At 38.0% G+C, this 576,716-nt stretch overlaps 4 protein-coding genes and 1 long non-coding RNA gene across 12 annotated transcripts; 3 read left to right on the top strand and 2 right to left on the bottom strand.

Annotated features, from left to right (window-relative positions):
- Positions 1–104,098: 104,098 nt before the first annotated feature.
- Positions 104,099–112,734, bottom strand: LOC113042168 (zinc finger BED domain-containing protein 1-like). Of its 2 annotated transcripts, XM_026200781.1 has the most exons (3): positions 111,934–112,711; positions 110,920–111,628; positions 104,099–104,732 (listed from the first exon to the last, which is right to left on the bottom strand). In XM_026200781.1, the coding sequence occupies exons 1-3, from the start codon at positions 112,654–112,656 to the stop codon at positions 104,650–104,652; spliced, it is 1,515 nt and encodes a 504-aa protein (XP_026056566.1). In that variant the 5' UTR covers positions 112,657–112,711; the 3' UTR covers positions 104,099–104,649. The 2 variants fall into 2 exon arrangements, with proteins under 2 accessions (XP_026056566.1, XP_026056567.1); XM_026200782.1 differs by lacking the exon at positions 104,099–104,732 and having other exon boundaries at positions 110,802–111,628; positions 111,934–112,734.
- Positions 112,735–196,473: 83,739 nt separating this feature from the next.
- Positions 196,474–541,498, top strand: dpp6a (dipeptidyl-peptidase 6a). 4 transcript variants are annotated; one of them, XM_026200773.1, is made up of 27 exons: positions 196,474–196,775; positions 197,092–197,157; positions 437,539–437,653; positions 449,235–449,333; positions 477,879–477,973; positions 480,877–480,951; positions 483,173–483,225; positions 483,853–483,934; positions 493,499–493,619; positions 508,068–508,222; positions 508,305–508,402; positions 512,010–512,133; positions 518,322–518,360; positions 518,904–519,011; positions 519,932–520,023; positions 523,554–523,601; positions 523,693–523,811; positions 525,666–525,713; positions 529,915–530,013; positions 530,106–530,175; positions 532,697–532,891; positions 533,098–533,152; positions 533,696–533,795; positions 536,332–536,390; positions 536,472–536,544; positions 536,627–536,700; positions 539,598–541,498. In XM_026200773.1, the coding sequence occupies exons 2-27, from the start codon at positions 197,101–197,103 to the stop codon at positions 539,745–539,747; spliced, it is 2,403 nt and encodes an 800-aa protein (XP_026056558.1). In that variant the 5' UTR covers positions 196,474–196,775; positions 197,092–197,100; the 3' UTR covers positions 539,748–541,498. The 4 variants fall into 4 exon arrangements, with proteins under 4 accessions (XP_026056558.1, XP_026056557.1, XP_026056559.1 ...); XM_026200772.1 differs by having other exon boundaries at positions 196,474–196,792; XM_026200774.1 differs by lacking the exons at positions 196,474–196,775; positions 197,092–197,157 and adding an exon at positions 236,036–236,366.
- On the top strand, positions 354,770–356,708 carry LOC113042167 (uncharacterized). Its single transcript, XR_003275546.1, has 2 exons — positions 354,770–355,194; positions 356,010–356,708. It is a non-coding gene; the product is annotated as an uncharacterized LOC113042167 (long non-coding RNA).
- A 377-nt stretch (positions 541,499–541,875) lies between the features above and the next one.
- thnsl1 (threonine synthase like 1) lies at positions 541,876–546,045 on the bottom strand. Its single transcript, XM_026200775.1, has 2 exons — positions 545,803–546,045; positions 541,876–544,918 (listed from the first exon to the last, which is right to left on the bottom strand). Exon 2 carries the CDS (start codon positions 544,916–544,918, stop codon positions 542,729–542,731), a length of 2,190 nt encoding a protein of 729 aa, XP_026056560.1. The 5' UTR covers positions 545,803–546,045; the 3' UTR covers positions 541,876–542,728.
- On the top strand, positions 545,195–548,629 carry enkur (enkurin, TRPC channel interacting protein). Of its 4 annotated transcripts, none has more exons than XM_026200778.1 (6): positions 545,195–545,275; positions 546,403–546,487; positions 546,797–546,942; positions 547,119–547,351; positions 547,444–547,590; positions 548,276–548,629. In XM_026200778.1, the coding sequence occupies exons 1-6, from the start codon at positions 545,236–545,238 to the stop codon at positions 548,447–548,449; spliced, it is 825 nt and encodes a 274-aa protein (XP_026056563.1). In that variant the 5' UTR covers positions 545,195–545,235; the 3' UTR covers positions 548,450–548,629. The 4 variants fall into 4 exon arrangements, with proteins under 4 accessions (XP_026056563.1, XP_026056564.1, XP_026056562.1 ...); XM_026200779.1 differs by having other exon boundaries at positions 545,199–545,275; positions 546,797–546,960; positions 547,444–547,564; XM_026200777.1 differs by having other exon boundaries at positions 545,201–545,275; positions 546,797–546,960.
- Positions 548,630–576,716: the final 28,087 nt, after the last annotated feature.

The following is a 576,716-nucleotide window of genomic DNA, read 5'->3' as shown; positions in this document are numbered from 1 at the left end:
ACATAGTCTCTCTAGTGTGATATTTAGGTGAAAGAGTCTCTATGTGCTGAGAATTAACTGACCTCTGTGACGGGAGGCAGCTAGCAGACGGTCGGTTTAGCCAGTCTGTCTGCTTCCTGACCTGGGCCCCAGTTAGTCAAGTATAAACACTAAGACTTTTTGTCATATTTCTAGAGAGAAGAGTGGCCCCACCCCAGGAGGGATGAAGACCATCTCTTTTAAACAGGTCAGGTCTGCCCCAAAAGCTCATCCACTTGTCTATGAAACCTATGTTATTCTGTGGGCACCACTTAGACATCCAGCCATTGAGTGATGACAATCTGCTATGCATCTCGTCACCATGGTAAGCAGGGAGGGGACCAGAGAATACTACAGTGTCTGACATCGTGCTTGCAAGACAGAAAAATAAAAATAAATTAGGGGGATGGTATGGTAAAAATTGTTTTTAATTAATTTATTTTTTGTTGCTAATGTTACATTATGAATACAAACTTTTCCTACAATTTTAAAGGGGTTTTGTTTAATGAAAAAAATTGCTTTATTAAATGAACTATTATTTAATTAACTATTTATAAACTTATTTATAAGGGTCTGAAATAGAGGAATTTTTATAATATTGATAATTAAATAATATTTTGTGTTCATCTGAATGGACTGTTGAATCACTGGCTCACTTGATTCGTACAAAAACCAATTAATTCAAGGAGCAACACATCTGTGAGATGGGATTGCCCTGCGTCTGCCAGAGCCTCTGAGTTCTGGACTCCGATTCAGGTCCTTCTAACCAGCGGCTCCACCATGGCTACTAGCTCCCTCCTCTCTGCCATGGTCCGTCAGTCCACTAGCTCCACCGGGCTACCTTGTCCCCTAGGCTCCACCTTGGTCTGTTGTTGACAATCCGCTGTCTCGGGCCTCCAATCCTAAGGCTGCGCCTCATCCCTCCATCCATCTGACTTTGTCAGTCTTCTCCTACATTCTGGCTCCACCTTGGTCCTCTGTTGCTCCGGATCCACCATGGCCTTTCTGGTCCTCACCTCAACCTTGGTCACTGGAGCCATCTGTTCTGCCTTGGCCCTCAAGATTCTCAGTGTCATCCTGGCTCTTCGCCTCCACCTTGGGCTCCACCACCACTTGCTCCGCCACCGTCGTTTGGCCCCCTGGAGCCGTCAGCCCTTCCTCCACCATGGATCCTCCCTCCATCGGCTCCACTGTGGATTGTTTTTCCGGGTGTCCATCCGCCGCCCAAACCCCCTCTAGTATTTTTCTGCCTACCTTTTTTTCATCCATTTGCCATCCCCTGTCACCATCCAATCCTTTGTCCTCCTCCAAAGTTGTTCCTACGTCGCGAGGTTGCGCCCTCCAGGAGGGGGATGATCGGTCACACCACTGGACTGTTTTTGTGTTTTCATCCCTCATGGGCTTCGTGACCTAGTTTTACCTCATGTCTGATTGTGTCATTTATTTCATTTGTGTCTTTTTAATTGTCCTTGTCATTCCATGTATTTAAGCCCCAGTCTGTGCAGTCTGTTTTGGTTCTGTCTACTACACCCCTACATGCGTCCCCTTCCTGTTCTGTCCTGGATTTAAGGTCCCAGGGTGTGGATTATTTCCTTTTTTATGTTTTTTTTTTATGTTTCCTAAATAAATAAAAAATAAATGGCATTTTTATATCCTGATTGTATCACAATTTAAATAACAGATTTGTTTCATGTTACTAAGAGAAACAATGTGAAGTTGATCGTTTAGTCACTGGCTTGATAAGATAAGAGAAAGAAAGTCTGTGTGAACTTGAATAATTGGCTACACATCAGAAATCACTGATCACAGATCAAGCATTAATGAACACCGTTACTCACTGTTTGTGGCGTTGTTGTCGAATCTATATCATAAATTTGTCTTTGTAAAGCCTGTGCTGACATTGCGACTGAATTAAATGTAAAAAATAAACTGAATAAATTTTCTCCAAATTCTCTGGGTGGGCAAAGCAGAGAAAGGGGAGGTAACCTTTCCCCATATGACAACATACAGGGAAGATTCCAGATTGGCCTGCCTGAGCTCTCATTTTTTTAAAGGCAGAGCAGGACACCCAGGGCATGGTTTACACTTATCAAAATGTCTAGCCACTGGGGGACCAGACAGGCAAGTGGAACTCTTATTAATGTCAAAAAATTTCATGTCATGGGACCTTTAAAGACCTTTATTTGTATTAATCTTCTTTGTGTGTTTATCTCACCGTAACATGACAGTCACCATGTTATTATGGGGGGCTTAGTTTAGTGCAAATGTTAAGTAAGTGTGATAGGGAAAATGGGGGGTCAAATATTTCTGAAGACTTTTGCTCAAAAAAATCACACAGTATATGACCAGCTTTATGTGTTGTGGCTGTTCATTTAAACAACATCAGCATTTTGGGGGCCTGATGCAAAACACAAACTTTTAAAAATGGGTTTGAAAGTGTACATTTAAAAAAAGAAAAAAAAAAAAAAAAACTGTAATAAGAATTTGTGAAATTGGTGATGTCATGACATCCCCAACTACTGGCCTGGCATGCATAATACAGAATTTCAAGCCAGGCTCACACAACAGGAATTTTAAAATCCCAATCAATTATAAATCTGGTTGCAGCACACACATAAGGAGAATCTTTGCAGATTTTCTTCCCACAAATCTTAAACATGGACACACTACAAGATTAGAAAATTGTGGCACATCACACACTACAAGATATTATTAAGGCTAGCCACACCAGACTATTTTCAGATTTTAACATATTTTAAAACCATGGTTTTTAGCCTTATAATTCTCTGAATGTGCAGAGTAGACAATTCTACCAGGCCACAAGACCACACACTTGCTGATTATAGAAACGATTTCACAGTAACACGTGATCTCACTGAGAATTGTGAGATAACACACGACTACAAATATAAACACATATGGAAGACAATCAACAATGTCAGCTGGCTCTCTTGGAGTGTGTTCTGTTTCACAGTGAAAAACAAAGTCCACCGACTGTGCAGATCAAAAGCATGATGGGAAACGACTTGTCAATGACACAGCTTCATGCTTTGTGGTTCAGACAACTGTAATGCTGTGTTCTCTTCTCAAGAGTTTTACTTTTAAAAAAAAATCTGATTTCATGTGGTTATGTATTTAAATTATGCATGAATATTCACGAACACTATGACAGTGCAATATCTGTGTGAGATATGTGATTGTTTTCATTTTTCTATAAAAATATAGATTTTTATCAAAGTAAAAATGGATGATACAGTAAAATAGGAAGCACTTTGAATGTGCTGTTCATCATATTTATTTTCATATACAGTAAAGCGGTTCCGGTTTGATTGGATACTCTGGCACGATTTGGCTGCCGCTCCTTTCACCATTTGTATGTTTTCTGTTTGTTTTGTGTTTTTATGTTAAATGGTGCAAGTCTAATCCATATTTATTGAATTATTGCTTTTATCTGCCTGCGTTCTCTGGAAGACTTTGGAGCCTAATCGAAGGAGTTTACTATGTGGCCTTACTGTCAATACTCGTCACTTTGTTACTGTTGCAGTCGTGGACACACGGAGCATGGCTTTAAGGTACACCGCACAACAGTTGCTCAACTTAAAACAGAACGATTTACAAAAAGACGTTATGGACTCTGTTGTAATGCTATCCTGTTGAGATGAAGATGGTATCTACATCGGAGTGTAGTTCGCAGTTATTACCCTTCCTCTTCTAACATCTGCGTGCCTACCCTTACGAAAGCAAAATATATTTACCAATATATTTCTTAAAATATATTGTGATATATTGTAATAAATTATTTTCCCTTTTTATTTTCTAATATTTTATATATTTGAATACATTTAATAATATATTGATGATAAATATATTATATAATATATTGCAAAATATACAAATGATTGCCGCTTTCAATATATTGCAATATATATATAAGAACATATGCCTAATATATTACATGATATTTTCCAATATACTGCAATATATTTTTGTTTCATAAGGGTATGAGTAGGCGACAGACAAAAAGAGCGTCCTATACTGGTGCGCTACTGTCTATCGACCACCAAAGACAAATTAAGCTTTTATGTCTGAGTTTGCTGATTTGTTGTTCATATTGTGTTTTAAATTCAAGAATATACTTGTCTTGTGAGACTTTAACATACACATTGACCAAAATGACTGTGTGATGACAAAGGACTTTAATCTCAAACAGTTTATTAACGGCCCGGCACATAACAAGGGTCACACATTAGACCCTGTGATTGCAAATGATGCAGTTGTTTCACAGCTGTCTTGTGTTGACATTGGTCTCTCAGATCATCTGGCAATTTTCTTTGACCTGGATCTGTCTCCATTGTACTTCCTTTTCAAATACTGTTAATTTCCGTAAATGGAAATCAAATGATTTATCAGATTTTGCAGATTCTGTTGTTTCCTCTCTTAGTGGTCTTCTGTCAGCTTCTCTTGAAGACAAGATCTTGCAGTTGACACACAATTTTATGCAGATGACACTCATATCTATATTCATTCTAGGCCTGGTCAACATTTGGATGTTCTTTTCTTAATCCAGTGTATTACTGATATAAAAATATGGTTGTCTGAAAACTTATTGTGTCTTAATTATGAGACTGAGGTCTTACTTATTGGCTCCTCCCATTGGCTCATTAATTTTAAACATTGATGGCTCTGTTTTGGAGTCACAAACTAAGTCTTTCATTTGACTATCATGTGCAGTACACCATTTAGAACTCCTTTTTTCTTCTCAGAAATATTGCTAGACTTTGTTCTATGCTATCCCTCCCTGTGACAGAGTTTTTTTTTTTTTTTTCTGGCATTGATTACTGCAATGCACTTCTTGTTGGGGTTCCTAAAACCACACTTAACAAATTGCAATGTGTCCAATGGTGCCAGGAAAAATGAACATATTACACCAATTCTAATGTCTTTGCACTGGCTCCTGGTCAGGTACCGAGTTGATTTTAAAACTCTTATGCTCAGATAAAAAACACTACATGGTCTGGCTTCCTCAATATCGGTCTGCACTTTTAACTTTATATACACCCAAGCATCATTTACGGTCCTCACAAGCTAGTTTATTGGTAGTTCCACAGACATGGTTGTGCCCTGCAGGTGACAGGGCTTTCTCCTCTTACGCTCCTAGGCTTTGGAATATACTCCCTCTACAAATTAGAGATGCACACAACTTAAGTATTTTAAAATCTTATTTAAATCTTATTTTTAGGTTAGCTTTTTCATGACTGTTTTGATTTTTATATTTTAGCTTGTTTTGAATAGGTTATTGTGTGTGTTATATTTTTATTTGTTTGTTTTATTATGCAAAGCACCTTGAGAAACTGTTTTAAAGGCGCTATATAAAAATAAAGTTATTATTATTAAAGTAACAGAACTGAAATTATATAATGCTCAATCAGCAGTGCAGCATACGAGTGAGAATAACGCAGTATCTGCCTCTGATCTCGCAGGTATCAGTTCCACTTCGCGATGTCAGAACTGTCCTTTTTGACTGCACTTATTTCACTCCTCCCCTCACTGCAGCCCTCTACTCTCGCATACATTTCAGGCGAGACAATGCGAGGTGAGGCGTATCTCAAACAAGCCTAGTGCCACATGTGATCCCACACAGCAGATCGTCATTGGCATTTCAGCAACTAATGTTTGCATATGTTAGCATGCTAGCTGCTTTCTACACTCACCCGATATGTTTAAAATTGAGGAGATTTCACCACATTGTTTCTCTTTGTCCTTCCAGTTGTGTTTTCGATACATTATCATGTCGTGTTATTGCAAAACTTCCATAAGCAGTTCCTCAATCACCAATATCCAATGGACCTATACAGCATTGCGCATTACTGTGACAGTTTTCGGAAATCCTTGTAAATGTGGACTGTTTTATACAATACTGTGATCTGTATGCAAAACTATTCAAAAACATAAAGGACATTTTTTTTAAATTTTCAGTACATCATTGTCAAGTAAACACACCCTAAGGCTAGAGAGAGGTCTACACTGTGTGAGTTCGAAAACCCAGGAATCAGTTAACCTAATAATCATGCAGTACGTGGCACAATAGAGCGGCTCAGCTGCTATTGCATGAGCTTTGGTGCTAAACATGGGCATTAGGCTTTTTTAGATTTGCTGCAATTGCTTTGGACAGAAAAGGAAAGAAAATTAAAGGACTGCTGTGCAAATGATTTGGTGAATAGTAGAAAACAGCATTGGCCATTTCAATTGAACAAAATCTACTATAGAGCATTTTTGAGTGTATGTGTCAGTGCATGTGCATGTCATGTGATTTAGGAACAGGGGACATATACACTGTTCAAATTAGGGTTGAATCCCCAAGTTATGTTTCAACAGAGCTGATATTTCTTGATATTTCTATACTCGTCTTCGGCATTAATAGTACAGACTTCTTTTGGAAGAAAAAAAATTACACACTGTGCACAGTTTACATGTTATTCCAAACATAGACCAAACTGGTTGATGTGTTCATGTGACCCAGTGCTGGTATCTTGATAAAAATAAATGTTAAAAAAAGGTTTGGCATTAAATATTGCAACTCATACAGTATACTTCTTTGATATTCAACCGTCATAACCCAGTGTCTTATCTGATTAAAGCATGAATTAGACCAATATGGTTTCACAACTCTTTCTCTCTTTATATATTCAGAAATTCTGCCAGTTTATTTTATCTCGCAGCGTTGTCCCCTGTGGTGCATGCAAGTGTTAAATTGAGTTGAAAATGTGCTCACAGCACTTTTGTGCTTGTGATCGAAAATTAGGTCATGATCGTGACTAATTGAGGGGAAGTAATTATCTCACAGACCCTTCATGATCACTCATCCTATTTGTTGTTTTTGCTGTCAAGCTTCATTTAATGTTGTGTTAATTGGCTTAACATATGGCCTTATCCTTCACAACTTTGAAGTGTTAAGACAAATACATTCAGTCACTTTTATCAGTTGAGCTTTTACCCAACATTTAGATTTAAATTGCTACTAATGCTATGTTAAAGTCTGATATATTGAGAAAATCTGAAATATGATGCCATTTTTAATTGGGACCACTAAATTTTATAAATGACATCATTAGGGTTAAGTGTCTATATTGCTTGAGAAAGTTTTTATAGGATGTTTTGAGAAGCGGGTAAGGCAATGCTTCAGGTCTGTGTTACCTCCCGTCTTTTGTTGTTCCATCACTATTGAGAACAAAAACTTTAACTTTAGCCTTAACTGCGCTGACCAGAAATGATAGGCTGGTCCCATAATCATAACAACACACAACAATATAACTGTCCAGTAATCTTTGTAATTATTTAGCTTGCTATTGAAATTTGGCATAGGAGTAGTGTGAATATCGTTGTGCTTGTAATGATTATTTTTAAGATCTGCAGGTAAATATGCATCTGTAAATATTTTGTTGTTGACATGAAAGGGCATCCATGCAAACTGTACTGTGCAGTATTTTAGTGTAAAATAAAACATTTTGAATGCAGCATTTTAGAAGAAACAACTTTTAAATGTTGCTATATGGCTGATGATTACATCCCGAGAAATTTATTTAACAGGGTCATATGATACTACATGCACTTTTACAAATTGTTTAAACTGAAATGTGTGTTGGCAGTGTGTGTGTACACAACCACCCTAAAATGATAAAAATCCACCCATTGTTTTTATTTATTTATTTATTAATCTGCTCAAATCTTGACCCCTTTTTCAAATCGAGCTGATCTCAGATATCTGTCTGTGTGATGTCACAAAAACAGACCCCTCCCCCAATGATAGTTTGATTGACAGAAGCATTTCAGCAAAGACTGGACTGGTGTCTTACCCCCAGATCTACCTAAATGCATCTATGTTCGCACAAATCATTTGTGATCTAGCTTCACCTACAGAAGAAGTGAGAATACGTTCCTCTTCAGGAACTTGAGCTGCGTCGAAACGTTTTGGGGAACGCGTTTAGCTTGAGCGACTCTGAATATGATATCTAATCTGTTTTATAGAAGAGTGTGACGTCACGGGTGAGGTGACGAGGAAGCTATAAAGGCACGAGCCGCACAGCTGGCTTCAGCTTCTGCGTTTTCAGCAAGCGCTCTGTGTGTGCATGTCATTCTATCTTGTCAGTCTTATTTATTGTTGTTTGTCACTATTAGCTCCTCAAAAAGTAAGCAATAGTCAAAGAGCAAAGCTAAGACGAGACATCTGAAAGGCAAATCCAGATCGCGTTTCAGATTGTGTGTTCATCACGAGTGATAATACATGGTCTGTGCGCGGTCTGCCTGGGATTGAGGCACGCTGTTTCGGCTCTTGAGGGAGCCGACTGCCTGCACTGGTACAAGCCAGTGTGGATGCTTCGATCCCGGAGGACTTTCTTGAGGGGGAGTCTTCGCCAGCGTTCCTCGCGGTGTCGGTCCTGCTGGTGTTTCACAGTTCCAAAGAAGGATGGGGGGTTGCGTCCGATTATAGACTTGAGGGTCTTAAATCATTCAGTTATGAGATTGAAGTTCAAATGCTCACGATCAAGCATGTTGTAGATCAGATCAGGTCAGAGGACTGGTCTGTCACAATATATCTCAAAGATGCATACTTCCACCTTTCCATCCTTCCACAACACAGGAAGTTTCTGAGGTTCGCTTTCGGGGGCGAAGCCTACCAATATCGAGTACTTCCCTTCGGCCTTGCACTTTCACCCCTCATGTACACAAAATGTGTAGACGCGGCTCTGGTCCCCCTGCACATGCAGGGCATCCGCATTATCAACCACATCGACGACTGGTTGATTTTAGCTCAGTCAAGAGCAGGTTGCAGCTCGGCATCGAGGTGTCGTTCTCGCACATATGGGGGAGCTGGGTTTGAGACTGAACTCCAAGAAGACTGTGCTTTCTCCGGTTCAGAGAACCACCTATCTAGGCGTAGTATGGGATTCGACCGTGATGCAGGCACAATTGTCCCCTGCTCGTATCGAGTCGATCCGCATCTCAGTCGAGAGAGTCAAAGAAGGCCAGTCACTCACTGTCAAACAATATCAGAGATTGTTGGGTCTGATGGCAGCTGCGTCCAACGTGATACCTCTTGGCCTGCTGTACATGAGACCCCTACAGTGGTGGCTCAAGACCAAGGGATTTTCCCCGAGGGGCAATCTACTTCGCACTATCAAGGTCAAGCAGCGCTGCCTCCGTGCCTTAAACATGTGGAAGAAACCTTGGTTCTTGAAACAGGGCCCGGTGCTGGGAGCTCCTTGTCGCCGTGTAACACTAGCGACGGACGCATCTCTCACCAGCTGGGGTGCAGTCATGAGTGGCCACCCTGCCCGTGGTCTGTGGAGCGATCGCCATCTAACATGGCATATCAATTGTCTAGAAATGCTAGCAGTTTATCGTGCACTGAAGCACTTCCTCCCAGACCTAAGGGGTCACCATGTGTTGGTGCACACCGACAACACATCGGTGGTCTCTTATATCAACCACCAGGGAGGTCTGCGTTCGTGCCCTTTGTACAAGCTGGCGCACCAGATCCTGGTGTGGTCCCAGAGCAAACTCCTCAGAGCAGTATATATTCCTGGGAAACAAAATATGGGAGCAGACATACTGTCGAGGCAGGGGCTGAAGCCCGGGGAATGGAGACTTCACCCAGAAGTAGTGAAGCAGATATGGAGAGTATTTGGCAGGGCTCATGTAGACCTATTTGCATCTCAAGAGACGTCACAATGCCCCCTTTGGTTCTCTCTAGTTCATCCAGCTCCTCTGGGACTGGACGCCATGGTACAGACTTGGACGAGGCTTCGTCTGTACGCATTTCCCCCTATCGCTCTGCTCCCAGGAGTTCTGGCGAGAGTACGCCGGGACGGGGTCCGTCTGTTGTTAGTAGCCCCGTTCTGGCCGGGCCGAGTATGGTTCTCAGATCTAGTCTCGCTCCTCGACGGCTCTCCATGGGAGATACCGATCAGGACGGACCTACTCTCGCAGGTGCAGGGTACGATAATTCACCCTCGCCCGGAGTTGTGGAAGCTGTGGGTGTGGCCCCTGAGGGGGCACAACTGTTAGCAGCCGGTCTCTCAACCGAGGTTGTTGAGACCCTTCTCCAATCTAGAGCTCCCTCAACGAGGAAACTGTACGCCCTGAGGTGGAAACTCTTCACCTCATGGTGCAGAGACCGCCAGTTAGACCCAGCAAACTGCCCGGTTGGTACAGTTCTGGAGTTTCTACAGGCTAGGCTCTCTGCAGGGTTGACCCACTCCATGTTGAAGGTCTACGTGGCGGCTATTGCGGCCTACCACGCCCTTCTCGATGGCCAGTCTCTGGGAAGACACCCCCTAGTGACACGTTTCCTCCATGGTGCGCTGAGGCTGAGACCTCCAGTATGGTCCTGTGTTCCCCCCTGGGACTTGGGTGTGGTGTTAGAGGCTCTTTACAAATCTCCATTCAACCGATTCAAGATATCTCAGATAGACATCTGACTCTTAAAACCGCCTTTCTGTTGGCCATTACCTCTCTGAGGAGAGTAGGAGATTTACAGCCCCTCTCAGTGGCCCCTACCTATCCTGATTTTGCACCTGGCATGACCAACGTGTTCATATACCCTCGAGCGGGATATGTTCCTAAGGTGCCCTCTATCACACCACAACCTGTAGTGCTGCAGGCCTTCTGTCCTCCTCCCTTTCGGGAGCCCGATCAAGAGAAGCTAAACTGTGTGTGTCCAGCTCGAGTGCTGGATGCATACGCCCACAGAGCTGCCCTGTGGAGAAAAATGGACCAATTGCTTGCATGCTGCGGTCCGTCTCTAGGTTATGTATGTAACTCTAGTTCCTCGAGGGAATGAGACGCTGCGTCTCGAGGCCATACCCCCGGCACCCCTGCCGGCACTTGCTGGTACTTGAAGCTGAAGCCAGCTGTGCGGCTCGTGCCTTTATAGCTTCCTGGTCGCTTACGTCACCTCGCCCGTGATGTCACACTCTTCTATGAGACAGATTAGATATCATATTCAGAGTCGCTAACGCTAAACGCGTTCCCCAAAGCATTTCGACGCAGCGTCTCGTTCCCTCGAGGAACTAGGGTTACATACTTAACCTAGAGACTTTTTTTTTTTTTTATGAATCTTTGCAAATCACCTTTCCTAATAATGTGCTTATTAGTAAGTTTCACAATGAATTCGGCTAAAGTGAACAGTCCTTCAAAGAGCAGCTTGGAAGAGAGGGTCAGCATAGCTCATTAACATTTAAAGGAAAATGTTACAAAACTGCATACTCTGAAAAGAGCTGTTTTTGAGAGGGTAAAAAGGTGTCTTTTACACTACCATTTTTTTATGTTAATTATTGTTGGAAATACAGATTGAACTGCAATTCACAGAATTCTCAAAAATTTACTGAAATTTCAATTTCAAACAATACATCAAATAAATGGTAGTTTATGCTTTAAGGTAGTTGTGAGAAATGTGTTATCTGTTTATTGTATTATAAGTGTCAAATTACATTATATTCAGCCACAATTTGTATTGACCAATTTTATGGTACTCCGTTGGAAGTGAATTCATACATGGATTTGGACAGACTAGAGGATGTCTAAACGAGGACAGATTTTCATTTCTGGTTGAACTAGCCCTTTAGAGTCAGAGTGAGTATCAAAGATAGTCGTCTTGCGAGTGTAAATGAGGACATGGGCACAGTGGTGACTCAGCCTGGGGATTCGGTCCCCTGGTGAGTCTCACAGTAAACAGCAGCGATATGTCTCATCAGTAAGTCCCCACAGACAGAGGTTTGCTGGGACACATCACCTTCATGCCATTTTCAACATCTCTTAGCGTAAATATCAATCATCCTTTCTCTCTTTCTTTTAGCCATTCACAGCAGGTCATGTTTACCTGAGCATAACAGTCATCTCCAGCTTTTGTGAATGACTTTGAAGAGTCCTGCGTGAGCTGCTCTCGCTGTGCCATTGAATGTTGAAGATTTATCCATAATTCATGGATCCAAACTGTGCTCTCAAAACCAGGTCTATCTGTGCTCATTTTTTATTATTATTTTCTTTTTTTACACTCTGTAGACTGGAAGTGACCATTGATGTGTCACAACACATCAACACCTTAAGTTTGTCCACCTTGTCAGCACAAGCTACAAGCCAGTGCAAACTGTTCACTTATAGGAACATTCACACTAATCAGCCAAAAGGCTAGATTTCAGAAGTAGTAAATTAATAATTAGATTAGATTAGACTGATATTGATTAGATATTGTCATTGCACATGTAAGGTACAAGGCAACGGAATGCAGTTAGCATCTAACCAGAAGTGCAACAAGCAGTAAGTACAGAATATATAGTGTCTACAATATGTTACAAATGTACAATAAATATACAGATAAGGCAGTACTATGCACACAATTTACAGATTTTTTTAATACTATCTGCATGATACTATCAGCAATACTATCAGCATGATATAAAGAACATACTATGTTCTTACTATGTAATATGAACATACTATACAGATGGATTGTGTCATAGGTGTCTGCACACTATAAGCAGAAACTATGAACATATGAACATAATGTACACTAGTGCAATGGACAGTAAAAAGGTGCATAGAAAATATTCCAGTGTACAAATGGATTCTGGTATTGAATGGATGTTCTAGATGAACAATAAGTAATAACCAGAATAACCAGAATTCAGTAAGGAGACAGCTGTAGGGAAAAAGCTGTTCCAGAGTTTGCTCCTGCAGTGAACTGAGCAACTAAGCAGTTCCCATACCAGACTGTGATACAACTGGTCAGGATGTTCTCGATCGCACACCGGTAAAAGTTAACCAGGATGGCTGAAGAAAGCTGGTTCTTCTTCATTGTCCTAAGGGAGATGAGGCACTGGTGAAACGCAGAAAGCAACAGGTCTGGGGGGGAAAAGTTCCTGGGGAAAAAAGTTCCTGGTACAAATGTTCCTTGTAATTTCGTTGGAAACGGAAAATCAGAAGTGACCACTTAAACAAAACATCTAAAGACAAACCAGCAAATCAACACCAAACTGTGAGCTTCAGCAAACAGACTCTCCAAAGATAACAGTACCCAAATGGTTTAAGCTGCACCTGAGCCACGAGGACTAAAGATGTGTAAATATTCACATAGTTAACTCTCAGTATGAAGATCAGAGATTTGCAGAACGCCTTCACTGGAAACTATATCGAATTTAATCAGTAAATAGATGCCATCACGTTAACCTTGAATGCCCATTACAATGTGAATCACCTTAGTTTTTCATATGATGTTATGTCAGGATGAAGAATCAGCAGATCTTAAACAGATTCTTAAATTTGTAAATCCCACAGAGTACAAATACAAATTCAAACATCTGATAAAAACTTCTTAAATTCACAAGACATCAATAACCCACAAGTAATCAACATAACTCAGTTGATCAATTAATGTCTTGAGAAAGCTGTGTTTGGAAGAAACTAATACATCAATAATTTTTTTTAATTAAACTGGCTAGAACGATGCTCTGGCCAAAAGACCACTCCATAATCCTATACAAACTCCCCCCATGAGCAATCCTCTGTTGTCGTCTCACATCAAAATCCACAGACATGTTTTTTTAAGAACTGTTTGGGACTGTTTTTTTTTTTCTTTTTCTGGCAAACAGTGCTTAATCTGCATATTTGTCTCCTGATTGAAACCGGAAGACTTTTTCACTGAATAAAGCAATATTATGGATAGAGGACTATGATGTTTGAAGTGTCTTAAAAATGAAGAATCAACTATTTATGTTTAACTTTATTTGACCCTCTAACTATAGCACTCTATTCTAATAATGTTCTTTAAAAAAAAAAAAAAAAAAAAAAATAATAATAAAATAAAAATTCCCCATAATCATGTGCCTGGAATCATTATCACTGATTGCATTCACCTATGTCTTGTTACCTCATCTCTCTCACCCTATTTAAAGCCTGGTTCCTCTCTTTTACATTGCTTAGTATTGTATGTTTAGGCCATGTCTAGTCCTAGTTCCTGTGTTTTCAGAGTTTCCAAGTTTTTTGTTGCCTTGCCTTGTTTTTGACCCTAGACTCTTCCTTGTTTTCTGATCATTTGCTGCCTGCCCTGACTGTTTGCTTATTCATTGGATTACCCTTTTTTCCCTGGTTTATATTTGTTTGTAGCTGTTTGACCCTGCCTGTCTGACTATGCTTTATTGCACTTGGATCCTCAAATTCATTTTCACGCCCCTCGTTAGACACTTCTTTTTCTTTTAATTAAGTTGGCTTGAGAAAGCCAACTTACTGATATTCTATTTAAACTTATTATTATTATTCTTCTGAGACAAAATTATCAACTCTAACTCCTCCTAGAGCTTTAACTCTACAGACTCCAAACTCGGACCAGCTCTTCAGACTGATCTCGCCGGGTGTGCTATATCTTTTCTAACTGATCGGACTTATACTTTTCATAAAACTGAAGATTAAAAATCATAAAAATCCCATAGACTTGCATTGAAAAGCCTCTGCTCATCTGAACATTCCGTGAACTCCAACTGTCAAAAATTCAAATCTAAACACACTGAAGCCCATTAGACTCAATCAGACTAACCTATGTACTATTACTAACCCATTCAAACTCATTCAAACTCATCTATCTATCTATATTCAAACTCTATCTATCTATCTATCTATCTATCTATCTATCTATCTATCTATCTATCTATCTATCTATCTATCTATCTATCTATCTATCAAACTCATCTATCTATATTAAAACTAATCTATCTATCTATCTATAATCAAACTCATCTATCTATAATCAAACTCATCTATCTATCTATCTATCTATATTCAAACTCATCTATCTATCTATATTAAAACTAATCTATCTATCTATCTATCTATCTATCTATCTATCTATCTATCTATCTATCTATCTATCAAACTAATCTATCTATATTAAAACTAATCTATCTATCTATCTATCATCAAACTCATCTATCTATCTATCTATCTATCTATCTATCTATCTATCTATCTATCTATCTATCTATCTATCTATCTATCAAACTCATCTATCTATCTATCTATCTATCTATCTATCTATCTATCTATATTCAAACTCATCTATCTATCTATCTATATTCAAACTCATCTATCTATCTATCTATCTATATTCAAACTCATCTATCTATCTATCTATCTATCTATCTATCTATCTATCTATCTATTCAAACTTATCTATCTATCTATCTATCCTAACAACATGCTAGTCATGCTAAAAATCATGCTAGCAACATGCTAATCATGCTAAAATCATGCTAGCAACATGCTAATCATGCTAAAATCATGCTAGTCGCATGCTAATCATGCTAAAATCATGCTAAAATCATGCTAAAATCATGTTAATCATGCTAAAATCATGCTAACAACATGCTAGTCGCCTGCTAATCATGCTAAAATCATGCTAGCAACATGCTAATCATGCTAAAATCATGCTAGCAACATGCTAGTCGCATGCTAATCATGCTAAAATCATGCTAGCAACATGCTAATCATGCTAAAATCATGCTAGCAACATGCTAATCATGCTAAAATCATGCTAGCAATATGCTAGTCGCATGCTAATCATGCTAAAATCATGCTAGCAACGTGCTAGTCATGCTAAAAATCATGCTAGCAACATGCTAGTCGCATGCTAATCATGCTAAAATCATGCTAGCAACATGCTAATCATGCTAAAATCATGCTAGCAACATGCTAATCATGCTAAAATCATGCTAGCAACATGCTAGTCGCATGCTAATCATGCTAAAATCATGCTAGCAACATGCTAATCATGCTAAAATCATGCTAGCAACATGCTAGTCGCATGCTAATTATGCTAAAATCATGCTAGCAACATGCTAGTCATGCTAAAAATCATGCTAGCAACATGCTAGTCGCATGCTAATCATGCTAAAATCATGCTAGCAACATGCTAATCATGCTAAAATCATGCTAGCAACATGCTAGTCGCATGCTAATCATGCTAAAATCATGCTAGCAACATGCTAATCATGCTAAAATCATGCTAGCAACATGCTAGTCGCATGCTAATCATGCTAAAATCATGCTAGCAACATGCTAATCATGCTAAAATCATGCTAGCAACATGCTAGTCGCATGCTAATCATGCTAGAGACATGCTAGCAACATGCTAATCATGCTAAAATCATGCTAGCAACATGCTAGTCGCATGCTAATCATGCTAGAATCATGCTAGCAACATGCTAATCATGCTAAAATCATGCTAGCAACATGCTAGTCGCATGCTAATCATGCTAAAATCATGCTAGCAACATGCTAGTCGCATGCTAATCATGCTAAAATCATGCTAGCAACATGCTAATCATGCTAAAATCATGCTAGCAACATGCTAGTCGCATGCTAATCATGCTAAAATCATGCTAGCAACATGCTAATCATGCTAAAATCATGCTAGCAACATGTTAGTCGCATGCTAATCATGCTAAAATCATGCTAGCAACATGCTAGTCGCATGCTAATCATGCTAAAATCATGCTAGCAACATGCTAATCATGCTAAAATCATGCTAGCAACATGCTAGTCACATGCTAATCATGCTAAAATCATGCTAGCAACATGCTAATCATGCTAAAATCATGCTAGCAACATGCTAATCATGCTAAAATCATGCTAGCAACATGCTAGTCGCATGCTAATCATACTAAAATCATGCTAGCAACATGTTAGTCGCATGCTAATCATGCTAAAATCATGCTAGCAACATGCTAGTCGCTAGTCGCATGCTAATCATGCTAAAATCATGCTAGCAACATGCTAGTCGCTAGTCGCATGCTAATCATGCTAAAATCATGCTAGCAACATGGTAATGTTAGATGTTTATCTCTCTATCCATCTATATTAAAACTAATATATCTATCTATCTATCTATCTATCTATCTATCTATCTATCTATCTATCTATCTATCTTCAAACACTATCTTCAAACTCTATCTATCTACCTATCTATCTTCAAACTTTATCTATCTATCTATCTATCTATATTCAAACTCTATCTATCTATCTATCTATCTATCTATCTTCAAACTCTATCTATCTATCTATCTCAGACTGAAAACCGTCAAACTTAAAACTTTTTAAACTTTTCAAACTTTTCAAACTTTTCAAACTTTTCAAACTTTTCAGACTTTCTGGTCAGGCTTTCTCAAGCCAACTTAAAGTTTGTCTTGACGAACTTTTTTATCTAGTTTATTATGAAATTGTAACAATTAGTCCACTGAATGTGAGTTAAAGAATCCAAGTGCAGCTTTATTAAAACAAAAGCAGAATCCAAAATCAAACAAATACAAAACAAAGTCATGACTTGGCATTAATAGACTTGACTCACTATTTAGGCTATTTATATCAAACAATACAGGTCACATGATAAGAACCAACCAATGAGAGACATGACACATGACTAAGACAACCAATTAGGGTTAGGCCAATAGACAATGCCATCGTCCATTGTCAATGGCTGACAAACATCACGATGTTGAGCCAGCATTGTGAATCCCCCAAACCAACTATCCCCCCATCGCAATCCGCCGCATACCAATAGCTTGTTTGAAATGAAAATGAAGTGTACTACAGAACCCCTAAAGGGAATACATATGTGATGGGAGGAAAATGTATATTTCAATATTTTCTCTCGCAGTTACTTGTATATTATTGGGGAATTATACTGTATATAAATTGCAGGCATCAGGGAGCCGCTATTATGCCTGGCATTTAAACTATTTTCTATAGTTTCACTTTCACTTTTAAGATTTGCGAGCGTACATACACCATACGATACAGTGGAGCAGAAGTCTGCCAGGTCAGATACAGAGGAGCATGAAGCAATGGTAGAGCAGGCAGGGCAGGGAGCCATGGCGAAGCAGAGGACCACCAGGTCAACAGAGCATACAGGAGCAAGGATCCTCACAGTGGAACAGATGACCATCACAGCAACCCTTATGAAAAATATGTTTATTTAAGTGTACTATTAGTATACTTCTTTTAAACTAAAAATAGTAAAGAATACTTTTAGTTTACTTTTTATGTACTCCTCAGAAATATACTTAAAATTTGACTTTTACTTACAAAACTTCTAAATATATTTGAGCTATATTTGTGCTCCTAGAATCTGTGTATATATTATTATACAGTAGAGGGCGCTAGTACACATCTCCTGCACATAATTTCCAAAAAAAAAAAAAAAAAACATAAGTGAAGAAGAAAATAGAAAACAGATCTAACATGAATCTAACATGATCATCTGACAGGAAAACAGCATCAAAACTGTAAAGCTATGGAATATTCAAGTTTAATTCAATTCAATTCAAGTTTATTTGTATAGCGCTTTTTACAAAACAAATCGTTACAAAGCAACTTTACAGAAAATTATGTTTCTACAATATTTAGTAGTAGCTAGTAGTTTGTGCACATTTGACAGGATTTTAGAAAAAAAATAAAAAATAATAATAATAATAATACAAGACGTAGTCAGCTAGACGATGAACTATCAATATTATTAATTAAGTTATTATATGATTCAGTCACACATTTAGCAATAATTGTTAGTTCTGTTTGTTGATTCAGGGTTAGCATCATCTGAGGTCCTCTGAGGGTCAGCATCATCTCTTCTCAGGTGTTCTGGATCCAGACTGGAGCTTGTGTAAATCCTAGTTACCACGGGATGTAAATCCCGTGGCGAAACATAGAAACAAAATACAGACATCATTAGCATAGCTGCTGATCCAACAAAGTAAAATTAGTTTAACCCAAGCTAATGAATAAAAAAGCACCTTTGATCAGATGCAACTACACTCACAATTTAAAAGATACATTATTCGAATGCTTGGCGAAAGAGATGTGTTTTTAATCTAGATTTAAACAGAGAGAGTGTGTCTGAACCCCAAACATGATCAGGAAGGCTATTCCAGAGTTTGGGAGCCAAATGTGAGAAAGCTCTACCTCCTTTAGAGGACTTCGCTATCCTAGGAACGACCAAAAGTCCAGTGTTTTGTGACCTTAGGGTGCGTGATGGGTTGTAACGTGGTAGAAGGCTAGTTAGGTACGCTGGAGCTAAACCATTTAGGGCCTTATAGGTAAGTAATGATCATTTGTAACTGATACGGAACTTAATAGGTAGCCAGTGCAGAGCCTGTAAAATTTGGGTAATATGATCATATTTTCTTGATAAATCTGAAAGGGGGGGTGAAATGCTATTTCATGCATAAAATTTCAAAAATTAAGTTGTACGTTTGAAGGAGTATTTCTGTTCCAAAAATACTCCTTCCGGTTTGTCACAAGTTTCGGAAAGTTTTTTCGAGTATGGCTCTGTGTGACGTTAGATGGAGCGGAATCTCCTTATATGGGTCCTGAGGGCACGTTTGCCGGAAGAGCGCGCGCTCCTGTATAGCAGAGCAGAGAGAGGCTGTGCACAGGCAATCACTGATCAGAGCGAGAGTGTCGCGAAATGTCACAAAAGGAGTGTGTTTTTGGTTGCCAGGGCAAGACAACCCTGCACAGATTACCAAAGAAAAAACAGCATTAAGGGACCAGTGAATGGAGTTTATTTTTACAGAGCATCAATGGAGTTGTGCAAGTGTTTGTGTTTGTTCCCTGCATTTCGAAGATGCTTGTTTTACAAACAAAGCCCAGTTTGATGACGGATTTGCGTATCGTTTATTTCTTAAGGATGATGCAATCCCAACGAAAAAGGGTCACGATTGTGTGTTGGAACCACAGGCGTTGAGTAAAACTGCTTAAAATATCTCTGCCTCCTTGTTAGTGCGTCCGCCTCCGATCGGAGACCCGGGTTCGAGCCCCGCTCGGAGCGAGTCCTTGCTGCTGCTGCTCTCGTTCAGTTTCAGCCTTCACAGCTGTCACAGCTTCCAAACGCTCTCAACACAACTGGCGCTCGTGATTCTTTAGCTCCGCCCACACGTCACGCCTCCAGGCGCTCGTGTTTTTCCGGGAAAAATCAGTACAGACTATCTTTCTCTTATGAATATAATAAAACTAAATACTTTTTGGAGTTATGAAGGATGCAGTACTACTCTATAGGTACTCAAGATTAACAGGATATTGAGTGAAAACGAGCATTTCACCCCCCCTTTAATAAAATGTCGACTGATGAAGAGAGAATTAATTACAGTCAAGCTTTGGGGTGTTGATCGACTCCATCTACATTTTCATTATCATTCTGAATCCAATTCATAGTCTTTTTCAGCTATTTATTAAAAATTTTATTTATTTTATGAAACTTACCCACATTAAAGAATGCATGAAACTAGAATAAAATGTTTTTGTTTACAAGCAGATACCCTGTTCTTTCTTTGGATGTTTTGTATGTTCAGATATTCACTGCTGGTCTGAAAAGGCAAACTCAGAGCTTTCGATTCCAATAATAGACAAAACTAAACCTCTCTGTAAGTTACTATAGTAAATTACTCTGTGAACCTAGCCTGTTTGGTAGAAGGTTTTCTTCAGTAAACCCAGAGTTTCTTTTGGTGTGCTCGCCCTTTTTAAAGAGTAAGCGATGTTTAAGTACCTCATTCATTCATTCATTCACGCTGCAAAAAGCTTTTATTCAAGATTTTTAACCTTATTTCAAGTTCAACTATATAAAAATTCGAATTTATTTTAATTTAATTTGATGTAATTCTTTCTATTTTGCCATATCCACATGCATATTTATTTGAACGGTCCCGCATTTTGGCACTCTCTTTATAACATCTTTTTGCGACCTATAAGTAACCTAATAATTAGGATTTCCAGTGTGGTTGGATGCATTGATTTCACACATATTCTCACCATTGCACATTCAGGAAATTAAGCTGATTACTGTATGGAATGGAAGGATGCCAGATGGAAGGGTAGTGCAAGATATATGCCGTAACCACCACCACAGCTGTTAAATAACCACAAATTATACACAATTTATTTGGTCATCTTTATGTTCGACAAATGTTGTTTGTCGGATTTTAATACTGGTATTGTGGGAAATCTCCTCCTCATCTGTCAGTTATGCTGGTGCAGGTTCTCCTCTCATTTTACAAGTTTCTGCCTTCTTGCTGTTGGATTCTGAATAGAAGTCAAATGTATTTTCATTACCCTTAATTAAGAAATATATTTCATTTATAATAATAAATAAGAAATTGCATGTTGGATTAGAGAAAGAAAAAGCATACCATGTTGGAAAAGTGCTGCACACTGAACTAGATATACACTGAATGTTATTTATTGAATGTCAAATATTTGTAAAGTCATGCAACGTTAGCCTACATCCATTTTATACTTTACCTGATTGAATTATGTTTTTATGTTTAAATTATTTTCTTTTCTTTTCTTTTCTTTTCTTTTCTTTTCTTTTCTTTTCTTTTCTTTTCTTTTGCCCGTGGGATAACATGGAAATTAATATTAGTACAATAAATTACATTTCTGCCAGTTTTCACCTCTGATAACACTGATTTAGAATTAAAGTTACATATTCTGTTGTACGCGGAAGTCTTTTTCCAGGAGCTGTTGCCATGGTGAAATGTAATTTCGGAAATACATCGATCATGGCTTTTCACAGCCATGGTGCAAGAGCTAAACTCAGAGTAAACATACTTAGAGTGGACTGAACTAAATCTGATCAGCTGATCTTTTTATTTATTATATAATAATAATAAAAAAATAAAAAAAATAAATAAAAAAAAACTTGCTTACATGTACTATGTTAAGATAAGTGAGAGTTGTTATAGCACTTGGATTGATCTTTAGATGATTTTCATTGCTTCCATTGTCCTCATGTGTCTGCTAAATGACTAAATGTAAATATAATATAGATATCAGCCTTGAAAATACATTTATGATATTATCATCCAAGCCAAATGTCAGATAAAGGAGAAACTGAATGACTCCTTAACTGAAAAAAGACAGCAGATCTGTTTTTAAATAACTACATGGAATGTAAAATTTATCATGAAAACATACATTCTATCTTTGCACATCTCTTTTCGAAAGAAAGCTAATGCACAATTTCTCTCCAGCTTTCTATAGTGTCTCTAGTGAACAGATTCTGTTTACTTCTGTTGTTTCAGTCTCTCATAAGGATTGATCCAGAGAGTTTTTCTGCTCAAAAGAACCCATGTGTGCTGTTAAGATCTCACTGCACTGCAGGGGGATTCTATTGAGTGCTGAAACTTCAAACCAGCACTTAAGAAACCTTCTCACACATGGAATAGTAACATTTTTTATATACACAGACAGGCATGTGACTCCACGTTTTGCACTAATGTGAACCAGAATGAAACCATGGCTTCAGTGCATGAACGTATGTTCCCGCTAAATACTTATGTGTGCATGCATGATTCTGTTGGGCATTTACAGCAATAGATAATTAACAGTGCTAAAACAATATTTATTATATGAAGCTTCTTCATTTTTTAATATTACACAATATAATGTGTAAGTACTTAAAGGGTTCATTTGATGCGATTAACATTTTTCCTTTCTCATTGGAGTGTTACAAGCTCTTAGTGCATAAAGAAGATCTGTAAAGTTTCAAAGACTAAAGTCTCAAATCCAAAAAGATCTTCTTTAAACAATTTAAGACTTGTCCTCGCCCTCCTAAAACAGCTCGTTTTAACACAACCTCAAATGTCTACATCACTGTGTAGGAAGATTTGCATAATGCTGCCCTAAGAAAGAAGGCATACCTTTTATTCTTGCTGTTGCTGCTGGTGCCATGTTGTGGAGAAGCTGTGTGTTTCAATGTGAAAGCAAAAAGACTTTTTTGGCCTTCCAAAAGAAGATGATATCCGCTTTCTCATGCCTAGAGCTGATCCGTGCTGATCGCTGAGGAAATAGATCAACTGTGTGCTGTGGATCGCTGGATCGGCTTTCACCATGGACTAAGCGGAGTCCAGCTCGGGGTATATGTGGTTGCCACAAGCCCAAGCCGCTCCCTCGTCAAATCTGCCGTGATTCCTCAGTCTTTGCAAGGACAGTCTGGTGCTTCTGCCTGAAATACCTTTACATATTGTACAGGAGAAATATCTAGCTAAATATCTACCTTTGAATGATGCACATTTCACAATTTTAACCACAAATCACTGGTCATAAAATTATACAAAAAATAATAATGTACATACAAATTGTGAGTAAAAAAGGAACGGAATAATTGAAAAATCTCATAAACTTATATTTTATTCACAATAGAATATAGATAACATATCAAATGTTGAATGTGAGACATTTTGAAAATGCCATGCCAAATATTGGCTCATTTTGAATTTCATGAGAGCTACACATTCCAAAAAAGCTGGGACAGGTAGCAGTAAGAGGCCGGAAAAGTTAAATGGACATATAAGGTACAGCTGGAGACCAGTTTGCAACTTATTAGGTCAATTGGCAACATGATTGGGTATAAAAAGAGCCTCTCAGAGTGGCAGTGTCTCTCAAAAGTCAAGATGGGCAGAGGATCACCAATTCCCCCAATGCTGTGGCGAAAAATATTGGAGCAATATCAGAAAGTAGTTTCTCAGAGAAAAATTGCAAAGAGTTTGAAGTGATCATCATCTACAGTGCATAATATCATCCAAAGATTCAGAGAATCTGGAACAATCTCTGTGTGTCAGGGTCAATGCCGGAAAACCATACTGGATGCTTGTGATCTTCGGGCCGTTACACGGCACTGCATCACATACAGGAATGCTACTGTAATGGAAATCCCAACATGGGCTCAGGAATACTTCCATAAAACATTGTCGGTGAACACAATCCACCGTGCCATTCACCGTTGCCAGCTAAAACTCTATAGGTTAGAAAAAAGCCATATCTAAACATGATCCAGAAGTGCAGGTGTTTTCTCTGGGCCAAGGCTCATTTAAAATCTACTGTGGCAATGTGGAAAACTGTTCTGTGGTCAGACGAATCAAAATTTGAGGCTCTTTTTGGAAAACTGGGATACCATGTCATCTGGGCTAAAGAGGACAAGGACAACCCAAGTTGTTATCAGCGTTCTGTTCAGAAGTCTGCATCTCTGATGGTATGAGGTTGCATGAGTGCGTGTGGCATGGGCAGCTTACACATCTGGAAAGGCATCATCGATGCTGAAAGGTATTTCCAAGTTCTAGAACAACATATGCTCCCATCCAGATGTTGTCTCTTTCAGGGAAAACCTTGCATTTTTCAACATGGCAATGCCAGACAACATACTGCAATTACAATATCATGGCTGTGTAGAAGAAGGATCTGGGTACTGAAATGGCCAGCCTGCAGTCTAGATCTTTCACCCATAAAAAAACCTTTGGCGCATCATAAAGAGGAAGATGCGACAAAGAAGACCTAAGACAGTAGAAGCCTGTATTAGACAAGAATGGGACAACATTCCTAAACTTGAGCAGCTTGTCTCCTCAGTCCTAAGACTTTTGCAGACTGTTATAAAAAGAGGGGATGCCACACAGTGGTAAACATGGCCTTGCCCCAACTTTTTTGAGATGTGTTGATGCCATGACATTTAAAATCAACTTATTTTTCCCTTAATGATACATTTTCTTAGTTTAAACTTTTGATATGTCATGTTGTATTCTTAATAAAATATTGAAATTTGAAACTTCCACATCATTGAATTCTTTTTTTTATTCACAATTTATACAGTGTCCCAACTTTTTTTGGAACTGGGTTTGTAGTTGGCATTTAATGTAAGACCAGTATACTTTATATGATTCAAATTTGGATTCTGATCAGTACAAAACAAAACAGCTGAAAAGGCTCCGCACATCATGACACGTCTTTCTTCCATTTTTCACTGCTGTAGAGATACATCCATTATTGCATTTCTCACAAGATCTTCACAGACATTGCTCTGGATCATCACCATGCAACTCATGTTTTATCATGATTCATCACTGCATACAACTCTACGGAACCACTCTGAATCAAACTTCCTATATTCTGGCAAAAATTTAATTCTGTCTGATGTTTTTCTAAGATAGCAGTGGCTGTTTTAGGAGTGCAACTCAATACTTGATGATTTTCTTCGCAGTTATTTGTGTTTAGCCTTTTTATTTAGTCACAATCAAGTCCAGATGAAGCAACAAAAGTAATGCTTTTTTTTTTTTTTTTACTTTAGATAGTTGTATAATTGTATATGCAAATTGTTTGGTGAATGTACACAAAATATTTGATATTTTAATTTTAACTTTCATGAAGTTTAATTGCACAAAAGTTAATTGTCATTCATTTCAGTTAAATATATGCTCATTAACATGCTTATGAATATGTCCTTGCCACAGGACATGCTCTGAGCTGGGACATGCCTTCAAACTGCTTGGATATTTTGTCCTATGTGTTTTCATTAGCTTGTGTTTGGCAGGAGTTTAACAGATTCAGAGCTCACTTTTTTAATGGTGATTCTGTCCTCTGCACCTTTTCTGGCCCCTATTCTCTACTGATTCCAACCAAAATCCATATTAAAAGGCACTGAATTTGGGGTAATTAAAATTATATTGGCATGATTACTTGAAATGATTGAACTGCAATTTAGCCATTCACTGCAGAGTTTCATGTAAAGTCAATTCAAGTCAAGTCTGCTTTATTGTCAATTCTTCCACATTTACAGTACATACAGATAATCGAAAATGCGTTTCCCCAGTGCATATAGATAACACTAACAGTATAGCCTAAAAATCTACATCAAATATAAAATATAAGAAAGAACTATACAATAAGGGAATGTAAAAAAATACATAATACAATTAAAAATAAAGTTCAATAAAGCAGCCCAAGGCACATTGCAGATTTGAACAAACAGTGCAGATATATTAGTGGGGGGGGGGGGGATGTTGTGGAAGGACCTGGGGAAGTGGGATCTGGGGTGGGGGGGGTGGTTGGGGTTCAAAGTTCAGTGGTGCCTAGGGTAGAATAGGGACAGGGGGGCAAGTTCGGGAGTGAGTTCAGCTTCCTGACAGCCTGATGGATGAAGCTGAAGCTGTCCTTCAGTCTGCTGGTCCTGGCCTGGAGACTCCGCAGTCTCCTCCCTGATGGCAGCAGACTGAAGAAGCTGTGTGATGGGTGGGTGGGATCACATGTGATGCAGAGGCCTTTGTGAGTGAGATGGGTTACTTAAGTGTCCTGGAGGGAGGGGCTCTGGCTCTCCTCAGTTTGCAGATGTAGTAAATACGCTGCTGTGATTTCTTGGCCAGTGCTGGTGTTTTCAGTCCAGGAGAGGTCGTCTGTGATGTGCACACCCAGGAACTTGGTGCTGCTCACTCTCTCCACAGTCGCAACATTGATGGTCAGAGGAACGTGCTGAGTGTGTGCTCTCCTGAAGTCAACAACGATCTCCTTCATCTTCTCCACGTTCAGAGAGAGATTGTTGTCACTGCACCATCTGGCCAGGTGGCTCACCTCGCTTCTGTAGTTTTTCTCATCTTTGTTGCTAATGAGACCCACCACAGTCATGTCATCCGCAAACTTAATGAAGAGGTTGGAGTTGTGTAATGGTGTGCAGTCATTGGTCAACAGAGTGAAGAGGAGGGGGCTCAGCACACATCCTTGAGGGGCCCCATTGTTCAGTGTGATGGTGCTGGATGTGTTGTTGCCGACCCGTACTGCCTGAGGTCTTCCAGTCAGAAAGTCCAACAGCCAGTTGCACAGCAAAGTGTTGACCCGCAGCTGGATCAGTCGGTAAATTAGCTGTTGAGGGACGATTGTGTTGAATGCTGAACTGAAGTCTATGAACAGCATTCTGACGTATGAGTCCTTTTTGTCCAGATGTGCGAGTGCTGAGTGGATGGCAGTGGCGAGCAGTTGGACCGATATGCAAACTGGAAGGGGTCCAGAGAGAGAGAGAGGGGGGGTGGGGGGTGGGCAGACTTGATGTGGTGCATGACTGGCCATTCAAAGCACTTCATGAGGATGGGAGTAAGTGCAACCGGACGGTAGTCATTGAAGCAGGATGGAGATGGCTTCTTCGGAACTGGAATGATGGTGGTAGTTTTGAAGCATGTGGGAACAACAGCCTGACTAAGTGAGATGTTGAAAATGTCTGTGAAGACATTAGTGAATTTTGTTGCACAGTCACTCAGTACATGCCCAGGAATGTTGTCAGGAACCAGAGCTTTGCATGCATTGATCCTGCTGAAGGATCTCCTCATGCTGTCTGGGGTCAGCGTCATCATCTAATCGCCGGGAGGAGGTGGAGTCTTCTGTGCAGTGGTGCTGTTTTGTTGCTCAAAGTGAGCAAAGAAGGTGTTCCGCTTGTTCAGCTGAGAGATGTTCCTGTCACAGGTCCGTGGTGGGGGCTTGTAGTCCATAATGGTCATGTATCCCCTGTCACAGGCTCCTAGTGTCTCTGCTGTCATTGAATTGATGGGCTATCTTCCCGGAGTGCTGTCTCTTAGCCTCTCTGATGCCGCAGGACAGGTTGGCCATGGCTGTTCTCAGGCCCACCTCATCTCCCGCTCTGAAGGCAGCGTTCCGTGTCTTCAGGAGTCTGTAGACCTCCCCTTTCATCCACAGCTTCTGATTGGCCTGGACAGTGATGGTTTTTGTGACTGTTACATCATCAATACACTTGTTGATGTAAGCACTGACAGTCTCTGAGTACCCCTTTGGGTCAGTGGAGTTATTGTATTTGGCAGCCTGCTTAAAAATGTCCCAGTCAGTTGTGTCGAAGCAGTCTTGAGGAACCTCTGATGATCCTTCTGGCCACACTTGAATCTGTTTTTGAAATGGTTTGGCGACTTTAATGAGCGGTCTGTATGCAGGCATTAGCATGACAGTGATGTGGTCTGAGGCTCCAAGATGGGGGAGGGGGAAGGCTTTGTAAGCTCCTATCTGTGTGGTGTAAAACAAAGTCAAAAATGTTATTACCTCATGTTGGAAAGTTAATGTGTTGGTGTGTTTTTGGAAACACACTCTATAAGTCAGCATGGTTGAAATCCCCAGCTATGATGAGAAAAGCATCAGGGTGTGCTGTCTGCTGCTCACTGATGTTCTGGTAAAGTTCATTTAGTGCGTCGTTCCTGTTGAAGAAACCCGCGACTGTATGCGTGCTTACAGACAGGTAGATTCGATGACGACGTACAAAAACACTGCGACTCACAAGACAAAAAACACGAAAACACCGTTCTGTCGGGACAGAGAGAAGCTGCTGCGTGTGGACACGTGCCGCCATGAAAGTGATACTTATTTCATAAGCATCAAGTGGCACCTGCAACTGTTTTTGTTAAAATGTCTTGCTCTTCTGTTCAGTTGAAGTACTTACAAAATTATCTACAAGGTATACGGACTGAAATGCGTGTATAAAATTAAAGCTAATTTTATACACACATTTTAATTAAATAATTGCATAAAAAAGCAGCTGCATGATATAATTTCATTGATATATTTGAAAAAAAATTCTGGTATTCTTCTAAAAAAAGAGAGTAGGATTCTGCTACATTTTCCTCAAGATGATGCAACAACAGGTACGTTCACTGCCCTGCGGCCTGTCCTTCTGCTGTCTAATTGCAGTGTCTTGTGTATATGCTTAATAAAATGAAATTTTGGGGTGGCCAGTTAGAGGTCACCTTTGACACTCATCTGGCTCCACTTGTTTGTTTAAATTAATCATGCAGTGATATCACTAATAAGTAGTAGTATCAGTAGTAATCATAACGTACTCTCAAACCCATTTGAATAAAGCTATGTCTAAGAGCATATAGCTGATTTTATTGGGAATCGAACCCCATACGTTGCACTTGATAATTAATATCATATTAATCAGTTAACCTTTTGACTGAAACCATAGAGAAATGCACATTTTGCCCTCATACAAGTCCTTGTTTCATGCATACATGTTGTTTCAGCAGATCATAGGTTAACTTTGGTCATTTATGAATCTGAAATGTTTTCTTAGGCCTTGTTTTTTTTTTTTTTTTTTTTTTTTTTTTTTTTTATTTGAATCTTATGTCATTGAAATGAGATTTTTACAGATGTGTCTCAGTCTGGATGCTTTGTTTGCTCAAATGGGATATAAATTGTGTTTTGCATCACTTTTAACATGACAAACAGCAATAATGTCAAAACTAACAGTTGGAAATAGGCTTTTTGAAGTTCAATGTAGTGCTGGAGTAAATGGAGCACTTCTAAGAAAATTAACCAAAATCTGGCATCATAGGATAATATACTCTAGGAATATTGACTAATTTAGTGTTGGAGTAACTGGCATGTCTTAAAGTGAGTAAATTGTGGATCACTGCTGACCTGAGCAGTGAACTAGTTACTCCAGTTCACTATAAATAACGATTATTTCATGAACCAGACATCACTATCATTATCATTAGGATACATCACTAGATGCTGAACTTATACCCTCTATATCCTAGTTGACAAACCTCACCAAAAGTGGGTTCTGGTGTTTCAGGAGGGAAGAAGCCCTCCACCAGGGTTGCAAAACTGGAGAGCCACAGCTCTGCAGAGTTTAGCTTCAACCCTAAATAAACGTGCCTGTTTTAGTTTAGTTTCATGCTCCAGTTACTTCAAAAGATAAAATGCCATCCCATCTTATGTTTTTGTTGTTTTTTGTTGTTCACTCCAAAGTATCACTATGAAAGTGAAATGGGTTGTGAATGGTTTCATGTTGACTGTGAATACAAATGATAAAAACTTATTTTGCAGGCTCGGTACATATCCATTTCAAATGTGATGAAACAGAAACAGTTTTACCCTGTAAGTGTATTAAACATTATGCCAGCAGTCCTATAGTCATTCTAGTCTTGTGTGAGCTAAAAAAAGCTTACAGCAAACCCAATTTCCCCTTAGACAATCATTGTTAGTGTTCAGCTTCCATAAATATTCATCCAATTGGATTTAAAACCTCTACTACAGCTAAGAGCTAAGCTACAGTGCTACCGTAACCCAACACTCGGCCTGAAACTTCTGTAGACTGCAGGAATATGATTCATATAATCTAGTTAGTGGGCTTTTAAGAGCGGCCTGCCCTCTTTAACATCTTTACTGTACATCACCATAACATTTTTAGAAGGAAGCAAGGTTAATCTTTCTTTTCAGCTATTTTAAAACCGGCATGGATTCTGTACATGATATTTTGAAGGGAGTTTCAGATCAGCCATAGGCAACACTTTTGTTCCAGAATATCAACTCTGTACTTGTGAATTTGAGTCGTAACTTTTGTCCTGTGGCTTGATTTGGAATTCTACACCACATTCCTTCTCCTGCATGTGCATCTCTCCTGTGTGTCTGACTTCACAGAACTATCCTCAAGCTTTGAAATGTCAGCATTGGCTTCCTGTATATAGAATCTATAATTTGTATTCTTCCTTGTTTGAGTGTGTGTGTAATAATACACAACAGCCATTATATATATATAGTGCTGTCAAACAATTAATTACATCCAAAATAAATATTATTTTTTGTTTACATAATATATGTGTCTACTGTGTATATATTTATAAGTATATATTTACTAAGTATATATTTCATTACCCTGAATACTGTTGCATTATGAATATGATAACCCCTGTTCACTCATAAATCGAGCATTAATTCAAAAGTGACACTTATAGCATTAAAGACATTCTGAAATATTTTTACATGCATGCCAGACCTCTACAGCTCATATCCCACTTATCTGTGTTTGCGTAATTATGTTGTGTTTTCCCTCCATATGTTCTGTGTCCCATGTTGATTGTGTCATTCCTAGCACCTGTGTTTTCCCAATCATCCTGTGTTTATAAGCCCAGGTCCATTAAGTTCAGGTTTTTCGGAGATTGTACGTTTACCTTTGTGTTTCCTGTACTCCTCTCTGCCCCGTGTATTCCTGTGGTTTATTGAATTAAAAGAAGATTGTTCCATTCATTACTGGTTTACTCATTCCTCGACTTTAGACTTTAGTGTGACAGAATCACTGTCGCAGAGTGGAGACCGCAGTCGTCCAAATATGGTCCTGGGTAGGAATTCACAGCCTTCGTGGTGTGGACTCTAGCTAGAAACAGATCGCCACTTACCATCTGCCCTGTAGATGAACTCGCCGGAACCACTCCCGACCCAGAGCCCAGCCCACCATCCCCCCGATGCACAGAGCGCATGTCCGAGCCCACCGCTGACAGATAGCCAGAGCCCACCCAGACCGAGCCCACCCTCCACCTAGGCCTGTTGACCTGTAAGCTCCACCATGGCTCCTAGCTTGCTCCTCTCCATCGATGGCCTAGCAGTCCACAAGCTCTGCCTGGCTCCCTCACCTCTCCGGCCCCGCCTTGGTCTGGCTTCGACCACCCAGCACCTTAGGACTCCACTCCTCTGGCTTCGCCTCATCCCTCCGTCCCTCTGGCTCCATCAGGCACCTTCATCCCCTCGGCTCCACCTCAGTCCTCTTCTGCTCCGGCTCCACCACGGCCTCCCGGATCCACATCTCCTCGTTGGTTGCCAGCACCATCGGCTCCACCTGGGACCTCTGGATCCTACCCAGCACCTTGGCTCTTCGACTCTCCATATCCACCTCAGGTTCCTCCACCACCTGCTCTGCTGCTGTTGGTCAGCCCCCTGTATACACTTTTCCTCCATGGCTACTCCTAATGTCGGCTCAACCGTGGGCCTCTGTTATGGCTGTGGCTTGGTCCTGCTGGGCTCCTCCTGCTCCAAGCTTCTTCCTGGCTCCTCCCTCCGTGGTCCCTGTCTGCCGGCCCCCTCTTGGGGGATTCATCCTCCACCGGAAACCTCCTCTTTGGTCCCCCCGCCCTCATTGTTCTATGGTGCGAGGTTACTGAGATTGTATGTCTACCGTTGAGTTTACTTTGCTCCTGTCTGCCACGTGTATTCCTGCGGATTATTGAACTAAAAGAAGATTGTTCCGTGCATTCATGGTTTCTTTGTTCCTCACTCCTTGACTGTAGGCAGAGTGTGACAATACCATTATGAGCATTATAGAGATGTCAACTAAACAGTGTCATTATTATGACAATATACAAACATAATTTGAAATTTGTCACTGCAAAAGAAACATGAAGTACATTAGCCATCCATCTTGTCTCTACTGCAGCACACCAAGAATCTTTCTTGAATACAACTAAATTACTTAATTCAATGATTATGTAAGTTTGAAACTCATTTAAAAAACAAAGATTTATACTGAGTAATGTTGAGTTCAGAACTCTATTAAAATGATTAGTTAAAACACACACACACACACACACACACACACACACACACATATATGTGTGTTAATTAATGTTATGTTACTTGTTATGTTGACTTTTACTGACCCTCATTGAGCTACAATACCAAAAAAATTTTTGGTACAAAATTAAAAAGTTTGGTAAAAAGTTACAAAATTAAAAATAAATAAATAAACAGCATTCCACTAAATAAAGAAATTCTAATGAAATGAGAGTCACTTATGACAGAATTTAAACTTTTGGATAGGCTTCACCTTTAAGTATTCTATGCAGCCTCTGAGCAATAAAACTGTCCTTTGTGATTGCTTTGCAAATTAAACTGAATAAGACTCTGACTGAATACATGACAAGGAACAAAGGTATATTTTCTCCTTACATATCTACAACACCATAACAACACCATTTGCACTGTTTTTCTATTGACATGATGGCTGCATACATGGAGAGATGATGCAGCAGAACATTTAATGATATATTCCTATCCTCTTGTACTGACTTAACTTGGCAATGCGCACTGTACAGAAAAGTGGTTTTCTGTACAGCATGAAATTCCACAGGGGTTATTTATAATTCAACAGCATTCTACTGGTATGTAATTTAAAATTTGTCTATACATATTTTAGTAACCCCTTAGGGTGGTCACTTAAATCGACAGACGTGGTTGGGGTTGGCTCATTGCTCCAAATTACAGCGCCTAAAAAAATAGCTGATTCTTCAATAATCCTGTAATTGAAGTGCAAATGCCCACAGTCAGTCTGTATAAGCGAGCCATTGTTATATTGAACTGATGCCGCAGTAAAAACGCAGTTGTGTTCACTTTTCAATGATTATATTGCTTTATTACAAGTACATTGCAAATAGATGGATACAGGTAGAAAACAAAGCGTGTTAAAGGATTAGTTAAACCATGCTGTTTTTCATGGTGTTTTTCATGGTGATTCTATGTATTCTTAAGTCATATTCTGATTACTTAAATTTTTTCAAAGGTAATTCAATAGTTTGTCTGAAAAAAAAAAGTCACAGGCCAATTCTTTCTACGGTTACTTTAAGGCAACAGGAGTGTATGATTTTCGCATTTATCAGTTTAGAGAAAGCACTAAGACTCTGGAGAACAGCGGGGCGTCAGTCTTTCCGCTCACGTAATGAATCCTCACATTCTCTCAACCATGAAGTCACTGACCTGCTAGCTTAAATTGGGTCCCAGGTGTAGGGTGAACCCTCTCTCTGCTGCGCCACAGGGAGTTTCTGGTTTGATTGGAGAGGTCAGTATGGCTTGCCTGGAGCCTGCTGGGGTCACAGCACCTCAGTCTGGTTCAGCTTTCATTTAAGGCATTCAAAAGAAAATCCCTCTGCATTTTTGGACTAATTTTAAATGGAAATCCACTCCAAATGGACTAATCATTCTAATGACTATGTGTCTTTGATGAAGAAAGGATCAATGTCCCAGGCTGACTGTAAGGAAAGCAGAACATTTAGAAAATTCAGTCAACATTTGCGTCAAATATTTATTATTACCATGCCACAGTAATGGCATGGCTACATACACAGTAATTCAAACACTGAAACATTGATTCATATTAGTGATAGTAAGTTGAGATCATTTAACTGACTCTGACCTTTGAGTCTTGATTAACAAGATGAAAAAATCTTTTTTCTTTTTTCATTTCATTCATGTAATCAAAATATAATTAAAATGTTGCGTTATTTCCCTAACATGACTACTACTTATGCAAACGTCAATCACACTACAAACAATACAAAACTATAATGCTATAAGAAACAGAAAAGATTAATTCATTCGTTTACCTGGGTCTTCGGTCTATGATTAGCTCAACTCACTTCTTATCTGACCGAAGTCTTCAGGTATGAGTCGTTCATTCATCATGTGACAGCCCCATAAACTTTAACCTATCCTTCATTTTTAGTCCCGTGACGTGACAGCATTGGATAGAGAAATTAATTTATAAGCATCATTACAAATGGGTGCATAGTTATTATTATTATCATCATTATAGTTATTTACTCTTACAATAAGGTGATGCGTTTCTGGTCTCAAATTGTAGCTTTTTACTTCTTACAGTTCATAAATGTGTGAATTTCTGTCATGATGGTTAATTTCCATACACTGGTAATGTTGTAACAAAGATAATAAAGAGTTGGTTATTATTGTTAAGTCTCTTTCTGACTCAGACTTCACCGGTTAAGTTTATGGGCCCTGTCACGTGATGAACGAACGACTTGAAAAACCTGAAGACTCGAAACAAGTGAACTACTAGACTAATTCCAGTACAGAACATATAGAATTTTGCGCATGCGTGACAAAACAAATCACTTTGAGACTCCGTTCTTCCCAAGTCACATTAAAGATTTGTTCAAAATGAACAAATCGTTCAAGAATGACCCATCAATAATTCACATATAATCCATTGTTAAAATAGTCCCCTTAGCTTTGGTCTCAAAGCAAAACAAGTTCCCAAAACCCCTTCCCATTGCATCAGGCCAGCTCGACCGGTTGAATACAGCTTGGTGGCCAACTAAAGCCAGCGAAACTTTAGGCTGTTTTTTTTTTTTTTTTTTTGATCAAGGAGATGAAATAATCTGCACTTTTCTTTTTCATCAACAGTGATGTCGATATTCATAGAGATTTAGTGCATTTTTAAGTATATACAGGGCTGCTGTAAGTCTGTGATAGTACACTTCACAGTTGCAAATAAAGATGAAAAAGGACTACTGTTACTAGTGATCACACCCCATCCACTGCAATATATATATTAAGAATACTTTTATTTATCAAAATACAAAAAAATAAAATAAAATAACACTGCATAGTTGTGGTCTGTGAAAAACAACTTTTTTTTTTGGCTTTTATGTGGTTTTCTAGTGACAAATTATGCCATATTGTAGAACATTATATCAGCAGAGCAAGGTATAACTGCAGAGCTGACACAACATCCATGTATTAACATGTAGTTCCTAAAGAAAGTTGCACTGCACTTACTGAATTCGAAGATGACGAAAGGAAATCACTCTCTCCTTTGATGGAATACCACCTTCTCAAACAAACAACTACAAAGTGCATGAAAGAGCAGAGAAATCAATTGACAGTCTGCATTAGAGCAGCTGAAGAGGTTTTCTCATGTGTGTGGTCCATGTGCGAAATGAAAGAGAATTCTTCATATTTGGATGTTTCATCTGTGCTGAAGTGAGTGCTGCACACCTTATTCATTAATTCACATAATTTTCCATGGATATATATTGCTATATCATAAATCAGCATTGTTAGTCATTAGCTTTGCTTCACAGCTCAACATGCATATAATTTTTGTTTACCTGAAATAATAATTTGTTCAGTGATTTCTTGTGTTGTGTGCAGAATTGCTTCAGTCTCTTATTATTGCTCTGGGCTTTATGAAAGTGTAAATTTCATTTGTCTGGCAAATTCATGTATGCTTTAAAGAACCAAATCATAATATGAAAATGATCAAAACATATCTATCACTGACAAGAAGTAAACAAAACCTTTAATTTTGTGTTGCACCGGTGGTGTAATTAAATAATATTTACAGTGTTTTTCCTGTTTGACATTGAGTAAAGCTGCACCTGATGCTCAAACAATATAAAGTAGATAAACGACTACAGCAGATTTTACATAGAAATGGCTTTCCACATCTAGAATAAAATTAGAACTGAAGATAACCAGCAGTTAAAGCAGCATTACAGCATTCTGGATTTTATTACTATATCCAGAAGATCACGTTTTCTATATGTGCTCTTTATTGATAAGAATTCATTTAAATTCTGCATTATCTGGAATATGTTCTGTGCAATAACAACTAGTTCTAGTCTTTCACACAATATAATAGGTTTTTTAAAAACGAATGCATTTTAATTATTCTGATAAATGTTGTTTTAGGTCTCTTGTAGACCATTGTAAAATATGTGCTCTATGAAAGCACTAGCTTAGCAAAAAAAAATAGAACTTGACATCTGTAATATGTATCATGGGATGCATTAGGCTTGCCAGTTTTCCAATGTCAAACGCTAGAGAAATCCCTGGGTAGGCATATAGTGTATGTCACTGTTATTTCCTACACTAGCACATGAAGCCATAAGTCTGCAGCCCACTGCTGCTGGAACATAATTGCCATTTAGACTTAATTCATTCCCTTTACATTATCAAGTAAATCACTGAACAAATAGTGCTGTTAGATCACAATGTTACTTCTGGGTTCACAGCACTACACCAATCAGTCAAAGCAATAGAGTGTATCCTGCTTAAACGCCATTAAATCTCTTGTACAACTGCTCAAAGACTATCAAACAACTGGAGTAAATTCAGCAGGGAGCAAAAATAAATACACTTTGAGATGTTTTGTGGTAGAGATTTATCAAATGATATACTGCTTCATATACAGCAACAACAAAAAGGAAGGTCTGATTTTCTGACATTTCTGAAAGTGTTTACATTTCTGTTCTGTTACATTTCAATAGCACAATGAAAGGGTCCATGCTTAATTTTTTTATATATATTTTTTGATGATACTTGATGTGTTTCATTCAATCAAACCTGTGCCTACAGGTACTTGACTAAACGATCTGAGTACAACTCAAGCCTGCTGAGTTTAAGTTTTAAGTTCTAAGTATTTGGAAGCAATTCTATATTCAACAAAACGAAAATAAAGCAACAGATATTTCAGATTTTTCAATGCTTCAAAAAATATGTGATGCTAATTAGATTAATTAATTTGCCTCAGCCTTGTGGAGTGTTTAACAGCAACTAATTTTAAAGTGGTTTCATAGCAGCATAACAAAATCTATTTGTGCCTGTAGATTTTCATTGCGATGTACTGTATATGTTTAAAGGAAGTTTTTTTTCTCATGCACTGAGCCAAAAATTGTCTCAGGGTAATCGGGTCTTACTTGGGAGCCTGAATCCTCTCTGATAAAGAGAAAATGACAATGAAATTTGGCTAGTGGATTTTGCATGCTGAGCCACTCCCTTTGCACACAGGTATAAATAGGCGACAGGTGCATCCACTCATTAGGTTTTATATAGGGGAGCGAGAACCTGTCCCTGGCAACCAGCAATGGTTCGAGGTTGTGGCATGGGGACATAAGGCTTCCATTGCCTCTATCAATGAGGAATGAGGAATCTTCGTACGTAACCAAGATATTCACTATCTGTCGGTCACTATGATTTATGTTGTGACTCATCATTATGGGGTCAATGGAAAGCTCCACAACCTGAACACTGTTACAACCATTTGTTATTACAAATGTTGACAAGCAGCCACGTGTGAGGGAGAATGGTGCAGCAAGCGTGACATCGGCCAGCTCTTCCTGCCACTTACCTGTTACCAAACACATGAGAAGAAACTGGCTCAATGCAGAGACTGTAATCTCCTGCAAAGGTGTTCAGTGTCACCCAGCCCACAGCTGTACAGATGTCTGCCAAGAGAGGTGTTCGCCTCGGTATTGGTTTGCCAAAGAGAATGGCACCCACAATATCATGGGCCAACTTCTGCTTGGAGGCTGCCTACCATTTCTATATTGACCTCTGTAGTAGACACAGAGTTGCTCAGAGCTTCTTAAGGACTGGGCATGCTCTTTGGTGAGATATGCCGCCATACTCACGAGTCTAACTCCATATTGAGAGATTCTCTGTCCAGGGGAGATCTTGCCCTTTCCCCTAAGTCCCAACTGGCTGAGCTGCCTGAGCATGAGTTCCCTGTGAACACACAGATGTTCTCGCGAGCTCGAGATAGTAGTGGATCCTGATGCTCACTTCCCGTAACGGGGCAAGGGCACCTTCCATGATTTCCGCAAAGACATGAGGGGGACAGGGAAAGCCCAAAGGGAGGACCCTGACAGCAATGCCCGACTCTCCAACGCAAACCATAGGAATGGGCTGTGTTGAGGAAGAATTAAGACATGTAACTCAAGGAACATTTCATGATGGGTAAAAGCAAAGAGATTTCTCAAGACCTTCGAACCTTATTGTTGCAAAACATACTGATTGGCATTGATTACAGAAGGATTTCTATACTTCTGAATGCTCCAGTGAGCACTGTTGGGGCCATAATCCGGATATGGAAAGAACATAATTTCACCACAAACCGGCCACGACCAGGTGCTCTTTGCAAGATTTCTGGTAGAGGAGTGAAAATAATTATCAGTAGGGTTGTCCAATAGCGAAAGATCCCTTGTGGAGAGCTTCAAAAATTAGCATGTACAATTGTTTCAAGGAAAATAATAAGTACAATAAATTAAGCACTCAACCACTGTGCCTGTCTGCAGGCTCACCACGCAAGGCTCTATTGCTAGATAAAAAGTATGATGAAGCTCATTTAAAGTTTGCTGCACAACATTTAGACAAGCCTGTGAAATAATGGGAGAATATAGACTGGTCAGATGAGCCACAAATTGTACTCTTTGGATGCCATAATACACACCATATTTGGAGGTCAAATGGCACTGCACATCACCCCAAAATATCATGGTGTAGCACTGGCAAAATGTATATAATTAAAGGAAGGATGAATGGAAAAAATTTACAGAGACATTCTTGATAAATATTTGCTGCCATCTATCAGGATAATGAAGATGAAATGAGGGTGCACATTCCAGTAGGAGAGATCCCAAACACACAGCCGAAGAAACAATCATTTGCTTTCAGAGAAAGAAAGAAAAGCTGCTAGAATGGCCCAGCCAATCACATAGAATCCAATAGAAAATCTAAGGAAAGAGGTAAAGATTAGATTTCATAGAAGAGGCCCATGGAAACTTCAAAATTTGAAGACACAGATTTGGAAGATTTGGAAGAATGGGCCAAAGTCACACCTGAGCAATGCATGCACTAGTTTCTCCATAAAGGAGGCGTCTTGAAGCTAACATTACCAACAAAGGCTTTTGTACGAAATATTAAATACATTTCAGTAAGCATGTTAAATTTTCAATTCACTTCTTCCTTGGTCAATCAATTTTATTACACATAACTTAATTTCTGAACTTATTTCTGTTGTTTTATTTGTATGTTTTGACTGCTTTGTTACCGAACTGGTGGTGAGAATTTGTGGTGAAAATTTCATGCCAACAGCACCTTTAGAAATATATAAAAATGGTGGTGTTCAATACTTATTTTACCCACTGTTTGATAAAAAAAATATAGAAAATCCCTTTGTAAAAAACTATAATATAATAATAATAAATTAAACAAGAACTTTGAACCTTTCTGTATCCAGTGATTTATGGAAATTAGTGCATATTTAATTAGATATACAGTATAACAACTTTTCTGAAAAATGCAATACAAAACAATTGTCTTAATGTTCTGTGATAATTGTCTTAAAGGGGTCACTGAGAAATCGAAATTCCCTAAATTCCCTTTGTCTTTTGTATGCTATTTTATTAATAAATAAATAAAATTAAAATTATTTTCTAAGTTTCAGAATCTTAAAAATTATATTGAAGCCAAACTGCCAAAACGACAGGTTTTGGAATCTGCCACTTTATGACATAATAGTGTGGATAAACACCACCTCTGTAGAAGAAGGCCAAAGCCTGCTTCTACAGTACATTGCTGTCTGTTTAGCCCGACCCACCGATTGACACATGTGGTAGGTAAAAAAAAAAAAAAAAAAACACGGCGAATGCAGGCCTATGCCAGACTGTGTTGTGTAAGAACTTCAAAATGGCATAAATTAATACAATTTGTGTTTGTGAAAGGTTTGTGAATTAAGCTCATAGATAATGTGATGACACCTGTGGTTACTCTGCATTTGAAAAACTGACTGTTGCTGGGCAGCATCTTCCAATGAGAGTCTAGACAGTGATTTACCAACTAATACAGGTGAATGCCTACCAGAAACCAACAGCACAGTGATTCAGTGACCTCCAGTGAATTTATCCCTCTATGAATGCCTCATAACACTGTCCACCTCAGATATAGCCTGAAGAATTCTCTTTACACAGGCTGTCCTGCATGAATAGATTGTGATCATGTCTTTTGGTAACACTGTCTAGAGAATAAAAAAAAAACAACAACTCTGGGATGACGACCCACCAGGCTCCCTTCAAATTTATAATTTGATAATCTTGTCCACAAATTAAGTGCAGTAAATAGCCCTGGTCTAAAGTAAAGTTTGCTTGAGGGTACAAATAATCATGGGCAGTTTTACTTTTCCAAACTTCATTGCAAAAGTGCCATCTGGAAACATCTGCATTGTGAACCCTGCCTGCTGCCATCACCCATATTCCCATGTGGTGTATTTGTGCTCTGCACATAGAAGATTCAAAGATACATCATTTCCAAAAAGGTATTGTATTTAACATTCATGTGCATAACTCTGGGAAATTGCACTCCTGTGACCCCTAATATTAATTCCAGTGGCGGAAACAGCATAAATGGAACATGATTCGATCTGAATTATTTATCAGGCACTCTTGGAATCAACAGAATAAAAGATGGCTGAAACTGATGGCTGAAACTGGGTGGGGGGGGGGGGGGGTGATTTGAAGCATGTTATCATCCAATGCCACAGCAAGTAGGCTTTCTAACTAATGTGAAACAATACTAACAAAGTCTAATAGTAGTAGTGCATTAATCTTTGTCCCAAGTGTCCCATAAAATCACAACTGCTATCCTGCAACAGAACAATAACCAGGTGGCCACACTTTACAGAAACAGTTTGGTAACACAAAACTTCACAAATTGGTTCTCACATGTCATGTCATGATGTTTGGTCATGTTCATATTGTGTCGAGATGTATGTCCACATGGAATAATGCATGAAAGTTTCCATGGATACAATTTTGCCATATGTTATGGTCAAACTATTTTGTCACTTAGTCAGTCATATAAATAAATAAATACTTTTACATGTCTTGTTATCCTGGGTTGTGTTTATCCTCTGAATCAAGCAAGAAAGGGTGCATATACTGGAACTCAGTTTCAGTTCTGCAGGGCACAGAGTGCATGTTTCTCTAATTAACTTCTGCATACTCAGCCATAGAGAACTACTTTTATTTTTTTATTTTTTTTCTGAAGAACATGGGTGATTCTTGCCTGTGTAAATTCCACTGCCACTAGAATAAGTTTCTAGTGTTACTGTTTGTTGCCACATTCTTAGGAAATCCCCCTTAGTGTTAGGGGTTTGTTCAAATCCCTGCGCAATACAGTGATGCTTTCTTTAACAAACAGTACTAATGATTCTATTTTACAGAGCAATACTTAATTTGTTTTCCTTTTCACCACATATGAACTACAATCTCTAGGTTTGGCTCTTGATTCCTTATAATTATCACCACATTCTCTCAGAACTCTCAAATCCAATTTTGCCTTCCCCATCCCACACAACAAAGCATTCAGTGGAGCTCTGCTTGGCATTTTAAGCACTGACCACCATCTGTTAACCCTTGGGAAGTGTTTGCAGTTTGCTGGAATCAGTTTGGCTGACATCTTCCCTATGGACTAGTCTATCTCATTTGTTTATTAGTTTGGTCATTTGTCTTTTTTAGGTTGGCACGTCTCCACATATTATGATTTAGATCAGTTGCCACATGGTTCATTTGAGGGGAGAGATGGGCTGTGAGCATTGTTCTTGGTGTGACAGCCCTGTCTATTGTCTACACTAATTTCATGAGATAGGAACATTCTTGTACTGAGCAGTGATGTTTGTCTAGCAAGCTTAAAAAAGGTTTAATTACAAATCCTCTCACAGGAGATGATCCATAGATCTTTTTAATTCCAAATTAATGTTTCATTTGTCGCTATCTATCCTGTGTTTTCTCAAAGGACGGACGCTTAAATTAAAATGTAAATTAATTATTCGGGATTTGTTTTGTAATGCAAATTAAATGAGATTCTATTATATGCAAAACTGTCACATTTGTTTTACTGTGTAAGCCTGTCATATTATCCAGGAATGTTAAATTTCAGGCCGGTTGCATTCCTTTGGGCTCTCAGTGACTCAAGCTGATTTGAGAGGCCCACACTCTATGAGCATGACAGTATCACAACTTTTAATGTGGAATTTAATAAATTGTTTAGTCTTCATGGACGTTAAGTGAACGTAAAAAAAACAAAAAAAAAAAAAACAAATATATATATATATATATATATATATATATATATATATATATATATATATATATATATAGTCTAGTTATTCTATAAAATAAAGTCTCTGATATAAATGTTCATTGTAATAAGTTCTTCAAAAAAGCAATTACAGCTGTTGCTACAGATATAATTGATCAGTACATGGATATTTCCTCTGTTAGAAAATAAAGCTTCAGCTGACAGCTGAGTTTTGAAGCATAATAGATGGTTCCAAGCTCATTATTGGCTGTTCAACCATCCACTGTTCCAAAAACAGCTTAACCAGTTTAAGCTAGTGTGACCAGCCAGTTTGTTGCTCTTTCAAGATGGTATACCATCAGCTAATGAAGGGTTTGGACTGAAAACAAACCATCTACCATGTTTCAAAACACATCTAAAAGCCTAAAATAGATTTTCAAGCAAGGTTGCTTTATTACTTTAAACACTTTGGGGGCACTTTGTTCACTTTTGCAGCATGTTTGCAATCAGTCCTAGTTAATTTCTAACCCTAGATTATCATTGTTTATAAAATAAGAACAAGCTTGGCCATTTGTAACTTGAATGTGCAAGGCTTCTGGTGACATTCGCTTCCAGTAATTGTACCTGTACAAAACCATCTGTTATACTGTTTTATATTCCAAACTAGTATTTGTTGTCATTTTATTTATACTGTTATACTGATTCATATTGCAAACTACAGTAGTATATGTTATCTGTCACGAATCTGGTCTATAAACTTCCGTTCACTCACCACCAGAGGTCACCGACTCTCCATATGGACTCCCACAACACTGACTGCTACACATCACCCTGGACTACATTTCCCATGCTCCATTGGACTAATCACAAGCTCACATGAAAACAATCACACACAGCTGTAAGCAATCACACATTCACTATACAGTATAACACTCACTCAGATCCCTTTCAAATTGCTGAGTATTGTTTAGCTATAGCTACCTTTCCATGCCATTCCATGTTCTTAATTAGGCTTGTGTATTGTTCTGTTGTGTATTGTTCTTTATCAGTCCCCAAGTGTTAGCTGCTTTACAAAGCCATTCTGTGTTTCTCTGTTCTAGTTCAGTCTTAGTCTAGTCTTTATGTGTTGCCTTGTTGTTTGTTCCCTGACATTCTGCCTGTTTATTTTGGATTACCCCTTTTGTGAAGCCCTCTGGATACTGTTCGCCGTTATTTGACTCTGCCTGTGTTTTTGACCTTGTTTATTAATAAATCTTGCACATGGTTCTGCAAGCCTCTCGTCTCGTCAGCTCTGTTATAGAATTCTCGGCTACACAAGGATCCAGCAGCTTTTCAGAGAAACATTGGCCAGGAATGGACACACCACATATATTATTAGCTCTTAAACAAGGTGTTCAATGGAGAACTATATTCAAGAGTATCTAGCCATTGCCTATTACTCTGATTTACCGGACTGTTTGTTGATAGAGTTTTTTGCGATGGCATTAATCAACCGCTGAGCTCTAAGCTTAGACGCGAGGGTCCGCATTCATCACTTTGTCAGTTTATGGACTATGCTTTGTGTGTTGGCACTTCATTCACTGTGGATGTTGTGGAGGAGGAATGCGACACAGCTGATCTTTGTGAGCCCAGTCAAGTCACAACTGATCTTTGTGAGCCCAGTCAAGTCACAGCTGATCTTTGTGAGTCAAGTCAAGACACAGTTGATCTTTGTCAAGTCAAGTCACCTTTATTTATATTGCGCTTTAAACAAAATACATACATTGCGTCAAAGCAACTGAACAACATTCATTAGGAAAACAGTGCGTCAATAATGCAAAATGATAGTTAAAGGCAGTTCATCATTGAGGGTGTACTCACACTGCCAGTTTGAACCGTGCCCGAGTGCGTTTGACCACCAAAGCGCGGTTCGTTTGATTAGTGTGAGTGCTCCGAATCGTGTCCGGGCGCGGCTCAATTGGCCGGCCCTGGCCCGCTTGGAAGAGGTGGGCCAGGGCACGGTTCAGTTGGACTCGGGCGCGGTTCGCATGCAGTGTGAGCGCTAACCGTGCCGGGGCACGGAAAAGGACGCTTTGCATCACGGTTTTGCGACGCTCCAAAACCAACATGGCAGGGAAAGGGTCGCTTTGGTCTACGGCAGAGGTGCAAAACGCATAAAAAAACTAAAAACTGCAAAGTCCTTGCTGCACTTCAGCTGGTATCTTGCAAACATCCTCATACGAGCAGCACGATTACGTGAAAATGTTCGCGCCACTAAGGCGACACATCTGTTTAACAACAGGCTGTGGACCAAACAACACAAAATTATCCACAAAGAAAACAGAGCGATGCACTCCATTGTGTTCATAAAGCGCCGCTCTTCCTGTTTATCCCGAAACCGTCGCACCATAATGACGTAAGCGTGCTCCGGCACGAATGCTGAAACCCTTTATGTGAGTGCAGGCCAGAGGGGGAGTGGGGAGGGGGGACAATCGTACTCGGGCCCGGTTCATGGCAACCGTGCCTAGTGTGAGTACACCCTGAATTTAGTGAAGTTATCTCTGTTCAGTTAAATAGTGTCTGTTCATTTTTTTGCAATCAAGTCAACGATATCGCTGTAGATGAAGTGACCCCAACTAAGCAAGCCAGAGGCTACAGCGGCAAGGAACCGAAACTCCATCGGTGACAGAATGGAGAAAAAAACCTTGGGAGAAACTCAGTTGGGGGGCTAATTCTCCTCTGCAGCAAAGTCAGATTGTGCAGAAGGATCATCTGTTTCCTGTGGTCTTGTCCTGGTGCTCCTCTGAGACAAGGTCTTTACAGGGGATCTGTATCTGGGGCTCTAGTTGTCCTGGTCTCCACTGTCTTTCGGGGATGTAGAGGTCCTTTCTAGGTGCTGATCCACCATCATGTCTGGATATGTATTGGATCCGGGTGACTGCAGTGACCCTCTGATCTGGATACAGACTGGATCTGGTGGCTACGGTGACCTCGGAATAAGAGAGAAACAGACAAATATTAGCATAGATGCCATTCTTCTAATGATGTAACAAGTACATCGAGTGTGATGGGAAGTGTTTCCGGTTCTGGTTTACCTAATTCATGCAGCCTAAAAATCCTTTAATGGATTTGGATACTAAAAGCATATTAGTATATTATGTGTAAGCCAGGTTAAAGAGATGGGTCTTTAATCTAGATTTAAACTGCAAGAGTGTGTAACAATGTTAGGTAGGTTATTCCAGAGTTTATGCACCAAATAGGAAAAGGATCTGCCGCCCGCAGTTGATTTTGATATTCTAGGTATTATAAAAAATTGCCTGTGTTTTGAGAACGTAGCGGACGTAGAGGATTATAATGTAAAAGGAGCTCATTCAAATACTGAGGTGCTAAACCATTCAGGGCTTTATAAGTAATAAGCAATATTTTAAAATCTATACGATGTTTGAAAGGGAGCCAGTGCAGTGTTGACAGGACCGGGCTAATATGGTCATACTTCCTGGTTCTAGTAAGAACTCTTGCTGCTGCATTTTGGACTAGCTGAAGTTTGTTTACTAACCAGGCAGAACAACCACCCAATAAAGCATTACAATAATCTAACCTTGGGGTCATAAATGCATGGATTAGCATTTCTGCATTTGACATTGAGAGCATAGGCCGTTATATTTTTGAGATGGAAAAATGCAGTTTTACAAATGCTAGAAATGTGGCTTTCTAAGGAAAGATTGCGATCAAATAGCACACCTAGGTTCCTAACTGATGACAAAGAATTGACAGAGCAGCCATCAAGTCTTAGACAGTGTTCTAGGTTATTACAAGCAGAGTTTTTAGGTCCTATAATTAACATCTCTGTTTTTTCAGAATTTAGCAGTAAGAAATTAATCGTCATACAGTTTTTTATATCGACTATGCATTCCATTAGTTTTTCAAATTGGTGTGTTTCCCCAGGCTGCGAAGAAATATAGAGCTGAGTATCATCAGCATAACAGTGAAAGCTAACACCATGTTTCTTGATGATATCTCCCCAGGGTAACATATAAAGTCTGAAGAGTACCGGCCCTAGTACTGAGCCTTGAGGTACTCCATACTGCACTTGCGATTGATTTGATACATCTTCATTCACTGCTACCAACTGATGGCGATCATATAAGTACGATTCAAACCATGCTAATGCACTTCCATTAATGCCAACAAAGTGTTCAAGTCTATGCAAAAGAATGTCGTGGTTAATTGTGTAACAGGAATGAGTCGAACCAGACAAATTAAAGAGTCTATCAAAGCTGTGCCTTGAAACACAAGCTGAATTCCTCAGGAAGTCATAAATCAGTTCTAGTGCCACAAGAACCAAGCAAGATGACCAACCAACTTGTTCACACAACAGCTTTCAACATTAACACCACTAGAACAATTATTTACAATTTCAATTCGAAGAACAGAAATTTGGTTTCAAATTTGTTTTTTCGTAATTGAAATGCAACGCTGGACATCACATGGAAACCCATGAGTTAAACACTTCCATTGACTTCCCCCACCTAGCAGAACCAGACTGAAATTCCTAAGGGGGGAGGGACTTTAAACCTCTGTCTTCACAGAACATCTCTTTGTCATGAGAATGGCAAAGAAACTGCTTTTTGTACATGTATATGGACCAGAATGAACTCAAAAAGACTTATAAATGAATCAGTCCGTCGCTTCACCCCATATTCATTTATGTGTTATTCATTTGACTATCATGTTATAATCACTTATTGTGTATGTTTTTTTTTTTTTAATAACTATGGGATAGCTAAAGGATACATAGTCATGTCTGGTATGTGTGTGATTGAATCTACTTGCTTGAAATAGCCCTGACAATCATTTATTTGTCACATGTATCATATTCGTGTTAAAGGAATCATGTCCAAAATTATACCCTGCAAGAGCAGGAAAATTCGGACCACATGCTTGGTAAGATAAACATATAATTTATGATACCCCCGAGCCAAGACAATATCTGATTGGTCAAGACAACATTTGAAGTGTGGCCGTTTGAGAGTTTCGTGTTCTGAGTTAAGTTTTGTAACGTCGACCTCGTCTGCGCGTTTCAACTCCAACCAGCCACACAACTCCAGCTTCAGCCAACACCCAACAACCACAGGCTTCCCAAGACGTCACTTCAGCCGCTACTGAACTTCCAGCCAATCAGCGACACCGGGATACCCCTTTCAATGGGAGTCCCTTTCACAGGAAACCAAGGCAATGTATCCCCAGATATTTGTTGTGCTGGTGTATCTAATATAATTTTAACCCCATTGAGGAACTCAATGCGAGGGCTAATTACGTGATTGATGGTTGTTCATGTATATGCAATTTAACGTATTGCTGTAAACTTTGGATTCCATATTTCCATTCTCTTAAACTCATCTTTTCCTAACTTTCGATCTTCCTGCAACTTGTGTGAATGTGTGAGTGCGTGTGTTTATGTGTTAGATTAGCTTATATGTCTTAGATTTATCTAATAAAGCCTTATTCATATTGAAAAAAGAAGTATCTTGTGTTTTGTGCTTATAAGTTAATGTCTTAAACTGCCGATCTTGTTACTATGCTAATTGATAGTGTTTCACTATAGTTTGGATATTAGTATCCAGTGCAGATTGGTCTACAATTAACTAGTTCTTTGGGGTCAAGTTGTGTTTTTTTTTGATGAGAGGCTTAATAAGTTTGAAGGTTTTGGGTACATATCCTAATGACAATGAGGAATTAATAATAGTCAGAAGAGGATCTATGACTTCTGGAAGCACTTCTTTTAGGAGCTTAGATGGTATAGGGTCTAACATACATGTTGTTGGTTTAGATTATTTAACAAGTTTATACAATTCTTCCTTTCCTATAGTAGAGAATGAATGGAACTGTTCCTCAGGGGGTCTATAGTGCACTGTCTGATGCAGTGTTAATTTTGACACGAAATTTTAATTTAGTTTTAGTCTTAGTCTTTTGACTATAATTCTTTTTAGTTTTAGTCAAGTTTTAGTCATCTGATTTGTTTTAATTTTAGTCTAATTTTAGTCGACTAAAATTGCTTGGTATTTTAGTCGACTAAAATTGCTTGGTATTTTAGTCGACTAAAATAAGACTAAAATCAATAACAGATTTACTAGACAATTTTTTACAGCTGGTATAGGAAACAAACTTAACCAAAATATATAAAACACAAATTCAACTTTATTTCAACACAACTGTGTCTTTATTTCGATTCAAAAGCTTTTATGCAGCAACAAACACTGTCATGATAATGTAAACAATAACTAGCTGCCAATTGACCATCAATAAAAGAAAAATAAAGTTAGGTCCAGGACCTTAAAGCTTACAGCTGAGCTGAACAATAAGTGCATACATTTAAAGTAAATATTTAATAAGTTGGCAGCTAGGTGGATAAAAAAAGTAACAAGATTTTATAAGGTATTCATTTGTCTAGCAATATTGTATGTTTTAAATACTACAATATTGCTAGATTTGTATGTATAATGATAGGATGTGAACATTCATGTTTCACATGACTAATATAGAAATATTTGTGATATTGTCAACAAGTAGAACATTATAAAATATACTAAACATTAGTATTAATCAAATGTATTTATCATGATATTACGTATTAGTATTGTGCTCGCATCTAATTTGAAGAAAGGGCTATTTTACAGTACTTTTCAGTTCGTAATATTTAATGCTACAACATCTACGCACTGCACTATTCCAATTTTGCTTAGCTCAATAAACAAAAGAACATCGTTGTAAAATTACATTTGAGAAAATGTCCGGGTGGCTCGTCTGTATGTCTTTTCAAATTGGTTGTGTTCTTGCCACGAATGAGCGTTCTGCGTGCTTTACACTTTGTTTTGTTTTGTTCGTAGTCAAACGTGAAGTGAGCTGTGGACATTTTGTCGCTCTTTTAGACAGTAGGGACTTTAAGCAACAGCTGCGAATGGAACGGCTACAGCGACCGGAAGTTTGCCGTCACACCGCTGTAGCCAAGAACGTAAAAGTCACTAAGCAACGGTAAAACAGAACAGCGCAACGCAGCATTAATTCATGTATTGAGATCCAAAAAAATATATAATTTAAAAAAGCAAGAGAATGATTGCTTTTGGCGTTAAATGACAATCTTTTGTCAGAAGAGGAGTTTTTAATATTGTATGATGTAAATAAGTCTAAAAACAAAACATTTATTTACCTAACCTCTCACGTTGTAGCGACTCTGGCAAATCAGCTGTTCTCCCGTAGTAGACCGTTAAATTAGAACGTCACAAAGTAGCAGTTAAATTCGCGCAGGCGCAATACAACGCCAGACTGGCGTTGCCGTTCCACCAGAGGCTGTTGCTTAAAGTCCCTATCACCTCTTCGAATGCCGACTTCCCGGGAGCTCATAAAAACTGAAAACCTTCGCTTCACGTCTCAATAAGTCAGGCTCTGATTGGTTCTCTTCTCTCATGCAGTCTGTTCTGTTTTGCCGGTTCTTTTGCTCATTCCTCGCATCTCTCCTGTCTGCTGATTTGATTTTCGTCACAGTCTATTTTCGTCTCGTCCTTTATTCGTTGACGATAATGTCAGTCAATTTAGTCATAGTTTTAGTCTCCATCAGTGCCTTCTATTTTAGTTTTCGTTTCGTTTTCGTCGGCAAAAATATATTCGTGACGAAAATAATGACGAAAATATTTAGTCAACGAAATTAACACTGGTCTGATGTGATACTGTAGCTGACGGCTGAATGGTTGCAATTTTATCTTTAATAGTATCTATTTTAGAAGTAAAGTAGTTCATAAAGTCATTACTGCTGTGGTGTTGGGAAATGTCAACACTTGTTGAGGCTTTATTTTTCGTTAATTTAGCCACTTTGTGTGTGCAGTCAATCACAGCTGATCTCCGTGAGTCCAGTCAAGTTACTGCTGTTCTTCCTGAGTCAAGTCAAGTTACTGCTGTTCTTCCTGAGTCAAGTCAAGTCACTGCTGATGTTCCTGAGTCAAGTCAAGTTACCGCTGATCTTCACGAGTCAAGTCATTGTTGATTTTTATGAGTCAAGTCAAGTCACAGCTGATTATCAGGGGTCAGGTCACATCTAAGCTGATCTGCTAGAGCCTCGTCACATCTCAGCTGTTCATCCAGAGTCTTGTCATGTCTCAGCTGTTCAACCAGAGTCTCGACACATCTCCACTGGTATCCCCAAACCCACTCACTCTAGCCCTCCTGTTTCTGAACTGATTTCCTTGTCTGAAGTGCTTCCCTTGATAGGGATTGCTTTATGGTGTTTTTGGGCTGTATACACCACCTCAGAACTTCCCAAACATCCTGTTCCCTGATGTTACTGCTGTAGAACCTTCAGTGGTGGCGGCATCTGCTGCAGAACCTCCGGAGGTGTCAGTGGTATCCATTTATGAACTCCCTGCCTACAGAGCCAAGGAGGCTGATTATGAGTTTTCAGTCTGTCCTGTCATGTTCAAAGTGACCGTTGCTGAACTCCGTACCCGATGGCCTCCATATGAACTCTCCCTTTTTCCTGTTGGTATTGCTTTATAACTTCCAGAGGTGTCAGCATCCACTGCAAAACCCCCCAGAGATGTCAGTAGTATCCACTTGTGAACTCTCTTTCTGTTTGGTTCCGGCCAAGGAGGCCTTTTGTGCAATCTCTGCCCATCCTGTCACGGCTATGAAGGCCATTTGTGAACTCTCTGCCTTTCCTGTTACGGCTATAGAGGCAGCCCAAAAACCTGTCTTTGAACCTTTAAACCTGACTGTCATGAGTCCAGAAACTACAAATACCCCCCATGTTATTCCCATTAACCCTGTAGCTGTCATTGAGACCATTCAGGAACTGTATACTTGTTTTGTTTCCCCAAGTGTGTCTAATTCTGAACCATCTCTCTTGCCAGTCTTAACCAATGAGTTAAATAATTAATCTGTTCCTGACTTCTCTGTCTGTCCAGTTTCAATCACTGATATGTCTACCAGTGCAGTATCAGTTAACACACCCAATTTTGAACTGTCAGTCCATCCCATATTCCCCTAGGAATCTGTTTGTGAACTGTCTAACTATCTAGATTCAGTCTGTGTGCTGGTTTATGAACTGTCTGCATGTTCATTAGTCACCAGGGAGACTACTGATGAACTTTCTGTGTTTCCTGCCTCCGTCCCTAAGACCATGAATGCACTGCCTTTGTTGTCTGTCTCTGCTTTCACTAGGCCCCAGTCTCTGCCATGGGTCCCGTCTGCTCCGCCCTGGCAGGCTTCTGTCCCGTCTGCTCTACCCTGGTGGGCTTCTGCTCTGTCTGCTCCACCCTGGTGAGCTCCTGCTCTGCAGTGGAAGTCTGCTTCTCTGCCCTGGTTGGCTTGTCCCATCTGCTTTGCCCTGGTGGGTTTCTGCTCCATCTGCTTCGCCGTGGAGGTCTTCTGCTTCACCCTGTTGGTCAGCAGAATGATGACATTTTTTTTTTAAATGGGTGCAGTGACTTTGGGTTTACAAAGAACACAATGGACTAACAGCAGATGATATTGCACCCCAAATCATCACAGACTGTGGAAACTTAATACTGGACTTCAAGCAGCTTGGGCTATGAGCTTCTCCACCCTTCCTCCAGACTCTAGGATTTTGGTTTCAAAATGAAATACAAAACTTTCTCTCATCTGAAAAGATGACTTTGGACCACTGAGCTACAGTCCAGTTCTTCTTCTCCTTAGCCCAGGTAAGATGCCTCTGATGTTGTCTGTGGTTCAAGAGTGGCTTAACAAGAGGAATACAACAACTGTAGCAGAATTCCTTCACATGTATGTGTGTGGTGGCTCTTGATGCCTTGACCCCAGCCTCAGTCCATTACTTCACACAAATTCTTGAATTGATTTTGTTTGACAATCCTCATTAGGCTGTGCGCTTCTCTTGGTTGGTTGTGCATCTTTTTCTTCCATACTTTTTCCTTCCACCCAACTTTCTGTTAACATGCTTGGATACAGCACTATGAACAGCCAGCTTCTTTGGCAATGAATGTTTGTGGCTTACCCTTCTTGTGAAAGGTGTCAATGATTGTCTTATGGACAACAGTCAGATCAGCAGTCTTCCCCCTGATTGTGTAGCCTAGTTAACCAAACTAAGAGACTATTTTGAAGGCTCAGGAAACCTTTGCAGGTGTTTTGAGTTGATTAGCTGATTGGCATGTCACCATATTCTAATTTGTTAAGATTTAGGGTTTTGGGTTTTTTGTTAAATGTGAGCCAAAATCATCACAATTAAAAGAACCAAAGACTTAAACTACTTCAGTCTGTGTGCACTGAATTTATTTAATACACGAGTTTCACAATTTGAGTTGAATTACTGAAATAAATGAACTTTTCCATGACATTCTAATTTACTGAGATGCTCCTGTAGATTAAGATTTTACATCAGAACCTGTGCAAAAATCCAGTGCAAAAAGTCAGTTTTTTTGTTTTGTTTTGTGGAAACAGGCCCATTTATTGCAGTGTAAACACAATTGTCTGGTTCGACAAGTCACAGACAAAGTAATGTGCAAACCTTACAGTTTTCTCTTAGTTATATGCTTCTAATATAGTGGTATTTTTCATTTGACATCAACACCATTGTTCTAACTAAAACATTTATCAAAATATGTAATCTGTAGTTTAGTTTAAAGATGATTTATTGTGCACCTATAGCACTCCTAGCTGTCATTAAAACATAGCATACCCCAGGAAAATGATGTAGCCTATTGTTAATAAAATTATGTAATTTATGTTTTTTTTTGTAAATATTATGTAATTTCAGTGTTTATCTCCATTAAAGAGAGTAGAATATTTAATGTAAATGTGTATATCGACATGAAAACAGAGTTAAAAATCATTATTTACATCATTACTTTTCTTACTCCAGGAAAAACTGTTCATACGGATTATCCATATGGTGCATAAATATTTACGCCAAGTTAATATTTTTGTATAAATCATGAAATGTGCATGGAAAATTGCCTATGCATGTTTCTATGCCCATTTTGTGCATACCCAACGTTTATAAATGGTAATTTATAGTAAGCATTCTGTGTTTGCATATTCACTTAAAATATGTTTCTGGCTTCATATTTTGCTTGTGTCTGCTGGTTTTCTTCTTCTTCTTCTTCTTCTTCTTCTTTTGTTTTGTTACTTTGGATGATTTAGTGCTTATTCTCTTAATATAATTCTCACAGGTTGGGTTCATTAAATCACTTTGCTTGAGCCATTTGCAACTCCTAAAATATTACACAGAATAATGAAACTTTAAATTAAGATTAATCAGGATTTCTGTGAGCTTTTGCATGAGGTCAGATAAGTTGATGAACTCGGTGGGTTTCACCTTGTGCTGTAGCACAATTAACATGCCAGTGACCATCAAATATATAAAAAGAAAAATCTCTTGAGAGACAAGTTATTGGCTGTACACCAGGTAGCAAATTACAACTTAATTTCTTTATGCTGATTGATCATTGTTAGACGAGACACATCACTGTGAAATCATCAGCATACTTGATGATATGATTACTGTTGGGTTTGGAAGCAAAGCTGTGGATCTGCAGGATGTTCAACAGTGAATTATAGTAAAGCAAGCACAGCCTTGTGGTGCACCAGTATTCAGAATAGTAGCTAGTGGGAGCAGCTACCATCGATCCTAATTGCTCTATAATAAATTATAATAACAGCCTGGGAGCTGGGAGCCATTGGCAATACCAGAAATCTCCAAGTGGTAAGAACTTGATGTAATGGGTTGGACCTATTGATTATTTAGTCATTTCATTTTATTTCCAGACCATTGGTATTTTCTGGTAGCTTTGACTGGGTGGACCAGGGCCACCCTGGCTCTGGAAGATTTTATTGAGGAATTCACGGCAAAGTCGAAGAAAAAGTCCCCATTGTGTCAGATTTGAGGTAACAGATGAGGCGAGGACTCTGGTGCAAAGCAATGAGTTTTTTTTAAATTAAAGTTCAAACAAGAAACAAAAAAAAAACTATAAGGCACAAAAAAGGAAAGTCAGGAGAGGACTACAAAACCAATATAAGGGTGTTAACAATGACAAACTGGCGAAGGACTGAAATCACATGGAGGGCTTTTATTTTTAAGAAAAATAAACTCATAATGAGGTAACAGGGGCAGGGATAGACAGTATACAAACACATGGCATATATAATAAACATAAAAGCCTTGTGTTCACACAAATCATAACACAAGAACATGTGGCCAAAAAGAACACTCATGAGATGTGAACTCACACAACAAGACGGCATGTCAGCACACAGCCAACACTCACAAGCTGTCTGCTACAAAACACAGAACACCACAAACAAAACCATTAATCAAGAGCGGAGGATGGGGGAATGAACAATCGATACATGCACTCAAGACAAAGACAAAACATGCCCAAACCCTGACATCAAACCAAAAGTGAACTGACAGTCTTGCCAGGATCCGAACATCACACTCCAAACATATTACATAATGCACAGACTAAAGAGTGTATGATCTGAGTGAACTCGAAACCACATGCTCACACAAAAACAATATTAAAGAAGTGTCAAGGCTCTGTCATCTCTGTCACCAGACTGACTTAAATGACAGAACAGCAGAACAATGCCATAACATTCCTCAGAGCTGCAGTGTTGACATGAGAGTAAAAGTTCGGGAGCGAGTTCACAGCCTTATGAATGAAGTTGTCAATCAATCAATCAATCACCTTTATTTATATAGTGCTTTAAACAAAATACATTGTGTCAAAGTGGAAAACAGTGTGTCAATAATGCAAAATGATAGTTAAAGGCAGTTCATCATTGAATTCAGTTATGTCATCTCTGTTCAGTTTAAATAGTGTCTTTGTATTTATTTGCAATCAAGTCAATGATATCCCTGTTGATGATGTGACCCCAACTAAGCAAGCCAGAGGCGACAGCGGCAAGGAACCGAAACTCCATCGGTGACAGAATGGAGAAAAAAACCTTGGGAGAAACCAGGCTCAGTTGGGGGGCCAGTTCTCCTCTGACCAGACGAAACCAGTAGTTCAATTCCAGGCTGCAGCAAAGTCAGATTGTGCAGAAGAATCATCTGTTTCCTGTGGTCTTGTCCTGGTGGTCCTCTGAGACAAGGTCTTTACAGGGGATCTGTATCTGGGGCTCTAGTTGTCCTGGTCTCCGCTGTCTTTCAGGGCAGTAGAGGTCCTTTCTAGGTGCTGATCCACCATCATGTCTGGATATGTACTGAATCCGGGTGACTGCAGTGACCCTCTGGTCTGGATACAGACTGGATCTGGCGGCCACAGTGACCTAGGAACAAGAGAGAAACAGACAAATATTAGCGTAGATGCCATTCTTCTAATGATGTAGAAGGTACATGTTATGTGAAGTGTTTCCGGTTCCGGTTTACCTTATTAATGCAGCCTAAAAATCCTTTAACGGATTTGGATATTAAAAGCATATTAGTATGTTATGTGTATGCCAGGTTAAAGAGATGGGTCTTTAATCTAGATTTAAACTGCAAGAGTGTGTGGGATCACCTGCAATGCGGGTGAGACAGGTTCCATAAATGTCCTGGAGGGAGGGGAGAGAGACACAATGATCTTCTCAGCTGCTCTCACGATGTGTTGTAGAGTCTTCCGGCAGGACGCGTTGCAGGCGCCATACCACACAGTGATGCAGCTCCTCAGAATGCTCTCGATGGTGCCTCTGTAGAAGGTGTACATGGGGGGGGGGTCTCTGGCTCTTCAGTTTGCTGAGGAAGTAGAGACGCTATGATTTCTTGGCCAGTGCTGCAGTGTTTTCAGTCAAGGAGAGCTCCTCTGTGATTTGCACACCCTCTCCACACCTCACTCTCTCCACAGTCACACCATTGATGGTCAGAGGAAAGTGCTGAGTGTGTGCTCTCCTGAAGTCAACAATGATCTCTTTCAGCTTCTCTATGTTCAGAGAGAGATTGTTGTAACTGCACCACCCGGCCAGGCGGCTGACCTCGCTCCTGTAGTTTGTCTCATCTTTGTTGCTAATGAGACCCACCACAGTCATCTGCAAACTTAATAAAGAGGTTGGAGTTGTGTGACGGTGTGCAGTCATGGGTCAGCAGAGTGAAGAGGAGGGGTCTCAGCACACATCCTTGGGGGGGCCCAGTGTTCAGTGTGATGTTGCTGGATGTGTTACTGTTGACCCGTACTGCCTGAGGCCTTCCAGTCAGAAAGTCCAATAGCCAGTTGCACAGCAAAGTGTTGAGCCCCAGCTGGATCAGTCTGTAAATTAGCTGTTGAGGGATGATTGTGTTGAATGCTGAACTGAATGTCAGGATTCAGTTGCGGGTTACACTGAGCTTTATTGAACACGGATAAAACAAGGCAGATGAGTATTGTTCCACAGTTTAGCTCATTCGACAGCCGAATACCAGAGACATGAGCGCTGGAATCTTCTAGGCGTACTGCATTCGTGAGAACAAAAAACAGAGCAAAACAGCAAAAGACACTGGAGCCTGAAGACAAGACAAAACAAGGTGAGTACACAGACCAGCTCAAGCTATTGGTAAGAGTTACAACAGTCTGGCCATGGACAGAGAAACACAGGGAATTATAAAGGGAAGAATTTAGAAGAGCATTGAGAACAGGTGGAAAACAATTAAGGTTAACGGAGGGGAAAACTCAAATCAAACGAGTGGACACAGAGAGCTGTCAAAGCATCCAAACACCAACAACCCCAAAAGGCAGGTGATTAGCCCCAAACCCTTACACTGAATTCTTTGAACAGCATTCTGACTTATGAGTCCATAATATTTATATATATATATATATATATATATATATATATATATATATTTAAATATATATATATATATATATATATATATATATATATATATATATATATATCGTCCTCTTGAAATTATAAGGTTATATCTGCATTCCGAGTAGTTTTGAGATATTGAGCTTCAAAGTTTTTGCATTCCGTTCGACTGTACAATATGGGAAAAACTCAATTTTGACAAAAATGTCCCCTTGTTTATCTGTAAAATAAATCAAATATATTTCAAGAATTTATTCCTTGTATGAATATATGTGCTGCAGATTTTATATATAAATATAATGTAATAATATTATTATTTTCACATCTAGGTGGATTTTTTTTTTTTTTTTTTGTACTGCTGTCTGTTTAAAATAAATGAAAAAAATGTCCTGTTGTAACGAAATCATATCGAACCATGACCCTCGAACGTTCCACCACTATTGCATACTGACAAGCATAAAATAAATGGTTTATGGTTTTTGTGTTTTTGTAAATGGTTTTTGTTTATATTAAAATATGTTTTCATGTTCTGGATTGCAGTATATTTCCATGACAAGATGTTATTTTATGTTACCAGTTTATGATTGAGCAGCTACCAGACCAAGGGTCAGTGAACTATTAATCTCTTATGTCTATTATAAAAAAAAAAAAAAAAAATTAAAAAATATCAAAGTTTGATCTGACCAAACAATTTCTAGATGACAATAAATCAGATGTGATATTATTTTTGAGACCTTTAGAATTAGTTGTAACTTTTTTCTTGTCTTTAGAATTATGATTTTATTTTACACAGTAATGCGAGATCTCCTTATCATCTTGCAGATTTCAGCTCCAATAATTACAGACAAGTGTGTTAGAGCAGGGTTTAATTTTTTCTTTTTTATTGATACCTATATTAAAGAGATGGCAGTATTAAGCATTTTTGTTACAGTGGTGCTATGACCTGGGCAGTAAGGTTTGGGAGGGTGAATGTAATGGAGGCCAGCTTTTAGAACAGATACAGTAAACTCACTCCCCTGGCTTAAACATTTACACTAAACTTACAAACTTACATTTTTATGGATGTCTTGATTTAACTTACAGAGGTACTAAGTTTACTCCAGTGGCATTTAATTTCCTCTATAAACTAATGAAAATTCATATACAGTGTCTGAATATACAAATCTGTAGATTTAATTTCAAATTTCAAACTACCCAGTTATAAAAGATGTTTCAAACTACCCAGTTGCAATAGGCCATATGTGTAACATAGCAGACTCAGGCAGAGCAGAGGGATCCATGTGCAGAGATGTATTAGTAGCAAAAGGACAATGAACAGAGATGTAGGCCGTATAAAAACAATCCAGGGAACACCAATTGGGTAACCAAATCCAAACACATAAATTCAAGAAAACAATAAAACAAAGCAGATAACCCATAAGGAAGCCAAGGCAGAACATTGCCTTGAGAGAATTGGAAACCAGGCATCCAATACTTTGCTAAGCATAAATGGAATCAGGGTCCTTGTATATGAAGGAGTAAATGTGTGACACAAAAAGAGGATATATGATTATACAAGATTTCCGTGAGATGTGTGTGTTGTGTTCTTTAATGTTCCACATGGAAACAAAGATGCTGTGATGCCAAACCCCCTCATGAAAGAAGAAAGGTGCCATGTTAAAAGCTGTGACAATGAGCGCTTATCATGATCAACTAAATGCTGGATATTCAAAAGTATGTGAAATATGTTAAGCATTACACACTAGTCTGTTATTGTGGGAATGCCCCGAAACATGACATGGCACAAAACAAAACATGATTGGTTGTTTTACCTGTCAGTCATGTAGCCTTTTCGGAGTTCCTTGGCCATTCAAAGAGGACAAGGTTCCCAGACCTTCTGCCATCAATCTGTTACAGAAAGTTACAGAATGACTACATTTTAGTCAAGCCATTTTTTATTTCATGATTCACATAAATTAATAATTAAAAATTTAAAAAATATTCACCTGGCTATTTGAGTCCCTGTCCCTTTCTGTATTTTATTTTGTAATTAAATATTTGGCTATGTTCTTTTAAAAGTTTTGACATTTTCTGTTCAATTTGTTGTTGTTGTTGTTATATTATGTGGTGTAATTAGTGTAAATGATTGTCATCCTAATTGAGATCCTCAATGTTTTATGCTAGATAGTTATTTCTTCATAACAGTAAAATACAGAGAAATGTTTATCTGGAATAAAACAGAGAGGATATCAATTAATGACATAAATCTGTTGAATAAAGTTATGAAACCTTTAAAGAAAAAGTAGGTAACTATTTATGTTTACAGTTCTTGCTCCAGGCTTTGCTGTGGGCAAAATATGACCTAAACCCTTAAAAATGATTTTGGAAAGAAAAAAGTATAGATAATTTTGTTACAGCCGTTTGAGACCAAGAAGCAGTATGCTATGAGCAAGCCAGCTACAAAAAAATGCAAATATTTATTTCCCATATAAAAATAGATGCCTCTTACCAAATGCAATGTGGTCAAAATAAGACAACACTATAGCAACATTCTGCATACGTTTTCTAATATATCCATATTTTTCTGAACCGGTCTATGCCGTTTTAAATGATGGTTAGAACTTTCAGTTTGAGTAACTTCCACTCAGAATAACTGGGGAAAAAAAATATTTAAAATAATAAGGTTGTGCTATAAATAATCCTCAAGTCTCAGTCTCACTGAATGAGCTGTACATTTTCTGCCATGCTCTATTTCTATCCATCAGGAAAATTATGTAATGCTTAATAGTTCAGAGTGAGATTAGTATCACAAGATTATTGGTTAAAAACACTTGTTTCAGTCCGCTGTTCTGTTGCATATGGTTATTTTCTTTTTATTTGTATGCAGCTGTACTTACAGTATTGTTCAAAATAATAGCAGTACAATGTGACTAACCAGAATAATCAAGGTTTTTCGTATATTTTTTTATTGCTACGTGGCAAACAAGTTACCAGTAGGTTCAGTAGATTCTCAGAAAACAAATGAGACCCAGCATTCATGATATGCACGCTCTTAAGGCTGTGCAATTGGGCAATTAGTTGAATTAGTTGAAAGGGGTGTGTTCAAAAAAATAGCAGTGTGGCATTCAATCACTGAGGTCATCAATTTTGTGAAGAAACAGGTGTGAATCAGGTGGCCCCTATTTAAGGATGAAGCCAACACTTGTTGAACATGCATTTGAAAGCTGAGGAAAATGGGTCGTTCAAGACATTGTTCAGAAGAACAGCGTACTTTGATTAAAAAGTTGATTAGAGAGGGGAAAACCTATAAAGATGTGCAAAAAATGATAGGCTGTTCAGCTAAAATGATCTCCAATGCCTTAAAATGGAGAGCAAAACCAGAGAGACGTGGAAGAAAACGGAAGACAACCATCAAAATGGATAGAAGAATAACCAGAATGGCAAAGGCTCAGCCAATGATCACCTCCAGGATGATCAAAGACAGTCTGGAGTTACCTGTAAGTACTGTGACAGTTAGAAGACGTCTGTGTGAAGCTAATCTATTTTCAATAATCCCCCGCAAAGTCCCTCTGTTAAAAAAAAGGCATATGCAGAAGAGGTTACAATTTGCCAAAGAACACATCAACTGGCCTAAAGAGAAATGGAGGAACATTTTGTGGACTGATGAGAGTAAAATTGTTCTTTTTGGGTCCAAGGGCCACAGGCAGTTTGTGAGACGACCCCCAAACTCTGAATTCAAGCCACAGTACACAGTGAAGACAGTGAAGCATGGAGGTGCAAGCATCATGATATGGGCATGTTTCTCCTACTATGGTGTTGGGCCTATTTATCGCATACCAGGGATCATGGATCAGTTTGCATATGTTAAAATACTTGAAGAGGTCATGTTGCCCTATGCTGAAGAGGACATGCCCTTGAAATGGTTGTTTCAACAAGACAATGACCCAAAACACACTAGTAAACGGGCAAAGTCTTGGTTCCAAACCAACAAAATTAATGTTATGGAGTGGCCAGCCCAATCTCCAGACCTTAATCCAATTGAGAACTTGTGGGGTGATATCAAAAATGCTGTTTCTGAAGCAAAACCAAGAAATGTGAATGAATTGTGGAATGTTGTTAAAGAATCATGGAGTGGAATAACAGCTGAGAGGTGCCACAAGTTGGTTGACTCCATGCCACCCAGATGTAAAGCGGTTATAAAAAACTGTGGTCATACAACTAAATATTAGTTTAGTGATTCACAGGATTGCTAAATCCCAGAAAAAAAAAATGTTTGTACAAAATAGTTTTGAGTTTGTACAGTCAAAGGTATACACTGCTATTTTTTTGAACACACCCCTTTCAACTAATTGCCCAATTGCACAGCCTTAAGAGCGTGCATATCATGAATGCTGGGTCTTGTTTGTTTTCTGACAATCTACTGAACCTACTGGTAACTTGTTTGCCACGTAGCAATAAAAAATATACTAAAAACCTTGATTATTCTGGTTAGTCACATTGTACTGCTATTATTTTGAACAATACTGTATATTAAAAAAGACAGCAGACACAGTGCAGCTGTGGTCTGCTCTTTAGCTTTTCTCCACAAATCCTCATTTACATCTCTTTTTTTTAATATTATTTTTATTTATCACAAGCTTTAAAGTATTTTTGCAAACAATTATTATTGAATTAATAAGTGAAACCTTTAAAAAAAAAGATTTACTCTTATTATTTGTGCAATGCGTTATGGGGAGTTGGAAAAAAGATGGATACTATAACATATTCAGTACTTTTCCAAAAAACAATAATCAGCTTTTCAACTTTCAGAAATAATGCTTTCCATGTTGATGATAAAGATTTTTTATTTTTTATTTATTTTTTTTATTTTATTTTGTCCAAACTCGACAGTAGGCTACTTTGATGCAAATCTGTAACTTTTTAACTTTTGTGAATAAATGTTACTTAAATGTGCAAAGTATACAAGCCATACGGCATAGCACAACACATACATAAAAATATATTAAAAGCATTTTGAGTGTGGACAAATCCAGCAAAGTGAATTCTCACAAAAATGCTGACTGTCCCAGTTAAAATAACCTTTTAGGCAAACAAAGTAGTCCTGATATGCTCTTTAATATGCCCATTAATATGTGATTTCCAACACAATAAAGTGTAATGGACAATGTAGCCATGAGGTGCAAGTGAATCTTCTTAGATGCTATTAGGTGCAGGAGTGCTCAGAACTGGAGTTGTTGGGTGGGGGTGGGGGGAATTTTCAAATGACTTGTGCTTGCTTTACAGTTTTTTATGATTGCTTCCACACTAAAATTAAAAATAACACACAGCTAGTGAAACCTTACACTCAAAGAGCAAAAACCCATCTCAGATCTGCACAACTATAAGCACATTCTTAGTCTTACACTTTTTGCAATACACTACACACATTGTTTTGCAAAACACTAAACACACTTCTCTACATTAGACACGGAAATCTAACCTAATGTCACTTCGCTATTTCAAGACAATGCTTTACAAAATACTACACATATGAACCTATTGATCAGACATGGCCATCAGGTGTGCAGACACGTAGGTGCTTAACTGTAATCTCAACAATCAAGCTGTAGGCACTATAAAAAGTTAATACATGAATTTGCAAAGTAGATTTTTCAAAGTAGAAAAATCAAAAAGTGTATCATTGAAGGATTTTAAGGTTGTAAATGGGCTTTACCATCAAGAAAAGACAAGCATTTCACACATAGGCCGTCCTTACTTCTCACCATCAAAAGGCAGCAGGTGCATAAATACACTTGCTTTGTTTTTATTTACTTCGTGTAGTTCTGAGAGCTGAGGTGCACATTTTGATTTTTTCAGATACATCAAGGTAAGTGCACAAAGGTCTCTTTCCCTCTCACACATACACTCACTCACACTCACACTCACACACACAAACACTTCTGGACCCTTGTGATGGTATAACGTGTTGTCCCTGAAGTCAAGCCTCTGGCAGGCTGAAGGAAGTGAGTTGTCTCCACGTTTGTGGAAAACCACACTCTACCGTTTCTCACAATCCACCCTGATACAGGATCCTCTGAATCCTCCTCGCCTTCAGTGGAAGTTTGAGAGGATAATGAGGGTGCCACAACCAAATCAGGATCTGACTCTCCTGAGCCTGTGGTGTCAGAGGGAGAAGACAATACATCCTAATGGTTAGAGGGTTCGACTCCCAATCGAAGGGTTGTGAGTTCTAGTCTCGGGCCGGACGGAATTGTGGGTGGGGGTAGTGCATGAACAGCTCTCTCTCCCCCTTCAATACCACGACTTAGGTGCCCTTGAGCAAGGCATCGAACCCACAACTGCTCCCCGGGCGCCGCAGCATAAATGGCTGCCCACTGCTCCGGGTGTGTGCTCACAGTGTGTGTGTGTGTGTGTTCACTGCTCTGTGTGTGTGCATTTCGGATGGGTTAAATGCACAGCACAAATTCTGAGTATGGGTCACCATACTTGGCTGAATGTCACTTCACTTCACTTCACTTCAATCATTTCTAAAACTTCAGTACAAGTGAAGCATTTTCTCATGTTGCTTGCTGCTCTTCTCACCATTAAATGACAGTAGGATGGCATGCAAGTGTTTAAATCCACTTGTTTTTCTTTGGTCTGTACTATCAAAAGGCAGCATGTGCATAAACACACTTCTTTTTTATTGTTTGCTCCATGTAGTTCTGTACGGAGCCCCTCTGGTACCACTTTGTCAAAAAAAAAAAAAAAAAAAAAATATAACTAACTCGTGGCCTCAAGATAATAACTCGTGGCCTCAAGATAAGTTAACTCGTGGCTTCAAGATACTAACTCGTGGCCTCAAGATAAGTTAACTCGTGGCCTCAAGATACTAACTCATGGCCTCAAGATAAGTTAACTCGTGGCCTCAAGATAAGTTAACTCGTGGCCTCAAGATAGTGAAGTGTCTGACACATGGACCCTTTGTTATTAAACTGGACCCTGTACTGTAGTGTAATGTAATACTTCACATTCTGTGCATTATTATCTGTTTTAATATTCAGTGTAATATAATTTGCTGCAGTTCTGTTTCTATTTATTTACTATTACTGTTAATCACAATCAATTCAATTCTGTTAATACAGTAATGTAAATCTTGTAGGCTGCATTCCAATAGTCCTTTATAATTCTTCATATTTTATAGCATATTTTTATATTTTTTACATGTATATAGGCTAGTAGTTTATTTACCAACTTCTATTATTATTCATATTCCTTTAAATGTCAGACACTTCACTATCTTGAGGCCATGAGTTAACTTATCTTGAGGCCACAAGTTAACTTATCTTGAGGCCACAAGTTAACTTATCTTGAGGCCACAAGTTAACTTATCTTGAGGCCACAAGTTAACTTATCTTGAGGCCACGAGTTAACTTATCTTGAGGCTACGAGTTAACTTATCTTGAGGCCACAAGTTAGCTTATCTTGAGGCCACAAGTTAGCTTATCTTGAGGCCACGAGTTAACTTATCTTGAGGCCACGAGTTAACTTATCTTGAGGCCACGAGTTAACTTATCTTGAGGCCACGAGTTAACTTATCTTGAGGCCACGAGTTAACTTATCTTGAGGCCACGAGTTAGTTATATATTTTTTTTTTGACAAAGTGGAACAAGAAGGGCTCCGTAGTTCTGAGAACTGAGGTGCTTATTTAGATTTTTTTCAGATTCATCAAGGTAAGTGTGCAAAGGTCTCTCTCACACCCTCTCTTTCTCTCTCTCTCTCTCTCTCACACACACACACACTATAATATGCTGTTATACTACATATAACTCCATATACAAGCCAGAAACTAAGTTTTTTTTTTTTTTTTTTTTTTTTTTTGCACATGCCTATCTAAAGGGTTAATGGTCCCACCTAGTGATCAATCATAAAAAATATAAATTTTACCTCTTCCCAACAGGGAAAACCACCAACAATCAAGAATGCATTATATGGTGTCCAGGAATGTGATCAGATGGGCAGTGTTGTAGGGGCCAAGGGTAGAATGGTGATGGATGATACAGTGGTGGCTAATTGCTGCACACATTGTGATGTTCCCTCTGCGCTGGCCAGGGACTTCAACAATGGCATGTGGCCGATGATATTCCTTCTCCTCTTTCATCTTTTTATGAGGCTGAATCCAACCTCATCATTGAAGATGAACTGTATGACATGGAGTGGTCAGTATTGTGAAGCACAATCATTATGATTACAATACTAAAATATGTATACAATGTGTTGAGAGTTTGCATCAGTTGTGGGATTGTATATGACTCACTTGCACATAGTTACATAGCAATTCTTTGACTCTTTCTGAATTGCGTTCAAATTGCACCCTGTAGACCTGCTTCATCCTCAGATTATTTCTACACAGGACATGGTCCAGTATTGATAAGCTTACCCTATCAATATTTAGAAATATCTAATTGTTTTCTATTATTTTTATTTGCATTTGCTGTAATGTTATACCGTTATTTTCTAAGACCATGTTCATGACTGCATTTTCCTGTTCAGGAGACAGAGCATGTTCCTGACACCCTTGTGCAGGTAATTCAGTTCTGCCAAACAAATAGTAAAATACTGTAAATACTGTGAATGAATACAAAGTAGGAATAGATTTCCCAAACACTTGAAACATACTTTATTTTTACAGTCCTACAGAACAGTCCACAGGCATTCCTGTAGTACTGTATTCATTGAGCACTGTATTGATTGTATTGTATCCTTCAGTTTTCTAGTGTGAGTAGATTTCTTGCCTATTCTAATTTTGGAAAGTCCAGATGGTGGATGCTACAGTGTAGTTGCTCAAATTTGGCTGTACCCTTCGCCCAGCCTCCCTCATTGTTAGACCATGGTTGACCACATGGTAAACCAAAGTGGCTCGGATCTCATTAGAGATTATGGTCCTTGGCCTTCCTCATTTTTGTGTTCATCCTCGTCCTCTTCATCCTCCTCCTCTTACTCTGTTTCCATTGTTGGTATCCATTGCTCCAAAACAGAAGAGCTGTTGCCCTTTTATGCTAAAGCTCTGTTTGCTTATTGTAAAAATGTGTGACAGGTGTTTGCCCATGTGATGAGTCAGTGTGCACATTTGAATGGCAGTGTGTTCCTTGTGAAAACAAGATTTTTCTGCTCAAAAATGTGGCAAATGCAGAGAATTATGTGTAGTGTTTTGAAAAAAAAAAAAAGTGTGTTTTAAAACTGCAATGTGAGTGTAAAGCAGGAATTGAGCTTGTAGTTTAGCAGAATTCAGAGGGTTGGTGCATGAGTTACATGTTGTGGTCATTGTGTCTCAGGTACCACTATTTGTGTGTAAACAATTGAGAAAAACTGTAACAGCAATTATTATATGATGCAATCACACTTGTAGCAATATTTTAAGTTTTGTATGTTATTTCAAGGTTAGCATCATGTGAGGTCCTTGGAGGGGTTGGCCACATCTCTTCTCAGTAGTGATGTCCGATTCGTGAACGAATCGTTCAATTTAACTGCTTCTTCTTAGTGAACTGGTTGAACCAGTTCACCAAATCTAACTGAATCGTTTGAAACGGTTCATGTCTCCAATAAGCATTAATCCACAAATTACTTAAGCTGTTAACTTTTTTAACGCGACTGACAGTCCCTCTGAGTCAGAATAAAATAATATCCCGGAGTAATTAATTTACTCAAACAGTACACTGACTGAACTGCTGTGAAGACCGAACTGAAGATGAATGCCGAGCCAGTTGATGAACGAACACGCCCACTGCTGGAACAGTTCTGACTCCAACTGACTCACAGAGCATCTGAACCGAACTAATTCTTTTGGTGATTGATTCTGAACTGATTCTGTGTTAATGTTATGAGCACGGGTAAACGGAGGGATTGAATGAAGAGCAATCTGGTGAAACGTAAGTTCATTTAATAACAAATACATCGCAATGGTTTATGTATAGTAAGTGGATCATGGTTTCTGCACTGATGACACCTAATTTATTTACTTTATATCTTCAAGACTTAAATCCTTGAATGCACATTATTGCTGTTACTTTATTTGGGTGCGTTGTTGCAAAACTCAAATGTCAACATTTTAACTATTTACCATCATAAAGTTATGATTACTGACACACACACACACAAACACACACACACACACATATATATATATATATATATATATATATATATATATATATATATATATGAATGTTTGATAGACGTGACGCCATTATGCCATCGCAAATGACGTCATTACGTCGCGTGTAAAATAACTGATGAACTGTTTTTTTTCAACCGGTTAATTGAATCGAACCGTCCGAAATAACCGGTTTCGCAGAAAAAAATCTAACTTCCCATTACTACTTCTCAGGTGTTCTGGATCCAGATTGGAGCTTGTGTAAATCCTGTGGCAAAACAGAGAAACAAATAGAGACATAACTAACGTAGCTGCTGTTCCAACCAAGTAAAATTAATTAGTTTAAGCCAAGCTAAAGAATAATAATGCACATTTGATGAGATACAACTGCAGTCACAAATTGTGAGAGACATTATTTGAATGCTTGACGAAAGAGATGTGATTTTAATCTACGTAGATTAAACAAAGAATCTGAACCCCAAACATCATAAGGAAGGCTAATCCAGAGTTGGGGAGCCAAATGCGAAAAGCTCTACCTCCTTTAGTGGACTTATAGTGTAACCCAGTAGAAGAATATTCTACAGGTAATGAGTTTACTTTTTTATACATTGATATATAAATGAATGAGTGTAAGCTTTTAAGAATGTGAGCATATATCAAGTTAGATTTTTACACGTGAAAAACGTGGTTTTACCCTACAAGTTACTGTAGGTCTTTATTTTATTGGTTCAAGAGAGTTAAGTCCCGCCCACGCTATGTCTTGTGTTTTTTTTTAAGTGGTTGTTCAGTGGGGTGATTGAATAGGAGGAAAGGTGATATGCGGTAATAGAGTGGTGAATGATCTACGAGTTTACAAGTTTAAAATCTTGAACTGTAATATTGATCGCATGTGAAACACACAATTCATGTTTATTTGTTTTTATTGCGAGTTCACTGTGAGTGTTTATACAACATTCCAGTATCGTTAATTGTCAGCCACACACACAGACTGTTCTTAAATATCCCGCACACGTTATTCATCTGAACCGGACTATTAAATTAGTGGAACATTTCAACAGAACCAATTGACCAGTGAGGCAGTGTTGTTTCCTGCATTACATGGGGGAAATTGAGGACCAGATAGCGCCCCAAATACCCGCGATATTTGGGATTCCTCTGGCTGCATGGAAGGAGCGTTTCCTCGGCGGGCCAGAAAGATCAAAACCGAGGAGCTGCAGGAGGCCTAATACAGGAGTCCAGGATAGCAGTTTGCTTCACACATGAAATTGAGGTACCAGTGTTGATTTTGTTCAGAGGTGTCAACAGGTGTTACTGTACTTAAGTAGAAATTTGGGGTATCTATACTTTACTTGAGTGATTATTTTTCAGCCGACTTTTTACTTCTACTCCTTACATTTTCAGGCAAGTATCTGTACTTTCTACTCCTTACATTTTAAAAATAGCTTCGTTACTGCTATTTCATTTCGGCTTGTTTACATACCGGCTTGTCATCATAAAAAAAAAAAAAAAAAAAAAAAAAAAAACCTATCCAGATAAATCGCGCCATCCGGATGGAGTGAATTTGATTGTGGTTGGATGAGAAGCCATTCCGACACCCTATTGGTCTGTACGCGATCCATCGCACCTGCATGTGACACAAATCACATCACAGTCCAGCCAGGACATAGACAGTTTTGGGTTCGTTTATCAAAAAATATATTTCTTAAAAGTAGGGTTGGGTATGGAACCGGTATCCGATCGCCTCAGAGTCAGTCCGCTTAAATTTCACATGAAACCAGCGTCAGACCGGTCTCCTCCCGTCTTTCAGCGCGCTCTTCCATCCGCAGAGGCGCAGACCGCGAACGGAGCAGCGCATGCGCACTTAAACAAACAGAGGACACAAGGTATGTGTTTATCGATAGATTGTTAGAATATCCATATCTGTGCAGTTCTTTGTCATAAATACAGTTTACAAAAGGTCACGAGGTAGCAGTCGGTTTCTCATCTGTAAAGTTTTCGCTCATCACACCACAGCCGTTTCCTCCAGCGAAAGTCTAGCCCTTAACACATATGAACGACCACATACTTTAATTACACTTACTTAAATGTACTTAATTTAATCATACGGACCATACGGCAAAAGTCTTAGACACTTTAGTATTTTCACTTAAAAGAATGGTGTTCGGACAGTTATTTATATATTTTGCTGTAGTGTGTCAGTATAAAATATCAGTTTACATTTCCAAACATTAATTTTGCCGTTGTCAGACTGCTTGTGCATTCAAAATCGCACTAGATTATTATTAAAATTAATGGCAAACTGATATTTCCAACTGACACACTACAGCAAAAGATATAAATAACTGGCTTAAAAACCTTTTTGGGGAGAAAATACTCATTTTTCCATAAGACTTTTGCACAGTACTGTATTTTAAAAACGACATTGTTGCTACTTTATAAAGAATGACCATACAGTAATTCACAGAACTGATTTAAGACAGTGACAGACAGCACTCATCTAAACTAAACATCAGAGTGATTGACAGAGATACAGTAGAAACATTATGTGTGGTTTTGTGTTAAATAATGACCCAGATTGTGAAATACATTTATTAGGCTTAGATTAAGGGAAGCACAACTTGCACAACATGCTATGGATTTATTTAAAATATTTGTAATGTTCTTTAAAGTTATCCATAGTTTTTTTGTGGTTCTTTTTTTTAAAGTATCGGTTCAGGCACCGTTTAGGAGCCGGTACCGTTTTAAAAGTATTGAAAAGGCACTGGACCCTACTTAAAAGTTATTATTTCTCACTGGCTCATTTACCAAATGAGTGCGTTTTCTTCGTCCTCCACAAATTAAGCTACTGTAGGTAGTTCGGTAGTGAGATGTTTTAATAAATTAGCATTTTCGATTGACGATGCGATTGACAATGTTGTGATAAATAGGCTATACCAACTTTGTAACTCGTTACCCCCCAACACTGGACATAGCAGACGTATGTACCAAATACAAGAAGCTATCAATCAAGAAAGTATCAGGATTATGATTTCTTTTTCAGTTTTAGTTTTTGATTAATCACTTGGATTAATCATTCATTTTGACAGCACTATAATGTTTACTGTAAATAGACAACCATACAAGTGTAATTGTTACTAAGCCTGCACCAATGTTCTTGTCCATTGCCCTCGCAGATTCCTGCAGCTAATCTTGGATGTACATAAACATTCCATTAAAAGTTATTGATGACAAGCCTCTAAAGTTTACTTTTTGCACCATAACAATACTTATTGGCAACTAGTCATCATATCTCTAGTCCTTCAATGTATTTGCATTGTACTAAAGTGCATTCATTTTAAATGGGCATATATGCGGCTGAGGAAGATCTGAAGGTCGAACATTGCTTGATTAAATTCCTCTGGAGCAGTAGTTTTCAGTGTTCAGACTTCACTTCTTTATTTGTCTATATCATTTAGTTGTCTTGCACCTGTGTCCTAATTGGATGTTTGGGATGTGCACACCATTTTTGTATTTTCATATATGCTGCTGAAACAGGAAGCCTAGTGCATCCCAAATTTTTCAACATGAACATTTTAATATAACATTATAGTCATTATGGCCTATGGCCTTTAGAAAAATGTTTTTTGAGGCGGTGGGGTAGTACACAATAGGCCTCTGTGGTGCGGCCTAAGCTTTTGTTCTTAATGGCATTTTTTTCCCCTTACATTACTTTTACTTTTATACTTTAAGTAGTTTTTTAAACCAATACTTTTACACTTTTACTTGAGTAAAAAGCTTGAGTTGATACTTCAACTTCTACAAAAGTCTTTTTAAACCCTAGTATCTATACTTCTACTTGAGTAATGAATGCCAGTACTTTTGACACCACTGATTTTGTTTGTGCTCAGTAGATTGAAGGGGCCATTTTTCAGTTTCCCAGCCACCACGAACACATGCTACGATCCAGGCCTGCAACTGTGTGTGTGTTTGTGTATGTGGGCCCACAAAGCTTAATCTTCTTTACATTGTGTTTATTCAGCATGCTTATTAGCTGTGAATTTTAAAAGTGATTTCTGACATCCAGAGTGAATAGGTTTGTACATTTCATTCCAAGTGGATTTACTTGCTCCTTTAATTCTGAGTGTTTTGTTACAGAGACCATTTCTGTACTCTTGTCACCTGAGATATTGTCAGGGATATGCAGGACTCAGTTGCAGGTAACAGAGTTTATTTAGCCCTCACTGGGCAAACAGGAAAAACAGGAGAATGACTACTCCACAGTGCAGAGCATAAGAATCCTCTCAGCGGGAACCAGTCCAAGCGTCTTCTGTGATGCAACGTCAAATCACATCAACCAGAGCGTCATTGGGGACGCAACGTCAAAGGCTCACCAAAATCCCTGAATGAAAGGACAGAGCACAGAGAGGAGCTGGGGAGAGGTCTCGGAAGATCCCAACAGAAAGGTGATGCAGGGACCGGAGGCAGAACCAGTCTAGACTGACAGGAACAGTTCCAGTGGGGAAAAAACACAATTCCAAAAAAACACTTGGAGCCTAAACCATGACTAGGCAGACTGGACAGGACGATCACACTCGAAGCACAAAACAATCACAACAGTCTGACAACAGACAGAGCACGAGAGGAACTAAAATAGAGGAGAGCTAATGAGGGAGGAGTGGCTACAGGTGTGACTGAACATAGGGAATTAAATGTAATGAGTGGGAGGGGGGAAGAAACACTGACAGCAGAACACATGAGCTGTCAAAACAAAACCCAAGTGTTCTGAGACTAGACACACAGACAACAAGACAAAAATACAGCAACACAGACCTAAGTCATGACAGATATAGCCTTTTTGGGGGTTTATTTGATTAGATCTTAAGTCTATGTGATTGTGTGAATACATCACATCACTCAAATTCAATCTTTGACTTTCTATTTCTGTTTTTCTGTCCTTATATTTCGTTACTTATCTAAGAGTTTTGCTTAACTATTTATTATAGTATACATATAATACATTATATATATTACATTTGAGTATAGTACATCATTATAAATAACTTTCTAAAGGAGAAGTAATTAATTTTTGACACCAGAGGGGCCTAACTTCAACATCTGTAGGCACATAGTTAATGAATCTGGTGCCCTGTCCTATTTGATCAACATAAAGGCAGGTAGGGGGGGCTACACAAAGTGAGGGCTCGTCCAGGATCTCCCTCTGGCTAGACACAACTGAGTTCCTGAAAGAAGAAAAGAAGAAACAGAAAAGTTAAACTCAAGCATACCCTGTTGTTACATTGTAAGAGACTGAGAACTGCATACAGAATAGTCATGGCTCTAAAAAAAGACCCTTTCCTCCAAGCAGAGTTGGCCAACTGGTGTAAAGATGCTGGCATTGATGAGGCTTATGCTGTAATGCTTTTAAATGTACCAGTTCACAAAGACGTGGCTGAAATTGAAGAGGCAATGGAAGCAGTAAAAGTGTTAGGAAGAGTTTGTGTAAGAGACACGAGAGAAGGACCTACCTCACATTCTCTGCTGGTGTTGTGTGAGTACAAAAAAGCCATTGACCCCTTGCGCATACCATCTGAATTGTTCTGTGGAGAAAAGAGCGAACCATGGTCAGTTATAGTAATTCAGAAACAGGAATCTGCATCTGACACAGCTACTGCAGGATTTACTGACAAGCTTGTAAAATACTTGATGGAAGAAGGAAAGTCTCTCAGTGATATAGAAGCGTTGATTTCTCCTCCAAGTGCTCCTTGCAGTTCTACTGAGTCGATTATATGTGTCATGGGTGAGGTCTTTGCAAAAACAGTAAAGCTCCCAAGTGACAGCAAGGCTTATCGTCACCTGCACACCCGCAGTTCCAACCCCTGTGGGAGAGGAGAATATGGAATCTTGGATGGACCAAGCCAGGCTGATGATACTGAGTGTGACTGCTCTGAAAGAGAAAAACAACGCAGAATTGTGGAACGTCTCAAGGGACCTGCATTGGACATCATAAGAGCTATTTGATTTTCAGATCCTGAAGCAAGTGGTTTGCAGTACTTGGAAGCGTTAGAGAGCATTTTTGGCTCATCTGAGTCTGGTGAGGATTTACATTTCAAGTTTCGTCTTATACGCCAGGGCACAGGGGAGGCTCTGTCTGAATTCCTGAGAAGGATGGAGAAGACCCTCAGCAAAGTAGTGGAAAGAGAGGGACTGTCCCTCAGACTGGTGGACAAAGTACGAGTAGAACAACTGATTAGAGGGGATGTTAATTCTGACATGATGTTGCTGTAATTGAGGCTGAGAGAGAGGAAAAATAACCCACCTTCTTTTTTGAGTCTGTTAAAGAAAATACATGAAGCAGAAGAGAGAGAAGCTGCTCACCATAGAATGTCTGCAAAAGCCAAAGTTATACAATTCCATGAAGATGAAAGAGCCAGCACCTCTGTCATCCAGGATCTTAATGCCGAGATTGAAGAATTGAGAAGCCAAATAAGTGGAGGTGAGCCCAAAACCTTATCTATTTCATCATTAGTGATTAAACAAAAGAAAAAACAACCAAGAGGACTGAAAAAAAATTATGATTCAGAAGTCCAAGATTTAAAGAAACAGGTCCAACACTTACATCAGCAGCTGGCAGTTCTGAGTGTCAGTTCTACTCAATACTCACCTCATGTTCCAGAACAGCGGCCAACACCATCCCAGTCCCAGTCTATATCCCTGTCCTTCAGATAAAAGTCAGCCAGAACAAGAGATGACTACTTCTGCTACAGGTGTGGAGAAGACGGTCATATTGCAACAAAGTGTCTAGCTCCACCAAATTCTGATCAAGTGATTCCTTGCGGCAGGCAAAGATTGGGAAGAACGAGATGGGTGGAGGTAGAACTGCCTCAAACCAGGCTTGCTTCTCCAAAAAGAGCCAGACAGACATCTACAACTAAAGCATAAAAAAATGTTGACATTTCCCAACATCACAGCAGTAATGACTTTATGAGCCACTTTCCTTCTAAAATCAATACTATTAGAGATAAAAATGTAACCATTCAGCCGTCAGCTACAGTATCACATCATACAGTGCACTATAGTTCACCTGAGGAACAGTTCCACTCATTCTCTACTATAGGAGAAGAAGAATTATATATATTTGTTAAATCATCTAAATTAACAACATGCATGTTACACCCTATTCCATCTAAGCTCCTAAAAGAGATGCTTCCAGAAGTCATAGATCCTCTTCTGACCATTATTAATTATTCATTGTCACTAGGATATGTCCCCAAAACCTTCAAACTGGCTGTTATTAAGCCTCTCATCATAAGATCACAACTTGACCCCAAAGAACTAGTTAATTATAGACCGATCTCGAATCTCCCTTTTCTGTCCAAGATACTAGAAAAGGTAGTATCCTCACAATTATATTCATTCTTAGAGAAAAATGGTATCTGTGAGGATTTCCAGTCAGTATTTAGACCATATCATAGTACTGAAACTGCTCTCCTTAGAGTTACAAATGACCTGCTCTTATCATCTGATTGTGGCTGTATCTCTCTATTAGTGCTATTGGATCTTAGTGCTGTGTTCGACGCTATTGACCACAACATTCTTTTGCATAGACTAGAAAACTTTATTGGCATTAATAGAAGTGCATTAGAATGGTTTAAATTCTATTTATATGACCGCCATCAATTCGTAGCAGTGAATGAATGGTGAAGAATGGAACAGTGAATGAATGGGGTAGTCGTGTCCTAAAGGTTAGAGAGTCGGACTCGCAATCGAAGGGTTGTGAGTTCGAGCCTCGGGCCGGTAGGAATTGTGGGTAATGGGAGTGCATGTACAGTGCTCTCTCCACCCTCAATACCATGACTTAGGTGCTCTTGAGCAAGGCATTGAACCCCCAACTAAGACTTGATGGCTGCTCTGTCAATTTTTCGTCATCAGTTAGGAACCTAGGTGTGCTATTTGATAGCAATCTTTCCTTAGAAAGCCAGAGACCAGGACAACTAGAGCCCCAGATATAGATCCCCGTAAAGACCTTGGGCCATAATTTAACGATTTAAACGCAAAGTGTAAAGCGCACGACACAGGTGCACTCTGGGTGTCTCCAAATCCACTTTTGCCATTTTAATCGATTGAAAACGGTCAGTGCGCCAGGGCGTATTTTTGGAATGGGTTGTCCTTATTCTCTTAATATGTAATGGGTGTAACGTTCAGTAAACCAATCAGAGTATCATCTCCAATTCCCTTTAAGAGCGAGATGCACTCATGCCATGGTGGAGCGCTATTTACATGGCAGAATTTGTTTGGCGAAAAAGCTGAAAGCCTTTCAAGCGAAGAATCCGATCTGCTCGCTTGCGAAGTTAAAGTGTGTGAGCAGATCATCTATGGAACAAGCAGGAATCCACCAAAGCTCCACGCGATGTGTTAGTTTATATGTATGTGTTTGTATTGGCACGATTGCCAATACATGAAGTTTTGGTTCCTTGCCTCTGGCTTGTTTTGTTGGGGCCACTTCATTTACAGCGATATCGTTGACTTGAGTGCAAATGATTGCACAGATACTATTGAGATGATGACATCACTGAATTTAATGATGAACTGCCTTTAACTGTCATTTTGCATTATTGACACACAGTTTTCTTAATGTTGTTCAGTTGCTTTGATGCAATCTTTTTGTTTAAAGCGATATATAAAGGTGACTTGACAACTTTTTCAAAAATTTTAGACAAATGGAAGATTTGAAATGGACCTATAATTTGCCAGTTCACTAGGATCTAGTTGTGGTTTCTTAATATGAGGCTTAATAAACGGCAGCTTGAATTATTTTGGAACGTGACTTAAAGATAACGATGAGTTAATAATATTGAGAAGCGGTTCTTCGGCTACAGGTAACAACTCTTTCAGTAATTTAGTGGGTGCAGGATCTAATAGACATGTTGTTGGTTTAGATGCAGTGAAGTTTATTTAGTTCTTCCTGCCCTATAGTTGTAAAGCACTGCAGTTTATCTTTGTGTGTGATGGATGAAACTGAAGTATTAGACATTGTAGAATCTACATTTGTTATTGTTTTTCTGATGTTATCCATTTTATCAAGAAATTCATTCAAAAAGTCATTATTATTAAACATTGATGGAATGTTTGAATCATTTGAATGGCATCTGGTTATTTGTTAATCTAAAGTGAAAGTGAGTGAAAAGTGAGTGAAGTGACATTCAGCCAAGTATGGTGACGCATACTCAGAATTTGTGCTCTGCATTTAACCCATCCGAAATGCACACACACAGAGCAGTGAACACACACACACACACACTGTGAGCACACACCCAGAGCAGTGGGCAGCCATTTATGCTGCGGCGCCCAGGGAGCAGTTGGGGGTTCGATGCCTTGCTCAAGGGCACCTAAGTCGTGGTATTGAAGGTGAAGCTGTTCATGCACTACCCCCACCCACAATTCCGTCCGGCCCGAGACTAGAACTCACAACCCTTCGATTGGGAGTCCAACTCTCTAACCATTAGGCCTACCATTAGGGATATGCTTAGGGCCTGTCTGTAGCTGGACATATTGTTTTTTCATGCAATTCTAAAAACTTCCAAGTTAGTTTTTCTCCACTTGCACCCAAAACTACAATTTTATTTCTTGAGTGGGTATTACTGTTATACCACGGCACATTACATTTATACCAAACCTTTTTTTAATTTGATGGGGGCAACAGCTTCTAATGTATTAGAGAATATTATTTTAAATATTTCTGGTTTAATCATGGTAAGATTTTCTCTAGATCCTATATTAAATGTATATTTTGACCTCACTATTTGGGGAACGACAGTCTTAATAGATTGGACAGCACCAGTATTTCTATCATTTAAGTGGGTAGAACAAAAGCAATCATACTAGGTATCTGAGAATTGGCTTACTATTCATATGGAGCGAAGCGTCCTGGAGATGTTGCCCAAAAGGAGTTCCGCTCAGACTCTGTTGGGGTGTGGGCCATCAGTGCAAAAAAGCCTAGGACGCTCCCAGAAAAGATTTCAAATATTAACAAATAGCAGTTTCTCTTCTTTACACCATGACAATACCTATTCATTTAAGGCAAAAATTCTAGTTAACCATTCGTGTCCTCGTCGATATGTGGTCAGTGGTCCTGACACGATGATCATCGCTGAGGGTGTCGTGCTGTGCACCATCTCGATCAGGCTCCTGAAGTCCCTCTTCAGCGTCTCTGTTTGCCGCAGCGTGGTGTCGTTAACCCCGGCGTGAAGCACGACTGCTCTGGGGCTCTCGTCGGCCTTCAGGATTGTGGGTATCTGTGCAGAAACATTGAGAACATGACCACCAGGAAAACAGTGAGTGTGCACTTTACCTTCGGCTAGCATAGCACAGACATTTCAGACAGTAGAGTCTCCAACATTCACAGCGCCACGTTCAGTCTCGCCGAGGGGAGCGAAGCAGTTCTGGGTGGAGAACTGAAAGACCGAAGGGGAAGAAGTCATCGCCAGAGGCCTGGCTCACATCCTCTGCTGTGAATGCACCCAGGGTCTGTGGTGCCCTGGCGCCGGAGTGAATGACATCTGAGAAGATTGCGTCCTGGGTGCACAGGGCCTTTGCAGAGAAACACACAGAGTAGAAGTTGTGGGACTGTTAGCAGGGCACTGTATACATATCCCAGACTTGTGAGCATCAGCCCGGGAGGTTTCCAGCATGGCTGTCTGCCATCTCAGCTGGGCCTGCCTCACCTCCAGGTCACAAATCTGCTTCTCCATGGCCTCCAGCTCAAGCTGCACTGAATTCAGCTTGAACGTGTCCTCACCTGCACTCATAGGTAGACATACATCCGCCATTAAAGCAAGTGAGTAAACAGTGAGTAAACCAATGTTCATGTGTATGAATAGAGTATAAGCAATGCAAGCTGGAATAGCAGAAGCAGAAGCTCATAGCCCAAGTTGCTTGAAGTCCAGTGTTAAATTTCCACAGTCTGTGACTGATTTGGGGTGCAGTGACATCTGTTTTTTTTTTTTTTAAGTCACTGCACCCATTTACCAATAAAATTTGGAGCACTTCATGCTTCCTTCTGCTGACCAGCTTTTTGAAGATGCTGATTTAATTTTTTTTTTTTTCCAGCAGGATTTGGCACCTACTGCCAAAAGCACCAAAAGTTGCATGGTGTTGGTGTGCTTGACTGGCCAGCAAACCGACCAGACCTGAACCCCATAGAGATTCGTTAAAATTTGACAAAATTGGGTTTTGCTTAATAATTGTAAAGTTTTAAATGAAGAGCTTTGATTTGCAGAAGATCTGAGATGTTTTGATACTCTTACTTGTGGATGTGTTAATTGTGTATAGTGTTTTGACAAAATGAGCTTTGTCTAAGCAATAAAACTAATAGCCATGAACTTAGAAAACAAAATATAGGATATCTGTCTAGGCAAAAGAGGGTTCTGATTCTAAATTCTTATTTTGTCCATAAACTTTAATGATTATTATATAATAACTGGCTAGATCATAATGCAAAATTACACCATTATGAAAGGGAAGAAGAAGAACAGTGCACCAGTTACTGGAAATCCTAATTTGGTCTGAAACACAATATCAATTCACCATCAGCTCTGCTGTATTTGCTTTGTTTCACTGAGCTTTCATTTATTTATTCACCTGTCACAAACACATCTCATATTCCATTAATTCAAAGCTTGATGGATCTGTGCCCACTGAGTGGAGACTCATGGAAGTTTATGCTAATGAATGTCTGGTAATTATCTCAGCCCCCTAATGCATCTGTGTGCAAAGGCATCTGGGAACAATGTCCCTTCCAGGAAGCTATTGAGAGCGTCTGAGGAAACAATTAAAGATGAATAATGATGTTTGTCTTGACATAAAAATGTCTAAGTGTTGATTTCTCAGCAGGCAATCCAATATTGCATTAGATTCTGACATATCCATTGTCTAAATTTCGAATCTGTCTGTAAGCCACAAGAAAGCAACCAACCACTACCCCACACACGCATATCACCCCCCATATTTGTTTTGCTGTGAATTGTGGGGGCTTTCCATAAACTTCTGTTACTTATATACTGACCAAAGGATATATTTGAGAAAACCTGTTTGCATTGATTTATTGAAATTATGAATACAGCATAATTTATAATTAACAAATAAAAGTTTTTTTTTATTGCCTACCAATACTTAAAGTATTATTTTCTAAACTCTTAACACAGCAACACACCTACATCACACAGTTGGCTGAAAAGTAAAATTTCTTGCCAAAACCACATTTTGTTAACAGACTCTACATTTCAAAATGCTGAATATGCTTTTCCACATATACTAACTCTACCAAAACACAGCAAACCTGTTTCAAAATTGTTTGATTCATTGAAAACCTTAGCACTAGCTTCTATCCAACAGAAGCGCAATCATAGCACAGTAACAGTCAAATTACTAAAAGTTGATGGCTTTACATAAACCGCATAACTTGCCATGTTTCAATTCCACCTGCATATAATAGACAATATAATAAAAAATGTATTCCGACATAAATGGCCTTCGGTTACTATGCAAGCTTATTTCCGTCAAAGAGTAATAAAGTAAAAACGGTAATTGTGAAATTTTTACAGTATCTCACAATTGGATTTGTGAGTTTACATCAAATTCACAACTACAAGAAAAAAGTACATCAGGAAAAACATTTGCAGCTTTTTTATTGGTCTTCACAAAGATCACAAGCATTTTTGTACCATTTTAAAAACACAACAAACAAAACTCTGTGAACTGTAAAATAGTCAATTGCACATCTTATGTCCTCAATTAACCCCAAATTGATATCTGATGAGTTAGTAATCCACTCAACACAGAAAAGGCCAATTTCCTAATTGTTCACACAGCTGTCTTAATTACAACAACTACATAAGGGGAAGAGAAAAACAACAAAGAACACGAATGAGGAGAAAAGACAATAAAAAAAGAGGAAGAATGAGCAGTGGAAAAGTGAGAGGTGGGGGACAGGGTAGAGGGAGAAGAAGAGGAAGACAAGATGGAGAAAAAAAATAATAGCTGAGGATGTAGGAGCAAGAGAAAGAAGAGCTGATGTTGTAGGAAAAGGAGAAGATAGAGGAGTAGAGGGAGAATAGATGGATGGATTGGAGGGCAATGGTATAGTGTAAAGCGAGTAGAAAATATAAGAAGAGATGGACAGAGAGGAAGATGAGCGCAAGGTGTAAGAGGAGGGAACTATTCTACTTCAGAGTAAGTATTTATATAATTTTACTTCTACAATGAGTCTATGTAGTCTTGTTTGACATGGGTCTAGTTTTCTACAGTAAATGTAACTGATGCAGTATGTGGTCTGGTATTGTCGTGTTCGAAAATGCAAGGTCTTCCCTGAAAGAGATGACGTCTGGATGGGAGCATATGTTGTTCTAAAACTTGCAAATACCTTTCAGCATTGATGGTGCCTTTCCAGATGTGTAAGCTGCCCATGCAAGCTGCCCATTCCACACACACTCATACAACCCCATACCATCAGAGATGCAGGCTGAGCGTTGATGACAACTTGGATTGACCTTGTCTTCTTTAGTCCAGATGACATGGTGTCCCAGTTTTCCAAAAATAACTTACAATTTTGATTTGTCTGACCACAGAACAGTTTTCCACTTTGCCACAGTCCATTTTAAATGATCCTTGGCCCAGAGAAAATGCCTGCACTTCTGGATCATGTTTACATGTTGCTTCTTTTTTGACCTGTAGAGTTTTAACTGCAACAGAGAATGGCACGGTGGATTGTGTTCACTGACAATGTTTTCTGGAAGTATTCCTGAGCCCATGTTGTGATTTCCATTAAAGTAGCATTCCTATATGTGATGCAGTGCTGTCTAAAGGCCCAAAGATCATCCAGTATGGTTTTCCGGCCTTGACCCTTAGGCACAGAGATTGTTCCAGATTATCTGAATCCTTGGATGATATTATGCACTGTAGATGATGATAACTTCAAACTCTTTGCAATTTTTCTCTGGGAAATTCCCTTCTGATATTGCTCCGCTATTTTTTGCTGCAGCATTGGGGGAATTGGTGATCCTCTGCCCATCTTAACTTCTGAGAGACACTGCCACTCTGAGAGGCTCTTTTTATACCCAATCATGTTGTCAATTGACCTAATAAGTTGCAAATTGGTCCTCCAGTTGTAATTTATATATGCATTTCACTTTTCTGGACTCTTATTGCTACCTTTCCCAACTTTTTTGGAATGTGAAATGACCCAATATTTTGCATAACATTTCAAAATGTCTTCCTTTCAACATTTTATGTTATCTATAGTGAATAAAATATATGTTTATGAGATTTGTAAATTATTCCATTATTTTTTTTTACTCACAATTTGTACAGTGTCCCAACTTTTTTGGAATCGGGTTTGTAAGTCTTCAAGCGATGCAAGAGGCCTGTGGAGATATTGGGGTACAAGCATGTCAAGGATGGATACAGTATTCTAGGTATTTTTTCCCACGATGCTTGACTCATGAAAATATGAACGATAAAAATGCACAATCCAACACATGATTACTCTTTTCCCCTACCTCTTCTTCTCACTTTTTCTGATCCAACTGCTCTACCTCTTACAACTAGTCCTCTACCTCTCTGATTCTTTGTGTTGTTCGGCATCCACAAAACCAATTAAAATATGTATTTTTTACTTTATGTTGATGTAGTGGAAAGAGATTCAACATCTGACTATTCCTCCAACTGAGACTGGAATACACCATTTCTAAATATTTCAGTGATCTGTTACTTAAAAATGCTTATCAGTTGTTACAATATTTTATATAGAGATATTTTTTTCAATACTTTTGAGCTGCTGTTGTTGCAGAAGTAGAAGCTTTATACTATATTTAAAGTTTGTAAAATAAGGTCTTCATTTCTAAAATGTAAGCATTTTAGAACGATGGCAATTGACTGCATATTTTGTGAAAACAACATGAATTTTGTTAATGGTATGGTCACATCAGATGGATGTTGTACTAATTGTGTTTAGAGTTTTGAAAATGTGACTACAGATTGGATAAAGGGATGTGAGCTATAAGTTACGGATCATTCGGGAGACAGAGGAGTAACCGATGAAGTTGTTTATTTAGACACAAGCAGAGGAGCAGGAAGTGAGGAGTGGATGGGCGTTGGGATCCGTGCAGGGTGTGTAGTGACTTCTGGAAAGGTAGGTGAACCACACACACGCACTTAGGGGAATCGGTATCTTCGGAGGCAATCCTTGGAGAGAGAGTAGAAGAGGAGTTAGTCCTAATAGTAAGCATACAGGAATGATCTTGTCGCGAACATGACCGGACGATGACTGGGTGCGTGTGTGTGGCTGATTAGTGGATGATGAGGAGCAGGTGGTGATGACTAGTATTCCGGTGAGGGTGTGCGCTGTGATTGTGTGGAGGTGGAACCTGGCGTGTTTGTAACAGTACCCCCCTCCCCAGGGCCCACTCCTGAGTGCCGAGGACCCTGACGACGTGGTGGGCGTCCTCTTCCCCTCGGAGCTGGTCGGTTGGGGTGAATGGAATGGAAGGCATCCAGGCGGGATCCAAGATGTCGTTGCGTGGGACCTAGGAACGTTCCTCTGGACTGTATCCTTCCCAGTCCACTAGGTATTCCAGCTGCCCACCACGCCGCCAGGAGTCCAGGATGTCCTTGACTGTATAAGCTGCGCCGTCATCTAGGAGGAGAGGAGGGGGGGGGGGGCTTCCGTCTCGCCAGGTTCTGTGGAGGGAGAAACAGAGGGATGGTGAGGTTTCAGGAGTGACACATGAAATGTAGGGTGAATCCGGTACTCAGGGGGGAGCTGGAGTTTGTAGGTGACCAGATTTATCTGCTGGGTGATGGTGAACGGGCCAATGAATCTGGGAATAAGCTTGCGGCAGGGTAGATGCAGGCAGATGTCCCGGGTAGACAGCCAGACCTTCTGACCGGGTTAATACTGGGGAGCCTCGGACCGGCGAAGGTCGGCTGTCGTCCTGCGTCTGTGAAGAGCCCATTGTAGCCGGTGATGAGCCGCATCCCAGACCCTCTCACTCTCCCGGAACCAGTAGTCGACTGCGGGAACATCCGAGGGCTCTCCTGACCAGGGGAATAGAGGTGGCTTTTAGCCGAGTACGCACTGGAAGGGGGTGAGTCCGCTGGTTGGTTGGCGGAGGGAGTTCTGTGCGTACTCGGCCCACCCCAGGAATTGGTTCCAGGAGTTTTGGTGGCCGTGACAGAAGGTACGGAGGAAGCGTCCGATCTCCTGGACCTTCCTCTCCATCTGCCCGCTAGATTGTGGGTGATAGCCGGAGGACAGGCTGATGGCCACACCTAGGACGGAGTGAAACGCTCTCCATACCCGGGAGATGAACTGGGGACCCCGATCCGTCACGATGTCTTCTGGAATGCCGAAGTACCTGAAGACATGGTTAAACATCAGCTCTGCCGTTTCCATGGCAGTTGGTAGGCCCTTCAGAGGAAGAAGACAACAAGCTTTAGAAAATCTATCCACAATTTTTCCACAGTTTGCCAGATGGTAGATGGCGAGGACTCCTGGACATGGCGCAGCTGGTACATCCACTCACATACCTTCTGACATCCGAGGCCATGTTGGGCCACCAGAAACATTCCCGTAGCAATGAGAGGGTTTCATTGATCCCCGGATGACCAGTGCCAAGTGATGTATGGGTGGAGTGGATAAGTGGAGTGCGCCGTGTCCTGGGGATATACTGGTGTCCTGGTGGGCAACCCGGCGGGGTGTTGTTAGGAGGTTCGGCTGGAGGAAGAGTCCAAACTGACCAGGTGATAGGAGCGATTATGACCTTGTCCTGGATGATGGGTTCTGGGTTTTCTGACCTTTCTTCGGGTGCATAACATCTGGATAGAGCATCGGCCTTTACGTTCTTTGCCCCTGGGCGGTAGGAGATGGAAAACTGGAAGCGGGTGAAGAATAACGCCCAGCGGTATTCCAGGTATTCCAGGTTCTTGTGGTGAGAACTTGAAACGGATGTTTGGCTCCCTCCAGCCAATGTCTCCACTCCTCCAGGGCAAGTTTGATGGCAAGTAACCCCATTCCCAATGTCATAGTTTGCGTCCGCCGGGTTGAGTTTCCTGGAGAAGAAGGCACATGGATGGAGGTGGCTGGGATTCCCCTGCTGCTGTGAAAGGACCGCTCCCACTCCGGTGGTTGAGGCGTCCACTTCCACTACGAATGGTAGATCGGGGTCTGGATGTACAAGGAGTGGGGCGGTCGTGAAGGCTAGATTGAGGGCCTGGAAGGCCTCAGTGATGGCAGGAGTCCAAGACAGAGATTTGGGCTTCTGGCGGAGGAGGTTGTTTAGAGGGCTGGTGATTGTGCTAAAATTCTTAATGAATCGTCTATTAAAGTTGGCGAAGCCAAGGAATTGTTGCAGTTCCTTAATAGTGGTTGGAATGGGCCAGTCCCTGACTGTGCTCACCTTCCCCTTGTCCATCCGGATTCCACTGCGGTCGATGGTATATTGCACTGAGGGTTGATGGAATGAACACTTCTCTGCTTTCAGATAGAGCTGGTAGTCCCTCAGGCATTGCAGGACCTCCGTGACGTGGCGCTGATGTTCTGCCAGGCTCCGGGAGTATATCAGGATGTCATCAATGTAAACTAGGACGAACTGGTGGAGGAAATCCCGGAGCACCTCATGCATGATATCCTGGAATACGGAGGGGGCGTTTACAAGCCCATACGGCATGACGCAGTACTCATAATGGCCAGTAGGGTGATGAAGGCGGTCTTCCACTCGTCCCCCTCATGTATCCGGATGAGGTTATACGCACTGTGGAGTTCCAACTTGGAGAATACAGTGGCACCACGGAGATGTTCCAGGGCCGCTGGGACGAGGGGAAGTGGATACAAGAATTTCTGAGTTATCTTATTTAAGGCTCGAAAATCAATGCATGGCCGTAAACCTCCATCTTTCTTGGCCACGAAGAAAAAGCTGGAGGCAGCAGGGGAGGTAGATGGGTGGATGTATCCTTGTGCCAGCGCCTCCTTGATGTAGTCCTCCATGGCCTTCTCCTCGGGAATGGATAGGGGATATATCCGTCCCCTTGGCACTGGTTCACCCGGCAGCAGATCTATTGCACAGTCCCACGGCCGGTGTGGAGGCAGCTTGGAGGCCCACTTAGGGCAGAAGACATCGTTGAAGGGGGCGTAGCACTGGGGAATGGAGATGGATTGGTTCTCGACAGGGCTTTCAATGAATGTAGAGTAAACAGGTAGCGGTTCAAGGGGATGTTCCAAGGGAACAGGGCAGCCGGAGATACATGACTGAAAGCAAGTTTCACCCCTCTTCAGGATTTCACCCACTCCAGTCTTCCAGGAGATCACAGGGTTATGCTGCTCCAACCATGGGTGCCCTAGGATTACGTCAGCGGTGGAGTCCTCCAGAACCAGCAGATGGATTTTCTCATGATGTAGTAGTCCTGTCTGGAGAGATATGGGACCCGACCAGTGACGTACATATTTTTTGCTTAATGGCCTGCCGGTGATTGTGTGGATCTGGTAATCTCTGTTGTGACACTTACTGCCACTGATGTATCTCTTCCAGTTTCCGCCCTCCTCGATTCTGGGTCAGCCGGCAATCATGGGTTCGTTGGCTGGTTCTGGGGAGCTGACGTTCTCTGGTCGGCAAAGTGGTGTGGAGGACTGCGCCTGGCCCTGGTGCTCTTCTAAGCAAGACTGCATACGAGTGGCGAAGCAGATGGACAGCTGGATGAATCGCTCGAGGCAGATGATATCCTTGTATGCAGCGAGATGCAAACGCACTCTGGGTTCCAGTCCTTGGCGGTAGGTTGTTAGCAAGGTTTGTTCGTTCCATCCACTGGAGGCTGCCAGGGTTCTGAACTGTAAGGCATATTCATTGACATACATTTTCCCTTGTTTTAAATTGTACAGTTTCTCACCTATCGAGGAGTCCCAGTCTGTTGGATACGAGAGCGGTTGCATCTCCAGGACCAGTGAACACTGAAGCAGGAAACCGCTGCATTCCTCCGCCGAACCAGAGTAGGGCGCCGGCCTGGCCATGGGACTGGCGTGCACGGCAGGTGAAGGAGGGATGATGGGATCGGCGGAAGTGCTCGCTGGTGGTGGGGATGCTGGTGCCGACATGAGTGTACGACGGAGTGCATCAACTAGGTCTTGGAAGGGATCCGTGAGGCTCATGCTTGTCTCTCGGTGCGGGTCCGGTCATCTGTTACGGATCACTCGGGAGACAGAGGAGTAACAGATGAAGTTGTTTATTTAGACACAAGCAGAGGAGCAGTAAGTGAGGAGTGGATGGGCGTTGGGATCCGTGCAGGGTAGGTAGTGACTTCTGGAAAGGTAGGTGAACCACACACACACACTTAGGGGAATCGGTATCTTCGGAGGCAATCCTTGGAGAGAGAGTAGAAGAGGAGTTAGTCCTAATAGTAAGCATACAGGAATGATCATGTCGCGAACGTGACCGGATGATGACTGGGTGCGTGTGTGTGGCTTATATGGTGCAGTGCTGATGAGTGGATGATGAGGAGCAGGTGGTGATGACTAGTATTCCGGTGAGGGTGTGCGCTGTGATTGTGTGGAGGTGGAACCTGGCGTGTTTGTAACACACTATATATATATATATATATATATATATATATATATATATATATATATATATATATATTGGAAATGGGGAAAAAAGTGAATACAGTACAGTAGGTGCCCTGTTAAAATGGCAATGGTGAAAATTTATAGTTTATTTCTTTCAGTTACCAACAAGGATTTTAACAACCATACTGCACCACCTTTACTAACAAAAGAGGCAAAAAAACTTGCTTTGTGAGGATATCTGTGTGAAACGTATTTACTTTATTTTAAATAAAAAAAATAAAAAAAAATACAGCCACATGGAACTATATTTGATCTGGACTGCCACTGCAAGGTCCTTACAGGTTTGTAGAGCAGTGCCTCAACAATTAGCAGTAAAATCTGAATGCATTAATGTCACTATTCCTGCTGAAAACACCAGCTTAGGTTCAGATTCAAACCACAGGTTTGTTTTGTTTTTGTTACTGTGACACTGTTATTGAATTACTGCAGCTGTTTATCTCGAAAGATTTTGCTATATTCTTGAGGTCTCTTAATGAACTCTCAGTGTGCTATTTCATTAACTGCCTCAATTTAGAAAGTTATCAGTAATTTCAGTTGATGGCAGAAACTACAGATTTGCTAAAAGAACAACAGATGGCCAATGAGCAGATCATTTCCATACAATTGACTGATATTCAAATGCAACACAACCTCTACCCTTCCTTTACTAGGCTGAATCAGAAATGTAAAAAAGTATTGTGGCAAATTCTCCTTCTGTAAAAAGAGTCACTTAAGGTTCCATAAGTAAGTGGAGGATGAATGAATGTGGAAATCGTAGCTCATCCAAACTCCCATTAGACGTCTCAGGGGAGCCATTAAAGACTCATGGAGGAATTGTTGAGGGACAGAGAGTGACAGAATAGCTCACCTTGAAGACGGCAAGCCAACTAATAGGGAAGGCGAATCAATTATTCCACAGAAAATCAGTGTGCGGGAAACACTAAAAGTAGAAGGTAATATGAAGTGAAAGAAAGCAGGTATAGGATACTGCTAAAAGGAAAAACAGCATTTTATTATAATGAAATATCTCACAAAATTCACCAGACACAAAAAAACAAGCGCTACAAATGAATAAAAGAATGCAATATTATGGTTAGAGGTTTCTTTCAGACAGAAACAACGGTTTTAAGTTAAAAACATCTTAATGATGGATTTGATTATTTTAAACACTTAAATTTTAAGTGAAGCTTTTCACTTCAAAAGTATGGTAGCCATGAGAGCTCAACACACTGCAAATGAAAAAAAAAAAAAAAAAAAAAAACATTTTTCAGGTGATTCAAGCCAAATGTATATTTTGTCCAATAAAAGGTGTATCATAAACAGGTATTCATATCAATTAAAATATTATTTGTTTAAACATATAGACTACAACCTCATGAAATATCTTGTAAATATTCCTCATAATCACATTGTACCAGATTTCAATAGCTGGTGCCATGTGATGCCTCAATGCTTGGAGTTAGGGTATAACCCCAGTTTAGAAAAAGCTTTCAAACTCAGGTTTGAATTTTCTAATACTTTGCATACTTTATGTATAATCCCTCCAATCCTATTGGAATAACTTTAAATCACATTGTAAAAAAGACACGATTACCTGTGGTTACAGCACACAATCCAATGAGAATGTGTCTGTTTCTTCTATTGCCCTTTTCTGGGAATAGTCATGGGAACAAAACCTCATTGAGACATTTCTAACCTGTAAAGAAGAGCAAGTGTACTCTTCTCTGAGACCTTGATTAAATAAAAGCAGAAAGTTTGAAGATGTGCCTCTGGAAGATATTCCTTCAACTGTTAACACCCTAATAGCATGCGTAACCATTGGGAATTTTGGATTAAGTCTTTTATCCACCCACTGATAGGAGAGTGAGGCGGGTGAGAGTGTCAAGGGATCTGCAAGAGTTTCAGAGCTGAAAATCTAGAATAAATTCTGGGTTCGGTTCGGGGACCATGTAAAACATGGGGTGGGGGTTTGGGGGAGAGGGGGGATGCAAGAAAGTGCAGGAAGAAAGACAGTCAAGAAAGTACAGGAGTTTCTCTAAATGCACACTACAGTCCAGTACATTTTTTTTAACTTGACAGACAAGGTTTCTATGAATTGTTAATGTATGGAAAAGTGCTGCTATGAGATAAATTAAAAAGAAGATTTGGTAACACTTTAAAGTCTTTATGTATAATGCATTTGAAATGGTTATTAGAGGGTATAAAGGATTATAATTATTCATAGTGTGGATTGTATTACTTATTTGCTTATATGCATAATAATGTCTTATTTCTTGTTGTACATACTGCAATTATAACCGAATTTAAAATGTATAATGTAACAATGAATTGCAGTTTAATAATGTATTAAATGTGGTTGTAATTTTTCATGAGATAAGGTGCATTCCAAGGCATAATTAATGTACTAAAACTACTTTTATAATACATTATAAAGCCTTTATATAAAGTGTTAGATTTTAATTTTTATATTATTTATTTATAATTTTTTTTCAGTGAGGAAAAAATGGGGTATACAGGTTTGGAACAATACAAGGGTTGTTGATAGTTGCTTACTATTCATTTCAGCACAATCATTCCTAAGACATATGACACCACAATTTTACACATCAGAACGTAAACACTAAGATGATCACTAGAATGTTTGCAACAAAAAATACCATTTAATTTGATATTCTTTTATTTTATTGAAACAACATTCTCACTCAAAGCCCATAACCACATTTTCAAACATTAACTAAATATTCAGGAAGACGAAAATATGTATTAAAGTTGTTCATTCATCTTAATATAAAAGCAATTGCATTTCAAATGCATTTACTTAGTCAGCAGCTGGAATGTAAATATGATATCTTTCCATTACAAAAAATGATGACTGTTTTGACATAATAATGATGATGATGATGATGATGATGATGATGATGATGATAATAATAATGTTTAAGTCTCTTTGTGACTTCTAATCAACATTATCTGGGTGGGGGTAAATAAAATTTTATTTATTTTGTATTTTTCAGTTTGATAGTGTTGACCCATACTGAGTTACAAGCAATAAATAAATACATACAAAATAAATGCATAAATAAATAAATAAAAAGTAAAAAAAAATAAAATAAAGGAGAACGCATTAAAGATGTAAGCATGGATTCACCATTTGAGAAGATTCTTCTCTCACTGTTTTGCAAAGGTGCATTCCAAGGCATAATTAATGTACTAAAACCTATATAATACATTGTAAGGGCTTTATATAAAGTCTTATAAAGTTGTATATGTATATACAATATATTTTTATGTATATATATCAAAATTTGAAATGTTAAAAGGGTTTTAGATTGTACCCAGCAGTGCCTAAGTGGTTCAAACCCGAATCCAACTGTTTGAACCATGTGTGTGCCATATGGTATCAAAATAGGGTTTTGTTACATTATTGTAAAATAGTTTTGCAAAAGATCTCAGATGTTCTGATGCTTGTGTGTGTGGATTTGTTAATCGTGCATAGTGTTTTGACAAAATAAACCGTGTTTTTAAAATTGTGTCTAAGCAATCATTAAAAAACTGTAACTCATTTTATTATTTTTACCTTTTTTTATTTTACGTACATAAGAAAAGGTGTACTAGTCAGACAAATGCATATTCTGTTGAATGCTACAGGGATTCAAGATAATTTTTTCAAATTATTTTGACATTTTTTAAATTGCTATTGTGACATTTAAGTGTAGTTGTCTACGTCTATCCATGACATCTTTTGAGTAAAAAAAACAAAAAAACATGGACATCAAAACACCCGCATAAAACCTATTACGCTCTGTATTCGGAATGAAATGTCAGCAACAAAAGGCGAACCACAATCGAACAAATAACCTTTTATGTGATGCCAGCTCAATATCGTGTTTGCATTCAACCTTTAATATGTATCCAATTTTTCTCCTTTATTGCAGTTTTTCTTCTCCCCAGACATTTGTCAAAAGAGATTTTATACCTTATATTGGAATTTTAGTTGGGTTTTTGCTTGATAAAAACATATATATTAAAATCATCATAAAATAAAAATGTACTTATTCAATATCCCTAATTCATTGTTGTACATTATTTAAAATAAAAATCTTATTAGAATAATAACATAATAGCTTTACACTTATGTTTTAGCATTTTGAACTTTACAGCAAGATTTTGGGTAAATCTAAAATTACAAGCCACAAATTTGTTTGATGTATTATTATGCATTAATAATGTAACATATTATGCTGACTTAGAAATCTTATTATTATGGACTGGCATGCTGTGTCTGCTGCTGATATTTTCATATGGTACAGTTGACAAAAAAAAAAAAAAAAGTATGACCATTCACATCAAATCCCAAGAATTCTGCAGAACTGAAAAACTAGTGTAAAGGTGAAAGATGCATAAATTTCTCATTTGACTATATTCTTCAAGTTTTATTTACAGTTACAGGAAATATCTAATGGTGGTTATTACTGCCAAATGTCTCATAAACTTTTTTCCATACTTTGAATGTTCTATGCCATATTCAATAAAGAAATGAACATTTGTCATATTTGTCTGATATTCTTGTGTTTGCCTTTTGTTGTGAGTTAGTTGAAGATCAGACCAAAATGCCCAATTTATGCATAAATGCGGGTAAACATACTTTTTTCCTGCAACTGTATCTCACATGATTTGATATATCTCAGGCATCAAACACTTCAAGGTAGAGGCTGGTTTAAATTCAACATCAAAGATCCACTGATCTGATGGAAGTGTGCTAACACCAGGGCCGGGTGGAGTTTGTTGAGGTGTTTGATGTGGTCTCTAATAAAGTGAGCTTAGACATGTTTAAACCCTGGATGAGCTCAAACTTAGCTTTGAATTGAAGTGATTAATCAGGTCAAGGGCTTAGAGACTCCAAACTTTCCTTCATTTTCATTTTATTTATTTTTGTAAACCCTGATAAAACTTCATGCAGACATGCAGAGCTACCACTTATGTTTGCTTCCTGATTAAATCAACTCACTGAAAAATGTCAATACAAGCCTCAATATAGTGTGGGGCAATTAATAAAGCACACTCCTTAGGGAAACCAGACTCGTGCTGCTAGCACTGACTGAGATGGTATCTAGGCAACAGATCATCTTAAAGTTTCTAACAATTGGATCTGAGCTAGTTAACATACATTGTTGTGGTATATAAAATCTGTGATTATACCCAAATAAATCTAGCAACCATTATATGGTTGGAATATATGTTTGAGAATTTGAATTCGCAATAGGCATTTTCCTATCTGTTGGTCACTAGGAGTTATGTTGAACGACATATGGGGTCTCACTTGGGAGGCCAATCATCTCTGAGTTTAAGAGAAAACGCCAATGAAAATTGGCTAGTGGATTTAACATACCTGAGCCACTCCCCGTGCCAACGGGTATAAATAGGGTGACAGGTGCATCCACTCATTAGATTTTTGCTTCAGAGCCGAGTGGTTGTATGAAAGCTGTTATACTCCACAAAGCCATTCATCTGCTGTGTCATTCAGTTTGCTGCCGGGGATCAGATGTCGATTGCAGCAACGGGATGGGCTGTTGACCTCTGTGGATGAAGATTCGGCGGGGCTGCCCCCCTCGGGTGTTGTCGCCACTGCCGAATTGGACCCAGAGTTGACAGCCGTGATTGCCCAGGCAACTGTGAGCTTCAGGATGGAGGTGAAAGCACCGCCCAGCCCTGAGTGCTCATGGCTGTTCGATTGGTTCTCGGTGTAGAGCGCGGCTCACAACCGCATTTTGCTCTGGTTCCTTTATTCCTGAATGTGCATGGGGAAGTGATGTAAACTCACCAATCCAAGGCTTTAACAAATGCACTAGGGTAGAACCAACCCGAGGTTGATGCAGGAGCTGCGCTCACCCTTCCAGGTGATGGAGTCATGACGCAGTCCCTCGGGAAGGCGATGTCCACTCTGGTGGTCCAGTAGTGCCGTTTCTGGTTCAGCCTGGTCTGTATGAGAGATGTTGACAAAGTGTACTTTCTCGACGCTCCCATCTCCCAGGCTGTCCTGTGTGGCGACACTGTCAGGGGCTGTGCCCAGCAGTTCCTGACAGAACAACAGCAGACTGAGGCCATACAGCACATCTTGCCACGACGTGATCCTCCGATTGCCACCATTCCTTCGCGTGCAGTGCGTCAGCCTGCTCGTCGCCGTGGGTGCCCCCCTGCGTCCTCCACACCAGCTCCACACCGTGCTGAGAGTTCTTAGAGGCCAGCGCGTTGAGCCCCGTGCAGGAGAGCGGCGCCCCCCGTGTCACTTCCGGTTGCGAAGTCCTCTAGGAAGACGACTAAGCGTCCCTGACACGGGCAACTCGGAGATGTGGAAGACTGCTCTTCAGGAGCTGGTGGAGACAGAGCCACTCCTTCCCTCGGAGGAGGCCGGGTGAAGAATCCTCCGTTTTTGTTTCTTTCTGTTCCGCTTTTTCTTAAAAGAGCAATTTCCCTTTCCTCCAAGTTGGACAGTTGAATTTCCCTTTCCTCCGGGAACAGGAGGAGTGTGGCTGTGATGACTCGGAACGCGATGCCTTCTGGGCCATCCAACACAGCTCCCCATCGCTGCACCACTGCGGGTATGTCGACTGTCACTTTGGTGCCACTTGTGCGGAATTTGGGAGTGTGGCTTGCGCTTCACAACCCATCACGCTGGCTGATTCGGATTCAGTTCACCCGGCGACCTCCCAAGTTCAATGACATGCTCGAGACTTCGATGATAGTCCAGGATGCCTCTGTCTTGTGCGAGGAGATTGCTGTCCTGCTGGCAAAGGATGCAATCGAGCTGGTCCCTCCAGCCGAGATGAGCACAGGGTTTTACAGCCCTTACTTCATCGTACCCAAGAAAAGCGGTGGCCTTAGGCCTATCCTGGATCTGCGAGTCCTGGATCGGGCCCTGCACAAGCTCCCGTTCAAGATGCTGACACAGAAACGCATTATCAAATGCGTTCAGCCCCAGGACTGGTTTGCAGTGATCGGCCTGAAAGACACGTACTTTCATTTCTCGATCTTCCCTCACCACAGACCATTTCTGCGGTTTGCATTCGAGGGTCAGGCATGGCAGTACAAGGTCCTCCCCTTCGGGCTCTCCCTGTCCTCTCGTGTATTTACGAAGGTCGCGAATGGCACCCTTGCCCCACTCTGGGAAGTGGGCATCAGGATCCTCAACTATCTTGACGACTGGCTCATTATGGCCCGGTCCCGAGAGCAGTTGTGCGATCACATGGACTTGGTGCTCCGGCACAGTTGGGGCTTCGGGGTCAACCGAGAGAAGAGCAAGCTCTCCCCTGTGCAGAGAATCTCTTATCTCAGTATGGAGTTAGACTCGGTGAGTATGACGGCATGGCTCACCAGCGAGCATGTCTTCAGAGTCAGAACAGTGGTACCACTGAAACACTTTCAGAGGCTCCTGGGGCATATGGCATCCGCAGCCGCAGTCACGCCACTCAGGTTGCTCCATATGAGGCCACTTCAGCACTGGTTGCACTCTTGAGTCCCGAGATGGGCATGGAACCGTGGTACACATCGTATCACCATCACACCGATGTGTTGCCGCCGATTACGTCTGGAGTCAGACGTGGCTCAAGTCGCTGTGCACTACCCACATCCCGGGGGAGCTCAATCATGCAGCCGACGGACTCTCACTACAGCTCACCTTTCCCGGGGAATGGTGACTCCATCCCCAGATGGTCCAGCTGATCTGGAGTCGATTCGGGGAAGCCCAGGTAGACCTAAATTCAATTCAATTCAAGTTTATTTGTATAGCACTTTTTACAAAACAAATCGTTACAAAGCAACTTTACAGAAAATTGTTTCTACAATATTTAGTAGTAGCTAGTAGTTTGTGCACATTTGACAGGATTTTAGAAAAAATAAAAATAATATTAATAAAAGACGTAGTCAGCTAGACGATGAACTATCAATATTAAGTTATTATATGATTCAGTCACACATTTAGCAATAATTGTTAGTTCTGTCTGTTGATTCAGGGTTAGCATCATCTGAGGTCCTCTGAGGGTCAGCATCCTCTCTTCTCAGGTGTTCTGGATCCAGACTGGAGCTTGTGTAAATCCTAGTTACCACGGGATATAAATCCCATGGCGAAACATAGAAACAAAATACAGACATCATTAGCATAGCTAAGCTAATGAATAAAAATGCACCTTTGATCAGATGCAACTACACTCACAATTAAAAAGATACATTATTCGAATGCTTGGCGAAAGAGATGTGTTTTTAATCTAGATTTAAACAGAGAGAGTGTGTCTGAACCCCGAACATTATCAGGAAGGCTATTCCAGAGTTTGGGAGCCAAATGTGAGAAAGCTCTACCTCCTTTAGTGGACTTTGCTATCCTAGGAACGACCAAAAGTCCAGCGTTTTGTGACCTTAGGATGCGTGATGGGTTGTAACGTGGTAGAAGGCTAGTTAGGTACGCTGGAGCTAAACCATTTAGGGCCTTATAGGTAAGTAATGATAATTTGTAACTGATACGGAACTTAATAGGTAGCCAGTGCAGAGACTGTAAAATTGGGGTAATATGATCATATTTTCTTGACCTCGTAAGGACTCTAGCTGCTGCATTTTGGACTACCTGTAGCTTGTTTATTGACGAAGCAGGACAACCACCTAGAAGTGCATTACAATAGTCCAGTCTAGAGGTCATGAATGCATGAACTAGCTTTTCTGCATCAGAAACAGATAACATGTTTCGTAGCTTGGCAATGTTTCTAAGATGGAAGAATGCAGTTTTTGTAACATGGAAATATGATTTTCAAAAGACAAATTGCTGTCTAATATAACACCCAGATTTCTGACTGTAGAGGAAGTAACAGTACATCCGTCTAGTTGCAGATTGTAATCTACAAGATTCAGTGTAGTGTTTTTTGGTCCAATAATTAGTATCTCTGTCTTATCCGAATTTAATTGGAGAAAATTGTGTGTCATCCAATCTTTTACATTTTTAACACACTCTGTTAGCTAAGATAATTGGGAAGTTTCATCTGGTCTCGTTGAGATATATAGCTGAGTATCATCAGCATAACAGTGGAAGCTAATTCCGTATTTTCTAATAATATTACCAAGGGGCAACATATATATTGAAAATAGAAGGGGACCTAGGACGGATCCTTGAACCTGTTCGCTTCCCACGAGTCCTCCCACTGCCAGCTGTACTATTCCCTGTCCCAGGCCCCCCTGGGCACGGATGCAATGGCACACAGCTGGCCTCGGGCATTACGCAAGTATGGCTGTCTTGAGAGACAGGAACTTAAGCTCGACTGAATCCAGCAGCTCAAAGGGACCCCTCTGAAGTACTGTCCGGACAATAGTGAGGTCCCAGGAGGGAATCAGGGATGTCCTAGGAGGATGTAACCTTCTGGCACCCCTCAGGTACCTAACGATCATGTCATGTCTCCCCAGGGACCTGCCGTCCACTGCATCGTGATGGGCTGAAATGGCAGCCACATACACTTTTCATGGGATGCTCTGAAGTGGAGTCTGTTAAAGGTTGTGTGGTCGGGACGGACGCCCCCCAGGGCGAAGCAGAAGACCCCCACAATTGTGTGGTCGGGCAAACAGGAGGACAAGTCTGGTTGGGCAAGTCTGAAACATAGAACATGAACATGTTAAGGGTAGCCTCCGTGGCCACAACAGGATCAGTCGGGTGTTCAGAGAGTTCGACTGAGATGTGATGAGACTCTGGAAGTTCCGCAGAGGCGAGAAGAGACTCTGGTAGTTCAGCAGAGACGTGGAATGGCTCTGGCAGTTCATCAGAGATGTGGAGAGGCTCTGGCAGTTCCACAGAGAAGTGACGAGACTCTGGTAACCCCATGGTGTTTATACTGGATTCCATAAGATCAATGCTGACTTGACTCTGCTCATGAAGATTATTGGTGACTTGCATTTGTTCATAAAGATCATTGGTGACTTGTATTTGTTCATGAAGATCAATGGTGACTTGCCTTTGTTCATGAAGATCAATGGTGACTTGCCTTTGTTCATGAAGATCACTGGTGACTTGAATTCTCCCATGAAGAACCCCAGTGACTTGACTCTGTCCTTGAAGATCCCCAGTGACTTGACTCTGTCCTTGAAGATCACCAGTGACTTAACTCTGTCCTTGAAGATCACCAGTGACTTGACTCTGTCCTTGAGGATCACCAGTGATTTGGCTCTGTCCTTGAAGATCACCAGTGACTTGGCTTAACTCTGGAAAGTCCACGGTAACTAGCCCTGACTCTGGTATGTCAATGGTGACTAGTCCTGACTCTGGAAGGTCAACGGTGAATAGCCCTGATTCTGGAAGGTCAACGGTGACTAACCCTGACTCTGGAGGGTCCCCGAGCACCAGACTCAATTCTGGAAGGTCAACAGGAACTAACCCAGACTCTGAAAGGTCAACAGTGACTGACCCTGACTCTGGAAAGTCGATGGTGACTATCCCTGATTCTGGAAGGTCGACAGTGACTAACCCTGACTCTGGAGGGTCCACGAGCATCTGACTCGACTTAGGAGGGTCGACCGGAACCTGACTCAACTCTGGAAATTCAACGGGCACCTGACTCGACTCTGGAAGGTCAACAGGAACTAGCCCTGACTCTGGAAGGTCAACGGTGACTAACCCTGACTCTGGAAGGTCGACGGTGATTAACCCTGACTCTGGAAGGTCAACGGTGACTAACCCTGACTCTGGAGGGTCCATGAGCACCTGACTCGACTCTGGAGGGTCAACAAGCACCTGACTCGACTCTGGAGGGTCAACCGGAACCTGACTCAACTCTGGAAAGTCAACGGACACCTGACTCGATTCTTAAAGGTCAACAGGAATCTGACTTGAATCTGGAGGATCAACTGGAACATGACTCGACTCTGGAGGGTCAACAGGAATCTGATTCAACTCTGGATGGTCCACTGGAACCTGACTCAACTCTGGAGGGTCAACCGGAACCTGGCTCAACTCTGAAGGGTCAACGAGAACCTGACTCAACTCTGGAGGGTCAACGGGAATATGACTCGACTCTGGAAGTTCAACCGGAACCTGACTCAACTCTGGAGGGTCAACGGGAACTTGACTCAACTCTGGAGGGTCAATGAGAATATAACTCAACTCTGCAAGGTCAACTGGAACCTGACTCAAACCAGGAAAGCCCAATGTAGCTGCCATCATCTGCAGTGGCTCCGGGCTGGCGGCCATCTTGTGCAGTGGCGCTGGGTTGGTGGCCATCTTGTACTGTGGTGCTGGCTCAGCAGACGTGAAACAAACAGTCTCTGGATCAGCAGACGTGACGTGAACACTCCTGGGAATCTCTAGGATCTTTGACATCCTGGAGAAATAATCCAAAAACGTCTCAGCGGCCATCTTGGGCGTTGGCGCTGAGCTGGCGGCCATCTTGCACCGTGGGGCTGGGCTGGTGACCATTTTGTGCTGTGGCGCTGTGCTGGCGTCCATCTTGCCTCGTGGCGTTGGGCTGACGGCCATCTTGTGCAGTGTCGCTGGGCCGGCGACCATTCTGCGCAGTGGCTCTGAGCTGGCGGCCATCTTGTGCTGTGGCGCTGGGCTGGTGTCCATCTTGCCTCATGGGACTGAGCTGGCAGCCATCTTGTGCTGTGGTGTTGGGCTGGCTTCCATCTTGCCTCGTGGTGCTGGGTTGGCGGCCATCCTGTGCAATGGTGCTGGGTCAGCCCCTCTCCGTCCACAATGGTGAGACGGTGGTTCCCATCCGTACTCAGTGTCAACGGGGGGCCATATTGGAGAGTGATGCCAGACCTCCTCTCGACCACTCACTCCTGAGCGACCTCCCATGGTCCCACAAAACACAACCAGGAGAGTACCCTCGAAACCATGAGCTGGCGGCCATCTTGTGCTGTGGTGTTGGGCTGGCTTCCATCTTGCCTCGTGGTGCTGGGTTGGCGGCCATCCTGTGCAATGATGCTGGGTCAGCCCCTCTCCGTCCACAATGGTGAGACGGCGGTTCCCATCCGTACTCAGTGTCGACGGGGGGCCATATTGGAGAGTGTTGCCGGACCTCCTCTCGACCAGTCATTCCTGAGCGACCTCCCATGGTCCCACAAAACACAACCAGGTGAGTACCCTCGAAACCATTCCTCACCCGCTCGGTGACTGAGGAGGAAATATGAATAGACATGCCGTGGATCTCTATTGACGATTGTGTACCAGAGAGTCACAGGAGAGAGTAGATCTAATTGCAAGTATTTATTAAATCAAGGGTAATCCAAATCGTGGTCGAACAAGCCAAGGTAAAAGCCAAACAGACAGTCCAAAATAAACAAACAAATAAACAAAGGAGGGAACAGGAAAGGGAACTCGGAAGACGAGAGGTTAGGGTGAATCTCGGAAGATGAGAAGATGAAGGAGAATCTCGGATGACGAGAAGGCTGATAACACGAAGGGTAAGGACTCCAAACAACAGGGAAAGACTGGTATTTAAAGGTGCACTGGTGCAATTAACAGGAGTGCAATTACTGTGAAGACAGGACCAGACTAGAGGAATTCTAGTGCCTACGGTGAAGTGCCTAAGGGGAAGTGAGCCCACTAGTGGACACCCAGGAAAACAGAGACTAGAGGGCGTGACAATTTCAAATTTAGTTTGAATTTGAAATAACAATTTTTCTTCTTATTTATTTATTTTTTCTTATTTGTTATGTTTATTAGGGTTGTATGTACATATAATTTTGTTAAATTAATATTTATTGCATATTTCAGTTTAATGATACTGTGCACCTTCTATGTATCTTATTGTTTAAAAGCTGCTTGTATTAGGCTTTTTTTCATCATGTTATTTCCTTATCACCACCTGCTTTTAGCGGTTACCAGAGTATTACAAAGGTACAAAACAGATTTCACTGTACACTGTTAAAGAGTTGGATTCCCATGCTAAACATGGACAAAGTTTCAAAAATTAAGTTGTACGTTTGAAGGAGTATTTTTTGTTCCCAAAATACTCCTTCCGGTTTGTCAAAAGTTTCAGAAAGTTTTTTTTTCGAGTATGGCTCTGTGTGACGTTAGATGGAGCGGAATTTCCTTATATGGGTCCTGAGGGCACGTCTGCCGGAAGAGCGTTTTTGTTTGTTCCCTACATTTCGAAGATGCTTGTTTTACAAACAAGGCCCAGTTTGACGACGGATTTGCGTATCATTTATTTCTTAAGGATGATGCAATCCCAACGAAAAAGGGTCACGATCGTGTGTTGGAACCGCAGGCGGTGAGTAAAATGGCTTAAAATATCTCTGCCTCCTTGTTAGTGCGTCCCCTCCCATGCCGGAGACCCCGGTTCGAGCCCCGCTTGGAGCGAGTCGTTGCTGCTGCTGCTCTCGTTCAGTTTCAGCCTCGGGATCTGATTCTGGATCATAAATAAATGGCTGAATCTGACTGTAAGCCATGGTTTGTTTTGGATGATGGTTTTTCCCTCACGATAATGTCACAGCTTCCACATGCTCTCAACGCAAAAGCCTACTGGCGCTCGTGATTCTTTAGCTCCGCCCACAGGTCACATCTCCAGCCAGTCGTGTTTTTCCGGGATAAATCGGTACAGACTATCCTTCTCTTATGAATATAATAAAACTAAAGACTTTTTGGAGTTATGAAGGATTCAGTACTACTCTATAGGTACTCAAGATTAACAAGATATTGAGTGAAAACGAGCATTTCACCCCCCCTTTAAATTATGGTATTAAACTGTAAATTTAAGGTTAAACCATTAAACCTAAAATGGTGTTACCATATTTTTTTACAGTATAATTCTGGCAATCACAGCTGCCGTGTTTTTTTTTTTGTTTGTTTTTTTTACTGTATATTTTACAGATTTTTTTCTTTTTTTGTACACTGTATGAATGTTCATAAGAAATAAAACATATGTAATAAGAGATCTTATAAAAGGGCTGTGGTATACATATCATTGTAGTGTGCATGTGTTTGAGCTATTTTAGAATCTGAGAAGATTCAAGCATTTACAGGCTTCATTTTTCCTATTGATCAGATTATTTCTGGTATGCCCCACTCCTTTTACTCCAATCAAAATGTAATTTAGATCGATCTCGGCCGGATAAGGTACATGAAGGCTTTTCTGATTTAGTTATTTATACAATTACTAACAGTTTTTTTTTTTTTTCTTTTTTTTTTTTTTGGGTGCAATGTACTTAGCTACTGCAAGGTTTTGACACTAAGTGGATTTTCAGTAATACAAGTCATGGCCAAAAGTTTTGGCAGTGACATAGATTTTGTGTTTTGCAAAGTTTGCTGCTTTAGTATTTGCAGATTATATTTCCACAAATTGTTATGTTATACTGAACAACAATGATAAACATATCATAAGCTTTAAAGGCTTTCATTGGAAATAAATATAATGAGTCAATATTTTCAGTGTTGACCCTTGTTCTTCATAACATCTGCAATTCACTCTGGCCTGCTGGATATTAGCTTCTGGGCCAAATCCTGACTGATGGTGATGCATTCTTTCCTTATTCATTCTCGGATTTGATCATAATTTGTGGGCTTCTGCTTGCCCACTCGCCTTTTGAGAACTGACAACAGGTTCTCTATGAGACTGAGATCTGGGGAGTTGCCTGGCCACAAATCCAAAATTGTAATTTAATGATATTCAAGCCACTTCTTTGTCACTCTTGCTTTGTGACATGGTGCTCCATCATGCAGGAAAATGTACAGATCATCACAATGATTGGAAGCACTTCTTCCCTCCTTTTATGGAAATCAGTCTACTCTTACAATATCTTTTTATGATTATCATGAATACTGTCCATGAACTTCCATCCACTTGCCACCAGAGGGTCCGATTATATTGGATCTCACACCCTGGACTACATTTCCCATGCTCCATTGTACTTATCACAAGTGCACCTGAAACCAATCACACACAGCTGCTACCAATAACACACAATATATAAATCAGTCTCACATCACCATTCACTGACAATCATTGTTTAGTGTTTATCCCTGATTCAATGATAGCTAAAAGAGCCAGTCCGTGTTTAATCTTGCCTTACCTATTTTCCTGTGTTTAGATTTAGATAGTGATTTTACTTGACTACTAATTATTCACACTTTCACATGTGCTGTTGGTATGATTAGTGGTAGCTGGTCATTTTGTGTCAGGATCAAAAAACAGTGATTTTTATTTTATAATTTAATTTTATTTATTTTTTTGTGAAAAGTTCATTTTATTTATTTTTGGCCAATAAAGCTTTTAACGATTATTTTGAAAGCATCTGATCACTACACAATAATCAAGAAACAATGGGAATGAACACCACAACAGCTTTAAGCAGCAAACTTTGCAATACACAAAATTTATGTCACTGCCAAAACTTTTGGCCATGATTTTACTCATCCAGTTTCACTGTCAAGAAGCAATTCATTTTAATTTAATGGAGGAATGCACATCCTTTACATTTCTTTTTATTTTATTTTAAAGTACAGACACTAGATGATCATTGGCAAAACTCAAAGGATAATTTTTTTGATCAGTGGTTGCCCTTTCATAGCTCATGAACATAATAACTTTTTATTATTAAAGGAAAGACATGAACGATAATTCGAAGTCACACAGAAGTACAGAATATTTTTTATTTGTATTTGTCATTGACATGTCTCACATCTCAAATATATATATAAAATTCTGAAAAGAAGGCTATTTTTCCATTTCATCACCACTTAATCTAGGTACTATAGAGGTGAAATAACCTATGAGAAATCTCATTTGTGATGTTTGTTTCAAGAGATATTTATATTGATTGGTCTATATGTTGCTGAAGTGTCTGTAAGTAAAGTTTAATCAGCAGAAGGATCAGTGTGTTCTCTCAGCAGAATATTTAATACGTTTGCTCTTAAGCAGTTTGATTGAAGCTCAGTCCAGCCCTGTACTGACTGATGCCTCTCACTCCATATCACTGAAACTACAATAACTCTTCTGAAAACATTTGTTTCAGAGTTGAAAAATGTATTAATTATGAAATTATTTAGATTCAGATTCACAGCAGCTATAAAATGTACACTTTTTTAGAGACATATTCCAGATACTTTAAACAAATATAATATGTATTCTTGTGCAAGTTCTGCCATGTTAGAAATAATTAGAGAAATGATAATCTATGTTATAATATCCACTTTTCCTTTAAATGATGGTTAAAATAATCTTAAATTCCCTTGTCCTCATTTGAGCTCTCTGTCAGTCTGAGCAACAGTTAAGTTATCTTTTATTTTATTTGATAGCTCTTTATTTCCATCCTGTTAGGTATCTTGTCATTTTGCTTGCCATTGGGCAAATAGGTTATAATTAATACAATTGATGCATCTTAACTACAGCATATAGTATAAATGACTGTCATGTTGCTTCAGTGGAAGAAAGGAAAATAAAAAGTGCATATATTGTATACAGTATTGTTCAAAGGGGAATGGCTCCAAAGTGATTAGTCATATTTGGTTGACTGACTCAAAAACAACGGTGTCCAAAATTGAACAGCCATGAGCCAATTTTCAGATTTCAATGTGTGCACTTCTGGGGGACCTGAGCCAAATGAGAAACTGGAATCAAGTTGAATTGAATTGTTAACAAATAGCCTTCTCCAGGTATTACAGACCTTTGTTCTTTTCCACTTCTTGCCCCAAGAGAAGCCCTGCTGTGAGTTATACTGGAGCAAGACAAAACCCAGACACTCAGACAATCAAAAGATCTACTTCTTGCTCCAGGCAAAATCACAAATCTCTGCTCCTCACAGTTGAAATGCTCTGGTCTCGGACACCATGAACACAGAAAAGAGACATGATGCCAGCACCAAACACGCTACTGAAGTTATACTAAATATCAGTGCTCTTGGAAGTTTGTCCAATTAAGTTTGCAATATACAGTTTGTGCAATTCATTTATAGGATTTGAACTAATGCTCAAAAAAGGTAACAATCAGTCTGTCCATTTAGGAAGCATAGATTTTGAAACCATTTCACCTACCTGAGAGGCAAAAGTGACAGTGAAGGCCACAGACAATTGCTCTCCCTCTTTATTATTGCCGACTGATTTGTCTCTATTTTTGTATTTTGTTGGAGTCATTCTCACTGCTTTAATAGCATGAGGCAGTACCTGCAACCAAATCAGGTTGCACAGGTAGTCCATGTTCATGGGATTACAGAGATCTCCCAAGTAGCAGTAAACGTCTCGGGCTACGCATGTAATCCTAGTTCCCCAAGAGGGAACAAGATGCTGTGCCCCTGGGGGACAAATGGGGTAATGCCACCAGTATGAACAGTAGGGCTGGGAATCACTGGGTACTTTACGATACGATACGATACGCAACACATTGCTCACGATATGATAATATCACGATATGGCGATAATCAATATATTATCAGTAATAACTCACAATATATCATGTTTTAAGAAATAAGAAGTTTTTTTTTTTTTAATTAGTAAAATGAGTCTCCATTTATTTATTTGTGGATAAAACAAAAACAAGTTGTGACTTAGTTGCAACAAAACAGTCACAGACACTATTTTAGTGTAACATTGCTGCAATCAGTAGTAATACTATGTCTTCGACAAACGGTGACACCATTTGGGTGCAAAACAGCTGTAAGGCTGAGGACAGATTCAGTGTAAACAATACTATATGATTGTCCTTCATAAACATGAACAGTGACACTATTAAGTGCAAGAAACATAAACCTTTGGGCTACTGCTTTCAAATAAAAAATAAAATATATCAGGGATAAAGTACATCTAAAATGTACCTAACTTAAAGTGCATTCAAAAATAAACATTTTTCAGAACAAAATAGAAAACAGCTTCATGTGATGCGTTTTATATGTTCATATTTTTCTTGAGAAAGAGGAGTTGGTCAGCATGTTCAGGAGTGAGTGAACTTCTTTGGGCACTGATAATATCTCCTGCAGTTGAAAAGACCCTCTCAGCTGCTACACTGGTCCCAGGAATACACAAATGCATATGGGGAGCGACCTCCCATGGTCCCACAAAACACAACCAGGAGAGTACCCTCGAAACCATGAGCTGGCGGCCATCTTGTGCTGTGGTGTTGGGCTGGCTTCCATCTTGCCTCGTGGTGCTGGGTTGGCGGCCATCCTGTGCAATGATGCTGGGTCAGCCCCTCTCCGTCCACAATGGTGAGACGGCGGTTCCCATCCGTACTCAGTGTCGACGGGGGGCCATATTGGAGAGTGTTGCCGGACCTCCTCTCGACCAGTCATTCCTGAGCGACCTCCCATGGTCCCACAAAACACAACCAGGTGAGTACCCTCGAAACCATTCCTCACCCGCTCGGTGACTGAGGAGGAAATATGAATAGACATGCCGTGGATCTCTATTGACGATTGTGTACCAGAGAGTCACAGGAGAGAGTAGATCTAATTGCAAGTATTTATTAAATCAAGGGTAATCCAAATCGTGGTCGAACAAGCCAAGGTAAAAGCCAAACAGACAGTCCAAAATAAACAAACAAATAAACAAAGGAGGGAACAGGAAAGGGAACTCGGAAGACGAGAGGTTAGGGTGAATCTCGGAAGATGAGAAGATGAAGGAGAATCTCGGATGACGAGAAGGCTGATAACACGAAGGGTAAGGACTCCAAACAACAGGGAAAGACTGGTATTTAAAGGTGCACTGGTGCAATTAACAGGAGTGCAATTACTGTGAAGACAGGACCAGACTAGAGGAATTCTAGTGCCTACGGTGAAGTGCCTAAGGGGAAGTGAGCCCACTAGTGGACACCCAGGAAAACAGAGACTAGAGGGCGTGACAATTTCAAATTTAGTTTGAATTTGAAATAACAATTTTTCTTCTTATTTATTTATTTTTTCTTATTTGTTATGTTTATTAGGGTTGTATGTACATATAATTTTGTTAAATTAATATTTATTGCATATTTCAGTTTAATGATACTGTGCACCTTCTATGTATCTTATTGTTTAAAAGCTGCTTGTATTAGGCTTTTTTTCATCATGTTATTTCCTTATCACCACCTGCTTTTAGCGGTTACCAGAGTATTACAAAGGTACAAAACAGATTTCACTGTACACTGTTAAAGAGTTGGATTCCCATGCTAAACATGGACAAAGTTTCAAAAATTAAGTTGTACGTTTGAAGGAGTATTTTTTGTTCCCAAAATACTCCTTCCGGTTTGTCAAAAGTTTCAGAAAGTTTTTTTTTCGAGTATGGCTCTGTGTGACGTTAGATGGAGCGGAATTTCCTTATATGGGTCCTGAGGGCACGTCTGCCGGAAGAGCGTTTTTGTTTGTTCCCTACATTTCGAAGATGCTTGTTTTACAAACAAGGCCCAGTTTGACGACGGATTTGCGTATCATTTATTTCTTAAGGATGATGCAATCCCAACGAAAAAGGGTCACGATCGTGTGTTGGAACCGCAGGCGGTGAGTAAAATGGCTTAAAATATCTCTGCCTCCTTGTTAGTGCGTCCCCTCCCATGCCGGAGACCCCGGTTCGAGCCCCGCTTGGAGCGAGTCGTTGCTGCTGCTGCTCTCGTTCAGTTTCAGCCTCGGGATCTGATTCTGGATCATAAATAAATGGCTGAATCTGACTGTAAGCCATGGTTTGTTTTGGATGATGGTTTTTCCCTCACGATAATGTCACAGCTTCCACATGCTCTCAACGCAAAAGCCTACTGGCGCTCGTGATTCTTTAGCTCCGCCCACAGGTCACATCTCCAGCCAGTCGTGTTTTTCCGGGATAAATCGGTACAGACTATCCTTCTCTTATGAATATAATAAAACTAAAGACTTTTTGGAGTTATGAAGGATTCAGTACTACTCTATAGGTACTCAAGATTAACAAGATATTGAGTGAAAACGAGCATTTCACCCCCCCTTTAAATTATGGTATTAAACTGTAAATTTAAGGTTAAACCATTAAACCTAAAATGGTGTTACCATATTTTTTTACAGTATAATTCTGGCAATCACAGCTGCCGTGTTTTTTTTTTTGTTTGTTTTTTTTACTGTATATTTTACAGATTTTTTTCTTTTTTTGTACACTGTATGAATGTTCATAAGAAATAAAACATATGTAATAAGAGATCTTATAAAAGGGCTGTGGTATACATATCATTGTAGTGTGCATGTGTTTGAGCTATTTTAGAATCTGAGAAGATTCAAGCATTTACAGGCTTCATTTTTCCTATTGATCAGATTATTTCTGGTATGCCCCACTCCTTTTACTCCAATCAAAATGTAATTTAGATCGATCTCGGCCGGATAAGGTACATGAAGGCTTTTCTGATTTAGTTATTTATACAATTACTAACAGTTTTTTTTTTTTTTCTTTTTTTTTTTTTTGGGTGCAATGTACTTAGCTACTGCAAGGTTTTGACACTAAGTGGATTTTCAGTAATACAAGTCATGGCCAAAAGTTTTGGCAGTGACATAGATTTTGTGTTTTGCAAAGTTTGCTGCTTTAGTATTTGCAGATTATATTTCCACAAATTGTTATGTTATACTGAACAACAATGATAAACATATCATAAGCTTTAAAGGCTTTCATTGGAAATAAATATAATGAGTCAATATTTTCAGTGTTGACCCTTGTTCTTCATAACATCTGCAATTCACTCTGGCCTGCTGGATATTAGCTTCTGGGCCAAATCCTGACTGATGGTGATGCATTCTTTCCTTATTCATTCTCGGATTTGATCATAATTTGTGGGCTTCTGCTTGCCCACTCGCCTTTTGAGAACTGACAACAGGTTCTCTATGAGACTGAGATCTGGGGAGTTGCCTGGCCACAAATCCAAAATTGTAATTTAATGATATTCAAGCCACTTCTTTGTCACTCTTGCTTTGTGACATGGTGCTCCATCATGCAGGAAAATGTACAGATCATCACAATGATTGGAAGCACTTCTTCCCTCCTTTTATGGAAATCAGTCTACTCTTACAATATCTTTTTATGATTATCATGAATACTGTCCATGAACTTCCATCCACTTGCCACCAGAGGGTCCGATTATATTGGATCTCACACCCTGGACTACATTTCCCATGCTCCATTGTACTTATCACAAGTGCACCTGAAACCAATCACACACAGCTGCTACCAATAACACACAATATATAAATCAGTCTCACATCACCATTCACTGACAATCATTGTTTAGTGTTTATCCCTGATTCAATGATAGCTAAAAGAGCCAGTCCGTGTTTAATCTTGCCTTACCTATTTTCCTGTGTTTAGATTTAGATAGTGATTTTACTTGACTACTAATTATTCACACTTTCACATGTGCTGTTGGTATGATTAGTGGTAGCTGGTCATTTTGTGTCAGGATCAAAAAACAGTGATTTTTATTTTATAATTTAATTTTATTTATTTTTTTGTGAAAAGTTCATTTTATTTATTTTTGGCCAATAAAGCTTTTAACGATTATTTTGAAAGCATCTGATCACTACACAATAATCAAGAAACAATGGGAATGAACACCACAACAGCTTTAAGCAGCAAACTTTGCAATACACAAAATTTATGTCACTGCCAAAACTTTTGGCCATGATTTTACTCATCCAGTTTCACTGTCAAGAAGCAATTCATTTTAATTTAATGGAGGAATGCACATCCTTTACATTTCTTTTTATTTTATTTTAAAGTACAGACACTAGATGATCATTGGCAAAACTCAAAGGATAATTTTTTTGATCAGTGGTTGCCCTTTCATAGCTCATGAACATAATAACTTTTTATTATTAAAGGAAAGACATGAACGATAATTCGAAGTCACACAGAAGTACAGAATATTTTTTATTTGTATTTGTCATTGACATGTCTCACATCTCAAATATATATATAAAATTCTGAAAAGAAGGCTATTTTTCCATTTCATCACCACTTAATCTAGGTACTATAGAGGTGAAATAACCTATGAGAAATCTCATTTGTGATGTTTGTTTCAAGAGATATTTATATTGATTGGTCTATATGTTGCTGAAGTGTCTGTAAGTAAAGTTTAATCAGCAGAAGGATCAGTGTGTTCTCTCAGCAGAATATTTAATACGTTTGCTCTTAAGCAGTTTGATTGAAGCTCAGTCCAGCCCTGTACTGACTGATGCCTCTCACTCCATATCACTGAAACTACAATAACTCTTCTGAAAACATTTGTTTCAGAGTTGAAAAATGTATTAATTATGAAATTATTTAGATTCAGATTCACAGCAGCTATAAAATGTACACTTTTTTAGAGACATATTCCAGATACTTTAAACAAATATAATATGTATTCTTGTGCAAGTTCTGCCATGTTAGAAATAATTAGAGAAATGATAATCTATGTTATAATATCCACTTTTCCTTTAAATGATGGTTAAAATAATCTTAAATTCCCTTGTCCTCATTTGAGCTCTCTGTCAGTCTGAGCAACAGTTAAGTTATCTTTTATTTTATTTGATAGCTCTTTATTTCCATCCTGTTAGGTATCTTGTCATTTTGCTTGCCATTGGGCAAATAGGTTATAATTAATACAATTGATGCATCTTAACTACAGCATATAGTATAAATGACTGTCATGTTGCTTCAGTGGAAGAAAGGAAAATAAAAAGTGCATATATTGTATACAGTATTGTTCAAAGGGGAATGGCTCCAAAGTGATTAGTCATATTTGGTTGACTGACTCAAAAACAACGGTGTCCAAAATTGAACAGCCATGAGCCAATTTTCAGATTTCAATGTGTGCACTTCTGGGGGACCTGAGCCAAATGAGAAACTGGAATCAAGTTGAATTGAATTGTTAACAAATAGCCTTCTCCAGGTATTACAGACCTTTGTTCTTTTCCACTTCTTGCCCCAAGAGAAGCCCTGCTGTGAGTTATACTGGAGCAAGACAAAACCCAGACACTCAGACAATCAAAAGATCTACTTCTTGCTCCAGGCAAAATCACAAATCTCTGCTCCTCACAGTTGAAATGCTCTGGTCTCGGACACCATGAACACAGAAAAGAGACATGATGCCAGCACCAAACACGCTACTGAAGTTATACTAAATATCAGTGCTCTTGGAAGTTTGTCCAATTAAGTTTGCAATATACAGTTTGTGCAATTCATTTATAGGATTTGAACTAATGCTCAAAAAAGGTAACAATCAGTCTGTCCATTTAGGAAGCATAGATTTTGAAACCATTTCACCTACCTGAGAGGCAAAAGTGACAGTGAAGGCCACAGACAATTGCTCTCCCTCTTTATTATTGCCGACTGATTTGTCTCTATTTTTGTATTTTGTTGGAGTCATTCTCACTGCTTTAATAGCATGAGGCAGTACCTGCAACCAAATCAGGTTGCACAGGTAGTCCATGTTCATGGGATTACAGAGATCTCCCAAGTAGCAGTAAACGTCTCGGGCTACGCATGTAATCCTAGTTCCCCAAGAGGGAACAAGATGCTGTGCCCCTGGGGGACAAATGGGGTAATGCCACCAGTATGAACAGTAGGGCTGGGAATCACTGGGTACTTTACGATACGATACGATACGCAACACATTGCTCACGATATGATAATATCACGATATGGCGATAATCAATATATTATCAGTAATAACTCACAATATATCATGTTTTAAGAAATAAGAAGTTTTTTTTTTTTTAATTAGTAAAATGAGTCTCCATTTATTTATTTGTGGATAAAACAAAAACAAGTTGTGACTTAGTTGCAACAAAACAGTCACAGACACTATTTTAGTGTAACATTGCTGCAATCAGTAGTAATACTATGTCTTCGACAAACGGTGACACCATTTGGGTGCAAAACAGCTGTAAGGCTGAGGACAGATTCAGTGTAAACAATACTATATGATTGTCCTTCATAAACATGAACAGTGACACTATTAAGTGCAAGAAACATAAACCTTTGGGCTACTGCTTTCAAATAAAAAATAAAATATATCAGGGATAAAGTACATCTAAAATGTACCTAACTTAAAGTGCATTCAAAAATAAACATTTTTCAGAACAAAATAGAAAACAGCTTCATGTGATGCGTTTTATATGTTCATATTTTTCTTGAGAAAGAGGAGTTGGTCAGCATGTTCAGGAGTGAGTGAACTTCTTTGGGCACTGATAATATCTCCTGCAGTTGAAAAGACCCTCTCAGCTGCTACACTGGTCCCAGGAATACACAAATGCATATGGGCCAGCTTGGAAAGGAGAGGGAACACATGTTGCTGAGATTTCCACCACAACAGTGGATCTTCAGTGAGAGGCAGAGAAGGAGCATCTTGATATTGTTTTATCTCCTTCTCTGCAATTGAGGTTGCTGATGTAGAGACATAAGAGGTCTTCTTGAAGGTCTGACCAAGAAGATCAACAAGTGCAGACTTTCTTTTTTTTGCTGTGCAGGTCTCCTCTTCCTCTAAATCCCCCTGAACATCACCACAAGGCACTGGATCATCCTCTTTTAAAGCTGCAGCTTTTGACTGTAGTTTTGCATAAGTGTCTTGCACTTCTTCAGGTGACAGAAATAAAAGGGATTTAAATCTAGGGTCCAGGGCTGAGGACATGCGTAGGAGACCTTTTTCCACCTCTGATTGATATCTCTTTGAAAGGTCTTGATTGATGGCTCCCTTAATCTCTCGAACCAGAGGGGAATCTTCTTCAGTGCTGGTTGTGTCTCGCAGCAGTTGGGCATGAAGAGGAGCAACCACTGAAATGGTGGGATTCTTTTCCTCACACATGATATTTGTTGCCACAAGCATTGGTCTAAATGCTTCCACCATCTCTTCAGCACTTGAGATGTCATTCTCTGTCAGAGCACAGTCAGTCACATTCTTTCTCACCTTAAGAAAAAAAAAAGAAAAATACAATTTATTAATAAAATGTATATAATTAGTGTTCTTTATTTTAAAGAAAATAAAGCATGAACTGTATGATGTAATCTAATGTTTTTATTTGGAGTTTATATATACAGTATATACCTATTTAATATGTATAAAGTATTTATTCATTGTTTATTCATTGTATCAAGCAAGTTTATATCATATGAATTAGTATTTATTTACAAACTTATTAATGTGTACACGATAAATTATTCACATTTATTACACATATAGATTACAACTTCTACATTGCAAACGTTTCTTACCTCTGGTGATAAGAGGGCAGCACAGACAGCTGGCTGTTGCTCAAGAAACCTGGAGATCATCTCATAGGCACTATTCCAACGAACAGGCATGTCCGTTATGAGCTTGTGAAGGGGGAGGCCAAGGAGTTCCTGGTTTCTTTTCAGTGCTTCTGCTCCAGTTGTGCTTCGATGAAAGAATGTTGAGATCCTCCTAACTTTGACAAGTACCTTGGTAACAGCAGCTATTTTCAGCGCACGTTGGGATGCAAGATTTAAAACATGAGCAAAACATCTAACATGTTGGTATCCTGTCAAGTCCATTGCTACACGCATGTTTGATGCGTTGTCGGTGACAACCAACAACTTCTTCTTAGCGTCAAGATTCCACTCCCCCACTGCGGCTTTCAGTACATCGGCAATGTGTGTCCCAGTGTGCGTTTCGTGCATTGCTCGGGTTTGCAGGACATATGACTTAATTTCCCAGTCTTCGTTTATAAAATGTACAGTGACCGTTATGTAGGACTCTGTGGCTCTCGATGTCCATCCGTCACACGTGAGCCCTACTCTTTCTGCCGACTGGAGTGCCGACTCAACTTTAGCCGTGGTCTGGTCATAAAGTGCCGGAATCATTTTTTCAGCAAAATATTTCCGAGAGGGAATATCAAAGCGTGGCTCTAAGATATTCATTAAAAAGCAGAACCCTTCGTTCTCCACCTCGCTGTACGGACGGAGCCCTTTACACATGTAAACAGCGATCCCATTTGTGATTGACTTTGCCCTAGCAGAACAAGGTGGTAGCTTTGCCTTTGCCAAGGTGTGTCGGCTTTGAGCCAGCACCAACCACGGCTTTCTCTCAGACCTCCGGGTGATGCCGCGAGAGGTGGCTGTGCATGTTGGTTGTGTTTCCCGTGTAGCGGACTTTTGCAAAGCAGTTCTTGCATATTGTGTAGTCCTTTTCTAGCTTTGCCCCGTCAGCACTGTTATAAAATCCAAAGTAAGTCCACACTTTGGATTTAAATGTTGCTGGAGCGTCCTTTAACTTCTTGCTCTCACTTCTACTTTTCTCGCTTGACTCCGCCATTTCAAGTGTGTGTACGTCTTCTTTTACGCTCACAACACAACAGCCAAACTCGCATCGAGCGCCCCCTATCTACTTCTGGAGAAGGGTCAAGGCATAATGAATACTAATAGAGCGTTTTATAACGACTTTTAAGATCGATACTTGGCAAGAGCGCATCGAGAATCGATCGCGGGAGAAAATATCGCGATATATTGCCATATCGATATTTTGGCGCACCCCTAATGAACAGTCTCTGAAACACATGTGAAACAACGCCAATCATATTGGTCCACATGGCCCATGACGTCATAGACGGGGTGCCCGGAAGTATAAAAGGGCACCTGCTGAATACATCACCAACTTAGTTGTCTGAAAGAGACATAAACAGGCAGGCCAAAGGCATGGCGAGGGGTGCAGCATCTCGTTCCCTCTACGCCACAACCTCTAGGGGGGACACTGGGGAACAAATCCAACCATGACACACTGAGTCGCGAGCCTGTCCACCTGGTGGGAGAGCACCAAGAATGCAACATACGCCAAAACTTCCCTTAGAAAGGGGCCAGGCCACTGACACCACAGGCTGCTTAAATAATCAGGCAGAAATGGGGAGACCCTGATTAGATCAAGGGGAGCACCCCACCCAAGTTAACCCTCTGGGGTCAAAGAGTGTTTTGGGGGCCTGAAGAAGTTTTGACATGCCCTGAATTTTGGAATTTTTCAGTTGCTTATAAACATATAAATGGCTAAAGTTTGAAAACACTGTAGTCACTACAAACTGGGGTACAATAATATGTAAATATCATTTATATACATGATTGTGTTTTTGAGAAAAAAAAAAAAAAACGTTTATGCGTGGTTAGTGAAAAAATAAAATTTTGAAGTCAGGTGTGTGACTGAGAGGGAAGAGTTACAAGAAAATAACTTGTGATTCACTTGCAAGTGCAGTTAAACAGTTTATTAGGAACAATCAAAGCTGACTTTCAAAACTTAACTTTTAGCATCATTACTCACACAGTCCTTCAGAAATCATTCTAATATTTTGATTTGCTACTCAAAATTTTATTATTATTATTATTATTATTATTATTATTATTAATGTTGAGGTGAGAATGATAATTTTAGCAATTGTATGAATAGGAAGTTCAGAAGAACAGCATTGTTTGTAACATGATTACTGTATTTATCATCACTTGTGTGTTAAATAAAAGTTGTAATTTCTATATAAACTGACTCCAACCTTTTGAATGTATAGTGTTACACTTGGAGTAAGACTGGAGTAATAATGCAGAAAATTTTGCTTTGATCATAAGAATAAATACAATTTTAAAATATAAATAAAATGGAAAGGAGTTCTTTTAAATAGTAAAAATATTTCACAATATTTCTGCTTTAGCAAATGCAACTTTATATATTTTGGATAAAATAAATGCAGGCTTGGTGAGCAGAAGATAATTCTTAACAAAAACATGAAAAATCTTACTGTTCAAAAGCTTTCGACTGGTATTGTGTATATAAATGAACAATACTTACCAGGCATTTCCAAAGTGATACTGTTTATGTGCTCTGAAGTACTTGCTTTGCAACAGGTTCTTTTGCACTGTTTTCATCATATCTGCAATAAAAAGTAAGCATGCTGTTTACACAAATATACTACATTATTAACATTATTGTAATGCTAACTGATAATTTATTTCCTATAAGTAGTAATATATAGGAAAAAATAAAAAATAACACAATTACAAAATAGAACATTTATTATCAGTGATATTTACAGCTTACTTGATACATTTACACCTCAGATGATCAAAAACACCAATGACCTGGGGTCTGTACCATGAAGCTAGATTAGCTGGCTAGCCAGGTAAGTTTCAGGTTAGTTTGCACCAATCCTGGCTTTAAGGTACCACGTAAGTGGCTTAGTTTTTAACGGAATTCATTGCCATAGTAACTTACACTCCACGGCTAACCTGCTCCGGGGCAGCTTATGTTCTGGGTTAGAGATCTCAAACTGAAGTTGGACCAGTCAGATGTGAGAGAAGTGACACATGTCTGACACAAAGTCACTCCAGTTTATCTTGCTCCATATTAAAGGTCACTAATGCTAAAAAAAAAAAAGAAAAAAAAAAAGAAGAAGAAGAAGTCTAGCTTTAATGATAATTACAGAGTCATTTTATGATTTATATAATTATTGTGATTCATATTAGTATTATTATTATTTATATTTTATAGTTTTAACAGTTATTTTAATTTGTTTATTTAAAATAATATTAATGTATACATATCATGTATAATATAAATAAGCTGCAGTATCAAAATATTGCACTGTTTAAAAAATAAAACAATCTGACCTTACATGTTAGAGTCTCTTTCACTATATATTTTCAAATATATAAACTAAGTTAACAAGTTTCACTTTTCACTGCACTGATAGAGCAAGATAATTTATTTTATTAGTCTTCCTTCATTTTTATATGATGTTTAAATTTGTCATATTCTTCAATCCCTTTACCTTTAGCAAAACCTTTAACCTTTAGTTTTAAATCTCGCTGGGTCTCTTGGGAGAAGTAAATCAAACTTGCTTTGTGTTGCAAGGCTTGTGATTGGCTGTTCGCCAGTGATGTCACACATTCATGTGCATGTGCTCCACAAACTCAGGATCAAAGCCTGAGTTGTCAAAGAAAGTTGATACCAACAAAGGCAGATTGGAGAGGTTTGGTTTTTGTCAACTCAAAACTAATCCTGTATCTCTGAATTTGTTCAGGTACCATCATGGTACAGGCCCGTGATATAACACATTCAAAATATTTACACCAGACCAGATATTAATGAACAGAACTTTAGTTACATTCATAAACACACACATGCTTTGTATGTAGGCCTATACAATCCAAAACTAGTTATAAACATATATGGCTATATTTGTGAACAGAAAATTGCCTATCACAGCAAAGTTTTGTCTAATCATTCTTACTTACATGAGACTAACAACATTATAACTCATATTACTTTTATATCGTATTGCTGTCTATGTTATAGAACATAAAACAAAAACAAAACAAAAACAATTACAAAAACAAAACATCCTGGCATTGTGAAACATTTAGATGATGTGAATCATCTAAGACCACAAAGAGTGGGCTGTCTACTTACAACCCACAGAGGGAAGACAACACTGTCTAAGTAAGGGCTCAAGAGACCGTTATTTGAACACATGCATGGGAGCAATCACTGAGCTAGTACATAGCTAGGTTATAGGAAAATGGGACCACTCCAGGAGAGGGCTCACTGCAACTGCAGTAGAAAACAACTAGCCTCAGAAAGCTGTATTGATGTTAGCCCATCCTGCCATAACAATGGCTGGAATATAACCACTCTCAGATGGCTTTACTAAGGAGGTCCCCAATCCATTTGAGTCCCACGGTAGGCTAGTGAAGCACCCTGTAATTTACCAAGAGCTCACAAGAGGGAGATCTGGTCCATCAGTTAATTATTCGCTAAAGAGTGAACACATAAACATCATTATTCCTAGATCAAAGCCATATTTAAGCTGTAGCCATAACACTAGAGGGCTATTGTTAAATCTGTAGTTTTTGTCTGAATCATTGCAGGGTTGAGCCGTGACAGTATCTGTATGGGAGATCTCCTGGGAAAGCTAAGGATGCTGTTAGATAAGGTTAAGGGAAGGTGATGTGTTCTGTGTAGGTCCTATTACTCCAGTATAGTGATGAGAACACTAAACTGAATATGCACACCATATGTGGTTAGTAAAAACACATGATGAAACTTAAATTCATTATGAGATATACTACAGTATCAGATTCCAATTTTTTTTAAGCAAGAAAAAAAAGGATGATCATGAGTCCTCAGGAGAGAAGCATGACATTAAGATAAGCAAAAGCGAGGAACTTCGTCATGCTTTCACCAGGAATGATGAAATTAATGGCAATTCTTTCTGAATCAGTTCCAGAGGAGGTGGGAGGTAGATTAAACATTGCTGTGCTCTGGAAATGTATGACGGCTGCTTTACAAGTGCAAATACATAGACGCCATATTACCGCCATATTTTTTTGGCCCCCAGGCCCAGAAAATTAGATGCTGCTGTGTTAAAAAACAAAAACATAAACAAAAAAATACCTTTAGTATTTCTGTATCACAGACAGCACCTGACTGGAGAAAAAATGGAGAAAAGAAAATGGACAAACATGCCTTGTCAAGGGCCAACATATTGGTTACATGGCAACCCTTTATTTTACTGTCGTAACAGAGCCGATGAGACAAGAGACAAACTTTTATTTAAAGTCATGGTTCAAACAGGCAAGAGTCAGACACCAGCAAACGGATATGTTGAGGGCAACACCGTGCCATTCGCCGTTGCCGGCTAAAACACTATAAGTAAAACCACAGACCACATACTGCATCAATTACAACATCATGGCTGCGCAGAAGAAGGATCCGGGTACTGAAATGGCTAGCCTGCAGTCCAGATCTTTCACCCATAGAAAACATTTGCCGCATATACAGAGAGAGATGCGACAAAGAAGACCTAAGACAGTAGAAGCCTGAATTAGACAAGAATGTGTGACACATCAAGAATGACATTCCTATTCCTAAACTTGAGCAATTTATCTCCTGTTATAAAAAGAAGAGGGGATGCCACACAATGGTAAACATGGCCTTGTCCCAATTTTTTTGACATGTGTTGATGCCATGAAATTTAAAATCAACTTATTTTTCCCTTAAAATGATACATTTTCTCAGTTTAAACATTTGATATGTCACTATGTTATATTCTGAATAAAATATTGAAATTTGAAACTTCCAAATCATTGCATTCTGTTTTAATTCACAATTTGTACAGTGTCCCAACTTTTTTGGAATCGGGTTTGTACATTAAGCTTTATGACATATAGTGCAAGTTATGAGGTAGGAGGGCAGAAATCAGTTTAATGCAAATGACTGTACATTCAACATAGGTTGGAAAGAAATAATAAACAGAAGGTTCATTATACAGTGAGTATGAACAGAAGGTGCATTATACAGTGAGGTACGTAAATAGCATAAGTTTATGTATGGCCAATGGCCACAACACTGCAAATGGCAAATGGCAAAAAACTAAATCAGAGAAATTTGCAAAATACAGAGGGACTAATAAGAACATTGTGAGTGAGGAGTGCAGACGTGTTATTGTTCAGTTCACTTTTCTTTCTTTTTTTCTAAGCCTTAGGTGGTCAATCTAGAATGTGGTGTCCAGCTCCTGAGATTGGAGTTCAGTAGGCTGACCGTTGAGGAAAAGAAACTGTTCCTGAGCCTGCTGGTGCGACAGCGAAGACTCCTTTAACATCTCCCCGATGGGAGAGGAGAGAAAAGTCTATGACTGGGGTGATAGGAGTCTTTCATGATGCTTCTCAGTCTCCTTAGGCAGCCTTTGTGGTAGACATCTTTGATGGAGGGTAGACCGACACCAGTGATGTATTGGGCAGCTTTCACCACCTGCTTGATGGCTTTCTGGTCTGAAACAGTGCAGTTTCCATACCACACTGTGATGCAGTTTATGAAAATTATTTCAATAGTGCAGCGGTAAAAGTTCAGCAGGAAGTTTACTAAGGAAGTAAAGGCTCTGTTGTGCCGTTTTGATCGGTATGGAGGGCACAGAAAAGATCCTCAGAGAGATGGACACCAAGGAACTTGAAGCTCACCATGTGCTCCTAGACTCTAGATCTCATTATTGCCACTGATTAGGCCATTGTGGTGTCATCTGCAAACTTGATTATGGAGTTAGAGCCCTGCACAGGTATGCAATGGTGTGTGAAAAGGGAGTAGATGATTGTTTTCTTTATCTGCTCCATGTGCCCAGTCCACTTGCTGTTCCACAACTTCTGCTCCATCATCAGCTTTAATAAAATAATCTGATAGTTGGCGATTTTACTGACTATGTTTTATATGCTGTTTGTATTTTACGTTTTTTCTTTTTTTGAGCCCCTCTCTCACATTTTTATTTTTATTTGTATTTATTTTTTTAGAATAGCTGACATTTTTACTTATCGAAGATTGTTACTTATCGAAGATTGTTCTTTGCGTGACCATTTACAGATTATGCCTGATTGAAGTGAAAAGATGTGAATGCGACATCAGGTGCAGCGATCATCTGATAGATATGCATACAGTTCATTCAAAAGTCAAATACAGAATAAATGCATTTGACTGGTAAACCAAATTCAAACCTGACATTTCAGTCTCCAATGGTAATACATGGAATGTAATGCTAATAAGTGTGGGCATGGTGGGGCTTTAGCGATCGGTGCTCCAGTCAATCTACACCACAGCCAATCACAGGCCCCCTCCTTGATCGGGCCTTGGGCTTCAGCCCCTCCTAGCCCTACTGTTAATCCAGCCCTGAAGAGCTCACTTTAAAACATTATTTTGGATAAGTTAGTGACAAAGGAACCTGCCACTACAACGAATATTGATTAAATTAGTAAAGTTATATAGAAATTTTAGTTTAGAGCACAGAATTACACTTATTTAAGGGTATTTTGAATTAGGCATTTCAGAAATCAAGCATTTTTTAAATTCAGCTAAATGAAATACTGATAGCTTATGACAACTTTCCCATGAGACAGCACGGCAGTCTCTTCGACATGCAAATATATATAAAAAGGTGAGAATTAATCAAAATATCAGAAGCCCCCACCACCACCACATACACAATGGGCATATCACTGATGCTTTCAAAAAATAAATAAATTAATAAAATAGTTGTGATTCCTGTGACACTCTAGATACTTATTCCTCTCTGCACCTCTATCAGAGAAAGCAAATAACTCTCACATCACGATAGACACTCTGCAGATGCTATTCATGATTCTCCAACTCAATTCTCATACATATTACAGTATGGTGGAAACATTCTCTCAGGTCAGATATCAAACTGACCTATACAGCAAAAGGAAAATAAACCAAAGATTGGACCGCAGAGACACTTCCTTCTTGTTTATTGTGACAACTAATGTGTCCAGCTTCAGTTTATTAGCAGAATGATTGTCTTATGCTGTGGTTTGCACAAACTTTTTAGTTTTTGTTTGTATAGTTGCTGTACAGAAAGATTTCACAACATTACTGTACTCAAGAGAACATGAACTGCATTTGTTCATCACAATCCGACGTCCAAATGCAGCTAAATTTTTGCATCCATGCGGATTCATCCAGACAACGGCACATGCAAGTTATCAAACACTCAAACTGAAAGGTCCACTAGTTTGCATTAACTAAAAGTGTCCATCTGCCCTCACAGTCAAGTGAGATTTTTTTTTTTTTTTTTTTTTTTTTTTTGAAAAAGCTCATTTGAGAAATAAAGTATATCCATATCTTTAGTATCCCAGAAATGCGAGAGAATCTCTGTTTCCACTTGGATGTGTATTTTGGTGGTCCAATAACAAATGATCAGACAAGATACATTAAAATTTTTTATCTACTATTCACAAGTTCACACTTACATACAATTGAGGGGGTAAAGTTTAATGCGTATTTGGCGTGCTGTCCGGAGGGAGGGCTCCGAGCTTGGAGTTTGGCCCGAACCCAGAGTACTCCCCCCATGTAAGTGGTTTAGGACTAGAAGTGAGGAGAAGGGATTGTGGGGGGGATGCTGCGAGACTGTCAAATGAATTACGGTGAGACTGCTGTATATATACCTCTTACCATTGATTGCTGAGTGCTCTCCAACTGTGTTAATTATCTGCAAATGCTCCTCCCGAACTTTTTAATAAAACCTCATTTCAGGAGTTCACACTTAAATACAATTGAGGGGGTAAAGTTTGATGCGTATTTAGCGTGCTGTCCAGAGGGAGGGCTCCGAGCTCGGAGTTTGGCCGGAACCCAGAGTACTCCCCCCAAAAAGCTAAAGAGCAGAGGACAGCCGCCAAACTAAAGACCCCTCCAAATGAGTGCCGCGTTTGGCGGGCTGGCATCTCGAGAAAGGGTCTGAATGTTTGGCCAGTGGGCCCGTGATGGCGGCTCACTGTACCTGGACTGACAGGCCCTGCTGGCCTGCAACGGGAAGCAATTGTAATTTGGAGTGACCGATCAGGCGAGTCTGTGCCTTTCTCCGCTGTGAGACAAATGCTCACTGGACAGAAAGAGAAAAAGTAAGTGCTCTAACGGGAAAGTTCTCACTGCGTCTGCTGTGAGGCCAAGAGCTCGCTGGACAGAAAGAGAATACAGGAAAGAGGAAAATGAGATCTTGACCAGGAGATTTTCTCACACTGCATCTGGTGTGAGACCCAATGCTCGCTGGACGAAAGAGAAAATGTAAGTGCTCTACCGGGAAAGTTCTCGCTGCGTCTGCTGTGAGACCAAATGCTCGCTGGACAGAAAGAGAAAACAGGAAAGAAAGAAAATGTGAGCTTGACCAGGAGATTTTCTCAAACTGCGTCCGCTGTGAGACCCAATGCTCGCTGGATAAAAAAAGAGAAAACTGGAAAGAGGAAAGATGTTTGTGAGTTGTTTATCTCAGGGGAAGTAGCGCGGTACATCAATTTATGGAAAAACTGGATGCCGCTCAAGTAACCTTTGATGGACCCGACTTGAAGGCCCTTAATGCTATTAAGGTAGGTAATAAAAGAGGTGACTGAAAGAAGAGAAAAATCAGGGAAAGGCGTGTTATAAGAGAAATGGAATGTTTAAAAACATCTCCAAGCAGTCAGTTTTAACAGGTGGGTTACGGGAATATTAGTTCTGAATAGCGAGGTACTGGAGTTGGGAACTGATCCGCCTCTGGAGCCAGCGTCCTGAATTTCTGAAACAGAAAAAAAGACAGGGAGTCAGCGATTTGGTTTTCTGACCCAGGGATGTGTTTAGCAATTATGATGAATTGGTCGCGAGGTGTAATCCATGTGAGATGCCTAAACAGTGACATCAGAGCAGGTGAATGGGAACGGCCTTTGTTAATGCAATGCACTGTTGCGTCGTTGTCGCAATGCACTAAAATGCTACTAGCGGCCCATTCTTTCCCCAACAGAAAAGCTGCTACTACGAGAGCGTAGAGGTAGAATATAGTTGAGGATTGAGATATGTCCTGGAGCTGCGGTGGCCACGGAGCCGCCAACCAACGACTTTGAAAAAATTCTCTGAAACCGATTGAGGGGGTGGCGTCTGTGTACAGTTGGATATCGGTCGGGGCAACCGATTCCACTGGTTTAGAAATGTTAACCATAGCCATAGAGTTCATCGTGACATGCTTGAGTTATGGAAATGAGTTCCTCTAGTGAGTGAACGGAGGACGCGAGTGAGAGGATATGCAATATGAAGGGGCGGCCTTGTGGAATGATGCGCATTGTTAAGTTTAAATGTCTGAGCAGGGATAGGAGTTTGTGTTTTCAACAATTAGAATTTTCTTGTAGCCACTCCAATGGGGCTAATACGAAACAGATCAAATGGAGGATTGTCAAACGGGCCGATCATGAAGCCTGACTCAGATTCTTTTTTGATCAGTTTGTTTATGACTTCAGGTTCTATGAGGGCAGATTGAAGATTATTACATGTGATGTTTTTAGAAAGTGGGCACTCTAAGCCAGGTTTAACCTTTTAGCCAGCACCAGAACACCCTCGTCCTCAAAGCCTCTCAACTCCCACGTGTCATTGATTATGAATAGATTAAATGAAACGGGACATATTTAATCTTGACAAACTATTTATCCTTATAAAGATCTAAGCCTCAAGCATCGACGACAGATTGCTGTTTTTCAATGGAAAGCTTATAAAGACTGTATTTGCTACATTTGTGTAAGCAGTACACATAAAAAAATAAGCAATGAAAACACTTTACATACCGGATCCGTCGTAACAAGTCATAAACACATCCACAGCTGTAAATCCCAGTTTAGTTAGGAAGGTAAGGGTCCACTGAACGACATCTCATAATTCCTTTGTTTACATTTCATTTCTTCAGCGACAGAATTGTTTGTGTCCGTTATGGAATAACTCACGGTCGTAAACTGCGTCTTGGTAGTAAAAACACGGCATGGTTTTGTAGCGTACAGTGTCACAAACAGAATGAGGCGATCCACCGGAAAAAAGAATGAATGAAAAAATAGTTTATTTGAATTTGGCGCTCTCGTTTTTTAGGCCTGACAGCAGATAATGAGTAAATTCAGTGTCCGGGTGATGAGCTAGTTCGAAGTGCATGCGCGAAATATTTACAGGAGTCGCCAAATAATTTTTAGATTTTTTATTCACAGATTTGTAAACTGGACATACATGGGCATGAGCGCCGCCACAGAAACTACAGATATGCATAAACTGGTAGCACGCTCTGTTACATTTACCATTGTTAAAATTATTACAGGCCTGTCGGCCTTAGTCGAAAGGAGAGTCCTGGTTTGTGTGGGTGGTTGCTGCCTGAGGTATGTAGCTGGTGGATTTAGCTGTGTTTGTTCCCACGTAGGGAAGAGAGGAAGGGTTAACCTGCGGGCACGATGCAGTTGAATGCGTCACTGACCTGCAAACTGCGCAAGTCAATCAATCAATCAATCACCTTTATTTATATAGCGCTTTAAAAAAATACATTGCATCAAATCACTGAACAACATTCATTTGGAAAACAGTGTCTCAATAATGCAAAATGATATTTAAAGTCAGTTCATCATTGAATTCAGTTGTCATTTTTGTTCAGTTTAAATAGTGTCTGTGCATTTATTTGCAATCAAGTCAATGATATCGCTGTAGATGAAGTGACCCCAACTAAGCAAGCAAGAGGCGACAGCGGCAAGGAACCAAAACTCCATCGGTGACAGAATGGAGAAAAAAACCTTGGGAGAAACCAGGCTCAGTTTGGGGGCCAGTTCTCCTCTGACCAGACGAAACCAGTAGTTCAATTCCAGGCTGCAGCAGAGTCAGATTGTGCAGAAGAATCATCTGTTTCCTGTGGTCTGGTCCTGGTGGTCCTCTGAGACGAGGTCTTTACAGAGGATCTGTATCTGGGGCTCTAGTTGTCCTGGTTCCTACTGTCTTTCAGGGCAGTAGAGGTCCTTTCTAGGTGCTGATCCACCATCATGTCTGGATACGTACTGGATCCAGGTGACTGCAGTGACCCTCTGATCTAGATACAGACTGGATCTGGTGGCCATGGTGACCTCGGAACAAGAGAGAAACAGACAAATATTAGCGTAGATGCCATTCTCCTAATGATGTAGCAAGTACATAGGGTGTTATGTGAAGTGTTTCCGGTTCCGGTTTACCTAATTAATGCAGCCTAAAAATCCTTTAACGGATTTGGATATTAAAAGCATATTAGTATGTTATGTGTAAGACAGGTTAAAGAGATGGGTCTTTAATCTAGATTTAAACTGCAAGAGTGTGTCTGCCTCCCGAACAATGTTAGGTAGGTTATTCCAGAGTTTAGGCGCCAAATAGGAAAAGGATCTGCGGCCTGCAGTTGATTTTGATATTCTAGGTATTATCAAATTGCCTGAGTTTTGAGAACGTAGCGGACATAGAGGAGTATAATGTAAAAGGAGCTCATTCAAATACTGAAGTGCTAAACCATTCAGGGCTTTATAAGTAATAAGCAATATTTTAAAATCTATACGATGTTTGATAGGGAGCCAGTGCAGCGATGACAGGACCGGGCTAATATGGTCATACTTCCTGGTTCTAGTAAGAACTCTTGCTGCTGCATTTTGGACTAGCTGTAGTTTGTTTACTTAGCGTGCAGAACAACCACCCAATAAAGCATTACAATAATCTAACCTTGAAGTCATAAATGCATGGATTAACATTTCTGCATTTGACATTGAAAGCATAGGCCGTAATTTAGATATATTTTTTAGATGGAAAAATGCAGTTTTACAAATGCTAGAAACGTGGCTTTCTAAGGAAAGATTGCGATCAAATAGCACACCTAGGTTCCTAACTGATGACGAAGAATTGACAGAGCAACCATCAAGTCTTAGACCGTGTTCTAGGTTATTACAAGCAGAGTTTTTAGGTCCTATAATTAACACCTCTGTTTTTTCAGAATTTAGCAGTAAGAAATTGCTCGTCATCCAATTTTTTATATCGACTATGCATTCCATTAGTTTTTCAAATCGGTGTGTTTCACCGGGCCGTGAAGAAATATAGAGCTGAGTATCATCAGCATAACAGTGAAAGCTAACACCATGTTTCCTGATGATATCTCCCAAGGGTAACATATAAATCGAGAAGAGTAGCGGCCCTAGTTCTGAGCCCTGAGGTACTCCATACTGCACTTGTGATCGATATGATACATTTTCATTCACTGCTACGAACTGATGGCGGTCATATAAGTGCGATTTAAACCATGCTAATGCACTTCCACTGATGCCAACAAAGTGTTCAAGTCTATGCAAAAGAATGCTATGGTCAATTGTGTCAAACGCAGCACTAAGATCCAATAAAACTAATAGAGAGATACACCCACGATCAGATGATAAGAGCAGATCATTTGTAACTCTAAGGAGAGCAGTCTCAGTACTATGATACGGTCTAAATCCTGACTGGAAATCCTCACATATACCATTTTTCTCTAAGAAGGAATATAATTGTGAGGATACCACCTTTTCTAGTATCTTGGACAGAAAAGGGAGATTTGAGATTTGTCTATAATTAACTAGTTCTTTGGGGTCAAGTTGTGTTTTTTTTTTTTATGAGAGGCTTAATAACAGCCATTTTGAAGGTTTTGGGGACATATCCTAATGACAATGAGGAATTAATAATATTCAGAAGAGGACCTATGACTTCTGGAAGCACCTCTTTTAGGAACTTAGATGGTATAGGGTCTAACATACATGTTGTTGGTTTAGATGATTTAACAAGTTTATACAATTCTTCCTCTCCTATAGTAGAGAATGAGTGGAACTGTTCCTCAGGGGGTCTACAGTGCACTGTCTGATGTGATACTGTAGCTGACGGCTGAATGGTTGCAATTTTATCTCTAATAGTATCGATTTTAGAAGTAAAGTAGTTCATAAAGTCATTACTGCTGTGGTGTTGGGAAATGTCAACACTTGTTGAGGCTTTATTTTTCGTTAATTTAGCCACTGTATTGAATAAATACCTGGGGTTATGTTTGTTTTCTTCTAAAAGAGAAGAAAAGTAATCAGATCTAGCAGTTTTTAATGCTTTTCTGTAGGATATGTTACTTTCCTGCCAAGCAATACGAAATACCTCTAGTTTTGTTTTCCTCCAGCTGCACATTTTTCGGGCTGCTCTCTTTAGGGTGTGAGTATGCTCATTATACCATGGTGTCAAACTGTTTTCCTTAACCTTCCTTAAACGTAAAGGAGCAACTGTATTTAAAGTGCTAGAAAAGAGAGAGTCCATAGTTTCTGTTACATCATCAAGTTGTTCTGAGGTTTTGGATATGCTAAGGAATTTGGATACATCAGGAAGATAACTTAAAAAGCAGTCTTTTGTGGTAGAAGTGATGGTAATGTTTTTGCAACCTAAAAACACTCTGCTGTGGAGATCTGAGTCAAGTGCGCCCCAGTATGTGCGCTGATTCCACTGTGCAACTCGCACTGTAATTTTTGCGCAAAAAAAGTTTTTGGTACGTGTAGAAGTGCCCACCCCCATAGGACAGCGCGAGCTCGGCTATAATTGCTTGATAATCGTTCAGTTTGCGCTGCCTGTGGGGAAAAGCTGAACAGATGATTTCAGTGAAACGGGAAAAACAATTGCAAATTCAGAAAATGGAAGAACACGAGATAAGTGAGTGTTCGTGTTTTTCAGAAATCACCGCAATCTATTTGGCGGTCTGGTTCCGCTGTGGGGAGTAGAAGGAGAAGAGAAGAAAGGTCTACACCCGCACCTGATAGGATCTGTGCGGATACTTTGGGATACTGGTGGTGGTTCCATGGCGACTGTGTTGGTGATTTAGTTTGAATGGGAGAGCTGGGAAGGGTATAATCCAGGGCTGCGAATGTCGGCGGCGCCCTCACGCTTAGATGACCCGCTGCGGCTTGAAAAGGAAAGTTACTTCCAGGCCACTGGAAGTGGGCGGGGTTATAACCTGGTGGATAGAATTGTTGATATTCTTGGGCCTGTGCTGCTACCAGCGATGGCCGCGCGCTAGTGTCTCCAACGGGGGCTGTAGGCCACCGAAAAGAAAAAGGGTTATGAACAGCAGGAGTATAAAACTGAGGGGCTGTGGGGAGGCCGGCACTTCGGCAGCAGAAACCGTGATGGAGGGCTGGGCCTAGTCGAGAGGTGGGTGTGGACCTGCCATGGCGGAATCTGGGGCGCGGCCCAGGCTCGCTGAATGCCTGTGGCTGCGGCTCGATGGGTGAAGTGAGCAGGATCCTGTGTGGGAACACGACGGTGTTGGCTGGGTAGGCGAATTTTGGGTTTTGCAGGCTTTGCTCTGCCTGTGGCTCATTTTGGGAGTTGACTGTAGGGATACGTACAGATCATACAGCTCCGTTTTGTTCATTTTTCGCGAAGCCTGTATGTCTGAGTTGCCCAGCGCTTCCCTCAATCCAGCTACGGTCCATTTCCCGATAGGTGAGATCGTCAGGACGGCCGAGCTGTAGGAGGAGGCCGGGGAAGAAGGTGGAAGCCTTGCCGGTGATGACTGGCCTTGGCGTCTTGGTGAGCGTAGGGCTGTTCGGGGCGGTGTGCGGCTGCGTGAAGAAGCCTGGGGCTCAGGTGTGATGTCTGGCGTTGGAGGGGTGGTCGTGCGAAGTTGCAACCTTTGTGATGTTTACGTCCCCATCGGATGAAGAGCTTAATTTAGACATGGTAGCAGAGCTGAGACCAAAAAAGCTACTAACTGCTGTGAGACTGTCAAATGAATTGAGGTGAGACTGCTGTATATATACCTCTTGCCATTGATTGCTGAGTGCTCTCCACCTGTGTTAATTATCTGCACATGCTCCTCCCGAACTTGTTAATAAAACCTTTATTGTGCATTTCAAATGCATTTTCTGTTAGTGCTTGTGTTTGTATTTCCTTTTTTTTTTCTTTTTCTCAGCTCTAGCAGTTTCTAGACTGTTTTAAATGGTTCCTTTTTGACTCAAGCCAAAAGACCCCACCCTCTAGTCTCTTTCTCTAAAAAAGATAAAGGTTCCTTAATCACAGGCGGTATAAACAATCCAATATACAACACAGCAGGAACAAACAAAAGGAAACTGCTTAGGAAAAGTCAGACTAAACAAGACTTCGCAATAACTGAGTCCAAACACAGTATATATAGGGGAGTGGTAATGTGGAACACCTGGCGGTGATTAGCCCTAGGCATGGAATTATGGGAAATGGAGCTCTGACCCCAAATGCAATAGTCCTGAGTGCCCTCTACTGTGGTTCGTGGGCACTCCAGATGTTGATCGTGACAAATACACAGACTGATCTTGACTTTCTGTGTTTATTATGCAGTATGTGTTTGTTTATTGGTGATGGTTTGGCCATAATAGTTTAACTTCTTCAGTGGGTGAAAAATATGAACAAATGGAACAAAATCTTTAATTTGTTCTTAAACAAGATTTTCAAAAGAATTTGGTTTTAATGTATGAGTGAAGTATGGAGTTTGTTTTTTTCTGAACTGGTTTAATACATTTTTATCTTTTATTTGTTGCTATTTCTGTGTTGCTACTGTTGTCATATTGCATATTACGAAAACCCAGATTTCAAACAATATTTGAATTAAATAAGATATTCACCAGGTTTACTAATATATTATCTGATACATAAATGTATGCATGTATGAGCTACTTAAACATGTGCCCTCAAGGTAAGTTGGTGCAATGGACCAGTTTCTAGGTAAGTGGAAAAGAGAATTAACGACAGTAAATAAAATAATAATAAATAAATAAATAAAACCATGTAAGGAGAATAATTTGAAAATCTACACTAACTGGCCACTTTATTAGGTACACCTTGATAGTACCAAGTTGCACCCCCTTTTGCCTTCAGAACTGCCTTAATTCTTTGTGGCATATATTCAGCAAGGTTTTAGAAACATTCCCTTTAGATATTTTGGTCCAAATTGACATGATCACATCACACATTCACTGTAGATTTGTTGGCTCCACAATGATGAGAATCTCCTATTCCACTACATCCCAAAGCTGCTCTATTGGATTGAGATCTGGTGACTGTGGAAGCCATTTGAATAAAGTGAACTCATCGTCATGTTCAAGAAACCAGTCTGAGATGATTTGAGCTTTGTGACATGGTGCATTACTCTGCTGGGAGTAGCCATCAGAAGATGGGTACACTGTAGTCATAAAGGGACGGACATGGTCAGCAACAATACAGGCTGTGACATTTGCAGTAAACAATGTTCAATGATACTAAGGGGCCCAAAGTGTGCCTCAAAAATATCCCCCACACCATTACACCACCAGCAGCAGCCTTAACTGTTGAGACAATGCAAGATGGATCCATGCTTTCATGATCTTTATGTCAAATTCTGACCCTACCATCTGAAAGTCGCAGCAGAAATCAAGACTCATCAGACCAGGCAACAGATTTTAATAATCACATTGATAATACAAATGATGCATTAGGACTTGTGTTTACTGACCTAATAAACTCTTTTAAAGTCAAGCAAAATGTCACCAGGCCCACTCATAGTTTTAATCATACACTAGATTTCATTTTATCTCATGGAATCAATCTTACTGATATAGAAATCGTACCTCAAAGTGATGATGTTACTGACCATTTCCTTGTATCGTGCATGCTGCTTATCACTGATATTAACTATATGACTCAGCGTTACCGTCTGGACCGAACTATTGTTCTAGCCACCAAAGGCAGATTCACAAATAAACTAGGATCTGTCCTAGGTCCTCTTCTATTTTCAATATACATGTTGCCACCTGGTAATATTATTAGAAAATATGGTATTAGTTTCCACTGTTATGCTGATGATACTCAACTATATATCTCAATGAGACCAGATTAAACTTCTAAATTATCTAAACTAACAGATTGTGTTAAAAATGTAAAGGATTGGATGACCAACAATTTTCTCCTATTAAATTAGGATAAGACAGAGATATTACTTATTGGACCAAAAAAAAAAAAAAAACGAGTACACAGAATCTAGTAGACTACAGTTTGCAACTAGACAGATGTACTGTTACTTCCTCTACAGTCAGAAATCTGGGTGTTATATTTGACAGCAACTTGTCTTTTGAAAACCATATTTTCCATGTTACAAAAACAGCATTTTTTCATATTAGAAACATTATTACCCCAATTTTACAGTCTCTTCACTGGCTACCTATTAAGTTCCGTATCAGTTACAAATTATCATTACTTACCTATAAGTCCCTAAATGGTTTAGCTCCTGCATACCTAACTAGCCTTATACCATGCTACAATCAATCACACTCACTAAGTTCACAAAACTTTGGACTTTTGGTAGTTCCTAGGATAGCAAAGTCTACTAACGGAGGTAAAGCTTTTTCCCAAACTCTGGAATAGCCTTCCTGATAATGTTCGGGGTTCAGACACACTCTCTCTGTTTAAATCTAGATTTAAAACACATCTCTTTTGCCATGCATTCGAATAATGCATCTCATAATTTGTGACTGCAGTTCAATCTGATCAAATGCACATTATTATTCTTTAGCCTGGGTTAAACTAATTAATTTAACTTTTTTACATCCCGTGTAACTAGGATTTACACAAGCTCCAGTCTGGATCCAGAACACCCGAGAAGAGATGATGCCCTCCCTTCAGAGGACCTCAGATGATGCTAACCCTGAAGCAACATGGAGAACTAACAAATATTGCTACTTACTATGGTTGACTATGTCTTGTATTCATTTTTCAGAAAATCCCTGTCATAGTTGCTTTGCAATGATTTGTATCATAAAAAGCACTATACAAATGAACTTGAATCCTCTTCAGGCATTACCTGAGCATGCTAACACAAAAGGGGCTGATATCAGAGCTGCATTAATAATGCATTTTAACAGAGGGAATGAGTGATTCTTTGAATTGTTTTATAATACACCAATGCTACATTTGTTACACTACCATTTGTGTTTGAACACATATAATGCATAAATTGTATTATATTCTCCTACATTTATTAAAGAAACTGAACCAGACATTTGTTTGAATAAAAAATAGTTTATTAAGAAAAAGACACAATACAACTCTTTATAAAAATTTTAAAAATGTAAAGTGCAGTAAATGAAAATACAATTTTCACAAATAATTATAATAATAAAAAAAAACTGATGTAATTTATTTGCAATCATTTTTGTGAATGTGCCTCCATTACCAGAATCACACGCCCCATAAGTCCAAGCAGAGAATGGGTGTCCGCTCTCATTTCCTGGAACAAGGCATCCTTCATTTCCTTGCTGTGCTGCAAGAACCTCTTATCTTCGACGTACAGTACTGTCTCTCTTTCAACAGCAACAACATCAATGTTAGAGAAGGGAGATATACAAAATTTGCAGAGTAGGGCCTCCAGGACAGGCTTGAAAACACATGCTGTAATTGCATTTAATGTAATGATTGTTACATATCAAAGCAATTTTAATTTATGTTCATCAAGTAACATGAAGAAAAATATAAGCATTATTTCAGTACCTGTTGGTAATACACATATCTCAGTGTTTGTCCTGTTCCAGATCTGATACACGACAGTGTGGGAGAGCTACAGTGCTAACTCAACGTTGTCATCACCTTCATCGATGGCAAACAATTCTACAAACAAAAACACGACAGTACTTTAAAAAAAGAATTGTCCTATAATTTTTCTATAATGTTCTGTGATACTTTAAACATTTAAATGACAGATAATACAATCCTAGTTAGGCAAACGTTAGCTAGCAATATTGCAACCCTGATATGACAAATTAATTCCTCACTAAACAGCTACGAAGTACACAGCTGGATGGCAACAAACAAAACTAAACAATATAAAAATGGAACTTACCAGTATCAGTAACTTTACTGCAGCGAATTTGTCACGTACAGTGATACAATAAGCACAGGAGAAATCCAAATGCAGTAAAACAGGTTTATTTGAGGGGCAATCCAAAAGAATAAACAGTCCAGGCCGGGTCAAAACCAGAAGATCCAAAACATAAACACAACCAAAAACACACGGGAAAAGCAGACTCAGGAAAGTAACATCCATACGACAAGGACTCCATGACAAGGACTCAAACAGACCGGGTATAAATACACAGAAGGATAATGGGGAAACAGGAGACAGGTGGGGAACAATCAATTAACTAAAACAAGGAGGAAGGTGACCAAATAAGGGAACAGGAAGTGATGAGATGACAGACACCGTGGGAACGGAGGACACCTAGTGGACACCCAGGGAACACAACCCAGACACTGTGACAGAACCCCCCCTCTACGGAGTGGCTTCCAGACGCTTCACGATAGACAAAACAGAGACCAGGAGGGAGGCGGACAGGTGGAGGCTCAGGGGGAGGGACGGAGGGCCAGAATAACCGAGGGGAACAGGGACAGGAGTGAAGACACAAAACAAGAAACAGACCGGGTATAAATACACAGAAGGATAATGGGGAAACAGGAGACAGGTGGGGAACAATCAATTAACTAAAACAAGGAGGAAGGTGACCAAATAAGGGAACAGGTTTCAACGTTGCCAGCCATTGTCACTTTGACCAAGGCCCTTTTTTGGTCCCTGTACTCCTTTTAAGTTTGTTGCTAATCTGCTCGATGTTCCTTTTGTACCCCGCTGCAGCCATCTCGAGCTGAATTTGCTGCGACACTGGTTTCGTCTATGAAGCATCCTCTAATTTATTCTGGACTTCTGGAGAGGACCAGATTACAAGATCACTGCAGTTTTGCTTAGTCAAGTAAATATTTTTAGCTGCTATTTCAAATATGGTGGCAGAAAGATTCTGTTCATCTTGTTGGTCATGGTAACTTCGCCCCCAGCCCCTGACACAAGCGGCATTTCCTTCCAGTCCAGCAATGTTTTGATGCTAATACTGAACAACTTTTCCTGGTTTGAAGCTGCTTTGGGTGTTGAAAGACAAAGAACTGGTTTGAAACTAGGCTCTGGCTCTGAACCAGCACCCAAACTGCCTTTGTGCAAAAGGGGTATATGTCATGTACAGTAGGTGCAATGTTACTTATCAGTCAACAGAATGTATTAAAGGGACCATAATAAAATCAATTAGTTAATGTTATTACTTGGGCTTATGCATAACATAACAGCTTGCTTCCTCATGGTGACCAAAAAGAATGTCCCCACAAGGTCAAAATCTACTGGTATTATTGTCCATGCGGGAACATTTGATCCCCATAACATGGAGACACACACAAATATTAAAGCTATCCCATTATTTTATATTACCTTTTTCTTTCAACATGGTGCGGGGCTGTCTTACCAACCCTTTTTTGCAACTTCTATCCTTCATAAACATAATTGTTTTTACATAAGCAAATTGAAGGAGACACAGTTTAACTCATCTTTGAACTCTGTAGCACAAACAAATGGAACGACTTACATAATTTAATAATTAGGGTCAGGGGTTTGTTGAAAAAAATAGTAATGATGCTTGACAAAAATAAAAATGTGAGGCACAATATTCATTTGCATATTCTGAGACTGCATTTGTGCTCTACTTTTCACGGATAGAGACATTTTTCCTATAAGATTTGTGACCTCAATAAATCAACAAAACTGCATCCTTCACTGCATGTGGGAGAGAGAATCAAAAACAGTCATGTTGATGGAGGCATTTATCTGTATTATTTGTACTTTTCTGCCTGATTCACAGGGAACCGTCTAGCCCAAAAAATCACCTTTGTCTTTTGTCAGTACCCATATCTGAGACCTCCCTGTGTGTACCTGTACACCCACAGAGAAGCAGGGATGCACTATGTGCCCTTCAAATACTAACTATCAAATGTGTTTGTTTATCCTCTGTGTGTAATTTATTGTGGTGTTCACATACTCTGCAGGATGCCCAAATCCAAGCCCCGGGGAAAAGCATTAAGGACATGAATAAATTCAATTTGATATCACCCAGAATTCTTTTTAACAGGCATACATTAGCATCTGTATTTGGGAAGAAAGGCTCAGGTGACGAGTAAAGAAAATGGTTTTATTAGAGAAGAGATACGAATACATTAAAATTTCACAATATTGGGCTCTGCTTTTGATAAACTGCTTAGGAAACGGTTTCAGGAAACATCAGAGAGAAAAAAAAAGAGGTCAGGAGTAACAACTTGATTTTATGAAGTATATTGATCTGTGTTACTGTCTACTACCATAAATTAAGCGTTGACATTAGTTCTGGCTGGTCACGTGTGAGTCAAGCTTGCATCAGATGATTCTCAGCTGATTCTCAGTTGATCACATCTACCTAAGGGAATCTAACCTATCGTGGCAAGCAAATAAGCAATCCTGTTTTAGATTTAAATCCAATAAACTTACTTCCCACATGGAAAGCCCTATACATACAAGATATGTCTTCTATATAGCTAATGGCAGGATCTGGTCATTTTGTAGTTCATATCCCATTTTTGACTGCTATACATGATGCCTAGCTCATATTTTCTATTATCAAGGCAAAAACTAAGAATTAACGGAAAGAAATTATGCAAGAACTTATGTATGTGCGAACATGTGAAATTGGTATTACATGTTATTGGCATGTTATGGAATTTAACTATGGCAATATATTAACATGATATACAGAGCCGGACAGTAACGGAGAACATTTACTTGAGTAGAGTACTTAAGTACAATTTTGAGGGATCTGTACTTTACTAGAGTATCATTTTTGGGGAGTATTCATGACTTTACTCAACTACATTTGAGAGGCATATATTGTACTCTTTACTCCGCTACATTTCTATCCATAACCGTAAGTACCCGTTACTTCTTCAGCCCCGTCCACACGGAGACAGACCCCCAATCTTTTTTTTTTTTCCTCGTCTCAAGAAATATCCATGTCCACACGAAACCGATGTAGTATACATGCCAGACCAGCATGTGCATGTACAATATGCATTTTGTCTTAAATTTGCTGCTGCTATTAGGATGTATGCTTCACCTTTCATGATCACACAATTTGCTTTACGCAGCTCAAAGCAACATGCTCGCTGTGTGTCCTCGTTGCTCAGCTCGGGGTGTTGCTTCCCCCAAAATATGGCACATATATACAAATACTTTTAACATGCTTGTTGTTTTAAACTGCTGATGCTAAAGGTATATGCTTCCCCCTTTACAATCTCATTTTGCTTAAAGCAGCTTCAGCAACATGCTTGTTGTTTATCATTGTTCAGCTTGGAGTAACGCTCCCCCCTTAATTCAATTAATAGCATGTTAGTGTGTTGGGTTATCATTGCTGCTCTCCCTGCTCATTCTTGACAGGCTGCATGGAGGGGCAGGGAGTTTTTGACCAGAACAGAGCCATACCTTCAAACAAAACTTTATGCTAAATGTCTATAATTTTGAGGATAATGATCCTGACAGAAATTAAGCGTTAGCGTTAGTTCTGGTTGATCACGTGTTTCAAGCTTGCATCAGATGATTCGCAGCTGATCACATCTACCTATGGGAATAGGACACCTATCTTGGCATTCCTATATAAGCTCTAGTCAGCTATTTGAGTTTTTCCACTTGCTGTGAAATCAATTAAATCAATCTGAAAATGAAATATCCATTCATTTTACTGATATTTTCTTTAACTCTAACTCTTAATAATAATGCAATGCTGTGAAAAAATCAAAATACAGGTTAAAGTTAAGAATCAATATGAAAAAATCCATTATATTAATACAGTACTGTACATTTTGCCCTGTTTATTGGATTTGTTTTATAGTGTACAGTATTTACTGTACTACTGTAAAATCTGGCATAAATCCTGCCCATTTTTATTGGTGATAATTATTCAAACATACAACCATCCATCTATCCAAGTGTTAATTTCTTGGATTGAAAGTATGCAGTTAAATTACACATAATGATACGTTCACATGATAATTTGCAGTTTTATGCTGGCTAAAATAAAAATAATTATGTTGGTAAATTAAACATTAACATTATACAAGTCTTTTATTTATTTATTTATTTATTTATTTTAGTCTTTTTAGTCATATTACAAACTTGCTGTATAATTTGTCTTATTGATGCTGCTTTCAATTTTGACAAAAAAAAAACATCCTGGAAGACAGTATACATATTATCTTTTAGGGGGAAACAATGCATGGGTTTTGAAACAGAACTATTGTTTAGAAGATGAGAATGATAATGTCTATAAACATAACAATTTGGTAAATTCACAATAACGACAGAGTATCAGAATTATACAAATGTCATGGAAATCTCTTGTAAGCATTTCTCAAAGAACTTTTAGCTGTCCCAAATGAAAATGGGGCTCTCACTTCATTCAAAGCTCCCCTTGTCTCTTTTGTTATGTCTTTTGCAACAAGCTTTGCCACCCACCTGCATGATTATTTTTAGCAGTGGCCATGTCAAAAATGTAAATGATCCCTCAGCAAACATGTCCCTTGTGCTCCCACACATAAGCCTACCCAGCATTGTTTACAGCACATAATCCTTTATGCAAAAATGCTTTTCATCATTCCGATTAGAGCTACAGAAGAGGTGTATAGAACAACACTTTTTTATCTAACATTTTAAGTAGTAAGGATTAAGTCTCTGAGCAATAATTTCAAGCGTGATTGTTTTTATATCAATATTTTATATATTGAGCACCTATATTGTCATACCTGATGTTTTATGTGAAATCTAAGTTGCTGCAGCTGAATGCATCAATAATGTTATGATATATGGAGTGCAGTAATGTGGGAATGTCATTATGCACAGATGAGTATTGATAGCCTGGGTTGTATTTACTGTATTACAAATTGCCAGCAACCGCAAACCACTGCTGGCAGGAAAAAGGAGCTGTGGGCAACTGCAGAGGTTTGACAGCTTAGGATTTGCACACTTCACACAATTAAAATAAATGAGTCACAGCTAAATGAGGCATAGCATGAGAATCTATTTGAAAGACAGTAAAAACAATCAGAATCTGGATTTATTTCCACAGTGTACTGTAGCTTATGTGTTGGTGTGACTACATGTGGCTTTAAACCAGATCCAAGTACTTGCAGATAATCTGTTTTGGAAACTATCAATGAAATTATTCTAAGGCAAGACATCATATTTGCATTATTCTGACTACTGCAGCAATGTATGTAGATTTCTGTAAAATATATGCTTTTGTTCACACATGTACACATATTACAATATCCATATGCATGCATAATTTAGTCAGAGAGTTCAATTTTTTTTAAACTTTTAGACAGATCTGAAAAGGAAGCTCTTTCTTGGCTAGGAAGAGTTGTAGTGTTTCAAGTCCAGGTAAGCATGAAGAGTCAGATTCCACAGCCTGGATGCCACATGGTTGCACACGTTACATTTTTCTTCTACACCTTTTATAGGTACTAACTTAGTAACCCATAGTGCCCTCTTCTGGTGAATCAATAATTCAAGAACACAACGACATCCAGGTTGGAACTAAACACAGAGCTACATCTTGTTGCCAAAGCAGTGATATAAATATCCATATTCCTGGATGTAAGGTCTCTGATGTAGTGCACATTAAGAAGGCACTGAACCCTGAGGCACCTCCCCCACCCCCTCATATTTTGAAGCCATTTTGACACTGCTCTCCTCCAAGATACCCTGAAAAATCTACTTGTGACACAAACCAGCAGTGTAAAAATCCCATGTTGCCTGGTGGAAAAGGCTGATAGAATTATCTGCTGAATTGCTTTGTGTCAGCAATCACACATACAGAACACTCAGGTAAGTGGCAAATTTACAAGAGGCTTTATTCAAAAAAGAGGCCGAGGATAAGAACGGCAGGAGAAGGTAAGTATCAGCAGTTTAGTAATACAGGCAATGGAACTTATCTGAGTAAGTCACAAGAGTCCTTTCTTTGTCTTTCAGATGGTGAGCGGAGCACAGGGAGTAAATATGACAACTACAGTCATATCGAAGGAGCCAGGAGCACAGGGAGTACAGATGAACACCACAGTCATATTAAAGGAACCAGGAGCACAGGGTGTACAGACGACCACCACAGTCATATCGAAGGAGCCAGGAGCAAAGGAAGTACAGATAACCTCATTGGCCTTGATGAGGGAGGAACCTCTCACCACTTGTGTTAGCTATCCATGGTAACAGAGGGCTGGAGCCATCTCTTGACTCTGGTCAGGGGCTAGATCCCTCTTTTGACTCTGGTTAGGGTCTTGAGCTGATTCGGGTCTGTGCTCTGAGAGGGGTATATGGTCTGGATAGGACTCTCATACAAGCTTTTGAAATTATGCGAGAGCCCTCGGAGGCATAAAACCATGCCTCATATCAACTCGCAATGGGGGACTCTTTCTCCTGCTGCAGCAAAGCCACAGCTCTCTACGGAGTCCCTCCATCAGTCGCGTCTCTTTGCCTTTTCAGCATCGGACTAGGGCTCCTATTCCAGTGCAGCAGACCCACGGCTCCCTTCGGTCATAGGTTGAACCCCACTTCTGAGTTATTTTGCATGCTCAATGGTGGTAAGGGATCTCCCTCCTGGTGGAGTAGAGCCGCTGGCTCCCTTCGGTTGCATTAGGAGCCCTTCATCCGACACGCCAAACCGCGCCTCGAATCTCCTTGCCTATTCAGCATCTGACGGGGCTCTCCCTTCCGGTGCAGCAGACCCAAAGCTCCCTTCGATCGCAGTGTGAACCCCCCATCTGAGTTATGTTGCATGCTCAATGGTGGCCAGGGATCTCCCTCCCAATGGGGTAGAGCCGCTGGCTCCCTTCGGTCGCAGTGAGAGCCCTCCATCAGATGCATCAAACTGTGCCTCGTACTCAGCCGCAAGAGGAACTCTCCTTTCTGGTGCAGCAGAGCCGCAGCTCACTTCGGATGCAGCAAGAGTCCTTCTTTTTATATCCGGCATTGTTCTCCTCTCATAGTGGTACGGAGGGCCCGCCAGTAAGACATTGCGAACCGTAGCTCTCATCAAACACTGCACAGGCTCTCCCAGTCGTTCTGCGCCTTCTCTCTTCTAAGCACGCATATTTTGGGGGGCAACTAAATTTAGCTCTCTGGCTGCTGTCCTATGCCTTTACCCCAGTACAGCACACCAAAATATGCTTAGTATTTGCTTTGAGATTAGATGTAAGGGTAAACTTGTGAAATTAGGTTTTATCAACAAGTTTCGGGAGGAGCACTATCAGATAATCATCCAATTTGGCACAGGTGCATCTCGTTTAGCAAACCATCTTAACTAGCACAACAAGTATATATATGCAGCCTTCTGACCTCCTGTCCTACGACAGTTTTTCGGCATCCCTCATACACCCAAACTCCTTACTTCTAATCTATTTAATCCCAAATTTGGAATAGGGGGAGTTCTCTGGGTTCGGGCTATGTTCCAGGCTGGGACCCCTCCCCCAGGACAGCATGCCAAAATATGCGTACTATTTGCTTTCAGATTACATGTAAGGGTGAACTCGTGAAACACAGATAACACTCAAGTAAGTTGCAAATCACAACAGGCTTTATTCAACAGAGGGGCAGTAACAGAAGGGCAGAGGATAAGGATGACAGGAGAAGGTAAGCATCAACAGTTCAGTAATGCAGGCAATGGAACTTATAAAGATGGGATGTCTGACACTGAGGATCGGATGCCTGTTTTACTCTATTGAAGCAAACTGGTTAAAAAGACTAAGGATTGTATCAAATCTCAGTGATCACATGACTAATGAAGTTTGATGCTTCATACATCACAATGAAATGCCTGAAGTAATTATAAGGTGACACAAAATGAAGAAGAATGAAAACACTGCTGCCATTGCTGAGTATTGCTTTTGTGTTGAAACTGGGATCAACAAGTTGTGCGAATCATTTGAAAGTGGCTGCTATAATTGTAGCTGACCACTAGATATCACTGATAGGGTCCGTCTTTGAGACTTTGAATCTTTTTTTTGGTACAATCAGGAAAAAGCATCAAAAGCTTCACAAGGCTTCTTCTGCCCATCTCTAGGAACTTAGATGAGTGATCAGATGTTGAGGGAGCACAGGGATCACAGGAGAACACAGGTATGTAAATTGAGTCAGGTATGAGAGAGGAGTAGTAACCTTGAGACCAGACAGTGGCTACATTTAAATGCAACCAAATAATCTGTTTGTAGTTGGATTTAAGGGCTCATTAGGACTGAAAAGCCTTTATGTAAACACCTTAATCAATCTTAACACCTTAATTCCATCGGATTGAAAGGAATGGTTTGTTCCTTTATTTATACAGTTGAGAGTGCATGTAAACACTCGATCAGATTGAACCCCGAAACTGAAAGGACTGCGCATGAGCAATGATGCAGAAACATCCAAATGAATTCAGTCTGATTTGACCAAAAATTGTGCATGTAAACATAGCCACTGTATACTGTATACTAAATATACTGTATAAGAAATTGTACTATATATATATTAGGGGTGTAACGGTTCACAAAATTCACGGTTCGGTTCGATACGATACACTGATGTCACGGTTCGGTTCGGTTCGGTTCGATACGTTTTAGATACAGCAAAATGTAAAAACATCTCAACTTTTCAGAATGCCGCAAGCGCACCGCGGGTCATGTGACAAGAACCAACCAATCAGCTTCATCCTTTCCCGTAACAACGTTGAGAGCTCAGCCAAGATGAAGGAACAGCTGATCATAGTTGTATATGGATTGCAATTTTGAAATAAATTCAGTAGCAGAGCTACTGCAAGCGATTTTTAGAGCTGCAAATCCATTTATCCTTCGCTGAAATTTCCGCGTCTCATGGAGAGAGCACGTCATTGTTGCTTAGCAAAGACAGACGCCTCAGGAGAAAGACGCGCTTAGCGTTTTCCATGCGTTTTTAGGCACAATATGTGAACGGCCCCTAAGGCGCTCGCTCACTCAGCACGCGCTGAAGGCTCGTTGCAAAATGTCTAATGCATTTAACAGACCAGAAATATAAGATCCTAAAATAACCAACAGGTCTGGTGTTTGGGTTGGATTCCCTGTAAGCTATAGTGTCTAAATGCTGCAGGGATAGTTTGCTGCGTGCATGTTTCTCCTTTTTTTCGTCTTTTCCCAGATAGTACTGACGCATATATCCCAGATATTCCCGCTGGTTTTTTTTTGTTTTTTTTTTGTAATCCCGCTGGTGTACCCTGTCATGTTGCAGATGCGACATACCGTTGTTTTTTTATCCACCACTCTCTTGCCATCACCATTATAGCTTAAAGGGAATCCAAAGTGCACCCAAACACCAGACCTGTTGGTTATTGGAGGATCTTCTCATTTCTAGTCTGTTAAACGCATTGGCTATTTTGCAACGAGCCTTCAGCGTGTACTGAGTGAGCGAGCGCCTGCTGAGTAGCCTAACATAAACATATAAGATGGTGTTTTTTTCTTCTTCGGGAGTGTCAGGGGCGTTGCCTGTTACGTTGTTTGGGTTATTGGGCTACCTTGTTGAACGCATATCATTATATTTCTTTCTCTCTCTCTTTTTTTTTTTTCAAATATAATTAATTACTCCAACGAACCGTTCGGTATACATAATGCGTACCGCGTACCGAACCGAAAGCGTCGTACCGAACGGTTCAATACGAATACGCGTATCGTTACACCCCTAATATATATATATATATATATATATATATATATATATATATATATATATATATATATATAATGTGTATGTGTGTGTGTGTGTGTGACCTTGAACATAATATATAAATTAAGATTTTACTAATCAAAAATGATATTTTGAAATGTATGGTAGAAAATTGACCAAATATCTTTGTCGCACAGTCGCACACAATTTGTATATCTTATCTAGAAAACCCAAACATCATTGCCCTTTAAATTATTTAGACAGGTTATATCCAGTGAAGGGATCAAGATGGGACTGATGTAGTCCATTTTATTAAACACTAGACAATAAAACACTACAATCTGCGCAGACAAATAGGTAACAGGGAGCAATTCTACAATAAATAAAAATCATAGTGAAAAAGTCTCATAATAAATGAGTTACATGATATAAAGTCTAACAATACAAGACTACAGTTAATAAAGTCAAATTAATACTGTTCACATACACACATTCCAACACTGCAAGAAACACTTCAAACCAAATCGGCCATAAGTACATTAACACAGCATTTCACATTACAAACGTTACAAAATAGACACTGTCCCAAAAGGAAATATTGCAAAATGTCCATAGACCGAATGTTGAATTATAACAACTACATCCTAGGCCCACCTAGGTCCAGGTTTTCAAAGAACAGTGGTAGCAGATCCCCAACACACACACACACACACACACACACACAAAGTAAAACAAAATGATTAAACCCAGGAAAAACAGTGGCTAGTGAAGGCAATCCTCCTATAGAAGCACAAGCATAAATATTTTATGAGGCAATATTTGATCACATTTTGACAATTTAAAGCAATAAGTCTCTAAGAAAGGATTAGAACAAAAAGGAAACTTACATTTAGTTTTTGGATACCCGCTGGAGGGATATTTAAAAGCCTTTATATAGAATGGTGTACGTTTCAATAACTGACTACGATTTGTATTGTTTTTTTTTTATAAAAATTGTGTTTTATCTTTGTTCATTGTGTGGTGATGTGTATTTCTTTGTAAAATGTGTCCTTTGCTGCGTATTTTGACCAGGATCCCATGGTAGAAGAGATAGTGGGAACTCAGTGGTACCTTACTTAAACAAGTACAGTATTGTTCAAAATAATAGCAGTACAATGTGACTAACCAGAATAATCAAGGTTTTTAGTATATTTTTTATTGCTACGTGGCAAACAAGTTACCAGTAGGTTCAGTAGATTGTCAGAAAACAAACAAGACCCAGCATTCATGATATGCACGCTCTTAAGGCTGTGCAATTGGGCAATTAGTTGAAAGGGGTGTGTTCAAAAAAATAGCAGTGTCTACCTTTGACTGTACAAACTCAAAACTATTTTGTACAAACATTTTTTTTTCTGGGATTTAGCAATCCTGTGAATCACTAAACTAATATTTAGTTGTATGACCACAGTTTTTTAAAACTGCTTGACATCTGTGTGGCATGGAGTCAACCAACTTGTGGCACCTCTCAGCTGTTATTCCACTCCATGATTCTTAAACAACATTCCACAATTCATTCACATTTCTTGGTTTTGCTTCAGAAACAGCATTTTTGATATCACCCCACAAGTTCTCAATTGGATTAAGGTCTGGAGATTGGGCTGGCCACTCCATAACATTAATTTTGTTGGTTTGGAACCAAGACTTTGCCCGTTTACTAGTGTGTTTTGGGTCATTGTCTTGTTGAAACAACCATTTCAAGGGCATGTCCTCTTCAGCATAGGGCAACATGACCTCTTCAAGTATTTTAACATATGCAAACTGATCCGTGATCCCTGGTATGCGATAAATAGGCCCAACACCATAGTAGGAGAAACATGCCCATATCATGATGCTTGCACCTCCATGCTTCACTGTGTACTGTGGCTTGAATTCAGAGTTTGGGGGTCGTCTCACAAACTGCCTGTGGCCCTTGGACCCAAAAAGAACAATTTTACTCTCATCAGTCCACAAAATGTTCCTCCATTTCTCTTTAGGCCAGTTGATGTGTTCTTTGGCAAATTGTAACCTCTTCTGCACATGCCTTTTTTTAACAGAGGGACTTTGCGGGGGATTCTTGAAAATAGATTAGCTTCACACAGACGTCTTCTAACTGTCACAGTACTTACAGGTAACTCCAGACTGTCTTTGATCATCCTGGAGGTGATCATTGGCTGAGCCTTTGCCATTCTGGTTATTCTTCTATCCATTTTAATGGTTGTGTTCCGTTTTCTTCCACGTCTCTCTGGTTTTGCTCTCCATTTTAAGGCATTGGAGATCATTTTAGCTGAACAGCCTATCATTTTTTGCACCTCTTTATAGGTTTTCCCCTCTCTAATCAACTTTTTAATCAAAGTACGCTGTTCTTCTGAACAATGTCTTGAACAACCCATTTTCCTCAGCTTTCAAATGCATGTTCAACAAGTGTTGGCTTCATCCTTAAATAGGGGCCACCTGATTCACACCTGTTTCTTCACAAAATTGATGACCTCAGTGATTGAATGCCACACTGCTATTTTTTTGAACACACCCCTTTCAACTAATTCAACTAATTGCCCAATTGCACAGCCTTAAGAGCGTGCATATCATGAATGCTGGGTCTCATTTGTTTTCTGAGAATCTACTGAACCTACTGGTAACTTGTTTGCCACGTAGCAATAAAAAAATATACTAAAAACCTTGATTATTCTGGTTAGTCACATTGTACTGCTATTATTTTGAACAATACTGTATATAGCTGAAGAAAAAAGTAAAGTTTGTTACTGGAAAAGAATCATTATTTTGCTCCTCTCATAGCTACTTATGTAAGTGCTTGAAGTGTTATAGTTATAAACGTGAATTTAGGACACACTGAAACTTGTGCATTGATTAAGTTCACTGGAATTGTTTTAATTAATGCAAAAGGAAATTCATCGTGAATTCAGTGATGTTATCATCCAGAACAGTTCAGTTTAAATAGTATCCGTGCAATCAAGTCGACGATATCGCTGGAAATTAAGCAGTCACCAAACTCTCTGATTCTCTGCCATCTGACCTCTGCCTTGTAAACCCGTTCATGATTTTCACTTCACTGACGGAGGAGCTGGGCAGGACATTACAGGCTCTTTGCAGTTCACCACCTCTAAATATTCCGGCCACCACTGCCCCATCCCCACTCGCTCAACACCTCAGCTTCATGGCTACCAGCCCTACCGCTGAAACTGCTTTTCTGAAAGGGTCTTACAGCAGAGTTGCAGTCAGAACTGGATTGTCGCAACAAGGGAATTACACTCGAACAGTTCATCGAGCTCACGATTTGTATTGACAACCTGATAAGCTCTAGATGTCACCAGCGTCATTTTACTGCACTGCTCTCTCCTGTCTCAGTTCCGACCTCATCAGAGCCCTAAGCCATGCAAGTTGGCCTGACCTATCTCCAATCTGAGGAGAGAGAATGCAGTAGGATGGAAAATATGTATTTGTACTGCAGGTTACCAGGTCATATGATAATCACCTGCCCAGCATGACCACCTACCAGGGATTCATCGACGGTGAGTTCTAATCCGTCTTCATTATCCATCCTAGAAGTACCTATCTCTATAACATATAATGACATAAACCTAGATGCTGTGGCATTGATTGATTCAGGGGCATCGGGCAGTTTCATTGATATAACTTTTGCTTATACCCATTTCCTTCTTCTTGTTTCATGTGAATCCGGTGTGGCAATGGCAGCTCTAGATTGTCACCCTCTGGGTACAGGGTGCGTTAAGTCACTCTAAGGACTGGCCAACTTCATACTGAAATGATTCACCTTTTCGCCATCAATTCACCTTGGGAACCCATAATCCTCGGCCTACCCTGGCTGGAGAGACATAATCCCTTTATTTACTGTTCCTCTAGACAGATTGTCAAATGGTCTGCAACATGTCTGTCACGTCCCCGGGTTGATCTGTCTGTTTTCCGCTATAGTGTGTGTGGTTGTTTACACTTACCATGTGCTTCTGTGTCACCGTGGTGCATGTCTCCGCCCTCTTGTTTCATTTTTATCTTGTTATTGGTCACCATCACCTGTTCTGCATCATGTTAATCACTCCTTCTCTATTTAGTCTCCTCATGTGTGCTGTCTTTTGTCAGATCGTCGTGTTGTTCTCGTTCATGTCTCAGCTTTGTCCACATCTCTCGTCTAGCCTGCACAGAGATTGTGCCCGTTTTGTTTTTCATCCTTTAGTTTTGTTTTTTTCCCTCTTCCTCCTGCTTTCAGGCAGCGCTACTCTCAAGCCTTCCATGCTCGCGATCACCGATCGCTGCCACTCCTCTTCTTCGCCGCGCTGCAGCGTGCCACCAGTTTATCTGGGGCATTGCATCAGTGGATTTCCAAGTGGAATTCGTCCAGGAGGCTCTTTTGGATCTGCTCCAGACTTCCCTGTTCCTGGATAGTTTTTGTTTATTTTCATTTTAAATTTTTCTGTCCTTTGAAATTAAAGCCCATCTAATAAACTGACCTTCTGAGCACCTGCAACTGAGTCCCAGTCTCGCGTTGAAAATGTCACAAGGACTGCCTGTTACCTCATTCTTGCCCTGTCATTTCTCGAATACCAAGACCTGGCTGAGGCTTTCCCCAAGACAAAAGCCACGCAACTTCCTTTTCATCACACTAGTGACTGTGCCATCGAGCTCATCCCTGGGGCAGTTCCTACCAGAGTTAGAGTTTACCCCCTAACTCAGCTCGAATCTTAGGTCATGAGGACCTACATTGAGGACAAACGAGGAAAGGGGGGGTGAGTGATTAAATATCGTCCGATAATTAATGCACATCTCGTCAGTAAAGCCGGTTATCTAATCAGAGATAAATTCCATCAGGTGTGTGATTTCACAAAGAGCAGCTGTTACTACACAAAGCTGTTGTTAACTGACAAGCTGCGCAAATCAACGCTGCTAATGAACGTGGATTTGTGATGCTTGTCAGTTAATAGAGCTTGTCTGCTTTATGTGAAATCACGCACCTGATGGAATTTACCGCTGATTAGATAACTGGGTTTACTGACGAGATGCACATTAATTATCGCATGATATTTATCGTGCACCCCTACAAAGGGCTTCATCAGACCATCCACTTCTCCTGCTTCAGCAAGCTTCTTCTTTGTGAAAAAGAAGGATAAAGGATTACGGCCCTGTATTGACTACCATCACTTGAATGAGATCACGGAAAAGTCTCACTACCCCCTTCCTTTAGTTCCAGCCACTCTGGAACAGCTTTGATCCGCCAAGTACTTTACCAAGCATGATCTACGCAATGCACACAACCGCTTTCGGAAGGAGGACGATTGAAGACTGCCTTTTCTACCACCACCTGGCACTATGAATACCTCATTATGCCGTTTGGGCTTGCGAACAGTCCGTCTGTGTCTCAAGCATTCGTCAATGATGTGTTCCAGGACATATTAAATTAGTGGTTGATTGTCTATATCGATGACATTCTGATATATTCTGACACACTTGAGTCTCATGTGCAACATGTACAAACAGTTCTACAGTGCCTGATTAAGCACCAACTGTATGCAAAATGGACAAGTGTGAGTTTCTTCGAACCCTGAGTTCATTCATGGGGTACATCTTCAGTGCAGCAGGGGTGGTGATGGCTGAGAAGAAGGTTGAGTCTGTTCTCAGTTGGCCACTGCCTAGGATCTCTCAATAATATTTGATGTTGTCTCATCTTCCAACTCACTCAATGAGCCTATCATCCCAGCTACACGTATCCTTGCTTCAGTTCAATGGGACATAATGATGGAGATTATGGAGGCTCAGTCTAATGATCCTATTTCACGTGACTGCCCACGGAATCTATTGTATGTTCCTGTGAGCCTTTGAAAACAAGTCATACAGATGATTCATGAGTTACCTAGCTCTGGTCATCCCAGTATCACTGCTACAGCACATCTAGCAGCAGTTCGGTTCTGGTAGCTATCAATGCGAAAAGAAATTGAAAAACTTTTGTCCAGCACTGTGTTACCTGTAACATCACTAAATCCTCAGATCAATGTCCAACTGTTTTACTTCAGCCATTACCCATACCTCAATGCCCCTGGTCTCACATTGCCATAGACTTTGTAATCGATTTTCCCCTCTCCAGAAATCACACTACCATACTGACAGTTATTGACCACTTTTCCAAGGCATGCCACCTCATTCCCCTTGCAAAACTCCCCACTGCCTTTGAGACAGCTGAGGCATTAGTGGAGCAGGTATTCAGATTCTACGGTCTGCCAGAGGATATAGTCTCGGGCCGCAGAATGCAGTTCACCTCCAGTGTCTGGTTTGCTTTCTGTCAACAACTTGATATAAATGTCAGCCTAACCTCTGACTGTCACTCCCAGTCCAATGGCAAGGTGGAGAGGCCCAACCAGGAACTAACTAGTTTCCTATGTATGCTCCTACTGTCATAGCAACCAGAAAGACTGAAAGCACTGAATATGTACAGAACTCCTTGAACAAACCATCCACTGGTCTAAATCCCTTTCAGTGCATTCCCCTGGTACGGGGAGCCCTCAGAATTGCCCGCTGTGAACGACTGGCTACGTCGTAGAGAGGAGACCTGGAACGCCGCTCATGTTCACCTCCAATGTGCTGTGTGCCTAGTCAGAGAGCAGGCCAAGGCAAGACCGGGTCACCCATATGCTCATGAGGCAGGTTGATACAGTACCTCGCAGACTAGGAAGGTTATGGTCCTGAGGAAAGGTCTTGGGTTAATGCCCAGGATATCTTGGACTGCACATTCATGGAGGACTTTCACCATGCTCATCCAAACAGGCCTGTACCTCAAACACGTGGAAGGCCTCGGCATAGAACCACCCCTCGCTTCAGGAGCCGCTCGCAGAGAGGGTGCTCTGTCACGAATCCAACCTCTATGGCACTCCCCGAACACCACTGGAGGGAACCCTCTCCTGTTATTAGTCTGAACTACATTTCCCTCAATTCACCCCTCATCTGAGACTGATTGCGATGTTTAATAGGGAGGCAGTGCAGTGTTGACAGAACCAGGCTAATTTGGTCATACTTCCTGTTTCTTGTAAGGACTCTAGCTGCTGAAATTTGGACTAGCTGGAGTTTGTTTAAGCATGCAGAACAACCACCCATTAAAGCATTACAATAATCTAACCTTGAACGCTTGAATGTTTCTGCATTTGATATTGAGAGCATAGGTCGTAATTTAGATATATTAAATAATGTATGAATTAATACATTTGAATGAATAATCTGTGAAAATGGCACAAGCAATAGAACGTGATGAATAGCTGTCCCAAATATTGTCAAATGTTTCTAAACTTAAGCAAAATAAAATAAATAATGAGCTAAAAGATTTAGAAAAAAAATGTATCCATCTATCTACAGATAGGTCCATATTTGAAACAGGTAAATTTTTTAAATTATTTTAGCTGTTGACTAAAGAATATTCAAGTTAAAGTTATATAATGAATATGGAGGGACTCGAGGAAAGATTAAGGAATTACAGCTCTTTAATATGTGCATAAGAACAAATGTGTCAAAAGCCATTCCGCGGAGAGATGTGGACTATTCTTTATTCATCATTTAAGCAAGTAAAAGGTCTGGAGTTGATTCCAAGAGTGCCATTTGCTAAGCTGTTGATGTGAAGCCACATCATGTGGTCAAAGGAGCTCTCTATGCAAGTAAAACAGACAATTGTTAGACTTCAAAAACAAAACAAATCGATCAGATAGATAGCAGGAACATTTGGAGTTGCCAAATCAAATCAACAGTTTGGTACATTCTGAGAGAAACAAAATAACACTCTGGTTAGCTCAGCAATATTACAATGTCTGGACGTCCATGGAGGACAACAGTGGTGGATGAGCAGAGAATCCTCTCCATGGTAAAGAAAAATGCTTCGCAACATTCAGTCAAGTGAAGAACACTCTCCAGGAGGTAGATGTGTCACTGTCAAAGTCTACAGTCAATAAAGACTTCACAAGAGCAAATACAGAGGGTTCAACACAAGGTGCAAACAAGGCCAGTATTTGTGAAGTGTATCTATCTTCGTATAATATATATAGATATATGAAGAGACAGTAGATCGTCTTTAACTCGCTTTATTCAGCATGAAGCAACCGCTTACACGAGAATCTCTCTTGTGTTATCTTTCTGTATGTCCATCACCCATACGTAAGCCCTGACGTATATCCAATCACAGAGCATAACTGGTTCACGTGACATCTCCCCCTTTAAGTCTAAGGATTCATACAGTATTAAACAAAACAACTGTTTCTCAGAAACATACCCTGAAATTACTTTTCGGTCTAAAACACAATATTTTCCATATTCTCTTTTTTCCAAAAATGTATTAAATAAACATAAGAACTCTTATTCTATTTATCAATATTATTTTTAAACTTGCTGTTTAAGTAGACATTAACAAAATACATCTGAACAAGCAAATATAAACAAACATTCTTCTCAGACCTTCCCTTTTGTCCTTCAACATAAGTGGTCTGTACTCATTTGTGAACATCACTAGTTAACTCATTTCTTCTGACTAGTAAGTTAACTTGACGGCAGGTTTCACAACACGTCCAGAGCGTGTTCTCAAAACTCTGGGTGACGATGTTATACTACCAGTCTCTGAATTATTTTGAGTTGGACAGGTAGCTGATGTTATGCTGCCCGGCGGGTTGGAGACTTTTGGTGATTGTGTTGGAGAGTCGTTCCTTTCTTGGTTGACAATCTGCAGGTGCCTCCGGTTTCGTCTGATGGTGTCTCCTTGTGGCGTTTTCACCACAAACGAACGGGGAGTGGAACACGAAGCCTGAATCACCCCGGTGCCTCTCCATGTCTTTTCTGAGTCTGTTTTCAGTCGCACTCTGTCTCCGACTCCTAAGGCGGGAAGCTGCTTAGCTGAGTATCTCCTGTTGTAGGTGTATTCGTAGGCCTGCTTAGCTTTGGCATCTGTCTGCCTGACTGTAGACAGATTTGGCCATGACGGTCTCAACTGATGGTGGAGCTTGGGGACTGTGGTTCGCAGTCTCCTTCCCATGAGGAGTCTGGCTGGGCTTTCTTTTGTCGGCTCCGTAGCGGTGTCCCTGTAGATCAGGAGAGCTAGCTGGGGGTCTTGTTGCCTAAGGATGCTTTTAGCGGTCCTGACAGCTCGCTCCGCCATCCCATTAGCTTGGGGATAATATGGGCTTGATGTAGTATGCTGGATGTCATACTTAGATGTGAAGTCCTGGAACTGCCGTGAGGTGAACTGTGGGCCGTTATCCGTAATCAGCTCTTCAGGTATCCCGAACCGTATAAATATGCTCATCAGCTTACTTATAACTGCTTCACTCGTGGTCTGGGTGAGACTTAATACTTCAAGCCATCTTGAATAATAGTCAATAACAACCAGGAAGTGCTTTCCTTTAAACTCACAAAGATCTGCAGCTAGTTTTTGCCACGGGAGTTTCGGCAAAGGCGTTGTAATGAGTGGTTCCCGGCTTTGGCTTGGTTTGTGCTCATTGCAGTGTGGGCATGAGGACACTTTCTCCTTTACTGCATGGCTTATCTTTGGTCACCAGATGGCATCATTGTATCTCTCCCTGGATTTGTTTAGGCCTTGATGCTCATGGTGGATTCTCTCCAGCATCTCAGTTCTCATTATTTGTGGGATTACTATTTGGTTTCCCCTCTTTACCAGTCCATTATGCTCACTGAGACTACTTCTCTCCATAAAATAGTCTAGAGCAGGCCTCACGACATCCTTTCTGTATCGTGGCCAGCCAGACTTAATGTATTGTCCGACTTTCTGCAGGGTTTCATCCTTCTCTGTCTCTGCTTTTATGCGCTCCAGCACTGTTTTAGGCCTTTCCAGCTCTGCGATGGAGTCCACATATGCCTGGATGTCCTCACTCAGTTTTGTGTCGTCCACTTTTGACTCTGGGTGCCTTGACAACACATCAGGTACTATCAGGTTTTTTCCTGGGATGTACTCAGCGACTGGATTGAACTTCATTAGGCGGATCAGAAGTCGCTGACACCTTAGTGGAGTTTTGTCTAGGTCTCTGTGGTTGATGAGTGTCACCAGTGGTTTATGGTCCGTTAGTAGTTTGTAGCTTCTCCAGACCACACAGATATAGATAGAACTTTTCTGAGGCCCATACACTAGCAAGACACTCCTTTTCTATTTGTGCGTACTTCTTTTCCGCTTCATTTAGTGTACGAGAGCAGTAGGCTACCGGTTTAAGTGTGCCTCCATGATTTTGCATCAGCACCCCTCCTAATCCATAACTGGATGCGTCAGCACCTACTACGGTGGGCAGTTTTGGATCAAAGTACTGAAGAACGGGTGCAGAGGATATCAGCGACTTTACTTTCTGGAAGGCTGCTTCTTGCTGCGAGTCCCACACCCATGCTACTGCATTCTTTAACAGCTCGTTAAGGGGATGAAGGATTTGTGACAAATTGGGTATGTATCTGCCGACATAATTCACCATACCAAGTACTCTTTTTAACTCACTCACATTTGTAGGTGTCTCCAGAGCGGTGATGGCGGACACTCTTTCTGGGCTTGGAGTTACGCCCTCTTGACTGATGACCTGGCCCAAGAAGTGAATGGAAGCCTGCCTGAACTTACACTTTTGGCGGTTAAGTTTTAAACCAGATGCACGGATTGTCTCCATCACCTTTTTCAGGCGGCTGTTGTGCTCTTCCAGAGTAGCTCCGAACACAAGAATATCATCCATATAAACGACTGTGCCCTCGTGATCATGCAGTAGTTCTTGCATCCTCCTTTGGAATATTTCTGGTGCTGATGTTATCCCGAATGGGAGCCGTTTAAAACAGTATCGACCATTTGGTGTTATAAAGGTTGTTAATTTTGAGCTTTCTTCATCCAGAGCCATTTGCCAAAATCCACTGGCAGCATCCAGAGTTGTGTACACCTTACTTCCAGCCAGTTTGTGTAAGATGCTGTCTGTGGTCGGCAAGATGAATTTTTCTCTTTTCACGTTCTCGTTTAGTTTAGTGAGACCTACACAAATTCTTACTTTACCGTTTGGCTTTATCACAGGCACCATAGGCGCTACCCATTCTGTAGGCTCTGTCACGCGCTCTATTATGCCATTTTCCTCCATTCGCTTAAGTTCCTCCTCTACTTTAGGTAGCAGCGGAATGGGTATGCGGCGAGGGGCTACAACGCTGTATGGCTTAGCATTTTCTTTTAGGACTATTTTTATGGGGTCTCCCTTAAGCAGCCCTAATTCCCCAAACACACTGACTTCTTCAATGTGTTGTATTAGACCCAGACGAACACCGACAGATCTACTCAGTAAATTATCACAAGTAGACTTTGCCACTATTACTCTAAAGTAACAGTCTGTTGTTTTTCTTCCTTTTGTCTCTTGCGTCTTAGCTAGGAATTGCCCCAAATGGACCACTTTTCCTCCTGGACTTTCCAGTTTAGAGGTGACTGGACTAAGTTTCGGCTTGACACGGAGGCTGCTATATGTAGCCTCATTTATTATTGTCGTGTCAGCACCAGAATCAATCTTGAAGCTGACTGGAGTATGGCATATCACTAGTGTTGTGCGCCATGGTGGCTCTGTATCTGTGATGACTTCATCCACTGTAGCCTCATTCTTGGTCATAGTCTCATTTATTGATCCTAAGAATAAGCTGTCTACTTCTTCAGTCACTTCTTGTATCATTCTGGTTTTGCATTTGTTTGCGAAGTGACCAATTTTGTGGCATTTGTTACATTCTCTGTCTTTAGCTGGACATTTGTCTCTTGCATGTCTGCGCCCACATCTACCACAGTTTTTCTTTTCATTTTCTTTTCGTCCTCCTGCTGCCTCATATTGTGGTTTTTTTCCACTTATTTTTATAAACTTTTGATTTCACTTCATCAACGTGCCCTGATGCACCAGCCTCGCTGTTCTGTTGCTTCACTAACTCAGAATGCCTGGCCATGTCAACTGCTTTCTTCAGAGTTAGGTCACTTGTCATTTGTAGCTTCAATGAAAGATCTTTGTCTTTAATCCCTATAACAAGTCTATCTCTTATTTCCTCCTCCTTTTCATGAAAGTCACAGTGGGCTGCGAGTTCATACAAGTGCCTTATATACTGTTCAACGGACTCACCCGCCTCTTGTGTCCGCGAATGAAAACGTGCTCTCTCAAAAATCACATTTCTTTTTGGCACGAAGTGCGCGTCAAACAGCTTTAGCACTTGGTCAAAATCCTCCTCCTCTCCCTCGTCGTCATCTGGCGAGACGAATGAATTGTACACTTGCTCTGCCTCCGGGCCCATAGAATAAATCAGTGCGCTGACCTGAACATCGGCTGGCTCTTTGTTAAGCTTCGTTGCTATTCGATACCGGGAGAAGCGTTGTTTCCAATCGGGCCAATCCTCCGGTTTAGCGAAGTTAAGCTGCTCCGGCGCCGAAAACTTTGCCATCCTGTCCGGTTTTCTCCTGTCAAACTACTTCCTTCAGTCAGCGTGTTGTGTCGGTTCACTTCTGACACCATGTGAAGTGTATCTATCTTCGTATAATATATATAGATATATGAAGAGACAGTAGATCGTCTTTAACTCGCTTTATTCAGCATGAAGCAACTGCTTACACGAGAATCTCTCTTGTGTTATCTTTCTGTATGTCCATCACCCATACGTAAGCCCTGACGTATATCCAATCACAGAGCATAACTGGTTCACATGACAGTATTAAAAATAAAAATAAATAAATAAATAATAATGATAATAATAAAAATGTCTGCCCAGATTCAGCCAAATGCAGCAAAATTGACTAGGCGCAACTTCATAGTACTTTAAACAGTAGATGCTACCTTGTTGGATCACATGGATCACAAACAGCAAAACCAACCCAGGAGTTTTAGAAGGTATAAAAGCTGAATATTCTGCAATGGCAAAGTCTGGCTCGATTCAGTGTTCATCTTCATTTCTCTCTTCACAGCAGTTCAATCAGTGTACTGTTTGAGTAAATTAATTACTCCTGGATATTGGTTTGTTTTAACTCAGAGGGAGTGTCAGCCACATTAAAAAAAGTTAACAGCTTAAGTCATTTGTGGATTAATGCGTATTGGAGAAGCAAACCCTTTCAAATTATTCAGTTCGATTTGGTGAACTGGTTTAAAAAGATCTGGTTACATCGAATGATTCGTGCGCGATCCGGATATGACAAACTGCTTTGTTTTGAACTGTCTCACAACAGCCACGGAAGAGAAGACAATGCTAAATAAAGTCATAGTTTTTGCTATTTTTGGACCAAAATGTATTTTTGATGCTTCAAAAAATTCTAACTGACCCTCTCATGTCACATGGACTACTCTGAAGATGTTTTTATTACCTTTCTGGACATGGACAGTATACCGTACACACAGCTTCAATGGAGGGACTGAGAGCTCTCGGACTAAATCTAAAATATCTTAAACTGTGTTGCAAAAATAAACGGAGGTCTTACATGTTTGGAACAACAAGAGGGTAATTTATTAATGACATAATTTTGCAAATTGGGCAAACTAAATTAAAAATAAATTAAATTTATGCATTTAGCAGACACTTTTATCCAAAGCGACTTACAGTGCATTCAGGCTATCAATTTTTACATATCATTTAAGGTTAGGATTAGGGTTAGGGATAGTGATTAACTTTACACATAACATATCAGATGTTCTGCACATCTGTACAGAGTATGCAGTGCTAATATATAACAGTTTGGCTTAAAAAATATTAAATTAATATTGTTTTCTTTACTAAAATTGTACTGCTATTTTAAAACAGCACATACAGCATGAAATTATGTGTAGCTTAAACAGAGGAGCACTTATTTCTTCTGTCATCAGCATGTGTTTCTGCTTAAGCAGTGAGGAGGACTTTGGTCATCCATCATCCACTGGTTGTTGTATAATTTAACCCCTCCTCCTTTGCATTCCCACGGCCATCAATCAGCGTTACAGTAGTGATGACACTCTGATGTGATTTCTCATCAATATCTCATCCAAAAACCGCTGAACCTTTAAAATGGCTTGATAAGAGGAAGGGGTGGAAGAGGATGAAAGGAGAGAGAGAGATAGAAGAAATACTGGCCTAGGGGATCTTCATTGTCTGCTGTAGATCCTCTTGATGTATTCACTCCAGTTCTGTTTCACTTGCAGGGAATTATTTGTTGACTTGCATTTTTAGAGGAACAAAAAGTCAAAGTTCCATCACAGAAATGAGATGCATGAAATACGATACGCTCTTTTTGATTAAACGTGTGACAGAGGGTGAAATTAGTTTCTAGGTGAACATAGATTTACTTTCTCACTCTTTCTGTCAGTTTTTAGCAGTATTTCTCCATCATCTTCATCATATCCACGTTCTTATGTACCATACCCACATATACAAATTAAAACTTTATGTTAATGAATATGATAAACCTGATTTTGCTGAAAAATAGTAAAAGATAATACTCTCTCTCTCTCTCTCTCTCTCCCTCTCTCTCACACTCTTAGTAACTTTTATTGTCTTGAGGTATCAGGATGACTTTGTTCATCTCTGCAAAATGGTATCAGTTAATTTATTTTTGCATGTAGCAAGTGTTTAGATCTTTAGAGGGTGTTATCTTCAAGTTCAAATTTTACAATTTTCAAACTTGTCGGATCGCCTTTGTTTTCACACTGCGTGACTATCTGGGGTAGCATTCAGTTGCTGCTGTGTGGAAAGTAACGAATTCCATTTACTCGCGTTACTGTAATTGAGTAGCTTTTTTGTGTACTTCTACTTTTTAGAGTAATTTTTAAAATCTGTAATTTTACTTTTACTTAAGTATATTTTGTTTGAAGTATTGTACTTCGCTACATTTTAAAACACATTAATTACTGAGTAAAAAAAAAAAAAAAAAAAAAAAAATAATAATAATAATAATAATAATTCGCTCCCTGGAAACTACGTCAGTAAATAATGGGCAGGAGAACAAACTGGCGCTAAAATCACAAGAAAGATGCAGACGGACAAAACAGGCGTTAGTGGTGCAGACACCGCTGAAAACGAAACCCAGTCATATTCTGAAGTTGAACTCGAAGGAAATGAAGTGAACCCCTGGCCATATTTATGCTCTATGCAGTGTAAGCTGTGCTTAAGAGAGACCAAACTAGCAGCTTATAAAATCTCGACATCAACCCTTCGCAGAGGTGTCAAGTAACGAAGTACAAATACTTCGTTACTGTACTTAAGTAGAAATTTGGGGTATCTATACTTTACTTGAGTAATTATTTTTCAGCCGACTTTTTACTTCTACTCCTTACATTTTCAGGCAAGTATCTGTACTTTCTACTCCTTACATTTTAAAAATAGCTTCGTTACTGCTATTTCATTTTGGCTTGTTTTCATTCCGGGTGTCATCATTCAAAAAAAAAAAAAAAAAAAAAACTATAGTATCCAGATAAATCGCGCCATCCGGAAGCAGTGAATTTGATTGTGGTTGGATGAGAAGTATAAACATATACCATTCTGACACCCTATTGGTTTGTACGTGATCCATCGCACCTGCACATGACACAAATCACATCACACTCCAGCAAGGACATAGCCAGTTTTGGGCTCGTTTATCAAAAAATATATATTTCTTAAAAGTAGGGTTGGGTTTGGAACCGGTATCCGATCGCCTCAGAGTCAGCCCCTTAAATTTCACATGAAACCAGCGTCAGACCAGTCTCCTCCCGTCTTTCAGCGCGCTCTTCAATCCACAGAAGCGCAGACCGCGAATGGAGCAGCGCATGCCCACTTAAATAAACAAAGGACACAAGGTATGTGCTTAATAAACAATCACTCGGTTTCTCATCTGTAAAGTTTTCGCTCATCACACCACAGCCGTTTCCTCCAGCGAAAATCTAGCCCTTAACACATATGAACGAACACATACTTTAATTACACTTATTTAAATATACTTAATTTAATCATACGTACTTTATACATACACTACTGTGCAAAAGTCTTAGACACGTTAGTATTTTCACTTAAAAGAATGGTGTTCGGCCAGTAATTTATATATATTGCTGTAGTGTGTCAGTATAAAATATCAGTTTACATTTCCAAACATTCATTTTGCTGTTGTCAAGCTGCTTGTGCATTCAAAATCGCACTAGATTATTATTAAAATTAATGGCAAACTGATATTTCCTACTGACACACTGCAGCAAAAGATATAAATAACTGGCTTAAAACCCTTTTTTGGGGTGAAAATACTAATTTTTCCATAAGACTTTTGCACAGTACTGTATTTTAAAAACGACATTTTTGCTACTTTATAAAGAATGAGCATACAGTAATTCACAGAACTGATAAAAGACAGTGACAGACAGCACTCATCTTAACTAAATATCAGAGTGATTGACAGAGATACAGTAGAAATATTATGTGTGGTTTTGTATTAAATAATGACCCAGATTGTGAAATACGTTTATTAGCCTTAGATTAAGGGAAGCACAACTTGGGAAATGAGAGCATCCAAGCTGAAAGCTATGGATTTATTTTAAATATTTGTAATGTTCTTTAAAGTTATCCATAGTTTTTTTTGTGGTTCTTTTTTTTAAAGGGGGGGTGAAATGCTATTTCATGCGTACTGAGTTTTTTTACACTGTTAAAGAGTTGGATTCCCATGCTAAACATGGACAAAGTTTCAAAAATTAAGTTGTACGTTTGAAGGAGTATTTTTGTTCCCAAAATACTCCTTACGGTTTGTCACAAGTTTCGGAAAGTTTTTTTTCGAGTATGTGTGACGGCTCGTAAGAGAGGAGGAAGCAATTGCAGGTAATTAGAATGGTTGTTTATTGATGGTAGAAAATACAGCGAAACAGAAGGATGAAGGCACTGTCCAGGATGTGGGCAATGGTGACGGAAGGTCTACAGTGGCGTGAGAAGTGCTGGATGGTGAAGTCGGTGGTGACGGTGTGGTCGGTCAATGGATGAAACCAGGAAGTGACCGGAACACTCACACGAAGACGACAACACGAACACAATCCAGAACACTAACACGGGAGACGGTAATCCAACAGGGAGACTGCAACATGAGTGAGGATCTGACAACAGACAGAGAGAGAGGTGAGTATATGTAGCTGAGGGGTGATGAGGATCAGCTGGAGCGAGACAATCAACACCCAGGTGACCACAATCAACTAAACGAGCACATGGAGACAACGTAAGTACAAAAACAACCACAAAACATGACACGGAGGAAACACTGGATTTCCTACCGTGACAGTACCCTCTCCCCTAGGACGTCACCTGACGTTCCCAGCCTGCTTTACCTGTAGATTGTAATCATCTATAAGGTGGTGATCCAATATGTCCCGAGCAGGAACCCAGCTTCTCTCCTCCGGACCGTAACCCTCCCAATCCACCAAGTGCTGAAATCCGCGTCCCCTCCGTCTAGAGTCCAGAATACGATTAACCGAATAGGTGGTTTCCCCATTAACGAGACGAGGCGGGGGGGGAAACGGGGCAGGCGGATTAAGACGGGAAGAAATCACCGATTTAATTTTGGACACATGGAACACGGGATGAATCCTCCTGTACGCCGGAGGAAGGCTAAGACGCACGGTTACCGGATTAATAATTTTGGTAATAGAAAACGGGCCAATAAATTTGGGAGCAAGTTTGTTAGAAACGGAACGCATAGGAATGTTCTGGGTAGAAAGCCACACTCTTTGACCGACGACGTAACGGGGAGGCTTCGACCGGTGGCGATCGGCCTTAGCCTTGATGCGCGACCTAGCCTGGAGCAGAGCTCTGCGAGCTCTGGTCCAGGTGCGGTGACACCTCTGGACTAGTGCGTGTGCGGAGGGGACCGAAACCTCGGATTCCGTACTGACAAAATTAGGTGGTTGGTACCCTAAACTACACTTAAATGGAGACATGCCCGTAGATGACACTGGCAAAGAATTGTGTGCGTACTCCACAATTGAGAGTTGCTGACACCAGGACGAAGGATTATTGGAAGCCAAACATCGCAAAACCCTTTCGACATCCTGATTGGCTCGCTCGGTTTGACCATTGCTCTGGGGATGGAACCCGGACGAAAGACTAACAGTCGCTCCTAACAATTTACAGAATTCTCGCCAAAATCTGGACACAAATTGGGGACCCCTGTCAGAAACCACGTCTGTCGGAAGGCCATGTATACGGAAGACGTGGTCAATGACAGCTACCGCTGTTTCCTTGGCTGATGGCAATTTGGGCAAGGGAATGAAATGAGTCGTCTTCGAGAACCGGTCCACTACGGTTAAAATCACCGTATTGCCCTTAGAGGGCGGGAGGGCGGTAATGAAATCTAGCGAGATGTGGGACCAGGGTCTCGAAGGGACAGACAGCGGTAAGAGTAACCCCTCTGGAGGTCGATTGGAAGTCTTCCCAATAGCGCAAACCGAACAAGCCAAGACGAAGTCGAGGACGTCACGAGCCATACCAGGCCACCAAAATCGTTGCATGACTAGAAACCTAGTTCTACTAACCCCTGGGTGACAAGCAACACTGGAACAATGACCCCACTGGAGAACGTCTGACCGTAACCCCTCCGGCACAAACAATCGGTTCGGTGGGCAACGAGCCGGGGGCGTTACCCCTTCTAAGGCAGTCAAAACCTTCGATTCGACCTCCCATCTGAGCGCGGAGATAATGATGGTCCCCGGTAAAATGGGCTCGGGAGTAGCAGTACGATCGGAACGCTCAAAAAGACGGGATAAAGCATCGGGTTTGATGTTTTTGGAACCCGGCCGGTAAGAAAGTGTAAAATCGAAACGACCGAAAAATAATGCCCACCGAGCCTGCCTGGAGTTAAGTCTTTTGGCGGTTCTAATGTATTCGAGATTCTTATGGTCCGTCCATACAATGAAGGGTACACCCGACCCTTCAAGCCAGTGACACCATTCTTCCAGTGCAAGTTTGACTGCCAACAACTCTCGATTACCAATGTCATAATTAACCTCCGCAGGGGATAAACGGTGAGAATAATACGCGCAAGGATGAACCTTTTCGTCTGAGGATGCGCGCTGGGACAACACTGCTCCTACCCCCACCTCTGATGCGTCGACCTCCACTATGAATTGACGTGAGCGATCAGGGGTGACGAGAATGGGGGCCGAAACAAAGCAGCTCTTCAGTTTGGTAAACGCAGCCTCGGCTGCGTCTGACCACCTGAACGTCAATCTAGGGGAGGTCAAAGCGGTCAGAGGCGCGGCTAGTTGGCTGAAATTGCGAATGAAACGCCGGTAAAAATTGGCGAACCCCAGAAATCTCTGCAGGGCCTTGCGAGACTCTGGGGATGGCCAATCTGCCACAGCCTTAACCTTATCAGGGTCCATGCGAACACCCTCAGTCGAAATGATGTGTCCTAGAAAAGAAACAGACTGTGCATGAAAAACGCATTTCTCCGCCTTGACAAACAACCCATTCTCTAGCAACCGCAGAAGCACTCGTCGTACGTGTTGCACGTGTTCCTGGAGAGACGAAGAAAAAATCAATATGTCATCCAGGTAAACATATATAAATAGATCGACCATGTCTCGTAACACGTCATTAACGAGTGCTTGAAAGACTGCCGGCGAGTTGGTTAGCCCGAAGGGCATGACGCAATACTCAAAATGGCCTCTAGGGGTGTTAAAAGCAGTCTTCCACTCATCCCCCTCCCTGATGCGGACCAAATGATAAGCATTACGTAAGTCCAATTTAGTGAAAACAGACGCTCCCTGCACCCTCTCAAAAGCTGAAGACATAAGCGGTAAAGGATAGGTATTCTTTACCGTTATGTTGTTCAACCCTCGGTAGTCAATGCAAGGTCGCAAGGATCCGTCCTTCTTTCCCACAAAAAAGAACCCCGCCCCCGCTGGAGAAGAGGAAGGGCGGATGAACCCCGTTGCTAGAGAACTGGATATATATTTCTCCATGGCCGCCGTCTCTGGAATAGACAAGGAATATAACTTGCCCTTAGGCGGAGAAGTACCTGGCAATAACTCTATCGCACAGTCATAGGGACGATGAGGAGGAAGAGAATCAGCCCGAGACTTACTGAACACCTCCCTCAGGTCGTGGTACTCCGCGGGCACGTTAGCCAAATCCACTGCCTCCCCCTGAAACACAGACTCAGAAACATTAACACCAGCAGACAAAAGACAAGACAAATGACATTCCTCGCTCCAGCTAACCACAGATCCGAGAAGCCAATCGATCCTTGGGTTGTGTTTCTGGAGCCAGGTGTGACCGAGAACAATGGGGGATAGAGGTAAGTCCGTGATGAAGAATGACATCTCTTCCGTATGGTTGCCAGCTGTGATGAGCGAAACCGGTAGAGTGGTCTGTGTGATGATCGGCAGTTTGTGTCCGTTGAGTGCAAAAGGTGCAATGGGGTGTTTGAGGGAGGTGAGAGGAATGTTGAGCTTCCTGGCGAATTTGCAGTCCATGAAGCTGCCCTCGGCCCCAGAATCCACCAAAGCGTGAAGATTAAGTGCGTGGGTAGACCACCGTAGACTCACCGGAAGGAGTGTCGATGTAGATGAGGTCTTCTTGGCAGAGATCCCACCCGATAGTAGCCTCGGTTTTACTATCGGGCTTGGTCTTTTACCGGACAGCGCTGGATGTGATGTTCTTGGCTGCCACAGTATAAACACAGTCCCAGGGATCTCCGCCTGATCCTCTCCTCCCGGGAGAGCCGAGCTCGCCCCACCTGCATGGGTTCAGAATCTCCAGGTGGGCTGACCGCAACTTCTGAGCGCTGACGCTGAGCCTCCGGTCTGGTCGCGAGAACAACTCTCCCCCTCCGTCTGTCGGCTTGGTCGAGTCGGTTGTCTATCCTGATGGTGAAGTCAATAAGACCATTGAGAGAAGTGGGGAGTTCAGCGGCGCGGATCTCCTGTTGGATGCGGTCAGCCAACCCATGCAGGAAGTGATCCCACTGCGCCTCTTCGTTCCACTTACACTCCGCCGCCAGGGTGCGGAACTCGATGGCATAGTCGGATACGGACCTCTCTTCCTGGCGTAAATCCGTGAGAAGTCTAGCCGCCTCCCTCCCGGCGACGGAGCGGTCGAAGACTCGTCTCATCTCCACCGAAAGGGTTTGGAACGATGCACAGCAGCTGTCCTGGTTCTCCCACACCGCCGTTCCCCAGAGGGCAGCCCTCCCCGTCAGTAGGGACAAGACGAAAGCCACCTTCATCTCCTCGGTGGTGAACGTGCGGGGCTGTAAGGCGAAGTGTAGAGAACAATGTGACAGAAATGATCGACAAAAGTTTGGCTCACCCGCATATTTCTCAGGAATGGGGAGGCGTGGTTCGGGCTGGGAAATCCCTCCGGAGACGATCGGCGGTGTGGGTGGCGTGGGAGGCGCAGCGGGTGGCGGTTGTTGTTGCTGTTGAGCCTGTAGAGCGAGCTCGGACACCTTCGTCACCATTGCTTGGAAGGCTCGACCCATCTCATCTATCGCCTTGTCTTGGCGCTCCATACGATCAACGACTCTCTGCAGAATGTCCTCTAGATGAGATGGGGAGCGATTGCCTGCTGCTTCCATGATGGTCAGATCCTACTGTGACGGCTCGTAAGAGAGGAGGAAGCAATTGCAGGTAATTAGAATGGTTGTTTATTGATGGTAGAAAATACAGCGAAACAGAAGGATGAAGGCACTGTCCAGGATGTGGGCAATGGTGACGGAAGGTCTACAGTGGCGTGAGAAGTGCTGGATGGTGAAGTCGGTGGTGACGGTGTGGTCGGTCAATGGATGAAACCAGGAAGTGACCGGAACACTCACACGAAGACGACAACACGAACACAATCCAGAACACTAACACGGGAGACGGTAATCCAACAGGGAGACTGCAACATGAGTGAGGATCTGACAACAGACAGAGAGAGAGGTGAGTATATGTAGCTGAGGGGTGATGAGGATCAGCTGGAGCGAGACAATCAACACCCAGGTGACCACAATCAACTAAACGAGCACATGGAGACAACGTAAGTACAAAAACAACCACAAAACATGACACGGAGGAAACACTGGATTTCCTACCGTGACAGTATGGCTCTGTGTGACGTTAGATGGAGCTGAATTTCCTTATATGGGTCCTAAGGGCACCTCTGCCGGAAGAGCGCGCGCTCCCGTATAGCAGAGCGCACTAAGAGGCTGAGAACAGACACTGATCACTGATCAGAGCGAGAGCGTCGCGAAAAGCCTCGGGATCTGATTCTGGATCATAAATAAACGGCTGAATCTGACTGTAAGCCATAGATTGTTTTGGATGATGTTTTTTTCCTCAAGGTAATGTCACAGCTTCCACATGCTCTCAACGCAAAAGCCTACTGGCGCTCGTGATTCTTTAGCTCCGCCCACACGTCACGCCTCCAGCCGCTCGTGTTTTTCCGGGAAAAATCGGTACAGACTATCTTTCTCTTATGAATATAATAAATCTAAAGACTTTTTGGAGTTATGAAGGATGCAGTACTACTCTATAGGTACTCAAGATTAACAGGATATTGAGTGAAAACGAGCATTTCACCCCCCCTTTAAAGTATCGGTTCAGGCACTGTTTAGGAGTACCGTTTTAAAAGTATCGAAAAGGCACTGGACCCTACTTAAAAGTTATTATTTCTCACTGGCTCATTTACCAAATGAGTGCTTTTTCTTCGTCCTCCACAAATTAAGCTACTGTAGGTAGTTCGGTAGCGAGACGTTTGAATAAATTAGCATTTTCGATTGACGATGCGATTGACAATGTTGTGATAGGCTTTACCAACTTTGTAACTCGTTCCCCCCCCCCCGAACACTGGACATAGCAGACGTATGTACCGAATACAAGAAGCTATCAATCAAGAAGGTATCAGGATTATGACTTATTTTTCAGTTTTAGTTTTTGATTAATCACTTGGAATAATCATTCATTTTGACAGCACTATAATGTTTATTGTAAATAGACAGCCATACAAGTGTAATTGTTACTAAGCCTGCACCAATGTTCTTGTCCATTGCCCTCGCAGATTCCTGCAGCTAAGTTGAATGTACATTTACATTCCATTAAGGGTTATTGATGACATACCTCTAAAGTTTGACTTTTTGCACCATAACAATACTTATTGGCAACTAGTCATCATGTCTCTAGTCCTTTAATGTATTTGCATTGTGCTAAAGTGCGTTCATTTTAAATGGGCATATATGCGGCTGATGAAGACCTGAAGGTCGAAACGTTGCTTGATTAAATTCCTCTGGAGCAGTAGTTTTCAGTGTTCAGACTTCACTTCTTTATTTGTCTATATCATTTAGTTGTCTTGCACCTGCGTCCTAATTGGATGTTTGGGATGTGCACACCATTTTTGTATTTTCATATATGCGGCTGAAACAGGAAGCCTAGTGCATCCCAAATTTTTCAACGTGAACATTTTAATATAACATTATAGTCATTATGGCCTATGGCCTTTAGAAAAATGTTTTTTTGAGGAGGTGGGGTAGTGTACAATAGGCCCCTGTGGTGCGGCCTAAGCTTTTGTTCTTAATGGCATTTTTTCCCCCTTACATTACTTTTACTTTTATACTTTAAGTAGTTTTTTAAACCAGTACTTTTACACTTTTACTTGAGTAAAAAGCTTGAGTTGATACTTCAACTTCTACAAAAGTCTTTTTAAACCCTAGTATCTATACTTCTACTTGAGTAATGAATGTCAGTACTTTTGACACCACTGACCCTTCGCAAGCATGTAGAGGTAAGCTAAGTAATTGCAACGTTGCATTGGTGGTTAAAATGAAGCTTTGACATTTTAGCAAGAGGTTTTGCACAAATTAGCCAAAAAGACTGGTGCGGAGTGTGCGATATATCTGGGATATATCGTCTGCTATAATATCATTGTTGTTTTAACAATGTGCGCGCGCATTTACAGTGCGTTCCTTCACTGTGTGATTCAGTCTGTTAAAATGCATTTAAACTGAAAACAAAATTGAAGATATAGGGGCAGAAAATTTACATATATAATTTTCATATAGTAAATCAAAATTACACAAAGAATGCCGTCTTTTCCTCCAAAAATCATCATGATTTTATATATATATATATATATATATACATACATACATATTTTACAACAGGTCAGTAAACAAGTTAATTAAGAGAGTTGCGCTTTAGACACCATATTGCCTGTTTTTGCTCTATTTTTACAACAAAAAATAATTCCAAACATAGCCACCAAAGCACAGTTTTGCATCTCTGAGCAACATGACTGTTTAGTTCCTGAATGAATCAACCGTTTAAATGATTCGGTTCAATCGCAATGACTCACTTATTAACAGTGACTTGCTGACACATACTGGCCATTTTAAGTTCACAATTAAAGTATCTTTTGATTTTTTTTTTTTTTTTTAAATAATTTATTTCTTATCATTTCAAATGAGTATTCAACATTTTATGTCTTGTATATCAAAACATTATTCATGCATTTGTAACTGCAGGTTAAATGCATTCTTGTCCTGCACTAAACAGTGTGTAAATACATCTAAATGCCACTTCCGATGAAGCTTCTGCATTTCGTCTGCATTGAAAAGATGAGTTTGTTGATACTGATTTGCCTGGTAACAGCCCAAATGTCTTATTATTCTAAATAACTGATTTCTTTAATTAAAAACAACTAGTTTGAGATTAATAGGCCTGTGCCAGGGGTGTCAAACTCAGTTCCTGGAGGGCCATATAGCCCTGCAGAGTTTAGTTCTAACCCTGCTCCAGCACACATATCATGTAGTTTTCAAATAAGCCTAAATGATTAAATTAGCTGGATCAGGTTTGTTTAATTAGGATCATATCTAAACTGTGCAGGACTGTGGCCCTCCAGGAACTGAGTCTGACATCCTTGGTCCCATTTTTGCCTCCCCATCACTGTTAAAGTGTAACTAAGTAATTTTTACTCTGAGTAAATTTTAAACAAGCTACTTTTTACTTTTACTTGAGTAGATTTTTAAACTGGTACTTTTACTTGTACTTAAGTAAAATTTCATTCATGTAATGGTACTTTTACTTGAGTAGAATATTTTTGTACTCTTTCCACCTCTGTGTTCATATTGCATGATGGATCAGCAACAGGGGGTTTCACATTGCATGACTTCACAATAGGAAGAATCGCAGACAGCTCTGTCTGGTCTGCAAACTTTTACAACAAAACACGCGAGAAGTGGTCTGGAGTTCTAGGTCAACACTGGATTTATAAAAATATATGTATATATAGCCCACAAATTGTCTGTGAGCTAATTTCCAGCTACAAGGAGAACAAATAAAAAATCTGATTATGCAGGAGGGTGTTCTGCAAAGAGAGCTGGAGGTAAATAATTTGGCAGTAACTGTTATGCCGATGTTGTGACTGGTCAAGCAAATGTTTGTGCTTGTGTCTGTATGATATAATTGTTCATTTATCTATTAAAATACTGATATTCTGGTCTATAACTCCTCCCCAAACTTCCCTTTGCCCTTTATCTTGGTCTGTCATTGCCTTTTTGTTTATCGCCGATAGCTCAGATTGCGTCTTTGATAATTCACACTGCATGTTTGTCACTCACGTGACAAGCACTGATTGAAATGAGCATACTCGCACCTTAAAGAGAGCAGCCCGAAAAATGGAGCGCAGCTGGAGGAAAACAAAACTAGAGGTATTTCGTATTGCTTGGCGGGAAAGTAACATATCCTACAGAAAAGCATTAAAAACTGCTAGATCTGATTACTTTTCTTCTCTTTTAGTAGAAAACAAACATAACCCCAGGTATTTATTCAATACAGTGGCTAAATTAACGAAAAATAAAGCCTTAATAAGTGTTGACATTTCCCAACACCACAGCAGTAATGACTTTATGAACTACTTTACTTCTAAAATCGATACTATTAGAGATAAAATTGCAACCATTCAGCCGTCAGCTACAGTATCACATCAGACAGTGCACTATAGACCCCCTGAGGAACAGTTCCACTGATTCTCTACTATAGGAGAGGAAGAATTTTATAAACTTGTTAAATCATCTAAACCAACAATGTTAGACCCTCTACCATCTAAGCTCCTAAAAGAGGTGCTTCCAGAAGTCATAGGTCCTCTTTTGACTATTACTAATTCCTCATTGTCATTAGGATATGTCCCCAAAACTTTCAAACTGGCTGTTATTAAGCCTCTCATAAAAAAAACACAACTTGACCCCAAAGAACTAGTTAAATATAGACCAATCTCGAATCTCCCTTTTCTGTCCAAGATACTAGAAAAGGTGGTATCCTCACAATTATATTCCTTCTTAGAGAAAAATGGTATATGTGAAGATTTACAGTCAGGATTTAGACCATATCATAGTACTGAGACTGCTCTCCTTAGAGTTACAAATGATCTGCTCTTATCATCTGATCGTGGGTGTATCTCTCTATTAGTTTTATTGGATTTTAGTGCTGTGTTTGACACAATTGACCACAGCATTATTTTGCATAGACTTGAACACTTTGTTGGCATCAGTGGAAGTGCATTAGCATGTTTTACATCGTACTTATATGACCGCCATCAGTTCGTAGCAGTGACTGAAGATGTATCATATCGATCACAAGTGCAGTATGGAGTACCTCAAGGCTCAGTACTAGGGCCGCTACTCTTCACGCTTTATATGTTACCCTTGGGAGATATCATCAGTAAACATGGTGTTAGCTTTCACTGTTATGCTGATGATACTCAGCTCTATATTTCTTCGCGGCCCGGTGAAACACACCAATCTGAAAAACTAATGGAATGCATAGTCGATATAAAAAATTGGATGGCGAGTAATTTCTTACTGCTAAATTTAGAAAAAACAGAGGGGTTAATTATAGGACCTAAAAACTCTGCTTATAATAACCTAGAACACTGTCTAAAACTTGATGGTTGCTCTGTCAATTCTTCGTCATCAGTTAGGAACCTAGGTGTGCTATTTGATCGCAATCTTTCCTTAGAAAGCAATGTTTCTAGCATTTGTAAAACTGCATTTTTCCATCTCAAAAATATATCTAAATTATGGCCTATGCTCTCAATGTCAAATGCAGAAATGTTAATCCATGCATTTATGACTTCAAGGTTAGATTATTGTAATGCTTTATTGGGTGGTTGCTCTGCACGCTTAGTAAACAAACAACAGCTAGTCCAACATGCAGCAGCAAGAGTTCTTACTAGAACCAGGAAGTATGACCATATTAGCCCGGTCCTGTCATCGCTGCACTGGCTCCCTATCAAACATCGTATAGATTTTAAAATATTGCTTATTACTTATAAAGCCCTGAATGGTTTAGCACCTCAGTATTTGAATGAGCTCCTTTTACATTATACTCCTCTACGTCCGCTACGTTCTCAAAACTCAGGCAATTTGATAATACCTAGAATATCAAAATCAACTGCGGGCGGCAGGTCCTTTTCCTATTTGGCGCCTAAACTCTGGAATAACCTACCTAACATTGTTCAGGAGGCAGACACACTCTTACAGTTTAAATCTAGATTAAAGACCCATCTCTTTAACCTGGCATACACATAACATACTAATATGCTTTTAATATCCAAATCCGTTAAAGGATTTTTAGGCTGCATTGATAAGGTAAACCGGAACCGGAAACATTAGAAGAATGGCATCTACACTAATTTTTGTCTGTTTCTCTCTTGTTCCGAGGTCACCGTGGCCACCAGATCCAGTCTGTATCCAGGCCAGAGGGTCACTGCAGTCATCTGGATCCAGTACGTATCCAGATATGATGGTGGATCAGAACCTAGAAAGGACCTCTACTGCCCTGAAAGGCAGCGGAGACCAGGACAACTAGAGCCCCAGATACAGATCCCCTGTAAATACCTTGTCTCAGAGGACCACCAGGACAAGACCACAGGAAACAGATGATTCTTCTGCACAATCTGACTTTGCTGCAGCCTGGAATTGAACTACTGGTTTAGTCTAGTCAGAGGAGAACTGGCCCCTCAACTGAGCCTGGTTTTTTTTCTCCATTCTGTCACCGATGGAGTTTCGGTTCCTTGCCGCTGTCGCCTCTAGCTTGCTTAGTTGGGGTCACTTCATTTACAGCGATATCATTGACTTGATTGCAAATAAATGCACAGACACTATTTAAACTGAACAGAGATGACATAACTGAATTCAATGATGAACTGCCTTTAACTGTCATTTTTCATTATTGACACACTGTTTTCCAAATGAATGTTGTTCAGTGCTTTGACGCAATGTATTTTGTTTAAAGCACTATATAAATAAAGGTGATTGATTGATTGATTTGCCTCCGATTTCGGGCATTTGTCTTGATTTCGCAAAACCTGTTGATGAGTGAAAAATTGGGCTAAAATCATGCAGTGTGAACACAGCATAAGGCCAGAAAACACATCACTTGGAGTGATGAATTTGCAGTTCTTTAAGTGAGACGTTCACTGGCCACTTTACTGATCGTAAACACAAATATCTATTCAGCCAATCCCATGGCAGTAACTTAATGATCCTCAAGACATGGTCAAGATGATCTGCATTTCAATCTGAGCATCATAGGAAAGAAAAGTAATTTAATTTACCTTGGACATTATCAACTTAGTTAACCCAAGTTGATTATTCAAGATGGCTGCTTCCTATTTGAAAAGAAAACTACTGTGTAAATACAATAATATTTATAAAGCTTCTGTTATATTCCCATGCCATTGAGTCATACACGCATTACTGCCCAACCTCTATCTGATGAGTGTTGCTGTTACACATTGTAGTGCAATGTTCTGTTTTTTCTAACACTGCTAATGCTAACATGAGTTAACTCCATAAAATTTTTTTTTGGACTTTTCTACTTGAATTCGGTTCATTTGGGTGTGACATCATTCCCAGCTCCAAAATCCAACTTTCGAGGTATGCAGCATTAGAAAGGCTGGTTTGAGTATTTCAGAAACTGCTAATCTACAGTACATGGATTTTCACACACAAACAACTCAAGTTTCACAGAGAAAGGTTTGTAAAAGAGAAAATATCCAGTAAACCACAGTTATGTGGGTGAATATGCATTGTAGATGCCAGAGGTCAAAGGACAATGCCCATGCTGGTTAGAGCTGACAGAAAGGCAACATGAACTCAAATAACCATTTGTTACAACCAACGTATTCAGAAGAGCATCTCTGAAAACGCCACACCTTGAACCTTGAAAAAAAAGAACTAACAAAAGGAAACTGATAAAATAATTACCATGGGTTCACCAAAACTGGAAAAAAGAAGACTGAAAAAAGGTTGCCTGGTCTGATGAGTCTCAGTTTCTGTGGTTACATTAAATGTAATATAAAAATGTAAAGTCAAAAAGGGGGTCCAACCCGGTATTAGAAAGATCCAATTAATTGGCGGTTCTAATGGAGTTTATTTAGCGAAGGATTCACTAGATTCAAACCAATATCTATTTGAGAATCAGACTACGTGGGTGAGCTTTTTGTGTGCACTTAATGACAACAAGCTTACAGCTTACAATAGGAAATTTTTTATTTTGCCATGCCACTATGGCTTCAATCAGTGCTTGAAACACAAGGTGTATACGCAAGAACTTAATACTTGTGTGGTGAAATAAATAATGAAATATTATATAAATTAATTGAGCTATAAAAAAATGTAAATAAAAAATAAATCAATAAAAGCCGTGCAATTATTTTTTTCAAGTTCTATTAATTTGTCTATGTAGAAATTATGTGGTGTTAGTTTAAGTACTATGTTTATGCAAATTATATATATCATCACAAGGGACATTTCAAATGGTGGTCTCTGATAAGATAATAATGTTGGTGTGACAGTTGGGCTTGTGGTTCTGGAAAACTCTTTTAGAATATCTCAGCTATTTTTAATGTAATTTATGCAAGTGGGCTGAGATGCAAAGCCTCATCACAGAGAAGGAAGTTTTCAAATAAGCTTTTCTGTCACAGAGTGCCACTTGCAGTGCTTATGAAGTGTGCAGCACTCTCTCTGATTTATTTTTAGGACATTCAGTGACTATGAAAGAAGGACTTAGTTTGGGTACTTTTCAAAAGATATATAATAAAAAATGAACCTACAAACTTCTCAAAATGACATCTCAATATTACAATGCAAGTAAAATTATGGGAAGGAATAGCCGGAGGGTTAATATAATGCTTTCTTAAAGTTCTGGTGAATCATCAGAATACTTATTTTGTATGTAATGCTGCTGAAATACAAAGTAACAGTTTGAAGGTTATTTAGACATCATGTTGAATACTTGTGTTGGACTTGCAAGACTATTCTGTGTAGTTATTATACTGCTATTATTTCGTTATTACCTTTAATGAAAACTGATCAATTTAAACTTTGACATTACTATACCAAAGCTAAAATAAAATGAAATTACACAGGGGGGATTTATCACCTAAAAATGGTAACATTTACCTTTTTTTTTTTTAACAAATAGCATTTTTTCGCTTTCACCAATTTACAGACTGGAGTTGAGTGCACCCATTCACTACAGAAGAAGCACTGATGAGCAAGTGATGCAATGCTAGATTTCTCTTAATCTGTTCTGCTGAAGAAAGAAACTTACATTTAAATTAACATTACGTTTATTCATTTGGCAGCTGCTTTTACCCAAAGCAACTTGCAATTAAGGAATACAACAATCGATTTACCATAAGATGGAAATAAACATTAGAAGTGCCCGTTATACAAGGTTTCAGTCATCATTCAAAATAGTAAAAGCTAAAACAGGAAGGGATTAGGATAATATGAGAAGAGATGAAGTGAAAGCATAGATTCTTTTTTGTTTAATTATTTATTTTTTTATGACAGGGCAGGTCAGACGCTCACAAAAAAAAAAAAAAGATGCATTTTAATTTTTTTTTTTTTTTTTTTTTTTGGAGATTATTGGGGATTTGGCTGTCCGAATAGAGCTGGGTAGGTCATTCTAGCAACAGTGCACAGTGAAAGAGAACATCCTGTAGAGTGATTTTGTGATTTTGGGACCACAAGCCATAGCTAGTTTAACAACTGCAGGCTTCTTGAGGGGATTTAGATGCATAGGAGCGAGCAAAGGTAGTGGAGCCCATGGCCGTTCAAGCACCAATGACTTGAACTTGATGTGAGCTGCAATTGGTAGCCAGTTCAGAGAAGTGGTGTGACATGGGCTCTCTTGGGCTCATTGAAAAAAAAAAATCATCTACATCTGGGATGGCCATATCATTAGTATATTTTCAGCAATTTTTTTTTACATTTTGGGTGAACTATTCCTTTAATGTAACAATTGCCGACTTTCACCTTTTACAGTGTAGAGAACTCTGATTTTTCTTTTTTATGATAGTCATAAGAGACTATGGGGTGTGATGACTTAAGTTTGGATGTTTGATAAGCTATTCTTAATAATCCTAGTGACCTTTTTTTAATTTTTTTTATTAAAGTTCATAAACCAAAACAGAAAGTGTATTTTCAGCAAGAGTCTTCGTTTTAAGTTATTGGATGTGGAGGATGTTATATTAACAGATCCCAGGTCTCCTGCATTAAAGTTAATTTCCTTGCGCTCCTGAAGCACAGACATGTCATTTACACTGATGCAACTTTAATATCCTCCCTGAAAGTTAATGCTGAATCAGTATGAAAACACCTCAGCCTTACAAGAGAGAACATTGTGGATCTGAATGAATCTTTCGTCTGCGAGTCACATCACTGAGTAATGGAGTGTGAAAAAAAAAATTGATTGTGACGCAGGTTGGAAGTAATGAAATATTAACTGTTGAATATTGGTAAGTGATTGGGATCACTATATCCATTTGGCCCCTGGGAAGGAAATGTTGGGGAGTCCAACGGTCATGTGAATTTCACCCTGACAGTGTACTAATCTAAAATGATATCAACTACCGCAGATACCCTCCACCATGGCACCGATTTCTATGCATTTCAAATAACTTTCCATTGTCAGACATCAGTAGCCGTTTAAGAGTTTGTGTGCAAGCAGGAAAGCTGTTGCCTTATCCATCCAATCCATTAACGTTGTAAATGAAATCTATCTTTTTTATAAATTGCTTGTTTCCCTTGGTTTACTTCCACTCTGTCTCTGGACTGTAAAGCCTTCCAGAGAAACAGAAAAAAAAGAAGAAAAAAAAAGATTAATTTAAATCCCATACAAAATAAACTACACCTAATTAATTCTAAGCTATTTTTATTAACTGTATGCTGCAGTTTCATTACTTTTCTTGTCAGACTTAAACGATGTGAAGTGTTCATGTCAGATCTGTAATTCTGCTTGTATAACATCTTAAAGTGGTAGTTAACCTATAAAGTGGATCGGAAATAGAAACAGGTTCAGGTTCAGGAGAAAAAGTTCCAAAACAGCATGTGATTTCTGAAATTATGTGGCTTTGTCTGAAACATACTGTATAGTGAAATTTAGTGAACGTTGTGATTCTAGGTCTTACAGATGTGGTACATTTTCAAAACTCTTAGTACTAATCTCGCAACAAATCATGAAAAGTGCACTTTTCTCAAAGATGTGTTTAAGTACAATACACTATCAAAAATAAATAAATACAAAACTTTTCACTACACAAAATAAGTGTTTTATCAATATAAATGCTTCACTCACAGTACTGCCTTTCATAAAGCTCTTACTATCAAACTTTTCATTTGCATGAATTCTTATTCTACCATTACACTTGCTCTGCCCACCACTAGATGAATGCAATTACAATCATTTATTTATTGCAAAAATGTCAAAAATAGCCAAATACCAAAAGTAATCAAAAAGATGATGTGTTGCAGCCACAGTCCTCTCTGGTAGAATTTGAGTTGTTAATTATTGAAAATATTATCCACATTATTTTCCCGATCCACTCCGTGAATTCATAAAGGTGTGCGCGCATCATTCAAAACACACCTCACCAGAAACACAGCACGTCGCAATGAGCATTTGGTTGCCCTGCTGTAAAACCTGTCGTTTCAAGCAGCAACGTTTGAATTATGTCCATGTTCTGTTTATGGTCGCTAGACTCGCTGCTCTGGATGGAGATGAAGATCGCCGAATAAGGCTTGGATTTGGGTCTGTTCCTCGCAGTCGTATGGATTCTGAAGATTTGGATTACAGCGCATGGATAAAATGATTATATTTCATATTTGTGTTGTATTTTAGGTGTATTTTATATTTCATAGCATGTTAAAAAAATTTATTTTGTGGCCCATGGCAAACAAAGTAAACATTACATGACAAAGGTTAAACAACTGCAGAAATGTGATTTATTTGAAGGCTTAAAGTGAAGTCAGTTTAACATTAGGTAGGCATATTCTTGGAAATGAGCTGGCAGCAGAAATCACAACAAAATTAAATGTTAAGTAATAAGTAAACGAGTAAACAATTTAATAATGCAATTGGAAACAAGGTAATTGATATGACAACTAAAAACAACTAATAATGAATCAAATGCTGCGATTTCAATATTCATAAGGATTCATTTTTAGGCATCATCAAAACATCAGTTTTGTATGTTTAAATGCTTAAAATACATATTTATACGTTTAGATGCTAAGTAAATGTACGTTTTTTACGTAACATTTTACGTAAAATACATAGAAATTATCTGTCACGCTGTCTAGTCTCTGTTTCCCTGGGTGTCCACTAGAGGGCTCATTTCCCTTTAGGCACTTCACCGTAGGCACTAGAATTCCTCTAGTCTGGTCCTGTTTTCACAGTAATTGCACTCCTGTTAATTGCACCAGGTTCAGGAAATCTATTGTCATTAGCCTCCCTATATATTCCAGTCTTTTCCTGTTGTTTGTATGGAGTCCTTACCTTTCGTGTCATCAGCCTGCTCGTCATCCGAGATTCCCCTTTGTCTTCTCGTCCTCCGAGTTCCTTTCCTGTTCCCTCCTTTGTTTATTTGTTCGTTTATTTTTGGACTGTCTTTTTGGCTGTGACCTCTGCTTGTTCGACCACGAATTGGATTACCCTGAATTGATAATAAATACCTGCAATCAGATCTCTTACTCTCTCCTGTGTCTCTCTGGTGCACGAATCGTCACATTATCATGAGATCATAAGAATGAATCTTTACTATAGCTAATTTTTTCAGATGAAGGGTGAGTTATTGTAATGTTCAGTCTTTACCATGGTTATGCTTCTACTGTATATGCAGTATCACAATGCATAATGTAATTTTAAATACCGTATTTAATGCCATCTGTCTCCCTTCTGATACATCAACCTCTGATCAGTTCCTCTCTCTTGTTTCCTGCTGTATGTTCAAAAATAGCAAAACACATGATTTTTTTTTTAAAAAAGGACGTCCTCGAAGGTTTTAGGAGATTTTGTCAAGTTTTGTTTACTTCTGGGTACCAATTTGTCCCCAAAATATGGTTACAGTTAGTAGGCACACACAACAGTTTTGAAAATCAACACCTTACTTATGACACTAGTTCCAAAGAAAAAAAAAAAAAAAGAAAAAAAAAAACATATCCAAACTTGAGCAGACTGTTTACAATGACTATATATTGTTTCAGACTAAACGATTTTTAAGCTTTATTTTTATTGCACTTCATCTATTCATCTTCATCTATTTGCATATGTACATTTCAATAATAATAATTATTATCTTTAGTAGCACTTTTCAAAGTAGACTTTACAGTTTTGTATTCTGTATTTTGTAGATTTTTTAAGATGGGGATTTGTTCATATATAATATTTACATAATATAATTTCACATATAAACTTCATTTATTTATTTATTTATTATTTTGACAGTATGTTCTAATAAAAAACCTATAGATGTAGCTCTTAAATGTCCTGAGCAATCTATTTACTACACAAGCTATAATGGGATTTGAGAAACATAGTACACAATAGTTACATTTGTTACGGTAATGGCACTGGGATTCCCTTTCTGAAACATGGTCTCATAGTTTCTATTTACTAAAATTATTATTTTTGTTAAATACCCCGTTCAATGGCTAATTTATAGGTATTTTCTTAATATTGGTGTTTTGATCATGCAAAATCAGTGCCTTAATCAACTGGGGTAGTATGGTGATATCTATTTATTCATTTTTTTGTCCTTATTTATTAATCCTTATTTTCATCCTATTGACCAAAGTTGTTTTAACTTTTCCTCAGTTCATTGGAAAATTACTTCTTTCTTCAGGTCTTCAAAGTAAAGCCAAATCTTCTCGCATCAGGTTGTCCAATGTAAAAACTAACAGTGGTGGATGCTGAGAAAACCCAATCCATTCTGGGAATTTCTGTATCAGCATGAACTCTGCTTTTCCCTGTTCCTCAGCAAAGTTGGAGGCAGCTGCAGTCGTACTCTGCAGAGAATTCTGATTAACACTCTGTTTGTGTTTGTGTGCCACCAGCAGCCAGTGGGGAGGGATCAGAGTCTTTTACGAAAGGAGCAAATGCAAATGGAGGTCTATTCTTGAGGATGCACTGCCCACCAGAGAGTTGTGTTTTGGTTAAGGGGATGATTTGATGTTTTTACCCACGTGCATTAATGCATTTAATGAGATTATAATTCACAATGGAACAGTTACATAATCATGAATAACTGTATTTTAGTTTAGTGTTGCTTGCTTTAAACATTCTGTATTACATTCTGTATTCTGTCTTCTATTAAAAGATAACAAGATTAAAAGATTTTTACTTAAATACAATGATACGCCGGTGTTACGGTTTAACTTTCACAACCTAATGACAGTTTCATATTTTAAACATTTTTGTTGCAAAAAACGCCCTTAAGTGCATTAATGTACATGTGTTTGTACAACCTGATTCTGCAGTAAATCAATAGCATTTGTGTCTTTTTTTTATAGAGGTCAAGATGTATTTACCCTGGAATATACCTTTAAAAGAAAATACTTTCAGTTGTAATCTAGCACAGCAGTGAAATCAATGGAATATTTATGCATTGCATAACATGGAAGAAATTGCATTAAATTACATGACATCACAGGCTGTGTGTTAAAGTCAACGAGAAGCAACCTCGTTCACAACCCTGTGTAGTTTTGTGATCTTAAGAAACGGGTTTTGTTTTGACGATCGATAGATAGATAGATAGATAGATAGATAGATAGATAGATAGATAGATAGATAGATAGATAGATAGATAGATAGATAGATAGATAGATATGCAATTTCAATGGATAAAATACAATGGGTAATCTGAAAAAGCAGCTGGATCCACATGAATTTAAGGATTAAAATGCTCCTGCAGATCACTTCTGTGCTTGAGGAGAGAGCTGTTCTGATGCAGCAGTAGGACTGAACAGCCACTGCACTGAGTAAAGTGTAGGGCAGGCTTTCTACAATACATCAAAGCCTTTAAAAGAGACTGATTGATTAAAAGAGAGTGGGTGACACTCCTCTCCAGAGCTTTCTGAAAATGGCTTTCAGCTGAGATATGATTCACAGCATCGCAGATAAATATTTGCCTTTATAAAGGTATTGGAGGAAATGCAAATTTCACTGGCATGTCCTCTTATAACAGGTTTTATGACAAAACTCTCTGGAATATTTGATTTCCTCTATTACTATTTTGCATATTATGCATCACTCGAAAGTGAAAACAGCGATTACAACAACAACAATACATTTGTGATTTCTATTATTTTATTTTATAAGAAAAAATATCAAGATACTTCCTGTTAGATTTTTGAGTCAAAGGCAGAGTATAAGTGGATGGTTTTGCAGATTTGGTGTGTGGTTCTGGTGTTTGAGTGTCAGTTACAGAAATTGTGTGACAAGTAAATATGTGTGTAAACAAAACAAACAAACAAACAAAAAATAAAATAGCAACTCTAAATGATGATGGATGATGGAATCAATGGATGGATGAGCACTAACATCACTTCATTAGATACAAAGTATCAAAGGAAGGGGCAAAGTCATTTCCTCTTAAGACAGGTGCTCTATCCACAGGTGCAGTTCATCACATAAACTGTTAATACAAAAGTTCAATGAAAGTTATAACAACATATAATTTTAAAGTTTTAGAAACCTATTTTTATATATTTGTCTAACATATCTTTTTGGCCAATATTTCTCTCTGGTCTTTTTTTTTTTTTACTTCAAAAATGATTCATTTTGCATCGAACACAGGTGTGAACTACAAAAGGAATTGTGGGTTCTTGTGTAAGGCTGTACTTTCACTGGCTGTGACTGAGCTGTGGTGCAGCTACTAACAGGATCACAATGAGTTCGACTCATTTGTACATGTTGTCGTTCAATGTTTGAAGGCTTCAACAACTGCACACTGAATCTTTTTTTCTACTGTACATAAAAGAAGAGAAAAAACTATCTCCCCACTTTCCTCTCCCAACCCGTATTTGTAATTTATGCCTGATTCACATTTGGATAATATTTCACCCAGCTGTGAGGACATGACAGGAGAGATATGAGATCCTTTGGTTTATATTATCAGAAAAAATTTCCATAACATTGCAAGATTCCCCCTGCCCCACAGCAATAGTTATTAATTCATAAGTTAAGAAGAATTTGAAGAATTTGAAGTTTGCACATATAAAATATAGAGAAAGCAAGTGAACACGTGCATGGCAGTTTCTCACGAGGAAAGCATGTTTCTAAATGTAATATCTCACAGCATGTTCTAAAGAAATTGAGAGAAATATTGATTTATTAAACTGCAGCCATATGATTTATAGATGGTATTAATTTGCACAGATATTTGCACCTGTAATATCCTGGACTATTAATTTTATCACCAAAAGCATGAAAATAGCAAGGTTGCTTTGCCATGTTTTAATTATTGGGTGTTTTCAGTTATGTTAAAACATAAGTCATGTAACTGATGCTTCGTGAGAACTGATCATTTTTAAAATAATATTTACCCAAAATAAGCTCTCTCCTTTATGGTTTTCTGCAATGAGATTAAAAAGGAGGCAAACTGAGACATTTCCTGCTTTTCAGATGTTTCTTTAGAGGGCACTTAATATCCAGCGATATTGTCGACTTGATTGCACAGATACTATTTAAACTGAACTGAGCTGGATGATGACATCAACTGAATTCAATGATAAACTGCCTTTAACTGAAAATTGAGTGTTTACTATTTTCATTTTGCATTATTGACACACTATTTTCCTATGCAATACTGTAAAGTCCTTTGACACAATCTGTATTGATAAAAGCACTATATAAAGGTGACTTGACTTGACTCTACAGTAAAATACCCAAATCATGTACTGTATCTCTTGTTTTTTAGAGTTTCAGATGAGATCTTAACAATGATACCAGTCTGCAATAAAAAAAAAAGATGAGAGATCTCGAAATAGGGAGGCCACTCAGAGGAAAATTATTACATTAAGAGGCTTAATGTAGTCTACAGTCATGTTTTATGTTACTTTAATATTAATAGAACCAATAGAGCTATTAAATGCATTTGAATAACATGGCTTTTTAGACATCATGCTGCACATTGTTATTAATTCATTTATGTGGTATGTTTTGGTAAAAAATGATTGGTCGCTTAAACTTACAACGATTTGTAACCCTGTTGCATTGACTTGATGTAACGTATCATGAAAAAAAGTAATAATTAAAAAGCAGGAATAATAAGTAATAATACTTAAGTACCATGATGGCACCAGCATGCATTGCAACATGAGTAAATAATGCCAGTATTTTTATTTATTTATTTATTTATTTATTAATAAGAAAAAAAAAAAACAATACTAATAACCATAAAGAAATGAATAGAGTTCTATGAATATCTATGAATAGAGTTAAGCCAATATTAATTCTGAACAACATCATCTGTAAATGTATGAAAAACCACACACCTGCATAAGTAAGTACGGTATATAAACAATGTGTTGTTTAAAGTGGTTGGTTCTCAGCCTTTTTGACCTTATATTTGCTAATGTTTTTTCTGCTTTATTTATGACAGTGCTGCTTGTCTTATTGGAGAGACGCCACTGCTCCAGCACGGAGGAAGATGGAGTTGGAGGAAGCGCGGTGTCAGGAGGAAACGACAAGTTGGGCCAAGGCAGTTGCACTCGGTAAACAGGGATGGTGGACACGGTGGGAGAGTGGCGAAAGGAGGAGGCTGAGCTGGAGGGATGTATGGGCCATGGAAGCAAGGGATTTGAGCTTTACCATCAGAGCCATATATGATGTCCTCCCAACACCAACTAATCTCCATCAGCGGTTTGGTGAAGATCCTGGGTGCATCCTGTGCTCCAGGCCAGCCTCCCTCCGGCACATACTCACCGGGTGTAAAACCAGCCTTACCCAAGGATGATATACTTGGCGCCACAACCAAGTTCTGAAGAGCCTTGCTGCCACACTGGAGTTAAAACGATCCAGCATCAATGCCCTGTCTTTGCTAATGCCTAACATCTCAACAAAACCATGAGTTACTGCCTTCGTCCGTGAAGGGGCTAAAGCTGCCAGGAGCAACTCCACACCATCAGAGAGAAACTAGCTGTGCCTAGCACGCGACTGGAAGATGCTGGCAGACACTGGTAAACAGCTGGTATTCCCCTCAGAGATTGCCATTACCTTCTTGAGGCCTGACTTGGTGCTTTGGTCCCCCTCCATAAAGAAGGTATACATAATCGAACTCAGTGTACCCTGGGAGGATTCCATGGAGGAGGCATATGAGCGGAAGCACCTGCGGTATGCCGACCTAGCCGCCGAAGCAAAACATTGTGGCTGGAACGCGGAAGTCTGGCCAGTGGAGGTTGGGTGCAGAGGGTTTGTGGGAACATCCACTACAAAACTGCTGAGGGATCTGGGAATTAAGGGCCAGAACCAGCGCACAGCCATTAAAGCTGCATCAGAGGCAGCAGAAAGAAGCAGCCAGTGGCTCTGGCTGAAGAGGAACGACCCCAGCTGGGCCCCCAAGTAGTGTGCCAGGAGATAAGTCTGCTTTGGCTTGACTCAGGGAACAGGATGTCTCTGCCATGCAGAGTCCCCTGAGATGTCCGCCGCTTGGCAACAAGGTGACTCTCATGGCTAAGTAGACTTGGGACAAAAGCTGAGGTCTGATCAACATATAGCTGGCCGCCTCTGGGGAGGGTGTATAGTGTCAAAGGCCAAAACACCCCATGACCCAGAGGAACACCACTGATGATGTGTCCTGTAAGTCCAATTCTTCTCACGAATCTACCATCTACCATTTACCGACCACCAGTTACTCACATGTGCTCGCACAGGGAGTCTCCATCTCATCCTGTGTTTTCTAGAATCTATAAACAGAAACTGAGTGTTAAAACAAGAAATTAATAAATCACCATACCTCAGTTCATGATTCCAGAACCAGAATTTCTGTATGTATATGTTTTATCAAATTTTAATTAAGATGTAATTTATACTTGTTTTATTTTCAATGTGTATATATATATATATATATATATATATATATATATATATATATATATATATATATATATATATATATATATATATTTAAGATTATTTGGTGCAATGAAAGCTTATATTCATGCAATTTTCTTTTTGTCATATACACTATTTAACATTAATTAACCTGAGTGTAGGCAACCCATTTTTCACTTTTCCTTTTTTTTACAGTGCTGGCAAATCTGAGTGGAGAATGAGACATCATTGAGATCTTTTGAAACTACAAGAGTTCTTTATAAGTTTCAGTTAACTCTCCATTTATTCACAACGCTTTCCAAGGATACACATTTTTGGTAAACAAGATCTATGGTTGTTGATTGCCAGTGTTTTCATTGATTGATTGTTGAATCTTCTTGTGTTTACCCATCAAACTGTCAGTTCAGAGTAACACTGAACCCATAAAAACATCTCTATATCTTATCTCACTCTTGCTTTGTGTGTATTTGCAGCATGGACACACAAACACCTACATGTAACATTGACACGTGCTGTGGGACTAGAGGTTTTCCAGGCCTCAGCCGTACAAATGGTTGAAGATTAATTGGCATTTTAAAGGTTGTTGTGGTTTAAGACATGCCCACACAACAGCTTGCTCAAGGAATTCTCCGACATCTGTTCCTGAATCTATGAGTAATCTCCTTATTAAAAGATGCAGGTTGAGGAGATCACCGCCCATCTGTTCAAATGCGAGCATCTCTAGTGTGCACAAAGAGCCTGACTGCTTTACTTATACGTATGTTCCACAGCTCACTGTATGTTGTCTCTCTCATATGTGTGTGTGAAACACATGATGGTTGACACATAATTGACATGGCTGTTCAAAACACATTGGTCTGGATTTTGATCAAGCAGGCTCATTGTATCGTGATGCTGGGATGCCCTGAGGCAGAGACTGTCACCGCCATCTATCAAAGCCTTGTACAAACATAACATAATGTATTTTTAACTTAACTTTATATTATATTATATTATACAATTGAAATGCAATGAAGATAAATGCAATGCAGATCAAATTCTTAAAAAAAAAAAAACAATTAGATTGCAAAGATTGCTATATAATTGCTATGCAGTTGCTAAAGGAATCATTTATTTGCCAGCTCTCAACTCTGAATTTCCAATCTCTGTATGGATCAGTTCCCCCTTTGAAAAGTCTATGGTATTTTTTCTGTTACTCTGATCATTTAGAAAAGTGGTGAAGTGACATGTGGCCAAGTATGGTGACCCATACTCAGAATTTGTGCTCTGCATTTAACCCAACCAAGTGAACGCACACCCAGAGCAGTGGGCAGTCATATTACTGCAGCAGCCGGGGAGCAGTTAAGGGTTTGATGCCTTGCTCAAGGGTCGCACCTCAGTCGTGGTACTGAGGGCTGGAGAGAGTGTTGGTCATTCATTCCCCCCCACCAACAATTCCTGCCGGACCTGAGACTCAAACCTGCATCCTTTGAGGAACAAGTCTGACTCTCTAACAATTAGGCCAGTACTGCCCCTCTAACAGCACAGCTCTCCTCAGGAAACTGCACAATTTGTGTATCATTCATGTATGTCATACAAATGTGGATGTGTTGTACAGCAAAGTTTATTACTGAGGGGAATATTTATGAAATATGTAGGGCAACCAGATACGTAAACACTTGGAAATCATTAAAGTTTAATTATGTGGTGTACTTGTTCATATGGAAGTGTGAGATATTGAAACAGTAATGTTTGTTGTCAAAGGCAAGTGCAGTATACCAAGACTGAAGAACAACTGCTTTTTTTTTATATATATATATATATATATATATATATATATGAGAATGATTGATTGAAATGCTATCAGGCTTCACAGTCAATCCTTTCAATCTGAGCATAGTTGAGCCAAAGCTGTCTGTGACAGGATTTATCTAAGACATATACTCATTTTAAACAAAAGTGTAGTTACCTTCCCTGTGACTGGTATGGTGACTGAAATATTTACTACATTAAATAAAGACACTGATATTTACTTTGAAGTCACTTAGAATTTGTATTTTATCATTTATTTATTTATCTATTTAATTTTTTAATGATTGTGAATCAGGTAGCCACGAGGGGGCCTGGGTGGGCCTTGGTCCCCTCATTTACATGTCTGGCCCCCTCAGATTTCCGATTGCTTTACATAAAATAAGAAAATGTTGATTTGTCAGTCTGATTGATAGATTTAACAATTAAAATGCTGCGCGGTAAAATGCGTTTTCAATGTTTTCAAACTTGATTTGATTAGCCTATGTCACGTGTTGTGCATAACTTACGCTGTCATCTTCGCTTAAGAATTCATTAATATTCGGTAACAATGGCAGCTACCGCACAAAATACAATATTACACTTTTTCAAAAAAGCACGGAAAGATGAGCGAGAAGAAGACGATGTGACATCTACATCATCTGAGTCTGCTTCTGCGACAGACAGTGAAGTGCCACCTGAGGCTTCTCAGGACACAAAAACGCTTCTTCACAGGAGTGTAGCGGTGAGACTTCCACAACACAGATCGGAATAATGCCCAATGATTTGTCTGAAATTGATGAACCGTCTTCACAACTACTGATGACCACATTACCTTACACTGAGTTTGCCGGAAAGAATCATTGCTTTTACCCAAAATGGTACAATGAGTTCACATGGCTTGAATATAGGTCAACAAATAATGCTGTGTTTTGCCGCTGAGCTATGTTGTATGCTATTATGCTGCTGAAACAGTGAAGTATAAATGCTGTGATTTTATGCTGTATATATTCTGCTGTTTTTCGAATGTACATTTGTGGATTTTCTGGACTGAGTATGATGACATCATTGACATCATGACATCATTTAATAATCACCCTCGTAGAGTCTACAAGGTAGACTCATGTAAAAGGTAATAATCACCGAGCTATGTTGTGGGCTGTTATGCCTGTTCTGAAACGGTGAAGTAAATATGCTGTTTTAAATATGTACAGGTGTTAAGCTGTTATATATATATATATATATATATATATATATATATATGTGTGTGTGTGTGTGTGTGTGTGTGTGTGTGTGTGTGTGTGTGTGTGTGTGTGTGTGTGTGTGTGTGTGTGTGTGTGTGTGTGTGTGTGTGTGCGTGTGTGTGTGTGTGTGTGTGTGTGCAGTAAAGGTGTCAGGGTTCTGTCACTTGGTCTGGTTTATTCTCAGTTTGGTGACACTCTATCATCTTGTCTCAGGATGTATACTCTTGTCAGTGTGATATGTGTATGTGTAGAATGATATTTTTGGTTCTCTGCACTTCTGTATATTCCATAGTTCTGTATAGTTTTATTTGTTCTTATTTTATTATTAATAAAAAGCCCACTGCATCATGCATTCGAGTCTTTCCCTTTTCCCTAACTTAATAGACAAAAGGAGTAGTCCCCCCCCCCCAAAAGAAAAATAAAATAAAATAAAATAAATAAATACATAAATAAATATATCCGCAGGTGATCCAACTTACAGATTAATTAGTTTTTTCATTAGAAATTGAGAAATTTAGCATTACATCACTTCACCAAAGGATTCTCTGCAGTGAATGGGTGCCGTCAGAGAGCTCAAACAGCTTATAAAACCATCACAATGATTCACAAGACTCCAGTCCATCAACTGAAGTTAAAAATGGAAAGGTAGAAAATGTTATGAATATATATATATATATATATATATATATATATATATATATATATAGATAGATAGATAGATAGATAGATAGATAGATAGATTTTTGTTTTCTTAATATCTTAAAATAATAAAGTAAGTAGAGTCCAAATAATAAAGTCCAAGTAAAACTGTGCTCACAAATATATTACCATAAAATTGCTTTTCAAATGAAATGATAAATTCATGACTGGGTGGTGAAAAACATTGTTTGGTGATGTCATTTTAGGGGTTGAGCAAGTTGCTATTTTGCAAAAAACAAACAAAACTATTTTTTCTTTTTTTTTTTACTTTGGAGTACAGTAACTTTCACCAAATTGCTCATGATAATTAAATACCAATCTGGTTTTAATTTCATGTTGACTTTAAGCTAACCTTGAGCACCTCCTCAAATGTGTAAAACAGATGGTCAAAAACAGAAATAAATATTAATGGGTCATTCATGCAAAATAACGTGAAGTTACAACATGTAAGAAAGATTGATGGAAGAGAGAGACTCCGTAGCTAGAAGAGTATTCATTGGCATAACATCAAATGCTTTTGTTTACTAAATATTTTGGAAACAATCAGGAACACAGAGCTGCAGAAAGGACCAGTAGACCTCATAAATTAGATTATACACAATGACTATTATAATGCATAATATATTATCTATATCAATATACACACTATATTATCCTGTCACCACTATGATTCAACACAGAGTCACATTACCATCCTCAATATAAGCAGCGCACAGACAAAAATCTCAGAGGACTTAACTAAAGGTTGGCAAATCAACACACTCTCAGGGTTACTGATTCAGCACTTTTGTGAAAACTCTCACAATTTATATTCACCACTTAATTCTACACACGAATGCCAAAAAGTCCATTGAGTGGGATTTGTTTTGCTTTCTTCTGTAAATCTTCTATAAGTCAGAAATGGAGTCTGCTCCATTTCATTCTGCTGGTAATATTTAGCACTGAGTGTTTTTGGGAGTAAATGTGTAAGTTGAGTAATAGAAACACAAATGGTGTTCAATCGAAATTAATTGTTCGATTAAAAGAACAAGCAAAGCATTGAAATTTCTCTTATGTGAGATAATAAGCCTATGAGACTTATGTGCACGCTCTCAGAAAGTGGCTCTTAATTGTTGTATTTAAATAATAATGAGGGTGAAAGAAAGAAATACATTTTGTTCAGCACACCGTTCTTTGTAAAATACAGTTTAAAGTTAAACACTACGTGTGTTGTTAAGTGCCTTGGATAGATTGATTTTGCTTTTTCATTCATTATTCTCAAGTCACTGAGGGAAAAAAATCTTAATGTAAATATCAATGAAAAATCTAATCTAATTTAATGGAAAACCTAGAATATTGGAATTTAGTGGAAACCCTAAAATAATGGAAAACACATCCAACAAACAATATGAGACATAAACAATTATTCAAGTGTTTTTTTCTGAATGTCATATTTTAAAACTAAAATGTAAGACAAAACAATTTCAGTACACGTCCTTGAAACTGCCTACAAATCATTTTCATCCATCACATTTTATTGACAACAATCCTATATAAAAATCAAGATTCTTAATACCTCAATCTCGTGTGGTGAATAGAAAATGTCAGATTGGGCTCACCCAGGTATTCTTAGCAAACGAAGAGTGATAGCAGTTTTGTAGTTTTGCCATTTTTCATGGCTTAGCACATCATACCTGTCACGATATCACCATCAGTTATCTAAGATGGACAGGCTCACCATGTTTGGCCCTTAAATGTAGCAGAAGAGAGTGAGAGCCAAACACTTCCTGCTCTGTGATTAGGAAATAGATTTAGCCTGCAGTTTGATTAATCTGTTCCTCTGCACCTGCTGATAGTACACTAAACTCCACACACACACAAACATCATAAGCACTGGGATCGATATGGCTTTAGAAGTCACACTGAACTGGAGATGATGGAATTGTGCTCTAAGCCCCGAGAATCGCAATGCCAAAGTACAAAGGATACATGTTTCGAAGCTAGTCTTATGGTATTCCTTTTGAACTTCTGAAGTTGCTTAGCTAGATGGGTCAGATATTGTCAAATAATTTTCTCATTGTTTCCAAAGCCTGTAATATTCCAACCTGGTCTCATAAAAATACATACCTCTGTGCACTTTCTGTGCAACACTGTTTTTATGTAACTTACCGCACATTTGCCGCAGTTTCGAAGAGAGATGTCCACTAAGTGGCGCTAAAACACTGGTTCAATTCATGAACCCTGGCACATTTTATTACGTTGTAATAGCTACGTATTGCTGTGTTTTTATTATGTTGCTTCTGGAATATATTGTGGCGGTTCAGAATTCAAATATATGTGGTCTGTCGCTAAAAGTTAAAACGGAAATATGCCCTACACCAAACCCAACCCTAAACCTACTCGATAGTGTTAAATGCAAAACTGATATAAAAACACATTTGCTGATGCAACTGTGTAATTTCAACTTCCTCACAGTTTATGCAGATTTGAACTGCTTTGTTGAGAGTTTTACTGCCTCTGGAGTTCATTTATTTTTGGAAACTGCAGTGATATGTACATATTGGAACATATTTCGCGTTTTGTTCGGTATTCTGTATTTTTCTATATATTTTTTTTTTCTTTTTTTTAGCTGTCACTGGCCAATCACAACATTGGAACCACCAACAAAAACTCAATGTGTTATATTACTGTATAATGCTGTATAATGGTGTACTACGCTCTTATAGAAAATAAGCAACTTTATGTTGTTCAGATCACAGAACTTGGGTATGAACTTTAAAAATGAACTGCAGAGGTTAAAGTCAACACAAAATGGCATTTGCAACCCATTTTACTTCCAAAATGTAAAAAGTAAATTTTTATCCTTATGAATTATTATTTATTTCGCATATGAAATCTCAGAATAAGTAGTTCTTAAATCTTTTGCTGAGGGAATAATGGCAATGGTGTACTGAAAATTGACATGGTGTAAATCTATTACCATAAAAAATAAAAAATAGAGCAATATAAGGCTAGACAATAAAAACTCAGAAATGAATTTGATTGTGAAAAATGTGCTAAATATGAGAATGTGGCAAATGGTTTAATGTTTTGTGGATGGTGGTTTAAGGGTGCTTTCACACTAGCACTTTTGGTGCGCACCCGGGGTCGATTGACGTCAGAATTCGGTTCGTTTGGATGATGTGGACGCTGTCATCCGTACTTGGATGCGCACCCACAAACCGTACCCGAGTCCGCTTAAAAACAGTGGTCTGGGGTACACTTCATGTGAACTCTGGTACGGTTCGCTGCTTATGTGGCCTCAATCGTACCAAATCGCCGAAGTGAACCGCTTTTAATGACAAATTATTTGATGAAAATGTGTGTTTGTGTCTGTGTTTCACTCACTTTCCTGATGACATGACTGAAGTGCTGCAAGCAGAGGGCTGTACATCTCATTTATATTCGCCTTCAACGTTCTTTAGAGCATTTTCAGTAAATTCGTAAGACAGACGCAAGTGCCGTTATGTACCGAAGCTTTATCAACAAAACGAACAGTTCAAAAACGTAATGGTGCAGAGAGTAATGTTATGCATTTGCCGCCTTCTCCTGCACTGTTGTCACCAAGCAACGGGGTAAACAGCTGCTGGCTTGATGACGCAAGCGAACCGCGGTTAGGACTCAAATATTAGGGACTTTAAGCAACAGCTGCGAATGGAACGGCTACAGCGACCGGAAGTTTGCTATCACACTGCCGTAGCCAAGAACGTAAAAATCACTTAGCAAAGGTAAACAGGACAGCGCAACGCGGCATTAATTCATTTATTGAGAAACAAAAAAAATGTAATTTAAAAAAAACAAGAGAAGGATTGCTTTTGGCATTAAATGACAATCTTTTGTCAGAAGAGGAGTTTTTAATATTGTATGATGTAAATAAGTCTAAAAACCTAGATTTACAATGTAAGCAATACTTGCCTTTTAACCTTGATTACATGGAGGAAGACGAATGCTTAAATGAATTTCATGTCAGAAAATGTGACCTACCAATTAGCCTTTCGCCGAGCCCCCCCCCCCCCCCCCCCCTAGTTACTGTTGCTACCTCCGACAAACAAATGGTCAAACACGACCAGCGCGACATATTGCCATGACGGGAAGAGGTATACCAGTGCGTGTCAGTGACCTTTTTTGGAGCAATACCTCCGCCATATCCTCCAGATCGAGGCAAAAGAGGTTACAGTATGCAGTGAAGGGATACATTCAAAATATAAAATTACGCAATGAAGGAGACACGACTACTATCGAGGCTAATGCTTACTGGTCTCAAGCGAAATCTGAGAAACCCCATGACCTGTACCTCACATGCAACCAGCACTGCCTTGTGGACCAGTCATGCTCTTGCACTGCCGGGAGAGTTCTCTTTCATATGTTATGGTCTATTATTGTCTATTGCGAGTAGCGATTTTGTACAAATACAAGGGTATGTTAGCTAGTTAAACTTACATGTGTGTCATTCAGATATCCATTTTATTTTATTGCGTTGTGTTTTCGGCTTTGGGAATGGAAAGAACACAACTCCTCCAGACAATCTCTCGGGGTATCTAGTGTCCGATTTACAAACGCCGTGGGCGCACCGCTTCACCATCTTGCTGGGAGTCAATGTTTGTCGGAGCTGCTCACATAGTAACGGTTGCTATGATGTGTGATTGGACGATGGCCGTTCTGGGGGAGGGGCCGGCGAAAGGCTAATTCTGGTAGATGTTCTTGGGATTGCCAATGAGGATTGTCCCTCGGCCCCACCCCACTCGTCACAGTCACCGACAAGTCCCAGTCCTGTGCATGGCCACAAACTCCGTGCTGGACTATATATATTCTGCACATCATCACAGGATAACGCAGTGGAATGTAAACATACTGAACCCTGTAGCATTGAGAAACTATGCTGACTGCATCCTCCAAATGGGAGCCCCTCTGGATAATTGCTTTGGGTTTATTGATGGCACTGTACGTCCCATTGCCAGACCAGGTGTAACACAGAGAGGATACTATATAATGGACACAAATGCTTCCACAGTCTAAAATACCAGGCTGTAGCCATCCCTAATGGTTTGATTGCCCATCTATACGGCCCTGTAGGTATGTCTTAATAATTTACCATCTATGGAAACATTGTCATTCCCTTTAAAATTTATAAAATAAAATCAAAACATTTTTTAATAAAAAAATATATTTGAACAGAGGGAAAGAAGCATGACTCTGGAATGCTGGCAGAATCTGGGCTGTTGGCATTGCTGCAACGTCATGCCATCTCTGTAGATGGCCATCCAATATGTGTGTATGGGGACCCAGCATACCCACTGCGTGTGCATCTGCAAGCCCCATTTCGACATGTTCATCTCACCCCTCAAATGATGGAATACAACAAACGAATGAGTGAAGTCAGAGTGTCTGCGAAGGGGTTGTTTGGGGACATAGCAAACTACTTCAAGTTCATGGACTTCAAAAAGAATTTAAAAATTGGTTTGAGTAGTGTTGGAAAATTGTATGTTGTATCTGTTTTGTTAAGAAATGCACTAACTTGTCTGTACGGTAATCAGACATCGCAGTTTTTTAACTTGGATCCTCCACACATTTTTCATGAGGTAACGCATACATGCAAAACTACACTGTGCTATGTAGGCCTATGTATATATAAATACATTTAAAAATAAAGATAAATAAATATAACATAGTATACAAACACACAATATAAAACCAGAATTGTATTTAAAAAGAATGAGACATTTTATAACACATTTTTTATTTTATTAAAAAAATATAGTATACATAGTTAGTTTACACAAATACACAATATAAACTCTGGAATAACCTACCTAACATTGTTCGGGAGGCAGACACACTCTTGCAGTTTAAATCTAGATTAAAGACCCATCTCTTTAACCTGGCATACACATAACATACTAATATGCTTTTAATATCCAAATCCGTTAAAGGATTTTTAGGCTGCATTAATTAGGTAAACCGGAACCGGAAACACTTCACATAACACCGTACTTTCTACATCATTAGAAGAATGGCATCTACGCTAATATTTGTCTGTTTCTCTCTTGTTCCGAGGTCACCGTGGCCACGAGATCCAGTCTGTGTCCAGATCAGAGGGTCACTGCAGTCACCCGGATCCAGTACGTATCCAGACCAGATGGTGGATCAGCACCTAGAAAGGACCTCTACTGCCCTGAAAGACAGCGGAGACCAGGACAACTAGAGCCCCAGATACAGATCCCCTGTAAAGACCTTGTCTCAGAGGAGCACCAGGACAAGACCACAGGAAACAAATGATTCTTCTGCATAATCTGACTTTGCTGCAGCCTGGAATTGAACGACTGGTTTCGTCTGGTCAGAGGAGAACTGACCCCCCAACTGAGCCTGGTTTCTCCCAAGGTTTTTTTCTCCATTCTGTCACCGATGGAGTTTCGGTTCCTTGCCGCTGTCGCCTCTGGTTTGCTTAGTTGGGGGTCACTTCATCTACAGCGATATCATTGACTTGATTGCAAATAAAAACAGACACTATTTCAACTGAACAGAGATGACATAACTGAATTCAATGATGAACTGCCTTTAACTATCATTTTGCATTATTGAGACACTGTTTTCCAAATGAATGTTGTTCAGTGCTTTGACGCAATGTATTTTGTTTAAAGCACTATATAAATAAAGGTGATTGATTGATTGATTGAATATACATAAAGTAAAGTAATAAAGTATATGCTACTAACAACATGTTATTAAAAATATGCTATTTTATGTTAATAGATTTTATATTTTATTATTAATAGAAGGATTTATACATTGAAATGTTTTATGAATGAAATCACAAATAAATGTTTTCAAATTGCAAAAGAATAATCATTTCTTTGACATATTTTCAATGAGGCTAAGTAATGCTTGCCCTTGCTGTTGCTGAAGTAGCATAGTCTGCATTGCCTGCATTTGCTGTTGTTGCATTAGTTGCATCATGTCACTCATCTGCTTTTGTGTTTGTTGTGCTGCTTTTGCTTGCTCTTCAACCTGTATTTTTTTTTCCAATTCCAATTCCTTTTCTCTTAGAACCCTCTCAGTTTGGCTTCTCTCCCTCATAAACTAAATGGTGTCATTCCCACTCCTTCTCCTACGTTTGTTGTTTGCCCAGTCCTCTCCCTCTTCACTAAGCCTCCTGTTGGTCTGGCTAACCCTCTCCATGGCCTTCTTCCTTGCCTCTTCTGCTTTGGCCCTGTCCGTCTCTAACTTCCTCATACTCTCATCACTCCCTTTGTTTTCCTCAGCTGCTCTTTCTTTCTCTGTTATTTCTTCAATTAGTTCATCAAGTTCTGTTATTTCTGCAGATGTTCCACTGCTCTTCTCGTCTTTAATGTTTCTGGACTTTTATTTCGTCTGAATCAAGTTGAATCTCTCCCTCACTGACCTCTGCATAACTCTGAATTTGGGTTCTTGAGAGCAATTCAGTGTGTATGCTATACTTGACCTTGCCCTTGTCAGCACTGCCCTTTTTGTACCTGTATGGTTCTGTGAGCAGGATTTCTCTACAGAGAAGCACATAATGTTGCTCTTTCCACTCCATAGGGACTCTAATCAACAAGAAACATGAGGTAAATAATATAGCTAATTTTTGAAAAGTAAGTATAATTAACAGTCTTGAAAGATAACTAATAAAAATCTATTTCTAATCTGTTAATCTACTTTATTTTAATAGCATAGTAATACATTTAACATGGATTTTGAGAAGGATAAATGCAATACTTACATTGTTCGCTTCACATCATCTCTAATCTCAATGCTGCCTGAGGTGTTGTTGCTAACAACAGACATATCTTTATATAAACAGAAAAAAAATCTTTAGAATTAGCTTAAGTTTAAAACATTTTAACACATATGATATAAAACACTAGTGGTACAATCATAAACTGATGCAAATTACAGTGTCATATGGCATAAAACATAACATTTGTTTACCTAATCTCTCACGTTGTAGCAACTCCGGCAAATCAGCTGTTTTCCCGTAGTAGACCATTAAAGTAGAACGTCACAAGTGAACCAATTGTGAAAGCACCCTAAATGTTGTTTGGAAAATATTTAGATTTGGAATACAGTTGGGATACTTATGAAATGATTTTAGGAGCTGGTGTAGTTACAGCATGTACCAGCAGGGGCTAAAAGGTTTGTTCTTAAAAGGGTCATCAGATGCCCTTTTTATACAAGTTGATATGATGGGTGGATTTTTGTCATTATAGTGTGGTTGTGTACACACACTGCCAACACACATTTAATTTCAAACAGCTTGTAAAAGTGCATGAAGCCTCATATGACCCCTTTAACCCCTTGCATATTGCTATTGAGAATGAGGAGTTGTCGTCATAGCACAGAGCCCCTCCCCTCAATATCACAATGAAACACCGGCAGCGAAACATTACTGTTTACGTGTGTTGTTAACTCGGTAGTAGAGGAGGTTCTCGCAATTCTGCACTGTTTTACCATGCCTGGAAGTTACTGCTGCGATAAAAACTGCTCCATTACCTCACACAATACATATGGAACACATAGGAACAATGGAATACAGTTTTTTTAGGTTACACCAAGTGCAAAACAGCGGACTATCGACCCATACAACCTGGACCATTTACCTCCATGCACATATATTGACATTGTGAATAAAGTAAGTTTATTCACATGCGTTTTAGCGTGTTGCAATTTCATTGCATTTAGCAGGCACTTCTTGACCAAAATGACAAGGTAACTTAAACAATTGCGACTGTTTCGTAAACACTAGATTGTAACGAGAAGTTCAATGTACACAAACGTTTCCAACATGTTTTGATGTAGGCTAAAGCTGTGTATGTTTAGTTATAATTTGATTTTAGCCCAATGACACATATTGTACCAGGTTTTTGTGTTGGGGCCTGCGAAGTGGACAAACCAGTTCTGGGTTAGCTAGGGTAGTTAAATGTGTGATTGCAAGATGTAAATGTCCTGGTTAGATTAAAGCCATTAACAGTGTGAATGCAAGGTTACTTACACCGTAAACAAGACAATTCACAATGTCCATGGAGGTAAATGCTCCAGGTCTCTGTGCCGCTGCAGGGAGCTCGTATGGGTAGATATTTTTTATGCCTGAGAGCTTCTCCAAATACCGCTGTTTTGCGCTTGGTGTGAGCTTGTTCCTGTAAGGTCCCCTTTCGTTCACCTTATCTTTTTGCATTGCTTTACTTTCTCTGTTCCGCCGACATAATGCGCAAATATTAAAGAGCTCTGAAATGTTTAGTCGCGCCTCTGTGAAGTTCTGAAGGCGTTGCCCCTGGCAACCGATAGCGTGTCCTACCATCATGGCCGACTGGCTCAGACCCCTCCCAAATCAACCCAAATCGGCACGTGACTCCTCACTCTCAATATACAAGAGGTTATATACAGCTAATGCCAGCTGAATGGTCAAGGGGTGGAACAAGTACACAGTAAAAAAATCACAAGATGACAAAATTCAAAAACTTAAGGCAACAAGCTTCAGGGTATTTTTGAGTTAGCTAAACTTATAGTATATATGTGTATACAGTATGTATTAAAATTCATCAGACACATTCTGAGTTCAAAATTAATGTTATTTATTTATTTGTAGATCCACATTTAAACAGCTTGCATTTCAAGTTAATATGATCATTAATATTACAAATAGTGACGTTGAACTTCTTGACGTTTTTCTAATAGACCATGCTCCAATGGTGGCATAATACAACTTTTAAAAAATATAATAAAAATCAAAAAAACAAATCAAAACTAAAACATTATCATTTCTGAATAACTAATACCACCAAACTTGAAGGTTTTTGATGTTTGATTGACTGCTTTAAGTTGCACAAACTAAATATCCAAATGTATATTACGTAATATATAATGTAATGTCAACCTTTTTTTTGAAAGCCTGATGAATGATTACAAAGATAAATTTAAGGTCATCTTATATATCATTCCAGTCAATTTGACATCTACCATCTAATCACATTATGAGCTCCAAGACGTAAGAAGTCATTAGCCTCAGACTCTGTTCCTGTCTTGTGTTGTCTTTTCCTCCTCCACGTTCTTCACGTTTATTATTATGCCCTTACTTGGTCCTTCCCGTTCCTGTCCTTATTATTATCATTGTTCCAGGTGTTCCCCTTTTAGTTCTATTGATCTCAGGTGTGTCCCATTAGTTCATTTCTTACTTTAGCCCTGTGTTGGTTCCTGTATTGAACATCGATCCCTGTGGCCTACGTGTGATTCTCCTAATGTAAATAAAGTCTGTGATAATTCTGGAATCTCCTTCGTCTCCTCGCTCCTTCACAGTAGGCACACTGTGACAACTAGATTGACTAAATAACATAACAAAATAAGTAATTGTCACTCACAATTATTACTTAACTATTAACTAAACATTTCAATCAAAGAAACCCATCAGGTACTGTTTTTTCTTTTTCTTTTTTCTTCTAACCCCCCCCCCCCCCACCCCCCATGACATCATGTTTTGTTTTCAAATATCTCACCCACTGGGAAAACAGATCCTTCTAAACAAATTTAAAGGTGAATGCATTTTCTTGTAAAGCAGTATATATCTATAGGGAGATTCTGAACTGTTTATAACAGATATTGCGTAATGTTATACCAGAACCTTTACTGAATTATTGTAAAATCATATCAATTGCATTGCTTTGGGATTTTATACTCTTTGCATGTGCATATTACTCGCAAGTATGTATGCGGGGTTTATGCAGTAGTAATTGGTCGTTTCCTCTCTGAAGAGCTCGAGGAGAGCGAGTAACTCGAGGAGAGCGAGTAATACATGCCATGTGCAGCAATACCTTCTGCTCCATCTCTCCTCATCTGCATTTATGACCACAGTGCTCTGATTTTACTTTGACATCTAATAACAACTTATCGTGGAATTTTCTTTTTTCTGTCGGACAATAAACAATTAGGCTAATAATAAAAAAAGGACATCACGACCCACTCAACTATTTCAGTCACCTTTGCGCTTTGTGGAAACAAACTTGGGGCACTTTGTCAAGACTGTGTTTATCAGTGGGAATATTAAGGACGAGTGTTAGAATTGAACTCCTCAAGACTTCCAAGTACATTCAAAGAAGACTGAACAGGTAAAGCTGATACACAGGTAAAGTTCATATTATTTTAATGCGCTATAGTCTGCACTGTACACGACGCGTAGAACGCTTCTGCTTCGCTACACACTGCTTTAAAGTGGACAGTTTCGTACGGGTCACAACGCATGCTTCTCGAGAAACGTTTTAAAACTATTTGAACTTGATGTTTTAAAAAAAAAAATGTGTAAAAATTCGCGCTAACAGCAACGTTCTAGTTTTGACGCGTCGCGTGACTCGCGTCACGGTGTAGACGCAGTGTTGGTGTGAGCTGGGATGTTTGTTGATGATTTATTTTCCTCTACTCTTCCAGTGATCGAGAATGAATCAGACCGCAGGAGTCACAAACACTTACAGAAGATGCTCAAAAGGAGGCAAAGTAAGTCGGGTTTAACTGTACGGAAATCGAATGAAAAATATTAACAAAACAAACTGAACTGAAAGATACACCGAAGAGCTGTTAGAGTCGAGGTGACTGACTGTTGTGTCGCAAGTGCCATTTCACAGTGGAAAATGGTTGAAGCTGTATGTTGGTAAACTGACAAGATGTCTTGTTGGATTCGAACTTACAAGGCTGACAGTATTTTGTCTTTAATACTGCGCCAGACAGACAGCAATGAAATAGGTGTAGTGAGAAATCATAAGTCATAAAGAGAGAGAACCAGTCGGGGGAGCAGCCCGGGACCTATTAACCAATCAGATATGCTGTCTTGTCATTTTATTCATATAGATTTTCTGACTGACATTCTGACCTGTCTGTGGAGGGTGATGATTTGGAGACAGTGGGTTGACTAATTCTTTGACAAAAAAAAAAAAAAAAAAAAGAAGATGCAAAATAGGGTCAATAATAATAAAAACCTAATTATTAAATGCATTTAAAAAGTGTTAAACTACTCTCAATTTTTCACTCAATATATGGGATTCAGTTCCTCTATTTGTAAAACATCTTTTAGCTATGTGGGTTAGCAGGTCAAAATTTACAAAACTCAAATGGTATAATAGAAGCTATTGACAGTAAACTTGGTCTCGTAATGTTTTTTTACTTGATCAGATAGCTATCAGATCATGAAAAGACCAGGTTTAAATGCTCTCCAGAACTCATTCGAGTCAATCCGATGACACAAACCACTTCAGGAAGTGGGTTGAGATGTAATGCAGGCGCAGATGGACAAGTGTAAATGCATCTGGTTGTTGAAGCCACATATGTAAATTAAGCTTTTCCTTAAGTGGCAAAAAGGAAATGTGTGGGTTATATCACAGCACTAATGAAACATTACTCTACATGTATGGTCCGCTGGAGATGAACATCTGTCTTCAGCAATCATGCACAGCACAACACAATTGTAACTCTTCAATCTGTGGAATCTTCACATGTTCAACACAGTCATTTTCATTAAATGTGGTGAATAGTTTTCACCAATGCTTTGACATGTGCTGATGCAGCTCTCTCAGCTACTGCAGCCTTTGATTTTGAAATCAGCTGATGAAAATATATAGTTGTTTTCAGTCACATGATCTCAGAATTTGCATATAGCACAGGAATTGATGATTAGATATATATATATATATATATATATATATATATATATATATATATATATATATATATAAATTTTTTTCTAAGACATTTATGTGGCCAGGTGTAATTGGAACAATTTTAATAAAACAGATCTCCTATTTGAGAAAACACACGAAGTGTAAATGGGGCCCACACATTAATTTAATTATTTGGTATTTCTGATGATTTTAAACAAATTAAGTTCCAAACCTAGGTTCGGGAAGAGCCTAATCATTCAGTCCTCTGAATCATCATTATTATCATATCCTCCTCTATTTTTGTTATTCTCCCTTTAGGTAAAACCGCATTGGGGGCTTTGAACTCAGAGCTCAAGCCGAACCATGGGTTTGAGCCTCCATTGAGGACAGCAAGCCAAGTTAATTTCCCATTAGCAATCAGGACTGTATGGGCAGGCGAACTTATAAAACATTACAGTACAGCATGCAATTTAATTCAGTATACCATTCGACAAATGTATGGAAAGTCGAGTAGTGCAGTGCAGAATGCAGAGTAATTGCGGTAAGTCCTGTAAACAGCTGTATAAAGCAGTACAGTACATAACTCAATGTTGTAACTCTGCCCACAGAGTTTTTTCCCCTGAAGTTGAATAGCAAATAGATAAATATGGTGTTGTATTAATGGTATGTACAGTATGCACTCTGTTTGCCCTCAGGCTCTTTAAATTCTCTGTTGGAGTTCCCAATAGTGCCACAGTGCTTTGGGAATTCAGTCTGTTTCCTTAGTATTCCCAGAAATATTTGATTATAAATTTGGTTTGATGAGGCAACTGGATGCTGAGTGATTGAAGCAACCTTTTATTGGATCCCACTTTTGTTAGACATGGCTATAAATGTGGAACAAGTCTCATCTTTCATTCTTTCTTATCGATTGATGCACCACCTAGACGATCGCAGTTCTAGTTAAAACCAAATTTCTGTTATGGGCACTACATTGCAGAATAAGGTATGTGTTTATTGATCTTGATCTTTCCTGTGCTGACTACCCTTCCTGTTCTAGTGCCATTAATGCTTTTCACAAACTGCTAAAAAGCTCCCTCGATCAACACATTTAGTACTAGAGATGCTTCTCAGAACAGATGTAGTATCAATAAGCTGATGTCATTTTATTTAGTAAATGCTGCAGAATCACCAGGGTTGCTTACTAATTTGGATCCATGCTACTCTTGCTTGGCATACTCTCTGAAAGGTCACTGATTGAAGGAGAGTTAGTGAAGTGTGCGCTGTCTGATACTGAGAGAAAATCTGTCATGTTTCATTTGGATCAAATTGATAAGTGTGTGTTTGAGACAGCTTCTCAGCTAGTGTTATGATAATGATAGTTGGGAGCAACAGTTTGCAGGTAATCGTGATGCCTTGGCTCTGAAGTCAAATGTTAAAAATTAAAATAAAGTCATTTTAAATACTTTCTGCCATGACAGATATAGGGGTTTTAGCAAAAAAAAAATAAAAAAAATCCTGTTTATATTCTGTGCATATAGTTCACCTACCTTGGGATCATCCGATCTTCAGATTTCTTCACAGAGTACTATAAAAAGTTTACAGTAAAAACCTGTTAATTGATTAACAGCAAGTTTGATCACTCATTATGGTGAAAAAAATGTAATAAGTTTAGAAAGAAGTTTAAAATACTGAAAAAAATATGTAATCTGGTAACTTACAGTATAAAACAAATATACCTTAAACTGACATTCCCATGTGGCAACTTGGTTATATGAGTGGAATAAATATTTTGAAGCAATGTTTATTTTATAGTGTTATACAAATTTTTACTGTATTATTCATTATATTAGTGTCATGTGTTACCGTGATGGTGTTTTGTATTTGTGTGTGAACCTTTCTGCATAGTGGCAAAATGCATGTGCTCATAATTACACAATTATCCAATTATCATGGGACTATGGTTAAAGTGTATTTTAAATGTACTGACAAGCATTTCTGTGAGCTTAAATACACTTTAATGTAATTTATTTATTATTATAAAATATTATTAAAGCAATTATTGTACAAAATTAAAAATAATACTTTATAATAAAATAAAAGAATGCAATTTAAAGTCAAACTTAATTTGAGATTATTACAAAGTGCACTTTTTCTAGAAAACTCATGAAAGGCTATTTTCTTTAAGTACAACTTATTTAGCAAAATCTGCTTTTATGATTTGACGTACACTACAAGTTCACATTCAGTTCAATTAAACATTTCCCCCCACAGGCGTATCCATTTTATTTTCGAAAATATTCAATATCCTTGAAGAAATACAGCTGTATAAAGTTCACTGTTTAATTTATTTTGAACATAAATAGTTTTGAAAAATAAGCTAATGATGCATTGCATTTAGCTAATGACTGGGTTTGAATGAGAAACAGATACCATGTGTTTTGCTAGATATTCTTGCTGAATGCATTTGTGTGAAAATAATTAAAAAGATCCACTGCTGACAGACACTGCTGTTCAACCGACTGTATGATGAGTTTTGAAGATGTGTCGTAGGTATTAAGATCATTGATGAGTGAAAGACTCAATGTAGTTGTTTTATAGGCTTTACAGTTGCTCACATCTCAAAGTCTTTGTAAGCCTCAAATCAAATTCTAGACTACTTCTACCTGAATCCTGAGGTCTACAGTACTGTTTGTGTCTGTCACTGCTGTGGTCATTACGTTCAGTTGTTGATGGCAGCCTTGACCACTGTTCCTCACAGTGCAATGAAGTATATGTAAGGACAACACCTTCAGTTTTGTCCCTAAGGCAGGACACACATCATGGTATTATTATCTTTATGACAAGCTGGGACAGTGGCAGAAACGGAGAGGTGTGAAGGGAAACCGGTATTATCTCTGAAGCCTTTGATGATTCAGTGTATCTTGTAGACAGAAGTGTAGAGTGTCACTTTGTGTGGGCTTTGTGTCCACTCAACTGAGGCTCTAGAAGAGTTTGATGAATTATTCTGTAGGAAACATGTCATGACACTATACTGGAGCAGAGAGCAACTTTACAAAGGAGAAGTAGGATTAATGTTGAGAGTATTTGACACATGCACCAGTAAGGCCCTTGATTGTCTGCAGAAAACAGTAGGATATATTTATCTGGGTATAGGAGCCTATATGAAGTATATTAAATTTTTTTTACGTTTTATATTTCTGGTACAGTTTTAATATAAAGTAATAGTTTGGTTGTATATTGTAATGTATTTAGGCTGATTCAACAGAATTAAATAGTATTTTCGTGAAAAAAATCCTGTTAATTTCGATTTTATAGGCCTACATTTTTCTTCAGTGTGAATAATATTTAACAATCCACTAAAACATTTTTAAAGTGAGATGAATGGTTCTGAAAGTGCACTCAGCATCCTCCAAAACATATTAATGTGGATGTGCCAACATTATGCTGTATTATTTTGGTTGCTTGTATTTATCACAGCAGTTCAGAATCAAATGTCTGTTGAGCGGCACTAAAAGGTTAATGCTCTATTGCAAACCTAACCAATAATGTTAACAAAAGCAACCTTGAGATAAAATGCATTCATAGAAGCGCTCATGTTGTTTTAGCTTGCTTTTATAAGTCTTAGAGCTCTTTTATTATGACTTACGTTTCACTGAACTCGAAGATTGGACTCGTGCAATGCTGTATCAGGTGAGATGCAGAGCAAGTTTACTATGTCAGAAAAACATGCATATGGAGCTGGTTATGTGATGCAGATGTCAAAATATACTGGATGTATTTAGGCCAAATGGTTTTACGGCCATACCATGATATTGTTCAAGAGCTGTGTGAAAACAAGTCATTAATCAATAATCTGCCTCTGTAATTGTAATTTTTGGAAATGGTAGTGAAATTTTTCATTTTGTCACTCATTATGGGACACTGATTGATGTCATGGATATGGAGGTATTTGGGTGCTGTTTGAGACAGGACCACTGGCTCACACATTAGGTTTGCCTGTATAGCAAATAGCAAAAATAAGGAATTATTGGTGATTTTCTACAGTATGTGTGAAAGAAACATGGTTTTATAGGGTGTTTGCATTAAGGTCTAGATCAATTTATTGAGTTCATTTTTCATGCTCTGTGTTATTTCCCCCAGTCAATACTTTCAGTACTGCAGAGATTCATAAAAACCTGGAAATATCAAGGAATATAGGGATTTTTCAAGCATGAAAAAGTCATTGAAATTGGATGGGGGGGGGGGGGGGTTTAGTTTACATTTATGTTCTAAAATATTTCATCTGCAAAAAAAATGCTATTTGTAAATACAATAATAATAATAATAATAATAATAAAATCTTTAAAAAATGGTTGAAAGGTGTGGTACTTTTTGCTTTTGGTGAATCGTGCAAAGTATAAATCCTCTTGCATATTTTTCTTCAGAAGGAAGAATTATCCATGGGCATGTCAGGATATCACAGAATTCCTCAGTGTAGTTGGAATTTGTTTTATTTTTTATTTATTTATTTTTTTCTTGAAGAAATGTGTGTTTGCTTGTTTTAACAGCACCTTTTAAATGCACTTTCTGTGCTTTGGTGAACAATCACTTTTAACATTTGGTTCATTTTCCCTGCTGACAAGCTGTAGCAGCAGTTAACCACTAGAGGTCCCTATAGTAATACATTCATATAAGGGTATTTTTGGTACTGTACATTTTGGACATGTTGTTTTCAACATATGCTGATCAGATATGGCAGTTTAATAAGAAAATGGTTGTGAGTGTATGCCATCTATTGAGCATGATGTACGTAAAAACACAGATAAAGAGCTGTAGATGCTTTTTTGATTATGTGCTGGCAGATTTACCACGGTTCGCTGAAGTAAACATTGCACATGCACATATTGAGATATATTGCTAAACCTAAGCTTGAATTTTAGTAGGGCTGAAGAAGAACATGTTTGTGCCATCTGCAGAAAGTAAAAGCATCTCAGCATAACAGGAGTGAATAGAGGAATGAGTTTATTTTCTATGGCGCTGTGCTCACTAGTTATGTCTAGACAGTTTTCTCTGAAAATAAGACCAAGAACAAACATCACCCGCTGTGATGAGAATGAAGTGGCCCCAAGTGCTCTCCAAACTTTTCCAAAACTTTTAAAACAAGCACTAAAGAACACCTGCTCGAAGGAAATCCGAGTCTCCCATGACTTTCCCAGCATCTGCTAAATGATTGCGGTTGTAAACCTGAGTGGTTTCTGCTTTATTCTCCCTGGAAAGACAAACAGTCAGATTCATTCTTAGTTTTACCTGGAGGCAAGTTTACAAGAGTTGTATATTCACCATGAGGCTATGTCATAGTTTCTGGTTGCATTCAGTCATTGGAAACTTCAGAATGTTTCGCTGCTTACAGGATAAACATGTAGACGTGGCCAACAAAAGTTTGTTGTTTATCTCGCCTTATCTCATGTGGCTTGTTAAGATGTGATCTAATACTTCTCTAATGCAGATATTTACGATTTTATGCAAGCAAACAAACAAAAATCCCATAGAAATAAATTGATACAGTGACTTGGTGGTTATACATATATGTGACCCTGGACCACAAAACCAGTCTTAAGTCGCTGGGGTATAGTTGTAGCAATAGCCAAAAATACATTGTATTGGTCAAAATTATAGATTTTTCTTTTATGCCAAAAATCGTTAGGATATTAAGTAAAGATCATGTTCCATGAAGAAATTTAGCAAATTTCCTACTGTAAATATATAAAAATGTAATTTTTTTTATTAGAAATATGCATTGCTTAGAAATTATTTTGATAACTTTTAAAGGCGTTTTTCTCACCCTCAGGTTTCTAGATATTCAAATAGTTGTATCTCGATATACAATATATTGTCCTATCCTAACAAATATATATATCAATGGAAAGCTTATTCATTCAGCTTTCAGATGACGTATACATCTCAATTTTGAAAAATTGACACTTAAGACTGGATTTGTGGTCCAGGGTCACATATACATGTACGACTACCAGCTGCATTTTAGTGCCTTGGCATTGTGACAAAGATTTTTGCATGGACAGATTTGATGCCTATTGCATTTGCTTTTGTAAACGTGTAATACTTTCTTTAATTCTATGACAGCCATGTAGGTTTTTGTATGACGCTGTCCATGGTGCTGCAGAGTCCTGGTGCTGAAGTGCTGGTCAGCTCCTGATCTAAATAACGCACCTATTTTCTTCTGGATTCCACAAGAAACCCCCTATTGAAGACATGCCTCACTGAACAGATTGTGTTCTCTTTATTCACCAAGGTTTTACATGCTCTTTGTGAGAAATGTTGATCTGCATTTGTTCAGTTTTCAAGAAATATGTTATTATGATATTGGAGATGGAAGGCTTTTACCTGGTTTTTACTCCAACAAAAAATACCTAGACTTTTTCATTTTCTAAAGAAAATGTAAGTGGTGCACTGCTACGCAGTTGCTAATGTATTCTGAGTGGTTGTTGGTGTTTTGATATGCAGTTGCTAGGGTGTTTTGAGTGGTTGCTAGGTGGAAAACCAAACTTTAAATTTCTATGATATTCTGGTCTCTAGATATGACTAAGGTTTCTTCAGTATAAGAATATGGGTTTTCTGCACATATTATATTGTTGAGAATAAATTTTTTTTGTATCTTATATACATAGTTTCTTTGAAAAGAACATGTGCACAATAAGTTATATGATTTGAGGAATCATTCATGCCTGTAGCAGAAATGTTGCAGGATATTTGTTCATATCAACAACCAAATGAGCAATAGTTAGTGATGCTTAGCAAAGAGAGAACATTGTATCCTGTCCTCTATACATAATTAAAATTAAATAATGAAAAGTTTAATGTTGTTTCTCTCTCTTGGGGATATGAAAAAAAAAAAATACTACTCACTGATACATATGCATTATTTTTATTCAAATGCATAATAATTGGAAATGTATTAAGTAGGAAAATCTGTTTTATCCGAATCTTATTTATGTTTAATCTTTTTTGATTTCACACAACTAATCTACTAACCTCAGTTGAAAGTAGGGGCTTGACCCAGGCTCAGAGGTGATGGTAGTCACGCTGTGTTTTGCACTGAAGTGTATCCCATAATTACAGTGCCAAGATTAGCCAGCAGTGCAGCAGTGAGCTCATTGAAACGTGCCAGCTATCGAGCGTTAATTCATTACTCACTCTGCTCCAATCTATACTTATCACTGGAGGTTCCATAGCACAACTTATTGAAATAAGCATTGATTTGAGAGAGCAGTACGTAGTGGGGTGGGGTACTTAATTTATTGTTTGCAATGTGCCTAATTATTGCTTTTGAAGTGTTTTCATAATCATTAACTAAGTCTTTTATTCAGTGGCTAGAGAGGGGAAACCACATCATCAACCTAATGCAATGAGCAGTAAAGCTGCCTTAATAAAATATAAACAGAATATGTGTTAGTAAAAGCTAAATGTCTAAAAATCCAGCTTTCTTCTAATCCTTTCCACAAAAACCCTCTAAAACATATTGTGTTAATTTGTGAGTACTTACCCATTGTCACGATTATGTTTAGTTAAGTTCCTGTCTTGTCTGTTCCTCCTTAGTCCTCTAATTTACCATGTGTGTACTTATAGTCCTGTTTCTGTTTTATCCTTTGTCGGTTATTAGTTGTGATATGTGCTGCATCTAGTCTCGGTAACGTCTTATTTTGAATTAGTTGTCTTCGTCTGCTGTTCTCTTTCCCCGACAGCGTGTTACAGAATAACCAACCACATCAAATCAAATGGAAGGCATGGACTCCCCAGTATTACGCCACCTCCTCAGACCTGAAAGCCAAAGAAGGCTGGAGTATCTGGGCTTGATGCTCCAGCACGGCGGCCTCTCCCTCACAGTCAGTGAGCCCGAGAGACCAACAGGGCTCGTTCATGAACCAGAGCCAGGGATCACGGAAACCAAGGAGACGAAGCATGCTGATCAGTCCACCTTAAAGCCAGAGGTGGACATGAACCTTATTGATCTGTTGCCTGCAGATCCTATTCCCTCCCTAGTACCCACCCTCAAACCTCTGTCTTCTTCGCTGGTTCCGTCTCGATTCCGCTAGCTTCTTGCGGCTCATCAACCTCGCCTCATGCTTCCCCTCCACCAGTTCGGGTTCATGCTGAGTCTACCTCAGCCTGTCAGCCCGCTGGTTCTGGGCCGGCTCTGCATTCCTTTGGCTCCACCGAGGCCAGTCTGCCCAAGGACTCCTCCGAGCTCCCTCATACATCCGGACAAACCTTGTTCGGCCTTCACTCAGTTTCCGCCACGGATTTCCAAGTCTCCGGTTTCGCCTCGATCCTCCACCCCTTCGGCTTCACCAGGCTCCTCCATTCCTCTGATTTCCCTGTCGTCCTTGCTTGCTCCATCGTTGCCCTGGTCAGCCGAGTTCCCGTATCTGCCTCAGGCATGTGAGCCAGCCACTCCTCCTTGGGCTTCCAGGTCTTTGATGTTGCCCTGGTCCATCGATCTCTCAGCTCCTCTGGTTCCTCCATGTACCCTGGTTCCGCCTCCTTGGATCATCCTCTGGGTGTCGCCCAGTCCTTCAGCCAAAGCTCCTCCCTGGTTCCTCCCACTGTCGGCTCCACCATGGTGTTGGCCTCCTCAAAATTCACCAGCACCACGCCCTCCACCTAAGCCTCCACCCTCATTTCTCCTTTTCTGTCATCTACTGTTGTGGCGTGATGCCACGCCTTCTGAGGGAGGAGCTAATGTCATGATTATGTTTAGTTAAGTTCCTGTCTTGTCTGTTATGAGCTCTCTTTAGTTTCTGATTAGTTAATCTTTGTCCAGCTGTTCCTCCTTAGTTCTCTCATTTACCATGTGTGTACTTATAGTCCTGTTTCTGTTTTATCCTTTGTTGGTTATTAGTTGTGATATGTGCTGCATCTAGTCTCGGTAAAGTCTATTTTGAATTAGTTGTCGTCTGCTGGCCTCTTTTCCTGACAGCGTGTCACACCCATATGACTAGTTTTAGCCATTGACATCCCGTTCCGGGGTGCAGCTCCTGGAAGAACTGTTAGCCAACTATTGATTGCTTCCCAAAAATCTTGCAAGGCTGAAATTACAGCTCTTGACCTGTGGTTAGAATGTGGTTATGATGTGGACTTAGATACTCTCAAATACATACTCTAGGGCCCAATAAGTAAGCTAAAATGCAGAAAATTATATGTTGTTCTTTTTTATTTATTAATTTATTTAAAGTATTCAGTGAAGTGACTGATGCCCATGGCCATGAGTGTTATGTTGATGTTTTTAGCTCTAATATTCAGTCAGCCTATGTTTCTGACAGACGTTATAATGTGCTTGAGTATTATAAAACATGCTGGACATGCTCATAGTTCATTAAACTTATTTTATGGAATGACATTTATGTTGTGGCTTAAATTACAACAAAAATGTTACAAAAATAAACTTATGTATTTACTTACAGTGGTAATGTATTTACTTACAGAGTTGTTTTATTGTCTCTTATAGCAAAAAAAAAAAACACTTTTATTTAAACCCATAAAAAAAGATCCTGTTCTAAATAATAGTGAATCATTATGATTCATTATTAGTCCTTTTAAAGTGGCAATAATATAAAATACTAAATCAGTTCTTTTTAAAATTTTATTTTGACAATTTAGTTGAACATTGGAATAATTTGAGATGTGTACTTTAAAAAAATAAAAATTATATTTACTCCACGATTCTAAAAATTCCTCATTTACTAATAAACATAATCTTTACAGCAGTATCTTGGAGAAATGATGCTGTGGAGAAGCCTACTGACCTGATGGTAATTGCATTCTGCGTAGCATTTAAAAAAATTAAATAGCTTTGTTTTGTTTGTGCAAATTCACTAATGCTCTGACATTAACTGTGATCCCAATTCAGTTAATTAGTATAAAAGTTTTACTCCGCCACTTGCGTGTGATGTCAGTAATGATAATCCTATATTGTAGAACCAACGAGGTTTAAATGAAGGAGGTATGACAATGTTGCTATGGTTTTTGGGAAATAGTTTTGGTTAGTTTATCCAGTGATGTGTTGTATAATGGTATTTAATCAGCGAGTTAAATCATTGGATGGGAGATTGCACCGCTGGACAACTTGAATTATTTCAATTAATCCATTTGCAGTCAAAAGAATGAGTGGGGAAGTGATAGCAACCCATGTCTTCTCTCCTCCAAGGCCAGCAAAGTAATCATGGCCTATAAGAATGAGTTCACCAGAGGCTGGAAAGCACTGAGGCACAGCCACGGATAACTAAGGGAATTAGACCTTGAGTAGAGACACAGCAAGAGACAGAGAAGACCATTTATAATTCACAAGCTCAGGCACTTAATTAGTGAAGCAACTTTCTGCATGCAAATAACACTGTGTCCTAACCAGATACGACCTGATAGAGCGACAAGCGATAAAAGCTGGGAGTCAGAGGTTTTTTTTTTGTTTCCTTTATCAACCACAACCATAACAACTAATGAGGGATTGGACATTCAGACTCTTTCTGCTGAGACAAGCCATTGCGATGCTTCTAAAATATTTAGTATAATGCAATGGAAAATTTCTAATATGAACAGTCAGAATACATGGCAAGTTCTGAATGTCTGCCATTCAATAATAAGAAATGTTTCTTGAGCACCAAGTAAGCTTATTAGAATTATTTATTTTATAAGTTTATTTGACTGTAAATTCAGCATTGCCATCACAGCAAAAAGTTTCAATTGTAATAATATTTCAAAATGTTATTGTTTTCACTGTATTTTGATCAAATAAATGCAGCCAGTTTATAGTTACTGCTTAATATAAAAAATAAAAAAAAAACATTTATTTTTCATGCATATGCAATATTTATTTAGTTTTATTATATTAATTCTTTTTAGAAAATCTTAATCTGTAATACTCTCATATAGTAAATTAACATGTTTGATTATTATTTATCTATCTATCTATCTATCTATCTATCTATCTATCTATCTATCTATCTATCTATATATATATATATATATATATATATATATATATATATATATATATATATATATATATTAATCAAACATGTTAATTTACTATATGAGAGTATTACAGATTAAGATTTTCTAAAAAGAATTAATATATATATATATATATATATATATATATATATATATATATATATATATATATATATATATATATATATATATATATATATATATATATATATATATATATATTTTTTACCTTTGTTTTACCAGGAAATAATCCCATTGAGATTCAGAATCTCTTTTTCAAGGGTGTCCTGGCCAAGACAGTAGAATAATAGTTCCATATTTAAAAAAGAAAAATAAAGAAAAATACATGTACAAACAATTAACAAAAAAAGAAAGAAAAAAAAAGCACTCAGTAACAGTACATGTGCATTTAGTACTCAAATAGTCCTTTATCCTCATTTTAAATTGTGTCATTGTCTGTAAATAATAAAATTTAATAAAATTTTAGCTGATTCTGAAATTTATTCCGGGAAAAAGGTGCAAAAACTTTAAAGGCACTTTCACAGAAGAACGTTCGCGTTCGTGGGATATCATACATGATTTGCCCATATGATCTAAGATTTCATGGTAGTGATTTTAAGAGTCAAAGGAGAACATAATTAAGGTGGCAGTTTACAAAGTATGGCCTTAAAAATAAAAATATACCAGTGCTCCAGCCTGTGATTGTGCAGAGATGGCCAACCAACACTCTCATACAAGCTGCAATGATGAGTACGACAATTGGAATTAGTTACAAATCTTAGTGCTGCATGAAATACTGAATCCAACATTTTCAGGTTTTTACAGTTCATATACATGCAAACTCTTTGCTTGAACTATTTTTCCAGGTATCATATCATATTCATCAGAATCATAATTGCAGAATTAATAGTCTCAATCAGCGTCCTGATGACTTGGAATATAAATGAGACTACTTAATAATCCAATTTAAAAATTAGCAAAGGGAAGACCAAGTTCCTAGTAGTTCCCATGGTTTTGAAATTAAATGTTTAGCAAGCACAAAGAATGTATTTGAAGGGATAGTTCACCAAGCTAAAAAAAAAAAAAAAAAAAAAAAAGTTTCAGTTGTTTTTTCCCATATATTGAAAGCCATAGACCGTTGGCTAAACTTCTGATGCATATGAAACATAAAAGTGGAAACACTTTTGGAGTTTTGAAGTGGCCATTGCATTGGTAGAATTATATTGGATTTCTGGGAGACATGTGTGTCATGTTCTTTAACATTCCTCCTGGAAACAAAGATAACGTGGCACTAAACCTCCTCATGAAAGAAGAAAACAATCTTGTTTACAACTGTGATGACAAGTGCTTATCAGGATCAACTAAACGCAGGATTCTCAAAAGTACGTGAAATAAAAAATTGGCAGCATAGAATCTTTGAAATATTTCAGAGAGTTTTACACACTGTAATGAAACAAACCGTGATTGGTTGTTTGACATGTCTGTTAGACAGCCACATGGTAATGAAAGCTGCCATAGATTCCAGATCTAAGCTGTTTTAATCCTTTAAGTGTCATGGTTACTGTTGGCTGTGATGGTCAGTTAGAAGGGTTTTGGGTCAGGTCAGGTAGGGTTGTGATTGTGAGGAAATCTTCCCACCGGTTAATCGACGTGCGACCACACCGGTATCACAGTGGGGGTGGGGTATTCCTGCTTTTCCTCACTTACCTCGCTTTTCAAATAGCGGCAATTCGTCGTAAAGCAATTGTTCAGTTTCAGTTAGTTTGGTTGAATTTTCCTCTTTTCCTTTTTTTACTTCACTTTTATATAGCCTAAAAGCACCATGCGGATTTTACTTTCAGTTTTAATTTTAAACAGGTATACATATACAGGTAGGCTATATATATAACCAAATATATAAGTAGAACCTTTATTAGCAAAAAGAGTAAAAGCTTGGAGGCACGGCATGCACCTTGATGAAAAATAAAATAAATAACAAAGTTTAAATAAAGTGAAAATCAGCAAACAATGTGGAATCAATGAATTAAAGGGGGGGTGAAATGCTATTTCATGCATACTGAGTTTTTTACACTGTTAAAGAGTTGGATTCCCATGCTAAACATGGACAAAGTTTCAAAAATTAAGTTGTACGTTTGAATGAGTATTTTTGTTCCCAAAATACTCCTTCCGGTTTGTCACAAGTTTCGGAAAGTTTTTTTCGAGTATGGCTCTGTGTGACGTTAGATGGAGCGGAATTTCCTTATATGGGTCCTGAGGCACTTCTGCCGGAAGAGCGCACGCTCCCGTATAGCAGAGCACTGAGAGCACAACAGACGGTCACTGATCAGAGAGAGAGCATCGCAAAATGTCACAAAAGGAGTGTGTTTTTGGTTGCCAGGGCAAGACAACCCTGCACAGATTACCAAAAAAAAAAAAAAACAGCATTAAGGGACCAGTGGATGGAGTTTATTTTTACAGAGCATCAACGGAGTTGTGCAAGTGTTTTTGTTTGTTCCCTGCATTTCGAAGATGCTTGTTTTACAAAAAAGGCCCAGTTTGACGACGGATTTGCGTATTGTTTATTTCTTAAGGATGATGCAATCCCAAGGAAAAAGGGTCACGATCGTGTGTTGGAACCGCAGGCGGTGAGTAAAACTGCTTCAAATATCTCTGCCTCCTTGTTAGTGCGTCCCCTCCCATGCCAGAGACCCGGGTTCGAGCCCCGCTCGGAGCGAGTCGTTGCTGCTGCTGCTTTCGTTCAGTTTCAGCCTCTGGATCTGATTCTGGATCATAAATAAACGGCTGAATCTGACTGTAAGCCATGGTTTGTTTTGGATGATGGGTTTTCCCTCACGGTAATGTCAGAGCCTTTAATATGTTTTTCAACGGCCCTGGGTAATGTCACAGCTTCCACATGCTCTCAACGCAAAAGCCTATTCGCGCTCGTGATTCTTTAGCTCCGCCCACACGTCACGCCTCCAGCCAGTCGTATTTTTCCGGGAAAAATCGGTACAGACTATCTTGCTCTTATGAATATAATAAAACTAAAGAGTTTTTGGATCTATGAAGGATGCAGTACTACTCTATAGGTACTCAAGATTAACAGGATATTGAGTGAAAACGAGCATTTCACCCCCCCCCTTTAAGAAGCAAAGTAAAAAAAAAACTTCCAAAATCACCTTAGATAAACAGAAAATGTCAACAGGTTTTTCAAAATCAAGAATATTGCCAGACAAGCGCTTTTGCATTTTGTCCGGATACTAAATCATTTGTCATCGTCTTGGCTGTCTCACCTCACTCTTGCCAGTCAGCTCAACTGTGTGAAGCGACTGTCATTCGGCACGCTGCATTGAGCTGCTGCATTCAGTTTTTAATTGTAGTGTCTGTTCTTTTACGTAACTTTAGCTCCTCCAGTAGTATCAGCTCCTCGTTTCGCGAATCGGACACGTCTGACAGAAACGGTTCTTGACTCGTGAACGAGTCACTCTATTGTTCGTATTGTTCATCTTCAGTTCTCTCTTCACAGCGGTTCAGTCAGTGTACTGTTTGAGTAAATGAATTACTCAAACAGTACATATTGGTTTATTTTAACTCAGAGGGAGTGTCAGCCACATAAAAAAAAATTAACAGCTTAAGTCATTTGTGGATTAATGTGTATTGGAGACACGAACCATTTAAAATGATTCAGTTCGATTTGGTGAACTGGTTCAAAATGATCTGGTTACATCGAATGATTCGTACGCGAACCGGATATCACTAAACTGCAGTGTTTTGAACTCTCTTACAACAGACCTGAAGAGAAGACAATGCTGAATAAAGTTGTAGTTTTTGCTATTTTTGGACCAAAATGTTTTTTCGATGCTTCAAAAATTGAAAATTTGACCCTCTGATGTCACATGGACTACACTGTTAAAAAATTACTGTAAATTTTACAGTAAAATACTGGCAGCAGGGTTGCCTGCCAGTATTCTCAATTACAGTAAAATTCTGTAAATTAAGACTACTGTAAAATTTACAGTAACTGGCAGTGTGTACCTTGGAGTTCAGCAATGAACTCCAAGGTACACACTGCTTCCTCCTGGTACTCAAGATTAAACAAGTAATAAGCAGCAAACAGAGTGGCAAGGCCGGACAGGAAACTGGGCTGAGTGCCCTCACACACCACCTCGCCTTCAATACTCAGCATTCAGTGCCCACTTGTCAAAGTGTCTCCTAAAACAATCAATATCACAATAGTAATTAATACCTATACCATTTTTTTTTTTTTTTTTTTGTATTTTCAGATTTTTACATTTACATTATATCCTATATTTAGTAGGGGTGGGATAAAAATGTGATTCTTAAACGTATCGCAATGCATAAGCAGACGATTCTGAATTGATTCACAAATATCAAAAATAAATTTTCTAAACGTTAATTAATGTAATGTTGACGGAAAGTAAAAGGCAGATCTCTGAAACGCGGAAGTGCATCCCCGGCAGTCTGTGACATGCACATAACTGTGTGTATCCACTGGCGCAGAGCAAGCGTTTTGAGACCTATACTTGAGCGTTTTCAGTCCATTTAATGGAAGTTGAGCTTCCATAGTTGCACATGGTCAGTGGTGGATCGATTATGCAACAAAATGCCTCCTAATGTGAAACAGACTGCAAGCACTTTGTTTTTTCTTCCTGAACCTTCGGGTTGTTCGTTCATTTGAAATGACTCGAAAAAAGATTCGTTCATTTTGCTACAATAAGTCAACTCGTTTGTTTATTGGACAGTGTCGCGCATGATCAGTTCATTTGTTCAAGTGTCACCACACTGATAAGGTGCCTTTGTGCACCCTGTGCAAAAATACACACAAGATTTGCCTGCCGACATAAATATAGACACATATCTATAAATAGCATATTTAATAATTTCAAGGAAAAATTATTTGGTCGCCCTAAGGTAATAAATTAGGCTAACTATACAAAGCAGACTTTATATCAAACAGATATGTTAAAGTTTTCACATTAACGTTACCTGAAGTTAGCAAAGGCTAAAAAAAAATCTACATCTCACTGGTTACGTTAACCTCTTGGAAGAGCACCACTGAGAACAAAGTTGTTTTACATCATAAAATAATCATGGCAAAGTGTGCTGATAAACACGAAGTTACCGTGAATATAAACTATTAGCACTGAAACATGTCTTTCATAACGAAGGAACCCAGAGATTTTCTGCCCATAGCCGGGGGATGTGTGAAATCCTACCGCGATCGCGCTACTGAAACCCCGCGCAATTCTGCCTCGCGTCCCGCGGACGGATGATGCTTGAATCTGGGGTTACCTAGATACATTCATATACTATAAACTACCAAACAAGAAATATAAAAAACTGAAGTCACTTACCACAGTTGTGAATCACTCCTCTTGCCTTTAACGTTAATCTCCTTGACCGTTTATGCGGCTTTGAAGATTTGAAATTTACAGCAAAATTCTGTAAATTTGAGTCAGACCCATACGTGACCCCAGAATGCATTGCAGTTTACAGCAATATGCTGTATTATTAAAAAACAGTCAGCGGCTGTAAAATAATGCTGTAATTTTTACAGCAATTCATTACAGTGTACTTTGATGATGTTTTTCTTACCTTTCTGGACATGGACAGTAGACCGTACACACAGCTTCAATGGAGGGACTGAGAGCTCTCGGACTAAATCTAAAATATCTTAAACTGTGTTCCAAAGATAAATGGAGGTCTTACGGGTTTGGAACAACATGAGGGTAAGTTATTAATGACATAATTTTGCTATTTGGGTGACCTAACCCTTTAAGTCTGGTATCAGCGTCAGCACAGTCTATCGCGGCAAGCTTAAGGTCAGGCCCAGGTTGGGTTCATTGTCTCTAGCTTTGACTAAGAAAGAAGAAGGCAGCTTTTAATTACTAGATATGGCTGTGTCACACACCAGCTCACCACCATCACCACAGTCTGACAAACACAACTGATTGAGGCCTCAAACCCTTAGGATCGGCTGCATAAACTCTGCCTAATGAATTCCTGCCCGACATTACTCCTGCCTCATATTAATAGTGATTAGTGACACTTTTGTAAGCTAATGCGGATCGCTGCTGGGGAGAGAAGGTGATGGAGGTGATACTTATTCGAGGGAGAGAGCAGAGAAGAGAAGATGAGAAGCATCGCTGCTTTGGTGGACTGCCGCTGGGACGATATTGTCGTAAAACCACTAGACGGACGATGTGATTTATTGCATGTGTGCACTGCTGCTTGCAGATTTTGCTGCAACAGCACTTCTGTGAGCTATTTGATCAGCTGCTGTGGCTCAGCTCTGGACCTACTGTAATAAAGCATAAAACAGGTGCTCCGGCCAAATGAGCAAAAATAGAGAACACTTCCAAGAACTTCTACTGATCTGTTTGTTTGTCTGTTTATCTGTCCATCTGTTTAAAGTAACCAGACATCCCTGCTTTTTAGGAACAATTCTGGTTTTTGCTGTCCTTCTGGGGCTGTCTGTGGATTTGTCCTTGTTTTACAGCAAATTCAAAACAGCATTCAAATACACTGGGGAAACAAAATATACTGGTTGTGTATTTAAACCACGAAGAACATAACCTGGATGAGATCAGAATGCTATTATCATCAATTATCAAAAGAGACATTAACACGGATGTATACTAACTAAATGTGTTAAATTAAAGTAATACTGTTTGCATCAGGGGAGTGTGATGGTGTTCTGAATTGAGAAGAAAAAATCCTTATTTACCAGAAAACAAAACAAAAAAAATATATATTTTATATATTTACAAGTGATCATGACATTAGATATCAAATTTGCCTTGATCTTTTGGCATATAAGAGTTCTTTGTACCATTAAAAAGTCCTGTTAGTTTTATAGCTTAAAATATTCTCCTCATTATAAACAAAGCATTTATTTAATCAAGCTCCAAAAACGGCTCGTTTGACATCACCCAGGCACAAACATTTGTATAAGCATTGCATCGAGAGCAAGGCATTGACGAATAGTCAATCTTGTTACCACAGAACCCACCCACTGGCCATGCAGTCGCCTAACAGCTGACATTTGAAATAAAATAGAAATTACAATGACTTCTGCTATCTTGTCCACACTGGATACAGTATACAAGATGAGCACTCGCTTTTTGACACAGTCCACACACTTCGTCTATCATCAATAGGACAAGCTGATTGAAAGAACGTTCACTTTGACACTTTGTTTGGTTTAAACAACTTGCTCTTTGTACAGATATCAGAAGGATCCTAGTGTAAGTGGATGGTTTATTTTTAATGGCATCTTAATGACAAGCCTTAAAGACCGATCCCTTAAAACAGGTAGATTTAGAAAGAGGGTTAGAATGAGGGTTGAAAAGAAGCCTTTACATTTATTCATAACAATTTAAACTATATATTTTATTTGTGAACTCATGTTCAGCTTTTCTTTTTAATAGTTAACTTTGAACTATTTTTGAATTTGTCAGGTCATCAGTCATCAGAGCTCGGTAACTATTGCTCACAGACGAAGAGATTTACTTCAGCAAGCTGATTGCTCACTAAAAACTCCCATTTTGTGTTTTCTCTCATGTTTTCAGGCCATTTTTAAGTCTTATTTTGATGTAACAAAGTGGATATATCTAAGTGTGTGAGTTGTTTACTTACTTTTTTATTTATTCTTCCCATTAATGGCATTATATTGTTCATTTAGACTGATTCATGAATGCAGAATTTGCACAAACACAAAAGATGGGATTTATCGCATGAACCACAACATAACAAGTCATATCTGATCATATCACGATGGAGGCATTGCCTCCTCTCACGTAACTTTAATTTTTTAAAAATACAATTAGGGAATGTTTAAAATATTTTTAAATGCATTGTTTGTCCAAAGTTCAAAATTACAAGAGTGAGATTGCCAATATTTGGGCCACTAAAATAGGAAATGTCCCCATCAGAAATCTGGTCACAATCAGTCTGTCTGTCCATCAGTTAATCTGTCATTTTTTGCAGTTTTAATTTGATTTCAGAGTGTTTTCTGTGAGAAGGTGATTGACAGCAGGAGTGTTATGAGTCACACAGATCTCTCTAGCCTCTGAGTAAACAGCCGTCTTCACTAAACACTGAGGTCATGACAGTCTATCTGCCAGTGATTTCACACACTCTCAAGTCGACTCCAGCTCGAGGAAAGGAACTCACTGCTGTGGTTCAAGTCACATCCAGAGGGGATGACACACTTTTCAGCTTACAGGCTAAAATCATTATTTATTTTCTGCAAAACACATGCAAACCCAAAGCAATCATCATATGTTTATATGAGACACTACATACTTGGACAAAAAAAAAAAAAAAAAACATAGGAAAAGCCATATTATCCAATTAGCCTAAGAACCATTTTTAAATCTTTAATTATCCTCTCTTATTATAAAAAAAAGATCAAAGATATATTTCAGGTTATCTGATCCTTCTTTGTGAAACGCTAGAGCTGACCTAATTAACGTAATTTGAAAATGACTGATAAACAACAGGTAATAAGTACAGCCATTCACCACACACTCGACTGTTTCAGAAAGTGTTCAAAATGAAAGTGTCAACCATTTAAATGCAGTCACACAGTACACAAGGCAGCCTAAACAAGCACAGTGAATGAATTATCCTGCAGTTACGTTCCCTCTGAGCTACAGTATGCACAGTAGGAATATCAGATGCATTTGACAAATTCTGCTTAAATATTTGGACAGCATTCACACTGTCCCCTGGTCTCACCTCAAATATCATTCCCCAAGTGTTTCCTCAACTCAGAGTGTTTGGAATAGGAATCCTTTCATTGAAATGCACGGTGCTGCCTATAGCATAGCCATCTTCATTTAACTGCAGCTGAGTGTTTTATTGACTATTTGAAAATGGCTGGCAAATAACCCTCTGTGCAGGCCGAGACAACCCACATGGCCATGGCCGTTAAAATAGATGATTTGTTGAGTATGAACCACACTTAAACCGTACTCATGTCATACTAGAGTGCAAATGAGCAGTCGTTTGGAAGTGACAAGGAATGCCATGCACTGGGACATAAAAATGGTTTTATAGGTGTAAAATCATCCCATTCAGACGTTTTTAAATCACTGAGTGGCATGACTACATTATGAATTTTTGTGTGGTTACAGAAGCACAAATGGATCGTTCCTAGGTTGCTGTTTTCTTAATAGAAATTTTGAATTAGTGGTCAGCAAATATGAAATGTCAGTGGTTGATTCTTAAACTGTTTTTGAGATTCTAAATATACAGTATGGTTGCACCAATAATTATTTATCATTACTTACATAAGTGCTACATATATATTAACCCTGTTACATCAAGTTTGAAAATAAATCAATCAATTAATATCAATAGATTTTGGTGTGCCTTAACAAATCACTGTATAAATGAAAAATAAATGTGTTCTCTGCTCTGCTTTTCATGTGAATTTGGTGGTGCAGCCCAGACTGGATAGTTTGCCGTTGGTCTAAAACTTTCTTTATTTTTAGATTAATTTACGTACAGTGAAAAGATGAATTTTAAATATCTTGGGAATGGCTTTCAATCCCTTTTCAGACTCATAAGCTTCAACAATTTTCCTTGTGAGGGCCTCAGGCAAATCTTTTGATCTTGGCATAATGGTGCCATTTACAGTACTTTAATGCTTATGACTAAACCAGACTAGAGTATTGAGGTTTATGGTAGATATGGCCTTGCTGATGTTTTTGTAATTTCCATTTGATTTGACTGTGTTCTACAGGTTTTTTTTTTTTTTTTTTAAATAACCATTTGTGTATATACTGATAACCCTGTTACATTTCAAATACTTTGGTCAGTGTGCAAAGTGTCTAATAATGTCTATAAAAGTCCTTTTTTTAGCAATCATATATCAATGCACTACACCACCTAATTTGTAGTCAGTTCTCTTGTGCCAAAAAGTTGTATTTTGAACAAGTTTGTCTGAAGTTAATAGTAAAATCCTAAAAATTCTAAAAGCCTATAAAAAAATAAAAAAATAAAAAAACCTTTGAGGCATGTGGTCAAAAATAAAATGTCACTAAAATATAATGCAATTTTAGAAAGAACAAACCACTAATTATTGCTGCATTTTAAGACTATACTTCTATTAAATAATGCAAATAAGTTTGGTATCCTGAGTAAATTATGTTAATATTAAGTCAGAACACACTATTGACAACATTTCAACAGAGATGCTAATATAATATATAATAAATGTCATTATTTTCTATGTAGATAGCATATTCATTAATCAGAATACTCAGAATATTTTGCATGACCAAGCATGTTTTCACTTTAATAGATGTAAATGCCTAATTTTAGTAATGTCGTCTTCGGTCATTCCTTCCTTCATTCCTTTTATTTATTTTTCTTATTTTATTGTTTATTTCACTTTAGTTCTTCTGCTTCGGTGTTTGATATTGCTCAATGTACACTTTACTATTGTTATTTGTTTTAAAGCCATTATATTTAATGATGACTGATTATGATTAATGACTATGAACCTTTGTTGTTCTATATCAAGTGGAAAGCTCTTATAAAACATAAAACAATTAAATAAAAATAAAAAATTACACAAGCAGAGCAAACATGCCAGCATCACATAAGCTGATTATTACACGTTTTACTTTATTTTATATATAATAAAATAAATAAGTAGAAAAGAGACTGGTGATTTTAAATGTCTTACCAGAGCAGGTGTAAGACCTTGCAGCGTTAGACATCAATGCCTTGATTTAGTTGATGTACAACTAGTGAACAATTTCATAAAACTCAAAGAGAGCTTTGTCATCTGGAGAATAATGAGACAGGTGTTCGCTCCAGAGCAATTGACACTCTATCAAAAGTGAAGAGGCATTTTATCTATGTCACCACAGATCTTGAGGGAGTTTGCAGCATAAAGGTGGCCTGCTGTATATGTAATTGTATTCATTGATCAGTCAATGTCAGTGAAATCGTCTAACTTATTTAGCTGTGAATGTCTTTCATATGTGTTTCTATTGTGAGTTATATAATTATATAAAGTGGTCCAAAACAATACTTGGCCACTTTTAAGAAATTTGTTTTACTAAAATAGTTTTAAAATAATAAAACCATATATGAAGTATTTAATATAAATGTATTGTGGCATGCATGGCTCATATGAATTAAAAAAAAAAATAAAAAAAAAAATTGTTGTGTGCCTGGGTAATGGTGATGGTAACTTTTTTTAAAACCTAATACTTCTGGGAATCACACACAAGCGAAGCAGCTGCCTTTGAGATGAAAGAGAATGCTAATGGCTTTCCATGTATTATAAACCCTCTGAATTTGAAAGGAATTGAACTCCACCAAAAATCACCTTTACTCCAGTTGCCTTAGAGTCATTGCAAAAACAGCTTGGAACCAAGAAATTTATTCTGAGCTTTAGCAGTATTTGTTTGCAGATGTTTTCACTTGAGATGTGGACTTTTTCTCAACTTCCCAATGTTTGGAGAGATTTGGTTTAGACAGCTTTTTTAAATAGTCTGCTTCACCCCTGACATATATAGCTGGATGCTTAATTATTTACGAGACCTTTGAAATAAGTGTGGTGCTTGGATAAGCATGCGTAAAGGTGAGGGTAATTTGCATTCGGGAAGCACTGTCCATGAGATTACATGAATTGATTGATGCTCTTTTCAGTCGCCCCAGAAACAACCTTCAGGATCAGTTATGAGCTGTACATCTTCCCAGTAGCAGCCCATAAAGCATATTCTCTTTTGCACTACATCTTTTAAATGGGGATGTGAGGTGTTATCCTAGACCAGCTGTCTGGATCGGTAATGAGAGACTGTCATGTTAATAGGAAATATGAAGGCAGCCAATATCACGTCGGCTTGAACTTTCTTAATTATACTGGCTCTTATTGTATTTTCATCGTTCAGATCAGGCTGGTGTCATGGCTAGGTGCCCTATCCAGACCATAGATACAGGTAAAAGAAAAAATTCTGTAGAATGTTCTTTTTTTGGCAGCCTATCAGTAATCACTCTTCTAGGGTTACGTGAAGTGATATCCCAGCATTTTTTAAAACAGACCAGTTGCAAATGTGATATTTATTTAGAGCAGCTTAAAAAGATTACTATCATGGTATATATTAGGCACAATATTGTACTGATGTTGCAAAAATTTGTGTAAATTAAATTATATCATATAAAGCCAAAGAACACCTCTTATGTGTCTCCTAAAAAAACACAATAGGTGTCTGACTTAAAGCAGCACTGCACAGACATCAAATTATACAAAAAAAGTCTGTATTTATAGCAATTTCACGGTCCTAAGTTCAAATGTAAATGAATTGCTACACATAGATGTGTGCACACACTGTCAGAGCTGTGTGAGATCACTTCCATGCTGTTTTTATGGGGATGGGTAGGGGTGTTAAATAAATAAATAAATAAATATATTATATTCCATTGGCTTGGGTGCACCATATCATTTATCGGGTGGCATAACACTTCTTAAAAAGGTTACATTTAACAGTGACCGAAATAAAAGCACCGATGTGAGGGGAACATTTTGTGATTTACTGACAAGGTGCACATCAAAGAACACAGACGCAACATCTTCCATAATGACCAGCGCAATCTACCTAGATTAGTGCAAATTGCTTTCCGAGGGCACCTGGATCTGACTGAAAGGGCACTTTTTCTTTGATGATTAAGTTGGCAGGGACAGGGGTTTGAGCCCACCCACAATCCCCAGTTGTGCTGCTTAATAGTTTTGATTCTTTCAGGATTATTTGAAAAAAGTTGTATATTAAATGTTCTCAGACCCAGAAACGTACTATGGACATCGGTAAAACAGTCCATGTGACATCAGTGGTGGAATTTAATTTTGCTACAAGACTATTTATTGTGTGCAAAGAAAACAAAAATAATGACTTTATTCAAAAATTCTTCTCCCTGAGTTACTGTCTTCCGCCATTTTGGAGAGTGCCACAATGCATGTGCATGGTTTCCACTGAATGTAATCAACTTTTGGAGAGGAATGCGATGGCCAAGAAACTGCCATTGGGATGAATGTGAATAGATTGCATTCTCCAGGCATTATCCTTGGTTAAAAGTGAACCAGGTTCAGTTGAATCTAGTTTAACATTGAAACACATATGCTGTTGTGTGAGCTCTGCATTTGGTGCAGCACCTGACGATCTCCCCTGCCATCCGTTCTGACTCCGCTCTGGGGTGGGCAACTTTTCTGGAACATTTCATTAAGTTCTTCTCTCCTGTCAGCCTGGCCCAGAGGTAGAAAAACATCTGCTCTGAAATTTCACCTCATCATTCATCTCCCCAGCAAAGCAGGTTAAAATGATGGATTTAATATGCATTTATGGCATATGTCTGCTGTTCTTAGGAAACTCTTCCATTAATATTCAGTTATGCAGAACATTTTGTTTTTAAAGGAACAGGCTGTGTCTTAAAATACTGGTAATTGCTTAAGACTTATTTGTTCTTTCTCTCATTAAATCATAAATAGTGCATGGACTTTGAATAGCTTTATAGAACAGTTATAAGTTTGAAACAGAGTGTTTAACTCTTCAAGTTAAGTCCTAAATACTTTTCCATTTAGATAATGTCATATTTTTCATTGCAAATATGACTGGCAGGTTTAGTCACAAAATGTTCCAGTAACAGTGACAAAACTGTCATCAAAAAATCACTCATGAACCACATTTAAGCACTATAATGTCATTTTCGATCTATGATATGCACACAATTCGTCTTTATCTGTCTTCATTAACTAATGTAATTATGTTTACGTCTGACAGGGCATGACATGGAAGGTCAGCGCTACTGACTCTTCTAAATAACCCTAGCTATACTTACAAAGTAACTCCTGAAGAACACCACAAGAAGTTACACATGACCTGGTTAATCAGCAGTGCAGAGAGAGCCATCAATTCTAAGCACTCATATGACTGGAATCCTAATGTTGACTGCTCAAATGTTGAAGTGTTTTATCTTTAAGTGCATCACACGTGCATATAAGTGCAAGTGCTATGAATCGAGTAATTTATGTTTTGATTAAGTATTTTGTTAATGAAAGCACTTGCAGTTAAAAAAAAAGAAATAAACTGATGCAATGTGTCCTAATTTTAGTCCATAAAGATGATGCAAGACTCAAAATTAATTGGTTGCATCTAAACAGATATTTTGTTTTCTACAAAAAACAAACAAACTGTAGACTCAAATATACTGAACAAAAGTATAAATGCATCAATTTTGTTTTTGCCCCCATTTTTAATGAGCTGAACTCAAAGATCTAAGACTTTTTCTTGTGATATCTTGCGACAAACTTGTGACATCTGTGGTATTGTGCTAAAACTGCACATTTTAGAGTGGCCTTTTATTGTGGCCAGACTAAGGCACACCTGTGCAATAATCATGCTGTCTAATCAGCATTTTGATATGCCACACCCGTGAGGTGCATGGATTATCTAGGCAAAGGAGAAGTGCTCACTAACACAGATTTAGACAGATTTGTGACAATATTTGAGAGAAATAGGCCTTTTGTGTAAATAGAGTTCAGCTCATGAAAAATGGGGGCAAAAACAAAAGTGTTGTTTATAATTTTGTTTAGTGTAGTTCAACTCATATTTCATTTTTTTTATTGAGATTACATCTGTCAAATTGCAAATTGTCAAATTTCCATTGATGTAAGGTTTGTTAGGATAGAACAATATTTGACCGAGAAACAACTATTTTAATATCTGGAATCTGAGGGTGCAAACTAAATCTAAATATTGAGAAAATCGCTTTTAAAGTTGTCCAAATTAAATCTGAATTTCGAATAAAAAGGAAAATAATTGATAAAACCAAAGCCTATATAGGTTATACAGTACTATCGGGACTACTGTTTGTTACATCACACAACGCATCCCTCCTGTATTGGCAGAGGAGAGGAAGCAAATGATGTGCAATGATGATTTAATGAACCAAGTTCACACAGAACGTCAGAGAATCAACAGAAAGCCACACGATGAATGTAGGGCAGATCTCTCACTGCCAGGGATCAGGTCAGGAACCAGACAGCAGGAGAGCATGAGGCAGGGACTGAGACGGGCGTTCCTGAGGTGAGTGAAGAGGTGAAGAACCCACGGTGATACAGGAGTGAAGCGATCTGTCTTGAGCAAAACAGGAAACCATCAAGGACGAAAAGACCAGGCACGAACATGGGAGACTATAAACAATGATAGACAGGACAATAAATAGAAAGCTGGAAATGATTCGCAGCTGATGGAATAATTAGCGGTCTCACCCACATGAAACTATCAGTGATAATGAGACATACACATAACCCCGAGGTCAGGGGATTAATGTGGGAGTAAAATACAGGTTTGATCTTTGATACATGAAAGGCGGCATAAATTCTCTGGTACGCCAAGCTAATCGTAGCTCCCAATAATTTACAAAACTCTTGCCAGAATTTAGACACCAATAGGGAACCCCTGTCAGAGACCATGTCCATCAGGAGGCCATGTAACCAAAAGACGTGATCAATTACCGTAACTGCTGTCTCCTTGGCTGAAGGAAGCCACCTTCGAGAACCGCTCCACTACGCTCAAAACAACAGTCATACCATTAGAGGGCGGGAGGGTAGTAACAAAATCTAGTGCGATGTGGGATCAGGCTCTCGAAGGGACAGATAGTGGTTGGAGTAACCCATCCGGAGGTCGGTTAGACATCTTACCACTGGCACAAAGTGAGCAAGCCAAAACAGAAACATGAATATCGCTATTATCGCTATAACCAGAATCATTGCTTTACCAAGCAGCTATTGCGGTTTACTCCTGGATGACAAGCCACGTTGGAGCAATGATCCCCTCAAATAACATCGGACTGTAACCCCTCCGGAACAAACAAACAATTCGGTGGGCAACCAGGCAGAGGCATTACCCTTTCTAAGGCTGTCTTGACCTTCAATTTGACCTCCCATATGAGTGCGGAGAAAATTACTTTCTCGGGTAAAATGCACTCGGGAGTGACCAGGCATTCGGATGGATCAAAAATGCGAGATAAGGAATCAGGTTTGATGTTTTTGGAACTAGGTGGTACGAGAGAATAAGGTCAAAACATCCAAAAAAAGTGCCCTCCGAGCCTGCCTGGAGTTGAGTCTTTTATCAGATCTAATATATTAAAGATTCTTATAGTCGGTCCAAATGATAATAGGTACTCCCGATCCTTCTAACCAATGATGCCATTCTGTCAATGCTAACTTTGCAGCCAAAAATTCTCTGTTACCAATGCCATAGTTAGTGCGGCTAGTTGGCTGAAATTACGAATAAAATGCAGATAGAAGTTGGTGAATGCCAGAAACTGCTGTAGGGCTTTACGGGAATCTGGACTTGGACAATCTATCACAGCCTTAACCTTTTCAGGATCCATGTGCACTCCCTCAGAAGAGACGATGTAACCTAGAAAAGAAACAGACTGTGCATGAAAAACGCATTTCTCCGCCTTGACAAAAAGCCCATTATGTGTTCCTGGAGATATATAAAAATATATGAACTGATCTACTGTGTATCTCAACACGTCATTCATGAGTGCCTAAAAAAAAAACGCTGGGGAGTTGGAAAGACTGAATGGCATAACCAAATATTCAAAATGCCCTCTGGGGGTGTTTAAAGTGGTTTTCCATTCATCACCTTCCTGATGTGAACCAAATTATATGCATTGTGTAAATCCAATTTTGTGAAAATGGATGCTCCTTGCAATTTCTTCGAAGGCTGAAGACATCAATGTCAAAGGATACATATTTTTCACTGTGATGTTGTTCAGCTTTTGGTAATCAATACAAGGTCACAGAGAACCATCCTTCTTACCAACAAAAAAGAACCCCGCCCTCGTAGGAGAAGAGGAACGTCAAATGAACCCCGTTGCTAGAGAATCAGAAATATATTTCTCCATGGCCTCCTTTACAGGAAAAGATAGAGAGTAAAGTTTGCCTTTAGACCGAGACTTACATGGCACAATCATAGGGATGGTGCAGAGGAAGTGAAGCAGTGCGAGACTTACTGAACACTTCCTTCAGGTCTGGGTACTCTGCGGGCACATTTGACAGAACCGCTGCCTTCTCCTGAAACACAGAACCAGATACAGACGAACAAGCAGGCACCAGACAAGACTCGTGACAATGCTTCCTCCATATAGTTATAGAGTCCGAGCCCCAATCCACCCGAGGATTATGCTTAACAAACCAAGGGTGGCCTAAAACAATGGGTGCAACGGGGGAGTCCAGGAGGAGAAATGGAATTGTCTCGGTGTGATTGCCGGAGGTGATGAGGGTTATGGGACCAGTAGTACGTGTGATGTTGTGGAGATCCCACCCGATAGTAGCCTCAACCTTACTTTCAGGCTTGCTCTTTTACTGGGCAAGAGAGTAAGAAATGTCCAGAGCCACCACAGTAAAGGCAGAGTCCATGGGAGCTCCGCCTCTCTCTCTCTCCCCCTGGGACAACAAAGCTCTCCCCACCTGCATGGGGTCGTGATCGACGACGGGACTGACCGTGTTCTCTGTACTGCTGCTTCGAACTCCAGTGATTCCAGTAGTGCATGTGGATCGAGCGTGTTGCTCCAGTCGATCAATAGGGGCATCAACCCGTAGGGCCAAGTCAATTAATCCGTTGAGTCTAGGAGGTAAATCCAGCATATACATCTCTTTGAACATGGTCGGCCAGCCCATGCAGGAACATATCCCACTGCGCCTCCTTGTTCCATTTGCACTCTGCTGCCAGCGTGCCAAATTCAATCGAGTAGTCTGCAACGGAACAGTCACCCTGCCTAAGATCCGCAAGTCTTCTGGCAGCCTCCTTGCTGGCTACTGCTCAGTCGAAGGCCCTCTTCATTCCTGTGACGAGTGCATGGAATGAGGCGCAGCATGGGTCCCGGTTCTCCCACACCACTGTTCCCCACAATGGATGCTCCTTGCAACGTTTCGAAGGCTGAAGACATCAATGTCAAAGGATACATATTTTTCACCGTGATGTCGTTCAGCTTTTGGTAGTCAATACAAGGTCACAGAGAACCATCCTTCTTACCAACAAAAAAGAACCCCGCCCTCGCAGGAGAAGAGGAAGGTCAAATGAACCCCATTGCTAGAGAATCAGAAATATATTTCTCCATGGCCTCCCTTACATGAATAGATAGAGAGTAAAGTTTGCCTTTAGACCGAGACTTACGTGGCACAGTCATAGGGATGATGTAGAGGAAGTGAAGCAGTGCGAGACTTACTGAACACTTCCTTCAGGTCCGGGTACGCTGCGGGCACATTTGACAGAACCGCTGCCTTCTCCTGAAACACAGAACCAGAGACCGACGAACAAGCAGGCACCAGATAGGACTTGTGACAATGCTCGCTCCATATAGTTATAGAGTCCGAGACCCAATCCACCCAAGGATTATGCTTAACAAACCAAGGGTGGCCTAAAACAATGGGTGCAACAGGGGAGTCCAGGAGGAGAAATTTAATTGTCTCGGTGTGATTGCTGGAGGTGATGAGGGTTATGGGACCAGTAGTACGTGTGATGTTGTGGAGATCCCACCCAATAGTAGCCTCAACCTTACTTTCAGGCTTGCTCTTTTACTGGGCAAGAGAGTAAGAAATGTCCAGAGCCACCACAGTAAAGGAAGAGTCCATGGGAGCTCCGCCTCTCTCTCTCTCCCCCTGGGACAACCAAGCTCTCCCCACCTGCATGGGGTCGTGATCGATGACGAGACTGACCGTGTTCTCTGTACTGCTGCTTCGAACTCCAGTGGAACATATCCCACTGCGCCTCCTTGTTCCATTTGCACTCTGCTGCCAGCGTGCCAAATTCAATCGAGTAGTCTGCAACGGAACTATCACCCTGTCTAAGATCCGCGAGTCTTCTGGCAGCCTCCTTGCTGGCTACCGCTCAGTCAAAGGCCCTCTTCATTCCTGTGGCGAGGCGCAGCATGGGTCCCGGTTCTCCCACACCACTGTTCCCCACAAGGCTGCCCGTCCCATAAGTAGTTTAAGAACGAAAGCCACTTTAGTCTTAAACGTTCGGGGCTGCAACCAGCATATCTCTCGGGAACGGGTAGGCGGAGCTCCGGTCGAAGGCTCGTCTCTGGTACAGCACGGGGAACATGCAGTGCGGGCTGCACAGCGGGAATGCTAAGTTGATGAATCCGCTGGGTGAGCTTGGACACCTGCGTAACAAGTACTTGAACTGCGCGTCAGGTGTTGGTTATGCTCTCCTGCTGCTGATCCATCCGGGAGACGCTGTGATGGATGAAATCCGCCAGCGAGATTGAGCTTGCTGCTTCCATGAATGGTCAGATCGTTCTGTAATGGCAAAGGAGGAGAGGAAGCAAATGCAAGTTCAATGAAGATTTAATGAACCAAGTTCACACAGAATGTCAGAGAATCAACAGAAAGCCACATCATGAATATAGGGCAGATCTCTCGTGGCCAGGGATCAGGTCAGGAACCAGACAGCAGGACAGCGTGACGCAGGGACTGAGATGGGCAATCCTGAGGTGAGTGAGGAGGTGAAGAACCCATGCTGATACAGGAGTAAAGCAATCCATCTTGAGCGAAACGGGAAACTACCAAGGACAAAAAGACTAGGCACGAACACGGGAGACTTCAAACAATGATCTGACAAACACAAGACGAAAGACAGGGCAATAAATGGAGAGCTGGAAATGATTCACAGCTGCTGCTGATGGAACAATTAGCAGTCACGCCCACATGAAACAATCAGTGATAACGAGACACACACAAAACCCCACCCACATAAGATCAAAAGGAGACAATGGTTCTAACAACCGTGACACCTCCCCCACTCCCACTCATGCCCATTTAAAAATAATGTGTGTATGACGCCCCTGTCCTTAGCAACACATATTATTCATCAAAAATTATTATTAACAGGAGGAAATGTACAAAAATTTTGGCATACTAAGGATTTAAGATCATTTCGACCCAATTTTGATATAATACATTAAATACACTATAACCCACTGGCCTCAGTGACATGGCTGATTCAAGTTTATGAAGGTAAATTTAAGACTTTTAAAATAAATTTTTAAGACTGATTAAAAGAAAAAATACGGGGAAAAAATCATAGGGGACACAATATTTCTAATTATATGTCATATGCTATATGTTATATGTAAATGTAAAATAAAAAAAAATAAAAATAAGAAAGAGAATGCAATGAATTAGGAGCACTTCAAAGTTTACAAATTAAACTTCCACCCAATCTCCATTACACACACAAATAGCTTAACTAGTATATGGAAATAATGTTTATTCTATCTTTTGATCACACTGCACAAAAGTAATGTTCTTCATAAATATTTTGCCTTGTTTTTCAGTGCAAATGTCTAAAAATTCTAAAATCATATGACATAAGAAGTTTTGAGAAATTAGAAATGTTTTAAAATGAATTGAGTTAATGATAAAAATAAAAAAAGTCTCAAGTTAAATATGTAACCCTAGTTCCCCAAGGGAACGAGATGCTGCATTGAATGCTTTGGGAACACCTTCAGCATGACTATGCTCTGAATCGTGTGTGTAATCAGACCAAAGGATGGGCGTGACTAAGGATGGGGTAACGTGTGATCAGGAAACTATAAAAAGCATGTGAGGTGGAGACAGCAACAGCTTCTGGAGATTGAGGAAAACACTCGCAGGGATGTTGGAAGTATGGCAGGAGATGCAGCGTCTTGTTCCCTCTGGGAACTAGGGTTACATGCGTAACCTTGATATGTTCCCCTTCAGGAACTTGAGCTATGTCGAATGCTTGGGGAATGAAATGCCCATGCATTTGATGCAGCTTGAGTTCCTGAAGGGGAACAAATATTTTTCACTTGGCTCAAAATCAACAAAATCTGAAGGGAAAACTAGTCTACCCTATTGACAGACATTTGTTTTAAGCACTTGTTTTAAGCAAACTCATTTAATTTTGTTCAGTTTCTCTGAAAAGACTTCATATCTTCACTTTGCATCTCAGGTAACTGTATATTGATTTAAAGATGTTTATATAGTATACAAAAATATTTAAAACTATAAGACAGAATTTAAAACGTTCTGTTAAAATTGTAAACTTTTCAAGGCTTTCAATTGTGGAAGCACAAATGACAACTTTTTAAGACCAATAGAAACCCTCAATGACCCCAAAGAACAAAAATTTCAGGTGGATTCAAGTGTAGATTAGCGTACTTTGTTGTTTAAGAAATCTTCATATTACTAGCAACATTTGCTTGTCTCCAAGAGCTTAGAGAAACATGTCAAAATTACATCCTTAAACCATTGTATTTCTCCATATTTTTTTCCCCATCATGTAGCAAACTCTATTTTGTGTATGCAGACGTAATGTCCTTGAGGGAGTCATTCCACAATGTTGCCATATATTTATTGTGTCCCTCAATTCTTAAATTAGCATAATAGCCTTGTTAACAAAAGTTTATTTATTCAGGGTAGTACGTCATCCAAGCTGTTTCCTCCTTATATTTTGTTTTATGGCTCCTTATGTTCAGTCTGCAAGTCATTGGTGCACACTAAATAGAAATGGCCAATGGCTCATTTCCATACAGTATATGTCTGTGCATCCTACAAGGATTGTTAACTATTTTTGTTCCATTATATATTTATACAACAGTGTTTAAATTGCTCTAGACCCGTGGTTCTCAATCCAGGTCTTTAAGGCCTTCCGACACTGCACATTAGATGTCTCCTTAATGTAACATACCTGACTCAACTAATCAGCTCATCAGTCCATACCTTGAAATTTGTCAAAAAAGGGAGTTTACAAAAATATGCAGTGTTGGTGGAACTCTGGGACCGCGACTGAGGACCATAACTAGAGATAGATGTTAACACTTCAAAATTAATCAGAGTCTAGACATGTTTAATGAGCACCACTCAGTCTCCACTTGTGGTGTCTTCATTAGTAAGATTCAGTAAGATTGCTTAAGGCAATGTGTATGAATTTGGAAGTCAAAATATTTTCTGTCATACCAGTTTAATATGGAGAGACAAATAAATAAGTAAGCCACTGTGACTCAAATCTGAAGTTCAGTGTAACTTTTCGAACATAGTAAACCATGCCTTTTCACACTCCATTTCAACCCAAGACAGTAATGCAGACTTTGTTAGAATTAGCCTACCTGCTTGTCTGACCAATGGAAGATGGATTTAGGGGCATTTTGAAGTTCTGTATGGTTATTCTAGTAACCCATGGATTACACATTTCAGCTTTCCTAATGTTTTTTTTTTCTTCAGTAAGTGGCCCAGTTTCTGACCCAGCAAGGCTGACTGTGCAGGCTGGTGAATGGATGGATGAATCTCTGTCTTATTAGCAGCAATAAATTTTGCTGGAGAAATTGACTGTACCCAACTTAAAGCCTGTTTGTGGTGGGAACATGAACATTTCTTTGCTCAGGAAGTAGGCTACGGGCTGTAAAAAATGCAGTGTTAGATGGCCAGAAGGGAAACCGACCTGAAACATACAGTTGCACAAGCCTGGTTTTATGCATTTTGTCTCAATAATGCAAATGCACACTGAATTCTCAGCATTGCTGCAAAAGTCATTGGGCATTGGCATAAACAATAACCTTACTAGGACTGCAACAAATAATCAATAAAATGTATTATTATCGATTATGAAAATCATCGACAACGATTCACCTTACTGATTAGTCAGGTCTGATCAAAGCTGCCCAAAACATAAGAATTCTGTATTTTAAGCTTTAAGCCAATGCATTAGCATAATGGCTTGCCCTGTCATGGGCTTTGACAGATGATGCGTGTGTATCCTCAGTGCAAAAACATTTAGTTTATGGTCATATCCTTATGTATACTGTAAATGTCACAAATTCACACAAGCATTTTCTATTTTTGAAAAACAGCCTGCGTTAAGTTGTGCGTTAAGAAATCTTTACTGAAAGAGTAGCAGCCATGTGCACGCGGGTCAGACAACAGAGACCATTAGTAATACACAAAACATTAATTGTGCTGAAATATCTGTTGCTGAAAGTTAAATTAAAGTTTAAAGGTGAACATGCATTGCAAGAGTTTTATGAGTGTAGGAGCTGTAAGGCGTGTAATTGTCTGACTATATTTATCAGACGCTTCATAGCTGCCTTTTACAGGATAAAGAAATTACATTAAGACATGACTGTGGTCAAAGTGAACGTGTCTTCCTGCAGAACATTACTCTTACCTATTGGTTACAACTGAGTTTGTGATTTTATTCATTGTCATCATCCTTACTATTACTATTTACATTTTTAATGCAGAGATTGAAACTATATTCACTATATACAATTTATTAAAACAAATTTATGTAAGGCTATTAACAAATTATGGTTTGAGCCACTGCAGCTCTAAACTAAAAGTACTGGTGAGTACTGTTTTTTTATTTTTAGCTTTCTGTATTGGTTAGTCCTCCAATATGTGTAAGCTCTTTAGTAACAGTAGTAAGCTATTTCCGAGGCTATAATATAATTGTTACTGTTATCTATGAAAGAAAGGCAGAGGGCTTTATATAGTGTTTTTTTTTCTTCAGATACCCAATTACAGTCAACAAGTACATAAACAATTCCAGCAAGAATACAAGCTTAAATGTTTCATCCACTGGAGAAAAGTAAATAAATAATCTTTCCTGGTATATTTGATTCCCAATACAAATATTTAAACATCTTTAAATCAAGATACTTTTAGATGGAAAATGAATATTGTTCCCCTTCAGGAACTCGAGCTGCATATAAAAGCTATGGGAAAGCCTTCAGTGTGACCAAGCTCTGAAATCACATGTGTAATAAGGCCAATGGTTGGGTGAAACGTCAAGGATGGGGTGACATAGCAACCAGAAAACTTAAAAGCATGTGCGGTGGATACAGCAGAAGCTTTTTGTCATCAAGCAAGCGCACTTTGGATCGCTCGCTCTCTCTGCCCTCGTTAAATAAAGGGTGGGGATGCACGCAATTTATGGGTAGTCTGTTTTGGAGCAGAGCAGGCACAGTCAGCTCTCTAGGGGGCTGTGATCTTTCGTAAATGTCCCTAAAAAAAGAAAGGAAAGGGGAATTACATTGGATCTGTGAAATTAAAGTTAAATATCTGAAACTAAATATAGGACCCCGATAAAAATGCTGCTTTTAGAAGAAAATTTCACATGGCACTTAGCGGCTTTTGCATCTGAACTCTTCATATATATAAATATAATTGTTTAAGCAATGTGTTTACCTCTCTTCAGGGCACAGTGGTCTCCAGAAAGTGCAACTCTCAAGTGTCCAGCCAGAAACATTGCATTTCTCGGGGTCTCGCTACCTCGAAGGAGATCTCTAGAGCAGCTAGTTCAGTTGTCCCCTGCCTGTCCTACACTTTAGGGAACTGAGCTGGCCGCTCTAAGTACACCAGAGGCTAGTCTTGAGAGACTGGTTCACTTAGTACTGTAGGTCACCTGGCTTTGTGTGAGCCCCTGCCAAACATGTCTCATTGGCTCCTGTCCTGAGCATGCTCTGGTTCTTTCAGTCTAAGTCTTCCTATGAGATGACGGGCCTGAAGTCATTTTCAATAGGAGACTTCAGCCAAAAGAAAGTCCTGGTGCCCATGGCTCAGGACTCCTCAGGGCAGGCCCCTCTGGGGAGTACCCGTCTCTCCTCAGTGCCCTGGGGAGATCGATTTGCCAACCCTGCCATTCACGGTGCTTCAGGGCGCATCGGTCTCCGGCGAGAGCTCCTCTCAGTTACTGCCCAGAAACGTAGCAGTACTGAGAGGCTTACTACTTCTTCGGAGATCTCCAGAGTAGCTAGTTCGGCTTTTCCCTACTGATCCACCACTTCAGGGCACCGAGCTAGCCATTCTGATTATACCAGAGGTCATTCTCGAGGGACTGATTCCCTTAGTAGACTATTTAGCAACGTGGAAACTTCTGCCAAATATATCTCAGTGTTTCCTGCACACTGTAGAGTGATGCTGTAGCCCCTCTCTACAGTGTGCAGGAACCACTGAGACATATTTGGCAGAAGTTTCCACGTATATTTATATATTTCCCACTCTGGGACCCGAGCGAGCTCCGGTAATAGAACAAGTAAACACTTTCTTGAGGAAAGAGGCGATCGAAGTGGACCCTCCTCTCGACAAAGAGTCCAGGTTCTACAGGTGGTACTTCATAGTTCTGAAGAAGGATAGAGGGTTGTGTCCCATTTTAGATCTGCATCTATTTAACCAAACCTGTCCTCCAACCAATACGCTCGTATAGGTCGTTTGTCCAAATCTCTGAAATACGACCCATCAGAGCGTATCCTACAATTGCCCCCCTATCGGCAAAAGGTCGTTTTCATATTAATGTTTTGTATTATTTTATTTGCACTCTGGTTTGTGTTTCGTGTAGCTCAGTTGGTAGATTTTTGCATTATACCTTGATATGTAATCATGCTATCATGGGTCCGATCCCAGGGAATGGACGTGCACAGAAATGTATATGCTCAATAAATCATAATTTAGCATGATTTCTGTGAGGGTTAGGTTTAGGGGTGGGGTTAGGTGTGGTCATTCGAACGAATAAGCAACCTAGTAAAATATGTAGGAAATACAGTGTGATCGGTGTAAAAAAGCCCACACATTGCATTTAAATTAACGTGCGTTTTGATTGATTTAATGACGTGATGCGTCATTTCATGACGTCAGACGCAAAGCGATTCTGTCATTATTTTTATGCCCGCTAGAGGGCGCTTAACTTTAAAATGTAAATATAAGGTCGTAATAAGGTGCTTGCACAAAGAACCTATATGGTCGTTTTTTGTTGGAGAACAGACTCATTTAACCACTCAGTCATGAAAAGTATATATGCATTTGTGTTCCGGGTGGGCTGGGAAAAGTCCCAGTGCCCCAGATGGCCAGTCCGCCCCTGCCTGGTTGCTACGTCACCCTGCCCTTGACGTCTCACCCATCGATTGGACTGATTAAACATGTGATTCAGAGCGTGGTCATACTGACTGTGCTCCCATAGCGTTTCGACACAGCTCAATTTGCTGAAGGGGAACCTTCCGTTGCAACAGAGATTTGATTTGATATTGAAAGATTTGGCAACACCACAGTGGTCATTTTGGGTAACAGGACCCAAGACTTTCATTCTATGCCTGTAGTTCCAGAGAGTTCAGAAATAGAGAGATGCTTGTAAACACTTTGATTTCATAATTTCAAGGTTGACAGGGAAAACCTGGTTTGGACCTGAATAAACATGAATGACATTTGAGCTACATACATGATGCTTATTATATTATTTTGCTGTAGAAAAGAAAAGTGATGGCAGAAGTTTCATTTTAGGATTAATTGCAGGCTGGGCTATTGTCCGAATTTTTTATTATGTGTGTTACACCTTTTAAAATGTGAAAGATGTAAAAGAGAAGAAAAAAACTTCCATACAGTTTCTGAAAAGACTTCTGTGAACCAGCACAGCCACAAACATGCTGGTCAACCAGTACAGTATGGTAACTTGCTATAACATACATGTCTTTTCAGCAAGGATACTGTAAATAAACAAGCCCCCCAGTTTCTGCACAAATCGTTTTCTTCTGTGGGCATTCATTTAAAAAAGATTTAGTATTTTGGTAGGTTTTTCTTGTAAGAAATCGGTTCATATTTCATTCTATGCTATAAGACATTTCAACGACCTCAGCAGTAAAGTTAAGCGACAGAGCCCTGGCACGAGGCGTGTTTCTCTCACAGCAGCGGGATTGTCATGTGCAGCTTCACTCACACTCCCGTCGAGTTCACGGTGCGCGATAGAACCGTCACCCGCTCTGAAACCACCAAATAACCATCCTGAGACACACTGGAGTCTGACTGAGAGCTATCGTCTGCTGCTGGCGTCTAAAACAGCCGAGGGTGAATGACTGTAGAGGTAGTTTAGTCTCGGAGCGCTCAACAGGGTGCTGAGAAAGAAGAACCGGACCGGGCGGAACCAGCCGAGACACCGACACTGACACACACATCCATCACACCGAAGAAACCAAATGAAGGAGAAGAATTTAATCGAAACGGCCAAAATGCAGGGAAACATGATGGTAAGCGGAACATATTTATTATCAGACGAGCGCGACACTGAAAGTGACTTTCTGTAAAATAACAGATTTGTTTGTTTGACGTTTTTTCTCATTCGCAAAAGCAACAACGGCGTTTAATTTTCACTCTACAATAAAAAAAAGTACTGTGTTCCTACCAGCATACCAGTTTGTATGCCATGTTTATGATACCGTGTGATATAGGCTATATGAATACCGTGGTATTAATGTGGTTCTCTAAAGGTGCTTCAGATACCATCGTAGTCTATTATTTTCACTGATGTCCCAAAATAACATTGTACTCTAGGCTTCTAACATTGTATTGAGGGAAAAAAAATACCATAGTAGCCTACAGAAAATAAACTTTATGGACGTGGTACATTAAATATGGTATTATATAGGCCCTATATATGACAATAATGTGTATCCTGAGAGTAAATCACATTGGGGTTGCTGACTTGATGCTATACCTATTGAGCTACAGGTACTTATTCTTACAATATATCAGTTTTGTATGTTTCAGTGTTTGAAAACATACAAACACCTCCATGTATAGTAGATTGGAAATTATGGAAAATTCTAATTGTTGTGGGATATCCATTTAAAAATGTTTAAAGCCGAGTGAAACACATGGGATCTTTTTTTTTGTTAGGGCTTTAGCCTGCATTAAACGCAGAGATGACCTTTAGTGTCTGGGGTTCAGATGAGAGAGAATTCATTAAAATTTGATCACACTTAAAGTACAGTGGAATATTGGGATATTACAGCTCCAGGCTCACTGTGTCAGTGACCTGCAGAGACTGAGGTCCAGACACAAACCTCACGGTTCCGTCAGGCTTCATTCAGCTGAAACTCTGACTGATCTGATGTCAAAGAGTGAAAATAACTTTACACTGCATTCATGACAGGGAATATAAGTATTTGCCATATTTACAATTAAATATATATACAGAAACTACTCTGAAAGTGCCTGAAATTGAGATTTTTTACATTGCATTTAAGATGTGAAGACTATTTGTTTTAGCCCATGATGTTCTTTACGTTTTTGGTGCCATTTGTGTCACATTTGTCTGTTTAGAGGTAGCAATTGCTGTTTGTATTATTGTAAAACACAGAACTCTAAAGAGGGTCCTCCACTGAGACTCCGCTTTTACCACTAGATGCACAATTCTACCTTTCATGTATTAACAAGATCCTTGTCCAGCAAGGCATGAGAAATGTCAGTTTGAGCCATGTACCTATCTGACAACCTGTCTGCTTTTGTTATCCTCATGCGTTTGAGATGGTTGAATTTCTCAAGCTTACACTGTGTTCTCAGACAGAGAGACCCTCAGCTTGATTTAAAGAGACATCTGATCAGTGCTGATGGTTAAAGATAAGACATTTTGTGACTAAACAATATGCCTCAACTGTTTCTCAGTGATTGATGAACAGATGATTGCTTGATCACAAATTGGATCATTGAGTGTGTTTATAAGCATGTTCTTAAATTGATGATTTATAATCTGACCATGGCAAATCACTTTCCTTTATCATGCCATTAGATCCTAAACAGCTTAAGTATAAACTGATTGGCACAGCTAGAATTTTCCTTGTTGCCTCAGTTTTGCCCAGCTTGTAAATACTTTAACCTGTGTTCTGTCCGCTTATTGAAATGTGTATATGTAATATAATGTATCAGGAAAGAATCATTATGGCATGTTTAAACTCACCCAGCTACAGCAAGTGTTTCACTGTAGGGGATAAGGAGATATATTGCAATATATTGCAATCTTTCTTAACCCAAGAAATTATTAAAAAAATATGTTCTCATCTCATGCAGCCATGTAGTCATATAAACGTCAAATATAAGAGAAAAATGAGTCAGTTTTTCAATGACATTTTGGAATAATCTGGGGTTTACTGCTTTATTTGTCGTCACAACTCACACTCAAATTAAGTACTCTATGTAGAATACATGGATGCTTATTTTTTGATGTCACCATTGGGAAATAACCAGATTTTTTAATCAAGTCTTGCAAATGCGTTTACAGGTTATTGATTTGTATGTAAATTGGTAAAACAGTTTTTTTTTTGTGGTTGTTATCAGCGTATGAATGTTTATGTAAATGTGCTCAATGAATTGAAGATTGAAATAGAAAGTTATCTACAACAGGCCACTAAGAAACTGTGTGAAACTGGGCAAGGAATGGAAATATATGTAAAGTTGCTCTATTTGAATATCATCTGTTTTTTAGATTCTATTTCCACAAGAAGGACTGCCTAGTGGAGTATGAAGTCAATGGCATGAGTTATTTATTTATTCATTTTATTAATTTTTGTCTGCTGTCTTTGATTTCACAGCTCAAGATAATAGCATTTTTGTCATGATGAAAGTTTTCTGCATATTAGCAAAAACCTTTTTTAAATTGCTCACCGCATGTGTCATTGAGATTAATATGAATACTAAATGATACATATTAGAGACCTTCTTGGTGGAATGAACAAAAAAAAAAAAAAAGATTCGAGTGTCCAGTATATATTTCCTTTAGAGGCAAGTGTGCTCTAAGGTTTTTGTGGCCGTATATCCAGTGGTCGTTTGTCTTTGGAGTCTAGTGGAGAGTGTTTGAGTTATTTTTTCCATGTAGGACAAACTTGGTACTAGTGTAGCTCTTTGCTTTGATTACTGTAATTTGAGCATTGCAGTGGCCCCTAATGGGTACTTCGGTTACTTAGTGGCAAAGAGAAGCAAATGGAGGCATATTGATGTAATTATATAGAATACCTTTTTATGAAAAAATCCTATGATCACATATAGCGATTCTTTACAGCTAAAATCTGAGAATCAAAATGAGCATGTTAGAATGAAGTCTGAAGTATCACGTGGAATCATGGCTGCTGGAAATTCAGCTTTGCCATCACATGAATAATTTACCTTTTAAAAATGCATGCAAATAGAGAAGACAATTCTAAGACAGACAAGTTTAAATTGTGATAATATTAGAGACTCCTTTCCAAAAATATTATTCTAAACCTTTGAACAGTAAACCTTAGTGTAGTACTCTCAAGATATGTATCCTGCAGCTCCTTCATGGCACCTGCTCCGGGTTGATTGAAAGCTAACCAGCGTGACCGTATATGTGACGTGTCTGTGTCAGTTAACGTCACACATAAATCTAATGAGCAGAACATACAGGATTGTCTGTCTACAATCCGAGAGTAAAAGTGGCGTGTTCATGCTGGTAAATGTGGGCTTGTGAGCGGCTGGGCTCCGTGCATCGGTTTATTTGATTGGGGTTGGCCCGCTGGACGAGTTCGGCACATAAGCGGGGAAAGAGGTCCGTGATTTATAGTGACCTTTAAGTGGGCCGCCGTTTCTCAAAGCTGGATCTGGCATCTGCAGCGTTTCATTAGGCCTGCTGGAATCCATCATCTGTAATGTTTTTCTCAATGCAATGCTGCATGCAATTTAAAGAGGTACATGCGCACGTAAATATCACGTTGTTTTTCACGACCATCAGACTTTCATGCATGAACGCACTGCCGTTTTCTGTCAGAGAGATTTTCATCCTTTCTAATATTTTTAGCCAGTCATAAAAGCCATACTTTTAGTGCTTACTACATTTTCCAAAATGGATTTTTCATTTTTCATTGCCTGCTTCCCAAAGTTTAGCATAACTGGTTACTTAGTTACTGATCAGACACTGAAGGGAAAAAAATGAAATAAAAGTCACATCGAAAGTTGTTGGAGTTGTTTAATTTGTTGTCAATCAAGTGTGACTTTAAAGTAATAAAACTAGTTGAAATAGAATCCAAAGAATCAGCCTTTTGGTTTCGCCAAGCCAACTTTGTGATCCTGGCACAGTATGACCTGCAAAATTTTTAGTTTTCTACTCCATGCTCAGTAGTGATAATAACCCTGCTGTGAGCATTCCTGGAGCAAGCGAAAACACTAACAGTTTGACTTTCAAAAATTATGTTTCTTGCTCCAGGGAAATTCACAACAGCTCCACTGCCCACTCCACTTTCACTCCGCACCATTCACACACTATGGTCTGTAACACTACAAACACAGAAATGCATGTTTTTTCTTATAATGTAATTGTGTAGCACCCCACTGTTGTTGTTATTGTAAATATCAGCACTCCTGGAATACCAGCCCTCAGCCAGTCAGATTTCAAAACCAAAACTCAAATAGTGTATGATTTAGGTTTGTGTTGAGAACTTGAACGTTGTAAGTAAGTGTAAGTAGTAATTAATTAAATTAGATTTTTGGGATGTAAATTGTTACTTTTATTCACTGTCATTAACATCTCTGTCTGATTGTAAAGATTAAAACTATAAAAAAAAAAATACTCAGAAAAGAAAACTCAGAAACAACTTCAATTCAAGCTGACATCATATAGACAATGTTTGTGGACAAATAAGCCCACAAAAAAACAAACAAACAAACAAAACCTTAGCTTTGTCCTTTTGAATTAAGTTTTTGATTATTTGCAAATGTGCTTCCATAGTGTCGTGAACAGCATTTAACTTATTTCACATACTGTAAATAATTATTGTACTAGTGTTGATGCACACCAGGGAATGTATGTTGTAAAGGAAAATATCAATATAATATACGATCAAATCCAACAGCTTCATAACAAATTCAGTTCAAATAAGAATGACGATTTCAAACACTAAAAGTTGCATTGATAGATATTGTGTTGCCTACTATTGAAGTTAAAAAGAAATCGTCCTTTTAACATGAATTGCTCAGATGTTTCTCTTTTATAGCTAAGAAGACCTAATTGAGTTTCCATCGGTTCTTTGTTTGACTATAAACTTTATCTCAGATGTTTCTATCAATGAATAAATAAATAAAAATAGTTGAGTTTTATGGAGCTGTATTCAATTAATTTATAGCAAACCATAGCATAAGAAATTGATGAGAAATGCTTGAGTACATACTGAGATGTTTTTACTGAGAACTTTTACAGGACCTGAAAAGCATTGATGTTTAGGAAGTGCAGCTGAGAACTTGTTTGTGAGTTTTAATTTCCTGCATATGTGTTTCTGTTGTTTCAATGACTCTGAAACTTGAGCTAATTTTTAAAGATGTATCATCACTTGTGAAGCAAATATAATTTTCATCAACTCACATTGTTCCTAAAATCAAGTGTTTTCCTGGCTTTTTATGTTAAAAGCTTATTCAGGTAGATGTGTTGTTACTGTGTGGTGTGATTGCTCTCCTGGTTGAGCTATTTGGATTGGATGAATGTTGTGCCATGTGCAGAATCCTGCTCATATAAATGCAGTTCTTTCCCTATGCTGCCCATTTCTATCTGTTCCACCGGTGCGTCGGTCCAAAGCCATCCATCACCACTCACAACTGTGGGCCAGTCTGCAAGCAAAATAATGAGTTTACAATAGATGAATATTTCATCATGCCTTTTGCCTCATCCAGTGCCTTCATGTTCACACTCAGATTAGATGAGCTGATACTGTTAATACATTCTAATTGATTCAAATGGCTTAAGGCTTTGCTAAAATTAATTCCTTGTGGCATTTAGTATTTAATGGCAATCCATACTACTTTTTCTTAACAGTTTGTGTAATGGATGCCACTGAAAAGGGTAATGCAATTTTAGGTTGTAGTCCTCTGTTTCACAACAGCTGGGATAAGGGAAGAAAATACATAACAGTTCATCAAAGTTATTTAAAAGTTAATCAGAAACTCTAAATATGATTATCCAGAATGCATTATTAGTATTATATTATAATACCTTTAATGCATTATTAGTATTAGTATATAAATATAAAACAGCAGGGCTAGGAACTGACGTACATCTCTTTCATTTGATATTATAATGATATTTAGCTGCCAGTTTCATATGTATTGTGATTTTTATAAAAGTCTGTTAATTTCATTTTAATTACTTTATGTATTTAATCATAACAAAAGTTTTTGGTAACAATGTTGGGGTCTGTCCATTTACCTTCAGGCTACAATGAAGAAGATATGAATATGCTTGATACCTCATCAAATATTACATTAAAAACGTTAGTTCTCACATTGATTGATATCCTGATCTAGCCTGTGTCCATGCATGTGGTAATGTGGATTTTTGTATATTCCTTTAATAATTAAAGTAGTCTTACATGCATGAAATAATGTATTTTTGAATCATGTACCATAAGCATAGCTTAATCCAAAAGGGGTAGTAAAGACCTTTTTTTTGTGAACAAAGAAAACACCATGATCATGTGTAATAAATCATAAATCATGATGATGTAATCACCTTACTTAACGTCTTAATTAAGGTGTTATTCATCCACAAAGTCATGAATGAAAGACTATGAACTCGTGTTAGTTCCTGATAATACATAAGATATTAATGTACAGTATGAAGTATACTTTACCATAATTCACAGATTTATTTATGCATGAATTCATGGTAATTCGTGCACCCTTACCGTAAAGTGTTACCAAGTTTTTTTTATTTTTATCTGCAGTCCATAACTTTTTTGTGTTTTCAAAATTAAAATTTACTACATTTATATAATAAGCGAGAACATCATGAATCCATTTTCCGAACTGTGTTTTTGGCTTATCCCGAATCACTACTGTATACCTAAAATAAGTTTTTATATTCTTACTATTTCAGACTAGTACTGATGGATCCACTGCGGGGTCACCGAGTACCTGCATGATTCTTCATAGACATAAACAAAGCTCCAGCTCCAGTGTTCTTCCACAAGACCCACACAGTACTGTTTATAAACTTCTAGAGCACCAAAAGTTATTAGATTAAAAATTAATCTTTTTTGTAGCAGAAACAACAAACAGAATTGTGAGAGATAGTCTCAAAATTGCAAGATATAAACTCCATTCTGAAAAGAAAAAAAAGTAACAGTATTCAGAAATCACAAGAAAAATACCTAGAGAAAGTGTCTCAAAACACATTGCCACGAAAGATGCAAGATGCGAGACCCAAGTTAAACAGTCAAAGATGTCAGTCTAACACGTAAACATAGAAAAGCATTGAATAAAAAGTGTAATAGACTGCAAAATAAACATTGTTAACAGCCCCTAAAAACATTTAACTAGAGTGTAAAAGACTACAAAAAATATTCTGTTAACAGCCCCTTACATTTTTTCTTCCCTATAAAGATATTTCCGACTTTTTTCTGATCACTGACTCATGTTAAAAATCACTATAAAAATGTGTCTGCACACATTAGGTTATATATAATGCATATTGAGGCAAATTGCAAGTGATTTTTCCTCTGGCTCTCAATATTAGTCTGAATCTTTATCTAAAAGAAAAAAGTTGCCTAATGTGCTGTTGTTTTAGATTATAGTGCAAAGAAGAAAATTATAGACATTTCCTCAGTGTTCTGTCCAGCTGATTATGACTCATTCAAAAATAACCATTACATAAGTATGCTATTTTATGTAATTTTCATTTTTTTTCTATTATTTACTTTATTAGATGTGCTTACAAGGCCAAAAAATGAAAAGTTTTTTTTTTTTTTTTTTTTTTTACCACAATAAAACATTTTGGTAACACTTTATAATAACTGCATGCTATTAATCATTAGTTAAGCATTAGGAAACAGTTAATTCATCATTTATAAAGCATTGATAGACATTTATAAGCAGTTTATAAATACAGATATAAATGCTTTTTATTTAAAAGCATATCTATAATGTATTTAATAATTGTTTTTTCATACTTTATTAATGATCAATTTATCATTTTTAAATTAAGTATAGCATTATTTACACACCAGTTATTAAAGGTCCCCTTCTTCGTGATTCCATGTTTTAAACTTTAGTTAGTGTGTAATGTTGTTGTTAGAGTATAAATAATATCTGTAAAATGTTAAAGCTCAAAGTTCAATGCCCAGCGAGATATTTGATTTAACAGAATTCGCCTACAAAAAACGACCCGTTTGGACTACATCCCTCTAGTTCCTGCAGGAATGACGTCACTAAAACAGTTTTTTTGACTAACCTCCGCCCACATGAATTCACAAACAGGGGGCGTGGCCTTGTTGCGCTCCGACGGAGAAGAAGGAAGAGCTGTTTGTTTTTGTCACCATGTCGATGAAACGCTGTCATTTTCATCTCTGAGTCCAATCACCTTTGTTTGGGCTTCCCAGGAACGCTGTACTTTGAGATTAATGGTTACAATTTATGTTTAACTCGGTTCCCGAAAATTATAATGCACATGTAAAACTATGTGCAGCTCATTTTGCTGAGGACAGCTTGCTGAGGACAACTTTCTCAATCCCAATCAGTTTAATGCCGGATTTGCACAAAGATTATTCTTGAAAGATGGAGCAGTTCCCTCTTTGTCTGGAGAAGGCGTTGTTTATGGACCACAACTGGTAAGTGTATTTTATTATTTAAGTTGGTGCGTTTAACAGTTTCTGTAACTTATTACACAAAGGGCAACGCTGTTTAGCTTTGTTAACTAGATGTTAGGGCTGTGCAAAAAAACAAATGCGGTTTTCATGCGCATCTAGTCAGTAAAAACGCTCCTGTGACTATAAATACATCTCCAGCACGGGCGTTCTAGCCCAATCGCGTTACCAGGAGGGCAGCCTGCTCTCAGCTGCTGTCGAATCACAGCACAGAAACCGCTGGCCCAATCAGAACTTGTTACGTATTTCTGAAGGAGAGGCTTCATAGAACAAGGAAGTCATCAGCCCGTTTTTGTGACAGTGAAAACAGCAGTATACAGATAGGTGAATTGTGTGAAAAATACTGTGTTTTTTTACACGCGAAACATGAACACATGTTATATTGCACACTGTAAACACAATCAAAGCTTCAAAAAAGTGCGTAAAACGGGACCTTTAAGGAGTTGTCAGTGGTTCATAAGATCACTTAGAAATTGTAAGTAGATGATTAATAAACTATTTAAATGTGCATTCATACATCTTTTTATTCTGACATATAGTAATAGTTACTTATAGTGTTAATAAATTGTTTATTAACATGTATTTCTACTGTAATTCATGGATAATTCATGGAGTTGTTAGTTAACTATTTTTGTGAGCTCATCTAAAGTGAGGACTATTTATGCCTTGTAAAGCTTTTACAAATGAATTTAAAGGCTATGTTCTGTATCACTGTGTTGTGTTTGTTTCTGTTTTTTTTGTTTAGAAGACAACTGAGCCTTTAAATATCCTTTATGTTAAGTGGCCTTAAGCTGTTAACTTTTTTAATGTGGCTGACACTCCCTCTGAGTTCGAACAAACAAATATCCCGGAGTAATTAACACATCAAAGTGGTATTATTATAAAATACTAATCTAAAATGTACTTTAAAGTAAAACTTTTAATTTGACATTTTTGTAGCTTTTAAAATGCATTAAAGTGCTTTAAGAAACATATGCATTAAAGTGAACTCTCCTTTTATATACACTTTACATTACGAGTGCACATTCTATATAATTAAGTACACAATGATTTGTCTAGTCTCTACAATGTCCAAAACCTGATAAGTACATTTTTATTCATCGTTTTTGGGTGTTGTGTTTAATATAGAGAGGGTAGAGGGGCTGGCGTCCAGCTGTATGATGAAGAAATTGCCTTTGTGAGCAGCATTAACGATGATTTCCCTGTACTGTGCTCATTAGGAATCTGCTGTCATAAGCTGCCCTCTAATACTCACTCATACCATTAAATGTAACTGTGCTTCATAGTGCCCACTGAATGATAAATCTGGAGATGCTTGTTGTGTGTAATCTCCAAGCCCACTGCAGGAGCCACCAGATCAGGCTGTATCTTAGTCAGGAGGGACGAATGGTGAGTGACAGCAGAGGAAAGTGCTAAATGCGCTGATGTAAAGTGGGTGATATGATATACAGGAGAGAAAACTCTCACACACTAAAACTGAAACATTGTTGTTGGTGGCTAATGGCATTTTAAAATGTAATGCGTTATAATATTGCCTTTCTCCTAGAAATGAGCTAATAATGGAACTTGAAGGAATAGTTCATACAAAAATGAAAATTAGCTAAAAATGTACTGTACCCTCAGGCCATCCAAAATGTAGATGAGTTTGTTTAAAAAAAAAAAGAGATAAATTTAGCATTACATAGCTTTATCACTTATAGATCCTCTGAGTGAATGGGTACCATCAGAATGAGAGTTTAAACAGCTGATAAAAAACATCACAATAATTCACAATAATTAAAACAAACCACACTAGCAGTCTATAAATTAACATCATGTGAAGCAGCAAAAGCTGTGTTTTGTAATTAACAAATCGTCTCAGGTTACATATGTAACCATGGTTCCCTGAGAAGGGAAAAAGACTGCCACTTTGGGGAACGCCTTCAGCGAGAACGGTGACTGAAACATACATCTAAGCATGATAATGACATTGGCATATGGGAGCCTTTGACGTCATTACCACTCGCGACCACAGTATAAAAGGGTGCAGGGAGAACATCTTCTGAAGCTTATGTCCAAAGCATGGCGAGGAGACTACATAACCTGAGACGTTCCCTTCTAAGGGAACTTCGTACTGCATCCTCTAGAGGTGGCTTTGGGGAACAGTATACACATGCTGCCATGCTGAGGGGAGTGCATGACAATTCTAAGGCGAGCACGAAGTACCAACTCAAACAAGTCAAGCTGCCCCTAGGACGCTATGATGGCTGTCTGTGACATCAGACCATACTCCCAAAGGCCTGAGCTATACACCAAATAACTTACCTGTAAGAGCCTGGCTTGAGGAAGCCTGAGCCCAGGGCAAAGCTCTGGAATCTAAATAAAAAGATTCCTTTAAGGGGATGAGGCCAAGTATCAGGGCTGTCATAAACCCATATATCTGCCTGTCACACAGGGGGCTACTTTCTGCTCTTAAAACGAGCTGCCTGAGGATCACTGGATACTCCAGGGACTTAACAAACACCCAGCCTAAAAAGGGTACACACGGAGAGAGGGGCCCAGGGTAAAGACTGGGGCCAGAGCCAGAAAGGGAACAATGCCAGCATTTTATCACCCTTACCATAAAGGATTTTAGAAAGGTGTTCAAAAGCTTAGCGTGCACACCTACCATGAATGTGTATTTAAAGAGAAGCACACAGAGGACTAGCATGTACACTTACCATGAAAATGGATTTAAGTAATACCATTACTAAAAAGGTAATAAAAGCCACGGTGGGCCTGGAACCTGATATGACTGAGACCGCTCAGGAGTAGCAGGGTACTCAGCTTTGCACCTGTGGACCTGAGAGTTGTGTTGTGTCTCAAGAAGAACCCTATAGCTAAGGGGAGCTTTACTAACTGACTAAAAGCAGTCACAAGACCCTAGATCTCTAGAGCTCTAGATAATCATGCCCACTTCTGTTTCTCAGGGAGAGCTATGATCTGTGAACAATGTGCTCACAGGCACCCTTCAAGGAAAGGGAAGCACCACAAAGCTCAACCATGGGAGGAACCTAATAGGGTGGCAGAAATTGCCTCAGCAGGAGGAGAACTCAGATGCTCAGTTAGGAACAGCATGCTCAAAGTTGACCCTTAAGAATGTAGGAAGCACTGCAAGAAGAGTATTCTAACAGGGATGCAGAAAAGTGTGTTCAACCTGGCAGCAGCTCAATGGGGCACCAAGGTGCGAAGGACTCAACTCACAGAATGGGATGAGAACACAGACACTCCAATGAGAGCAGAATGCTCATAGATGACCCTACAGAACAATGGGAGCACTGCCGTTAACTTTATAGTTAATACATAAATGAAGCAACCAAGCAGGGAGGCTAAAGGTAGCTAAACTACCTGACATGGATGCTCAGTGGAGCTCAAAAGAGTGGAAGGCCTGACACCCAGAAGTGGGAGAGGCCCTAAATAGGTGTAGCATGCTTCAAAACCACAAGCTTAACATGAAGGCAGAGTCTGACTGCCTGAAGTGGCTATTACACAGAGCTCTAAGAGAGTCGAGCCCAACTCCCAGGAGTTGCAAACTCAGAGAAGACACTCGACACCAGGGGGAGCGCTGCCAATCTCAACCATAAGAGCAGCCCGACAAGATGGAAGAATGATCCTACCATCCTGATGTGAATGCTCAATAGAGCCCTAAAGCTCGGAGTACTCAATCGTAGGGGAACTCCAGAAAGAGGAGAACTCAACTCAAGAACAAGAGGGTAACTCAAGTCAAGTCAATTCAAGTCACATTTATTTATTTAGCTCTTTAAACAAAATACATTGCGTCAAAGCAACTGAACAACATTCATTAGGAAAACAGTGTGTCAATAATGAAAAATGACAGTTAAGTCAGTTCATCATTGAATTCAGTGATGTCATCTCTGTTCAGTTTAAATAGTGTCTGTGCATTTATTTGCAATCAAATAAATAAATTTATTTGCAACGATATCGCTGTACATGAATTGACCCCAACTAAGCAAGCCAGAGGCGACAGCGGCAAGGAACCGAAACTCCATCGGTGACAGGTATGGAGAAAAAAACCTTTGGAGAAACCAGGCTCAGTTGGGGGGCCAGTTCTCCCCCGACCAGACGAAACCAGTAGTTCAATTCCAGGCTGCAGCAAAGTCAGAAGAATCATCTGTTTCCTGTAGTCTTGTACTGGTGGTCATCTGAGACAAGGTCTTTACAGGGGATCTGTATCTGGGGCTCTAGTTGTCCTGGTCTCCACTGTCAGACACTCAACAGGGAGCGGTATGTTCGCAAATGACCTTCTGACTTTAGGGGAGCATGCAGGTTCAACCAAAAACGGCAGCCCAACAGGGAGACCTAGAACCCTAACAACCTGGAGGCACTACCTAAAGAACTAAAGGCGGCCGAAGGCCTGACTCTCAAACAGGAGAGAAACTTAGCTCAGTCCAGAAAGGGGTGGTCAAAACTCCGGGAGCCAGACTTTCCATTCTCAGGAGAGAGAAGAGCCAAATGTACTTCTTATGTCTTAATAACCCTCCCACAGAGAGGGGAGCACCAAGCTCTGAAAGTAGACAGAGAATCATATGCTCCAACAGAGGGTACTGCAGGCTCCCACCATAGAGATGGCCAACCAAGGAGGCGACAAAGAGGCCTAGCTACTTGTTATGAACATCTATGGAGTTACGGGAGTGCCACTCTCGGCCCTCAGGCTGAGGCAGGCCCTCATACTTCATACTCAGCCTGAAGCTTGATTCAGGTCTACTGAAGCCTCTCAGGGCAAGACCTGAGCAGCCCAGGGAGCATGTCAGGAGACAATGCTCAGTGACAAACTCAACCTGGAAATTTTTTTTATAAAAGCCCACAGGTCTTGGTTACAGCACTATATACTGGGGACATGATGAGTAAGGAGGCCTCTAGGAAGCCTACAACTCGGAGTAAAAGTCCAGCTAGCATGGGACCAACAGGCTGCCAGGGTCCTGCCAGTCAGCATCAGTTATGCATCCTCAAGGAAGCTTGCTGGAAAGGGGGAAGAAATGCAAGAAAGGTATCCCTTTGTTGTTTAGGCTTAGACCTTGACCTTTGAGGAATGAAGGACTTAAAAGCAGCTGAGCACACCTTTGCCTCCTTGTACTTCTTGACAACTCTTGACAGAAATGCTGAAAAGCTCAGAAGAAGATACTGGTGCATTAGGGAGAAAGCCCCACTCTTTTATCCCGATGTCAGCCAGGTTCACCCACAGATGTCTCTCCATAACCAACATAGCATAGTGTACAATGAAGCTACAGCCTGACCTGCTGCCGCGTATGCCTTGCCATTTAGATGAGATGTTACTTGAAGGGGTCTGAAGAGAAGAGGAGGGAGTCTTAAGAGAATATGTTTCTACCACAGAGAGATAACAAGCCAGCATCTCTTCAATCGGAGGAATCTTCTCATATACTGTATGCTTTTACATATCCCTTCGATGTTAGCATTACTAGTCAGCTGGAATGTGTGAATGCACGAAGAGAACAGATTTTTCTAAGTCTTCTCAATTTCCACATCAAGATTTGGAAGAAATGGAAGGCTCACCTGAGCTGAGGGCTATTATGATCAGAAAGATAGCGTTCATCGAGATGACCACAAGGCACCACCATCCTGGTCCGCTTCTAAAGCAAGTCAAACCTTGCTGTGGCACGTTCCATAACCTCAAAAAGCTCATTATATGCATGGCAGAATGTTTGAGAGGACTTAGTCTCAACTTCCTCTTCCTAATCGATCATTTCCTGCTCTTCCTGGCTAGAAGGCAGTAGAGCACTAGTCACTGGATCAGATGACTTTAGAGTAATGGCGTCATCCTCCAGAAACTCACTCTCATCCATGAACGACATGTGAGTTCATCTGCTAGGTCCACCTGTGAGCATCCATGCCCCAGCAGCAGAGATAGATTTTCCTCATAGAAAAAATGTTCACAATGAACGCAAACCACCCCCTTTGAGGATGTAAAAAATTCAAAGTTTGAGTGTCATCATGGATGAACACATTTCTGCAGATCTTAAAAGTCTGGTAGATGACAAAGGGATAAGATCTTTGAGATAAGATGGAGCTTTGAAAACAAACAATGTCTTCAACTAAACTATAAAATGGACCGGTAGCCTGTTTTAAGGAAGCTAATATTGAGGTGACATGGTCATTTCTTTGCCCCAGTCAGCAGCCTTGCAGCTGCATTTTGGAACAACTGTAGGCTAGAAAGTGATGACTGAGGAAGACCTGAGTACAGTGAATTCTACAGAAATCTAAACTAGAGGTAATAAAAGCATGAATAGCCTTCTCAAATCTTGAATAGACAAAAATGATTTAAGTTTCAAAATGACCGGCAATTGATGAAAACTGTTACTAACTACAGAATTGATTTGTTTAGATAACCCTAATTCTGAGTCTATGGTAACACCCAGATTTCTAACTTGTGAGGAAATTGGGAGGAAATGATTACCCAGCTCCTTAATGATATTAATCCGCCCCAGATCTCAAGAAAATCTCATACCATTCTTTACTATCGTAATCACGGGTTTATTATTCGGATGTTTTGCGTGTACAGAGGTGTATCACTGTTGTTTTGGCCAGATAACTACCAGGAAGTGTTCACAAACCATGTGACATGATGCGGCAGTGTCTGGTTATGAAACTCTAAAGATTGACAAGGCGAAGGACCAATCAGAGTTTGTCTGACACACAGCATGAGCACTGAGGGGCAAACACACAGAGACAGTGCTGGGAGAGGCTGTTTATCATCAGATCGCGTAAATCAGTGGGAAATGAATAGAAATGACGATTCTGTCTGAAGAAATATGAAGTAAACATCAGTAAATATATCCATATATCTCATATGCATCTTTGGTCTATAAGTCCTTATTGACGCTGTTCAGTGAGTCTATGTGAACACAAATAAACTACTGCTGACGTGAATGATTATGAATGAGTGGTGAATTTCTATTCAAAATGTGGCATAATAAGGATTTATTATTTTGCATAAATTACTAAATAACAGTCACTGCCCAATGTTTTATCAAAACATTGGTCAAATATCGAAGCTAGAGTCTTTAAACTTTCAATTGATGCACAGTTTGTCCAGATCAAGTTAGACAGTGATGTTTAATGTGCTGTGAAAGTGAAACAATAATAAACTGGGGCCGTCGGCGATGCTTGCAAGCAAAGGGGTTAAATGGTTACTCCACCCCAAAATGAAAATTTTGTCATTAATCATTTACCCTCATGTCGTTTGTGATTAATGGCAAAATTTAAATTTTGTGGTGGAGTAACCCTTTAATGATATTGATGATAATTAACGCCTTAATTTGTCCCCCTTTTTCGGGGACCAATTAATTTATTTATTTTCTCATTAAGTTGGAGAAAGTTATTTGATAACCATTTTAAAATTTCTGAAATAGATTCCAACAAGGGTTGAATGGAATCATCAGCTTTTAGATGGAGGTAAAACTTTATATAATCAGCATTTAAATGTAAAGAAACATTGGGGTTCCTAATGATATCCTCCCTAGAGGGCGCATATACAGTATAAGTTAAAAAGAAGTGGCCCCAGAATAGAGCCGTGAGGTACTCAACTAATGATTGGAGCAGATAATGAGGAAAAAGTGCCTAGCTCTACATAAAAAGAATTGTCTTTGAAATATGAGCTCAACCGTCATGAGGCTGTACCCCTGATTACTGATTAAATGTTCTAAATGCCATAAAAGAACATAATGATTTACAGTATCAAAGGCATCTGTACGATCAAGTTCAAGATCAAGTAGAATCAGTGCTGCAGTTTTACCGGCGTCAACAAAAACACTCTCATCCAAACCTTGCTTAAAGCAATTCATAACCACACCAGTGTCCAAAGATGAGTTAATCAACACTTGGATACTAGGGTCAATTACTGGAAAGGCTGATTTTATGATCTGTGGGGGAACAACATCGAGCGAGGATGTAGTTGTCTTTATTTTGTTAACAATATCAGAGAGTTCCATTAAAAGAGACATGTTGAAATGACAAAAGAAAAATGGACTGGCCAGTGAGTTCAAAGACAGGTCAGACAGCTGTGGAGTAAAAGATAAATGAATGGCACTCACTTTATCAACAACAAAAAAAATAAATAAATACAGAGCTGTACAGAGCTCTGATGACGGCTCCCAGGAAAACTGGGAATTTGGGTTAATTATTGAATTTATTGTGGATAATAATATCCTAGGTGGGACAGTTTGCAGTAATCAGATCTGAAAAATATTTTGATCCATCATACTTAGCAGCACTCTGAAACCTAGCCAGACACTCTTTAAAAAACTCAATAATGGTTGTGGATTATTGTGATGTTTTTTCAGCTGTTTAAACTCTCATTCGAGAATGAGTCAGTCTGTTGTTCGTTATCTGGCTCGGCTCGGTGTTCATCTTCAGTTCTCTCTTCACAGCAGTTCAGTCAGTGTACTGTTTGAGTAAATGAATTACTCCGGGATACTGGTTTGTTTTAACTCAGAGGGAGTGTCAGCCACATAAAAAAAAAAATTAACAGCTTAAATCATTTATGGATTAATGCGTATTGGAGACGCGAACCGTTTAAAATGATTCAGTTCGATTTGGTGAACTGGTTAAAAAAGATCCGGTTACATCGAATAATGCATTCGCAAACCGGATACCACAAACTGCTTTGTTTTGAACTCTCTCTCACAACAGACACGGAAGAGAAGACAATGCTGAATAAAGTCGTAGTTTTTGCTATTTTTGGAACAAAATGTATTTTCCATGCTTCAAAAAATTCTAACTGACCCTGTGATGTCACATGGACTACTTTGATTATGTTTTCCTTACCTTTCTGGACATGGACAGTATACCGTACCCACAGCTTCAATAGAGGGACTGAGAGCTCTCGGACTAAATCTAAAATATCTTAAACTGTGTTCCAAAGATAAACGGAGGTCTTATGGGTTTGGAACAACATGAGGGTAAGTTATTAATGACATCATTTTGCTATTTGGATGAACTTTCCCTTTAATTAGTATTTATTAGTAAAATATTTTATATAATTAATAAATAGTAATTGCATCATAGTAATATTACAGATATTAATTATAGCAGATTATATATAATTCTGCTTATTACTAATTTTATTTAGAAAATAAATATAGAAATACATGGATGCAAAATATTGATCTGAACTGAAATTACTTAATATACAAATACAGAGGGCACAAAATGATATGAGACACATACAGGAGCGCAGTGTAGGAAATTGGTTTTGCCAAGGACAACAGCCAAATATACAGTAAATACTACAGAAAGCTATGATTGTCCCTTAACAAACAAGTTTTACATGCAACTGCATAATAAGAAATTAATAATAGCATTCCAACACATACTGTCACATTGACAATAACATGCTTCTGTCCATTCTCTGTGTCCCTCTGCTAGACACATTCTCTGGCAGCTTTCACTGGTATTTTCCTCACAAACCTTCAGCTGGCATTCAAAATATTCCTTTGCAAGTCAACAACATTACAGATATGGCTGTTTGTCTTCCTAAGCAGCAGTTATGATGCTACAGCACCATGGGATCTATGGCATTTATCCTCATTCTTATGACCTGTTTCTGATTTCATTGTGTTTTACTTTGTGTTGATGAAAACAACGACCTTCGGAAAGCTGCAGGTTCGTTCAAACTTTTTGCAGCTACAGTCAAACCAACTGCAAAGAACTTCTTGAAACATGCTTTTACATTGCTGACGGTTTGAACAATTGCAGAATTTCTGAAAAGTGTATTGTGATGCTCACTAATGTGATGACACTTTCTCCTGAATCAACATGTCAGCCTGTCATCTCTCTCTCCCTCTTTCTCTCTCTCTCTCTTTCTCTCTCTCTCTCTTGCTCTCTTTCCATCTTTTGGTCTCTGCGCAGCCATTTCAGTAAAAAGAAGTGTGGAGTTAAAAGCAAGCCGCTGTGCCATCCCTCTTCCCTAACGCTCCCTCTTTCTCCCTCTCTCTCTCTTCTGCACACACACATGCCTTTCAGCCAGCTGATTCACACCATTATTCATACACACCATTTTGTCTCTGTGAGTGAGGGGAGTTCTAGGAAAGATTCTCTGTGATGTATAAATCTTTTTAATGGAACTCTTCATTTGTGTCTTCCCCAGAGCAAGGAATTGTGGATAGTTATATTGAGGAAAACCATTGTCAAGCTTTTAACAGGTTTTTCACAGCTATAAGTGTTAAGGTAACAGGAAATCTAAATTATCCCTGTTTACAGTTGTAAGGGAAACAGGTCAGTTTAGCTCAAAGGGAATCATTTAAGATTTTAAAGGGAATTTGGACAGAATCACTGTTTTACAGCTTATCACTGAGACGACCAGTGATTCATGGAGCGAGCCGTATAACAAACTCTTCAATGGATATTAATATCCAAAGTATAGTGAAAACACTATTAATTAGCACAGTAACAAGATTGACAGTTAAAAACATTAACTTGTAAGCACGAAACACAAGATACTTAGCTTTTCAGTATGAATAAGGCTTTATTAGATAAATCTAAGACAAATAAACGTATCTAACACATAAGCACACGCATTCACACAATATGCAGTAAGAGAGAAAGTTAGGAAAGAATGAGTTTAAGAGAATTAAAATGTGAAATCCCAAGTTTACAGCAATACGTGAAATTGCATACATGAACAACCATCAATCACTTAATAAACCCTTGTATTGAGTTCCTTAATGAGCTCAAACTTATATTAGATCACTACACCAGTTTAGATCGGAGTCTGGAGGTAAGGTACTTGCATTGCCTGTGTAAAGGGGTATCCCGAGGTTGCTGATTGACTGGAAGTTCAGAAGTCATTGAAGTGATGTCTTGGGAAGCCCGTGGTTGGGCGTTGGCTGACGATGCAGAGTTTTGGGCAGGTTGTAGTTTTAGGCAGGTGCTTGAGGTCAGACTCGGAGACACTAAAGTAAAAGAACAGAAGTAAAGTTTGAGGGGACTAGGTTGTGTTTCTTCTCATTGTGGCTAAGTAGCAGCAGGCCGAACCACACTCAAAGAAATGCTAAAAGTGATGACAAAAAGCAGTAGCTAAGAACTGGCATGACTAAAAGCAAAAGCTAAAATGCAAAAGCAAAACTCTGATGGTGTCCTGAGCATTTAAACTGGCCTTTCGGCCACACCTCAAATGTTGTCTTGATCAATTAGATATTGTCTTTGCTCGGGGTGTCATAAATCATATGTTATCTTATCAATCACGTGGTCCGAATTTTCCCGCTCTTGCAGGGTATAATTTTGGACATGATTCCTATAACAAGAATATGATACATTTGACAAATAACTGATGGTCAGAAATGTTTCAAGCAAACAGATTCAAACACACACACACATACTAAACATGAATATGAATACTTACGCTATTCAGTAGTTATTAAAAATACATACACAATAAGCGATTAGAAACATGATAGTCAAATGTGTGGGCTACATATATTATATGTAGTTAAGAAATGGACTGATATATCATTTATAAGTCTTTTGGGGTTCATTTTGGTGCATCTACATCTGTATAAGACATAAGGATGTTCTATGGAGACCAGAGGTTTAAAGGTCCCCTTAGAATTTCAGTCTGGTTCTTTTCTTCTAGGTGGGGGAAGTCAATCCAAAGAGCTTGTTATCATGAGTGCTATCATGGGTTTACATGTGAGTCATGCTGTGCATCTTTTTGACCATCAATCTTGATTACTTGCCCCAAATTTGACAATCTCTGAAATTGTCAATAATTGTTCTAATGGTGTTAATGTTGAAAGCTGTTCTGTGAAAGAGTTGGTTGGTTAGCTTGCTTCAGACTGGCTGGCGCACAGATTTGATTTACAAGTCTTTTCTGTGGAATTCGGCTCCTCATGTTTCAACCATGTTCCCGATCAAATCTTTAATTTGTCTAGTTCAGGTCTGATACGCTACAAAGTACTTTCTCAAAGCATGTTCTTGGTTGTATTGTGATTCACTGGTACAAATTATTTCCAAGAAAAGTTTTTTTCTTTGCTATCTTGTAATCATATTCTAATATACTTGCTCCTCTTCCTATTTTCAACCCCTCCTTTTTTATTATTTTTTATCATCTATTATGTTTCCGTTACGCAGAGTAAATGAAAACCTTTCTCATTGTAAATACTGTTGGACTTTGAAATGCTTTAAGTATAATGAAATGAATACTGTTGATTTTAAGAACCTGTTATAACCTAGGTCTCTGTGGCTCTCTTTTTGCAGTACCACATGCAAGGTTTATGTGCATAGTCCATGTCTTCTCTGTTTTTAGTGTATCTCTGTGGCAGAATTACAGCGCCACATGCTTGTCTGGCATCTATACTACATAGTTTTGTGGTTTCGTGTGGACGTGGATGTTTCTTGAGACGTGGAAAAAAAAATATCGGATAGGGAAAGCTCTGGATTGGTGTGAATGTAGCCTAAGTTCAAGTCTGTGCTGGTTGTCTTTGTCTGAGATTGAATATTAAACCATTGTTTGGGTTAAAAGCCTATTGTTTGAGTGTGTGCTTTGTTTCTTTGCCGTGGTACTCATGTCGTTAAGCAGTTTAAACCAAATTAAATTAAAACTGTGGAGAGAAAAAACTAAATGAGTGGAAGCTTCAATAGAATGCTGCCTTGCAAGCACAAAAAAATTACTGGATTTCAGTAACAACATAACTATGGTTGCATAATGTTTGTCTCTATAAAGCCTCACGCTTTCAGTCTGCAATTTTAATGAGATCTTGAATGCCGGACAGAAAATTAAATAACACCCGTTAGACCCTGAACAGAATATTCCCTGGCCATTATGAGAGCGCTTTATCATGGGAGCAGTCACTACATCTAAATTAACTTATAAATGCATGGCAGCACCTTGCATTTCAGCCACGCTGTCATTTAGTGTCTGTTGTTGCTTAAGAAATTCACTCAAGAGGCTTAAATGATAATGGGAATGAAAATTAGGCACTTGTTGAGGGTCACATACACAAGCTTAATTTCCTAGTTTTAAAGACTAGTCCCATAAAGGTTCCCTTGGGTGTCTTTCATTCATGTTCAGAGCATGGTCAGATACTTGACTTAGAACATGACCAGCTACCAAAGATGGTGTTTTAGGACTGGACTTAAAATGCTCCAAAAACATTGGAACAATTAGTCTTAAATGGAAAACATTCTCCGTCATTCTCCCAGGCTGGATGCTAATAAAAGAAGAAACATGGTTTGCATGCTAATCACTAGGTTTTAAATGTTTAAAATCCTAATTTAAAGGTTTAGTACTTCAGAAGAGTTGAAATATAGAGAATGAGTTGTATGAACCAACACACTCTTATTGCAATTCATAAATATCTGCCATTTTTGTGAAATGGTACTTCATTTGTATGATTCGTATGACCCTTTTTTCCCCCCAAAAACATTTTCATACAATGTAAAACATACAAATTCACAATTCACTAATTCAGCAAAATGTTATATAGTTATGTTTTCTCATGAGACTGTATTGTATGGTCCACTTTTAAGTTTTATGTATAGGCATGTTTTTGTCTTATTTTGTGAGAATAATATGACTGTGAATTCTTATACTATTTTGAAAAGAACTGCAGGAAGATTCTCCAAAAAATTTACTTGAATGGTCGAGAGAGAGAGAGAGAGAGAGAGAGAGAGAGAGAGAAAAGCACATAGGTTTGGAATGTCATGAGAATGAGTAAATAGTGGGAGAAGTTTTTAATGTGTCTCACAGAAACCTAGTATATTATCAGTGGGGAGACAGGACTAAATGATCGCAGAGGGTGCATTATGGATCAGTGGCGAGAGGTGAGACAGGTCCTCTCTGCCGAAGCATTCAGTTGTTTCATATTCATCTGTCTGATTGAAGCTTGAATGTGTGCTACATTTCAATTGGCACCGAGCCCCCTCCAGAGTGCTGGAGATATCTAATGCTTTGCCAATCATATGCACATAATAAGGAGAGGAGGGTGAAGGGCAGAGTCATGACTTCCAAATGTTTTCTGTTCTCTTTGTCAAACTTGTCAGGCATGCAATATCTCAACTGCCGCCCAAGCGAGCCCAGGTATTTACCTAAAAACACTTCCAAAGGGTTTTATTTGAAAGAAATCTTTGAAAAAGCCATAGGGCTAAAGTCACTGTTTATGCATGCTTTGACTGATTGATGTCGAATGCATCTCTGTTTGAAGTCTGCTTTGGTGGTGGATCTGAGCACAGGAAGTATGTACGGTGGAGCACGGGCCATATTGGGCCATAGCGTGGCATCTGAAAGCGGCCGTGCTCACCTAAAGTGCTGGGTGCACATGAAGCCACTGATGCTTGCTTAATGGCAGACTGTGGCGTCTCGCTCTGCCTTTCCAAATCCAACCGTTTGGGCAGATGCTCCCTGGCAGTCGAAGAGCCTCTGGCACACACCTATTAATTAGCTTCCCACAAACAGGAAGCAGGTTTTTGGAGAGGAGATGGATGCCGTCTCCAGTCCAACTTGTCTTGTCTGAGATGCTCTGAAGTGACAATCCCTCAGAAGAACTATTGGCACTTAAAGTTTCATGGGAAATGGCAGCGTTGGAGAGTGCACAAAGCTGGCACTTGACAAGTGGGAGTGGATTTAAAAAGGCACCAAATGTTCCTCTGTTGTGGCTCTATTGTTTGTGATGGAGATTCATTTTTCTGTTGTACAGCTACTGAGCTGAAATGGAGCTCATTGTTTACAGGTTATTGTGAGTGATATGTTACCTACCTGATTACATATTTCAAGACACTGCAGACATGAGTTTGATTGACATCCAAGTTTGGTTGGTGTAAATGTTTTTTTCTGAGGCGAGCACCTAGGGGTTGAATGAATTGCACAGTTGCAGGTATGTTGCAAACGTTCAAGACTAAACAATAAAATGTGAAAAGACCTGTGAGGATGAGATTGAGTCAAGCACTTGAACCAAGCCTAGAAGCAGCCTGAGATTATGTGTATTTTCCCCCAGTTTATATAAAGACTCAAATTGCTTAGATTACATGGCAGATGACCTTTTAAAACCTTTGTGTGATTTCAGAGTTACCTCTAGTGACTTTATTGTTGTCTAGTAGTCCCAACAAACTGATTTCAACATTGAATAGAATAATGTCAGCTGCAGATTTGCCTTAGATAAGTTTTGATCCATATTCAGTAACTGTATAATCTCATGTTGAAAGACCTTTTATTATCAGCATAAAGTTGCAGCTTCTTCCATCCAAGATCGTAGACAGAAAAGGACCGTCTAAGTAAGAGTATATTCATTGTAATATCATACAGTAAATGAAAAACGGAATAGTACTATTTTTGAAGAAAGCTGTAGTAGACATTTAGTCAGATTTGAGTTGGCCATTTCAGCCAAAACTTCAATAGAAGTACATGCCTCTAAATATATTTCACAAGTTCGTGCATAAACATATAATTTGCTAGAGCATTTAGTAGTATATTTTGCATGCTGTCCATAGGTAGGGCTCCCCTGGAATAGGATGAATTTAGATTAAGAGTGAGATGTTGTGCCAGGGTCACGTATTAAACCCACATTTTAGAGCCACTCAATGGATGTTTCACTTTGAAACTGCTTCGAAAGTGCAGTAATGTACGTAATAAAGGTGTTGCAGAAATGTATGTAGAAGCATGTATTTCCTATGAGCCTGGGTTGCAAATCTTGCAGTATTTGGGCTTCACATAGGCATCTGAACATCAAAGACACTGTTGCATTTTCATAAAAACTTTATTCACTTTTTTTTTTAATGTTACATCTGTCTTTGCATCAAATGCTTCTCATCCCAGTATTTCATAGATCACTTTGAATTTAGCACTTGAGCTGCAATGAAGCCTTTCTGATTGATAGATATGTTCACTGTTAAAAGACCTTGACTGTAGCTTGCGGGTAACGACATATCCAACCCCAGAGTCTTCTGAAAGGTCAACGCGCCATTTAATCAAACATCAGACTGCTGAGGCCGAGCTGTCAGAGCTATGTGACCTTCTGCTCTCCCCTCTTTTAAAGATCAGCTCTAACCCGCTCAAATGCTGCCACATCACCCGGCCTATCCTGCTGTCCCCCGAGCAAGATCACTCTCCTCGCTGCCTCTTTGCTCTAGGTCTTTGCCCGCTGTCTGCATTTCCTTCAAGTATGCTTGTGATCTTTGTATAGCTTTCGCCTTTGTTGCCGGTGTTTGCTGACAGATGTTATTATAGCATACTGTTGATCTCACATGGACATTTTTTTTTTATTTTTTGCAAACTTCTGTTCAGCTTTCAATTATTCTGTGCTCAGTAGCAGGAAATCCAGTCATCTTTTAGTCCCAAGCCAAAATGACACATTGCCATTAGGACTAATAGAGTTTGATGCAGCTCATTAGCTCTGTATAGGCTACTGCGTATAGTGGCACTATTTTTCGATGGCAAATTGGATGCGAGGATGATCTCTTGCTAATGGTTATTTCTAATGCAGAGCTAATGTGGTTGCCCAAGCCCCTCCCATGAATCCAAATGAAACAGGGTTGTTAGGTAGGAGGACACTGTATAGTAGAGTGTCTAAGTATCAAATTCTGGCTTTGGATTGCAATTTAAAAGCTTTTAGCTTCTGCACAACCGTTGCAGATGGTGTCTCCTGTGCTTATTAGCAGTGAAAATTTACAAAGCTTTATAATGCTAAATGGTTTGGAAAGTTTTTGTGTAAAGCAGTTTTCTCAAGCTTTTTTATCCATACTGCCCCATTGTCCACTATGTACAAAAACTAGGACTGGCAATATAATGAAAATAATAAATGTATATCAAATTCTGCATATATCCTAGTTTTCCAAGAGCACTGGAACCCTGATTTCTAGATGTAAATTGTAGTTGTTGAGTAAAAAAAGTAAAATTAAAATAATTATTTTTACATCTGGATTTTAGCGGTGTTTGCTTATTTTAAAGATTATTATTATTATTATTATTATTATTATTGTTATTGTTATTGTTATTGTTATTATTATTAATTTTATTATTATTTATTTATTTTAAGTTGGACATTTTAATCATTTAAGCCATTTTGAGGCTTGGAAGTGTGCCGAGGCCCCCTACCGGGTTCCGACCTCCGAAGTTGAAAGCCGCTGGTATAAAGTAATGGGATTAAATTCATGCAATTTCTCTGATATTTGCTGCCATTAAATCACATTTCACATTTCACTCCTCCCTTATGTCTTAATGGGCTCATGTGTCCTAAATGCATGTCTGCCTCATCTTGCTTTTTCAGCTCTGGTTTTCTCAAGTTATGACTGAACGAATGTGTAAAAGTGCAGAGATTTTCTGTATGTCATGTAAGTCTTATTCATCCTGTAATGACTGAACAACTAATATCCTCTCAATGTTGGGATTGCACACAACTAAACTTTAAACTAACTGTATCACAAGCTGCATAGTATTTGGTTTGCATTGTAACCTGTATTGGACAAATATATATTTGGAAGTTCCCAAAAGTGAGAAAAAGCTTAACCCTAGGCACTTTTTGTCCACAAAGCATGTTGCAAGTGAACAGTGCTGCATGAGCTGTAGAAAGCGTAGAAATCGTAGGTCTTCTGAGTCCACTTATAAGCCAAAATGTATGTGCCCTGAAACTGATCAAGCTTCCCCAGAGGAGGACAGAAAATATAAGAGATGAGTCATGATCGTTTTTGCATCATTCATGACGCATTCACATCATCTCACCTGTGTGCACATTTTCTGCACTCTCCATCAATGCAGTGCAGGAAACATTGACTCGCTTACTAGTTGAGTAGCAGCCTGGACAACTACTTAACTAAAAATAAGTAGTTTTGCAAACCGTATAACTTCTTTTTGAGAAGAGCACAAAACATAGTTTATTACTAGGATCATTTACATAATTTATTGAAAATGCAATTCATAAATCAAGTGTAGCTTTAGTTCTGGCAGGTCACGATTGTCAAGCTCGCATCAGCTGACTCTCAGCTGACCCCTATCTACCTATAGGAATACGACACCTATCTAAGCATTCATATATAAGGTCCCTCAGTTTTATCAGCAGTTTCCCCATTACTCTATAGCTAATTACCCTTCTCCATCCCCAGCTCCTCCTCTGTCAGTCAGGATTCAGCCTTCTGATTCTCCTTTGAATCAGACTTATTCTAAAATGTATGCATAACATTATTGGACATTTAAAAATACATTTGTATACATTGCAATACATTTATGTTGGTTCTGTTCTGTTTACCCTGGTGGGTAATCACTGCTCTCTCTGCTCTTATCTATGCTAGGCTACATGGATGTGCAGGGTGTTTTTTGCCTAGAACAGAACCATACCGCCAGTCTAAACTTTATGCTAATTGTCAATCATCTTGGTCCTGACAGAAATGTATACACATCTTTTCTCCCCTTAATTTTGAGGTTTGTCCGTATGGTGCAACAGGTACAACTGTCTTAATAATAATAATAATAATAATAATAATAATTTAAAATAATATATGTTTTTAAAGAAAGCCTTACTAAGGCCCTGTTTACTCTAGTGTGTTTTCACTACTGGCGTTTTTTGCTGCGTTTTAGAAACGATCTCCTTACACTACTTAACCGAAAACGCATGTCACCTGACCATTCATGCACACTGGGCATGCGCATATAAGTGTAAACAAAAAGTTGGTTGCTAGTCACGGGCAGGTAAAACAATAGAGCATGATTACTGTTCATGATACGGCAGCCATGCCAATGTTTTATTTATTTATTTATTTTTTAGCCCGGTAGCAGTTTAATTTCTTTCTAAATTTGAGAAAATGTGCTTGCTGACAATATTTGAGGTTGCTTGAGTTTTGGAGTTACCTGTGAGGGTTTTTCTTTATTTTGTGTGTGTTTGGAAAATGTCTGATAAGGCTGAGTTGGCAAAATTCTCTTTGACATTTTGCTAGTTTTCCAGAGCACCAAATGAATACAAATGTGCTCACATAACATTTAGTTTTCAAAGGCACTGTATATTGTAATGGCCTGCTCTCCTTATCAATGAGCTGCTTGCTCTTTCCTCTGTACTGCTGACTGACGAGACATTTAATTAGGGCTGAAACTAGTGTTCTCATGTAACACACACAGAAAAAAGAACCTTGACTCTTATCTGGGAAGAAAATACTTTGTTAGCTAAACCTGCTTGTTAAAGAAAATATCTAAACCAATTATGTGGCAGCAACTCACAAACTCACAAAGCAAAGCACAAAAAGATGACATGGTTAAAAGATTCATTCGTTCAAATTAAACAGAATGTGGATGAAGTGATCTGAGGATTAGTAAATTTGATTCATATATGTTTGATTGATTTTGCGAACAATTTTGTAAGTGGAATCAAATCCATTTGTTTAGACTTTGCTTTCTAGGGATGTTACGAACATTCTGCCTGTTATCGAAAACAGCTAATCGCTTTGATTTGATACAATGTCACTCAACATGTTAATTGCAAAAACATTATATATATATGAAAAGATCAGCTGTGTCAGTGGTGTCAGCCAAAAGTGTTTACAGTAAAACAATTTTTTTATATATATATTCATACCATAAACAAGTAAATGGGTTTAGTTTTTCCTTTCCTTTTTTTGTTTTTTTTTTGCCTGTCTAAATAAAACCATAGTGACTTTGGGGTTGTTGGAGTTAGTCAGAGACGACTGAATGGTGAAAAGCAGTACTGTGAGGAGGGTCAGAGGAGAATTTGCAGACTGGTTCAAGCTGACAGAACGGCAAACACATTACTGTTTGAAGTGGGTGGGCTACAGCAGAAGAAGACACAATAGGCTTCGCTCTTGTCAGCTTTAAGAACAGGAAACTGATGCTACCATGGGATCGGACTCAACAAAACTGAACATAAAGATTAAAAATATGACTGGTGAGCAAGTTTCTCATAGCATTTTACACTTACTTTCCACCATAAAAGAAGATTCTCATGAGACTGATTACAACCGCCTATTAAGAATCAAAAAATTGCCAAGCTTGGTTGTGCCTGAAAGCCCAGTCCATCACCTCTAGCCTCTCATGTCCACAATGCATCATGATGGAAATTGTGACAAATAATATATTTTGGTAACACTTTAGAATAAGGGACCATTAGTTAATGTTACTTAATGTTTTAATTAACATGGAAAAAAAAACAAAAACAAAAAAACAAAAACAATGAACAATACATTATTACTGTATTTATGAATCATTGTTTAGTTAATGAAAATACAGTTATTCATTGTTAGTTCATGCTAATTCACAGTCCATTAACTTATGTTAACAAGAACAACTTTTGATTTGAATAATGCATTAATAAATGCTGTAGAAGGACTGTTCTTGCTTAGTTCATGTTAACTAAAGTAGGTAACTAACATTACTAATACAACTAATGGGACCTTATTCTAAAGTGTTACCCATATTTTTCTTACCCCATGAATACATATGAGTGTACACCTTTTAATGTCTATTTTTTAAAAGAGTATTAAATAATATTGTTCAAGGCAAAACAATATCAAGTATATATATATATATATATATATATATATATATATATATATATATATATATATATATATATATATATATATATATATATATATAACAGTAGTATATAAGTTATGTAAGTTTGTACCATGCAGTAGTTTACTAAAATTGCCAAATGATAATAAGATCAAAAACTCTTTGAAGAGACTTAAAAACATGAGAGAAAATGAGAAGGCACACACTGCATCGGTTAGGGTTAAAATAATTTTTGCCAAACATACACCACATTAATACCATTTCTTGTTTTATTTTTTCATTTATATATATATATATATATCTTATCTCCAATCATGTGGTGTGAAGTAAGCAAGTAAGCATCTGCAAGATGAGCTTGTACATTATCACACTCAGAAAAACAGATATCAGTTGGATCAGCAGGGTTACACATGTGAAAATGAAACACCTTTTCTACTGCAGATCAATGCCAGTGGACGGGGTGTTCAAAATACAATAACATCAGGTAATATTTTACATGGGCACCTGCACGGAGTCAAGTAAACATCACTGAGCTGTCTGTGTCTGTAAGGTCGGGCCACTGTGGCCCCTGTGAGAGTGTGTCTAATGGGAGGAGGGCGTAATGGCAGCTGTTTATGAACCCTGCCCACGTCTGGATGGATGAGGCTGTAACTGAAGTGGGCTTTTATCCAGGAGGATGTCTCTCAAAATCCCCCCCATCTCAGCCCCAGCCATGTGTGCCACGAGAAACAGTTATTTCACTCTGTCGTTCTGTGAGCTCAGGGGAGAGAGACAGGCCTGGAGGATCCAATCAGTGCAGAAAAACCTTTGGCGTCTCGGTCTGTAGGGAATGCTGCTCCGTATGAGTGCTGCTCTTCGCTGTTGCTCTCATGTCCATCTCTATTTGTTACAAGGGAGATTAGCTTTGATTTTTGCTGTTTTACAGTTTCGGTTTGTAATGTGGTTGCTGAGACTTTACATCAGTGGTTCCGACTTGGTGGGTCGTGACCCGAAAATGCTTTGCAGATCTGTTCTGATAACAGATGCAAATTATAAATGCCCACTAACTATATAATCATGCTTACTGTAGGATAGTTAGGATAGCTAAATAAATTAGCTTATAAGCTTTGAAAAAGGGGGCAGAAAACACTTATTTTTGTATCTAATCAAGCTCTATGGTGTTTTGGTTTAAATTCATCTGTCAGTTGGTAAATTAGTTTAATTAGACAGGTATGGTCATGATTAGTTTTTTGTGAATTACCCTCATCCTTAAAAACTTTGATGGGAAAAAAAGGCAATAAATTGCATCTAGAATATTAATACAGTTTTGCTGTGAGATTAATCATGTGCAAGCCACAATTTGTTTTGTGTGTTGAATACTGTATTTATACGGATATGATTTGTTGAATAAAATCTTAATTTATTTATTTTTTCCTTGTACAAAAAGTATTCTGACGATGCTTTTTATATTTTTCTGGATCTTGACAGTGTATTTTACATGGCTGTCTATGGCCAGTCACAAGCCTCACGTTTTTTATCCAGAATATCCTAAATTGTGTTCCAAAGATGAACTAAGCTTTTACGGGTTTGAAACGACATGGTTGTAAGTGATTAATTACAACATTTTCATTTTGGGGTCGAGTACCCCTTTAAGTATGATCTAGCCTTTACTACACCTCTACCTGATGTCATCGCATAAATTCTCATATTAACCAACTCACCATTTATCCTTCATTATTATTCAGTTATTCAGTTGCCTTTCATTTTCTCATTTGTTTTACTTGTTCATTGTTTTCCTGAGGCGAGCACTTTCAGATAATATACAACCTCTCTGCTGGTGACATCAGGGTGGTGTTACATCGGTCTTTATAAGAACACAACACGTACTGTATGCCATTAAACCAGTCAATGCTTTGAAGGGCAAGGGGACATGCTGTAAAATACGTAAAGAATTAATACATGCAATATAGCATGCATGTTTTGTTTTTGTTTGATTTTTTCTGATATGGAAGACAAAAAGAGATATTTAGCAGAATGCTACCAAGCTGCTATTTTTATAGTTACATTTACACTTGCTCTGTTTAGTGTAAGCAATTTTGCAAATACCAGTCATTAGATTATTAGTAGGCTGTGTACTTAATATCTGCTAATACTGGACTTTGATGGCCCCCCAACAGACAGTTATACTTTAGACTTGAATGAACTAAGTACATAAACAAATTCTACTAACCCTAAACTTAACCCTAACCTAACAATCTGCTAATACTTAAATTAGAGTTAGTTGATTTATAGTTGCAAAATAACTTACTCCAAAGGGGACAATGAAACATGTACGTGGTTTCATATCAACATTACACAACTGTTGTCTTTCCTTGATGCACTTTTATTTACTTTATATATATATATATATATATATATATATATATATATATATATATATATATATATAAACCTTTCGAGATCTATATTAAATCTATATCAGTGTGAGGTGGGTACAGTAATCAGTGAAAATCATGCATCATCATTTATTAGCCTGTAAAAGCCATTTAGCTCCTCCCACATAAACTGAGGCCTGTTTATAACTTTTATCTTAATTATTTATTAAAATTTATAAACCTTCCACCTCTTTTGACAGGCTCATGAAAGTATGCAGGAACATGTTCCTATGTTTAGTCTTTTTTTCATGAAATACTGTGATAATTGAACGGCAGAGGACAATCATTCATTTATATGCAAATAAGGGCCCTATTTGATATCAAGCCAAAGAGAGATACACATTATTATGGTCTAGTATGAGTGTGTTGTTTAACACACACACACACGGATGTTCAGTAAATGGATACTTAAGTCATGTCAATCATGCACTGTAGACGTTAGTCACACAAATATACAACCAGCACATCTGGCTCCATCCTGATTGGTCACGTGAGTCTCTTTGTTAAAAACATTTATTTTTTCATATCTATTTTCATTCTGGTTGCTCCTGATACTCTCATGCAGTCCTATTAATAACACACAATACAATATCACAGTCAAGCGCTATCAGACGTACTTTTATTATGAGGAATGGGCCAATTTGGCACAAAAAGATTGTGGGTGTTCAAAACATGCACATCACTTATCTAAATAGTTCAGTCGCTCGCTGAATGTCAAGTTATTAAGCACCGCAAATCTGTACAGAGACTCATTGCTGCTGCTGTATGAAATTAGAAAAAGTTTAGCATTTATTTTTTTGCATAATGGAAAGCAGCAGTTTAAGTCACTTTTTTTTCAGAGATAACCAATGTCTGATATTTGTGTCTAAATGGTCTCTGTATGCAAGTGCACTCCTAAATACGTTGTCACGGTAAAAATGTAACAAAAATTAATTCTTCATACCAATACAATGCCACAGCAAACATGTAAATATTTAAAAAGTGAAAATTATAAATGCTTCATATAAAAGTAAATATTGAATATTAAAACATCAGCATGTCCCTTTCAAGTATTTCTAAAAGTAAACATTGTTTCATGTTATCAAATAATTATTCAATTATGCAGTCTGTACTAAATTAAAGAACAAAGAAACAACTTATAAACAACAGAACAAAGATACTAAAGAAGTAAACAGTGTTTGATATTTTTCAGGTATCAAAGGCTTTTTTCACACTTCAGAGAAAATGTGATTATCAAAAACATCTTTTTTTTTTTTTTTTCTTGTTCAAACTGCAATTGTTTTCGCCAGCTTTATGATATGTGAGACTTTAGCAATAGATGTTTCACCACTGCTATGCTCAGGGTAGGGTTGTCCACAAGCTTGTTGCGTACACAACAGGATAAAATAAGAAAAGATGGCATAAGACAGATTCAGACTGTAATTTCATATGGTGCATTCACCTTTGAATTTACACAAGCCTGTAATTTTACACAAATTTACTGACTTCTCTCCTGAATAGGATGTCAAGGCTTTGCGTAACATTATATCATAAACAAGAATTTTCCTTAATGCATGCTGCTATACATGTCATTCATCTCTATGTAGACATTATTTTTGTTTTCGCTCTTCTGATGGTTTTCTGCTTTCCCTTTCTTCAAATTATATAGTTGTATGGCGCATAGCGATATGACCCAGCACTCAAAATACAGTCCAACACTGCCTCCATTCTTTACGAAAGATGGATAAAAATGAGCTCAGGAAATAAAAACCTTAAAGAAATGAAATACGACCCCGCCAAATCATAGCCCAATGGTGATGGCGATGTGCACAGGACTAATATTATCACTGGATCTCTGTGTTTGGTGAAATGTAATAGATAATTTACGGGGGACTTACAGACTTACAGAATTACAGACCTGGCCGATTCGTACTGTACGTGAATAAGATCGCAGACTGTTGCAGACAGTTATTACAAATGACTAGAGGTCACCAGGTATAACTCATCCTGTGCGAATAGGGCTTTAGTCTGTGATTTTTATTGCTGTTTGAATCCAAAATGTGTGTGTTTTTCTCCCAATAGTCACGTAAAAAACCCTGGTAGAATTTCCTACTGATTTTGAACAAAAACCAAGGTTATGTGGAAATATAACTGACATCCGAATCCACATATCTGAGTTTACAAGAAGAAATTGATTCAAAGTTCACTGTTTAAATCCTTTTGACGACTGCTAGGCTAACACCTATTAGGCTAACTGTTGCACATTGCTGTAATCTGCATGCATTTTTATTACTGAAACGCTAGAAAGCATTTACAAGAACAATGTTTCATAATATTTCTATAATATTTCTCTGCTCCACCACTGTGAGTGAGCTGTTAAGAACAAGAAAATCACATAAACAATTCAAAAACGTATTTGGTACAATTATTTTAGCGAATCAGCTCAAAGGGGAAATATGAATAATCAATCAACTGTAGTTATGATTAATTATAAATATTTAGATCCACTGTAAGTATTTACTTGACCTCTCAGTGTCAACTGTTTGTCAATTCTAAGAACGTTACTTTCCTATTTAAGGAAAATAACTTTCTTACTGTACAATACTACCCAGAGCATGTAGCAAAAATCGGCATGATTAGGGACTTCAGTTATGAGCAAACAATGAACAACCTCAAGTATGATACAAGACTTTATTAACTACATAAACACTTAAACTAGTCTAACACACACACACACACACACACACACACACATACAGTGGGCATAGTAATAAGGGTTAAAGCTTAAGCAGTAAAGAGATGAGAAATAAAAACATAAAGCTATCATACATTTTGATATTCAGCAGACCTATGGCCTAAAGGAAATATCAGTTTCTTAGTTCAAACACACCTTTATAAAAGGTGCATATGATACTTAATGTATCAATAAATAAGACTAAGTTTGATTGTTGCACATATCGCCTGCTTGAAGTCTTGATGCACTTTGGGGCTCCAGTTGGTCTCTGCTGAAGTGAGTTGATGAGAAAGACCAGTTCGAGTCAGAGGATCGTGATGAATGGAAAGTCAAGGCCGAAGGCCTGGCACAAGCTTAGAGTTGCTTTGCCGCATTCCTGGGTGCCATAAACTAGTGTTATCACATAGTGTGCCTTTGGTTGCTATGGCCTTTTTTGAGGTGATAGTTGCATTTTGGGGGAAGGGTCCGAAGACCCTTTGGTTAGATGAGGGGGCGTTAGATATAATTTATTAAATATAACAAATAGTTGTGTGTCTGATTGGTCCAAATGCTACAATTTACAAAAATAAATAAATAATAAAAAATAAAAAAATAAAATAAAACAATCAGATGTATGTTTACCTTAGGTTTCATAAACTTATATCTTCTAATCTTCACATTTTTTATGACATCCATAATTTTGAGAAATAAAGAGAGAAAACCATTTCAACTACAGTGACCTTTTTATTTTTAAACAGGAGATTTAAATAAACAAATAATAAATAGGATATTATTAAAAAATAATTTATTCTTATTATAACAAACATATGACAGCAGACAATCATGTGACTAGCTATGTGAGCAGCGTGTTCCCAGCTTCGTAGGATTACAGGACTCACTTCTCCACTGTACATAAATTGCCATCCGAATCCATGAGTTCTATCCCTGTGGAGTTATGTAAATTTATTTTAACAGACATCCACATGAGAGACAATTACTGTCCAAATAGGGAAATATTCATTGTTTTTGGTGAAGTCTTCTTCAGTCTCTCTGGATTTTTTGCAATTCTGTAATGCCATAAGTTTGAGGAGTAACATTCATATTTAAATACAGGATTGTATCCCCTAAATTACAGTTTTGTGTGTGCATGGAACAGAAAATTCTGGTTTCCTGTGCATTTGACATCTGCTGTTTTTAACCAAAGTCATATTACCTAAGGTTTGTTATCTTGATTTTGATTTTGAGCCACCATCATATATATATGATAGATCGGGTTTTTCCAAGAATTTCCATAAATGTGGCTGTCACTCTCATAAATTACTGAACTGTGTGTACAGAACAGGAGTAAGCAGTAAAAGGTCAATTGACAACCCAATTTAGCTGCAGTGTGTACATGGCCCAACCCTGTTGAGAAAAAAAGGCATTTGCTGGTTAGGTATGTTTTGAAGCATGGTATAGCTTGTTTAAACCGGTCCTTAGTTGGTCATGAGCTGGTTTATGCTGGTCCTGAGCTGGTTCTGAGCAGGAGCTAGTTGCTCAGGACCAGCTTATAACCAGTTCATGACCAACTGGACCTTAGTTCTTATACCAGCTACCATGCTTCAAAACATATCTTACCAGCATATGCTGTTGTTGGTTTTTATTTTATTTTTTATTTTTTAACAGGGAATACAGTCAATTCTGAGTCAAGAAAGAGAACTGAAAAGGGTCTGAACAATTCATACAGTGTAAATATGCTTTCTTTGGTGTGAAAAAAGCCTTTGCAGTGAACACAAAGCATGCTCCAGACTAGTGACATGATAGCAAAGAGCAGATCATCTACGGAAGTCAGAACAGGCCACAAAGTGTATTCACAGTGTCAAGACCATGTCCAAATGCTCCCGAATCCATGATAAGACCAAGACAAAAAACATATAGTATTAGATCTAGCCGAGTTTAGTTTTTAATACTATAAGACAGCGTAAATATTGCTAGATAGAGCTAACTAAAAATATATATATTTTTATTTTTATCTTTATTTTATTGTATTTGTCCTTTGTTATAATGTCACTAGTCTTTTTTCTTGATGTGGTTAATCATCTGAGCCTGTATAAATTGGAATTACATACAGTGTGTGTTTATAATTTATTACACAATTACCACCAGAGAAAGAGACAGCTGATAGCAACACATAACAAAACAAATGACAAAAAACAGACCAAATTATCAACCTGATCGCAACTTTATAATACAATGCAATTACAAAATAATCTCATCTACTTAAGCGATAGTATTATATTACAAAAAGAAAATCAAAAAAGCAGCTTGTTACATCCCTACTTCTAAAAATTGTCAAAGGCTTTTAACAGATATGCACATTTAAAAATAGATGTCATTTATGTCCCCACTATTTTTGTCCTAATTGTCTTCACCAATTTATAAAACTGCTTGTGGTAAGGAAAAGTAAATGCATTTAAATTGGGGAACAGGAGTTTTAATTAAGTTGTTTTGTGTTATAATGAGTGGCGTTCCAGTTATGCAATTTGTTCATTTTTAATATGTTATGGTGAGCACTTTGAAGGCAACAGCAGTGCACACAGACTCTCGCATTGATCAATTGCTTTTTCACAGCTGCTCTGGCTCACTATTCATTCTTGTATAATCACCACCCAAACTGCAAATAAATCTGATATATGACTACAGTTTTGGTTAATTAAAATATTAAAAGTTTTATCAGGCAAATTAGAACAGAGAACCTTTAGTTAACCTTTATAAATGTTATAAACAAAATGGTACCGGATTTAACCACTGAACTACAGAATCCCAGGATAGATGTAGGAATTAGGTTATCAACTTAAATAAGTTGCATGTTTATTGGATCACTTAAATGGGTCAACAAGAATTATTGTTCCCTTCAATCACTCTGGAATGAGTTAATGAAGTGGTATGCTGAAAAATGGCCAGTCAGTGTGGTATTAAAAAAAAAAAAGAAAAAAAAAAAGTGATTTCTGTATGTTTCTTACATTGGTTAGATTTGAGTGAAGGCATGGAAATAAACAAATACTCTTCTACTGATGTCAATGTGTCACAGACTAATAATTTATTAAAACTGTAAAAGATTTGTGCATAATCTATTTAATATTAATGAGCATAACTTATGCTACAGCTTTCTTGACAGCACAAACAGTACATCAGTGCGAAAGTGACAGCCATGCATTTAAAATGAACATGTTTTCCTTAATGAAAAATTAAACAAAAATGTTGATGATTCATCTTGCACTTAGTGGCTTCTTATTTGTAATTATTTATTTTTTTTGTCCATTAAAATGACAGTGTCACTCCCTCTAATTATAAATTCCATCTGCTGTATTCTGCCACATTTGTTGCATTCTATAAATGTTACTGCATTTTATAAACGTTGCTGCAATGAAAAAGCAGTTAAAATATGCTTTTATGTGTACAAGTTGGCATTTCTAAAAAAAAAAAAAAAAGTCACCAAACAGCAAATCCACAGAGACTCTTTGAGATAAACAAATAAACACAATTTACATATATTTCAGCCCACTCTGTTTCCATCACCGGGATTCTGGTCTGTGTCAAGTACTCTGAACTGATGTGGAGCGACGGATACGGACTCATTTTATCTTGCTTGAGGCAAATCTCAGCAAGATGACAGTGCTATCGCAGGCCTCTGGGAGACTGCTCATTTTTTAATCCATCCCTCCTTCATGAAGTGGGGAATTTGGGAGGCATTGTTCAATAATGAAATAAACTCATCATCTGGGGACTCTTGAATTGTCTTGTTTTGGAGACAGGATCCAAGAATCCCTCATTGCTACATCCATTGCTTTTGATTCGGTTGTTTTTTATTAAGTTTATGAAGAGCAAACAATGTGTCATAGAAACTGACTTTTATTATTCAGAGAGGAATCATAGGGAATATTTGGAATGTCATATTAGATACCATTTTTAAAAGTTGAAAATGAAGTGTGCATACTATACTGTGCGTTTTCTATTTACCATAACTAGAGGTGAATTGCAGCAACCAAGCTGTTCTATGTGGCTGCTAGAGCATTTCAAGGTGGTTTCTAAGATATGGTTTGGGTTGGGGGGTAGTTGGTTGTCAAAAAAAAAAAAAAAATCTCTATAATATTCTGGTATATTATTCTGGTAAATATTCTAGATTACTAAGGCCACATCTTAGGTGTTTATGGACTTTCTACATTTATTGTAACTAAAACAAAGTACATATGATACAATGAATTACCACTGCATATAATACAATAATTTGGATTTAAAATTCAAATGTTAATATTTCTGAAATTATATTAGGACATTATAGCGGTAAAAATTAGATCTTGAAGTATAGTTGTGTTTGATACATTATTGTTGCACACTGCATACTGCTTGATATGTTTTTAAAATGGAAAAGGCAATGTACAGTATACTGTGTAGTGGGTAATGTGTATGCTTTACTGCACAACAAAGTATGCCGCAATGATTTATCATTTACTTCTGCATGTCAGGTGTGAGTGGATAGGTGAGTGTCTGCTCTGGCTCTGGCTCTGGCTTGTGTGTGTGTGTTTGGCAGTGTAAAATGCTTGCTCTGCACCTCTGTCAGATGGACCTGCTGGGAGTTCACAGTGTGAACGTGTGCACCAGCCCTTCTGATGGATCAATAACCTCAGCTCATGCCTCTCAGCGTAATTGATTTATGACTAACCAATCATATGTTCATCTAAGACAAATCTAGGTATGAGGGAAGTGAATGTTTCCTTTCCTTTTCGTTTCATTAATTTCCTTCCCGATCAAATGAAAATGAATTTTAATTAAACATACACATGTTGACATGCATTATAAAACTGTAAATTAAATGCAAATAGCAGCTCAGATCATTTGATTTCGGAAGAATGCTCCATATTGTTTTATAAGAGTTCATATAAAACTATTTTTTAGTCTATATACTGTGAATATATACAGTACAATACTATATATATATATATATACACTAATTGTTCTTTGAGTACTATCTTATGTGGTTCCTTCAGAAACTGTGACATTACTTGAGTCGTTTTCTCAGGAGAAGCAGAAGACTTCAGCAGAAGTCTCCATTTGCTCTCCATGTATTCTCATTGCTGTCTTGAAGACATCTGGCCTGTGATTTTTCTCTCCTGTGGGCTGTATCCTGAAGCTCATGTCTTGAGCAGCGCTTCTCCATGTCTTCTGAGGAAGCACTGCGTGTAGTTTTGAAGTGATTCTGACAGCGACAGACATATCTCATTGTGTCAGACTTCAGTTTCCCAAAACATGTTCCCTTCGACCAGGTTTTGTTCTGTCATAGCGCTGAATCTCTGGATCACTACATTTGTCAGCCGAACGGCTTTGAGGTAACAAATCGTTTGATTTGCCTTTGACACTTCAGCTGTACACAAATAAACCAGTGTTGCAGTGGATTGCACCAGTACCGTTTAGTGGAGCAGGTATGGTACGCTCGACATGCCACATAAGGATTCCCAGCCTCACAACGACTGAACGGATTGATTCCGTGAAGGTGAAACGGATGGAAATGAACCAACAAATTTGCACCCTCAAGCAGTGTTGGGACGAGGTCGAGGGGAGTGCTTCACTATATTGAGCTCTAAAAAAGCTCCAGTCTGCCGGTGTGTTTTTGTTCATACTTATGGTCCCCCAGCCGTTAAGTGTTCTAAACACTTTAAATTACAGTATAGCTAAAGTTCCTTTCAAGGAAACACTGGGCAACCTTATTTGACACCTGTAAGTGTCATTTCAGGCATGGAAGACCAACTGCTGAAGTGTATACTTGAACATAGAAATACTGAAATGTATATATACTTAAAGTGTATATTGAAGAATGCGTAAAGTGTATATTGCGGGTCGGTCTATCCAATACACATGTACAGTCCTAAATGTGACTCTCAGAACCAGAGCTTCTGTGAGAAACTGAGCTTCTAATGACAGGTGAAGTGAAGTAATGACTTTACCAAAAGGGTGATTCGCTCTTATATTTAGAAGGAAATCAAAACCGATTTTTACCATTCAAAGTAATATGGTACAGAGTGAAACCTGGTACTGTATGTACTGGTAGTGTATATATGGGCCATTCTACAAAATTGACAGAGTTGCCAGAGTTGAAAAAATAAAATGCAAATTGTATTATATCCAAGGTACACGTTTCTAGTAATTGTGCAGTTAATTCTCATATTGTATTTTAACAAAGTTTATATTTGTCCTCTTCCCAAATTTGTCACTACAGAAACACAGAAATTACCGAAACACTAATTTAATTAGAAGGGTTATATTGACCTATTAAGATTTAAGAAAAAAATAAGCAATAAAGTAATCCACAACAAATAAATAAAATCATCAATTAAATATTTTAAGTGTAATTTATGAGATTATTTTTGTATTTTGAATCTCGTACCCAATAAATGATTATACATGTTATATATATTAAGCTTACTAATATTTAAAATATTATTGTGGATTTCAATAGATAATTGAAGGATCTTAAAGGGATAGTTCACCCCAAAATTTTAATTCTGTCAATAAACTAGTCCCTAATGTTGTTCCAAACTTGTAAGACATTCGTTCATCTTTGGAGCACAAATATATTTTTGATGAATTATGAGAACTCTCTGACCCTCCCACATACAGCAAGTATCTCAACAACACGATCGAGGCTCAGAAACGGATGAAGGACATCGTTAAAATAATCTATGTGACCTCAGTGGTTCAACAGTATTTTACAAAGCTATGAGAATACTTTTGTCTGCAAAGAAAACAAAAATAATGACTTTATTCAACAATTCGTCTCCTCTGCACCACACTATAGTGCCATTTTGGAAAATATTGCATACCTAAACAACTTATGCAACCTATGTATTCAGATACGTTGTTTACATTCAGTTCAAAATGTAAACAACGTAAATATATGTGTTTCCGCATACGGTTCTGCTGACACAAAACAGCGTATGTTTTTTACATATGTGATATTCTCCAAAATGGTGCTATAGGGTGGCGCAGAGGAGACGAAGTGTTGAATGAGGTCATAATTTTTGTTTTTGTTTTTGTGCACAGAAGTACAGAAAAAGTAGTTATCGGAGTATCGTATCATAAAATTATGGTTGAACCACTGATGTCACTTGGATTATTTTAACGATGTCCTTGCTACATTTCTGAGCCTTGCTCTTGTTAGTACAGGAGCTGAATATGGAAGGGTCAGAGAGTTCTTGGAATTCATCAAAAATATCTTAATTTTGTGTTTTGAAGATGAGTGAAGGTCTTACAGGTTTGGAATGACGTGAGGGTGTAATTAATTACAGAATTTTCATTTTTGGGTGAACTATCCCTTTAATAAACATCTAAAATTTGAATATTTAGAGTAAATGCCTTTTAAAGTTTTTTTTTTTTTTTTTTTCTTTGGTTGTTGAACAGCAGTTTGGCACCAGTTCTGTAGAATGGCCCATATATAGTCTGTGACACAGCTGAATCAGTCGACATGAAATGCTATTTGCAAACAATTTAACATCTGTGATGTGACATATTTTTTTCTCAGGGAAGCAGAATAATTAATAATAAAGGGAAAAGGTGGGTTGACTACCTTCTTGAAGCACCGCCAGCAGCCGTTTTTGAGGAAAATCTCCACCTATCCCGAATAGATTTGGGTGATATATCAAATATTAATGATATAGTGATGATGTTTTTGTTGCATATGTGACATTATCTGCCTGAACTGTCATTTATGTGACTCATGAATATGAGAGAGACTAAAAACTCAGATCTATGCATAGTGAAAAACAAGATCATATACAGTATGTATGTATCACTCTGTATTCCAACATGTGACTCTTTTTGAAAGATAAGCTGGAAAATTGGAGGTCATACTTAAGGTACTCTAGGACTTTGAATCAAGGAAATGAGGTGTAATTGTTTTATTTCTGGATAAGAACATACTGATGTGGCAGCTTTGATAAAAAGAATAGAATCTCCCATCAAACCTGTGCTGGGTATGAAACATCAGTCCTTTTGCTTGAGATGTTTCATTTCCACAGGAATGCTGACCATCTCTCACCTGTACTTTCTCAACAGAATAATTCTTCTTTATAAAAAATGGTCAGGGGTCTCAGTTTGGTCAGCAATATTCTGGTAATTGTTTACTGGTGTATATAAATGAAAATCATTAAGTATGAAGTATTATTTCTTTTTGTAATGAAAAATATTTAATGAAGCACATTTTTAGATTTTTTTTTTACTGTATTTTTCAACTTCCAATTAGGTTGCATTGTTTTTTTTATTATTATTATTATTATTATTATTATTATTATTATTATTATTTAGGCATTTCAGTGTTTGGAGATGAAAAATGTAATATCTTCAAAAGACAGAGAGATACATAGAGTAGAGATACATTTTAGCTGGACTGGTCTAGTACCAAAAAAAAAAAAAAAGTTGTTTTGGAGGCAGGACAATTACATTTTGACGAAATATTGCAAATGTATGCAATATCATGCTCATATATATACAAATATATGTATATATGTATGTATATGCAATACCATGCTCTGATAAATCATGCTCAATAAGACCAAGATCTTGTATTAATATAGAAAATTAAATAGGGTCAGTTTTGATTTCATGTTGTACTCCAGTCATGAAGAGGCACGTTCAGTGAGTGAATGGAGGTGGGTGGGAAAATAAGGGGGGATGGAGTAAAAAAAGCACGAGATGGGACCAAGAGAGTGAGAAAGCATGAGAATGTGAGCTAGACAGTCACAGAGTAAGAAACTGAGATAGATAGACTGTCTTCTTGTTGTCTACTAGACGATTGATTTGTTGGAGAGTGTCTTGTAGTGAGCTGGCGTGGGGTCCCGAGTCAGAGTCCCATATAGAACCCCTCCCTCCATACCCCAGCGGACTTCCTGAAGACTTGAAGTGAGAGATAGAGAGACAGCAGCAGGAGACGGCAGCGACACAGGCGTCTCAATCATGTCTGTCTTAATTGCCACCCAACAGATCGATACGGCTGCCTCCTCTAACGTGGTAAGAAACTTTCGGTGATGGCTGTGCTGTTTTATCCCTCCAGAGAGAGCGATTCTTTACCAAGGGCTTTATATCTTATTAGAATTTTGGAAAGGGATCCAGTGACAATGAATAAATTATTTAATATTGCAGTATAAGGGGAATCATATTGCTATTGCTCTTCTTGTACATGTGGTTATGAGATCTGGCCCACAAACTAAATATCACTTGTCTGATTTGTTAAAGCTTGTAAAATATATGGCATGCTCATCCGTTGTTCTGTAACTGTCATTTTTGACAGAAAACGCTCTCTTCCTGTCAATGGCAGCATCCTGAAGTAGTAAACAGTGTATTCGGTGGCATGTATGTGTTATTTGCAGTTTTTAACAAAAAATGTAGTTCTATTAAATAAATTACATTTATTTTATTTTATTTAAATCTCTGGACAGTCCTGTTTAAGATAGCTGCACAAGCATGATTTTTTTTTTTTTCTGTATTAATGTAGATGACTTTCATCAAGTGACAAGCTCCTAATAAGCAGAATTAGGATGTTGTGAATGAGAGAGAGAGAAACTGACATGTCAGTTTGATTGAGCATTTGTGGTGCTGCCGTTTGAGTCTTGCATTTTATTTGCTGCAAGTATCAATATGCATAGGAATGAATGTAATTTTTGCTGAATCCGAAGTAAATATCAAATCTGACTCTTTGAAAAAGTTGGAAACTAGGAGGTCATCCGTTTGATTCAAGGAGATGGGCTGCAAATGTTTTATTTCTGGACATGAACATATTGATGTGACAGGTTTAATATAAAGTATCGAATTTCCCATCAAACCCGTGCTGTGTATGAAACATCAGTCCTTTTGCTTGAGACGTTTCATTTCTCGGCTAATGCGTCCATTTCAGCCCATCTCTCACCTGTACTCTCTCAATGGATTCATTCTTCTTCATGAAAGATGATCAGGTGTCTCAGAAAGTATTCAACATCAATCCCAGTCTCCAAAAATTAATAGTTAGCCTATGTTTCTTTCTTTCCTTTTTTCTTTCTTTAATTGGAAAACATATATATATATATATATATATATATATATATATATATATATATATATATATATGTGTGTGTAGAGAGAGAGAGAGAATTTTCCATGTTTCATCTGTGGAAAATTACAGAGTGGGTCAAATACAGTATGAAAAAGACTATGAGATTTTCTCTGAGAGCATTTATCTTTGGGGAAGATTCCCTCTGCCCTTCGAGTCATTATTCTGCTTGAAGAAATCAATATTGACATGCAGCCTTTTGATGTCCTGTCACTAACTCAACCTTTAGCTCTCAAAAGACTGGATATGAAATGAAAAAGAAAAATGAAAATAGCTGTTCAGAGAAATGAATCTTTTTGAAGTAAGCATGCTGATATTTGGTATTTGTTTCTGTTTTTACAACGGCAAACTCTTGCTAAACGTTTAGTGTAATTGAATCGCCTTCAAGTCAGAAGCATTTAGAATAAGGTTACCACCATACCAAATTAAAAAGCCTATTTTAGGTATAATCTTTTAAATGCTGGATTGTTGGCATAATCAGTAGTTAGAGCATGTCTTCCTCACTGCTGTTTTTCAAACCGGTTTGTCCGTAAATACATTTTCCCGGCCACCATTCAGGGCAGGATTACAATGGACGGCTGTGGAAATTATGCAGTAGACTTCTTTTTGAAAAGACTTATTTTCATCACACTATGGCTATGTTCCAAAACCTAGTGAACTGCTTTCACTGAAATGAACCTCATAAATGACTGGTTTGAAATGTGACGTACAAATAGTCTCTTTAAGGGCTCTGAAAACTGATTTCGCAGTCAATAATCTTTAAAAAATACTAATACAAAGTTCTGTTATGAAACTCTAGATGGCGCAGACCAATATGTTCTAACCCAGTTGGATATAATCATATCATTATTCACATGGTGCAGCTGATTGATGTCTCTCATCAGCAGCCAATGAAATTAATTCTCAAATACTTGGCTAGTGATTGCTGTAGCAGTTGCAACACTTCAGAAACCCTCCGCCTTCCCCAGCTCCACCTGTATAGATTGGCTAATTAGTGATTTCATGTATGTTATAAATAGGGGTTATTTCAGTATACAGCATGCTGTATGTGCAGCAGCAGCAGTATTTCTTACATGCTCACATTTATGTTAAAACAAAACTGAAACCAACTTTGGGTCTCTTAATCGACACAAAATCAAAGTTTCCGTATTTGCTGTGTGTTAGAATGCAGTTAGTCAAACATATATATATATATATATATGTTTGACTAACTGTATTTTATTATAATAATGAACAGGCTGCATTGTTAAGGGGAGACTCTGCAGGCAAAAACACTTTTTTCATGCACCTGTCAATTTTTTGATTTTGGGCTTTTAGGCTTTTCATAAAGAGTTTTTTTTTCAGACTGATGGGAAAAAAACATCCAAAAGACACTGTTAAGTGTTTCTTTTATAGCACTTTATCTGTTTGTATCAACAGATTTAAATTACAATACATATTTTTAAAGGCTGTTTTCTCAAAATGAGCCATAAATCTCCACTTCAGTGTCACACCGAACTTTACATATATATAGTCCTGTCTATATTCTGAAGGTTTTTACAGAGGGATTTGTTCATATATATATATATATATATATATGGATTTGTTCATATATATATATATATATATATATATATATATATATATATATATATATATATATATATATATATATATATATATATATATATATATACAACACTTTATTCCCCCCATAATTTTGAAAATGTATTGTTTTTTGGCTGATCAAAGTATTTTCTGAATTATGGAGTGACAAAAAAAGATTTTGTACTAGAAATGTATGCAAATTAGCACATATTTTATTAAATAATGCCTCACATATTTAAACATAACATTTTAGAAAACTTTTAATACAAAAAATGCTTGCAATTATTAATGTAATCAATGAACTTGGTAAGTAAGGTGATAACTATTAGTTAATTATTTTACCCTGCTCACCTGCAGTGTGTGCGCTCATGCGGTGCCAGCACAATTACTTGAATTGTTTTCTTCTAACAGTGGAAGCAACTACTCCTTTTAGTCATAAAGATAATTGGAATTGTAAAAGATGTGCCTTTTATTTGTGTACATTCACAATAAAATAAATCTTTGTGCTTTTGTAATATAAGCCTAAAGAAAAACAGGATGCCACTTTCTGCCGTTTGGTTTACTTTGGTGCAGCACAAAAATAAATTGAAACTTTGCATACTTTTTACATACTTTTTACTTTTACATAATGTTTCATTAATTTTTGTAATGTGTTATTTAAGTAAAATATATATTTCTCGTATAGGCCTATTTATTTGTTGTGTGTGTGTGTGTGTGTGTATATATTTATATATATATATATATATATATATATATATATATATATATATATATATATATATATATATATATATATATATATATATATATAGCCTATTTGTATTATGTTTTTTTCAGCAGCTCATTATGCAGGCCTGTCTTTTCAGGTGTAAATACAATGATATTCATGTTAGTTGACGCCTATTCGCATATGACTTTTACAAACAAAAAGTGTCTTAGAATATTTAAATCAATATATTGTTTTCTGTGAGTGAGTAAACAAGATGATTTTCACATAATTTAGAAAGAATAATTCTCGGCTACAAGCTCCAGTTCTCAAAAGTCCCGGGAACCTTATTCAAGTGATTTACTTTTTTTTTTTAGTTATTTTACTAACCACGCATAATTCTTTTTTTTTTTAAAACACAATCATGTACATACATGCTGCTCACATATTATTATGGCCCAGTTTGTGCTGATTACAGTGATATTAGACTTTAGCCATTTAGATGTTCATAAGCAACTGAAAAAAGCACAAATGTCACAAATGCATGACAAAACTTCTCCAGGCCCCAAAAATACCCTTAGACCTCAGAGGGTTAATAATCGGTTAACAGGCGTTGGTTGTCATTAAGGAAAAATAACCTAAATGAACATCCCTAATCATGAGACATGTTTTTCGCAGGTTTTTCCACAGGATTCATACCCAGGGATTCCGCATCCAATTCCATGTTGGCTGAGCTACTGAACAAGCTTGTTACGTTCAGAATGCGAAACATATGGAGCTGTAACCATAATTGTGTACAAAAACGATTATAAGTGCTCACTGTTCAACCACCTCAAGTGTTCATTTCTGTTGGAAACTGCATTGATTTGTACTTATTTCTATTTATTTCCCATCTTGTACCTGTGGGTAAGTTTTCGTCATGAGATCAGGTTGGTCATGTGCCATAGTTTGAAAATAATTATTAGCTTATTACGATTGGCCAATCGATTGTAGGTACTACACTGAGAAAAAAAAAATGGTGTAGACAGTTTTCACTTTGAAATTGCTATTACCAATAGCAATAAATGGCAAATAACACACTGAAATAGAAAAAAATAAAAGAGCATTTTAAACAATCTTTGTTGTAGCTTATATCAGAGATTTCAGTGAGGAAACAAGAACCTCAGCAACAACTGTTGGAGTACAACTAATTGCCTCAATTTCTGCGAGGTTACATTGAGTTTGTTGCCCTGAACTGTATAGTACCTTTGACTTTGTTTTCCCTATGGTCTTTTTTGTCTTTGTGCCATCTCTTGTTTTATCTATTTTCTCCTTTCATCTGGAGGTCTAGATAATAACACTGAACTTTGCTGTGTCCAGTATGGCTGGCAGCACTAGAAACTGAAGTAATAAAGGAACTTGGCAGAATCCTGACTGATGTGTTGAGTCCTGCAGCAGTGGGGTGCTGCACAAACTCTCATATACAGCTACAGTATTATAGACGTCACAGCACACCAACACACATCTGCTCGGTTATTTTCACTCTTTTTCTTTCAGTAACAAGAAAGTACCAAGGTTATAGGTTTTTTTTATTTATTTATTTATTTTTTACCATTTTACCGTGTTTTGGGGGTACAATATATCAAGTGTTTCTAATAGGATTGCGTTTCCATTTGTCCTACATACTGGCTGCATGTGTGAAAGTCTGCTGTTTTTTTTATTTATTATTATTTATTTTTTTGACTGGGAACTGCGTGACGAAAACAGCACTTTTTTTTTTTTTCCAGAATGTTGTTTTTCCTGCTTGATCTGAGAGGAGGGATTGGGTGGATGGAGCTGTCACTCAGAACGAGTGTGTTTCTCTGACAGGCTGGAACAGAGGTGTGGATGGGAATAACAGGGCCTATTAATTTCACCGTTTGGATTTTAGACAAACATGGTCAAGCTCCAGCAGCCTCAATCTCTCCCTGTCATTCAACCGGGCCTTCATCGTAGCCGTAGCAAACACAGACACACACACACACACACACACACAGACAAACACACACACACATACACACAGAGACAGACACGCACTAGGAATGTATAATGGTAATACACCATTATACTACTACACACAGTGCTGAATTTTAGGATGTGGATGAATGTGGATGAATCTGTTATAAATATGTTAATAATGATAGTTTGTAGTTCTATCAACCCAGAATCTCTGGAAAAACATGCCTATGCTGACATTTCTGCAAAATTATATTGCATTGTCTCTTAACACATTTTGCAACAATTTATAAATTGTAATAAATTCAGCAACTTTTATTACATTTGTTGTTGCACATACTGTACTAGAGCAGGCAACAAAAGGTAATACTTATTTAAATATAATAAAATCAGTGGTGGATTCATTTTTCGAGTATCCGAGTATTTTTATATTTAACTACATCCCAACGCATTATATTGTACTTTTATCTCCACTACATTTCATGAAAGAGTTGTTCCTTGTTATTTAGAACTAAAGAAAGGCACAATAGTGATGTCTGATTTGTGAATGAGCTAATTTATTATTCTTATTTTTTCAAGAACCTGTTGAATTTTTATTATTATTATTATTATTCATTTGTGAATTGGACTGATCCAATATCAACTTGCTGATTTGTATAACTGGGAAATCAATGCAGCTTGAATTTGTGCTTGACTGAATGTGCTAAAAGTAAATTAATAAATCTTACCATTATATATATATATATATATATATATATATATATATATATATATATATATATATATATATATATATATATATATATATATATATATACTTGAAACATAATAATAGTATTACACAAATACTATTGATTATATTGACTATTGACTATATTGCAGTAGGGCATGCCACACAAAGCAGAAAGATACAAAAAGTGACATTTCCCAGTGTTCTTGTACTCTATATCAGCACTTTGAAAAGTGAAATCAAAAGACAAGAACTAACTATAAAATGACTGTACTGTGGTATTTGACTTTGGTCATATCACTCTGACACCTAGCCAGAATAGTTCACAATCGTGAAGAGGAGTGGGGCCGCCATCTGTTACACTCCAACAGCCTTCTTCGCCTCAGCTGGGTTATACAGTAGAAAGGATTGTCTGGACTAATTCAGTGTGTCCCTTTGTTGTAGAGTACAGAAATATGAAATATCCAGGTAATGGCCATATTGATCTCGCACATATGAAGGCTATGTTATATCAAAGCATTGTGGCTGAGGAATGTGATACAAAGGAATATATTCTTGTGTTCTCTCTGGCTCTCCTGCAATGAAGATCCATTTAAGATCTATCTATCTATCTATCTATCTATCTATCTATCTATCTATCTATCTATCTATCTATCTATCTATCTATCTATCTATCTATCTATCTATCTATCTATCTATCTATCTATCTATTTTAAAGATAATGTCTATGACCATTAGTTTTTAAATAAAGTTCCAGACATACATAGAAATGGTTCTGTATTCATTCTCTCACATCCTCTGTCTCTTCCTAAATGTGTACATTTATTCAATTCAAATATTTGTCATAAGTGAAACGGCTCTTTTTTGACATCAGTACCCCAAAACGGCACTCACACATCACAGCCATAGTCACTGGATGTAGTCCAGAAAAAAGAGTTTGGTGTGTGCTGCTCACAGCGAGAGCATCCGTCATATTAGGAGGAGAACTTTAATGCCTATTACACTGGAGAGAACTGTCTGATATGGATGATAAATCCAACTAAAACGGGCAGATCAAGCTGGGTGGTGAGATGGAGATGATTGGCCCTCAAAACGAGGAGTAAAACATCCACAGACAATCTTGTTTTCCCTCAACCACCTCATTTATAAAGCTTAGCCACAGACTCTCAGAGACAGTGGAAGGAAAGTAGCATTAGAGGAATTTAAGGATATAAAGTTTGCTGGCAAATTAAGGGCACATTATATATCCACTGACATGACAGTGTTTTTTTAAGCATAGTTGGAGGAACTTACTGAATATACAGTAGTCTTAAAATGAATATGATGCTTAGCTATCCAAATGTCAAATCAAGTAACATCTGCACTCCAGTGCTGCTTTTCTCAGATCTAACTTCTCTTTTCTTACTTTTAAACTTCTGTTTGGGTGTTTTTTTTTTTTTTCATTTATTTTGTGGATGCATGAAGTCAGCGTCATACATCATATGTGTTTGTGTCTTGTTGTTTCTTGTTTGATGTCAGGCTGGCACAGGCGTAGTTCCTTTCAGGACCTGCTTGCATTCTGGGCTGGTTAAAGGTTTTTAACGTGTTCATGAGTGCATACTTTATCCCTGCAGGTGTTTCTGAGTAATGCATCATTTAAGGAGCTCTTGCATATGCAAATCTCTCAGAGGCTGATTATGTGTGATGGAGCAGATGTCCTTACTCCTCTCACGGACCGCCTGGGGTTGTGTGTGTACAGTATGTGGGTCTGGCAGGTACCTCTCAGCCCCATACACTGCAGATTGGCACATTGTGTTGGAAAGAAAAGGGGCATTTGTTCAGTGTGTAATTACCTCTCACAAAAATAAAAAGAACAAAAGAACAAAATTACATACCTATCATTAGACCTAGGTCATAAGGCTTTAAGATAAAAAGAAACATGAATTACATTTTCTCCAAATATTTGACCTGTACTGAAAGTGTGTAAGTGATTTTGCTGAGATTTCTTTGGCCACATGGAGGCGCTCTAGTATTACTTGTGTTCAGTGTAAAGAGGTAAAGATTTAGGATGTATATATATATTTATATATATGACTGCAGAAAAGTCACTCTTTAGTAGTATGATGTCATTGTTTTTGACTCGTTCATGGTAATTATTTGCCCTTTTTTCATTTTGTCTGATTCAAGATTAATCTCTGATCAGTTTGGCCACTGTTCACACATGGGAAATCATCGTGAATCAGGCGATTGGCTGCTCAATCCTTGTTTTCAGCTGAGAGACATTTGTTCCCATCTTCTCTGGTTTTTGAGGTTGAATAAACTTGACGGATGGATGAATGTGAACAAAGAAAATGGACATGTGGAGAATAATGATGAAGCTGAACTTAAGTCTTCCTGAGAACTGTCCGTCCCGTCACCTCGGATCTTACTCTCTGAATTTAAACCTTATCGATCTGCTTGTCTGACTTTTTTCCCCTTGGATCTTCATCGGCTCTGTCTGTGTGTTGAGTGCGAGGGCTTAAAAGATCATTTTGTCAACATCAGCGTTCCTATAGCACACACTGCACTTTGATAAGAGTATATCTTGTGATATTTCCTAATGGCTTTGCTGTACCAATGATTTTCCAGTAAGATAAGTGCCGCTGGGCAGACAGAAAGTGTGAAGACCCCACACCGGTCAGACTCACACAGAGTAGCCTAAAATAGCTTTAGTAGTCCAGTTACTCACAAACTGTTACTTTATTAGTAACTGCATTGTTATATAAGATTTGAAACAAACTGAAAACAAGAATGATCGTCTGCGCCTCACTGATATTTACACTAAACTACCACAACTTACATCCCTAAACAATATTTTAAAATAAAATATTAGTAAGAAAATAACAATGTGTACTGTATACTATGACAGATGCAATTTCATGTAGAATGACAGTGACCTGCATTGTTAGACATGTATATAGATGGGGAAAAACTATATATATATATATATATATATATATATATATATATATATATATATATATATATATATATATATATATATATATATATATATATATGTATTGTTCTTATGACAATATAATTAATTTGATCAGTGTGTGTGTGTTTGTACGCGTGTGTGTTTTTGTCATATTTGCATCTTCCTTCAGTCTGATTAAAATAAACACATTATATATAATTAATATAAATCAAAAAATGTTATACTATGCAGTTGCTAAGGTATTTTGAGTATTTATATTGAGTTCTTGCTGGTTTCAATGGCCAATTATCTAGTCTATGATATCCTGTTCTCTATTTTTTTTTTTATGCCTTGGTTAAAATCTCTTAGAAGTATAATAGCACACTTCTCCTCAATAAGTCGCTTTATGTGATGTTTATTCATATCCATAGATAGATAACGAAGTACATCGCACTAATCATAAATGTGCCCTACAGATGCAAAACACAATAAACGTGCATTCACAATTTTAATCAAAATTGAGTTTTCTATTAAATTATAACTATGATCTATTCTGTAGTAGATAAGTTTGCATAAAATCCAGAGAAAATTAACTGTGAAAATGTATACCAATTCAGTGTTTGCATTATATATATGATATAATGTAATGATGTTTTTTTTTTTTTTTTCATTTCATGAAAGTTATAAAATGTTATGATCATGTTGCTTTTTCTGTGTCTTGTTGCATTTTTAATTAGTTTTAATTTAAGGCATAATTTAACCAACTTTAGAAATCTCAGTGCAGCTATGTCGTAATCACATCAATTTATCCTGACTTCACAGGAAGGCTATGCCCTCTTAGCTTTTAATGGCAGCCTCTCTTATAGTCTGTTAAAAGTTTTAATGCATTTTGTGATGTGTTTGGCTCTAAGCCATTGACCATGATTGCAGTCCTACTTGAGAAACAGTCAGTGTCACCAGCAGTTTCCATCCAATCATTTCTATTCATTAGTGAGGAGTGCAGTGAAATGCTAAAGCTACTGTAATTACCACCGCTTGATTTCACAGTTTTGTGTATGTCTTTACATGCTCCAGCTGGCATCCTAAATAGTCTGTAACAAGTTCCTGTGTCCTATAACTGTGTCCCAACCAGGGCCACGTAAAAACCCAATGGAAATGTAAACAAGTTTTATGTAAACTTATTTTGCTTTGTTAAATAAATAAATAAATAAATAAATAAAGTAAAAGTTTTGAGTTAAGAGTGCTTGATGAAGCAGTTTTTGAACCTTTATGAAGGTGCTGTAAGGGAACATAAGACAAAACAACACTGAACTATAATAATAAAGAGCCTTTAGTGATTTTGTTTCTTGTTGCTATTATTAGAAGACATAATTTCCTGTGTGCTTGTTTTCAGAGGTACAATTCTCTTCTAAAAATAGCCAAAGGCGCAACATATATGTCACCCGGAACGCCAGTTTCACAGTTGAGACCTTTTGTTGTCCCAGATTCTACATATTTGTGGCTGAACATTCCTGCATAAAAATGCTACTGGTTTCCAGTGTTTAGGAAGTTCTGGTTTGATGGCTGAATACTAGCTTGTTTAGGTTCTAAGATTCACTACCAGCTAAACCTGCAAAGTAAACCAGTTGAACTGAATTTATATATTATGGTTTAGTTATCATAACATCTGTGCTGCTTTCACTTGTCAAGCACTCATCCTGTCCTAGTTTGCATATTTTACAATCGTAATTAATGCAGCGTGTCACAACAAGCTTTAACAATGTCTGTTGTTTTGAAGTCACTGTCCACGGTTCTGAAAAGCACAGTCTCTTCTGTGATCTGGAGCTGTCCATGGTGCTGCAGCACTGCTCTGACTTACTGTGCCAATATAGGGAATTTAAGAAATACTGGAGTACAACATTTTAAAGGAATAGTTCAAACATACACACACAAAAAAAAAAAATTACATTTGCTGAACATTGATTCATCCATAGGATATCCAAGATGTAGACAAGTATTTTTTTAACCGGAACCGATTTGTAGAAAATTACATCACTTGCTGGATCCTCCACTGGATCCTCTGCTGTTGATGGGTGCCGTCAGAGGTTCCAAACAGCATCAATAGTCTAAAAGTATCCATTTTGTACATTTTGTTTAGGAATGTTTTTGCTTGCAAACTCTGCTTGATCTGTGCCTATCTCTCTCTTGATTCACTTTGTTCACTAAGCAAAGCAATATTATGGATAAAGGTGGAATTTTGGTATTTTAGCCTGAAGCAACAGTTTGAAAATAAAAACATTTTAATTATGGGTTTGTTTCTTACAAAGCGCTTTACACTTCACAAGACGTTAATTAAAGGACTCCTTAGTTGTGTATTGTGATGTTTTTATCAGCTGTTTAGACTCTCATTCTGATGGCACCCATTCACTGCAGATAATCCACTGACGAGCAAGTGATGTAATGCTACATTTTTGCAAAATCTGTTTAAAATAAATAAACTCATCTACATCTTGGATGGCCTGAGGGTGAGCAAATTTTCAGCCAATTTGCATTCCTTTAATTTGCGGAATTCTCACACGTTAGACATGTGGGAGCTAATTGGTGGTGGTTTATAAATTGTTGAATTGCATGTGACTTTTAATTAACCTGTCCAGATAACAGAAAACTATTGACTTTATTTATTTATTTATTTTTTTACTTTTGTCTTTTGCAAATAGCAATTATGTTCCTTGCTTTATTTTGTGTTGATGGTCCCTTGCCAGAAAAGCTGCCACACTAATTACTATGTTATAAATTATATAAAAATAACTAATAATAAAAAAAAAATGCAATAAGCTAGACGTGGAAATTAGATTATCAAATATATGTCATTTTTAGAAGTCATAAAATGCATTGTTTATAAATAAATTAGATTATTGTAAATGTGGCACAGTGGTTAGCACATATACCCATTACTTACCCATTACAAAAAGTCACTTTTAAGGACTTTTAAATTAAATGTTCCCTTCTGGTGGAATTAACTCCCCAGCTCAATCCGAGCAGCTGAGTCCTTAGCCATCCTCAAGAATTGGCTTAAAACACATCTCTTCCATCTTTATTTGACTCTCTAACTTTAACACTCACTATTCTAATTCTATTCTTTAAAAAATCTAACTACCTTTCTAATATATTTGTTTTCTATTTTCTTTTCATTTATTATGCAATTGTATATGTATGTGTGTGTGTATGTGTAAAGACCTCTAACTAGCTTTTTTTATTTTTTTTATTCTATCTGTTTTTCTTTTTATGTATTATATTAGTTAAAATCCCATGCTACGTGTACTGTGTTAACCTAACTGAGACTTGTTATAGCACTTATATATCATTGCTCTTTTGGTTGTTTTTGATTGCTTCCACTGTCTTCATCTGTAAGTCGCTTTGGATAAAAGCGTCTGCTAAGTGAATAAATGTAAATGTAAATGTACTTGCAAATATATAGCTCCCAGGTTAGAGTTTAGCATGTCTCAGCCCTTCTACTAACATCCCCTATCCTATCAATCAGTCAAACTATTTACTTTTTTTGTCTGATAAAGATGCAAGATGTGAAAATAAATGTATTAATTAATCATCTATATTTATATAAAACATTAAATGAATAATCAATATTAATATTCATAAAAAGAATGATAACTGTCTGTAGGTGTTTATATCTATCTAGTCAATGTCACGGACTCGCAGCAGAACTAGTGTGGATTGCATCATACTAGTGTAGATCTTCCAGCTGGATGAGGGATTCTAAGTGCGTTTCTCAATGCCATCCCTATAATTGAATAACCTGACCTTAATTACTCTTTCTAACCCTATTGCCTAAGAAAGTTGGCATTTAAAGCAAGCACGTTTGTGAAAATAACCTATCGAATCTCTCCGTATTGAGCAGAATGCCTTTCATTTTTACCTGCTTTCTGTTTGCGTCCCCTCACCTTTCATTGGCCTCAGTGAGGACAAGGACTCCATCCTCTAAAGCATGGCCTTTCATAACGTCAACACACCTTTAATGCGTGATTGAAAATGTCCAACCGAGGCTAATGGAAGTCTATTGATTTAGGCTATTGGCCGTGAGTGGCTTACGTGGTGGAATTAGCGTGAATGTAAAAAAAAAAAAATTGCAATGCATTTAAAACGATTAATTATGCCCTTATGCGACTTGAGCTGCAGCTTTGTTGTGCAAAAATCCCATTTTGTCAATACACCATGCGATGGCTTTGGCGCCTTAATCTCAAACCCTTCTAAGTCTCTGCATGAAGAGATGTTTGATTAAAATCTCATCAAACTTTTCTCTGCGAGAAATCTTTGTCGCTGTGTATGCAGTTAAACACACACACCTGAGGCGCTGAATGCAGATGAGGTGTGTTTGGATGTGTTTTTGTGCTGCTGTCATCTACACTTCTTTATTCTTCTGTCCCATGTGGTTACATCTGCGAATATACAACATGTCAAATACATTTGGAGCAGTTGTGATTTCACACTGTCACTTTAACCTGATACTGTTGATGAAGATTCTTTTAAGAGTTTAGGCTGTTGTGAGGTCTCTCTCCAGATATCCAGAACGTAGGTCTGCACCAGTCTAGTTTTCAGCTGAACTCCACTGGGAACTTAATTCATAGCAAGGCAATTACAGCAGCAAAATTATAACAAAGGATAAAGATTAAGTAGAATGCATCAAGTTTGAACTTGTTAAGGGTATTTGCTAAGGCAAGAATCACAATTACTATTTGAACTAACCCTTATTCAAAGACAATGTGTGACTAATTTTACATGATTAGCTCAAATTATGTAAAGTTTTTACATGTTTCACAAGGTTTTCACTTGGCAGATGATAAAACATGCAAAAACTATGTGCCACTCTCACTGAAATAAATAAACATGCTTTCAACTAAATTTTTGCAAAAAAAGAAAAAAAAGAAAGGAAACTCCTTTCACTCTTATTCCTTCTTAGACAAATTATATTTATATGGCCAGATTAATGATTATTAAACACTTATTTTCCCTTTTCCTTTTTATATTTGTACTATATAAATGGATTAATGTTTATGGATTTTCTGTTGTGGTAAGCGTGCTCGATAGCTCACCTGGTACAGAAATGCACTTTAAGGTAGGGTTTAATATAGGTGGGACATTGTTTCCAACATGATAGAACATTTAACTTTTAGTGGCATTCACATTTTATTTCTGACATGTTTAACAACCCATGTAATAAAATGTTGATCAAACTAAACACGCTTTTACAGCAACTCCCTGGACATTTCACTTTGAAAGTGTTGCAAAATACATGAGAGAAATGTAATCTAATGATGCAAAAATGGCACCACTGGTATGCTTTTTCACTAACAAACTTGATTCATTTATAAAATGATAATAATAGTAATAATAATTATTATAATAATAAATCCCATACACAGAGGGTCCTTCTTAAATTTGGGAGTGACTGCCGTTCTTTTTATGCCGTTTATTTTTAGATGACTATAAATGCTAAGCATTAATAGAAATGAGTCAGATTTTATGAATGCAGGTTTGTGCTGAGATTTAGGGTTCAGACACTGCAGTGTTGGATGAGAAGGGGTCATTCTTTTATCAGGCCTCATGGACAGATGTCCTCATATCACTCAAAGAGTCTTTGTCATCTTTTTTCTTCCTTTGGGGTACATATCTGAACAGATTTCATCAGTAAGCTTAATAGGTTGGCACAATATATATATATATACATTTTTGTAAACGTCATGTTTGGAATTATGAAGATTTTGCCGGATATCACAATTTAATTTAAAACACTCAGATTGATTTTTGTGAAAATTTAATTGCAAGTAAAAATACAAATACAAATACAGAGTATGAAATGTAAATTACATTTATATTGTTTCAAGCCCCCTCTGCATTCTGCCCTGTCACTCTCATTGAATATAGATTGTGACCTGCAGGTTACTTTTACTGAGCATTTTGCTGGGCCTTCATGGAGTCTGATTTTGCTTAGTGCACATGCAAGTCAGAATATGACATGCTCAAATGACACCAGTCTGGTCTGGTCGAAGTCAAACATCCCCAAAACCATCCATACAGCTGTCAACCCAACATTGTGATGGCTACCTCTAAAAAAAAGTGTGGTATTGCTTCAGCATTATTTTCATCATTTTGTTACAGTTATAACCATTAGTTTAAACAGTAACCTTCCCATGACATTTATTATAAGTTAGCTGTTGACACTGAGCTTAAGTGCCAATGTCAAAAACATCAATCTTCATGTGTTAAAATGTGTGTGCTTATAAGATATTTGCATCCCAAATTCAGCTGAAAGATCCACATTTTCCTCACTAATGAGGACATTAAGATTCATCCTGGGTGAAATACTGCAAACTAGGGTCAGCGTTAAACCCAGAGCTAAACGTAGTGTCAACATTAGCCTCGGGGGGAATACACTAAGACTGAATTATGCCATGCTGACAGTGCCGTTTATTTGCACACATTTTTTTAAGCACTCGATTCAGCAGAAGTTTTCATACTTTTTGACATGGACTCCTGGTCCCCTAAAGTATATAAAAAAGTATTTTATAAATCTAAAATACAAAGGCAGCCATATATACTGTACAACCCCAACAAAACATGCCTGTGGCAACATTTCTGCAGCATAATTATAACAAGTTGCTCCTTGCACATATTGTGACACTTTAAAATTGAAATATCCATTGAGTAGCTGTAAAAGTGTATTCAGTTTTATCCAAAACGGATGAAATTGAAGTGGTGAGTGGCACTTAAACGCTCTATTACGTTAATATGTAATAGACTAAACCTGATAAACTGATCGTGTTTATCACGATAATATGCCAAATACACTAAACCTGATAAGATAATATGCCAAATACAGTAAGCCTGATAAACTGATCGTGTAAACAAAAGCAAACATGGTAAAACATGCTTGCAGAAGCTAACCATGCAATTTCTGCGTTTGTGCTCTTTTGTCAGGATTTGTGTTCCACAAGTCTCTAAAAGCTCCACATTGCAAATGCGGTAATGTACTAGAGCAAGTTTACTATGATAGTAAGTGAAGCTATAAATATGGTGTTTGTAATGGGATGCAAATGTCAAAATGCAGTTTGCACATCATTCACTATCGTAAAAGTGTTTTAAGGTCATAACATAGTATTTTCATCAATAATAATTAGTGTGGAAAGGAATAAAAGTTGTGTTTTACTGCCACCATAGTGTTCCTTTTAGCTGGGAACTGAAGTGAATTGTATATACTGTATACAGTCAGCCATGGTTGCATATATAGTGTGAAGCCCCATTTATACAGTTGGAGCAATTATTGTATTATAAATGAATTGGAAATTTTACATTTGGTTTTATATTATTGCTGAAAACAATCTCTGTGGCCAACCAAAGTTTATAATCTTCACAAATGGATTTATTTATAATTTATAATTTCTGAAGCCAAATTAGGTTTTTGTTGGAATAGTTTGCAAAAGGACTGAAACACAACAAGGTTGTAAAAGCAGACTAGTGAGTAGATATTTCTATTTAGAGGGGTTTTAATTAAGTACTATATGCCATAGAATACCTTGAGCTTATGTTTACCACCGACATTATCCATTTCAAAATCCAAAATCCATTTCAAAAGACCATAATTCATTTCCAGGTTTTAGGGCTCATATCAATAATTTAGTAAAATCCCTTTTCCCTCACACTTTTCCACAGACTCCAAGAACCTTATTGTGGTCTCTAAAGTGGTCCCTAGTTTGAAAACCTCTGCACAAAAAGAATTAAACTAGTTATACGGATTGTGGTTACTTAGTGAATAAGACACAGGTCTTGCACTGTAATGCTGTGCACTTTAAACAACTGTTTAGAAAATGTGACCCATAGGGTTTCTTTCAGAAACCCCGACTGGTCAATCTACCAGTGACCTTTGCTTGCAAATGTGAGCAGCCTGCCATCCACAACCAGTGCTCACACTCATGATGGTTGGGGAAAATCACAGCGCTAATGCTGGAGATAAATAGAATAATAGAGACATTAGGATCCTGGCAGGGTTGGTGCAGAGAGGCAGGCCCTGTGGAGCAGCTGTTGTATCGTGGGATGGGTGATTTGGAGCCAGAGTGAGATGTTGCAAATAAACGCAAATGAACGACAGCTGGCATAGCTCTGGGTTTTGTTTGCCAATATAGACAGAATTAGACGAGAGTTGTCCAGGCAATGGATCACTATTCAAATGCCGTTGGACACAAAAAATGGAAATTTCTGCCCTCATGATAGCAGATATAGTTTGTGAATGATGGCATAATTGTCAAGTGCAACTGACATAAATTAAGTAAAAAGTCATTAAAGATAGTGATACATATCAAATATATATTTGTGTAAATAGGGTTGCTATGACATCTACATTGTAGAGACAAATTCTCAATCCCAGATCAGAGTATTAGGTAACTAGCCTATTAGTAACAAATAAACAAACAAAAAGTCCTCAAAATTATTGAAAATATTTCAACTTTCAGTAATAAAAAAGCAAAGGACATGTACAATACAATAAAACAGATACAAATGAAACAAACTGTGCTTTAAGTTTGTGTTGTTGTTTCCAAGAAGGTCTTACAGCTAAATTCAAGCAGTTAACGGTCTATTACAGGAATAAAGAATCAAATGTAAAGTAAAACCACATAGTCTACACTGTAAGAATTTCACTTGCTTTGTTTCTTATTAAAGCTACAAAAGTCCTTCACTCAAGACCAGTGTGTGATTTAGATTTTGTCTTTTGTTGTTTGATTAATATTAAGCACACAGTTACAGCAGGAATATAGCTCGTTTTCACTTTAAGAGTCCAATTTACTGTTGCACGCATATTTTCTTTCTCAACTCTTAAATGTGCATTTACTGCATGACCGACGAAGGTATACATGAATAATCACTAAGTTCCACATTTTGACACATTACAGATTACTTTACATCTGGGCATTCAATGTTAACTTTCTGAGAGGCAGCACAAGTTCTCTTTTACGCTTTTAAAAACATTAATAAATCTAATATACTTCCATAAGTCAAGCACATCCCATTTTGAAAATGTTACATGATTTTACTGATTTGCACATAGCACATTGCTTGAAAGGGGGCGGTATGGGGCGCAATAATCGTTTTATCTTGATTTTTGTATTTTCATAATCGTTGGAGGCTGTCGAAATTTTTACTGTTTTTCGATTAATTGCACAGCCCTATTTCAGATTTTAAAAAAGCAGCTAGTTGATTATCCAAATGACTAGTCGACTATAAAGAAGCTTTGTTGATTTAGGGTCATTGATCTTAATCAGATGCATTATTAGCAAGGTATGTGTGCAAAAAAACACCCATCTGTCAGTAGTGTAACTGACAGATATTCACCAAATAAATAGACTAAAATAACTGTGAACAAAGTCGGTAACACTAATGCTAGGTCTTGGAGTCATCACTTGTAGAAACTAACTGATGGATGTGTCAGCACTACTGACACTGAACCGTGATGTGCTATTATAATTTTGCATATGTTGCATTATATGAGATCTTCCATTTTGCTGGAATGCTCCCACGCACAGTGCCTGGAAAAGAGTTTAGTGTGCTGACAGTTACAGCATAAAACCGTGGATGGTGAAATACATGAGCTCTGAGCTCTTCTAAAACCTAGTAAGATGGCACATTAAACGTAATTATAAAAGTTTTTTTTTGTTTTGTTTCTTTCAAGGAATTTTTATTTTGTAATAAAAACTGTCTTTTATAATAATATTTTCTCAGCTTTCAGGGGGGTTTAGCTGTAAATTTGGAAATTTCTAGTTATCCTGAAGACCGTAATTGTCTGGTTCAGATATACGCTGGAGTTAAACTATGCTGGAATTTTCCTCCAGAAGCAGGATTTAGTCAATAGACATTTTATAGACATTCAATAAGACATTCAATCAATCAATCATGCTGAAGCATGCTAACATTGACTGCACTTACTCTCTCACAAAAACTTCTTAAAAACATATTAAAAAAATATTTATTAAAATACATTTGTTTTTTACATTTATTAAATGCATGAATTAAAATATATTTATTAAATTACTTATTACTGTAATTACTTAGTGTTTAGACTTTGTAAGGTATCATGAAGTGATTTGCAATCATGCAAAACTCAATAAATGTTGTAAATATAAACTATTAAAGTCCATACGGTATTAAATACATTGCCCTTTACTAATATTGGCATCCTTGGTAAATATGAGTAAAGGCGGCTGTGAAAATAAACCGGCATTCTTTATAATTTTGATCTTTATTTAAAAAGATTCACAAAATTCTAATCTACCATTGAAGTAAAACAAATGAAAGTGTGGTTGAGTACGTGAACCCTAGCCCTTCTGGTACCTATTGCAGCAGTTCAGAATTCAAATATCGGTAGCACTTTATTTTACAGTCCTGTTCCTCATGTACATATTATGTAGTTATTATAGTAATTACACTAACTATGTAATAACTAGGTACTAACCCTGAACTTACCCCTAAACCTAACCCTACCCCATTTAGTTACCTTGTGTTACCAGAACTTTCTAAGATAAATACACTGTAAGTACACTATAAGTACATGGCAGTACACGTACTGTAAAATAAAGTGCAACCCAAATATCTGTGGACTATCTCTAAAAGTTAATTCTCTATCGTGGAAACTGCAGTGATATTTACTTTTTGGTATGTATTTTGCGTGCCCCCATGTACGTTTATGCCATAAGACCAGGTAGGAAATAAATGCTTTTTCTAGTTCATGTTCTCTCCAGATCCTGCATATTCACAGCTCCATGTTGGTGCTTCTTCTCTTCAATTCACCCCACTCATTTTCTACAGGGTTCAAGTCAGAGGATTGGGGCAGCCATGGCAGAAGCTTCATTTTGCACTCAGTGACCCATTTTTGTGTTGATTTTGATGTTTGTTTTCGAACAACATGTGGTGATGTAAGGGCTGTTTGATATTTTTTAAGGCTTCTATCCCCAAGATTCAGCTAATCTTTGCAAGTCTCCAGCTGTGTTTCTTGGACAGTCTTTGGCCACTCAAACTCTCCTTCTCTGAGCATTATAGATACAATATAGACTGACGTCCTCTTCTAGGAGGATTTGTATCATCTTTAGTTGATTGGAACCTCTTAATAATTTCCATGATAGTTTGAAATGGGTATTTTCAGTGCTTTAGCTATTTTCTTACAGTCACTTTTCTGTTTTGTGAAGCTCAACAATCTTGTTCTGCACATCAGAACTATATTTTTTGGTTTTACTCCTTGTGATGGATGATTATTGTTTATGTTCCTCATATTTATAATCCTGCGGAATGGGAAGTCATGGCTGGACAATTTCATGCTCCTAGTCACCCTGGTGCGTTAAAAATGTAAATATCAATGGTAATATACTTCAGAGATATTTTACTCATAAGAAATTCTAGGGGTTTCAATTATTGTGGCCAACATGCATTGTAGAAAACATTTTTTATCTATTCATGAGAGTTTTTCCCCACTTTTAATTGTTTTACTTCAAAGATAGGTTCGATTTTTTTGTAAAAACAATTTTTTTTATGAAAAATCAACAATACAGATTTATTTTTACAGCCATCTTTGCTCATGTTAACCAAGGGTGACAGAATAAGTGGAGGTCACTGGATGTGTTCTGAGTTTGAACCAGCCAAATGTGTTCACCCAGCCAAATTTGAATTCTGAAAACAGCCAAGAAAATAAAACAATTATCAAAATAAATAAAAAAGAAACAAAAAAAAAACAGTATTTTCTGCTAGATTAGGTACCAGGTATTATGCATTTTCGTGAATAAGGCATAGCTAGCTAAAAAACTATATAAGCTGTAGTAATGGTAACTTGGGTGGGCAAACCACTAATGCTAATGTGCGCTAATTATTATATAGAGGAGGGGCAATGCTTAGTTTAACAGTCTAACTCCATAATTCAGAACTGCATTGTTCATAAGTCTTTGTAATGTGTTTTCAGCAATACATTTCTAATATTTATAATGTGTTTAGGAACAATTCTCTGAATTGCCTTTACACAGACTTTAACACTTTTCACAGAGCACTCCCACAAATAGGCATGGAAACATCTGAAAGTGGCTGCCTGTCAGAAGATACTGAATTGACCTTGTACTTGGTACTACTGGTACTGCACAAGGTAGAGTAACATCTTTCAAATGTAAGGCTCAAATTGACCAAATTACAGATACATTTGACAAATCCAAATGCCTTCAGCATAAGCTGACACATCCATGCATACAGGCACACCTCGTTTGTCACATATGGTCAGATTTTACAGACATCCTGGCTAGTGTGCTTGACCTAGACAAACAGTTTGTATTTTATTATACTCGCCGGGCTTCTCTTGCACCATAACACTTTGTAGTGATAAAATAGCATATGAATATAGTACTTTGACTTGAATTATGCTGTGAATTATGCAGTCAGTAGGGCAGAGAGCAGCTATATGGTTTATTCATCTGCAGCATATAAAGTTTGAGGTAAATCAGATTCTCATATAAAAACCTCACACGTCCTTGCTTTTAACCCAGCTCTGAGCATCGGAGCACAAAGTCGTCTTCAGCGGGGTGCACTGTTTTTCACGGCTGGAGTTCGGTAAATGGTAGACAGACAGTTACATCACACATGTCAACGTTCAGCTGATTTGAGCCAGCAGGTTTAGATGGATGGTGTCATACATTGTTAGGCACTTTGGTACAGAGGGTGAGATAATACTAGCATGATATCAGAAATTCAAATACTAAAGCTCAAAATGAGATCCAAGACTTACGATGTGATGTGATTTAATTCGTTTCATTGATTTTTCTTCTTTATTTTTAAAGTTTTTCATTTGTAATGTTTCTTCTTTATTGTTAACAGTTTGTCACTGTACTAATTTCTGTAGAAATAAACATATTTTTATTTAAGTAAAGAGGCAGCAATAAAGAACAAAGAAACCAATTAAGTGTTTTTCTTGTTAATATTGTTGTATATTATTGTAATATTGAAGTTGACAGCAGCAGGTCAAATGCTCTAATATTTTGATGCCCATGCTAATTATAATAATTATTATAATGTATTTTTTATCAACAAAAATACCTTTTTTTTTGCTTTTTTTTTTTTTTACTACAAATCTCATTAAAGTCTCTATTAAAGTCAGAAATGGTTTCTACCTTTAAATGTTTGGATGCATATGAATCTTTATCGTGTATAAGAATAGTCAATAGTTTCTATGGAATTACCATTGTGTTTCAAAGTAGTAACATGGTAATAATACAGTAATAACATCTTTTTTATTTTTATAAGGATTTATTGAATTATTGACTTGGTATTGATTTTTTAAATATTATTATTATTATTTTGACCAACCAGTGCCTTATCCATTTATAAATCAACCTATGACTAGATGCAATTTGAGGAGGTTAAGTTTGTGATACACACTCAAAATAAGTTTACTGAATTCGTACTGGGACCAAAATGTTAGACTATAAAGGGTGAGTGACACCTGACACCACTTATTCGAGGATTTTGCGTTCAGCAGACGGCTTTAAGGATTCAATTTGGGTTTCATTGACTTCTGACAGCAGCACAACCAGATGGCAGACAATAATAACTTCATCTTCCTCTAAAAACGGATTCATCACCGTCTGTGTTCACCATCACCACACGCACTGTTTCAAGATACATCTCCACCTCCGGCACAGCATGCATCCGTTCTCTGATCTCTAATCTCTAATCCCCTTTAAGATCCGCATATGCGTAGCTGTGCACTTCATTCCCACACAGACCAAAACATACAATTCACAGCAGAAGTCAAACTCCAAAATATGTGATTTGTTGAATCCTAAATGAAAGGAGCATTTCAACTGGAGTGCATCCACATTTTCATTGATTTTCAGTATGGATTTTCTTATCTACCAAAATGTGCTGAATAGCATAAAGAAGTATTCTGGGTTATGTGAGCTAGTATGTGGGGTTTCTGCTTAGGTGTCTGAAGGGTCTAACCAACAGGAATATGTTTTGCTCGGGAAGAACAAAAGGTAGAGAAAACAATATACGCCTCTCTTTCTCTATAACCCTCTATGGTACTGTGAGAGACAGTATGGCATTCGCTTTAAAGACAAAGTGCTTATTTAGTAATAATTTATGATGTTTTTTTGTTTTACGGAAATTGGGAAAGAAAAAAGCACCAGCAGATAGAATCATAAAGCATCAACAGCCACATTTGTAGACGCACAAGCTCATTTTGTATTCATCCCTCGGCTATGAGGCTACGTTTTGTAAGACATAAAAGCCATTTTTTTAGATTAATTTATTATTTTTTGTGATGTTGTTTCAAATGGCCTATTTGTACGGATTTGGGCAGACCATAGAGAGAACCCCTAGAGAGATGCATGAAAGCTAAAGTCTAAAGTTCTTCTAGTTTTTTGTATACTTCTCGCTGTAGGTTTGACATTTCACCTTCCCATTGTCCATATGGGCAGGATGGATGACTGGTTGTCATATTATTTATTGGTAACACTTTAGAATAAGGTTCCATTAGTTAATGTTAGTTAATGTATTAATTAACATGAACAAACAATGAATAATACATTTATTACTTTATTTATTCATCTTCGTTAATGTTAGTTAATGAAAATACAGTTATTCATTGTTAGTTCATGCTAATTCACAGTGCATTAACTAATGTTAACAAGCACAACTTTTGATTTAAATAATGCCTTAGTAAATGTTGAAATTAACATGAACTAAGACTTGTAAATGCTGTAGAAGGATTGTTCTTGCTTAGTTCATGTTAACGAAAGTAGTTAACTAACATTAACTAATGGAACCTTATTCTAAAGTGTTACCTATTTATTTATTTTTTTAGCAGAGGTGATTTAAGGGGATGAGTTTTGAGATGTAACTTTTCAGAGAGTGTTTTAGTGAGCTATGCTTAGTCGAAAGGGTTGCTCTACAGTTTTTTGTTTTTTTTGTTTTCCATTACATTACATAAAAAAAAATCAAGAAATACAAATCTTCAATCAAGAAACATTTATGCCTACAATGCTGTCAGTAAGGAAAATAATTGATTTTATTTATATATTTATATATTTTATTTATATATTTTTTCTGTTTAAATAATAAACACACACACACACACACACACACACACACACACACACACACACATATATATATATATAATGATTTTTTTTCAGAAAACAAGATTTGATATTTTTAAGTTATTTTGCTTCACAATTAAATGAATCTTGATTTAATAATGAATAATGTATGAAAATAATAAGAAATTAATATTGTTTTTTAGTGTTCCTCACAATTCATTATACAGCAACATTTATGGTAATAAATTTTAGTTACTTTGTTTTAAAAAAAAATTAAACATGCTTTCTAATCTTTTTCTATTCTGTTTTCTTATGATTTATTATACAATTAACAAAAGCAAAAAAGACCTCTAAGACTAGCTTACTCTATTATTTTTCTATTCTATCTGTTTTATTTTTATTTATTATATCATCTAAAAGCCCTTGCTATGTGTACTGCGTTAAGCTAACTGAGACTTTTATAGCACTTGTATATCATTACTCTTTTGTTGTTTTTGCTTTTCCATTGTCCTCATGTGTAAGTCGCTTTGGATAAAAGCGTCTGCTAAATAACTAAACGTAAATGTAATGTAAATGAGTATTTTTAAGATGCTGTGTCAGATTTATAACTTTTATAAATGCATCCTGAGACCCTTGCGTTTTGTTTCATTTCATAGCACTCCGTCTGCTAGGCCTCCTCAGATCTCTTCAAGGTGTCTTTCACATCACTCGTGACCCTACTTAAAGTCCTCACAGTGTTTTTACATGCACTTTCCAAATCAAGAAATTTGCTTTGAGCTACAGTGACAGCAGGAAGCCTCAGTGTCCTGTAATATATGAATATGAAAGCTAATCATTTTGACGAATCAATGGAAGCAGTGCACCTCAAAAGAGCCTTTGAAATGTTCAGTGCTGATGTGCATTTCTTAGAGAGGTGTCTTTGCTGTCATGTAAGCTCAAGCACTTATTCGTCAGATGTAGCATTGGCTAGTCTGATCCTGTATGCTGTGTTCTTGATCTAAGGTGATTCTGAGCTCTGTCTGGTGTAGTTCTCACTGGACACCACTAGAGACTGTAATGCTCCAGTCACAAGGACAAACATCTGGCTCAAACTTGTACAGTTAAACCAGAAAGAAAATGATATATATATATATATATATATATATATATATATATATATATATATATATATATATATATATATATATATATATATATATCATGTTGCTACTTTCTGTAACACAACACATGTAGGCATCTCAATCAGGACTGTTGAGATTAATAAATTAATTGTATTTACTATGACAAATGTGCAAAAAGACTATATAATATGAATAAATAAAACCAGTAATTTAACAGTTGTATGTTCGTAGTGTTGACAGGTATTGAACTATAATTCATGAGTGCTGGGTCTCAATAGAGAATATCACTTGCTTGTTACAATTAATTGAAGTAGGCAACCCAGTCATTTCCACCGCATTTTTAAAAAAGTTATGCCTCCACAATATGCTGCAGCTTTCCCTCCAAACACATGCCCTTATTTGTTCTCTCATAAATCAGATTTGGACAGGTGGTGTTTTTTTTTTTTCTCTTGCTGCTTCACTCTAAAGCTCTCTTACCATCTGGGATCACCATAGTGTTCTTTGGTGGTGTTTTTAAAGAAAAATAAATAAATGCAGGCAGGACTGCAGAAAACGATAGCAGCTAACACTGAACACATGGTAAATCTATGGCCTTCTTTCTCAAACGTTGTTTGCTGGAGACTGCTGTGCCTTTGGTTACACATTTATTGCATTCGTCAGATGATGTTTTAGGAGCCTCCTGTGTCCGGACCCCCTTTTGGGCTGGATAGATACTCAAGGCTCATAAGAGCTGTTGGGAACTCATATTTGAGTCTGTTTTGGTCACGTCTCATTCCCACTTCTCTCTCTTAGCCTCATACTTCATTCCTTACACTGAATTGTCTTATAAATATAAGCAAAATAAGAAAGAAGGCATTTTTTATTTGTACATGCTATAAGCATTTTTCAGCACTCTATTTACTCAAGTAATGATGCCAACATGGCGACAAAATAATTTGAATTTTCCACAGAGAAATATATACAGACATTCCTGTTAAACATACTTGTGTTTACAGCTAACTGTCAGTGGCTGGTGGATATGTTTTATGTTATAAATGTATTATTATAGGTATCTTTTTGATCAATATAAATAGCAACTGCATTGCAAAATAGGACCTGTTTAAGTGGTATGTGAATAGAATAATAATATATTTTGACCAATGAATCACAGTATTGCATACAAAAACACAAGTTATGCTAACCATATTTAGCTTAGCACAGTGTCAAAGTATGACAATTTATGAGCCTAACAACATATTTTTACTTTAAACTTGTGTTACAGTGCCAATCGAGTGTTTGAAATAATTTATTTTAGTGAATTTAATTCTTTCCACAGAATGAGGCAGATTTGATAACATTGTAATCAAGGGTAAAGGCTATGTCAATTAGCATTGGCTAAATATGCATTATCCTTTATGAAAATACCCGAGGCAACTTGAAAACAAAAACGCTGTTGAATTTGTGTGCTGATTCAATGTTTCATCAGAAAAGACATTTCTTTCTGCAGTTTATTCAGCTACATCAATAGATGGATGCATTGTCCATTTAAAGAATTTCCTGGAACATTGTGAGTTTTATTACCCCTATGAGTCTTGATTGTGGACTCTGTGTGAGGGCGCCCTCAGGTGTTGAGTATGAATAAAACATTTATTCATAACTATACTGGAATATTGCGATACCCCCAGTACACACACACACCCACACACACACACACACACATATATATGCTGATTTGCTGTTCAAGAAGGATTTCTTATTATAATCATTGTTGAAAATAATCATGGTGCTTCATATTTTTCTGGAAAATATGATACATTGATTCGTGATACATGAGCTCCAGTCATCTGAGGTGCAGCAGATGATGTGGCAATGCTGTCTAATGCCTGCCGCAGCCACATTTGTAGAGACAGATGTGATAAAAAGATACATATAACAGAGAGACACGTTCAGAGCCTCTGGACGCATGGCTGCAGTATCGCAACCTGCTGCTGGTGCCTGATGTGTCATAGAGCCTTGTGCTTAAGACGGATCATGATCGCAGATTCAGGGGCTGGTAATTGATCATCTTCCTGGTCTGCCTCTGTCCGGTGACACTGCAGTGAGCAGTGCAAAACAAACCTGCTCTCATGCACACACACACACACACACACTGAGCTGTGGTCTAATTGGACGGGTTTCTCTAACTCAAACAGAAAAATCTTTGTCAGATTCACCTGCACAGCTGCATTTTCAGCTCTAATTGGACTCAGAGTCTTTGTCAGGGAACGTGCTCTCGCTTCAGCCAACAGTATCTTTCTGTTGTTCTCTCTGACTTAGCTCTCCTTTGTCCTTTCCTGTTTCCCATCCCCCTTTCCTTCTCTGCAGAAACATATCCTTTTTGTCCTGTTCAAACAACTATGAGTTTTTCTTTCCATTTTTCCCTGCTCAATGGTCAACTAGACTTTATGCTTCCTAATGTCTCCATTTCTCTTTGTCAGTGTTCCTGTAATCCTCCCAGAATAACTTTGGGAAGGAAAGAACGTCCTTGGAAAGTCAATGGCCCCAGTGCAGATGTAGGTGCTCAGTTTAAAACAATGTGGAGAGAATGAGAGTGAACAGTCTGGAACAATGAATAAGGGGGTAAAAGCCCACTCTGGCCCTGAGAATTCAGCTGTTGTGCTTTAAAACGTAGAGAGCATATATTATCTCTGTCTGGTTGTGTTTGTGTCAGGGTTGAGAACTCATTATAACAATAATAGAAGTATGTTTGATCTGCACAGCTGAAGCTCTCTTTCTAACTTTGTGAAAAAACCCTATTGAAAAAAGACCAGCCTAACGTGGTTCACTTCCAGAGTGGTTTCTTGGGCACTTTTTAACATGGAAGACCAGCTTAAGCAAACTAAGACAAGTAAACCAGCTAACATTTGAGTTTGGGCTCTCTTGTGCTCATCAAAAGTACAGTAAAAAAAAATATATATATATATATATTGAAAAATTACTGGGTAAGTGTAAGTAGAGACAAATAAGATTATGTCATTTGAAGTATGTTTAAGAATACCTGAATGCACTAATAATTATACAAATTAAATGTTGGTATTCATTTCAAACATAATTCCATTCTCAACATATAACTGTAACTAAAATAACAGTTTTCCAAAAGCCCACTAGAACTATTGTATTATTTTAATGTGTGTCAGCAGTCAAACAGCATTTGGTACAATTATTTTTTATTATTATTGTTTTTTTTTCCCTCAAAGTCAACATTTTCCCAAAATGACTGGCATGTGAATCACATTAATACTTGCCATTCAGTAATATTCATTTCCTCAGTTACCATTTATGAAATTACTCGCAGGACTGATAAACTTTGTCTTATGAATTGCATATTTGTTAAGGGTACCAATGAAAACTGACAACTGACAATATATTGTGCTTCTCATATACAGTCCTTAGTCGACAGTCTTCTGTTAAAACTGGAATAAAGAGCTTTTAGAATATACACACATTTTAAAACACTAGGCATGATCCACTAAAAGACTAAGGGCCCTATCATACACCCGGCACAATGCGATGTAAGGCGCAGCGCAGGTGTGTTTGCTAGTTTCAGTCTGGCGCTATTCGCATTTTCCCGTCCAAAGGGGGAAAGTCGTGGCCTAATGGTTAGAGGGTTGGACTCCCAATCGAAGGGTTGTGAGTTCTAGTCTCGGGCCGGACGGAATTGTGGGTGGGGGTAGTGCACGAACAGCTCTCTCTCCACCTTCAATACCACGACTTAGGTGCCCTTGAGCAAGGCATCGAACCCCCAACTGCTCCCCGGGCGCCGCAGCATAAATGGCTGCCCACTGCTCCGGGTGTGTGCTCACAGTGTGTGTGTGTTCACTGCTCTGTGTGTGTGCATTTTGGATGGGTTAAATGCAGAGCACAAATTCTGAGTATGGGTCACCATACTTGGCTGAATGTCACTTCACTTAATTTTCACTCACACTCACTTAAAGCCACGTCATTTAATTAACAAATGCATTTGCACCCATTTATGCGGCCATATGCGTGCTGGTAAAAAAAAAGAGTTGTGTTCACTTTAACTTTTTTTAACTTTTATTACACACAGTGATGCGCATCACACAAACATGCCAAATATATAAAAAAAAGGATTACAGTGTAAAAGAATATTATCGTGTAGGCTACATAAATATAAAAATGTAATGATGGATAGTAATTGCGTGTATTAGAATTAGGCTACCTATTTGCAATTCAGCCTGTTACTACTTATAATGATACATGGAATTCTACTTCATCTACTTCATCCCACGCCTTCTTCACCTCGGGAAGCTTTGGTGGGTTCCTGCTTGTCCAGTAGATGATCTGTTTTTGCTTCAGATCGTTTTTTTTTTTCGCTTGAGAAGTGTTCAGCTTATCCGCCAAAAAATTTTGCCATGTACAGTAAATAGCGATCCGCCATGGCACAATGCATCTCGCTCTTAAAGGGAATGGGAGATGACACTCTGGTTGGTTTATTGAACGTTACACCCATCACTCAATAAGAGAATAGGGACAACCAATTCCAAAAATGCACCAGGCGCACAGACTGTTTTTCCATCGATAAAATAGCAAAAGTGGATTTGGACACGCCCTGAGTGCACCTGGGCAGTGTGCTTTACACTTTGTGTTTAGATCATTAAAATAGGATCCTAAGTGTATACAGCTTTATTAAATCAGGTTGTTAGTGTTTATACTATCTTACATCACATGTTTACATTTACTTCAGTGACAGTTATACAGCACACAAACATTGAATAATAAGGTTATGATTTGTGGGGTACAGTGAGCGATAGAGCAAAGGCCAATACAATAAATTGACCATTATTGAGGTATCCAGCATATATGTGAAGTGTTCAGTGCTACAACCTGAGTAGATTTTTTGAATAAAGCTTTCCCTCAACGTCCTTTTTTTCTTTCTTCCCCCTCCCTGGTTCATTGCTCTTCGACCCAGCACATCAGAGAACATTGTTGGCTCCGTGAAGCAAAACATTACTGGCCATCGCTGTCCTATCTGTTTGCACTTCAAGACTTGGGTCAGGAAAGAACAAGCTTTACATCTCTCAGCCTGAGACAGATCTTAACAGAACAATTGCCTCACGTTTTTAGCTTCTGAGCTGACCTCTATGATATAGACTAATGGACGATCTCTCAAACTGTCATTTGAAATGATTCTCTGGCTTACTCCATCTGTTTTTCTCCTCTACTTTTCTTATTGTGTTTCTCTCGGATTTCTCCTTCACAAAGCATGGCTTTTGATTTGTTTTCCATGTTGCCTTTCGGTTTTCCAGGAGCGGGGTTCACTGCTGTTTGCGTCGTGTCAGTGTTTTCCACTCTGAATGCTTTACCTTGACGTATGACAGCCAAACATTATTGCTTTTGCAGAGTTCGCTGACATCTGTATATCTTGAATTATGTCTGTGAAAATGAAATGATGAGATACAGTACATCTATGCAGTGGAAAGAATATAGGCCGACTGAGAGAAGATCATATTTGTCTGCTATATGGCAGGACAGGCTTATTTTTAAGATATTAAATTGCAAAGGCGCTCTCATTCTAGCTGAGATGAAAGCCATAGCTTTGATTCTTTCTGTTGTGTGAACAAAAGCAATATTTTTTTTTTTTTACAAAATTGTTCACCTGCTACAGCTATTTTGAAATCAGTGCAAAGATGTTACATACAGCGAGTGCATTCAGTGAAGCAAAGGAACACAGTGGGAAATCTATTTAAAATAGCTTTATGAAATTGACACCAGTGGAGGATTCATTTATTAACGATATGGGGAGAACAGATTATAGCATCGGTTTCACACAAATCACTAAAGCTATTATGTTAATCAGTTTAAGGCTGCTTACAGTTTGCATAGAACAATTCTTCCCTCTGCATGTAAATGCACCCAGACAAAGACAGTGAGTGGTGAAATCTTCCAAACAGGAACTAGACTATCTTACACACAAGGGGTCTCATTCATGAAACATGAGCAGAACAATTGCTGTGTAAATCCTATGTAAATTGTCACATTGAATTGAATGCTACAATCTATGTAAGAATGGTTTTTAAGAAGAATTGACACACATAAGCAATGCATTGTGGGATGGCATTTAACCATGCGATACATTAAGCTGCCAGCTGTTTCGCACATCCTTTGTGTCACAAAGAATTCAGTGCTACAATTTACTTCAGAATTGTTTTCTGAATAATTTACACAGCAATTTGTTCAGGCTTACGGTTCTAAAAAATGTAAAACCTCAGAAATTGTATACTTCTCTTTAAAAGTTTAGGGTCAATAAGGTGGTTTAATTTTCTTTCATTTTTAAATTTATTTTAAAGTCTCTCATGCTCACCAGGGTATTATCTATTTGATGATGCAAATAATAATAATAATAATAATTATTATATATATATATATATATATACATATATAGGGGAGGCACGGTTCTACTTTTTTATAGTTCGGTTTGTTTCACGGTTTTAGAGTCACGGTTTTCGGTACAGTTCGGTATGTCCTATGTTTATGGAAAAACTATACTTTCTAATAAAAAAAAGAAGAAGAATATTCTAGCAAACTACAAGCAACAGCACAAATAAATATAATAGAGTAAGATACAAACAATAAACAGTGATTTTCAGTTTTTTTTTTTTTTTTTTTTAGGCAAGTCTAGCTTTTAAGTACAGAAATTGAATAAAGTAATCAAATGTAAAACAGCATTGCATATTGGACTGTATAAATGAAAGATTATTCTTCATTAAAGTTATAAAATGCTGTTGGATACTTACCAAGACGGTCATTTTTACATAATTTTTGTGTGAATTTGTCCATTTAAACACAATTCTTCAGAGATTCTTCACAAATCTTCTCACTGCGCACGCAAGCTCGCATCCTTTGGATCTTAAATGTTTAAACTGACAGAGCTTAAATTACTTTAGTTTAAACACATATTAACGTGTGCTGTTCAGGTCTCATCTGTGTGCGCCCACTATCAGTACCCGGGTGATGACGGAATAAATGACAGCACATATTCCAGCAGTAATTCACATTGATCAAGTGTGAATGGTTTGTCCAGGTTTATTTTTTTTTTTTCTCATTGCTATTGTTTTAATGTCTGGGAATCCAGAATGCACATCCATCAACTTTTTTGAACCCAGTTTGTTTTACGTGCTATTTAGAGCAAACCAGCAAACCATACAGATGCTTTGTCAGATTTAAGTTGAACCGCGGTCCCAGCGCGTGTCGAACCGCGTGGGGTTAACCGAACGGTTCGTATTTTTTTCAGCGAACCGTGCCACCCCTAATATATATATATATATATATATATATATATATATATATATATATATATATATATATATTTATATATTTATATATATTGTAGTTTTCTGCCATCAGTTTATTTTGTTCATCTGCTCATTCAGAAATTTTAATATGCTGACTTGCTGCTCAACAGACATTTCTTATTATCTTATTATCTTATCTTATATTATTCTTATTATCTTATTATCAATGTTGAAAATAGTTGTTCTGCTTAATACCTTTGTGGAAACTGATACTTTTTTTTTTTTCTTTGACAGAAAGATCAAGAGAATATATATTTACATTCATAAAATACATTTTTTATGGTAATAGAATTGTTTTTAGTGTCATTTTTGATCAGTTCATTGCATTCTTGCTGAATAAAAATGTAATCAGTTTCAAAAAGAAAAGGAAAAAAATAATCTTACTCACCCCAAAATTTTGAATGGTACTGAATATCTTAAAAATAAGCATAGAAATCTATTTTTTTAACTACTCTGTTTAACACTAACGTTTTGAAGCCAAAATGGCACAATGTCACAATGTATACTATGACACAACAAGGCATGGCAAATTTCCAGCAGCAAGCAATTTGTCAGTTCGTACTGAACATGAAAAAGGACGTGATGCAACACTTCATAATTTTTCACCAGATTTCATGGGCTTTTTAGAGGATTTGACATGTCTGCGTTTCTCCTCATCCATGTTTGTCTTTTAATATAAATAAGGTAGGCGGTACATCAGTGTAATGAGGTTTTATTTTGAGTGGGTCTACTCAGTACAATGTCACAGAAATAGACACAAAATGAACTACAAAATGTAGTACTGCTCGTCACGACTGGTAAGAACACTGTTTAAACTGCACATTTTTTTAATAAGCCTCGTTTGCATGAAATGAGGTGTCTTTTCTAAAAGGGAATGACAGTTTGTTACACATGGAACGGCATTAAATTATCAGATAGAATTTTGCTCCGAGATGCCGTTCATTAAAGTGGCAAACCTGTAACTTTAGCTGCTCTTTTAATTAAACTGAAGGACTTTGACCCCTGTGTTACATTCCTGTATTTGTTTCCAAGCCTGATTGTTTAAGTTCACAATGCTTACTCAGAGTTTCTTGTCTTTGCTATGTTAATGAAGCTTGTTCAGTCAATCAACCTCAGCCAGAAATTACACCCTGCTTTTGCATCAGCAAACCACGTCAAGGAATTTTCATTCATATCACCTCAGAATGACATGTTTACACTCAGAGCATTGAGGAGTATAAAATCCATCCACTCAGTCCTGGAGTACTGGATTGTGTAAAGGAAAGTGTAATCTGGGACCCACGTTGTCGACGTGCATGAGCGTCAGGATTTGTAAATGAGAAAAAAACATATTCCCAGCTCACCATGACCCTTCTCTCTACAGCAGCCATTGACAGGGTGTCAGACGCTACCGCCAGGGTATTAGATGCTAATGCTTGCGTCAGCACTGCTTCTACTGACGGGATCAGGAAGGTTAGAAAGTGTAAATCTGGGCGAAGAGTTAAAGCACATAGACTGTTTGTCCTCTTCACCTCTGACCTGACAGCTGGGTAAATAAAGACAGACAAGACATTAATGACTGTACAGATAATGTGCTTACAGTGCACACAGCAGCTTAGACATGTCGCTCCACTGTCCTTCCAGAAAATAACCCTCCTGATCTCTCTCCCACATCTCTCAGAGTTTTCTGATTGTCTGGGCCAAACAGTGGAAGTGGGTGTTACGAGTGGACATGTTGGCTCTGCTCCAAACCCAGTGAGCTGCTTTACTGTCTACAGTCTGCATAGGCAGCTAACTTGTTTTAAAGGTAAGGTAAAGTAAAGGTATTAGTAGAGTCAGTATATGGTACAATGATGGTGTGAAATGGTATTTCTGTGCAGTTTTTCATAAATGAGGAAGTTAAGCACAGGTTAAAAAAAGGAAACCCAAAATTATTCTGTTGGACAATACAAGTTTTAATGCAAACTGATTAGAAATCCTATAAAATCACTTGGTGATGTCACCTTAACTCTTACAATGTTGGTTAACATGTTTGAAATTGCTATACATATTGGATAACCAAAGCTATGGATTGTGAAATTTCACATTGTCCATGTTTCTATCTATAATTGTTAGTTTCACATGTCTACTTTGAAGGCAATTTAAGTTGCTTTGGGTAAATGTGGCTGCAAAATTCATACATGTAATTGTTTTAAAAGCTAACTGTTCAACATATTAATTAAATGTAGCATACTACAAACAGCTGATGCTAGTTTCTATCCTAAGCAAGCATTAAAATATTCATTTTTTTTTAATTTTTCGATTAAGCATTACAAACAGATACTCTCTCTACCATACAAGAGGGTGGTAGGGTGGACCAAATTGTTTATGACACAGAAACTAAAATGGTACTTCCTAAGAAAGTGAAAGCATAAGACAGACAACACAGCACACAAAACACTGGCCAAGTTCATATGAATTAGATTTTTATATGAATCAACAATTTCCTTAATGGTATCCACTGTCTTGAATTACATTTTTCACTTAACTAATAGCAATGCTTATTTCTTCAAAGAATATCATGGTATGTGTGGTATATTTGAATATTCCTAATGTTCCATGGTACAGTACCTAAAATGTTCTACAGGTATCCAGCTTTCTAGGGTTTGAACCTTAGATGTTGCCTTGCCACCTTTCCCACCCTCTGTGATGCCAGGTTTTACGATGAGAACCCAATACAGAATACTACCAATACCAGAATTCTTTATTGTACACATATGAAAAAGAAAGTCTTTATAAATGAACGCTGACATTTAACTTTTAAGGATTTACTGCTTCCCCATCAGTACAGGCCTATTTGCCATTTGTAGATCTAGACCCAGCTCTTGTGTAGCACTGATCTATATCTCACCCACTGTAGGTGTTCGGTCTCCATGGCACAGGTGTCTGTTGCAGTTTGTTCCTGTTGTATTTGATCCATTAGCAGGTGTTCAGTGTTGTGGCACTCTCAGCGGACCCCAAAGGCTCACAGCCTCATCTGGGGTCATCACACCTCAGATGACTCAGGATCCACCAGCAGCTCTGTTAAGAACTCTGGTCTGATTAATTCACGGTGTCTCCTCAAGCGATGTTGGTCATTGTAGATGCCACTCTATTTGGCCCATCCAGTTTACATAGGTGAATAATAATCAAGTGCTTTTTAGTCCCTGAAATAAAACAACTCCCACGTCTAGGCCTGAATCACACCCGCAGGTGTCACTCATGGTGCTGGAGAGGATGTTTAGAGCATTTATAATGAACAGATAAAGGCTGAAGTGCTGGAGCGGAGGAGGTTAATGCTAATTCAACAGGCTACATGGCTCTTTGAGATTAGCCGCTAGTAAGGGTCTCCTGAGTGGGCTTTGTTCTGAATATGTGTGATGTGCCTGCCATCACTTAACCTTACACATTAGGAGTCCAGTAGGCCGGGGCCAGAGCCAGTACTAGGAGCTCTCTATGTAAACTCTAGGAGGCAGTGGAGGAGAACCAGCATTGGGTTTATTACAATAAGAACTGATGCATTCTGACATAGAGCAAAAGAGCGAGTCTTTGTGAGTTTAACCTGAGGGTCACAGTGTGGTTTCATCTTTTTTAAATGGTTGAGTGGGTGCAATGCGTACAGAGAATAAGAAAGAAACAGATTTGAGCTGTGAACCAAGACTTGATTCTACCGATCTGCCCCCTCCAGGCCACTTTTCACATTAGAACAGAATATTTGTAGGTATAAATACAAGCTAAGTTTCATGTCTGTCTTTGGGAGCATGCGCACAACACTGGGGGACAATTTTAATCTGATTAATGTGAACAAATGCTGAACAAAGCCTTTGTTAGTCCAACCACCCAAAAATTGGACAAAAGAGAAAAGCGATTTTATTTTAATCCAAATAAAATTTAAGTAAATTAAAGCTTGCATACTTGGCATAGATACTTTGAACCCAAGCAACAGTTTACTTGTAATGCAAGTAGTTCAACAACAATAAAGTTACTCCTTTAAATTTGACATTCAATGGAAAACCATTCTATCCATCTTCTAAATGCTTGCTTGCTTGCTATTTTATTTATTTACTTGATTTACTTACTTAGTTTGCCTTTTAAATCTTAAAAAAATGTCACAAGTTGATATTTTAGTGAATCATTTTGTTTGCTTAAGCCCGCCGTTTTTAACTTTTTTTGAAATCAAACTTCAATCTCACGTTCATAACTGGTGGATGGAATTCATAATCTGCTTTACTCTGATATATAGTACATCACAATATGGGAAAAAAAATAAACACCTGTCACTACGTCTGTTACATTTTGACTTGTAAAGACACTACAAGCTATCTTTGCCTTATCTTGCACAAATACAGTGAGTGGTGACCAAATTAAATTAAGATAAATGCAACTGGTAAATTGCTAAAGTAACATTTCAAAGCATAGTGATAAACAACAGTATTTATTATGTCAGATATGCAAAGATGTCAAATGGCATGCAGGGATTCATTTGGTTCATTAGTTGAACTCGAGTTATCTGTCAGTAGCCTAAATATGTTACTAGATTTTAACTATACGTAGTATGCAATAAATGCATTTTAAATATAATATTTTTTTACTAGGGGTGTGCCGAATTTTTTTTGTAAATGTTTTGTAGGTAAAGGTTGACCAAAAAGTTTGTTCTTTTTTACTTATGTTCTTGTTGGTTAGGATTTACATCTTTATGCCACTCTACATGTCACTCTATGCAAAACTATTGTCAAATGTGCACAGGTGCTATAGAGTTTCAAAAGTGGTGCCAGAAAATCGCCAAACAAAGTGGTCCATAAGACTGATGATCTATATTCCAAATGTTCTGAAGCCATGATAGGTCTCAAGTTTCCTTTAACTGAAATAAGTCCTTTCAAGATGGTATCAGTTCACTGGCATCAAGTTCTCTTATTTGGCATAAGGAGTGCAAATGAGATTTTGTTTCTTGGTGCTCCGCCATCAGAAAAATGAGTCCGCTGTTAACACCATGGTGTGAAAACATTATTATATTGTATGTGTGTGTACTCGGCTCTTTAAGCTCTTTTATCTTCTGTCTCTTATGTTCTTACATTTGCTCTTTAAATGAGATATTGAGTGCCACTGGAGGCCTGTTCTAATCTCAGCATTTAGGCTCACATTTCTGCAGTGATCGTAATCTCTAATCACTTTAGCAAATACGCTAAACTCATTAAAGTGATAACCCAATTTAAGGTGGTGACCCTGGTGAGAAACTATTATGTTTTTAGGAAGGAGGGCTCTTACAAGCGGAGATCTTGTATCTGTTGTCTTGTTCCATCCCTGCTAAATGTCTGCTAGACAGGATGGCTGCTTTGTCTGCTCTTCCATTAGCATGTAATGGGATCTCCTGCTCAAATGTGCTGGATTCTTATTTTTTTATGGGTGTTTGATTATTGGGAGGGCTTCTGGGAGTCGTATAAAGCATTCTGACTGTACGCGGTCCATATATTCTGTGCAAGTCCTCTTGCCTTCAAGATGATTTTTGACCATGTGTCTTCTACAAGGCTAGTATCGCTCTCCCGCAAACGGTCCAGGGCCAAAAAGTTCTGGAAGGTAACTGCTGCTTTATTCCTGTCTACAGATTAAATGCGTTCAGTTGAAGAGATTCGATTGAGGGAGTAAACGTGTTACATGCTGAATTATTGCTTGTCTGTTCATGCTCTGTTCTTGGGTTGTTTAACAGCTTGTTGGTTAATGTGGTTAATCAGGCTAATTGTTTACAGCAGGGAACACAGGAGGTTAATCACAGCAGATGTTATGTCGTAGTGATGCAAATGTAAAGCCTGTAGCTATTACCAACCACAGCCTCTGCTTTGTTCATCTATAAATGCCTGTTTATATTTATGGCGAGGATTGTTCCCTTGTGCAATGATTGTGCTACTTAAGATATGTTTCAGCTCAAATAAGCTTACATAGAAACCTTTTTGTGAACAGGTAAAACTTATTTTAGAATTCACTGGCTGCACAGGAACAGGTTGGAAATGCTAATGCTACAACTGTTTTGAATACAACGCCAGTGCTTGTGTTTTCCTCAATACGATCCATTAAAGATTAGTTAAATCAGCAAATATACCAAGAAGTGTATTCAATGCTTCAGTAATGCTTTAGATTACAGCCCGCAATGTACTGTGTAATTAAACAGAATTTACAGCGTACCTGTTAGTAACTAGCGTACCTCCACAGTACCTACTCATAGGTATACGGAAACAATATGTTACGTTTGGGGAAAAGGGGGTAATAACCTACAAAATTATAATATAAAGCATTTATACTGTAAGTATTTTGTAACTAAAGGATACCTATTCTGAAATTACGTGTATGTAGAGTCCGCAATTTTCCACGTCAGCATAACTTAATTGAACGTACGTGTAGGTAAACATAAACGGGGAATAAGGGGGTAATGACTTGGAAAATTTCGTATTTGGTATTTCATAAGCAAGGTGTAACTATTCTAAGATTACGTGGTATTAATACCCTACAATATTATGATTTATAACAAGTTGCCTTATTGTAGTTTATATTTATTTTATATAAATATATATATATATATATATATATATATATATATATATATATATATATATATATATATATATATTAGGGCTGTCAAAAATAGCGCGTTAACAACATTAATTAGTTGTTTGTTATTAATTACGTCAAATTTTTTAATGCATTTCACGCATGCGCAGTGTGACAAATTATTCAGGTCAGGAAAGTCTCGTCAATCTCTGAATTCTCAAGATAGTAAAAAAACAGCGGCGAGCGCCGCAACGAAAACACAGAAGAAGCTTAAGGTTTTACCCCAGTTACTCTCAAATACATTCATGCCAAGCTCGATAAACAGAGACGACTTTGGTAGTTGATACGCTGGAGCTTCTTCCTGTTATAGCGTCCTGTGTTTCACACTGCGCATACGCAGAACGCATACATGCAATGTAGCGAAAATGACAGCTGTTTTGGGAAAGCATATGCATTTTTACTTTGTTTTACTGGCACTTGAAGCCTTCAGAACGTGAAAATAGCGATCCTAAAGTATTGTGGCAGAGCAAATGAACACCTCCCCAAAACAAGAGTGCCCAGAGTGCTGCTTATGTGATGGTGGCGCATGTTTGTGTTTCTGAGTTCATTCTTTTGAGTTTCTCTATGCATAATTCCATAGATATGTGGCTATATTTAACCACTGGTTCACCTAAAACTCTTACAGTATCTGTAGTTAAATGGCATGGTTTTGATATAGTGCTCAGGTAAATTTGATCTAAGTAAATGTTAAACTTTTGAAATTCAGAAAAAAAGAACCACATATTGATGAATCAATAAATGAAAATTATGTATCTGTGTCCTGTTATTTATCTTTTGGTATGCATTTCAGGAAAAAAATGGTTAGGATTCAGGTGTAATTGCAAATAGTGATTAATCCTGATTAATCCACTAAAAATTCTGATTAATTTGATTAAAAACTTTAATCATTTGACAGACCTAATATATATATATATATATATATGTGTGTGTGTGTGTGTGTGTGTGTGTGTGTGTGTGTGTGTGTGTGTGTGTGTGTGTGTGTGTGTGTGTGTGTGTGTGCAATTGTGTGATGAGCTTCTTATTTGATTTGGTTTAGAAATTCCCATATGAAAATTTAGTTGATGAAAGAAAAGAGTATTGCTTATGGTCATCTCAGCAGCGAGTCAGGTCACCAGCATTGTAATGTTCAGTTGCAATACAGTGGAAAATAGATGACCTGTTTCCAGCTCCTCCCAGGATATATAACGGCATAATGCACAACTATGTTCGTATTTATAATTTATGTTTTTTGATAGCTGTAGTGCTGTTGATGCACTTGAGCTTCTGTATATGGTTTGAGGCAAGTAGAATAAAATACTACAACATTTTTCTTAACTACTGTGCCAACAAACACCCTTGCTATATTATTATATATGTATATATTGTTATATATGTAGTTACTGTGTAAGTGTAACATCCGCGGGCTGTAACAAATATTTTTTTTATTATTATTTAACAAAAATTGAACAGATATTTTCCAAGAACAGAATGCAAAAAAAAAAAAAAAATCTAATTTGCAACAACTGTTAATACTTCAAGTTTGCATAATGTATAGAAGTGTTGCACAAAGCTTATATTTAACCAAATATATAAAATACGGACTGTATTACAGCAATGTTTCAAGGAGAATCTGTAAGTGTTGCCAACACTGTGATATGGTAAAGCAGTAAATAATACAATTACAAAGGACTACAAAAGTACACAGGTAACTGGAAAATAACAAACAAGAACCTAATATTAAAACAAAATAGAGAATATGTGACAGTCAGTAGGTGACGGTAAGTTCACTCTGATTGGCTCCAGTTCACTTTAAAGGAGTAGTTCACTTCTGGAACAAAAAGTTACAGATAATGTATTCACCCCCTTGTCATTCAAGGTGGTCATGTCTTTCTTTCTTCAGTCGTAAAGAAATCGTTTTTTTTTTTAAGGAAAACATTTAAGGATTTCTCTATAAAATGGACTTCTATGGTGGCCCCGAGTTTGAATTTCCAAAATGCATTTACATTACATAATATTACATAAATGCAGCTTTAAAGTTCTCTAGTCAACCCTAGCCGAGGAAGAAGGGTCTTATTTGGCAAAAAGATTGGTTAATTGCTCCTCTTGTCTAGCTCTGCGTGAACGTTTTATTTATTTATTTATTTTTAAAATGACCTTGCATTTAACTTTGTGTTTAATGTTACACTTACACAGTAACTACACTTAGCAAGAGGGTACCGATGGATCACTTTAAATTTCAGTCTGCAGATGTTACACTTACACAGTACATGTAACAAGGGTGTACTGTATGTTTGCACAGTAGTTAAGAATAAATGTTATAGTACATTTTATTCTACTTGACTCAAACCACATACGGAAGCTCAAGTGCACCAACAGCACTACAGCTATCAAAAAGCATAAATTCTGTAAATGTAAAAGTGTATAATGATGTTATATTTATATGCTATATCCTGGGAGCATCTGGAAACAGGTAATCTAGTTTTCCAATGTACTGCACCACATCGGACACGATTCGCTGCTGAGATGACCATATGCAATGCTCTTGTATCAGCTAAATTTTCATATTGATTTTTAAACCAGATCAGCAGAAACTCATTACAAAATTTCCCCATACTTTAGTAATCTCGACTATGGTGGTTTTTAACTTTACTATAATTATTAAATTATACTATAGTATAGGCCTACTATAGTTTACTATTTGTATTAATGTCAGGCAAGATTTATGTTGTAATAGTACAATAAGTACCTAGTATGTAGTGTAAAATATATTGCATCATCTATTTTATGTTATTACAATGAGGCAACTTGTTCTAAATCATAATGTTGCCAAACACAGTAGGTCATGCATACCACATAATCTTAGAATAGTAACACATTAGTTATGAAACACTAACAGTATAAATGGTTTTAATTTTCCAATTCATTACCCCCTTATCCCCCAAACTTTGCACATTGTTCTCATTTACCTACATGTACCCACAGCTATAAGTTGTGCTCACGTTGAAAATTGTGCAAAAATTGTGTCATTCTCATACATACCACGTCATTTCAGAATAGGTGCCCTTTAATTATAATATACTTACAGTATAAATGCTTATAATTCTGCAGGTTATTACTCCCTTATTCCCCATACGTAGCATATTGTTCCTGTATACCTACGAGTAGGTACTGTACTATGGAGGTACTCTATAGTTATAAATAGGTACGTTGTAAATTCTGTTTAATTATGCAGTACTTTGCGAGCCGTAATCTAAAACATTACCAGTGCTTCTTGGAAATGCTGAAGTAGCTATAAATGAAATCTAATCAGTGTGAAATCCAACAGTGCTGGCTGTATTATGCGCTAGATTTCAAGCTCAAGAAAAAGCCTGAGCTTGTAGTCTTACTCTGAATTAATCATGACCCCATCTTTGTCTCTTATCTCCTGGATGGAGATGATACAAGATTACTCTGTCCTCTTTCCTTATGTCTCCTGGCCTCCAGACTCGGTTCCAGTTATTTGTCTCTTTCTCCCGCTGTCCCTCCCTCGATGTATTGCTAGCCTAACCTCACAAGTGTAGCGATCAGACCCCATAATCATGCAATTCAGTTGTTAAGGTCATAAATGTCCCCTTACTTAATTGTCTTTTTCTTTTGTGTGCACATTTATCCATGCTAGGAACTGACCCTTCAGCAGCAGCCTTTTTTACCTCTACAATCATTTTGACCTCATAATGTGAGAGGAAATTAGATTTGAAGTCATTTGAAGTCTTTTGAAAAAGTTCCAAAGGCTCCAGGGTTGAAATAATCTTCAAAAATCTGAGTCATTGGGTCATTTGTTCATCTGGCCCTCAGGAATCTGGATCATGATTCTTGATATTGCCAATGAAACCAGTGAATTAGGCTAGAATTCCCACAGGGCTCATTACAATACCCAGCTGTGGATAGTCAATTAACCACATTAGGAAGTTCAGCCGGAATACAGAGCCTGGGTAGATTCTTACACAAAGAATCTATTCAAGACTGTAAAGCCTTATGTGATTAAAAGTAAAGGCATAATGGCATATTTCAAGGCTTCAACATGCCATTAAACATATGAATGGCATCCACAATAAAAAAAGTACTGTATGGTCACAAAAAGGCAATTTTTTAAGGTTGATAAGAAGGTAAGAAAAGTTAGGGGTGAATACTATTATTATTATTTAAATCAATACATGGATACTTTTATTCAGCAATGACACATTATATTTATTGAAAGTGGCAGTAAAGACATTTTTTTGTAAGCACTCAATCAGCATATTAGAAGAATTTCTGAAGGATTATGTGGCAATGAATACTGGAGTAATGATACTGAAAATTTTACTTTGCCATCACAGGAATACATTACAATTTAATTTAGTCATATTAAAAGTAGTGCTGTCGAAAGATCAATTGCGATTAATTGCATCCAAAATAAAAGTTTTTGTTTACATAGTATAAGTGTGTGTACTTTGTATATTTTTATGTGTACATAAGTACACACATGCATGTATATTTGTAAGAAAATATATTATATTTGTATATTAAATATATTTAAATATAATATAAATTATATGAATATAAATATATAGATGTAAATACATTTAAATATTTTTAAAACTTATGCTGCATGTGTGTGTCTTTATAAATACATAAAAAATATACACAGTACACACACATACAGTATATGTGACTCTGGACCACAAAACCAGTCTTAAGTGTGCTAAACAAAAAAGCTTTCCATTAGACAATATTTGGACGAGATATAACTATTTGAATATCTGGAATCTGAGGGTGCAAAAAAATCTAAATAATGAGAAAATCTCTTTTGAAATTGTCCAAATGATTTTTTTGCACTGCATATTACTAATAAAAAATTAAGTTTTGATAAATTTATGGTAGGAAATTTACAAAATATCTTCATGGAGCATGATCTTTACTTAATATCCTAATAATTTTTGGCATAAAAGAAAAATCTATCATTTTGTCCGATACAATGTTTTTTTTAGTTATTGCTACAAAAGAAATATACCCCAGCAACTTAAGACTGGTTTTGTGGTCCAGGATCACATATTATGTAAACAAAAATGTTTATTTTGGATGCGATTAATCATGATTAATCATTTGACAGCACTAATTAAAACTGAAAATTTAAATTTTATACCATTTTTATGAATGAAAGTGATACACGAATGAGGTTTCGGCAGTTTTTGCCAGGTTTAACTGTCAAATTTGTCCCTAAATTATGGTTAAGTTGGGACACAGCAGATGAATTAAATTAATAATAACGTTTCCTGACATTTTATGTACTGTATGTGTAAAGATGCGGTACTCTGTTGGTGTTCTCTGTGAATGATGTTTCACTTGTTTTCTGTGAGGATTAAAAGAATGTAAAAAAAAAAAAAAAAAAAAAAAAAACCTTAGAATAGAATGCTCAATTAATTATTTTAAACATGTTAATCAGAATATATTAAACTTAGAAATGAATGTTATTTTCCCAGCATTAATTCGATTTTCAGTGACAAATGCAATTTAATGTTGGATTAGTTTGAACTTTGAGCAAAACCACTAGACCAGTGTGATGCTGATTGTCTCAGGTCACATTCATCTTGTTGAATCAAAGTTCTTTGGACAATCTCTCACTTGACTAATGCATGCCAAGGGACATGTCCAGTCTTCTCTAACCACACATGTCCTCTAAAATCCCTCCTGACTCTTCTTACAGCAATCTGTTATCATCCTTTTTTTTGTGTGTGTGTGTTTGTATCATCACGTGGCATTGCTTGCCTTGGTCTTGCAAAAGATAGTCCTTTTTCCTTTTTTTTGTCTTGTTTTTTTTTTTTTTTTTTTTTTTTTTTTTTTTTTGGAGACAGTGTCTCTACCAATGACTTGTTTTTCATTCTTCGACATTGTAGATAAAAACTCAAAAAGATGTGTGGTTACTGTGGAAACAGTAGTCTCACTTAATGATGTTTTATTAACAAAGTTCGGGAGAAGCACGAGCAGATAATTAACACAGGTGGAGAGCACTCAGCAATCAATGGTAAGAGGTGTATATATACAGCAGTCTCACCTCAATTCATTTGACAGTCTTGCAGCATCCCCCCACCACCCCTTCTCCACACTTCTAATCCTAAACCACTTACATAGGGTAGGGGGGAGTACTCTGGGTTCGGGCCGAACTCCGAGCTCGGAGCCCTCCCTCCGGACAGCACGCCAAATACGCATTAAATCTTACCCTCCCAATTGTATGTAAGTGTGAACTCGTGAAATTTAAGGAGCTGTCAGCTAAGGTGTTTTGCATGTGTGACACAGACCTGTCAGTCAAAAGAGATGTAGTGTGTGTGCATTTCAGATAACAAGTTTTAGGCACTTCATTTGTGGAATGCAAATTGTTTTTGACCCTTTTTTGTGGCAGGGCAGCAGCAGGGCACAGATGTTTCTGCCTGTGAACAACACTGAATATCCCCTCCCTAAATGACCAGAATGGCTGTGTCAGCCAAGACATGAGACCTCTCATCAGTCCGACCTGGACCGAAGCCCAGGATATGACCCTGAATCCTGAATTGGTTAAAGACCTTGGGCCCTATCATACACCTGGCACAACGCGACGCAAGGATTACAGTGTAAAAGAATATTATTGTGTAGGCTACGTAAATATAAAAATGTAATGATGGATAGTCATTGCGTGTATTAGAATTAAGCTACCTATTTGCAATTCAGCCTATTACTAATTATAATGATAAGTGAAACTGGCTAATTAATTGAACAATCATGCCAATACACACACACACATATAAATTAACTGACGCATCGATCAGAGCTTTGGTGGATTCCTGCTTGTACCTTAGATGATCTGCTCGAGCGATTTAACTTCGCGCACGAGCAGATCGGTTTCTTCGCTTGAGAAGCGTTCAGCTACAAATTCCGGCATGTACAGTAAACAGCGATTTGCCATGACACGAGCGCATTCCACTCTTAAATGGAGATGGCACTCTGATTGGTTTATTGAACGTTACAGCCATTACTCATTAAGAGAATAAGGACAACATAGGGACAACCCATTCCAAAAATGCGCCCTGGCGCACAGACCGTTTTTCCGTCGTTAAAAAAGCAAAAGTGGGTTTGGACATGCCGTGAGTGCACCTGCGCAGTGCGCTATACATATTGCGTCTGGTGTTTTTGCTTGATGTTCCAACATATTTTAAGACACTCAAATATAAAATGTAAGTTCACAAAAATTTGAATTCTGTCATCAGTCACCCGCATGTTGTTCCGAAACCATAAGATGTTCCAGATCTTTCAAACTTCAATGACAGTATTTTTAATGAAAACTGAGATTTCTGTCCTTCCTTTCAAAGCCCATTACACCAAGACTTTGAATGCTTTAAACACTTTAAAAAATTTACAAGGAGAGATCATAAAAGAAATCTATATGAATCACAGTTTAATCCAAGTCTTCTAAAGAGACATGATTGCTTTGTATGATGAACAGATTTAATTCATGCCTTTATTTGGATATAAGCATTGATCAACGCACATTACCACATTAAATATGGTAAAAGGAAGCTCAGACATACTTGTTAATCGTAAAAGAGCTAGTGATTTTTTTTTCTCACGCATCAAACAAGTACAGACAATTCACTTTTGAAGACTTTGATTTAACCACCTGATTCATATGGATAACTTTATGGTGTTTCTATCCACTTTAAGAATCATTGGCGGTTCAGGTATGATTAATATATTTTCATTTGCGTTTCAAACATGAACAAAAGACTGATGACATATATATATATATTTTTAATTATTATTATCGAAGTCCTAAATTTACAATGCAGGTATTTTGACAGTAACATAAGTATGAAACGTTAAATGTTACAAGCTAAATACAACCAAATCATAATGTGATAGACCATAACCAGCAAAGATATCCATTACAACAAATTACGAAATGCAAAATATTAGCAAGAACAACGTTTTGAAAGCAGCACTTGTGACATTTCCTCATAAGACCTTATAGTTCAGAAACAAAAAATCTCTGACTGAACCAGATGGTTGATTCAGCTGCTCTTTGCCATGGCCGCTCACCCGTATTCATCAGGTGCCCGTTCTGTCAGCATTTTCTATCCTAGTCACTTAAACTGTCAAATGGAGCGAAACGGCGAGCACCCATGCTGCCTTAATACTCATTGCAGGGTGGCTGCGTCTAACCTGTATATTACAGGCCCACGCATATTCGTTTGACTTGCATCCAATCGCTTTGGTGAGTAATGACTCTGCCACGACTTTTTCCATTTTCTCTCGGCCATCTCGCAGTTTCTTGATGTGTAAATTCAGTGCCGTGACCACTGATCCCTCGACTGAAGACAGCTGTTCTATATATTTTCTCTCTGCTTCAGATAATGCGTTTCATGCATCGTCGGCCTCTGTAATTGTTGGTAGCTGTGGCAGTCTGTTTTTTTTTTTTTAGATTATTCCACACCTCCTGAAACGTTGATATTTCAATGGCTTTTTCTTCCTTTCTCCCAGCACAGGTATCTTCTTTTCACATCTTCCTGCCTTTCCATCAGCTTTTTTCGCCCTTCTTTTTGTTTGTCAAAAGCCTTTTGTAAAAGCCGCCTCTTCTCCCCAAAGACCATTCTCTTGATAAAGGAAATTGTGCCTGATGAAGGCATTGTGCTGCGAGAGTCTAATGCCCATCAGGTTTTCGGGCCAGGAAGGAGGGGTGGGTGCTGATGGAGGACATAAGATGTCGTCTAAACGAGATTTTGTCACCTGTGCAGAGCCCTATTACAGAAAGTCCCCCAAAGGCCTTAACACCTCTGATAACTCTGTGTGTAAGTCCAGGAGAACCATCACCACACCTGGTTAATGTGGCCACTGAGTGGAAAGGCTGATGGGTTTATTCTTGGAAATCAATCCCTCAATCCTTCAGATGGGATCACTGTGTCTTAATATATTTTCAAGAGGGAAAATGGAGGACTTTTTCTTTTCTCCCCAAAATTTTAAGAGATTTTGCACATGCTTTTATCCAAATTAAAAATAATAAGAATAATTCCCTGGGAATTGAACCAATAACATTTTAACACCAAGCTATAGAAAAAGAGAGAGAGAGAGAGAATTATATATTTTTACTAGTGGTCAACCTGTTTTTTTTTTTTTGACAGTCGATATCTTTGAAAGCTGGGTGGCCGATATAATCATATATATATATATATATATATATATATATATATAAATATTTAATTAAAATAGAATTTAAAAGGAAGTAAACACTGTAACCAACAGGGCACTCAGTATTCTGTGAAGTTTGTATGCATTGGGAATCATATTTTTCAAATAAAGCCAGGGTAACACTCATTTTACATACAAAGCACAGAGAAAGTGACATGAAAATGACAGTGGGCATATGCATAAAGTTTAGTATAATTTGGAATCACAAATTTAAAGTTTAAAGCATTAAATTCACTTGGACCGACCATCACATAGAGAACACGCGATCATCATGCTTGGTAAAACTGCACACTTCACAAGATCTAACAGCTGAATACCACTAAGTTTGCAAGGTTTGTGAAAATAAATGCTCATTAGTCATTCAAAGTTTTGTTTAAATCATATAAATGCTAATTTGCTTAATGTTGACAAACAAAAAAGTATTATGATGTTAACCTTTCTATTGCTAATAATATAAAATCTATCGTTATAATACTTTTTGTATACATTTATTCCTTTGTTTACCCATTTTATCTGATTATTAGACAGACTTCTATCTGTATTTAGACAGAACTGTTAACAATTACAGTAAACAAGATGGAGAATGTGAGCACTGTGTGTCCTGCCTCGAACACATCAGCCAAGCAGAAAAACCTATATCGGAAATATCACATATCGGTATCGCCGATAAATCGGTCGACCACTAATTTTTACATAAATTATTTTTCATGGAAAAATGTTATACTTCAAGGAGGTTGTTGGTGTGTAATGTGTTCATTAGTACAAATAAGATTCAAGAGCTACCACATAAGGGAAGAGTTTTACCATAAGGACTGCATATATACATACCTAGTTCAGTAATGAAACTCTTTAAACAATTAACTGTTGATTATAAAGTTGGCCAGCTAATCTTTTTGTCCTATGTTCTTGACCTTATTTATTCTGTCCTGACCCGGCTCAACTGCATAGAAATTTTCCTAACCCCCCTCCTTCCCAAGCACCACCTGTCTAGATCTGCTATGGGATTTTCCCTACTTTCCTATTGCAGCATGTTTCCTACTGCATCATGCACCCCCTTTAATTATGTGCATGCAATCTTCAGTAGCCTTCAATCATCCCAGCAGCAGTGTAATAGATCTAGTCTACCAAGACAAATGTACTTTCCATTCTTATCAAAAAAAATTATTTAAATTTATTCTGAGGTTTGTCAAGATTGTAATGAATATGAGATATGGGTCAGTGACATATAATAACATATAAAGAGTTTCATAAAGAAATTACACCAAGTACAATAACGATAACTTTAGTATCCATATCAACAATAGCATTCTATTTGTGTAACTGCACACTTCATGTCTGCTACTTTCAATAAGTGAGTTCTTTAAATTCAGGTGGATTCTGACTGAAATATTTTTTTTTTTTATCATTCATCAATTCACAGAAAAAAATGTAACTGCCACCCCCCTTGGGGAACCATGACCTAGAGCCATGTTGCTGTTTACTCTTCAGAGTACACTGCATCAATATTTAATTTATGCATTGAACAGATGATGACAAACCCATAATATACTAGACATTTTTACCACTCAGCATGTTCCTCTATGAAGGGTTTAATTGTGCAAGCAAATCCTTCAAAAGCAGAACTATAAATAACTGATTACTGTAGCAAATGGTTTATTTACCCTCTCAGTCTGCTGAGAAACACAGTATTTGAAGATGCTGGGATTGAGATGTAGAGCGCAGCTCTGATGTTTTATTTATTTGAAATGTAATTCCGACCCACTACACAATTGCGGTGGCAGTTCTGCCTTGTTTTCTATCTCATTGCAGCAAACATAATCTCTGCTCATGGCGCAGAAACCTTGGAGTACAGGCTAATTTGCCAGAGAGGCCTTTTATGTTTTAATCAAATATTTATGTAGCAATAACCCAGATGACAAAGGGCTCTGTCTTTGAGATGAGCTCAAATAGCACATTAGTGTTTCTAGATGTCTCTTTATGGAAGTACGACCCAACATGCGTAGCATAGCTACTGAAAAAGATTTTAACATGACACTACATTTATGGCTACTCCAAACCTAAGGATGAGGCCAGGGCCGTCCCCCCATCCAACGGAACGCAATCGCAAACGGACCAAGGAGAAACACCCAACCAATGGACCAATGGGAATCAGTGTGTATACTACTGTATATTCACAATGGGAACATGTTTGCTTGCATTTTCGTTTTATAGTGAGCACTGGAAAAGCTTAAATAAGCTGTATTGATCACTGAGAGTTGTGTGGGAGAGATTATCAGGACTGTTGATTTCTTCTACTGATGACGTCATCCATTTTAACAATGAATTGTATTTGATACGATGAATGGAATGTGATTAATCATGAATTGTCATGCACATTTAGTCAGTAAAGCCGGTTCTGTGATTAGTAGTAAATCACTATCCCCTGCATTTTGGGGAAGCACTATTTACTACTCAGAGATGTAGTTCTCTGACAAATTATGCAAAATTGCATTTATAATCTCAACGACTAAATCGTTTGTGATAATGACAGCTGTTTACGTACTGTATCTTCTCAGTGAACTAGGGATCTGTGTAGTAAATGCTATTCCGTCTAAGAACATGTGAAAACAACACATTTAATAACATGTTTTTACTCCAAACTCACTTCATAACATCAGATGAGTGTTTGAAATAAATCCTTCTGTGAGATGATGTTGCTTTTTGAACAGAGTATTTAAGGCACACAGTATTTAATTGTATTCTAAGCAGTGATAAAGGCTATGTCGATTAGCATTTCATTATAGATATACTTTGTTATGGTGAAAATTATAATAATATGAACTCAGATAAACCATATATTGCCATAGTCGTGTGTTTATTAGTCATGTCGAATCAATGAAAGCAGTTATATCTTCTGTTTATTCATCTGCAGCGATCAGCATTTCCTGGATTTATTCTTCGGGCATAATTGGATTTTGCGCGCGAGAGCCCCCTCTGACAATTGCAGCTTCTGCCTAATCACGTTTCATCACCTTTATGATTTAATTTTGATTAATTCTGCATGTGTATCCTTAAGGCCCTGATATACTTCAAACGAAATCGAAGAACGAACTGTTATGATGTAATTTTGAACAAAATCAAGTCGAAACATAGTATGTTTTGAGTTTGTTTCGGCAGTTCGAAACAGCTGACCAAATCGAACTTTCTGGGGGAGTTTGTTTCAGCTCCTTAAAACTTTTGAGTTTCCATTGGTCCGTGGCGGTTATGTAATCGGTGGGTGTGTTCTGAAACTCGCATTCAACGGAGGTCAGGCAATATAGAACCACTTTTCCTAGTCACTAGCAACTTGAATACACTTCCAAAGCTATGAAAATAATGAACAGAAAATAGTAAAGATAAAAGGTAGCAAGTCCCAAATACATGTTTCAAATAAATGTTACATCATACTGCTGCTGTTGGTGCTGCTGTTCTTTCAATAAGCGAATTTAAAGGGTATACAATAAATGAAATGCCAAACGAACATACAATAATAAACCTTTGTTTTTTTTTCAAAAGTAAATTATGACCTCACATAAAATATAAAAAGTTGTAACAATTTATCTGGTTTAATATAATAAATGGACACTAATAAAATAAAATAACAAACTGATTGCAATATTGTTTTTTCCACATTATGCTAAAGTTTTACAGACTATGAGACATTCACACTTCCCATAAAGGATTGATTATAGTTATTTTGTATTGCAAACATGATACTTGACTCTGAACTGCTGCTAAACATTATTGTTTTTTCTATAATATTCTGACCATTGGTGCCCGTCTCTCACCTAGATTGCCTACTCTTCATCATTGTTGTGTTTAGGGGATACGCGCGAGTGTCAAGAGTCATGTTTACATTAATCTACAACCCGCCTCCAGCAGGGCGGGGGTGTCGGAATGTTCGGAAACAGTTTACCGTCGCTCAGCCTTTTCGAACTTCTTTTTGCCCCCATACAAAGAACAAAAACGAACTTCATTTGAAGTATACCGGTGCTTTTACATTCCTTTCATAAGCTCATATCTCAAAAACTGATGAAGACATCTCCCACACATCCTCATTGTAAAGTATACCGGTTGGAGGATGATCTCTACAGCTGTGTTCAGGATATGCTACTTAACAGGATATGCTATGGCAAGGATTCTCTAGCACTGAAGATCCACTTTCCTGAAGATTTTAGTTAACTTAATCAAACATGCCTGAACAAGCTAATCATGGCATTTAGGCTTTCTAGAAAGTTACAGGCTGCTACGGTAAGTTTGATCAAATCTTGAGCTAAGCTAGGTAGGTATTCTTTTTAATGCAAACTGTAATGCAACACTTGACTAAATTGCAACGTTCACAAAATTGCATTAAATGGACTAAAAAAGTTATAATCTTTTGTAGTACTGTCATATATGTTATGCAAGGTGTTCACAGAAATCACAACTGAAATTACTTGAGGTTTGTTTGTCCTTTTTGCATTTGTGCGATACTAAAGACTTTTGAAGCAGTTCTCGTGAATTCTTAAGATATTCTGCTTTTTAAAAGCAGTATCCTTAGTGTCCTCACAGGAAGTGGTTTGGATTGCGCATGTGAACGAGTGTCCATGCTTGGACTGTGCGCAGTGCGGTGCGAGGTGAGGTGAGCTGGTGTCAGAGGCAGACACGTTTGAGGCCAGTGACTCGGCAGCCGATAAGAATAGAATTACTGCTAGACGGACAGCTGTGCAGTGCTGTTGATGAGGTAGAAGTGACGATAAGTCCTTCATGGCTGTTTGAAGAAGAGGAAACGATATGCTGCTGATAAACAGCTGTGCCAGGCACAGGCTATTCTTTGGTGATAACAGACGCACTGCTCTGTTGTTCAGTTTCTACATGATGCCCCTCAGTGATGTGGGAAAGATCTGTCCGTGTGTAAATCTGCTTACCTTTGTGACAACAGGAACAAAGCCAGCTGGGCTTGTGTTTACCGATGCTGCACTACATTAATCCAGTGCTTCTACTGTATATGAGAGAGATACACAGAGAAGTCATAAGTTGCTTTTTATTGTTGTCATTTACAACAATATGAAAGAATGTATACAAAAGACAGAATGTATTAAAGTAAATTATTTTATATCCAGCAGAAGAAAGGAAGATATACAGGTTGGAACAACATGAGTGTAAATCAGTCAGGACAGAATTTTGATCCGAACCTTTAACAACCGCAAAGCAACACTGGGAGAGCTATCCAGGGTTGTGTTTCCCAAAAAACAACTATGGTCACAAATTTTGTCATTACTAATAGAGTTCAATGGAACTTACGACCATAGCTAATGATGCTTTTGGGAAACACTCACAAGATCTTTGTTGCCATGAGTTTTGCACAGGCAAGAATCACTCACATTTCTTCCGAGACTGTAAAAGACTTAGTCTAGTAAAAGGTTTTTAATGTTGTTGCTGTCAGACAGGTATTATTGGGATCTCAAGCAGTACAGAATTGTACAGTGGCCGAGAGAGATCAACGCGCTGCAATTTAAGAAAAAACATGCAAATTGTAAAAACGCCAGCAAAAAAACAAAACAAAAAAAAACATCTTCATCAGTTTGACAACACAAGTGTTGCAAATCCTCACAACACATGCATATAACGAAACGCGCTGCAAATCCTCACAACACATGCATATAACGAAACGCGCTGCAAATCCTCACAATACATGCATATAACGAAATGTGCTGCAAATCCTTCACACACATGCATATAACAAAATGTGCTGCAAAACCTTCACAACACATGCATATAACGAAATGTGATGCATATCCTCACAACACATGCAAATTAACAAACACACTGCAAGTAGCATGGAAATGTTTCAAGGAGATCCCAAAAAGTGTTGGACCCTGCTAGGATTTGCGTATCGTGCAGTGGCTACTGGTCAGTGGACTTGTTGGTGAACTGAAAGGTGAGGTTTTTTATTTACGTATTTATTTTTTTAACACTCTGATTGCATGATTCCTTTATCTTTTGGATATTATTAGCCTAAATAAGCTGAATAATTACATGATTAAATGTAAAACATTACTTAAGATGGCTAACTTTAATTTCCTCAGCCAAATATAATTTCTAGGTTAATGAAAATACATTTGCAATGCCTCATTAGTTGTTTCTTAATGTGCATGTGCTGTGAAGATTTGCAGCGTGTTTCTATATGCATGTGTTGTGAAGGATTTGCAGCGCGTTTCGTTATATGCATGTATTGTGATGATTTGCATCGCATTTCGTTATATGCATGTGTTGTGATGATTTGCAGCGCGTTTCGTTATATGCATGTGCGGTGATGATTTGCAGCACGTTTCGTTATATGCATGTGTGGTGATGATTTGCAGCACGTTTCGTTATATGCATGTGTTGTGATGATTTGCAACACTTGTGTTGTCAAACTGATGAAGATGTTTTCTTCATTTGCTGGTGTTTTTTCAATTTGCATGTGTTTTCTTAAGTTGCAGCGTGTTGAGCTCTCTCGGCCACCGTAGAATTGTCTACATTCAGATATTGAAAGGATTTAGAGACCTCCCCATATATGAGCATCCCAGTTGTTTCATTCAACTTTCACTTGTGTGGATACAAACAATATTCTGCAAATCCGTCTTACTCCTTCATAGAGATGTGGTCCAGCTTTTTATAGCATCATCATTTCACTTGCCTGAACAGAAACAAGGGGGTGTTATAACTCCTTTATGGAGGGAAACGAATCAATGTTAGACACTTGAAGTCCAATTATGAAGCATCTGCCTCTGCGTTTGCTTCTGCCTTTTATGTTTCTGCAGAAGTGTTCCATAGAATACATAGAAATTTAGACCCTGGAGAGATGAGAGTATTTGAGAAGAAACATTGGTTGCTTTCATATTTGTTACACCTGCATACTACTTGAGCAGATCAGAGATGGTGTAAAGTCATGCTGGTGCTGGTTGATTTAGAAAGTGTCTGGATGTTCTGACTAAAGTGCTCTTCTGCAGTTTAGAGCACCTCAGTTTCTTTTGTTTGTGTTGGCTTCTTTCCTAGGGTTGCCCTATGATGGAGTGGCTATAGATGTAAGAAGACATTGTTTTTCATAGAGAGGTTTATTTTATTTTTTATCTGAGCAACAGTGATGAATATACTGAATTCTCAGTGGGTCTAGTATGTCATATTTGATTTTGGGGGACAGAACAGAGATACTCAAAGAAAGAGAAATGGACAAATGTGTGACGTTGTCTTAGTCTCAGATATCTACTGACCAGCAATGTCCACCCCCCCCCCACATCCATTTACATGTATTTGAAAGTGTAGATTCACAGAAATAAACAGGCTTTCCATCACTATCAAGGACCACTGGTGCAAGAACTATGCTAAATTTGAAAGATCCTTCCAAAATCATAAGCTCCAGTAAAATAAAAGCTATGGAAAAACATGTTGTAAAAAATTAGGGACAGTGCTGCAATTAATGCTAAAGCATTGCATAGAGATTGCAAAGTTAATGGCTTTTGCACCACATATAAGAGAGTACATGAGATACCCAAAAAGCAGAACTGAATATTCTCCTTCATTTCCAGACTTACTGTATGTGTGTGACACAATCAGTGTTTATTCATTTTAAATAAACATAAATCTGAACATATTTTTAGCTAATTACTTCAGCATTGTTGCTAATAACCACTCAAAGAGACTATTTTGCCAATTGAAAGCTCTACCACTTCAAATTACTGATCCTTTTTATTTTACAGATTTTTACCAATCATTCTGTGGCAACCTGGGCTTCATTTCCCATATAACAATGCAACTTGCTGCTTAACTACCATAATGTAGTGCATCATTGGAGAAATTAACTAGTTAGTCATCATTGTAGCCACAGTCCAAGAGCTTAAGCTCCAACCAAACAACTTTGCAATGCTGTTTGCAAATATTTGAATGTCCGTTGGTTTGCGAAAACACTGTTCAGTGTTGTTAGCAAAGTCCCATATTTGGCGTAATAACACTTTTGTGAAATTCACCCTGGTTGGTTATTCTACATGTCAGTTTCTACTGTACTTGTCCAAGTGGATGATTCTTGGCCCGAATGAGCTTAAAATGACACGTTTTAACAGGCTGTAGTACTGTGAATTTTGTTTGAGTTTATCCATGAAGCTCATAAGTCAATACGTGATTTAGGCTTATGCCAATAGTCAAAACTATGGCTCTATGAAACTAGTGATAAAGCTGCTTTAACTCTGTTTTCTTGGAAATATGCTCACTTCCCTGTTGGGAAATTGCTGATTTAAACAGATTTACCATATCAAAATTTACACCATATAAAACATTGTATAACACATTTTAACTTATGGATTTATCTCTATATCAACAGCTGCGGATTACTGATTTGACAGATCTGTATGAATATTGCTTCCTGACCAGCGTGTTCCTCACAGGCACCTGTTGACTCCTGTGTTACGCACTTTAACTGTGCAGTAACACATCCCTTACCTGCAATTTAATGCAGACACCCTAATTAAAGTAACTGTACAGACGAATTGCTGCATGACGGAGATGAAAGACTGAGGACCAGACTGAATTTCATTCCATCAGAGTGTCGTGCTGTCTCATACATCCACTTTAATTGCAGAGAGGGTAATTTTCTTGATTGCTGCCTTGCAGATGTTTAATGGTCGTTTCATAATTACATGAGTCGGAAGTTGTCATCTCAAGAACAATCAGGAACATTCTTTCTCAGCGTGCTTTTGAGGCTCAAACAACGCTGCTTTAATTGGCGTTCTTTTTTAGTTCCAGACAGAAAATGAGCAGTGTTTTTGTTCAGTGGATTTAAATGAATATGATATTACTGAGAGAGATGACATGTATTATAAGTGAATCCATAGCTCTTTTTCATCACTTACAGCCTCAGGCCTGAAACTCTATGCAAGTATGTGAACGCAAACACTTCTAGCTATATAAGCTCAATTAGATGCGTTGTTGCATTCATAAAGCAATAAGTTAAGGTTTCTTCCTAATAATTTTTTGCAAGAGCTGCTAGTGTGGAGCATGTAGCTTGTTTACAAAAAAAAGTCTGTAGCATTGTGCATCCTTTTTTATTATTTCCTTTTACCATCTATTATTTTCTGAAATAAATTTTGGACTATAAATGTTTCAAATTCATGTTTTTCATCACCATTTGACATTTTCCCCTCAAACAGTGATATAACTGTTCATACAACATGCTGTGTTTCTGTGACAGTCCAAAGTGAAAAAAAATTAAGTCTGTTAATCTGTCATAGTTATTATAACAATCTACCTGAACAATATTGTATCCAGTACAGACATTTAAAGGAAACTCTATTGCTCCCTTGAGTACCAAAATTGATTACCACAAGAGAGGCAAAAAATAAATAAAATAAAATAAAAAACAACCTTAAGGATTGTGTGTCGTCCAAACGTTTCCATACTGGTTTACTTGCGTAGATTATATTTGTGGCCTTATCTACATCCACCACATTCTGCTGTGTGTGTGCTCGAGAGGTGATATTGTGTTTTGGGGTAGGTGACTGTATCAAAACTGATCCGCTCACAAACTGCTACGCATTCTGTCCCACAGGAAGAGATACCGACAGATTTAATATTCGGTGTGTTATGTATTCATCTGGATTTAAGACAAACAGCAGCGGCTCAGTGTTGGTTTTGCCCTACGGGACTGATTTGCTGTAATTTGCAGTGTGTAGAAACGCACTGACGAGTGGAGATGGAGAACTCTGTTGCCACAGGCCTGTCATGTACACAGCTGTCTTAAGCTGATAGTGGTGGTTTGATGATTACTTAGTATTTTTTTCTGTATACTGTATATGCGCACTCATTCAAAACTCTGATACCATTGGCTTTCCATTGACTATTTTTTCTGACTAATGTAGCATACATTGCTTTCACTTTGCACTGAATAAAAGTGTTAAAGTTGACATGAAATGAATCATTTACTTTCTGTATATGCTGTCCTTGTCATATTATGAGTGATTCACATTCGCGTCATTTTCTCTTGCTTCACCTCTAAAATGACTTTCCTTCTTGGCTGATGTCACTTATGTCTCTTATTTTCCAATCTCTCCCTTTAGCCCTGTCTTAGAGAGGCACCTTCCACCATCCAATCAAGTCCAGGTGGACAAAATCAAGTTGTAGTAGTAGTAGAGATGTAGTATTTCAGTGTTCACAGTCTTTTGCAATTAGATCCATCCATGCTTTTTCATACTGAAAATAAATAAATAAATAAATAAAACAAACCTTAATATGCAAAACATACAAATGTTTGGTAAAATTGTCTAGAGGGAACTATTTTCAACTTACTTTTCATTAATGAATCTAATGTAAATATAGATTTATAATAAGCATTTCACTGCATCTGCCATCTTGGATGACAATATTTCCTACTGAATCTGTTCTGAATTGCAGTGCATTATGGTATTACATTTTCAATATATGGCCAAAACAAGGCATTGCATAATTTTAGAAGCATAATTTTGCTGCCTACCCATTGTAACAGCTATTTTATCAGAAGTGTGCCTGTGCCCCATCTCACTTTGCTAATGTGACATATTACCAAGTCTACAATAAGAAAAACATTCAGTGAAAAAAAAAGGATCTACATTGAATTGGGCTTGATTGTATTGTGAAAAGAGGGGTTTCTCATATCAAAATGGAACCTGACCTAAATGTGAGCTTGGTGGGCCACTCCCCTCATTTTAGCACCCAGGGGTGTCCAGTCCTGGTTCTGGAGGTTCAGTGTCCTTCAGAGAATAGCCACAATTTGTAGATTATAAACAGATTCTAGCAATCCTGAAGTCTTTGATTAGCTAGTTCAGGAGTGTTTAATTGGTGGTGGAGTTAAACTCTGATAGACAGTGCCCCCCAGGAGAAGGACTGGACATCCCAAATCAAATAAGGATATTCATAAATAGCATCAGACAGAAAATAATTTCCCAATACTTGCAAAGCTACCTTAATTTTTCATCTCATATTTTAAGAAGTACTGTATCATTTTGCTGCTTAACATTTTTAAACAACCTTTGTTTTAGAAATGTGCCTGTGCCCCATTTTACTTTGCTAATGGGACATATCATGTATACCATAAGAAAAATGTTCAGTCAGAAAAAAACAACAACAAACTACATTGTATTGGGATTGCCATACCAGAATGCATTCTGACCTGAATGCAAGTGTTGTGGACTATTGGCAGCTTTTTTTTTTTTTGGCAGTAAATTTGCCAGTGTTGTCAAGGGGTGTCCAATCCTGGTTCTGGAGGGCCAACATCCTCCAGAGATTAGCCCTAACTTGGCTCATACCATACCTGCCTGGAAGATTCTAGCGAGCCTGAAGACATTGATTAAATAGTTCATACAGTATGTGTTGTGTTGTGGGGTGGTGTTGGAGCTAAACTCTGAAGAACAATGGCCCTCTAGGAGCAGGATTTGACAGACAGCCAGAAAGAACGATTACTGTATTTCAATGACACTGTAGGTTGTATTTTTTTTTTTTTAAATTACTAATAAAGTAAACAGGATCCCGATTTTATATTGAAAGTAGGCAGTTTACTAGGGGCTGTATCTGAGCTTGTGTTTTTTTGAGAGTTTAGGTTGTGTTGGTGCACTGCCATTTCAAGTCCTCTACATTTAATGCCTTTAACCCCTCTTGACTGCCAGAATAAATATTCATCGTAGGTCATATTAACTACCAAATCGAATCCATTATGCGGCCAGGTATGATCCGTGCCAGCTGAGCATCTTTTGTAGTTCTGAGAATTTCATGAAGGTCAAGCATTTGAGCGTCTGGCTGGGCGCCCGTGCTCTCATGGAGCCCAGAGACTGGACAGCTCCATGCAATCAGACCGCTCTTCCATTAGCTTCACCCGGCTCTCCGACCTTCCTGCTGCGGGACACGGCAGGCCATTTCACATCTAAATCAGACAGCTGTACAGCAATTACCATCAGCACAAATTTACCTGCACACACATCTCGCACCCCAAATCTACCGCCTGTCTCATCCCACTCGGCTCACACTTACCTCCCTCTTGCTCATTTTAACTCAAATCCATTCTGTCTCCCTCAGTCCTGTTTTACCTCTCAGCTACCTGCCTCGGCCGCAATTATGCTACAAACTTGATTCGTTGAAAGTGCTGTCAGTAGGGGCTTGCAATGAGTTAAGTGCACTTTGCAGAGGGTTTTGTTTTGAGGTTGAGATGTTCATCATTGGGCATAACGCATTAGTCACCTATTATTGGGAAGAGGGTCAATTTGGCACAATGAATTGGTGAGCTGAAATAGTCACATGCACCAGTCTCCAGAGACTGTGGCAGGACGTTGAGATGCAAAGAAAGCCTCATGCTCATCCTCAGTTGTTAGTGGCATTAAATCAGGGCTCAATTAAAAACTCTTGCTCTCAGATCCGCACGGTTTCTGATAAAGGGGGGAACGGAAGACCTACATTTGAATTGCAAAGGTGTGTTTTTTTTCCCTCTGTAATTCTGCGTGCTTATCCTGCTGCTTATCTCAAACTATACGAGACGAAGACTTTTAATGAGTTATTTTATTACGTTCTCTTCAGAGTCTTTCCCCGCTGGCAATCTCACCTTTTAATATCCCGGCTTCTCTGCCTACAAAAGAATATACCCAGGCAGAAGCTTATCTGGAATTTAAAATGCATGTACAATAATATGGGGGGGTTGAAGCTCCTCTCTGGGACTTTTCAGAGTCTTTATTGGGGTTGGGCAGTAGGAGGTGACGGTATGATGGTGTGTTATTTAATATGTATTGAATGTACTTTGTATCTGGCTTAATATTCTGAAAGAGTCCAGCTTTGTTTTCATGCTTTCAGCTTGTGAAGATGATTCTGTGCTGCAGAGAGAGGTCACTTGTTACCTAAGTATGGTAATTAAGATTTATATTTTCACTTAAACTGACGTGAATGCAATGTGAATAAAACTGAATAAAAATAATGTAAATCAAAATTTTTAAACGTGGAAACATTTGCATGACATCCACAAGGATGCCAGAAAGTGATGTAACTAACCATAAAAAAGGACTATTTACATGGAATATAATCCATCCATGGGAGTTTCTTCTATAATGCTTCAGAAGTTATGAATTTAGAATAAAGTGTTCATCTGCCTAGATCTTCTAAAGGGAGGATTTAGACTTCCAGAACTTTATTACAAAGGCTATTTGTAGTAAGTGCAAATATTGATAGATACTATGTGTAAATAGCACAAAAAGGACAATTTGCAACTTAAAGGAATAGTTCATCCAAAAAAAACAAACAAAACAAAAATCCTGTCATCATTTATTCACCCTTAAACTTCTTTGAATTTCTTTCATCTTTTGATTCCAAATATAACAAACTATACATCTATACTGCAAAAATCTTTTTACAAGGAATCCAAGAGGGTCTGGCTGCAGACTTGCACTTGCACTCTCAGACTTGCATTCTCAGACTTGCACTCTCAGACACTTGCACTTCCGTTAGTGACGTCACTTGCAGTCTTTATTTTTTATTTTATAGATTTTTTTTTTTTTTTTTTTTTTTTTTTTTACGTTTTGTTTGAATTTGAATTTCACAACATTTTATAACAGTAGCCAGGTGGTGGAGACGAGAAAAAAATAAACTAAATTACAATGTCACTTGCAATCGCTACTTTCAGTCCCTGCTACCTGCGACACTTGCAATCGACACAAATCGTGCTTGTTGCCAATGGAGACAAGAAGCTGTGGTGGTGAATAAACGCAACGCGCAAAGTTTCGCGTTAAGCATTTTTCCATATAGAATAAACTGTCTACAACTCGTTTATATCACTGTCTTTGTCCATTAAACACATTATGTGTTTTATTTATAATGATTTTCTATAGGAGGAAAACGTTTAATGTATAATTTAACGCACTGCGTTCTGAACTCGTCTGCTTGCCTGTACGGAGCTGATCCTTTTAAAATCACTTAATGCATTTCATAATGCACGTTCATATTTGCTGGTCTGTATATACTTTGAGTCAACAACAAGACATATAGGCTATGCCTACTGAATTGTCTTTATCATCTTAGTCTGTTATTAGGCCACATTAAGTGTTCGCATTGTGTTCATATCCATCTGCTTGCCTTATTGTACATTAAATAATAATTATATATCGAATTTGGCCTTTTAATTGAACTTAACGTATCCTAATACATTATGCCATATTAAGTGTTTGTTTTTTTCGACAGGAGGAAATCGCTTAACGAAAAACTTTGTGTATAGTAGTAGGCCTACTAATTTAGTTTTAATCGTTTAATCACCACCACAGCTTCTTGTCTCCATTGGCAACATGCACGATTTGTGTTGACTGTAAGTGACGTCACAGGTAGCGGAGGGTGCAAGTAGCGATTGCAAGTGGCATTGTAATTTAGTTTCTTTTTTCTTGTCTTCACCACCTGGCTACTGTTGTAAAATGTTGAGAGATTCAAAACAAAAACGTATAAATAAATAGAAAAAAATAAAAAATAAAGACTGCAAGTAATGTTGCTAGCGGAAGCACAAGTGTCTGGGAGTGCAAGTAGCGATTGCAAGCGACATTGTAATTTAGTTTCTTTTTTCTTGTCTTCACCACCTGGCTACTGTTGTAAAATGTTGAAAGATTCAAACAAAAAGTTATCAATAAATAGAAATAATAATAATAATAATAATAATAATAAAGACTGCAAGTGACGTCGCTAGTGGAAGCACAAGTGTCTCGGAGTGCAAGTCTGAGAATGCAAGTCTGAGAGTGCAAGTGCAAGTCTGCAGCCAGACCCTTCTCAAGGAATCAGTCGAGTTTTGGGCTTTAGTTGAATAATTTCATATTCAGAATCAGGACTGGGTATCGATTCAGATGTCCCGATTTGATTCAATTTTGATTCACAAGCTTTCGATTCGATTCTCAATTTATTTATTTTTTAATTACACTCTGTGAATATAGTTTTTATACAAATGCTATTGAAAAAAAAAATAATAATAAAAAAGGTTTTTTTTTTTTTTTTTTTTTATGCAAATGGTGAATTTATCATTTTTATAGGGTACTTTTTTTAAACAATAATAGTGCCATATAAAATGTTCTTATTTTTCAGATGAAGGCATAAAACAATTTAGTTTATCCTAATTAAATGAAAAACCCATTTATTTATTTTTTGGCAAACAAAGTGCTGCACCACAGAGATTTACTGTTAAAGTTAAAAGGAAAACAAATGTGATTAATTATTAATATTTATTAGTAGTAGTAGCATTGTTGTTACAATGAGTCTTATGACTACTAAATAGTAATATATTTTTCACAGTTTCTTCACGTTTAAATAAACTTTTATTTTGACGGTTTGCTGTGAGGACCTTGCAGCCGCTGTGTATGTGATATGCCGGTAGTTTTGTCAAATTAAACGATAAAATGCTAATGAAATGACTCTAAGAGCAGGTGGAGATGAAATCCGTGTATTCATGTCTTTATAGTGAGATGACAGAGGCTGAGGGTCATCTGCGCTTGCGTAAACAAAACAGTGCATTGCACCATCTGCCATTCATCGATATCAAACCGACGTCTTTTTAAAAAAAAATGATTCTTCGAAAAATCTATTTTTTTGCCCAGCCCTATTCAGAAGACATCAGATATGGTTGCATGTGAACCGAAGGGAACTGAGTCCAGGGCATATTTGAACAGATGTCAGAAGAGTGTCTGGCTCTTTCCTGCTTGTATATGTGTGCTTGATGCATTGTTAATGGTGGCCTCTAGTAACTTGCTGCAGCCAATGGACTGTAGTCCTCACCTCTCACATGCTTGTTAGAGCTGATGTTGTGAGTTATTGGTGTATTGCTGAATTGACAGCTATTTTCTTGCTTGTTCCTACTGGGCTGACCCATTTTCCCTGTCACATGCTTGCTTCGTCGTCCTCTGATGATATTTTATAGTTTTACATACAGACTCCTCTCGCTGACTTTGTGCAGTCACCTCTGTGTTTTCAGCTTTGCGATTCTTGTGTGTCTGCATTCTGTATCAACACTTTTAACACTCATGCACTCAAGTACAGAATACAAATGCAAATTACAATAATATTTGATTTACTTGCACTATTAGTAATTGTTTATGAATGAGAAGGAGCTGACTGACTAATTAAGGGGTCCAATTCAGTGGGGACATCAGAAAAAAACAAAAAATGTGTCAGTTCAGCATGTTCAGCAAGTTGTTGTTGTTGAACCTTATAATCTATTTAGGCTAGTACAGACGTTGCTTTCTGATGCGTGATAAAACCTTTTTATTATTATCATTTAATAATGTGTCTTTTATAATGTTGTCAACAGCTGTGAGAAAAAAAAAAGTTACACAAATAGGCACGCATACTATCCCTAGAACAGATTTAGACAGGTGGTGCTGGAGGAAGTGGAGGGTTTCACAGAGAACTGCATTTGTTTGGAAAAGGCCCTTTTGATGCGAGTGAAACCAGCAGTGACAAACTTCAGTGCATCTTCAGTATTATACATTTGCGTGTATGTAGCTTTATTTTAGACTTGTTCATTCAGTAAATGTATAGAAGGATGAGTATAAATTCATGGTCTGTGCGTGTGTGTTTGAAGTTAAGCGCAAGGACGTTGCATACTGTACAAACTACATCAGAACAAGAGAGAGGAATTACAGACAGATTCAGCATGACAGAGGAAGACAGAAGGGAAGACAGAAAACTCTCTGCAGAAGGAATGTGATCTCCAGCTGGTGCTCAGCTCATCACAGATGAGCAGAGGCGTAAACTCATACATTTACATCAGTGCTTTGGGGACGTGATAATATGAAACAAAAGTCAGAAGGAGTTTGTTTCAAGCAAACAACTCCACTCTGAAATCAGAAAAGGAAACGTTTCAAGGAACTGACCCACACTGCACATCATTTTAGCATGAAATTTAGAGTTTATAATCCTCGCTTTACACACTTTAATTTCATAGCAATTTTACAGTTGTACAATCAAAACGATAAATAAAATGTACTGTATTTAGATTTGATGCAACTGTGGTACGAACATACTATTTAAAAACTATAAACGATTTCTTTGAAATTGGCCATGAAAGTGATTTATTAGATTTGTGATGTAAAATTATTAGTTGTGTTTGTACAGTATCCAACAGGAGCCTGCAGTCCACATAAGCTGTGAATTCTCTGCGTACCCAAGTCATTTGAATGAGTTTATGGAGTGGCAAATTAATATAATTACGTGGATCCCTGGAATACGTGATTCTGATTGGTCAGTCATTACGAGGTATGTTATTCCCTGATAACAATCGCCATCATTAGCAATCAGTAGGTCATACAGGTATTTGAGATTGGTACTTCTTTAACATCTCTAATATCACACTGCAGTCCTATCTCTCTCTCTCTCTCCCTCTCTCTCTCTCTCTCTCTCTCTCTCTCTCTCTCTCTCTCTCTTTCTCTGGTTTCATTTAAACACAATTGCTTTCATCTTATGCCTCAGTTTTTGGCTGTATTTAGAGTAACATGAAACTGTAGGACTTCATTGTTAATAGTAGGCTTGCATAGTATTGTTAGATACGTTCATCTTTTTGCTAACAGTGTTGCTAAAAAATAGTTGGTAACATTTTATAATAACTGCATGCTATTAATCATTAGTTAAGCATTAGGAAACAGTTAATTCATAATTTATAAAGCATTAATAGACATTTATAAGCAGTTTATAAATACAGATATAAATGCTTTATACATGATTTAAAAGCATATCTATAATGTTTTTAATAATTGTTTTTTCATACTTTATTAATGATCAATTTATCATTTCTAAATTAAGTATAGCATTATTTACACACCAGTTATTAAGGAGTTGGCAGTGGTTCATAAGATCACTTAGAAATTGTAAGTAAATGATTAATAAACTATTTAAATGTGCATTCATACATCTTTTTATTCAGACATATAGTAATAGTTACTTATAATGTTAATATATGGTTTATTAACATGTATTTCTACTGTAATTCAGGGTTAATTCAGATAGTTATTAAACGTATGTAGTTGTTAGTTAACTATTTTTGTGAGCTCATCTAAAGTGAGGACTATTTATGCCTTGTAAAGCTTTTACAAATGAGATTTTAAGGCTGTTAATATTTCTATGTTCTGTATCACTGTGTTGTGATTTGTTTCCGTTTTTTGTTTAGAAGATAACTGAGCCTTTAAATATCCTTTATAAATGCTTTACAAGGCATAACTAGTCCTCACTTTAGATGAGCTCACATAAATAGTTAACTGACCACTACTAAATGCTTTATAACTACCTGAATTTACTACATTTCTTGTGATCTTATGAATCACTGGCAACTCCTAAATAACTGGTTTGTAAATAATGCTATACTTCTTGAGAAATGATAAATTGATCATGAATAAAGTATGGAAATACAATTATTAAACACATTATAGATATGCTTTTAAATCAAGAATAAAGCATTTATATCTGTATTTATACACTGCTTATTACTGTCTATTAATGCTTAATAAATTATGAATTACCTGTTTACTAATGCTTAATTAATGATTAATAGTGTGCAGTTATTATAAAGTGTTACTAAATAGTTTTATGCACTGTAATGGATTTAAGATCATAATTGGGTTAGAATAACATTGTATGTCCTGGTCTTTATTTATGTGGTGAAAAAGCTACATAATTAGTGATGTGACTGTACATTATGCCTTAAATATCTGTCTTGTCTGAACTTTGACATTACAAAGTCTAAATTGAATTTGTTGGGAACAGTTTTACTTTGCAAAAGCTTTGCATTTTTATATATATCATCTTAAATACTTTGTGGGTAATTTGTAATTGTGCGGCAGGATTTGTGTGAGTGGCAGCCTTGGGCACCTGCACCCTATCGTTATGAATCATCATTACTGATGCACATGCTCAATGGAATGTTGGCATGTGGGTTATTTCAAGCATAAAGAAAGCTGTCCGCAAATTGTTTGCCAAGCGGAAAAATGTGCTGTTGCTGCCACTTTTTGATTACTGAAAATCAAACTGGGGAAAAAAGTGGTAACTACATTTTTACGTTTTCTCAGATAAAGCAAGTTTTGAATGTCCATTAAAACAGAGACATTTTGACGTAAATAAACCATGTTGAAGGTACACATAATTTCAACATTCTTGAGCAAACTAATAAAAGTAAAAATTTCAGGGGATTTCAATTTGTTTTCCAATGCTTGACAAATCTTGCGTGTGGTATTTGTACATATATATTTGTGCTTAAACATTTGGAAGACACTGAGACATTTAATGGCTATTCATGACAAAATGTATGAACATATTTGCCATGATAAATTAATAAACATCGTCCTTTGATAAATTAATAAATTAGATAACATACCCTGTTAAAGACATCTCTATAGACCATTGGTATACAGGTTGTATTTCTACAGATGGCATCAAGCATGAATTGCAGCATTGATAAATTATACACTCGTGCTCTTTTATATTACTTGAGGGTTATGACTGTGCTGTTTTTGCTGTCAAAAGTAGAACAAAGCAGTTTGTACTGTGAAGTTCGGAGTATATCTAAAAATGATTTGTCAGTTGTCACCATTCTAGAGTTTTGTAATCTCTGTTTCTAAATGACAGCTTATAACAAATAATCTTGCACGAGTGTTGCACGATGCTGTTTCTTCTAAAGGCAACATTTGTTTTTCAGTAGCACTTTTAAACAAATTTTAAGAACTAAATTTGCAGATGTTTTGTCAGATATGTATACTACATTAAAGTGGATTAGAAGTTTACTTTTATTTCATTCAAATAAGGAACATTAAATTTGAAATGTCCACATGCTTTGCTCAGGTATACCAAAGGCCTTCTCTCTAAATGGTTGTCCAGTTGGATCTAGCAAAGCAGTGAAATCCTGTCCAGGTTTTGTAACCTTGTAGTTTGGAGTTCTACTGAGGCAAATTCTGGTAAGTGCTCCATAAAACAGAGACATGCATTCATCGAATGCAAACATTTACTGGATGAAGAGCACATTTGGTTTTCTTTTCTTTTCTTTCTTTTTTTTTTGTCATTTTTAAATGTCAGTATGTTTTGGTTGGAACAGAATAGCGGATTGAATCTGTTTTACAGTGACAGAAAAGCATGTGCAGTTGACATTTAAAAAGAGAGGCTTGTGAAAGTGTCAAGCAAACAAGACAACACATTATTTGTGTGTGTGTTTATTATAACACTAGTAGGGTCTTAAGGCCTGAAAGTAAAAAAAAAATAATAATAAAAAATAAATAAAGACATCACCTATACATTTATTTACTATTAACAACTTGTTTAGGAAGGTTGCAATCAATCAACCAATAATCACACATGCAAAGTTTGTACGGCATTACTGTAATTTTCAGTGAGCCTTGGTTTCAGAGAGCTTTTTGGAAATACACATCAGAGGAGGGTTTGACATAGACAAAAAGCCATGTAGAAAAGTACTTTTTTCTGGTGGTGTGTCTGTAATGCTGTGCGGCTATTTCTCTTCGAAAGGCCCTGGACAACTTGTTACTATCGTAAACTCCATCAGGTACCAGCAGATACTACATCAATACCTGACTGAGTCTGTCAGGAAGCTTAAAATGGATCTTCCAACAGGAAAATGATCTAAACACACCTCAAAATCACTTGCTTTACTACCCACAGAACGGACTGAGCAGTCCCTTGACCCAAACATCCCTAGAACACCTGTTGGATGAGGTGAAGACGTCATAATACCATATGAAGTGATTTAGTTTTACTGTACTTTAAGTATTAAAATGTAAAAATATATGCAAGTATACAATTTCTTTTCTTGTTTGTTTGATATTTTTCTCTTGTTAAATGTCAACTGCAATTGCGCTGTGCTTAAATCTTTTCTGTCACTGCATAAAAGATTGAATCTGCTTTCCTGTTCCAACCAAACACAGATACAGAATGTCATGTTGAGACATGAAAATGACAACAGACTGAAAGACTAAAAAGTAAATCAAATATACTCTTCCTCCAGCACATGACTGCATTTAAATAATGCCCAGCTCCATTTTTTTGTCATATACAGTATTGTAAAGAAACAATTTCAATTTCAGTACTTAAATACCTTCAGTATTTACAGAAATAAGACACCTACAATATATTTTAAGATGTCAATACTTGTTTTGGTTGTTTTGTAAACCACCCAGAGATGTTTGAAGACCTTAAATGATCATAAGTGTGGTGAGATGCACCAAAATTGTAGACTGCTGACTGTTTTTAGCTTAATGACTGGTACGATGGTTTCCCACATATAAATATATAATTTGCTGGCACAAATAGACACCCACCTTTAAACATTAACTGGCAATGAGAAGGGCTTTGCTTTCTACATTGAGGGAAGAGATTAGCACTGCTGTAATAATAAGCTCATTTGTGTTCTTCCTCGCCTCTGAGCAGGAATAATAGGCTGGCATGTTGAATGAAGACAGCAGAACTAATCGCGTTTGATGGCTTGGCTGGCAAAGGAAGATAATGAGTATGTGTGCATGGACACAAATAAGGTGTCCTCTTATCTCTGATCTTCTGCTCCTTTCTGATCTGAGTCATCTATCTATCTATCTATCTATCTATCTATCTATCTATCTATCTATCTATCTATCTATCTATCTATCTATCTATCTATCTATCTATCTATCTATCTATCTATCTATCTATCTATCTATCTATCTATCTATCTATCTATGTTAAATGTTTAACCAACCTTCTGAGCAGTAAACCCAACCGCTTGCTTACGGAAACTTTTTTTTAGGGCACAAGTGTCCCAATACTGATAATTCAAAGTTCACTTTTTCAAAATTCTTGAAGTTGTCCTAAACAATTTTTAGCATAGCACTGAATTTTTAGATTTAGTGTATATTCAATATAGTATTACTGTAGAAATTTACAGTAGCAAAGTTATTCAGTTTTGTATAATGTTAGGTTTTGAACTGGAAAGAGCAATGCAAATGTAAAAATTGGCCTATAGATACATAGAGGATGGGTGGTAGTTGTGTCTAAATGAGAGAAGAAATTTGTGCAGTTAATGAATGCATTTTTTCCAATGCAAGAACAGATTATCTACCGTTTAACACACATCTGTGCTGTTGTGTTCCAGGAGTGAAGAGCTTTGAAAAAGTGACCTAAGTATTGAGACATGGGTCCTAGTGATTGTAAAAAAAAAAAAAAAAACTAAATTAGACCAATAACTGATTTCTAAAAGTTATGACCAATCTTAAAGGAAAACGTCTAAGGAGTCTATGTAACCAGCGTTTGGTTATTACACTGGCTGACATTCTGTTATACCTGGATTCATCAAGATATTGACATGTTTTAGTCAGAGCTCTATGTGCTTGTTTTGATGTTAAATGGACCCTAAACTACAACCAGCCAAACCAGAAATGAAATGCACAATATGCTCACAGACAAATGCTTTCTCTCGCTCAGAGCAAGCGCTGGTGCATATGCACTTAGTTGTCATGACAACAATACTTTAATGACTATCCTGAGTAGGGAAAAATCATTTCTAAACTTATTCCTTTTCATGGAATGACTGATTTGAATGGAGACATGGACACTTGTTGTGGTTTCACTAGTTGGGGTCTTTTAGAACGCTCTTTATGGGGTACTAATTATTAGTAGAAAGGTCATTTTGATGAAACCTGCCAAAACGCTGTACTTTAAACAAACACATATAAGTAAATGTAAAATTAAGTACTTTGTATTTTTACTAATGTAAAAATTAAAATCTGTACTTTTACTCACATAGTTGATTTATGTACTTTGCCCAGCACTGGGCTAAAGTTAAAAATCTGAAGTCTAGCTAAATTATTAATTGTTCTGAAATAAAAACGTTCAATTTTGCACAGCATAAAACCATAGAACACAAATACATGAATGTAGTATTGCACACATTATTAGCTAACCTTAAAATTCTAGACAAATTTATTTTGAGTCACGCGAGAGGAATCTCTGCACCAGTTATTTTTCTAAAAACACGTCTTTGGCCTGAGAAAGGTTGGGGATCCCTGTTTTAACACAGTGTCTTTTCTGATTGTGTGTGCGTAACACTGCTTCTTTCATAGGAACTCCCATTCGGCAGATTTCATGGCTTGGCGCTCACAGGACTGATATGCCCATTTGCGTGGTATTTTCTGCAGCACTGCCATGCTGGAGTGTGGAGCAGTGTTCTGCACCGTGACGGATCAGCCCCAAAACTCTCTCTCTCTCACACACACACAAACACATGCACACACACACACAATGTGGCAGTTTTGTGTGTAAATGCACCTGGAAAACTGGTGCATATGCATAGATACATTTCTAGACTGTCTGCCTGTGATAAATGGTGGGAAGTGATGATTCTGTAATGAAGCTTGAGCAATTGTGCATGAGGCTGGTTGGTCTGTAGAATCATCATACTGTACAAATCAATGTGATTACTGTGATGAACAGAAAAAATACAGCCAAGTATGGTGACCCATACTCGGAAATTCATGCTCTGCATTTAACACACACAGAGCGGTGGGCAGCCAGTGCCGTGCTCAAGGGAACCTCAGTCATGGTATTGAGGCTGGAGAGAGCACTGTACATTCACTCCCCCCCACTTACAATTGCTGCCATCCCAAGACTCAAACTCACAACCTTTGGATTATGAGGCCGAATCTCTAACCATTAGGCCACGACTTCCTATCAGCAACAACAAAAACATATCTGGACATGTTCTGTGCTGATTTGTGGAAAAAATCAGTAAAATGGATTATAATTTTTATGACAGCCAGGATTGCAATTTTCCAGTCCAAAGCCAATTGGGAAAAATGAAAAAAAAAAAAAAATGCATTAATAAATTTATTAATTGTATTATTATTATTATTTTTTTTTTTTGTAAATGCTATACATTTGTATTTGTGACATCTAAAAACGCAGATAAGTATAAGATAATATCTTATGCTTTTAAAATCCCTCAGTTAATCATTCAATCAGTTAATGGAAAATATCTCCACAATACAACAAAATTAGCACAATACATTGGAAACAAGCCGCAACAACAATTCTTACGTTTTTTTAATACATTTTGTTCTAGATTTTTTTTTTATTAAATTCAATTTTAAATATGTTTTTTATTGTTTTTATTCATTGTTGTTTATTAGCTTTAGTTTACTTAGTTTTAATAACCTTCACGTAGAACTTTATAAATGGTGTGTGTGGCAATTGAATTGAAACTTCCTGTGGAGTTTAGTGGATACAGGATTAAATGTGGAATGGGTTTGTCTTCTGTACAACTATAGCAGTTATAGATTGTTTTCCTCCAGTGAAAAATAAAGTAGTGGCAATGAGCAATGCTGATGTTTGTTACATCCCAGCCACAATACAACCCCAGCTGGAAGAGAAAGCTGTTTATCTCTTCTAATGCTAACAACACTGCAGTGCTGCGTTCATTTCTGTGCAAGCGACACATTCTGTTTGTTGTGTGGTATTAATGGTTTTAAAAAGGAGCGGTGTGGCGTTGTTCTGTGTAGCGACCGGCTGAAGCGATCAGGTCTGTGTTTCTGAGTCAGAGCACAGTGCTCTAGTCTCTTGGGTAATCTCAGTGCTGGTGGTTTGCCGAGCTGAAGACTTTGACATTAAAGCTAATGTAACAGTGAGCGATTGCTTTGGCACCTCGAAACGGTGTGGAGCTTTTTGTAAGACCAGTGAGAAATATGATTTGGAAAGCCATTTTAAACTTCATTTTCCCCACAGATGTGTGTGTCAGTAAACACCCTACCTCCACTTTGTCTTCGTAACACTGTGAGTGAATAAAGGGATATTCACACTACGGCTAGGTGACATACCCGAATGTTTTCAGGATTATATTTAGCTTGATTATGTTTCGAAAGGTGTTTTTTATTTATTTTTTTATAGTATAACAACTATTATTTCAACCAAATGGGTTGATCACCAACAAAATATTTCTGGAGATTAACCATTATAATTCATCCAAAGGCCAAGTGCTGCAGATAATTACAGCCAGGTTTGCTAGGTCCTAGAAATATTTCCAAAGACAATGCAAATCCTGCACAAAAAATACAAAAAAACTAGCCCAATTTCCCCTCATCAAATCATAACCAACAGTTGTGGGATTCTCATAAAGACTCTTAAAATAAGCATTTTAATTTGATTTAAATCTCACTTGGATGAATTTAGCTAGTTTATCTGTAGTATGTACATATTTATTTATTTAAAACAATTTAAACAGCTTTTTTAAGCTTTTAGTTCTTTGCCTTTGCGTTTTAATCTATTTCACATGTGAGCTATGAATAACACTGTCACAATGCGATACACAATGTGATGTGATAGGTTAACTTCATTAAACTGCAAAAATTCCTGATGTGCATGAAGTCAATCAATACACGTTGGAAAATGTATCTATTAATTTTTTTTCTTTTTCTACAGATGAATCAAAGTTGTGGTACATTATAAAAATAGCCCAAGTGGCATAATTTTTCCTGCAATGGCATTTACAAAATTAAACTGCACAGGAAAACCATGAACCTGGCAACACAGATGACAGCCATGCTGATATTCACATATGACTGCACACACAACAAGGTTTTGAATGCGTTTTGACTTTTATACAGTTTGTTAAACCAGAAATCAGAGTTTTTCTGAATTGGTTTCATATTTATTCAAGAAACTGGTATGTGTTTTGGCACGTTTGTTTGAAAAGAGGTCAAAATAAGTGTTGTCTACGATTTGCACATTAACTAAATGCACATTATTAATGCACTGAACATTATTTCATTTTCACATTAAAAAATTTCCATTAATTTATAAAAATCTGTCAAAAATTTATATATTCCATAAATCTCTATGATATGAAAAGGTTTATGATGTCTGCTAAATTGGCAAATAACCTGCTATAGTAATGAACTAATCACATTATTGTATGTTAACCAATTAAGTTTGGAAACATATACTGTAGAACTTGCATGGAAGTCATTTTGTTTCAGTTTACTGTTAACTACTGTTTTGAATAAGTTACTACATTTCAAAGACATCCTACTGGGTAACTTGAGTAACTTTAGTCAAAATATTGCAGTTATTGTTCCAAATGAGCACACAGCAGGATCAGCTGCATGTTTATGAGCAACACACTGTGATGGGATTTTTGAATGAATACGAGATTTTAAACAAATCAGTTTAATTAATGTTTCAGATGTTTTTTGTCTATATATAACCTTCTCCAGGAAATTGGAGAACAGGACCTTTTGAGAAATACTAATAATTCAGTTTTAGCTATTTTAGCATCCCCACCAATACATTCTACAGAATGACAGCCTGTTTGAAACAACAAAACACAGACCAGCGAAGTAAAACAAACAGTGCAAAGTCCCAATCAATCAAATCTGAGGACTAGAACTAACTGTTGTACAAATGTTAGATAAAGAGCCTATGACAGGTATCCTCAAATCTGGCCCACAAGATCCACTTTCCTGCAGAGTTTAGCTCTTAACACATCTGAGAATGCTAATCGATGTCTTCAGGATCATTAGAAAATCACAGGTAGGTGAGTTTGATCAATGTTGAGCTAAACTCTGCAGTGCATTGGACCTCCAGGACAAGATTTGAGGAACCCTGTCCTATGAGCTTTCACATTTGAGTCAATATCATTCTAAAAACCTATGTGATTGTATTATTTGGTTACTTTATCTCATGTTTCATTCTGTTCATACTTACAAGACTTCAAGTTTTTAAGATTTTAATCATACATTCATAAACCATGAGTTAACATTCTTACTTGCATATTTATTAGGTCAGTAAAATTGATTGGATGAATGCAGCATTCTTGCCATACTCTTTTTGCACTAGAATTTGATATTAGCAGAGAATAACTATTTCATAAGCCAGGGTTAAAACTGATGCTACAATAAAAAAAAAATAAAACTGATGCTTCGATTGCTAAATCGAAGGTTAAGAACATAGTTAACCCTTTAAAACCGAACGTGTCGGCGCCGACACAATTTACCATGCGGTATTAATGTTTTCATAACTCAGCAACCGTTTGCACTATGAAAAAAAATCAAATTGCGTCTGATAGAAGACATCTTGCGCTTTAAGACAATATACAGCTTAATACGGTAACTGCATGCTTTCCAGCAGCAAATCACAGCAGCTTTCGGGGAGAGGGGGAAGGGCGGAGTTGAAGCGGGAGATACAGAGCCCAGCAGGTTTGAAAGTTTGAGAGTGTGAAATATAAACAAAAACGAACAAAAAACATGGCGAAAAAAGGTTTTACATGAGAGGAGGCGATTGATTTGATCTCTGATGACACCTGGGAAGAGGCTGAACATGATTCATCGGACCCGGAGTCTGTATTCAGATGTTGAGGCGTATGCTGCTGGCTTTGATCCAGTCGTGGATTGGTAAGTGAAGCTTATTTATTTGTTTCTTGCTGATTAATCGATGAGAAATGAATAAAATAGTCAGACTCCGTGTTTCTGTACGAAAAAACACGGTTTCACACACTTATATGTGCGTTGCAAACATTTGTAAGCGCGCATGTGCATGCATGCGTTCATATTTGCTCATGTAACGTTAGCGTTATGTCTATGGGTGCGTGTGCATGCATACATAATTTTCTGTGTGTATGTAAGTGCATGGACATATCTGTGTGTGTGTGTGCAAGTATGTGTGCGTGCGTGTGTGTGTGTGTGTGTGTGTGTAAGTAAAGGTGCGTGTGTGTGTATGCGAATGTGTGCGTGCATGTGTATATGTATGTTTGTGTGCATGCATGTGTGCATACGTTTGTGTGTGCTACTGCTAATGTGTGCATTTGTATATCTGTGTGTTTGTTTATGTGTATATCTGTTTGTGTGTATCTGTGTGCACATGTATCTGTTTGTGTATGTGTGCATGTGTGTGTCTTATACAGTCTATGATGTGTGTGTACGTACGTGCATGCGTGACTGTGCATGCATACATTTATGTCTATATCTGTATATGTGTGTGTGAGTAGGTGCATGTATGTATGTGTGATTGTGTGTATGCAAATGTGTGTAAGTAACTGCAGGGTTTATTTTTATTATTTTATTGTATTATTATTATTATTATAGTTATTTATTATATATTTATATAATTTTTTTTAAAAATTTTCTTACTAATAAATTGCTTCATAATAAAAAAGTATTTTTATGTACATATATAGTGAGTTTGTAACACATGTTGCTTCTTTTTTTAGTGTGGCTTCTCCAGTTATCTACGAAGAAGCAAATGGGCCATCTACATCGAACACAACACCATCTCAGAGGGGCCGGGGCCGTGGTCGCAGCTGTAGCTGTATAATAAGTACATGGGGGGACTTGACACCTCCAACAAGATGCTCAGAACAAAGTCGGTGCCCCATAAAACAAGTCATATGTGACCATTTTCCAGCATTTCCTAGATATTGCAGTGACCAACAGCTTCATTTTACACAAAGAGCTGTGTGCCATCCACCATGATAAGCTCATGACACGGCAAAACTTTCAGGAGCTGCTAGCTGCTCCGCTCACAGATGTTCCCCTGGATGGCCGGCTGAGAGAGAGATGCGATCATCTGCCTGTTCCTGTGAGTGATACTCAAGACCTTTCACAAAGTTGCATACGATGCAAAAGGAGCACCCCATGGACATGCCAGGAATGTGATGTGGGACTATGCTTGCAGTCCTGTAGACAGGAACTGCTTCAGAGAGCCCCACATTTAAATGACTGGATTGAAGGATCCAAAAACGCCTGGAGAACTGGAGTACCACAAATGGCTCCTGAGTGAAAACCGTGCAATCCAGTGTCTCAAAAATACTTGTATATATGTATTATAGTTCCTTTTTCAAGATTGAGGCATTAGATTCTTTCGATCATGAGTTTTCAGATTTTTTCTAAATAAAAACCAGTACAATTTCTTCCTGTTTTTAATTTTTTTGTCTATTTTAATTCTATTTACTAACTCATTACACTAAATAATGTACAATAACTGTAATTTCCTGAAAGCCTATTTTTTTCTGAAAAAAATGACACCTTACACTTGAAGATACCACATTATGTTATAATTTTATACTCAATAAACCAAAATGAGTGAAAACGGCCAATTTTAGCCTTAGGTTCTAAAGGGTTAAGGCCTTTTACAGCAGACACACACTTTTTTGATGCATTGAATCTTGAACTTTAAGAGTTCTTTCAGTCTACGTGTTACATTAAATCCTCAGACTTTGAAATCAACAACAGATTTGCCTTTATTTCGAAAGCTCTGGGGTGTTGCGTGGATTTAGAGGTAGGATTTTAAAAAGGCTAGATCTTTAAAAATCGCAATTAAAATCTTACATTTAAGAGCCAACAAAGGGATGACAGTACTATCTAAGCTCAAAGGCTGGATTACCAGTCAGTCTGCTGCTCTTCCGCAGCTGTAAAAAAGAAAAAAAGGCCAAAAAGGTTCTGTTTAAACTATTGCTGAACACTTAGCACAGCCTTTCGGCATCAAAAGTTCTCTTAAAAGAGATAACAATTACAGCTAGGAGCCGTTTTCCCAAGGGTGTAATGTAATTGCCTGTTTTGCCATGGCCTTACTGTTGTTTCACGGCCTTTTGCTTGATGAAAGTCCCGGTGAACATACGCAATAAAGAAAGCAGACTTTCAATCTCCTGAAATATGAGTTCATGCTAGACTGTATCGCAGGGGGAATTAATCAGTGCTCACTCAAAACGCTTTCACACGTATACTGAACTTAATTTCACCCAACCATTCCTGTTCTTTAACTGAATCTCATAGTTTCTGGTGCTTGTCCCCCGTTTCCTTAAAGTGCTTATACAAATCAGGCATGCTTGAAAAGTTGATGTCGTTGTTAAAGTTCACCTCAAAACTGAAAATGTAGTCATTAATTACTCATCCTTATATCACTGCCAAGCTGTATGCTGGTACTCTTTCTGTAAAACAAAAAGAAAGTATTTTCGAATAACTTTTAAATGGTGATAATAATAACAATGATATGCTATATTTATGACATCAGGATAGAGACAAATTAAAGGTCCAGTTTTTCATGCTTTTTTTAAGGTTTAGTTGTATTTAAAGTGTGCGATATAACGTGTTCATGTTTCGCGTGAAAAAAAACCCCACAGTATTCTTCGCGCAGTTTACTTATATGTATACCGCTGTTTTCACTGTCATAAAAATGGGCTGATGACTTCCTTGTTCTATAACTCCTTCAGAAATACGTAACGAGTTCTGATTGTTGTGATCTGTTGTGATTCGACAGCAGCTTAGTGCATGCTGCCCTCCTGGAAACTCGATTGGGCTAGTGGTGGATTAGTTTTGAGAGGCTAGTGAGCAGGATTTGTTTTTTCATAACCTGCCAATCCTGATCTGACACACGTGCTGAAGATGTACTTCTAATCACAGGAGCGCCTTCACAGACGAGATGCGCATGAAAATCGCATAAGATTTTTTGCACAGCCCTACCATCTAGTTAACAAAGCTAAACAGCGTTGCCCTTTGTGTAATAAGTTACAGAAACTGTTAAACACACCAACTTAAATAATAAAATACACTTACCGGTTGTTGTCCATAAACAACACCTTCTCCAGGCAAAGAGGGAACTGCTCTATCTTTCAAGAATAACATTTTTGTGAATCTGGCATTAAACTGATTGAGATTGAGGAAGCTGTGCTCAGCAAAATGTGCTGCACATAGTTTTACATGTGGATTATAATTTTCGGGAACCGGATTAAACGTTAATTGTAACCATTGATCTCTAAGTTCAGCGTCCCTGGGAAGGCCAAACAAAAGTGATTGGACTCTGAGATGAAAATAACAATGTTTCGACGACATGGCGCCAAACACAAACGCAACTCTTCCCCCTTCTCCGTTAGAGCGCAAACAAGACCACGCCCCTTTTTGTGTATTTCTGTGGACGGAGGTTAGTCAAAAAACTGTTCTAGTGACGTCATTATTGCAGGAAGTAGAGGGATGTAGTCCAAACTGGTCGTTCGATGTAGGCAAATTCTATTAAATAAAATATCTGGCTTGTCATTGAACTTAGAGCTTTATAATTTTACATATATTATTTATACTCTAACAACAACATTACACACTAACTAAAGTTTGAAACATGGGATCACAAAGAATGGGGCCTTTAAATTCTTCAGCAGGAAGGAAGATTTTCATTGAAAAACCCTTTAAATTGCAGTGTGTACTTTATACAAAGATATTGCATGACCTCAGAACATTATATACAAAAATTCTCAAATTCTCTTATCGGTTCGATAACGATAACATAAAAATTGATTATCATTATCGAACCAATAAGAGACTTTGGCCGATATCTTAGAGCTGATAAATAATGCATTATTTCCTGCAGAGACACTTCAGATGCGCATTGTTCACCAGGATGGTTTTTAATTGCTTGAAATATCATTGGAAACACTTCAAAAATTGAAATACAGTGAACTGTAATGTGCAGGGCAAGTCTGTCATATTATGATGAGATTATTAGCTAGCTACTGAAAAATAATGTAACATAATCTTTGTTCGCCCGTGTTTTAGCGCATTGTTAAGGGAAGAGCGCATCCACAATGGAGATCTTCGGTTTGATGGTGATAATCTGTAGCTCAGCGCACGCAGCTCAAACAGCAGCTTACAACATTAATAACTATGATTGAGATTGTCATATATATATATATATATATATATATATATATATATATATATATATATATATATATATATATATATATATATATAACATTATAATGAGAATACTATAATAATAAAACATTATAAATTTGTTTATTTTGGTTTCTGTGTTTCCGCGTGTTGTTGCGGGAAGAGCCAAGAGCGCATCCACAACAGAAGTTACACATTCTGATTACCACGTCACTTAGTTTGAGTTCACATGTGCATTGTATAAATATCTGAATATATGATACGATTTCCTGTGTTACATAAGCTGGCAGCACTTCCGTTTACCAGTGTTCATTAAGCTCTTCAGCTTCAGCACACACAGCTTGTGCACAACAGCAGTGCACAACATTAATAACTATAATTGGGAATGTCATAAACATAATATTATAAAGAGAATATTACCGTAATAAAAAAAGTTGTGAATTATTTGGGTTTGTTTGCCGTGTTTCAGCGCATTCAGAGCATGTCCATGACACATCTGACTATACAGGGTTTGTAGCGCGGGAGCATTGCAGTATTGGAAATAGGCTACTTCTGTTTTAAACCCTGAAGGCGAGTTAGTGGATATCATACAAGCAATGTGCAAACTTTGTGCAGGTCAAACTTATGGCAGTCAATGTCTTTCACCATGATAGTGAAAGTAAAAACTGACGGCGCTTTCGGCATCTGACGACGCACACATTAACAGTGCGTATTCTCTCACAGACGACGAGAGACTAATCTTCTAATATGTGATATATTAAATTAACTTAATTTTAATTTATTTTTTTTATGTTTCTCTTGTGGCCCGAACATAGTGAAAACAATGAGAAGAAACATGTTTTATGTGTTGAACAGGTTGTTTTTGAAAGTTGGTGCATAAAATTGATTCAGTGTTACTAAAGTGTAACAATTTTATTTTGGCTTTAGGCCTATAATTCATTGTAGGCTATAATAAACCTGTTTTAAAAGATTTTTTTTATTTTTTTTTATTTACATTTTCATTGAGGAGTAGCCTAAACTAATAGCCTCATTTTTTATTTTCCTCACAGGCTGTGAGTCACGTGTCAGTTATGCGGTGATGCACTATGAAATTGTTGCAAAGCAAATTAATTGTAATATTATTTTAATAATACAAGTAACCTAATAATAATAGCCAGAAAATAACAGGTCTACATTAATTAGAAATGCCAAATACTCTTAATAATGACAATGTTTATTATTTTATTTATTTGTAAGGCTGCTTTGTTTGATTTATATTGAAGTGTTTAATGCCTTGATGCCATGATAAGACTTTTTTGGTAATCAGGTTTTTACAAAATTATGTTAAAATGTGGAGTAAGATTTATCGGCCAACATATCGGTTATCGGCTTTCATATTTAAATAATTTTTAATTATATAATAAATATTAACAGTTTCAATATGATAAATATTTTTTACATTGATTAAATGGATTTATTGCATTTTGGGTGGAACATTATAAGTTTTTAACCAGACTCTTCATATATAATACACGCAATAAAATAATTGTTGGCGTTAATCAATTAATGAGTTAATGCGATAATAACACATTTACTTGACCAGCCCTAATATATATATATATATATATATATATATATATATATATGTGTGTGTGTGTGTGTGTGTGTGTGTGTGTGTGTGTGTGTGTGTGTGTGTGTGTGTGTTATGTGAACTGGAAAAACTCGTCAGATGTTGCGTTGGAACGTTTTCAGTAAAGTTAAAATCTAACGTTAGACCTCCCTAAAAAACCCTGAAAGTGAGTTTATTTTATTTGCATCTTTAATCTATTGTATTTTATTTGTGCTGTTGCTTGTATATAAAATATTCTTAATAAAATGATAAAATATATATTTTTTGAAAGTATAGTTTTTCCATACACATAGAACATACAATGGTACTTGCACAAACTAGCAAACTTATTTTTACATATGGGGATACAGTATTTTTTTAGTGCCAAATTTGATCAGAAATTTTGATTTTCCATTTCTAGCCTAAAATATATAGCCTAGTCTACAGTGTGTATTTATTTATTTTGAAGATGACGAAGGAAGCAACAGTAGCACTAGTGCTGCAAGTGCTGTAAGTGCTCCTGCTGGGGGGTGGCTGCACTGTTCAGCTTTTGAGTCAGAGCAGAAAACTTCAGGTAAAGTTTAAGCTATAAGCAAAACTAAACATGCTGGCTTTACTCTTAGAAAAATATATGTGCATTTATGATTCATAATGTCATCAGTAGTAGGACTGTGATCATGGGGACATACAACTGATGGCTGCATAATTAAAGTAGATTATTTAAAGTGCTTATTTCATATTACAGGGAAAGTCAATGTGCAGAGGGAGAGAGAGGGAGATTCAGGGAAAAATGATAGAGACAGTGAATGCCTTGATACTCCATTTGATTATTTTGCCCGTCCACAGTCTAAGGATTTAGATTTATTCAATTCAAACAACTGAAAGAGCCAAATAATTTAGCAGTCTGGTGGACACATGAATTGGGTGGTGGTGACTGCAGCAACAGTGGCCTGGGGTGGTGTCAAATTTTATATATATAGTTACGAGTCAGCTGCCTCCTCCCTGATTATCATTGGCACCCCATCCTAAATTGCTGCCCTTCACCAGGCTCCCGACAGGAGTGGTAGCATGAGAGAGGATGGGCGCTGGATGAGCCAGGGCTGGCGGCCTGTGATGGGGTACACCTGACGTAAATGGAGCCTCATCACTGTCACGGTTTGATAGCCCAACACGCCTATCCTTGAGAGACCAGTCTCTTCCCTGTGCATGCCACGGGGCACACTTTTCCAGCTCCTCATTCGGTGAGCATCAGCTCTTGTATGCTCCCAGAATATTTGGAGTTTCTCTGTGGACCATCATTCTTGTTATACAGTATTTGGCTAGAATATCCTAATTCCTTGGCCCAGGATTTCTATAGGTGGGCCCCACTGGGAAAGAGCGATGTACACTTCATAATAAGGTGCCTGTCTCTCCTCAGTGCCGTCAGGGGATTGGTCTGTCACCCCTGCCACCCATGGTGCTTCAGGGCACAGCGGTATCCAGTGAGTGCTTATCTTAGCCTTTGCCTGGAAACGTAGTGGTTCTGAGAGTCTTGCTACCTCCAAGGAGGTCTCCAGAGCAGTTAGACTGACCATTCCCTGCCGGTCCTCCACTTGAGGACTCCAAGCTAGTTGCTCTAATTACAAACCTAATTCCGAAAAAAGTTGGGACACTGTAAAAATTGTGGATAAAAAGAGAACGCAATGATGTGGAAGTTAACAACATAGATGACACATCAAATGTTTAAACTGAGAAAATATATAATTTTAAGGGAAAAATAAGTTGATTTAAAATTTCAAGGCATCAACACATCTCAAAAAAGTTGGGACAAGGCCATGTTTACACTGTGTGGCATCCCCTCTTTTTCTTTTTATAATAGTCTGCAAATGTCTGGGGACTGAGGAATTAGGAATTAATATGAATAATTATTAATTAATTAAAATTGAGGTTTAGGAATAGGAATGTTGTCCCATCCTTGTCTAATCCAGGCTTCTAGTTGCTTAACTGTCTTAGGTCTTCTTTATTGCATCTTACTCTTTATGATGTGGCAAATGTTTTCTATGGGTGAAAGATCTGGACTGCAGGCTGGCCATTTCAGTACCTGGATCCTTCTTCTATGCAGCCATGTTGTTGTAATTGATGCAGTATGTGGTCTGGCATTGTCATGTTGGAAAATGCAAGGTCTTCCCTGAAAGAGACGACATTTGGATGGGAGCATATGTTGTTCTAGATCTTGGATATACCTTTCAGGATTGATGGTGCCTTTCCAGTTGTGTAAGCTGCCCATGCCACACACACTTATGCAACCCCATACCATCAGAGATGCAGGCTGAGCACTGATAACAACTTGGGTTGTTTTTGTCCTCTTTATTCTGGATAACATGGCGTCCCAGTTTTCCAAAATTAACTTCAAATTTTGATTCGTCTGACCACATAACAGTTTTCCACAGTCCATTTTAAATGAGCCTTGGCCCAGAAAAAACGGCTGTGCTTCTGTATTTTTATTCCAAATTTAATTTAATTTTGTTCCAAATTCCATTAGATTTTTTCTCCACTCTGTTTTAATAGTTAAAGTTTATTAATAAAAAGTAAATTAATTAAAACCATGAAATGTATACATTTTCACATCAATGTAATCTAATTTTAACAAAAATTACATTTAGGGCCTTGTGAAATGTTGTATTTTTTCTCACCATATATATATATATATATATATATATATATATATTTTTTTTTTTTTTTTTACCAAATTCTGTGTTTTAGCATTTCTAATTATTTTAATCCATAAAACAACTTACCTTATTTTCCAAACTATAAGTTGCACTTTTTTTATAGTTTGGCTGGTCCTGCGACTTATCGGGTGCGACTTATTTATCAAAATTAATTTGACATGAACGAAGAGAAATGAACCAAGAGAAAACATTACTGTCTACAGCTGTGAGGGGGCACTGTAGATGGTAATGTTTTCTCTTGGTTATTGGTTCTAAATAAATGATACTTATAGTCCAGTGGGACTTATATATGTTTTTTCCTAGTCATGACGTATTTTTGGACTGATGCGACTTATACTTAGGTGCGATTTATAGTCAGAAAAATACGAATGTATTTATATTTCTTAAAGAAGCCTTATGCTTTATTTCCCCTCAAAAATTCTGTGATGTGTGTTAAAAATTTTCTGGTTACCAAATGAAGACATGAAACATTAATTTAATTTATCTTTTAATTACTGAAAATTATGCAAAACAATTTTGGGCAAACAAAGGGGATTTACTATTAAAATTAAAACATGGAAAAAAATGCTAATCATTTGCGTGATTATTCCTTAAAAACATCATATTTGTTTCATTTTAGTAGTAGTAGTAGTAGTAGTAGAAGTATGCTATATATATTCTACTGAAAAATAGACCGAACTTTTATTTTGACGGGTTGCCGTGAATACCTTTCAGTTCTGTGTATGTGATATGAGGCTAGTTTTACTCAAATCAAACGTTCAGAAGGTCATGAAAGCTCTCTGAGAGCAGTTCTGGAGATGTTTTTCATATGTTTACGTCCTCATTTAGAGAGACAACAAAAGCTGAAATCACAGCGAACATCAAGCGTGCTTCAGTATAAATGAAACCATACATTACAGTCACGCAGAACATACAGGATTCATTTAATTCGAGTTTTGCAGCTTAATATTAACAGATACTAGTCCATCTCGCGTCCGTCTCCCGTGACATTCCGCGTTAAACTGTGAATTCTGTTTTTATGAATGGATTCCACAATTCCGTCCGCGTTTTCCGCAACATGGAAATCACATGGCACTACAACTATATCAGCACAATGTATACTCTCACATTTTAACTGCTTCTATTCTTGAACACTTAATGATTATCTAATCAAAATGAAAGAGCAGCGCTGAGTCTAGGAGAACTCACCGCTATCACACAAACTCCGGACGAGTTGCGTTCAACTCGAGCAACGGTCTAAAACAGTTTATTTATTCACCAAATGGACACAAGTTTACTTCAAGAATGAACAATGAAGCATAAATAAGTTTGAAGTTCTGTGTTTAAAAAAACGGAACAAATGAAAAGATCGATCTATATTATAGCTCTATAAATGTAGCATACAGACTTTATTAGAGCCACAGAAAGACAAACTTTTAGATGAAAATGCTCAATATACAATTCATTATGTACATTAACAACAATTGGGGGCGAATATAATATAATTTAATGGAAAACTATGTGAAGGGCACTCTGTGGTGTTGCAGGATTTTCTGTCAGCAGCATTTAAATCTGGATCTGAAGTTTCTCGCTCTGTTCAGTGTGCAGCATCACGGGTCTACACAAATAGCACATGCTGTCAGTGATTTCAGCCACTGGAGGCTGCTCTCGCACTGTATAATAAAAACATAGCCCTTTCAGCCACTCCAGCAATGGATGCAACCCGGAAAACTGTCTGCATGGATTTTTGCCGATAACCGATTGTTCCAGTAATCAATTATCGGTGCCGATTAATCGACAAAGCCGATACATCAGTCAACCTCTAGTCTCTATGCCACCCCACCTGTGACATCTGCCCATCCATAGGACTATTTACACATGTGATTCACGCTGAAAAATGGTCACGCTGAAGGCATTCCCAAAGCATCTCAACACAGCCTCTCGCTCTTTGGGATGTGTTGTTTGTGAACGAATCATTCTTTTTGAATGAATCTTTTCGGTGAATGAATCATTCTGGTTCACGTAATCCACTGACTCATATTTCTTGTTCACTGAAGTTCCTCCCTCCACAGCAGCACAGTGCTATTAGCAGCACATGCACAGCTCGTTGAATGAACACGAACGAGTTGAATGAACTGACACATGTCGTTCGTGAATGAAATGACTGATCTGATACCCATGTCATTCGTGAACGATTTAAATGATTTAGTACATCTCGTTCATGAATGAAATGACTGAACTGGTACAAATGTAATTCGCGAACAAGTTTATTGAACGGATACATGTCGTTCGTGAATGAAATGAACTGGTATTTAACTTATCTCATTCGTGAATGAAATGAATGAGAGTAAACCGGGTCAGTTGACCATTTAGCATGTCAATCTCGCAAAATGCAAAGCGCTGTTATAGGTACTATGCCCATACACTTGTTTTCATATTTAGCATACAGAACATAATTCTACGTTTAATCCCCGATTTAAGAATGTGAATATATAGGCTAATATATGAACTGTCTGACCAAACAATTAAATTATAATTATGCAATAAAACCTTGTGCTTTGTTCATCTGAACAACTTAAATAGACTTTGTATATTGAATGCGATTATGCACACATTTTAATAAAGCCAAATCCGTTTTTGTAACAAGTGAATAAGTTCGTTGACTTAAGACACTCTTTTTCGCCACCTGCTGGCATATTTTGTGTAATAAGAAGAAATGGTCAGTGAACGAATCTGAACGAATCATTTTGGTGAACGAACTGAAAATGAACGAATATCTTGAAAGAATCATAATTTCCACCACTATTGCATGTACTATGTAAAGTTTTTTTTTTTTTTTTTTTTTTTGATGATTAGAGCTTACAGCTCATGAAATTCAAAAATTCTAAATATTTGAAAAAAGTCAAAATATTAGAATATTTACATTTGAGTTTCAGTAAATTACATCCCTACAGTATAAATTCCAGGTTTCTCTTGTCCTTTGAAACTACAATAATGGGGAATACTGCTGACTTAGCAGTGGTCCAGAAGACAATCATTGATACCCTCCGCAAAGAGGGTAAGACACAGAAGTTCATTACCGAAAGGAGTGGCTGTTCAAAGAGTGCTGTATCAAAGCCTATTAAACGCAAAGTTGACTGGAAGAAAAAAAAAATGGGTAGGGAAAGGTGCATATGAAACAGGGATGAGCGCAAGCTTGAAAATACTGGCAAGCAAAACCGATTAAAACACTTGGGAGAGCTTCGCAAGGAGAGGTCTGAAGTTGGAGTCAGTGCATCAAGAGTCAGCATGCTCAGATGTCTTCAGGAAAAGGGCTACCAAGCCATTTCTGAAACAGAAACAATGTCAGAAGCATCTTACCTGGGCTAAAGAGAAAAAAGAACTAGACTGTTGCTCAGTGGTCCAAAGTCCTGTTTTCAGATTAAAGTCTGGAAATATATTTAGTACAAGCTGTATGGATAACTACTATTATTCATGTAAGATTATGAGTAAAGAACTAAATGAGTCATTCATGGTGGTTTGGATTGCCTTTAATGGTCCATCCACTGTAGTGGATACCATGCATGTGAGGGTTAATTAATACTGTGCAAGCCATTGAAGATTGCACTGGAGTTAAGTAATTAGGCTATAGAATACTTCCATCTTGTCTGTCTTTGTCAATCAGTTCATCTGTAATACTCAGCAAAATGTGTATTTAAAGACATGCCAACCAAGGTCATCTATCATTTTCTGAATAGTTATTTGTCAGTATTACCAATAAGGCTGTGTATACACTGCCCAGGCCCTACCGCAGCATAATAACATCTATTATGTGGCTAGCAGAGTGGCTGTATCCTTCAGCAAGTGCATGCTGCTGGCAACTGTGACCAAAACGAATGCCATTAGCTTGGAGGTGATTGATTTGCCGAGAAGAGATCTTTCATTTCACCCATCACAGGGCTGATGAAAAATAAGAGTTGATTTGAAGGACAAGTAGTAGAGCAGAACTTGGATGGCAAAACTGTTGAATTTTGGCACAGGGAATGTGAGCTCATTGGGGGGTTGATCAGCATGCTCAGCTTAATGCTGCAAGCCACTCATCTCAAATGACAAAATTATGTGTCCTTTTCTTCTCGAACAACATTTGAATAACGTATGTTAAGAAGGACAGTGTGTTGACACTGAACTCCCTGCTATTGAAATCACAATATGTGTCGAGTACCAGGCCCTTCTTAATGCTGATGGACGGACTGTGGAGTTTGTGTTCCTCAGCATGTGGCTGGGCACATACAGGCCTTCTCTCTTGTCTTTTTCTGGTGGGGAATAATGATAAAGCGCCTTATGCATATTCATTAAGAGACAGCGTGCAGCAGCACTACCGTTTTGTTGCACGTTCCTGAGCCCACAGCTCCATGCTTGAAGGACATGAACAAATCCACGCCGTGAGTTTTGGTTTTGGAATCGCATGACCTCTGATGATCAGGTGCCTTTGGGCATTCCAGAATAATTTGCCTGGTGAAAAGAACACACTTTGCCTTGCCCTTAATTAACAGAGAAGGCAAAGCAGGTTCAAAAAGCAGAACAGCAGAGACCTTGAGGAGAAATAAAAAGAGAATTCATTAACATTTAGAATGGCACACCAACTGGATTGTTCTGAATGGAACAATATTAGTTAGACCTGAAACATTTGCCTGGTCAGTTTTTATCCCTGAAAATGGATCATATTTGTTTTATGAACAATTGAAATTGAACAAGGAATCTGATGATGTGTCTGGTCAGAATCATCAGATAAGCAATACATTTTAGTATACGGGAATCTTTAGACACATTATTGTCTACATGAATATTATTATTCTTGATTTCTTATTTCTGCATTTACTTTTCCCACAATTTATGAACAACTTGCATAACTTTTCAATTACCTTTCCAGTCATCTAAGATAAGAATATTAAAATATAATCTGAATTCAGACAGGTTGAATCCTTTAGACTGATTTTGTGAACTGAATTTGGCTAATTCATTATAAAAGTCTAAATATCTAATATATGGCTGCAGTTTAGCACACACTGGTTTGCTTATAAGGGATTCAACATTTTGCTGGCCTGTATGGCTGGCCAGGCCAATAGAAAAGTGAAGACTGACAAACCATTGACATACTATAGTCTAACTTTCGATCATAACTACTAGGCCTGTGTGATACTCAAGAAAAATGCAATATGCAATACTTTGTTAAAATAATGTAATATTTAATATGTGCACTCTAAAAACTGCTGGGTTGAAAACAACCCAATTTGAGTTATTTTGACAACCCAGCGCTGGGTCAAAAAGGGACCAAACCAACACTAGGTTATTTTAACCCAGCTAGTTGGGTTATTACTTTTAAATTAGCATGCTGTGTTGCTTTTTTACTGGTGTAAAATTACTACATTGCAAGGCTAAAATGAACCCTAATTAAGCTAGGCATTAAACCTGCAAATCCTTTCATTTTAAAATACATTTTACACACAAATAATAACAATCAAAAAGTAAATATTTATTAAAAACAGTCAAAAAGTAACACATTAGAAGACATGAAGAAAAGTATGGCATTAACAGCTTTAAAATTTATAAATAAAGCATTGAACATTTGTTGAATATAACTTAAGATAAAAAAAAATGTTGTAATGTTTTTACATTATATAAATATACAAAAACACTTTTATACAATAATTAGATAAGTTCTTTACCAACTATTCTGGGTTGACAGTTACAAATAAACCACAACACTAACACTGATATTATAACATTTAACAGATGCATGTCTGTGTGAAAGAATGTGAGCATGTGTATAAATGCCAGTGTAAACTCCATTTCTACTAAACACAGAACAAGCATTTAACATTTTTTTTATATAAGTTATACACTTACAGTTTGTTTCATAGTTCATGAATACATATCATGCATCACTGTCAATTTTCATGATCTTTTCAGCATAACTGATGTAGCCATGAAGAAGCCCCATCAGAACAGTATGTGATCTTTTCCATCATCCAGGGCAGCATCCTCCTTTAAAACCCACTGTTGAATCAGTTTAGGGGAAAGGACATTTTCTTCTTTGACCAGCATTCATCCAAGTCACCGCCTGCTCTTCATCAGTGGCCTAAAAAGAGAACACATTTTAATGTTTAATGTCTCTGTCTACCACAGCGATCTAGAATGCTATAATGGCAGCACCAGTGTGAGGACAAGTCATATTGTTTGAAGAAATATATTGCTTTCAGAAAGCTACTTTACTGAAACATTAAAACAGACATGACATTCACATACCTCACAAATTTTCATGTAAGGGGACGGTTGCTCTTCAAAGGGTTAGTTCACCAAAAAAAGAAATTGGTCATAATTTACTCTCCCCCATGTTGTTCCAGTCCCATACAAACTCTGCTAATTTTTGGAACACAAATAAATATATTTAATATTCCCTTAATTTTTGTCCTCCATTGCTAGTCTGGGAAACCAGTATTGTCTTTTGAACATACATGTGAATAAAACATTACATTCAGAATAAATCATACAGTATATAAATATAGCAATGGATTACTTCTACAATAACTCTGTATTTATGAGGCTTGAAAATACAGATTATCTAGACTCTCAATGGATTAACTAGAAATTATGAGAAAATTAAAAATATATTCATTTGTGTTGTAAAGACAGACAAAAGCCTTACAGGTTTGGAATGACATGAAGGCAAGTCAATTATTTTTTTGCATGAACTATTCCTTTAAGGGGGAAGACCAAGAAGTTGTTTTGAGTTCTAAAATGAAAAACACAGACATCAGCGGTTTAATGAAATGAGCACGTAATCACACTGCTGTTGCATCAAAATGTGAAGAAAACAGGCAGGAGACAACAGAAACATTACGTAATTCTCAAAAGAATGATGCTCACCTCCTATGTACCGTATTTTTCGGACTATAAGTCGCACCTGAGTATAAGTTGCATCAGTCCAAAAATACGTCATGATGAGGAAAAAAACATATATAAGTCGCACTGGACTATAAGTCGCATTTATTTAGAACCAAGAGAAAACATTACCGTCTCCAGCCATGAGAGGGCGCTCTATGAGGGTTGAAAAAACAACCCAGCGTTTTTTAGAGTTTGATTAAATAATGCATTAAGGGTGTAAAACAATATAAATTGTATTTAAAAATATTTAAAAAAAGAAAAATTATATAACCAATGTATATGTTTGACATTATATCTTGGAAAAGAAACCCTTATTACAATTTCTGAATGTGACCAGTTTTAGCATTACATAAAAAAATTGCTTTGACTTTTAGGCAGGCTTACATTTGATATATTTAACAGTACAGTTCAAGTAAGAAACAATACAGAAACTGGATGATTTAATGTAAAACTAAAAGTTATTGCATAGTCTTCACATTAATTAATATACATACACAAGCTACAAAGGTTATTCAGTCAAGCACAGCTTGTCCGTGAAGCACGGTTCTATGACCAGTAGTAAATACTGCTCCATCAGAAGGCCAGAGGGCACTCTTACGCTGAAACTCCAAATATGTCCAGCAGAAGAAAGGTAATGCAGTTATGGCAGTGCTGCCAGACACACAATAATTATCGTATTCGTGCGATAGTTGTGACCTCTGTACAATGTACTATAGACACGTTACACCTAGTTATCTATTATGGTAATTTGCAGGTTGTGTCAAAAATGTGTTAGTTTAGATAAATAGCTGTATTCTGTACATTTGTCTTGTGTACAGGACTCTGAGGAGAGACGGACACCATGCAATGAATATGAATGAATACCATCTAATAAACACACTGCTATGACGATATAGCCTATGGTTTATCTGAGTTATAATTATTATAATTTTCATTATCATGAATTGCATGTCATTGCGATATGCTTATGTACATTTGAAATATTTCAATCATTTTCAAGTGACCTTGAACTAAAATAGTTCTTGAATGACCTTGAGTGCCGAAGGGACTATTGAATCTTATTTGGGAATCATTTGTGTTACTTTCTGTAATCTGGTAATTTACAAGAACTGTCCAAATGTAGATAGTCATACAGAGGTTCATTTAAGATGAACCCAAATTTCTAGAATAAAACACATTTTACAAAGCTACACTACAGAGAGCAAGAGAGTGAGAGAGGGAGGACCAGCTCCAGAATCAAATCACTGAGGGTGCTTCTTAAATGAACGAAGGTGCTCTAACTACACACACACACACACACACACACACGGATCTCTTAATTACATTGCATCAACACTTTGTTTTAATTAGATGATTCGTACAGAACCTAATAGCCTACCTAAACAAAAACTATGGATTCTAACTTAAACGCTTCTGATTCAAGAAATCAACAGATATGTCTGTAATTGACTTCATTACTCAATGCTGCAAAAAACAATCTCCAGAGCGCAAACCATAACGCACTGGATAGATTTACAAATATGCAAAAAAAGCCATTAATACAGCTTTAACTGAGGAGTGCCTTTGATTTAGTTTGAGGGTGCTTAGCAACCTCTAGCACCCCTGTAGAACAGGACCTGGAGAGAGAGAGAGAGAGAGAGAGAGAGAGAGAGAGAGAGAGAGAGAGCTGTTTAGGACAATTCACTATCATCAAACTTTTAATTCAGTTAACTTTTAATCTATATACTAAAGTAATAAACTATATACAAGGACCTTTCCTATAGGAAATGGAATGGAAGACCGCATCCGATTCACAAATAAATCAGACTTATCAGTGCTGAAGAGAGCTGACATTGTGGTTGTTTACCTTCTCTTGCTCAACAGTAAGGTTGTTGCACTATACCACTAATCATTAAAAAAAAAATAGTTTGTTACATTATAAGCTACATTGTCATGACGAAAGCAGCTGAGCTTCTTTCAAAGTTACTTGTGAGTGTTTGGAGTGTCACTGCTGTTGTACTATATGTGTATTAAATGTCAAGGACAAGCTGAATCCTATCAGTTTAATTCCCTTGACATTATCTCTAAACAATGTGGAAGACTATAAGATAATCCTTACAGTTTCGACATTAAAACATATGTTGCTTCATATTTGTAATACACTTTTACACATTTACCTGGTGTCCGTGACTGCGCAACCTTATACATGAATAAAAATTCTTCAATATATTTTTTTATTTTGCTAGCTTCAGGCAGAAGGTGAAAAGGCGGCAGTCACGCGCGTGTGCGCGCTTGGTGCACGGAGGCGGGGGTGAAAAAGGCGGCAAGCGCGCGATGGGGAATGAAAAGCTCGTGTGCGATGCACTCGTAGTCTACCGGTGTCGGTTTCCAGGCTCTGATCGGTGCTCTCTGTGTACCGTTTTTCCTTCACTTCTCTAGCTCTCTTTCTTTGTGTAATTTAGCAACAGTGGCGCACCTGTCCTCCGAAGAACGACTGTAGAAATCAAATCTCACGTCTCACTGGGATTTTGCTGTATTTCCACCGTTTTCCCTTCAGCATCTCCTCTCCTCTCTGTAACCGCCAGCGGTCTCGTCCCAAACTGAATGTCTCTTGCTGTCTGTGGTAATTTGTTATAATGACCACAGCAAAGGAGTCAAATATATCGACCAAAGCAGCTCAACAGCAAGATCAGGTACTGAAGTAATTTATTTACGTTTGTATGTGTGTGTTTATTTATTTTTTACTGGAGAGAGATGTAGATACGTTATTAATTTCAAGAGGTGCATTGCTTTTGCTGAACGTGAGGTGATTTGTAAATCTGAAAAAAAGTATCAGCTTTATCTGCTTGAATGGTCTTAAATGATTTAGTAAGCACCAGAAATTATTGAAAGAAGATTTCTGACCACTGATTCTTCGTGATTACTAACGGCACAGTTTTTAGTAGCCTAACGTTACTGGTTTCAAGTTATCAGTTTAAATCAGCTGGAAGTCCATATTCATACATGCACCTAATCTGATAAGCTGTTTGTTCTGATTTCCCATTACTTTTAATTGAAAATGTAATTTCCTAACTTTACAGAGATAGCTGACCATTAATTAAATGACCGTTAATGATATCATATTGTCAGAAATCTTTTAAAATTATGATTATTATTATTATTATTATTATTATATTTTCTCCTGTGTCACTCACATATTGTTTGTTTCCAGTCCTTAAAAAAAGAACATCATAGCAATAAAACAAATATATACCTAACAAAAGGTGACCAGATATTATATTTGCCACAATGTAGTTTTACAATTATATAATATTTCTTCTTTTCCAGTGTGAACTGCTTAAATAAAATTCCCTCTTTTTTTCTTTTTTTTTCAAAGTATTAGCTTGATTATCCTAACCGTGTATGTTGGTGCTTGATTTCAAGAGAGAAAGAGGGGAAGCAGGTACAGAAACAGCCACAGGCAATACTGACAGGAACAAAGTGCAGTGCAGGAAAAGCATTGTGAAAGGTGGGAACCCCACTAGAGACAGCAGAGAGCGAGGGCAGGTGAACACATCAAGGACAGGCAAACTTTGACAAGAGGAACAGTAGATCTTCTGTCCTACCACTGTCTTCCGAAAGGCAATAATCACCCAAGAGCAAAGTTGAGATTTACCTTAAAAGTCATGTCGTATGTATAAAGTTCAAACATAACCATAATAATTAGGCATGTAAATTTAACATGTTAATGTATAGTTATAAAAGTTATAAAAGGATGCAAAGGATGCAAAAAAACAACAGCATGTAATCATGTCCCATAACCAGTTGGTAGATTGTATAATGGATTTTCCCACCGTTGGAGCAGATTAAAGTACTGTACACCTAACGTATTTTTATGAATCTACGGTAAGATATTTTTGTGTTCAGAAACAGCTAGCTCAATTGCAGCTTAAACAACTTTTTAGTTGACAATGTCTTAACTCATGTCACTAGATAGATGCTGATAGTAATACAACACAATAGAACAGCCAAAGGTGAATACAATAGGCCATTTATCAATGATGTCTCTGTGCAGGGATCACGGAAGTGAGGGGTGGGGGGGGGGGTGGGGGTATAACTTTATTGTCCGGATATAATGTTAGCTGATGTTGCTGCAGCCGAATTCAAAATAAATCGAGAGATTCTTTCAAAAACAATCAAATCAATAATTTTTTTATTTATTTCATATATATATGTTTTTCTGTATTTTTAATAGGCTTATTTATAAAATTTTAGACTCATTTAAAAAAATAAATAAAACATTTAGGAAAATAAGTGAATTAGCCTGTATGTTATTTTTTTTTTATTTATGTTATTTTTTTTTAGAATTGTGGGAGAAAGATGATCTCTATTCTAAAAATCAATTACCCAGAGTCATAGCTTAATAAATAATATCTGCCATCTAACTAATAGCCTACTATTATTACCATTTCTAATAGCATATTAAAATGTAGACTAGGCTGTAAACTGTACAATCTTACAGACTGTATGTAGTACAACAACAAAGATTTGGTAAATTTATAATGCATTATAATGCCTCTTCTCGTCTGTGCTAAGTTCTGCAACTTGTCTGTCCAAAGTGAATCCAAAAATGTGCATGTTTCCCATACAGCAACGTAGCTTGCCGATTTACTAAAGAACAATGCTTCAGTGAGGAAAATAAACTGTTTCCCTAAACCATAGACTTTTTCGCACATCAGTCATTCAAACCATGTTGGTTGAATGACTGTCATTAAAGGATGTTGCACAGGTGGTGGAGTAATAACTTTGCCTAATTAATTGGTTTGAGAACAAATTAATGTGATACTAATGCTATAAATAAATACTGTTATGAGGACCACTATTTATGTTCTCCACTATTTAGCTTTTTTCAGTTGTTGTTTCATTAAAATGCAGGTTCCCTCTTATGTCATACTCCGTAGTTTCCCCAGGGTGCTAGACCACATTCACATCTGCGCAACCTTCGGAAACGCTGCTTTCATTCTTTTGACATTTTACCAGACATAGAGTGCAATTTGAATATTTATGCAATAAAAGATAGTAAGTGAATAAAAGTAAGTGAACATCAAGAAACTATAGGCTTCTAACCACAGTTTAGCGATGCAGTTTGTAAATGTTTGTTGGAAAAATGGTCTTAAGAAACTCAGAGTCAGTTGAATGATAAAACTTGCAACCATAGTTGGTTAAGGATGTATTTGGCAAGTGCAACCCAAAACTATTGTTGGGCTCTCATTAAATGCACAGCACTGCACCTGATGTGCAAAAAACTAAGAAAATACATTTTCATGATTTATGTGATGCTTCATGCTAATTTGGAGTTATTTCTAGGAGCCTTGTGTCTTATTCTAAACCCACGCGATCAGTCTATTCTTGTCCATGTTTGATGTTTCTGTAGAAACATCAAACTTTGGTCCAGTACCTGGAAAATGTGTTGCATGTCATTTTGTGGCTGCTTGGCACAAAACAATGGACAGACATGGAAGAGATACCTTTTATTGCTTTTAGCAATCTCAGAAAATGTGCACAACTGGCCAGGCCATATCTCATACTACATGATTATTGTTGTTGTGAGGATTTAAAGAATAGTAAATAGACCCAGAGGCTATAGATATTCTAAACACACATAGTCATAAACACTCAAATTCATTCGCCTACATGATTGTCTGTTGCCAAAAGATGGATCCAATTATCTAGTAATGTGTTGCAGATGGCACTGATGTATAGGCCGAGATGAGGTATGCTCTCCTGGCACTGCTGCGGAGCAAGGCAGTTTCAGCCTATAATCACACACACAAACACATAAACACACACTCATGGGTGCATTTATCTAACAGCTCATACTCACACATACACACACATAAGCAGCTCCTGACCTGCTCGAGCCTTGTGTGTGAGTGACCATTTATTTCCTTAAATTCATAAACCCTCAAAATCGCCATCACTCACAAGACAAATGCCAGCTGCCAGTGGGCGGTGGTGCAAATGGTAGGATGAAATAAGATTATAATAGTACGTCACTTTGAGGAGTCAGACAGATTTTTCTAAATCTCAGCAAAATGTCTTTTATGAAGTTTTATGAGCATACAGCCGAGTGGTGATGGTGTCCAGAAGTGATGGGTTTGAGTCTGTTTCAAATCCATTGCAAAAACAAATGTAGGTGTACAAAGCATGTTTGCTATGTTTTGTGAAGTGTGCAAAATCTCTTTGTAGTCTTGGGTGTTTTCATTTATAAGGCAACTCAGTCTCACAAGAAAAACTTCTAAAAGAAATAAAACTTGTTCACCCAAAAATGAACATTTTGTCATCATTTACTCACCCTTGAACCTGTATGGCTATCCTTTTCCTGTTGAACACGAAAGAAGATCCATATATTTTAGAATTTTGTGTGAAAGATTTCCCCACACAGATTTCACAATGGATTTGCTGCATTGACCAACAGAAAGCTGCTTGGTTTGAAAGTGACTTTCATGTGAGCTATTCTTCATACATGACTACCCTGTTTATAATTGACCTTTTTGACCAAAGCATTTTATTAATGTGACTGTACCTTAAAGGCATAGTTCACCCCAAAATGAAAATTCTGTCATTAATTACTCATCGTCATCATGTTGTTCCAAACCCATATGTGACATAAGTGGTTCAGCCTTAATGTTATGAAGCTACAGGGATACTTTTTGTGTGCAAAGAAAACTAAAATAATGACTTTTTACCAGCTTGCATCATCGCGGTACTCGCATCGTGAATGCACGTCGAAGACTCAGTCTGTGGCCTAACCTTGACCAATCACATAAACCAATTACATCCAGAAGACACAAGCCCTTTAAGACTTCCATATCACTTTAACGTCATCACCAGTGTGATTATTATAGCAAACGGCATTAACAGCAGCAGCTGTTCAGTCTCACACATGCTCTCCCTCACAGAGTCTTCTAATCATTGAACAACAAATAAAAGAGGAACTAAATGAAAGGCAGGCGGTGTATTTGTTAATAACACAACTGCATATACATTATTTACTGTATAACAAAAAATAATAATAATGAATGTAATATACAGTATAGTATAAGAAATAATAATTAAATATAAGAACGTTATTTACACCTACTGTATCAATTATATAATATCACTTACCCCAGTATGCTGTTTTCTCATTGTCCTGAAACACATATGGATATGGGATTTTTAAATAAGTTTCTTATTTAATTATATATATATATATATATATATTTTTATATTATATATATTATATATTTTTTTTTTATTTTGCTCATTATGATTATCATGTAACCAACCTAAAGTATTTTTATCAACAAAACTAGGACAGCTTCAGTATTAGCAGTTAATAGTGACCAAAAGCGGAAAGCTTAAATATAAGTGGACATGACAGCATAAGCAAGCAAAAAAACAAACAAATAATAAATGAATAAATGAATAAAATGATCTGTATTAGCTGTTAAAGGGTCATGAACCCCCCTGTTTTAGCACTGGTTAGTTCTCACCACAGTTTTAAAAATCGCTAAGAAAGTGGTGTGCGGAGGGGGAAGAGGGTAGACACAACACAAACAACTGTTCGGTTCAGACAGTTTCCTTTTGCTCCCTTCAAGGTAAAAGCACAAATAAATGCACAGCCATTTGCACTCTGCATCGAAAACATATATATGAATGCGCTGGAGCACCACTGATAACATTTAAGACTTATTCTGCTGCATTTATATAAGCCGATTGACGGGTCGTGTGTCATAGAGCTGTACAAACGGTTATACTCTCTTAAGTGAATGAATCGTGTTTTTATTTGTATTATTTCTCTCCTTCGATCCATGATCATTTCTCTTAGTTAAAGGGGGGGTGGAATGCTATTTCATGCATACTGAGTTTTTACACTGTTAAAGAGTTGGATTCCCATGCTAAACATGGACAAAGTTTCAAAAATTAAGTTGTACGTTTGAAGGAGTATTTCTGTTCCAAAAATACTCCTTCCGGTTTGTCACAAGTTTCGGAAAGTTTTTTTCGAGTATGGCTCTGTGTGACGTTAGATGGAGCGGAATTTCCTTATATGGGTCCTGAGGGCACGTCTGCCGGAAGAGCGCATGCTCCCGTATAGCAGAGCACTACAGACATTCACTGATCAGAGCGAGAGCGTCGCGAAATGTCACAAAAGGAGTGTGTTTTTGGTTGCCAGGGCAAGACAACCCTGCACAGATTACCAAAGAAAAAACAGCATTAAGGGACCAGTGGATGGAGTTTATTTTTACAGAGCATCAACGGAGTTGTGCAAGTGTTTTTGTTTGTTCCCTGCATTTCGAAAATGCTTGTTTTACAAACAAGGCCCAGTTTGACGACGGATTTGCGTATCGTTTATTTCTTAAGGATGATGCAATCCCAACGAAAAAGGGTCACGATCGTGTGTTGGAACCACAGGCGGTGAGTAAAACTGCTTAAAATATCTCTGCCTCCTTGTTAGTGTGTCCGCCTCCCATCGGAGATCCGGGTTCGAGCCCCGCTCGGAGCGAGTCATTGCTGATGCTGCTCTCGTTCAGTTTCAGCCTCGGGATCTGATTCTGGATCATAAATAAACAGCTGAATCTGACTGTTAGCCATGGTTTGTTTTGGATGATGTTTTTTTTTCCCTCACAGTAATGTCACAACTTCCAAACGCTCTCAAAGCAAAAGCCTACTGGCGCTCGTGATTCTTTAGCTCCGCCCACACATCACGCCTCCAGCCGGTCGTGTTTTTCCGGGAAAAATCGGTACAGACTATCTTTCTCTTATAATAAAACTAAAGACTTTTTGGAGTTATGAAGGATGCAGTACTACTCTATAGGTACTCAAGATTAACAGGATATTGAGTGAAAACAAGCATTTTACCCCCCCTTTAATCTACGCGGTCTCACAGTCTGAAGCATCTGTCATAGCAGATTAACACATGCTGCTGTGAATATTTATGCAAAGCATATTCTCATAATATAATAACACACAGTCTCATGAATAATTTAATAGACACCAATGTGTCGTCAATACAGTACAGTAGTCCTTTGCCACGTCATGAATTGTGAAGTAAACACAATGTAGATTTTAAACCCGGAAGATGAAAATAGTGCAAAAAAGTTTCAAATTAACCAGTTTTCTTCAACAGTTAAAATTATTGGATGTTAACATTGTCTTCTATGATGTGCAACACAAACACTTCTGCTAAAATGTAAGATAAAGTAGTCTGGGGTTTCATGACGCTCGTGATTGGTGCCGCCCTAGCAATTAATGTGGCATGCAGTCTCAATTGTACTGGCTGCTAAAATGTCACCGGAATGTTTTGAATGTGTGTTTAAATAATGACAATCAACAGGCTGTTTAGTTATCCAGGAGCTGTGAATTCATTTAGATGGCATTTATTTCGAAATGCCAGCTTCCCTCAAGGGCTTAATTGGATAATTGGATTTCATAAAACAGTGCAACTTTGCATGACAGACCTCTTTTTATGTTTGCAGATATTTTTCAGTCCTATATTTTAATAAGGTCTTTTTGGGATTTGGATGTCAGGCCAGAATATCTCCATATTTGTTTTGTTTTACTACTTTTGCCTTTGTCAATATAAACTGGGCTAGATGTGTAAAATAACCTGCATGCATGACTCAGGCTTTCTTGCTAGCTCTGTTACTTTCTGGCTATTCTGTAATGAACAGAAGGAGCAGACAGTGGGATGTGTGTTTGGCAGGGTGCGTGTGCCCTCTCTCCTGGGGCAGCTCCTACCCTTCAGAGCGAGGCTTGGTATTAGAGCCCATATGTTGACTCAAGACAGATCCACTATCCTCAGAGAGCCTAGCCTGATTTATTTACACAAACTCTTTGTATCTGTCACTCATAGATTTGTTTAGGCCCGTATAGAAATTCTCTCATTTGTTTTTCATGTGTTTTGTTCGAGCTCAGCTCTGTTGATCTGTGATTACCTATCTGTTTTAAATAATGTTTGTTTGTTTCAGTAATTGTAGTACTACAACTTTTATTTCAGTAAGCATTTTCAAGGAAACATTTCTGTTTAAGTTTTTAAGGTCTAAGCTTCTCATAAATATATTTATATAGGAAAAAGAGGCTACAATTTGCACGAGCTCACCAAAATTGGACAGTTGAAGACTGAAAAAATGTTGCCTGGTCTGATGAGTCTGATGAGTGTAAACAGAATGAGAACATGGATCCATCATGCCTTGTTACCACTGTGCAGGCTGGTGGTGGTGGTGTAATAGTGTGGGGGATGTTTTCTTGGCACACTTTAGGCCCCTTAGTGCCAATTGGGCATCGAAATGGCACAGCCTACCTGAGCATTGTTTCTCTGACTGTGTCCATCCCTTTATGACCACCATGTACCCATCCTCTGATGGCTACTTCCAGCAGGATAATGCACCGTGTCACAAAGCTCGAATCATTTCAAATTGGTTTCTTGAACATGACAATGAGTTCACTGTAATAAAATGGCCCCCACAGTCTCCAGATCTCAACCCAATAGAGCATCTTTGGGATGTGGTGGAACAGGAGCTTCGTGCCCAGGATGTGCATCCCACAAATCGGGGGCGGGCACATAGATATTCGAATACCGGTATATTCTAATACATTGCATGATATTCGATATCCATTCGAATTAGATTTTGCTCAAAAGTGACAGCCCTAATATATATATATATATATATATATATATATATATATATATATATATATATATATATATATATATATATATATATATATATATATGATTTTATTTAGTTAACAATAACAACACTGGACATTTGGGGCAAGACAATGGACTGGAATAGAGTTTACATTACATACTATATTAAGAGTACTACAAGTACAACTGTTATAACATGTTACAGTACTTACATTGAGCAAATGTATTTACTTGGTTTAATATTTGCATAATATTTGCATGCAAAGATAGTTGACATGGAATGTGCATTTTTTCAACATTAAGAGCCAGATTTACTAAACAGGGCAAATTAGCATTAGAGCTTGAATTTCCCCGTTGGGAGGCTAAAATTCTGTGTGAAAATGTGTTGCGCACATTAAATAACACAAGACACTGCAAGATCATTTCCATAATGACCAACGCAATCTACCTAGAGCAGGGCAAATTACCGCCTGCTTTAAGACATGCTTTTTTGGCTGTTAATTATACAGTATTTTGACATTCGCAAATGTTAGTAAATTGTGTTGCGTGATTCATTTTACTACTCTCCTCCCATTATTTTGCGTCTGAAAGGGAAACTACTACAAATGCATATTCAATAAGGTCAGATGCAAAAATATTTGTCCATTCCTTTTCAGCGCTTTTTCTTCACTGCGCTTTTTAGTAAATCCCAGCAGTATTATTTTAACAGCAAAAGAAGGTTTGCATTGGCGCAAGTTGTTGAATATAGTTTTAGATGAATTCTGGCTTGTCACATTGCAGGTCACTGCAGACAACCCAAAAGTGCTTGGGCAAATATACTTCTTGCAGAATCCTGTGTAAAAACCCTCATGAACTTCTTTTGTGTCTTTTTGTGTGTTGTTACAACTGAGAGATGGCTTGAAATGATCTTCCGCGGTAACAGAATGCCACAGATGACGTTAACTGATTATTAACCTGGACTTGTAATGAAAGATGACTAGATTTACTATTTCATTGTTCATGCGTAACCCAAAGCTTATTCAGAATGATTTTCCTGAATGTTCATGGCCTCAGCAAAACTGCTCTGAAATGGCACATATGGAGATCATTACAGCATTTGAGGGACATTTGGTGGAAATTATCAGGAATCTTTTTTTTTTCTTTTTTTTTTTTGGAGCTTTGCAGTGTCCATGGATCAAGGATAAGAGCGGATTGTAAAGCTTCTTTAGCACACTCTGTTTTGAGGGAATATTTGTCTCTGCTGCAGTTATGATCAAAAGAGCATTTGGGTTCTACACCTTGATGAGACAATAGATTGGAATCTGGCCATCAGCACAATGCATGATGGGCATTGCCCTCTGCCCAACAACAGCAACCTTTTTTACCAGACAGGCAGAACTGCTGGTAAAGCTGAGAGGAGTAAAAAAAAAAAAATGTATTCCTCTCTTTTTCTCTCTCTTATTCTTTGCTCATTTCATGTCTTTGCTGGCTGCCATATCAAATGATATAGTGTTCTAACATTTCTAAGAGCAGCAGTGTTGAGTATCGTCTCAGATTTGTGAGCAAAAGAGAGTGTGTTATTGGAAGGATGAGAGAATTGCTCACACTCATCACAGTAATCATTTTTGAAGAATAGCTTAAAAGAAAATCCAAAATGTAATTGTTTTTTTGTGGATCATCTTATACATGATGTAGTGTTTAACAGGTATTTGTTCATACTAAAGATTGCATGACTGCTGTCTTATGCTACTCTTTTACTTTACTTAAAACAATACCTAAGTTAATTGTATAATAGGGATTTATATCTTTTTCACTATTATTTTAACATAACAATTAATATCCTCAGATATTCATGCAACATATATTTGGAAAGTTTTGTGAAAATTATCAAAAATGTGTCATGGTGTCTGGTCTGTGTTTCTCTGGGTCTCCACTAGTGGTCTCACTTCCCCATAGGCACCTCACCGCAGGCACTACAATTCCCACAAGGCCTTGTCCCTTCATCACAGTAATTGCACTCCTGTTAATTGCACTCAGGTGTCTTCACTTCTTAGTCATTATCCTGCCTATTTAAACCGGTCTGTTTCTGTTTGTTTCATGGAGTCCTTACTTTCTGTCACCTGGTTTCCTTGCGTTCCTAGTATTTCTTGTTTGTTTGTTTGTTTGTTTGTTTGTTTGACCCTGGCTTGTTTTTATGCTGATTTTGGGTTACCCAATAAAACTCACAGTGCTCATGGATCTCTCGTCTCCTGTGTCCCGATCGTTACAAAATGCTGGTGGTGGAGCAAAAATATATGCATGTAATATTTTGCTTTTTTTCTCATCACTTAGATTTTCACTCAACTGGTTTGAAATAGTTTATAATAGAATAATACAAAAATTACTTAGTCTATTCGCTATTGTCCTCCTGACAACTGCTGTCCTTGGTCACGGCATGTCCCGTGCTAGAAATAGCAACTTAAATACCACTTATAATGGGTTGAGTGAATTGGTTTCTTGTCCCAGTGAGTGAGGTTCAGGGTGGTGACTGTAACAGAGGCCAGCTAGTAAGAACTGTTTAGGTAAACCACACTCCCCTGATCTCAAGAGTTCAACTAGTGACTAACGCTAGAGGCTGCAGTCTTTAGTGTCCTTGTTAATGTGTCTCCCATGCTGAAAATGCTTAATCGAGTACCAGTCAGATCAGGTCGAGTAGAGGGGTTACACTATCACTCCCATAAAACCAGGCCTGGAATTAATTGGTGTTCATTACATGCCCGCTGTACACACTCGAATAGGCCTACTGAATAGCGTTTGATGGTGCTGACTAGTGATTGAATGGTCGACTTCTCAAACTAGTCTATGCAACCCCTATTTCATATTTACTAACTGAATGAAACTGACTCATGTTTTCATTAGGGGTGGTTAGACTCTCTGCACTGGCCTTAGGGGAAATCTGTGGAATGGTTTTGAACGTAGTAAAGACTGTTAAATGGAGTTGAGTGTGCTACGTTTTTATTACTAGCTGAATGCATTGTCAAATAAGCCAGATTATTTAAAAAGAGGAGCACTCAAGAGGTACAGGATATGAAGAGTGTTTTGTAATCCTTGTTTTCACATCGTATCCAGTCTGTTGAGTGTCCTGGCAAGAGTGTTGCTTTTAAAGATGTGTGCCATGTTAAAGTAATGTAAATTTCTGTTTATTGAATGAAACTCCTATGTATTGCACTATATTAAAACAACTCACTAACCTCTAGAAACAACTTTTCCCCCACATTTTCAATATATACTGTATATATATATATATATATATATGTGTGTATATATATATATATATATATATATATATATATATATATATATATATATATATATATATATATATATGTATGTGTGTGTGTGTGTGTGTGTGTGTGTGTGTGTTCGTGGATAAGATAATATGTTAATAGTGACATTTTTTGTTAATAATTTGTGTTGTGAAAAGGGCAACAAATGGTAATAAATTGTCATTAATAATATTCTGCTTTCTCTCAGCTGTTAAAATGAGCCAGCAGTTTTTAAAGTTCAGATTAAAGTCAAGCAAAATAGTGACATTGTTAATGTGTTCATTATTTAACAGTATTTGTCTGAAAATTTCCTGAACTATACTGAAGTTTAAAAAGATATTGATGGTCCCTTAGCTGTATTTTTCACTCTTTGAAAATTGTTATAGAACAAGTGTTATTTTTCTCTCTAAATAAATGTAGGCCATCAATCAAGAGCGATGCTGAAGGGATGTGTTCAACAGTCTGTCTATTCATTCAAACTAATTACCAATCCATTACAAAAATATTTAAATTTGAGTAGAAAAGAGAAAATGTGTTATTAAACGTGAACCTTCGGGGACAGAATAAATGGTGGGAGGAGAGTGAAAAACCTCTTAGGCATGATTCTGTCACCTTATGAAGTCTGTTTGCTCACACATGCCTCTTTGATTACATTTGTGTCTGTGGGTATCAATCATCGGGGTATGTGATGCTCAAAGCAAATTGATATATTAATAGACTCTAGAAATGTGATGGGTGTGGGGATGCAGGTGTGCATAATGGCTTTAAACATGATTTATCATTCCAGATTTTACAGCTGGAACTATCCATTTATTAGCGATGTAATGATTCACTCAAGTCATGATTTGATTCACAATTTTGATTTCACAATTCGATTTGATTCCCTTTATTTTTCATTTTATTTATGTTTTAAGACGAATTATAAATGAATTCCTATTTTGTCCTTTTATTATTGCTTGGACAAAATGCTGCACATTTCTTTGTGAAATTGAAATATAACACTATAATTATATATGAATATAGCACTTGCATATTATTGCTTTTTTATTAAAATGTTATTTCACAGGCACTTTTATCCAAAGTGACTTACAAATGTGGACAATAGAAGCAATTAAAACCAACAAACGAGCAATAATATGCAAGTCTAAATTAGATTAAAAATTTTAAGCAAAAACTGAATGATTTGACTTCAGTTTTGTGAAACTATACGTAAAAAAATATCTGCATGAAACAGAAACAGCAGACAAGCTGAACGGGATGCAGATTCACTTTCTGCCAGCAGGAGGCACTTAAAGCGTTTCCTTGGTTTCCACTGTAAGTAAAGCAGCTCTGCACTTATGAACTTTAATATGCATTATACAGAGGCAAGATAAAAATAAAAAATACCATCTTAACTTTTCTAAAGATAGTAAGTTCATATGCATTTGATACATTATGATACACGTATCATAATGCATTCATATAAACTCCTACCCCTAAATAAATTGCAATTTGTTTAGCATCTCATTCGATTTAAATCGTCACATATTTAAATTTGATTTCCAACCAGCTTGTGGTTAATCATTACATCCCTACCATTTAAAGGGGTCATTTGATGCTTTTTTTAAATATCATTATTTGTTGTAACAGAATGTGTTGAAATGCTTTAATGGTAAAAAACACTTTTTTTCACAAATACTGTACATCATTGTAGGTCCTCTATGCACCCCTTCTCTCTCAAATGCATATTTTTTTTACAAAGTCCCTCCTTCCAACAAGCGCAGTCTGCTCTGATTGACCAACTGACCCAATGCATTGTGATTGGCCAAACACTGCAAGCACTCGTCGGAAATGGAATACCCCTTTCCATAATTGTGAGCTTCATCTTTCTAAATAAATGTAAAGACAGTTAATAAAGTCCTTAGTTTTACCATCAGTTCAAGCCCGAAAGGGGAACAGAGTGTCGTGACAGACACAGTGAGGAAGCTTGTATGTGTTTGCAGTACACAAGCCACTGACGGTTAAGTCAGCTGACTCCACTGTGCGACCTTCTCTGTACTTGTATTTGAACATTCAATAGTAAATACTTTAAAAACAAAACATACTTAGAGTAGCTTATTTAGAAGTGCCAGATTGTCATAGCAAGGTCAGAATTCCCTCCTCTCCTTGTTTCACAAATGGTTGTCCATAAAATGTTGCTGTTCTGTTGTAAGTAATCATCAAGATTTGTAAATGCATCTACTTTCAGAAGGCCAAATAAAGTGTTTTTGCTTTCACCTAGATACACAGCATGTACCTGACATGGCTGCTTCTACACTAACAGCGGTTACTGAAACCATGCCTTCTTTGTTTGCATGAACATTTGGGCAGTATTACACAAATATTTCCACATAGTGATGTAGACATGTGGGGACGTGTTTGAATGCGCTGTTTTAGGGGGGCATTGCAGGGTCTTAATTTTGATAAATCATTTCTCATTGTATTTGAGACTTTAGTCTTTGCAACTTTACAGATCTTATTCATGCATCAAGACCTTGTAACACTCCAAATAGAAAGGAAAATTTGAAATTGCACCATATGAACCCTTTAATAATATTAACGGCAGTGAGCGATATAATTGTACAACTGAAATAAAATTGGGATCCATGTCTTTAAAATATGTAGCTGATGTCGATGCTTTAGAAAAACAATTAAAAAGATTTCTCCACCATAGATCTAATACAAGACTAATTCTCTGGTAATATTTTTCTCAGCAGACTACAAGTAAATGAGCAACTAGTGATCTTATTTTCTCTATAATGGGGAAATATAAGTAGCGATCCCACACTTTAAGCCCTGAATAAATTGTTGAATCATTTTTGTGTCCCCATAAGATTTTCCTAAGAGTGCTTGTTTTTAGCAGATTTCATGATAAAGGACGAATGACAGCCATGTCTCTTGGGGCTCTGTATAAATAAGAGGCCATGCCCTTGCTAGCGCTTTGTGTTGAACAGAATGAGGGTCCACTGATCATAATCATCATCATCATCATCATCATCATCATCATCATCATCCTTTCACACATTATTGACTTGCACTCCTATTTCCCTGCAGAAATCTGTCTTTTTAAACCTGCTTTTAGTCCTATCGCATAGTGGAACATCAGCTATAGCATGGATTTATCGGTCGAATAACATTTATACCATCTGCAAATGTTCATACAACCATATGTATTTGTACTGATTTTGCAACAGATACTGAATCATCATATGTTTAACATATATTTTGTCAAGGGGTGAAGAATCACTCGACAAGATCCGGGAGAGGCCATAGGCGTTCGCGTTGGCGGCCCGGCTCGATGGCAAACTTCAAAGTGGAAGTCCTGGAGCGCTAGGAACCAGCGAGTCACCCTGGCGTTGGTGTCCTTGGCGCGGGCCATCAACTGTAGGGGTGCGTGGTTAGTTATCAGGGTGAACTTGCGGCCCAGGAGGTAGTACCGGAGCTCCAGGACTGCCCACCTAATGGCCAGGGCTTCCTTCTCCACGGTGGCGTACTTCCTCTCGACAGGGGAAAGCTTCCTGCTGATGTAAATGATCGGATGCTCCTCACCTTCTTGAATTTGGGAGAGGACCGCTCCCAGTCCTGTGTCGGAGGCATCCGTCTGCAGCAGGAAGGGGCAGCTAAGGCCGGGGCGCGGAGTAACGGCGAGGACGTGAGTGCTGCTTTAACCTGGGAGAAGGCCTCTTCCGCTGACGGGGTCCAGCATATTTTCTCCGGCTGCCCCTTCCTGGTCAGGTCTGTCAGGGGGGCGGCTAAAGAGGAGAAGCTGGGGATAAGAAGTTGGGGATAAAACATCGGTAATAACCCGCCAACCCCAAGAAGGCTCGTACCTGGGTCTTCGTCCGGGGTTTGGGGCAGCGTGGATGGCCTCGACTTTTTTGTCTTGCGGCCGGATGAGTCCTCAGCTGACTTGGAAGCCCAGGTACTTGGCCTCAGAGAGGGCTAGGTGGCATTTTCGGGGGTTGGCGGTAAGTCCAGCCCGCCGGAGCTCCGAGAGCACTCTCCGCAGACGATCCAGATGTTTGTCCCATGCCTCGGAGTGGACCACGACGTCATCCAGGTAGGCGGCCATGTAGGCCTGGTGGGGCCGGCTGCTGCTCCCACACTTCCCGTGCCACGTCCAAGAGGCCCCCAGGTTGACGGCCAAACAGGAGCTCAAAGGGGGTGAAGCAAGTTGAGGCCTGAGGAATTTCGCATAAAATTCTTGAGAGCTATAAAGAGCAGAGCAGACAGCTCCTTATGCTTTCGAATCACTTTCACCTGTTTGTTCGTTCATTTGACTTGAAGCATTGCGGCGCACTTTGTTTTTGTTTTTTTGGGATTTGTGCGCAGCGACGCTTCAAGTCAATCAAATGAACAAAAAAGGCGCATATTTGCATCGCTTTTATCGTTCCCTCTAGATCTCACCTTCTCACATGCAGCCCCAGGAATTTTGATTTTGTACAATACCTGCATGTTATTGGTCTAACTGCTCTGGATGTTTTAGGCAATATTAAAATCATGGCTGGGACGTGTCCCGTATGAACGGCGCATATGGTAACCCTTAGGAAATGCCGCCGGAAAAGAGGGAAGAGAGCTGGCGTCCTTTCAGACTCAGACGTCGTCCCCTCAGACCTCCACTCCCAACCATTTTTGCTGGCTAACGTACAGTCACTGGACAACAAACTCTGAGAAATGCAGGCACATATCTCATACCAATGAGAAACAAGGGACTGCTGCATTATTTGCCTCACATAAACCAGGATGTCTGCAGAGGTTCCAGACTCAGCCATCGAGTTGAAAAGCAGAGGTGGGGGCATTTGTTTCTTTATCCACAACTTGTGGTGTGATGAAAGGAACTTACACTCTATTAAATCCTTCTGCTTCCCTGATCTGGAATTTCAAATGCTTCTGTGTCGATCATTCTGGCTACCGAGGGAATTCACAGCGGTCATAATCACAGCTGTTTACATTCCTCCTCAAGCCAACACAGACCAGGCACTAATGGAACTGTATGGGAATATAAGTAAGCAGGAAACCGCCTACCCAGATGCAGCGTTTATTGTTACGGGGGACTGTAACAAAGCCAAGTTCAGAACAATAGCTCTAAAATATTTTCAACACATCACCATCAACACACGTGGTGATCGTGCACTGGACAACTGTTACTCTCCTCTATGGGATGCTTACAAATCTCTCGCCCACCCACCTTTCAGCAAATCGGATCACTTTTTCATTCTGCTGCTGCCTGCTTATAGGCAGAAATTGAAACAGGAAGCATCCGTCCTCAGGACAATTCAATGCTGGTTGGCCCTATAGTATGGGACTGTTTTGATCACGTGGACTGGGACATGCTGCAGGCAGCGTCTGATGACGACATAGAGGCGTACTCAGGAACCGTAACCTGTTTCATCAGGAAGTGTGTAGAAGATGTAGTGCTGACAAAAACAATCCGCATCTACCCCAACCAAAATCGTGGGTTAATAGCAATGTTCGAGCAGCCTTGTCAGCGCGGACATCCGCTTTTTAATCCGGGAACGCTGATGATCACAAACAAGCCAGTTACGATCCCAGAAAATCCATCAAAGCCGCAAAAAGAACAAAACAAAGTTGAAGAATTCAACACCAACGATGCAAGAAGCATGTTGCAAGGCATCAATAACATCACAGACTTTAAAAGGAATGAACTAGCTACTGTGAAAATCGCAGCCTCCATACCGGATGAGCTAAATAACTTTTATGTTTGTTTCAAGGCTCACATCACCGCCCACACAGAGAGCGTTCCCGCGGCTGCTGCAGAAGAAGTGAGTGCACTCTTCGTCTCTGTCGCAGATGAAACCCCATCCTTTCGACAGGTAAATATCCGTAAGGCTGCGGGTCTTGATGGCATCCTAGGCCGTGTGCTCCGAGCATGCACATTCCGACTAGCAGGTGTTTTCACAGACATTTTCAACCTCTCCCTCTGTCTGTCTGTGGTTCCCTCATGCTTCAAAAAATCTACCATTGTGCCCATACCAAAGAAAAATAAAATCACATGCTTAAATGACTGGAGGCCGATTCCTCTCACACCCATTTTCAGCAAGTGTTTCGAGAAACTGGTCAGAGATTACATCTGCTCTGTGCTGCCTGCCTCATTGGACCCACTACAATTTGCACATCGCAGCAACTGTTCTACAGATGATGCTATTGCTTTCACCCTACACACTGCTCTCTCCCATCTGGAAAATAAGAACACCTATGTGAGAATGCTGTTTGTGAACTATAGCTCAGCATTTAACACCATAGTGCCTGCCACACTTGTTGCAAAGCTCCAGACTCTGGGTCTAAACAGATCTCTGTGCAGCTGGATCCTGGACTTCCTGACAGGCAGAAGCCAGAATGTGGTCAGAATGGGCAACAACACTTCATCCCCGCTGACCCTCAACACTGATACTCCTCAAGGCATACTCAGCCCACTCCTGTACTCCCTGTACACACATGAGTGTACAGCCACACACAGCTCCAACATCATCGTCAGGTTCGCTGATGACACAACAGGGATAGGCCTGATCACCGACAACGATGAGATGGCCTACAGAGAGGAGATGAGGACCCTGACTAAATGGTGTCAGGAGAACCACCTCTCACTCAACATCGACAAGACCAAGGAGCTGGTGGTGGATTTCAGGAGACAGAGCAGAGAACACATACCCATCACCATCGACAAGACACCTGTGGAACGGGTAAGCAGCTTCAAGTTCCTCTGCGTTAACATCAGTGAGGATCTCACCTGGTCTACACACACTGATTCAGTGTTGAAGAAGACACATCAGCGCCTCCTCTTCCTGAGACGGCTGAGGAAGTTTGCAATAAGCCAAACTAAAATAAATCCAAACCAAAATATTGAAGGTGAGCTTCCCTCCCTCCAGGACATCTACACCTGCGGTGCATAAGGAAAGCCCAGAGGATCATCAGTGACTCCAGCCACCCGTCCTTACAGACTGCTCTCTCTGCTGCCCTCAGGAAGACGTCTCCACAGCATCCGATCCCACACTAGCAGACTGAGATAGCTTTTTCCCTCAGGCTATCAGAAAAATGAACAGTCAGAACTAATACACCCTACATCATACTCCCACAATATGGTATTTCACACAATGCACTTTAACTTTAACAGTTCAACCCGTTACCACTGGATACCATCCGATGCACATCCACGTGATTTCTGTATCCAGTTCACATACACTCTGTTGCACCTTAGCATATTTGTATGTGTATATAATTTTACATAATGTAGAATGTGTACATTCTGTTTAGTGTATAATGTGTAGTGCTAACTGTATGTATGTACATATTGTGTATAATGTTAACTGTAAGTATGTCTAATAGTACACTGTGTGTACTGACTATTATGTATGTGCATGTTGCACATTTTAACCTGTTGAATTTTGTATGGTTATACGTTAACTGTTTCTGCAATTTCTGGAGCAAGCTCCCAAGAATTTTACTCACCAAAGCACATGTGCTGTGGTGATGTGACAATAAAAGTGACTTGACTTGACTTGAATTAAGCAGGGTAAACAGGGTATTGTGAAAAAGTGAATAAATAGTATTTATTTTCGACTAGATTTTTACAGTAAGTGTCTTAAACCCCATTAGACGCTATCAGGGAAATATATTGATTATCAAAAGGCTAAAATGTATTGAGGTTTAATATTTTTGGCTATATCACCCAGCCCTGCTTCAGGCAACACAAGTGAGAGTCAATTTCACCAATAATTTTAAGGAAAGTGATCATGGCAGAAGTAGAAGGTTATAGAATAAACTTAGTTTGCTCATTTCTGTCTGCAAGCTTGCTCTCTCCTGCTGTCAGTTTCCTGTCTGTGAAGTTGGGCCCATTGGCTGGTCATATCCACTGCCTCTGCCTTGAATCCACATCAGACCTTATCTTGGCAGGCAGGGTTTGGCTGTGGAAAGTGTCAAACCTCCCACTGCCTCTAAATCAACTAAAAACTTCTTCTTTGCTCACTATATATGAACAGAGTTAGATCACCGTTTCATTTCAGTTAAGCAATTCAGTAGCCTAAGTGTTTACTTTAGCCTCTTCCTGTTAAGCTGGCATATCAAAAGTTCATGAACCGTTTGGACTACAGGTATAATTATGGTCTTGCTATAAGGCATTTAGGTTTTTTGGTGTTAAACTGAGAATTTTTCAAATAAAATAGTTTGAATTTATTGCATACAAATGATTAGATATTTGACAAGTTCTAAAAAACATGGTATAGATGTAAAAGGGTTGAAATCTTTGTTCTCACTGATTCTTGCTCCACTTAATTTCATATTAAAGTTGAATGCATTTACTTTCTTAATACAGGCCCTTTGTCCTTTTTTGTGCACATGCAAATCGTGCACACATGCAAAATTAATGTTTTCATAACCTTTCATCGAAATGTAATATCATGGTGTGCCTCTTAAAAGCCTCCAACACACTGCTTGAATTTGTATATAACTCCCACTTACAATCCAGTCTGTTTGAAATGGATAAAACCAAGTGTCTTGTTTTTTTTCATCTTTTAGTACTCATCCGATTTTTTTGGAGTGAATACAAAATAGGATGCTAACAGTTTCATGTTAACTTTAAACATCAAATGTGATTTCAGTTCTGTGATTGTGTTGTTTTATTCAGATATCCCTTTCTTTGCGCATAAACCAATGACTTGACACTGGTTACAGTTAGAAAGGAAAAGCATATGAAATGCATTGAGCCATAGCCCAGCAATCAAACAAAAAATGCAAACAAATGTCTTTTTGAAATGCCATGCTTATCGTGGCTCATGATCCAGCAATCGTTGGTGTGAAGTTGTTTGATCCAGACAGCTGTCTGCAGTGTTGCATTTGGCTGCCTTATTATGACTAATAATGACTCTAATTGAGCTCTGTCTTTCTTCTTTCTGCTGGCCGTAGGGGTCGTGAATGTCTTCCTCTTTCCTATAATTTCCCCGACTGCACAGTAATGAACTCTTGAGTTTGTAGTCAGGATTGAGAGTTCCTCAGGCTGTGAGATGCAGGTGAATTACAGAATGTAGATTGAAAATGGCCCTTTTTTATACTGTAGCCAGTCACATTTATAATCATACTGCATCGTGTTTTATATTCTATTTTGCTCAGATAGGCTTAGACACACAGCTTTGTCAAAAAACAAACAAAAAAAAACTTTTCAAAAAGACACATGTAGCATTTTCCAATTATTTCACTCTTTATACACACACAAACAATGCGAGTATTTAAAACAGCTTTTCTTGAAAGTTGGAGGGGTGTGGGTGAAAATTCTCTACTTATGTTTTATTTCTCAACTAAATTGGTTCTTCGAGGTGTGAAACAAAAGACTTGGAATTACGGGACAACAGTAGTGGTGTTTTTGGATAGAAGACAGCTGGCTCACTATTTAACTGTGTTCTGGAATATTTTTTCTGTACATGGCATAAAACATACACACACACATATATAAATATATATATATATATATATATATATATATATATATATACACACACACACACACATATATATATATATATATATATATATATATATATATATATATATATATATATATATATATATATATATTTGTGGTGGGCCGTTATCGGCGTTAACGTGAGACTCTTATCGGGCGATATAAAAAATATAGCCGTTAATCTATTCTCAAAGTTGGGTTGAGAGCCCGGTCTATACTAGGCGAGCTATGATGACTTTCACTTTGATATTTTAGCGTGGATGTATACCTAGCCGAATCTGTAGGGGGCAAGAATGAGTCTTTAAACCTGTGTGTATGCCTACTGTGAAATCACCACATCAAACGTGACGTGCTAACATGGATGCAGCTAAGATGGCGCCGGGTTTGCTTCAGGGAAATTTTTTTTTCCCAATGGAAACCTCGACAAGACGCACACCTGTTTCACACTTAATCCGTCTGCAGTGCGTATGCAGTCCGTGTGCATTACGTATGTGGTGCTGAAGCAGCACGGACTCATACTCATTGTGCTTTTACACAGGATGCGTTTGCAGTCCACTACTCGGTATGTAAACGATCTCTGCACTGCTGCAGACGCACCGCTACTGGAACGCACTGACGGACCACAACCGCGTGAACGCTGGAATCCGTTAACATGGGTGCGTAAAAAAATACACAATGCATACGCACTGCAGACGGATTATGTGTGAAACGGGCGTAAGGTTTTTTGCACCTTTTTCAATGTGGAATTAGTTTACAGCTATCTCAAGCACTTTGTGATGCATTTTCGAAACAGGAGATGAGCCCCTGGTCTAATGCACCACCTGTCTTGAGAAACCCATTCTCAAAAACTTAACATTACTTTTAGTCATTATTTTATTTGGGAAGCACACACATATTCTGAATGCCTTCGGCAGAATTAAAATGAGCCATTTTAATCTAAAATAATTCCAAGATAACACTGAGATTAATCTAGATAATCTAGATGTCCACCACTAATATATATATATATATATATATATATATATATATATATATATATATATATATATATATATATATATATATGAATGCATGAACTCTTATACTTTTCTCCTAGAATGTCCTGAAACTGCCAATATTCAGTCATTTTAAGATTGCTTTATTGGTATATATTCATGGTCATTCTGCATTTTATAATTTCCATATTATTAGTATTATTTAGAGGTGGGCATAGATTAATTTTTTTAATCTAGATTAATCTCACTGTGATCTTGAAATTAATGTAGATTAAAATGGCTCATTCGAATTCTGCCGACGGCATTCAGAATATGTGTGTTACCCAAATAAAATTGACAAACAGTAAGTCTTTGAGAAGGGGTTTATCAAACTAGATGGTGCATTAGAAATGTACATCTCCTGTTTCCAAAAGGCATCACAAACTGCTTGAACAAGCTGTAAACTAATTCCACATTGCACAAGCAGGGACCCGGTGAAGGTTGTACCAGTGGGCCCTGTTTGAAATGGTCTAATTTGTATGTTCGTTTATTTTTATTTATTTGTGCTATTTACACAATGTTCAAGGTTTTTTCAAGTTTGTAGGTGTCAAGGTACAGAAACTAAATAATTAAATGTAAAAAAGCACTGTATAGTGTTCAATGTAAAAATGAAATATACAATCAAACCTACATTTATTCAGACACCTTCAGCATTTCTCACATTATTACAGTTTTGCTATATATATCAAAAAATATATCTGGTGTCTGAATAATTTTTGGTTTGACTGTCAAAACTACAAAGTAGTCAAGAGCAGTGAGCGATTTTCATTTTCATTTTCTTGTATTAATATTACAGCAGCCAGTAGCTAATTTAGGCGCGGTCCCTTTAAGAGAAGATGAACGCATCCAATATAATACACATCCCATTTTTTTCCAACTGTTTGCTTTCACTTAAGAAATAACTGACAGTTTTTTTCGAGCATAATTTCCAAGGTGGATATTCTGACATTTTTTATGTATTTGTCGGCACTAGAGCAAAAATAAGCAAATTTGATGTTCAAGTGTTTTGATCAAAACACTTGAAAATGCTTATTTTTATTGTCTCGAGACGCCTTTCTCTGCATAAGCCCTGAACACCAGAACACCGGGAGTACTGAATCGGACTGTTTCACATCTTGTTGTTTGTTTAAAAATGCGATTTGTATGTGTTCGTTCCGGTGCAGGAGGAAGTTTGAGGAGAACTTCGCAGAAGAGAGCTTCAGTGTCGCTGTCCGTTAGGCTGGCCTCAACCAGTCGGTTATATAAAATATCAAGGTGAAACTCATCATAGCTTGATTAGTATAGACCCAGCTCCCAACCCAACTTTGAGAATAGATTAACAGCGATATTTTTTTAATCTCCCGATAAGAGTCTCGCGTTAACGCAGCACGTTAACGGCGATAACGGCCCACCAGTAGTATTATTATTATTATTATTATGTGATTTATGTCAGTATACATTGTTGAATATATATGCTGGTCTTTAGATATTGGCATTGGTCATTAAAAACATGAATAATAATCAGGGGTGCACAAAGATGGTACACAGATGGGGCGCATGTGCGACCAAAATAAAAACTGCTGTGTAAATACGTTTTTGCTAATTTGCATACCGACATGGTTTACAGCTGTTAATGCACATTACCATTTTAGATCAAGAAACTTTGCATTTAAAGTATATCACAGAAGGCTTTTGATAGGTTTGAAATGATAAAACATTAGAGTAAATGCTTTTTTGAAACCACTGCCTAGCTCTGGAGCTCCGAGTCTTTAGCCTTGCATCTCAGTCTTACGTCTCTCTCTCTCACTCTCTCTCTATCTCTCCTTCTTCTTTCACAGCATATTGAGCTCATTGGGCAGACTAATAGGAGATCTCACTGTCACACCTTTCCCCAGACAGCATTAAGGGTGAAAAAATATCATGGCTAGGGAGCTGGAGTTTGCTCTCAGCTTTGACTAGCATGCCACATCTGAGTCTTGTAGAAGCAGAATTTTAAAGGCCCAAAAATGCATATTCTATGACAGACTTCAAACACCACACCGCTATCTATGAGGCAGAGAGTGGAGCTCGGGATCACAGTCACATGCCAATTTATAAAGCTCTTTTGGAAGTTCTTGAATTAGATAATATATATCACATTTTTTATATCCAGTGAAGGTTGTAATGTTGCCTATAATGCCCAGGATACAAGCTGTCAGTGAGGAATGCTCGAGCTAGTTTGTTTGGTATGTTCCGCTCGGGCTCTTCATAAAAGTTTGCTCGATTCAACATGTCGAATCGGCGCGGGGCCATCGGCGAAAGTGAGAGCTCGGATTTAATGTTCAGTTTAGCAAACAACTCAGACAGAAGGCTGTTTAAATGATACAGGATCTTTTCCAACCATTCTAATACCTAATGTTTTCATAACAGCATGAGCCGCATAAATTGATTAAAGTTAACGCTCAACGTTACTTATATTCAAAATGGTAAGCAAGCACTGCTTTGTTTACATTTCGTATATATCTGCGTTTATCTCGTGTATCTTCATTTCATTCTCCTTTTGAATGACGAATATATACTATTAATAGGTGCTGATATGAACAGCTCGTTCTTCTCACGCATGCACAGAGCACACATGTTTGCAGTCGGCTGTAGTCTGTGCGGTGTGTTCCAGCGCAGCTTTTTGCCTTGATGATGCTGACGCGAGGCGACAACACCATCGACTTTCATCGCAGCCAGTTCTTTCAAGTCGGCTTGGTGTATATGGGCCTTAACGGGATCTCCTCCCTTGAGGACACCAAGGTTCAAATTAGGTTCAGACTACAGAGCTGTGATCGGTGTTATCACAGTCACTTTGATTGTATTTGTTTGTGCCCTTTTGAATGACATGAGTTGTTATACTCATAAAAAATGTACCTTCTGCTGTCCTGAATTGCCACTAGTGAACACGTCTCAGATGAGGCAGTCAGTATTTTTCCATATTTTCTAACTGGTTATGCCTTTGTTTTGAAATGCTTTTAGACCAGAATATAGGATGAATTGAGGTGATAGCGGAAGAAAGTATGTTTTATCTTTGTGTTTAATTATTCAACCATAGTTCTTTGTACAACGTTTTGGTAGTCTTGCCTGAAGGTTGACTGGGTGCTAAAAGCCTCTCAGTTCCATCCAGGTCTAGTGTGAGTGTAAAAAAAAGAAAGGAGCACGATAGATAGACAAGAGAAAAACTTTCTCTTTAACTTTTTTAATCTTTTTTTACAGATTATTTATAGTGAAAATGATTTTGAATGGATTGTATGTACAGTATTGGTGTTCTACATGCACAATAACATTCAAATTCATTCATTCAGTTTAACACTATGTCCTAACTACATGTGACACAACAAGATTCCAGTGACAAGTAATTTGGGTGTCCACACCAGATGCACCGCAACAACACTGCGTGACAGATTCAGAGACAGGGTCATCTTATAAGCACCAAATCAGCATATTAGAATGATTTCTAAAGAGTCTTGGGACACTGAAGACTCAAAAATTCATCTTTGCCATCACAGTGTTAAATTGCATTTTAAAATGTATTCAATTACAGTTCAATTATGTATTTATTCATTTATTTATTTCAAACAAATGCAACCTTGCTGACCATAGTACACTTGTATGCACTGTGTACTTACTAATGTACTTACTAATCCCGGCCCATATTAAGTCCATGTAGTTAACCTAATATTTCTCTTTTGTAGGTTCACAAATTTGAACTTGAGGGGGAGAGGGTCAGTTTGTTAACTTACAAATTCACATCTTGTGTACCATTCAAGTCATTTACAATGCTTGTATAGATAAGCAGCATGTGCTTATAGTAGTCGTGGCAACCTGATACATTTAATGCAAATAACTAAGGGCTACACTACTTCTATTTTTGGTGGTCTACACAGCAATAAACACGTTGAAAATAATGCAATAGAAACATATTTGGCAATCTCAATCTCAGAGCAAATTAAATAAAATTTGAATATAGCTATTCTTCCTCCTGACATAAATGTAGAACTAGAATGGGTGTATCACCTTTATTTGATTGTCTGAATTTGGAGTCATTGAGCATGACAGCAGTGTCTTCATCTGATTGTAACATTTTTTTAATCTTTTTGTTAAGTTTGGTACAGAAGTATCTGCAGTTGGTACGTGGTAAAAATGCTGAATATAAATTTGTGCCACACAATAGGCAAGAAGTATACCGATAGGCTATTGTCCCCCAAAATGCAGATTAATCAAGTGACAACATTTTATGCAAATGAGATCGGTTATGTACAAAACAACCATTTAAAATGTTATAACATCTATTAATAACATCTGTTATTTCCAAAGATTAGAATCTGGAGACTGGAAATCTTTATAATATGCCACCTTTTTTTTTTTTCCCAAAAGGCGTTGTTAATGTGTGCCAACCTGTGCGGTGAGATAAAAAAAGAGCCATAGTAGAGGAAGCCAAAGCTGAAGATTATTTAAGCAACACTGCGTCTGGGACAGAATCCCTCTCAGAAGCCCTCTCATTCTTCCCGATTTCAATTCTAAACGGCTTAGTCTAAATGGCCGTTTGATTACAAATAAACTCATGCACTCAGGTGACCCCTGCCTCCCCCAAATTTATCTGTAATCCACTAACATACTGTAGCTTTACTTCAATGACCCCATAAACGTCAAAGCACATATTTCCTGCGTTAACGTGGGGACTTAACATCCAAGCTATCAATAGGAAGTTCTTTCACTCTGCCATCCTTCCTTTCCATTTTCTATCTTTCTCTCTCTCTCTTTGCACAAACTGATTCAAGACTGGGAAGAGAATAGGAACTCTGTCATATCTAAAGAGGGTCAGCTCATATCTGGCCGTTATTCTTATGTCAGATAATAGTGTGAGGCCCCCAACAGGAGCCTCTATAAAGACTCTAATGGAGCAATTATTTTCAGACAAAAGGTCACCTCAGCCATGACGACTGGCTGGGAATCAATAAACCCCCAATTATGACTAAATAACCAGGCAGGGGAATTAGATGGCTGGCCCTATATTTGGCAGTAAATGATCAAGGTTGTATTAAAAGATCAGATTTGGAGACACACCTTGTTCCCTCTGTGTATTTTTAATGAGATGTTGCTTACTTAGCGATCATTAAAAATGAATAAATGACTCTCTGTTCTCCAGTGCACTGGTTCATCGATAGCCACCATCCCAAAGCAACCCATTGTTCAGCGACTGGAAATAGAGCATGTTGCTTATAAAGGAGGGAAAGTGTCTGACTTTACGGTCGTGGCGAGGATTATACTTGGAGCCGGATCGATTTTTGTGCTTGTTGTTGAGATCAAATAATCCAGCCCTTAGGTGGGTGTTAAAGTTTCTGTGGCGGGGCTGAAGCCATAATGTGCCAGGAGGAGAGATTATGCCCATCTCAGGAACAACACGTTGACTTCTTTCTTCTATACTTGCACTCTCACTTGCATTTCCCCTCCTTCACGCATTAGAGCCAGTTCCCATGCCGTTGGCTGCTCTGTGGGTCATTGGGATAAGTGCTGCCTTGCGTCGTCTCAGAAGGTGAAACATGCTGAGCCCCCAGCCGTTAGTGATTGCTAGTAATATACACTTGTATCAGAAAGTGCCATTTGTGAACTGCACAAAAAGCGCCAGCTGTTAATGAATGACACCCATTGTAATGCCGTGCAATACACTTGTATGTGGACAAGTCCTCAAGGCATCTGCAAGGTTTAATGCACTTGTTCCACTAGATCAAGGTTGCCATAGCCATGGCACAAGGCTGAATGTTTTATAAAACTGTAACTAGTCACATTGCATTAACATGTTGCTGCTGGGCCACATATTAAGAATACACCATTTAGTCCCTTCCCAGGTGTCTCAAATACCTGATGTTTCATGTTTAATTTAATTAGTAAGAGACAGTGATACAGTCCTTCCTACATTGGACAGGCAGAAATATGCAATACAGTACAAATTCAGTATTAACTAGCAGGTGGTTGACACTGCAGTTGGTAAAATCGATGACTGCATTACAGTCTTTTTTTAAGGGGATTTGTCTTTTTTCAGCACCTCTACGGAGAGACGACATATGGCTTCACTGAGCTGTGTAAAGCTTTGGCCTGTTGAAGTCTCTAGCTGCTTATGAAACAGCATTCCATCAAGTCTTTTATAACTCTCGGGATTCACTCGGATGGAGTTTTGATCTTGCAGTGCATAAATCCCGAAGGTTAAAAAGCAAGCATGCATCGTTTGCAGTAATGACTAGGTAAGGGGACTTTGGCCCAGACTGTTTGCTCCATTACCTGGTTCTTTATAGTGCCTGTAAAAGCATTTCAGACTTAGATGTTGCTTTGAAATTCTGGTTACATGTCTCTTAAAGGCCTTTAACACTGTTTTTAACCCTAGACTAACATTTTAAAGCCTGGACTACAGCCATAATTTATAGGGTTATTATGTTGCAGTGTTCATGAATAAATGTAAATGTCAATAATACTAGAATGCTTTACACAGTAATTAATCCCCTTACCTGTCCAAAATAAAGAAGCATCTTGGGCATCGCTACTCACAATTGTCACCATCATTAATTCTGCATTCTCAATGTAATACCAATGCTTTGTTTTTTTTTTTTTGTTTTTTTTTTTGTCCATCTTTCTTTCTTCTGTCTTCAGACCTTTTCTGCTTCTTCATCCATACTTGTACTGCTTTACTCTTTGTCTCAGCTGGTAAAGCACAATTATAAGTGTTTCATTGTCTAATCTTCACTCTTAAGTCAAGTCACCATTATTATATAGTGTTTTTTTTTATAATGCAAATTGTGTCAAAGCATCTTTACAGTATTATCCTGTTAACCCGCACCTGGACGCTGACTCTCTGAATGCTTTTTTTTTTTTTTTTTTTTTTTTTTTGCATTTGTCAATGTTCACGAATAGATTAAATGAAAAGCGACATAATCTTGAAAACTACAGGTATATATCATTCTTAAGGTCTAAGCCTCATAGAGCATATTTAGTCCAACGAAACAATAACATTCTAATATGGATGGTTATTTTCTTTGTTTACATCTCTTTTCCTCTGGGAGAGTTATTCTTTGTATCTGTTCTGGCGTAACTTGTGCTCAAAAAATTGCATCTTGGTATTAAAAAAAACAAAAAAACATGGTTTTGTCACAAACAGAATGAGACCATCATTTGAATTCTGGTGCTCTCGAGTGACAGCTCGAGATGCAAGCTGTGATACACCTTTCTTGATCATTATCTTGATCATAAACTTTTTGATCATTATCAACTCTGGATGATGGGTAGTAAAGCCTAAAGTATCTTCTTTCCAAAGACTAAGATTAATATAAATTGTGTGTGTATTACACTTTTATCAGGAACTGTTACCATTTTAAGTTAGGTAGGTAATTTTCAAATTAAAATTACTAAATACACTGAGGGGGGCAATCTGAACACTTTTGAGTCTAAAACCTTCGTTTTAAATTAAGTCGAATTTCACAGGGTCTTTTGCTCTATGCTACTTTTTGAAGCTAATAATGTAAAAGCCAGTAAGTCCACACTTTTGAAATCACATAAAATAAACCACCATGTAGCAAGACTGCAGAGGAACAGCCTGTGAAAATAATGTGTCATTGTAACATTTCCTTGATCCACCCATGGCCCTTTCCTTTTATCCCTCTGCAACGTCATTGAGGAAGAGGGGTCAGCAGAGTTGTGTGAGAGAGAATTTAAAGAGGACCTTAACCAAAATTCATCTGGCTGCTTGCCATAACCCAATCATCTGCAGCATACGGCCGCTTTAGAGTCAGGGAGAGAGGAAGTGAACTACACTGAGAGACTTCTGACAGCCTTTCAGGTAATGAATTTGAAAGCGCTCGGCCAACTGTTCTCAGCGTGGCAGCGCTGCACACCTGCTGCAACTCCAGAGCCACACCATAACATAGTTACTTTGCAGTGTTTTCACACTACATAGCTGAAATGTTATCTGCTGATGTAATCTCCCTTGCAAGGCACCCAAGCTGTGTAACTCCTCCAAATACTATTACTGCCTTCTCAAAAGACATTAATCAATGTAAAATTAACTTAAAATGATGGGGAAATCACATTACTAGCGCCTGTGTGGCTGTCATCCCTACAGACGCTGACAGGCAGACGGTCAGATAGCAGAGATGAGGGGCACTAGATGAGGATGTAATAGATACAATATCCAAAGTAATTTCTTGCTATTTTGTGCCCTTTCTCTAATAGCGACGTATAGTACACTGTCTAAATATCACCATCATACCTCTGCCTAATGTTCTTCGACGACTCTTCCCTCTCGTATAAAGCAGACTACTGCCTCAGGCGATATTGCCTCTGTGAAATCAGAATTTTTGATTGATGTGCCGCCAGACATTAAATTGGATGGCAATCTAGCATTCATTTCCAGCCTCCACTCTCAGTTTAATGTGAATTACTCATACAAATTAAAGGAAGAAGCCATCTTTTTTGAGCGAAGACATGGTGCGAAAAGCATTTCTGTCCAGTTTGGAAGGTTTCGCCTCAGTAGCTCACATTATTAGTGTTGCAGCAGCTGCACACTGAGCACTCGAATGGATCGAATAGCCAATCTAATCTCAGCAATATTAAAATGATTTTATTTTAGATTTAGGCCTACATTTACTTAAATACTCTTCCCTGAATTGTGCCTCTATTTAATGAGATACAAAATACACATCACTGGGATGTGATGAGCCTTTTTTAAGTCAAACGAGATAGCGGACTTCTCTACAGTATGAATGGTGGTTCTACATTAGGGCTGTGAAATATGGCCAAAAATATTAGTGAATTAGTGAAATAAATCTACTTTTTTTGTCACAGTCTTCTGTCTTTCTGTCACTGTCTTCTGTGAGTGTTGTGTTTGTTTGGTGCCATGTGCTCCAGTGACGTGTCTCATGTCACTTTTTGATGATCTTCTAATTATATGACCAGCACCTGTATACTGTATAAATAATGACAGGGTAAAATTATATTATTTTAAAAGAAGAAACACTTGTTAACAATTTTAAAAGCTTTGTTCGTCTTTGGAACACAATTTAAGATATTTGGGATGAAATCTGTGAGGCTTGTGACTGTCCCCTTCACCGCCAAGTAAATTACACTGTCAAAGTCTAGAAAAGTATGAAAGACGTTGTCAGAATAGTCAGGATCTGCCATCATTGGTTGTTCCTTTTTGTACATGAAGAAAACTAAAATAATGACTTTAATCAACAATTCATCTCCTATGTGTCCTCCAAGTCACCGCAACACCATTTTGGAGAATATGAGCTGAACACAGGCAGCGTACGGACTTCTGTGTCAGCCGCGACACAAGGATACGTTTTCAACTTGTATTTAAGCTTTGATTTGAATCAAAAAGCGTATCTTTGTGGTGCGGCTGACATGGAAGAGTGTATGCTGCCTGCGTTTAGCTCATATTCTCCAAAATGGCAATACAGTGATGTGAAGAGACACAGAGGAGATGATTTGTTGAATAAAGTCGTTATTTTTGTTTTCTTCATGTACAAAAAGTATTCTTGTCACTTCATAACATTACGGTTGCACCACTGATGACAGATAGACTATTCTGACGATGTCTTTCATACTGTTCTTGACTTTGACAGTGTAATTTACTTTGTAAGTGAATGGGACAGTCACAAGCCTCCTGGTATTCATCAAAATTTCTTAAGTTGTGTTCCGGAGATGAATGAAGCTTTTACAATTTTGGAACGACATTGGGAAAGTCATTAATGACATTTACATTTTGGGGTGGAATCTCATTTCCAGATCTTTATTTAGCATTACCTCTAGTATATCTGATTTGTGATAACCTGTTAGATTTATCCATATATATCAACTGATTGGTTACCCACATTCTTCGAAATGTATCTATTATGTTCAACATAAGAAATAAACCCAAACAGGTTTGAGAGCAAGTAAATGATGACAGAAATAAAATTGTTGGGGTGAACTGTCTCTTTAAGTAGCTTTGTGTCGGTGCCGGCATCCATAAGAGGAAAAATCTGATATATCTTGAGAGCAGGATGGCAAATGGCCAACAAATTGCTTCCATGTAATGTAATTTATTTACAACAAATGATACATACAGTACATCAATTGTTTAAATTAAACTCTTAATGTATTTTATTTTTTATTTAAGTATTATGTTGGCAACAGGCTGATACAGACTCTCAGTGAGAGTTAGGAGTAAACAGTCTCTCCAGCACAATTTACAAATCCTTCTTAATCGTTCCTCTGGAAATATTTATTTATTGATTTATTTATTTATTTATTTTTCCATAGTGAAGAAGAAGGGTTGGATAAAGAGCCCTGAGAGAGCGAGAGAGAAAGAAGCTTAGTGAGATATTTGGTGAGCATAACTCTCTGCTGAATGCGTAATTGTGTTCATGCAGGTCTATTTTTGTGGCTTTAATGAGATAGTGTTTTTGCATCATGCTGCTGGGACCCATGTCAGCAGACTCTTATTTGGAAACCTTGTCGGCGACTGTTTTTCACAAATACTCACTGCAGCACTCGCTCACACTCTCTCTCACACACACAACCTGTAGTTTTCCTGCTCAGTAGTTGGCGAGTGTTGGAGAGTAACTAGCTAAAAGAAGTAACTAAATGAACTGCATGTTTTAGGAGCATGACAGACACTTTTCCAGTAACAAGCTACTGCTATCAAGAGGAACACGTCCCATGTAATATATTTAACCATGGTTCCCTGAGACGCTGTGTCAGGAAGCGCTTTGGGAATGCCCCTGTGTGCCCACACTCTGAATCACATATATAAACAGTCCAACAGAATGGCACAAGCAGGGTAATGCAGTTTTCACTTTATAGAGCATAGTACATACAGCTCAGTACAAGTACACAGGATGGATCAAGGCTAAAACATAACCTACAGTAATATATATTTAGCTTTCCCTCATATGACAATGACGTGACTGGAATGAAGCAAATAGACTACAAAACCCAGACCTATCTTAATAGTGCTGCTAGCTTGCGTGGTGTCTAACTGAAAATAACAATAACAATAACAATGGCTACAGTACAACAAACGCACTGCTGAATTTGGGCTGCTGTCATCAACAAGATCATAAATAAAATAGTTGATCATGAGGTTTCTAATAAACATTGCATTGTTTAAATTTATTTAGTCTTAGCTTCACTGCTAGCTTCGAAACAAATTCCTTGTATGTGTAAACATACCTGGCAATAAAGCTCATTCTGATTCTGATTCTGATTCTGATTCTGCTTTAGCATTTTTCTGCACTCTCTATAGGTATATTTGTAGACAAAAATCATTAGGATATTTATCATTAAGATATTCTCATTAGGATAAAAAAAAAAAAATTAAAATTAATTAGGATATTCTGCTGGATCTGTCTGCTGCTTTTGATACTGTCAGTCATCAGATTCTTCTGTCTGCCCTCTCATTACTGGGCCTCACAGGGATTCCACTTCGCTGGTTTGAATCCAATCTCACTGGTAGGTCTTTCAGGGTGGCTTGGGGAGAGAAGGTATTGAAAGCATATCAGCTGCTCACTGGGGTTCCTCAGGGATCAGTTCTTGGATCCCTCCTCTTCTCCAGACACATGGCATCACTGGGTCCCATCATAGAGGCAAATGGTTTTTCCTACCATTGCTATTCTGATGACACACAGCTCTTTCTTTCATTTCAACCAGATGATCCAAGGGCAGCTGCACAAATCTCAGGCTGCCTGGCAGACATCTCAGCATGGATGAGCGAATATCACCTACAGCTCAAACTGGCAAAGACTGAGATTCTTGTATTCCCTGCCACTCCAACTTTACAGGGTGATTTTTTTCATCCTGCTAGTTTTTTTTTTTTACAATTAACTCTTGAAAAAGAAATCTTGGTGTAACCTTTGATGACCAGCTGACCTTCAAAGACCACTTGCAGGTTTGCTTTGCACAACATCAGAAAGATCAGGCTCTTTCTAACGGAGCATGCTGCACAACTTCTTGTCCATGCCCTTGTCATTTCTAGGCTGGACTACTTGCAATGCTCTTTTGGCTGCACTTCCATCAAGCACAATCAAACCTCTACAAATAATTCAGAATGCAACGGCACGACTGGTCTTCCATGAGCCCAAAAGATCCCATGTTACACCTCTCTTTATCTCCTTGCACTGAGCCGGTTGTGACTCGCATCAAGTTCAAGACATTGATGCTTGCATATAGAACAGCCCCAGGCTCAGCACCTGCTTGTTTCCACTCACTACTACAAATCTATATTCCCTCCAGAAGTATCTACGCTAGTGAGCGATACCTCATGGTACCATTGCAGAGAGGCTCAAACTCACTTTCCAGAACATTCTCGTTCACCATTCCAGGCATGCGACTGCTGAAAACTCATCTCTTTCGAAGCTAATTGACTTCATAAAAAAAAAAGAAATAATAATAATAATAATAATAATAATAATAATAATATTATATATATATATATATATATATATATATATATATATATATATATATATATATATATATATATATTATTCATTCTCTTTCTAACTTGTACTTATTTGAACAATGCCTAAAACTTGGCAGTACAAGCACTTCCTGTGTCTGTTTGCCTCTTTAAGAAGAATCACTTTATGTATCCCCCAATTGTAAGTCGCTTTAGATAAAAGCATCTACAAAATGACTAAATGTAAATGTAATGTAAAATAATATAAAGATCATGTTCCATGAAGATATTTTGTAAATTTACTACTGTAAATATATCAAAACTTAATTTTTGATTAGTAACATGAATTTATGAGTACTTCTTTTTGACAACTTTAAAGGCGATAATGTCAATATTTAGATTGTTTATTTTTTTTTACCCTCAGTATCCAATGGAATGATCAGTGTAAAGCTTATTTATTCATTTATACATCTATCAAATGATGTATAAATCCAAATTTCAATAAAATTGACCCTTATGCACAAATGCATATCTTTGTCTTTTATTTGTGTTTATTACCAGCTAAGGTGGGCAAGGGATGTAGTGGGATGTTTTGTGGAAATCTGCCAATTCTGTGTCTCTGATAACCTTTAGTTGTGCTGGTCTATGTGTCGCGCTGAGTTGACAGCATCGCTTCAGGGATGAAACAAGGGCTTATCTGCCCGTGTGTTTGAGAAGACAGAGGCCTTGAGGTTTTGTCCTAAATTCCACTTTAAACTGACTGAAAGATATGGTTTCTTCCTCACAGATGTCCAAAGCTCCCAGCGAGAGTTTCTCTTTCCCTGTCTTCTGGCCAGAGCTCATTAGCTCTCTATTCCCTGTCTTATCCATCATGTGTGCTGGCCTATCTCTCCTTCCATCACTGTGGCATGCAGCCACCACTCAATTCCATGCCGTAGAAATACCAACCCAAGTCGACAGTTTCCACAGCATACATTTTTCTTTTCTCTGCAACTGTCTGAAAATAAGCAGCAGGATCGTGTCTCTCTGCTATTTGGATAAATTTATTTATTTATTTTTTTCCCAAGGCTCACTAAATCCTCATAAAGTGGATTCAACCTTTACGTGTGTCAGAGAGACCGCATGAATGGGGATTTGTAGATGGTGGGTGGATTCTCACAGCGGCCGTCTGTCATCAGCAGCCTGTTTTTAGAGGAGACTCGATCAGCCGCCTCTTCTCGGGTTGTGCCGTTACTGTGACTAATGCTTCCTAGCGCCGTCCATGACTCACACACCCATTTTTAAGGCTTTGTTTATTTTTATTTGCCTCAATCTTGGCACTCGGTTTCATTCTGTCTCATGCATCCAATCATCCAGCATGTTGGTTTGCAACTTGGCTGATTTTGAAATAGCTTCCTGGAACCAAAAATCAACAGTATGTGTACAGCGATTTGGTGTTTGATTTGGATTTGTTTCAAACGTGTCTTAATTTATGTTTGGCTAAACAGTTTTAAAGCACTTCTGTCAAGCATGTTGAAGCCATTTTTCCCCCTCAAACCAATTAAGTCAGCCCTCTACAGACACCTTTGAAATTGAATTGCCATTAGCTAGAATTTTACGCGCCAGACTGATATACCATGTATGTATGTATATTTATGTATGTATATGTATGTATATACCGTGTGGCTTGAATACGCCCATACAACAGAAGACAAAGCAGCGAGACCGTTCTTCAAGTACACTGTAAAAAAGAATTTGTTGAGTCAACTAATAATATTTTGTTACCCCGCTGCCTAAAATTTTTTTGTTATCTTGACAAAAAAAATCTTGTTGAAACAACTTCAAACTAGAGTGGAGTTAGTCCAGGTAACAAATTTCTTTAAGTTGACTTGACTATTATTTTCTAGTCCAGTCATCTAAATCATGTTGTGTCAACAGGGATTTTTTTTTACTTCGATCAATAATCATAAACAAATGTTACTCCACTGCCTTAAATGTTTAAATAAAGATGACAAAACACTTTTTTTAATGTAATTTATTTAATGATAGAGACAACACTTTCATTCACATTTAAATTGAACAAGCAATTTGCTGTCAACACATCAACTGATAATTGATAAACAAAACAAAAAATGCAAAATACAAACACGTCTAAAGATCTGAACCGACACTTGAAAGTGTGATTTATAATAAATAACATTGGCATGGGATTGAGAAACAAATAGTTGCATTTCAATTCATCAGATCAAAACCACAGGGATTGTTTTTAATTTCATAATGCAATATGAATATCAGAAGGTTGAACTCTGCATATTAACCCTGCACAAGTTCACATGCACTCCCCCCACCATAATGCAAGTCATGGTCAAAATGAGAAACCAAGATATATGTAATATAATATCACAATTAGTAACAAAAAATGAGTATACTGTACTTCTGTATAATAAGATATAAATCGAATGAATGCACATGGAAGCACAAAGATCTAAAGTCAGATTCTAAATTTCATAGCACAACATGACCAGACAGAAGTGTTTACATCAGAAGGATCTTGAAAGTTTCCAAACTCGTCCCCCATCATAATGCTACATACTGAAAATGTGTACATACTGTTTAAGAAAATGAGAGGTGAAAAAACATTTGTTTAAATGAGAACATGCATATTCCAAGTCATGACATGTAAACTTTAATGTACATTCTATATAGTGAAAGGCACAAAAGAACCTTTCCTTATTAAAAAAAAAAAAAAAAACACTACTTTTTAAGAAAGAGTGTGGTGGAGCCGATGGACACATCATGAACACTGAAAAGTGAAAGTGACATGACATACATTTGTGCTCTTCATTTAACCCATCCAAAGTGCACACACACAGCAGTGAACACACACCGTGAACACACACCCAGAGCAGTGGGCAGCCATTTATGCTGCAGCGCCCGGGGAGAAGTTGTGCCTTGCTCAAGGACACCTTATTCGTGGTGTTGAGGGTGGAGAGAGCGCTGGACATTCACTCCTCCACACCTACAGTTCCTGCCGCTGTAGCGAGCACACGGTGGGAGCAGCTGGTCTTCACAAGTTTTTGCAGAGCCTCAATGGTGTATTTAATGCGCTGGAGGTAGTGGATGTTCTCTGCATACAGACCCATTAGGACTCCAAATGCCTTGGGGACATGGGAGATGTCTGTGATGACAGGATGTCCAAATGAGACCAATGTTAGTTATTCCTTGGGAAGCACATAACATTGCTGTTCCTCAGTTACAATCAGAATGCCCTCTTCAATTTCTTTCTCAACATCCTTAATGTCACTGGATGGCTGGGAAAAGAAAAAAAATATTACATTACTTAATAAATTTATAAACGAACACACATATGTACATACACTATTAAAGTTGTGTGTTTTGTTAAAAGCACAGCTACCAATTAGTAGTAATTGCAAAGTGTAATTCACCTTCAAGTGGAATATATTTTGAAAAATTTAACCAAAAATGAAAGTCAAAATTAAATGGTGCTCCTCAACGGTTTCGTTTAGAAACATTCAAAATAACTTCCTGTATTAAACTGTTAAAAGCCTGTACTAAATTCTTTGTTCTGCTGAACACAAAGAGTTTAAAATCCCATGGGAAGATAAGTGTAAAATACACCCCCAGAACCAACTATTCTAAAAATGGGGGGAAATTATTTTCTTCACTGGTATTCTACATGATTTTTGAATGACATAAAATGTGACAAACCAATACAACTCAGGTTTTTTTTCTTAATCTGATTCTAAGTGTCTAATCTGTCACACCATTTATACAATGATCAGAAAATATATTGGTGTAAATAGGTATTCCTTTTAAATAATAGTCTGTTGCACTGCATGTTCAGAGTAAAGCATGACTCCTAAGGGCCGTTTCATAGTCAACGCGGGAAACGCGAGCAAGAAACGCGAGCGACGCACTCCTTTTCATAATCTAAACAGTGAACGCAAGCATCACGGTTGATGCGTGTATGCAATACACGGCTCACGCAACAGGGGGTAGTAGAGTCGGTTGATATTAGTAGAGTCGGGTCGCGTGATATTCAGATTACAATGGCAACTGAAGAGGAGTGTATTCTGTTGCTGATGAACTATGGTATAAATGTGGATGAATATGTATAACCAATGTCGCCCACACCGACAACGCATAGTATTGCGTGAATCGGCACGTCGCGTATCAAAAAATAGGACCACACATTTGGCTACACACCGACGCATAATGGCGGCCGAAGCATAACGATGCGTAGCCTCGGGGACACGTATGCCAACAGATGAGTTGACTATGAAATGGCCCTAAAGGGTTGGTTAACCCATGTATGTTTTATTCACCCTCATGGCATCGTAGGTGTGTATGACTTCTTCTTTCAGACAAATCCAGTCGGATTATATAAAAAAATATTTATGGCAATAGGTGGGTGTTTTTTTCAACAGTCCAAAAGTAGTCAAATAATGTGCATCAATTCATAATAAAAAAGTACCTCACATGGCTCTGAGAGGTGAATAATGTCCTCCTGTAGCGAATCCATGTGTTTTTGTAATAAAAAAAATACATATTTAAAATGTTATTCAAAACATATTTAAACCCTTTTCTCTCACTTTCGTAAGAGCCATTCCGGGTGGATGAAAATAGGACATAGGGGTCATGCATGCACCGGTGATTAGTGACGAACACGGAAGAGCGGAGGAGACAACAATACGCCAATCACAAAGTAGAATCGCAAAATTAGGCTTGCACGTATGATAGTCAGTGGAAGAGAAAAAAAAGTGTTTACAACTTTTTAAATATGGATATTTTTCTTACAAAAAGTGCATCGATTTGCGACAGGAAACCTTTATTCACCCCCCAGAGCCATGTGAGACACGTTTTATTGATGGATGGGTGCATTTTATTTGACTATTTTTGGACTGCTGAGAAAAAAAACACACCTTTCTGCTGCCATTAAATAACTTGGAAGAGCCAGGACAATTTTAAATTCAACTCAGATCAGATTCCTCTGAAAGAAGAAAATCATATACACATAGGGTGCCTTGAGAATGAGTAAAACATGGCCTAATTTAATTTTTTTGGTGGAACAATCCTTTAAGCAAAGTTGCTAATGGCCAATATGCTAGAACTGAACATTTTTCAGGATTCAAAACAGTATTCAGCAAAATAATAAAGAATGGCTATGTCCATAAACAGGGTTTCTGGTGGTTTTATGATAAATTCAACACTTTATAAAGACATTTTAAATACCAATTATAGAAAATTCACGGAATAAAACTGGGGAAAATAATGTCAAATTATGTTCTCTAAATTTTGAAGCTGTTTTCCAATGCAAATATCTACATTTTCGTAAAGGGTTCACCCAAAAAAGAAAAAGAAAGAAAATTGTCATTTACTAAACCTCAAGTTGTTTTAAACCTGAATTAGTTTATTTCTGTTAGTCCCAGTCCCAGATCGTCTAACACAGTACACAGATCGTCTAACAACGAGTTACAACCCAGATCACCCAGATTTCTTCTTCTTCTTTTACCTGGATCACATCACTGCAGACTGATGGTGCTCAGTTTGGTCATCCACAAGCGTAATCCCAGCAGTCATGTCCTTGATGAATTCCTGCGCAGAGCCTGTGTGCTTTAATAAAAACAAAGGGATGCATTAAACAGGGCCTTACAATTGTAAAGCACATAGACTCCAATAAATGTGCATTTATAAATAAATAAATTTACTTACAACTTTGTCCAAGCTCTACCATGTAAATGCCATTTCCATTATGTCTGCATATCTTTTTGATGGATAACTGCAAAAGGACTCGCTGCGGTCCATCCACAGGATTATTGAATTCTGCGCTGAATCTTCAGTCATTCAAAAATATCATAAACATGAAAAATACAAAAACATGTTAAAACACTGTAAAATAATAAACATACATATAAATAAATCTTTACAGAGAAAGACAAATGTATTGACAAGTTTATATTAAAAGCCAAAGACAAACTATACCATCCAGACAATGCTTTTAAATGACACAACACATAATTATAACACAATAAAAGGAAATTTAACACATTTGTGTCGATCGTTATTGTATCTCTATTTATACAAGATATATGATATTATTACTTTTATTCTAAAATATATAGATTTAAACGTACGCAATTTACTTATGACCGTATATTCACCATAGACTATATAAAAACAGATATTCACGCAGTATTACACTGGGTTCTAGGTTCTAGTGAGGCACTTGAATGACTAACGTTACTTCAGAAAACTGAAAGAAGAGTTTGTAACGCTACCTTCAGAACTTCATCTGAACCGTAGACTGTAAAAAAATCATCAAAACTAAGCTTATGTCAGCGATATCAAATGTAACGTTAAGATACGCGCTCCAGAAGAACTCTGAGGGAGGTGCTCATTTATGGTGCTCATTTGTTTCCCTTATAACATGCAGAAAAGACACAGTTCGAGTAGGAATCTTCTTTTTTCTCCTAATGTTTCATCGATGTATATTCTGACGAATATCTTACGCTGTCAGGTTTAGAGCAGTTCCTTTTTTTTTTATTCCCGCCGTTCTTAATCCATACAGTGATCCGCGTTGAGCTCTCGCGCTCTGTTTGCACGGCCTCTAACGCAGCCCTGGGCTCAAATAATACATACAAACTGTATTTTTATCGTGCTCCACATAAGTTCAGCTCCGCTGTCCCGCATGGGAGAATATCTGTTTTAATATGTATAAGGAAAATACTGTGGAACCGCCTGTATTTTGAGGCTTCAGAGTGCCGCGAAATGAACATTTACATACAGTAACTTACATACAGAATATACGACTCTTAAAACAATACTTACTCTTCTGAGACAACAAATGTAATTTTACACATTAAGCCAATAAATACGAATATTTTACTTACCAAAGTTGTATTCTAGTCAAATGTCCAAACTTTGAGGAGAAACTGACTAGAATGGCTGACGACCTTCTTCTCTCTTCAACAGCATTCAGGAGAATGACGAGATCTCGCGATAAGTGATGTTGTGAACGTGATATTGCTATTGAATTGAGTCAACAAATTTTTTTAAGTTATGAGGACAAATGACCTAGTTCAGTCAACTTTCAAACTAGTTGAGACACTGAAAACTTAAAATTTTTAGTTGAATGAACAAATTCAGTAACTGCAAGTTGTGTCAACATAAAAAAATTCATTGAAACAACTAAACTGCTAAATAATTTTTTACAGTGTATTTTGTATTTTACTGTTTGCTTCGTGATGAGATGAATACGATATAATTCACCCTAAGAAGATTTGTTGTGGATTATCATAAACATGAGTAAGTCTCTTTTTATTTATTTATATGCTTCTACTAGTTTTCACATAACGTGTAAACATTTTACTAGTTAGACTTCTTCCAAACCATAATTCTTGATTAAATATATAATCAAGTGAAACATGTTTTAATAACAATATACACTAAACCATACAAAAGCTTGATGTAAATAATATAAATGTAACAAATTAATGTAACTGTAAACAATGTAACAGACAATGATGTTTTTTCTATTTATCCCCAAAAAAAACTGAAAAAATATTCTCAGCCACATTAATAATAATAAAAATGTTTTTTTTTTTTTTTTTTTTTTTTTTTTGTAGAAAATCAGTTTTTAATTGTTTCTAATAAACTGTTTAACTGCACTCGCAAGTGAATATTAAATTATTTTAAATAAAATATATTAAATATATTCTAAATAAACTACAAGCATAAAAATATATACTTTTTTATGTCCTCAGATTCTTCCTTGTAACTCTTCCCTCTCAGTCACAAACCGTCAAGCTTCGCAGAGCAAGTATTACTTGCTACTATTGTGAGCATGTAATATATTATGCTACTGCATGAATCAGCATACATAAATCCTGTAGCAGATCTAAACATGTGGAGCTGGGGGAGATGGGGGGTTTCAGAGAAACTGCAGGTGTAAGCACTCTCATTGGCTGCAGAATTAGCAGACACCAATCAGCTTGTGCCATGTAAATGATGTGAGTGCCAACACATTGTATGTAAAGGACCTATCATTCTGCACCATTTAGAATTTAGAATGACTGAACTATATACATGTATGTATCACTCCAAAAACGGCTGACAGTTGTCTTCTGCTGCTGTGTAAATTCTGTGGTGTTTGTGTTGAATGATTTGTTGACAAATCAGCTGCTGGTTCATGTTTGTAGATTATGATTTCATAATGTGCATTAGTGAGAAATGTTGTGGTCCTGAGAGGATAAATCACATAATTAATGCATATAAAGTGGATAAAGCAGGTGGTGGAGAATAGAGGAGCCAATGCTAATTGAGTTTGGCCCCAGCCTGGTTGCAGTGGAAATGAAGCAAACAAAACTAATGAACTAAAAAACGACATGAAATAAAGAAAATCTGCTTTTGTGTGTTAGACTGTTCCCTATCAAAAGCTACTCTCGATGCTGCGCTCAATAGCGCTAATGAGAACACGTGTGTCAAACACACCAAGAATTGGCTCAAATAACCTAGGTGAAAACGTTATTGATTACGTGCACCTGCAGGTTATAAATAGACGTGAAACGGAAACATCATCTTGTTTTTTTGTCTTCGAGACCGCTTTGTGTGTGTGTGTCACTGTCTAGTTTAAAAGAGAAATATATATATAAAATATATATATTAAGATCATGGGGTTTGCTCGTCGAGCTAGCTGAGAGACGAGGAGTGCGTGAGTGTCCTCTCTCTCTAGCGCTCTCCCCTGATCGCGAAGTCCCTGCCCCCGCTGCTGAAGCGCACCCCTGGCGCTTCTTCAGTGCGAGACGAGGACGCGGGTTCTCTTGCCTCGATGCGATGACAAAGCATTTGGGGAGCTTCTCGAGGTCGTGACTAACGCGGTGGCCAGGCTTAAGTTAGACTGGCCACAAGAGAAAGAGAACCCTAAGCACTCCAGGTTAGATGACAGATTTTTGTCAGGTGGCCCTTTTTCTCAGATCTCCATGATGAGTTATCCCGTTCATGGAATAAGCCTTATTCTTCATGTATTGTTGTTCCCACGATGTCAATTTATTCGACAATCGTGGGCACTAAGGCACAGGGATATGTGGCAATGCCTCAGGTCGAGGTAACACACTTGCGGGCTATCGCTCCCCTGGGATTTCATCCTCACTTAAAAGCCAACTCTCCCCACCAAGCCGTGTAGAGTTACATCATCTCTGGTGGGGAAGGCATTTCAAGCAGCGGGTCAGCGGGTCAACCACCATGGTGGTTCTGCAGGCGTACAAGGCTGACCTGCTGAAAGATCTGAGCATGGGCAGGAGTGTTAGTGAGGAGGCATTTTCAGACCCTGTGGGTCCAGACACTTACAGTGCGGCATGTTGGTATTCTCGTTCCAATTAGTGCTACTGAGCGCAGCATCGAGAGTAGCTTTTGATAGGGAACATCTCAGGTTACTTGAAAAGGCGGAAATGAGATGCTGCGCCTCAATGCCGCACTGACGACTTGCCTGAACGTCTCTCAGACCAAGGGGTAACCTGAGGATGTTTCCGTTTCACGTCTATTTATAACCTGCAGGTGCACGTAATCAATGACGTTTTCACCAAGGTTATTTAAGCCAATTCTTGGCATGTTTGACACACGTGTTTCACAACTGGTTGAACAAAGAATGTTCTCATTAGCGCTATTGAGCGCAGCATCTCGTTCTCACTTTTTCAGGGAACAGGGTTACAGTCAAGTAACCCAAGATGATTTGTCCTCTCCCTTCAAGCACAAAACAGCAACAAGATTACTTTTAAGAAAGAGATCTTGAAATATATCATGGCCATGAGCATCATCCCCAGAAATTGCAGGGGATTGATAAAACATCATAAGTGCCATATTCCCTTACTGCTATTTGGAGCCTGTGCTTTGCATTGTTTGTTTCTTATGTCTGAGTGGTTTCATGGGGTGTTTTAAATAAAAGACTCAAACTATTGTTAAATCATAAAACTGAAAAACAAATCCTCTGCAAGGTCACCATCACATAGTTGGTTGACATCACAGCACTCATAACCTCCTAATGTTTTTGATAAGGCCCAAGAGCAAGCATTAAAGTAGTATCTCACCCAAATCTGTCATTATTTATGTTGTTCAAAACCTGTTGGATGTCCTTTATTCTGTGGAGAAATACATAAGGAGAAACAGTAAGGAGAAACAATCCATCATGGACCATGTTGCCTTAATTGTAATGTTTCAATGCTAGACATTTATTTCTCATAGGTCCTGGCAAGCATGCAGTTGGGAATGATCGATGATAGATAACAAACACAGAAAAGTGGCTTTTTAATTCTTAATGTTCCTTTGTGAATAAGCAGCCCAGCATAAACAGCAATAGCATGCTAATGTTTGATTTGCACCTCAGTTGATTTTGTAGAAAGTTCTTATTGCAACACTTTAACTTGAGCATAGTTTTACCCTTAGTTCTTTTCTGTTTATATTCATGAAGTTTACACAAATCATAACACCTAAATGCTAGTCTTTCGGGCTAAACAAATTCTTGAGACATTAATGACCTCTCAGACCTTGACACATATTGCCATCCACAATTCTGTCAGACAGGGTTTTGTCCAGTGTAAGTCCCATGTTTGTAAACTGAGATCAGCAAATACAACAGCAAAAATATGTTATTAAATTAATGTTAAGTAGTGTACATATTGATTCAGATTAAAGTGTTTACAAGTTTACAGTGAGTGTGACAATTCTGGTCTCTTTTTTCTTTTTCTTTTTTTTTCTTTTTTTGGACAGGTAAGAGTATTTATTATTTTGAAAACCATTCCTTAACTGCTATGTATCAGTGTGATTATGTTGATCCAAATTAATAGATGCAGCCATTGTGATATCAGTATTTAATGTATACAAAGAACTGCAATACTCAAGCCAGCTAAATAACTCCTAAATGCACCTTTTACCAATGTTTTAATAATTTCTGAGGTGATTCATTCAATGTGTTCAATTCTCATGGTTGCTTATGGCAAAATGTGTTGTAAAAAGAAAGCTTGTGAAAGCTATCAACAGTAACCAAGGAAACTTTGCTTAGTAAAGTGTCATTTCTTCCATTCTTCCCATGTGTAATAAATGAGAGATGTTTGTGGGTGTCTGGAGGTCACCCTGTCATTGACATTATTTACCCTATTTCAGACAAGAGTTCAAGCTGCTATAGTCTGTCTTCTCTATTGGTGCAGAAACAATTCCGTAACAGTTCAGCCAATCCATGCAGAACAAAAGTATGCCAGGAATGATTTAGTGTGTGCATCACAGAGATATTCTTTTATGCTTATTTTGCCTTTTCTTCTTCATCTTTTGAGAACAGACTGTCTGCTTATAGGCTTTTTTCCATTCTACTCCTGCATCCATCGCAGATGCAGAGCATGTTTGTTTAGCAGTAAAACCCTACTCGATTTCACATTAGCTGGAAAACACTGGAGACATGGCAGGAATATTAAGAGAAGAATGAGTGAGAATTTGCAGATTAATCTCTCATCCAGCTCAGTGAAACATGAGCATGCACCCAGTCTGCAAATCAGATCTCTATATCAAGTGCCACATCTAAAACTGAACCCTCCATCAAACACCTGCTGTCCAAAAAATCCATTCATTTAATCTCCAAACTGCTTGTCATGTAGAGTTGTGGGGATGATGAAGCCTATCGTGAGATCTCACACTCACACCTGAAATTTACAGTTTTACATATCTGCGAATTGTGGATGAAACCAGATGCAGAAAAATGGGACACTGAATTTAAGATACCTGCTTTATACCGCAAGCTCCTTCAACTGAAAATTACACTTCTATCCATCTTCCACACTTTTCTGTGGAGAACATTCAAACTCCACTTTTCTGAGCTTTTCTTAGAACTGAGACTCGGACCAAGGATCTTTTTACTGTGAGGTGACAATGGAATATACTAAGTTACCAAGTCACCATGCTGTGGTTAGCATACTCCAGCACCACAGCAGATCAAGGAAGAGCTGATTTAGAGTTTGCATCTGACTGCAACATCTATAGGGTTTCATAAAGCTCTTCATTATCTCCAGAGACAGACTATAAGACTCGTGCACACATTATCCATACCATCTCTATTTAACACTTCATCTGTAAAGAAATGTCAGAACCACTATGCTTATGATCTCTCAGTCTGTGTTGATGGTGTTTTTATTTTATTTATGGGATATTTAGTCTCACCTTCTACACATCCACTAAGTATTATGAAGTGTTTACAGTGGCTAGAGAAATTGATGAATATAAAATCATCTTTTTTCACCCCTTTTATTTGTAATTTTTTGTAGCTTGATGGCAATATTGATGTACTCAAGACTGTGTCCAAGATAATATTTTAATTGTCCTGGTCTTGTCATGAACTTGGAAATATTTGAACTTGGTGTTAACTTGGACTTAAGATCACTGAGTGTTACAACACTGGGAAAAATGTTGTGGTCTGTGCCAAAGTGCAAATATGATCCGCTTTGTGTAGTGTAAGTGAGTGAGTGAGTGCACTGCAGAGGTTTTGGGTGAAATCACATTTACTCTGAACTGTTCAGGTTACGACCTGGACTTGAACTAAAATGAGCTGGACTTGACTACTGCAATGCTTTACAGACCCTGGACATTGCATGTGTTTATTGTACAAAAACAAACAACTTAATCATTATGCCCATTCTAATTAGTTGTTTGTTCCATGGTAGAAAGTCATATAGGTTTGTAATAACATGAGGATGAGACAGTGACAGTGACTGAACTATTCATATGACACATCCCAAGCCCCTTTATGCAAGATTCTGTGATCTACATATCTCTGTATTTCAGGTAGCTGCCCTTCTAAATTTAGCTTCAGCCATAGTTGTTGAGGTCACTACAGTGTGTCTATAATGTGGGACACAGGTTCAGTCATTTCGAACTGGATGTGGACTGTTCCTGCATGGCTGCAGGCAGGATGTTCTCCTAGACCTCTGCTGTGATCTCTCTGCCCCAGGGCTCAACATTTGGTTGTCACCCCAAGCACCCATAGCTTGCCTGGGGCTCTGTTTTGGTCTTTCAATTGAGCACTGAAGCCCTATAACCCTCAGGGCCATGTAAGGACTGTAGGGTTTAGCCTCATGACTTATTCACAAAAACACATATCAGGACATGTTGCTCCTTTGGTTCTGCACCTTCAAAGCCAAGTATGTCTTATTTGGCTGTTACATACAAATCCCGACAATATCAGCCTCCCCATGTGAAATTGCTTACGATCAAAGTAGTAATGACTACCCTGTCTATATTGGGCATGAACCTATCATAATAATAATACAACCACAGATGCAGAGTGGGACTGCGAGCCACCAACAGTAATCGAATGCCCCATTCTATTTCTGATGTACTATGTGTACTTTGCATTGCATTGAAGTGTACGAAACGTGAATTTAAATTGCATTTATTTACAAAGGTATATGATCACTTGTCTGTGTGTAAAGATGTTGCGCAGCGCAAATACTATTTTTTTTTCGAAGTAAAGTAAACTTAGACCGATTTCCCCTGCTCAGGGAGTAGGAAGCAATGAGAACACAGTTCATGCACGGAGCTCACTTATAATGAGCTGATTATCTGAATTAGGTGTGTTAACTAAGAGAGACATGCAAAATATGCATAGCTGGGTGGTGCGATGACTGGAATTGAGAACCACTGGTAGAGTAGCATTTGTTATTTGTAGTTTCTCCGATCACAAATGCAGACATGGTTTTATGTATATGTGCGCGATGCAATGCAACGTTTAAAAACACAGTATACATCATTATAGTCCATAATTATGTCCCCACTGGATGCAACAAATGCCTTGTTTGTAATAATGTAGGTTTTATTGTTTTTGTCTTGCAATGCTGGTGTTGTGACCAGGACACACATCACAGTAAGACAAGGGGTGTAACATTTCCGTCACATGCTTGAGGCATTCGGCCACTCACAAAGCACTGAATAGTTGGCCAATCAGAGCACACCTCGCTTATCAGAACAATGAGCTTTGTAAAAAAAAACAATGCGTTTCAGAAAGGGACGGCATAGAGGACAAACAATAATGTACAGTATGTGGAAAATAATGTGATTTTTTTTTAACCCTTAAAGGGGGGGGGGGGGGGGGGGGGTGAAATGCTATTTCATGCATACTGCGTTTTTTACACTGTTAAAGAGTTGGATTCCCATGCTAAACATGGACAAAGTTTAAAAAATTAAGTTTGAAGGAGTATTTCTTTTCCAAAAATACTCCTTCTGGTTTGCCAAAAGTTTCGGAAAGTTTTTTTCGAGTATGGCTCTGTGTGACGCTAGAGGGAGCGAAATTTCCTTATATGGGTCCTAAGGGCACGTCTGCCGGAAGAGCGCACGCTCCCGTATAGCAGAGCACTGAGAGGCTGAGCACAGACATTCATTCACTGATCAGAGCGAGAGCGTCGCGAAAAGTCACAAAAGAAGTGTGTTTTTGGTTGCCAGGGCAAGACAACCCTGCACAGATTACCAAAGAAAAAATAGCATTAAGGGACCAGTGGATGGAGTTTATTTTTACAGAGCATCAACGGAGTTGTGCAAGTGTTTTTGTTTGTTCCCTGCATTTCGAAGATGCTTGTTTTACAAACAAGGCCCAGTTTGACGACGGATTTGCGTATCGTTTATTTCTTAAGGATGATGCAATCCCAACGAAAAAGGGTCAGGATCGTGTGTTGGAACCGCAGGCGGTGAGTAAAACTGCTTCAAATATCTCTGCCTCCTTGTTAGTGCGTCCGCCTCCCATCGGAGACCCGGGTTCGAGCCCCGCTCGGAGCGAGTCGTTGCTGCTGCTGCTTTCGTTCAGTTTCAGCCTCGGGATCTGATTCTGGATCATAAATAAACGGCTGAATCTGACTGTTAGCCATGGTTTGTTTTGGATGATGGTTTTTTCCTCACAATAATGTCACAGCTTCCACATGCTCTCAACACAAAAGCCTACTGGCGCTCGTGATTCTTTAGCTCCGCCCACACGGCACGCCTCCAGCCGGTCGTGTTTTTCCAGGAAAAATCGGTACAGACTATCTTTCTCTTATGAATATAATAAAACTAAAGACTTTTTGGAGTTATGAAGGATGCAGTACTACTCTATAGGTACTCAAGATTAACATGATATTGAGTGAAAATGAGCATTTCACCCCCCCTTTAAACCGCATAAACACATTTAATTACCCCAAATACACACAATAATGTTATTTCTAGCAACATCATATGACCCCTTTAAAACGGACATCTCCAAACCCTGCTGTAAGAGCAGTACTTTTCATGATACATATTATTCTTCACAATTAGTGTAGAATATATGAAAAAAAGTTCCAAATTAGTCTGTTTATCACTTAAATTACCAAAGGTGGATGGAAAAATGTTTAGATGGATCCTTTGAACCATTTGTGTCCTTGTCCTTTTTTCTGCTAATCAGAGATCACTATTCCCTCATTCCTTATTCAATATCATGTAAAGCTTTATATTGATTCCTTGTTAGGTATCAATCTGTGTTATTCATTCCATTCTTTGGAATTTTTGCCTTGATGAAACTTACCCTCTCTTACTCATGCTTGGGCATTATATTAGTCTGCATTCATTGACCCTGGAGCTCAGGTAATTCTCCTTGCCAAGATCATGATTGCAGATCATAGGGAACCAAAGGTTCTGCACCACATCTCCCGTTCTCTCTACTATGATATGTTAGATTGAACTCTACAAATGTCTTGGTCACACCAGGGTCTCAGTCGGCTTGAGAAAAGTGAGAATGGCTTGATGAACTGGCTCCCCGCTCTGTATTGATCAATAATGGCATGTTACACAAGTGTTGCTCAGCTCGTTTATGTTCAATAGTCACTGACGAGGTGGCTGCGCTGCAGGTAATGAGCCTCACTCATGGATTGTCACATTCTCCCCAATCGAACAGAAAGCCTTCATTCCAAAGCCCTGGTCTGCTGAAAAACATGGCTTTATTGCCATTTGCACCATTGACTGCATCCGCTAACAGAGATAGAGGACTGACCGGAGTGTTTAATCTCTGTATTAGGGGTGAGAGATTTAACCAAAAGCTTGTTTTATATGGAATTGTTACTGATTCTAAATTACATAGATCCACTACATTACAAATTTAAGGAAATATAAGCAGACTATTTCTGATTACTTTTCGATTACTTTTTACCTTGTTTATCGCATCAATTTAAATATTGTCCCATGTTGACATATTGATATAAAAATACAAAAATAAAGAATATATATATTCAGCTATTTGTTGTTAACAACATTAAATGTGTTACATTTTACATTACATCAGAGTTTCCTATATTGGGGTTTGAGAAAGGACTGCAGGGGGATGTTGAGTTTAATAATTATAATAAAAATAATAATAATTAAAATGTTACATTAAAATACATTTTAAACAACAACAAAATTATACACTTTATATTTTATAATACACATTGTACACACACAAAAATAAATAAATATGTTATTTATTTAACTGCTTGTCAGAAAGGACTTCTTAAAATTGGTCTCTCCATTTTCTTTGTAATTAGATTAATTTGTAATTAATATATTAATATGTAGTACTTAGGTAATGTGTGATAACCTAGATAATATAGCACACAACATATCCAGATGGGGGGTCAATGTCAGAACCAGAATTGGCAGTAAACTGAACTCTGTTTGACTGACAGGTTTTGATTGTGGGTTTCATATTACATGCCATCACAGGGTTTCCGCTGTTTACTGTTAATCTTCCTTTTAGACCAGCTCCCCAGTTGCACAACAAGTCACTATGTCCTGCCATCTACACTTAAGGTCATTTGAGAATCATAAAACTGTCTTTCAGCTGGCTAAGAGAGAAATAACAGGGAGAGCACTTAGACCAGCCAGAGCTGGAGAGTGGCTGGTTTGAAATTCTCCTTCTTTATTTTTGAGATGCATCATAGAGCATGAAATGAAACTGGGATCTTATTTTCCAGTTTAAAGGAATAAATTTGTGTTCTTTTAGTCAGATGCCGAAGTGATTTTTAGCAAATGGCCCCTGATACCCTCCCAGGCTCTTCCATAAGGTATTGCCAGGCAATTGCAACCTGCCAGACATCTCAGAACAATGCTTTGAGAGCTAAAAGGGCACCACAGGAATGCATTTAGAGTTGTGCGGGCTGGGGAATTGGGGGCTTCTTCTCTCCTCATTTTCTTTATTTCGCTTTCTTTTCATCAGATGCTGGTCGATGATGAATTCCAAATCAGCCTCTGTGAAGTGTGAAATTTCAGTATTATGTTTCACGTACATAGACGATCGAAGCTTGTTTTGTCTGATGCAAGCAACAGTCAGTGTTAAATCCCATTGTTGTCATATCCAGAAGGACTATCATCTGGCATTTAAATGTCAGTCATCACAGGAATCTCTCCTTCTGGAATGGTTTTTATTGTCTCAATAAAAGCAAAGAGCTTGTCTTAAGTAATAATCAAATCCCTTTTATAATAGTGATAATATGACATTATTTGTAAAGCTGATTTGGCCCTACTACACCTTAGGAATAGGAATCATTCTAATGTACCTGGTGTCTTAAGAGAGACACCCTCCTCTACCACTTGAGCTGTTATTCTTAATGTAAGAGAGTCATCATTTAAACCCAATTATCTACTCTCACTCAAGTAATCTCTCTAGATTTGCCAGTGATTCTGCTGTGAGTTAGTGTTGACACAGGCTGTAGAAAAGCCTGATACTGCGGTTCTATCAAAGCCATTTGTCTTTCAGAGCAGGTATCCACAGGAAGTGTTAGACTCACAGTTAGTCCTGCTGATGGGAAACTTCCAAGTCAAATAAAGGTACACTCTTAACCCAAATTAGTTGACTTTTCTAGAAATGTGCAAAGAAACCCCTTGCACTAAACTATTTTAGTTTTTACACAAAGTGAAACTAAAAATGTTTAGTTGAATTAACATAGAACCTTAAGTTTATTCAGTAGACAAATCAAGTTTACATAAGTAGTTTACACTATTTGGAGTATACTGTACCTTGCATAGAGTACTGTAACTATTGCAAGTTACATCTCTATCTCTCTCTCTCTCTCTCTCTCTCTCTCTCTCTATATATATATATATATATATATATGTGTGTGTGTGTGTGTGTGTGTTTGTGTGTGTGTGTGATGCATTCTGGGAAAACCCATCTCTGAAAATATCTTGGCAAATTTATCTTGTTTTGTGCAGAAAAAAAAGACTTTCTCTCATGTTAAGAATGCACTGCGGAGGTGCTTTCTCTTAACACCACAAAAACTGTTAACCTATCAAAATAAACAACCTAGCATATATAATGTAGGTGTATCAATGCACATTTCCCTCCAGTCCTGTGTAAACTATGGCACGCAAAGTTTTATTTATTTTTTTATATTGTGAGATGGCAAAACGCAAGGAAACAACGCAGTCTGAAGCTGCTCACTTAGACAATCTTGCTCATCTCAGTCTGCTCAATCGTGGTGATGTCAGTGCCCTAAAGGATGTTACAATGGACTATTTCACATTCAGAGATAAAGGATCCGATTAAGTTACAATTGCGCTGCAATTGCTTTTCTAAGTACAAGGTACACTATTTGTGTTATCCAAACATACATGGGGTGATGAAAAGTTGAGAATGCAAAAGAGACTATGCCCATCATGATAAACAATGGAAAACTGTCCTCTTCAGTGTACCGCTAGTCTGTTTGTGCTATGACGCAGTATAGCACTCTTGACAGCCAGCAATCATTAAGTTGAAGACAAAGTGAAACCCGTCTCACTTTAAACTCGTTTTTCTCAAAATTCCGTTATGGGAAATCATGAACTCAGCTTTCATCAGTAAGATATTTATATTAACAAATTTATATCATATATTGTCGTGGCCAAGTGGTTAGAGAGTTTGACTCCTAAGGTTGTGGGTTCGAGTCTCGAGCCGGTAATACCACAACTGAGGTGCCCTTGAGCAAGGCACTGAACCCCCAACTGCTCCCCGAGTGCCGCAGCATAAAATGACTGCCCACTGCTCCGGGTGTGTGTGTGTTCAGTGCTGTGTGTGTGCACTTTGAATGGGTTAAATGCAGAGCACAAATTCTGAGTATGGGTCACCATACTTGGCTGTATGTCACGTCATTTTCACTGTTCGCATTCACTGTTCCCATTCACTGTTTAATTAAGATAATGGGCCCTATTTTAACAATCTAAACGCAATATGTAAAGCGCATGTTGCAGACGCACTCAGGGCGTGTCCAAATCCACTTTTGCTATTTTAACGATGGAAAAATGGTCCGTGTGCCAGGGCACATTTTTGGAATGGGTTGTCTCTATTATCTTAATAAGTAATGGGCGTAATGCTCAATACACCAATCAGAGTGTTATCTCCCATTCCCTTTAAGAGCGAAATGCGCTCGTGGCATGGCGGAATTAGTTGGCGGAAAAGCTGAATGCTTCCCAAGCGAAGAAACCGATCTGCTCGTGCGTGAAGTTAAAGCGCGTGAGCAGATCATCTACGGGACAAGCAGAAATCCACCAAAGCTTCCCGAGGTGAAGAAAGCGTGGAATGCGTTGGATGCAGGCTTTCAAATGGCTCCGTGCAATGAGTCTGTATTGGCATGATTGTTCAATTAATTAGCCAGTTTCATTTATAAGTAGTAATATGCTGAATTGCAAACAGGTAGCCTAATTCTAATACATGCAATGACTATCCATCATTAATTTTTTATATTTATGTAGCCTACACAAAAATATCCTTTTAGACTGTAATCCTTTCGTTTTCAATATTTGACATGTTTGTGTGATGCACGTCCCTGTGTGTAATAAACAAAGTCAACGCGCACTGTGGACCAGCCCAGATTTGCATTTTCTACCAATGCGTATATATATATATATATATTGCGCCATTGACTTTAGATCAAGTTTGAGTTGGTCTATGGCGCAGTCTATTTTTAGCTCCTTAAAAAAGCAATGCGCCTGAACATACCTATTTTTTAGACCAGCACGCCCATGGGCACACAAATGGGCGTAACTGCATTTGCTAATTAAACGATGTGGCGCTGGACTGAAAATGTGAACGGCGCTGGACTGAAACTAGCAAACACACTTGCGCTGTGCCTTGCGTCACATTGCGCCGGGTGTATGATAGTGGCCAAGAATTTCCATAAATTTATTAACTTAGAATTGCAAATGCATAAATAATGTTATTAGATTGTTTCACTTTTTTACATACAAATATGGAATGTTGAAAAAATCTAATGTAATCATTGCATTCAGTATTTCATCTGAATGCTTCAAACATGTCAACAATTTTTACAAAATCAAGAAAGAAAACAATATCACATTTACACCCTCCTTTCACTCAGTGTGATGGAAGAACCCTAACATCTAGTTAACAAAGCTAAACAGCGTTGCCCTTTGTAAGTTACAGTAATAAGTTACAGAGACTGTTAAACGCACCAACTTAAATAATAAAATACCATGTGGTCCATAAACAATGCCTTCTCCAGACAAATAGGGAACTGCTCCATCTATCAAGAATAATCTTTGTGCGAATCCGGCATTTAACTGATTGAGATTGAGGAAGCTTGCTGTCCTCAGCAAAATGTGCTGCACATAGTTTTACATGTGGAGTATAATTTTCGGGAACCGAGTTAAACATAAATTGTAACTATTCATCTCCAAGTACAGCGTCCCTGGGAAGCCCAAACAAAGGTGATTGGACTCCCAGATGAAAATAACAGCGTTTCAACGACATGGCGGCAAACACAAACTCAGCTCTGTCGGAGTGCAACAAGACCACGCCCCCCTGTTTGTGTATTCATGTAGGCGGAGGTTAGTCAAAAAAGCGGTTTTAGTGATGTCATTACTGCAGGAACTAGAGGGATGTAGTCCAAATGGGTCGTTTTTTGTAGGCAAATTCTGTTGAATAAAATATCTCGCTTGGCATTGAACTTTGAGCTTTAGAATTTTACAGATATTATTTATACGCTAACAACAACATTGCACACTAACTAAAGTTTAAAACATGGGATCACGAAGAATGGGACCTTTAAATCCATGCTGTGCTCTGCTTTTGTGCGTATTAAAGATACAAGTGCCCAGCAGGTGTCATACTTCAGGAGTGATAATATTATATTACCAGTGTATTATTGCTCTGTGCCGTGCCATGTTTTGTGTATAATGTGATGACATTTACTGTTTCAATAAAAAGAACTACACCTTTTGGTATTTAGATATTTCACAAATGTCACTGCCAATTTTGCAATGTCAAAACAAGCCTTATTATTAGATAATTTGTGTGTGCATTATTTTTCTAATAATTTAATGCAGGTATTAATGGAGTTATTAGAAAAAGGGCGAGAGAGGCAGAGACAAACAGAGAAAGAGAGAGAGAGAGATAGAGAGAGAGAGAGAGAGAGAGAGAGAGAGGATTAGGCTGCAGCAGCATCTCTAAACATCACTGTTATTATATCGCTAGTGAGAAATGTCAGGTGTATTTACTTTCTTAAAATTGTCTGTCATGTTGTTGTTTTTGTTAGTTCTGAAATTTATTACAGCTTTACTATGCAAAGTGATATGGAACTGTAATGTGGTCAAGAGAGCTGCCTGGAACTACGTTCGCCATGCGTTTCCCAGAAAATAATTGCACACCTCAGGACGTTTGTCAGCCAATCAGATTCAAGCATTCAACGGCCCCCTTAGTATAAGCCTATATAACTGCATACACACTTCAGCTGAATACTGTATGAATGTGTCAAGTTGCTTTGACGTGGCTTGGAAACTTTTGACAGTTACGTCAATTAACTATATTAGCTGGCATATGCATTGTTTTTTTTATTTGTATTAAATGTTCCTGCAGTTGCTTTTTTATTTATTATTAGCATTGATATTCTTTGTGAACTTTAGGTACTGATACTGCAATGGTATTTATGTTTACTCAGTAATTAATTATATTACCTGTCCAAGAAAAAGAATCAACTTACGTGTAACTACTCAGGATTCTCTGTCATCAGATACTTCTACCATGTCTATGCCTTACCAATGTTTACACTCGTTTTTTGTCTTTGTTTTCTGTCGTTTGGCTTCTGCTTTTTTGCTTCTTTTTCTGTACAGGCTCTCCTGTTGTCTCAGCTGGTAAAGCATGATAATATGTGTTTAAAGTTGCCTTCACATCACTAAACAACACTAGAATATCTACAGAGGTAAATCAGAAATATTCCCGACATTTAATGAAACAGCAAGGATTGCGTTATGTCAGCATGGTGAAGTACATCGAGACCACAGTTCACTTTTTTTAAGACGCAATTTTTTATCTCCAATAATATGTAACCCGGAATTTAGAAATTAGATCAAGCATATCTCATTTAAATGCTATAAATATTTCTGAAAAAACTTTTAATATCTTTAAAAAATTAAACATAATGCATATTATACTTTTGGCAAATTCAGGCCTTATCTCGTCCATGGTTGCGCTCATTGTTGCAGCATGGGCAGTGTTGGGGAAAGTTACTTTTAAAAGTAATGCATTACAATATTGCGTTACTCCCTAAGAAAATTAACTAAGTTACTTCTTATGGACAGTAATGCATTACATTGCTTTTGCATTACTTTCGCATTACTTTTTAAATATGATCAGGGCTTGATTGTTTTTAATATAAGATGTTTTATTTATAGCAAACATAAAAGCCCAGTCACACCATAAAGAGTAATGAATAAACCTTCGGCTGAAGGAAAAGTTCATTCATGTCTGTACAGTAGAACACAGGAGAAGAAGGTTCAACACTCTTCAGCTATAAAAAAAAAAAAAAAAAAAAAAAAAAACCCATGAAGCACAATTGTTAGTTTATCGAAAGTCATTTCTGCTTATTAGTATGGTTGAACTGGATCACCAAATGTCAGCAAAAAAAGACATTAGCTTATAAAATGGGATTAGATACATTTGTTAACATATTTCATTGTTATTTATTTATTCTTTGCGAGTGGGATGAATTCATGCACATTCACATTTAGTCTAGAACTAGATCATGTTCACACAGTGCACACAACACCTCTGTACTTGTCAGTCAATAAATGGGAAAACAAAGTAACTTGCGTTACTTTTAAAAAAATAGATATATTCTTGTAAATTAAAAAGTAATGCTTTATTTTACTAGCTATTTTAGTTTTCTTTGTGTACAAAAAGTATTTGCGTCACTTCATAACGTTACATTTGAACCACTGATTGTAGATGGACTATTTTGACGATGTCTTCATACTTTCTGGAATTTGACTGTGTGTGGTACAGTCACAAGTCTCAAGTCTCCCAGTTTTCATTCAAAATATCTAAAATTGTGTTTCCGAACAAAGACGTACAAAGCTTTTACTAGTTTGGAATGACATGAGGGTAAGTGATTAATGACATTTTTTTTTTTTTTTTTTTTTTTTTTTGAGGGGGAGGAGTATCCCTTTAATAACAGTTTAAATACTTGCTACATTACATTTTCCAAAAATGAGAGGATAAAATCGCTGAAGTAAACTCACTCATTGTAAAGAGAGACGCAAAGACACATGTACAAACAACTTTCATCTCTTTCTCCCTCTATCTCTCTCTCTCTCTCTCTATCTGGTAATATTTGAGAAAAGGGTTTAACGATGCAGTGTTAATTTTGACACAAAATTTTAATTTAGTTTTAGTCTAAGTCTTTTGACTATAATTCTTTTTAGTTTTAGTCAAGTTTTAGTCATCTGATTTGTTTTAATTTAGTCTTATTTTAGTCAACTAAAATTGCTTGGTATTTTAGTCGACTAAAATAAGACTAAAATCAATAACAGATTTACTAGACAATTTTTTACAGCTGGTATAGGAAACAAACTTAACCAAAATATATAAAACACAAATTCAACTTTATTTCAACACAACTGTGTCTTTATTTCGATTCAAAAGCTTTTATGCAGCAACAAAAACTGTCATGATAATGTAAACAATAACTAGCTGCCAATTGACCATCAATAAAAGAAAAATAAAGTTAGGTCCAGGACCTTAAAGCTTACAGCTGAGCTGAACAATAAGTGCATACATTTAAAGTAAATATTTAATAAGTTGGGTGGATAAAAAAAGTAACAAGATTTTATAAGGTATTCATTTGTCTAGCAATATTGTATGTTTTAAATACTACAATATTTCTAGATTAGTACGTATAATGATAGGATGTGAACATTCACATTTCACATGACTAATATAGAAATATTTGTGATATTGTCAACAAGTAGAACATTATAAAATATACTAAACATTAGTATTAATCAAATGTATGTATCATAATATTACGTATTAGTATTGTGCTCTCATCTAACTTGAAAAAGGGGCTATTTAACAGTACTTTTCAGTTCGTAATATTTAATGCTACAACATCTACGCACTACAGTCTTCCAATTTTGCTTAGCTCAATAAACAAAAGAACATCGTTGTGAAATTACATTTGAGATAATGTCCGGGTGGCTCGTCTGTAAATGTCTTTTCAAATTGGTTGTGTTCTTGCCACGAATGAGCGCTCCGCGTGCTTTACACTTTGTTTTGTTTTGTTCGTCATCAAACGTTAAGTGAGCTGTGGACATTTTGTCGCTCTTTTAGACATCACCTCTTCGAATGCCGACTTCCCGGGAGCTCATTTAAAAACTGAAAACCTTCGCTTCACGTCTCAATAAGTCAGGCTCGGATTGGTTCTCTTCTCTCATGCAGTCTCGCCTGTTCCGTTTTGCCGGTTCTTTTGTTGATTCCTCGCATCTCTCCTGTCTGCAGATTTGATTTTCGTCACAGTCTATTTTCGTCTCGTCCTTTATTCGTTGACGATAATGTCAATCAATTTAGTCATAGTTTTAGTTTCCATCAGTGCCGTCTTTTTTAGTTTTCGTTTCGTTTTCGTCCGCAAAAATATATCCGTGACGAAAATAATGACGAAAATATTTAGTCAACGAAATTAACACTGTAACAATGTCTATTTATTGGGGGGACTAGCCCCCCTCAATGTCTATGATTGATTACAGCCCTGATCAGCCATGAAAATATGCTGTACTATCTGCTGTCAATTATATGCCGGCAGCCATATCACCCTGGAGCCCAAGACCGGTTGCCCACTGAAAATAAAAAGCAGGGCTGAGCCTGGTCAGTACCTGGATGGGAGACCTCTGAGAAAACTAGGTTGCTGCTGGAAGAGGTGCTAGTGAGACAAGCAGGGGTGCTCACCCTGTGGTCTGTGTGGGTCCTAGCGCCCTGTGTAGTGATGGGGACACTATACTGTCAACAAGCACCGTCCTACGGATGAGACGTTAAACCGAGGTCCTGACTCTCTGTGGTCATTAAAAATCCCAGAGGTGTGACCTCGGCATCCTGGCTCAATTCGCCCATTGGCTTCCGACCATCATGATCTCCTAACAATCCCCATATCTGCTGATTGGCTTCATCACTCTGTCTCCTCTCCACCAGTAAGCTGGTGTGTGGTGGGCGTTCTGGTGCAATATGGCTGCCGTTGCATCATCCAGGTGGATGGTTTATGCTGAGATAATTCATACCACTTAGTTTGAAGTGTGGTCTTAAAAAAAATATTTGTTTGAAGGGCTATCTGGCCCTTACCCCACCACTCAAACCAAAAGAGAATCGAGACACCCCTACCCCTTCATGTGAACATGCCAAATGGACGGGTAGGGGAAAGGGGAATGGGCCTAAGACTTTTTGAAAACTGACTGCATATTTGAAATATACTGTAGATGTTTATCACTGACATCACCAATCAAGAAAACTAAATAATGGGTAAATCTTGACCTAAGATGTAACAAAAATTTAAAGTCTTCGGAGGAGACTTCAGACAATGAAGATTAGCAATGCAAATGTAGTTTATTCAACACACTTCTCTTTACTCTTCCCTGAATCTCAATGAAAGCAAATGATAGCTCGCCATTGATTCAAGCATGCTAAGTGGACTTTTAAATATGTTTTGTTTGGTGTGTGCCTCCAGTAAGTGGACCATTTCAGTATTGTACATTCAAATCACTCAAGTCCTGTGTTTTTATGCAGGGTGTCACCAATCCCTTGTGCCAACAATAATGTCAAGTTATTGTCATGTTTTATGCACCAGCGCCATATGTTTATTTATAGATCCCATTCATTTCTATATCCAGCTGTTTAGCAGTGGTGCAGTTTACACATGTGTAATTCAGGCCACATATAGCTGTAAAGTCTGTAAAGCTGGGAAGTCGTGGCCTAATGGTTAGAGGGTTGGACTCCCAATCGAAGGGTTGTGGGTTCTAGTCTCGGGCCGGACGGAATTGTAGGCAGGGGGAGTGCATGAACAGCTCTCTCTCCACCTTCAATACCACGACTTAGGTGCCCTTGAGCAAGGCATCGAACCCCCAACTGCTCCCTGGGCGCCGCAGCATAAATGGCTGCCCACTGCTCCGGGTGTGTGCTCACAGTGTGTGTGTGTGTGTTCACTGCTCTGTGTGTGTGCATTTCGGATGGGTTAAATGCAGAGCACAAATTCTGAGTATGGGTCACCATACTTGGCTGAATGTCACTTCACTTTCACTTTCAAATGCAACACCGAACAATCAGTATTTGATTAGCTCTATATGTCAAAGACAGACATACAGGTTGTACATTCACCTCACATCCTCCCTCGTGTCTGTCTGTTCCTGCCTTGTTTTTCTGAGCTGCACTTAGGCTGTAGTGTCTTTTCAAGTGTGTGTTTTTATTTTTATTTTTTACGTTGGCTTTGTAAGTAGTCTCCTCCAATCAGGGAATGAAAGCTGGAGTACCACGCTCTCTCTGTTGTTATCAACAGATCTGTATTCATTTCACACCTGCCAAAACACTTTCTCTTTTATTTATTTCTTTTCTGTATTCTTTCTCTTTGTGCACACAACATGGCAGTAGATTATTATCTGAATGTGAGTGTGTGCGTGTGTTTTTGTGTTGTACGTATGAAAGCACGCTGTAGTTGGTGGTCAGCGTGGGTTGCTGGTAAAAATATAAAACAAATATGATGGTGCTCTGGACTGCAGGCATTATAAAGTATAATAGCTCTCCCGGTAGGAAAGTGTTGTGGTGGTTTAATGGAAGGCAGAGGGCTTGTCATAAACAGGTGTGTGGTGTGTTCACTAAGCAGCTGCTGTAATGGCCCGGTCATTATGATAATGGCCCAGGATGGATGTCATAGATTTGGTTGTCCCATCCCCATGTGTTTGTCTTATGAGAGGGCAGGTGTGGGCCATTACTGGACTGTATTGGAGGACGTTGTGGTAGGTCTAGTCTCACAGAACCAGGACCACACACACAGCATTCAGTAAAATTGAAATAGCAAAGAGTTCTATTTATTTTGTTTGTTTGTTAATTTCCAAAAAAGCAACAAAAATACCGTCTGATTAAGTAAAGGTGACCAAAATGTAATTTGTTCATGCGATGATAAACCCATTAGTCCAATCTTCAGTGTCACATAATTTTTCAGAAATCACTGTAACATGATGGTGTTTTATTCCTTTTTATTATTTTTTTTTTATACCAGTCCCCAGAGGACTAATAATTGCACATTAAAGATTTATTATTTATTTTTAACCAATGATGATATTGACTGCACCTCAAACAGTGAAATGAACACAACTAAATTAGGGGTGCTAACGAGGGACAGACAGGTGAGGATGATCATCTAATGAGGACACATGTGATAAATGACAATCAACGGGAAACAGAAACTATGTCACACAGAGCACATGGAGAAAGAAAACACAACAACAAACTGTCCAGGGGTGTGACAGATACAGATTACTGATCTTTATACTGTATGCATATGTAAACACTTTACCAGCCAAAAGTTTTTGAACAGTAACAGTTTTTTTTTTTTTTAAATAAGTCTTTTCTGCTTACCAAGCCTATATTTATTTGATCCAGAGTACAGCAAAAACAGTAAAAAAAAATTTTTGTTTAAATTTAATTTAATACAACAACTATCATATATGTATATTTTCACACATTTTTTTTCACATTAGCTTAGTAATGCGTCTAATTTAAACATAAATAGTTGTGATGTAGATTACATAGTACTAATGCAATACATTACATTTATTTCTTTTACTATTTAAATGAAACAACACAGTAGCGAAAATAATAACAAAAGAAGAAAATAAATCTTTAGGAAGCAGGGCATTGTGGGTAAAAAGCTATTATTTTTATACAGTATGCATATGTGGGGCAGGACGTGGTGAAAGGCTTTGCTGGTTGTTAGCGCTGTAATGCCGTGTCAAATTCAGCAGTTCCATTTGCATACCGGAGAGGTAGTGTCCGCCTGTGTGACCCTGGGGAGGAAGAGAGAAATAGTGTTGAAGAACAGAAACAGAAAGAGAGAAAGACTGAGAGAGACAGAGAAAAGGACTTTAATGAGTCCTCGTAATGGGTGTCCCGGTAAACAGGCTCTGGCTACTGTTATCTCCAGGCTAATGATGTCTGCCGCGCTATTCAATTAGGACAGGAACAAGGTCACTAACAGCACAGGCCTTAAAGAGTTTAATGCCACCCTCGCCACTAGATTTCCACTCCATTAGTCTGTGTTGAGTCTAATAAAAACGTCAGCTGAGAGAACAGACCACAGCTGCGTGCTACTTTCAGCTCTATTTGCATGCATTCTGCTTAAAGTTCAAATGCTTTGTGTCTACTGACCTTCTGCTTATTGTAATTTCCATATTTTGGCTGCGTCTGTATGAGCAAGAGATGTAATGTTCTCTGCTTTAATAAACAAACAGGTTTGATTTATTGAGTTTAGTATCTGTTATTCACATCCCATTCATTGTTAGTTTGAAATAGCTCCTGTCACACTCATTTTGATGCTTTCATGCAGAGATACTACCATTCATTTATCAAATTTGTTTCATTTATATCTACTGCCAAATATTAAGCCAGACAATCTGTTTTAGGCTTAACATCTGTGAAGTTCCCTCACATGTTTTTTTGCTCTACATAGTTCTTACAACACATGAAGCAAATGCAAAACTGTTCAAGTCATGTATGCATTTTCTGACCTTTAGAAATCAAAATGCCCTCGAGCTTTTCAGAGGTTTATTCTTTATGTAACAAATAAATTTTGCAGCATACACACACTACCATTCAGAATTTAGGGTCTTTTATAAATTTGTTGAATTTAATAAATTGTTCTCTTTTATTGAAATAAATTACAACGTTTATCCAGCAAAGATACATTTAATTACTTACAAGTGACAGTAAATATATATATATATATATATATATATATATATATATATATATATATATATATATATATATATATATATATATATATATATATATATGAAAAGTTCATTTGCAAAAACACATAACTCCGTTTTTAACAATGTTCAAAAATCATGTTTTTTCATAGTGCTTTCCAAATAATCAAACTGCAGGGGTTTTTTTTTATTTTTTTTTTAAGAAAAAATAACTTAACAAAAAATATATATACAGTGAACTAAAACAATAAAACACACACACACACACAAAACATGATTAATTTTAAAACGTGACAATTTAAATAGAAATTAAAAACATTGAAAATGGAGTTATCTGTTTTTGCAAATAAACTCTTTCTCTCTCTCTCTCTCTCTCTCTCTCTCTCTCTCTCACACACACACACACACACACAAACATAGAAACTTTTTTGTTTATAATTGATAATAGCAGCAAATCAGCATGTCAAATCTGTATTTCTTATCAAATAAATGCATCCCTGTTAAGCATAAGATCTTACCATTCCTAAACTTTTGAACAGTAGCCTACTGCTTGTCACACTAAATTACATTTAATTTGAATTGTATTTTTGTACAGAAATGGTAGCAGAAATAGTTGTAGGCCAACAGCAGTTTCCCAGGAGGCGCTGCTCACTGACACACAACTGTCCTTGACTAACCTCCCATTTGCATTCATCGACTCACATGCTTTCTCTCTCTTTGTCTGGCTCTTTCTGTAGGAGCTGGTGGGAAGTAACCCTCCGCAGAGGAACTGGAAGGGAATAGCGATTGCACTACTTGTTATTCTGGTCATCTGCTCTCTGATCGTCACCTCTGTCATTCTGCTGACTCCAGGTATGCAGCCTGGGAGCAAAGGGCCCGGGGCCATGAGCCTCTGGACCACACTACACACACACACACACACACACACACACACACACACACACACACACACACACACGATGCTGTTAACAAACCAGCACATTTCAAGTGTCTAGATACAGGTGCACAATCCTATTACAGACGCATCCTCTCATGTCACCACATCCTGCCAGAACACCTTGAATGTTTTCCAAAACATCTTGGCTTGTACTTAGAAATTTCAATTGGGACAAGTTCTCACATATTTGATGCAACCATGCAAACAAAATGAACACTTACAAGGGTTCTGGACACATCCAGTGTGGCCAAACAACACAAATGTGAAGTGTAATAACAGGCTTCATATTGCAACTAAATTTGCTGTAAACGAGCCAAAAAAAGTCTCTTTTGGCCAAAGGCAGGAAAACTGTTACAATAAAATGTTGTATAATTCAATTCAATTCAATTCAAGTTTATTTGTATAGCGCTTTTTACAATACAAATTGTTACAAAGCAACTTTACAGAAAATTATGTTTCTACAATATTTAGTAGTAGCTAGTAGTTTGTGCACATTTGCCAGGATTTTAGAAAAAATAAAAATAATAATAATAATACAAGACGTAGTCAGCTAGACGATGAACTATCAATATTATTAATTAAGTTATTATATGATTCAGTCACACATTTAGCAATAATTGTTAGTTCTGTTTGTTGATTCAGGGTTAGCATCATCTGAGGTCCTCTGAGGGTCAGCATCATCTCTTCTCAGGTGTTCTGGATCCAGACTGGAGCTTGTGTAAATCCTAGTTACATCCCGTGGCGAAACATAGAAACAAAATAGAGACATCATTAGCATAGCTGCTGATCCAACAAAGTAAAATTAGTTTAACCCAAGATAATGAATAAAAATGCACCTTTGATCAGATGCAACTATACTATAAGTAAAATACATTTACAATACATTACTTGTAAATATGCATAATTTACTGTTTGTTATAATATTACGTTGTACAATAGTATATGTAGCAAGTACAACAAAGACACTGTAACTAATTGTTTAGTGTCACTAAACTTGTGTATATATTGTTCTTCCACAGACAAAAATCTACATTAGAATTGTTAGGTTTCAGTGTTGTTCTCTGCCATCGAAATACAATCAAAATAAGCAGTGAATCTGTGGACAGAATGAGATTTAGCTCTCACTAGATGAGGAACTACTATAAAAACTACCATTTAACAAAAGTGTGTATGTGGGCAGGGAAGCCTGTTACTGGACAGTATAAATCTCTGTGTTCCCTTGCTCTCTAAAAGCCATAAAAATCTCCCAGCCGTGCTTTAATTAGTGTGCTGTGAATACTGGTTTGCCTTCATTAAGCTAGAAGGACCAGTCTTTGAGAAACTAATTGAGGAGTTTTGTCAGTTCCCACACATTAACGTTTTACTCGAATAAACCAGTGTAAAGTCTTTTAATGGGAGGCACAGATTGAGATGTGACACCCTGTGTAATTTGTTTTCTGTCTGTGAGCTTTTGTGTGCTTGTGTGTGTTTGTTGTCACATCCTCTTTTGTCCATTTGGACACCTTGTCTAGCTGCAGTCCTTTACTTCATGTCTGTGCTGTATCTAAACTGGAGCAGGGGATGGTTCAGGCAGTCAGGCTAATAGAGGAAGAGAGAATGAGCACAGGCCATAGAGACTGAGCAGGTGGCATCTCTAGCTTGAGTCCTGACACCTCTCCAAAACTGCGGGACACAGGACAGCGTCTCAAAGATCTCTACAGACTGCTGCATGTCTGTAAACCAGGTCACTTACATAAGTGCACCTGATTTATCCAGGAAAGGCACATTGCAAATAATCCTGTTCTTGAGGTCAACATCATTCACAACACATTTTTCTTCTGAGAGAGGTATTAAAGAGAGAAACAGGATGTTTAGTGATAAAAACATGTAGGGTGGGATTTTATTCTTCATGAATTGATTAGAACATGGCAAGTGGTCTCTGACAGGTGGACAGAAGGATGGGGTTAAAAATAAGAGGGAATGACGCTTCAAATGGTTCAAAGGGTTTCTTCTTTCTTTCTTTCTGTCCTTGTTTTGTGTGTGTGTGTGTGTGTGTGTGTGTGTGTGTGTCCTTGAATTAATGGGAATGATAAATCATGCAGAAGACTAGAAACCTGTTTTAAGATATATAAACAGACACATTAAACTGATCAATACAGTAAAGATGTTCATAATGTTACAAATAGATTTCTATTTCAGATAAAAGTGGTTTTAATAAAAAAAAGCACAACCATTTTCGCCTAATGATGTTAACAGACTCTTGAAAATAAAGGTGCATCACAATGCCATATAATAAAAAAAAAAATTGTCTTAATGTTTCCATAAAACATCTGAACTTTAACGAAAAACGAAAGGTTTCATAAAAGGTTCTTTGTGGAGAAAGGTTTTTCAGATAAAAAAGGGAAGAAAGAGATGGTTCTTTAAAGAACCTTTGACTGAATGGTTCTTTGTGGAACCGAAAATGATTCTAATATGACATTGTGAACACCCTTTTAAGCACCTTTATTTTTTTAAGTATAATAGTAATTTAAAGCAGCAAATCAGAATATTAAAATGATTTCTGAAGGATCATGGAGCTGAAACTTCATCTTTGCACCACAGGATAATATATCATTTACAAATATTTCATAAATAGAAAATCATTGTTTTGCTGTAATAACATTTCCCACAATTATCAAATAAATGCATTTCTTTTGGTGAACAATAAACATTAAAACTCTTTTTCTAAAAAATAAATCCAACTTTAAAACCATTGCCTATCCCGTGACTCCCAGGAGGAGCCCCTGTGAGTTCACCATCCCCGCCGCTGCCCCGCTGATGAACAGTTCACTGTTATCCACACTGCCAGATACAAAATGCTCCTGACACCCTACCACACTCCATTGATGTTCCTCTGGATTTCCTCTAGCCCAAGTGTGTGTTTTTTTCTCAATCACCGCTGCTGTCTTGCTGTGACACGTCCTTTCTTTCATGTAACGGATAGGTTGATATGATGGGGCTCGATCAGTGCTTTGACTGGAAAACTGGGACAGGTCTTCTTTTATCCCAGCTTTAATATTACGTTTTTAGACTAAATATACTGTATCTGACTGAAGACTGATGTTTGACTGACACAATGACAGCTAATTGGACATGCCAGGGGAGCTTCTTTCTCTGAGGGTTTGTGATGGAAACTCCCTTTCCTCTGATTTCACAAATCTCTCAGGAACCGTTGCACATGGCGGCTTCATACCGGGGGGTCTGTCAGATAACCTTCCCACAGTTATTTCCGCTTCTCTGTCCTGTTGTTAGAGAAATTGCACTTTCCATGTGCGTAGAGATCAGCCAAGTCACCTTCTGACTCTCCAGGAATTTTTCAGTGCGACTGCCAGAGGAATTTTCACCCCTCAAAAAAAAAAAGTTATTTTAGACGCCTTTTAAATATTTTGCTGATATCTAAGCTGACAGCAGTGAATTGGATCAGTTACACCAGCCTCTCTCATGAATACTAACAATGTCAGAGTACATAGACAGTCCTGTGTGTACATCTTTCAAAGCACAAGATTCAATGAAAACATTGTCAGTGCATCAAAAATACAGATGGCCTTTAATAATTTTCCTCCCTCAGCATTCACGTTGCATTTTCACATTGGCAAATGATGAAATTAACGCTCTCTTCTTTTGCTCCACATCAGTGAAGCACCATCTATTAAGACAAATAATGAATCATGCGCTGAAATGGAAGGTCTTCATTTCCTTTTAATCGTTTCATTAACTTTGGGCCGAAGGGCTGACAAGTCGGATCCACATGTCTGTCAAACAAAGAGCAGTGCATATGAAATCAGCACAGTCTTACAGATAACACTGTGATCTTCTTAACCAACAAAAGTTTCTTTCATTCAGCCATTCCAACTCTTTGAAGTGAAGAACATCTCCCATTTTCTGTTGCTTATGAAAGCTCTTGCTGTTCTTTAATTAATGCCTGCGATTGTCCTAATTTAAATGTGTTCATCTACTTAGTCCTTATTTTCACCATTTTCTTGGTAATGGTTTTCTGGGAGAGGTTCTTCACCACTAATAATATTATGCAAAGACAATCATACGTGAATTTTACCATTTAAAAATTCCTTACACAAAAGCCTTACAATATATCTTCAAAGATGCAAGATATATGCAACATTGCATATTATACACATCATGCTATTTCTGCACTACTGTACATACCATATACATGCAGCATAGCACCGATTTAAGTAATATCTGTAGCACTTTATTTTACATTCCTGTTCCTCATGTACATACTATGTACATATTATAGTAATTACAATAACTATGTAATAACTAGGTACTAACCCTGAACCTACCCCTAAACCTAACCCTACCCCATGTAGTTACCTCGTTTTTCCAGAACTTTCTTAGATAAATACACTGTAAGTACACTATAAGTACTTTTTAGTACACATACTGTAAAATAAAGTGCAACCGTAATATCTGTTTGGTGAATAAACACTCATATTTGATCAGACTGCCAGAAAGTTGGACATTTTTAAACATTTTGATTTAAAATGCAACATTTATATACTTGTGCATAGTGTAAAATTAATTTAAATATGTATTGTACCATTTTGGGGTGGGTTAGCTTTTTAATGTTTTTTTAAATAAAAATAAAAAAGTCTCTTATGCCGCGTTTCCAACGAAATTACCCAGAACATTTGTACCAGGAACTTTTTTCCCCCCAGACCTTTTGTTTTCTGTGTTTCCACCGAGGTGTAAAGTACCGGGAAGATTAGGCAAATAGACTGGTGACATAGGTCTGCGCGCGTTTCTCAATACAAAGTACCGCTGATTTAAAAAAAAAAAAAAAAAAGTACGCTGATTTTGGACGTGCATCATCGGTAGTTAGTTCAGACTTTGTGCATTCGTCTTGGGAGTGTGATGTCCGCGACGACGCAAGTCCGGTAAATCTGTAAACAGCAGTGTACTTGATAACTTCAGTCAGCTCGTCTTGGCTACTGTAATTTTCCTCTCTGTATATTTACAATTAAACAAAATAGGATATCAAATACCACTGCATCCTTTGGTTTTCATTTAAGCATAATAACAGCTGCAGAAATGTACTTAGCCATTACAATGAAACTAAATATTATATAAATTTGTCTTTTTTATTTTCATTTTAACATATAGATAAATTGAATACAGACCAAAGAAAACCTGTTAGATTTACCCCGCAGCTGAATTATATTTTATGTTTAACCACTGAAGACACGTCAGAGCCAGCGGCACATATCAGACGGTCTATCCGAGGTGAGGGCTGCTTCTCGTCGGATAGATGATCACTGAGCTCCCGCTGATCACGTGGAGCTCACCGTCTCCGAGATCGGCGAAACACATTTTTAAATAGGCGCTGTCTTTATAAATAAACAACAGATTTGAGTTTTAAACAACTACATTCTCGCCTGAAATACTTTTAAAATTACATTTCATAACACAATAACAGTAATATTTTGAAAATGTTTATCCGAATAAATGGTGGTTGAACTCAACCAATGCTGCGTGAACTCAACCAATCAGCATGTTTAGCGCCAAAGTCCCGCCCCCGAAAGTTCCGGAACTTTAAAAAGGTACCACCTCGCCAGCAGGGACTTTCTGAGGGGCATTTTTTTTACCCGGAACTTTATTTAGTTCCTGGTTCCTGCGGTGGAAACACACCAAGTACCAGGCCAAAGTCCCTAGTTCCTGGGTAAAGTTCCTGCGGTGGAAACACGGCTTTAGACTCACCAAAACTGCCTCCATTTAGCCAAAATACAGTAAAAACAGCAATGTTGTGAAATATTATTCTAATTCAAATTCTTAAGGTAATGTGTACTAAATGTTTTTTTTTTTTTTTTTGTTTTTTTTTTTTTTTTGAGTAAACAGAATCATTCTGCTCTTTAAAGTGCAATATATCCAGTCACCAATCTGCATCCCAGTTCGCACTCTCCATACTATCAAGTGCGGTTCATGTGATTGCCTTCAAAATCATAGTGCCAGAAATGCTTGAATGGTAAACTGTTTCTGGCAGACGTAATTGTGCATCCATGCAGGGTTTTTGTTCTGCTATTACCCAAAACCCATTACGGAAAAGGGTGGAATTTCCGGCAAAATGCAGAGCCAAAACTGCCACAACATGTGCAAAATGTTTTTTTGTAATTCTCCAAATATCTTCTTCATTCACTTGCTGGAGTGAATAATAAAGGCCTAATACTGAGATTTTTGCGCTAAATGGCTGCTTATGGCAATGCACTTTGTAAATGGGCGTTTTCAGTGATGAATATTCATCTAGCTGTAATGGTGGGCAGCTCAGCTTTAATAGTGCAGAGTCCAGGCACGCTGCAGACTCTGTCTATAGCAGGCAGCCAGGCAGAGAAGCTTCCAGCTGGGCTCATTTCTCCTCTGTGCACCATGCAAGCTGTCAGCTCTAACACAGACACAGCAGCAGGGCATAAGACTTGAATATGCGTCCAAGACATTTCTTTTTTTGTCATTCTTTGAAATTCACTTGACTGAACTCATTGGCCTAATAGCTAAATGTTTCTGTAATGTGTCGGTTTACAAGCAGAGTTATGTTTCTGCTCACGTTTAAATGTTTCCTAGTATCAGCCTCAGGCAGCATTCCCACTGACCGCTCATGGGCCGCCCAGTGCATATTGCACACAAAAACGGTGGCCGACATCAAAAGCTTCTATCAGATTGCCTGGATTTTATGCAGCGTCTGATGCAGTTTTTATCAGCCCACCAGGAAACAAAAAAGTCGTGTTTACAAATTCTGCTACAGTGAGACTTCTGATACTACTACTACTACTACTTCTGATATGTTTTATTATCTGAGTTCTTTGAAATACTCTTTGTAATCCTGCTGATTTGAAAGACTTTACACAATTTACTATGATAGCTGACAGTATCATAAACTATTAACTCATAAATATCAATGTGTTTTTACCCATGACAGTTTAAAACCTTGCCTTGTCATAAAAAATTAATAACGAAAAAAAAAAAAACTTGACCCTGACACAGGTACACGATCATGTAGTCCTTTCATTGGTTGAATATTACTGTTAAGTTTTTAATACAAATTAAAGGAAATAAAGAAATAATAATGAATTTAGTCACTGAAATTCTTAAATTGTTTTATGCCAAATGGCACATAGAATTGTCAAGAATGTTTTTATTTCAATTCGTTTTTATTTTATTCATTTATTTATTATTTTTATTGTCAGTGGAATCACCCTGACATTTTTCCTATATCTTAGATTTGACCAAAAAAAATAAAAATGCTAATCACAGAAGAGGTTTATTCCATTCATTGTGTATTTGCATGGATTTGTATGCATTTTTCAATAGTTTTCCAAAAGTTTATGGCTTCAGATCTTTGTTGAGTCTATTAGGTTACCATTGCCATAAAAACCTGCATGGACGTATCAATAAGTTTTTTAACTATGATTTCCAGACCTTAAAAGGCGACGTGAGCTTCTAATCATGCGAATAAAACAATTAAAATAATTATTGTAATAATTATGGTATTTTATTTTTTTATGATTCATTTATGGCTATTAAACAGTGTTGGGCAGTAGCGCATTACTTAGCAACACTTCACTGTCATTTAATACCTTTTTTAGTAACAGAGTAATTTAACGTGTTATAATTTTAATTAGAGTATAGTAATTAGAGTATAGTTACAAGCCGAGTAGTCTATACGTTACTGCCGTGTTACATTGTTGACAGAATGCAGTGTTTTATAATCTAGAGATTGTAAAAGGATGTAGGTCTATACGCACTGTCGAGTCAAGTGCCAGTGGACTAGAGACCCGATCCCGCAAAACCCGATGCAACATCATTGCAGAAGAAGATGCACGAGTGCTGGTGGGAGAGGATGCGGGAGAACAATATGATTCGGAGGACTACCAAAAATAGAAATATCTAAACATAAAATATAAAAAACATAAATGGTTATTTATCTATTGCACAAATTCAACATGAACTAATATAAAATATAAACGATTAACTTTTTTTTTATTTGCAGAGTTTCTATTTAGGCTATAACACACGTTTGCAGTGTTGAGCAATGCAGTGCTGAAATTGCAATGTGTGCTCACAAATCCTCTCATTATAATACACGAATTGTAGACATAATGAAAGATTAATTATTCATATGTTTATTGTGTTAGAACAGAGATTTGTGAAATTGCGATGAACTGAGATGTCTATTAGAGATTATAAAAGCTGCGCTATTTGCTGGCATTCTGCCGAACCATGCACACAGCTGCAGCTTGCTTTAGTTAAAAATAACTGTTCTGTGAATGTTGATACTTTAATATAAAATATTTATTAGAAGCATGTAGCCTATGCTGGGATTTCATAAATTTAATGGAGAAAAACGTAACGTAATAGTAATGTAACTAATTTATTTTGAAATAAAGTAATCATAACAATAACATGATTACTTTTAAAAAGAGTAATCAGTAATTAGTAATTTGATTACATTTGCAGAGTAATTTGCCCAACAGTGCTATGACCATGATCCATGAACTACGACTTTTGTGACAGTCAATTACTAATTTGCTGTTTATTAATAGTTAGTAAGGTAGTTGTTAAATTTAGGTATTGGGTAGGATTAAGAATGTAGAATATAGTAATGCAGCATATGTGCTTTATAACTTTATAAGATAATCTTCAAATTTCCTGTCTAAATGGGCAGCTCTTGGCCAAAATAAGCTGCAGAATGGACCACGCTATAGTCCACTAGGCAGACTACATACTTTTTTTTTTTTTTTTTTCTCAAAAAGTATATTTCTGGGGGGTTCTGATGTTTGGTCTTTTGCACTCTACACATTTAGGATGTACAAATCTGCTCGCCCTGACTTCAAAGTGAAACAAATCAGAAATTGCCTTTTCTGCATCTCACACTGCATATGAAATGGGTCATATGCCAGACGAAAGCACTCTGTGATCCTATCTGATATGCAGAATTATGACTAAATAAATCAGGTTAGTGCTGGCATCAGCTGTAAATGCACAAAGCCTATTTTAATAATGAAACTTTCAATTGGTCTAAAGCAGAGCCTGGAGGGACGCCTGATTGTGTTTACTCCCATGTCCTACCTTTTTTTTTTTTCTTCTCTGCGGCAGTAGAGAATTGCACCCGGCCCACGCGTGAACCTGCACGAGTACACGAGTCAAAGTGACAGCCTAATATTAGTCAGAGCGAGATGAAGCACAAGTGAGTTGATAGATTCTTCCCCGCTTTCTCTGTCAAACACACTGAATACATTCTGGTGTTCATTCGCAGCTTATGGGGCTGTCATTTAATGCAAAGCTCTGCCGCCACATTCCTTCTGAATGCCTGCGATTTAAAATGGTTTTCCACTACGTCGCATGTTCGGTCTCTAGGTATTGATGTGGCGGTGAGTTGGTGCACTCGTGCTATGTGCTGAACGAATGAGTGGTAATGTCAAACAGAGGTTGCCTGAAGGAGGCGATCTTTGGGCCCTGAGCGCAGCGGTATGGCTGAGATAATGAGCCCAGGCACTGCTGGAAACTGGAACAGTCAGAACTTTCCAGTGCAGCGTTAAGAGAGAACTGTGGTTTTCACATCAAGCCCAGGAGCTGCAGTTGCCATTACCGAAGAGACTATCGTATCTTTTGGAGGAAAATCACCAGGCTGTCCTCTAAGAAAAACCTGTGAGCCAATTCAGCCCAATGCAGATACAGTTTGCTTCCCATGAACCTGAAAAGCTTAGAGTTTTTGACATGCACTGAGCAGAGGATTGAGGCGTGAAGATTGTGAGTTGCACCAAATAAACTTGGAGTCTTGGTGCTAAATGCACTGACTGGCATTTTCCAAACACTTTGTGAAGTTTCCAAACCTTTGCGAATCATTTATTCCAAGTCAGTGATTCAGCGCACATATTGAACCGTGAAAGTCATGTTTCTTATTCAACCCAGACTCATTGAAGATATGTGCTTGTGGTGATGTGGTGGTTCAGAATTCAAATGTCTGGGGAGTGTCGTTAAAAGGCTACACCAAACCCAACCCTAATGCTTTCTGATAATGCAAAAATACATTCACTGATGCAACCGTGTTATTTAAGTTTCCTTATACTGTATGTGGGTTTGAGCTGTAGAACTATAGTTTTAATGGGATTTTTACTGGAGCACTTTACCTCACAAGTGTAATGCCATATCAGTTGAGCTACCGAGCAAACCTAATAAATTAGAAAACCCATACATACTGTGTGAAGCTGTATATGTGACGCTAACTGATGTAATTGTGCGAATATTATGCCGCAAGTGTGCATGCGCGACCAAAATAAAAAATTTCTTATATAAATATGTTCTGACAGCGCATTTGCGTACCGACATGGTTGACAGCTGTTAATATACAATTACCATTTTAGAACACAAACTGTATTATATAAGTTTTATTTTCAACCTGAAAGCATAAATCTAGGCTATGCCATGCCGTTTTCAAAGCACAATGCAAAACTGTGACATTCATCCACTAACTCTCTTTAATCAGAAGCAGCGCTAAATCCAGAAGCGCGTATACTTGCCGGCAACCTGCAAAATAAATATTTAGCTGATTTTAAGTTTGAATATGATGAAAACACTTTTATTTATTTATTTTTAGATGCTTTTATCCAAAGCAACTTAAAATTGGGGAATACATAAAGCGATTCTTCTTAAAGAGGCAATTTACTGTAAAATACCTTTATTTGTATTTAATTGTGCCTTTTATTTTTAAAAGGCACAATTAAATGCCTTTTATTTTTTATAATATTATCACACTATTGTTTAGTTTGTTTAATATTTTATTTAAAAAAAAAATAAAAATAAATAAAATGAAGTGCAATAATATTATAACTATTATTAATTATTTTTTTTATAGTTATATTTAATGGGTCAAACTGTATGCAGTGTGAGGACCAAACCAAATCTCCAGGTTCTCTTATGAGAACCAGGCTGAAAAAATTATGTGCACCCCTGTCTATATAGTTGAATGAAAATCTGACATATGTTGAACATCTAAAATGTTGTTCTTGTAATACTTATTGGACATACAATGCAGTTAAATGCAGAGCACAAATTCTGAGTATGGGTCACCATACTTGGCTGAAAGTCACTTCACTTCACATACTACTCGGCTCACATAATACTATATAGTATGGAAGTAATCAATTTAATACATTTATAGAAATTGTAATGACACATTTGTATAATAAAAAGGAAGAGTAATGGTTAATATTCAGTTTTTGGCCCAATTACCTAACTCTCAATAAAACAAACAAGTCCTACAAATTTAATACACAAATACAGACACTTAATATTTTGTAGTATTAGATTATTTTAAATTATATATGATAGATTAAAGTAAAAAAAAAAAAAAGTGATTTGTTGTTTGGTGTTTGATGCATGATTGAGCTGAGTTTACCTTACATTTACACTATTCACATTAGCAGGCGTCACAAGTGTGTGTTTTCTGTTCTTTATTTCTCCCTATAGGTGAAGACGATAGCCTGGCCTTTAAGGGGAAAGTTACAGTGGAAGAAATCTTCAAGAAAGACTTCAAAGTTCATGACCCAAACGCTAAGTGGATCAGCAGTAAGTGCTCTCCTCAGCAGACATTTGATTTCCTCTATTCTGGTTCTTCCATTATCTGCCCAGTATCTGATACGATTGCAGAGATTATCTCAGCATTGAGTCACAAACGTACTATAATTCTCATTCTGCACATAATCAATTCTTAGAGGCAGTGAAATACAGGCTTGTGCATTGCTAATTTCCTCTTCAGCGTAAAAGAAAAGTATTGATTCCGTTATTTTATTTTTTCTCTCTCTCTCTCTCTCTCTTTTTCCCAAAGTCCTGAATTTCAAACATTTGAGAATCAAAATCTTCCTGAAACCCAAATAAAGATGTTTTGGTTTAAAGAAGTACAGTAACAATTTCCAAGTACAGTGACTGAAAAAAGTATCTGAACATATATTAATGTCGCGTCTGGTTGCTTGTAACAACTTTAGATGACATAATCGTAACAAATGGGCTTTATTTTTAAGAAAGCATCAACATACTTCTCAAACAAAACATAAAAAAATTGGTTTGAAATTATAAATATAATGTTAAAAAATATTGTGATACTTTGTGGTTGTGAAATGTGTGCTGTGATCATCTGCAAGGACACCCGTGTGAACTTGAGAAATGATATTACGTGACATTCAGCCAAGTATGGTGACCCATACTCAGAATTTGTGCTTTGCATTTAACCCATCCAAAGTGCACACACACACAGAGCAGTGAACACATACACACTGTGAACACACACCCAGAGCAGTGGGCAGACATCTATGCAGCGATGCCCGGGGAGCAGTTGGGGGTTCAGTGCCTTGCTCAAGGGCACCTCAGTCATGGTATTGCCAGCCCGAGATTCAAACCCACAACCCTAAGGTTAGGAGTCAAACTCTCTACAGTCGATTTTTTTTTTTTTTTCAATTTATAAGGTTTCATTTGTATTAAATTCAGTTTGCTGAACATGAGTTGATTTGTCTTTATATGCAATTTCATAATTAATTAGTAAATAGTAATAGTAAATAGTAAATATGAAATAGTAAATAGTTTGTTCTTTAATTTATGTTTAAAGTTTACCACCGATTGTACTGACAAGCATTTAAGGGTAAATTAATAATGTAATGTCATTATACTGAAAATGATGATATGTGGTATTTATTTCAATATATATTTATGTAATATATTTAAATTTATTTGTAAAGACTTTTGTAGCGATGAAGTTGCAATTTATTTAATTTAATGTTTGGTATGTTTGTATAACTTCAAATGCAATATCAAATGCTAGACTATAGTTAAAATTATAATCAAATACTTTTACTGTAATTGTGATTGTGTACTTCTCTACTTCTACTTTAGAGCATGAAAACTACTATTAAATATATTTTATTTTAGATTTAGATTTAATTGATATTACAATATTTACAAGCAGATTTTTTAAATATACTTTTTAAGGTTACTCTATAAGTCACATTCATCACAATTAAGTAAAGAATTAAATAAATAAAAAATGTACTAGTGAATGAAATCTCAAACCCTTTGCAAAAATGGCTCAGAAAAGTTATGCAAGATTTCAGATGACCTGCTTTGATATGATTTCTTATGCAATAACCATTCAGGCTTGTTTAAGTGGGTCTGAAGGTTTCCAAATTGTTTTGGGGGAACTCTACAATACTGAATTAAGACAGAATGAGGGTGATAAAATTTTTGTGGACATGTGTCTGGATTATGATGTCTTTTACTCATGCAGACCGATGACTTGATGTGAACAGAGGGAGGATAGATTAATCAAGCAGTCTGATTTGGTTTGAGCTTCATTGAGCTGTCTCCTCTAATCAGCTGCTTGAGGCTGTGCAGATATGGAAGCTCTCTTCATGCACTAGTCTCAGCCACAAATGCTTTAGAGACAATTAAATGCATATTGCACACAAAATGGCAAAAAATCACTGAAGTTATTTATTTATGTCACTTAATTATTGTCTATTGTTGTGGTATCATCAATTTCAGATTTACTTACCCTTAAAGTCAGGATGAAATCACTGTGAACATTTAATTAATCCATGCATATATAGTGTATATATATATATTTTTTTTCAAATGTCTGGTGAAATGATAAACTTCTTGCTTGCGAAGGGATAGTTCACCCCACAATTAAAATTGTTGTCCTTTGCTGTACCAAAACTGCATGACTTCTTTATTATGTTTCCATGAAGTTACAATGAACAGGGTCTGAAGTTTTCCAGTTACAAAAAAGACACAAAAACACCTTTAAAGTGTAAAGTGATCTATGCCTTTTGGTATACTACATTCCAAATCTTGCATTTGGGAATGATAATGAAGTCACAATCATTTTCAAACATAACTTTGGCTGCATTAAAATCATTGTATGCAAGACAACCGAAACAGCAGTTATATACTGTAGAAATTATATATATAATAGAATAAATTCAATTAATATTGGACTATAATTTTCTGAGGCGGTCCCCCTGATTTGTGGGGACCCCCAAGATTCTATTTTGGCCCCTTGATTGTTTTCTTTATGTATGCTTCCTTAAGCCTCTATTTTTTAAAAGCATGGCTTGTACCATCACTGCTATGCAGACGATACTCAACTTTATTTGCCCCTGTAGCATAAAAATGGTGCAGACTCCCTCTGTGCCTTTCCGATGTCAAAACCTGGATGTCTCTGAATTAAGAAAATATAAAAAATATAAATGAGAGTAAAACAGAGATCACTGTGTTTGGCTCTTCTGAAGTCCCCAACATTTCATATGAATTCTGGTGTTTTATCTTCTACAGTTAAATCATTGTAAAACAAACTTAGTGTCTTTTTTGATAAATTTGAATAAATGTAGTTGTCAAATCAAGTTTTTAACAATTAAGAATATCAGCTAAAGTGAAGACCTTCATTTCAAGCACTCTGAAACTGCAATTCATGCTTTTATTTCTTCTACAGTTGATTAGTGTGATTCCCTGTGTCTGGGAATAAACAGTTCTTCAATCTCTCCAAATGGTCCAAAATGCGGCTGCACATCTTTTAACCAGTGTTCATAAAAATGAACATATAACTCCTTATGTCTATACATTGGCTCCCAGTACACTTTAGAATTGATTTTAAATGGCTTTTGCTTGTTTTTTAATGTTTAAATGGCCTTACTCCCCTTTACCTTTCTGACCTGTTTGTGTGAATAATATCATCCGGAAGGAGCTCTTAGTTCTGCCAGCCACAGTTTGTTAACTGTTCCAAGGTCAAAATTTAAATCTAGAGGTGATTTTGCCATAGCTGCACCTAAAATTTGGACACGTTAACAATCCATATTAGAACTGCACCAACATGACATGTTTTCAAATCAAAGTTAAAAATGTATCTCATCACTATAGCCTATGACTTGTGATGTCCGTCTGAAGTTTGCTTGGTTTATATATGTTTTTATAAGTCATTAACAACATTATAAAGTACATTAGTCAACTGTTTGTTGTTTTTAATTGTGCTTTAAATGAATTGAGACTTGAGAATATATCTGACATGCAAGTCAACAAAATCTATGTCACTCAGTTTGTAGATGTTGTGACGCATTTAAAGCAGCACAGTGATGATAATTTCACTCATTACAATTTTGTTCATGTTCCTGCATTACAGCTATATGGAGGCATGAGCAGACCCTCATCACTCTCACACAGGAACATTAACTCAGCGCTCACAGTCATTCATCTCATCTGGCTTTGATTCATAACATAACAAAGCACAGTTCACCGCCTAGCAAGCGGGTGGAGTAATTTAGCTGGAAATTATGGCACAATGTCTCTGCTCTCATATTGATTGATGCTCTGCCCATTTTTTCACACCATCATTTTAGCTCGTTATCGTTCACGTCAGTCCAGCAAAGGTAAACAGATCTGTCAGAAAGTAATGAACTGAAAGGTGATGAGAAACCTCTGCCTCTTTGCTTCAATAATGATTTTTAGAATTTCAAATACTGTTCTTTCTTATTTCCACATTTGCCTTTTTGTATTAAATGTTTGTTGTGTTATTTTTAGAATCACTGTGGTTAATGTGGTACTTTTTAAGTTTACACCATTTATGTCATTGTTACTTTTTAAAAAAACTTTTTTATTTAATTAGTAGTATTAAAAAATCTGTACAAAATAGTTAACAAATATATATATATATATATATATATATATATATATATATATATATATATATATTCACTGCTTTTATTAATCTTGTTAAATGTTTCTTTCTGTGTATACTAATACATCACTATAAACATGAAATATATATATTTTTAATATATGCAACATTATCGTTGCCAATAGCCTTGTGGGCAGCCCACAACATGCGGCATGCTTACTCTTTGGTCACGCTTCGGTCATCCAAAGTTTGAGTCCTGGCTTGCTGATCTTTCCCGATCCCGTTTAACTTCCTATCCTCTCTACATTGTCCTATCAAATTAAAGACAATAAAAATAAATATTTAATGTAAGTTAAATATTTAGTTATTAGCATTATTAGCATTATAAGTTAACAATGAAGAATAGTACCTATTTCAAAATCATCTTCAGTGATCTGTCCATCAGTGATCTGATTTGTGAATGTTCCTAAAATCTCCTAATATAGAGGTGCTTCTCAAGAAATTACAACATTACAATGTTGTGGAAAAATTTATTTCAGTAATTCAACTCAAATTGTGAAACTTGTGTATTAAATAAATTCAATGGACACCGACTGAAGTAGTTTAAGTTTTTGGTTCTTTTAATTGTGATGATTTTGGCACACATTTAACAAAACCCCACCAATTCACTGTCTCAACAAATTAGAATATGGTGACTTACCTGGGCTAAGAAGAAGAAGAACTGGACTGTTGCCCAGTGGTCCAGTCAAGTCCTCTTTTCAGATGAAAGCAAGTTTTGTATTTCATTTGGAAACCAAAGTCCTAGAGTCTGGAGGAAGGGCGGAGAAGCTCATAACCCAAGTTGCTTGATGTCCAGTGTTAAGTTTCCACAGTCTGTGATGATTTGGGGTGCAATGTCATCACTGCACCCATTTACCAAGAAATTTTGGAGCACTTCATGATTCCTTCTGCTGACCAGCTTTTTGAAGATGCTGATTTAATTTTCCAGCAGGAAATTAATTTAATACACAAGTTTCACAATTTTAGTTGAATTATTGAAACAAATGAACTTTTCCATGACATTCTAATTTATTGAGATGCACCTGTAATTAGTGACACCCTCTACACTGCTAAACAAGTCTCTTATTTACATTCTGATTTCATTGTTAAAGGAAAGTTTTCTTGAGATCTTCACTACAATGCAACCTTTGATGCCAAAAGTGTAGTTCTAAATATAAGGCAATAATAGGTGTGGCAGTGGCTCAGTGGTTCATGTAGGCTGTCTACAAACCGGAAGGTTGGTGGTTCAATCCCCACCTGACCAAGTGTCGAGGTGTCCTTGAGCAAGACACCTAACCCCAGCTGCTCCCGACGAGCTGGATGGCACCTTGTATGGCAGACACCGCAGTCGTTGTATGAATGAGTAGTGTGAATGGGTGAATGTGAGGCAAATTGTAAAGCGCTTTGGATGGCCATGTGGTCTGTTGAAAGCGCTATATAAATGCAGTCCATTTACCAATAATCAGCACTTTTCATTGTATAATGAACTGAATAAAGACAACTTATATAAAGTGTGTGCAAAAATAAAAACTTTGCTTTTGCTCATAAAATTGGCATGTGGACAGGGCCGTTTCTAGCCAATTTGACAGGCAAAATCCCTATTATAAAGACTTTTTTGTATTTATCTGTTTTTTGTTAAGTTGTTTTGTCTTTTCTTGAAACATTGATTTAAAGTGTCGGTTATTGCATTATTATTTCCGTCAAACCTATAAAACCCTTTGTTACCCCAAACTACATATAAAAGCCTGATCATCAGTGGCATAAAAGTAATCAATGGAGCTACTTAATACTTTGCTACTCATTAATGCGTGAACTTCCCCTTTAAATAACGTGATGCTCTGCCTTCTATGTGTATGCCACTGCTCCCTTTAAGTGCTGTTAGAAGTGAATGAATTGATTCAGCATTTCAACATGTGAATTAGCTAATTTTATTATAAAAATATGTTTTTAATTGGCTATTAAAGTTCACATGGGAATAATGCATTGGAAAACAAAAACAAACATTTTCTGGACAAATCTCGCAGAGACTTTGCATGCAACAATCAGTCAGCAATTGACAGCACACTGATCCAGCGGCATACAAGCATCATCAGATTGACAGTACTCTAGCCCAATAGTGTTGGGGGATGCAGTGGGGGCGGAAGTCATATTTCAGGGTGATCATCCCACTCTTTAACACAACCCTGCTAAAACTATGAGTGCTCATTGGCACCCCTTCAGCTGGTGGCACCCTAGGCGACTGCCTAGCTTGCCTATGCATAGAAACGGCACTGCATAGACAGGGTGTTACAGTGATGCAGTGTGGACAAATTACAGACTTCCTATTAATAAATGCAGCTGTTCATGCTGCAAACTCTGTGATAGCTACACAGGGGTTTATTAATTGAATGCAGACTGTGTCGAGAAAACAAACACAGGGGTCTCTTCAAATGGGCAAGAAAATACATTTTCAATTTTGTAATTTCCATGTTCCATTTTGGGTACACTAATCATATTTTTGGCAATCTACAAAATTAAATAGGGCAATACAATTTTGTATTTTTGTAATAAAATAAAGGAAACAGTAGGAAATGTAGGATATGACATGGTTTGTCACCATTTTAATATGATTATGCGGCTCCCCCATGACTCACCTGCGGTGAAATCATAAATGTATGTAAAGACTTTGGCCCTGCCACACTCAATTAGACAAAGGAAAGAGCACTGCTCTGGCCATCATTGGCTGATTATTTGATCTTCGTTAAAGTGTCAGAAGCACTTAGCTGGGCAGATCCACAGAAAGCAGGGCCCATAGTTCCTTTTTGGAACATTAGCTATTACTTGATTTCAAAGGACAGGCCAGAAATTGAATTTTTTAATACAGAGTTATCGCAGAATATGTTTCCCCTTTTATTTTTTTGGCCAAAGAAATTTTCCCAACTCATCAATCAAAGTCAGAACGTCACAGCTGATGCAGCTCATACTGAATCAATCTATAAATGAATCAATGATACAGGTAATTTATTTACACAGGCAAAGCCTTTCTCTCCCTCTAGCTTCTCCATCCATCGACCACTTGCTTCCATCACAGAAATCTAGTGTTTTCAGAAGTGCTCTGGTAGTAAAACTCTGACAAAGGAAAACAAATAGAACACTTGGATTTCTTAACTGCCTTCAAGGAAACTTAGTCTATTATAAAGAAATAGGATCAAATTCAATCCAGGAAATAAAAGCTCATGACATCCCTCTGATAGGGTTAGTTCATCCAAAAAGGATCAAAAGAAGCTCAAATGTATTTCACATATTCCAAGGCATCAAGCAAGCATCAAATTTGTGCTTCCATTGACCATATTTGATATCCGCTATGCATGTGCATTGATCAATTGTGTGAAAAAAAGTGTAAATAAATCTGTTCATCATATAAAGTGATCGTTTAGTTGAAGAAGACTTGCTGCTTGATTACTTTTATATCATGATATAATTCAATTCAAGTTTCTTTGTATAGCGCTTTTTTCAATACATTTCATTGCAAAGCAGTTTTACAGAATTAAGTTTCTTACAAAATTAAGTTTCTACAATTTATTTAGTAGTAACATGTTAGTGTTGACTATGTTAAATTATTGTACATATGGCAGAAATGTAATTCAGTTAATGACGTAATCAAACAGATGATGAACACTATTAACAGCAATGATTATACTTTTTGAAAATATACTTCAGAGGGATGAACACAAATGGTTGGGAAATATAAAAAAAAATGTTGTCATATGTGTTCTGAAGATCAATATAAATCTTATAGGTTTGGAGCGACACAAGGGTGAGCAAGTGATGACATAGTTTTCATTTTTGTGTGAACTAACCCTTTAAGATCTGCCTTGAATCATTTTTGCCATCATGAATCATCTTTTGCCAAGCCATCTTACTGTAAGCTGTTGTCCTCCAGCGTTCCTTATCCCACTGTTCTGTCCTCTATCTCCCTTTGGCTGTAATAGACTCACTGATTTTGATTCTGTCTGCCTGCCCCCATTATGATTGTACTAAAACAGCTATATAATTGCATAATTAGTGGAGCCCATTGATCTGCCTCTCTATCTAGGAGTCTAAATCAAACAGATACATCATCGACATTACTCAACACTCGCAATGAGAAATTAAACTGAGCTAATGCCTGCTGTGGCCTAAACCATCTGGTTCCATTTTAATGGCCCACCCCTGTGTCCTTAGCCTAAGCAGCCACGCGGAGCTTGACGTGTGTACAAACTGAATGCTGTTAAGCAAACAAGAGTGTGATTGGTGGAGTATATGTCTTTTAACCTTCATGGGAGCAATCGACTTGACTTATATGATAATTTGTTGAAGTTAGCAGCAAGCTCAAACAGACCAGCAACCCCAGTGGCAAAACTCTCCATGCCATCAGAGTTCACTGAGCAAAAACAACGGCCCTGTGCTGAGAGATATGTACAGAATTCTAATGATGCTGTATGTTAAATAATTTGCATTACAGTTATTATCTAAAATATTTATTTGATCTGTTATTAAGAAAGCATTTATAAGCTGTTCCAAAACCTAGTGAGCTGGCTACTTTGACAGTATTTTCATGGGTACACTACTGACAGATACTGTTCCAAAAGGTGGGATTGCGCATATTCTTCAAACAGCAATGCCAGATTCCAATGCATTGGGTTCACTGAAAAAAAATAAAAATACAATACAACCCTTGATTATATTTCAGTTTTTAAAAAATTGGCCAGTTTACCCAATATTTGTGTGTGTGTGTGTGTGTAATGGATGTTTTTGAGAGTTGTATGCTTTTTATTTTATTAGGTTAGCAGCATGTTAAAGGTGCCATATGCAAAAATTGAGGTAAAAATATCCATAACATGACCTACACCCATCAAAAGAATGAGAAGAAATAAGGGTGATGATGTCATTAAAATAATGTCAAGTTATAGTGCTGCAGAGATATCAACCTTAATTAGCATTAGCATTACTAGCCCCGGCCCGACAGATGTCGTAATACCAGTTTCGGCCATGGGAGGCGGTATGCGGGCAACATAACCACCAGCCAACCTGCAATACACGAATAACTCGCACGGCTTGTGGGCATACCTGAACCTGATGTCAATCATGTGGAAAGTACAGCCCAGTACTTCATTTCAGTTCAGGGAAGAGAGAGAAAGGATGGCTCAAGCCCTTGGCAAGAGACCACCACCCGCTACAGGGAAACATCCGCGCTCGGAATCACAAATCAAATCCGATAAGAAAAGGAGTCCGAACTTGCAACATTTATTTTGGATTGGTAAGTTAGATGCTGTTAGTATTTCGCTAGAAGTTTGTTTTATATGTTTATGTATTTGTTTTCGGGAAGTTATAACATAATGTATCGAAGGCTGTTCGATAAACGTGCTAATGTTAGCATGGCTAACCGTAGCTGCATTTGATAATTAGCTAGCTATAAGTTACCCATTTTATTATATCATAACTAACCTGCTCTGTCTAGTCTGTTGGTCTCCGTGTCCTCTTTGCTTCGTGGTTTTTCTGTGCGTGAAAAAAATTGATGTGTGGTGTGAAAGTGTGTGAAAAGAGTCAATTGCGTGTGTCTCACGGTGAATGCATTGGTTTTCGGATCACCAGTAGTTCTTTCGGACAGTTTGATTCAATAAACCAATTGAAGAAAACGGTTCACCGGTTCATTTACACTCAACGTAATGGCGTCATTGGCGATGATTGCTTTTCATTCAAGCCTTCGGTTTACCCACACTCATAACATTAGCACAGAATCAGTTCAGAATCAATCATCAAAAGAATCAGTTTGGTTCAGACGCTGTGTGTGTTGGTCTGCTTCACGCTGAATCACACATGTGCAGTATCATCAGCTCCTCGGTTCTCTAATCGGACACGTCTGACAGAAACGGTTCTTGACTCGAGAACGAGTCAGTCTATTGATCGTTATCTTGGTCCGGTCAGTGTTCATCTTCAGTTCTCTCTTCACAGCAGTTCAGTAAGTGTACTGTTTGAGTACATTAATTAATCCGGGATATTGGTTTGTTTTAACTCAGAGGGAGTGTCAGCCATATTAAAAATGTTAACAGCTTAAGGCATTTGTGGATTAATGCTTATTGGAGACGTGAACCATTTTAAACGATTCAGTTTGATTTGGTGAACTGGTTCAAGAAGTCCCGGTTACATCGAATGATTCATTTGCAAACCGGATATCACTACACTGTTGTGTTTTTCAACTCTTTCACAACAGACACGGAAGGGAAGAAGTTTTTGCTATTTTTGACCAAAATTTATTTTCGGTGCTTCAAAAAATCCTACCCGACCCTCGGATGTTACATGGATCATTTTGAAGATGTTTTTCTTACCTTTTATGGACATTTACAGTATACCGTGCACACAGTTTCAATGGAGGGACTGAGAGCTCTCGAACTAAATCTAACATATCGTAAACTGTGTTCTGAAGATGGTCTTACGGTTTTGGAACGAGATGAGGGTGATTTATTAAAGGGGGGGTGAAATGCTATTTCATGCATACTGAGTTTTTTACACTGTTAAAGAGTTGGATTCCCATGCTAAACATGGACAAAGTTCCAAAAATACTCCTTCCGGTTTGTCACAAGTTTTTTTCGAGTATGGCTCTGTGTGACGTTAGATGGAGCGGAATTTCCTTATATGGGTCCTAAGGGCACGTCTGCCGGAAGATCGCACGCTCCCGTATAGCAGAGCACTGAGAGCACAACAGACGTTCACTGATCAGAGCGAGAGCGTCGCGAAATGTCACAAAAGGAGTGTGTTTTTGGTTGCCAGGGCAAGACAACCCTGCACAGATTACCAAAAGAGAAACAGCATTAAGGGACCAGTGGATGGAGTTTATTTTTACAGAGCATCAACGTAGCTCTGCAAGTGTTTGTGTTTGTTCCCCTGCATTTCGAAGATGCTTGTTTTACAAACAAGGCCCAGTTTGACACCGGATTTGCACATCGTTTATTTTTTAAGGATAATGCAGTCCCAACGAAAAAGGGTCACGATCGTGTGTTGGAACCGCAAGCGGTGAGTAAAACTGCTTCAAATATCTCTGTGTTGTTAACTTAGCTATCGGCGCGTAAGCACATCAAGTAAACAACATGCGATGTTGTCATCAAACTGCACTTTTTCCACATGTACAGCTTAAAAAAAAAAAGACGACAAAGTGGAACTTAGTCATTTTCCAAAATCGCTAAGCAAATATATACAGTTTCAGTACATACCACATAGAGACGTTGTTGCTGATGCTGCTCTTGTTAAATTTCAGCCTCCGGATCTGTGTCACAGCTTCCAAATGCTCTCAACGCAAAAGCCTACTGGCGCTCGTGATTCTTTAGCTCCGCCCACACGTCACGCCTCCAGCTGGTCGTGTTTTTCCAGGAAAAATCGGTACAGACTATTTTTCTCTTATGAATATAATAAAACTAAAGACTTTTTGGAGTTGTGAAGGATGCAGTACTACTCTATAGGTACTCAAGATTAACAGGATATTGAGTGAAAACGAGCATTTAACCCCCCCTTTAATGACATAATTTAAATTTTTTGGTGAATTAACCCTTTAAGTTGGTTATGTTCATAGTATGTATATGCATATTACAGTATATATTTTAAGTGTTCAATACTATCATGTAATTTATTGGTTTTTATATTTTATTTGAGCCAATTATTATTGCCTTATCGTTAGTTTATATATAAATAGTCATACTAAATCCTGGTTTTTCACTTAAGTCTTTTTGTGTTACTAAAAAAAATGCAGACCTCTACAACTCAATTTTTTCTTTTGACTGATTACATCTAAACTTTTCAAATGGCTTGACTGAATTTGTGTGAATAAAATTTTCTAAATTCAGCTATGCCAATTGAAAAAATGTAGAGTTTTGAGAATATTTGAGTTGGCAAGGTTTTTTTTTTTTTTTTACAGTGTACTCAAGTTGACCACAATAATCATTAGTTACAGCCCTAGATTAGGTCTAATATTTCTATATACAACTGCATTGTTTTACTTTTTGCAATTAAAAGACATTCGAGATTTCATCAAAATATTATTACAATATTGTCACGTTCTAGTGAACCAAGTATCTGTATTTTGTCTCATTTTGTGAGCTAAGTGCTAAGTGTCACCTCCCTAGTGTCGATAAGCGGTGATATAGCTCATCATTTCCAAGCATATGATACAGCTTTCATTCTTCAGGTCAATCATATATTCATGGAAAAAACTGGTTTGAATAAAGAACGTGATACCTTTGCCATAGTATCCTTTCAAATGTAAAAGTTGTCACAGTCTTTGCATGTCTTTGCATGTGCCGCCTGGCCCCACCCCCGGTGCTTTAACCCCTGCAATTTTTTGTTTAATTTTAGATATCTAAATTTAGATATCATTTTAGTTTGAGTAAAATTTAAAATAATAATAATAATAATAAATATTACATTATAAATTATAATGAAGAATAATGTAAAAAACTAAAAGGAACCTAAACATCAAAAAGACAGCATGTAAACATGAACATTGGTGTCAAATCAACGGCTTTACACAGGGTGAAAGATAAACAGAAACACAGACAGCAAAGAGAATGGTTTGTTATATTCATATGAAGTGTGTGATGCAGCTGCCAGCATGCATTTTCATAACTCTCTTGTTCTCTTTGTGTGTTGTCTGTGGGAGGTGACCTCTGCTCTTAATCAGCTCTCAATTAGATTAACTCTCACACCTCCTGTTATAGCCATATCACATGCAATTGATGCGTACACATCAATAAACGCGTTATGCATGGGGTAATGCTTTAGTGCGGTCAGATGTTTGGAGTCAGTTTTGGTTAATTTCAGTCACCTCTTTGCTGGTTATTCACTTGAACATTTGATAAAGGACAATAAATAAATAAGGGGTGGGGGTGGGGGGAGGTTGCTGTGACACAGTTCTTCAGTATTTTCTTATCTTATTTTAATGCATCATTCATCAGTGGAGTTTTTTGTGTGTGTGTGTGTGTGTGCTTCTATGCAACAATTATCCTGTTTCAAAAGACAAGCTAGACTTCTGTAAAAGATCAATTCAGTAAGCACCCGCCCAATATTTAAACAGCTTTACAGACTGAGCAGAGTGATTGACTTATAGAACATGGAGTTTCACTGTATTGGCTGGATGAGAATTATGGGGGTTGTTAATTGTATCGGTACACAGAGGTTAAGAAGGAAGCCCTGATCAAATACCTATGAGGTTAATGTATCCAGTGAATCATGTGCATCTTGGGACTGATTATCAGAGTTGATGTGTAATCATAGCCAGTGCATTCTATAAGAACATTGTTGATCTTTGCTACAGTGTGCAGGCTCCATAAATAGCAGCCAATATTTTGTAAAAAAAAAAAAAAAAAATAATAATAATAATAATAATTGGATTTGATGAGGATATAAAAATTATTGCCAGTTTTCCTGCAACTGTTTATATATATATATATATATATATATATATATATATATATATATATATATATATATATATATATATATATATATATATATATATATATATATATGTGTGTATATATGTGTATATGTGTTACCTGTAATACATATATACAATGCAAAATATGTTTTCACTGTCAGTAGGAAAATGTATTTATCCATTAGACCTTATTTGACCCTGACAGTGTGTTTCACATTTTAAGTTTTCAATACATTTACTTACATTTACATTTATTCATTTAGCAGATGTTTTTATACAAAGAAACTTAAAAAATGGGGATAATAGAATTACTCAAACCAACAAAAAAGAAACAATATGTAAGTGATAGACAAGTTCTAGTCTTTTTTATATTATTTTTTTTATAATAAATAGAAAGAATAAAAAAGAAAATACAAATAGAATAGTTACTTTTTATATAATGAAAAGAAAACAAGTAGATAGAATAGAATAAAGAGTTCTTGTGTTCGAGATGTGTGGACTAAATTTGCTTGTACTTGCACTGGATGGATGGATGGATGGATGGATGGATGGATGGATAGATAGATAGATAGATAGATAGATAGATAGATAGATAGATAGATAGATAGATAGATAGATAGATAGATAGATAGATAGATAGATAGATAGATACATAGATGGATGGATGGATGGATGGATGGATGGATGGATGGATAGATTTGTTTTAAACAAACTTTTCTAGTTTGACATAATGATCTCCCTATGGTCCCCATTCAGTCAAAATTGAATCTGACTTTAGAAGTGTCTGTGTGGATTATCTTGTGTATCTGAGCAGTGTGTATACAGTATGTGTGTTTTCAGCTTTATGATGGACAGCCATGGCTGTATAATAAAGCATCATGTTCTTTAATGTGGCTGCTTGGGGCAGGCTTTCCTGTGGCTAGCCGGCTCACGCTCTGGGTTCTGACAGCAGGTGGTGAAAAATGAGCCGCACGGTCGACCTTGATCAGCATTGCTGATAACTATAAATCACAGAGAAAACAGCCACTCATGGCAGGCAGGAGGCATTGGTGGTTCTGTTATATTACAGACTGTCTACTTTGGAGAAGGAAGGGGTGTGTGGCAGGTCTTCCCTAAGGATACACATCACTGATCGGGATATGTGGAGAGACATTGGTTCGATTAAGAGGCTCAGGATGTAATTTACACTGATTCAGTTATGCATGGGGTAATGCCTTAGTGCGATTAGATGCTGGAGTCAGTTTTGGTTCTTTCAGTCACCTCATCGCTGGTTATTCACTTGAACATTTGATAAAGGACAATAAAAAACAATAAATAAATTGACACAATTCTTAAATATTTTCTTATCTTATGTTAATTCATCATTCATCAGTGCATGTTTTTTTTTGAAGAAAAATCTCAGACAACAATAAAGATAATATAAATACAAATAAATAAATAATATAAATACAAATGTACTTTTAATTTAAATTAAGAAAATAATTGAACAAGCTTTGGTTTGTATTTTTGGAATATTTACTCATTTCAGTAGACAATAACTAGATTACCTACATTCTTAATTAAACGTAGCAATTAAATTAAATGTAAGACTTCATATCTGCATCCAACTGCTGTAAATGATTATTTGCTGACCGTATTTTTTCCTTTGCTAAGAGCACCAATGATGAACCAGGCCAGTGAAGCATGGCATCTGGACAGGACCCAAAATTCTGTGTTTAAAGCTTGTTTTCCATTGAGGATCAGTCTTTGCTCCAGTGGAACATATATATAAAATCAATGGAACAGAGGATAATACATCTACTTACTGTACATGTATATACAGTATTTGTGTAGGGAAAATAAAAGTGTCACGGCGCAGTAGAGACAGCGCCGTGGAAGAAACAGGGTCTGGGTACAAATGCAAGAAAATAACACTTTATTACACACGAGAACAAAAAGGCCAACACGGCAAAAACAAAACAGAAACAAATGACGTGACAATGCCAAAACACGAGAATCAAGAACCACAGCATAGACAAATGACGATTAATGCAACCAGACAGAGTGGTGTGTGAGACGAAACTATATACTCGTGAGCAAATTGGGAACAGCTGTGTGAGTGAGTATGTGCACAGGTGTACAGAGTGAACCAGGTGTGTAAATGAATGTGTGAGTGGGTGAAGGTGCTGAGTCCGGGAGAATGGAAGTGGTGTCCTCTGTTGGTGAGAGGGAGGACCACCAAGTCCGGACTCATGACAGGACCCCTCCTCTAAGGAACGGATTGCAGACGTTCCAGTGCCCCCCAGAGGAGACGCCGTGCAGGGGGTGGAAAGGGGGTCCCGGTCCATGAGCTGGAGGGGGACCAGGGGACTGAGGAAAGGCCGGTGGGGTAGGAACCCATGGCAGAGCCGGGATTGTGAGTGGACACCTTCGCCTCTGGTGCTTCCCGAGCAGCCACCACCGCCTCTGCGAACCATGAGTGGCACCCGCCGCCTCGGGGAAATCGTCCGCGGGGGGGCTCATCCGCTGAGCCCACAGCCTCCTCGAGAGACTCGTCCGCGGCGCCCACAGCCTCCTCGAGAGACTTGTCCGTGGTGCCCACAGCCTCCTCGAGAGACTCGTCTGCGGGGGGCTCGTCCACGGCGCCCGCAGCCTCCTCGAGAGACTCGTCCGTGGGGAACTCATCAGCGGTGCCCGCCGCTATATGCAGGCCGGAGGCGAGCACCGCCTCCTCGCCGGGAAACTCCAGGGCAGGCACCCCCACCCTGACGGCTAAGCCACTCAACTGGAGAGCCAAGTCGATATAACTCTCCAGCGTCTCGTCGGGGTGCCAGACCGGCATGAGAGACTTGAAGGGGCTCGGCTAGTCCTCCCCAGAAGAATACCATTAGACAGGTCTTCTCTGTCGCAGACAGCCGAGCCGCCCCCACGAAGTCCCAAGCATAATCCTCGATACTCCTAGCTCCCTGGCGGACATTGAGGATCCTCCCCGCTGGACCCATAACTGCTGGTTGCATTCTGTCGTCATTTGTCTATGCTGTGGTTCTTGATTCTCGTGTTTTGGCATTGTCACGTCATTTGTTTCTGTTTTGTTTTTGCCGTGTTGGCCTTTTTGTTCTCGTGTGTGATAAAGTGTTATTTTCCGTCTCTACCGCGCCATGACAGAATGCAACCAGACAGAGTGTTGTGTGAGACGAAACTATATACTCGTGAGCAAATTGGGTACAGCTGTGTGAGTGAGTATGTGCACAGGTGTACAGAGTGAACCAAGTGTGTAAATAAATGTGTGAGTGTGTGAAGGTGATGAGTCCGGGAGAATGGAAGTGGTGCCCTCTGTTGGTGAGAGGGAGGACCACCTATGGTGGACGACTCATGACAAAAAGAGTAGCACACTGTTGTTTTATGCCTTTTTTTACTGTTAAAACATCTAATAAAGAGTAATATTTCATATTTGTATAATATTTTACATGCACTTTACATACAATAAAGCTTTTGGTGGTCAGGCTTCCAAAAGGGAGGAGGAGAGAAGGCCTGGAGTATGACAGGCCATGGTGCAGATGAAGGGACCTTAGAGATGTACCCCAGCCCGTGGTACATAGACATCAATGATGGTTGATGTAAGAGACAACAGCTGTGCACCAACTCTTAGTAGCCTCTTAGGCCAGGGAGGAAGTGTATCAGTGCTCAACGATGTGCCACAAAAGATGCTGACCGCTCCACAGACTGCAGGCAGGGTGGCCACATATGACCACACCCCAACCGGTAAGGGACGTGTCTCTTTTTAGCCTTACTCACCAACAAGGAGCTCCCATTCTTCTTTGGAAAGATGAAGTAATGGCTGTAGAAGTGATGGCCTCCTTCCTCAAAAGAGTGTTTACTTCTAGCTCCATTACCAGGGCCTACTTGGGGCCCACCAGAGTCAGAAGGAACCCATTGAAATGAGGTGCAGGAGAGCTGAATTTGGTAGTCTCTTTCGACAGTGTGCCGGACCCATTGAGGCACATTTGGCAGAAGTTTCCATGCTGCCAAATAGTCTACTAAGGGAATCAGTCTCCCAATACTGATCTCTGTTGTGCCCAAGCTTCAGGACTTCTTGGCTAAGGAAATCTTAGCCTGAAGGATGGTCCACAGACCTGGCTTCAACTTCAAAGTCCCTGACCTAGAGCATCACTGCTCTCGGTCCTGCTGCGGAGGAGCACAAGAGGTGATGTTCTGTTTTTGTTGTTCCTGGTATGAGGAGCCTGTATATGAGAAGCTAGAGAGCAGCAAGGGAGGAACCACTGGAATCCCGCTGCTTGTTTATGGGCCTCCTGGAACCTGTCAATGACCAACTTGATGGTGTTGCCGAACAGACCAGAAGGTGCAAGTGGGGTGTCCATGAGGAAGACCTTGTCCTTTCCTCTGATCTCAGACAGGGTCAACCACAAATGCCTCTCCATGGCAAACATGGCTGCCATAGACCTGCCGATGGTGTGGGTGGTCTCTTTGGTGGCACAGAGAGACAAACGGTTGTTCTGCAGTGATATCCTCCGACTTAATCATCTCACCCTCGTCTAGCTCCTTCAGTAGGTTGGCTTGGTATGCTTGTAACACTGCCTGTCATAGTGTGCAAACTTGGAGGCTTGGAGGGCAGTGCTGTGGTTTTCAGGGACGATGCCAAACCGGGTGACATATAGCTCGGAAGCATCTGTTCGACCCGAGGCATCGTCCTGTAACCGCTGTCATTCAGCCCCAACACATTTTCATAGTGGCTAGACGCGTGTCTGAAGAAGAGGGCCGAGTAATGCTTTGACCATGATCTCAAAACCTCAGTGTGAAGATCGGGAAGAAATGGCAAGCCCAGCATTGAGGTGGCAGCTTAGTACACAAAAAGTATTCTTCCAGCTTGCTTTTCTGCGGTTCATCCTGTTTTTCGATGAGGTACTACCTTCAACAGCTCGTCAGAATGGGGAGACAGGAGGGGGGAACCCCCTGCCTCATCGACAGCCTCCACATCGCACCCTTAGGAGGAAGAAAAGCGGAGTGCCAAGGCCTCTCCCCAGGGGGAAGAAACAACAGTGCGGTCTTCCTATCCCTGAGAGGGGTGCTAGATCTGGTGGATGAAGAAGAAGATAGGGACTCGCCCCATCACCATTCCCTCCGCCAGATCTATCTGCGAACCCCACGACCGCAATCGACCAAAGCCGTGGGCAATGCTGATCACGGCTTCTTCCTCAAAGATCCTTCCGGTACAAAGTGTCCACAGTGAGAGGCGTTCACAGTGCAGACAGATGAGAGCTCAGCTGACTGAGCATGCAGAACCACAAACAAACCACGCATAAACTGTGTGTATCTCCATCATGTGATGTGACTTATAAATGCCAGGTTAATAAAATTAATTAAAAAATGATTAACATTTAACATATGTAATCAGTTTTTTAGTCATCCCAAATTACATGAAAAGCATTATTAACAAATTGGACAAGTAAATAACAATAGAGCATGCAATTGTGGATTAACTTTAATGTGTATCCATTAGCAAACGTTTTCTCACAAAACCAGATAAAGCTTATTCCACAGACAATTGACTGAGCTTTGAAATTGTGTTGTCTTATTGTCTTTATTTGAGATATTTCCAAGTTCCGCAAATTGGAATTGCGTCATAAAGACTTTAAAGTATTCTAAAAATTATGTCTGCATATTGACAAAGGTCTTACTAGTTGCTTTATTATTATTAGATAAAACAGTTAAAAGTGACAAGAAACTATTAAGGATACAGAAGTCATGATGTTGTACTAACTGAAACCAAAATCAATTAGCTACTGTTATTTACTATTGACTACTATTGTTTTACCATGGTATATGTTCTAAAAGCAATGGCACTGCTATAGGCTGAAATTCAGTGAACTGAATGACATAAATCTCAATTTTGTATTATGCGACACTAGGATAGGTGGATCACCTATTTCAATTGATAGCATTTTGCATAATTTATAATTGCATTTATTTTAATATCTGTCCTGAGCCAGGGGGCATCTGTGGTTTAAGGTGGATTTACAGCACAGCGAATTTCCATTCTTCTGTGGATCACTTTGTTTCTCCAGCCCTAGCAGGCACCTCTTGCAGCAAATTACCTGGACATGAAGAAGAAATCAATTTAATCAAGAGCAATTAAGCAGGATCTAGTTTAAAGAAAAAGAGGCATGTTACGTAATCATCAGAATTTATTCCCTACTCTGCGTGAAGTGTCTTTTAGCACAGCACAGATGTGAGTACCGAGTGTGTGCTCATGCTCACGTGCATTCTATATGTCAGAACTGATTTGTGTAAAAAATCTCCTACCAATGTGTTTTCAGAAAAAATACTAGGTACTGCAAAGTCATGTTGAATGTTGAACATGGGCACAACTTTGTTCATTTTGGGGGTCTGAGAATGGTTTGCAGGTATTTTAGAGCATAACTCTTGGTCCAGAAAAATCCCACCGAACAGGTGAACAGCAAAATACAATTTTCCGGTAAAACCTTATAAAAGACCATTTCTCACTATTAGCATGCATATAACTAGTGTATTGGCTGTTTTTTAGTACTTATAAAGCATATATTGATGCCTTATTCTGCATTTTCATATTTTTATTGTGGCACAAGTCCCATAGTTAATAGTTAGTTAACAGTAAGAATATAACAGAGTGTGTGTGTGTGTATATATATATATATATATATATATATATATATATATATATATATATACTGTACACACACACACAAAGTGTTTTGTGGTTCTCAGATCTGATGGGTGAGAGGGTTCCAATATTCTAGTAATAACAGAGCTCTATCTGTTTTACCACTTGTGTCACTCTGGTTGCAGTATTTCTGACAGATAGTGTAATGGTGGACACTGACTACATTTACAAGCTGTTAAAATTCGGGTTATGGTCGGGTTAAGGTCAATATTTGGGTTTCTGAAACATTAGGGATAACCCGTTTACATTGTGAGCAGAGAGAGTTACTCCTGTATACATGGAATCTGTAATCAGTCGCCAATATCCCGATGTAAACGACGACGCACCGTTAGCGTCTGGACGTAATACGCAATATGCGTCATTTCCGATTCTTCTTCCTGTATCCAAAGACTCAAAAGACCAAGATTCCTTGCGAATAGAACATGTGCAGAACACACATTTTGATGGGGATATGCCGAAACGCGTTTACAAGACCAAATATTCGGGTTAGAAAAGGGGTACCCCAGGTATAATATCCCGTTTTTTAAAAACCCGGATATGAGCATATCCAGGTTTTTGCCAGTGTTTACATGGCCGTGCGCGACCGGGTTATTGCTAATATCCTGGTTTTAAACGGGTTATTGGCTGCATGTAAACGTAGTCACTAAAATCCATTAGAATTTTATAAATAATAGTTTGTGTCTTTTTTAAGAGTTTATTACGTGAGAATGCACTTCAGATATGTGGTTTGTTAAAGAAAATATCTATTTTAAAAAAATTGCTTCAAAGTTTTTGGAGTTGTTAGACTCGGCCAGTTCTAAAATACTAGAATGCTTCATTATATTCCTCAGCAACGAGGGGTTTTTGAGGTAACTACACACAGCTTCATTGTTTATAGTGAGATGCACAGATGCTGGTAACGTACATACAACCATCATCTCTCTCTCGCTCTCTGTCTCTCTCTGTCTCGTGATTATTCGGCAATTAATTCAGATAAATGCTACAATTCATTCAAATAAATGTAATCTTAACACACTATTTCATCTCTGTGTCTGATTTGAAGCAGGCAGAATGTTAGCACTAATGAAACATAAATGATGAAAATAACTTTAATTTTTACCCTTCTGGTCAGTTTTTGCACTGCAAGCATCATTTAATGCTTTAACTTGTCAATCCTGGCCACTGACCATTTTTTTAGTGGGATAATGCATGGCTAGCTGTGCATTAAATTATCTCAATACTCTTCGCTCCGCTTTGCTTCGGGTGGTTCTTGGTCTTGCATTAGCCCTTACATAGACAGTGTGGTCACATGGTGTGAATGGAAAGTGGACTTTAGAGTTCTTTAAAAAAAAAAAAAAAACTTTTTTATTTATTATTTTGACCTATCTGAGCAGAGTCCAAATGTACTTAGAGGTTTTAATCATTCACATGCCTTCATTATTTATAGAAGAAGCAGCCTTCAATAGCACTGCTGCTCTCCGGTCCTTTGAAAGTAAAACTTGCTCGGGGAGAGTGAGCAAAGGAAAATAATTAACTGTGATTCAGTGTGTGATGAGATTGTATGAGGCTAAGGCGGAAATCAACTATCACAAGCTGAAAGGTGACTATGCTTCACCATCTCTGCAGAATCTCACTAGCGTCTCTGTTCAGTGACGTCTGAACGCCCTTGTGCACTGCAGCTAAATACAGTTCTCTTGTGAGTTTTGTAAACATTTCCAGTTATTTACCAGGAGTGATTATTTCATTTTACAATCAAACTGACATCTGAATGAATCAAAAAGAGATTTTCTTGAATTTCACATATGCACAAAACCAAACTCAAAATGTGAGAGCAGTGACCTAACCAGATCAGCCATTTTAATTTTAATTATAAAATAGTCCGAAAACATAAGATAAATTAACGGTTTCACAGCAAATGCACATTTATTTTCATTTCATTTTTTTTTTATTACATTTACAGCTAATGTGGTATGTAAACATTGTATCTTGTTAAATTAATTTACACATTGCAAATAAATGAATAAAATGACTAATAAAAATATATTCTGTGAAAAACAAAAATACACTGTAGCATGCTATTTCAAATACAGTAGTACTAAAAATATATATACTAAAGTGGAAACTGGGACACTTTATTTCATGTTAATGGCAATTAAAGGAAAAAGTTTTGGTTTAAATTCATATTCATCAAATGCATATATAATTCATTCATGCACTTATTTAGAATGCTTTTTTGACCCACTTAAAGAGGGTGCACATACATCTTTATGCATCATTTCATAATTACTATTATTGTTTTAGAAAAAAAATTGTCCATTGCCCAATGACATGTATATAATTTCTATTTTATTTCTATTTGAATTATATTTAAATATAATTGTAATTGCACATTTGTAATGAAGTTGCAATTTTAGAATAATTCATCATATTCTCTTTCAGTTCACTTAAGTAGCAGTTTATTTCATTAATATAACACTATCTGCAACGGTTTATATATATATATATATATATATATATACAGTATGGATCGAAAGTTTGGGCACCCCTTGCAGAATCTGTGAAAATATGAGTAATTTTCAAAAAATAAGAGAGATCATACTAAATGCATGTTATTTTTTATTTAGTACTGTCCTGAGTAAGATATTGTACATAAAAGATATTAACATTTAGTCCACAAGACAAAAGAATTGCTGAAATTATTAAAATAACCCCACTCAAAAGTTTGGGAACCCTTGGTTCTTAGTACAGTGTGCTGTTACCTGATGATCCTCGACTATCTTGTCAGTGACTGTATGATTTTGAGATACATCTTATCACACTGAGGACATTTGAGGGACTCAAACACAACTATTTAAAAAGATTCAAACATTCACTGATGCTCCAGAAGGAAACAAGATGCATTAAGAGCTGGGGGGTGAAAACTTTTGAACACGATGAAGATGGCCAAATTTTTCTTATTTTGTTGAAATATAATTGTTTTCCATTTAGTTCTGCCCTTCGTAAGCAACAGAAGACACTTGTATGTTTCCCGGTACACAAATTAAGTACAATTTACATTGATCTTCACATTCCAAAAGTTTTCACCCCCAGCTCTTAATGCATCTTGTTTCCTTCTGGAGCATCAGTGAATGTTTGAATCTTTTTAAATAGTTGTGTTTGAGTCCCTCAAGTGTCCTCAGTCTGAAAAGATGCATCTCAAAATCATAAAGTCACTGCTGGAAAGGGTTCAAATATGCAAAGATGCTGGAAAACCGAAGAATCTGCAGGACCTAAAAGATTTTTCTGAAGAACGCTGCTCAGTTTAACTGTTCAGAACAAACAAGGGACTCATGCACAACCATCACAAAACAGAAAGACAGTCGTGGATCATCAGGTAACAGAACACAGTACTAAGAACCAAGGGTTCCCAAACTTTTGAGTGGGGTTATTTTAATAATTTGAGCAATTTTTTTGTCTTGTGGACTAAATGTAATATATATATATATATATATATATATATATATATATATAGTGATGCACGGGTCAATGTATTAATAACCCGCACCCGACCGGCGTTTTCAACTAACCCGCCCGCAGCTCGGGCCGCAAAAAAAAGGAAAATAAAATATTGTACCCGTCCCACTTCCATTTTTTTTAAGTAGTAAATGCTCATCATAGCATCACTGGGCCATATAGGAACTAGGCAAAAACTAACAAACAAATAAAAATCATTGATATATTCTAATTTTGTCAAGAATTATATAAAAAAAATTGTCAATAAGCTCATCATTTGTTGTAAATATTCTAGTCTGGCTATGTGTATTTTGATGTTTCTGTTCAGCAGACAGTGAGGTTCGGGTTTTTTCCGATCAGAGCTCGTGAGCGGAGAGCGCATTTCTCCATATATCCATCCACTCGCTCATTCCGTGGGGTCTCGCTCAACCCAGAATGGCCTGCTGGGTCGAAAATATGCAAGGAGACATTTAGTTGTTTATTAATAAACTGGTGTTTTTTTATGTCGCTGCAAAGATGAAGTTGACGATGCAGACTTGCCATGAACACCAGAGAGAAATGCACATTTCATATGGATTTCATAATCAGAGAGTAGCCTATTTATTTTGGTTTTGATATTTTCGTTTAAAATTAGACATTTCTTGCTGTAATATGTAGCCTATATTTCTCAAATCTGTGAGGCACACGCTGAGTTTCGGCACCCTCCAGTTCACATGCAATACAAGTGATCGTGCCGGCGCCTCATTACATTGTCTGCTATACATTTGCTTCTTATTTATTAAATACAGGCAATTGATTGATAAAACATTGACCAATATTAAGATACAATTTATACAAAACGAAGATCTTTTAAATAGAGTTTTCTATAAAACACAACTTAATGAAGTCGTCAAAATCATGTTTTACCAAAATCAGGTCTTCACCTTTTCTCTTGCCGCCTCCATCTCTACCTGCAGACTGAGCTCATGCATCATCTTCGCGCCAGTTATTCAGCCAATAAAGTGTAGGCCTATATATTTCAAAATTTTGTCTTGTACTATATTAATAACAAAGGTTTAATTGGCATCTTTATTTCAAACGACCCGACCGACCACGACCCGAATATCATTAAAAATATTTTTGGATGACTCCTAACCGCGGGCAACCACGGGGTGACCGCAGGCACCCGCTCATTTTGGATCAACCCACACATCACTTATATATATATATATATATATATATATATATATATATATATATATATATATATATATATATGATTCAAGTACTTCTTTACACAAGGTTGTCCAATTTGTTAATTAATTTAACCAAAATGCAGTTGTATGTATTTGACATGTATGTGGGCTTATACCAGATGTTTGTGGCCAAAAGGAGTGACTTTTTTATTTTGTACTCACAGAATGATAAATTGGGGTATTCACGTCCACAAAAAAATGCGGTTGTCACTCGTGTACGTGTACATGACCAACATAAATCAAGCACAGATACAGAAATAAAGACCTGCTGTCAGATGAACATATGTGGAAGAATAAGATCAGAGAAAGAAGCTTGTCCTAGAACAAATTGAGACAGAAAGGACTGATAAAGAAAGAGCAGGGTAAAGAATGATGAAAGAATCATGCTTGGGGTTGTGTAAGAGAGGACAAGAGGGGAAACGAAAGATAGGAAGAAAGTGAAGGTGAGTGAGTTATGCCCTGAAGAACAAAGAAGCAGAGAGAAAGGTGAGTGCTGTGTTTGAGTGAGTGACCCCAGGCTCCACTGCAGGAAGTGTTACGTGCCAGTTCCTGCTGCTCTCCTCCATCAAAACACTGAGAGAGCACAGGAGAGATGCTGGGTTTGCAGGAGCCAGGAGACTCAAGAGTTCATGATTTTTACTGACAGGAATGAGGTGAAAAGAAATTTCTTTATAGCAAAGACCAGAGGAAACAGAGAGCATATGAAATGACAGGAAAACCACCCACCTAGGCAATGTGTTTAGATATGCACTCATGACAGCTGTTCCAAAAAGCAGGAACCAAAATAATGCTGCCTTATAATAAGTTACTTTGTTTTTTACCCAGAAATTAGGGCAGCGTTGCTTGTATCATTTTATGTATAAGGCAAAATAAAAAAAAAAAAGAAGAAAAAAGATCAGTGAAAAGTTTAATCTATGACAGACAGTCAAGGGAAATATCAGTTTCAACTAGATTTGCATTTCCCAAAGGAAAATACCAGTGTTAGCAAGGCAGCAAAAAGCATTGTTGAAGGTTTAGGTGAGATTTATGGAATTACATTTGGTTCAATAAAAATAAACGAAACTTTATAAAAGTGAACATAACTTTTTCAGAAACTATCAAAAATATGCTATTACAAAAGAAGAAAAACACAATGAAAATAAAAAAAAAAGAACTCAGTCACAAAAATTTAACAGGCTCTTCAATTATGCTTCATTCTTTGTTAATGTTTTTCAAAGATTAGTTTTCGCTAATCGTGGATTCTGAATGCATTGCCACATATTTCGCTTACTCTTTGCAGTTTTTCATTTGGTGTTTTGACACAAATTTCTCGTGGGGGCGGGCTTACCAGTGAACTACTTTGATTGGATGGCGAGCTTTTGATTGACAGGTGCTCTGTGACTGGGAAGTACAACCACTCAGTGGTTTCCTTTATAACCATTTACCACTATTGCACTGTTCTTTTTGTGTGCTACAGCTACAGCGGTTATTGGAGTTGTCACACTACAATCTTGACACAATCCATAATTGAAATATTAAGTACACATTTTGCAAAAATCGGACTGATACAATTTTACATTAAAATAACATTGTTTTAATCTTTCTGAAATCAATGTGAAACTTTTAAAATGTTTTTTTTTTCTTTTACTTTAATAACATATAAATACACTCTTTAAAATGACTTTAAATTAAGAAATATTAATTGGTTGTAATTAAAGCTTTATTTTTTTCTGAAAAAAAAGTGAATTTCGTTTTATCATACATTTGATAAAGAGAAATAATTAAATATACATTTAGCAAAATGTACGTTTCGAATACTTAAATGCATGTTAATTGCACGACTAAATGACAAAGTATGATAGTTTTTATTAAATTTGATTAGTTAAACAGTGTTTTTGTGACCCACTTTAGTATTACTTAAGTTGATGTTTATATGCAATTTCAGAATCAGAATCAGAATCAGAAAGAGCTTTATTGCCAAGTATGTTTGCGCATACAAGGAATTTGTTTTAGTGACATAAGCTTCCAGTACACAGAGACACCAACACACAGACAAAAAAAAAACAAAAACAAAATGTAGTCAAATAAATAAGTGTATAAACAATTGTGCTATAAATGATAATGGGATAGGATTGAAAAAGATGCAGGGATGTACTAGGATGGAGGGGTAACAAATAAATATAAGGATGTTGCACTTCTGTTTGCATAAGCATAAGTGGGGAACATTTTAACTGTTCATGAGGTAGATTGCCTGGGGGAAGAAACTGTTTTTGTGCCTTGCTGTTCTGGTATTTGAGACGCCGGCCAGATGGCAAAAGTTCAAAAATGGGTTCTTCTAAAAAAAAAATGCTGAATGTAGTCAAATGACAACCATTTATAAGTTAAAATGTAGTGTAAGTCCAATTACCTTCAAACTTTAATTAACCACATGAACTAATAACTATGATAATCCTGAAAGTAATCAAGACAGTGAACTAATGACAAAACAGAACTGAGATCCACCTGACAAGACAACAAACCGATAAAAAACATAACTCATGAACCAAAGGAAGCATATGAGAAGATCACATGTGGAGCACAATCACATGACCAAACATAAGCTAGCGGCAGGGACTGAGAGGCGGTTCAAACCGAGGACAGTTAGAATTCTCCGATGAGCTCAGAGGAGTCCCAGAGAATGAATGATATGAGGAGAAGTGTGTTTAGAGCACTCCTGTCTGAATGTGTGATGGATAGAGTGTGAGAGATGAATGAGAGCAGAGGGGAAGAGGACGCTTGATGAGGTTCTGATCTGAAACGTACGGCCCGACATCAGGTCAGAGGAAGAGCAAGAAAGGAGGAATTTGTCAAGTCGACAAATGATTGTTCTGGCACCTTATCAGCTCGCCAGTCAATTCCAGCCATGGAAATAAGAGTGAAGGGCACCTTTTTTCCAGCAATCACCATAAAATGAGCACATTTAACATTCAGAGCATTACAACAACCATTAAATGAAAAAAAAACACACTTTAAGCCATTATTATTCATCATGCAATGCATTAAAAAACTCATGTTTTATATCCATCTCAGATTATTTACTTCATAGTAATTCCATTTGTTGTATCTACAGCATAAAAATGACTAATTGCATTCCATCTGACCTCAGCGATCTGACCCATTAGAACTGCAGCGCTTTCAGTGCCTTCCACTTTAGCTTTAATGTGATTGTGATGGTAATTGTGTCACCTCTTATCACCGATTAGTTATGCAAGCGAGATAAAAAAGCCTTTGCATACCGTTCCCCTAATCCGCAATTAAAAGTGGCGATGGGGCGGTTTGCGTTCTTCTCAACAAGGGCTGTGTGCTGCATTCCAGATCTCTAAAAGAGCTTTTTTACTGATGTCCTTGCCAAAGTCATCGTCACATGTGGAAAACCAAAAAATGAAAAGTTTTATCATTCCTTTTCAACTGTCAGCCCCCCGGTACAGCTAGAGAGCACTGAGGGGCACATTCATGACTAGATTATTGACAGAGAGCAAGTGAGAGACTTATTTCTCCTTGACTTTTTTATCCCACTAACTCCCATCCTCTGATCCTCTCTCTTTAGGTAATGAGCTCCTCTATCGTACCCGTGAAGGTGATGTTGTCCGCTTTAACATGGAGACCAACGAGAGTACAATCCTGGTCACAAACAGGAAGTTTGTAAGTGTTTTGCTTAAACTCTTTCTTCCACATAAAATCGTAAAACCGCTTAGGAAAAGTTCAACCCAAAATGAAAATATGCAGAGCATTTACTCACCCAGGTCATCTAAGATAGAGATTTGGAGACATTTAGCATTACATCATTTGATCACCAATGGATCCTCTGCAGTGAATGGGTGCTGAATGAAGTATTTAATGGTTGATGAAAACATTCCAGTAATCCACAAGTAATTCACACAATGCCAGTCCATCAATCAACACAGTGAAACAAAAGCATGCATGTTTGTAATATAATCCATCAAGATGTTTTCAATTTCAAACCATCCAACTGAAATATGAATTGTCTATACATAATATCGCTTTCTCCAGTGAAAAAGTAGTCTCATCTAAACCAGGAAAGAAATGCAGAGATCATGAACTGTTTACAAGTCAAAACAGTCCAAAACTTCTAAACACCTTTTTTGTCCAGGATGGGGACACTGTTCAAAGTTAAAAAGACTTAATGATGGATTTGTTTCTTACAATCATGCAGCTTTTCACTTTACAAGACTTAATTGATCTACTATAGTCATGCGGATTAGCGAGTGATGTAATGATACATTTCTCCAGTTGTTTCGATCAAGAAGCAAACTCATCTACATCATGCAAATCTTTAGGAAAAACTGTATTTTACCACTTTTAGAACACTTGAACCATTTTATATATACTAATACACTCAAGTGTACTACAAGTGGTAATTAAATACATTGTTAATACAGAGATAGTATGTTAATGCACATTTTCATATTCATATTCATAGTGTCTCAAATTCAAATCAGTTGAGTACACTTAGATATACCTTAAGTACTGAAAAATATTTGTTAGTATATTAAGCAAAAAATTAGTGAATGAAAATAGAGCACTTTAAAGTACATTATGAAATTTTTTTCACCTGGGAAATATTCCTATGAGTACCTGAAAATTTTAATTGCTACTATTTGAGCTACTACTATTCTCTCCACCAGCTTAATTTCCTTTATCATTTTTGGTCATTTACTTCTAATCATCTGGTGTTTTGATGATTTTAAGTATATGTATGAAGTTAGTTCTCCTGAAGTTCACACAGGTGTGTGTGTGTGTGTATGTATATATATATATATATATATATATATATATATATATATATATATATATATATATATATATAAGCAACTGTACTTGCAGATAATATAATATTAATGAAATGTACTATGCTCTTAAAGGGTTCGTTCATCCTCGGAACACAGTTTAAGATATTTTAGATTTAGTCCGAGAGCTCTCAGTCCCTCCATTGAAGCTGTGTGTACGGTCTACTGTCTATGTCCAGAAAGGTAAGAAAAACATCATCAAAGTAGTCCATGTGACATCAGAGGGTCAGTTAGAATATTTTGAAGCATCGAAAATACATTTTGGTCCAAAAATAACAAAAACTATGACTTTATTCAGCATTGTCTTTTCTTCCGGGTCTGTTGTGAGAGCGTTCACAACACTGCAGTGTAGTGATGTCCGGTTCGTGAATTAATCATTCGATTTAACCAGTTCACCAAATCGAACTGAATAGTTTTAAACGATTCGCGTCTCCAATACGCATTAATTCACAAATGACTTAAGCACTTAACTTTTTTTAACGTTGCTGACACTCCCTCTGAGTTCAAACAAACCAATATCCCGGAGTAATTAATGTACTCAAACAGTACACTGACTGAACTGCTGTGAAGAGAGAACTGAAGATGAAGACCGAGCCGAGCCAGATAATGACTCATTCACGAATCAAGAACCGTATCTGTCAGACGCGTCCGATTCGAGAACCGAGGAGCTGATTATACCGCAAATGTTTGATTCAGCGTGAAGAGCGTTACACAGCGCTCCTAAAACAATCTGATTCTTTTGGTGATTGATTCTGAACTTAATTTCTGCTAATTTTATGAGCGCGGGTAAACCGAAGGCTTGAATCAAGGGCAATCATCGCCAATGATGTCATTACGTAGTGCGCAAAAGAACCGGTGAACCGTTTTCTTCAACCGGTTTATTGAATCCAACTGTCCAAATGAACCTGAAGACAATGCTGAATAAAGTCAGTACAGTACAGTACAGGACAGTATACCATACACACAATCTAAAATATCTTAAACTGTGTTACAAAGATGAACGGAGGTCTTACTGGTTTGGAACGACATGAGGGTGACTTATTAGTGACATAATTTTCCTTTTTGGCTGAACTAGCCCTTTAAGAGTACACTTTCAGGGCTGTTTATTGACATTTTTTTGTAATAATATCAAGTTATAGGTTTAAAGTACATTTCAAATCATTATAGTTAAAATATATGCTTCATTTAAACATTCAATAAATTTGCCAATAGCACATCTACTGTACAAAATACAGTTGCATAGTGATCAGAAAGTGCATCAAAAAAACAAACAAGACACAATAGTCCAATCAAATGCGATGGATAAAATCAACTCCCACCTTGTATTATTTCCTCCTGAATTGATCACCATATGAAAGATAAATGCATTGTGAATGTCTCATTTTGCAGACAGTCATGCATCAGCATGCACTACAGTATTAATTACTCCACCGTCATACAGCACATCACAGGACAGACAGTTCTATTGTTATTAATAGAGCTGAATACATCCATCATTAGTGCAAATGTTCTGTGTAACTTGTTAGCAGCTTCAGATCGTTAGGGGATGGTGGGATGCAAAACAGTGAAGGCAAGGACACAGAACATGAGGTTTGTTGAGAATCAAAGAGTGGCAGCTCTGATTAATGCCACGCTCTCCCCGTGATCTGTCACAGCCGAATAAGGAATATGGTAATGAAGCTATGCTTTCTATAAAGTCTCATTTACCTTTTCTCCGTTTTCTTTTTTTTTTTTCAGGAAATGTACAAAGCCAGCAAATATGAGGTTTCCCCAGATATGAAACTCGTTCTGCTGGCCTACAACGTGCAGCTGGTGAGGCCTGTGTTTATTTGGTGTTGCATGTGTGTGTTGAGATGAAAGTAATCATTGCACGATGTGAAAGGGCCGTCACACTCTACTGCCTTACCAGAGAAAAAATACACCCCGCTGGAGTGACAGAAACCAAGCAATCACACACACACACACACACCTGCCAGTCGAGAGAAAGGAGGACAGAGGCTGTTTTCACACTTGGTTTGATTGGTTGGTCTGAACTCGGCTTCTATTCCACCCTCACCCCCATCTCTTTTCATATTGTGTTATACAGTAAGGCTCCGAACCACAGGGTGTCTGCATGATTGTACGAATTAGCCGCAGGTGTTGCTAGCTAGGCAACAATTCAATAAGAGAAAGCACCAAAAACCAGAGTTTCCACAGTAATAGAAAGCCTGGAAATAACAGGACATTTTAAAGTGTGGATTCCAGACTTTGGAATTGAAATGCAAAGTTAAAAATGTAAAGGAAATTTCTTCAGTTCTAAAATAGTTCATCAGTTGTATTTCAACTATTGAGTATGTTAACTAAATGACCCTTATCCAATTCAGATGGAAAATTCACAGTAGAAAATTATGAAGCAACACTTACGTACATGCAATTATTTATTTATTTATTTTATTTTTTTATTGCAATGATTTCAAACAAACTTCTTTCATATTGTCATTATGAGGTATTATTTGTAGAATGTTGAGGAAAATAATGAATTTAATACATTTTGGAATAAGGCTGTAGCATAACAAAACACATTAAGTAAATCTCCATACAGACTTCACCTAAAGCTTTAGTGTGCAAAGAAATGATGAAAGTACAAACTCTGAAGGACACTAGAGTCGGACACTACAGGTGACGAGTTAGTTTGATCAGGGCAGCTGTCGTACAGAGCTGTAGAGACGGAGGAGAAGGTGTCATAAGCGCTGGGACAGTGACACCAGAGCACTTCACACACACATGACAAGCAAGAGTGAGCCAAAGAAAAGAATGTGAGCACTGCCTCTAGTTTGTTATTCAGTGCCCGTCCCAACATCACCTTGATGGATGACAGCCTCGTCCCCCACCTGTCATTGCCTATGCTTAAGTGCACGCACACACACACACACACACGCACACACACACCCGTTCATAACGCCCCTCATTCTCAAACTCTGTCATGGTGCCACTTGCCCTTCACAAAGCAGCTCTCCATCTCTCTGCATCTGTAAGACTGTGAGTACAGGTGTTGAATGTTAATCTTTGACAGTATTAACAGCTCCGCTACAGCACACGTGTCAAGCTCATGTCAGCTGTGAGCATATGCTACGGTCAGCCCTCTGGCTCATGGACAGCTGTTGACACTGTCCTCAGAGTGACACAACAGCACTCGTACCTTCTTCAGCAGTGATGGATTAGGATTTTCTACATTTAGTTAGTTCTGCCTCTGAAATTTGATTGAACGTGTCATATTTAAAGCACACATGTGACCACACCTTGGTTGACTTCTATATTAATTTACTAAGATGCAGCCGACAGAAAGGCTAATGTCCTGTAGAGTAATTAATATTTCTTTATTTGTTTATTTATTTAAATCTTTGAAAAAATGATTACAAAATCTAGCTTTTATGTTTGTTATTTAAAAATAAATAAAAGTTATTATTATTATTATTATTATTTTAAGAAATATAAATTATTAATATACATAATTTAAAAAACATGAATCTATACAAAATTATTGTAAGAATTAATAATTTTTTATGGGGGTATCATAACATTTTGCAGCTTAAACTAGCCTTGTAATGTAAAATAAATAAAGTTTCAGTAGTTTAATGCACTTAATATACAGAAATAATAATAAGCTAATAAACACTTTCTCTGTGTTGATCCTTTCCTCTATTCACTTTTGACACAAAATAATCCGCTAAGTGTGATTGATCGACGTAACAATTTTTATTTATTTTTTGTACTGTAATCATGCTAAATGTACTGTCTATTAAACATTGGGCTATTTTACATTTTGCTTTTGTTGAAAAAATGAGGTGGTGTGTTACTGTGATTTTTACCATGGCAAAAAATCTGTCCTCTTCACATTGTGGCTAAAACTTTGCTATGTCCCTGTAATGCATAGCCTTTCATGCTGTATTGCTAATAGAGCTTTTTGTGCTTGTAGTGGCAGTAACTGCTGTTCTCCCACAATTAATTGTTTTCTCTCTGTCTCTGTTTGCCTCTGTGTTGTTCAAACTCTCAGGTTTATGAGCACTCCTTCACCGCGGACTACATCATTTGCAGTCTGGAAACTCCGTAAGTCATATAGCAGTCACATTAGTTTACAAAGTCCATTTGTCATTATAAACCAAGGAAACATCGATGCAGCATCTCACAGCTCACGTCACATGTCAAAGCCATTCAGAGAACTGAATCTTTCCATACTGCTATCCGGTGGTCCTACCGACAAATTCCCAGCCTGTCTGTCCCGTGATTAGCAAAGAGACGTACAGCTTGTGTCACCTGTAATTTTTGAGCCTGCAGTGCACAGAGCCATCGTACACAGCAGCAGAATAAAGCATCTATATTTATGTGCTCCGTCAGACGGAAGGAACAGATGCTGACACAGCGCTGGGCCGCTGTCCCAGCTGGATTTAACAGCGCATTGGGATATACTATCACTGTTAGGTTTCCTGGAGCAGGAATTCCCTCATGGTGCTTTATTCGGCGTACTGTTGTGTTGGGCTGTGTTGTACACCGTGATGGAATCAATATCTGTTGGCACACGCTCCACTGCACCACACAGAGGAAGTGTGCACTGTTAGCCCTCTGAAGACATGAATGTTTGACTGATCTGTCTGTCTGGGTCAGGATGGTCAACTAGTCTACTTGTCATGCAGAATCAAACTAGCTGATTTAGTAATGGCTTTGCTTCTCTTACAGGGAAACGTGGATTCTGAACCCTCCAGAAGTGCGAAACGCTCATCTGCAGTATGCTGGATGGGGACCGCGAGGCCAGCAGCTGGTAAAGACGACATTTTCCATACTGTAAACCAAAAATTGCAGAAAAAAAAAACTGCCAGAAGTGAAGGAAAATACAGTAGGAATTCTTCAGGTTTTACAGATTGAGCTAAATTTACAGTATATTTTATTAACTTGTACAGTGTAATGTTAATATACCAACCTAACAATATAAATATATAATAATAATAATAATAATAATAATAATAATAATAATAATAATAATAATCTTGTGCTTTTGTACCATTAAGATACACTGATAATCACCAAAATACATAGGTGGTAATAAGAAAACCAAGAAACACTTTATTTTAAGGACTATACTATAGGGCTTTCACTAACGTTTATTTTGGTAATCGAGTAATCTTTCGATTATTCTGCTGATTAATCGAGAAATCTATATAAAAATAGACCTAAGCAAACAATAGACTTTTAAATGACTTAAAATACTTACAATAGCAATGAGGCAATAATTATTATTTAAAAAGAAATAAACTATCAACAGCAAGTAAGCATTTGGTTTATTGAACACTGAAACTGTATAATGATAACTAATGAAAGAAAACAGCCTGACAATTGTTTTACATTTTACAGGTGTGATCTAATGCTTGTTTAATACTGAGTAAATAACATTTCATTTAAATGTCCATTTAATCTATAATACTTGATAGAAATTCTACAGCCACTGTCATTTCTTGAACAAGAACATGTGAACATCAAAACATGCTAACTTTATTTTGAAGTCACCATGAACAGTTAGCTTATTTAGAAAGATAGGTGTAGATTTATGATTTCTTTTTACCTTATAAATTCCCAGACGAACGTTATAAGCAATTCAGACTCGCAGGATATGCAAAGTATGGAGTTTGAGATGAGGTGGTGCCAAGCATGTAAATGATAACTGTTTGTGTGGAGCAGCATTTACTGTGAACGGAAGTGCTCTGAGATGCACATTACTACACACATATAAATAAAGTGAATATTAAACCGGCAACAAATATATATATATTTATTTGTATCACAACCTTTGTGATTTCACCATAGCACTATGCTTTATTATGATTTTTTTTTAAATCAGTTTAATATTTCTCACAGCCTTAGAAAACCTTCTGAAAACGCTTTTCATGTATTCTCATCTGCGGAATGCACCATTTCCAGTATTTTGCCAGTTAATCGACACAGGCACAGTTCACACACACACACTCAGTTGATGACTGGCAGGAAAATGTAGAATTAGAGACGTGATAATGCACAAATTATAACACAGAATCATGATTTTCATGGGACACAGTTAGAAGCTAATATTACAGTAGATTATGGACTTGTCAATAAACAAAACAAGTGGGTACACCAAGGGTATATGCAAATATTGATCCTTGGAAGTTATAAAACACAAACAGCCCTGAGCAAATATGATGTATATGTGCGCATGGCCCCGACTACACCACTGAGCAGGAGGGATGCCAAAAGTGTCATATTTTGGTACCAAGTAAGTAAAAAAAATTAAATAAAATATCAGCAGTACAAGTGCGGAGTTTGATGCGTGACTGACAGGCAGCTGCAGGTGAGCGCTCACATGTTTGTGTGTGCTCTGTAAAGAGTAGCTGTGTCTCACGGTAATGCTCCTGCACTTGTAAGCTGTCAGATGCTTTTCTTTGTTAATTTCCCATCTTGGCAAGGTATTGGTGTAAATACACTCGGTTTGTCTTCAGTGAATGTAAACATGCGGTATGAAAACAAATCAGATTTGTGTCAAAATATCAGATTGCTACACTGTATTAATGCAGCCTGATAGACCTACTGCTGTCTGTTATGATGTGAATATAATAATCAAACAACAATATTGACCAAAAATAGAAAATCACTCACTGCTCTGCATGCAATTCATGTTCAACTGTTTATTTGAATAATTATCTGTGTACTTTGTCAATAAATACTTGAAAGCTTCATGTCATTGTTTTAATTACTTTTTTTAATTAGTTAATTTTTAAGGATGAGTGATATAGCTAGAAATGCATTTGATTAGTTTTTTGAGTATTTAGTGAAACCATTATTTCAATCAAACAGTTACGGCCAAGTGGATTCAAAATGCTTCGTATTTAAAAAATCAATACTGTAAAACATCTAGTAAAAATGATCAGTCAATGTTTCTCACAAAAATCAAGGAAAAACGATATCTAGTCATTTTGATTTGCGTGCACAGAACAACACACAATAATGGACAGCAATATTAACCATCGTATACACAAGCACTCAAAAGTTTGGGACCGTTAAGAATTAAAAAAAAAAAGAAAAAGAAATTCAAATAAATGTTTTATGTTGACAAAGGTTATGACAATAACACAGCAAAAACATGAACTCTGAAATATTATTAAAATTTCAAATAATTGTTATCGATTTGAACATATTTTAAAATAGAATTTATTCCGTTTATGGCAAAGCTTGATTTTTAGCATCATTGTATTTAAGAATGATTGATGAATGATGATGATGATTTTTTAATTAAAACTCTTACCGACCCCAAACGTTTGAGCAGTTGGGTTGTAAAACATTTTAATATGTAATTGGATCTACTAATTGTACAATTTACAAAATAAATAAAGAACATGAATAATGCCACTGTTTAGAAAATATCCTGACCAAATGAAAGCAGTTTATGGCCCAACTTTAAGTGCTTAGAATATCGTTGTGGTATTGAAATTGATACTGTGTGATGTGAAATTGCTCTGATTTTAGTATCAACTATTGAAATCTTGGTATTGTGACAACCCCAATTTGCAAACCACTTTAACCACTTTAGATTCCTGAAAGGATGCAAAAATAAAAAAAAATCCAACTGCAGATTTGAATCACACCACTCTACATCATCCTCTCTCCTTCTTTTCCTGGAAATAATCTCAGTGGTTTATGGCACAGGCACACAAAAGACTCTGACTGAATTTATGATTTCACATGCTGGGAAGCTCACCAGCGCGACTCATCTCAGAGACTTTATGAGTGTGTGTGATATTAAATAATTAGGACATCCTGTCGTTCAGGACACACATCCTGTCATGTGTCCTAGATGTGTTTTACACATCTCGACATGCATATTAGATGTACGCAGCATAAAACTCTCCCCTCAGATACAAGAATCTCAACTTTTTCCAAGTACAGATGAGCTGCCAGACAGTTCAGAACACCTTGAAGTGAAATAAATTCAGAATAATTCAGCTCATCATATATTCATAGGCTTTACTACTTTATTGGTCTGGCAGAATAATATTTCGGGATTTCTTCAGATGTGTTTGTTGTGGTTTTTATAGTCGATATCTGAAAACCATTTCTCTCCATTTGATGGAGATGCATTTCATGGAGGAAATACAGTAGAGATGCATTTGAGTCACAGATGTTTATGGAGATTGCTTGCTTTTAGAATATTCACACCAGCATCCCCGTTATTATTTTTAAAGTTACCTTGAGACTTTTTACACTCGCATACAGCTCCACTTTAGGACAATATTAAAACAGTATTAAAACCCATTGTGTGAGTGCTTGTGTAGCTTGACCTCGTCTGTATGCAGTAACTATACCATCTGGGCCTGAAAAAGCATATTTTTTTATTGACAGACATTAAAGTGTAGCCATGTATCTTGGTCCTGTGGCATCTGCAGAACCACCATTGAGATAATTGAAAATGCTCAAAACTAGATTGTTTTTCATCTCACCTTAATTGGTTAAAACATCAAAACTGTCAAATTATTTATAGATATAGATAAAAGTCTTAAATGCCATTTTAAGATGCTTCTTTTAATGGGTTGTTGTCAAACAGTGTTGTTCCCCTTGTGAAAATTACACATTATCTTGCTTTTAAAAAGAGTACTTATTACAGAAATAGAATACTTTAAAAGAATATACTTAAGTGTGAAACTGATTGTAATGTTTTTGAACACTTAACTCCATTTAGATGACTTTTAATTAATTAATTAATTTAATTAAAAAAAAATTATATTTAATTGCATTATTACTTCCGTTGTCTTTGAAATATGGATAAAGTGCACTTTACGTTAAACTAAAATGTACTTCAATGTAATTTCTATTCATAAAAAGTAATGTGTTTAAATACAGTATATTTGTAATTAGACATTTATAATGATGAAGTTTAATATTTCTCACAGCAAAATGAGTAATATTTACCAATACCCTGTGGTTAAACTTGCAATCAAGAACTTTACATGTGCTTTAGTAATAGAAGTAAAAATAAGTGCATAGCTTTAAAGCACAATAAAGATTATTAAAAAACAATGAAGTAAAAAAATACTTGAAAGTAAAACTTTTACAAAGTGCACTTTATTAACAGAAGCATTTAAAGCTGCAGTAGGTAACTTTTGTAAAAATATATTTTTTACATATTTATTAAACCTGTCATTATGTCCTGACAGTAGAATATGAGACCGATAATCTGTGAAAAAAATCAAGCTCCTCTGACTCCTCCCAGTGTCCTATTGACATTTGCAGAAACTCCATCGCTCCCGGTAAAAAACAACCAATCAGAGCTGCAGTCCGTAACTTTTTTTTTTTGTGTTCAAGATTTAGAAAATGTATATAATAAGCGAGTACACCATGAATCCATTTTCCAAACCGTGTTTTAAGCTTGTCCTGAATCACTAGGGTACACCTATAATAAGTGTTTATATTCAGACTATTTTAGATTGCTTCGGGGGTACCGCGGCGGAGTAACCCAGTACCTTTGTGATTCTTCATAGACATAAACAGACAGAAGTAGTTCCGGCTACGATGTTCTTCTGCAAGACGCAAGCAATTCTGTTTATTAACCGCTAGAGCGTCAAAAGTTACCTACAGCAGCTTTAATTTAGAAGCATTAACATTTTGAAATGTATTCTCTTAAATTACATTAAGTTTTTCTTTATTTCATTAATATTAAATTATCTGCTTGCACAGGTTTGTTTATATGAAGTATACTTCAAGCACACACTCAATAGACTGCAAGGGTCAGTCGGCTTTGTCTTTCATTATTTGTGTATGAAAGTCAATAATCAATTGTTGGTATTTGGTTTTAAAGTATGTTTAAAATATCTTACAATGCCTTAATTTTGTTTCCTTATAAAAAATACTAGCTTTAGCTTTAGAATTAGCTTTATTTACTGTTCCGCAGCCATGGCTGAATACATCAGTGTGTGTCATCCAGTGTGCTGTGAAGTGACTGCGGTGTGTTCGAGAGAGATTACAGATCAATGCTTCTCCTGAGCCAGTCCACTGTCAATAGTCTTTCTGATATGTTATCGACACACCTCACATGCAGTGCAGAGCATGAGCTCCAAGAAAAACATCACGTAACAACAGCAGCAAGATGTTCATGATGAAATTGGACCCATAAGGACTGTGTGTTTTCATTTATTTGAAAGGGGCCAGCTTTCAGCAGTATATATTTTCACAAACAGGAGTGTAAAAAAAAAAAGAAGATTCATAACATTTAAAAGTTGTATAAACTCCTTTCTACAGCCTACGGTGTGTTTACAAGCACAACCACACATACTGATGGCAGTGGAATATATTCAGAAGAATTGTCTGGCTGGTCCAGCCATTTTCTCTTTTTCAATTACTTCATGAACCCTCAATGAAAACTTTTATTAGGTTTATAATAAAAGTGGAACTGCCTCATAACACTTTCTCATAACACTTTTTTTGGAGTCTATTAGCAGTTGCGACCCGAAAATACCTAATGCTTTTTTGAGAGTGATTCATAATTAAACACATTACAATAAACAAAATATTAAGAGGATAGTTTACCATAAAATTAAAGTTCTGTTATTATTTATTCACCAGTATTAATTTCTTCCATCTGTTGTACACACACACACACACACACACACAATACTGATAACCAAATACTTGCTGATATAATGTTACTGGTCAAAGGTTTGGAATAATCAAGATTTTGTACAGTTTTTTGAAAGATAACGTGCTTGCCAATAATATTTTACCTATATTATTATTATAACTGTTTTATATTTTAAAATATCTTAAAATGTAATTTATTCAGGTGATGGCAAAGCCAAATTTAGCGTCACATGATCCTTCAGAAATCATTCTAATATGCTGATTGATGCTCAATTATTGTTATTATTGTTATTTGTTTCTTAATGGATCTAAAATATAATTGCAGAGTAATTTCAGAGTTCTTAAAATAAATAAGAGAGTTCTTTCAGAAACATTAGATCATAATTTTTCCAAACTTTTGACCAACAGTGTATATTTATATCATTAAGGGAATAAGTTAATTAATTGACAGCAGTACTGGAACCACCAACTGTTATTTTACCTGCAATGTTGGCAAACAGCTTTAAATATGTAATGAAGCTGCACCAGGAAGCACAACAAAAATGAGCTTTAATTATAGTATTCAACGAAGGTCAAAGTAAATGAGAAGCAATGGGGGGAAAATACAATACTGCAATCACAGACTTTCCTATCTGGGAAAATAGATTTTTCAGAGGACTGCCGAGTTAGTTGAAAAACATTGGGCAATCCGCTCTTTAGTTTTTACAGAGGTTTGTGCAAGCAGAACACAGATTCAGACAAGGCTGGTATGTCTGAAAGACAAATTTACCTGACCCCTTTAGGGAAAACTGATCCTGTTCGAAATTTAAAGAGATCAATCGATCTCTCTATCAATCAATCGAAGTAAAAAATAAAATAAATAAAAAAATAAAGGAAAATTAGCTTTCGTCCAGGTGATTATTCATTTATTCAGATTTTTCAGGAATTTTAATTTGGTTAAAAAAATATTGAATTATGTTCCTATGTTGTAAATAACTTTAAACTGAATATATATATATATATATATATATATATATATATATATATATATATATATATATATATATATATATATATATATATTGGTATGATCAAGTTCTATTTTAGAAGGTTTTCCTATTAAAAGTCAAAATGTCCTGGACTCTTCCCCCAGGAACTTCTTCTGTGATCTTTACCACAGAGAGTGTTTCCTTTCATTTCTGAGTGCAGAGGTTATTTTAAATATGGTGCTACAGATGTCATTTTATAAATGAAGCCACCAGGTGACTCTTCAGAATGTTCAGAGGTGATCTTGGCTTGGATACTGACGCTCACTTCAGCACAAAAAAATAAATGAATAAAAGTAAATTAATAAATAAAAAAGGACAGTTTGTTTAAAGGCCTGAGTTAAATGAAAAGACATATTTGAATCGGTATGAGCTCTCTCAGCCAAACTGTCCTTGACGTACTAAGAAACTAAAATGCAAAAATGACTCAAACTTTCTGACAGAGATAAATCAGAAACTCGATTTGCCAACTCAAGGTGAAAGCAAGATAAACATGATTAATCCTAAAAAGCTAAAGAGCTCAGATTTAAATGTGTAAAGGTTAAACAAACCTTGTGTTGTTTTTTGTATCAGCTGCTGCCTTTAGATCCTTATGATGTTATAAACCAAAGTGTGAAGTTCATTTCAAACAAAATGCTTGATTATTTCTGTCTGACCTCCACTGAATCACCCAAAACTGAATAATTGCTAAAAATGTACAGGCTATCCAAGATGAAGAGCTTGTTTCTTTATCAGAACAGATTTGGAGTAATGTAGCACTACATCACTTGCTCACCAATGGATCTTCTGCAGTGAATGGGTGCCGTCAGAATGAGAGTCCAAACAGCTGACAAAAACATCACAATAATTCACAGGTAATGCACATGACTCCAGTTCATCAATGAATGTCTTCTATGCAGAAACTAAATGTTAGTAATAAACAAACTCATCATAATGGTGTTTTTATACTTCAGACAAACCCTATATCCAAACAAAAACAAATACAAACTGTATTGTCTGAATCAGGAGAGAAATATGTAGCCTGGTAATACCAGACTCTGCTACTTCACTTTGCTTCGTAGACAGAGTCTGGAATGGCATAATAGAGAAGTGTTTTCTCTCTCGCTAGGGGGCGCTTGTCTGAAGTTTAAAATCATTGGTTAACCGTAAGCCAATCAGATACGTTTAGTTATGACGTATGTTATGCTTCTGTACAGCCGCATTGAAGCACAGACATCATGCATCGAACTCAAATCTATGATTGAACTTCCACTGTAAACCTGTTGTTAAACACTCTTCTTGTTCTGGCTTCAGTTTGAAAAAGAGTTGAATGTTCTCCATAACAGAGCGAATTGCATCCCGTGTCTCGTTTCCCATTTCGGCGGTTGTTTCGGTTTTCGATTTCTCTAACCTACAATGTAAAACTCGGCGCTTAGCATCTACGTCACGGCTCTCAGCCCGCCCTCTGTTCATTGATTGGCCCGGCTGTTTCCAGACCGGTGGCAAACAGAAAGCTCTGATGCTGTATCAGCCTGAGTACAGAAGCGAAATGAAATTGAGCGGAAGTAGAAAGTCTGATGTAGTCAGGCTAAGAAATATGCACAAAACATCCAAATAATTTCTAAACTAATATATCAATGGATGCTGATGTGAGAGGACAATTGTGGGGTTGACTTTTTCCAATATAAGCATTGTTATAAATTATGGACTTATATTTTGTCCAGAAGCATCAATTTTAAAGCTGAAGTAGGTAACTTTTGTAAAAATGTATTTGTGAAATCTGTCATTATGTCCTGACAGTAGAATATGAGACAGATAATCCGTGAAAAAATCAAGCTCCTCTGGCTCCTCCCAGTGGTCCTATTGCCATTTGCAGAAATTAATCCGCTCCCGGTAAGAAACAACCAATCAGAGCTGCGGTCCGTAACTTTTTTTTTGTGTTCAAGATTTACAAAATGTATATAATAAGCGAGTACACCATGAATCCATTTTCCAAACCGTGTTTTTAGCTTGTCCTGAATCACTAGGGTGCACCTATAATAAGTTTTTATATTCTGACTATTTTAGATTGCTTCGGGGATACCGCGGCGGAGTAACCCAGTACCTTTGTGATTCTTCATAGACATAAACAGAGAGAAGTAGTTCCGGCTACGATGTTCTTCCGCAAGACGCAAGCAGTTCTGTTTATTAACCGCTAGAGCGGCAAAAGTTCCCTACTGCAGCTTTAAGTTAATGATGGACTTTTTTCTTACAAACATGCATCTTTGCTTCACAAGACACTGAAGTTGTTTGGACTGATTGTTGTGATGTTTTGTAATCAGCTGTTTGGACTCTCATTCTGATGCAACCCATTCACTGCAGAGAATCCATCGGTGAGCAACTGATCTGATGCTACATTTCTCCAAATCTGTTTTTGAACAATTGCTTTAACAACAGAAACCAGGGACCAAAGAACTGTTAAACCTGCAAAGGGGCATTTCTTAAAGTCACAGCAGCAAAAACCCTAAATGCTTCAAAGGTCAGAGAGAGGGTGAAAACAAAAACAACTCACTAATATTATAAATGGACCTCAGGGTGAAAATAAATTTGATCATAAAAACTGCATGATATTATTCCTTTAAAGTTCTCCATGCACACTGTAAATGTCATCCCCAGTAAACCCCTCCAGGCCTATCCATCAAATGTTGATTGCAGCATGTTTGTGTTTCTATCCATTTCTCTAGATTTTTATATTTGAGAATAACATCTACTATCGGGCCACTGTGGAGAACAGATCCATCCGTCTTGTTTCCACTGGGAAGGAGGGTGTGATATTCAATGGTCTGAGCGACTGGCTCTATGAAGGTATGAAAGATTTTAAACATGGTCATTTGTTTTAATGCCTTTCAAAGTTAAAAGAGGTTAAAAGCGGTATTGGCCAGAACAATCTTTGTCTTTTTCAAGACCTGAGAGCTAAGGTGAACATTTAATAAATCAAAAGCAAGCATGTATCTTTAAAGAGTGCAATGTACTGTAATCTACATGAAACTAGTTGCATCTGATGTAGAAGAGGCAGACTTTGATGCTGATAGATATTGTTAAAGAGGCAGATAAGATGGTGATACATTCTGTGCATTGTCAATGAATCAAAGAATGAAAAATCAATATCCCAGAATGCACCACTGCCTTTGACAAGACTCAGCGGTTGTGGATTTTAGCTTAGTGTGCTGTGATTCTCCCATTTAAACTTTAATCTGGGCTGATATTGAGGGGACTGACCCTTGGCATGAGTTTATGAGATGCCGAAGGTCTCGAAATTGACACTTATTATTTATTAAAGGGGATGAATGTATTAAAGAGAGCGGAGACTCATCCTGACATATTTCTAATGCTCCTGATCTCAGTCTCTTTGCTCAAGTTTTCAGTATATATGATTTATCTTTCTATTAGTCATCCACCATATTTGCATTCAAAGCCATTGTAAAACTGCTATTAATCACACACCTGTGATGTCAATTGAATTCTATATTAATGCGGCAAGTTTCTTGGTAACCCTAAACAGATTATGTTACAGAGAGAACAGAGGAAGTGTGTGAATCCATGTGCAAGCTTTTATCAAACAGAGACGTGGTCATAACAGGCAACGATCACTGGCAAACTGATGCTTTTGAACGTTAGCATCGCACATATCCAGCTTCATATCTATGGGTTTTCAGAGGCGGTAGGTTTGTTCGGTAGCTCACGGAGTACAGAAATGGACTTCATAAGCAAGGCGCTCCAGTTCGAATCCCATGTGACATGTGTATTTGAATTCTGAACCACCGCAATATATACCAGAAGCGACGTAATAAAAACACAGCAATACGTACTAGATAAACGTAATAAAAACGCGCCAGGGTTCACGTATTAAACCCATGTTTTAGCACCACTTTAGCAAGTTTTCATTTCTCTTGAAATTGCGATGAAATGTTCAGTAAGGCACGTAATACCGGTGTTGCAGAAAAGTATCCAGAGGTACATATTTGCCATGAGACTAGGTTGTGTGAGTCCAGGCCAGAAGCATACAGTATCCAAATGGGACGCTACAACAGAGGTAATCCAGGGCAGGCAGAGAACTCTACACTCCAGAGGCTGTAATACACAAACTTCCTGTCTTGACTCTGGACTTAAGATTTGAATAAATGAAATTACCATGGTTATTAAAAAAATAGGATAGGATACTGAAGTAATTTCTGTGATAGAGCCCCAGGACTCCAAATCTCAGATCTCTTTTTTCAGTCTGTGTTGCACACATAGTGATCCAACCTGTTCAATTAAGTTTACATGTGCCCCATGAAGCCTCTCTGAACTGTCCTTGACTTCCTGTCCATGGGTTTTGTCAGTCATTGTTCATGTGAATGGCTTATAGCCGTCGAGTTCACCCGCAGATCCTCTGAATGATTAATGAATCGTCAAGCTTTGTGCAGTCTGAGGCTGTTGAATACAAATCTAGAGTCTGTTCTGTGTTTGGAGGAGAACAGGTGGCCATGCATTCATTGACGATGGAGTTTATGCCTGCTGGACCCTTCTGGATATGGAGTTCCCTGATGTGCTTTGGGAAAGGTTAATGTATGTTAATTCAGATTACCCATGCCAACCAAAAAAAGTCTAAAACAACCCATATCCATCATTATAAGAGCAGTTTAATTCTTCCAGCTGTATGGAGTTGCATTAAAGTCGAACGATCCACAGTGTTCATTTACTTAATATGATTTGAATGTGGCTGAAAGTTATTATGAGGAAAGTGTTCTAATCAACTGCACCCCTACACATTCCCCTTTCCGTAATTTGGAGATCAAGAATGTAGACTGTTGCATTGTTGTGAGTGTGCTTTCTTAGAGTAGTTCATCACTTCGTCGAGAGGATATTAATTACCTCAATCAGTCTGCATAATCAATGCTGAGTTTTAATTACCCCCGCATAATCAGTGAACCGCGTGTAGTTCTTGCTGTGGCAGACCACGTCTGCTGTAATGAAGATCATGAAATGAACCCTGCAAGAAGCTCGCAGTGAGGTGCACTTCTTGCATCCTTGTAGCATTTGCTTCTGCGTGTTTGCAAGATCGTAGGATGTCTTATTTGCCGTTTTATGATTCAGAAATTTGCTCACAAATTACTCCTGTCCTCTTGCCCAACCTGCAGCAGTGCAGACTTCATAGAAACATTTAAAGTGAAGAGAAGCCTGATTTTTGTTTTATTTTGAAATATCAAAAATAATAAAACGATTTAGGAGCCTACTCAAAGTTATTCGCAATGAAGAAATGTTGGTGTTTGAGACACTCCCCTAGAACAATTTGGCAGAGTTTATATTTTAAATAGAATCTTTTAAATTAAAAGAGTAATAAATCAAATGACCTGTTCTTGTTATTTGAAATGTCCTGTATTTGAAAGAATGGATATTGTATGTTTTTGCAGCTAGCGCATGACACTGTGGTGTCTAACCACATTAAATGAAAACAATTAAGACAAAACTAGCTAATATGCTGTTTGTAATTATAATCCAGAAAATTTATTTCTCCAGTGAATTTTTAAGGAACAATGCAGTCTCTAATATGTACAGCGGACCTCCTAATTTTGTCAGTTCATGAACTTGAGTGTTTAGAAGATTTAGCCCTTTAATATGTATCTTATTGGAGAACGTTTTAGATATCTGAAACGTAAAATGTGTAGGTTGGCTTAGGGTTACTTTTTCATAATGGTGTAATTTTAATGGAATGTTTCAACAAAAAATGAAACTTTGCTGTAAATTTAGAAGATGTTGATGAGTTCGTTTTTATTTTCATTGGATAAATTGAATGGTTGAATGATTAATGGGTGCCGTCAGAATGAGAGTCCAAACAGCTGATAAACTCCTTCACAATAATCCACAAGTAATTCACATGACTGTCTTGTGAAGTGAAAGGTTGTAAGAAACAAATCCATCAAGGCATTTTATTTGTATACCATTGTTTCCAGTCATAATGCATAATAACGCTTCCTCCAGTAAAAAAAAAAGACACCCCCTGATGCCCTCTCAAATTAAAATTGACCAACATATTTGTTTAGGACTGTTTTCACTGGTAAACAGTTCTTGATCTGCGCATATTTCTCTCCTGATTCAGATAAGACAACTAGAGGAAATAATGGATAGAGCACTTGTAGCCACAAACAACAGTGTAAAGTTAAAAATGACTTAATAATGGATTTGTTTAATACGAACAAGCAGCTTTTCACTTCACAATGAAATAATGGTTTGGAGTGGTGTGGGTTACTTGTGGATTATTATGATGTTTTTATCAGCTGTTGGACTCTCATTCTGACGGCACCCATTCACCGTAAATGATCCAATGGTGAGGAAGCGATGTAATGCTAAATTTCTCTAAATCTGTGCATATAAAGTAACAAACTCATCTACATCTTGCATAGCCTGAGGGTGAGTACATTTTCAGCTGATTTTCTTTTTTGGGTGAACCATTCCTTTAAGCACTAAATCTAGCAGAAGCTCCAGCACTCCCGACAGATTTTGAGACGTTTTTGACAGACCTCCCTACACCTCACAGCAGTATGCTGCTGCCCAGCACATCTCACTTTTCACTGCAGTTCAGCATTTTCTGATGTTTTGACTCTCTCACAACCTGCTTTGCATTACTGTCAATCCCACAATCCCTCGTACAAGCCTGCCATTCAAGCCAAACTTCACCATTAATTGGGAATTATTTATTATGGTTTTGATTTCAGTACTCGTTGCAGTTGGCTGTCCTCATATGGTCTTATGTTTTGGTTGAAACAGTCTGCGATGTCTGTAGCTGAAATGAAGCAATTTTTATTAAAGATTCATGTACTTTAATATCATCTCTTTTGTCATCTGACTTGCATCCCGTTATTCAGCATCTCAGAGGCTGGTTTTAAGAACACACGATCATGTGTGAACAGCTTCTTATAACAGTCATATCCTGAGGTGTCATTACAGCGCTTAGAATGCAACTCTGACTAAGGCTCTCTACTGCCCCCTGCTGAAGTGAGCTATTACACTGACCTGCATTGGTAACAGAGTTAAGAAAACTCGTATTTAAAGGGCTTAACTGTTTAAATAGACACCACTGTTTGTTGGTTTGTTTGAAATTAATGTTTGGTTTTATTCGGCAAGGATGCAATTGATCAAAAGTGTCAGGAAAGACATTTGTAATGTTGCAGAAGTTTTAAACTTACTTTCTGTTCTTCAAGGAATCTTAAAAGTAAAAAAAAGAAAAGAAAAAGATAGCATCACAACTATTTTTAACATTAATAATGGAAAAGTTTGAGCAGCAAATCAGTTTATAAAATGATTTCAGAAAGGACCGTGTGACACTAAAAACTGAAATAGTAGTTGCTGAAATTACAGCTTTTCTTTCACATTTAAAGATTTATTCAAATAATAAACAATTATTTTTGATTGTAACAATAGATCATAATGTGTTTTACTGTATTGATTGAAATTTATTTTTTTATTATCATGTTATATTAATTTATTATTATTATTTTGATCAAATAAACACAGCTTTGGTGAACAAAGGTTTCTTAAATAATAATAATAATAATAATGATAATAATAATAATAATAAGAAGAAGAAGAAATATATATTAAGCCTAAACCTTACAACTGTAGAGTACAAGTATTAGATTATATTTATTTCTTGTGAATCATGATCTCGGGATTACAGCATGAATCACATTTATTAACAGTAAATATAATATTAAATATTACCACTGATAAAACCATAAAACACTTCAGTTTACGCTAATGATTAACAGCAGCATTTACCTAATTATTTAGTTGCAAAATGTTTTAAAATCATTGATTTACCATGCTATGTACTAATCCTGTTACTGGAAAATGTGCACTTATTTGAAAAAAATAAAATAAAATTACAACAAAATTATTAATAACAATGTAGCAATGGTAGAAGCATTGCACCCTTGATTTAGTCTCTCCTCTCACTGCTGCAAACAGACCTGTTAGAAAAACGCACGTCTCTGTGTCATACAGAGTGTAAAACAAAACAGTCCTTTCCATTAGCTGCTAATGAGGACAGTGGGTTTTACACACCTCTGTATCACAGGAGAGACTAATCGTATAGTTTTTGTGGTCCACAAAAATGACTAGCCCTCTTTCAACACCCTCCAATTTGCAGCTGAGAGATATTCTCTACTCATATTCTGCACATCTCCCAAAAGAAGTGTAGTGTTAATTAATGCAGTTCTCAGGCTAAAATTGAACAGTGTGCTCTCATGAGTTTGGCACTGTAGGGATGGTCAGGACGGTCGACTAGTCGTCTGGTTCACAGTATAATTTCTCCTGTGTGACTGCAGCAGCAGGAGCGCTTTGAGTTTTTAACTGGCAGAGGTCCTGAAGTGTAGCACAGCTGGAGCGCTACCAAAAATAGTAAGGACATCGGTTGTTTCTTTTTTAAAAGAAGCCAAACCAGAAATGCTGCGCTAAGATGTAGTAGCGTTTGAAATGACAAATGGCTTTAGTTGAGTGATTGTGTTCACATGCTCCAGCGGAGCTGATCAGACCTCCACAGGCCTTTACCCTCATTGAATTATCTTCTCAGTGAACTCCAGCTAATTAAGTTGCTAATGGTTTGTTAGAAGCCTGTTATTACCCTGATCAATCCAATGAAGGTGATGAACAACGCTAAAGTCATGTTTGTTAGGACTCTTTTGAATTTAAATGAGAATCTTAGAAATGTGCTGCTCACAGACATAGAAAGACATGTGCTGAAGTGTGGAACGTGAACAACGGAGCGGTTTCATTGATCTCTCATTGGTGCAGTATGATCAATGTAAAGCAGAAATCAGCAGACTCTAAAGAGGACATATGTACTCTATTTGTAGATTGTCTGAGTATATTTAACTGAAGTGTGCGTCCAGGGGAAAAGGGCAAGACAACTGCTTTTGCAATCTAAGAAACATATTTGCACCCAGAGAGGAAAAAAAGAAAGAAAAGTGAGTTGGTGTATTATGAATAAGTTAATATTTAAAGGGATAGTTCACCCAAACTTGAAAATCCTTTCATTAATTACTCAACCTCATGTCGTTCCAAACATGTAAGAATGTTGTTCATTAAATGTAAATATCGGCATCGGCACTATATGAAAAATGATGCTGATATGTCTTGCCGATAAGAGGAATGTGTAAACTCACATTGTGAGATGCAAATTAGCAATTTTTAAAAAATTGCAAGATGCTAATACAAAATTGCAAGATTTGTAATTGTGAGAAATACAATCATAATTCTAGGTAACACTTTAGTATAGGGACCAATTCTCACTATTAAAAAAGTCATATGATGCCATTTCAATTTGTCCTTTCTCTTTGGAGTGTTACAAGCTTTCTGTAAAGAATCTGTAAAGTTGCTAAGACTAAAGTCTCAAATCCAAAGAGATATTCTTTATAAAAGCTAAGAGTCAACCACTCCTACCTAAAATGGCTCATTCTAACACACCCCCACGTCTACATCATGATGTGGGGAGATTTGTATAACGCCGCCCAAATGTTCATGCAAAGGCCTAACTTTTATTCTCACTGTTGCCAACCAGAGCCATGTTGTGGAGACGCTGTGTTTCGTTGTGAAGTTGAAACTACTTAGTTTGGTCTTCCAAAAGAGGACAAAAGTAGAAATCAATGGTTAAGTTGTATTTACAACACTGTTCCAGAACGGGCCAACACAATTATTCAGATGTGTGCTGCGAATTTTGCAGAGGACAAGGACTGTTTCCTGGGAGAGTAGCCTACAGTGCTGGTGTCTGTTTCTATAAAGTGGGGCAGGTTTAACTTTGCAAGGACAGTCTGGCGCTTCTGACACACAGTCTGTAAGTACGTTTACATGTGTAACGTTAAAGGATTTGCCACTGATGATTCAAACATGAGTTTTGAGCAGTGTAGAGTAACTGGTAGAGCTTGTTTCTTTGTCCTTTCTCAAATCAGAAATGCAGACATGGTTTTATGTAAATGCAGCATGATACACAAAACAATGCATAAAAAACACAGTATAACTTTATTTAAATTATGTCCTCACTGGATTCAACAAATGCCTTGATTGTAATGGGTTTTATTGGTTTTGTCTCATCGCACAGGTGTCCTGTCATTTTATCCTATCCGTCAGGCACACACGGCATCATAGTGTTTAGGGGCATAACATTTCAGTCACATGCTTGAAGCATTCAGCCAATCACAATGCACTGGATGGCGGGCCAATCAGCGTACACCTCGCTTTTCAGAAAATTAGGAGTTTATTGAGGCACAGTCATAGTTAATGGCTTGTTAATAGCAAGAAGTGCATCATACAATAAAGTGTGACCGAATTCAATGTTATAAACTTGCAATTCTGAGAGAAAAAAAAAATGGCAAGAATTGCATTAAGTTAAAATATTTAAAATGTGTCACTCCATTCACATTCACTGCAATACTAAAATGTTTACCAGGTTTAGTAGATGTTGTTCTTGTTTTTGTTTTGGATAATGGGAGAGAAAAAATGGTGTTCGTTATGGACAAACCGTGGTCAGCACAGAAATCCAATAACAGAACACCGCTCGGGTTCAGGTCAGGGGGGCCGTTCCTTCCAATCACGCCCCTCCAAGCATAAGGGTGTCCATCAGTGCACGTGGCACCAGGACACCCTTGGCCGGAGGTCGATGATCGACTTTGTGGTCGTGTCATCAGACCTTCGGCCATATGTCTTGGACACTCGGGTGAAGAGAGGGGCGGAGCTGTCAACTGATCACCACCTGGTGGTGAGTTGGATCCGATGGCGGGGGAGAAAGCTGGACAGACTCGGCAGACCCAAACGTACTGTGAGGGTCTGTTGGGAACGTTTGGCCGAGCCCCCTGTCAGAGAGATCTTCAACTCCCACCTCCGGCAGAGCTTCGACCGGATCCCGAGGGAGTCTGGAGATATTGAGTCCGAGTGGACCATGTTCTCCACCTCCATTGTCGCTGCGGCTGCTCGGAGCTGTGGCCGTAAGGTCTCCGGTGCCTGTCGAGGCGGCAATCCCCGAACCCGGTGGTGGACACCGGAAGTAAGGGATGCTGTCAAGCTGAAGAAGGAGTCCTATCGGGCCTGGATGGCTTGTGGGACTCCGGAGGCAGCTGACAGGTACCGGCAGGCCAAGCGGACTGCAGCCCGGGTAGTCGTGGAGGCAAAAACTCGGGCCTGGGAGGAGTTCGGTGAGGCCATGGAGAAGGACTATCGGTTGGCCTCGAAGAGATTCTGGCAAACTGTTCGACGCCTCAGGAGGGGGAAGCAGTGCCCTACCAACACTGTTTACAGTAGAGATGGGCACCTGTTGACCTCAACTGGGGATATCGTCGGGCGGTGGAAGGAATACTTCGAGGATCTTCTCAATCCCACCGACTTGTGTTCCGTTGAGGAAGCAGTGGCTGGGGACTCGGAGGGGCACTCGTCTATCACCCGGGCTGAAGTCATCGAGGTAGTTAAAAAGCTCCTCGGTGGCAAGGCACCGGGGGTGGACGAGATCCGCCCCGAGTACCTCAAGTCTCTGGATGTTGTGGGGCTGTCTTGGCTGGCACGCCTCTGCAACATCGCATGGCGGTTGGGGACAGTACCTCTGGACTGGCAGACCGGGGTGGTGGTCCCTCTTTTCAAGAAGGGGGACCGGAGAGTGTGTTCCAACTATAGGGGGATCACACTTCTCAGCCTCCCTGGGAAAGTCTATGCCAGGGTACTGGAGAGGAGAATTCGGCCGATAGTGGAACCTCGAATCCAGGAGGAACAGTGTGGTTTTCGTCCCGGTCGTGGAACACTGGACCAGCTCTATACCCTTTCCAGGGTGCTGGAGGGTTCATGGGAGTTTGCCCAACCAGTCCACATGTGTTTTGTGGACTTGGAGAAGGCATTCGACCGTGTTCCTCGCGACATCCTGTGGAGGGTGCTCCGGGAGTATGGGGTCGGCGGCTCCCTACTTAGGGCTGTTCGGTCCCTGTACGACCGGAGCAAGAGCTTGGTTCGCATTGCCGGCAATAAGTCAGACCTGTTCCCGGTGCATGTTGGACTCCGGCAGGGCTGCCCTTTGTCACCGGTTCTGTTCATGATTTTTATGGACAGAATTTCTAGGCGCAGCCAAGGACCGGAGAGTGTCCGGTTTGGGGACCATACGATTTCGTCGCTGCTTTTTGCGGATGATGTTGTCGTGTTGGCATCCTCAGACCAGGACCTTCAGTGTGCATTGGGACGGTTTGCAGCCGAGTGTGAATCGGCTGGGATGAGAATCAGCACCTCCAAGTCCGAGGCCATGGTTCTCAGTCGGAAAAGGGTGGATTGCCCACTTCAGGTTGGTGGAGAGTTCCTGCCTCAAGTGGAGGAGTTCAGGTATCTTGGAGTCTTGTTCACGAGTGAGGGAAGGATGGAACGTGAGATTGACAGACGGATCGGTGCAGCTTCTGCAGTAATGCGGTCGCTGTACCGGTCTGTCGTGGTGAAGAAGGAGCTGAGCTGTAAGGCAAAGCTCTCGATTTACCGGTCAATCTACGTTCCTACTCTCACCTATGGTCATGAGCTGTGGGTCATGACTGAAAGGACAAGATCCCGGATACAGGCGGCCGAAATGAGCTTTCTCCGTCGGGTGGCTGGGCGCTCCCTTAGAGATAGGGTGAGAAGCTCGGTCACTCGGGAGGAGCTCAGAGTAGAGCCGTTGCTCCTCCACATCGAGAGGAGCCAGCTGAGGTGGCTCGGGCATCTATTTCGGATGCCTCCTGGACGCCTTCCCAGGGAGGTGTTCCAGGCACGTCTCACCGGGAGGAGGCCCCGGGGAAGACCTAGGACACGCTGGAGGGACTATGTCTCCCGGCTGGCCTGGGAACGCCTCGGGGTCCCCCCGGAAGAGCTGGAGGAAGTGGCTAGGGAGAGGGAAGTCTGGGCGTCTCTGCTTAGACTGTTGCCCCCGCGACCCGGCCCCGGATAAGCGGAAGATGATGGATGGATGGATGGATGGAGAGAAAAAATGGATAATGGAGATGCTGGGTTTAAACAGTAAAGTTGTATGGCCTAAACTATCAGCTCATTTTCCCCCATTCCATAGCTGTGTCCTCTGATTAAAGAAGGACAAGTGGGAGAAGACTGTGTGTGTGCTAGACAGGGCTTTACTGTCCTCCAGCTCTAAAAACACACACTCCTGTTTCATCCGTCATTCAACTCTGCCCTGTGTGAGCAATCACCAGCCCAACAAGTTTCCTGGCGCACTACTGAGAATGTGAGTGTGTGTTTGGCAAAAGAAAGGGCACAGAGGGACACAGAAAACAGCAATGAGAGAGACGTTTGCAGGGTTTCTGACATCTTGCGCCTAATGAGAGTCATTTTTGCTGTTTTGTACAGAGATGTCTGCGGCAGGCTTGGTTAGGTTCATCCACGAGTCAGCATCTCTGTAATGATCAGATTCACTGAAAAGCTCCCATGATAGTCACAAGCATTTACTCTAAAATATCCACATCATGCTCTCTAGGCATTAAAATATGTTATTGAAACTCTCAGCTGCTGATGCAGTTATTGTCCTCAATGGCATTAAGGAGCTAGTTCAACCAAAAAAATATGAATCAAAATGTTTTCCGATGAATGGCATATGGACTCGAAATGCACAGGATTGTGGGATATTATTTGCAGTGAAGGATACATCTGTGCTGCATTCTGATGCAGTTATTGTCCTCAGTGACATTAGATGGATAGCTCACCCAAAAATGTTTTCAAAACTATATGGACCCCTAACAGGATTGTTGGATAACATTGGCAGTGAATTATCCAGGCATCTCATTAGGCAAGATGGTAGGCAAACAAGGATCCGGATGTTTTGTTATATATGTATATTACTTCTAAGAAGCCTTCTTACTGACTGAAAAGAGGTCAGACTTTATTTTAAGGTCCAATACTCGCCATTAAAAAACCATTGACTATGACTTTTGTCAGGTTATAAATAGTTAGTAATGTAGTTGTTAAAGGGTTAATCCACCCCAAAATGAAAATTGGGTCATAAATCACTTACCCCCATGTCGTTCCAAACCAGTAAAAGCTTTGTTCGTCTTCAGAAGGATATTTAAGAAATTTTTACTGAAAACCGGGAGGCTTGTGACTGTGCCATTCACTGCAAAGTCAATTACACTGTCAAGGTCCAGAAAAGTATAAAACATAGCCCATCTGTCATCGGTGGTTCAATCTGAATTTTATAAAGTGATAAGAATAATTTCTGTATACAAAGATAACAATTTTATTAAACAATTAATCTCCCCTGTGTATCTCTGCATCACTGTAGTGTCAATTTGGAGAACATCCGCTGAATGCAAACTGTGTATGCTATTCTGTGTCAGCCACGACACAAGGATATGTTTTCTACGTTTTCTACTTGAACGAAAACAGCGCATCTGTGCAGTGCGGCTGATACAGAAGAGCGTACACTGCTTGCGTTCAGTAAATGTTCTCCAAAATGACACTACGGTGATGCAGACAGACACAGAGGAGTCAAATTGTTGAGTAAATTCGATACACGGGGGTTAGTGATTAATAACAAAAATTACATTTTTGGGTGGAGTATCCCTTTAAGTTTAGATATTAGGAAGAATTAAGTATGTAGATTATGGTCATGCAGAATTTGTGCTAAAGTATGTACAATATGTTAATAATAGGCATGCTAATAATCAACTAGTTAATAGTGATAATTGGATTGGTCCCTATACTAAAGTGTTACTTGAAAAGTCAAAATTGTATAGGCTTTGAAGCCAACATTCAGAAATGAATTGGGCCATTAAGGGTTTTTTGGCCTGAACTTACAGTATGCAATATTAAAACAGATGTAATATTTCCCAAATATCTGCTACAAATAAAAGTAGTTTGAAAATACACAACTTAAATACATAGTCAGTATAAATTAATATCAATTCTTACTGATGTAACGGAAACAGGTCAATTTAGCTCAAAAGGAATCATTTAAGATTTTAAAGGGAATTTGAACAGAATCACTGTTTCACGGCTGATCACTGAGAAGCCCTGCGATTCAGTGAAAGAGCCGTTTAACATCAAATCTGCGCTGGATACTAATATCCAAACTATAGTGAAACACTATCAATTAGCACAGTAACAAGATCGGCAGTTTAAGACATTAACTTGTAAGCACAAAACACAAGATACTTCTCTTTTCAATATGAATAAGGCTTTATTAGATAAATCTAAGACATATAAACTAATCTAACACATAAACGCACGCACACACACATTCACACAAGTTACAGGAAGATCGAAAGTTAGGGAAAAATTAGTTTAAGAGAATGGAAATGTGGAATCCCAAGTTTACAGCAATACGTTAAATTGCATAGAGATGAGCAACCATCAATCACTTAATTAACGCTCGCATTGAGTTCCTCAGTGAGGTTAAAATTATATTAGATACACCAGTAAAGGTCACAGTCTGGAGGTAAAGTGATGTCTTGGGAAGCCCGTGGTGGGGCGTTGGCTGAAGCTGGAGTTGTGTGGCTGGTTGGAGTTGAAACGCGCAGACGAGGTCGACGTTACAAAACTTAACTCAGAACACAAAACTCTCAAATGGAAAAGAAAAGAAATAAAGTTTGACGAGACAAGGTTGGGTTGCTTCTCATCGTGACTGAGTAGCAGCAGGCGTGCAGGCCGAAGCACGCTGGAACCGCGCTCAAAGAACAGTGATGACTAAACAGCATGGCTAGAAGCTACAAGCTAGCAGAAGCATAGCTAGAGACTAGAAACTGGCATGACTGATAGCAGCAGCATAGCTAGAGACTAAAAGCCAAGATTTTATGGTGTCCCAAGTATTTAAACTGGACTGTTGGCCACACCTCAAATGTTGTCTTGACCAATCAGATATTGTCTTGGCTCGGGGGTATCATAAATCATATGTTTATCTTACCAAGCATGTGGTCCGAATTTTCCTGCCTTGCAGGGTCTAATTTTGGACATGATTCCTATAACACGAATATGATACATGGGACAAATAAATTATTGTCTGTACTAATTCAAGCAAGAAGATTCGATCACACACATACCAAACACAATTATGAATCGTTAAGCTATGCCATAGTTATTAAAAAAAACATGCACAATAAGTGATTATAACATGATAGTCAAATGTGTGGGTTACACATAAATGAATATGGAGTGATGCGATGGACTGATTCATTTATAAGTCTTTTTGAGTTCATTCTGGTCCATATATCTGTACAAAAGCAGTTTCTTTGCCATTCTCATGACAAAGACTTCTGTGGAGAACAAAGGTTTAAAGCCCTTCCCCCTTAGGAATTTCAGTCTGGTTCTGCTGGGTGGGGGAAGTCAATGAAGTGTTTAACTTGATCTCCTGGGTTTCCATGTGATGTCCAGCGTTGCATTTCCCTTACGAACAACACATTTGACACCAAATTTCTCTTCTTTGAATTGAAATTGTCAATAATTGTTCTAGTGGTGTTAGTGTTGAAAGCTGTTGTGTGAACAAGTTGGTTGGTCATCTTGCTTGGTTCTTGTGGCACTAGAACTGATTTATGACTTCCTGAGGAATTCGGCTCGTGTTTCAACACACAGCTTTGATAGACTCTTTAATTTGTCTGGTTCGATTCATTTCTGTTACACTGACCATAAACCGTACTTATTCCCATAACATATGCATATTAACACGAAAGAAAAAATGAAAACAAAAATGGAAATATATAAATATTGTCTAACTATTAATACCTGTCAAAATCCTCAGATGTCAAAATAAGCTCTTTGAGCACATTCACTCACTCACTCTCTATGTGATGAAGTGAACAGAACTCTACTGAACATGCAACTTCTTGCCCAGTTGAGCACAGGAAGAGGGGTCAGACCCTATTTCCGCAGCCTTTGGTGGCATCCAGAAATTGCTTTTTTTTTTTTGTCTGCGATTGTAGAAGAGAAGGGGCACTTGATGGAGAGGGCCGGCACTCACTCTCGCCGGTCCCGCTGAGATTACAGTCCGCCCTGTGATTTATGGGCCAGATCCTTCCACGCTGCCTATGTGTGAGAGAAGCAAAGATTCATACAGGAACAGGTGGTTATGGAGAAATGCTCTTAACTGTGGCCAGGTGCATCAGCTGTATCCGAATGAAGATAGGAAAGTGTGGAGTGTGTGTGTGTGTGTGTGGATGTAGCTGGAATGAGACCTGAGAGACCCTGTGTTATGGATGATTACTTTTTACTATTCCTGCAATTATTCGACTGATTGAACCACTGTGAAATATGACTAAGAGAAATTCCTGAATCTTTCTTGCACAGCGGAGATCTTTAAGTCCCACATCGCACACTGGTGGTCTCCTGATGGGGCCAGGCTCGCGTATGCGACCATCAACGACACGCTGGTTCCCAAAATGGAGATCCCCATTTTCACCGGCTCCATCTACCCTACAGCAAGACAATACCATTACCCCAAGGTAAAAGATTATGCACGACCGTAAACATGAGGATATAGTGCTGAAGATGATAATATGCTATGCTTGAACGTTTTTCTTCCAGGCAGGAGAGGAAAATCCCATCATCTCTCTTTATGTGGTGAATCTCAATGGCCCTCTACACACCGTTGAGATGAGAAGACCAGAGGACCAAAGAATAGGGTGGGCTGACTCTCCTAGTGTTATTTTATTTATTAATTTTTTTGTCTGCCATTTTTAATTTAGAATTAGTCTTTTAAATTAGTAATTGGGCCCTATTATTCATCCGGCGCGATGCAGTGCCATGTGCGGAGCAACAGTTTTTTGCTAGTTTCAGCCCAACGCAGTTTATTTTCATAATTTTCATGTCCTGGGCCACATTATTTAAATTGCAAATGCATTTACGCCCATTTGTGCGCTCATGGGTGTGCTGGTCTGAAAATGGGGTGTGTTCAGGCACATTGTTGGCGTGTTGCTATATTGAGGTAACTTAAATAGACTGTGCTATTGACCAGCTAAAACCTGGTCTCAAGTCAATGGTGCAGTATTTTGTATTTATTTTTTGTTATTTAAAGAGTGCTTTAGTAATATGCATCTATAGGCTGTTCCATAACACATGTACAGTACATGTATCACACACACATGGACACACAGCAGGAAATAAACATGCCAAATATTACAAATGAAATGAATACAATGTTAACGATTATTATCGTGTAGGCTACATAAATATAAATATGCCTACATAGCCGTTGCATGTATCAGAGCTAGGCTGCCTATTTGCTTTCGCACAAGCAGCTCAGTTTCATCTCTGGATGTGTTTCTTCTTTGCACTTGCAAATTCCGCCATGTAAATAGCCCAAAATAGAATGTTATGGCCAAAACACACCCATTTCTCATTAAAACCCTCTACCGCATGGTGTGGTCATATGGGTACATGCTCTTTGTGTTCATTTCCTCGCTGTTGTCTCTTTAAGAGAACATTCTCATTTTTTTTTTTTAGAAAAAGACCTTAGTTTAGCCAATGATTTGATTTGATTAGTCACATGACATGCAGTTTTTTTTTTTTTCTGTTGCGTAATTTCTGACAGACTGTCATCTCTTGATGGTAGTTGCTGAAAGCAAGGATAAGACTGTCACTTCCACACACAAAAAAAATTTAAAACATCACTGTTATGATGACATATTCTCCTCTCAAAAAAGTTTTTATAAAATAAGTTTTTGGTAAATTGCTCAAAATATTTGTTGCCAGTTAGCAACACTGTGCAATAGTGGAATGCCATTGGCTAGCTAGCAAGGTCAGCTGTAATCTGTTAAGCTGTAACAATAACAGCATTAATACTAGTGATATAATGTTGAATAGTCTTATGTTAATGGAATTTGTATTATGGATATAATCATATTTAAATGGCAGTTTTACTTTTGATTAAATATGAACACAGGTAACATTACATCAGTGAGCATGGCCATATTCTATGGCAATGTAATGAAGAAAAGGGCCGAATTGGCTCTTCCTGCAGATGAATAAACTGCTTTGTGAAGTTTCATGCATAAAAAAGTTGATCTTTCAAGGATTATTGGGGGGTTGCTCATGTTCATAGTCTTCCTCTCATAAGATTGCGTAATGCTGAATTTTCATGAACTGCAGTGTTTTAGGTTTTCATGTTTTATGATACATGATATACAGTATAATATTTATTTTAAATGTATACATTTAAATTTAAATAATATTCATGAAAAAAAAATGTCTATATATATCATTATTCAGCAAAAAAAGAATTTGGGTTTTTTGGAAAGTATGTATAAGGTATCAATATTAAGTACTGTGTTAAAGCTTATAATAGCAACAATTGAATCAACACAACATTTCTGAGGAAAAATATAAACTATAAGTGAACTTACACTTATTCTAAGTTAGATCCACTATTGTATGCTGTTGCCGTATGGCAACATATCATTAAGTACCTTAAAATAATTTTAGTTATTTAGTGTTATTTATTTATTTATTTATTTTTATTTTTATTTTTTTATAGCACTTCAGGTTTAGCCATTCTCATGTTTTCTTTCTATAGATCTATCATAATGCGTTCGGTCGAGGTTTAAGAGAATAGGGATAACCCATTTAGACCATGCACCAGGCATGCTGACTGTTTTTCTGTCGTTAAACTAAGTGGATCCGGACACACCCTGAGTTCACCTGTGCCTTGCGCTTCAGACCATGCACGCAGATCATTAAAATAAGGCCCTTAGGTTTAGTCCTGAGTCAAATGTACTTTTTTGTTAGTCAGCCTTGTCCTGTTTTTGTTCAGCCTAGTTTTATTCGAATAAGGGCTAGATTTACTAAACAGGACAAATTAGCGTTAAAGTGTAATTCCATAAAAGTGCAGGGGTTGTTATTATTCTGGTGATTAACTTACAATGGGCATATTAAAGAACACAGACGCAGCCAGATATTTTCCAAAATAACCTTTTTTTTTTTTTTTTTTTTTGCAAAATACCAAGACCAGCACAAATTAGAGCATTCTTTAAGCATGCTTTTATTGGGGTGTTAAATAATAGCACAAGTACCAGTAATTTGTCAAGCGTGCCTTTTCAGCACTAATTCTTCACCGCAGGCATTTAGTAAATCCTGACAGTACTATTTTAATACCAAAAGACTGTTTGCAGTGGTGCAAGCTGTTAATAAATCTGCCCATAAATAGATGAGCATTTTTGTATAGTTTTGGTAAATGAAAAATCACATTTACTTAATGCTGAATAATGGGTAAATTGATTATATATTTTTTTTGTGTTGTTGTTGTTGCTGTTTTTGTTGTTGGTGGTGATTTATTTATTTTTATTTTTATTAATTTTTTGCTCAAAATTATAATGGCAATGATTTTTGTAATTTGAGAATTGTTTTATTTTTAAGGATTCACAGGGATTGCACTTTCACCAATAAAAACAAATCAATAGAGTGTCAACTCACACATGGTTTCCATAATAAAGAACATATTTCAACTGCACACATAAAAGCTTTTGTAGTATATGCTTGTACAGCAGTCTGCAATAATATTTTGTCTCTTTTCTTTTGATGAAAATAAGAGATTTTGGTATAGTTTTTATTTTTTTTAAATACATATTAGTCTTGTCTTTTATTGCCAACAATATTACATGTTGATATGTTCACAGTTATTGTTTATTGTTCACAGTTAGTGTATTGACCTTGTTGTCATCTCGTCATCTTCTAATTTAAGTCATGGTTAAGCCCCATATTTCAAGCTCTATATATTAAGCTCTATAGTTCAGTAAAAAAAGAAAAAAAAGAAAAGCGAGCAAATGAAAAAGGATTCAAATGAATATTTTCCTCCCATCTCATTTATTTATTTATTTATCACCATAACATACTAGGGGCAGTGGTTTCTTTTTTTTTTGTTATGGCGGGGAATTGATATTCATGTAGAGATTTGCTGAAAATTAAGTAAATAATAATGTATTATTATTATTATTATTATATATTTAAATAAATACTAAGGTAAAACAAAGGTAATTTAAGTTTTGAAGTACACTAGAGTGTACAGCTGAATATCCAATATCACCTGATATGACAAAAATATCATCCTGTAAGATATATGGTATTGATATATTACATATCCCTACCTGAACATATCATCAAATCTAATCTAAAAAAATATATACTTAATTTTTTGAATGGGCATTTAAAGTCTTCAAAGACATTTTAAAGATTCATTGCAAACCCAGTGACTGGATATAGTGATTCTGCCAGAATAATTTCTTATCTATATTACAGCGAGTACTATGTGACGATGGTGAAGTGGGCCACAAGCACGAAACTGGCTGTAAACTGGTTGAACCGAGCCCAGAATATTTCCATCCTGACCCTCTGTGTGGCCACAACAGGTGTCTGCACCAAGGTATGCCTAGATTTGAGAAGTATATTCCAAAGTGCACTGTAAAGTTCATTTTTCACTCCGCAAGGAAGGTGGAAATGTGTGGTACAGTGAAGAGACCGTTTCTAAGGTTTATAGATTTCTATAGGTTTTATTATTTTCCTTTTTTAAAACCAATGACGTGCATTCACATGAACAGTGCTTTAATAGATGGAGGTTGCCAGGTCACAGTATTATTGATTGCTTACTCCACTGTGGTGTTACTGTTTTACTGAATAATAAAAAAAAGACCCTCTAAAATGCAAGTCAATCACATAAACAGGTAAATCACTATCATTAACCATTTGCCAATACATTGTTAGATTTAGAAGTTTTGCAGATCACTGAAACACTGAGCGTTTATTTTTTACTCTCTGTCTTTAAAGTGCACTATTGCTATTCATATCAGCGTATTACTGACATACTGCAAAGTCTTTGGAATTTGAGAACACTCTTTTTTCCTCATTTTTATATATGTATATATATTAGGGGTGTAACGATACGCGTATTCGTATTGAACCGTTCGGTACGACGCTTTCGGTTCGGTACGCGGTACGCATTATGCATACCGAACGGTTCGTTGGACTAATTAATTATATTTGAAAAAAAAAAAGAGAAATATAATGATATGCGTTCAACAAGGTAGCCCAATAACCCAAACGACGTAACAGGCAACGCCCCTGACACTCCCGAAGAAGAAAAAAACACCATCTTATATGTTTATGTTAGGCTACTCAGCAGGCGCTCGCTCACTCAGTACGCGCTGAAGGCTCGTTGCAAAATGGCCAATGCGTTTAAAAGACTAGAAAAAGAAGATGACTCTCAAACATATTGTTTGAGATGCATGATTCCATCTATGAGCTGCTCGATCAGAGTGACATGAGAGCCCCTCCTTAGAACATTATTTGTAAATCCATGTTATGGTAAGTGTGCACGTGAAGTCTTTGCACACTTTCTGAAATCCACACTGTGGTATGTTTGCACACTAAACTAGTGCTCTGCATTCTTTCTAAAATCCTATATAGTGAGGGCTTCGCGCGGTTGCTTCATTGCTTTAAAAAAAAAAAAAACACCAGCGTGAATACTTGAAACATGTCAACTCATTTACGCCGACATCACCTTATTGTGTCAGTATCTGGGAAAAGACGAAAAAAAGGAGAAACATGCACGCAACAAACTATGCCTGCAGCATTTAGACACCAGTATTATAGCTTACAGGGAATCCAAAGTGCACCCAAACACCAGACCTGTTGGTTATTTTAGGATCTTATATTTCTGGTCTGTTAAATGCATTAGACATTTTGCAATGAGCCTTCAGCGCGTGCTGAGTGAGCGAGCGCCTTAGGGTCCGTTCACATATCGCTCCTAAAAACGCATGGAAAACGCTAAGCGCGTCTTTCTCCTCCTTTCCAAAGCGCTCGGGCAGAAGCGCTCATGAGGCGTCTGTCTTTGCTAAGCAACAATGACGTGCTCTCTCCATGAGACGCGGAAATTTCAGCGAAGGATAAATGGATTTGCAGCTCTAAAAATCGCTTGCAGTAGCTCTGCTACTAAATTTATTTCAAAATTGCAATCCATATACAACTATGATCAGCTGTTCCTTCATCTTGGCTGAGTTTTCAACGTTGTTATGGGAAAGGATGAAGCTGATTGGTTAGTTCTTGTCACATGACCCGCGGTGCGCTTGCGGCATTCTGAAAAGTTGAGATGTTTTTGCATTTTGCTGTATCTAAAACGTACCGAACCGAACCGAACCGAACCGTGACATCAGTGTATCGTATCGAACCGAACCGTGAATTTTGTGAACCGTTACACCCCTAATATATATATATATATATATATATATATATATATATGAGTAACGTGTATATGAGTATATATGACTAACGTGATCATGGTTATGAGTAACCATGATCACGTTTACAGGGCGATGCCCCAGGTTGAGCAGATGCTTGTATGCTATCTGTCCACCAGTGCATTATCCTTGAAGGCTCCGGCATTGCCGCCCAAGTGTGTCTCAGTGGGTCTTGCACACTGTAGAAAGAGGCTACTTCATTCAGTTCTGTTCTCCTCAGCCTCGTTTCTACGGGTTATTCCCGCTCGGGTGGGCCCAGAGTAGGCTCTGGTAATGGAACAAGAAGTAAAAACTCTCTTGAGGAAGGAGGCCATCGAGGTGGTCCCTCCTCTCAAAAGAGAATCCGGGTTCTACAGACGGTACTTCATCATTCCAAAGAAGGATGGAGGATTGCATCGTATTTTAGATCTGCGTCAGTTGAACTGCTCAGTCATGTGACTGAAGTTTTGGATGTTCACAATCAAGCAAGTTCTGTTTCAGATCAGGTCTGAGGACTGGTTTGTCACTGTCGATCTAAAAGACACATACTTCCATATCTCCATCCTTCCCCAAAACAGGAAGTTTCTGAGGTTTGCTATTAGGGGCAAAGCTTACCAGTGTCAAGTTCTTCCCTTCCATCTTGCACTCTCATCCCGCACTTTCACCAAGTGTGTGGATGCTGCTCTGGCTCCAGGGCATCTGCATATTCAACTACATTGACGATTGGTTGATATTAGCTCAATCAGAGCAGATGGCAGTTCGGCATCAAGATGTCATTCTCACTCACATGAAAGGGCTCGGGTTAAGGATAAATGCCAAGTAAGGTGTGATTTCTCTACTACAGATAACCACTTATCTGGGTGTGGTTTGGAATTCAAGCACAATACAGGGACATCTGTCTCCTGCTTGAATCGATTTAATCCTCACTTTAGTCGCAAGAGTGAGAGATGGCTGGTCACTGAGTGGTGGTCACTTACATCAACCACCAGGAAGGTCCTTCCTTGTGTGGTCCCAGGGGAAACTCCTCTTGCTGAAAGCAGTCAAAATCCCTGGGCATCTCAATATGGGAGCAGAAGTTCTATCGAGGCAGGGACCGAGACCCAGGGAATAGAGGCTTTACTCCGAGTTGGTGAAGCAGATATGGATAGTTTTTGACTAAGGTGAACCTGTTTGCAACTCAGGAGACATTGCACTCTCGTCTCTGGTTCTCTCTGACTCATCCAGCTCCACTGGGGCTGGATACCATGGTGCAGACATAGCCAAGGTTTTCGTCTGTATGCCTTTCCCCTGATCGCTCTGCTCCCGGGAATTCTGTAGAAAGTACACAGTTTACTGCTAGTGACCTCATTCTGGCCTGGCCGAGGAAGGTTCTTTGACCTGGTGTTCCTACTCGACAACTCTCCATGTGAGAATCATATCAGGAGGGACCTCCTCTCTCAAGTGGGGGGAACATAGTTCACCACCGCCCATATAGAGAGTTGGGGATTTGTAGGCCCTCTCAGTGGCCCCTTCTTACCTAGAATTTGCCCCCAGTCTAGCCAAAGCAGTTCTCTAACCAAGGTATGTATCTAAAGATCCTTCCTCTATCCAATGGCCTGTCGTACTACAGGCCTTCTGACCTCCTCCCTTTCGGCAGCCTGACCTGCAGAATCTTATCTGTGTGTGTCCAATGTGAGCATATGTCCACAGAGCTTCCCTGTGGAGAAGGGTGGACCAACTGTAAGTGTGCTATGGGTCCCCCAAGAGAGGTCTTCCTGCTACTAAAGAGTCCCTCAGTCGGTGGATTGTGGATTACATTTGCATTGCTTATGAGTCCTCTGATTTCCCCTTGCCCTTGGGGGTCAGGGCTCATTCTACTAGAAGTCTGGCAGTCTCCAAGTTCTTTCTGGCAGATGTCTCTATGCAGGACACGCCCCTTACATTCGTCAGGTTCTATGGACTCGATAGGTGAGCCACTCTGGGGTCTTCTGTTCTCTCGCCCTAGCTCTGCTCTTCCACACTAGGCAGAGATTTATAAGTCTAGCTGTGTGGTCATACTCTTTCGCATAGCGTTTCGACTCAGCTCAAGTTCCTGAAGGGAACGTCTCTAGATTACGCATGTAACCCTGTTTCCCCCCACAGGGAACGAGATGCTGCATCAGCAGTGCCATACATCTGGCATCACTGCGAGCACTCATTTATATATAGATATAGATATAGATATTTTTTAAATGTTTATTTTTATTTATTTATTTAACTTTATTCCACACCGCTCTGTCCCTTCTCCTATAAACACGATGGTCACGTCCTGCTTTTATGAAGTCCCTCCCTCAAAAAAAACGCAATGGGCTCAGATTGTTTAGCTGGTCTAATGAGTTGTGATTGGCTAAACCGCCTCTAGTGTGTTTCTAAACGTCCATCCCCTCAACCTAACTTATGTGCTCTGGTTGTATTGTAAACACTGGCTTTATCTATGTTGCTTCTCAGTTCGAGACCCAGATAATATTAGTGAAGAGAATGTCGCAGAACCTGTGCAAGCACGGCTTTTAATGGTATGTTTATTTTTGTTTGTTGTTGTCTCATACTTTTAGATACGCTGTTATTTGTAAATGCTGCTTCTGTTACGTTTTAACATACGGTTTTATCCGGATTAAAGCTTTAATACAGTATGGCAACCACACGCGCGTTCATGTTTAATGCTTCTCATAGCTATGTATTGTTGGAGCTGAGCTGATGATCTCAATGATAGAGAGATAGATGCAGAGCATGTACAGTGTGAGGAACAGGACTGAGAACTGCTGCTTTAGAACATTGATTTTGAAACTCGCGATTCATATATGAATAGATTTTTACGTGCACCCCTAGTTTTCTCTTTCTCTTCTCTAAAGCAACACAACATGGCCTCACCCCCTGTGCTGCATGTTCCTGGAGGTGGGGTTTATTTTTTAACTCACTGTTGTCCCTCCGAGCCATTTTTATAGGTATTAACTGCCATAATTTTAAAAGACAGATATCTCTTTTAGTGTTAATTTCGTCAGACGAGACGAGACGAAATATGTTCGTCAACTACCTTTTTTTTTCATGACTAAGATGAGACGATGACAAGACTGCACCACTGTCCAAAACGCTGACTAAGACAAAATTAACATGCATTATTGTTGACGAAAATAGACGTCTAAAATCATCTCTGATTTTTCATCAGCTGTTACGCCTTTAAAATATTCAGAACGAGTTCGCGGCTTCGCGCTGTTGCTCAAGTTACAGGTCTCATACTCCTGTTGCTGCCAGCCTGTGGCTGCAACACAAAACTGCTGAACACACAACACCCGAAGCGAACACGAGTGACGACGACATGCTAGGTCGAAGGAAGAGGCTCGATACTTGTGTGTTATAGTTAGCAGTGGTCTGTTATCAAGAAATAAAATAGTGTGTGCGTAGAAAGAATTCATCCTGAGTGCAAGTCCAACGTCTAGGCAGGCTTTTTGTGTTAAATTATATTTCCTGTCACTACTCGGGCTCTTTTATTGTACATGACAGCTAATGTCCTGATGACCGGTCATTGCATTACAATTAAAAGCAGTATCAATAAAGTAAAAAAAAAAATTGATCAGTTTAATCATTTGCGAATGTGTCTCCTAAATCAGAAATTGAAAACCAGACACGTTTAACATTTGCATTCAACAAAAATCATTCAAGAAATGTATTTTGTCAGGTAATTATGACATTTAACCAATGTTTGAGATATGTGAAACACTTTTTTTTTTACTGAAATGTTTATCAGTAATAATCTCAGTAATAATGTGTTATTAAAAAAAAATACTTGTTTTTATTTATTTATTTTTTTTTTACTAAATCTAGACTAAAATTAATTAAAAGACTTTTAGTCGACTAAAACTTAGCTAACACTAAAAGGTATGTGAATGACTAAATATGACTAAAAATAACAAGGACATTTGGCACAAGACTAATACTAAGAGTAAATAAAAAATAGGTGACGAAATTGACACTAATCTCTTTATAGATATCCATATAGATATCTCCAATTGCATTAAACTTTCAGCAGCGTATATTTGCAGATATTGCTTGTGCTCAAACAGCAACATTACACACAAACTAATGTTAAAAAAGTGAAATCACAATCAACCACCCTTTTAATTTAGTAATTTTTTATTTTCTATTTTTAAGTATTTTTTAAACAGAATCACTAAATTACCAGTAGTGTCTTTAGCACTAAGACCAGCCCTAAGTTCTGTCAGAATGCCAAATATGCAGCCGTTCATTTTGTACATAGCCAAAATCTAGATTCTGCACTCTTGTGATGTTTCACTGCATGTTATTTTTTATTTTTTATTTTTTTCAGAAACATGAGGATGAAAGTGAGGGGTGGCTACACAGACAGGTGAGCATTAACTTCCTCCACCCAGACAGAATTATGAGATGTCAGTGTCTGTCAACGGTAACAGCTTTGAATAGTCGAGGACGTTTGATGTTTTGTCTTATCACATTCCCCACAGTGCTGTGCTTGAGCTGATATTGTTTTTCCTGATTAGTTTTTCATGTCTGTTATTTTTGCCAGAGGAAGGAAGTGGCCATATGAAATGTTTTGCAATATCATGAATAAAGGATCATACGACTCCTGCAGAAATAAGCCTGAGGGCTCAGACTCACTATTACATATGCGCAGCATTATCATAATAATTCACATTCTAATATATGTTGTTATGGTTTTGATATTTTTGGTGTTGCTTGGAGAAATATGACCGCTCTGTGGTGCGAACACATTGTCTAGTGCTCCCACAGGTCTTATAATTCAGTAATTATTAATCTCTGAAGAGCAATCAAATGATGAAACACTGTCATGGGAGGAGAACCTCACAATGTTGACAGTAATGATGGTGCTAGTGTGGCATAATGATCATTTAGAGTTACATTTCTCAAACAGAATGAAGAGCCGCTGTTCTCTAAAGACGGTCTGAGGTTGTTTTTTACCAGAGCAATCCCACAGGGAGGAAGAGGGAAGTTCTTCCACATCTCCATGTCCATCTCACAGGTACATGCTTCAGCAATTGGGTATTTTTTAATCTTTTTGATAGAAGGCTTATTATATATTTTCATATATAAAGGATTCATGGATGGTTCATGAAAGGTGAGTTTTGAGCAGTATCTTTATTGCACAATTCCAAAAAACAAAACACTCAGAAACAGGAGAAATAACCAACATAAAGACAAGAAAGGACGATCACTGAACTACTGTAAAACACAGGTCTTAATGAGATCTAGAACTAGACTAGAAATGGTTGAATAGATGATTAATTAATGAGAAACTAATGAGATCATCCTTGGAAACATAAACAGGAAAAATGAAAACAGAAACATCAAGATTAAAAGAACATCAAAATTTAGAGTCTTTGAACAGAAATTACCCAGTCAGAGCATACAATGAAAAAAATATATATATTAAAAATTATTGAAACTTATATAATTAGTTTCAAATGTGTTTTTTTTCTATCCAGCATTACATTACAATATTTTAGATATAAATTAGGTATAAACCTTAAACAAGGAGCACACAGAAATTAGACCACATACGGCAACATAAGAAGCACATGACTGCAAACACAAGGAGAGAAAAATAGGGAGCAAATGAGGAGAGTAATGAGGGAGACACAGGTGAACCCACTGAAACAATAACGAGGTGGCAAGATGGGAGGGGACAGAAAATAGACAGGAGAAAGCACATGGCACCCAACATTCACAACAGAAGGCATGTGCCTACAACCAGACTCTGGTGGCAATCCTGGGCAAATCAGCTGAAGACTGTGAAATGCTCCTTCTCAATTTGTAAAATGACACACCTTCTTTTAATATGTGTTTAAATATTGTATTGATGAGCATACTGTTCTCTTATTCAAAAAAACTTTGCTCCATTCATTATAAGTGATGTCTGTTTAATATGTTTTCTTCATAAAGCCCAACAGCAGCACAGATACTCTGCAATCCATCACATCAGGAGACTGGGATGTCACGCAGGTTCTTGCATATGATGAGGACAGCCAGTTAATGTGAGCCATCCATTATCAACACAAACTGAACATCAATGATTCATTTCTCATAAAAATTTGACTTTTTTAAAAAATAGTATGAAATCACAGCTGACATACTTTCTTAATTCACATTATTGTCTGCCTTAATCTCAATGTATGTTTGGTGCACACTATCCCAAATAGTTTTTTATTATTATTTATCAAAATGTAATAACTTTCTCCACCTCTGAAATGATTTTCTTTTCGCCTGTGTTATCAAGGTCTCTTATTTTTTAACTTCAACACTACAGCCACCAGCTGTTGTTCTCTTAATCTTTCAGTGGCATGGTGTCTGTTGGTAACCAAATAGTTGAAGTAAGCCATTGAGTTAGTATTTTTTCAATGGTGTGTAAGTAAATGTGCTGTTCGATTGTTTGGTTACAAATAGTCTTCAAGTTATCTTCTTGTTTCTTCAACAGAAAAATGAACATTTATACTTCAAATCTTTAAAGTATATTTAAAAGAAAAGAAAGTTTATGCAGATAATGAAATGTGAATGAAATGAAAGGCCACTTAAATGTACTTAAAGGGACTACGCTTTTATAACTGTTTATTAACACATTTATAGCACATTTACCAGTTGCATATTAAAACAGATGTAAAGAATTTTAATTAGTGCTGTTATTTAATACATATAAAGAATAAATAGGTTACACTTTATCTAAAGGTATCTTCGTTACACATTACATGTACTTACTATTATAATTACAATTAATTATGCATAATTAGATGCAAGTAACCCTAAGCCAAACCCTAATCCTAACCCTAACCATTTATTAAGTATTTGTAGTTTATTCTTATTATTTGATGGTCTGTCTGAATACTGGATTCTGATTGGTTGGCAGGTATGCAGTAAAACCGTTTCATGCATAGGTAGTAACAAGTCAGTTTAATCAGCGTTCTATATTAATGCTCTGCTTTAATTGCACAAACACACACACATAATTTGCATACACACAGAGAGAGAGAGAGATTCAGAGATTGCAGATCACACATAAACTTGTTCTCAACACTTCCCTGCGATTTGTATGAATAAAATAGCCTAGATACTAGATCGCTAAATTATATTTCTTAGCAACGAGGTGTATAATCCCTGTTGTTGAAGTAGCCTAATTAATTGTTTGTAGAGAGAGACGTTCAGACGCAGCATGCAGGTAACGCACACACAACTGTCATCTCTCTCTCTCTTTCTCTCTCTTTCTCTCTCTCGATAATTCTTTCAAATAAATGTGATCTTAATGCACAAAATTTCATCTCTGTGTCTGATTTGAAGTGGGCAGAATGCTAGAGATAACGAGCCATAACTGATGAAAATAATTTTTACCTATTTAAAAGTCATTTCTACTCATTTATTCAAATATTGTGCTGCAAAGAGCAATACTAGTTTTAACTTGCCTATAACTTTGCAAATAACCATGGAATAAGCAGGATAATAAATAGTTTGCCTTGCATTAAAGGATTTTAAAAGCACTTTGCATTGGGTGGTTCTTTGCCTCCACGTCGTTGTGCATTTAAAATCCTTTAATGGACTCTAAACCATTGATTATCCCTTACTTATTCAGTACTTAAATATATAAATACACTGTAAAAATGACACCTTAAAAGAAAGTGTAACCTTCATTTATTTTAAATGTACTAAATTGCTAATTCATCATCACAAATGTCTAACTTTAATAAAAAAATAATAAAATAAAGACAAAATTGCTGTTTGCTGTGGAGTCAAGACTTGCAAATATGATTAAAATATGAATATGAGACAGAACTACCTAATGTACAGAAGTTTATTATTACCGGTTTCAACACATAAATGTTTTCCCAAATAAAAAGGAAAGCACTTTTAGAGTTCATCCCACTATCTGATGTGAGCATAAGTATAGGGACAGTTGAACTGTCGATGTAAAAGATTAAAAGTTATTATTTAGTTGCAGATCCCTTGCGTGCTATCAGAGCAGTGAGTCTGTGACCCATAGACATCACCAGACTCAGGCTCTTATGCTTTGAAATGCTTTTCCCAGCCTTTAATGCAGACAATTCCAGCTGTTGATTGTTTTGGGGATTTTCTGCCTTTAGTCTCCTCCCCAGCTGGTGAAATTAATGTTCACTCACACTTAAATCTGGGTATTAACTTGGGCAATCTAAGACTTTCTTTTAAGACTTTTTTTGTTTGTTTGTTTGTTTGTTTTTTTCTGATAAAGGCCTTGACTGAACTGGCAGGATGTTTTGGGTCATTGTCCTGATGTAATATGTAACGCTTTCTGATGAGTCTGGTGCCATTTTCTTGAATGTTGGAAGCCAAGATGGTTTTGTACCCTTTCAAATTCATCCTGCTACTGTCATCAAACATTAAGTCTTCATTAACATTGAGAGGGCCTGTTCCAGAGAGAGCCAAGCATGCTCATTCCATGACACCACCTCCACCGTGCTTTACAGACGAGGCTGTATACTTGGGATCATTTGCAGTTCCCTTTATTCTCCACACTTTTGCTTTCCCATCACTTAGATAGAGGTTGATTTTTGTCTCATCTGTCCATAAATCTTTGTCCCAAAACTCTGGTGGCTTTTGCAAACTCTAACTTTCTATTTTTGGTGCTTGTCAGAGGTTTGCATCTTGCGGTGTAGCTTCTGTAATTCTGTGTCAAAATCTCCAGCAGACAGAAGATTGTCAGCTTTCTGGAGGTTGTTGAGGATTTTACAGACCCGTGTTTTACGGTTCATTTTCACAGCTTTAAAGATGTGCCTGTCATCAACTGCTGTTGTTTTTCTCTAATTGACTTCCTCTTTTCTTTTAGCCGCCAAATTGCTTGCTTTTCTCTCAAAGTCAATCCCCCTCGTCTTCATCCTGGTTTGTGTGTGTCGTCATCAAATGCAAGAATCAGAATGGAGAAGCAATGAATATAACTGTTACGACACATTCGCTGATTTTAATATCTAAAGAATTAATGCAGCAGGAAACAGCTGAACACTTAGAAAGACCTGTGAGCCAGCTGTCCCAATACTTATGCTCCCATCAGATAGTGGGATGAACTCTAAAAGTGCTGAGTTTCTTAGCTGTGTGTGTGTGTGTGTGTGTGTGTGTGTGTGTGTGTGTGTGTGTGTGTGTGTGTGTGTGTGTGTCTGTGTGTGTGTGTCTGTGTGTGTGTGCGTGTATGTATGTATGTATGTATGTATTTAATTTATGGCATACACGCTTTAATAGAAATTACATTAAAGTATATTGTAGTAAACCAATACTGGTTATGAAATTGCATAAAAAGATATACTTAAGTCCTAAGTGGGTCAAATGCAACTCTTTATTAATTATTTTATAATTATTATATAAATACATTTTCATTTAGTTTGAATTAACATGCACCTTTTGTCTGACACATTCAGTTCTGACTTAAGTGCATTTCTGGAAGCATATAATTTCGGTAATGCATAAACTTATGCTGAAGTGTACTTCTTTTTCACCTTTGTATAGCTATTGTTATATGGAGTATGTTTTGATATTGTATTTTTTGCATGAACAGATATTTCCTCAGCACTGAGGATGACCCCAAAAGAAGACATCTCTACAGGTACATACAGCACATACATATCAATTGTTTGGCTTGTGCTGTCACAGGCTTGTTCTCGCTGACAGTGTTAATGTGTCTGTGGTTGTTCCAGCGCAGACACGGTGGGCACCTTCAACCGCCGCTGTCTGTCCTGTGATTTCACTGACAGCTGCGGGTACGTCAGTGGCTTCTTCTGTCCCAGCATGGACTATTTTCTGCTCATTTGTAAAGGTAGACATCTCTTTCTTTCTATTTTTTTCTTGTTCTTACTACCAATATACTACCAACCAAGAAATACTTGCGTTAAGTCTTGGTTTGGCTGTAAAGCTGAGAATTAAATTGAGTCTCTGAACTCACCATAACCCTGACACATTTTCAATAAACGCTTGTGTGTTGACACCGCAGTGAATGTCGAATTAGAACCCATGAACCTTTACTTTTATATTGTCTCCTGACAAGCTTTATGTGCTTGATGAGTTTAGTGTTACGCTAGAAGAATAGAAAACGGGATGGAGACAGTGCAAGCAGACGCATTATCAAAGAGCATGTTGTTATTGCTCAACAGTGAAGTTTTGATTTTGCAAAGTGCATTGATTATTTGGCTTGTATCTACAGCAGCTGATGTGTTCTGAAGGCTTTAATGCTTGTATTCACTGAACCGTTGTGACAGAACTGTGGAGAAATGACTGTTGTGTTTATGATCAGTGCTGATGTGCCACTCGTTAACGTTTCACAGCAGACGCTCATTAACTAATGCTTTTAAGCACCTTTTTCAGTTAAGCGGTTGTTTATGAAATCAACTTTAGAGAACGTGACATGTAATGCTGAAACATAAACAATGACTTAACATAATCACATACCTTTATTTATACTATGGTTATTAGCATTGGATAAAAGAATCTCCTAAAATGCATAAATGTGGTTCTATAAATTGTTGTTTGTATGTTTTTTTAGTTCGATTCGAATATTTTGGATTTGACATAAATAGCTATAACATTATTTTCTGATTCATCATATCTCAAACACTATGAGAGACTGTGTGATGATCCAAACAAGATTATTAACAAGAAAATGTGGGATGGCAGGCAGAAATTGAAAGACAGATTGTTAAGTAATTGCACAACTTTCTGTAAGAAGAATGTTGATTTGAAGTATCATGTAGCACAAATGATGCAGGCTGTGTTACATACAGAAGTGTAAAAATTCTTTCATTTTTACAGTTGTTTAGCAAATTTCAGGCCATCCAAGATGTAAAGTAGGTGGCTTTTTGTCTTCAATGGAACAGTAAAGACATGGTCCTTGGTGATTCATTAACTGCAAGTCTGTTTCTACTGTCACTTTGAGAGCCAAAAACATATATAGGCAACACAACATTAATACCCTTGCCTTCTGAAAATATATTGACATCTTATGAAGCAAAATGATAAGTCTGTGTATGATTTTGTTCCTCCTGACTCACATGAAGGCTGTTTGCCTGAGGTTGTGCATTACAGGTAAAGTTTAGTTTCTTGCACAGACTGATAATTTCGCTTCATAAGCCCTCAATATATCGTACATGTCACAGTATTAATGTTGTGTTGCCGGTAAATGTATCTTTTTTGACTCTCAAAGTAACAGCCGTGGTCTTTCATGAATCACCAAGGACCATCAAAAGCTAAAATTAAATAACAGTAGTGTTCTTTTTGGCGGCCTGTTTTAATTTTAGTTTTAGTCTAGTCTTTGTGTGGAGCTGTCATTTTAGTTTTTATTAGTTTTTGTCACATTCATACAGTTTTTAGTCTAGTCAAGTTTCAGTCAACTGAAAGTCTGAGCATTTTAGTCTTATTTGAATCAGAGTTATCCATTAATATTTTAGTCTAGTTTTAGTCTTTAAAAACTTTTAAAGTGTTAAACTTTTTTTTTTTTTTTTTTTTTTTTTTTTTTGGCGTCTTCTAAATAATGCCGCGAGTGTGGCTTGAGGAAGTGAGAAGTACTTATTGACGAAAACAAAAATAACATCCATTTGTAAAGCATTTGTTCAAACTATGAAAACAAATGAATGTCCTGTGTCATTAAATATTGATGATTATGTTGGTATATTGTCAGGTCCTGATGTTCCGTATGTGACTGTTTACAGCACCCATGACAGACAGAGTGAGTATCCAGCTTTCTTCCTCTCTACAGTATATTGTGTTAGTTCGTGTTTGAGTTCTTGATGATCCGCTGGGGCTTACTCCTGTCATTTGACTGCTTACCACTGAGCAGCATGCACACACACACACACACACACAGACAAACTCACACACACTTTCAGTTTTACATCAACAACAACCCCCCCAGCCCCTTGACTGACTAGCTATGTGTATGCATGACTAAATAAATGCTGCCTTGATGAGCATAAGAGACTTATCCAAAAGCATTTTTAGGAAATCTGACTGAATCCAAAATTTTATTTTGCGACTTAGTAACCTCAATCTCATCTGTGACATTACCCCATTACCGTGAGAAGGTGAGATATATAGGGAACAATCAAAGCGATGCAAATATGTGCACGTGTTTGTTCGTTCATTTGACTTGAAGCGTTGCTGCACACTGATCAATAAAAAGACACCAAAGGTGCGAGAATGATTCAAAAGGATAAGGAGCACTCTGCTCTCTATAGCTCTCAGGAATGCCATACAATGATTGTCCTGCACAAGTGCAAACAGCCAAAACCTGGATATTTTTGACAGTATTAAAATCCTGTCCAGGATGTGTCACATATGAACGGCACATATGGCCACCCTACTTTATATGTGTTTTTATCATATCCTATATTTGTGGTGCATTCAAAAGTGAAAAGGAAGATTTCAAAGTATAGGGAACTGCTCGAAAAGGTGTCCCACAAGGCCTCAATTTATTTTCAGAGAGAAGGTCAAGCAGAACAAGTGGGTGCATTTCTGCGAAACTGCCAGAATATAGAGCGAGCACATGGTGCAGAGAACCCTGCCCCGGGCAACTGCCTCCATCGCCTACTCCTCAGAGCTGTTTAATTATCACAATGCATTCGTTTTATACAGTAATAGAGTCATATTTCATTGCTGGGTCATTTCTACAGTTTAGTGGATTTGTACTCCATGAAGCAATACTGCATTTTTTACATAAAATTTTAATTAGCTTTCATGCCACATGAATTTCCATGCATACAGTAGGCGTTGGCACAAATTGATTAGTACCTGAGAAAATGATTAGTTCCTAAGAATAATTTGTACAGACAAATTCCCATTAAGTTTCCCACTAATGTTTTCTCAACTTCACATTGAAATAAAGGTTATTTATATATACAGTATATATATAAATTAGCAGTTTTGAGTGTTAGTGTATAAATGTTTTTGATATAAAATACAATTTATTGTTATATTAAGTAAAGTAAAACCATTTAATAACTTTGTCTTCCCTATTACATTAGTGCTACTTGCCATTAAATAAAATATTAAGCTTATGCCCTAAATTGCATGACTTGATTGGAGGGGGGGGGGGGGGGGGTGCTTTTATATAGAAAACGTTGTATACATTTTTGCCATTCATCTACACAGCAGCAGAAAACAGGTTTCACAGTGCAAGTGTGTTATTGTCTTTATTGCCGTTATTGTCTAACAAAATGTGAAAATGGTAATATCATGGACATGTGTATTATATAGTGTTTTCTTTTTTACTCTTTTTTTTTTTTTTTTTTTTGCCTGGCGTGCATTATATGGTGTTTGTAGTCATTTTAACAGATCAGTGTGAATGTGGACTTTTCAAGTGGACCTTCAAATGTCCACCCTGTTACACATTGCAAAGTAAAAATGTAATTTAACAGAATAAATGTCCTAGACCACATGCTAAATATTTGGTCAGGATTGCGTTATAATATCCTGAGCTTGACCAGTGTGTGTGTTTTTTTTTTTTTTTTAATGATGACAAGCCGAAATGGAATAGCAGTAACGAACCTATTTTTAAAATGTTAGGAGTAGAAAGTACAGATAATTGCATGAAAATGTAAGGAGTAGAAGTAAAAAGTAAAAAAAAAATTAATCCAGTAAAGTATAGATACCCAAAATGTCGACTTAAGTAAGGTAACAAAGTATTTGTACTTCATTACTTGACACCTCTGCTGGTGAGTGGATTCTAACTTAAACACCAGTTGCATTTCATGAAATCAACAGATATGCCTGTGACTGGCTACACTCTTAAACGCTGCAAAAATACATTGTAAATAGAAACCTATGTGAAAATAAAAATATAAAAAGCATTAATTACATGCTTGTGATGATAGGAAACAGGACTGCATCTTTAGTGCACTGACGTTTTTAGGAGAAAATTCTGAAAATTGTGTTAACTGGTGAATTTGCATGTGGTTAGTTTTGTTGCATGTGTCTAGCATATTCAGAAACCAGGCAGATGTAATGTAAACAGCATTAAAAACTTGATTTTCACCACATGGGGGTCTTAAATTTAACATTTTGCTGGGTATTATAACATCCTTGGTTGTCACTCACATTAATAACCAAACTGCTTTGAATTGAGCACTGAAATGAAGAGTGACAAGTTTAGGAAGATGCTCTAATTACCAGCCTCCACGTTACACACAATCACAGTCACACACACAGGCACACACACACTCTCGCATACTTGTCTCGTTGCATTATATACCCACAGCATGTCAACTGATGATTAGAGCTGCTTCCAGGCCTACCATAGACCGCGTGTGACTGAATAGACCTGCACATGCCTGCTAGCAAAGTGAGAGCACTTACAGATGATTGGATTAGTGCCAGACATGCCATGACTTCCATAGAAATCTGACCTCTCTGTGTTAGAGGCTGGTAATTGTGTCAGTATGTTTATAATATCCTTTAAGCCCAATGATATCACAACGAGAGAGTGATTTAGTGTGACGGTCATCACAGAAGTCACATCAGTATGTGTGTGTGCAGAATGTTTATCAAGTGTCTGTTTACAATTTAATCTAGAGTTCTTAGCCTGTCATTTTTAGATTTTTTCCCATCCATCCCCTTCTCTGCCAGGTCCATTAAGTAAATGCTAAATGTGCCACCAAGGTCAAATTCAGATGACATACGCGACGCTCATACAGATCCTGCTCTATATTGACATAAGAATCGTTGCTGTTTTTCAAATGTGCGGCTGTGTCAATTGCAATGGCGCATTGGGAGCAGCTGTGCTTTGTGAGGCTTGAGTCTGAGCAGGCACTGATAAGCCTGTCTTAAAACGAAACCCTCAACCGCAATGTGCTCTTAATTGTTACATGCACTTCCAAGACTCTATCGCTGCTGCTCAGAATGGAAGGTCTCCGTGTTTACAGCAGCAGACGCGATATCTGCTCTATTTAGTCGCTCTCTATCAGGAAAGCCAGCTGCTCATTGGTCTCTCACAACCTCTGAACATCTACAGCTGTGATTCCTGCAACTGTTTCTCATTTATGTCTCAGAGCAATTAGCTACTCGTTGGGAAGGTATTGTGAGTTTTTGCAGATGCTTAGTTTGAGATAAACAATGAATTTTGCATTGACTTGGTTAATAGCTTGGGAATAGCTCCCAAAAATAACATTTGTGTCATGATTTAGTCAATAATTCAATAATTATTCACCCTCATTACACATCTTTCTAAGTTTCGTTTTAACCTTGGATATCCCACTTCAAAAAATAAATAAAAATGTCATATTTCATATTAAATACAAGATAAGCTCAATTGACAGTATTTGTGGCTTGCATCCCTTTTCCTTAAAATAAATGATTGAAAACTTAACATGAAGCTTATAATTTTATGAAAGCATTTACATTGATTCTTCTGTTAAAAACATCGGCTGTAAATTTGTTCTTGTCATTTACATCCATTTTAAGATTTCTAGGCGAAATGTCATGGCAACATATTTAAAAAAATATTAGACTCAATAAAAGTTTAGCACGTGCAAGGACAATTAAGCTGCTCACATTGGAAGGAAATGAATATCAAATTTAGAGTCTTTGAACAAAACTAGTCATAACATTGCTGATGTAAAAGTGAGTGTTTTATATAAACTGGCCCTGTTTACTACCATTGTAAGTTACGTCACTGTAAAACAGATTATTGAAGTGCACAAGTGCTGCATATACTGTATACAGGCACAGGTCATAAAAATTATTCCAAATGTTGGTGCATTGTTTAAAAGAGACTTGAGAGCTATAATGGAGAGCAAGCTTTTGGAGTGAGAGCAACATGACCATTAAATTAAACAACTTTTATTTGTGACTTGGAACTTTCAATTTTCGGGGTAAACTGTTGCTTTGAGGAAGGGCTTTTAATCACACAATGATTGGTTTCTTTCTTTCTGCAGAGGTGCATGACATCGAATTGAATCTGAACTTGAGGAGAATGGTGAACTCGATGCAGATGCCGAAAGTGGAATACAGAGAGATAAACATCGAGGATTACAGTATGTTATCTAAATTGTGTTCAAATGTTGGTGTTTAAGAAGGATATTAATATAAAGAGTTGCAGATGAATGTCTTTGATTGTCATACACAGGCCTCAGCATGCAGATACTGAAACCTGCAGGCTTCATAGACACCTTACACTACCCACTTCTGCTTCTTGTGTGAGTACATCTGCAACATTTTCTTACAGCCCCTATGCTTTTCTACACAACAACACATACAACCACAAACAAACCTTTTTAAGCAAAAATATGTCAGTGTTCCAAATATCTTCTCTAAACTCCATCAAGAATCACCATCTGGGTTGGATTACTCATTAAAAAAATATAAATCTACACTTCTCTTGCATGCTATTATTTCTCAGAGTTCTACTTATAATGTTAGTCAAAGTTTCTAACTTTGTTGTTCATTTACTCTATTTTCCACTCTTTCTCATATTTATTTGCTGCTGAAAGATTTATATAAATAAATGAATCTTGCATGATAGCCAATATATACACCAGTATTTTGGCTACTCTTAGAATAGAACTGTGCCCGATTGATAAAATAAGATTAGTCCTTTTTTTGTAAATATGAATTAAATTAATGTAATATATATATAAAACAATTCAATTTGAAATGTTTAAATTTACTTTTTAAGAAAACAATTAACAAATAATATATATATATATATATATATATATATATATATATATATATATATATATATATATATATATATATATATATATATATATATATATATATATATATATATATATGTATGTGTGTGTGTGTGTGTGTGTGTGTGTGTGTGTGTGGGTGGGTGGGTGTGTGTGGGTGTGGGTGTGTGTGTTAATTTATCTGAATGTATATTTATATGTTTATGTTAATTTATCTGAATAGACCAATAAAACCCATAATTCCATGCCAAACTGCTGAATACCAAATATGTGGCATTAATATTTAAATAGGGGCAGTCAGATGTTATCATGCTGATTGTTGAGACAACTTCTAGTCATTTTACAATTAAGTTTGAATAAATGGTCCAGGGAGGAAGCTTTGAATCATGAACTTTAGAGTTTGCCTGTAGAACATTGAGCTATATTATATCAAAGAGCATTGTTTTCCGTGATATAAGCCCTTTAGAGCGTGTGCTGCAGGTCATCTTATTAACACACAAGCAGCAGTTCCTTTTCTGCTCTCTGTTCCTGCGCTGCACTTCAGGTCTCATCAAGAGTAAGAGTGTAACTCTGAAATGGACTTTAGTCAGTGCTATTAATCTTGTCTCTTCTGCTGTACACTCTCCACCACTGTAATTACAGCACAAATGAGTTCACCTGCAGCCCGCCTTCAATTAACCCACTGCACCCATCATACACACCGCAGCAGACAATCACCTGTGTTCTCTATAGAGCTGCAGTGAATCTATATTGTGTGTTAGGAATATAGGCTGGCAGCTGTCTCAAAACAAAGTGAGCTGCATACCGACCTCTGTAAAAAAGAAGTACACTTTTGCATACTATATTGCATACTTAAAATAGTACTATTGTTATTTATAAATAATATGCATTCTAAATGCTTCAAAGGAATATATAATTTAATATAGTATAAAAGAATAAGTGTGAAATGAATACTTTATGAATTAAAAATGTAAAGAAATAGTTCACCAAAAAATTTAAATTAGCTAACAGTTAACTCAAGTCAGGCTATTTGGGATGTAGATAAGTTTGTTTCTTCATCAGAACAGATTTTAGCATTACATCACTTGCTCACCAATGGTTCCTCTGCAGTGAATGGGTGCCGTCAGAATGAGAGTCCAACAGCTGATAAAAATATCATCATGAATCCACAAGTAACCCACACAGCTGTTTTCTGTTCAGTTAATATCTTGGGAAGTGAAAAGCTTGTGTTTGTAAAAGTTTTATTTTATTTTTTTACTTCAAACCATTGTTTTTGGCTTAAAGGTGCTGTATGTAAGTTTTTGACTCCACTAAAGCATAAAAATAACAATATGTTCGAAGATATTTAAGAAACATGCTAGGTTAAAATTGTTTATCTGAAAAACAATGCTACATTCAGTAATTTCTTTTGAAAATGTGTGTTCCAGAATGTTGGTCAATGTTGGTTATTTCATTTCATTAATCGTCAAGCGTGCTTGGGTGGAAAATAACCCCTCTCTAGTATTTTTAATTTGGACTGAAATACCTTTTGACCAATTAACCCAGAATGTTTCACCAGAGAAAGTGTTATTATGGGTTGTGGATTTGTATTTTGACTAGTTAACACACCTTAATGACAGATATGATTATTACAAACACAGCTTTTCACTTAACAAGACTTTAATGTACACTACAAATAATAAATCTTTCACAAGAGTAGACAGCACTTTTGGACATTACAGCCACATTAAATTCAGCTAGTCTGACTTGGCACATGATATCTAAGAGAATGGGGCTATCATTGCCACAAATGTTCTATAAGAAAGTGAAAGTGAAAGTGAAGTGACATTCAGCCAAGTATGGTGACCCATACTCAGAATTTGTGCTCTGCATTTAACCCATCCGAAATGCACACACACAGAGCAGTGAACACACACACACACACTGTGAGCACACACCCGGAGCAGTGGGCAGCCATTTATGCTGCGGCTTACTGCTTGCTTTCTAAAGACAACTCTCTCTCTCATACTCTTTCTCTCAGAGATGGGACTCCAGGCAGTCAGTCAGTCTCCGAGCAGTTCCAGATTGACTGGGCGTCAGTGCTGGTCAGCAGTTTTGGGGTGATTGCAGTGCGCTTTGACGGTCGTGGAAGTGGCTTCCAGGGGACTAACTTACTCCATAAGGTTCAGCGCAGGCTGGGAATGTTCGAGGAGAAAGACCAGCTGGATGCCCTCAGGTAGTCGAGGAGCCATCTGCGTCCAACACACAGTGAACATCCATCAGTGCCAACACAGCTGCACGCGCAGACACACATGTGCTGCATCTCCTTAACCGCATGGCAGATTTAGATACAACTGACTTCAATGAAACGCAGTGATATGACCAACACTGATTATTCTGCATGTTCCAGACCATTTAACATTTTGTCTTTGTATTTTGCAGTATTTTGATGCAGGAGCCATATATTGACAAGACTAGAATCGGCGCTTTTGGCCAGGTGAATACTTGTGGTATTTTACTGTTATTACTTGTCAAGACAAGATAGCTTGTTATTTATATACAAGATGTTTCTTTGCCCCTCTCATATTTACAGGAGCACAGAAAGTGCATTAAAGACCTGTTCCAAATCTATCTAAATTGCATCGTAACTGAAATAGAACTTATATCTTTAAACGGTATGCACAAAAAAGAACGCTTCGGAAATGCTGTAAAATAACGCTACTCTGCTACATTCAGTGTGAGAGAGTATGTATTTTGGCACGTGAGTTAAACTCTTCCTCTCTTGCTAACTTCAGTCCTGAAGAAGAGCAGAACGAATTGGTTTCATGCAGTAAGAAGAACTTAATTGAGACCATCTACATTTCTGGCTACATGTTCGTTTTTGCCCATGCCTATTTTTTTTTCCTCTAAAGATTTTTCAAAGGATTAATGAATGCATGTTCAAAGGCTGAATGAGCACAGAGCGTATCAGAAACTTCTGTAACTAGTAATGAGAGTTGTGCTCTCTCAGAGGTCTTGAGTTGAGTGTTTTGTGTTTCAGGTGTATGGAGGTTATGTCACCAGTCTTCTGCTCAGCTCCGAGGACTCCGTACTCAAGTGTGCTGCAGTGCTCTCACCCATCACAGACTTTGCACTATATGGTAGGGTTTGTGTGTGTGTTTCTCTCATTAAGACACATGGAGGGTCACTGTCCTGTAGTATGCCTACAATGGACCTTTTACTCTCCCATGAGAGGATTTATGAATGGCAGTGACTCGATGCAACTATCATTGGTAGATCATGTGACAATAACAGAATGGCAAATATGATGCATTCAGATTATATTCATATTACAAACATTCATACTATGTAATGTACTCTTTTTGCGGTTGTGAAGTAATTTGTTTTGGTGATTTGACATGTCTTGTGAACTGTTTTAACCAAAATGCCACCTAAATGAACAAAAATGCCCCACAAATTCAAGATAAAGAGGCAAAAATTGGCTCTGCACAATTAAACTAAATCTATTATGGCTGGCGTGATTAAAATAAAATGAAAATTTATGAAAAGTGTCAATTCAATGGAACGATGGAATTACGGAATCTGCATACCGTATTTTTCGGACTATAAGTCGCACCTGAGTATAGGTCGCATCAGTCCAAAAATACGTCATGATGAGGAAAAAAATATATATAAGTTGCACTGGACTATAAGTCGCATTTATTTAGAATCAAGAACCAAGAGAAAACATTACCGTCTCCAGCCGCGAGAGGGCGCTATATGTCTTCAGTGTAGACTACAGGAGCACTGAGCAGCATAGAGCGCCCTCTCATGGCTGGATAAGGTAATGTTTTCTATTGGTTCATTTCTCTTGGTTCATGTCAAATTAATTTTGATAAATAAGTCGCACCTGACTATAAGTCACAGGAACAGCCAAACTGTGAACAAAAGTGTGACTTATAGTCCGGAAAATACGGTACGTTGAATCAGATTGCTTTTTTGTTGTTGTTGTTGTTGTTGTTGTTTTGCAGCAGCAGCATTGAGCTTTATAACCATTCAAACACGTTTCTGTTGATATGGCTAATCACAGGCGTTAAGATTAGTCAGCATGTTTTGCTTGCGTGCTCACTGACGGAATTCTCTCTGCACACTTGTGAATTCTCTAATCATAAACAACAAATTGCAGATACAATGTATATTAAGAGATTCATTTCGCAGCTGCAGTGATTAATACAAAAGTTTTGCATAACTTAATTCCATAGACTGACAAGTTTGTTAATAATATAATGTGACATTTCCCCACAAACAATTTGTGTTTCATTTGTGTTCTATAAATCAACATTAATAATCATCAATAAGCAATAATTGACCATTATTTTTGTCATGATATTGCGGCTATACTCACCTGTTATTTATTTATTGTTTATTGCAATTACAATTAGGCTAAAACAGGTTGTTGTTATTGGTAAGAGTTTAAAGTATTTTGATTGATTGAAGAAATTGGCAGAATTTATGCTTTTGACATTCACCCAATAAGGTCAATCTAAGAAATGCCCTTACAAATGTAAAAAAATTATAATAATGACTCTTTAAAACAATTCCTAGTTGAAATGTTGGAAATAAATACAAGAGTTTACATCACAGGACATAATAATTGATTGTTTAATATTCCTTGCACAAAACATGTCAAGTATTAATTATTCAGCTACTTACCTCAAAGTTAACAGTCTGTTAAAAGCCCGCCCTCTTGAGCCGCTAGACTGCTGAAGTAGAGCAACTTTTAAAACTTTAGTTTTCCTAACAACAAACAGAGCAGCATCAATATTAAATATAAGAGTGGACTACAGCTCCACAGAGAGGAGAACAGAGATCTGTTCGGGTGCATCTGATCCTCAGATGTAGATACGATATGAATATCTCAGCAAGCACAAGACATCTGTTGAAAGGATTTGAGCTTATTATTATGTACAGACAACTATAAAAAGAGCAGATCCACATGCATTCGAAATCAAAACATCTGCTGAATGTCCTTTTAACATCCGGCAGGGAACGACACATTTTGTGGAAGATAAAGTACCCTAAAAAATACTTCACCTTGCAAAATACATGCATAAGTGTGATATCATCAGGAATGGGGAATATCCCCCAGCTTCTTCTGATTACTTCTGTGTTGTTGTAAAACTGGCATTTATGCACTGAGGTGACAGATGCTCTATTTTTCACTTGACGCAATATCTTGAAAATAGTGCAAGATGCTGAAAAAACAGTGAGATGTGATGCAAGATGTCACCAACAACTGAACGGACAATTAAAAAAACAGTACAGGTGCAATAATGCATCCTGTGCGAATGTCTCAGAGGAGGAGGAGTGTCCGATTCATCATTCATTTCTGTAGCATCCTGGCTGTGCGTGGTAGTGGATCCCATCAGTATTCTGAGAGCAGGCAGGAGAACCGAAGCACTCCAAGAACTCTAAAAGAAACAGAGGGATGAAAAATGAAGCATGTGTGTGTTCATCATAAACAGTACTTCACCTCTCACAGCGGCAACAGCACAGAAATCTGCTCATAAGTCAGCCAGTGCATCAGCGTGTATTGTGAAATGGCCACACGGTGATTTTTATCAAACGAAATGCTCGGAAATTAACAAATGTCACTGTCAAATGTTGACTGAAACTGTTCTTCTTTCCTGGTTTCAGCTTCAGCTTTCTCAGAGAGATATCTAGGCCCTCCCAAGCCAGATCGGAGGGCATATGAGGTACATTTCCTCTTTTATAATCTGTATTTTGTAGTCACCGTCCTGACAACACTTACGGTGTTCTCTTTAACATTTCCACAGATAGCCAACCTTGCATACAGAGCGTCTCAGTTCATCGATAAGAAGTTTTTAATCATTCATCCGACAGCAGATGGTACACTTCCATTCCAATTCTTACAATGTCTTTATAAAAGAAAGAACACTGTCAACTAGCACGCATCTCATTTACCTTCCAGAACAAGTTCATTTTCAGCACACAGCCAAATTCATCTCCAGGCTGATCAGCGAGAGAGCAAATTACACTCTGCAGGTAAGAGATCTTCAGAAGTTTAAGAGAATTTCTTTGTTTCTTCATTTTAGAGGACATTCAGACAGAACAGTGTTTTTGTGTTAAAATGGAAGATCAATGCATTTTTAAAATATAATAAACTGTGTACTCAAAAGGTAGATTTGAACTACGATTCAGTTTTATTTCCTGCTGGTTAAGCAGTTTGTTATTATTATTATTAATACTTTTTTTTTTTTTTTTTTTCAGTGTACAATATTTTACACTATTTTATTATGCTTTTAGGCCACAGTGTTATTTTGGTATCATTGGGAGACTATCATAATTTTTATTAATGTATCACTTTTTTATTATAAAAAATTATTTGTATTATTATTAATTTGTTAAGTATGTCTAAAGCTTTATACATTTTTATTTTAGTTTTTAGTATTTTTGTACATCAAGTTAAACTAAAATGTTGATTTTTATTTAATTATAAAAAATATACATTTATAATATATAATTTGTAATAACATGTTTTATGGTTTTAGCTTAAAGTGCTCCATGTTGTTGTTTTTTTTGTTTGTTTGTTTTTTTGACTGTGCTAAAGCATAGTAACACCATAATATTTTTGCAAATATTTAGGAAATATGCTAAGTTTATATATTTGTTTCTAATATTTTTGAATTTGCATCTCTTGGAACAGCTGATTTGGAACAGATAGTGTAGGCCATAGTGTGCCTCAATTCTAAGTTTAAGAGGCATTAGACATGAATATAAGAGATATTCAAGATGAGGCAAGCGTGGTGTTTCAGTCAGAGATTAGTTTATTTTTAACAAACATAAAAATGTCATCTTCATTTAAAGTATTCATCAGTGCATTCAAAAAAAACTATATTTAGTTAAACATAACGAATTTGAATGATGATGTAATCAATAACTATTATAATTCGAAAAGTATAGAATAATAGAATAGAATAGAATAGAATAAAAACATGTTTTGAACTTTTGCAAAATATACAGAGAATCAAATCATCTATCTATCTATCAATCAATCAAATTAGATTGCTCACAGAGCTCCATGTGCACTTTTGCTATGAATAACATTCCATGGTAACATTGACTTTGATTACAGGTATTGTAGTTCTTCACTGGAAATTCCACTTCCAAATAAGTACTGTATTTTTCGGACTATAAATCGCATCCAAGTCGCATCAGTCCAAAAATACTTCATGACGAGGAAAAAAACATACATAAGTCGCACTGGACTATTAGTCACATTTATTTAGAATCAAGAACCAAGAGAAAACATTACCGTCTACAGCCGCGAGAGGGCGCTATATGTCTTCAGTGTAGACTACAGGAGCATAGAGCCCCCTCTCGCAGCTGTAGATGGTAATGTTTTCTCTTGGTTCATGCCAAATTAATTTTGATAAATAAGTCGCACCTGACTATAAGTTGCAGGACAAGCCAAACTATGAAAAAAGGTGCGACTTATAGTCCAGAAAAGTACAGTACTACTTTTTGTTTTGTTTTGTTGTTTTTTTTACACTGAATTTGAAAACACCCTTGTGATTTATTCAGAAGCATATATCATCACATAACATCCTCAAGAGCTGATGGCAGGAAAGGTTTATACGTCATCGTTAAAAATCAATTTCTTTATGGAGCAAATGAACGGGGGTTTAACTGTACAACCTGCATCCGTCTGTGAGCATGACGTTGTTTGTCACAGGTGTGTGTGGTGTGGGGTGACGGGATCCTGAGCCTCTGAGCGGCTGCTGCCAGCGGTGGTATTAGACACACTCAGTGCATGCAGCTCATTTAAACAGATTATACAGGCCATTCTCAGGAGCCACACGCTGAATAATCCCATTATACTGTATTCCCTCACTAGGAGATTTGCTCTTTGCTTTCTGCTCGCTTATAAATCTGCTATTAATTACTGGCTGTTGAATGACTGTGGAATTAATTAGGGCAGATATTCATCAGGATGTGTGTGATCGTCGCTGTGTCAAGCTGTTCTTCTCAGTTTATGATCTGTTAGGACGTGTCAGAGCTGCCACGCACACAAGGAAAGTTTGTATCGTCGCAGTAGAAGTTCCTGGATGTTTACGCACTTGGTTTGATTGTTTGATTCAAACCAATGGTTCAATACACAATTTCATGTTCTCACCAATTTCATCTGTTTACTAACAGTGTATAAAATTGGACATTAAAAATTAATGTGTTTTTATTTATACATATTTTTTGTAGGTAATGTAAATGTTTTACCTCTGTCATTTCACAGTCATTTTATGTGGTATAAATTATATTTAAAAACCTTTTGGAATAAAATGGCTAATTTTACAATTAACTTTCTTTTTGTATCCTAAAAATTACAATTAAATAATATTTTCACACATTTTGTGTAATTTTGCATAGCATAATTTTTGCAGTGAAGTGTTGGAGATGATGATACAACTTGGGACAGTTGTGTATATATATATATATATATGTGTGTGTGTGTGTGTGTGTGTGTGTGTGTGTGTGTGTGTGTGTGCGCACGTTTAAAGTCTGATTGTAGTTTAGGGTAAAACAAGGTAATCTAAAAAGTATTAAAATAAATTTAGCAAAAGTAATAAAATAAACTGTTTCCAAGTATTAAAAGACATTGAAAAAGTAGGAAAAATAAAACATGAAGGCATGGGTGAAAACATTTTCCAAGACATAAATAAAATAAAATAAAGAGAGAAGAAAAAGTTTTAATCTGTTTGCTTTAATAAATCAACCAAATAATGAGCCACTGAGACCCCTGGAACTATCCTGCTATTCTTTCACCAACCTTTGATGTCAGACTGACTTACGTTCACTCCAGAAGATGCAGGGTGAAAGTGGAATCAGCCTGACATGTGCTGTTCTGTGATAATGGGCTAAATAGCATGTCTTGTGTCCTTCATTAGATCTACCCAGACGAAGGACACTTCATTCACAATGAGGGAACGCGGCAGCACCTCAGTCAGTCGCTGGTCAACTTCTTCGAGGAGTGTTTCCGGCTCCCGGACCAAGTGTTCGAGGAGGCACTAGAGGAGGAGAGCGAAGAGGAGGGTTAGTCCACCCGCTCCATGATGTCCAAGCACAAAGCCAGCTCCTTTTGCCACCTGATATGCAACCCATAGATTTGAACCCTCCAGTTTTCAGTTCCCTCCCGGTGTCGCATGCTGACTCTGAGACCGTCCTGCCTCGTGCTCCTGCCTCGGCTCCCCTTCAGGTGCTCCTCACTATCCATCAACCCCCGACAGACTGCGGCTGTGCATCGTGGCGTGGCATCTGGCTGGCGCCACATCGTCCCACTCTCCCCTGCAGGCCAGTTATGAGCTTCTGAAGGTGTTGGGAGTCTCCGGTCTGTCCATCACGTTGACGAATGAGACGCTGTGATATTAACTGACCGCCAAGCGCGAAGGCCTTTGAATCCCTAAGAGCTGTGAGACTCGCAGCTAGACTGAGGGGTCATTTGGTGTTTGATTCAAATAGGTATTTGGTGTTTCGGGCAAAGGGGTTGTTGTCGGGAGAATGTGTCATTTGTGGTTCAAAAGGTCTTCTCATGTCCAATTGTGCTCGTGTCTGGTGTTGCAATGTAAAGTCGCACATGAAAACCATTCACTTGGAACTTGTTTTCAGTGTTCAAGCGTGTCCGAGTCTTGGAAATCTTGTAGCCTCATGTGTGTATCTAGATGGTGTTTATTCTTTGCAGAAACTTCATCAAGCAGAAGGGGAGCTAAAACGATCCTCATTATTCTCACAGACCATGACAGTTGTACAAGACTGTTGATCCCACTTCTCAGCGTGCGTTTCCTTGAAGTGATGGTCTGTCAGTGCTGAAGAAAGCACTGTATGTTGATTTAGTCACTGTGCCTTATTACGGGAGCGAACAATCAACTTCGAGGAGCCTCCTTGTGAATATCATCACTCATTCAAGGCTTATGTCGGACTGACTAAAATCCTGTATCTAAAACGCTCTTGTTACATTGTCGATGACATCACGGTATACATTACTGACTGTAATAGCATTGCGAAAACGCTGTTATTTTTGTTTGCGCGCGTGTGAGCCAGTGTTGTTTTAGCATCAACAAAACAAACTCGCTCGCATTCTCCTAATAGCGCTTTTCCATCCTCTTTAAAGATCGAGTAATGGAGCATGAAATTAAAATGTATGATTTCAACATTACCTCAGTATTAAACTAAAGCCCCTCTGAGGCTTTACAGACACTTTGTAGAACATTTGTTAATTCATGCCCAAAACAAATCTGTACATAAAAAGTATATTAAGTAGGGTAGGAAACACTTCTGTGTTAAAGGGATAGTTCACACCCAAAAACAGCTTTTCTGACATTGACTCAACCCTTGTGGCACTCCAAACCTGTATGACCGACTTTCTTTTGGAGAAGAGGAAAGAGATGTTTAGCAGAATGCTCATGCTGTTCTTTCAATACAAAGAATGTCCACGGTGTTGTTGAATGGAAAGAAGTCCTCAGTGTTTCAGAAAAGAAAGTACAGTAGGTTTTTCAGATTTGCAGTGAGGTTGAGTATAAGTTGGAAGAATACGCTCTCTTTAACGCTCATGAAATACAATACTGTGCAATGTTTAACATTACAGTGGTGGAAGTCACATATGCTATGTTTGTTTGTTCTGCACAGTGCTGTATATGAACAGTTATTGGTTGTAACTTTTGCCTATAAAAGCTCTTAAAGATGAACTTTTATTTTGTTTGAATGAAACGTTCACGTTTGATCTTGATGCATTCATACTGCATGTTGAAAAACCATTTGCAACTCAAGAGCTATTTTTAAAAACAGTCAAATATCTGCATAGTATTTTTGACGGCTTGAATGTTCTGACCTTGCATTTCACTTCCGGTAGTTTTGTGAGTGAGATCTCAGTCTTGTCTGCTTGATGTATAAATGTTACTGGAATCTTATTTAAGTCTCTGAATATGTGAGTGTTTCTTGTACATAAAGCATATGAAGGTATTTTGTTCTCCCGTGTTGAGCAGAGCTCCGGAAGTCCTGAAATGAGCAGTGAAAAATCACATGGGACCAAGAGAATGATGGGATTGCTGTTTACTGACTCGGCAAGAACAGGCATATTTGACACCACTCAGAATACAAATGATTTTATCTTCACCTTTGTTATGATTTGTTTTCCTCACTTGGAGAAAAAAAGGATGAATATGTAAGTAACCAAAATAAACTGAAAGCCTTCAATGTCGATGTGCCGCTTTCTTGTGAATTAAGTAAACGATTGCATTTACATGCTTGACCTTAAGATGACGACCTCTAAGGTTATGTAAACATCTTAGAAGGTGTTTTGTTCTATCCGGGAAAGGTCATAAATGGTTTAAATAAATCATAATCAGCATATCTTCATTTTTGCCTTTTCTCGATTCATCACTGCATCTGTCAGCTTCTTCAATGTACATAAATTATATGTTTTAAAACTTAAAGGGATAGATCACCTTAAAGAAAAAGAAAAGAAAATTCTAGCATCATTTACTCATTATGTCCTTTCAACCCTTTATGGCTTACTTAAGTGCAACATAAGAGAAGATATTGTGAAGAATGTTAAGCAAACAGATGACTGCATTTTATTGAAGAAAAAAAACAGATGGCTCAAAATTTGTGTTTGACAAAGAAATGTCATACAGGTTTGAATAACACAAAGGTGAGTAAATAATGACAATTATTCTTCAAATATGAACTGTACTTGTAACAGGATTTTTCCTTGTGGGTTTTAATAATTTGTATTTAAACCTTTAAATACCCAATACTTAGCAACAACAGCAATACTATATAAGCAATAATTAATAAATTGCTATATTTATTCAAATTAATTATTCCACCAAGTGATATTTCGCTGTGTAACTCTAGGCTGTTACAGTAATTGTGTGTATCAGTATAAAATAAAACATTTGAAAGATTACAATACATTACTGCCACCTTGCGTTCAAATTGACTAAATGTGATTCATGAGGCATAATGTTTAGGGTTTCTTGACAGATGTCGCCATCTACTGGACATTAGCAGCTAGTTCAGGTCACTGCACTCTCAGAAATGAGTCGTGTATCATAGTCTCTACTTCATCTACAAGCTTACTGAAGTCAGCCTCACATACTACATGTGGATCATCTCTGCTGTCTTTCATGCTCCTCATCAGAGCTTCATGCATCTGCTCTCGGCCTCCAATGGTGCAGAGTTTATCCAATTGCTCAACAGGGTCTTGTGGGATATTTTGACACTGAAGGGCTTTTAAAACAGCCGGAGCAAACTTCCCATGGTGTGCAGTGGAGCATATCACAAGCGGGCAGGTTTTGTCATGTATACGATCGGCGACAACTTTACCAACCGCTGTGTGAGTGTCCATTATGTAGCCTCTAGTTGCGTGCACCTCATGTATGGCCCTCAAACAATCATCTTCTGAGCACCAACCGGCTTGAACTTCCAGATTTATCTTCTGACGCAAAGTCTCTGATACTTTAAAGAAACTATCTCTTTCCAGATCCAGAAACAGATCTCTGACCAGATTCCCATCCCCGCCAGATGCGTGATGGATGAACCTCTCAAGGTTTGAGGATTTCAGGATATCAATGGCAGGAGAGTTTGAAACCAGCAGCTTCCTCTTGCGGAGATCATACGCTCCACTGGCGATGAAGTCGGATATGACGCAGTTGTGATTGGACGCACAGATCACCTTCCGTATGGGGATTCCCATTTGTTTGGCGTACAGTGCTGACATGGCGTTGCCAAAGTTTCCAGTAGGGATGCACACATCAATGGGGTCTCCAAACGTCAACGTGTGATTTCTGAGCAGGTCCAAGTATGCTGAGCAGTGATACACCACCTGAGGAAGCAGTCGAGCCCAGTTTATCGAGTTTGCAGTGCTAAGAACCGTGGCATATTCCACAGCTAAATGTCCGATCAAGTTTGAGTCCCCAAACATTTGTTTAATGCTCCTCTGGCAGAAGTCAAAGTCGGACAGGACACTAATGGACTTGGCATTGCCCTCCTGAAATCCTGTCATTTGTAGCTTCTGAATCTGACTCACTCCTTTCTCAGGGAAGAATACAAGCACGCCGATCCTCCTACGGTCACTGTCTTTAAGATTCTGAAAACCGTTTAGCACCGCGCTTCCTGTATCTCCAGATGTGGCCACTAGAATCAGGTAGTTGCACATCTGTGGAAGGCAGTGGGCGAACAGCTGAGGCATTAACTGCAGTGCCAGGTCTTTAAAAGAAGCAGTGGGACCGTGAAAGAGTTCTAGGATGTACTGATCATCAGTGAGGTGCTTTAGAGGAACAACCAACTGATTGGCGAAGTTCTGGCCATAAGCGCGATGCACCATTGTGCTCAATTCTACAGGTGACACATCCGTAGGATGGATACAGTTTTCCAGTATGGCCACAGCTCTCATCGCATATGGCATGCTGGATATTCTCAACCATTCAGAAGGTTCCAGTTTGGGGAATCCTTTCTTTGGTACATAAAGCCCTCCATCTGGGGCAAGACCCTCTATGACAACATCACTGAAGAACTTGGAGTCACTTGACATTTGGCTCCTTGTTGAAATGTACATCTCTGATTCTGAATCCTCATATCTACCCAGAGTCCTCAGGACTTTATCAGCCACATCCTCCACGGAGACTCCGGTACCACAAAGGACTCGTGCATCCAGCCATTTTTCATAAAACTGTTTCCTGTACTTCAAAATCTCTCTCATAGAAACGCCAGCATCCTGACCCACGATCCTATTCACCTTCATTCGAGAGAGTCTCTGCATGATATCTTCTGTGTCCACATCCAGATAAAAGACCAGTCCAGATCGCTTCAAATGCTGCATGGAATCTGGATGCAGTGGATTGGAGCCGGTTAGTGAGACAACACTTCCTGTAGCAGTGAAGTTACATACCGCTTTTCCTTCTTCTTCAATGAATCCATCTCCGCCGATCTCTGCTAGCTTGTCTGCCACACTCATTCCCCATGTCCTTTCGAGAACATCGTCATCTATATCAATAACAGGCATCCCTAGTCTCCGTCCCACAATCCGTCCAACACAGGTTTTCCCTGCTCCTGGAGGACCCATCAGGAGAATGTTTCTCTCGCGAGGTTTAGAGATTTGATTTGATAGCCATGCTGTAGTGAAGTATGAAGAACCAAACTGAGAAAATAGCAGGTGGGTCCTCAACTTTCTCACTTTAGCTAACAGCTGGCCAAATGTTGAAGGGATCATCTTGGAAAAAAAGAGGCAGAAATATGTCACAGGATTAAAACATTCCAGTACATCTAATGATAAGATTATAAAGCATTTGCTAAAATAAAATATATAGATTCTGTATTCTGCTGATTTAATCTATTTAGTTAGACTAATTTGTTTTAATAAACACTTAGGCTCTTCCCCAATTAACACACTAAGCCACGCGGTCTTCCTCCAAGTTTACATATTCGTGAAATGATTTTTTCATGCCGTTTTGAATGTTGGGTAAGCGCCAAAAGGTCTGCATTGAAGCCGCAAAGGGGGCGCTCGAGACCACCCTTCTTAACCCTAAAATGAAACATGTGACACCTGCAACAGGAGCCTACAACCATCGTGAGTCTTTCTTCCGCATTGATGTACTTTAGAGTTTAACACATTATTGAAGCTGTAGGGCAGGGCTTGGTTCCACTCATATGCATGGATGAATGCATATGAGTGGAACCAAAACATATGCATGGATGAATTATTCTCAATAATAAATAATTGTTTATATATATACACACACACACACACACACACACACACACACACATATATATATATATATATATATATGTATATATATATATATATTATATGAGCATTTACTAAGTGCTGTTTTTTTTTTTTTTTTTTTTTTTTTTTTTTGCCAATTTCACATATCGAAATGTAAATTAATGCCAGTATTCACCAGAATAAAACAATTCCGTTTTAATAAAATTATCAATTTAGCTGTATGTTTGGAATATATGTATATATATATATATATATATATATATATATATATATATATATATATATATATATATATACACATACATAAAACATACAAACATACAACATATATATGTATGCATGTATGTATATAAAATTACATTTACCTTAAAAAGCGAAGAAAAAATAAATCCAGTACTGTACAGTTCTGGCTATCTAGTCTGTCTATCATCAAGAGAACATTTGAACGTTAATGTTCTCTAATATGATTTCGGAAAGGATGTTCTTAACAAAGTTAGATGCACACAAAATAGCAAACTATTGTTGAGTTTCAAAAGTAAGGTTTTTAAAAAAGCGGCGTTTATCTGACTTTCACATGCGCTCATGTCATGCATGGCTTGTGCAGCGCCATGTAAACAAACCACGTCAGTACGGCAACCGCGAAAGGACATCTTCCGTTTACGTGCTGAGCAGTAAACGGCTCTCGATGGCCTTCAAATAATATAAATAAAACCGTAGAAATGTCATGTTTTTTTTGTTAAATGCTACCCATTCAAACTTAAATTAAAACGTACTGAAATCATTAAACCTTTGCCTAATACGGAAGAAGATAAAACAAGAGGAGAAGTGTTTAATGTTGCTTGGTAGTGGTTGCCATAGAGACAGTTAATCAACAACACCGATTCCATTACGTGAACAAAAAACACTACAGTCTGCAAACAGCGGGACGTTTTCTCTTGATTTCTTGTCATTTTTGTCTCTCTCAGCCATCATGAGCGACACAATCTATCCTCCAGAGAGCATCTATAACCTTATTCCCAGAGAGGAAGAGAAAGCCATGAAAGCGCCCAGGTAACTCACTGTTTAAAACTGCTTAAAAAAAACATGATCTCGTAACATGAATTATATCACATTCTTTGACATTTTAGTATTTAATTGTACTTTTTCTGTTCATTGTAACAATATTTTCTCAGTTTGAAACGTGAAAAAAACATACTTTTTCATTGTTACAATTAAGCGCACTTCCACAGTTCTCATTAGCATAATGTGAAAATAATATTAACACTGATATGTTTACATTGTGAAGTTTGTGTTACAGAATGCATTTAACCTGCTTTAATGCCCATAAAGTGTGTTGTATATATTATATGATGTTATCAGGTACATGTCAAAGTTCAGAGAGCAGGTGAAGCTGGAGAAAGAGGTGAACAAAGCCCCCAGTAAAACTATGGGACCAGCAAAAGTGGACGTGCCGTCGCCACAGAAATATCTACTCAAACACTCCAAGGAACCCAAACTCCCAGAGAGTACATTCCCCGCATTTGGTGTTTGAGACATTCTGATCATTTATATATAAAAATACTGTTTCATTGCAACAATACATGTCAATTTCATGTGCAGAGGTGTTGAGACCACTGAAGCTATTTACTATGCACTTATACTAATTTAGCTTGGATCTTTTTTCTTTATTTCTTTTTTTCAGAGAAACCATTTAAATATGAAGATGATGAGCTACACAGTAAACCACCAGTCCCTGCCAGAACAGACAAGCCGCTCATGGGTCTGCACAGCAACAAGAACTTCATTAAGACCAACGCTGTGGAGAACATCATGACAGTCCCGAGGAAACCCCAGCCTGTGTATGCTTACACCAAGAAGGGAGACAAACAACTGTTGGAGAACTCTGGTCTCGTCCCCAAATACATAAAGAAGAAGGTGAGAATAAAGATGAGATGTTGAGCTTCATGTTTCAAAGCATACTGTCCATGGGACATACTGAATAGAACAAAAATAACGCTTGTTCTCAGGACTATGGCCAAACTCCAGAGTACCTGCTCCAGCGCAGAGAGGAAGTGAAGAGAGCACAAGGAGAATATGACAACTATGTCAAGGAGCGAATGAGAGAAGGGGCCATGAAACAGCTTTCAGGTGAAGAACGCCACAATATCCTGCAGGTAATCAAATACACACACAAACTGTGTGTAGCCTGTGTTCTCTAGAGATTATTATTGCAGATCTTGCAGCATTAATCTCCTGATGAGAAATTGCTTGTCTTTTGTAGTTGTTCCTTTAGATGAATATATGAATAATGTTATATGAATAAATGGACGTGACCTTTTTTTTTTTAAATTAGGATTGAAAAAATAAAATAAAGGAACACACTCTGAATAAAATAAATATAATAATAATAATAATAATGTATTTTATACTCACAAAGGCTGCATTTATTTAAACAAAAATACAGTTTAAACTATAATATTTTGAAACATGGCATTACGAATAAAAATAACTTTTTTTTTGTTTAAATATGTCTTAAAATGTATTTTATTCTTGTGATGGCAAATTTGCATGTTCATGTAGTCTTCAGAGACACACGATGCTTCAGAAATCATTCTAATATGCTGATTTAATGTTTTAAAGAAACAGCGGCTGCTTAATATTTCTGTGGAAACTTTTTTTTATCAAAATAGAAAGTAGCATTAAAAAAGAGAGTAGATAAATCTTTTGAAACATCCAAAAAGGTGTTTACACCCATTTCAAACAATTAAATGCATTCTTGCTGAATTAAAATACCAAATAAATAAATAAATCTTCCTTGACCCCTATTACAAGCGATGTCTGATGCCTTGATTTTGTCAGGCTCTGAAGAAGAACTGGGACGAGCTTCATCACCAGTACCAGGGCCTCTCTGTTGTCACAGACACAGCTCCAAAAAAATATAGGAAGGAGCGTCTGGAGCAGGAAATGAAGCAGCTGGAGAAAGATATTGAGCTGATTGAGCGACACAAAACCATCTACATTGCTAATAATTGAGCATGATGTTAGCAAGTCGCCCTGAATTCAGAAAATATCCAAGAACAGCATTTGAAACTGACAAAACTGACACAGTGTCTTTGCTTGTCCTCTCTTATGGTACTTCAGAAATATTTTGAAAGGCTTCTGAAGAGCTTTACAACAATACATCTGAGTGCAATAAAGATCGCTTTAAAGCAACTGAGTAGTCTCTCAGCGATTTCATTTATTAACTTAACATGAAATCAAAAAGAACCACTCTGTTTTTCTGTTTAGAATAATGTGTGTCTCTGGTCTTGTTCATAATTCATCAGTGAAATATATATATATATATATATATATATATATATATATATGTCTTAATGTTTTATCAGAACATTTAACACCAAGGCTACATTCATTTAATCATGATTGAATGAAAAAACTAATAAAATCTTACAAAGGTTTGATCAGAAGTGTAAAATAGTTTGATGAACCTACTTTTTTTCTCTCTTATCTTGTTGAATATTGTAATTATCAGGTAATATGCATGGTGTTGATTAGTATTCAGTTTATTACAATGTCGTGTTATACTCTTAGATTACTGTATCATTGCATTCAAATTCAGAGTATTTCAGAAGTGAGGCAATCACGAATGAGATTCTAAAGTATTTGTTTTCCAGTAAGCAGCACGACTTCAGTAAAAATCTAATGTGAAAGGAAAAAAAATATATATTTATAAAGCCATAAAAATATATATATATGTCTATCAAAAAAAAAAAAAAACAGTATTGTAATAATGAAAGCATTCTAAACACCTCCCACTCTGTTTATTCATGTAAAAAGGGTGGGTGCACAAACGTCTCTCTGTAAGTTTCACAGTTTAATTGTGGCAGCTGACCAGAGAAAAGAAGCAGGCATTGTGGTAAATATGCCTAACATGTTGGATTTTGTTCAGTACAATTGCACCTAAAAGCTTGTTAAATTTGCATTCTCACTTCTTTTTGCTTTTTGTCCTTTCTACTTACACTAAACCCTACTATCTTTAATTTTCAATTCTGTCTTTGGTTGTTGGTTTGGATTAATGACTGCTGGTCAGGTTACAGTTTGGAGCTGTTTAATTATCCTTAACAGTACCAGGTGATCTGGAGTGTGTGTACATTCCTCATGGAGTCATTATGAACAGGTGAACACTCTGATGGACACAGATCACCTCCTCCACCACAAACACTGTACATAAAAATACAAGGCAGAGATTATTAAAATGGCACATGCATTCTCTCTTATACTCTTTTATTTGTCTCATTCATAAGTAGTATTCCAGTTATACTGCACAGAGTTTAAAGGGATCTTTTTCTCAGGAGCAAATCTGAGGAGCAGAGTACTTAAAGGGATAGTTCACCTAAAAATGAAGGTGAGATGTGTATCTGCTTACCCCCAGGGCATCCAAGATGTTGGTGTATTTCTTTCTTCAGTAGAACACAAACAAAGATGTTTAACACAAAAATGTTGCAGTCTGTAAGTTATATGATGTCAGTGGATGGAATCACGGCTTTGGGAGTCTAAAAACATACACAAACAAAACAAAATGAAACACTGCGGCTCATGACGATACATTGATGTGCAACGACACAAAACAATCGATCTGTGCAAGAGACTGAACAGTATTTATATAGTTTTTTATCACTGATTCACACAATGTCTGAACTGTTCAAACAGTCCCGAGCGTGTCCTCAACAGCCGGCACGTGACACGTCCATTTATTCTTCTTGTTTTACGGCAGATCACAGATAAGTTCATTACTGCCACCTATCTCTATCACCTATCTGTCAATGGTCCACTTGAGAGATAGGTGGCGGTAATGCACTTATTAGTCTGTGATCCACCTTAAAGCAAGAAGAAGAAGACACGTCACCAGTTGTATTGAAAAAAGAAAGAATGTTTATATTCTGAACTATTCATTAGATTCATGTTTTAGTCTTGTGCTTTCCAAGCTCCACAATCACATTCCGAAGAAAATTGGGTTGATTTACAACTCGCCCTGTTAGCTTCATGTGACCCTTAAATCTAATTTCTGAAATCACATGACCCCCTCACACACAAATACTCACAGTTTGTGACTTTGTGATCTAATGTGATTTGTATGATTGAGTGTGGCCAGAGATATTCTTCAAGATATCGAAAAATCATGATCTGATGGTTCTGTGTGTTCTGAAGGGAGGATATAAGTTCTGTTCTGACCTGGTGGAGACGATTAAAACTCGATTAAAGATTGACCATCAGAGTGAGGAAACACAGAAATCATAAGCATAATAGCCAAAACTAGTTCTGTTTGATAGCACAGAGTCACATTTCTACGACTCATCAGGAATAACAGTGTTCCGAAAGTTTAGTTCAGATAAAAACACACCCCTCAAATTAACTCTTTGTTAAATCCCAGAAATGACCAAACTGGACAGAAAAATAATAATAAAAAGAAAAAAATTAATAATAATTTTGTAAATGCTCAGAGTTAAAGTGGCCATAATTGTCTATAAGCAGCAGATGGCGCTCTATAGCTGTGTATCTATTATTCAGAAAAAAATATGTGCATTTGCTAAGACTAGCATATTTCTATTTCACAATATGGACATTGCCCAAATAAAAAAAAGAAAATGCTCAAAAATACCTGGATGATATACAGTGTACTACATTTCTACATTTGCCATAAATCTACTTTTGGACCTATACAGCTTGGATAAATTCTTGATTTATTAATTCATTCATTACAGTGTGTGAGAAGTCAGTACAACATCAGACAAGGTATCATTGGGAACAAGGTAACATGTACATAATTTGATTAACAAAATAAATGTAAAAATGAGTATGCTGTGAGCTAATAGTAATGCAAATTGAAATTTTCAGAGAACAAATGAATGCTCTGTGTCCAATATAAGATCAGGTTTGAATATATAGTTGTTGTTGTTTTTTTTAGATATAGTGTTGTCTAATTTTAATGCATTTTAATTTGATGTAGCCTGTTAAAGTAACCAATACTTAAACTAAAGTGCAAAATAATATATATATATATATATATATATATATATATATATATATATATATATATATATATATATATATATATATATATATATATATATATATATATATATATATATATATATATATGTAAAACTAATAAAAATGGCAAAACCACACAACACAATTAGTAAAACTTTAACATTAAAATCAGAATAAAAAAGAAGCACGGCACATAAAAATAAGGGGAAAATCCCTCTAAAAAACAATATTGTTAAATGCTTTCATTTGAGATTTTATAAATTGATCCCTTTGATGTATTGGTTTAAAATAACAGGCTCATCCATTCAAAATCACTTTGTAATACAAAATTTTGTTAAATGCTATTGTTTTATCAAAATGTTTCTGGTAGGTTATTACTATGAAAGAATTTTTTTTTTATTTTTTTTTTATTTTTGCAGTAATTTCACTCACTTCACAGTGTTTGCTTCCAATATTCACATACATCAATTATTTAAGAACCGATTCAGTAACACTTTAGAATAGGTAGCACTTGTTAACTATTAACTACAGCATTTCTCTCAATAAATTATTAATTTGCTGCTTATTAATAGTTCGTAAGGTAGTTGTTAGGTTTAGGTATTGGGTAAGATTAGGGATGTAGGATAAGGTCAAGTAGAATAAAGCATTAATATGTTCTTAATTAGCATTAATACATTGCTAATATTCTAGTTATATGGTATGCTAATAAGCAACTAATAGGTGTTACCTATTCTAAAGTGTTACCTGTGTGTCTTTAAATGCAAATAACACTAATCAAATTTGTCTTTTAGTACATATTATCAAAATAACTGTCTATCTCAAATACACAAAGAGATGGATACTGGAGAGGATACAGTAAAGGTCAAATTGTTCTGTCATGGCTTGGTCGGTCTTCAAAGTTGAGTGATTTACTCATGGGCCCGCGAGGAGCCTCCAGTCCTTCAGCCAGTGCTTCCACTTCCTGTCTGAACACAGTCGACCCAGAACATTCATCTCAAGCACAGAAGAGCCACTTCACCCATTTACAGAAGATCAGCTTGACCCTGAGAAGAGGACGCAACCCAATTGTCTCATCAGACAAAAGCAGCTTCTGTGGTGCATACAGCAGTCGATTGTGTCCGCGGTGCTCATGTCTATAGAGACTGTAAGATCTTATGTGCTGACCATCTCTATGTTTTTCTCACTCAGTGTTTTACAGAATGACCAGTCCACTGAAGATATGCACATTATTGGACCAGATGACTTCTCCATGCTGGAAGAGAAGGTATTGTATTAATTTTTATTTTATTATTATTATTATTATTATTATTATTATTTTTATTTATTTTTTGTAATAAGAAAGCATGAAAATTAGCTTTATTATCAGTGATATAATTAAGGCACTTTTATGATAACTCAAATCAGATTGTGGCTTTTTGAACAGAGTTGGTATTAATTTTCTTAGGGTAGGTACTTTTACATGACAACAGTTGTATACAAAAAATGTATGAAAAGTTCTTCCTTTCCACTTTTTTTTTTAAGTTTTATATACACACATCGTTGGCAAAATGACCCCTGTTCACGAAAACCACCAAAGTCCAAGTACAGTACAAAACCCTGTACAGGGCAAAAAATCCACCCCTCCATTTAATTGTATTGGATGTAAGCCAAAAAAAAATAAAAAAAATAAAAAGATATAAAATGACACTTTACACTTCAAATTATTTCCATAATTTTATATAGGTAGTTCTTAACTTGCTGATTATGTTCAAGTGCTCATGTTTGTAAAAAGTGAACGTTTAGTCTGTTAGTTGATGCTATAAAATTGAGGTGTGGTGTCATGATTGTGAACTTGCGATTGGGTCTGCGGGAGTTTGGGAGGAACTATGATACAGCACCTACACCTCATGAACACTACTGTGCAGATCTGATCTGAGCTCCAAATGAATCAATTCTGTGCAGTTTCTGGCTCCAAATGAATCACCACTGCACATACTCGGCCTCTAAATGTACCACAGTTGTAGTCACAGTTATAAACTCAATGGCTTTCTTCTTTGGTGAGGGGGTTTGGCGACACAGCATTTTTGTTTCCAGGCGGAATGTTAAAGAACGTGACACACACGTCTACTGGAAATCCTTTATAATTCAACCAATCAGATGACGACTTTGACACTCCTGAAGTGTTTCCACTTTTGTGTCCCATATACATCAGATGTTTAGCCAACAGTCCGTGGACATGACGTCTGAGGCTGAGACTACTACTGTGCAGACTCTGCCTCCAAATGAACCACTACAGCACAGACCAGGCCAGTAGTTGGCAATGTCCCTTTGGCATTTTCCAAATTGTCATTGTCAAATGTGTCTTGCCATGTGAGGAACCACTGAAACTATTCAGTGCATACGTGAGCTGTCATAATGAATCAAACTGAATCGCAAACTAATTCAGACCAACTCCTGCTTACAAACAGAAAGGTTGCTTGGTTTTCAAAATTTAAAATAGGTGGACCCTTTTGACTTTGGCCAGTAAACAAACAATTAGAACACTCTAAGATCCATATCACCAAGCAACATCCTACTACCCAGAATGCCCTAGCAACTGCCTTGAGGTTCACCTTAAAAAAAGACATTAAAAAAATGAAAAACCTAGTCATGTTATTAAGATGCCATTCAACTTCTCTGTACACCAGCTCTCAGTACAAAGTGTGAAGCCAGCCTTAATTTGTTCCAACAAGTCATGTGTATAAAATTCCAGAACAAACAAACACACGCACAACCTAGAACATTCAAACTAGTTGTGTAATAATTTTCCCTAGCAGTTTGTGTGTGATTTTCATGATTGCACTGTATCAGGACCAGGGGGTCTGATGAACTGATTGTGTCCATATGGATCTTGGATCAGGGGTTGACTGTTAAATGGCTTAGTGTTTTTAGTGAGAAAGTACATACAGCTTCTAAGGCTGATTTTTTTTTTTTCAACAACAAACCACATCGTGTCCCTTCAGAAGAATTCTGAGACCTTGTAAAGCTGATACATTTCTGGACTACCAGGACTAGGAAAGAATCATAGTTTCCACATCAATATTAAGCACCACAGTTGTTTTGAACATGGATAATAATAAGTGTGTCATAAGCAGTAAATCAGCATATTAGAATGATTTCTGAAGGATTATGTGTCACTAAAGATCCTGGAGTAATGATCACAGGAATACATTTATTACATTTACAATATACATAAGTGTCACATTGTAATGCTTTATCACAACAGTAAACTGGTAATCATAAAATGACCAGGAAAAAAGGGTTTCTGTTCAAGAGTAGTTCTATCCTGTACAGAACACATATTAAACATTTAATCATTATAGATTGCTTAATTATTACAAATCTGCATCTGTGTATGATATGCAGCCATATTGATTATATCCATCTACAGCAATCAATAGTCTGTACATCATCATGGCAGCAGTGTGATGTCATATCTGACCTAATGAGTGTGACTGATGCTTGGATCCTTAGAGACATTAGTATCACATTTCTACAGCTGGTCCAAAATACATTTCTACCAGATACAGTAGGTGTACAAGAAAATATGTGGCCCATGAAGCTCTTGTGATATGAACAAAGGGTTAAAATATGAATAAATGAACCAAAAGTTTCAATTAAAATGTGTCATTATTTTAATCATTGTATGTAACCGATGATATCCGGATTCTTTTTTGGATGTTGGTTAAAATGTTTTGCATTCTTAAAATTCTGACACATTCTCTCTCTCTTTCTCTCTCTCTCTCTCTCTCTCTCTGGATTGTTGAGGTAAGGTGGTGTGTGTGTGTGTGTGTTTATTGCATGTTTAAAAAGTATGCAGATACATTATTAAATGTTATCATGAATCGTAATTATATTACATTATCATATTATGCAACAATAATAAAAATAAATGATAAGCCAGCTGAAATAAAAGTACAAGAGAGAAGCTAACAGAGGTTGTTATGAATAATTCCCATTGCATATGTGCAGGGTAGTCTGGGTCGTGTCTGGAAAACAATAAAAAGGTATTTTCCTTTCAGATCTGATTTCATATCAGACATTTTCCAGTCTGAAATAACCCGTGTAGATCACTCTATCACATGAGCTGTTGCATTAAATGCAAACAGTTCTGTGGATCGTATTTCTCTTTTGGTCTTTTTTAATTCTGTTTCATTTTAATTGTTATTAACTATCATTATGAGTTGTGTGCCAATTTCCATTCTTCTTTTATTTACTGTGTGGTTCATTTGTAAGTTAAACACTCATTGTCTCTTACTCTGAAAAATTAGCTCTGTTATAACATGCATCATATTATAGCTGGACTAAAGACTTGAAGCTGTCAGAATGCATGCATTCAAAATGACAAACTCTTTTGAGGCCAACTGTGAATTTTTCTTGTGTGCTTCACATGAAGAATGATATTTTTATGGCTTGCAAAATTGCTCTTTATATGGAGTACAAGTAATCACTTATGAGCATACCCATATGGAATCTGCACCTGCAGAACTCCACAGGAAGACAGCATTCAAATAGCCAGCTTATTAGAACTGAGCTTTTGTCTCATGTATCACCATATATCCATTCCAGTGTAATTTTATATGTATTCATTTCCTCACAGGCAATAGTGGACACAGGAAAGACCATGAGAGCCCTTCTACAGCATGCATAGACTTTCCAGGCCAAAATAGTTACAGCTGCAGGGTGAGATCAGAGGATGCACAGCCTGAGAACAAATCTAGAGAGGCACATTGTGACATTTGCATGCGTTAATGTGGATGAGATCTAATGGAGGTTGAGGGTTTCATTAGCAATGTTAATGTGTTCCTGTATCTCTGGTTAGGATGCTGGTAAAGAGGGTTCCTCATGGCAGAGCACCCAGACTGTGAGTGACCAAGGGTATTCAGATTTTTGCTTCAAAGCCAAGCTTTTCATCTTTGTGTTTCTGAGCTGTTCCTGGTCTTTGTGACGGCGCAGTACAGCGGTGTCCCTGTTGCAATGATTCCCCTTGGCGCTTTGGCTAAAAGAGCAGTTTCTAAAAGAGTGAATCATGGACGATTTGCCTCTTTTTAAAGACGCTGTTTTGTCTATGTCCTTCTGGATGTGGTCGTTTTTCTGTCCTCCGTTGAGGGTCACAAGCGTTGTCTGCAGTGTCTCTAGATTGGTTTCTAGTTATGGAGCGTGGCTCACAACCGCGTTCTGCTCCGGTTCCTTTCTTCCAGGAGGTGCATGAAGAATTTATGGATGGCCCCTTTTATGGCCAGAAGCCGCACGTCTCCCTCTTCCATCCTCACCACCGTCGATGGCAGGGCAGCCAGGGGGTACATGGACATTCCCCAGGTGGAGAGAATGGTTGTGGTGCACCTGTGCCTGCAAAATGGCTACTTGGAGGAACCGTCTGCATCTCCTGTCCAAGTCCTGTAAGCTGCCAAGGCTTATAGTGCTGCGGGCCAAGCTGCCTCTGCCCTGTATGCCATGGCTATCCTGCAGGTACATCAAGCCAAGATGCTAAAAGCAATGCACAAGGGTGGTACCGACCTGTTACTGTTCCACTTTTTCAATAAAATAGCAATTTCCCTTTCCTCTGAGTTGCAAGGCTCGTGGGTTGATGATGAGCGACGCACTGCCTCCTCATTCTTACCCATGACACCCCCTTTCGCCAGTGATCAAGATGTCGCGGTTCAGAGATGCAACGCCTCTCCACGCATCTCTGGCCAGTTGCTACAGGAACACGGGGAGTGTGGCTGTGAGGACTCAGAATGCAATAATTTATGGGCCATTCGACACAACTCCCCATTGCTGCACCACTGTGGGTATGGCTTGCTCTGCCCAACCCATCGCGCTTGCTCATTCGTATGGTCTGACTCTAGTCTAGCTGATCTGGAGTCGATTCGGGGAAGCCCAGGTAGACCTGTTTGCTTCCCATGAGTCCTCCCACTGCCAGCTGTACTACTTCCTGTCCCAGACCCCCTTGGGCATGTTCTTCTGTTCTTCATACCCCCCAATCTATAATGTTGGAAGAATCTACTGTGGCCTGTGAAAAATTCCTCCACTTTTTTTGTGGAAAAGATTACCACTATTAGAGCTAGCATTTCACCTCAAGCCTTTGATCCTTCCATTCCCTTAGAGTGTGCTGCAGTCCTCACTGAGTTTGAGCCTGTTTCCATCTTGGCCCTTAATGATATTGTGACACATTTAAAACCTTCAATTTGTCCCACTGATATCATCCCATCACATATTTTTAAAGAGGTATGGAACACTATTGGACCAAATATTCAAGCAATCATAAACAGTAGTATGACTTCTGGTTATGTGCCACTTTGTTTTAAAGAGGTTGTGGTGCAGTCCCTTATCAAAAAACTAAATCTGGACACTTCAGTTCTTTCAAATTATCGTCCAATTTCAAAACTTCCTTTTGTGTCCAAGATTTTAGAGAAGGCAGTCCTGTGACGGCTGGTGAAAGGACAGTCTGGAAACAATAGCGAGTACAAGTATTTAATGAGATGATGAGATAATAGTACAAAGACACACAAAGACGATGATACGGCAACACTCCAGAGGGATGGTTAAGGCGGTGAGAAGTCCAGACAGTAGTGGAGAGCAGGTGAGGAATCCGGGTGTTGAGGGCGTGAGGCAGCAGGAGAGAGTGGCACAGGAACTGCGGGGAACAGAGCCGAAGGTAAGTGTCCGTGGCTGAGTGATCGTGCAGAGAGTGGATGAGGTTCTGGGGAAACACATCCAACGCAAACTACACAGAAGCCAGACGGGGTTAAACACAACGACATGAAACAACGATCTCACAAACACAAGACGTGAGACAAGCCATTATATAGGAGATGGGTAATGAGTGGCAGCTGTTGCTGATACAATTAACGGAGATGCCCACAACTAATCAGTGCAGACGCGGAACACACAGAATTCACCACAAAGTGTAAACAACCCGAGATCACGGTTTACCAACCGTGATAGTACCCCCCCCCTAAGAACTCCTCCTGGAGTTCCCAGAAGGGCCTACCTGATCATTGAATTCATCAATAAGGGAGTGATCCAATATGTCCCTAGCAGGTACCCAACTCCTCTCCTCCGGACCGTAACCTTCCCAGTCCACCAGATACTGGAATCCTCGTCCCCTCCGTCTCAAGTACAGAATGCGATTAACCGAATAAGTCGGTTCCCCATCTACGAGACACGGCGGCGGGGGAACCGTAGTGGGCGGATTAATACGTGCATAAAACACGGGTTTAATTTTGGACACATGAAAGGCGAGGTGTATCCTCTTGTACGCAGGAGGTAGTTTGAGGCGGACTGTCACCGGACTAATGATTTTGGTGATAGTGAACGAGCCGATAAATTTGGGAGCAAGTTTATTCGAAACGGATCGCAATGGAATGTTACTGGTAGAAAGCCACACTTTTTGACCCACGACGTTGACAGGAGGCTTTGACCTGTGGCGATCGGCCTTGGCCTTAGTGCACTCCCTCACCCGGAGCAGAGTCTCACGGGCTTTGGTCCAGGTGCGGTGGCACCTCTGGACAAACGCGTGAGCAGAGGGGACCGCGACCTCAGATTCCAGACTGGGAAACGCTGGTGGCTGGTACCCTACACTACACTGAAACGGAGAGAGGCCCGTAGCTTACACTGGCAACGAATTGTGGGCGTACTCCACCATAGAGAGTTTGGAAGAAGGATTCTTGGAGACCAAACATCTCAACGTCCTCTCTCTAAATCTTGGTTGGCTCGCTCAGATTGTCCGTTGCTCTGGGGATGATAACCCGACGACAAGCTACCTGATGCTCCTAATAACTTGCAAAACTCTTTCCAAAATTTGGATATGAATTGGGATCCCCTGTCTGAAACCACATCTACCGGGAGGCCATGAAGCCGAAAGACGTGATCTAAAACAGTAACCGCTATCTCCTTGGCTGTCTGTAATTTGGGCAAGGGAATGAAATGTGCCGCCTTCAAGAACAGGTCCAATAGAGTCAAAACGACTGTCATGCCATTAGAGGGCGGGAGGGCGGTGACAAAATCTAGAGCGATATGTGACTAGGGTCTTGAAGGGACAGACAGCAGTTGAAGGAGCCCATCAGGAGGTCGGTTAGATGACTTACCACTGGCGCAAACTGAACAAGCCAAAACAAAATCGCGGACATTGCAAGCCATACGTGGCCACCAGAATCGTTGTCTAACCAACCCATTAGTTCTACTTATCCCTGGATGGCAAGCCATGTTGGAACAACGACCCCACTGGACAACTTCGGACCTTAACTCCTCCGGCACAAATAAACGGTTCGGTGGGCAACCGGACGGAGGCATTACCCCTTCTAAGGCCGTCTTGACCTTCGACTCGACCTCCCATACGAGTGCTGAGACTACTAATTTCTCAGGCAAAATACACTCGGGAGTAACGGAACGGGCGGAGGGATAAAAAAGACTTGACAAAGAATCAGATTTAACATTTTTGGAACCCGGGCGGTACGATAGGGTAAATTCAAAACGGCCGAAAAAAAGTGCCCACCGAGCCTGCCTGGAATTGAGTCTTTTGGCAGTTCTAATGTACTCTAAATTCTTATGATCGGTCCAAACAATAGAGGGAACCCCTGAACCCTCTAACCAATGGTGCCACTCCTCCAACGCTAATTTGACCGCCAACAACTCACTATTGCCAATGTCATAATTACGTTCGGCAGGAGATAATCGATGAGAGAAAAACGTGCAAGGGTGGACCTTATCGTCTGAAGCAGCACATTGGGACAACACTGCTCCTACCCCCACCTCTGATGCGTCGACCTCCACCACGAACTGCCGTGTGGGATCAGGGGCGACAAGGATGGGAGCCGAAACAAAGTGGTTCTTAAGGTTAGAGAATGCAGCCTCAGCTGCGTCAGACCACCTGAACGGAGTACTGGGGGAGGTCAAGGCTGTCAGAGGTGAGGCTAGTTGGCTGAAATTATGAATAAAACGCTGATAGAAATTGGCGAACCCCAGAAACCACTGTAGGGCCTTACGGGAATCTGAAGTTGGCCAATCTATCACAGCCTTTACCTTGTCAGGGTCCATTCGTATTCCCTCAGACAATACAAAATACCCTAGGAAGGGGACCGACTGTGCATAGAATACGCACTTCTCCGCCTTGACAAAAAGCCCATTCTGTAATAACCTCTGGAGCACTCGTCTGACATGTTGAACATGTTCTTGGAGAGATGAAGAAAAAATCAGTATGTCATCCAGATAAACATATGTAAACTGATCTACCTCTCAACACGTCATTCACGAGTGCTTGAAAAACCCCGGGCAAGTTGGAGAGCCCGAACGGCATAACCAAATATTCAAAGTGCCCTCTAGGGGTATTAAAGGCAGTTTTCCATTCATCCCCAGACCAAATGATAAGCGTTACGTAAATCCAATTTTGTGAATACAGATGCTCCCTGCAACCTCTGGAAAGCTGAAGACATGAGTGGTAAAGGATAAGTATTCTTAATAGTAATGTTGTTCAGCTCTCGTAAATCAATGCAAGGTCGCAGAGAACCGTCCTTCTTACCCACAAAAAAGAACCCCGCCCCCGCTGGAGAAGAGGAAGGAGGGATGAACCCAGAGGCTAAAGAATCAGAAATATATTTCTCCATGGCCTCCCTCTCAGGAATAGAAAGAGAGTATAACTTGTCTTTAGGCGGAGATTATGGTTTCTTGATGGTTGCCAGATGTAATGAGTGTGATGGGTTCAGTATGGTGGGTGACATGAGGCAGTTCCTGGCCGTTGAGTGCGGTGACATGGATGGGGAGAGACACAGGAAGGACAGGAATGTTCAGGTGATGTGCAAGTGAAGAATCAATGAAATTACCTTCGGCTCCGGAGTCCAGAAGGGCTTGGCATTCATGATGGTGATTCTTCCACCACAGTTTCACCGGAAGGAGGGTCGATGATGTAGGTGAGGACTTGTCAGCGGAGATCCCACCCGATAGTAGCCTCAGGTTTACTATCGGGCTGACTCTTTTACCGGACAAGAGTAGTTGTTATGGTCAGAGCCTCCACAGTATAAACATAGTCCTTGGGACCTCCGCCGTTCCCTCTCCCTCCGGCCCACCTGCATGGGCTCGTGATCGTCGACAGAACCGACCGTGTTCTCTTGACTCAAGCGCCCCCTACTGGGAGAGAATGGAGGTCTGGAAGGACTGTGTTTGTGGCCCAGGCGATTAAACCTGGCCTCCACCCGCAACGCCAGGTCTATAAGTTCGTTGAGAGTAGGGGGCAGCCCGAGGAAGTAGATCTGCTGCTGAACACGGTCGGATAACCCATGCAGGAATCTATCCCACTGCGCCGCCTCGTTCCACTGGCACGTGGCCGCCAGGGTACGGAACTCGATGGAATACTCGGTGACAGATGAATGTCCTTGTCGGAGTTCCGAGAGGCGATGGGCGGCCTCCCTGCCGGTCGCGGCCCGGTCGAAGACTCTCTTCATTTCGTCAGATAGGAGGTGCAACGAGGCACAGCACGGATGTTGATTTTCCCACACCGCCATTCCCCATAAGGCAGCCTTGCCAGAGAGAAGTGTGAGCGTGAACGCTACCTTGGATTCTTCCGTAGCGAAAGTGCGGGGCTGCAGAGCAAAATGCATCGAGCACTTGTTAAGGAATGTTCTGCAAAAAGTGGGCTCACCAGCGTAGTTCTCCGTCACCGGAAGTCGCGGCTCTGGCCAGAAAGTGGTCCTGGGAAAACCCCGGGGGAACGGTCGGCGCAGGCGGCGCGATGGGCGCAGCGGGAGCTGATGGATCTGCTGGGTGAGCTCGGACACCTGTGCCACCAGCGCTTGGACAGTGCGTCCGGTGTTCGAGATGCTCTCCTGCTGCTGATCCATCCTCTTGACGCTGTGGTGCATGAAATCCGTGAGGGTGTTGGTGCTCGCTGCTTCCATGTTGGTGAGATCGTTCTGTGATGGCTGGTGAAAGGACAGTCTGGAAACAATAGCGAGTACAAGTATTTAATGAGATGATGAGATAATGGTACAAAGACACACAAAGATGATGATACGGCAACACTCCAGAGGGATGGTTAAGGCGGTGAGAAGTCCAGACGGTAGTGGAGAGCAGGTGAGGAATCCGGGTGTTGACGGCCACAACTAATCAGTGCAGACGCGGAACACACAGAATTCACCACAAAGTGTAAACAACCCGAGATCACGGTTTACCAACCGTGACAAGTCCTAGTGCAGTTACAAGCCTATTTAGATCTGCATGGTATTCTTGAGGTGTTCCAGTCTGGTTTTAAAGCATTTCATAGTACAGAGACTGCACTTATAAAAGTTTTTAACGATCTTTTGATTTCAACAGATTCTGGAGATTCTACAATCTTGATGCTTTTAGATCTTACAGCAGCCTTTGATACGGTTGACCACAGTATTCTTATCTCGAGTCTCGAGCACAACGTGGGGATCAAAGGCACTGTATTAAAATGGTTTAGATCATATCTCTCAGCGAGAGTGTTTAAAGTTGGGTATGGGGGCTCTGCTTCATCAGCAGCACCAGTGACATGTGGAGTACCGCAGGGCTCTATTTTGGGGCCGATTCTCTTCTCCCTTTACTTGCTTCCTTTAGGTTCCATCTTAAAAAAGCATAACATTAGTTTCCATCTGTATGCAGATGATTTACAAATCTACCTGCCTATAAAACGACAGGGTGAGGATTCGATAAAAAGGCTGTTAGAGTGTTTTTATGATATTAAAGCATGGATGGCTTTAAACGTTTTATATTTTAATGAAAGAAAAACTGAAATTATGATTTTCAGACCTAGCAGTTCTACTAGCACCTCTGAATTGGACCTGGGACCCCTGACGCCCTATGTAAAGTCTATGGTAACGAACCTTGGGGTAAAGATGGATAGTGATCTTCACCTAGAGAAACATATAAACTCTGTTGTAAAAGCTAGTTTCTTTCAACTTAGACTACTTACCAAATTGAAGCCATTTCTATCTTTCAGAGATTTGGAGAGGGTTATACATGCTTTTATCACCACTCGCCTGGATTATTGTAATGCTTTATATATAGGAGTTAACCAGGCCTCTCTTTCTAGATTGCAAATAGTTCAGAATGCTGCCGCTCGACTCCTTACAGGAACCCGTAAACGAGAGCACATTATGCCTGTTCTTGTCTTTCTTCATTGGCTACCTGTTTGTTTTAGAATACAGTTTAAGATTTTATTGTTTGTTTTTAAATCTCTTCATGGTCAAGCCCCAGCTTACATATATGATCTACTGAAGATGCATGCTCCTCTAAGGTCATTGAGGTCTGCTGACCAACTACTCTTATCTGTTCCTAGAACAAGACTTAAAAATAGGGGAGATTGAGCTTTTTCAGCCGTGGCCCCTAGGCTCTGGAATGATCTGCCTATGAGTGTCAGAGTGGCTCCCAGCCTTGACAGTTTTAAATCACGACTTAAAACTCACTTTTATTCATTGGCCTTTAAACCAGCCTGAGAGTTCATTTATGCATTTTATTATTTTAGTTTGTCACTTGTTTAAACTGTGTATTGTGCTCATGCTATGTTTTTTTTTTTCTTTTTTTTTTTTTTTTGCAATTATGTCAGTGTCCAGCACTTTGGCTAACCTCGGTTGTTTTAAATGTGCCTAACAAATAAAATTGTATTGTATTGTATTGTATTGTATTGGGCACGGATGCACTGCACACAGCTTGCCTTGGGCTCTACGCAAGTATACGTTTTCCCCAGTGAGCCTGCTCGCACAGACACTGTGGTCAGGGAGGATGAGGAACAGGTCCTGATGGCTGCGCCTTACTGGCCCACCAGGTCCCTGGTGCATTCCCCTGAGGAGGGACCTCCTCTCTCAGGGGCTGGGCACCATATGGCACCCACGTCCAGGTCTTTGGAACCTCCACATGTGACTTCTGTACGGATACGTGCCCAAGGTTCCCACCACCCTCTTCCAAGACCAGGTGGTGAACCTGCAAGCACTGGCCCTGGAGGAGGCAGATCCAGCCTTGACATTGCTGTGTCCCGTAAGAGCGCTTCGCATTTACGTGGACTGCACCCAGAGTTTCAGAAGCTCTGAGCAGCTCCTGGTCTGTTTGGAGGTCAGCAGAAGGGGAAGTTGGCACATTGGATAGTGGATGCCACCGCCTTGGCGTACCATTCCCAAGATGAGCCATACCCCCTGGGGGTGAGGCCTTACTCCACACGGAGTGTTGCCTCCTCCTATGCGCTGTCTGGCAGACATATTTTGAGCTGTGGGCTGCAATAATCCCATATGTGTATTCTTCCACGGTAAGGTTTCCCTCTTGGTAAACCCATGTCTTCCCTTGACAGACCCGCTCTGTCAGTCTCTTCTGGCAGCTGTTACATCCTTACTCTAAGGTAGGACCTGCCTCAGATACCCATTCCATATGTAGTACTGCCCCTTGGGTCAGTCCATATCAGTATCTCCACGTCACCTCCCTATGGGTAGAATGTGGTCTCTATAGCAACCTGTTCCTAAGGCTCGTTTCCCCATCATTTTGCCAAGGTGAAAGATCAAATAGGGAAGATTTGAAGCAATCTTTCACTGAAGGTTGAAATCACTTCCACTAACCTTTTGTGGGTGGAATAGCAGCATGGCCTTCTCCAGCAGTGATGCTTTCACCCCTTGGCCCCTTCGATACCAAGGTCAGTGAATTTGCGCTGGGGCTTTGGGAAGGTTAGCTTTTGTGGCATGCCACGGCTTGTCGACAACTGCAGCGCCACAGGGCTGTGACAGTGTTCAGGTTGTGGCGTTTTCCATAGGACTCCATATGTCATTCAACATAACTCGTAGTGACCGACAGATAGGGAACGTCTCGGCTACGTGCATAACCCTCATTCCCTGAACAGAAACAATGAAACATAAATATATTTCAAAATAAAAGTGTAAAGACCCATTTTACCAAGGACAATAGTTTTAACAACAATGAAAACTATAAAGTTTTTAATTATTGTTCCATTACAGCTGTAATGATATCAACACAGGAATGATAGCAATTGAATAATTTTCAAAATTATTATTATTACAGGGTTGCCAACTCTCACGCATCTAGTGTGACACTCAGGCTTCCAGCATCAATCTCACGCCAATGTCCAAGCATGAGTGTCATGCCAGATGCGTGAGAGATGGAAATCTTGTTATTATTTTTACTTCGGCTGGTGAATGAATGAGAAAAAAAACATTGACAGGAATCAGAATCCACACAACTTTAAAACACTTTACAACTTAAAGCAACAGAAGTAAAAATGGCAATGCACACTCATATTAAACAGAACAGTATTGTGCGTTGTTGTAGATGCTAATATAATATTGTTATTTTTTTCATTATAATTATTCTTTGTGTGGACAGACCTTTAAACAGGTACAGCAACAGTACAGTTTTTTTTTTTTTTAGCAATTTGTAACTATTATAAAGTTTGTCAAATTGATGGCTAATTTGTATGAATTTGTGTAATTTATTTCATACTTTTTTTGTATCATCAGCTTATGCCCCACTATAGGTTAATGAAACTTGATGCTTCATTTATTTATTTATTTGTACAAAACCTGTGGCAATAGATACTTTTTACACTAAGTGCAAACAGCAACAGAAGTTATTTAAACTAAGTGCAAATAACAATACTTAAAAATAGCAGCATTTTCTTTGCAGTAATATTAGTTAGATGCTTTTTATACTACTTATTGCAAGTGGCAGTAATGGCAACATTTGCACCACAGAATTGTAGTACATTATAAAACAGTGTGCAAAAACAATATATTGAATGGGCCCATAGCCCTAACAGATAAACACCCATAAGGCACTTTGTTTTCTTCGTTCATTTTATAAAAATAAAAAAAAATGCCTTTCCAGTCTTATATGTGATGTGAAAATGGAGAATAGGGAGTTCGCCAAAAGGCAGATTTGAACTCAGGTTGATCTCAGACTCGGGTCAAAAGGTCACTGCTCTGGGATTTACCACCTACCACCTGAACTGTTATTCAGCAGGACTTTTTGGTAATGTTGTTGAGAACAACCACAAGTTAGTGGGCAGAGTTAGTGTAAATAGCCTAGTGTTAGTAGACACTCCTTTGAACAAATCATTTCAATATGATCAGAGTGTATGAATTTGTACAATATCCCCTCCTCGTAAAAAGTGACCCTGGACCACAAAACCGTATGTGTCAATTTTTCTAAAAAATACATAATTTGAAAGCTGAATAACTAAGCTTTCTGTTGATGTGTGGTTGTTAGGATAGTTCAATATTTGGCTGAGATACAACTATTTGAAAAATCTGGAATCTGATGGTACAAAAAAAAAAATCTAAATATTGAGAAAATCACCTTTAAAGTTGTCCAAATGAAGTTCTTAGCAATGCATATTACTAATCAAAAATTAAGTTTTGAATATATTTATGGTATGAAATATACAAAATATATTTATGGAACATGATCTTTACTTAATATCTGAATTATTTTTGACATAAACAATTTTGACCCATACAATGTTTTTTTTTGCTATTGATACAAATATACCCATGCTACTTATGACTGATTTTGTAGTCGAGGGTCACAAATAGGTCCAGATGGTGTAATTATGGCATTTTCCAGAAGGGCCAAAAGTTCACTCCTTGGAATAGCCCAACTTAAAGGGATACTTACATTCATTAATCATTTACCCCATGTCATTCCAAACCTGTGAACACTTTGTTCATCTTCCGACACAATTAAAGATATTTTACACTGTCAAGGTCCAGAAAAGTATGAAAAGCATTGTCAGAATAGTCCATCTGCCATCAGTGACAACAATTTGTCCCCTCTATGAGCTGAAGGCAGGCAGCTTACACTCTTCACTGTCAGCTGCGACACAAGGATGCGCAAGGACCTTGTGGCACGGCTGACACAGAAGAGTGTAAGCTGCCTGCATTCAGCTTATATTCTCCAAAATGGTGCTACAGTGATGTGGAGAGACATAGAAGAGACAAATTGTTGAATAAAGTCAATATATTCATGAAGTTGAATATATATATTTACAACAAGTATTCTCGTCACTTCATTATGTTACAGCTGAACCACTGACGGCAGATGGACTATTCTGATGTCTTTCATACTTTTCTGGACCCTGACAGTGTATTTTACTTGGTAGTCTATGGGACAGTCACAAGCCTCCCGGTTTTCATCCAAAATATCTTAAATTTGTGTTCCCAAGACGAATGAAACTTTTACAGGTTTGGAACAACATGGGGGTAAAATTTTCATTTTGGGTTGGAGTATATCCCTTTAATAACATTGACAAGATTGACTACTATTTTCAAATACATCAAAACAGCACAACCAAAAATCTGAAATATTAGCCAGTAAAAAAGCAAAGGTTTAAAGCTGCATAAAAAGGCCTACAAACATCAAAGCTTATCATAAAACATTATATAAGACATTAATCTCACAGTCATTTAAACCTGTAGCTTGAATGTCATCACTGAGTGTTGAGCGGGACTTGGTGAACATCCCAATTAAATCTGGCATACAGCACAGCATTCATCTTTCCTAGAAAACTCTAATCAGCCTCATACATCATGTGAACAAGCCCCTCCTGCAGCTGTAAATGTGATGGAAAACATCTTTCGGTTACACAGCAGACAAGCTGAAGTGAACATTTTGATGCGCTATTTCTACAGTTTTATTGTCTGCTTTATTTATTGCTCGACTCACGTAAGCGATTTCTTCCTCCTCTTCACAGCATATCTGCGTCATCAGTGAGACGGGGAAACAGAAATAAAAAGTGTGACAAAACTCCTCTTTCAATAGGAATGGACATTAATATTAACATAACAGATGAAAAACAAGATAACTGTGCTATCAAATCAGAAATCAGTCTGATCTCTCAAGTCTAATATCTGTAACTGACATTCTGAATTATGTTTGAAATATTATATAATATATTTTGCATGAATTGGGTTAAAGTCACATCACAGTAATAACGTGATATGATGTGAAAAAACATATTTACTGTATGCCATTTTATATGCTGTATAAGAGCCCAGCACTTCATTTTTGTCCTGTTTAGAAGATATCTGTTTCACAGACCATCCATGCCACTAAAGACATCTCATATATTTCCAGCATACAAAATGATTGCTGGTTTGGTGATGACAACTCTTTGTTCTCTTCATTGTTTTTCAAAATTTCTGATGTTGCAATAGTTCCTTGACAATATAATTTCAGTGATTTCTTGATGTCTGTGTAACATCAAGGAATCAAGACATCATGGTGTAGCAGATATATTTCAGCAGTTGAGGAGACATTTCAGATGAACAAGTTTTATATCCTTCCACCCATTCCACGGATACTGAAGTCTATCCCAGCATCTCAGGCTCTAAACACGTTTATATAAAAAAAAATAGATAAATAAATAAATAAATAAACAAACTGGACATTACGCACAGTTGAGGCCAAAAGTTTACAACCCTCCTTTCAGAATCTGAAAAATGTTAATTAATTTACTAAAATAAGAGGGATCATACAAAATTAATTGCCTTTTTTGTTATTAATTATTTATTGTTATTTGTTTACATACCTGAATGATATTTCACATAAAATATGTTTACATGTAGTCCACAGGAGAGAATAGTTCACATGATTTCCATTACTTTGTTCTTACCTGAATGATCCAAAGGGTGTATGTATATATATATATATATATATATATATATATATATATATATATATATATATATATATATATATATATATATATATATATATATACGTATATATATATATATATATATATATATATATATATATATATATATATATATATATATATATATACGTATATATATATATATATATATATATATATATATATATATATATATATACGTATATATATATATATATATATATATATATATATATATATATATATATATATATATATATATATATATACATTGCAGCATTTTTGTGTTTTTGAACCCTTTACAACAATGACTGTATGTTTTCGAGATATATCTTTTCACACTGAGGACAACTGAGGGACTCTAATGCAACTATTACAGAAGATTCAAATGCTCACTGATGCTCCAGAAGGAAAAACAATGCATTAAGAGCTGGGGCGTGAAACTTTTGAACAAAATGTAGATGTTTACATTTTTCTTATTTTGCCTTATTTGTTACACACACACACAGTGTGTACAGAAAGTATTCAGACCCCCTTAAATTATTCACTCTGTTATAATGTAACCATTTGCTAAAATCACTTAAGTATTTTTTTCCCCATTAATGTATACTGTACAAATTAATTAATTATTAATTAATATGGGGTGCTGTGTGTACATTAATGAGGAAAAAAAAAATGAACTTAAATGATTTTAGCAAATGGCTGCAATTTAACAAAGAGTGAAAAATATGAGGGGGACTGAATACTTTCCGTACCCACTGTATATATATATATGTGTGTGTGTACTGTATATACATTTGCTGCTAATTTTGCTTGAAAAAGTTCAGAGGTCCTTGACACATCAGAGTTTTTTTGGCGGCATGAAAGGAACTTACACAATAGTGGTTTTAATGTTGTAGCTGGTTAGAGAATAAAATTGATTAAACCTGATATTTGCAAAAAATACAGGGTAATGTAAAGGTAATGTTAATGAAGAATATTAATATAGAAAACAATGCCTTGTTTTCTTAGTAACAGAGTACGGATGTCTTCTACAAAGGACACAAAAAAATATTTCTCATGTACAAACCAATATGACAACAATCAAACAAATAAATAACATGTCTTCAGCTTTTTTGGGGGGTTCCAGAAAGATATATTTGCAAACTACAAACTTGCGCTAAATAAAGAACATCTGAAAAGCACTGAATAAAGATGATTTATTTGAAATTTCTGTTGAAACTTTGGATGGTGCTGTTTTCCCAGTGTTTCGCCTGGGGTTTGACCTCTTTGTCAATGTACAACCAGACAAAACCAACATGAGGGTTTGATTTAATTTACAACCTGCTGTGGTTATCTCACATCTCACACAAGCAATGAATTAACTGGAAATTTACTGCGCTAATACAGAACTCAAAGCTGATGTTCCCAGAGAATCCTGAAAAAAAAAAAAAAACTCATTTCAGCTCATCTGCTTTGGATCTGCTGTCTACAGGCAATCCGCTTGAAAAGTCTGGCTTTTGAATTTAATAAATAAGCAAAACGGATGCTTACACCTTCAAGGGCATTATATAATACAACGTAAGGTGACCTTACAGTGATTCTTCTTTATGTGACATTATATCTGAAACTATATGAACTGATCCAGTGTCAAAAAAAAGATTTGAGTCTGGTTATATTGTTCTACATGGATGGTTTAAAGTGTCGAGTGAGAGCTGTTTGTGCTTTACACCGAGCTTTCCATGACTCCGTCTGGGCGCCAGCCGGGTACAAATGCCAACAGCCACCATCTGCCATCAGTTACTGCTCCTCATGACTGCAGAATAAAGTGCTGCACTGAAGACACAAAAGGTTTTTTATTTCATTAGATCAGTCAGTGGGTCATAACAATGCATGAAGATAGTGTGTTATTATTTGTCTTACAGACTGTGAGGCTTATTTGTGTTTAAAGATTAAATGGTCTGATGAAAGCAATTTTCTGTTGTGTATTTCCAGTCTCTTTGCAGACAAATTGCAGGCCTGTGCGATTCTACCCTACTCTATCTATCTATCTATCTATCTATCTATCTATCTATCTATCTATCTATCTATCTATCTATCTATCTATCTATCTATCTATCTATCTATCTATCTATCTATCTATCATACATCTAATATGTATGTGTGTAAAACACAGTATAAAATTTTATCACATGAACATGTATATAAAAAGTGCATTATTGAATATAAAATGACAGCCATTACGATAAGTAAATATATTACTCGCATATTTCTCAAGAACTGATAAGCAGCAATTCCCGATTACTTTCAAATATTGTCATATATTATTAACACAATATATATGATTCTGTACTATATTTAAAGGGTTAGTTCACCCAATAATCAAAATTATGTCATTAATAACTCACCCTCATTTCGTTCCAAGTAATGGAAGAGATCGCGTTCGGGTATTTTATCGCAGACAAAGTGAATGTATGGCTGACATTCTCAGCCAATGAACATGAAGCTGTGTCGTCAGTCAGTCATTTCCCATCATGCTTTTGATCAGCACAGTTGGTGTAGAGCAACTGCACTCGACTGCTCAATCCGACACAGCCGTCTTGCCGTTGCAAAAGTTTTTTTGCACACGTCAGCATGACAGAGCAAGGCGGACGTAACTCGGACACTTTTTTAACCGGCATGCATCTCACAGTGATCACCGGTGATCAGGTTCTGCCAGAAACAATTTATAAGAGACATGCCACTTCCACAATCCTCAATGCAACTATATAAGGCAAATCCATAATGGCAAAGATGGCGGTTGTATGCACATGTCCCGCCCCTCCCGTTGGAAAGCCAGGAAACATCTAAGCCTATCGTCTGGTTCCACTGACGTATGCGCACAGTTGAAGAACCCTTGCACATGTGTAGTAAAAGTTTAACCTGTGGGGGAAAAGGCATTTTAAATCTTATTTTGGGGCAAAGTCATCAAATATTTACAGCGATTTTTATCAGATTTTACTGCTGTTTCTATACATGCAGTTTTTACGTCCCGGTGACCAGTAAAAGTGCAGTTCTGACTCTATGCCCATTCATTTAGATAGGAGCTGGTCATGTTAGTCTGAAATAACTGCCCTGAGGCATTGCCACAATTGCGGCCGAGTGGCACGACTTGCCTAAAAGAACTTTGGTTCTGCGCAAATTTTGCTCAAGTAAAACAAGCCTAAGGGCAATCATCGCACATGACGTCATTATGTTGCGCGCAAAAGACTACTGGTGATCCAAAAACCAATGCAACCGGTTCTTGACTTGAGAACGAGTCAATCTTTTGTTTGTTATCTGGCTCGGCTCGGTGTTCATCTTCAGTTCTCTCTTCACAGCAGATAGTCAGTGTACTGTGTACTGTTTGAGTAAATGAATTATATTGGTTTGTTTGAACTCAGAGGGAGTATCAGCCACATTAAAAAAAGTTAACAGCTTAAGTCATTTCTGGATTAATTCTTATTGGAGAAGTGAACCATTTTAAACGATTCAGCTCGCAAACATGGTATCACTAAACTGCTTTGTTTTGAAATCTCACAACAGACCGGAAGAAAAGACAATGCTGAATAAAGTCGTAGTTTTTGCTATTTTTGGACCAAAATATATTTTCAATACTTCAAAATATTCTAACTAACCCTCTGATGTCACATGGACTACTTTGATGATGTTTTTCTTACCTTTCTGGACATGGACAGTAGACCGTACACACAGCTTCAATGGAGGGACTGAGAGCTCTCGGACTAAATCTAAAATATCTTAAACTGTTTATCTTATCCGAAGATAAACTGAGGTCTTACGGGTTTGGAACGACATGAGGGTGAGTTATTAATGACATAATTTTAATTTTGGGGTGAACTAACCCTTTAATATACATTAAATAATTGAATATATTGATCATTCATAAAAAAAATATATATTTCCTTCTAGTTATATTTTCCATTTTCTATATGGGCTGAAAGCTAAGTCAGTAGGAAAACATGGAAAAGCAAGACAGAGAAAAGTGCTGTATGATTTCGCTCACAGACACAGTAAATTGGGACTGGTTTGTAATTTTCAAAAGGTTTAACATGCAGCTTTGTGTAGCTACAAAAAATAGAAGGAAAAAGCAAGTCAAATCTCAAGTTCACAATGTATCACGTTGCTTTTCTATACAGTACAACGTTACAGCCCATAGTATAGGTGTTTTGGGCTAAATGCCCCTTATGTAAGTAAAAGACTAACAGAGCTCTCTTAGTTCCAGTTCGAGTATCCGATGTATGGCTACAGATTACAGAGGAGGAAAATCCACCTCTGAATAAAAAGGCATTTTGGGTCTGTGTGACAGAACTGACAAAGTCACTCTTTGTTGGCTTGGCTGTGACTCGCTTGCTCTTATCAAACATCAGCACTTAGGAACGGTTAACTTACCTAGCTGATAAACGCTCCACACCTCTGTGGGAACCTGGCGGCCTTTCTCCCAGCAGCCTAAAACTAGATCCGCTGAATGACAGACTAAATGATGAGTGAGTTTCTCATGCTGGGTCTCTGAGGTACAACATCACCAGAAGAGCATGGTAAGAAAAAGACTGCATACAAAGACACAATAATAAAACACTGCACCTTCACATGTATGCCATGGGACAGAGGATACAACTTCACTTCTCAATAGGTGCCAATGGCCTGGATTTGTGGGTTGAACTAAATGATATGTGTTTATGGGTCTGGAATGGCATGAGGGCCAGTCATTTGAGTAAGACAAAGTGGATGTGAACATGAAGCTGTGTCGTCAGTCAGTCATTTCCCATCATGCTTTTGACCAGCACAGTTGGTGTAGAGCAACTGCACTTCGACTGCTCAATCCGACACAGCCGCCATATGAGTTTTTTTGCACACGTCAGCATGACAGCGCAAGGCGGACTTAACTCGTACACTTTTCTAACCGGCATGCATCTCGCGGTGATCGCCGGTGATCAGGTTCTGCCAGAGACAATTTATTAGAGACATGCCACTTCCACAACCCTCAATGCAACTATATAAGGAAAACCCGTAATGGCAAAGATGGCAGTTGTATTCACATGTCCCACCCCTCCCGTTGGAAAGCCAATCATCTGCTTTAAACAGTCAAGCCAGGAAACATGTGAAGTAATGACAGAATTTTCATTTTTGGGTGAACTATCCCTTTAAGCAGACATTCTCCATTCACTTCACCATTTAATTTGAATCATAATTTGACTACACAGTGCATCCAGAAAGTGTTCACTTCCTTCCCCAGATCTGTCCCTCGATACAATCCTGTCTCAGAGGTCTACAGACAGTTCCTTCGACTTCATGGCTTGGATTGGATTGTGCTCTGACATGCACTGTTAACTGAAAGACCTTATATAGACAGGTGTGTGCTTTTAACAAATCATGTCCAATCAACTGAATTTACCACAAGTGGACTCCAGTCAAGTAGACGCATCTCATTGACGATCAGTGGAAACAGGATGCACCTGAGCTCAATTTTGAATGCCATGGCAATATATTCCTACATGTGATTTTTTTGCAAAAAATAAATAAAAATAAAATAAAAAACTTTTTTCACATTGTCATATAATTTTGAGGATTAATTTAATCCATTTTGGAATAAGGCTTTAACATAAAATGTGGAATTATTATTATTATTATTATTTATTTATGTTAAATTTTATAAATTATGTAAAAAAAATACATATTTCTTAGTCCTCTCATTAAAAATATATATTTTAATTGATCTCATCATTAAATGTATGCTGAAATAAATTGCTCGATTGCTATAAAAATTGACGAGTAACATGCTAAATTAAAAATTAAGGAAGTAATTTGGAGTAATCCAATCAATTGTTTTATTTACAACAATTTACAAAGTCTTTTATTCATTTTTTATACTGTATACATATGCTGACATTAAACTTAACATTATCTTGTTTTAAGCATGAATTGTGAATTATTTCTGTTTGTATAAGATGCATATGAACATTCAATTTCAATCAATTGTATTCATAAACCTGTGGAAACACCAGGATTTAAATGTTAATTCTATTATTATAAGTAGTGGACCATTTGTACTACTGCAGCTAATCTAATTACTGCCGGTCAAGCGTGGAGAGTAACAGATTTATTATTCACTTTATTAATATAATAGTAATAGCATTGTTGCTGTTGTTGTTTTATCAACTAGGATATCTAACCAAGTGCCAGTAAACCTTATATTGTCTTGGTCAATAGTGCACCAGGCCTTCAGAACAATAGGAGAAAAGCTGCTCTTTGAGATTCAGCAGCCTTTTATTTCAGAATAGGTCACAAGAGTTGTCCTATTGTTCCGGGTTCATTGTGGTGGAAAGAGGCATACAAAACACTGCCCTCCATTGCTTTTGTCCTGAAGCTCCATGCTGCATCCATGCTCTGTGTCACTATAATGGAGTTTGAGACTACATTGGAATGTTAGAAATATTGTTGTAGTATCGTGAGCTTGCCATGTCCAGCTGGTTATGGAAAATGTGTGAGATTTATTATGGAAGGAGGGGTGTACACTGTGAGCATACAACGCTAAGAATATCACTAAAACTGCATAATAGTTTAATTCCAGGTAAATTCAGCTATAATGTCAGGTTTTCAAATGTGCCCAACTTGTGACTTGTGAAAACATTCTAGCCAGTAATGCCACCGCCACTGCTTTGAAGAACTGGATTTGTTTAATCATGATTACATAAAATACTGCCAAGAACTAGCATTTGGAATAAACTCTTGGAAGAGGATCAGATTATTTTAATTAAACCCAACAGAAAAAAAAAAAGGAAAAAAAAGATAATTTGACTGATCGGAAATGTCAATTACTTCCAAAAAAAAAAAGTTTTCAAGAGAACAAAATGTTTACAGCATGATCTTGATAATATCTCGAAAACATTTACTGCTGGCAGTAGAACATCAACAGAATTCAAAATCAGGCTTTAAAAACAGGTTTCTAAGCCACTAGTGAATTACACAAGGACTCACACAATCCGTATTAATAAACAGTGACAGTAAGTAATTGAGCAGAGAATACATACGCATGTGCCTCTTATGTAAGAAGAAACCTTGTTGGTTGAAGTCGACCAGCATATTTGAATATCGCATCCTATTGGACAACAGGACGGCGGGCAGTCCGAAGGGGAGGGGCCTCGGAGTGACCGAACGCCAGTTAATAGTGGCAAACGTATTTAGCTGTGGGAAATCCGAGTCTTTAAGCGAGTCGGTTCGTTGGAATGATCCGTGAGCTGATTCAAAGGAACCGACTCACCAATTTACCAACGTCTCCGAGAGACTAAAATAAATAAATAAATCAACTTTTGTATTAAATAGGCTTTTAGTTAGGTAATACTAGTTGTTGTCACTATGCTATATACAAGGTTAAGGTTGTGTCAAGCCTACTGTGTTGTTCATGTCAACCCCTTTATAAATTATAGTTTTCATTAATTGTTATATTCATATTAGGCTATTTCAATTCAATTATATTTGTATAGTGCTTTATACTCCACAAATCGTTGCAAAGAAACTTTACAGGAAATGATGTGCATATGGCAGAATATTTATCTGTTTATCTACTGCTGT

The sequence above is a fragment of the Carassius auratus genome, chromosome 24 (assembly GCF_003368295.1).
Source record: "Carassius auratus strain Wakin chromosome 24, ASM336829v1, whole genome shotgun sequence".
Lineage (NCBI taxonomy): Eukaryota > Metazoa > Chordata > Actinopteri > Cypriniformes > Cyprinidae > Carassius > Carassius auratus.
This window is presented reverse-complemented; position numbering and strand designations above follow the sequence as displayed.

What these genes read in the sequence shown, in the direction of transcription:
- LOC113042168 (XM_026200782.1), bottom strand. Translation starts at nt 112,656, where the DNA reads ATGTGTAAAGGGCTCCGTCCGTACAGCGAGGTGGAGAACGAAGGGTTC. An exon ending in CTGCCCTCTTATCACCAGAG is followed by an intron (nt 111,629 to 111,933) that starts GTAAGAAACGTT and finishes TTTTTTCTTAAG; the next exon opens with GTGAGAAAGAATGTGACTGA.
- dpp6a (XM_026200773.1), top strand. Translation starts at nt 197,101, where the DNA reads ATGAATCAGACCGCAGGAGTCACAAACACTTACAGAAGATGCTCAAAA. An exon ending in GAGCGACTGGCTCTATGAAG is followed by an intron (nt 493,620 to 508,067) that starts GTATGAAAGATT and finishes TTTCTTGCACAG; the next exon opens with CGGAGATCTTTAAGTCCCAC. An exon ending in CACAGACTTTGCACTATATG is followed by an intron (nt 533,796 to 536,331) that starts GTAGGGTTTGTG and finishes TCCTGGTTTCAG; the next exon opens with CTTCAGCTTTCTCAGAGAGA.
- thnsl1 (XM_026200775.1), bottom strand. Translation starts at nt 544,918, where the DNA reads ATGATCCCTTCAACATTTGGCCAGCTGTTAGCTAAAGTGAGAAAGTTG.
- enkur (XM_026200777.1), top strand. Translation starts at nt 545,236, where the DNA reads ATGAAACATGTGACACCTGCAACAGGAGCCTACAACCATC. An exon ending in CCAAATACATAAAGAAGAAG is followed by an intron (nt 547,352 to 547,443) that starts GTGAGAATAAAG and finishes GCTTGTTCTCAG; the next exon opens with GACTATGGCCAAACTCCAGA. An exon ending in AACGCCACAATATCCTGCAG is followed by an intron (nt 547,591 to 548,275) that starts GTAATCAAATAC and finishes TGATTTTGTCAG; the next exon opens with GCTCTGAAGAAGAACTGGGA.